This window comes from Mustela erminea, chromosome 3, assembly GCF_009829155.1.
Source record: "Mustela erminea isolate mMusErm1 chromosome 3, mMusErm1.Pri, whole genome shotgun sequence".
Classification (NCBI taxonomy): Eukaryota; Metazoa; Chordata; class Mammalia; order Carnivora; family Mustelidae; genus Mustela; species Mustela erminea.
The window spans coordinates 115,577,064-116,153,779 of NC_045616.1; the positions used below are offsets into that span (position 1 = coordinate 115,577,064).

At 39.6% G+C, this 576,716-nt stretch overlaps 1 protein-coding gene, 5 long non-coding RNA genes, 2 other non-coding genes and 3 pseudogenes across 11 annotated transcripts; 6 read left to right on the forward strand and 5 right to left on the reverse strand.

Annotated features, from left to right (window-relative positions):
• Positions 1-48,082: 48,082 nt before the first annotated feature.
• On the reverse strand, positions 48,083-340,524 carry LOC116586775. The gene is made up of 6 exons (XR_004284148.1): positions 340,476-340,524; positions 310,745-310,803; positions 214,709-214,744; positions 121,464-121,527; positions 85,505-85,586; positions 48,083-51,551 (listed from the first exon to the last, which is right to left on the reverse strand). It is a non-coding gene; the product is annotated as an uncharacterized LOC116586775 (long non-coding RNA).
• Positions 51,585-74,021, forward strand: LOC116586773. 2 transcript variants are annotated; one of them, XR_004284146.1, is made up of 4 exons: positions 51,585-51,796; positions 58,957-59,079; positions 61,270-61,388; positions 73,853-74,021. It is a non-coding gene; the product is annotated as an uncharacterized LOC116586773 (long non-coding RNA). The 2 variants fall into 2 exon arrangements; XR_004284145.1 differs by lacking the exon at positions 51,585-51,796 and having other exon boundaries at positions 57,111-59,079.
• On the forward strand, positions 78,875-84,873 carry LOC116586772. The gene is made up of 4 exons (XR_004284144.1): positions 78,875-79,031; positions 80,213-80,437; positions 84,198-84,335; positions 84,828-84,873. It is a non-coding gene; the product is annotated as an uncharacterized LOC116586772 (long non-coding RNA).
• On the forward strand, positions 171,206-171,365 carry LOC116587296 (annotated as a pseudogene).
• Positions 271,159-271,267, reverse strand: LOC116587410. The gene has a single exon (XR_004284425.1). It is a non-coding gene; the product is annotated as a U6 spliceosomal RNA (small nuclear RNA).
• A 94,794-nt stretch (positions 340,525-435,318) lies between the features above and the next one.
• Positions 435,319-436,931, forward strand: LOC116587237 (annotated as a pseudogene).
• Positions 436,932-451,160: 14,229 nt separating this feature from the next.
• On the forward strand, positions 451,161-460,241 carry LOC116586776. Of its 2 annotated transcripts, XR_004284150.1 has the most exons (4): positions 451,161-451,342; positions 452,098-452,184; positions 452,382-452,676; positions 459,834-460,241. It is a non-coding gene; the product is annotated as an uncharacterized LOC116586776 (long non-coding RNA). The 2 variants fall into 2 exon arrangements; XR_004284149.1 differs by lacking the exon at positions 452,098-452,184.
• Positions 460,242-486,059: 25,818 nt separating this feature from the next.
• Positions 486,060-511,078, reverse strand: LOC116586774. Its single transcript, XR_004284147.1, has 3 exons — positions 510,979-511,078; positions 506,481-506,606; positions 486,060-486,155 (listed from the first exon to the last, which is right to left on the reverse strand). It is a non-coding gene; the product is annotated as an uncharacterized LOC116586774 (long non-coding RNA).
• Positions 511,079-511,103: 25 nt separating this feature from the next.
• On the forward strand, positions 511,104-569,995 carry CLINT1 (clathrin interactor 1). Of its 2 annotated transcripts, none has more exons than XM_032337168.1 (12): positions 511,104-511,319; positions 543,831-543,935; positions 544,451-544,547; positions 545,952-546,060; positions 547,030-547,194; positions 550,291-550,468; positions 553,880-554,126; positions 554,927-554,996; positions 562,528-562,602; positions 566,148-566,440; positions 568,246-568,450; positions 569,423-569,995. In XM_032337168.1, exons 1-12 carry the CDS (start codon positions 511,279-511,281, stop codon positions 569,767-569,769), a joined length of 1,932 nt encoding a protein of 643 aa, XP_032193059.1. In that variant the 5' UTR covers positions 511,104-511,278; the 3' UTR covers positions 569,770-569,995. The 2 variants fall into 2 exon arrangements, with proteins under 2 accessions (XP_032193059.1, XP_032193060.1); XM_032337169.1 differs by having other exon boundaries at positions 511,105-511,319; positions 568,300-568,450.
• LOC116585712 lies at positions 527,563-538,196 on the reverse strand (annotated as a pseudogene).
• LOC116587397 lies at positions 550,909-551,015 on the reverse strand. Its single transcript, XR_004284417.1, has one exon. It is a non-coding gene; the product is annotated as a U6 spliceosomal RNA (small nuclear RNA).
• Positions 569,996-576,716: the final 6,721 nt, after the last annotated feature.

A 576,716-nucleotide genomic window follows, 5' to 3' on the forward strand; every position in this document is an offset into this window, starting at 1 on the left:
AGATAATGTGGGTAAGCATTATCTCATCAGTTGAAGACCTTAAGAGGAAAACTGAGACTTCCCAGTGAAGAAAAATGTGTGCCTTACAACTGTACCATCAATTCCTGCCCGAGTTTCTCGTCTGCTGACCTGCCTTACAGATTTCCGACTTGCCTGTCCCATCATCACGTGAGCCAGCTCCTGGTTCTATTTCTCTGGAGAACCCTGATATGGTGCTGTGAGGGACTCTCCATGCCATTCCCGAGATATTCTTGTTCCTTCCAGAGAAGGATCTGATGCAAATTATATCAAATCCACAGGAGATGACACACTCTTGCACACACATTTCCACAATGTGAATAATGGTGGAATGCGGAAATATTTCTTTGGAAGAAGTCCAGGAGTTTGACTGAAAGAAGAGGGAGAACCAAACCATTTATAGGAAATTTGGAAAGACCGCAAATCTTACAAAAGATACAAAAAGTTTTTCTTTGACAAACAGGTTCTTTCATCCCAAAGCTTTCTAGGTCTTGACGGAGAAGAGTAAACACTGGTAAAAGTGAACGCTGTGTCATATGGACAACCGCTTGAGCCTCCATTGGCCGAGCTTGGCACTGGCTACAGCTGAGCTGTGTTTTCCCAGGTCCTGGACAGAGGGAGTTCATAGGGCTGGATAAGGCTGAGGTCCTGGGTGAGAAAGGCTGAGGAAGCTGATACTCAGCACCAAGTAAATCAGCCCAGAGAGTCCAGAGGAAGAGCAATAACGCGGTGGCCTCCAGTTTCCATTACTGTGAGCCCTTTAACCCCTGGAGCCCAACAAAAAAGTAAATAAAGTCCCAGAATAGAACTGGTTTCAAAAATAAAAAAGGAAAAGCTTTCATTTCTTCTGCCTTCCCTTCCTCCTTCCCCCTCCCTTCTGTACTCAGATTCTGATGCAAGCCTTGTCAGGACGGAGGCAAATTTGCTGTCTGTAGGAGCTGGTAATGTTGGGAAAGAATCTGAATTCTTTGGTGCTCCAGCTAAGCAGCCCTTTCAACATGGTAGCCTAGAGAGCCTCTTGCTGGATCACTGTACACTGATAATCCAGCAGGTTGTCAAAGGAGACGGAAGAGAAAAAAATAAAGGCAGGGATGGGTTCAGTATGAAGCCACTTCCCTCCGAGAGTATCAAGGGAGAGAGGGGCAAGGAGCTGGTGCGTACAGCTTGGCCAGTGTTTGCTCCATCTTTTTCTCCTTTTGGATCAATAAAATAGCCTAGAGATCAGAAAGGCAAAAGACCTCAACCAGACTCTGAATTCCCCTAAGGTCTATCAAATAGATAGGAAAGCAAGTTCAGTTCCTTAATACAGTATGCTGGATACCAGGAAGTCAGTTAAAGTCAGTGTCTCAGTTTCTCCCTCTATAGAAAAAAAAAAAAAAAAAAAAGAATGATAATTTCCATACATTGAAACCACAGGAGGCAATGGAATTATAATGTTAGAAGTGATTTCAGTTCAATTATGTGAACTCCCAGGATGCCTGGGTGGCTCAGTAGGTTAAGCATCTTCTTTCAGCTCAGGTCATGATCCCGGGGTCCTGGGATCGAGTCCCGCAACTGCTCCTTGCTCAGCGGGGAGCCTGCTTCTCCCTCTGCCTATCACTCCCCATGCCTTGTGCTCTCTTTCTCTCTGACAAATAAATAAAATCTTTAGAAAATACGTACGAACTCTCACCTGGTGGAGGAATCCTCTCTCCTTCACCTCCTCTGACCGCTGGTCAACCAATTGTTCCTTTTAACATGCTCACTGGTGCAGGGTAGATGGAAGGAACTTAATGCAGAGCTCATCCATTCCACTGTCATGAAACTCTGGGGTTTGCGAACTTATTTTCTATAGAACACAGCCAAAAGTTCTCTTCACTAAGATCTACTGAGGAGGGCAGAAGCACTCTTGGTGGTTCTTAACTCCAGCGTGGTTTATTACAAGAGCTGTCAATGCACTGGGCATCCTCTGTTATCAAAAACCCTGTCTTCTAATACAACTTGCCAAGAAATAATCCATCAAGTATAACTATAGGGAGAGATATATGTACATATATATGCCATAAACACACACATAAAATATCTCAGGAGCGAAGTGAAAGCATAAAATCAGCTGGCAGAAATGGCCCAGCTTAAACAGGGCATTAAGTAGTATTAACAGACTAGTTCTAGAAATGATCAGAAATTCCCAGTCGGATCAAAGATTGATATCAAAGACTCAGAGATACCTCAAGGCCAGCATCTCTGGAGAGGATTGGTGCTGATTGGAACTGAAGCTCTCTATCTCTTCCCTGTGCATTTGAGTGAACACTTTAAATCTCCAAAGATTGAACTATAAAGAGAAATTAGTTTATTAATAATTCACAGACTTCAAGGAAAAAAAAATGTCAAAAGCATATGCTCAGGAACAAAGCTGATTTTATTTTTCCTGTTTAGAATAGAGCTATCTGCAGAGAACTTGAAGTGCCAGGCTCAAAAATTGAATTTGGTCTTTTTTTTTTTTTTTCCTTGTCTTCATGTTTTTAAAGAAATGTTTCTAATAAAATATATGTGAGCGTTTAGTCTGATTTCCCTCTGCATACTTCAAGATTTTCAAATCCTATGAGGTTTGTGGGGAGTGTCAAGAGCAGAATACTTTATTCAAGACTTTAATAGTTTGAGATATTTTCATGGTGAAGTTATTAGCCAAGAATACTTAATTGAAGTTTTTGAATTCAAGGCAAGATACTCAAGAATGGGTGTAAAAGAAAGAAAGGTTAGTAAAGATCCGGATTTAAAATGAGTCAACGAAATCGACTACGGGATCAAATCATTCTCTGAGAGAAACCTCTCCTTATTAGGGAGAGAGGGGTGAATTTTTCCCAAAGTCTACTACTGAGATGTCCTTGAAGACAAGAATTCTGCCTCATTTCTCTTGACATCTCCAGGTTCAGTTGTGAGCCAGCTAACTAAACTGCCTCAGTTTCCCCAATGTGGCTGACAATAGGTTGGCATGAAGAAACACAGATGGGAACAAGAATAAGAACATCTTACTTCTTTCTGGACAAGTTAGCATTCTTGCATAAAATGGCCTTGACCTTCCTCAAAAGAAAACCTATATTCTGGTAGAGGTGCATGTACTTACTACTTCCTAGCCCTTCATGCCTCCTCCAACACATCATTCCTGCAAAGTTTCCCCATCCAGTGGATCACTGCCATCAGCTCTGAAATGATCTCTCACCTTAATAAAACCCTTGACCCCAGCACTCTTACTCTTATAACCATTTTTTTTTACTTTACTGTAAAATAAAACCCACCTAAAAAAATTATCTTGTATTACCTTTTTATTTCCTAATATCTTGTTCCTTCTTGAACCCATTCTAATCAAGTTCCTGTTTCCCCTACCCCACTGAAACAAATAATCTGTCATTATCTTAGATTATCTCAAGATTTGTTTTTTCTCATTATTAAACATTATTTTCCATTACTGTAGACCTCAGCACAGGGCTAACACATAGTAGGTTCTCAAAAAAAATTGATTGTATAAATGAATGGATTAAAAAGACATCCTGTTCTGGGGTGCCTGGATGGCTCAGTTGGTTGGACGACTGCCTTCAGCTCAGGTCATGATCCTGGAGTCCCGGGATCGAGTCCCACATCAGGCTCCCAGCTCCATGGGGAGTCTGCTTCTCCCTCTGACCTTCTCCTCACTCATGCTCTCTCTCACTGTCTCTCTCTCAAATAAATAAATAAAATCTTAAAAAAAAAAAGAGAGAGAGATCCTGTTCTTTCATATGAAGCCCATTCCAGCCATGTTCCTCGTGATGGATAAACAGTATGTTAATAGATAAAATCACGGCCAGACAAATCTTTCTTTGAACAGTCACTCTTTGAGAAATGACTGCTGGAGAAATGCTCCTCTTTGGAAACAGAAATTCAGGCTCAAAAATCTCATCACGGAGGACAATGTAAGTGTATAGTAGACAGTAAATAAATGTTGAGTGGGTGTCCTTGTAGTATATGACAATAAACTGATATACTGCAATAGCATTTTTTGCTAAGTAGTGTAATTTGACACAAAGAGAATGCATCTTGGATCCTAGCTGACTTGCTTCAAATGTATAGCCAATTGAAGCAACAGCCCCAGGCTTTGTCCTTTAGGATAATGGTGAAGCAGTTGCCTGTTCTCAGCATGGAAACACTTCTTAGGATCATCAGAGTAATTGCTACTCTTTTGTGATAACAATTCTTTGAATCCAATTTTGATTCCTTATCTTTTTTGCTTTAGGTCAGGGATAGCAAATAAAATATATCTCATTTGACAAATCTGATTGAGTCACTCATCAAATATTTAATTCAATAAGTATTTATTGCATTCCTACAAGTAAAAGGCAATGTTCTAGGTTCAGAGAGTAAAACAGTGAACAGACAAAAGTCCTGCCATAATGGACTTTGCATTCTAGTGCTCGGTGGTTGCTGGATTAGCAGTAAAGATGTCGTCCTCTATTAGCAATGTCTGCCATGAGTGCAGAGAGGAGTGGGGTAGCACCAATGCTAGCCTGGGATTTGATGTTCTAATTTCAGATTTTATTTATAATGTCCACTTATTTTCTAGCTCAAGCCACCCATCTCTAGAAATGACTTAAGCCTCATATAGGCTCAGCCATACTACAGGCTATAAACCTAGAAGTGACCGCTAATTAGAGCAAATCTAAGGACCAGCTTTGTGGCTTCTCATCAAATCAATTTACTGCTAAGCTCAGCTTGACATTTTACTTGGTCCCAATAACTATTTTCTTGCTTAATTCTTAATGATCAGCTCATGGCCTTATGCCCCAAAGCTATTTTTATATCTACCTCTCAGTTCCCATGTTGACTCCCCTGTTTGTCCACTTATTTATTTATCCATGCAAGAAATATTTACTCAGCAGTTATTGTATGCCAGCTACTGCTCTAGGCACCTGGAAGGCAGTGCTGAAAAAACAGATACACCCTCTGTTCTCAAAGAAATTTATATTCTAGAAATAAGCTAGAAATACACAAATTCATGAGAAAATTCCAGATAATCTATGTGACTGAAGTAATAATAGGTAGAATAATAGGTAGAATTTAGGTAGAATGGTTGGGAGATTATGATTTTAGGAGGTGATACTGAAGATGGTAACTGAAGGATGAAAAGGAGCCAAACACAGGAGGGTGGGGCATCTTGTACGGTAAGTCCAAATGTCCTGAGGTAGAAACCAGCCGTGGCCTGTTCCAAAATCATTATGGCTGGAGAATAATGAATGACGGGAGAATAGTGGAGAGCTGGGTTAGATAAGCGGGAAAGAACTAGATCAGGGAAGTTTCTAGAATATGGTATGGATGGCATCTGGCAATTTTTCTGGAATTTTTGCTCATTTCCTACTGCCAGACTTGCCAGGTACCACCATCAGCTATCTCCCAATGTATCTAGCCAGTGGTACCTGGGATCAAAAGGTGACAACAGCCCATGACAACAACATAGCACTGAGAAGTCCATGTCTCCAGCCAAATCCTTGTGAGTCTGGTCAAGAGCCTGTGCCGTGCATGTTCTGGTCTAAACCACTGCCAACAAAACAACAAAACTTCAGTGCAGATTCGATTACTCAAAGCTGTTTTTGCACCTCACTCTTATCAGGCTTCCAGATTTTGCCAGATTAAAACCATCAGCTGCAAGGAAAAGGGATGCCAAGAGGATTTGTTTCTGACAATCACTTGCAACACTCGGTGACAAAGCAGTCTCAGTTCTAAAGTGGTCCCAAAGCAAGGGCCCCAGGGGCAGTGCTACAGCAAGGCACTAATTACTCTTTCAGAGAAATTGCCTTATTTCAACGATTTGGTGCCCAAGGGCATTGACTATCAAAACTCAGCTTAAAGAGGCTTCTTAATGGGGATAGCTTATTCAGTGACTTAAGGGCTCTGTGCTAAAACCCCTGCCCCCAAATTATTCTCACCGCTTGTCATTTGGCCTGGTATTCTATTGTTACAGAGTCAATCCTTTCGTTCTCTAAGATTTTCCAGTTTATTAAATAGAAATATTTTCAGAAGAGTCAACACCTTAAGCCATTACCCATTTTGCTTCAGTTTCCTCTCTCGCTCCAAATTGTCTCATGAAGCTACTCCACATCTTCAATTCCTGCTGTCATCTCAACTCCTGGTACCCTAGCCATCCAGTCATTTTTAACTTACACTTTTGCCAATACCTGGTGCTGTGCATTTAACTATTATTCCCAAAGTATAGGTGAGGAAAATCTAAGCTGTGAATTCCATTCTTCAACTCTTTGGTGATAGCTGAGTCAGGACTCTGCGAGTTTAGCTTCAGTATCAGTTATCACCGTATACATGCGATAATGCAGATGAAGGAATGACCCGAGAGTACCAAGGATTTTTAAACAGAGCTATTCTGTTTCTCTGATAGCATGGATGTGCTACAATCATAAATAGCAAGCTAGATCCAGATACTTTATATCTCCTATGCAGTATCTCAAATGATTGCTTTCAGCACTGGCTTCAAGGCAGAAGGTGGAAAGATCTGCCACAGCACCCTAACAGGCTAAGTCTTTAAAAGAGTGTTTTGGTTTTTTCGTTTTGTGTGTGTGTGTGTGTGTGTGTGTGTGTGCTGGTCTTCATTGGGTAAGTGATGTGGACAGAGTGTGTTACCAGAATAACCCTATGCTTTCTATGATGATCTGAAGTTGCCATGACGCTAAAGAGAGAATGATATAATAGATTAACACAGAGATGGGAGGAATCTAAATCCCATTCCTGGAGGTAGCTGACCAATAAAGAGGCTCTTAAATCAGTGGAATGATATGTAATTCCAACATGAAAGTTGGTTCTGGTATTTTTGAATTAAAAAAAAATGTAAAAAGATCAAAAAAAAAAAAAAAAGCATGGAGATTAAAGAGGATAGGAGAAAAACATGCAAAACAGGAATCTGTGCGGATGATGACAAGATTGTGAAGGCCTCCTCGGCAGCTAAAAGGTCAGATATTTACGAATTTTTATATATTAAAAATTGATACCAGCATGACCTCATTAAAGGGCTAATATTAGTACAAAAGGATAGGTCCGTGTCAGAAACAATGCCCAATTCCCAGCACACAGTATCTGGCTTAGTCAACTTTTGTCAACCTCAACAAAACACTAGCACAGGCAGGATACAGGCTGTCATTCCCAATTAACACAACCTCTGGTTTGTCCATGTTTAGTGTCAAGAAATTATGACACATCCACAAAGAGACAGCCATTAGACACCAGTGTCCCATTCACACCTGTCTCCCATACATCCGGACCTGATCACTTATTAATGTTACCACCCCAGTTTTGGTCACATTTTTCACATTTTTTTTTCATATGATCCCAGGATGGCCACCTTTGTAAGCACACAAGGGAGATGATGCATTACCTCCTTTCCCTAACAAAAAGGCAAAAAGTTAGCCAGAGTGAAAGGAAACACACCAAAAAGCATGCCTTCTCTGGTGATCCAAAAACATGATTCTGGCCAAAAACCAACACTGAAGGGATCTCAAGGATGAGCTTGGCTTTCCATATGGATCTGTGTTGACTCCCAAAGTCCTTTGCCCACAGGAAGCCCATGTCAGTCAGCAAGTGATTACTCAGCAGTGGGATATGAAGGACACATGGCAGGACATGAAGGACACATGGAAAGACAACCCCTCCCCACTGCTCCCACCAAGATGATTGTTCATTTATCTCCCTTACAAATAAACTAAGGCAGAACGGTCCCGGGGCTTCACATATGAAGACCATCAAGCACGGAAATGAAGCTTATCTTCCTACAAGCTCCTCTTTTTCTATTTTTTATCTCTTTAGCAACCAGAACTGGATCAATTCCCAAAGCTCAGTGCAGTTCTCAGAGTTTATAGGCATTCCATAGTTCCTATGGAACAGAGTATAAAAATCTGGTAGAGTGAACCAAACTAATAAAACTGAGAATGCAAAATACCACCACCGCTCCCCTTACACTGATTCTAGCAATTGGGGGTTTTCCAGGTCCATTAACAGAAGTGTGTTATCATTTTTTACCAGAGGTCAGTGTTAAAAGTCCCCTTGCTGCTTCAGACCTACGCTTAGAAATTTGAAAGATGGGGAGATTTGGCTTCGCTCATCCTATTTAATTTGCACTATGCCTGGATCTGTCAGGTTCTAAAGAAAGATACAGCCCAGGAGATTTGGGAACTTCCTAATGTGAGTCAAGTTGGCAGCCCGCACACTTGGCTTCCACTGATTACAGCTTCAGTTTCTGACCCCCAGGAGGCCAAACCAGCAAGAGGGAAATGTGTATAGTAAATGTTGAGACCTAGGTCCATAATGAAAGTGCCCCCCTTTCATTATGCTGGTTCCTGTCTTCTGGCAAAGTCCACTTTTTAGAGCCAATGCCTTCCCTGTGGCATGGAATTGAAGAGAAATATAAAAAACCCACTTCAACCCAAATGGCCAACAATAGGAGAATTCTCTAAAACAATGTGGCCTCCATAAGACTGAGTATTGGCAGCACCTATAAATCATTTTTGGGGGATATGATTTAATTACATGGGAGAATGCTCAAAAAGCTAAGTTAGAAAGTAGAATACAATACTGTAATTTATAGTGTAGTCACCAAAAAAAATACAAAATGGTTATGTGTATATAGTGAAATTTGATTTAAATTGAATTTTCTAATATTTTATACATGAGATGGGATGATAATTATTAATGTGTGTGTGGCAGGGGAACTCCAGCCTTTCATCTACCCCTGCTTTCTGAGAAAGAACTGAAGCTACTTAGACAGATTGTCTCTGAAAATGCACTTAGAGCCACAACAGAACTACCTTCCCATGGTGGAGAAAGCAAGGGGACTGGGAAGCTGATGGGTGCAGCCACGGTCACTGGGATCAATGTTCCGTTAGGGAGGGGGCTGGAGGGAGACGGGGAGGTGAAAGAGAAGAGAGGGACAGACAGAAAAATGGAGACCCTGAATATTCTCTTTCAAAGAAGAAATAGGGAGAAGAAGAGATTTAAGTAAGAGTTACCACTTTGTAAGCTCTTCAGTGGCTTTCCACATAGGACAGAAATGTAGGTGAAGATGGTTATTTCTGGCTGGATCATTCATGCTTCTTTAAATATGACCCTGCTCCGTGGAAGGGGATATCACAACTTCATAAGAGTTACGTATGTTTTCCAAAATTTCCCCAATGTGTAAGTTTTACTTATATTCAATAAAACAAGTAAATCAGAAATAAAAGCTGAATTCTCCCAACAATTTATTTGGCGAATGAACAATGGCTACTCTCCTTGGCTACAGCAAGTTACAATGTGTCTTTACCTTCCAATCGCAAGGCAAAAGTGACAATTAGTTATTTTTTAATCAATTAATTAACTCAATAAATATTTAATGAGTATCACCTCTGTGCTAGACACAGGGAAGCACACTTGACATACAGTATTGAGCAAACCAGCCATGGCCCCTGACCTTAAGAAGAGTCAGAATGGAAGAAAGAGGCTAAAAGAGCATCTTTAGGACCATCTGGGTAGGGCTCCCAACCAGCCCTTGTTAAGGTAAATCCCCTCCCTGAAGGTTCCTTGAAAAGTAAGAGAAAAAGCCAAGGTATAATTTCTTAATTAAGCATTGTTATGAATCAGTTTTAGTCTGGAGCCAGTGGCAGATAAGAAAAATTCAAAAGAGGAGAAAAACAGAAGTTCAAGACAGTTCTCTTGAACTGGGTAGAGTTCTTATTATTCATTGTGATGCAATGCCAGAACGTGGAGGGTTGGTGAGGTGGACAGGGGGTGGGGAAAGAATCTGAGCCTTCTAGGCTATGTAATTTGGAGGCTATTAAAATCCTCTCACCCTTTCTTTTAATGCATTTGTTACAGAGGAACAGTTGCCCAGAGTTTGTCAGTAACAGCTCAGCATATGCAGAAAATCAATCCCAAACAAAGTTCAAAGAAATCCTTTCAAAGCTCTGTTCGAGGTGACAAATGGTTCCTAATGAGCGATGGAGGCCCTCTCCTCATTTGACTGACAGGTGAAAGGATAGCTGACTGGGGAAGGACCACCTGCTCACTCTTGGCCCAATTAAGACTTCCAACTGTTTACAGTAACATGAGATTCACATTAATTGATTCTCCTTCTTAATCTGCCCCAGAAAAAAAAAAAATCCAATGTGAGATGGAAACTCTGAGGAATGATCATAAAATAAACTGACATGGATTGTTTCAACATTTCCATAGCCCTAAGCTGCCCGTGGCTCCTCCTTTCTCTTCAACCACAGTTCTCCCTACTTGCCTTTGAACTGTGCCCACTACCCCCTACCCGACAACCCTCTGCAGAGAGAGAGAGACAGCCCAGAGTTTGATTCCATTCCTGCCAGAGTTTTCTATCTGAACTGATGCAGGTCAGCTAATGGACTTGATAGGTGCTTACAGCTCCTATAGAGAACCAAGTTCTTGCCCCAGACAAAACCATGGCCATGAAATTGACGGTGAACTTCTCAGACATTCTTCTGTTGGATTTGAGCTGACATCCTTAACTTGGTTAAGAACACTTTCTCCTGTTATGTGTTTCTAAAGCTCCACATCTGGGTCTGGATAGAGTCTGTTATGTTTTTACATTGCATTTAAAAGTGAAATTGGCTTTGCGTTTCCCTATTTTTCTCCTTTATGAAGGACTTCCTTGGTTGTTGGGAATGACGACTTATTTCCACCAAAAGACATACATAAAAATGCTCAGGACACCCTCATTTATGATCATCCAAACTCTAAACAACCCAAATATCTATTAAAAATAGAATTAGTAAATAAATTATGGCGTAGTCATACAATGAAATACTACACAGCAATGGAAAAAATAATAAACTCCTGTTTTTTGCAAAAACATAAAGTAATCTCAAGGACAAATTGTTGAATGAAAAAACAAAACAAAAAGAATAAAATAAGAAAAAACCCATCCAGACAGGATAGCAATTACCTGAGGGAACTGACTGGGAGGGAGAAGGCCTGAAGAAACCTGACTAAGGTACTAGGAATTTTCTATATCTTGATCTGAATCTGTTTACTCAAATGCATACATATATAAAAATTCATTGAGCTGTAGCTAAAATTTGTTCACTTTACTGAATGCAAAGTGCACCTTAAGAAATGCAACAATAAAACAAATTTCACTGTTTCACAGGTTACTGGAGCCTGGGTAGGGATGGGGAAATTCACCAAAACAATCCTGTTTGAGGACCATGAACTTGCTTTGACGGGCAAATGTAGTGGGGTTCTTCAGGAGAGGAGTAGTAATGACAATATCAACAACAGCAATAAACTGTGTTTCAATGGTCTTTACAGTATAAGAGTGATATAGAAACCATGTGAATATTTATTCATTTTTATTCCATAATTTGTATACATAATTTCAGCAAGACTAAAAACTTTATAGTAGACCAAACAATGATCCCCAATCCCTGGAACCTAATCCTTGGAACCTGTGAATGTCACTTTACATAACAAGAAGGACATTTCAGAAGGATCATGAGATGAAGAGATTATCCTGGATTATCTGGGTAGCCCAATGTCATCACAGTGCATGGGTCTTTGCAACAAGGAGGAGGCAGACAGGAGATTTGACCATAGGAAAGGAGAAAGCAATGTGACCGGAGAAGCTCAGATTGGGTTAGTGCAGCCGGAAATTAAGAAATACCATCAGTCTCTAGAAGTGGAAGAGGCAAGGAATGAATTTACCCGGGAGTCTCCAGAAGAAACAACCCTGTCAACACTTTGCCTTACCCTCGTAAGACTCGTTTTTTACTTTTTTCCTTCAGAACTCTAAGAGAATAAATTTGTATTGTTTTCAGCCCCCAAATTTGTGGTGATGTGTTATAGTAGCAATGGAAAGCTAATACAGGACTCGAGATCACACCGCCTGTATGGATACTTGACCTTCAATCCTTTACGTTCAAATTCAAGCTGCTTCCACCCCTTCTACCACACCAAGCACATGGCACAGAGCAAGCCAGACTCCAAAGACCTAAAGGTAGAGCAATGGGGTATGGGATCAGCACGAACAGTAAGCTCAGTGGACTCCATCATGTCATCGTCAGGCTCCCTTTGGGCATAATCAGAATCTTCCAGGTAAGAGTTAGTAAAATAGTCTTGCTACTAAAACCCAGCTTTCAAGCAGTGGAAGGAGTTGACAAAAGAGCTGCCAAAATACTTTCAGTGAGGATCATTCCTAGATGGGTCTAGAAACCTCCTGGGCAACACAGCCACATATTTTTATTGAGTTATATCTATGGCCTACAACTCAAACACCAAAGTCAATTTTCCGGCCGTGGTTTGAGTTATCTGGTTTGGCCCCCTATGAGGATCCAATTTTCCGGTGGAATGTCAAGTCTCCCCAGACACTCTGTGGTAATTGGGGTATTTTATTCATTTACTCACTCACTTCATTCAATACTTACGGAGCTCTTACTATGTGCCAGAGAAATAGGAAGTAGAAGGAAATTGGAAAAACTGAGTTTCTACTCTCAGAAACTGCATACAGTCTGCTGAGATATTTCCAGAGATTACGGCTGAAGGGGTGAAAAAAAAAAGAAAGTAACAGTAATCTGGGAGCCACTGATCCTCTAAAATAAACCCATTTCTCACAGAGACATTGGATAATACTAAAAAGTCAGTGTGTTGAGGGTAACAACTTGGTCTAATGTGCTATGTGTTAGCTGGAAATTGCCTCAGGTAAGTGCTCAATAATATGTAAGGAAGAGGGATGAGAAGAAAGGGAGGAAGGGAAGAAGGGGGTGGGGGGGCAGTGGGGAACTTCTGGGCAGGCCACTACCACACACACTACTGTCACATTGGTCTCCTAATTTCATACCGTTTTTCTACCAATCTGTGATCTTGAGGCTGAGGGTCACATTTTATTCATTGCTGTAACCCCAACACCCTGCACTTAATAAAAATAATTTTGGATCACTGAATAATTCACAAGACCCTGGGAGATAATTCCAAACTAAGCAGCCAACCTACTTGACTTTCTTGTAGTCCCGTGGTCTAGGTCAGCTCCTACTACTCTTACCAAGCACTGCCTCACCCCTGGGACTACAGAATACATGAATATTATCTTTAGATCAGCAGACAAGTATGTCCCATAGCCAAAGCAGATAGGGTACAAAAGAAAAACAATGAATGAATGAGGATAAGCTTGCCCCAGGTAAATACAGCATCACTTGGTCATTTTCAATTGCCAGCATCAATATTTATGGGGGAGAGGTCAGATCACAAAACCAACGAGAAGGTAGTGATGAAATCTGTTTCTTTCTAGTTTCAGAACAGAGAAAAGAAACCCTGGATCCCTGGGATGCCCTACATCATTTAAAAGAATTAATCATCTCACACCAGACGGAGACCAACAGTGAGGTTCGTTGAGGGAAGTTTGGAAACCTGAGGGAAACAAGGTTTTCCAGCTGCCACTGCGTTTCTGAGTTTCTCAGAGGAGCTCTCGGCTCTGTTTATCTGCTTCACATCTCCTTGTGTGTGAATTTTCAAGCTCTTCACTGTGAACTGGGGACTGACTGGGAGGTGCGAATTTCCCATCAGTTTCTCCTCTCAGGAGAAATTGGAAATATGTCCTCTTGAAGCTGCCCGAACATTTCTTTAGGTAGAAGATTAACTATCTCGCTGCTACAGTGTGTGTTCGGTGGGTGGGTGGCAGCCTCCTCTTCCCTTGCCCTAGCCCTTCTGCCATTTGTCAGTGAAGGATTCTGGGGTGTGAGCGTGGTGAGGGGGCTGGCATCAGTCTTGGTTGGCTCCCAAGACCGATTCTCAGAACAGAGGAGTCCCGGCCAGGCCCTGCAGCAGCCTGGGCAAAGCCAATAGGTGTTTGGCCTTCAGGTAGTATGGGAATCGTATCTGCAGGTTTGCATTTTCCATCATTAAAAACTTCACAAGACTATTGGCCAAGATATAAAACAAAGCCCCAACGGCTTCTCTAGCCCAAAGACAAGAATGGTCACCTGCGTTTGCTTGAAAGAGGAGCCAGGATTGCCCTGAGCAGGCTCTCAGAAGCGTATTTTCTGTGAAACCACCGTAGTGGCTCTAATAGCTTCCTTCTTACTCCAACGGCTTCCAACGTCCATCAGAGCAAAAGCCAATCATGAGAATCAACTTTGGTTGATCCTACGATGCCTCCTCTAATACCCACAGCCTCAACCCCTCCCTTCTTGAGGCTTCTGCTGAAACTGCCCTTGGCCTATGGCCTCTCCCATCCTCTTATCTAATATAGGAGAGCACCTCAGATACCTAAACTAGAACCTCTCTCACTCTCTGGCTCCCTCCCAGCTTTCCTTTCCTTTGCACAGCATTTAGCATCACATGACACGTTGTGTATTTTTTGTTTGTTTGTTGTCTGTTTTCACCCACTAGACTGTAATCTACTACAATGCAGGGACTTAGTTTTCTTTGGGTCACTCGTATATGTATCCCGGTACCGTGAACTGTCTTCGATGTGTGGTTGATGCTGAAAGTATTTTGTTGAATGAGGGAATGAATGAACACATGGCTCTGCCGGACCAAGGTTCTTATTTTCACAAGGAATTTCTGTGGAGAACCAGGCGGTTCTATGCACACTGATATTGAAAAGACAGAAATGGACCTGAAATGCACTTAGCTTCTTAGTAACCCATTTTAAACCTAGCATCCACAAACCTCATTCTTGTTAGCCTCTCTTATAATCAATCAGTCATCAGGAACATTTATTGATTTGCTAGAATATGCAGGTAGTAGGCTTGGTGTGAGTAGAGAAATGATGGACAGTCCCTGCCCTCAGGGGGCTGAAAGCCTGGCAGGAAAGACAAAAATTGAAACAAGCAATAGCAATGAGTCCTTTGGAGGTTATGATGGGAGAGAATAGGGGCTACAGGGACACAATGTCCGACGCCCACCTACTCCAGGTCCTATCCTCTTTTAAGAAGTCATAAGACATTTGACTTCTCTGAGTACTAATTATCAATTTTCCGTGAATACAAAGTAGTTACCAATTCAAACAAAAGCAGTCTTTTTTTTTTTTTTTTAATTTATTTGACAGACAGAGATCATAAGTAGGCAGAGAAGCAGGCAGAGAGAGAGGAGGAAGCAGGATCTCCGCTGAGCAGAGAGCCCGATGCAGGGCTCGATCCCAGGACCCTGGGATCATGACCTGAGCCGAAGGCAGAGGCTTTAACCCACTGAGCCACCCAGGCAGCCCACAAAACCAGTCTTTATGATAGTCCTTGAGAAGTGCCATGGAGTCAAGAATGCTGAGATGGATAGCAAGCCAATTTGAGGGAAGGAAGCTGGAAATGGTTGCTTCCTGAATGACCAGGGTGTGCTAAACACATGCTTGTAGTCTCCCCTTCTCGTTCTGTCTTCCTCTCGATCTTATCTCCACGTATGCCCACGTTTATGGACACAAGTATAGGCTCTCTGAATTCTCACAACAATCCTCCTGAGGTAGATGCAAAAGGCTCCACTTTCAAAGTGAAGGGACTGAAGTTCCGAGAGGTTTTGTAACTTGTTCAGAGTGACACAGCCAGTGAGTGGCTACCCTGAGATTTCAAGTCAGCTCTAAATTTCAAGTCAGAGCAGCCTTCCTTAGGTTCTTCCAATCTTATTTTCTAGGCTTGTACTTTTGCTGTCATGGTGGTAGGTCCCCTCCCCATGACTGCCAGTACGTAGCCTTAAGGGCTTTGCGTGTGGTGAATGTTGCTTATAATCCCCGTGTGCTGACAATGTGTTGGTCTTACAGGAAAACAAGTTCTGTCAGTTAAATGGGGCAGGGAGAAGGTCAAATGCACGTCCATATAGGGATAGCCGTGGATTCTGGTCCTGGTGAGGAACTAAGACAGACTATCAGACCATTCTGACCAGACTCTGCAGGGATTTCCTCTGGTGACTGGCATGGAGAACGAAGAAAACAATGGACTCTTTCATAAACTTCAGCACTGACTTTCTGGGTGACCTGGGCAAATCACTTAATGCCACATACTTCCCTTTCTTTGTGGGTAAGATGAGGCAGAAATAATACTCAACAGCCCCACACAGGGACTAAGACTCATATAAAAGTCAAGCTCCTAAAATGAAGTGACACAGGCATGAACACAGGATTTTTTATTGCTACAGGTAGAAGTCCATGGAGGGAAATGAAAAAGGGGAGGGCCTTTAAATTTTCTGTGACAGGATTCAGCGGCCCTCAACCATCACCGTCAGGCAAAATCTTGTACTCTACCCACGTCCCCCCGACGAGGGAATAATCAGGAGGCTCCACCTGCTTTCATCCTTCTTGGCATTTGCCAACTAAAGAACTCATTTTGGAGAATAGAAACTAATAACCACAGCAAAGACCATGATTATTAACCCTACAATTGTGAGGTATTCTGTGTGCTGTAAGTACTTTCATACCTACTGTTAATCTGAACTTTGCAATTCAGTAGCAAACTATTACCTCTCCCATTTTACAGATGAGAAACTGAGGCTCAGAGACCTAGAAACTTGACTTAATAATATAGACTCAAAAGCACTTATTCTGACTCCTCACTCAGTGATCTTTCCACACCCTTGAAGTCAATAATATGATGAGCCACATTACGTGTTAAACAGAAGAGTCCCCAAAAAGTCCAAATTGTGAAATGGTCACCTTGAGAACGAAACTTCTTCCACCCAGTGCTGTTACTCAGTCAGTTTTCATTTTCAAAGACTGCATGAGTTTTCTATTTTCACGAAACTCCAGGATGAGTATGCCAGACATCATTCATGTGAGTTCCCGTCCTTGTCAGTTGGGCTTGGAGTTGGAAATCATGTTCTTGGTATTTTTCTCCGGAAATGAAATTAACAGAGTCTGTCAGAGACTTGGCTCTCTTTTCTTGACTTTTGGATGGAAGGGAAACATTTGAACAGAGGTAAAGGAAGGAGCTGGCGCAAGCTTGGGGCCTGAAGTGATGGAGTAGCCATTCACAGCTATCTGCAGTCAGTTCGTTCAAAATCACATTGAGGATCTACACAGATCATCTGAGAAATTAACCCCTGAGCCAATTTACTGCACTGGTATTCATTCATTCCACTGGGACCTTTCAAACAGGTTGTCCTACATTACCAGAATAATTGACATCTACAGCTATAACAATTTCCGTATTCATAGGGCCTGTGTACTTCTATTTGCTTGGATGTTGAACGGATTTTCAGGTGAAGGAACTCTACTCAGTTTAATCTTAAAGAGTATCATATTTGTGGGCTGCTTATTTCTTTCCAAATTCCCAAACACACTGTCCATAAAGCCATCATCCGGATACTCAGAGGTCACAAAGGCAACGCTTCAACTGTGCAATGACAAATGATAATCTAACATGACCCAAGACCCAGAAGTATTCTGTGTTGACCCCTGAATCACCAAAAGAAAATCCAACAATTGTCTTCCTCGTAGAAAGTAGATTTACTGTGTTCCACCCGAGCTTTGTCCATCCACTTGTGGGGTGCATGTTAACTTGTCACTTATCCCTGCCAGGGTTGGCTTCACGAGTGTGCAACCCGTGCAAGTCCCATTAGGCCCCACACTTAGAAGGCCCTCACATTTTGTTTAATGCCCTTCTGTTGCTGTCTTGAAATCCTTAACAATTTTTGAACTGAGGACTTTGCATCTTCATTTGCACTGGCCCCTGCAAATTCTGAAGCTGGTCCTGATCCCAGGACTGTAAGCTCCCACGTCAGCTGAGATTCTTGTCTGTTTTGTTCACAGATAGTCCCTAGAATGGTGCTTGGCGCTGTTCTTAATAAATATTTGTTGAATGGATGAATGAGTAAATGAATGAACACCAAGATACTCAATTAATGAGAATCTCCCATTCCCAGGCCAATCCAAGGAACAGAGTCGTTCTTATTTATCATTTCTGTGCCTTGAGTTCTGAGTCCAAACATTCCAAAGTTAGGTTATAGGCCTAAATAATTGTTTAAGGATGGAGATCTGGCAAGAAAGGGAGAAAGAGTGCGCCCAAAGAGAGATAGAGCCAAGCCTACTAAGAAACACTGCCCAGAGATGCTGAGAGAAGAGGCATAGTGTGCTCCTGAGCCAGGAAGCAGGGGAACAATCCAGTCCGGCCTCTCAATTCCCCAAGGGGAATTTTCCCTAATGTAAGCCAGACTGCTGGGAGAGTTTTCTGACTTGTGAACTCAGACCTACTCCATGCCCCTCAGGTCTCGTAGGAGGAAAGCAGCCCAGCTGTAGACCCAGACACACCCCAAGCCTGTCAATGGATTTCCCCGGCTGCTAAGTTGAGGCATTGAGCTCCAGCAATGGGGCTGTGGATGCAAAAGCTACTTTCTGGAGTAGTGCAGCCCTTGTCAGTGAAGACCAAGAGAGGAAAGAGAAGCTGGGACCTGAGGACGTCAATTCTACCCAGAGCAGCCTCATGGAAACAGAAGTAATTGGAGAACAGGTGGATATACATTAGTATTGTTCACACAGAGTGTACAAGACTGCACTAGTCCAATAGAGAGTTTAACACGGTCGAAGCCAATTTTCATAGATTTTATTGGTCAACTTCGGTCTTTGAGGATTTAATTGCCATGTCAATACACCTTTGTTAATTTTTTAAAAAATCTTACATGAACTTGATTTTTTAAGCTTTTATTTAAATTCCAGTTAACACACAGTATAATATTAGTTTCAGGTGTACCATATATGATTCAAAACTTCCATACGTCACCCAGCGGTCATCACAACAAGTACCTTCCTTAATCCCCATCACTTATTTCACCCATCCCCCCAGCCCACCTCCCCTCTTGTAACCATCAGTTTTTTTCTCTATAGTTAAGAGTCTGCTTTTCAGTTTGCCCCTTTCTTTTCATTTTTTCCCCTTAGCTTGTTTGTTTTATTTCCTAAATTCCACATATAAGTGAAATCCACATATGGTATTTGTCTTTCTCTCACTGACTTATTCCACTTAGCATTACACTCTCTAGGTCTATCCTTGCAAATGGCAAGATTTCATTCTTTTTTATAGCTGAGTAATATTCATGGCATACATACATTTTTAATATATCATGCATATATCATATATCTATTTTTAATAAATCAATTTTCATTGATTTTCTGTTTGAGGATATCATGGTAACAAACAGATCTCTTCCTAGGAAGTCCCTCATGATTAATCCTAGAGAAAGGTGGATACTGAGAAACAACCAATCTGGGCAATGTTTTTATTCTTGAGTCTCTATCACCTTCACTATTTATTAGAAATGATAAGTTACGAGCAGAAAATGAAGTTATCTGAGGTCTTTGGGGAAAGTAGACAACTTGAATCATAAGGAAAGACAAATAAGAAAAGTAAAGCCAGCAGATAGTAGTCCTCTGAATTACATGGAGAAAAAGCACAAAATGAGAAAGAAAAAAAAAATCTGCACAATGTCCAAATTTCAGGCACTGCCAAAGTTTGCAAAATATCATTTCATTTAGAAATGCTATGATTTAATGGCAAAGGAGGACATTTTGTTGGAACGCCTAGCGTAACAAACACTTTTCTCTCCACTTAACAGCACTCCCCTGGCTTCATCTTGTGGAGAAAATAATAATTTGGATGTTTTGAATTAGAACAGTAATACTAAAGGCACTCTAGGCCCACCCAAATTCCCAGTGCTGAATGTGGTGTCAGGTCTCGGTACGAATGCAGCAAGATTCCAGCAGGCAGCTTGGTTTTAGGACATGGCTCACTGTTTGCTGCAGTCAGAAGGAGTGAGCAGAACTTTTTTGTGAGACTGTACCCCTGTCGGTGCCCCTTTTGCCAGGGGACAGGACTGTCTCAGCTGAGAAGTCCCAGGGCTTTGGACCATGAGCAAGACCCAGAGGGGAGAACATGAGTCTGAGCATCTGGAGGTCTTGGATCTGCTCCTAGCTCTACCACTAATGAGCCCAGTGACCTTGAGTAAAATTTCTATTCTTTCTGGGCTTCCCTCCTTCATCAGTACAATCTTTGACTTTTAGAACTACAAAGACCCTTAGAGATCATCCAGGTCTGTAGTTTCTAAACTGTGTTCATTTGCGATTCTGCCTGGGTGATTTGTGCCTTTTCCATGCACCACTTTTATGATTCTTTACTTCCATAAATCTAATTTAAAAGAAATGGGTATCGATTAAAATATATAGAAGGTAACTGTTAACTATAAAATTAAATTTAATACAAACAAAGCCATATTATTAAATTCTAGCCAGGTAAGTTTTGCTTGTCTAAGAAGACAATAGCAACAAAGCAAACATAACATGCAGTATTTCCTGAGAACTTGGTATGTGCCAGGCCTTGTTCTGAATGCTTTACATACATATCATATTTCATTTAATTATTACAACCCTATGATTAGTACCTATTTTCACACTGTCCACTCCCATTTTATAGATGAGACATAAACTTGGGACCTGGTTTCTCTTTGTTAAAATGCTATGTTAGGATCCATGCATATATGAATTTAAGACTTTGTCCTGACATAATCATAAGGATTAAAAGAGAATTTTAAAAGAAATTAATGTCTTCATTATGAGAGTCATTCTTATTTGATGCCATTAGTTTGTGCCACCTACTTAAAATCATTCTATATGCCTTAGGTAATAGCTATCCTATAATTCTGGTAGAGAATGATCCAGTCATAGAATAATTTGAGAAATGGAAGATCTTCCCACAGCCACACTATTGTGGAACTTTGTGATGTTGATCTCATTACTTCCACTGTTGGTATTTGTTCTTTTTTCTCTACTCTGCCTAAATGATTCTTACTGATATTTCAAGGAGCATCTCATCATCAACCCTCCCTGGCCTCCACCCAAGCCCTCTTGGGGCCTTAGGTCACCCCCTCTTTGGAGTCTCCATTATATCCTACATACATTTCAGTTATAGGAGCTGCTTCACACTTGATGACCTCTACCTTTGACCCAACTGGTTCTTTGACATAGAGAATAAAGCATGTTCTGAGTCAGTCCATAAATCTATAAAAATTCCAAATCAAATATAAATTGAGTTGAAAAAAAAAAGATTCTGAAAAGCACTCATTACATAAAAATAAAACACTGAACAGAAATGCTATGTTCTAAAAGTTCTTTTTGGGCAAATGTTTCATCATGGGTTAGAATAGATGAAGCTTCTCAAAACAAGAATCCAACGAGCTTGGATTAGAGAAGCTTAGCTCTCCTGGTTCTCTCCTTGGAGGTGCTCTTCTTTGCTGTCATGACCTTCATGGTATTCACAACTAGGGACATCAGTCTTAAAAACCCTATATTTCAATGTCAGGAACAAACAGCTTCTGGGTGGCATGTTCCTACTCTTAGTCTTTCAGCGAATGCTTGCTTCCATTTCCCCTTCCTCCTACCTCCCACCCTCTGCTCAATGATCTCTTGCTCTCCCATTTCGACCAGAGTGCCCTGAATTGCCTTAGACCCTGATCAACATTAACTGTCAAAAAGCTATCTTTGGCAGCCATTGTACCACCCAAAATATGAGTTTTGGTTGTTTCTGAGAGGGTGATATTTAGGCTAAAAAGGGTCATGAAAGCAGAGCTCACAAGTCAAGCTACTGTAGGTCTGGGATCACCAATAATTTGTTTACATGTCTCTCTCACTGACTTAATAGGAAGTTCTTTGAAAGGAGGGAGTGTGTCACATTATTTTGCGTAACCCAAAGTTTTTTAAGAATTATAAACATATTGAGTTATTCAATTAATTAATTATTAGCCCAGTTAATGCAGCTCAATATTTCCCCAAAATTGGGAACCCATGATCATGTACCACCTGAAGAGAGAAAGGGGAACAGAGAGAGGGAAGGGGAAGGACAGGGAGAAAGAGAAAGAAAGAGAATGCTATTCAATGAGGTTTATCGATCCAGTTTGGATCACTCTAACCCTTAAAAAGTCTTTCCTTATATTGAATTGAAATTTTTCTCTCTGTGGCTTCCACCAGCCATTCCCAGTTCCACCCAATACAGTAGCATAGCAAGAGTTGATGCCTCCCCAACTGAAGAATTTTCATATGTTAGGAGATTGTGCCTATTTTTGGTTCTTTCATCCATTTAAACAACGTCACTTAGTCCCTCAAATTTTATGATTCCCAGATCTCTTGCCATCTTGATAGAAGCCAAAATAACCCAGATTCTGGATGTAATCCACCTACTTTCAAATCCAGGCTCCATAACTCACTTTCGGCGCGATCTCTAAGTCTCAGTGTCCTCAAGTGTGGAATGGAAATTATTATGATGATGATAATGGCATTTCATGTGTCTATTGTGGGGACTAAATCAGATGATACACACAACATGCATGATACAGTGACAAACAAATAATAAACATTCAAAAATTTTAGATATTAATACTCAAGGTGGCAACTGAGCAGAAGATCCCGCCCCGGTGGCCCACAGGTCCCTTGGAATGGAATTATTTCTGTTAATAAAGCCTCACTGGTTTCAGTTTTAGAGCAGCCACATCCCCTGATGGTTCATCTTGGTCTTGTGGTCAATCAAAATCTTCAGCTCTCTCACTCTCTCTCTCTTTCCCTCTCTCTCTCTTTAACATAAACTGCTGTCAAACCTACTCTCCCACATCTTATACTTTAAAAATCAATTTTCTGAAACTAAAAGCAGAACATATATTCATCCTTATTAAATTTTCTACAAATCAGTTTGGCCTATCATTCTAACATGTCAAGATAAGTTTAAGTCTTGATTCTGTCATCTGACCTATTAGTCACCCTTCCCAACCCTGTGTCATCTCCAGATGTGATAATTATCTCTTTTCTTTTCACTGAGGTCACTGATAAAATCCTGAGCAACTTCAAGGCCAACAACAGAGTCCTGTGGTACTGCTGACATTCTTTGGGCAGCAGGCCAACATTCTCATTTTATGGATGAGGAGAATAAGATTCAGGAGGGCTAAATAACTTGCCCACCCTCGTAGAATACAGCCAGTTGACTATTTCCCAAAGTGTATACCTAGGAAAAACAGTCCCTTGAGAGATTTTTCCTAAGAAAGGGTTTCCACGGCCAGATAAGTTTGGAAAATCATGCATACTCTGTGTCCTTCTTGGAGATTTGCAATGCCCAACAGCACACTGAAGATTTTGTGATGTCTTGCAGTTAAGAATTCCATTATACTTGTTTAGTATAAACAGGATTATACTTGTTTAGCTCAGCATTTCCCAAATGTATTTGACCACAGAATCCTCTTCTGAGGTATAGCTCTTATCCCATAGTAACAGTGTCCCACAGTCAGCTATGAGCAGTCACACCTAGAACACAAGACCATTGTCTTCCACTTGTCATGAGATTAAGTTCTGAGTTCCCATGTTCAGAGAGTTTTATGACTTCTAAATGGAAAATAAGATGGGAAAGAACTTTGGAAAGGAAGAGTTAATAAATGGGAATATAGTAAGATGAAGGCAAGAATCAATGTTGAAGAGACCCCTACCCTGGCCTCTGTGTCTCCAAAGCTGAAGTGAAGAGAGGAGCCAGAGCTAAGTGTTCCGAGTAAGATCCCCACCCTCTGCCTCTTGCCCATGTCCATCACAGCCTTCCATCATGCTCTGCCTTGAAACCATCAGGACTAGTCTCATTATGCTTTTATCTCTGGTCATGTCAGTCATCTCAAGAAACCAGGGGCTCCGAGGGGGGCCAATTGCCAGTTTTTCTAGAGGAGTCCCTGATTTAGAGTTGCGATCCCTCCATCTGGAATCCCCTCCCCTTCCTTGCTTTATTTTTCTCTACAGCATTTACCACCATCTGAAATAATATGTATTTCATTTTTTGATCTGTTTGTTTTGTGTATTGTCTGTATCCCTCTACTGGAGAATAAGCTTTATGCTGGCAGGGGTGTTTATTTTGTCCATTGTTTTATTCTCTGCACTTAGAATAGTATGTGGTTGATAGTTGGTGCTCAATAAATATGAAAATACTATTCAGCTCAAACCAGGGGGCCGAAATGAAATACGGCCTCTCAAAGGGCAAGGATCACATCTTGGGCTTGCCTTGACTTATTTATGATGTGATACCATCTGCTGAGTGGGTCTTTATTACACTAGAAATGAATATTATTACTCAGATAGATATCAATACACACAGAGAGAGGCTATTAGTGTCGGAAACCACATTCTCTTCTGGTGACCTCATCCACCAGGCCTTGCATGGGCACGACTCATAAATCCACGACCCCACCTCTAACCCTCATCCATGCCACAGCCTACCTTTCCTGTGCTTTCCTGGACATTTCTACCATGCTGGCAGCCCCAGCCCTTCCCTCCCATAGCCAGAAACATTATTCCCCTCCCTGCCAAAAATGAGTAAAGAAATAACAAAGAAAACCTTCCTCAACTTTATTATTTAGGCACCTATGCATGTTGGTTGTACTAAAAAAATAAAAATAATTACAAAAGTTGACAAAAGCCATGACATTTTTTTCTGACTTCTCTTTCTTCCTTACAGTCTCTATAGCTGAAACGTCCCTGTCAGCTCTTCCGTCTGCTTCATGCCCACCCTCGTATCAAGTTTCCATCATCTTTTTTCCGGGAAACTGAAATATTCCTCTCTGCGGCCTTGTTTCCAATGTCTTTCATTTCTATTCCAGTGTTTTTCAAGCAGTGGACTGTGTTACATTATGAAATCATTTAGTGTGTCATAACTGGCATTTTAAAAATAAAAGGAATAGGGGTGCCTGGGTGGCTCAGTGGGTTAAGTCTCTGCCTTTGGCTCAGGTCATGATCTCAGGGTCCTGGGATGGAGCCCTGCATTGGGCTCTCTGCTCAGCAGGGAGCAGCCTGCTTCCCCCTCTCTCTCTCTGCCTGCCTCTCTGCCTACTTGTGATTTCTCTCTCTCTCTCTGTCAAATAAATAAATAAAGTCCTTTAAAAAATTAAAAAAAGAAATAAAAGAAATAGAACAGAACAGAGCAAAATAGAGGAGAACAGAACAGGAAAAAAAACATCAGACTGTTTGTAAAAGTTTTGCTGAAGGTATATGTATATGCCCTGGGCCATCATTCTACAAATATATTTCTCACAATAGCTTCAAGCCATTGCTCTAATCTAATGTAGTCCAAGGCAGAGATTTAGGTGAGATCACCCTCTACCTAACTCTTGCAGAAACTTCACTGTGCCCTCTGAATGAAGTCCAAACAAATTCACCCAGCATTCAATAGTTTCCAAACTCAGGCTCGGGCGTCCCTTTGTAGCTTATTTTATAACACTTCTCTACTCCTACCTAGAATGTCCATTGTGTTGGAATACCCATTATTTTTCAAACATGCCCTGAGATTCCTAATGCTGTGATTTTTCACGTGCTGTTCTTTCTTCTGGAGCAGTGGCTTTCAACCAGGGGGAACGATTTCGCTCCCTGAGAACATTTGACAATGCCTGGAGACATTTTTGTTTTCACAGCCGGGGAGGAGTGGGGGTGCTATTGGCATCTAGTGGGGAAAGGACAGGGACACTGCTAAATCTCCTAAAATGAAGAGAACAGTCCCCCACAGCAAAGAATTATTGGGTCTCAAATGTCAGTACTATTAAGACTGAGAAAGCCTGTTCTAGAGCAGAGGATCTCAAAAAGCTACAGCATCTAAATCTCTTGAGAAACTTATAAAACATGGAGTTTGGGGCTCTGTAGATCCGAGGTGGGGCCCCAGAATGTGCATTTCTAACTAGTTTCTCTGAGATACTGAAGCTGCTGGTCGGGGACCCCAGAACCATTGTCCAGACTGAAGGGACCTTGGTTTTCACCAGGGCTTAACATTACCCAACTAAGGCTTCAGAGGCCACCCCCTTCACAGAGCATGTCCAGCCATCAGCTCAGTTTCTCAGATTCCTGCAGCAGCTGGTCCCTGTCTTCAGTGTCACTCTCTCACTTCTGTCACTGCCCTCTGGAACTTTCTCTCCCCTGTACTTCATTCACCCAGTCCCATGGGTGACTTACACTCACTTTCCACTTCTTACTTCTCCCAAAGCATTTTGGGCAGCCTCTCTGCCTGAATAAAACCCAACCACGGCAGGCATCTCCCCAGCCAGTCGTCTGCAAGCCTCTTTCTGTCCGCTCACCCCTCCACATTGGGGATTATCAAAGTGTTAGGGAAAGCACCGGAGCATGAAAGATTATATAAGTCCTTTTCGGGCACTTAGGTGGGAAACTGAGTAACCAAGGGACAAAATGACTGAAGTGACAAAAAACAATAAAAAGGGGTAAAGGTCACCTATAAAGAGCATAAGTGCATTGCGACCTCATTTTTGTTCTTCGTTATTTTGCCCAGAATCAGCACCGTCTACCACCTTCATGCTGGGCAGTGAAAAAGAACATGAAGAACAAAAGGAGAGATAAGCGACAAGGAGTCTCTTAGCATACCTTGGAGACTTACGTGCATCACGCATGAAATAATTGCATTCTGAATGTGAGCTTTTACCTAGTCAATCTCCTGTACAGTTACAACTCCACTGTCATTTTCACTCGGATCCCCCATGTAGGACTTTTTTTAAATGTAATTTTGCTTTAATCATATCATCAAAACATACGATTTTTGAACATCCTGTTCTCCCCCAAAGAAGTGTGCCCACGGTGGATATTTTGAATCCCTTTTTAGCCAGGAAAAGACTGTCACACTTTAAATAAAGTGTCACGAGCAAGAATTTAATTTAGACCTAATAAGACAGTTATTGTATGTTAAATACCATATGGTTATTAAAAACATATTTATTGAGGTTTAACAAGTATGTCAAGACAAAACCCCATAAACAGCAGGAATTGCTAACAGGATGCAGTTAGGGATTCTCAGATCAGGCAGTGTATCTTGTGAATGGATATACTTTATATTAGACCATTAAAAATAATAATAAAGAACCTCCAAGGGCCTCCATCTGGGAGGGCAAAAGGGACAGTGAATTTGTGTACTGCTTGCTCACCCCTGGAGACCCAGGATCAGTTCCTATTTGAGATGGTCATGAAAAATGAGCTTGGGGGTCTTCCCTTCATCCTCATTTCTGCTCTGTGCAAAGCCAACTGTATCATTTGGCATGATTGATGAGGGCCATTTATGGGAGCTTGCTGGGGGAGGGGGGGAAGAGTGTAGGGGGAGTCACTTGGAATAAGTCAGAGGGAGCGAACTTGTGGAGACCTAGCCCAGGTTTCTGATGCTTATCAATTCTCATTTCACTTGAAAACTTAAAATGCGTGTGTGTGAGCATGTTTACATTCATGCAGTCACACATGCAGAATATCATATAGGAAGCGCTGAAGAACAGAGATAATCAAGCCAAAGCAGTGGTGTTTGAAAATACTGCTTTTTTACATCATGTACCAAGCGTGGCATCCTCCAAACTTGCCACATTGCTTAAGAGAAAACCGGACTGGAAGGAAGGAGCCTTCTCACCTTATGGCCCAGCTCTCCTCCAGCTGAAAGGGCAGGGATCCGCCAGGGCTTGTGTTTATGGCCCCATGCGCTGACGCTATGGCAATGCCCCTAAGACAATGGCGCCTGTTCAAGAGGATGACTTCACAGGAGGTGCAGGCCAAGGCACTTCAGATGGGCCATGAGTAAGAACCAGCAAAAACTAATATCCTTAACAGTTAGCAAACATGTCGAAGGAAATTATTCATAAATATTTGAAGAGCAGCGAGGTCCAAGTTTGGAGTGAGCAGCTGTTGGTCTCCAGGTTTTCCCCAGTGTATTAGCCCCTTCTTTAAGAGAGTCAATGTTCTGCTCTTACTGAGATTTCAAATGCCAAGCCCCAGAATTCCCTCAGCTGCCTTTCACACAAAAGATTTCTGGATGCCTCCCTGTAGTTCTGCAGGTACAACAGCCGCCGGCCAGGTCTCTAGGTGGTGACCTAGAAAAGACATTTGTGTGGAATACTCAGCTGTCTTTAGAGCCATGTTTCGAATTCTTTCCACTCCTCTCAGAGGCTTGTGCACGCGTGTGTGTGTGTGTGTGTGTGTGTGTGTGTGTGTGTGAGAGAGAGAGAGAGAGAGAGAACGAGGTGGGGGGAGTGGGGTAGAGAATCATCACGTCAGCACAATGAACAGGCCCAACTGCATGAGGATAATTATGTTTTACAGTTTTGCTAAACACAAGAAAGTATTTTCTCAGGCCATTTAATTGAAACAACATCATGGGTTATACCTTCATTGTAATAAAACTCCACTGTGTGTCCAAGTGCCAGGGGATTTATTAACTTGCTCCGAGCTCTGAGAATCAGCAGGCAGGGTCAGACGGAGCTAGTGATGATGACATCATCGGTTTTGGCAGCTCTTTTCAACTGGTGTTGAGTGAGGTAATGTCCCCAAAATTAAAACTGACAGCAAGATTAATGATGATAGATTCACTGACTTTTTTCATGATTTAAATTGGTGTTCTGTTTCTTCCATTCTGGACAGCCAAGAGAGTTTCGTGCCATTAGCCTGGCGTATCAGCAAAGCCAGATAACAGGAGCCCCTTCTCCCTGCCGCCTGGGGACAGGCTGGGACTTCGGGGCTGGAGGTGATTTAGAGATGAAGCCAAGGGAAGGCACAACCTCAAGTCTTTCACAGAGATCAGCACGGTGCAAGATGCTGCCTTTATCAGATCAGTAGATACATGCATTATGTGGTTGAAGAGAGGGTATGTGCTCTTCTAGGGGTGGCTGTGTGCAAGGAAGACCTCATCAAATCTTGTTACTGAGTCAGAATTTGCAATCCCTGGAACTGGAGCTGGGCCAATCTTGCCCTTTTACTTTCTGTACTGAAAAGATTTGCTGAGGATACGAGAATAGAAGCATGAAGAAAATTCTAAGGCAGAAGATTGGAAGGGGCATAAGCTGCATGGAAAAGATCCATGTTGGAGCCATCTTAGAGACTCTCGTATTCTAGAAACAACTGTCATCTTCATTAACTGATTACTATCCCTGCTCTACTGTCAACTTCTTAAGGGCAGAAATTAACTATTTCCATTTTTGTCATGCCAACAACGACCACAGCAACATATAGCAGGCACTAAAAAATATTTTTTGAAGGTACGTTACTTAAGGAAGATGCCTTAAGGATTTCTCATAAGAAATTGAGACTTCTAACTAGGTTTAGGAAGTATCCTTTCAAATAATGAAAACACTTTTCTTTGAAAACACAGTCAAATTTATCATAATCACTAGTCCATCTGGACACGTCTTGCTGGTCTGAAATAATGTGGTTTACTGTTTCAGAAAAAGGAAAAAAAGAATAAAAGAAAAGAAAAACGGAAAAATCCAACATGACATATGATGATATAATAAACAGTCATTCAGCAGGAGGGCAAAATTGGAGAACGTCCTCAGTGTAATCTCATTGTGAGTGTGATGTTTTCTTCCAAAATGAAATCCATCTGTAGGTTCAGGGATTATCTCACAATCTTACTTAGAATTGATCCTGTTGGGAGTGGGGGGTTACAGTTGGAAAGGAAATGTCCTGTCTTAAAAGACGGAATGTAGGGTCCACTTGGCAGTGGGTGAGGATGCGGGAATTCACTGTCGCTCTTCCTGGTAAGTCCCATCTCTAAATAGAACATTCACTGTCTCCAGAGTTGGGAGACATAGCAGCTAGTCCTTGCCCCACCCTGAACTAGCTTAAATGTTTTGGGTAAGTCCCTTCCCTGTCCTGGAGCCTCTGTTTCCCCATCTGTCTACTAGTAAGGTGAGCGAGTACAGTCAGCAAGCACCAAGGCTGTTTGCAGGCCAGTCATTCTCCGGTGCTAGATGTTTAATAGCTCTTGAAAGGGGCAGACCCAGACATACCAAGTGGACTATACTTTATACTCCTTGTTCCAGCTGTTCAAACAAAGTCAGGTCCCTCCCCTCAAAGTTGAGGGTACTGGTTGGGATAAAAAGATAGGTTTCCCCCAACCTCTGTTCTTTTGGTGATCTAGGCTCCAAACATTTTGTTTCTAACAAGTTCTGACACTTTTCCACATTTTCTTACCATATTTCTCCATCATTTCTTTCTCTCCTAACCCAAATGTGTCATTCTTTTCACATAGAACATCGGATTGTGGATGGAGGGTTTGGAGGGAGTGTCAGGTTTCAATGATGAGAAGCATAGGGGATGAGACCCTACTAATGCCCCTTTTGTCTCCACCTATGACATTTCCTTTTGGAAAGAATTACTATAGAATTACAAAGAATTACAGCTTTGGAGTGTTTATCTGGCTCATAAAGGTCCCCTTTGCTAGGCACTGTCCTCTGAGCCACAAGCGTAAAGCTGGGACTTCAACAACCAAGTCCATACTGAATGATGTCTACCTCACTGGCCTTGGCTGCCCAGAACAAAAATGGGTGGTTGAATCACAGTGGAGTGTTGGGAAATCTTCATTGTTTGGAGGCTAGAATCCTCCCCACTCTGCAATACAATGCTTTTTGTGAATCACAGCCCTACTTCGTCTAATTTGGACAAGATGAAGATAGGTTAACATGAAGAGGGTAACCAAGCACTGTGTGGAGTGAGGAGGGGTAATACAGGAAGTATGAGAGCCAGTTCAGGGAGGCAGGCTTTCAGAAACTCTGGGTTGGGAGACTAAGATGTTGTCCCAGGACACCTAGCACTGGCTTTGCTTTTTTCAAGATAACAAGGCAGCCTTGTTGATGAATTTGGTTCAGCAACCAAGAGAGTCCATTCTTCGTAACCAGTCCCTTACACCAGAAGTTCTTAACCTGGATGTCCCTTAGAATCAGTCACCTGGGTAGCATTTCTAAACTGCCAAAACCTGAACTTCTATTCCAGAGATTTTGATCTATTAGCCTGGGTGGAGGGAGGGAGGAGGCATGAGAGTATTTCTTTTGAAAGCTACCCAAGTGATGCAGCCAAGGTCAGGAGCCACTTTCCTAAATCCAGCACCTTAGACCACTCGGCCACGCTACCACCCACCACTTTCCTAAATTAAAGCCCTAGAATGTAAGCTGGAAATCTTCCATGATGGTGATATAAGTCTAAATGTTAAAGGGCAATGGTGGAACCAGAGGTGAGCATTCATCTTTCTACTACAAGGTCCCTAGAGTTGCATAGAATGTTGGTGACAGTTGTGAGCCCTGTAGAGGACCAAAAGGCCCAGGGAAAAGTCACATCAATATATGTTCTCTCTGCCTCTGCTCTGTGCAGCCACCTCCTCTCCACTGAGCCCTACATCCCAGACCAAAACTAGAACATGCTTTTTTGTTTTTTTTCTCTATCAATCTAACCCAAATCCAATGGATGATTTCTCCATCATTCAGCTCTAGTCCCTAGTAGAACTTCCTCTCAGACAGAAATGTTACTGAGTGATTGTTAATTTATGTCCAATGATACGAGATACAGGATGCCAATAGAAGTATGAACAAGGAGAAGGTGGTTGATACCACTGTGTGACTTCTCAAACCGCAATTTTAGTTGGAGTACCATGAGGCCAGCACTCTGCCCTAGTCTAAGGATAAAGACTCAGCTTGCCACAGCAAATCTGGGGTGACCAACTATCCAGGTTTGTCCTGCTTTTAGCACTAAAGTCCCTTGTTCCAGGAAAATCCTCAGTCCTGGGAAAATAGTTGGTCACCATCTTTCCTGCCCAGATTTGCAAAGAACTGACTATGGAAGTCTCCTCTCAAAGTTAGAAACATTTCACTGTTGGACATGACTGCTCATCTCTATCAGTGCTAAGCATGACTTTCATGCTGCCTGTTCCCAAACCTCTGACAAATGAAGGGTGACTTTAGAGTGGAGGTAATATATCTCTTCTGAAGCTGAACATTTTCTATCCAAAGCCCTGATAATAATAGAGGTCAGAGCGCAGATACTAAAATTTATTCCTGAAACTACCCAACCCATCTCAAGCCATTCAGGCCTTCTCTTCAGGGGATTTGGAATTAGGACCTAGAGAGACTTGGTTAATCTCTTCCAGTGACTGAGGGGTAATGCACACGCCAGGAGCTGTTGACAGCCAGGTGCTGCAAAGGTAACTGTTGAAGAGAGGAGACCAGTCTGCAGTGAGAAAATGTTAAAAAGGCACCTAGGCAGAAGCAGAGAGGAGAGAAAGACAACTGCTTGGGGTTCTGCATGGGTCACTATTTTTTTCTTCCATGCCCTTTCTGAGTCCCATCAGAACTCCTGTTCTTTAGTTTCATAAAATCCTCACGACCCCCTTGTATTTTTCAGTTGCAAGCCTAGAAAAGTTTAACCAAATTGACTTAAGCAAGAGAACTTATTGCTTCATATTAATGAACAATGTGGGATATATCAGCTTCAGGCATTGCTTGATCAAGGCCTCAAGTAATGAACTGTTTCTCTTTCTCCATCATTCAGCTCTAGTACTTAGCAGAACTTCCTCTCAGCTCTTTGGCAGGCTCACCTCTCATACTCGTAAGATGTTTCCCAGGATCTCCCAGCACTATTCCCTGCTAACTTTATTCTCAGTGGCAAAAGTGAGACCCTTTCAACAGGATTGTCAGTCAAAGTCTTTTCCTTCTCAGTTGGCCATACTTCACCAATACCTAGGATCTGGAAAAATGTGCTTCTCTGGCTGTCAGACCTGAATTACATGGCCAGGTTTGTGCCAAAGGAAAAGCCAGCTCTACTGAAGTCCATGGATTGAGAGGTGAAAGAAGTGATTGACCAGAAGACACTGATTTATGGTAACATATGTATGGTAGATAAACAGTAGGATAAAAAATAAGAGGTGTCCCCCCATTTTTTTAAAAGGTTTTTATTTATTTATTTGAAAGAGAGAGAGAGATCACAAGTAGGAAGAGCAGCAGGTAGAGAGAGAGGGGGAAGCAGGCTCCCCGCTGAGCAGAGAGCCAAACATGGGGTTCGATCCCAGCACCCTGAAATCATGACCTAAGCTGAAGGCAGAGGCTTACCCCACTGAGCCACCCAGGTGCCCCCCTTTTTTATTTAAAAAAAAAAACATTTTTTCCATGCAAGATTAAATAGGTTAGAATTAAAAGAATCCTAACAATTACAACAATACACCCTACAGTTATTGCGTAAGATCTCAGAAATCTTTTCCCTCCCTATGATTTCAAATGGTCCTATCACAGGAGTAGACGGTAGGCCCACAGCCATATTGGTATTTTGTCCAAACAGAGAACAAAGCTACTCAGGTACAAAAATTTGTGGTTTTGAGCTTCTAAATATGGCAAAAATGACAGTATTATGAAAAGAATTTTTTTCAAAAGTCTTTGTTGTACAAAGAGAAAAGACCACATGTTTGTCCAGAATACTGATTAGCCTTCTTTAGCAGCTAAAACTTTGAAGTATGAGACTTTTTGAGAACAGTTCCTTCATTAATAACAATAATCATGATATAAAGCATTAGCAATACAGACAATGAATCTTCTCAATATCATAAACCTCAAAGCTTGTATTTGCTTTGTTTGTATTTGTAGGCAAACCGAATCTGTCTCCCTGGCTCTGTTATCACTGGGTCTTAATCTGGAAAGACCCAGTGAATATGCACAAATCAATCCACAGAAATAAGAAAACATTAAAAAAGAGAACTTAAGGCTTTTGTTTCATCTATTAATCTTATATTTCTCGATATTATGACTGCTCATTCTCTGTAGAAATTTAGACTTTAAGCCCCACAGCTGAACTCCAACAAAAATTTCCCAGATTGTCTTCCCACTGCACTTTCCAATTTCAGGAAAACTCTCCTCTCCAGCAGCACAGAATCACTCGCTGCTCCCAACACATGTTCTGAAGTTCCCCATTCTGTGCCTTTTCTTTTTTCTTTTCTTTTCTTTTCTTTTTTTTCCCTTTCCTTTTTTTTTTTTTTTTTTAAATGCCCTGCTTTTTCTGGAATGCCATTCTCCACCTTTGTTCATAATTTCCATCTTCCATGGGCCAATTCCAATGCCCTGCTGTTATTAAACCCTTCATAGGCTCTAGTGTGTAATTAATTCATCCTTCTACCTAAAAGCCTTCAATGGCTTCCCACTGCACTGAGGAAAGATTTTTAGATTCTCTAACTAAACTTATAAGGGTTTGGGGCGCGTGGGTGGCTCAGTGGGTTGAAGCCTCTGCCTTCAGCTCAGGTCATGATCTCAGGGTCTTGGGATCGAGCCCCATATCAGGCTCTCTGCTCAGCAGGGAGCCTGCCTCCCCCTCTCTCTCTGCCTGCCTTTCTGCCTACTTGTGATCTGTGTCTGTCAAATAAATAAATAAAATCTTAAAAAAAATACTTATAAGGGTTTAAATGATCTGCCTGCCTATTTTATCTCATCTCAACCTATATTCTAGCCACCCTAGATCCTCTTCCCTTTCTAGGAGTTCCTTCATTTTCTCCAGCCATTGGTCCTTTACACATTCTATTCCCTCTGCTTGGAATACTCTTCCCTTGGTTTTTCTCAAAGCTGTCTTGCTCTCAGTTGTGAGGTTCCTGATGAAATGTTACTTCTTCAGAGATCCTTCCCTGCCTACCTAGGGCCACCATCTGTCCTCACCTCACACTGCTACTCTCTACCAGAGAGATCTGTTTCCTATCTTCTTTTGCTTTTTCTGATTGTATAATTACATATTTATTTGTTTAATTGTTTAATGTTTCTCCTTCCTATAAAATGTAATCTACAATTGGTCAGGGATATAATTTATTTCACTCACTCAACTTTAAATCTGGCATTTAACATGGTGCCTCCACATTGGAGGAAATATTCAACAAATGAGTGTATGACTCCCTTTTTTATACACTTATAACATAGTTGTATCATAATCTGCTTTATATGATAGATGTTTATTTTAGTCTTGCATCTCTTGCTAGATGAGATTTCGAGAGAAGGATCATGAATACATGAGATCATACTTGCAAAGCACCAGGCCCAATCTGGATCCTCAGTCAGCTGTTTTCATAGAGTTGAACATCACAGACTTCAGAGTTGGTCAGTCTTGGGTTTTCATAAGATTCCATCACTTTCCAACTCTGTAACGTTGGTCAACTTTGCTCAGTCTCTCCAGGCCTAAGTCTCCTCATCTGTAAATTGTTAATAATAATACCTACTTTATAGGATGGTTGTAAGTCCAGGAACTGGCCTAATACTCTCAACTAGGCCATGGTGTTCTCCTATTGAACACAAAAAATATCACAGAGTTAAACATCACAGCCTTCAGAGTTGGTCAGTCTTGGGTTTTCATAAGATTCCATCACTTTCCAACTCTGTAACATTGGTCAACTTTGCTCAGTCTCTCCAGGCCTAAGTCTCCTCATCTGTAAATTGTTAATAATAATACCTACTTTATAGGATGGTTGTAAGTCCAGGAACTGGCCTAATACTCTCAACTAGGCCATGGTGTTCTCCTATTGAACACAAAAAATATCACAGAGCATCAACCTCAGACAAGACCATTTTGGTGACCATGATGCATGAAGACAAAAGACAAAACTAAGACCACTCCATAATCACATCTGAATAAAGTCAAAGCATAAACATTGTCCAAACCACAACAATAACCACACTCCCTCTTTCCTGGTCAATAAGCAACTACTGCTTCTTAACCAATACAGTCGTAGCATTGTTGGGCATTCCCTACTTCCATGTAAGATTTACTTAGAAACTTGACTTCTATCTAATCTCTCCTTCTAAATAAGATTTCCTTAGATTCCCAGAGGATTATCCCTACTTTCTGACAGGACCCATCCTGAGCCAAACCCTGCTTCCTTAAACCCGCTTCCAAATCATCTACCACAAGCCCAAATCCTACAGTAAATTCTTTTTAAGGCCCTCTTACTGAGATGCCCCATGCTTTCTTATGAGGTACATTCTCTGCCACTGCAATGATTAATAAACATGAGTGGCTCAACTGCAAGTTTGCTACTAGTGGTCTTTGGCTGAAGGTCACTGATAATGGTAATAACATCAGCCACCACTTACTGATCATTTACCAAACACCGGGGCCTCTTTGATGCGATTTACATGTGTTTACTTCCTCAATCCTTAAGCCAAATTTAGAATGCAGGCATGATTATTATCACCACAGTATTTGAGGAAACTTAGCTTTAGAGAGGCTAAAATCTTTTCTGAAGTCAGATAGCTAATGAGTGGTGGAGCTGGTACATAAGCCAAAGCAGTCTGACCTTTACCCACTATTTGTTACTGAGCCCTCCTGGGGACCTATCACTGTGTCTTGAACAGAGACAGGACTGCAAGTTTAGGAAGATGATGAAGTCACCACAATGTGCGAGGCACAGAGAACTCAGCATGTGAGAGAGTTCCTTCAATATGTTTCACTGGCAACGTACTGAACAGCGCTGTGGGGGCTGCAAAAAAGAATAAATCATAGTCCCTGACCTCAAGGAACTTACAAGCTAAATGAGGAGACGAGACTTAAATGCACAAAAATTTAAATAACAATACAAGCTGCAATACAAGAGACACATTAGGACAGAAGAATGCATGATTCAGTGCTAAATGAGGTGTGCGGATGGTACTGAGAGAGGGCTCACCGTGGGCTGCTGGCTCAACCCACCGACTTTTAACTCAACTCAAAACCACAGACAGGAAATCGGCTAGGGAGCTGCTTTGTTAGGAAGAGAGAGATAGAGAGAGAGAAAAAAGAACAAAGCTTTAATGGAAAAGAAGCTATTAAAATTATACTTACAGGATAAACAGCTAAATGACTTCAGATTTTTACTTCTTGGTAATTCGTTTTTGTGGAATTATAAAGAAATCTCTAAAAGGGAGCCTTGTGGTTATTTCAAACAGACTCCACATCAGGAATTGGCAGGAAGAATATCAAGTTCACTGCTGTTTGGGAGAAGTGAGTCCAGCCCTGACCCTACCTGGATTCTCTGCTCTTGGTTACACTCGGGTCTGCGCCATTGCACTCTGGTGCCATAGAAGGATGTTTAACGGCAGCTCTGCACACAATATCCTGGAATTATTCTCAGCCACTGAGAGCCACACTAAGACTGGGATTATTTCTGTAAGGGGACAGACATGCTCTTGTAGTGTCTTGCAAGGATCTGTGGAATCTCTTAGCACTTTTAGACTTAGAGATCAAGTACTTTGTATTAAGTGCCTTCAAATGTGTGAGTAAAGGCTTTGATGTCAACTGTGCAATGACATTGGGCAAATTCTGAAATCTCTCATCTGCAAGTGGAATGTAATAACAGTGCTCAACACAGGAGGTGACTAGGGGGTTACACGGCATAATGCTTTCAAAGGGCTTAAGGTATCCAACATATAGAGTATGTTCTCAGAATGTATTAGCAATCAATATTACTGTCATTATTCTCAATGCTAAGTACTATCTTAGGGACCTGGAAAGATGCAAAAGAAGCAGGAAATATAGTCTTCCTGGAAACTCCTAAAGCCTCTGAATTGGGGATTTACTCTTCCTGATTTGGGCAAGTCTTTCAATTTTTTAATTTAATAACAATCTTATTTTGCATAGGTTCAGGAGCTTAGCCACTTGAGTTTGACTCCTAGCTCACCACTTAAACTGTTCTTGACTCAGTGTATTTACAAAAGCAATTAGAATAATAATAGTTCCTATATCTTAGGACTGTTGCAGGGAGTCAAAGAAATAACATACACAGAAGCCCAAAGACAGTGTCTGAAACATCACTGGCTCTCAATGTTACTGTTTACCATCCTTATCATCGCTGCCATCATCATCTCCACCATTGGAATATTCCAGACTTTCCCTCTACCTCAAGAGATTCAAGCTCAATGATCTCCAACATGTCCCAGGCAACTCAACTTTCTGGGGCTTTATTTTAAAACACGTCCTCTATTGACAAAGACAAAGCTTTGCCCCCATTCTAAATTGCTGTGTGGGCACAGTGCACGCTGCCAGCCACTCCTATATTATAACAAATGGCCTACATTTGCAGGTTTGCTGGCTGAGGTCAGGGGTCTAGTCCTTAGGAAGAAGAAAAAGAAGAAGGAGAAGGAGGATAATGAAGAGGAGAAAAAGAAGAGGAGGGGGAAGAAGAAGGGAGAAGAGAGCAGGGCTGGGGGTGGGGGTAAGGAGGGAGTGAGGGAGAGAGCAAGAGGAAGGAGAAGGGAAAGTAGGTCAAGCTACTAATGTCTGTTAGGACTGAAATCATAGTTGAATCCTAGCTGAGTTATTTGGGCAAATTATTTAACCTCACTTTTCACACCCGGTATCAATGTCAGTGTCTCTTTCCTAAGAATGATGTTGCATCATTCTTAGGAATGATTCTTTTAAAAGAAAGAATACATGTATGCACATAGTACTTATCCCATATTATATCCCTAGAAAATTGTGAGCATATTGTCATTACAGGTGTTCTCTCTTCCATATGAAAAACAACTGACCAAAGACCACAGCAGAATAGCATTACATCAGTAAAAAGATTTCACATTAGTCTTTTATCCTCTTTCTTTTTCTAAAAATGTAATCTTGAGTTGAGACTGAAGAGGAGAGCACAACTGTGCTCTGTTTTGGGTTAGAGCATGAAGACCACACCAGTGCAGTGGAAAAGGCTTGGGATAGAGTCAAGATTTGGATTCTAGTACTGGTATCAGTTACATTCAGCTCTGGGTCTGAATTCTAGTTCTCGATTTCAGTTCACGATTGTGAAATGGGTATTGGAGATAAAGATTGGATTACATCATATTTCAAGTTCCCTCCCAGCTATAATTCTCTGGAATTCTAATCTAGAGCTAGTTAAACTAGTTCCTCTCAAAGAGTAGTTTACGTGGATTAGGATTCCTGGGTTTTCAGTGAAAAAAATGTATATTCTGGGATTTCCACCTGGGCTTAGAGAAATCAGAATCCTGGGGGTAGAAGCAGAAAGTTATGGCCAAGAATGAAGTGTGTGTGTGTGTGTGTGTGTGTGTGTGTGTGTAACCTTAGAGATCCACTGTCCTGCACTGAAGAAGAGATAGACTTTGGAGTGATAATGGAAATAAGAGAAGGGAAATGAAAGAGAAGCCTATGCCTGCTCAGGTAGATTACTATGAATTGAACAACATGTAGAACAAACTGGGCACTTAACCCATTAAGATTACTGAAGATGCCAAGAAGAAATATTTATAGGTAGTTTTTAACATAGTCTATAAAAAAGGAGGTTGATTCAAACATAAATTACCTACCACATCATTCTTTAACCTCTAAATCTTTCTCTAATGGCTTAAAAAGGCAGCTTATTAAGGCAAAGTGAGTGTTTAAGTACTATATATTGACTGGTTAGTTTATAAACATCCAGAGGCAGACAAAGTTACTAAAACTGACAGGTTTGCTAATAAAACTAAAAACAAAAACAAAAACAAAAACAAAAAAAAAAGGAAATTTCAGGCTGGGGAAAAGGGCTTTAAACATCTTGGGGTGTGATTTTCTTTCCTCTTCTTAGCTCTGCCTTCTGGGTTGGCTCCATTCTCTGAATGAATCTTCCCATGTAGTAGCAAGAGGAGAGCCTAAAGTTCCAAGAATGCATCACAATCAGCTAATGACCGTAAAGGGGAAAACAAATACCTCTAGCTAGGACAGGTGAGCAATTTGGCTGAAGCTCTCACTGAATTAGCTGGAGTCACATGACTGCTCCAGAGCCAGTAACTGTGGACTAAGGATTGACATATGCTGACTGGCTGCTTATGTCACATGCCCACTCCTGGATCTGGGGAGCAGGGTTCACCACACTCAAAACACAGGTGGCTGTGTGTGGCCACACACCTGGGTGGCTCGATTCATTCAGCCTCCAACTCCTGATTTCAGCTCAGGTCATGATCTCAGGGTGGTGAGATAAAGTCTGCATCAAGGCCAGAATCAAACCCCAGATCAAGCTCTGCATCAGGCTCTGCGCTCAGTGTGGAGACTATTTGTCTCTTCCTCCCCTCCCCCTGCTTGTGATTTCCTTTCTCTCAAATAAATAAATAAAATCTTCAAAAAACAAAAACAGATTGAGAATGGAACAACATTGGTTTCCCCAAGCAGAATTCGGGTGATAGTACTAGGAAAACAAAACAAAACAAAACAAATCATGTGCTGGATAGGCAAAACAACAGATATCCTGAGCAAAATCTTGAGGTTGCAACTCTCATGGGGTGAAAGCACATATTTAAAACTATGGGGTACATTATGCCTCACCCAGTATGTTTGTGTGCTGTGTATGTGCATGTCTTCTTTTTGTTACATGTATGATCCTAAACACAATTGTCGCATACATAGGGTCTTACTGGTCATGGAAAAGTAGTTGACAAGTAGTGGTGGAAAAAATGAACCAAGTTTTGATCATTGTTTAATTTACTGAAAGAACAGCTCCACCTAAGATTCTTCCCGCCTGTTGCCAACAATGACAAAGTAGTTGGAGATACTGCAAATACGCTTCTGAGAACCTTCTGCAGCTGTTGCAAAAATAGGCTGAAAGCTCAAGGAATGTAATCACCAGGAAAAACGTTTTCTGTGTCTCTTTAGAATCCTTCTAAGAGACATCTTTGGGTTTTATCATGTCCGAAATCTTATTACCCAATATACTGGTCAACGTATAACAGGTATTCAATGAATATTTATTGAATGAACATTTACATGAATGAATCAATGAATGATTTCATTTTTAGAACTGCGTTTTACTCAGACAAAGATTTTCTAAATTACTTAACTTGTGCAGTTATTTTATGGAACAGGATGGTCATTTTAAAATCATATATTTTTTGAAAGTTGTAGTTTTTGCCTTTCTTCATCATTTACAAAGTAATAAGCCAAATTTTGGTATTTAACAAAATAAATTGACCAGGAAATGGTAGAATATTTTTATTCAGAAAATGAATTTTATATGACTTCCAGATGCTAAAAAGTCTGGCACTATTCAACATTGCCTACAATGTAGGAGAGCAAAGATAATGAATAGCAAAACTGGAGGGTAAGGGTATTCTGACTTTAATTAGCTATTTATTATATAAGAAATTGATTTAAAATTTACCCAACAATTAAAATCTCTCAAGCCAGTTATACAGAAACAGAACACTGAATTGAGAGAAGTTCAGAAAAATGTTTGGTTTTCAGATATATCAAGAGCTATATCTCATTCTTCAGAATTCTAGAAGAAGGAAATTGAACACAATAAAATATCAAGCACCATCCCTAATCAGGGTAGCTGTAATTGCATCAAAGTTTAAAAGAAGGAGTCATGAAATATGCAAGCTTTTCTCAAAATCATTAATATTTGCTTTTATTTTAAAAAGAAAGCTTAGGCCATGAGCTATTTGAGCTATGACATCAAACTAAGAATGACAGGTATTCCAGTTACATATTGCTGAAAAAAGAACCCCAAACTGAAGGGCATAAAGCAACCACCATTTTATTATGCTCACAAATACTGTGTGTCAAGAATTCAGACAAGGCACAGTGGGGATGTCTTATCTCTGCCTAATGATGTCTGGGGTTTCAACTGGAATCACTCAAATAGTTGAATAGAACAGTTGTGGACTAGAATTACCTGGAAACTTCATCATTCATATGTTGAAATCTAGGCTGGCATGACTTGAAGGCTGATCTAAGCCAGGATTACTGACTGGAGACCATACACATGGTCTCTCTACAAGCCTTGGGCTTGCATGGTAACATCAAGGTAGTCAAACTTCTTACATGAAAGAAGTTTCATGTAAGTTTCACGTTCAAAGAGTAGGTGTTCCAAAGAACACAGTGGAGTCTACATGACTTTTTATGATTTATCCTCAGAAAGTACATCCCATTACTTCTGTTGTAATCTGTTGATCAAGTAATAAACCCACCCAGATCCAAAAGTTAACATAGAACCACTTCTTGAAAGGAAGAGTGTTAAAGAATTTATGGCCATGCTTTGAAACTTCCATGACACAGAATTAAGAATGGGCTAAGTTTTCAGAAGAAACTCCAGGATGTAATTTTGCTTCATAAATGGTTGCTGAATGCTTTTTCTGTGCTAACTATGGCTGGAAGACATAAAATGAGTAAGACATATTCTGTCTTATCTTCATGAAACCTACAGTTTAAGAATAAGAATGTAATATAGACATTACTTATTTTAATACCTTCTCTGACTCCTGAAGCCAATAAATATCTTTCTTTTGCCTAAATAGTTAAGAACCAGCCTTTTGAAAGCTGACAGTTACTATGTGGTAGGAACTGGCATGGGTTATGTTATGTAATACTCATCAACAAGTTATATGATATAAATACTGTTATTTGTATCCCTTTTACAGTTTCAACAGAACTTCTGAGAGGTTAAGTATTTTACCCAAGGTCACACAGCCAGTAAGGGACAGAACTCAGAAGCAAACCAAATTCTGCTGGCCCCAGTATTTGATCTTTACCACAACCATTCTGCTATCCTGGTCTTCTCTAGATCCGGATGGCTAACAAATGTGGTGTTTTCCAGATAACACCTTTTAGGTCACCACATAATATTTCCGTGTAGTTTCAACTCAAGATTTTTGGGGAACCATGTTTTGACTAGCCATGGGAATATGGCAAAAGTGGAAAACACAGAAGTCCCCTCTCTAGACTCCATCACACATTTATCTCATCCTCAGTTTCAACTAGAATACTTCGTGTCTCAAGCAACAAAAACTTTAACTCAGATAGACTTTAAAAATAACCAGAAATTGAGCCCTGTCAGGCAGGCTTCAGGGAGCTTAGAGTGTTATCATCAGAAATCCATGCTCTTTATGTCTGATTGGCAAGATAGCTTTTCCAGCCATAACTTTAGACACCGCATCCAGAAAAAGGAGAAAGACTATTTCTTCAAACCTCTCTTTCTTATGAAGAAGGAAACTTTTACCACAGGCCCCTCTGCAGTCTTTTCCTCTTGTCTCATTGGTCAGGATGGGGTCATGTGCCTTTCTTTGTCACAGACAAAGAGAATTTGACTAATTAAAAAAAGAAAAACAATTAGGCCCATCCCAAGAGCTGGAGGTGAGGTCCTCCACCCCCCCTTTTTTTTTTAAAGATTTTATTGATTTATTTGAGAGAGAGAGAGGGAGTGGGGTACAGGGGAGAGGGACGGGGGAGAGGGACAAGCAGACTCCCTGCTGAGCAGGGAGTCTAGTGCAGGGCTCCATTCAGTGCTCAGTGCAGGGCTGGATCCCAGGACCATAGGATCATGACTTGAGCTGAAGGCACTGGCTTAACTAACTGAGCCAATCCTGCACCCAGGGCTCACATGGGTGTTTTTGTTTTTTTAACTAAGATTTTTTATTTTTTTGACAGAGAGAGACACTGCGAGAGAAGGAGCACAAGCAGGGGTTGTGTGCGAGGGAGAAGCAGGCTCCCTGCTGAGCAGAGAGCCCGATGTGGGGCTCAATCCAAGGACCCTGGGATCATGAGCTAAGCCGAAGGCAGAGGCTTAACCTACTGAGCCACCCAGGGGCACCCGGGGCTCACCTTTTCAAAGGTGCAAGTCTTCATGTGAAGAGGTTGACACCTGAACAAAGTTAGGATTCCTCTAGAAAGGAGAAAGTGGGGATGGATGATAGATGAGCAACAAGTGTCTGCTATACCCTTCTCTGATGTGCTATGGTGATTCAAACCATGTCACATAGTACTGTTCTTCGTCTTCTCTATTTGCTTCATGTAAGAGTAATTTTTTCATTCTCCCAATAAACTCTGAAGAATGTAAATTTCTAAGATGGTGAAGCTTATCTTAGACCATGAGGTAAATTGTTAATCACTGGGATGAAAGACTGAGTTTTGGAAAAGGTGAATATTATTTGTTGAGGAGACAAGCCAACACAAATATTCTTTAAGCATATTCCATAGTATATTAATTCTAAAAGTGGGCATGTGTGTGTTTAAAGGAAATGGTAGATGGAAGTGGGAGGGAACGTTCTATGCTTTAAAAAAAAGTCTGAAAATGATGCACTCTTTCCCTATTTGACATAGTTAATAGTGTGAATTAACATATTAAACCCCCCGAGAAATTATACAGTAGAGCAATCTAGTGTTTAAACTAGTATTTCCTCTTTTTAGAATGGAACACTTCTGAGCATTTCTATTAAAATCCTGCAGAACACATATGCTATGATTACACTTTGAGATACACTAATAGTATCTTCTCTTGACTTGTGACATAAGATTTCAATATTCTTTTTTTTTTAAGATTTTATTTATTTATTTGACACAGAGAGAGATCACAAGTAGGCAGAGAGGCAGGTAGAGAGAGAGGAGGAAGTAGGCTCCCTGCTGAGCAGAGAGCCCAATGCGGGGCTTGATCCCAGGACCCTGAGATCATGACCTGAGCCGAAGGCAGAGGCTTTAACCCACTGAGCCATCCAGGCGCCCCAAGATTTCAATATTCTTAAATTAATACCAGATATGAAGACATCAAGAGTATTATAGCTTTAAAATCCTACCACCAAATTATTTTTTTCTTAGAATTCAACTCAATTCAAATAATCCATGTCCAAATATGTAAGTATGCCATACATATACACATACTTAATGGTATGTTTATTTATCTATATATCTATTAAACTTTGAGGACAACCCAGAGAAAGGAGTGAATTTGGAAGGGGTAGGGTAATGATTTCTATCGGCAGCATGCTGGGTTTTAGGTGTCTCTAGGATATTCAAGTGGAAAATTTGAACAACTATTAGGACATGGACAAAAAAGGAGATCTAGGTTTCAGTTCAAAAATGCTAGCAAGACATGTAATGAGGCTGAGACTACAAGAAACAGTTGAAGAGGCAGGGTAACATGTTATTCATATGATGGAGACTTCAGAGAGCATAGCAGAAAGGGCTTAAAAAAAAAAAAAGAGGGATATTGGCCAGACATAAAGCATGAAGCAAGAGTACATGAAAGGAGAGATAACAGAGAAGTTAACACATCTCGAGGTGGCCAAAAATTACAAGAGATGTGGGACATGTTAGGTCAAGTCAGCAGCAAGTTTTCTAAAGTAAAGAGGCACTACATCCTCTGGTGGCCGGTGGAAGGTGGCAAGGGTTGTGATAGTATCAGAAACACTACTTATTTCTATGTGCCATCTACAACCTGAATAAATTGCTCACCAGTGGGTACAGAGATCTTTCTGGGTCCTTTGTTTGTTGTCTACTTACACATCGGCTTCTTTCTTCTCCATTCCAACACCTACAATTTCTCAGGGGAACCAACTCTACTTTGACCTCCAGAATCGGAAGATGTGACCAAGGTTAAATCAACTAAAGCACCCTATCCACCTGGCCACAGTGATTAGTCCAGTTATAATATATAAGTTAAATGGTCTAATAACAGCAGTTTACTAGATTTTGCTGTAAACATTGGGACAAAAATTGGGACATTCTTATACTTGTAGCATGTGACTAAAGAGTAGAGAAGACAGAAGCTGTTGGCCCCATCTTTAGAATATGAAAGGACACAATCTTAGGACTAAGATGTCATAGGGAAGGTACACCAGAAATGCAGAGAGAAACAAGGATGCTGTGGACATTGTTTGAGTTGAGGATCAGTCCTCAACTGAATTCTTACTCTGGAATTTTCTTTTCTTTCTTTCTGTCTTTTTTTTTTTTTTTTTTTAGATTTTATTTATTTATTTATTTATTTTTCAGAGAGAGAGCACAAGCAGGGGGAGCAGCAGGTAGAGGGAGAAGCAGGCCCCCCGCTAAGCAAGGAGCCCAAGGCCAAACTTGATCCCAGGACCCTGGGATCATGACCTGAGCCAAAGGCAGAAGCTTAACTGACTGAGACACCCAAGCATCCCACTCTAGATTTTCCATACCCCTAAACTAATACAGTGCCCTTGCTATTTAGGTCAAATTGAGTCAATATTTAATTAATTTTAACCAAGAATTAATTGAAATATGGTACAGAGAGATTCTAATTTCTGGTGGAGTCAGCTGTATACTGAACCGCTTACACAGATGTGTAAGGGAGACTCTGAGCTAGAAGTACTGGGCATGGTGGATCCTGAGAGTGGTTGATTAGACCTTTTGTCTTGATTTGCTTACACTACCATCTCATGGTCAAGTCAAATTTTTAGAAAAGTTTGCATGACTATAATTAGATATCGAATACTTTTCTCAGCTGAAAGATGCTTTCAAAAAGTTCTTACAAGAAAGAGCAATAAGTCCTTAAAAATAGTAATTTGGTGGAGATGCAACATCAATCACTTGTTGCCGTCATGAACTATGCTTTCTTATTGGAGTCATATTCCAGATGAAGGTGATATTGAGCCACTGACATTTATGAACTTATTACTTTGACATTTATAAACTTATTGCTTTTTGACATTTATAAACACATTGCTTATAAATTTGTTAATGAATTTATTAGTTAACAGAAATCTACTGCTCACTGAAGTAGCAAAATTTAACATCAAGGCTGACATCATTACATATAACCTATTTCCTCCATAAAGTAGAAGGTATATTCAGGGAGAATGCCAATTAGGATAAAAAAACTATTTAGTGGGCCATTACACATTCCTTTAAGGAAGGCGACAGCAGCATAAGCCCTAGCTCTAGCTTTCAATGAGTTTAGTACGATAAGTTGTTCTACTGGACCAGGCATCATCAAATTTGATCTGCAACCTCTCTATGAAAGCAAAGTTTATTAGAACACTCGTTCATTTACAGAAGTCTATGGCTGCTTTCATACTACGATAGGAGATATGAATAGTTGTGAAAGAGACTAAATGGCCCACAAAGCCTACATATACTACTTGTCTCTTTACAGAAAAAGGTTGTGGATCCCTGTAATTAGACCATGAGTGTCTTGAAGGTAGAACCACACGATATTCATCTTTGAATAATAATCTTTGTATATTGGATGCTTGTTATGCATCAATCACTGTGTCCCTATGTTGATCGGTTTAAATCCTAAACTACTCAATAGATTAGGTATTCTCATCTTGGTTCTATAAAACTCAAAGAGGTAAAACAACTTTCTTGAGGATACACAGCCATTAAATCCCAGACCTATGACTCAAATCCAGATGGACCCGTTTGATCTAAAGTTCATGCTCTTAACCACTGTATATTCTACACTGCCTCTCCACCCCTCTACATAGTTCCAGCTTCATAAAAGTTACTTGTTGTTTGATATTGAATCAAAATGGAATCAGAATTACTACTCAAGATATTTGTTTACTTTATTTAAGCCTTAATAGATCATTTACCTGCCAGTGATAGTCTCTTAATTGAGAATGAATGGCCTAGAGAAAATTGACAAGAAGGAAGAATTATTTCCAACATAAAGAAGAGTTTCCTTTTCCCTTTTCCATACACAGGTGGTCTCTTCAGTTTTGATCTTCAGTAGGAAGCACTAACGAACCAATAAAGTTGACCAGAAGAAAGAAACAAATTGAACTTTGATATACTTGATTTATGAAGGAGGGGTTGGAAAGGCCTACCATCACTTCAAATGGGATAACTTTCATTTTTCTTGCCACCTTTGCGCTGTTACCTGAACCAACTGAAAATTCTCTCTTGCTCCAGGTTCTATACAGGTCAAGACCCTGTTCTTACTAACAACTGATTAACAGTTGCAGTGTTTCTTACCTGTTGCTACCCAGCATACAGACTGTTGAGTCATGGGGATTGCTATATTATGGATTGCAACTACACCTCTCTCTTCTCACTTTCCTCATTCTGAGCTTTCTCAAACATGGTCTTTACAGATAAAGTGATTGCCTCTAACCCAGACAAAATGCAAAGACAGAAAGTTGACCCAGGAATAGAGGTATCTGGGTGGCTCAGTCGTTAAACGTCTGCCTTTGGTTCAGGTCATGACCCTAGGATCCTGGGATTGAGTCCCATACCGGACTCCCTGCTCAGTGGGAAGCCTGTTTCTCCCTCTCCCACTCTCCCTGCTTGTTGTGTTCCCTCTATTGCTGTCTCTCTGTCAAATAAATAAATAAAATCTTAAAAAAAAAATATTTGACCCAGGAATGATGGGGAAGGCTCCTCTTCCCAAATCATATGACCAAAAAGAGGTAATTATTGTTATGGGAAGAATAAAAAAAGAAAATTTTATGTGCCAGAGAATACTTTGGATTATATTTTGCTTATTTTCAGAATACTTTTCTTTAGAAAAGTATAAAACTCCAAGCTAACAGCCTCAAAACCTCTAATGAATTTTTTAATGGAAACCACCATTCCATGTACACCACAGTCCACTTCCCAAGGAAACCTTGTTGTGCCAGAAGCTAGAGTTGTTTTCTGTTATTAAGTATGCAGTGGTATTATCAGCAGTGCCTTGGAGAGTTATGGGTGCTACTGGAGGAATGTTCTGGGAAGCAGATGGGAAAGATGGTTGCAAAGTTATCATGTTGGTGGATGTCTTGGTGTTACTGTCAATCTCTGTCTAGTCCCAGCTAACACATTGGCTCTTTATCATTTTTTTTTCCCCCTTGTCTAAAGGCAGAAGTTAGTACTAGTGACTGAAAAGTTTTCAGTTCCCCAAACAAATCTTACTTCAGGGATTCATCTTAGAAACAATTTTCTTTAGCTGTCATTGTTCTCTTCTGGACAACTTCAAATAAGCCTGGCTGAGCTTTTCTCCTCCATTTTAGGAAATGAAAACATTTTTCTACTGAGGCAAAAGTTCCAGAAATTACAGTTTATTTATCACATAAATAAAGTTCCCCATCTTCTGTACATCTTCTGCAATAAGTTTAGCCAGCCTTGATTTCTTCTCTCTCTGGATGGCCCAGCCCATTATTTCCTACATCTTTACTTCTCAAACTATTGTTCTTGGATCACCTATATCACAACTACTTCTGGAGGAGTGTGTTGTAAATATGATCTCTAGACCTTATCTCAGTTATCCTGAATCACAATATCTGTGGTTAAGTTCAGGTATTCCTAACAAGCTCCCGGATGGTCCTTCCACTCACTGAAGATGAAAAATAGTGGTTGTATTGCATCCAGTTAGACAAGGGATGATTCCCAAATTAGCCCTTTACATATCTGGTAGGTAGGAATGTTGCAATCAAATGAGCAAGTTGTGTCCAGCACAAGAGTATCCAGTCAAAGGGAAGAAGAATAAAATCAAGTTCTGTACCTTGATACAAGATTATGCCCATCAGAGGAAGAGATTTTTTTTTTCTAATTTGCACAAAAGTCCCCTGTGCTAATTGGTTGCCCACAAGGTTACATCTTTCAGGAAGGGGCATCTTTTTCTAATTTATACAAGGGTATTCTGTGGGCTGGCAATGCCCTACTTGTAGGTCTAATTTATAGGACCCATGGGATAAGCATCATGTGGTAAGTTCTTTGTTCCCTCTCCCATGGTACCTCACACACCATTAAAACTCAATATTTGTAGAATCAAATTGAAGATGCTAATAACATATTAATGTTAGAGAAAGAAAGACAGTTTTATCACTCAAACAACAATAGTCCACTTCATTTCTTTCCTCTCCCGAATTCAGCAAAATCAGCAGAATTTTCCATTGCAGACCACAAATTGAACATACAGTCTGTGTGGGGGGCAAAATGAAACTCTTCTCTTCCTTCCTAGTGGAAATAAAACTCTTTGGCAGTAATTCTTGGATTGTTTTCTTTGGAAATTGCATTCATGTGATTTTTCAAGATGTTTCCCGGGCTTTGTTGAAATTCGATCCATTTAACAAGAAACACATAACTCAATTCATGTTAAAATTCTCAGGGTTACTTAAGAATAATTATGAGTTGTCCATGTGTGCTAGAAAAACAGTCCAGACTTCCTTAAGAATGGGAAGATTATTTGTCTCTCTGGGGTAATGTTTCTCCCGATTAAGCATGCCCAATGGAAGAGTTTGCTCAAGAGGTGGCCCCAAATTTTTCACTGGAAAGCAGCAGTCAGGCTTCACTAGTTTCACCCTAAAGCTATTCTCAGAGATGATTTATCATGTATGAGCCAAGGATTTCTGAACTATAGAAGACAACAATATTAACTTGCCTAAAGAGATTGAGACTTGGGCCAAACCCTGGGATGTAATGGTTGGATTTGCTCTAAAACACAAGTTTCCTGAGCTCCCTTTGTTGGGTAACATTTCCTTCACTTTCACCCTTGCTTTTACTAACCCCTCTAAGCTATAGCAAAATCAAACAAAGCCCTGCAAATCTCCCTTGCACTTGTACAACTCCCTGAACACAGAAATGGACTCTCCTGAGCACTCCCAGACTTGGACTCACAGGTCTCAAAGGTGAAGTAAATGCAGACAGTGGGTCACAGCACAGAGAACCATCCTTTTGCTACTTTTCAAGAGAGAGCTGATCCCTATTCACCCACCCTTTCTTATTTGAGCCTCTTCTGGTTGGTTGCAAGTAATAGAAACTCATCAGGGAACTTAATTGTAAAGGTATAGGAGTGTCGCTCAGAACTTGGAAGTCTCCCGGAAGAACTGGTACTGGGAATTAGAGGCCATCAGGGACGAGGTGATAATTCCTCACCACCTGTCATCTTTGTTTCTCCCACTCAGTGCATCCTATCCTTTAATCCCTGGTCTGCACAGGGAGTACAGTGTTCTTCAGTTTAAATTTCCTGTTGAAGAGGCCAACCCAGACTTGCTTTTCTTCATCCCAATTCCAAATTCCTGAGGATGGGAGGCTATTGCACTTATCTTGGATCTGGTAACTTTTCTGGTTCAATTGTCTATTGCAAGGAACAGAGTCAAGCTGGGCCAATGTGAGTACAAGGAGGTCATCTCTGAGTCCTGCATCATGGGGAGGTAAGTCCCAGAAGAAACAAACTGCTTGGAAAATCTAAAAGGGATCCTTTAGAATCCTTTCACCTAAGCTCCTACAAACAAAGGAGAACTTTAAGGTCATTTACCCCAACTACCCATTCATGGCAAGTATCTGTTCTACAACATTGCTAACAATAATCCTTCAGCCTTGCACGAATACCCTCCAAAGAGGGAGTTTCCTCCTTCGGAGGCAGTCAGCATGGTTAAATTTTTTTTTTTTCTTAGGTTCCAGCAAAAGTTCTTCCCGTAATGTCCACACAGAGATACTAGTTCTAATCATTTAAGAACCATGCATCACTAACATTGGAGTGAACGTGCACCTACTTATACGTATACATAAATGTGTACATATACATATTCATTTTTTAAGTGAAAAAACCTGAATAGCGGTTAACAAGAGGAAGGATGTGTGAGAAAGAGCATGGGCTCTGATGATAATAGACAGTCGGTTTTCAAAAAACTATCAACTGGCTGTGCAGCCTTCAATAAGCCATTGCATGTCTATTTCCTCAACTGTAAAATGGTCCTAGTGACATGAAAATTAAATAAAATTAAGTGCATAGAGCATTCATTTTCATGTCTGGCATAGATTTGAAGCTTAGTTTGTTTTAGCTGCTATTATTTTATTTTAGTATTACTTACTTATAAAAATACAATGAAATCATATTATTTTCTAATCATATATTTCTAAGCCCTATATCATTCTGCAACTGATGGTTCTCAATTTGACCAGACAGCTGTTCCTCAAAGGTTATTCATGCCAATGGGTAAAAGTAAGAATGACAGCTTCAGAGTGTTCCTTATCCACAGCTTGGAACTAGTTTCTGGCAAGAAGGTTGGAGAAACATCTCAGGATCACCTGTCGCAGGGATGGGTGCCATTCTCGTTGCTATTTAAACATGAAGGTGAAGGCTTCTTGCTCAAGCTGTGAAGATGGGAAGTGGGTGGAGAGCATTCCGCATCTGTAGTTTAGAGAAATGAAATACAGAAGTTGACATTTTTAGGATTTTCATAATCTCTGCAAGTCAGTAGTCCAGCCATAGCCAAAGTGTTCTGAGTCTACTGTTACCTCCTAGATTTAGTGTAAGGCGTGGAGAAAAAGGGAAAAGAAGCTGAAATGATTGGAACTACCTGGGGCTACATTTGCTGAAGGCTTGCCCTGAGAAGCTGAAGAGAGCCAGAAGGTGTCGGGGGGCCTAATGCACAGGTACAGCCTTACTCTTCAGAAACAAGGGATACCAAGGAGGTACTGAGCTAACACCTGTCTAAAGACTATCATTTCATTTCTTCCTACCTGTGAATACTGAAGTGTGGCTAATCTTTCTAAACTAAAAAATACATAATATAGAGAAATTCCTATATACTACATAGGAATTTCTCTATACTATATTATATGCAGTATTTTATAGCAAATTCTGAATTTGATTACAACAAGCATAAACACAAATGTAAATATAAGACAGACACTACTTAAGCTTTTCCATTTTGTTTGCCACTTACATCTTCCTGATGACTAAGTGCAATGATTAGCTGCATTTTTTATGTAATTAGGAAAAAAGACAATAGGAAATCAGATCAAGAAATAATAAACTTTCCTGCGATTTTAAGAAATAGATTCTTACATATACAGTCAATTGATTTTTTAGACAAGAGCACTAAGACCATAAAATGGGGAAAGGATAATCTTTTCAGCAAATGGTGCTGGGGTAACTAGAGGTTCAGATGCAAAAGGATGACTTCACACCACAAATACAAATATTAGACGAAAAGATTATTTCACACTGCAAATACAAAAATTAACTCAAAATGGATCAAAGGCCTAAATGTAATAATTAAAAATGTAAAACTCTTAGGAGAAAGGATAGAGGAAAATTTTCATGACCATGGATTTGGGAATGATTTCTTGCATATGAAACCAAAAGCACAGACAACAAAAGAGAAATAGACAAACTGAACTACATCAAAATTTAAAAATGTTTGTGCATCAAGAGGATCCTATAAGATAGTGAAAACACAATCCACAGATTGGGAGAGAATATTTGCAAATTATATATCTGATAACAGATTAATATCCAGAATACAAAAAGAACTCCTACAGCCTAATGAGAACAACCAAATGAACAACCAATTCAAAAATAGATAAAATGTTGGGGTACCTGGGTGGCTCAGTCAGTTAAGTAGCTGACTCTTGATCACAGCTCAGGTCTTGATCTCAGGGTCCTGAGTTCAAGCTCCATGTTGGGTTCCACACTCTATGTGGAGTCTCCATTAAAAAAAAAAAAAAAAAAAAAAAGACAAAATGTGGTATATATATACAATGTACTATTATCCAGCCATTAAAAGGAATGAAATTCTGATATGTGCTATAAGATGGATAACTCTTGAAAACATTATGCAAATTAAAATAAGCCAGACACAAAAGGATGAACAACCTATGGTTCTTCTTATATAAGGTATCTAAAATAGGCAAATTCATAGAGAAAGTATAATTGAAGTTATTAGGAATTGGGGGTGGGCAAAATGGGTATTAGAGTTCAGTGGGTACAGAGTTTATGTTTGAAATGATACAAAAGTTCTGGAAATAGATAGTAGTGATGGCTAAAAAAACAAAATAAACTAAGACACTTCCAGAAGAAGGGAAGGGCGTTCCAGGTATGGGGAATGGGATGTACAAAGGCATGAAGGTAAGGATGCCCGCATGTTTGAGGACTCCAGTGAGGCTGTATCACTGGTTTATTGGGAAGAGAGTCTGGAGTCCAGGTCTGGTTAGGAAGGGCTTTGAACACCAAAGAGAAGTAATGGCTTGGAAATATACAACCTTTCTAGGCCCTTCTTTATCTGCCATTCTGTATTATCATTGTCCAGAGAAATAAAATCAGGAGGAAAATAAATATATATCTTCACATATGTACACAAATACATTTTATTGGTTTTTGTTTTATATATATATGGAGAGAAAGAGAGAGACAAAGAGATAGACAAAAGAGAGAAAAAGAGAGAGATTTATTATAAGAGATTGGCTCCTACAAGTACATGGGAAGGCAAGTCCCAAGATCTATAGGTTGGGTGTGCAACCTTCTCCTGGACCCAGGAAAGCCATGTGACCAGAAAGAAAGGAAGCAGAAAATTTGTGCATAGCCCTAAATCCTTCCACTCAAAGTTCTGCACCAGATTCCACCATGTGTGTGCGGTTTTCCATCACCAACAAGCGGCTCTCCAACATCAGCTAGGTGTCCTACAATTCAACTCAATTTTAATACTATTTACTTGGAGATACCATCAGCTTGCACACGTTAAGTAAGGGCTTAGTGCCACAAGACTGCCCCCACTTTGGATGTCAGTGGCAAGTCCAGGGTGTTACCTGTACTTCTGACCAATTGGCTATAAATCAGAAGTTCCTACTACCTCTTCCTTGGGTTTGATTAATTTGCTAAAGTGGCTCACAGAGCTCGAGAAACCCATTCACTCACTCAATTACCTGTTTATTATGAAGAGATATAACTCAGGGACAGCATATGGGAAGGTATGGACGGGTAAAGGGCAAAGAGTCTTCATGGCCTCTCCAGGCCACAGTCACCAAATCTCTACAGGTTTACCAACCAGGAAACTCTCCAAACCCAATTCTTTTGGGTTTTTATGGAGGCTTCATTACATAGGCATAATTGATTAAATCATTGGCCTTTGGTCATTAATTAAATCTCCAGTCCCTCTCACCTTCCTGAAATTAGGGGAGTGGGACTGAAAATCATAACCCTCTAATCATGTGGTTGGTTCTCTTGGCAACTGGTCCCCACCCTTACTTGAATTTCATAAGTTGCCTCATTAACATAACAGAAGACACCTTTGTTGCTCTCAGCCCCCAGGAAATTCCAGGGGTTTTAGGAGATCTCTGCCAGGAATGAGGATGAAGACCAAATATATATTTATTGTTATAAATCGCATTATCACAGCCACTTATGTTAATAAATGTATTACCCACCAAGGAAAAACCTCCAAGCAAAGCGGTTGACCATAAGTGCTTTAAAAAAAAACCAAACACCACCACCACCAAAAACACAAAACAAAACAAAAAAAATTAGAGCCCTAGGGACTGATAGAAACCTAAACAGAGTCCTTAAGCAACATCCAGTGACCCCTTTTTGGAACAGGCCCTTTATCTTTCCTTATCGTTTCTACAACATCATTTATAACAAAACTGAATGAGAATCCTTGACCATGACTATGATGTTTTCTTCCCAGAACTGTGCCTCATGCAAGCTGCCTGTGCCAATGGTGGTTCCAAATTTTCTGTGAAGGAGGGGCCTAGACTTATAAATAAACCCAACAAGGACAAATGCTGTGAGACTTGTCTTAAGACTGGATTTGTTTTTTGTTGTTTTTACTTAGAACACATATTTATTTGGGATGGCTCGGCGTAGAGGGACAGCTGATGAGCATCAGAGAGAGATAAAAGAGCCTGTGAGTCCTCTCTTTGTGCATGTCCCCAACCCGTGACCATTGAAGGGAATCAAAAAAATGTGTACTGCTCTGCCTCTTCAGACCAGAAGACATAAACTAGTAGCCTACCAGAGTGGCCAACCATTCTGGTTTGCCTTGGACGGGGTGATTTTTCAAGACGAAGACTTTTGGTACTAAAACAAGGACAGTCCTGGGCAAACCAAGATAGGTAATATCCAGCATATAGCCCTCACACATATTCTATTTGGTCATTTGGTGTTTTATTTCTTTTTAAAATTTGAGTGAGAATCATTTTAAAAAATCAGGTTTCCTAAAAATTCCCAGGTAAGTACGTCTTTTTTTTTTTTTTAAGATTTTATTTATTTATTTGACAGAGAGAAATCACAAGTAGGCAGAGAGGCAGGCAGAGAGAAGAGAGGAGGAAGCCTGCTCCCTGACCAGCAGAGAGCCCAATACGGGACTCGATGCCAGGACCCTGGGATCATGACATGAGCCGAAGGCAGAGGCTTAACCCACTGAGCCACCCAGGCACCCAGATAAGTACTTCTTTAACAATTAGAGTATCTGGTCATTCTGAGACCTATGTTGCCTCAGGGCAGCAAATAACCAGGGCCAGGTGGTGGCAGCTCTCTCTTTAAGACAAACATGTGCCTTGCAGATCTTCACAGTTCCTGCCCAGCTCCTTTCACCCATCTATTCTACCTACCTGGACCCTGCAGCATGAAACTACACATTAGAAATACCTGAGTTACTAATACAATCCCAACATTTAGCTGCAACCCATACCAATTATATAAGGCTTTCTGGGGTGAGACCCTGGCATCTATATACATACATGTTAATTTATGCACATCTTACATAACTGTACATCTTTTTTTTTTTAAGATTTTATTTATTTATTTGACAGAGAGAAATCACAAGTAGATGTAGAGGCAGGCAGAGAGAGAGAGAGGGAAGCAGGCTCCCTGCTGAGCAGAGAGCCCCATGCAGGACTCGATCCCAGGACGCTGAGATCATGAAGTATGAAGTATGAAGGCAGCGGCTTAACCCACTGAGCCACCCAGGCGCCCCACATAATTGTACATCTTAAATATACACTTCAGTGACATTAAATACATTCACCCTCTTGTGCAACTTCATCACCCTTCATAGGTAGAAGTTTTTCATCATTACAAACATAAGCTCTTGTACCCATTAAATAATAACTTCCCATTCCTCCTCCCCATCCCCACCTACCCCCCAGCAGCCTTTGGGAACCACCACTGCACTTTCAGTCTCTATAAATTTGTCTATTCTAGGTATTGCATATAAGTGAAATCATAAAATACTTGTCCTTTTGTGTCTGGCTTTTTTCACATCACTGAATGTTTTCCAAGTTCATGTTTCACATCACTGAATGTTTTCCAAGTTCATCCATATTGCAGCATGTACCAGAATTTCCTTTCTTTTCAAGATTGAATAATATTCCATTGTAAGTATTTATTTACCATATTATTATATTTTGTTTATCCATTCATCCATTGATGGATATATGGATTGTTTCCACATTTGGGTTATTGTGGATGATGCCGTTATGGACGTTGCTGTATGAGTATCTCTTTGAGTCTCTGCTTTCAATTCTTTTGGGTATGTACCAAGGAGTAAAATTGCTGGATCATATGATAATTCTATGTTTAATGGTGTCTGCATTTTAAAGTCCGCTAGATGATTCCAGTGTATAGACAAGGCTGTAAACTTCTGCGTTAGAGCTTGTAACCTCTGAAGAATCTCTACCTTCTCATTCCAGTATGAGGAGGGAAGCAGCGGGCAAGAAGCAAGTGGGCAGCCTAGCTGATTTAGCCAAAAGACAACAAAATGAAAAATGATTTTGAAAGTATACAGAAACTTTCTACCTTCTTACTCAAGCCTCTGAAAAAATTCTCTGCAGCCCTTTATTGGACATTTCTATCAGCCTTTCAAGAGAGCTATCTTCAAAGAATATTTTAAATTTCATTATATATACAGCTTTAAAATATTAATTCAATTTGCAGAATTTTATAAAAATGTACTGGATTGGAAAATGACACAAAAATAATATCCACTGGTTTTCTTTTATAATATCATCCAACTAAAGTGACACATTTTGAAGCAGCCTAGTTATTAAAATGCAGCTTTATGCTGGTATGAATGTCACTTATTTTTAAAAGGAAAGTAATTTTACATGATTTTCTCTCTTATTTTTTGTCCTGATGATACCGGGAGATCTGTGATTCAGGGACTCCTTCAAATGGTCTTGTCCCTTCTACCATGCTACTTTAAATGAAGACTGAAAGCTTTTAGAATCCTTCTTCCCAGGGGAACTCATGAAATGTCAAATGGTCACATCAGCCACTTGGACTAGCCTGGGAATGAAGACTTAATTTGGTCATGGGAATAGTAGATAAATATTTCCTTGAAGTTCTTTCACCATCCTGGTCTTTCTCCTCTGAAAACATTCCATCATGTTGTGTCATTGTCCAAAATGGAACACTCACTGAACTGAACTCAATTTATCAGGGATATCATTTAGTGCTCTTAGTGTCCCAAGTGGTAGAAAACCAAATTTATGTGATTTAACACTGAAGAGAGGTTGTGAGTTCATATTATCTAAAAGAAATTGGATGGGCTTCAGATGAAGCTTGATCCAGAAGTTCAGACAGTGTCACCAAGTTTTCAACTCTTCTCTTCTCTCCGTACTATAATCAGTGTTGGCTTCAGCAGGTCTGGCAGGTCTGGACTCTCCAGTTATGTTATCTAAAGACCAGTTCTGTATCTCTCATCTTCATACCACATGTTCCAGAGGGAGCCACGAGGCTCTAGTAAACCTAACAAGAGCCCATTCCTAAAGCTAGTAGAGGCATCAATCCTACCCAAATCTCATGGTTGAGAATGGGAAGGAGGAAATTCAGCATTCTGTTGCTAGGGAAAGGGAGGAATGCATTCTGAGCAGTAAAAAACATGGGTCGACTATTCCAGGTGTGTTCTGACCAATGCACAGTAAGTATGACTCTTAACTCCCCTAAACAGTGTTATCTAATGGAACTTTCTGCGATCCTGGAAATGTTCTATATTCATGCTAATACAGTAGCCACCTAACCACACGTGACTATTGAGTACATGAAATGTGGCTAATGTGACTAAGAACTGGGTTTTTTACATTGTTTAAATTAAACTTAATTTAACCTAAATAAGTTAACATGGCTAGGGGTTGCCATATTGTACAGCACAGTTATAGAGACTTTTGTTTCCATTAAAGCAACTGAAGATCACATTTGTTTTTTGGCAGGCACATAATATTATTTATAGTACATAATGGAGCTTATTATCAACAAAATTCCATAGCTTTTTTTTCTATTTATGAGTATACTGAGTCATGTCTTTGTCATTCTGTACATTTGCAATTAATAATTTAGACCTAAATGAAAGATTTCACATTTATGCCAGCTTGGATTATGGGGCATCCCCAACCTTAAAGAAATGTTTTATCCTGATATTTTTTTCCACAATATTACTTGGTCACCAACCTTATGTTGGCCTCTGTCATAAAGGGAATCTAACCTATAGCAACACTTTTTTTTTTTTTTAATCTTGAGGATTATAAATGGCTTTCAAGAGTCTGTGACACTTCTGAAATTACATGTAGATTTTTGTGTGCTTCTTTTTTTTTTTTTTTTAAAGAAAGATCCCAGTGCCTTCATTAAATTTTCAAAGTTTAAAGTCAATAATCAAGAATTTGTGTCTTTGCACAAATTATTAAACCAAGGCAGGAATCTGTGGCCTGCTGTTAAAAATGGTCCTCCCGATAAATACCAGTGTTTTCCCCAGGCTCTGTGTCTAGTTCCCTAGACCAGAAAAATAGTGAGTTTCTTTCCTTTTTTTGTTTTTTTTTAGCTTTAGTTGCCCTGCCCTGCGCCAAAAGTGCTGCCCATTGTAAGGCAAAACCACTAAAGTCAGAAATTTAAAGTTTTGACTTCAAAATGGACTTCCAAAATCTCCCAATTCTTGTTCACTAAGGTGGGTGTTTTTGTATTTTGCATTTTGTCCATACATTATAGTATTCTGTCGGAGAGGGTCACTCTTATAAATCATTATGTATTATTCATTATCTTACTATTTCATTCTCATACACATGGCATTTAATTAACTAGACTTATACTAATAAACACTTAGAATTTTACCAATTTTTAAGGAGGGCACGTGATGAGCAGTGGGTATTACATAAGACTGATGAATCACTGACATCTACCTCTAAAACTAATACTGTATTATATATTAATTGAATTTAAGTAAAAATAAATAATTTTTTTTAAAGATTTTATTTATTTATTTGACAGACAGAGATCACCTGTAGACAGAGAGGCAGGCAGAGAGAGAGAGGAGGAAGCAGGCTCCCTGTGGAACAGAGAGCCCAATGCGGGGCTTGATCCCAGGACCCTGAAATCATGACCTGAGCTGAAGGCAGAGGCTTTAACCCACTGAGCCACCCAGGTGCCCCCAAAATAAATAATTTTTTAAAAGAATTTCACCTATTTTTTTGGCAGAGCAATCACTGCTACAGTGAACACTTTTATTTGTGCCTCTCTGAGCACATGGCCAAGTAGATAATGAGAAGTAGAGTGTGGGTTATAGAATAGGTACATTAGGAAAGTAATCCATGGTGGCTAAAAGTCAGGAAACATAAATAATATTTTATTATAAATGATATCATCATATCAATAAAACATTTGATGTATATTAACATATATAATAAACATCCAAAATTTATCACATGACTCAAATGTACCAAATGTTCTCAGACACGGTGGTCAGCCTATAGATATTATCAAATGCTTTTTAAAATGTTATGAGTGCTTAACACTGTGCCCTGGTGTAGTAACTAAGGAAACTCTGAATTTTCTTTCTGGAAGATTTGAAGAAAGGCATTTCTACCTGTAGTAGGTTAAAGATGGATATTGAAAGCTGTGAACCAAAGCAATTAGAGGCACACAGACAATGCCAAGCCCATGGCTTCTTTGGTGCTATAGCTCTCCTCTTAAAACGGGCTCCGAAAGTTAGGGTTGGCATCCCCTCAGCTTTCCCTTGTTTCATGCTGTGAAGCCATTGGGGAGACATTGTATTTGCACAACCCTGGAGCAAGGAAGTTTGCATAAATGAACACTACAAGAGCAAGGTGATGAAAAGGAGTCTGATCTGAGCTCTCCACCCCCTAATGTACGCCCGCCCTGCTCTCAACAAATAGCAGACTTCCCAAAGAGCAAACGTTAAGGATTATTATAGCTTCATTTCTTAATTTCCATTTTGATTCAAAAATCACAGGAGGCTATGATCTGACTTTATGATTTCTTTTTTCCCCATGCAGCTAGAATGGGGAATCTGACATTTATTAGCTTAAAAGTAGGGTTTTTCTTTATGGCATTAAATATTCTTTTTCATGATGGTGTTTTACTTCACAAATGGCAAATAGATCATGATGTGACCTGCGTAGAAATGTTTTCAAAGCAGGTTTGAGGATTCTGAAAAATTCCCCTTATTATGTAATGAGTTGAAATCCCACTCTCTTGTTTGACACACTCTGCTGGCATCACCCATCATACTGGCAAGAGAAAGTTAACTGAACATGGGAAAAAACTTGGTGCTTCCTCTTCATATTCAACAAAGTTCTTTTTCTAAGGAATTCTAAGAATATAACAAAGATCCATAGCTATAAAACTTTTTCATATTTCTTTTCAATCAGGGGTTCATTTATGAAATGCTTACTAAACACTCATGTCGTATGAATCATCAGTCTAAACTCTGTGAGGAATACAAACATGAAATATCCATAGACCTGCTTATGGCAGGGTCCTACTTAGTTTCTTGGATGGGTTCAGATGTCAGGCTCTTTATGTAGTTCAAGTGATGGTATTAATATTAAAAAAAAAATCCAGTTTCTACCTTCACAGAATTTACAGTCTAGGAAGAATGTAAATGTTAAATAAAAAATTACAGGTATGTAAATTCACAGCCAACTAGAAGTTCTAACCTTGCTTTATAACTTAAAATCAGTTGAGCTCTTGTCCCTCCCTCCCCATCAGACAACCAGCATCCAGTAAGAATAAGTTCCTTGCTTTTCATTCCTCCCCCTTTGTTTCATTCTTTCTCCTATCTTATTTCATTCTCCTTTTCATGTAATATTTATTTATGAAGTGTCTCCTATGTGTCCAGCATTGCATCGAGCAGGAATATCAATGAAGCAAGATACAAAGTGAAACTATGTCCACTAGTGCCATTCTTGGAGCACCTGATGGTCCCAGGGTAGGCTTTCCTTTCAGAGCTCCTGCAGGGTGAGTATGCCTTTTCCTTCTCTGACTGATTGGATTCCTAAGAATGCCCAGGATCCTAAGTCAGAGGGTTGTCCCCTGGCAAACAATTTACTGGAACTTGGAGATAGCTGGACAGTGTTTCCCAGGAATGAAAGCTGGTTAAATGGCCAAAGTTTATTAAAGCTCTCTGTACGCAGCTTAAGACAGAATTCAGTCAACTGCCTCTGGTGGCTTTCACTCCATCTTAACTTCCAAGAACCACAGAGATGAAGTAAATGAGCCACAGGAATAGGGATTTCTTCCAGGCTGGAGATATTACAATCCTTCTCTGAATATAAGAGTTGGCTTAAAAGGGCAGCATTCACTATTGAGGGGATAACTCCGAAGAGGTCTTGTGGTTATAATGGTTTTATGATTATTTTGGACCTCTGCAAAGACTCCTGTGTTTGGGTAACTGATTCCATGCTGGAGAGATCACACACACATTCCTTAACATTAGTCTGTGGCTTTGTTTGACAGAATTAAAAGAGCTCTGTGTCCATTCCAGTCGCCCGTCATACCCCAAAACTGTCATTCAGATGACTGTGGATTCTTTCAGAATTAAACTCTGGTTCTTCTATATTTTTTTTTAATGATGTATGTAAAAATTGTGAAGATTGTGAAGTCTACACTGTGTTGAAAAAAGAAGATATTTAAGTCATAGTACTATCCTCCAAAAACCTATATATGAGGAAGTGATATTTGTTAGTTAAAATGCACACATACATAGATACATACATACAAACATACAAACACATATATAAACAAGCAAAGAAACAAGTTGTAAAAGTAGCCACCCCTTTTCTTCTACTGTCAATTGTTCAAGAAATAGTGCCCAAGCACCCATCCTTTAGGAGAAATCTATCATATATGTTGAAAATAAAAGATTCTTAAGTCAGGTCACAGTCTTCTAAGAGCCTTTGGACGAAGAGATGAGATCCGTTAATTAAAATACATAACACACACACACACACACACAAATAGGTTAGAAAAAATATCAAGGATGACAAAAAGGAATATATTCAACAAATATTTATGAAGTACTGGGTGTATTCTAGGGCCAATATAGAGCTTTTATTGTAGTGAGGTTGATAGATAATAATAAACAAGTAAATAATCTCAGGGAAGAGGAAGTTCCATGAAGAAAAAATAAAGCAGGATGGGAAAGATAAAAGAGTGTTGTCAGGAAAGAGGTGATATTTGATATTAGACTATGTGAGAGTATGTGCAGGAAGCAGCCATGAATCCAGATCATGTAGAGCCCAGCAGATGACAGAAAAGACTTGGACTTTCATTCTAAGTTGGAGAGAGGAGACATTTGGAGGGTCTCAAGGTGAGGACTGACATGTTCTAAGATGTCTCTCCTGTGTTAAGGACAGACTGCAAGGGGTAAGGGCTGAAGAAAGAGACAAGGTGGAAGGCTTATGATGGTGAGCAATGATAATGGCTTGGACCTGGGGTGGCAATGGGGATGACAAGAAGTGAATGAATGATACAATCATTTTGAAGGCAGAATTAATAGAAATTGTCAATAGATCAGAAGTGAGGTGTAAGAGAAGGAAAGAGGGTAAAGATGACACCAGGTTTTCCAGTCTGAGCAATTAGAAGAATCATTAGTTGAATAATTACGAAAATGGTTAACTTGTTAAGAGTAAATATATATATATTTATATACACACACACACACACACTCAATATATTGAGTATATCAAGAGTATATTGAGTATAACAAGAGTATATCTTGAGTATATCGATATATAGATGTATAGATATATATATCTATATATCTATCTTGACAGAGAGAGAGAGAGCACAAGTAGGCAGAGCAGCAAGCAGAGGGAGAAGAAGAAGCAGGCTCTCTCCACTGAGCAGGGAGCCTGATATGGGACTCGATCCCAAGCACCCTGGGATCATGACCTGAGCTGAAGGCAGCTGCTTAACCCACTGAGCCAACCCAGGTGCCCTGAGGATGTTTGAATCATAGTACAAAACCATGTGTTTCCACTAGAATGGATAAAATTTAAGACTGACAACATTATTTGGGAGGGCGTAAAACAATTAGAATTCTCATGCATTCTTGATGGGAGTGTAGAATGGTTTAACCGCTTTGGAAATCAGTCCAGTACTTTCTCATGAAGTTAAACTTACACTTACTTATGGCCCAGAAATTTATTCATAGGTATATAAACAAAAGAAATAAAAACTTGGGCTTCAGAAAGTTGTATATAAGAATGTTCATAGCAGCTTTCCCTCTGATAGTCTTAGAATAGAGACAATCCAAATTTCCACTGACAGGAGAATATAAACAGTACATTCTCCTGTGGTACATGGAGTACCACTCAGCAATTTAAAGAAGTGAACCATAGCAACATGGATAAATCTCCAAAACACTCTTCTGAGCAAAATAATGCAAATACAAAATAATGTATATTGATTGGTTTCATTTAAATAAAGTTCTAGAACAGGAAAACCTACTCTATAATGGTAACTCGAAAGAGTATGTGCTTCTGGGCTTGTGAGATAGTGAGAGGGTTTTCTGAAATACAGCTTTCTGGAATGATAGAAATAGTCTATATCCTGATAGGGATATGGCTTATATCAGTGAATGCATTTGTTAAAATTGATCAGACAGTACACCTAGGTGTACACTTCACTTCACTAAATAATTGTTAGACTTCAACTAAAAAATGTTTACATAAAAAAATTAAATAATAAAGTATTTTAAAAATAAGAGTATAGGTACCCAATGATATATACCACTATGTGTAAAAAGCACAAAACCTCATCTATTTCTATCGATACAAATATGGACTTGTATACAACTAAAAGCAGCATTTTTACATTAAAAAGAATCTGACTTAGTAACTTTTCCTCTCTGACTCAGCACTGATAATAATCAATAGTAGCATTATCTTGTTTAAATGTTACTGCAGCCTTTATGGTTTATTTTACTTGTCCCACTTCACACATAAACTGAGTATTAGAAAGTAATGTGACGGGGCGCCTGGGTGGCTCAGTGGGTTAAGCCTCTGCCTTCAGCTCAGGTCATGATCTCAGGGTCCTGGGATCGAGTCCCGCATCGGGCTCTCTGCTCAGCAGGGAGCCTGCTTCCTCCTCTCTCTCTCTCTCTCTCTGCTTGCCTCTCTGCCTACTTGTGATTTCTGTCAAAATAAATAAATAAATAAAATCTTAAAAAAAAAAAAAAAAAAGAAAAGAAAGTAACGTGACTTGCCCACAGACATATCACTATTGACACGTAGAGCTGGAAGTTGAATCCTTGTCCATTTTCCTCCAGCTTGTACTTTCAAATACTACATTATGTTTTCTTCCACAGCAAGGACACAGGCACTCTCTAAGAAACCCTTAGTTGTCTCCAGGATCTCAGACAATCCCTCCAGGTGCTGTCCCTGTCCTCCATCTTGCTTTCTTCTGAGGCATCTGGTTTCCATCCTCTCATCTTAGACCTGACTTCAGCCTGCCTTCCTAGCTCCTACAGAGGATGTTTTGTTTACCGTGTCTGCTTGGTCTTTGGTTTTATGTTTAGATATTGTCTTTTGGGTCCAGTTTGGCTGAACACTCTGAAGCCCTCCAGGCTAGTCCTGCTCCACCAGTGCAAAATACAGCAGGCTCTCAGAACCCTCACCTGAGTCCAGATGTTCCAGGCTGGGCCTTTGGATAATTCCTCTCACCATCCAATGTAGAAATGTTGAACAAGACTTCTTGCTGAATTTGTTTGATGAGGCTGGATATCTACTTCCTTTCCACTAAGAAACTCTAATTTATTTTTTGAGCCATAGAATGGAAAAATTTTGCTATTCATAAATACAAAATTCAAATGTGTTGGATATGAGGAAAAACAGTCCTTATCTACTGGAGGTTTAAAAGTCTGAGTTAAAGATTCTGAAAATTCAACTACTTTATGTTTTCTAAAATTGAATGATTTCAAAAGGCTAGATCTGGCAAGACAGGAAAAGAAATAAGTAATAGGTTAGAATGTAAAACAAACAACCTTTCAGCAAACTATGCCTTTTAACCCAAGGAAAACCTCTGCTGCCTCAGAGAACACAGGTCAATGTATCAGTCTTCCACTTTATTAAATTATTAGTATTAAAAAATAACTCTGAGAAAGCAACAAAACACAGCACAGTGTTTTCTACAAATAGAATTTAATTTGCTATCTCAAGAGCTGCTAGCTTTTATCGCCAAAGGTTGGAGCATGATGTTTTCAGAAAGAAACTTTTTTTTTTTCTTTTATCTAGTTTGGAGGAAACATGGCCAACATTAGTTCCAAATATTTTATTTCAAACATAAAGCATAGAACCAATACTAATAAACAACAGGCTCTTATGCCAACATTGGTGCATGTTTTTGTTATTGCATTATATTCCATGAGAGTTATTTTGCATAATTAAATAGAAAAAAAAAAAAACCCTTGAACTTGGAATTATAAAACCGTCACCACAAACCAACAATTCCACTTGATGTGTATTAAGTCATTAAATTTATTGTAAAAAAAAAATGGAGAGAGAAAAATCTTTTCTTTCTAAATCATTAAAAATTCATGAGGGTTGAAAGCAGAGCAAACAGCCCATACATTTGCTTAGGGAACTACTGCAGAAGAAGGCACTGCAATTCAGGAGAGGAGAAGAGAGTTGAGGGAAATTGGAGGGGGAGGTGAACCTGAGAGACTATGGACTCTAAAAAACAATCTGAGGGTTCTGAAGGGGGGAGAGGTTGGGGGAACCAGGTGGTGGGTATTAGAGAGGGCACGGATTGCATGGAGCACTGGGTGTGGTGCAAAAACAATGAATACTGTTACACTGAAAAGAAATTAAAAAAAAAAAAAAAAGAGAAAATGAGCTTCTCTTGAAATCAGAATGACTGGTTATCAAAATGACTACCATGTGGGCTATTGGGAAGAAAGGACTTATACATTCTGAGAATGTAAATGTTTGTCCCACTGTCCCAGATAAAGAATGTTTGGGATGGGGGGAAGGTAGACCAGCCATGGTCTAAGGAGTCTCACAGTCGAACAGTTCAAAAGAACGGGCTACCATGGGATCTGTACAAGCAAGCAGATCCAGAAAACACAGGTTGAGTTAGGACCTGGCTTCTGGACAAGAGTCAACCCAATCTGCATCACATTGTCCAACAGCTGAGACAATGGTTTTTCAGCCAGTTATTCAGACATCAGAAGTTATATCATTTATTCATTTGGAGCATTACCACAGCTCTTGTGACAATTCATTCTGTCAACATTATGAGTTTGCTCTGAAAAGCTTTTTCTTAATGTGTTATAACTGGGAGGCATTCATGAAATGGGCAGAAGGAGAGAGAAAGAGATCCAAGATGCTAGGAATGAGATCCATTCAAATCGGTTCAGATAAAAGTGTATCTTTATTGAAGGGGAAGTTAAGATTACCCAGAGATTAGAAACTGAGTTCAGTTAGACTGCTTCGGATCTATATGAGAAAGTGGAACTGCCTCTCATGGAGTCACACTGAACCTTTTGGAAGAAGGTACAAGGGAATACAGTAGCTTTCTATTTACTCACCTATTTTCTTTAGTACTCACTAGATATCTGGTCTGTTTTTTCTTAATCTGTGCCAACTCTCCATTTTACTGATGGCTCTGGTGCCCCTCACTAATTTATTTGTGGTGTTGGATGCCATGGCCTAATGGTGGCCCCAAATTTACATGACCCCCATCTCACCTACTGCCTCTTTCTCTTTTGATTCTTTTTTGTTTTTTAAGGGAATTACTGGTCTAGTTCAGGTCACATATTTATCCCTGGTCCTATCAGTAATGGCCAGAGAAGTTGGTCAGCTTCCCAGTCACCAGAGTGGGAAGAGATTCTCTGAGAAGGGGATGAGGCCACAGCAAGCAAATTGACTGTAACATCTACAATCGTACAAGCTATACAGTTAATTCTTAAATAGTCAGGAAGTGAACCTACCGAACAGGGTTGTATGTGTATATCACTTAAATAATTACCATAGTTCTCCAATCCTAAAATGAATATATTTTTTACATTTTAACATTTTTTTTCAAAGTGAGATGTAGATTACAATCAACCTGTACATTTAATGCAGTCTAATAGCTGCTATTAACTTGATGATGTATCGTAAGTTCAAGTTTCTTCAAGAATTGGGGAATCACAGAAAGCATGATTCTACTGGCTCACAGTTTTTTCAAAAGCTAAAAATCAAATCTTTTTCTATAAAATTACTATTAAGCACTATTTCCCTAATTGTTCTATATTTGTCTCGTTTTTGTTTGAAAGATGACAATTTCATCATTTCAGCAGTAATTCTCTAATTCCATCATGTTACCCTGTCCTCTGATATTATGCCTTAATCATCTCTCTTTGGATTAACTCATTATTTCAATTAAAGTCCTTGATATATGTCAAAGATGTGCCCCTATTTGTGACAGAGCCATAAAAAATGTATTGCTTTAATGCTTTCTATAAATCAGTTTCTCAATTCCATTCCTTTAATTATACGTTGTTTTTCTCTGGAATCTTTCCAATGTCCAGATTTTGTTTGTTTGTTTGTTTGTTTAACCTAGAAGCATTTCCAAAATTTAAGTACAAGATGCCAGTATAGGCTGACGAAACTGCCTTTCCTCTTTTGTGATGTTGCCTTACAAACAGTTCCAAGTAAGGCCTTTCCCCTCTCCAGATGATTCAACGTAGAACTAAATTACTTTTAAGTTTCATCCAGCATGCCAGCTTGTAGGCATTTGTCCACCAGTAAAGTCTGACCATTTTGGGTTATTTTTAAATAAAGAGAATCTTTATTTAAAAGTGAATCTTTTGCTTTCTTTTCCAGTGGAATTTCCTCTTATTATTTTCCAAACACGTGTGTTATTTAGCCTTCTAGTTAGCAACAGATACCGCAAATTGACGTTAGCAGGAAGTGGGATGGTATGATTAAAAAGACAATTCCCCCTCAATCTAAGTTTTAGTTTAGGTTGTGACATGGACATACCATGTGGCTTTAGAAAAGGAGCTAATGTTGCTGGTCTAGTAAATGGTTAAAAAGGCAAGCAGGGCTAGGTGATTCCTAACAGTCCTTTAGCTCTAACATTCTACATAATCATTTCTTAATGACCTGGTTAAAAGTTTTCGGAGTGCTCACAGGCTCAAGATCACACTAAATCCTGGACCCATGCCTGTAATGCAACACCAGCCCTACATTCATTCCCCATATTCTACACCTCCAGGAAAAGACTATCCAGATTCTATCAAAGTCCCATTCCCTACCAAATGGGCGCACACACAAACACAGATGTACATACACACATACACACACACACACAGTTTGCTTTGGAAGTGAAACTTTATGGAATCCAGTACTATAGGAGGTCAGCTCTTTATCTTTTTTTTTTTTTTCTCTGATGGATATACACGCAAAAAAGAAATGATGTCCTCATTTTTCACTCTGATAAGAAGATTGCATACTGCCTTCCCTTCTGATAACCTAAAGAAGGAACTATTTGTCTGGAATGATTTATGCTGTATTCTGATAATCTGGTTATAAAGCTAGTTAATACACCATAAATTTACCTTAATAGACCATGGCCTGCCCTTTGAATTCCTTTTCATGCTTTTGTTTTTGGACATCACACTTCAGCCTTAGTTCCCTTGAAATGCACCAGCCATACCTGGACTGAATAGTCGCTAATATGTGGCCTCCTCCTGGTTTAGATGTCTAGAACCCCATTTATCTGGATTCTAGGTGCATTTCAGATCACATTTCTGCTTGCTAAATGAAGAAATCATTGCCAAAAATTGAGTAGGCATGATACCAATTCTAATCTTCTAGGAGGCATATCCTCCTGACCTGCTAATTCATACAGTGTGTGTTATGCTTAAATTACAGGAGAAATCCCTTGCTGCCTTTTGTCAATAGTTATTTTTGCAAAGTCCTCATTACTTTCCGATTGACCAAATTTGTTTTCTTGATTTCTCTCATTAAACACAGGTTTAGAAGTAACTTCAATTGTGTAGCTTTTCTTGCTTGCTTGCTTTCTTTCTTTCTTTCTTTCTTTTTTAAAGATTTTATTTATTTATTTGACAGAGAGTGAGAGACAATGAGAGAGAGAGAGCACAAGAAGGGTGAGCAGCAGGCAGAGGGAGAGGGAGAAGCAGGCTCCCCACTGAACAAGGAACCCGACATGGGGCTCCGATCCCAGGACCCTGGGATCATGACCTGAGCCTAGGGTAGATGCTTAACTGACTGAGTCACCCAGAAACCCTTGTGTAGCTTTTCTAATGGCTTTCTTCCTTCACGTCTGCCCTCATTCCTAAATAGGTCTTCCCCACCCCCCTGCCCCAAATAGGTCTTTATTCTACCTTGGTCTCTCTCTCTCTTTCTCTCTATCCAGTCTATCTAACTAAGTCTAATGGATTTTGGAAAGTGACTAGTAGCTGGATATCTAGCTTTATTATTGGGTGTGAAGAACATTCTCCCCTCTCTCTTGCCCCAAGTAATATCTCCCCCTCCCCCAAGTACAATATACACCCAATAACTTGTTAGCAGAAACCCAGCATCTCCATTTCCTGACTATTCTAAGATGAAGTCATGCTTGGTCTTTCTTGCCCAGTGGAACCAGAACTCTGATGTGCCTTCCTGAACCTAGACAACTCCCCTACTCCTGCAAAGTGCTGGTTGTTCGGGAACAACCTATATCCCATGGGGCTTCATCCTCGCCAGTGCAAATTTCTACTGAAGATCCAATAGTTCATCCATGTTACATTGGGTTTGTTCCAGGGTAAAACTTCCTTGGACTCCCAAATTAGTTTGTATGTGTGTATGTGCATGTGATAATTTATTTTAAAAAGCTGCTTCCCAAGACTCAGTGTTGAACCCAGAAGACCTGAATCAGAACATGTTCTTTTTTTTTTTTTTTTAATTTATTTTTTAATTTTTTATTTTTTATAAAGTCCTCTGGCTCTCAAGCCCAGAAGACCCATCCCCTTTACTATGGCAAGGGGCTAAAGTCCCGACCAATGTGTTTCAACCCTCGGAGTTATTTATTCCAGGAATCTCAAGATCTCTCTTCCACCAAGTGAGTCTGTCAAAGGTACAGATCCAGACAGCTTAGAAATTTTTTTTTTTTTTTTTTAAGAAAGGAGGAGAGACTCAGTCCTGACCTGATAGAAGGTCCCCAGACTCCTATGCAAATGACCTCACTCCTCCTTTGTGCAGCTTAGCCATAGTTTCTTTGGCCGGATACTTTGGTACACACTCTAAATGATCTCCACAGACATTAAAGCATTTTGCTAATGGCTTCTTTCAATGTTTCCCTCTGAGACTCTATCCACACCTGGTTGACTATTTTAACTGTCTTCTTGGCTGGCCAGCTTGGCCCAACTACCACAGTGTGGGTGTGGGTGTTTTTCATTGAATAAACTGCTTTTACCGTTTTTACTGGCTTGACCAGTCAAGCAGATTAAAATAAGTTACATGTGCTTTCAAAAAATTAAACCATTTTGGCACCTTGATCAGTGGTTTGATGAAATCTGATTTTTACTTGAGTTTTAGACAAGTTAATGCTTAAAATGTCTTTCACCTCTGGACCTCTTCTCCTGTCTATGAAGAACACAATGGACTCGTCAGCCCAGCATTGATTCTCACTCAGTTCATCAGTTTTCTCATCTGTTACTTGGGCATAAAATCTAATGATCCTCAGTCACTGCTTAAGATAAAGGTTTTTGAACATAATGGAATCCCCAGGGGTCCTATCCTTCCTTTGCCCCTGACTAGCCACATGATCTTGGGCAAATTACTTCACCTTCTTTGTGCCCTAACCCTCAACTGTGAAATGGTAGCATTAATAGAACTTGCCTGATAGGGGTGTTATGAAGAATAAATTAGAGAATGCGTGAAATATCACAGTCAACATTAAACAATAATAACGGCTAAAATTACAGACCATTTCCTATGAAGCAGATCCTAAGCTAACAGCCTCTTAGATGATTACATTTAATGGCATCTACTATTTTTATTTGTCCAAGTTGTTTAAATTTCACAAATATTTGGTCATTACTCAGTGATTAGAGCTTTTGTGGATATAAAGATTACCAAGGTAAAATTCCATAATGAGTTTATAGTCTAAAGGGAAGAGTAAGACAAAGACACACAAAAAAGCATGTTGAATGGTGAGTCCATGAGTGATCCACAAAGTGTTACAGCAACAGAAAACAAAAGAGAGATGACTTCTTTAGGGGCCTCGGAGTTTTTAAGAGGCCTTCTTGAAGGAGGCGATACTTAAATGATGGATTTGTTTAAACAGGTAACAGTCAAAACAAGAATAAGAAATTAGCAGTAATAATAGCAGCTAACACTTGCAGAGTGCCTCTTGCATTCCAGGTGCTATGAGAAGCATTTAATCAACCCCATGAGTTAGGTATTATTGATCTCATTAACTCACCTCTTGAATTAAGTATTATTATCATCCCTCATATTATTCTCAAGGCTGAGAAAAATAAAATAACTTTCCCCAGAACACATACGCTATAAGGTCAAGTCAGGATTTGAATCCAGAGCCTGAGTTCCCAACCACCACAAAAAGACCGCTTCCAGGTAGTTGGGAAGGGAGTGGCAGAAAAACTGACAGGACAAGTACAAACTTGTGTGCTCAAGGGCGCACACAACTTGAGGTGTTTACACTTGGCTGGTTTACACTTGGCTGCAGGAGGGGATGAGTGAAAAGCAGGGGCAGGAGAGCTTCAGCTGAAGTCCCCCACACAGAGACGTGGCTTTCAGGAAAGCTGTAAGCAGAAGTCGCAGTCAAAGATGTACTTGAAGAAGACTCATTTGGAAAGAAGCTTCACTAAGGCTGAACTGGGAGGGCCTGATGACTGGCTGGGTTCAGGGAGACAAAGGTCAAGGCTGGCGTTGATGATTCCCAAATTTTCATTGGAACTAGTATGGAGGATACAACCCAGGGGAAAGCATGTTGATAATTAGCACATGTCGATCACATGTAAGATTATCCATTTCTCTCACGGTCTTCTCAAGTTGTACAAAAGCACTGGGGTCATTATCCTTTTCTCTCACTAAAGAAGGCTAAGATTCCTCCAGAGACTCTCCTGATAAAATTGGGGATGCGGAAAAGCCTCCCAATGTCCTTTCTGGAAATCATACATCCATGTAGTTTTCTTAACCAAGAACATAGTACTCATTAAGGTGACTGGATTCTCCCTGGCTTTTGCATCCTTTACCTTGGAGGTAAAATAGAAATACATGGCACAGGGGGCCAGAATTTGATCCTTGTCATTTCCAGTTACATCACTGTGGGCCAAGTCACTGATTTCTGTGCACCAAATTATCTCACTTAATCCTCTTAACTAATCCTTGAGGCAAGCATGGTTAATCCAATTTTGCAGAATAGTAAACTGAGGTTCAGAGATGTGAAGTAACTTACAAGTGGTAGAGCTTCAGTTTAAACTCACATCCATTGAGCTCAAAAGTTTGGGGTTATCAGTTAAAAAAAAATAGCACTCATTTCTTTGCAGTAATGAGAGTCTCTATTTTAAGTTTTCTGAAGTATTATGTGCATCTTCTCAGGTAGCCTTCCAGGTCTTCCTAATCGTTTAACATGTAAGTTTCCAGAGCAATTTTCCCAAACATCTTAGGTTTGTTGAAAGAGGCTCTTGCATAATTCCAACCCCTGGCCAAACTCTTAATGATGTTATTTCACACCATATGCATTGAGGTTGGCCTGAGTCAGCCACTTTTCTCACTTTTGATTTTTCTCCTCCCCCTACCCCCTTCTTTTTAAGTCAATATTCATTTTAAATGCAAGAAGTCAGCCTCCTTTTTAGCTGACAAGGCTGGTTGTTCACACACCTTTCAGGTGCATAACTGACAAGTGTCCACTTAGGTGTGGGGCTGACTATAAACAATCTTTGGAGATATTCAAAGGAAAAAGGCAGAGGAACTAGCAATTTGCTGAGCAAAGGATGTGGTGATCTTTAGAGCCAAAGTGATCCCCAAAAACCCTCTTGATTAGGAAGGGTGAGATTGGCAGTCTTCAGGCATCCCAACTCCAGCCCCGTGTCCTCTTTCCTGGTTGTTTCCTGCAGTGAAAAAAAATCTGCATACCTTCAGCAGTGAGGAACCCCACTTCCAGATACAATGCTTCGCCCAGCCCAAATCCTACTGCTCCTTTTCCCTCCTGGCTCGCTCACTAACTCTCTTTCTGGGAAAAATGCATGCCTCATGGTATTTTGATTCTGGCTGCACATCTGAATCACTGGGGAGCTTTAAAAAATGCCAGTACATTGGGCCCTCTCAAGACTGGTTAAATTAGTGTCTCTGCAGGTGGGTCCAGGGCACTCATTCTCTGGGCAGCGTACAAGTTGGGAACTTTGTAGAATATCCCTCAGTTTGGGCTTGTCTGATGTTTTTCTCATGGTTGGACTGCTGTTACAGGTTTGAAGAGGAAGACCGCAGGGCAAAGTGCCCTTCTCATGACAGGATATTGCTGTTCTCATCACAACTTTGGGCTCTGCTATGATAGAAGAGCTACACTATAATGGTTCTGAAGTCAGATGGCCTGACTTCATACCCTGGCCCAACTACCTATACACACATGACCTCAGGCAAGTCCATTTTTCTCTCCAAATCTTAGATGCTTTATTCGTAGACTGGATTAACAATCCTTATGCATTTGTAGTATTTATAATAGTGCCTGGCACATGTTAAGTATTAAACAAATGATAAACATTATTATTATTTTTTATTAACCATTACCTTGGGCAAAGTTCTCCCGTGCTTCCTTAAATATGAAATATAGGAGCTGAACTAGATGATATTTAAGGTGCTTTTAAGTTATAACCTTGGATTCTGGATGAAACTTTTCAGATGGTTTGCAAATGAAAAGAAGACAGACTCATCAATGCATGCTGCTTTATAATTCTTCATCCTAATTTGCTGATTGCCTAATTTGTAACAGAAAGCTGAATTAGCAATTCTGCCAATACAAGTTAAGTTCCTCTGTATCTCAGAAGCAGCTACAATATATAGGAAAACACTAGACATAGAGTTAGGAAATATGAGTCCAGTTAGGGATGGGAGTTGACACTACTAGTTGTTAAGTTAGGTTGCAGTTGTGTTTCAGTGGTAGAGATGGGTTTACCTTGACCCAGCCATGCACCCTTGAGTGGGCCACATGGGGACAATCCTGGTAGGTGGAGGGCTGGGTGAGGGATAAGAGTTGGGATGATGGAGATGAGCAGAGTGTGGCAGAACAGAGTAAGGAAAAGAATCACCTACAGGAGCCCTTGGCAATTCCATTCTAGCAGGTGGAATTCAGCTATCATAGCTCCAGGGTTCTCCCTAATGTGTGGCTGGCTGTTCAACTGCAGGATGAACCCCAGATTCCTCACCTGTAAAATAAGGATAATAATTCCTGGCCCTTGGAATTACTAAGCAACTTTAATGAGGCCATATATTTAGAAAAGCTTTACAAACATAAAAAATGCTATTCAGATGTATTGTTATTTGTGAATATCTCAGATGGAAAACACTGAGTAGTAAGTAAGTGGAGGTAGGCTTATTGTCTTTATAGAAAACATATATTCTTCCTATCTACAAAGGTCAATGATGTGGCCCAATGCATGAGTGCTGCAGAAGCAAGTCCTGCTTTATACCATGTTTAGGAAGTTTCTCTCTTATAAATCTTGGGGCCACTGGGGCAAACCTTGCACCAACTCAGTGAATAGAAGATGTATAGGGGTCTAGATTCAGCAAGGTTGGGAAGTAATCGCAAACTTGCTTCTCTCAGATAAGAGCCTCTGTTAATTAACATTTTAAATTTTAATGTGTCAGTAATTTAGGATCCCAGTTTGCTTGGGTTGTGATTTTTTTTTTTTCTTCCTCCTATGAAGAATAATTTCACAAGGGTAGAATCACTGAGCAGGGCATTTGTGTAAAGTTCATTAGAAAGGTGAGTTGAAGTTAATTTGCCTCAGGATGTCTGTTGTTTTGTTGCAAAGCCTGGTTTCTGATTCTTATTTTAATCCTAGTCCTATAAGATTCAGGGTGATGAATCTGATCCCCAAACTTGAGACATGTGGCTTAAAATTGGGATTATTCTGAAAATAGGGAGTGAAATGCAAGTAAGAGGTTTTGCTATTCAATTATTGCCCAGGTTAATGCATTTGGATTACACCTAAAATGAACCAATGTAGTCACTAAGAAGGTGAAAATGTCAATAAGCTTTTTGTTTCATCTAGAGCAGAGGTTGGCTAACTATAGCCCATGAGCCAAACCCAGCCCTCTTCCTGTCTGTAAATAAAAGTTTTATTGGAACAGATTCATGCCCATTTGTTTACTTGTTGTCTAGGGCTGTTTTTGGACTACAACAACAAAGTTGAATAATTGTGACAAGACCGTAGGACTCTCAAACCCTAAAATGTTTAAGGTCTGCCCCTTTATAGAAAAAGTTTATCAATATTAGACCTGAGATAATTTCAGACATTTTATTTTATTTTTTTAAAAGATTTTATTTATTTATTTGACAGACAGAGATCACAAGTGGGCAGAGAGGCAGGCAGAGAGAGAGGAGGAAGCAGGCTCCATGCTGAGCAGAGAGCCCGTTGCGGGGCTCGATCCCAGGACTCTGGGATCATGACCTGAGCCGAAGGCAGTAGCTTTAACCCACTGAGCCACCCAGGCACCCAACTTCAGGTATTTTAAAGCAAACAGTTTTATTTTTAATAGTTATATGTTTATTTTAATATCTATTAGAAAAAAGATCAAATTGCCAAATATATATTTTTACATATTTTGTTGTTTTTAAGAACTAAAGAATAATATAGAGAGAGAAAATTTTAAGTTAATTTAAGGAAAAATACTAAATTAATAATGCAATTAAAAAATGATGACTGTAGGCAAAACTCTGATATTTGATAAACACAGACACAATGAACACCAAAACACTTTGTTTGATTTTTATATTTCCCTCATTCTAAGAAAATTCGGCCAAAGAGAGGTTTTTAACAAATATACTTTCAACATATTCCTTATTTTAGTTTTAAAACAATTTGGAGCAGGAATTAAATAGGTAACAATAATGACTTCATACATATGAAATGAGACATAGATGAACTTTTCCTTTGCAATCACACAGTCATAAGCAAATCTGTTTTGGGGGAGGAGACAAAATAGAGTTTTGGGGGGTTTTTTGTTTGTTTGTTTTGGTTGAGGGTACTTAATTCTAATCTTTGCTTGTCAGAAAATGGTCTTGGTTTACTGGAAAGACCCATAAGGTCTGATAGCAGAGAGTCCTTCAGCTGTCATGTGACCATGGACATAAGACTTAGCTGATCTGGCCCCGTCACCTATATTCAAATACAAAGTCTCAAGTCAAAACCACAATAAGATCTTACCTCACACACACCAAAATAGCTAAAATCAAAAACGTAAGAAATAGCAAGTGTTGACAAGGATGTGAAGAAAAAGGAACCCTTACGTCCTGTCAGTGGAAATGAAAACTGGTACAGCCACTGTGGAAAACAGAATGGAAGTTCCTCAAAAATTAAACACAGAATTACCATATCACCCAGTAATTCCACTACTGGGCATTTACCAAAAGAAAACAAAAGCACTAACTAGAAAACATATGTGCATCCTTATGTTTATTACAGCTTTGTTTATAATAGCCAAGATAGAGAAGCAACCCAAGTATCCATCAACACATGAATGAATAAAGAAAATGTATATACATACACACACACACACACACACACACACACACACACACACACACATATATATGTATTACTAAGCCATAAAAAAGAATGAAATCCTGCCATTTGCAACAACATGGACAGATCTAAGAGAGTACACTGCTAAACAAAATAAACCAGTCAGAGAAAGACAAATACCACTCAATTTCACTCGTATGTGGAATTTAAGAAGCAAAACAAACCAAAAAAACCCCACAGACTCTTAAATGTAGAGAACAAACTGATGGTTATCAGAGGGGAGGATGGTGGAGGGATGAGTGAAATAGGTAAAGGGGATGAAAAGTACACTTACGGGGTGCCTGGGTGGCTCAGTTGGTTAAGAGTCTGCCGTAAACTTGGGTCTTGAACTCAGGGTCCTGGAATTGAGCCCTGCCGGCAGGCCCCCTGCTCAGTAGGGGAGTCTGCTTCTCCCTCTGCCCCTCCCTCCATGCTTGTGCACTCTCTTTCTCTCCCCTCAAATAAATGAATAAAATCTTTTTTTAAAAAGAGTACATTTATGGTGATAAGCACTGAGTAATGTATGAATCACTATATTGTACACCTAAAACTAATATAACACTGTATGTTAATTATACTGAAATTTAAAATAATAATAATTTTTTTTAAAAATACAAAACCTTCAAAAAAAAAACCCATACATATAGCCCCTATAATATAAACCGCCTTGAACTTACTTTAAACACGTGGTTTTCTAAGAGTATGCATTGGAATATTTGTAGGCTTAGTTTTGTTTGTTTGTTTGTTTGTTTGTTAGTAGTTTGGTGACCAAATAGCCTTAAGAAAGAAAGATTTGAACCTGTTCAAATTTACTGCAGGATTTTTCAAGATCTGCGTAGAGAAGGATCACAGAACACAGAACTCTTACCATTGAGCATTTTAGAAAATACCACTTCTAAGGATCTAGATGAAAGTGGATATCAGTATGATTCAGAGTCTAATATTTATTTCATTTTGACATGTTTTGGGAGTTCCCTTTTAGGTGTATCAACTTATGGAGACAAATTTCATGATAGTAAATGGTACAGCTTAAAAACATGAAAGAACTTGTGTGCAAAGAATACTTTGAAATACTAAAAAATTTTTAAAGAAAATACTTTTAGAAGGCTGATTAAAAATAAATGCCAACATTCTTTAAAATGTGCATTATCTTTAAGTAAAAAATTCTACTTTTACAAATTTATCCTTTGGAAAAAATCAGAGATATGTGCATAAGAAATTTACTCTAGAGTAATTTATAATACTGAAAAATTGGAAACAATTTAAGTGTTCAATAATAGAAAATTGTTAGGAGGGTTTAAATATATTAGAATATTAAGCAATAAAAATCATACTACTATTGACATAAGAGATTGTTCATGATATATATCTAAGAGGAAAAATACTATTAAATAGTATTCGTAGTATCCTACTTGTATCTTTTATAAAGCTGTGTGAGTGAATATACATGAATAACGTTAAAAAGACTTACAGAAAGGATAAATAGTGGGATTATTTGTGGTGATGAAATTATGGAGTAAGTTCTCCTTCTTTGTGTTGAAATGTTTTCCAACTTTTCTGCATTGAACTTATATAGGAGAGAAAATGATGCATTTAAAGCAGAAAATCCTATAGAAAATAGATTTCTCTTTATATCACTTTTTTCCAAAAGAATTTATGATATGACACATTTTGCAAATACACTAAATTAGGTCTTGCTAGAATCCGATAGGATTTTCTCCCAGGTGCAAGTGTGGCTAAGGATGATACCAGAACCCTGGAGGCTTCAAACACTCTCCTTGTTTCATTCTGTTCAGAAACATGTCAACATGAGGAATGGCTGTGCCCACATCTCAAGAAATGACCTGTGGTTTATAATCCAGGTAAACAATTTCCGTGCAGCACATCAAAGCCCTGACTCAGCTTGCCCTATATATCTGTTCCACTTATATATTGTCACGATCTCCACAGTCTTATCACTTCCTTCCCCATTCCTATTCCTTCTAACCCTACAATGCCAGAAGTAAAGTATCTGAATCAGAGTTGATGGGGTAGGGATTTTCTTAAGCCGGAGAGTGTTCCAACCAGAACAGTTGCTACTATATAAGGTAGTTAGCTCTTTCTTCACCTTTTTGGGCAAAATTAAACCAACATGCCCAAATCTCTGTCCACAGAATTTTTAAAAATTCTCCCAGTGTCATATATTATTTAAATTTGTGTTCCTGCTGCATGCCAATGTCCTAAGGTACTCTGCCATGAATTCACTGTGCGACTTGGGTAGGAAGTCTCTCCATTCTGAACCTCAATTCCCTTGCTTATTTAATGAAGTGATGAGACTTACTCAACAAATATTTATTGTGTTTTCTACTCTGGGGTTAAAGGTTCATAAGACAGTTTTAGCTCTCATCTTAATGGAGTCTACAATTTAGTAAAATGGGCACATATATATGTGCATATGTCCCTTATACATATGTGTTGTTATTTTTTTCTAGTAAATCCAAAGGACTATGGACAGTATTACAGAGGATAAAGTGTAGAGATTCTACTGGATCCACAGAAGGGGCATCTAAGCCAGATTCACAAAGTCAAGAATAATTTTCTAGAGCTAGTGACATCTAAGAAATGACATCCAGAAGACATACCAAAGTATGAGTAAGAGTTAGTGAAAAAGAAGTAATGGAAGGAAACAATAGCCCACCCAAATCCCAGAAACTAGAGGATGAGTGAGTAATTCAAGAGAGTAAAGGAAATTCATATGGCCAAAATGAGGGTGCAAGATGGAAACAGGGTAAGATGGGGCAGACCATGTTCAAGAATCCAGATCAGCACTGTCCAAGATATATAATTTGAGCCACATACGTAATTTTAAATCTACTAGTAGTCACATTTTAAGAAATAAAAAAGAGCTGAAGTTAAATTTAATAATATATTTTAGTTAACCCAATATATCTAAAATATTATTTCAATATAAAATCAATATAGAATTATTAATATATTTTACATCCTTTTTTTCTAGTAGATCTTTGAAATCTGATGTTTACATTTATAATTCATCTCAATTCAGGTTCACCACATCCCAACCACTCAACAGGCACCTGTGGCTAGAGGCTAATGCAATGGACAGCACGGGTGTAGACGTCATCTTTATGCAAAGCCACTGTAGGGCTATAATGAGGAATGGGATATGAAGATCACCCACGCTACTCCATGGATAATGGATTTGATGGGAAAAAGTGGGAACAGGGAAATCAGACAGGAGGAGATCATAGACTCTAAAGGAGACATTAAGGTAATTTCGGGGAGAATAAACAGACTTCCATGGATTATTCAGGAGGTAAACGTAACCATTTTGACATGCACGTTAGCCTATGCAGCATCCAGACCCAAGAGCTACTTCACAAGGCAACGTGATGTTTTCACTTCTTCCTATCTGACCTCATCAAGCTGGAAGCCCCAGACCTAGGTGAAAAGTCACAAAAGCCAAATGGGTTTCCTAGAAGTCAGGCAAAGAATGGTTTGGGGGAATGGTGTGTTTGCTGTTTCAACCCTTTCTTCACCGTTCAGAGTGAGAAAGAAGAATCATCCAGAAAGTCTGAGATGTTGCTGCTTTTTTTCATGCCTCTGTTGCTGACACACTGGATCTAAGAGGAGGAGACAGAGAAAACTGCTTCTTAGGGGTGATTACAGTCAGAGAGGGGCTTGAAGAGACATTCCCAGGCCCCATATTTCTTTTGCCACCAGTAACTTCCAAATCAAATGAGCTCAAGCTGCAGATCAAAATGAGATTTTTCTTATTGACTTCCCTGAAAGCTTAGCAGGCTTTCTGCAAATCGAGTCATGTGTATCCTGCATCATCATCAACCATGGCCGATTGCAGGGATGTCGGAACTGGGCTGATGTTGGCAAATATGTCACTGATGCATGAGGCCAGGGAAAATCCAGCTCTTATTGGCCTGGCAGTGCTGACCTGATTTGTCCATCAATGAAGAGCAAATGCAATTTGCAAAACACATAGAACTGATAAGGGGTTACAACAAGGTGGGGCTGGAATCACATCTCTAAGAGCAGGCATGCTTGAAGAGGAGACAAAGCATATTTCAAGCTCAAAATTGGATAGGCAGTGTTTCTTAAAGTCTGCTCTGTATATATCACCTTTCTCATAATCACCTGAGGAGTTTGTTAAAAATACACATACCTGGATCTAACCCCAGGCCTGCTGAAAGGGAGTGTCTGGGGGCTGGGTCTGGGGCACTTCATGTTAAACAAGTTCCTGGATGATTTTTACACATATTAAAGTTTAAGAATTCCTTGAGGAAAGAAAGCAGGACAAGAGTATTTCCACTTTTTTTTTTTTTTTTTTTTTTTTTTTTTTTTTTGGAAAAAGTACTGAATTTGGCATCAGTCTACCTGATCCTTTATCCAGACATGGCTGCCAACTGGCTGGATGACATCATAGCAAGGAGAAAGAAAATAGGATGTGAAGTCAAAAGGGCACAGACCTACCTTCTTTGCAAGAACTGTGTGATGGTGGTTAATAGCTGAGCTTAGCCTTACTGTCATCACTGGAAGATGTAGACATTGGCTTTGGTGATCTTGAAAAGTCAAGCTCTAACATACTAGCTCTGATATTCTATTTCTTTAGATCACCTAACCTCAGTTCCTTCATCAGTAAAATGGGCAGGTTATCTTCCGTTTGAGCTAGGCTCTTTTGGGGATCGAGTGAAACACTGTTTATATATATATTTTTAATTTTATTTTATCTTTTCAATGTTCCAAGATTCATTGTTTATGCACCACACTCAGTGCTCCATACAATATGTGCCTTCCTTAATACCCACCACCAGGCTCACCTAACCCCCACTCCAAAACCCTCAGTTTGTTCCTGAAAGGTTGACACATACATGAAGTGGTGGTATGAACCTGAAATAGAATTACCTCCACTTAGGATATTATTTGTCTTTAGACTATTTCTATACTGATAAAGTCCCCATAAAAGCATAGTATTTTTTTTTAACAAAGCACAATACAAAGTAAAAAAAGGATAATTTTTCTCATTTACTATAAATTACACTAACATGAAATGGGCCAAATTAACTTCTGCTGACTGTCTCTAACACAACCATCAGCCTTGCAGAAACAAAGAAATTCACTCCAAGATAGTCAAGGTTTTCTGTCCACATATGCAAAAAACAACCTCATTAATGACTGTGCCTTAACTTGGCATTGAAGTCTATCAATAATTTGGCCACTGGCCCCCTTACATGTAGCCAACACTAGAAAAATTTCAGTACTTGATAACATGCCTTGTGCTTTTTACTTCACAACTTTGCATTTATTTCATGCCATATTCCTGGTTTAAAAATGTCTTGCTTCTCATCATCCTCCTGTCAAACTCTTACCTATAAAAATATCTTGGATGTATTCAAATATTTAATTTTATATGTTGAGTTTGAGTCTGTGTATAAAATCAAAGCAAACATACAAACAAAAATAGTTGATAACCAAATATCCAACAGTAAGAGACTGATTAAGTAATACGGTCATACAATAGAATACTATATACCAGCCATATGCTGTTGTAAAGAATATTTAATGGCACGGAAAGATGATGATGATATATGGCTGAACAAAAGTACCATTTAAAAAATCATCAGTAGGTACAATAGAGAACACAGGAGGAGGACAAACCCTGTGTTGGCTGGTCCCTAATTTTTTATCACATCATAGAAAATGTATTGTATAGCCACACAAAGAAGAATGGAAAAGCAGGAAAGTTCTCAGTACTAACACAGCCAGACCTCATGCACTGTTCAAAACTGTGACAATGCTCTGCAAGAGGTAGTCAGATACTCCAGGGACTGATAGTCTATCATGAACGTAGCTTCTCTTAGCCTCTGCTGATCTCTCAGTATCTTTCTACTGTCATCTGTGTGTTTCAAATTCAAAAACATGAATTGGAGGGGCACCTGGGTGGCTCAGTGGGTTAAAACCTCTGTCTTCGGCTCAGGTCATGATCCCGGGGTCCTGGAATCGAGCCCCATGTTGGGCTCTCTGTTCAGTGGGGAGCCTGCTTCCCCCTATCTATCTGCCTGCCTCTCTGCCTACTTGTAATCACTGTCTGTCAAATAAATAAATAAAATCTTAAAAAAAACAAAAACATGAATTGGAGGGTCTGATTCAGTCACTTAGTCATCACCCAATATGGAGCCCCTTGTACTGGGAAGAGCTCTCAGGCCAGACCAGTTCATGGCCAATGGTCTGCTCAGCCTATAGACAGATGTCTCTAACCTTGATCCAATTACTCATGTGCAGGATAGCATAATCACATGACACAAACCTGGAATGTATGTGCCAAGCTCTGCCATGGCTGCCACTCTCAGAAGCTTCTTTTTTTTTTTTTCCTAAAGATTTTGTTTATTTATTTGACACAGAGAGAGAGAGATCACAAGGAGGCAAAGAGGCAGGCAGAGGGGGAGGGGGAAGCAGGCTCCCCACTGAGCAGAGACCCTGATGCGGGGCTCGATCCCAGGACCCTGAGACCATGACCTGAGCCGAAGCCAGAGGCTTAACCCACTGAGCCATTCAGGCGCCCCATTCTCAGAAGCTTCTAAGAAAATGGCAAGCACTCAAAGATGCTTGTCTCCTCTCCAGTACATTCATCAAATAGTATTGGTTGTTTGGCCTGAATGGTGAGGGAGAAATGACTCCATTAGGATTAGATTTGGTTCCCTGTGACAGAAAACCAAAAATTATAATAATTTAAACACATGGGGGTTTATTCTCTCAAGAGGAAGAAATCTGGAGATAGCAAGTCAAGGCTTGGTATGACAATTTGCAAAGTCATTAAGAATTTAGGAGCATTCTAACTTTTCTGCTCCTTATCCTAGCACATAATACAGAAGTCATTATTTCTACTCATTGATAGTTTTTCTTCTATCATTTCAAACACATGGTAGGATTGTACTTCCCTCCTCCTTTGAATTTTCGTGTGACATGTAACTTGCTTTGACAAACTGCGAGGAGAAATAACATGTATCTCTTTCATGCAGAAGTTTTAAGAGCCAGTGCACAATTCTTTATATATGTCCTTCTACTCACTATCATGATTTTGAAAGCACAGATCAAGAGGAAACCTCCATCAGCTGGTGACAGCACATGTTCTTTGCTGAAATCTATTAGACATTTAGGTGAGGAAGAAGTATAAAGCCACAGAGATTTGGGGATTAGTCTTATTGTAGCATAAACTAGTCTATCCTCACTAATATATAAGGACATTTTCAAAGTGACTTCCTGGTCTACCTTGACTGCTGGATACTTAACCATCACCTTTATATCAGGTGTCAAGAAAGAAAAATGGGGAAGGGCAAGAGGGCCAAATCTCCCAGGGAATTCATCTCTCTTATGGAGCCTTTCGGAATTTCCACTTTTTCACTTATATCTCATTGGCCAGAATTTAATTTCATGGGTAATGTGTCTGTCACAAAGTTGGCTGGGTATTGTAGTATTCGGTGGTGGTGGTGGGGTGGGGGGGACATTGCCACCCTGAATGTAATCAAGGCTATGTTATTAAGAAAGGAGGGAAAGGATATTGGGTAATCAACCCAAAGCATCTATAAACATGACTAACTTTCCTTTTCTTTTTCTTTTTTTTTAAAATATTTTATTTATTTATCTGTCAGAGAGAGAGCACAAGCCGGGAGAGCACCAGACAGAGGAAGAAGCAGGCTCCCCAACGAGCAGGGAGGCCTATGTGGGGCTTGATCCCAGGACCCTGGGATCATGACCAGAGCCAAAATCAGAAGCTTAACTGGGCCACCCAAGTATCCTTCTTCTCTTTTTTCCCCCTTATTTTATTTATTTATTTGAAAGAGAGAGAAAGCAGGGGAAGGAACAGAGCGGAAGGGACAAGGAAGGAGAAAGAATCTCAACAAGGGGCTCAATCTCATGACCCCGAGATCAAGACCAGAGTCAAAACCAAGAGTCAGATGCTCAAAACAGTGAGTCACACAGGTACTGCTCACTTTCTTCTTTTCTTTACAATTCCCTGGTTTTTTTTGTTTGTTTTGTTTTGTTTGTTTGTTTGTTTTGTTTTGTTTTGTTTCTGAAAGACCTGTAGTAATTTCATATGAGAAAAAAAAAATTGGCAACCTCTCATTTATCCATTAGGACAACTCAAAAACTACGTACTTCATGAAGGCTTCCTTTATCAACCCAATAGAAGCCCAATCTCCCTCCTATGAATTCTCCTTAAATATTGCTTGTTCTCCCCACTTTCATTTTGGGTTGGGTTTTTTTTTTTTTCCACATTTGCCTTTATATCATAGCTACCTGTGTGAGTGCATGTCAGGTTCCCTACCTTATCATAGTTTCCTTGAGGGCAGCATCCAGCCTTTATTTTCCTCCGCCTTTTAAGACACGTTTCATGGAAGGTAGGTATTCTGTGTTGGAAGAAGAGAGAGAAAAAAGAAGGAAAGACTTGTCAAGTACTATTTATTTTCTTTTAAATCCCAAATTGAAACATAAAAGAGCTAATACTTCCTCCAAAGAAAGCACATTAAGGAAGTATCTAAGCACAAATGCCCAAGTTCAAATCTTGTCAAAAAGAAAGTTTTAGGTAGAAAGTGAACTCCACAGACATTCAAGAGGGAAAATGATGCAACACAAGCAGAAATATATGACCTGGCTGAATTTTGATATGATCAACTTAGGAAGCACATGGATAGGTTGTGCTGCAGCTGAATGTCCTGGAGGATAGTATAGGAATGTCCTCTAGAGGATGATGGAGTTTCCCTCTCCACTGCTCACACCTCCTGGTCATCTTGTATGTGAAACTTCTTTATAAATAAGTGCATGGTATTTGTCAGTAACTAAAGACCCTGAAATGTTATCTAAGTAAATGTTCATACACAATTCTAATATATAACAGAGTACTGTGGGAAGAAGCTAATGTACTGGCATTATCCTCTAGGCAAAAAAATGTTTTAAAGGATGCTCATGGATTGGAAGAACAAATATTGTTAAAATGTCTATTCTACCCAAAGCAATTTACACATTTAATATAGTCCCTATCAAAATACCACTTGCATTTTTCACAAAACTAGAACAAACAATCCTAAAATTTGTATGGAACCACAAAGTCCCTGAATAGTCAAAGCAATATTGAAAAAGAAAAGCAAAGCTGAAGGCATCACAGTTCCAGACATCAAGCAATATCGCAAAGCTGTAGTTGTCAAGACACAAAAATAGACACATAGACCAATGGAACAAAAATAGACAGATAGAAAAGTGGAATAGAATTTAAAAAAAAACAGAAATGGACCCACAACTATTTGGTCAACTAATCTTCAAGAAAGCAGGAAAGAATATCCAGTGGAAAAAAGACAATCTCTTCAACAACTGGTGCTGGGAAAATTGAACAGCACACAGGCAGAAGAATGAAATTGGATTATATACTTACACCATACACAAATACAAATTCAAAAATAGGTTAAAGACCTAAATGTGAGACAATAATCCATCAAAATTCTAGAGGAGAAGATGAATAGCAACCTCTCTGACCTCAGATGTAGCAACTTCTTACTAGATACATCTCCAGAGGCAAGGGAAACAAACACAAAAATGAACTACTGGGACTTCATCAAGATAAAAAGCTTCTGCAGAGTGAAGGAAACAATCAACAAAACCAAAAAGCACTTTCAGAATGGGAGAAGATATTTACAGATGACATATCTGATAAAGAGTTAGTATCCAAAATCTGTAAAGAACTTACCAAACCCAACACCCCCCAAAAGTAAATAACCCACTTAAGAAATGGGCAGAAGACATGAACAGACATTTTTCCAAAGAAGACATACATATGGACAATAAATACATGAAAAGATGCTCAACATTACTCATCATTAGGGAAATACAAATCAAAACCATGATGAGATATCACCTCACACCTGTCAGAATGGCTAAAATTAACAACACAGGAAACAACAGATGTTAGCAAAGATGTGGATAAAGGGGAGCCCATTCCCACTGTTGGTGGGAATGCAAGCTGGTGCAGCCACTCTGGAAAACAGTTGGAGGTTTCTCAGAAAGTTAAAAATAGAACTACCCTATGACCCAGCAATTGCACTACTAGGCATTTACCCAAAGGATACAAAAATATGATTGGAAGGGGCATACACACCCTAATGTTTATAGCAGCATTATCAACAATACACAAATTATTGAAAGAGTCCAAACATCTATCAACTGACGAATGGATAAATAAGTTGTGGATAAATACACACACATACACACACAATGGACTGTTACTCAGCCATGACAAAGAATGAAATCATGCCATTTACAATGAAGTTGATGGAACTAGAAAGTATTATGTTAATCAAAATCACCTCGTAAGTACTCAAAGTTCCTCAGGATTGCCAGTGTCCAAGTCAGAGTTTCTATGTTTGGTCCTGAGGTTTCAGTTAACTAGTCCAGACTTCTGCATTCTGGTTTCTTCCTTTTTCTCCCCCCAATTTTTTATTGAAATTCCAGCTAGTTAACACAGCGTAATACTAGTTGGGAAGTCAGAAACTGCTTTCTGGAGGAAATGATACCCACGCTGAGGCCTGAACGATAAGGAGACCAATAATTCTGTAGTGAACAGTGAGTATGAGCAAAAGCACAAATGTAAGAAGCAGCATGGTGTGCAGGAGAACAAGGCGGTTGCTAGAGAACACAGAGAGAAAAACAGGGGAGCTAGAGATAAGCCTGGAAAGGCAGGTCATGCAGATTATGGGAGGGACTTAGAGGCCATGCTAAAAAGTCTGCCTGTGATGTGGAATCAGTAAGTGCTTAAGCAGAGAAGAATGGTTTGATTTTTGCCATCTTGTTAACTGGTACCATTTAGTTGCTCAGGTCAAAAATCTGAGTCAACCTCATATTTTTCATTATTCATCTTTCCCTGTATATTTAATCCATTAAACAATCCTGTGGGTTCCACCTCCAATACCTGATCACTTTTCTTCCCAATGCCTGCCTCTGCCCTCCTCATAGCTCCCATCACCTGTCACCTGAGATAGTCTCCTAACAGCTCTGTTTTCACTCTTACATATGGTCTCTTCTCCCTACTGCAGAGCTATCTTTCCTTAGCAAGAATCAAAACCCATCTCTGGAGAAGGGGTAAGGGAGGAGCAAGATGGCAGAGGAGTAGAACACTTAATATCATTGGGTCCCAGGAGTTCAGCTACATAGTTATTAAACCATTATCAACACCTGTAAACTCAACAGGATAGCAAAGAGAAGAACAGCGGCAATTCTAGGAACAGAAAAAAGACCACTTTCTAGAACATAGGTCATGCAGAGAAGTGAATCTGAGGCAATATACAGGAAGATAGACTGCGGGGGGAGGGGCCGGCTCCTGGCAAGCAGTAGAGCAGCAGAGCATAAAATCAGAACTTTCAGAAGTCTGCTCCACTGAGGGATGTTGCTCCAGAAGCTGAGCAGGGGGTGGAGCCCTCACGGGGACAGTGTGGTCTCACGGTGCGTGGGGTCACAAAAAGATCACAGGTGTCTGAGAGCAGCAGAGCTCCCAGGTATCAGAAAGCCAGCTGCAGAGATAGAGCCGAGGAGGGGACTCTCAGCTTCAGGTTACCTTAAACCATGATCCGAGGCACAATCAGGCCACTACTCTTTAAGCAGGGACCCCAAAAGCAGCAGACCCAGGGAGACCCCCTCCTTTTTCCTCCAGGAGGAGCAGCACAGGGGTGTGCTGCAGGTATCTGCTGGGTTTGGAGACTCCAAATGGAATTGTGCACCAGAGATAGAAATGCCTGGTCACAGGCTGGATGAACACAGAGCAAAGCCAGAGACCAGGGCCAAGGGAGGGATTGACTGCTTTCTCTGAGGGTGCACTGAGGAGTGGAGCCCCAGCTCTCAGCTCCTCCAGGCTGGAGATCAGAAGGCCGCCATTGTCATTCCCATCCTCCAAAGCAGTACTGAAAGTGTTCAGGGAACAAAAGCTCTGACAAGGAACCTGAACAGATTACTTAGTCCAGTCCCTGGCAAGGGTAGTGCAATTCTGCCTCAGGCAAAAACATCTGAGACTCACTGCAACAGGCCCCTCTCCAGGTAAATCAGCAAGAATATCCAGCAAAGACCATGTTCACCGATCAATGAGAACTGCAGAACTCCAGAGCTAGGTAAAGGCAACACATAGAGTTCATGGCTTTTTCCCCATGATCCTTTGGTCTTTCAAAGTTAAACTTTTTAAATTTTATTTTACCTTATTCATTTTTTTTTAAATTTTTCCTCTTTCCAATTTTGTCATTTATTAACTATTTTACCTTATCAATACCTTTTTAAAAATCTTTTTAAATTTTCATTATTATAGTCATATTTTATGCTTTCATTGTACTTAGGTGTTTTTTTTTTTTTGGTTGTTTGTTTGTTTGTTTTGTATATTATAGGTTTTTTTCTTTAAAACTTCAGGATACAGTTTCTACTAATAGATCAAAATATACCTAAATCTAGCACATCACTTTGTTCTAGTCTCCATCTTGATCACATTCTTTCCTCTTTTTTTTTCTTTTTCTTTTTAACCAGGTTCTTATCTTATCAATTCCTTTTTTAGAATCTTTTTAAATTTTCATCTTTACAGTGATATTCCATCCTTCATTATGTTTACTCTTATTTTTGTATGTATATGTTTTTCTTTCTGTAAAATTTTGGGAGACACTTTATTCTAATAGATCAAAATACACCCAAAATCAAATGTGTGACTCTGTTCTATTCATCAGACAAATCATATATATTTGTATATATATATTCTTTTCATTTTATATATATATTTTTTTTCTTTTTCCTCCTTTCTTCTCTCCCCAGTTTTTTTTTTTTTTTAATTTGGTTAGTGTATATTTTTCTGGAGTCGTTGTTACCCCTTTAACATTTTGTACTCTCACTGATCTATTCTTATCTGGATAAAATGATAAGCTGGAAAAACTCACTTAAAAAAAGAAAAGAACAAGAGGCAGAGCCAACAGCTAGGCACCTAATCAATACGGACATTAGTAATATGTCAGAACTAGAGTTCAGAATGATGATTATCAAGGTGCTAGCTGGGCTCAAAAAAGCATGGAAGATATTAGAGAATCCCTTTCTGGAGAAATAAAATCCTTTCTTATCTTATCAATTCATTTTTTAGAATTTTTTTAAATTTTCATATTTAGCCTCATATTCCATCCCTTCATTGTGTTTACCTTTATTTTTGTATGTATGGGTTAGCTGGGCTTGAAAAAAGCATGGAAGATACTAGAGAATCCCCTTCTTGAGAAATAAAATCCCTTTCTGGAGAAATAAAAGAACTATAATCCAAGCAAGTTGAAATAAAAAAAGCTATCAGTGAGGTGCAATAAAAAATGGAGGCTCTTACTGCTAGGATAAATGAGGCAGGATAGAGAATTAGTGATATAGAAGACCAAATGACAGAAAATAAAGAAGCAGAGCAGAAAAGAGACAAACAACACAAAGGGAGAATTCAAGAGATAACTGATACCATAATACAAAACAATATTAGAATAATTGGGATCCCAGAAGAAGAAGAAAGGGAGGGGCAGAAGGCATATTGGAGCAAATTATAATAGAGAATTTCTCTAATATGGCAAAAGGAACAAGCATCAAAATCCAGGAAAAACAGAGAATCCCCCTCAAAATCAATAAAAAAGGTCCGCACCCAGTCAACTAATAGTAAAACTTACAAGTCTTAGTGACAAAGAGAAAATCCTGAAAATAGCTTGGACAAGAGGTCTGTAACATACAATGATAGAAATATTGGATTGGCAGCAGACCTATCCACAGAGACCTGGCAGGCCAGAAAGGACTGGCATGATATATTCAGAGCACTAAACAAGAAAAATATGTAGCCAAGAATACAATAACCAGCTAGGCCATTGAAAATAGAAGGAGAGATAAAAAGCTTTCAGGACAAACAAAAATTAAAAGAATTTGCAAACAGTAAACCAGTCCTACAAGAAATGTTGAAAGGGTCCTCTAAGCAAAGACAGAGCCTAAAAGTAACAGACCAGAAAGGAACAGAGACAATATACAGTAACAGTCACTTTATAGGCAATACAATGGCACTAAATTCATATCTTTCAATAGTTACCCTGAATGTAAATGGGCTAAACGCACCAATCAAAAGATACAAGGTATCAGAATAGATTTAAAAAAAAAATCAATATGCTGTCTACAAGAAATTCATTTTGGACCCAAAGACACCTCCATATTTAAAGTGAGGGGGTGGAAAACAATTTACCATGCTAATGGATATCAAAAGAAAGCTGGGGTGGCAATCCATATATCAGAAAATTGGATTTCTAAGCCAAAGAAAATAATAAGAGATGAGGAAGGACACTATATTATACTTAAAGAGTGTGTCCAACAAGAAGATCTAACAGTTTTAAATATCTACGCCCCTAACATGGGAGCAGCCAATTATATAAACCAATTAGTAACAAAATCAAAGAAACACATTGACAATAATACAATAATAATAGGGGACTTTAACACCCCCCTCACTGAAATGGACAGATCATCTAAGCAAAAGATCAACAAAGAAATAAAGGCTTTAAATGATACACTGGACCAGATGGACACTGCAGATATATTCAGAACATTCCATCCCAAAGCAACAGAATGCACATTTTTCTCTAGTGCACATTGAACATTCTCAAGAATAGATCACATCCTAGGTAAGAAATCAGGTCTCAGCTGGTACCAAAAGACTGGAATCACTCCCTGCATATTTTCAGATCACAATGCCTTGAAACTAGAACTCAGCCACAAGAGGAAAGTTGGAAAGAACTCAAATACATGGAGGCTAAAGAGCATCCTACTAAAGAATGAATGGTTCAACCAGGAAATTAAAGAATTAAAAAAATTCATGGAAACAAATGAAAATGAAAACACAACTGTTCAAAATCTTTGGGATACAGCAAAGGCAGTCCTGAGAGGTAAGTATATAGCAATGCAAGCCTTTCTCAAGAAACAGCAAAGGTCTCAAGTGCACAACCTAACCCTATAGCTAAAGGAGCTGGAGAAAAAAACAAATAAAGCCTAAACTCAGCAGCAGCAGAGAAATAATAAAGATCAGAATAGAAATCAAAGAAATAGAAACCAAAAGAAAAGTAGAACAGACCAATGAAACCTAGGAGCTGGTTCTTTGAAAGAATTAATAAGACTGATAAAACCCTGGCCAGACTTATCAAAAAGAAAGGAGAAAGGACCCAAATTAATAAAATTATGAATGAAAGAGGAGAGATCACAACCAACACCAAAGAAATACAAACAATTATGAGAACATATTATGAGCAACTATACGCCAGCAAATTTGACAATCTGGAAGAAATGGATGACCTAGAAATGTATAAACTACCAAAACTGAACCAGGAAAAAATAGAAAACCTGAACAGGCCCATAACCAGTAAGGAGATTGAAGCAGTCATTAAAAATATCCCAACAAACAAGAGCCCAGGGCCAGACGGCTTCCCAGGGGAATTCTACCAAACATTTAAAGAAGAATTAATACCTATTCTCCTGAAACTGTTCCAAAATATAGAAATGGAAGGAAAACTTCTAAACTCATTATGAGGCCAGCATTACCTTGATCAAACCAGACAAAGAGCCCATCAAAAAGGAGAATTATAGACCAATATCCTTGATGAACATGAATGCAAAAATTCTCACCAAAATAGTAGCCAATAAGCTCCAACAGTACATTAAAAGGATTATTCACCACGACCAAGTGGGATTTATTCCTGGACTGCAAGGTTGGTTCAACATCTGCAAATCAATCAATGTGATTTAATAATTAATTAATAAAACAAAGAACATTAATAATACAAAAAACAAGAACCATATGATATTCTCAATAGATGCTGAAAAAGCATTTGACAAAGTACAGCATCTTTTCTTGATCAAAACTCTTCAAAGTGTAGGGATAGAGGGTACGAACCTCAATACCTCAATAAAACCCATCTATGAAAAACCCACAGTGAATATCATTCCCAATGGGGCAAAAACTGAGAGCTTTCCCCCTAAGGTCAGGAACACAGCAGGGATGTCCACTATTACCAAAGCTACTCAACATAGTAGTAGAAGTCTTAGTTTCAGCCATCAGACAACAAAAACAAATTAAAGACATTCAAACTGGCAAAAAAGAAGTCGAACTCACTCTTTGCAGATGATATGATACTTTATTTGGAAAACCCAAAAGACTGTACTCTAAAACTGCTAGAACTCATGCAGGAATTCAGTAAAGTGTTAGAATATAAAATCAATGCACAGAAATCTGTTGCATTTTTATACACCAACAGCAAGACAGAAGAGAGAGAAATTAAGGAGTTCATCCCATTTACAATTCCACCCAAAACCATAAGATACCTAGGAATAAACCTAACCAAAGAGGCAAAGAATCTTTACTCAGGAAACTATAAAGTACTCATGAAAGAAATTGAGGAAGACACAAAGAAATGGAAAAATGTTCCATCTCATGGATTGGAAGAACAAATATGGTGAAAATGTCTATGCTACCTAAAGCAATCTACACATTTAATGCAATCCCTATCAAAATACCATCCTTTTTTTCCTCCCAAAGAATTGGAATAAGTAATCCTAAAATTTATATGGAATCAGCAAAGACCCCAAATAGCCAGAGAAATTTAGAAAAAGAAAACCAAAGTTGGCAGCAACACAGTTTCAGACTTCAAGCTCTATTATAAAGCTGTCATCATCAAGACAGTATGGTACTGGCACAAAAACAGCACGTATATCAATGGAACAGAATAGAGAGGCCAGAAATGAACCCTCAAGTGTATGGTCAACTAATCTTCGACAAAGCAGGAAAGAATATCTAATGGAAAAAAAGACAGTCTTTTCAACAAATGGTGTTGGGAAAATTGGGCAGCCACATACAGAAGGATGAAACTGGACCATTTCTTTACACCATACACAAAAATAGACTCAAAATGGATGAAAAACCTCAGTGTGAAACTGGAATCCATCAGAATCCTTGAGGAGAACACAAACAGCAACCTCATCAAACTCAGCTGCAGCAACTTCTTCCTAGAAACACTGGTAAAGGCAAGAGAAGTAAGGGCAAAAATGAACTATTGGGACTTCATCAAGATCAAAAGCTTTTGCACAGCAAAGGAATAGTCAACAAAACCAAAAGACAACTGACAGAATGGGAAAAGATATTTGCAAATGACACATCAGATAAAAGGCTAGTATCCAAAATCTATTATCAACTTAGCAAACTTAGCACCCAAAGAATAAATAATCCAATCAAGAAATGGGCAGAAGACATGAGGAGACATTTCTGCAAAGAAGACATCCAGACGGCCAACAGACACATGAAAAAGTGCTCCACATCACTCGGCATCAGGGAAGTACAAGTCAAAACCACAGTAAGATAATACCTCACACCAGTCAGAATGGCTAAAATTAACAAGTCAGGAAATAAAAGATGTTGGCAAGGATGTAGAGCAAGGGGAACCCTCCTACACTGTTGGTGGGAATGCATGCTGGTGCCCCACTCTGGAAAACAGTATGGAGTTTCTTCAAGAATTTGAAAATAGAGTTACACTATGACCTAGAAATTGCACTACTGGGTATTTACCCTAAAGATACAAATGTAGTGATCCGAAAGTGCACGTGCACCCAAATGTTTATAGCAGCAGTATCCACAATAGCTGAACTATGGAAATAACCTAGATGTCCATCAACAGATAAATGGAAAAAGAAGATGTGGTATATATATACAATAGAATACTATGCAGCCATCAAAAAATATGAAATTTTTGCCATTTGCAGCAACATGGATGGAACTAATGGGTATTATGCTACGGAAAATAAGTCAATCAGAGAAAGACAATTATCATATGATGTCTCTGATATGAGGAATTTGAGAGGCGGGGCAGTGGATTATGGGTAGGAGGGAGGGAAAAAAATGAAACAAGATGAGACCAGGGAAGGAGACAAACCATATGGACTCTTAACCTCAGGAAACAAACTGAGGTTTGCTGGGGGTTGGGGGGAAGGGATAGACTGGCTGGGTTATGGACATTGGGGAGAGTATGTGCTATGGTGAGTGCTGTGAACTGTGTAAGACCGATGATTCACAGACCTGTACCCCTAAAGCAAATAATACATTATATGTTAATTTAAAAAAATCTTCCCCCACCAAACTTTCTGATGGCTTCCCGATGGATGCAATCCAAGCTCCTCATCATGTCCTACAATGCTCTATGTGACCTGGCTCTGCCTACCACTCTGAGCTCATTTTCTTGTACATTCTCTCCTGCCCACCTCAGCCTAGCCATGCTGAAGCCCTTGCTGCTCCCTCAACAAGGAAAGCTCATGACCATCCCACCACTTTTGCCCTTGAGCTTTTCTCTCAGATTTTCCTATGATTCTCTCTCATTTATTCAGCTCTGTCGTCAAATAACTCCCCTCAGAAAGTCTTCATCTAACCATATGAAAAAAAAAATTTTTCCCACTCCTCCTCCCTACCACTAATCTCTGTCCTCTTGTCTTGCTTCACTCTTTTTTTATAATACTTATCAAAATCTTGCTTCTGTATATATTACTCTTATTCTTTATCTCTTCTTCCAGAATGTTACTCTCTTATTTGTTACTTCCTCATTCTCTAGCTTCCTTTCTAGAATGCTCCATTAAAAGAGAGAAAACAAACATGTCTATCCAGTTCACTATAACCCCATATCCTAGAATGATGATCTGAACTCATAGGAAGTGCTAAAAAATATTTGTGAAGATAGAGGATACAGAAAAAAGAGGATACATCTTGCCTTGTTTGAGGCAAGATGATCTTGTAGACTGGTTGAGATATCTAAAAACTGGTCTCCCATAGCTGGATTCAATCTTTCCTTAGTCTTCTGCACCCATGTTTCTCACTCTTCCCCATGGTTCCTCCCAGATCCTGAGACCACTTTCTAAGGTCTTTAAAAAGAAGAGCTTTACCTCTATGAATCCCACCTATAATATAGGAGTATTAAAATTTAGTTGAGAAGATCAAATCAGAGAGTATTAAGTGTAAACTACTACCTAGAACTTTATGACAAATTTAGACTCCAGCGAATAGATTATTACAAGATGCTTGAATTCAGTGAATACACAAATACTATTGTATAGTATTCTGCAACTTAATTTTTATTTAATTTAATATGTTTAATTTTTTTCTGCTAGACTATAGAGACTAATTCTTATTCTTTCTTATAGTTCCCCAGATGCCTGCCCCAGTGCCCTAGCATGGTATCTGCTGTCTGTTGATTTCGCAGAAAACAAACAGCTTTTGCTCCAGAATTAGGTACATCTAGGATTCTCTGGTTGCTAGAACCACAAACTGCCAGGAGACACTGATTTCCTAACTTACTGACCTCCAGGATATGATTACTCCTCCCCATCTTGCTGGTATTCTGCTCCCAGGCCTCTCTTCTTGTAACTATAATTTTCTAAATCCTTCATCTTGGTTACTACTTCCTAGAGTATGTGATTGTAAGACCATGCATATCTAGCTCTTCATCTCCATATGACACTTTCCTAGGCTGAGGTCAATATGTACACCCTTCTTTTCCAATGTACACACACACACACACACACACACACACACAATACTGAAAAATTTAGAACAAATCATCTACATAAACTGTGCGAATGCTGATTTTTTTTAACTTGAGCAAATACATTGCTTTTTACCATGACTTATAGACAGAAGACAATATTTTTTATAGTAAGCTACCCCTGAGTTTACTTATTAGGCCTTCTACCAATGGGTGTTTTTGGTTATTTCTAGGTGTGCTATTCAAAAGTCATTGCACATATGTGGACATGACTATTGAATGACTTTATACACAAAGACTGGCATATGTATGCTACAAATTTTTATTTCTGTTGCCAAAAGCTGCACCAATTTATATTCTAAGCAATAGCACATGTGTGTCTGTTTCTCTGGTGTTATCAAGCTTTTTATCTTAATGAATCTGTTAAGTGAAACATGAAATCTCATTTTTTAAAATTTGTATTTCTTTCATTATGAGTAATGCTGAGCATTTTGTTGAATGTTAAAGACATTTACGTTTCTTTTTCTTTGAACCTATTGTTAATATCCTTGGTTCATTTTTCTTTTGGTTGGTGATTTTGTTTCTTTATTTGCAGACACTAAAGAATTAAGGAAATTTAGTTATAGTATAGTATTTTTTTCCATGTTGAATTTTAAATACTTTATGTGGTCAAGTTTGTCAGTCTTTTTTGTGTGTGTATGGTTTTGGGGATTTATTTCTTCTTCAGAAATATCTTTTGTACTTCAAGATTACGAAAGCATTCTCCTACATTTTCTTTTAGTTATTTGTATGTTTTCTTTTCTTTCCTTTTTACAATTAATCCATTAATCCATATGAAACCATGTTAGTTTTCCATTGCTGCATAATGAATTACCACAAATTTAGCAGCTTAAAACAATACACATTTATTATCTTACAGTTTCTGTGGATCAGGAGCTGGGCATTATTTAACTGGGTTATTTGCTTAGGCTTTACAGGCTCTGAGCAAGGTTTTGGCCAGAACTGTGTTCTCATCAGAAGCTCAACTAGGGAAAATTCCACTTCTTAGGTCCCTCAGACTATTGTCCAAATTCATTTCCTGTTGCTATAGGATTCATGGCATCCTCCTTCATCAAAGCCAAAGAGAGAGAGAGAGAGACTCTAGCAAGAGGGGCATTACACCATTATGTAAATTACAGACATGTGATCACATACAATCACATTTATCACATTCCAATGGTTAGAAGAAACTCACTGATCCTTCCAAAGGGATTACACAAAGGCACAAATACCAGGAGGCAAAGATCCTAAGGATCATTCTAATCTCTGTACTCCACAAACTTACTTTGGTAAAAGGAGTGAGGTAGGGATATATATATATTTTTAGATGGTTAGCCAAGGTCTCAATATCACTTATTAAATTATCTAAATTTCCCCTGATTAGAAATTTTCCTTTTTTTTGTTTTCCTCAGATATATATAGTTTATATATCTCAAACTAGATAGCTTTTCCTTTCCTCATCTCACCTACAACATCAGCAATACAGTTTGTCAATTCCATAATCATCTTATTAAGCTTAAAAAGAATACATATCAGGTTTTCACCATTGTCAGTCATCATTATCAGTTTCTGTTATATTCTTTCATATATATGTATAAACCTGTCTTTCTTCATATTTATTTCCATATCTATATCTTTCTAACTATATACAAAGATCAAAAAAGTAAAATTAAGAAAGTCCATTCGTTATCTCATTCCTGTCCTTATAAGAAGTACTTATTTGCAACAGAACCCAGACAAACTCAGGAAAATCCAAGTATATGCTAGGAAACACTAAATTATTTAGTAAAGCCAACAGCTGACACTAATCATGTTCATAAATGAGCCAAACTCAGGACCATGACAAGGGAGTGGGGAGCCAACAGGTAGACCAGGAACATTTCTGAGGATATGAGAATATCCCAAAGAAGATGATGTAGATAACAAAGAATGGAAGGAAGGTATGGCTGGAAAACCCAGCTGATAGCAAGTTCCATGCACTTGAACTGTCATGGTATCCAGTTGGTGCTTTATGGATAGGATCTTGTTGAGTTTAATAATAAAAATTGATAATTTCTGTGACTATGTTCTGTTTCATACTGGAGTCCGCGACCATCCACTGAAGCCAACATAACTGCCCATCAGAAACAGGTGGTAGAAAGATGATGAAGCACCTCCTAACCATGGCATTTCCTGAAAAAATGTCCATCCTTTCTAATGATATGACAACACATCTCCACCTTACCACTACCTTTTTGGAAGAGACTATGCCTATGAATTTGAGGTTGCTGTGTTGTTTTTATTACATTTATTTTGAATGGGGAATATGTGCATGTGGTAAAAATTCAAATGTTACCAAATACACAAGAAAGAAAAAGTATCCCGGTCCTTAGTTCCTCAGGCTCCATCTCCTTCCCAGAGGGAGTCACCACTGTTATCTTTTCATTTCACATTCTTCCAGAGATTATATCTTACAAACCATTATACATTTTATTTAATAGAGCACAATTTATATATAAAGTATGCATAACATATATATTTTACACTTTAAAAAATAAAACAGTAGCGTGCTTTACACAATTTTCTGCACTTTGGTTTTTTTAACTTAATGATGTACTTTAGCATGTGTTCTATGGTAGAACTATAGAGTTCCCTTATTTTTAATAGTTACATAGTATTGTTTGGGTGTAATATAACTTACGTAGCCATCCCTTATTAGTAGACATCTGGTCTATTTTCCATCTTTTGCTTTTAGAATAATGCTTTAATAAGTAACTTCATACTTTATAATACCAATTTAATTCACAATCCTTTTAAAGATCAGTAAGAGATTATTTATAACATAACTTATGTTGTTTCTACCATTGATCTCCATCTACAAAAAAGTTGTACTCCCCTCACAGCACTTGTTAAGCTGAGGTTCAAAACAGAGGTTCCATTGATAGCCACTGGCTAAAAGTAACATAAAGACATACTGTGTTTGGGCCACACCATTATTTTTCAAAATGGAAGGAATTTTCACCACTAAAATTATCAAACTTGTGATGTGATGTAGAGAAATCACACTAAAATCAAGATGTGGGGTGTTTCCTGAATAACTGAATATTTAACAATTCTGGGCTCACATTCTTGACCAACAGTAGTCGACTGGAGTTGAATAAAAGCTGTTTGATTTAGTTGTGGCTTCTTCAGTCCACCGTATAACCATGATGAGAACCAAGATTGTTCCACATCTCTGAGGTTGTATCAGTTGTCATTTATCATCAAACCTACTTTATTTTCCCCTCTATGGCAGAGCTGAGAAAAGTGAAACGTTTTTGTATTCAAATGTCTCCTCATAGGGGCATCTGGGTGTCTTAGTTGGTTAAGCATCTGCCTTTGGCTAGGGTCATCATCCCTACTCAGCTGGGAGCCTGCTTCTCCTTCTCTCTCTGCTGCTCCCCTGTTTGTGCTCTCTCACCTTCTTTTTGTCAAATAAATAAATAAATCTTTTTAAAAAAAAGTCTCCTCATACGTGAAAAACAAAAAAAAAATAGTCCCATACTCACCACTACTCCCTATTGCCTCACACCCAGATGCTTCTTCAATCATTTACATCAATACTGCGGCCTCTCCAAAGCATCTGAGTGTTCAATCCCATGTTTAAAATAACTAGACTCATCACAGGGAAAATCATATTTTCAGAAAAAGTCCAATAAAGGCCTATTACCTATCTCTTTTTATTTTAACCCTCCTTCCATTTGTTAACTTTTTTGACAGGTTTGACTTAGAAAGGATTATTTGTTTTTTAATACCATTTCTTCAAACAAACCAAAACAAAACCCGAGTCTGTCCAATGGACTTTGCAGCTAAAATGGGTAATCCATTAATTCTGGAGGAAGAAGAGCAGCTGGCAAAACTAATCAGTGTTGGACATTTGCATTTTTTCCCTTTTTAATGGTCTCCCCTGGTGCTGGGAGATTGGTTTTCTGTGTTGGAAGAAGAGCACAGAGAGCAGCTGCTGCCTCCCAGTCTACTGCATAGTGAAGGAAAGAGCGTGGTACAGAATTCATCTACCAAATATCCCAACAGGTTAACCAGTTCTGGAGCGAGGAAGTCACAGCTTGTTTTTGAAGGTTCTTTGTATTGAGTATAAAAGATTTTATGTTTTGGAGAGTAAGATATCTCTCATCAAATTCTCTCTCTGTATGTACTCTCTAGGCAGCAAGATGATGCTTCTTAGGCTTAAGAATCTCCTATTGATGAGAGGGTGACAAAAAAAAATTAAATACAAGTATGAGCTTGAAAAAAATAAGCATAAGCATGCTCCTAAAATCAGGCAGCAATGTGATGCTCACTGCAAATTATTGAAGGTTTCCTATTGAGGGCTTCCAGGTATTATGCTCAATGCTATACATGCATTATCTCATTTTATTTTCTCAATACTCAAAGATGTGCTATCATTAATACTATATCATAGCTGGAGAAAATGAGAATCAAAAAAGCATAGTCGTTTTCACAAGGGCTCTAAACTTAAAAAGACAGAATTGATACTCATCTAGGCCTTTGTGCCTCTCATGTACCCTTAGCTAACCCCCTGGATAACTTCCTTCACAGAACAACCAATCTATAAGGAGGCTGGTGTTGTATTTTCAGTGAGGACCACTGGGTGTATTCTCTTTGGAATCTGTAATGTTGCTATAGATAATCACTCAAGGAGGAACATTTTCATCCTATTCTTTATGAGATTTTTTTTCCCTTCCATATCTTATTCAGAAGAAGCAATCTGTCATTGGCCCCTTTCTCCTCAATTTACAATTGAAGTAGTTACCCTATGACCTCACTTCTATTCTGACGGATTATTTATTTTATTGGCCACTTCTCTTCCTGGCATTCCTAGGCTCTCCTTGATGTCCTAAAAAGTTAAGTCACTACTCACTAGCTCTTGCTACTGGCAGCAAACCACTCAATGAAACTACTTGGTCAAGCCATACCTAACCCAGGTCATCTGTCCCCTAACCCATGAAGCTTCAAGCTTCACACCCCATTTCTCTCCAAAAAGATCTTTAGTGATACTATTTTTTTAAATAATTATTTTAAATTTGCATAAAACAACAACAACAAAAGATTTGCATACAACGAAATACATTCTTTGTGGTGTAGAGTTCTAAGTGTTTTAGCAAAGTCAGACACTTGTATATACACTACAACAATCAAGATAGAAGCACTTCCATCCTCCCCCACAACAGATTCTCTCATGCCAACCCATTGTTGTCACCCACCCCTAACTCCTAACTCTCATCAATCATAGATTATTCTCTTTTCCTATTAATTTGCCTTTTTCTATAATATAAAATACAACCACATCATGCATCTTCCTTCAAGTCTTCTTTCACTCAGCATAATGCATTTGAAATTCATTTGTGTTTTTCTACGTCTCACTAGTACTCTCTTTTTCACTAATGAGTAATATTCTGTTGTGCAGATATTCCACAGATTGTTAATCCATTTACCAGTTGAGGGGCATTTGGATTATTTCCAGTTTTTGATGGCATGAATAAAACTGTTACCAACCTTTGGGTACCGTATTTTCATGAACACATATTTTTATCACAGTTATATAAAGACCTAGGAATAGAATTGCTGAGTCACACAGTTTAATGTTATAAATGCAATTGTATTTCATCCTGGTTCTAAAGCATCTCTCTAATGACTAATGTTGCATATCTTTTCATGTGCTGATTTTTTATCCAAATACTATCTCTGGTGAAGTGTCTCAAATTTTCTATACATTTTAAAAATTAGGTCATGTGGGGATACTTGCCTCGGTGGATTAGATGGTTAAGCGTTTGCTTTCTGCTCATATCATGATCCCAGGGTTCTGGGAGTGAGCCCCACATCAGGCTTTCTACTCAGCAGGGGGCCTGCTTCTCCCTCTCCCTCTGCCTGCCACTCTGGCTACTTGTGCTCCCTCTCTGTCAAGTAAATAAATAAAATCTCTTTTTAAAAATTAGGTTGTATGGTTTTTTGGGTCATATTTTCATAATTTCAAGATTAGTTAATTTTATGTTGATTTTCCCTTAAAATTTAAATATCCCAGAAAGGGAACACATTAAGTTTCTTTAGATCACTGACATCTTAGTATAAATTAGTTCTATCCATTCGCTCAAAAACATAAGCACTTATTTCCAGCTCTTTATACTGAAGACTGTGAATGCAAAAATAAGCAAACTCAGTCAGCTTTCAAGGAGACTTAACCAGATTGCTATCCACACGGCCAAATAAAACCAACATTGAGGTAAAAGGGAATTTTATGGGATAAAATTGAGATCATCATGGTAATTTTAGAGCTGCAGCTCTTGCAGTAAGCTCTCTACACCAATAAGCATTAGAATTACCTGGAAATTTGTTAGAAAGCTACTAAATCAGAAAGTCTGGGGAGGGAGCTACTAATACACGTACAAAGAGCACTCTAGGTTATTTTGATGTGCATTCAAATTTGAGAGTAAGGGGAATTGCTGAAGACATCTAGCGGAGGAGGTGAGTGGCAAAATTTTTTGCTTCAGGCTCAAATTTTATATCCATGTACTTTTGAGCAGTTTTCTTCTATTATAGTGCTTAGACTTCAAAATTTGTTGGGGTTAAAAAAAAAAAAACACACACATATACTTCAGAGCTAACTATCATAGTCATCAGAGAGTTACTTCCTCCTGTGTTAATTCTGAATGCAGCCAGCTAGTCACTCTCAGAGAGGCGAATTCTCTTCTCACCACACTCTGTTCTTTCTAGTTCTAGTCAACAGCAGCAAGAGGGAAAAAAGCAGTGTGTCCTGAGTGAACAGAAAAATAACAGTAGGTCCAACCCGGTTTTAACAGATCAGTAATCTTGCCACAACAGTTCTCTCCTGATTCCAAGAATTTTTCCCTCTATATTTTTGCTGTTGACATTGTTTCTCTTCTAGGAGGTTTCTGAGCACAGGGAAGCTCTTCAAGGAATTACTGATTCTTGCCTTGTACACACTGCTGTAGAAAGGTTTCAAGGGAATAAACTTGTTTCAGGAGAAAAAAGTAAGTCAGAGTCAAGTTATCTTTTTGAAACACTTAACCTAATTCCAGTTCTACTCATTCTCTACTACATGAATATGTTATTTTCCTAAATGATATCTATTCACTCGATCTGCACTATAGGAAAAACTTCCAAAATATATGTCAACCAAAATCTTGTATATAAGTACTCATGGAATCATTACACAGAAAGTCAAAAAATAAAATCACCAAATGATAAATTGATAAAACAGGACAGTGTAACTATTTAATGAAATATTATTTGGCCTGGAAATGGGTAAAGAACTGATACATGCTGTACTGATACATTCATCCACAACGTGGATGAATCTTGAAAACAAACTAAGTAAAAGAAGCCAGATACAAAAAGCCATTGACTGTATGATTCCATCTAGGTAAATGTCCAGAAGAGGCACATCTACAGAGGCAGAGAGCAGATTAATAGTTGCCAGGAGCCAAGGAGAGAAGGGAACTAGGAGGGATTGGAATTCCTTCTTATGGTGACGAAAATGAAAATGTTCTTTATTTAAATGGTGAATGGCTGCACGATACCATGAAAGTACTTAAAACGACAGAAGTATATATTTTAAAAGGGTGACATTTTTGGATTTTGAATTATATCTCAATAACATTGTAATTTAAAAAAAGAAAGAAGAAACAAATTGAGAGTTTGAGTCTCTTCTTATGGAACAATTTCTTAGTTTGGGTAAGTTCTGTGCAGTAGAGTGGGAGACTATGATGTGTCTTGAATGACCGTGTAGAGAGAACTGAACAGTCAAGGATCAGAACTGTGTACTGATTCTGGTTTATTCTAGAGGTAGGAAGGCTTGTCAAGAGACTGATTTACAGGTTGCAACGTGTTAGGAGGCCACTGAGGACTTGATGTTGTTGTTAGTATTAAGATACCCTTCTTAAAATGTCCACATTCTCTGTAAGAATCTTAAAAAGTCACCTCCTTTACACCATCCTCTGACAAAGTGAATGTAAAACCCTATTACAGAATAAAATATTTCAGCCCATCTATCTATATTCACTAAACTAGCATCCTCCTTATTGTTTCTTTAATTGAATTGATCAACAGGTTTGATATTATTAGAAATAGATACATTTTAAATACAAGTTTGCTTTCTAAATTATTCCTCTGGTGAAGCGGCCAGACTGCATATGTACTTCATAAGAGACAGCAGGGAGGGAAAACTTGGTGAAGGGTGAACATATGGCCATGGGAAATCACAGGGATAAAATATTAAAAAAAAGTATGAGAAGGGGACCAGCTAAAAATTTAATCCAAAGTTGAAAGTACAGCATATTTAATTATGATTTAGAAGTAAAAACACAACCTGAAAGTTCAAAAACAGGACAATGGTTTTAAAAATTACACTCTATCCTTGTGGAGATTAGGAAGATACTAAATTAAATTCCATATTTAATAACAGATAAATGACTATAATCCCATTATAAGTTTTAAAAGCTCAATTATTAATATAATATGTCTTACATATGTATATACACATATATAATCTTTTAATATAATCTCCATACACATTTCTATATATAAATATATGGATTTTGACATAAAATACAGATATACATGTATAAACAAATATTTTCTATTATACATGAAATAAAGTTTTTTACATTTATATTTATAAAATATACATAAAATAGTAATTTATATGCATCAGTAAAATATTAATAGGGATGAGATTATGGTTCATTTTTATTCCTTTTATTATCAGTCCTGGGGAGCTAACATGATGGATACCTCAATAGCTTGGGAATTAGGGCAATAAAACTGCCCTTTGATGTAGCCACTTTGGAAAATATGTTGGATGCTTCTTAAAAAGTTAAATGTAAATTTATTATATAACCCAGCAATTCCACTCATAGGTAACTGCAAGAGAAATGGAAACATGTGGCCACACAAACTTGAACATAAATGTTTACTATAGCATTATTCATGATAGCTAAAAAATAGAAACAACTCGAAATGTCCATTAACAAAATATGGCATGTCCATATAACAGAACACTATTAAAAGGAATGCATGCTACATGCTACAAAATGGTTAGATCTCCAAAACATTATTGTAACCAAAAGAAGCCAAACACAAAAGACCATAATACTATAGGATTTTATCTATTTGAAATGGGGATGGGAACAGAGATTAAGTATAACTGGGCATTATGGATTTTTTGTGCTGATGAATGTGTTATGACAAGTACAACCCAGTAAACTTCCTAAAAATCATTCAGTTGTACACTTAAAGTACACTTAAACTTTATGATATGTAAAGTATGCATCAATAATTTTTTTTTTAATTGAGCCCTTTGGAAGAAGAGCTTTAAATCAGTGGATAATAGATGTGGGCAGATATCCACAAAGCCACTTTCAGAAGACAGAATGGTTCCCAGACCAGACCAACAAGACTTGACTATAACATAACAACATAGTAAGAAATCTACGGTAAGGATGTTATCGAAATGAAGGGTGGGAAGTCAAAGGATGATAGATAAAGGGGAGAGACAGCATTGGCGTAGTGTGTTAAGGTTTCCATTACTCTTACAATGAGCAAGGGAGAAGGAGAGGGAAAGGGTGGTACTGAAAAGATAACTCAGCTCAGAGTTAGCTAAATGAGTCCCCATGCAATGATCCCAGGCACCCAGTGCAAGAAAACAGTTGTTAGTTAACTTGTCGTGCAGCCTTACTATAGGGAGGATGCACTGGTCGGTGAATGCAAGTCCTTCTAGACTATGACCTTGCTCTTGTAAGTTAACAAGCTTAATATTCCTGGGTACCATACATAACTGTTAATACGAACTCAATTAATGTTAATTTATTCCTATAAAAAAACAGGCTTCTGAGCCTATAAGGCAGAGAGCCTGCGTATGGAGGGTAGTGAGCTTCCCAGACCAGATGCCTCCCAGGAGCACTGGTCTGAGTGATTGGAGACCTTCTCAATTGGTACCCTCTGTTTTGATCTGTGTACCCAGCCCAAAATGTAGTTGGCACAACCCAGTGCAAGACAGTAGAGCACATGATAAGAATGTAGATTTTGGAGTCAAACTGCCTTGGTTCAAAGTCTATGTTACTCCTCAAAAGCCATGTGACTTTGGAAAAGTTATTTAACTTTCTTCAATTTTCTCATCTACAAAACACAGATAAAAACAGTACCTTCCTCATGTGGTCGTTTAAATGATTAAATGAGATCATACACATAGAGCACTTAGCACAGAGCGTGTTACCTGATAATCTCTCAAATATGAATTATTACTCCTCAATAGGCATTCTTTCTATACTTTTCTGTTTTTAATGGATTTTAAGTGTATATGTATCATTTCAGTTCATAATCACAAAATGATGTTATTCAAAAAACTTGAAATAAATGTAATTTTTGTTCAACCAGGAACAAAAAAAGAATAAAGAAAAGAGATGGAGGTAGGAAGAAGAAAAGAAAGAAGCATCCAGAAATGCTAATGACATTTTAGAAGGACAGATTATTGAAATCCAGGCCTTTCTGTCTAATACAAGCCATCTGGTGACTGCATCTGAACCAGCCTTACTAAGATTTTTCTTATGAGAGTTCTTTTGCCACTGTTTATTTCACACGTCATCTCAGCAGGCAAATAGGTGGATTTACACTGCACAGAGTAGGGAGGGTCACTGGAAGGAGGTGAGAAGGAAAAATCCAATGACAAAAGTGAGGAGTGATTAAGGGTAAGAGGCAACAAAGACCCCGTCCCCACATTCCTCTCCATTCTCTGAGTTGGAATATAAGTCTGTGGTTTTAGACAAAGCTCACGCACGATTTAAACCACAGATGCAGTTCCTTTTCCCAGTCCCAAAGGCTCCCAATCAGCCCTCGGCCTTGTGTAGGGAGCTGCTAAACCCCTACCCATGGTTTAATTAATTTTCTGAAAAAAGTGATTGGCTGACACAACAGCAATAAACATCAAATTCCATTAATTAATACTGAGACATCAGTGTCTGTGTTGTTTCTCAATTACACATTCAGATGCAGCCCCCCTTGTGCTGGCATCAATTTGGTCATGAAGCCCCAGAAAAGTCCATTACAATGGAAGGACAACCAAAGGTGGGGTGGGGGTTGGCATCTGCAATTTCAATGAGATAATCAACTTGGAGGAATTCACACTCCCAAGTGCATTCCCCAGAGCAGGGTTTTAGAGACCTAGATGAAAGGATTTAAATGTGGTTGGGTGAGGCATTTTCATTTTGCTGAGGGCCTGGAAGGGGAACTATCAGCTTGATGAACACAGAGCTTCCCTTGGGTTCCAAGGCACACTCTTCACACTGGTTTTCCCAGCCTTCTTTCCTGGCTCCCTTCCTCATTGTTCTCTCTCTCTCACTCCTCTTTTTTCCCCCCTAACTACAGTCATCTTCAATTTCATGTTAATTCGGAAGAGAGTCAAAGGGGAACAAAAAGCAATCTTTGCTTTTTCAACTCAAGTAAAAACCCTAAAGGGACCATGGCTCCCATAGAGGCACATGCCTTAGGGCCTGAAGACAAAGCAAAATGTTCCCATGAACACTCAGAGGTTAGATCCTGGAGATAAAGCAATGTGATTAAATCTTGATAGATTTTTGTTTTAAGAGCAGAAGTGGGGGGTGGGGGAGGACCTCTTGTTTGCCTGGTTACAAAGAGTGCCGTTGGCAATCCCTGCTTAATCAGGATCTTGATGAGCATATTTTCCCTCCCAGGACTGAGACACCAAGGAAGAGTCTATTTGAAGCAGCCTCCGGCCCATTCCCCTGTGGTTGCTCCATCCCTGCCACTTCACTGGACCCTGCCCTGAGAAACAGCTGTTTCATTATTCCAGCAATCTTATGAAAATTGTTTGTGACTTCAGTTTGAAGATTATGAAAATAAAGCCTTAGCCCCACCCAGCCCCAGAGGGCAACATGCAAAATTGATCATTGCTAAATGTCTTCCATACCTTTATAGGGAAGTATTATTCCCTTGTAAATAAATTAATAATCTTTTCCATTTTAAGAACAGAGAAACAAAGACCCAAAAAGTGACGATATCTGCCCAAGATCACTCGCCAACAGGGGAGTTACAGGTCTCTAACACACACACAGTACTCGGAACCAGGAAGAACTGAATGGGATGGGCTGAAACGATAGTATGCTTGCTGGATGCTTGGGCTGGGCCTCAAGAGTCCAGATTTTGAGGTTGATATTGTTAAGATAGGGAGGATTTTTTACTGTTATTTATCTCATGCGACCATATTTCAAAAGGTTGAAAAGAAGGTGAGCACTGAGGACTGAAAAGTACAGAGGTGCACAGGTAGAAATTAAATAGTAGAGATCACTATGGCATGACTTCATGGGCACCTGGGTGGCTCAGTCGGTTAAAGCATCCAACTCTTGATTTCAGCTCAGGTCATGACCTCAAAGTTGTGAAATTGAGCCTTGTGCCCAGCTCCAAGCTCAGAGAGGAGTCTGTTTCAGATTCTCTCTCTCCAGGGTACCTGGGTGTCTCGGTCACTAAAGTGTCCGCCTTCACCTCAGGTCATGATCCCAAGGTCCTGTGATTGAGTCCTGAGTTGGACTCCCTGCTCTATGGGAAGTCTGCTTCTCCTCAGCCCCTCCACCCCTACCCCCAACTTATGCTCTCTTTCTCTCTCTCAAATGACTATATAAAAATCTTTTTAAAAAATTGTCTCTTTTCCTCTGCCCCCTCCCCCTTTCCTCTCTCTCTCTCCCTCTCTCTAAAAACAAAAACAATGGCATGATTTAGGTCCAGATGTACTCTAGATGCAAAAAATAAAAAGAAAAACTTTTAATCTGGTATAAAGGATTGGAATTAATGCTGAGGAAGAAGTCAAAATATTTCATTCTATTCCCAGGTCCCATCACCACCTTGCATAGGAGTCTTGATCATTTCACTTAACCTCTCAGGTCCATATTTCATTCATTGGTTTAAAGGTGCTTGGTTATACCTGCTCTATTGGTATGAGTAAGAACCAAATGGCACTTGCCTAGCAGAAGGTTCCATAAAAACTTCAAATGGACCCAGATACGTGGCAGCAGTTGGATGCTTACTACTTAGAGAATAATGGATAAAGGTAATAAATTTTTTAAAGATTTTATTTATTTAGTTGAGAAAGAGAGAGAGTGAGCACAAGGAGGGAGACAGGGAGAATCAGGTTCCCCACTGAGGAGGGAACCCGAAGTGGGGCTCTGTCCCAGGGCCCTAGGATCATGACCTGAGCTGAGGCAGATGCTTAACTGACTGAGCCACCCAGGCACCCCTGAAGTTAATAAGTTTTTAATAGGTCTCAGGCACTAGGTTACTTTGCAAACTATCCCCATTCAATCTTCAAATATTGTATGAATTAAATACTAGCATTGCTCTAGTTTAAAAGATGATGAAACTGAGGCCACAGAGATGTTGCCTCAAGGCCACACAATTAGTAGGTGGCAAAACCAGGATTCAAAGCTAAATTTGTCTAATTTCAGAGCTTGAGCATTCACACACTAGGCAATTAATTCTACATGGCAAAAGTACTTTAGTATAATTCAGAAAAGCTGTAGCATACTTCCACTGAACACAACATAAAAAACCCAAAGTTGGAACATATTCATGCAAAAGGAATAGCATTTCCAGTTTGGAAAACCCCCATCAGAATGGTCTCAGTGTCCCCTCTCAGATTTGAGCCTGCAAGCAAAGAGGGCAGATGGAGGGGCTTTGGAGACAAGGCAGCACTTGGGGCAGACATAGCCCTGGAAGAGCCCTCCTGCTCCACAAATCATTGATGGCTCCCTCCACTTAAGCTCATTCCAAACAAATCCATTAAAAGCATCATATTAATGAATATTTTATATAGTTATGACATAGCAAGTCCCATTCAGAAGAGGCTCTTACTAAAGGCTGACACAATGAAGAACTAAAATAGCCAACGAATGATCAAGGCCAATAGAAATTTGGTCAGGGGACACAATGATTTTGCACAAAGGAAAACAAAATGAAAGTCATATACTCCTTTCTTGCTGATTTAAGAAGGCTTTTTAAAAATATCTATCTAACATGTTCAAGTATTGCCATCCATCAGCAAAAGACATCTATTTGGATAATTAATTTGTTTTTCCTTGGCCTCTTCATAGTATCTGAAAAAAGTCAATGTAATACATATTAGTTTCTCTTGAATTAGGTCTCTTTCTGGATCCTTAGCAAACATACACAGAGAGAGAGAGAGAGAGAGAGAAATACATAAACACATCTTAACCTACTTCCCCTAGAAATAGAAAGTGAAGAGAATCCTAAGTGACAAATTCAGTGGCCTGCCATGTACTATGCATTCTCCCAAGACTTGCACCTCTCCCAGGAAAACATGGTTCAGAGATTTGGGGGGACAAAGGGCAGAACCTATAATACAGAAGGCAAACCAGTGGCCTGTGTGTAAAGAACAATTTGTAGGGGCACCTTGGTGGCTCAGTCATTAAGTGCCTGCCTTCGGCTCAGGTCATAATCCCGGGATCCTGGGACCCAGCCCTGCATCGGGCTCCTGCTCAGCGGGAAGCCTGCTTCTCCCTCTCCCACGCCCCCTGCTTGTGTTCTCTCTCTGGCTGTGTCTCTAATAAATAAAAATTTAAAAAAAAAAAAAAAAAGAAAGAAAGAACAATTTGTAGATGTGTTCTATTTGCTCTGCCAGTGTTGGCTTGCCTACTGTTTTTTAAAAAATCTGAATTCATTGTCAACATTTAAAAAACATCTCTGAGTTTTTGACTTCTCTTGAACAATTAGGAGATCTGGCATGATAGAACCTGCATTCCTGCACAGTGACAGCCAGCTGGAGTCAGCAGGAGCTCATAGAGGGGCAGTAACCCTAGTTCCCAGACTCCATCATATTTCCATGTCAGAAAGACAGTCTCACTGCCATTTGTTATTATCTTTGAGGGTTGTTTTTTGGTTTTGTTATTGTTTTTTCCCTTAGATTTGACTAGAGCAACAGAAGGCACATAGACCAATGGTACAGAATATAGAGTCCAGACGTAACCCGTGCATATATGGTCAACTAATTATTGACAAGGGCATCAAGAACACACAATGGGGAAAGGACAGTCTCTTCAATGGTGTTGGGAAAACCAGGTTATCCACATGCAAAAGGAGGAACTAGACCATTCCCTTGTACCACTCACAAAAATTAACTCACAATTGGTAAAAGACTGAACCATAAGACCTGAAACTGTAAAACCCAAAGAAGAAAACATAGGGGAAAGGATTATTGACATTAGTCTTGTCAACGATTTCTTAGATAAAACAGTAAAATAAGCAAGTGAGATTACATTAAACTAAAGAGTTTCTGCATAGCGAAGGACAGTCAATAGAGTGAAATGGCAACTAAGGAATGAGAGAAAATATTCACAAAACAGATCTGATATGGGTTTAATATCCAAAATACGTAAAGAAGTTATACAATTCAATAGCAAAAAAGTAATAATATGATTTAAAAATAGGCAAAGGACCTGAATAGGCATTTTACCAAAAAAGATATACAAGTAGCCAATAGATACATGAAAAGATGTTCACATCACTAATCATCAGAGAAATGGAAATTAAAACCACGATATCACCACAGATCTGTTAGAATGACTGTTATCAAAGAGAGAAAGAACAAATGTTGGAAAGGATCTAGAGATTAGGGAACCCTTACATGATATTTGTGGGATTGTAAAAATGGTAGAACCATTATAGAAAACAGTGGCACTACCTCAAAAAATGACAGATTGAACTAACATATGATCCAGCAATTTTACTTCTGGGTGCATATCTGAAGGAATTGAAATCAATATCTCAAAGAAATATCTGTACACCCTTGTTCATTATGGCATTATTCACATATACGAGATAATGCAAATGACCTAAGTATCTGTCAACAGATAAATGGCTAAAGAAGATGTGGTACATACATCTCTACCACACATGTATGTACACATACAATGAAATAACATTCCTTGAGAAAGAAGGAAATCCCTCCATTTGCAAAAACATGAATAGACCTTGAGGGTATTATGCTAAGTAAGATAAGTCAGACAAAGACAAATATTATATGTTATCACTTATACGTGGAACTTACAAAATATAAAATATATATAAAATATAAAAATAAAATATATGTCAAACTTGTAAAAACAGAGTAGAATGTTGGTTACCAGGGTTTGGGGGGTGGGAAAATTGAGGAGATGTTGTTTTTAAGAATACTAACTTGCATTTAGTAGATAAATAAGTTCTAGAGCTCTAATGCACAGCATAGTGATTATAGTCAACAATGTTGTATTATAAACTTCAAAGTTGCTAAGAAAATGGATCCTAACTGTTCTCACCACAAAAAAGAAATGATAATTATGAGATGTGATAGAAGTGTTATCTAACACTAATGCTTGTGTAATCATATTACAGTATATAAATGTATCAAACTGACACGTTATTTACTTTATACTTACACAATGTTGCATGTCAATTATATCTCAATTAAAAATTTAACTAGTTAATTATTTTTTTAATAAAGGAAGTAAAATAGTTTTCAAGACCACATCTCTGTCTAAATTGGGAAAATGAATGGCAGACTGAGATAACCACATATTGGAAGAAAAATGGGAGAAAACTTAAAGTCTTCTGAGGAATCTTATGGAATATGTGTCAGCCATTTGAGTTTGTGTATGGTGTAGGAGAATGGTTGAGTATCATTTTTCTATACATAGTTGTCCAATTTTCCCAGCACCATTTATTAAAGAGAGTGTCTTTTTTCCACTGTATATTTTTTCCTGCTTTGACAGGAAAGATTATTTGACCATAGAGTTGAGGGTCCATATCTGGGCTCTCTACTCTGTTCCACTGGTCTATGTGTCTGTTTTTGTGCCAGTACCATGCTGTCTTGGTGATCACAGCTTTGTAGTAAAGCTTGAAATCAGGCAACATGATGCCCCCAGTTTTGTTTTTCTTTTTCAACATTTCCTTAGCAATTCGGGGTCTCTTCTGGTTCCACACAAATTTTAGGATTGTTTGTTCCAGCTTTTTGAAAAATACCGGTGGAATTTTGATCGGTATGGCATTGAAAGTACAGATTGCTCTAGGCAGTAGAGACATTTTTAACAATGTTTATTCTTTGGATCCACGAGCACAGAATGCTCTTCCATCTTTTTTGTCTTCTTTAATTTCTTTCATGAGTGTTCTATAGTTCCTTGAGTACAGATCCTTTACCCCTTTGGTTAAGTTTATTCCCAGGTTTCTTTGGTTCTTGGTGCTATAGTAAATGGAATCGATTCTCTAATTTCCCTTTCTATATTTTCATTGTTAGTGTATAGGAAAGCAACTGATTTCTGTACATTGATTTTGTATCCTGCCACATTACTGAATTACTGTATGAGTTCTAGTAGTCAGAGGGTGGAGTATTTTGGATTTTCCATATAAAGTATCATGTCTTCTGTGAAGAGAGAGAGTAAGACCTCTATGTGATGCAGGAATCTATCAAAATCATAGAGGAGAACATAGGAAGTAACCTCTTTGACATCAGCCACAGCAACTTCTTTCAAGACATGTCCCCAAAGGCAAAGGAAACAAAAGCGAAAGTGAACTTTTGGGACTTCATCAAGACCAAAAGTCTCTGCACAGCAAAGAAAACAGTCAAGAATACAAAGAGGCAACCCACAGAATGGGAGAAGATATTCACAAATGATACCACAGGCAAAGGGCTGATATCCAAGATCTATAAAGAACTCCTCAAACTCAACACACACAAAACTGATAATCATGTCCAAAAAATGGGCAGAAGACATGAACAGACACTTCTCCAAAGACAACATACAAATGGCTAACCATCATTAGCCATTCGTCATCATTAACCATCAGGGAGATTCGAATCAAAACCACATTGAGATACCACCTTACACCAGTTAGAATGGCCAAAATCAACAAGATAGTAAACAACAAGGGTTGGAGAGGGTATGGAGAAAGGGGAACCTTCTTACACTGTTGGTGGGAATGCAAGTTGGTGTAGCCACTTTGGAAAACAGTGTGGAGATTCCTTAAGAAATTTAAAATAGGGGCACATGGGTGGCTGAGTGGGTTAAGAAATTAAAAATAGAGCTTCTCTATGACCCTGCAATTGCACTACTGGGTATTTACTCCAAAGATACGGATGTAATGAACAGAAGGGCCATCTGTATCCTAATTTTCATAGCAACAATGGCCACAGTCGCCAAACTGTGAAAAGAACCATGATGCCCTTCAACAGACAAATGGATAAAGAAGATATGGTCCATATATACAATGGAGTATTATGCCTCCATCAGAAAGGATGAATTCCCAACATTTGTATCAATATGAATGGGACTGGAGTGCTGGTGTGCTGAGTGAAATAAGTGAGATAGAGATGGTCAATTATCATGGTTTCGTTTACTTGTGGAGCATAAGAAATAACACGGAGGACAGGGGGAGATGGGGAGAAGAAATGAGTTGGGGGAAATCAGAGGGGGACACAAATCATGAGAGATGGTGGACTCTGAGAAACAAACTGAGGGTTTTGGAGGGCAGGGGAGTGGGGGGTTGGGTGAGCCTGATGGTGGGTGTTATGGAGGGCATGTATTGCATGGATCCCTGGGTGTGGTGCATAAACAATAAATTTTGGAACACACACACAAAAATTAAATTAAATTAAAAAAAAAAAAAACCTGTCGGCTGGAGACAAAAGCCTTTATCCACTTAATCCTGCCTCCATTGGTGGAGGGTCATCCCATGATATGTTAATGTCCCCAGAAAACCAAAGGAAGCCATAGAGAAGAGCATGAAGTAAAGTGGTAGCCTTGGCTGGCATTAGTGGCGAGGTCAAGAAGATGTAAAATGGTGTACACAGGATATCCTATATAATGACTGTGGTCAACTATTTCATTTCTGGAAACATCAGTTTCCCCTTCTATAAGGTAGGTTAACACTAGTGCTTCCCTTTTAGGAATGTAGGGGGAATATAATGAAATAATCCCTGCAAAACTCATAGCAAAATGCCCAGCACATAGTTCATGCTAATGAATGGTTGTTTCTAATATAAACTCCTACCTCCAGGACTACACAGTATGGAGGAACTTTACTGACAATTCTGCAGCAACAACCAATGAAACCAAACAATGATATTTATAATCTCAGTATTCACTTAGTGAGGGATTGAAATTGGATGCTGCTCAGCCAGTTCTGTCCTATAAACATGTATTATTTTGCCTTCCCCCTACGCCACTACAAATACGTATAAATATATACGTATTTGTATTTGTATTATATATATATATGTATTTGTATTTGTGTTATATATATATTTGTATTTTTATTATATATGTATTTTATATATTTAATTATAATTATATATAATCATATATAGAATATTATATATATAGAATATAAAATATATATATATTCAACAGAAACGGATTGCCCACCCTTAAAAATCAGAAAAATTCATATAAAATTCAGATTTCTAGCTCACCCTTGAGAAATAGAAAGGTCTGACCCTACCGAGTGGCAGCATTGCCACTGTGAGCTGGAGCTGAGTAGTGGAAGTAGTGATGACCCTTTCAAATGGGGCATGCTTTTTCCAGTTTGCCACTATCCTCTCCAAGTCCATTTCACTCCTACGCAACCTGCTGCCCCCGTGGACATTTGCGTCTGAAACTCCTGGACTGATACTTAACCTAGAAAGGCAGGGTTCCTGGAAACCCTGTCAGGACGCAAGTTGGAAAAATGCCTGAGACGACAGGCCTTTGTTTTCCACTGAGACAGCTGAAGAGCCACCCCCAAGGCTGCGGAACTCCAAGTGCCTGTGATGGAGAGCTAAGTGAATCCTGCTGAGGTGAGAGTGTGTGGTTGCGGTGAGTCTGGCTATTACCAACCTGAGGCTGAGGTCACCCCAGCTGCTCCCGGCGCCTGCAACTCTGTTTATTTCATTCTGGTTCATACCAGAGATTTATTTTTATGAACAGTGAACATTTTTTGCAACATTCCCTCATTTAACCTTCATTATCAAAGTCTCTGCCCAAAGCCCATATAAGCACCATTATTGCCCATATAACATTTTCCAACATAAACCATTTAAGTCATTTTTTTCTCATTTTTATTTATTTCTCTTCCGTTACATTTCATTTGAAATGTGCATGGGGGAGAATATGTCTTGTTTTTATGTTGTCTCATATAGACTATAAGCCCTAATGGTGGGGGCTGCCTATTTTGGAGGTTAATAAGCAATGGGGACATTCATCATTTGGAACAAACAACCAGGATATTCTGGCCTCTTAAAAAAAGTACTAGAAAGGAGTTTTGTGTGACTGGGGATATTGAAAGGAAAATAAACCAGCTTCTTTGTCTCTTCAGAAAGTCAAGAAAAGAAGAAACATGGTGGCTCCAAGAAAGGAAGCCAAGAAGATTAAAAGCACAGTGTTATAATATTACTTTTCAAATCACCTACTAATATGCAAATTCTATGTGGAACATGATAGTTTGTGTATCCCTGCATGCTAGTACCTGGCCAGGGTCTGCTACAAAGTGGGTAATTTAACAAAACTTGTACTTGACTCTAAGAAACTCAACTCAACTGACTTAAGCAAAAATGGTAATATGCTAACTTACATAGCTGAAAGTTCAAGATCTGTAGACACATCCGAATGCAAAAACTAAGTGTGTTTAGGATTCAGCTCCTCCCCCCACCCCCTCTAAATATTCATTCTACTCTCCCCCTATTGATTTTACCATAAACAGACTCTCTTCTGTTGATAGTCAGCTGTTTACCAAAAACTTTAGGCTTATATTCCTATAAACTCTAGTAACTCTAGTAATAGAAATAGAGAGAGTGGGGCGCCTGGGTGGCTCAGTGGGTTAAAGCCCCTGTCTTTGGCTCAGGTCATGATCCCAGGGTCCTGGGATCGAGCCCCGCATTGGGCTCTCTGCTCAGCGGGGAGCCTGCTTCCCTTCTTCTCTCTCTCTGCCTGTCTCTCTGCCTACTTGTGATCTCTGTCTGTCAAATAAATAAATAAAATATTTAAAAAAGAAAGAAAGAGAGAGAGAGAGAGAGAAGAAAGGAAGGGAGGAAGGGAGGTAGGAAAGAAGGAGAAGGGAACGGAAGGGAAGGGGAGGGGAGGGGAGGAAGGAAAAGGAAGGAAGGGGAGAGGGAGGAAGGGAGGAAGGAAGGGAGAAAGAAAGAGAGAGAGAGAGAGGAAGGGAGGAAGAGAGAGGGAAGGAAGGGAGGAAGGGAGAGAAATCAAAGAAGCAGGGAGAAGGAAGGCAAGCAGGAAGGAGAAGGGAGAGGGAAAGAACAAGCCTCTTTCCCAGCAGCCCCATCAGTTTGGATCTCTGAGCAAATCACTCTGGTCAGAGGTAAGAGCTACATGTATCTGAAGCCCTATCCTTGAGGACTGAAATTGGCCAAAGGTAGAGTGCATGCTGGGTGGGCAGAAACAGTAAAGGTCCACAAGAGAAGGCATGAATGATGCTGTTGCATGAAGAGAACCACAGGAACCAGGAGCCCTGGGCACTTCCTCCCAGCTCTGGAGTAACCAGTGGGGAAGTCTTGCAAGTTCAGTTTAATTATGCATAAGAAAGCAAAGTTGAAAAACAACTGACAGTCATCAGCAAATCTACTAACTGGCAGGAGTCACAGCTACAAAAACAAATCATTAGGAAACCATGTGCTAGAAAAAAAGTAGAAGTAGGTGCAAGATGCATCTTTGAAGGTTTATCTTTGAAGTCCCCCCAGAAGCAGAAACTGAGATTAGGATCTGAGTGGAAATAATAGATTTTGGAAGGCAATCTAGGAAGCAGGGGTAGAGTAATGGGGAAGTAAGCTGAAAAAAAAAGGATGCCAGTATAAGGGGGGCTATTACACTACTATATATGTGTGTGTATATATATATATACACACACAAACACAGATACACACACATATATATATGTGTGTATATGTGTATGGGGGGCTATTATACTACTCTCTCTCTCTATATATATATGCCAGCATAGGGGTGCTATTATACTAACACACACACACACACATATGTATATGTTATGTATATATTTATGTATATATTATACATATATAGTAGTCTAATATTAGTATATATATAATCACCTGTAATATATAATATGTTATAGTTACCACCTATAACAAATGTTATTATATAATTATAAGTTAATTATATTAAATTACAATATAAGTTACCATTGTGAGCAAGTAGAACATAATCAGCTGGGAGCCCTGGGGTGAGTATAGACATGAACACAGGCCTCAGAATTATTTAATAGGCAATGTGGGGGCTGATGGTGAAGAAACTGGGGTACATATTTATGGATGTCTATCACTGGCAAAAGACTGCTGGAGTATGGAGCAGTAATTCCCCAGGCATTTCTGGCCTGTCCTTTGGGTGGACAGAGCAGGCTTCAGGGGCAAAAGGAAAACCCTCAGGCAAGGAGGTGAACCCCGTGTTAGAGGTCAGGCGAACTGTATGCGGTGGTGGGGTCTGAGGCTCTGGGTGTGGCAGTGGCAATTTCTGATCTTTGGGTAAAACGCATGTTGCCCCTCTTTCCTAAAATGAAGAAATTGAACCAGAAAATCCCCGAGGGCATTTTTAATCAGCTCTAAAATTGTAAGATAACAAGAGTTAGTCTGGCAAACTTATATTTTATACCTCCATGTCAGCATATTTCAGGCTAGTTCTAAAACAATTTAAAAATGTATGGGAAATGGGTGGGTTGGTGGGAGGTGGAGGCAGCTGGGAAAGTGATAACATTAATAGTTTTATGATCAAAAAGTCCAGGACTTCACACAAAAACGTATTCATCAAAATAGCTTAACTTGGGGTACCTGGGTGGCTCAGTCAGTTAAGCGTCTCTCTTCGGATCAGGTCATGATCCTGGAGTCCTGGGATCAAGGCCAGACATGGGGCTCCCTGCTCAGCAGGGAGTCTGCTTTTCTCCCTCTCCCGCTGCCACCCCCCCCCCCCACACCAGCTTGTGCTCTCTCTCTCTGTGTCAAATAAATAAATAAAATCTTGGGTAAAAAAAAATAGCTTAACTTGCTTAGAAAGTATTTGCTTATATTTAATACCGTGGTCTTTGCCCTTGTACTTATAAGGTAGGATCACAGACTGCAGGCCATGCTAAGAGGACCCTCAAGGCTGTGGATTCATAGAGAAAATAACTCGAGATTAAAGGGTGGATATGAACTCCGGGTTCTTCAGACTCCTCACTAAGTGCTCTCCCTTCTGCATGGGCAGAGACAAGAACCAAGAGGCAGATGTAGCAAACAAGGCTTTATAAGAGTACTTGGTTTTTTCTATGTCCAGGGTCTTAGCTCTACACCATCTTCACGCTTCACTTCCAAATCTTGCTCCTAACCCAAGGAGGTTGGTGATATTTGTTTATTATTTCTAGTATTTCTTATCCTTGGAAGTGTTTTAGTAGCTGTTAGGTCAACAGGGCCCCCAAACACTTTTGCAATAGGCCTGTGGCTCTGTGGCTCCCCTTTCCAACAAAACCCGTTTCTCAGAAATCTGCCTCTAAAACCCACAGCCTTGTGAACCTACAATTGGCCCTGTACTGGAGCATGAGAGTTCCAAGAGACAGGTTTCTCTTCTTCTCATTCCTTAAGATGTGTTGTGGTAAATTAGATCTCTTCTCAATTTTTTCCCTCCTTTTCTTTTTCCATTCCATAGAACATCACTATTGTTGCTTTTAAATGAAGCTTAAGAAATACATTTGATTGCAAAGGATGGAGCATTTAAAGTGGTAAGTCCGGGGATGGAAAAAATGAAAATCATATAATCCAATAATAAACCATGACAATGGAGGGGAAACTCTTCCTGAAGCACTCTTGACGATAAAAGTCTCTAAATGCCTATGTGCTTAACTCAGAAAGAATCGCATTTCTCTCTTGGTCAAACACAGAATCAAACTCCTGGTAATTAATCTCCTCAGTACACACACAATACTGGATAGCTTGCAGTTGTTTTCCTCCCTCTGTTTGGGTCATTTTCTTAGAAAAGGACTTAATTGGGGCGCCTGGGTGGCTCAGTGGGTTAAAGCCTCTGCCTTCAGCTCGGGTGATGATCCGAGGTCCTGGGATCGAGCCCTGAATTGGGCGCTCTGCTCAGCAGGGAGCCTGCTTCCTCCTCTCTCTCTGCCTGCTTCTCTGCCTACTCGTGATCTCTATCTGTCAAATAAATAAATAAAATCTTTTAAAAAAAAACTGTTAAAAAAAAAAAGAACTTAATTTAGCAAATTTGGGGAGTGATTTGAGCATTGCTGAGCCCTGTATATTTTATTGGGATGGGAAAAGGACACCATTTTCTCATAGGGAAAATGCTATTTGTGTTCCTATTTTACAGATTATAAAACTGATCATATCTTCCTCTTTTCGTAAATCCTAGGAAAGAAATACTAAAAACTATAGCTCTATTTACTACTTCCACTACTATTATTAATAATGACAAGTATTAATAATGCATCAATTGGCTTAATTAATTTCACTAGTTAATATCTATTATTGAACACCCAAAGTTTAAGATAGTGCCAGACACTACTGGTAAAAATAAGAGAAACAAGAAATTATACTCAGATATAACCAAACAGTGTAATGGCACAACACAGTACCTTGAGAGCAATTGTATGCAGTGAGCATCCTTAAGCAAAATACTATTGTTGACCCACACTGTATCTGGAAGGAAAAATAGAGAAAATAAACACTGTGGTATTCTTAACAGAATTCTTACCCAATTTTGACATGTTTTTAAAACTAAAATGTATGAATAAAACTCTTACTGAAACTTAGAATAAAAGTGGCACTATATGTATCAAATATCTTCGTTGATAGAGGTTCATAAGAAAGGATGCTTTTCTAAAAGAAACAGTAATAAAAATAAAAAATATAAAAAGTGAACAAAATTGAACAAAAAATGTTTTTTCTTTGCTTTCTTTTAAATAGGAATAAGTGCTAATTTGGTGCTATTTCATGCTTGTATTACAATTAAATTGAATAAAATAAACTTCCGCGTGCGCGCGCGTGCGCGCACACACGCACACACACGTAATCATTTTCCAGAACTATTGATGCTTTCCTGATTCATGTTTTTAAATGATGTCATGCCCTTAATTTGACAATATGAAACAAAACATTTCTTCATGTAGAAAGCATTGTTTTCTTGACATGTAAAGAGTTTTTATAAAGCTCCAAGAATAAGCTTAACAAACAACATAAAAAGAAAACAATAAAAACAATCTGATATAAATAATGCACAACCCAATAGAAAATGGGCAGAAGAGATATGAACAGAAAGTCCACAATAAAAGAAATACTTTGTTCAACTTTAGTTATATCAAACAAAAGACACCACTTTGGTCTATCAGTTAAAATTTGGAAGACACTGTCAAAGAACATGTATTTCATTGGCCCCCAGATCACAATAAACATTGGAGGTAGCTCAAATGTTGGTCTCAATGTTCTTCATAAAGAGCACAATTGTTTTTTCCCTTTATTCTTCTTTTATCCCCAGGCTGTGATTTTTCTCACTTTGCCCTCTTCATATTTTCCCTCCAGCAACAATGTTGGCTATGTCTACATAGAATTCCTAATCCAAACAGTTGAATCAAAATATTTTTTAGATTGTGTATATAACATTAGAAAAGAAAAGTTCAATGACTCTAAATTGCTATGTAGAGAAAGTTAAAACCATGAAGGTACTCATTATTAAGATCTTACTTTGGGGTTGCTGTTTTTTTAAGATTATTTAGTTAGTTAGTTAGTTAGTTTAGACAGAGAGAGAGAGAAGGAGAGAGAGAGATTGAGAGAGAGAACATGCAGGTGTGAGTAGTAGGAGGATCATAGGGAGAGAATCTTCAATTAGACTTCTCTCTGAGTCCAGAGCCCACAGGGAGCTCAATCTCACGACCCACGAGATCATGACCTGACCTGACCAAGAGTCAGATGCTCAACTGACTAAGACACGCAGGCACCCCTAAACCCTAGACCCTTAGGTTTTAAATACAGTATTTCCACTATTGTCGACATTCTTTGAAAAGAGCTGTCCAGATGAGATTGGCAAAGCTATCTTTTTTGACATGAGTCAATGGAGAACAAAAAGAGAAGAGGGAGGCCATTTAAATGAATTTGATTTCCAATTTAGATAAACTTTTATTTTCGAAAAAAAAAGTGAGTCAGCTTATCTATGAAATTTTTACCAAAATTACCTTTTTAAAATTTAATGTAAATTTTTAAATATAAATAATAATTTCCCATAATGATCCATTATGTAATTTACCACATTTAACTGTCATAATAATCTTATGACATAGTGCTATTAGTATTCCTAGTGTACTGATGCAGAGGCTGATGTTTAGAGATCAAAGAATTTGTCAAAAATCACATGACTAGTAATGGCAGAGTTGTGATTCAAACCCCGGCAGTCTCTTTCTAAAATCTGGATTCTTGAATACTGTTATTCAGTCTATAAACTATTGCTTTGTCTAGAAAATAATTTTGTTTGTTTGCCCTCATGCTATGGATCCAGATGCATTTCCATAGAGATGAGCTTTCTTTCTTAGACTATACTGCTCCTTTGGGTAAGACTGGTATTCAGTGATGTCTAGAGAGGGCAAAGGTCATCTGCTCTGCGCTTTTCACACCTCTAAGTTTTCCCAGTAGATTAGCTTCAAATACAACTCTCGGTTGGATGTGCTCCAAAATGTCCTCTTTCATCTCTGCTTTGGAATGCTAATCAGCTTCAATCATCAAGCAAAATTCCCGATTAAAACAAAACAAAAAATAAAAGCAGACCAAGTCCAGTGGTACATCAGAGGTTTGGCTAAGACCTCATGGAAAGAGCCAAAAGTCTGCCCTGTGCCATGACCTCTTCACAGATACTTTCTACCTAGCCTCAAAATATAAAATAAAATGGAGAAAATTTTCAGAGAGATAGATTTCGGCTTCATCTGCACTAAGCTTATTGAGAATTGGAGTTCCCTCAGGAAGTGAGATCCCTTGTCACTGGAGGTATGCAAGCAGAGGATGAATAATTACTTGGCAGAAATGTAAGGGGGTCTCAAAACTCAGATGAAGAGTTAAACTAGTTCAGAAGTTTCCATTTTTTTTTTAAATTGTGTTAGGTTATTCACTATTCAGTACATCATTAGTTTTTGATATAGTGTTCCATGATTCATTGTTTGAGTATAACACCCAGTGCTTCATACAATCCATGCCCTCCTTAATACCCATCACCAGGCTCACCCATCCCCCTACCCCCTCCTTTCTGAAACTCTCCTTTTGTGTCCCAGAGTCCATAGTCTCTCATGGTTCATCTCCCACTCTGATTTCTCCCCCTTCATTTTTCCCTTCTCTTAATATCCTCCATGCTATTCCTTACGTTCCACAAATTACTGAAAACTATGATAATTGACTTTCTCTGCTTGACTTATTTCATTTAGCATAATCTCCTCCGGTCCCATCCAAGTTGATGTCAAATTTGGGTACTCATCCTTTCTGATGGCTGAGTAATATTCCATTGTGTACATGGACCACATCTTTATCCATTCTTCTGTTGACGGGCATCTTGGCTTTTCCACATTTTGATTATTGTGGACATTGCTACTATGAACATTGGGGTGCATACAGCCCTTCTTTTCACTAGTTCAGAAGTTTTCAACTTTGCTTTCTCATACATTGCTAATGTCACAATCATGCATATGGTACATCACAGGTAATGTGCTACCACTATATAAGAAAATTCATAATTTATTTATTAAACTTATACATTGAAGTGGCTCTGTGTCCATTTATTGATAATAAGCAAACAAAACTATTGGAGAGATATGGAATAGCTAAGAGAATTAAAAGAAAAGAATTGCACATACCCACAAACCAAATTACCTTTGTAGTGTATAAACTTGACTAATCTACATCAATGGGAGATTCTTATCATTGTCTACATTATTCTTCCTTTTATTGTGCATAGAGTAGAACTTTTCCAGCCTCAGATCCAAACTTGGATATTTGAGGGCACAATTAACAGGTAATGTTGCTAAGACTAAGTTTCTGCAACTCATGGTACTAGAATGGTAGACCGGCACCTTTGGTTCTGTCTGAGGGTGTTGAAAAGGATAAAACAATAGAGATACTTCACTTCTAGAAGATGTGAGGCCATCTGTGTGAGACTCAAGCAGAGAAATCTAGAGAGAGGCTTTTCCCTTGCACTGATAGATGGGGAAAAAGTTAGGACCTATCTGAGGAAATTCTTTTTTTTTTTTTTTTTAAGATTTATTTATTTATTTATTTGACAGAGAGATCACAAGTAGACAGAGAGGCAGGCAGAGAGAGAGAGAAGCAGGCTCCTTGCTGAGCAGAGAGCCCGACATGGGACTCGATCCCAGGACCCCGAGATCATGACCCGAGCCGAAGGCAGCAGCTTAACCCACTGAGCCACCCAGGTGCCCCCTATCTGAGGAAATTCTTAACAAAGAATGGGTATGTGTATATATGTGTATTGGGGAAAGGGGAGATCTAGATAAACTTAAAAAAATGCAGTGCCTGGTAGTGGAGCCAGGGTCCTGGGTTCAGGATCACATCGAATTACTATGACATCTGGGGCCTGGGGCACAGCATGTTTACTGTAGCATAGGTACCAATGCTTGAGATATAGGCATGTGTGTAGGATCTGGGTCTAGATTACCTACAGAACTAGGATCTGGGTCTCTAGGACTCACCATGGTGAATTGAGAATGGTGAGGAGGCAGGATGCAGCAATGAGTATGGGCCCAGGGATGATAAGGAGTACTGCTAGCCTGGGCTCAGGAAATGTGTCACAGCAGCAGCCTAACCTCCTGGGGATGGCAAGTCTAAGTCCCAACTCAGGCCCCAGAGGACAGGGTGTAGAGCAGCAGCAGCACAGCTCTGGTGATGGTGGGTCACATCTGTAACTTAGGACCCATGGGGCAGAGTACAGAGCACCAGCTTCATAGTCTCAGTGGTGGAGGGTCATTAGGACTCAGGAGGCAGGGTGTAGGACAATGGCAACTCTAATTCTGTAAATGGTAGGCACTATGGTACCCCAATCAGGAAGTGCAGAGCACAGCAACAACTTGGGCCATCTGGAGCAGGTCTCAGCACAGGAACACCTCTAGCCCCAGAAAGGAGATGAAGTGGTAGGGACTCCAGGTGGCTCTATCTACTGAGTTCAGCATCGGTGAAGACTGCAGGGGTCCTCAGTAGCAAAGGCTGCAGATGTCCAGGAAGGTGACAAGGATTTCTGGGATCCTCCTGTTTGCCTTGTCCCATGGGGTGAATTCTCTCTGAGGGGATCTTGGCATTCAGCTGCTCCAGACTAGGGGGTAGGGTGATGCAGATAAGTGCTTCCTATACTTCTCTATGCCACAATAAATTAAGACTACATAGTATTGGTGAAGATAGACACAAAGATCAATGAATAGAACAGAGAGCCACAAACAAACCCTCATATATAGAACCGAGTGATTTTTAACCAATTTTTAAAATTGTAAAGGCAATTATGGAGTAAAGATAGTCTTCTCAACAAATGGTGATTAAATAATTGCATGTCCAAAAAAAGTGAACTCTGACCTATACAACACTTATTAGAATGGCTAAAACAAACAAACAACAACACACGCTATACTAAGTTCAGGCAATGATATAGAGCAACTAGAATTCTCATATATTGTCGGTAGGAATATGAAATGGGAAAGTCATTTTGGAAACAGCTTGGAGGTTTCTTACAAAGTTAAACACAAAACTACCATACTTTACGTAAATGTAAAAAATAATAATAACAAACAGGAAATGTGGATGTGGCAGGAAAGATAAAACTCAGCGTGTGGCAAATAAATTTAAATGAATTTCAAATGAATCACACAACCACACTGAAGGGTTTGGAGACAATGTAGTTGGCCTAAGTAACTATGGGAAATAATGTTTTGGGAAGGTAGTACTATTAGGCTAGAGACAGAAAGTATTATACACAAATACTATACTCTAGCTAGTAAATCTGTTTAGGAAAGGAGGACTGGTTAGAAATTCTGAAACGCTATTTGTGTATAAGGTTGAACAAATAAATATATGCATTGTAAGTAATGAGAGTCAAGTTTCTTACTGTCATAGAAAGTAGTTAAAAATAAGGAAAAAGGGAAGACTAGAATGAACCCTACAGTGCTGGATTAAGTTGAAGGTATCAATATGGAACAGATAAACAACTATAGATCTGTATGTATGCATGATTTAGTACACATACATGTTTTTTCTAACTCTATGCACTGAGAGAACCTAGAAAGAGTGAGATATAACCACACCTAACAATAACCACACCTAACACCCAGACCCTCTAAGTTAACATTCTCCAATAAAAGGAACCAGGCGTCTTGGACAACTGATTGGTTTCTAGGCTGGAGTGAGGAATATACACCAGGGGCCTTGAGTAGCTTGTGGGGCCAGAAAGTAAGGAAGTGCCCAAGGGCTCAAAAACAAAACAAAACAAAAGAACAATAAAAACCCAATGATAGTATATGGAAATGCCACAGGGGCCAATCTGGAAATGTTGCCAATGACCAAAATTCAAACAATCAAGCAACAAAATAAATAAAATAATACTGGGACATAATCCAAGTAACAAAAATGTACACAAGCATACTGAATAAATAAATACATGAAGGAGAAGTGATAACTCTTCCTTACAGAAGAATTCCAACTGATGCATCTAAAAAGAATTAGAGAAATAGAAGATCACCATTAAAACATCACAGTAGACAAGGGCCATCCATGGACGCTTAAATTGGTGAGTAAAAGTTTAAACAGAAACAGAATATCTGCATAATCCCAAAGTATCCTCTAAAAAATATTTAGTAATTTCAAAAGAGAAAATGTTTACAGTGGAAAGTCCAGGCAGCCAGCCAGGCAATGGATGTTAGCCAAGTGGTCAAGGTTAACATCAGCAATAACACACACTGATACTATGTCCCCCCTAATATGTGCCTGGAGTAGGGCACCTCACCTCTTCTGTATTCTTTCCAATAATGTCTAACATCAATGTAATAAGAGAAAATATCAGACAAACTCAAACTGCCCAACATTCTACAAAATAATTGGCAAGTACTCTTCAAATGTGTCAAGGTTGTGAAAGACTAGGGAAGACAGAGGAACTGTTACAGACTGGAAATGACTAAAGAAACATAAAACTAAATGCAATGTGAAATCCTGGGACATAAAAAGACATTGCTGGAAAAACTAGTAAAACCTAAATAAGTTTTGTATTTTGGTTAATAGTTTTGTACCAAAATTAATTTCTTGGTTACATTAGCTGTTAGCATAAGTGTATTACTGCATGAAGGCTATGGGTACTATTTTTGTAGGTCTTCTGAAATTTAAAATCATTTCAAAATAAAAATAATTTTCTAAAAGTAAACGACATCTTATATGGTTACCAAAATTATCTATTATACCTAGAAGCAAAGCCCTGTTCTCTGCTTTCTAGGTAACTAGGGTAGCATCTTTCATCCAAAAGCTTGTCATTTAAAGAAAAAGAAAAAGTTGCCTCCTCCAACAATTATTTCCTATTCATTCTCTCTCTCAGATTGTGAGAATTTTATCCTTGTTCGTGAATTCATTGGCTTTTCATGAGGATAAAAAGCCAAGGGAGAAAAGAATCATTAAGAAGGTGAAAAAAATGAGGAAAATTGTTTGTTGGAAAAATTCCAAGCTGGTAAAGCCCTATTTTTAATGTTTGTTATTGCTCACTTGCATCTGTATGTATGTACATACAGTCACCTGAGCCTGATGAGAGTCATGAATCTCTGGACTAAATATTGCTTGCTCTCCCTGCTTTTGGACTCTCTCTGATATATGTGATCAATGCACTGCTGCACTTGGACCTTTTTCAAATTCCCACTCATTTTAACTGTTTCCTTGTGCCAAGGGAGGAAGATTTGAGGGAGTAATGGAGATAACCTCACATGGTTTCCTCAATGGGTTTCAAGAACAGACCCAGACCGAACTTCCAAATGGAGAAGGCAGGCCAAGGCATGTTGAGCTCCATGGAATCAAATGATTCGGGAGCTATAGGGGCCCATATCAGGTCACCTATCTTCCTGAAGGATTTGCCCTATTCTATAAACTTTTCTCCTTGAACAATATCTCAGCATCAACATCCCATCAGTTAAATTTGGAGAAACAAGTGTGTATTGGGAAGTAAGGGAAGAGATGCTTTTTGTCATCAGGTTGTCTTATAAAATGGAACTTGGCAGTCACCTGGGAGGACATGATTCTAACACTGTTTTCTTGACTACAAAAAGGGATAGTTGCCCTTCTCCATGTCTTAGACTTGTCATAAAGAAACAATGGAATAACTAAAATATGGTATGAAAAAAATGTAGATCAGCTTTCACTGAAATGTTAGAATTCTCTCTTTTCCATTCTCATTACCCTCAGGGTCAAATGAATATTCTTTTTTTTTTTTTTTTAAATGTCAGTTGTTGTTTTTTTTAAAGATTTTATTTATTTATTTGTCAGAGAGAGAGGGAGAGAGAGCGAGTACAGGCGGACAGAATGGCAGGCAGAGGCAGAGGGAGAAGCAGGCTCCCTGCCAAGCAAGGAGCCCGATGCGGGACTCGATCCCAGGACGCTGGGACCATGACCTGAGCCGAAGGCAGCTGCTTAACCAACTGAGCCACCCAGGCGTCCCAAATGAATATTCTTTGAATGTGTTTAACAAAGCCCTTCATATCTAACTCCAATACTCCTCTGATCTCTGGACACTCCTCTCTTCATACCCCTTATCCAGTCACATGGGGCAGTGCCTCAGTCTCTTTCCCACATTATTGCTTTTATCATACTTCTCTTCCTTTCTGGAATAGTTCTCTGTTCTTATCCACTCATGTCTCTACTTCAACTAAGTAAATTTTGCTTATCTTTCAGGTTTTAATTTATATATTTCTCCCAGAAAGCTATTGCCCAAATCCCCAGAACTTGGTCCCACTGGTCTGCTTTACTATGTACATTGCCTACCATGTCATAAATTCCTACAATTAAAGAATCTGCCTCTTTCACCATTATATGTATATCTGTGTCCAAATGGGGTCTAGCATACAGTAGCTTTTCAATAAATGGCCATTGAATGAAGGAATGAATGAATGAGAGATGAGTAAATGCATGCTTTCAATACAAGTTCTTGGATATAGGTCCTATTCAGGGGACTGAGATGTGGGGAAAGTTTTCCAAAGACTAAACTGATGGAATAATTAATGAATATGCAAGAGAAAATTGTGTAGTAGGAAGACATTTTAAACCAGGAAGAATCTAAAACTTAAATCCTGGGCTTACTATTATTATTGTTATTATTATTTTAACAAAATAATATTATAGCAGCTTACATTTATGTATCCTAACTATATGCTTGGCATCTGGCCAGGTGTTTTGTACATATTAGCATTTTTAATCTCCCCTCACAATCGTCTGAAATCAATACTAGTTTTAGCCCCTTTTACAGATGAGAAAAAAAAAAAAATCAGAGAGATCGGGTTGCTTGTCCAAAGCCGTAGCACTGTTAAAGAGCAGAGTCATACTTCATGCAAGAATGCTGGACCCCAGAGCCAGAATTGTTAGAAGCTACATTCTCCCAACTCACCAAGTCCCCTTCCTACCTCCCCCGCCAGACAACCAACCTCCAAGGTCTTCCAGGTCCCCAAAGTGCAACAAAACTAGCTTAAATCCAATCCTGGCTGAATTCTTGAGTTGGGGCTCTGCGTTGTTCCTCATCATCTTCTCAATCACTAGCAAGGCTACCCTATCGAGTGGTTCTGATTGCAGCTTCTCTCTGCTTAAACCCGGGGCAATGATTTCTCTCACGGATCCCTATCTGAACTGCTAAGTTTATGCTTTAATACAATTATGTAGCTCTCACTCCCACACAGATCCTCTTTTTTCTTCATTTGCTTCCAATAAAGAGACATTATTTGTTTGGGAGCTTTCCAGAGTAACATGAATCCATCTTTTGAAAACTAGTCCCTGCATCTGGAAAATTGAATGATGCTTTGGTGTTGGTTGAGCAAGAGAGTTGGTCTGTGGAAACAGCATTGTTATTTTATTATCTTTAATGCTTTTAAGCCATATTAAGCAGATTTAATTTCCAAAGATGTCTTTTCTTGCCACCACCACCCCCCATCCTTTTTTAAACAGACAAGTCAGTTTCTACTTTCAAACTGGTCGCTTTCAAATATGCCACTGAGCATTGATTTGGCCACTTAGCTGAATTAGCCACATGGTCCATCTGTACCTTCTTGCCCTTCCCCAGCAAAACAGGTGTTGCCTTTAACATAATGAGAAGGCTTTTTCTTATCAGACTACTTCTTATCATAAAATTAAATACACACACATCCCAGAATCTCAAATCCATCATATAAATACAAAAAGCACACTCCCTCTGTCCACAAACAGCAGTTCTCTTAAGAAAGAGACATCTGACACCCCCTCAACCATGAGCCAGAGAGATTTTGATCACCCTAGCCTTCCCAGTATGGCTTTTTATTCTTTGCATCAATACATGTTCTAACTGGAGATGCTCAAAGCCAGCATGCGATAGCTTCGGTAATCATCTCATCTGCAGACCAAGAGACTGCTCTGTTTCTTCACAGCCCAGGTAAGATTCTGAACCTTGGAAAAGCTAAAAACAGCTGGTGACTGGTTATTCACTCATGTTCCCTATCCTCGAATAAAGCAATAAAAACATACTGCAAAGATAAGACTTCTTTATTTTAAAGAAGAAAATTTCTTTAGGATTTACTCCTATATTAAAAAATTCATATACTAAAATTCCAACTCAAACATTGAAATACATCACCACCATTATAGGATTAAATAACAATGGAATGAGGGGCAGAATAAAAAGATTCCCATGAATTTCCTTTCCTCAGCTGAATTTTTTAATCAAAGACTAAATTTGTTTGCAAAATGTGTCCTTTAGCATAAACACACAATTAATTGTTTAAAAAAATAAACAATATGTGTTTATGGAACTGAGAGTAAACTCTGTCCATTCTATTAAGTTGATTGTAGGTCATAAAAGGGGATAGTAGGAGCGCCTGGGTGGCTCAGTTGGTTGGGACTCTGACTCTTAGTTTCAGCTCAGGTTATGATTTCAGGGTCCTGGGATCCAACCCATGTCTCCTGCCTGCTCAGCAGGGAGTCTGCTTGTCTCCCTCTCCCTCTGCCCCTAACCCTGTTTGTGCTCTCTCTCTCTCTCTCTCCAAAATACTTAAATAATTTTTAAAAAAAATTTTTTTAATTTTTTATTTTTTATAAACATATATTTTTATCCCCAGGGGTACAGGTCTGTGAATCGCCAGGTTTACACACTTCATAGCACTCACCAAAGCACATACCCTCCCCAATGTCCATAACCCCACCCCCCTTCTCCCATCCCCCCTCCCCCCAGCAACCCTCAGTTTGTTTTGTGAGATTAAGAGTCACTTATGGTTTATGACCCAGCAATTGCACTACTGGGTATTTACCCTAAAGATACAAACGTAGTGATCCAAAGGGGCACGTGCACCCGAATGTTTATAGCAGCAATGTCCACAATAGCCAAACTGTGGAAAGAACCTAGATGTCCATCAACAGATGAATGGATCAAGAAGATGTGGTATATATACACAATGGAATACTATGCAGCCATCAAAAGAAATGAAATCTTGCCATTTACTTAAATAATTTTTTAAAAATTTTTAAAAAGGGGGGATTATAAAATATAAAGAACCTAAGGTCTGATGTTAAAAACAATCCAGTGTTATTTCATGTCTTTTGTCAACTAGCTAGAGGATAAGATCTCTGTCTTTTTCATTAAAGTATACAAATGGTATGCAGTGGGATCTTTTTTTTTTCTCTTTTAAGATTTTACTTATTTATTTATTTGACAGAGAGAAAGAGAGAGAGAACACGAGCAGAAGGAGCTGCAGAGGGAGAGGGAGAAGCAGATTTCCCGCTGAGCAGGGAGCCCTATATGGGACTCGATCCCAGGACCCTGGGATCATGACCTGAGCTGAAGGCAGATGCTTAATGATAGAGCCACCCAGGCATCCCTGCAGTGGGATCTTAATAGAGAAGGACTCCTCACCCACTGCTGATAAGGATCATCTCCACAGTTAAAAGAAAGAGCTTCAGTTTTACTTTTTCTCTTTTTCTTCTATTATAATTCATTCTACCCAATAATTCAATTGTACAAACATTGCACACCTACCAGGAGTAAATGACAGTGTGAAATGTGCACAAAAAGATGCCAGGCAGCCTAAAGTAAAAACTTTCCTTTATTTGTATGTTAACTAAAGACATATTTATTACCAACAGCAAACGCAGCACACCGTTATTAAATCTACCATGTGTAAATGTATTTAGGAAAAACTCTTTTTTTCCCCCTTTTTTCCTTCATGCCTGATTATCTTTGACACTACTATTTCAGGGTTTACTCCTGTTTCTGGATCCTTAGGGATCCAGACAGATGTGAGATGTACTACCAGACTTTGAGGACTGCCTAGCTCCCCTACTCGGAAACTCCTGCAAATATCTAGCCAAGAAAAATCCAAATGCTTTAAAGATAAATAGTAAAAAAAAAAGTAAGTACAGCATAGATGCAAATATACTGTGGCGAAAAAAGTGGAGAAGGGCAGCAAAATTCACTGGTAGATAAAGAACACTCACTAGAAAAGTATTAAAGGGAAGCAGGCTTTCATTTTTAAGTGATCAGACTTCATTTCATGAATTTAAAAACAATAGTGAAACAAACATGCCTACAAAGGAATACTACAAAACAGAGACACAGAATGCCAGGTAACAGATGATAAGACTATAGATGATGAAACAAGAACCGGCAGAACTCAGTGAGAAATACAAAGAAATGTTTGAAAAATAAAAACCTTCCACCTTTGAACAAACAAATGAGAGAACAGACACTGTAGGATGTTCAGTAAGAGAAATAATAGACAACAAGAGAGGCAAATAATAGGGAATAAAGAGTTTAAAAGGATTCATGGTTAAAGATACTTATAAAAAAAGGATAAGAAGTTGTAGTAATCATGTAATCGGAGTCCACAATAAAACAAAGGCAACGGACCAGAACACATATGGAGAATAAGATCTAAGAAAACTTTAGAGATGGCTGAATTTACCCACTGAAAGATGTTAGCATGTACCAGAAAAAGTGATATGAGAAGATAGACAATGATAGTATCTGGGAAAGTCTTGAATTTTAAAGACAAAGAAAGAATACTCTGGAGTCAGTGAGCCACATTAAGTCAGTTATAGGTGGAGAAAAATGCTCCCAGTTTTTCCACTTCAATATTTAATAAATAGCAAGAGACAGTGAGAAATATCTATAACATTGTTTGGAAACTTTACCTCAAAAAAAAAAAAGGTAAACAAATATCAAACTCTGGTTCATAACATGCATGCTGAAGTATTTGGGGGACAGGCTGTACTAACATCTATTGCTTATTATTAAGTGCATGAAAAAATAAAATGGATTGAAAAGTGTTGAATAGAGGGCTAGGTATGTGATAATGCAAATACAATAAAATATTAATTGTAAAATCCAGATCATGAGACAATGAGATACTTATTATAAAACCCTATAGCTTTTCTCAACATTGGATGATTGTGAATCCTTAGCCTTAAATATTTCTATCAATAAAAGAGAAAATGAAAACAAAAGAATTTTAATATTATAAAATTTTATAAATTATAAAGTTATAAATAAAACAATAAAGTAAACCAAAAGAAAGCATAAGGAGATAAGCGGAATGAAACCAGAAATTAATGAGTTATACAACAGAATGGGAAAACTAATGACAAAATCAAAAGCAAGTTATTTTTTAATTTTGAATTTTGCAATACATTTTGGTATGCAGAAAAGTTGCAAAATCAGTACATAGAGATCCTGTATACCCATTATCCCACTTCCCCAGTGTTAACATATTACATAACTGCAGTGCAACTATTGAAACCAGACAATTCAACAAATGCAATACCGTTAATGAATCTACAGACTGCACTCAAACTTGGCCAGTTTTCCCACAAATTCCCTTTTTCTGGCCCAGGATGCAGTCCACGACTCTACATTGCATTTAGTTGAGTCTCCTCCAATATGTGACAATTCCTAGCTTTTCCTTAACCTCATGATCTTGACATTTTTGATGAGTATTTGTTAGCTGTTTTCTGGAACGTCCTCCAATTTGGGTTTCTCTAGCATTTTCTCATAATCGGATTCAAGTTTGAGTCTTTGGCAAGAATATCTCAGAAGAACACTGTATTCGAACGTACCGATGTTTGTATGTCTCATTACTGATGATGTCAACTTGGTAAGGAGGGATAGGCCATGTTTCTGCCTTGTAAAGCTACTATTTTTCCCCTTGTAGTTAATGAACATCTTCTGGGGAAATATTTTGACACTATGTAAATATGTTGCTTTTCACTGATTGATTTTAGTACCCATTGATGGTTCTTGATTACAATTACTGCAGTCTCAGGCTAATAGCGCTTTCTCCTTTTATCATTTGTTCTACATTTATCAATGGGGTGCTACTGTAAGGAAGAGCTGTGTCTCTCCCCATTTATTCATTTAATCATTTATTTATATTGACAGAGACCCATGGATGATTTAGTTTATTCTACAGATTATAATGCAATCTAGCATCTTTAATTTTCTTGTCCAAAATGTCTGTGTTTGACACTGGTACCTTCTTCAAGTTGTTTCCAGTATCCTTTCAAACATGTCCCTGTCAATGAAAAACTATTTCCTTACTTCTGGAGTCATGGTTTCTTCTAGGTTCATCTTGTCTGTATTCTCTGCTGCATCCTTGAAATCCACTATTTCTTAAAGAAGCCCTGGTTCCTACTGTTGGAGAACAACCTATGGAAAGTACAACTGAAGTACTGGGTTCAGTGTCTAGCTCCTCTCTGTGGACAGACACACTTCGGAAGTATCTGTACGTGTGTATACTACATACACACATATCTCCTGCATACACACATATCTCCATTTAGATCTGTATTTTGTATATACTAAAAAGTATTAGTTCATATTAATATCTCTAATTTTAATCCAACACCATACAGCCTATTCTTTGCCTTCTCCCTTTCCTTATTTTAACTTGTTTCTCTGAAAATAAGAAACCTGCTTTCATTACATGTATTAATTTGTACAGTTCTAATGTATGCATAGTTTCAGGCTTGCTCACCGTATCCCTATGAGAACCACATTTAGTGGCTAGCACACAATATTTAAGTACAGTTCTTTTTGTCATTAGCCCTGTAGTGTGCAGTAAAAATACTATTTCCAGAGTTACTTAGGTTTGTTCTTTTCTTCCCCATCCCTTTCAGTGTGCTTGTTATTCATCTGTAATACAGTTAGTTTCATTCGTGATTTTTATATTCTATTTTGGATTTCACCCATATCCCAGTGGATACTAATTTTCTTTTTCAGTATGTGAAGTATTACCATGGTTCTAAGCATCAGAGCTAAAAAAGACATTCTTAGTAATGCATTGTTCCCCACTCATCTCTCCTACCCCATTCTCATTCCCTCATTCTTTTTACCCCATTACTAACCATCCCTGTAGGTAATCAATCTTCTTAGTTTATGGTTTACCCTTCCTGTATTCCTTTTGCCCAAATAGATACATGCATTAAAAAAAAAAAAATCCTTCCCTTTCTTACCCAAAGGTTTACATATTCTTCTGGCCTTTCAAAACTGGTTATTTTGAAACCAAAATAAAAGATAAACTACCTAACCTAAACAAGAAAAAGAGAAAAACAAGTTTTTTAATAAAATTATAAAAATTTTACAAAGTAATAAACAATTTTATTCAACTCTATGTCAATAAATTTGAAAACCTAGATGAAATGGGTAACATTCTTCAAAAACATACCTTACCAAAGCAGACTCTAAAAAGGATAGAAAAATGTAAACTCTGATTTTCAAAGAAGACATAGAGAGATTAGTTTGGTTATAATCATTCTTCATTCCTGCATCTCTACATGTCCAGATGATTTCACAGGGAAATTTTCTGATCTTAAAAATAATCCCAACACCACCTAAAATGAAACAAGGACCTGGCAAATATCAAGCATGTGCTCCTATAGACACACATACACATACACAAATAATGAAACTACTAGCCCAGCTCACTTATGAATATTGAAGCTTATTAAATAAATATTAACAAACACAATCTAACAACATATTTTTTAAAACACGCATCTGACCATTGGGGTTTATTCTAAAAATAAAAGGAATATGCAGTATTAAGATATCCATTGGGACACCCAGATGGCTCAGTCAGTTAAGCATCCATCTCTTGATTTCAGCTCAAGTCATGATCTCAGGGCTGTGAGATCAAGCCCCGCAGTAGGCTCCATGTACAGTGTGGAGCCTGCTTAAGATACTCTCTCTCCCTCTGTATTCTCCGCTCTACCTAAAAAAAGTTATCTTTTAATATATAATATTATATATCATATTAACATAGATTTACACATAAAAATCTTATGACCTTCTACCTCCATATATGCTGAGAGATCATTCAAAAAAGTTAATCATTCTTAACAAAAATACCCAATAAGATAAAAAAAATTATCTCAAGCCAATGATCACTGGAAAACACTAGAGTCATTTTTTTCTCAACAAATGTTCTATTAACATTTTACCCCTGAGTCACTCATATACTAAATTCCAGAAGCAACTTCCCCAAATTATTATAAAAACAAAATATACCCTGACATTCCCAAATGTCCCTCTAAGGAATTGGTATCACCCTTATATGAGAACCACTGAACAGTGAGTATTTCCACTACAGTGACAGTCAAGACAATCATATACTACTATTGCACTATTCTTTAACACTGTATTGGAAGTACTGTAAAACACAATTAGAAAAGAAAAAGAAAATATGTATATGAAAGTTAGAATCGAGGTAAATCCACTACTTTTTGAAGATGACACTTAGCATGCCTAAAAAACCTAAGAGAATTATTCAAAAATGATTATAAGAAATAATAATTGAGTGAAATAAGATTGAAAATTTTATAGAGAAATCAATAATCTGTATGTATAAACATATAAATAAACAATAACCAGTTAAAAGATATGATGAAAAAAGAGCATATTTATATTAGCACAACATAAATAAAACTATTGGGGATAAATTAACTATAAAAATGTGACCCTAAGTAAGAAGAAAACTTTAAAACAGAGCTGAAGGATACAAAATAACATTTAAATAAATTACAACACCATACTTTTTGATAGAAAGACTCAATATAATGAAGATTAAAATTCTTCTTTTGTTAATTTATAAATGTAATGTAATCCCAATTTTTTAAAAAAGGGTTTCTTGTAGGGTTAGTTTGGAGTTAGACATTCTCATTTTATCTTCATATATATATATGTATATATATGTATAAAATGCATGTATGTATATGTATATTATATATATGTGTGTGTGTATACATATATATCATGACCAGTAAAACTTTGAGAGGAAGGGGACCACAGGATCTTTCAAGAGCAATGAGAACATTTTATTATTATCAAATATTAAAATATAAAGACTCCATACCAGCATAATGCTATTCAAGTGTTGAAAGAAGAAAATCACCAGCCAAGAATTCTGTATCCACCAAAATTATCCATCAAAAGTGAAGAAATAAAGCTTTCTCAGACAAACAAAAATTGAGAGAATTAAACCTGACTTGCAAGAAATACTAAAAGAAGTTCTTTAGGAAAAAGAAAAATAATATGAAATTCTGATAAACTATTAAAAAGGAGCATGAGAGAAGAAATAAAGAAGGTAAATTAAAATATTTCATTTGTCATTCATCTAATAATTTGTTCAGAATAATAATAGCAATATATATTCAATGACTTTGATTTGTAGATAAGTGAAATGAGTAACAGTAATGTCATAAAAAGATATAAGAGGGAAGAATTGGGAATGCTGTGTTATATAAAATTACCTCATTATCCATGAAGCAGCATAATTAATTTTTACATATGTAAGATATATAAATGGTATATATGTTCATAGTATAGTGTCTATATATGAATAAACTTAGGCATACTATATATTGCAAACTTAAGGAAACCACTAAAAGAATTTTAATAGCAGGGTGCCCAGGTGGCTTAGTCAATTAAGCATCTACATTTGGCTTAGGTCATGATCCTAGGCTCCTGGGATGGAGCCCTGAGTTGGGATCCCCACTCAGTGGGGAGTCTGCTTCTCCCTCTGCTTGTGCTCGCTCCCTCTCTCTCTCTCTCAAATAAATAAAATCTTTTTAAAAAATTAAATAAAAGAATTTTATTCTAATACTTTTATTCTATTCTATTTATATTAAGGGAGCAAAGAAAATGAAATCATATGAAATGCTCAATTAAAGCCATTGAAGGAAAGGAATGGAAAACAAAAAGATACAAAAAACTAGGGAAATGAATACAAATTAATTACAAATATGGTAGATATTAATCCAAATATGTCAATAATCACTTTATAATTTTAAATATTTCATTTATTTGTTTGTTTATTTATTTATTTATTATTTTTGAGAGAGAGGAGCATGTGTACACAAGTGTGGGGAGGGGCATAGGAGGAACGAGAGAGAGAATGTCAAGCAGAATTCACAGTGAGTGTGAAGTCCTACATAGGGCTCAATCTCATGACACTGAGATCATGACCTGAGCTGAAACCAACAGTCAGATGCTTAACAGACTGAGCCATCCAGGTGCCCCTCAATAATCACTTTAAATGTGAATGGTGTAAGCACACCAAATAAAAGACAAAGACTATTAGAGACCAGTTTAAAGGAAAAAAAAAAAAAAGACCCAATTATACACTGTCCACAAGAGATGTATGTTAAACATAAAGACAAATAAGTCAAGGATAAAGAGAGACAAAAAACGCTAATACTAATCAAGAGAAAGCTAGGGTGACTATATTAATTTCAGACAAAGACTTCAGAACAAAGAAAATTATCAGTGATAAAGAGGGTATTAGATAATGATAAAAAGGTCAATGCTCCAGGAAGACATGACAATCCTTACTGTGTATGTGCCTAACAGTGTCAAAATATGAGGTAAATAGTAACAGAATTCCAAGAAGAAAAAGATACATTCACTTTTGTGTTTGAAGACTTCAACACCCCTCTCAGTAATTGACAATCCAGCAGGTAGAAGATCTGTGAATGTATAGTTGAACTGAATAGGACCATCAATCAACTGGATCAAACTGACTTTTATAGAATACTTCACCCAACAACAGCAGAATACACATTCTTCTCAAGCTCACATGGACCCTTCACCAAGATAGACCAAATTATGGACCATGAAACACACTCTAACAAATTTAAAAGAATAGAAATTAAATAAAGTAGACCGTAGTGGAATTAAACCAGGAATCAATAACAGAAAGATAGCTAGAAATTCACAAAATATCTGGAAATTAAACAACATACTTCTAAATAACATATTGGTTAAAGAAGAAGTATCAAGAGGAATTTTAAAATATTTGGAACTAAATGAAAATAAAAACACAACTTACAAAAATTTGTGGGATGTAGTAAAAATAATGTTTAAAAGGAAATTTATAACATTGTATGCATATATTAGAAAAAAATAAAAATCTAAAATTAACAATTTAAACCTCCATCTTAGGAAACTGCAAAAAGGAGAGCCAATTAAATCCAAATTATACAGAAAAAAAATTAAAAAAACAGAGCAGGAATCAATGAAATTGAGAATAAGAAAACAATAAAATCAATAAAACCAAAAGCTGTTTTCTTTTGGAAAAAAATCAATAAAATTTGCAAACCTCTAGCTGGGCAAAGTAAGAGGAAAAAAGAGAGAAAACACAAATAACTAATATCAAAAACAAAAGATGGGCCATCGCTATCAATCTTATGGACATTAAAAGGATAATAAATGTGTATTTGGCAATTCCATGTCCACAAATTTGATAACCTAGATGAAATGGACCAACTCCTTAGAAGGCATAATGTATCAAAACTTATAAAAGGATAAAATAAGTAATTTGAATATGCCTATATGTATACAGAAATTGAGTCAATAATTACTAAATTTCTAAAAGACATAGCATCAGGCCACTCATAATAAAAACTCTCAGCAAGCTAGGAATGGAGTGAAACATTTTCAACATAGTAAAGAACATCTACAATAGAGCCAACATGATACATTATGTGAGTTTCTAGATACTTTCCCCAAAGAATGTGAACAAGGCAATGATGTCCTCTCTCCCCACTGCTTTTCAACAACCTACTAGATGTTCTAGTTAATGCAATAAGGCAAGAAAAAGAAATAGAAAGTAAAGAGACTGGGAAGGAAGAAATAAAACTGTCTTTGTTCCCAGATGACATAAGAAGTTATATAGAAAACTTCAAAGAATCATTAGAAAAGTTTCTGGAACTAATAAGTGATTACAACAAGGTTGTAGGACACAAAGTTAATATACAAAAGTCAACCACTTTCTTATATTCCAACAAACAACAATTGGAATTTAAAATTTAAAACATAGCACCATTTACATTAGCATCCCATTCCCCCATTAAAATGAAATACATATAAAGATAACAAAATATATGCAAGATCATATAAGGGAAGTTCAAAAACTCTGATGAAAGAAATTAAATATCTAAATAAATAGATATCCCACATTCATATATAGAAAGACCCAATATTGTTAAGATGTCAGTTCTTCTCAGATTGATATAGAAATTCAATGCAATCCCAATAAAATCCTAGTAAGTTACTTTGTGTATATTAACAGGGTGATTCTAAATTTTATATGAAAAGGCAAAATATCTAGAATAGCTAACTCGACTCTGAAGAATAATAAAGTCAGACAACTAACTCTACCTAAATGTAAGACTTAATTACAAAGTTACAATAATAAAAACAGTGTGGTACTGTCAAAAAATATATAAATAGATCACAGAAAATAATAAAGACCCCAAAAATAGACTCACACAAAAATAGTCAACTCATCTTTGACAAAGGAGCAAAGGTAATTCAATAATGAAAGGATATTTTTTAAAACAAATCATGTTGGAACAACTGGACATTCACACACAAAGCAATAAGCCCAGTCCTTGCACTTTTCATAAAAATTAACTCAAAATGGATCACAGACCAAAATGTAAAATGCAAAACCATAAAACTTCTAGGTGAAAACACAGGGAAAAATCTAGGTGACTTACATTGGGGAGGGTATGTGCTATGGTGAGTGCTGTGAATTGTATAAGACTGATGATTCACAGATCTGTACCCCTGAAGTAAACAATACATGATATGTTAATTAAAAAAAAAAAAAAAACTAGGTGACTTTGGATATGGTGTTGAGTTTTTAGATATAACACAAAAAGTACAATCCATGATGGGGCACATGGGTGGCTCAGTTGGTTAAGTATCTGCCTTTGGCTTAGGTCATGATCCCAGGCTCCTGGGATGGAGCCCAGAGTTGGGAATCCTCGCTCAGTGGGGAGTCTGCATCTCCCCTCTGACCCTCCCACCCCTTCCCTCACGCTGTGCACCCTCTCTCTCTCTCTCTTTCTGGCAAATAAATAAAATCGTCAAAAAAAAAAAAAATGTACAACCCATGAAAGAAAAAATTATGTTAGACTTCATTAAGATTACAAACTTCTGCTCTGCAAAAGACACTTATGAAAATGAAATGGCAAGTCATAAACCGAGAGAAAATATTTGCAAAACATATCCAATAAAAAACTTGTATCCAAAATACACAAAAAACTCTTGGGGCACCTTGGTGGCTCGGTCAGTTTAAGCATCTCACTCTTGATTTTGACTCAGGTCATAATCTCAGGGTCCTGAGATTGAACCCTGAGTCAGGTTATGCACTGGGCATGAAGCCTGCTTAAGATTCTCTCCTCCTTTCCCTCAGTCCCTCTCCTCCCCTACTAGGGCACTCACACTCTCTAAAAATAAATATAATTAATTAATTAATTCATTAATTAATTAAAAAATAAAGATTTAAAAAATTTAAATGCCTCAAATATACAAAAACTCTTAAAACTCAACAACAAGGAAACAAACAACCAAATATAAAAACAAGCAAAAGATTTGAAGAGACATCAAACCCAAGAATTATATGGATGACAACGAAGCATATGAAAAGATGTTCAACATCATGTCAATTAGGGTAAAACAAATTAAAACAACATGAAATACCAGTACACATCTTTTAGAATGACTGAAATCTAAATTCTGACAACACCAAATACTAGCAAGGATGTACAATAACAGGAACTTTTCTTGATTGCTGGTGAAATGCAAAATGGTACAGCAATTTTGGAAGACAGTTTGGCAATTTCTTATAAATCTAAACAACACTTAGCATATGATTCAGCAATTGTACTTCTTGGTATGAAACTTATAACCACATAAAACCATGCACATGAATGTTTATAGCAGTTTTTATTCATAGCTGCCAAAACTTGGAAGCAACCAATATGTCCTTTAATAGGTGAATGAATAAACAAACTGTCGTACATCTACATGAATTATTCAGTGGTACCAAAAAAAAAAAAAAGTGATCAAGCCATGAGAAAACATGGAGAAATTTGCTATGCACATTGCTAAGTTAAAGGAGCCAGTTTGAAAATGCTACATACTACTATATGATTCCAACTATATAACATTCGGGAAAAGGTGAAACTACAGAGACATCAATAGTTGCCAGGGAGGGACAAAAGGACAAGGAGGTGAAACACAAGTAATCCTTAGGGCAATAACACTATTTCGTATGATACTGTAAAGGTAAAAACAAGACATTATGCATTTTTCAGGACTCGTAGTAGCGTACAGCACAAAGAATGAACCCTCACGAAAATTATGGACTTTTGTTAATAAAAAGTGTATTGATAGCCGTTCATCAATTTTAATAAATGTACCACCCAAATACAAGATGTTAATAATAGGGGAAATGTGGGGGAGGACAGAAGCAGCATCATATGGGAACTCTGTGCTCTCTGTATCTTAGTAGTTTCTATCAAATTTTCTGTAAACTGAAAGCCGTTCTAAAAAATAAAGTCTATTAGCTAAAAATTTTAAAAGTAATGACAAAGGTAAGCTCTCTATTTATATGAAAAGACCTATCAGATGTAGGAGTGAGAGAAAACAGCAAGAGTAGAATAGTGTACAAAATATGTTACCTCTTACGTGAAAAAACAGGGAAGAAATAAGAAAGCACATTCATAATACATGCATGAAAAAGCTTCAGAAGAAAATCTAAGAAACAGCAGTAGTTACCTGTGGGGTTGGTGGTTTAGCTGGCTGGATGAAGAACAGTACTAATAGAGCAAATATGTAGATCTGTCATGTGATTACCACGCTATTTTATTTTTTTTAATTATGATTTTAAAAAACAAACTCCTCCAAAGGTTGGTCTCAGCTCTTCGGGAAATCTGAACTTGAACATCCCAGAACAAATACGATATGTTCATTCAATACCCTGAATAACCCTCTAGAATCTACCCTAAAGAAACCTCCACATGTGCACAGTATAATACTCAAAGAAACTACAAAGATATTCATTGCAGCATTATTTGTAAGAGCCAAAATTTTGGAAACATCTAAATATGCATTGACAAGAGGAAATGGTTAAGAGAATTGTGTAATAGAGACATACTAGAAATTGCAAAGGACCAGTTTAAAAGAATAAGGTAGACTTACATGCACTGATGTGGAAAACGTCATGATGTATTGTTAAGGCACAAAATAAAGTTGCAGAAAAATGTGGACAGAAATTTTTCAAGTGTAATATAATTTTGTTTGTAAATGCAATAAATAAAGATCTGGAAGGATATATAACAAACTGAAAACCGTGCTTACCTCAGGGGAAGTAATGTGGGGTTTTAAAGGTAGAAAGGGAGAGGTTTACGTTTTACTCTTTCTACTTCCTATTGTTTGACTTTTTTTTTCCTCAACTAGGATGTATTGCTTTTTATACATGAATAAAAATATAAAGATTTTTAAAAACCCAGTGGTGTGCTCGTGTCCAGAAGCAGCAGCCATCTCAGGGGCTGTTTGCCATTACTTTGTTCATTTCTTTTATACCAGGAAGGGCTAAAGGAACCTCAGTGTTCTCCATAGCATTGTTAACCGGGGCACTGAATCTAACTCGCTATACCCTGTAATTGGATCCTTCCAGTAAAGCTGCCTCAATAAAATGTCCCAAGTGCTGCAGCCAAGTGTTTAGGAGGCACATAGGACCCTGGTGGCAGATTTGGGGGGTGGGGAGAGGGGCCTGGGTCTGGGGCCTGGGTCTAAAATGCTGTAGGAGGCATGCATTAACGTCCCAGCAAGCTTAACTAGCAACAGAGGAGCACGTCTGCATTTTCCATGCAGGCTTAGGGAGACTTGTTTGCAAGGCTCAGGATCCCTGGTGAGCAGTTTTCTGTGGCTTCAGTTACAGCACAATTGCAAAAATATTAATGCAATGAGACTTTTGTATAACTACATTAGGAAAGGGAAAAATTAGCTCTGCGATTCCTCCAGCAGGCATTCAGAACTGCTAATAATGAGTATATCTCAAGAAGGAAGTAATGGTTGAGAATTATCCCTTAAATCGCACCTTGCACAATACCTAAAATAACAACTTCTTGTTTCCTTGGTCCGAAATCATGATGTAGCTTCCATCCACATGGTCTTTCCTTTTATTGTTTCAGTTCCAGGGCCACGAATTCCCTTATGATCTAGGGAGTAAGTTCTCTACCTTGGTCATTTTTGTTTTAAGCTTACAAAGTCCAAGAGCTGAATCCAGATGTGGCCTTTTAAATCATGCCAGCTTAGAGTCCCAGAGGGTTTGTGCTTAACACTTGTCTGTCTCACTCCCCCTTGTTCACACAAAGGGAACAAAGGTCTTCAAGGATGAAATTACACAGAGGTGTCAGGCAGAGTTGGCACTGAGTTCAGGTCTCTGGAATTTTATTCCCAGATTTCTAGGGTCATGTGTTCATTCCTTCCCACTTTCATTCATTTCTTCATTCAATGAACACTTACTGAACAACTATTATGCATAGAAGAAAGATAACATTATAGTTAAAAGCACCAACTTTGGAACCATATTGTGTAGGTTGTCACCTGAGCTCCAGTACTTTTTAGCTGTGTGACCTTTATTAAGTCATATAGTCTCTTTGTATCTGCTTCCCCATATTTACATGGGAATAATGGCAGAGCACCATAAGGTTGTTGAGATCACATGTAAGGGGCTTAAAACACCTTATAGCATAAAAAATGGAAGCTACTACTTTGATTATTATTGTTAGTCCTATTCTTACCATTTTTATCATTATGCACCAAGCATTATGCTGTGAACTTTGAACATGATGAAAAAAACAATATGGGATTTGCTTTCATAAAATTTATAGACTAGTTGGGGCCTAAACATTAGTCAAATATGAGGAACCACAAAAACAAATTGTGAAATTGCCATTGTGACTGGTGCTTACAATGAGATATGCTATGTGTGGTGCCTAGGATGGGGGCAGGAGAGAGTAGAGGGGAATGGAGCTGGATTTAACCCAATCAGGATAGTAGATAAGGTTTATCTGGGGAAATAATGTAGTTCTAAAGTGTAAAGAAGGAATTTACAAAATGGCAAAATGGGAAAAGAAGAGTCTTTGAGTAAAGGAAAAGAATGGGCAAAGGTCCTCTGGCAGCTGGGACGGAGTACCTACATGTAACTACAAAAATATGCGTAAGGTTAGAGCATAGATATCAAAGATGGGGTAAGAGGAAGTTGAATCCTTATAAGCAATCACATCTCCTGGGGCCCGATAGGCATTAATGGATTCATCATTATCCTAGTCACAATAGGAAGCCACTAAAGAGTTTTCAGCCTGGGAGTGCCGTGACTTCCATTTTGAAAAAAATCACTCTGGCTGCTAGATAAAGAATGGATTGAAGGAATGATCCTTCTTGATTATCCATTATCTCTCTTTCTTGGCACTCATTTCACTGTATATAAATAGAGGAAGATGTGCATTCCGAGAAGAAATCAGTGATCTTTACAAAAGCAGAAACCAGAGAGATACCTAGAAAGGTTGAGTGTGGAAAATGGGATAGGAGAATGCAAGTTTAGGCTGCTTGCCAACTTAGGGAATTGCACACCCAGTCTTCCTTCTATAAATGCTCACCACATCAAACAGGGACAGGACTAATTTGTTGAAAGCAATGAAAACTGGTTCTGGACACCTATAAGCAAAAAGGGGATTTGTTAGAAGATGTACAGGTATCCCAGGATCAAAGGCAGGTTGCAAAACCAGGCTCAACATGATTGCAATCCAAGTGACTCAAAGCAATGGAGAAGAAATCTCCACCTCTGTTTGTCTCCAAAAAGAAATTCGAATGGATACTAAACCACCAAAAAATAACAGATAACCACTAGAGTATTGGTTCATGGAAGCATCTTCATCTCCCCAAACCTAATCATCTCTACCACCCTCCCTCAAAACTCCCCCCTATGAATCCCCTCAAACATGTTTTCACCACCCTGTCAGATTCCAGGCCATCTGATCCATCTTTCTAAATACCATGAAGGTGGGCCTCTATACGTGACCTTCCCGTCATGGTCTCCCACATTGTCTGCCAATTTCCATTTTGCTCTTTGCTTGCTGACGGTGAACGTCCTTCTCTATCTGGATTTTTAAAGATAGTAACCTAAGTGCTGACTACTTTTTGGGGTATGCGGTGGAGTAAGAGAGAGAGCACTGGGTTTGCCTAAAGAGAACAGGATGCTGTCTTCTGCTCACCAGGCGATTGTAAATAAATTGCCATTCTTCTGCGAACTGCACTTCCTTCATCCGTGAAATCAGGCAGCAACAACAGCTGTCTCACAAATTCTGAGACAATCGAAAGAAGTCATGAATGTGGAAACATTTTTAAGCCAGTGGTTCTCAACCCTTGCTACGCTTTAGAATCTCCTGTTGTTTGAGTCTTGAAAGACATGCCTTTCCCAGATCTGCTCAATCAGAATATTCCAGGAGAGACCCCAGGTAGCTATATTTCTAAGAAGTTTCAAGTGTGATTCAAATGTGCAGCTGGGGTTGAAAACCACTATGAATACACATTTTAGGACATACACTACCCCCCCCCACACACACACTTTTTTTTAATAGTTGAGCTTACTTTAAGGACCTATACTCTTCTATCCAACAACACTGACATTTCCATAGTATGGCTACAATGCCCTAACCCTTCTCTCAGCTTTTATTCCTAGGCCTCTCCCCACCACCCTCTTACTGAAACGGCCCCGGAAACCTTCAATCATTGTCAATTAGACATCAATAGTCTCACTCTTTTTAGGTTAAGGAATAAACTCTTGAACATGAAGGGCCAAAGGCCTTACGTGATCTGCATTGTTGACCTCCGACCTCACCCCGAACCCTTCCCTCTCTCCCTTCTCTCACAAAAGTCTGGCCCGTGGTTCTTTCTGGTTCTCTAACACAGCAAGTTCTATTTCCATGAGGTCCTTTGCATTTGCTCACCCTCCTGTCCAGAATGTTTGGCTCTAGACATTTGAGTGGCTGCCTTTTTCTTAACAATAAGGCCACAGGGAGAGCTTCCAGACCATCCAATTTAAATTACTCCCTCTCCACCTTCTATCCTCCATCAAAGCACTTAATTAGTGTTCTTCAAGTCACTCACCATCCTCTGAAATTATTCACTTATTTGTCTTCTTAATTTTATCCATATTCCCTAGCTAGACTCTGTAAGAGAGGACTATTGCAAGTTAAGGCGACTGCTTTATCCCTGGTGCTAAAAGATGCCTGGTACATAGTAGGTAGGTACTCAGTAAATTTATTCAGTGAATGAATAAATAAAGGTACATTTTCTCAGGCAAAGGAGACTCATGCTTTGTCATCCCCAATACTTTATCAGGGGTATAAAATGACCAGAATTTTTGCTGTAATTCATCTCCCAATTGCTGAATTGCAATTCCCTAAATTCACAGCCAAGTAGTATCAGGTGACCATAGACTCAAAAAGGTATCATAAATTGCTTAATACGTTTTCTTCTGGGGCTTAGGCAATGAACTTGATATTTACTGTTTGGCAAAGCCTTTCTGTTTTTCTTTGTTGGTAGGTGTAAGTTGATTTTTGCAGCCAAAAACACCTCCTTCTGGCTGGCTTCCCCATTTTTCTCCCTTTTACTAGCATACCCTGGAGTAGTATAACCAAGCTGAGGTGAGTTATGTGCAGGGAAATGGGCCTTAATGAATAGAAAATCCATGGAATTCATTTGATGTTAGCACATTAACACTCTCTTTGCCAAGTCTTCCAAATTTCAGCTTTCTCCCACAAAAAAAAAAAAAAAAAAGAAAAGAAAAGAAAATAGTGGAGGAGGGAATATCTCTCTCAAAGATCATGATCTTGGAATTACATAAGCAATAGTATACATTTTTTTTAATGAAATGCACTACAAAGCAGTCAACCATCATCAATGAACTCCAGATTTAAATGTCAACAAGCCCCATTGGTACAATATATGGGTTAGGAGCTTGGGCCGTGACATCAGTCCTACTTGGTGTTGTGGCTTACTGGCTATGAATCTGGAACAAGAGATTTAGCCTCCCCAGGTCTCAGATTCCTCATCTGTAAAATAAGGGCAATAACAGTACCTACATCATATTGTTAACCATTGTTAGGATGAGATGATATAGATCTATGTCAGATGCCCAGTAGAACACAGGCACTTCACTAAAAACTGCATAAATAAATAGCATTTCACTCTTCCCGCCTTTTAGTCTCCACTTCCCACAATATCCTTCCATACTATGCTCCCCTTTAGGAATGCTGACTAATGGGATCAATTTGGACGTAAAGTTGGGTGTGACTGTGGTTGTGCTTCAGGTTTCCTGAGTCCATGCTCCTGAAAAAAAGCAAACATTTCTGTATTAGAAATGTCCTGATGAGGCACCTGGGTGGCTCAGTTGGTTAAGTGTCTGCCTTTGGCTCAGGTCATGATCCTGGAGTCCCAGGATCCAGTCCCGCACTGGGCTCCCTGCTCACCAGAGAGTCTGCTTCTCCCTCTGACCCTCCCCCCATTCATTCTCTCTCTCTCTCTCTCTCTCTCTCATTCTCTCTCTTTCAGATAAATAAATAAAATCTTTTTTTTTTTTAAGTTTTACTAAAAAAAAAAAGAAAGAAAGAAATGGCCCTGAGGTACTCTAGGTCACCATCTCTTACCCATCAAATAGAGGTAACGCTATATCCTATAACCTGAATGTGGAGTGCAAATATTCTCGAGAGTCTGGTCCTTTGCTACATTCTTCACCAGGTCCTGGACATGTTATACTAAATAAGACACGTGCACTGACTCCACGGGTCTCCCAGGCTCACTTCAAGTCTCAACTCTGCCACTAACTAGCAATAACATGGGAAAGTCAGTCGCCTTGCTTAACTTTAGCTTTCTCCTTTACAAAATGTAGAAAGAGGTATCTGGAATCCCACACTCTCCATATTGAAATGGGACCGAAACAATATAAAGCTTTTCTGATGGTCAGAAACCAACTCTGGCTAACTTAAGTGGGAAGGTACTTTGATAAGGGTGTCAGATGGCTCAAAGTATCAGCTCCCAAACTCAAAATCCAGGAAAACAAGCAATATCCAAGAGATCCACAACTATTTTCAAAAGGAACACCAGAGGGAGAATATGACCATTGCTAGAACCAGTGCCATCACTATAGAAAGATGCAGCTGTTGCCACTAGGTCTACCACTATGAATAATTCTACCTAACTTTCACCCTCAGCACACAACCCAAAGGGCCAGGATGGAATATCCAGTTGGCTGAACCCAGATCATCAGCCCACTGTCTAGTTGCCAGGGGTTGGTGAGAATGGAACTAGATCCTATCAGCTTCCAACATGGGAGGCAGAGCACTACTTTTCTCCAGGAGTTACACAGGAGAGATCTCTACAGAGGAGGGATATTCAGGTACTGAGCATTCCCCCAAATGGTAAATACCCCCTTGAAGGTTATAAACATACTGTGCACAGAGTTGACGGTTATGTCTCTGAATCATGCTGACTGGACAGAGTTCAAATGCCTATGAGTGGGGTTGATTAGGACTTACAGACCTAAGGAGCACATTCATTGTGTTTTAAGAGAAAGAAGGATGAATTATCCATATCTGAAAGAGATTTACTGTAAGAGCCCACGGGCATTTCCTAGAAAAATTCCAATAGTTTCATGCTGTTAGGACAAGTCATTTGTGTAACTTCTACAGGGGAAATGGCTTATTGCTTTATTCACTAATATCAACCTGTCATCTCGTTACTATTGATTAGTACTGAATGGCCGACGGCACGTTGGCAGAGAGCTGGTCCTTCCAAGATTGGCCCTGACCTGCATATCCTCCTACCCAGAACCACGTACTTTCTGAAGGCTGTAAAAAATTCTCCAGCCAGTGGTTTCTTCCCCTATTTCCTCCTCTGCCTCAGGGAAAAGGAAAAAAATAAAAAAGAATGAAGGAAAGGAGAGAGGGAGGGATGGAGAGGGAGGAACGAACGACATATATGAATTAAGGGGGAGAAGTATTTTAACCTTGCTGGGAACTGTCTTAAAGGTTACCGTCATTCAGTAAATATATTTGTTATGCAGTACTGAAAATTTTTAGAGGGAGGACAGGAGAGGGGAGAAATAATAGCTAGCTTTGGAGCTTGGGTCAAGTCTTGCTTGGGGTTGCCCGCCACCCTGGTACCCTGCCAAAAGCACGCTTTCCCCCCACCACCTCAATCTTCCTACCTACCCCTATACCCCTTTATAATAAGCAGCCTAGATTGCTGTCATTTTCTACATATACACAGGGCTCCCCAGAGCTTGGAAACTCTCGCACAACTGTCTCCTTGATAGGCATCTAAGAAACAAATGAGGAGAAAGGATGTCTAAAGGCTCCATTAACATTGTTAGGTTAGAAACGTTGACAATAAGTCGATTCTTTTTGACATGACTGTCCTGGTAATGAAGGGACATTTCTACATGACTCTTCCTAATGTAAGATAAGATATGGATGGCCTCTGATTTTTTTGACACATGTCCAGTATATCAAAGGGGTGGGAACTGGTATTAAAAAAAAAAAAATAGGTTGCTTCAGTGACACATTAATAGGAGCCCTGGTTGGGAGATTAATGATAATGCTACCTTGTGCTTGAGTGTTCTGGCAGCTCACCTGGGAATGAAAGCTGGGATTCCTATAAGAGGGGCTAGAAAACTCAGGGACCTCCACCTAACATCTAGATGAAGTTCCCTCATTTGCCCACAATCCCAGAAAAACAGCAGGAGGAAAGGAGTTGCCCACACTCTAGAACATCACTTTTCATGTGCCGCTGGCTGAGTTCTGAGTAGGGGTAACTATGGGCCTGGTTACGACTGGTAAAAAAAAAAAAAAAAAAAAAAAGGATCTGCTGGCATTGGTAGCAGACAAAACTGAGCTATGTATGTGAGATAGGCTGCTGCAGCAGGGAAAGCTGACCCTTTAGAAGGTAACAGAATGGTGAAGCAGCCAAGAATGGCAGAAACATAGCTCTTGCAGCATCCAGTTGTCTCCAAATGCTCAGGTCCATCTACAGAGCTCAGAGAGATATTAAGAGGGTCACACTTGATGGAAAACAAAACAAAATAAAACCCAGCCTCTGTGATCCCATTTCTCCTGACCCTGCCCTACATTTTTTTTTTTCTCTTTCCACGGCACTTACCACCTTCTGACATATAATAAAATTTACTAATATTATCTTAGGTTTATCTCTGACTCATGGCATGGATCTTTGTTTTGTGTGTCCCAAACGACCAGAACAGTGCTGGCACATGGTGGGCACTCAGTAAACACTTGTTGAATAAATGACTGGTTGAAGAAAAGTGCCAAATGTCAATTTTGGTTTTAAAAATAGTTTAGCCCAGATAGCTCTGTCAGTAGAGTATCAGACTATTTAAAAAAAAAAAAAAAAAAAAAAAAAAACCACAAAAGGAAACAAAACAAAAAACAACCAAACAAACCAAAACAAAAAAGAAAAAACAAAAAAAAAACCACCTTTGTGAAGTTAGTTAATTTGATTTTGGCAAACTAACCATACTGTATGAATGAGAGACTGTATTATTATTATTATTACTAAAGAAATAAGTAATTGTCAAAAATATCCAAGGGGAAAAGCAAGTACTTTGGAAAAGGTGAACATTCCATAAAAGTTTCCTAAAAGCAAAAGATGGACTATCGAAAAGCTGCTTGTTCACTCTCGTGCCTTTATTTCCCTTTTGATAATAATACAAACAGTTCTTGTACTAGCAAAAATAATAACAACCCATGTTTATCAAGACTTGACAATGTCCCAAGCAGGAGCAACTATTTCAATCCATTATTTCGCTTAATTACCTTAGCAACATACTGGAGCACCTGACAAGATTGTCACTGGTGTTCCACAGAGAGATGGAACAACTCCTTGTCCATCATACAGTTTGTGTATGGCAATTCTGGGCATTAAACAAATGTTTCTCATTCTGGGCTGCAACTTTAGGTCCTGTGTCATACTACCTTTTTTTTTTTCCATTCTTTTTTCCCCATTATTATTATTATTATTATTATTATTATTATTAGGCTTTTATTCACTGTCTTTTCCTCCAGCCAAGACCAGTAAAAGGAAGAATTAAGGAAGGGGAAGAAGCAATTTTTTTTCTAGGATTGGGGAAAGCAGAGGAAGTGGATACATAATAGAGAGCCCAAACATAATTTCAGCCAGTCTTCCCTAGACTACACGATACTATGGATGTAGTTAGGAGATTTATATGAACGCAAATATGCTTATTTGACTCTCCTCTCTTTAATCAGTTTAATCTCAAACGATGAAGATGACACTTCTTATCGAATAGCGGGTCCCACCTGTGACCTGTGTACCTGATCTACCTCCTTTCTCATGTTGGCTCTTAGCTCAGTCAGTTACAGTCCCACCTCCAGCTTCACAGGGCAGATGGTGCCAGATGGTTCACTTACAAGTTCTGCTATTGAACTGCTGAGCTGTTGCCAAACTCTACTCCTTTGAGTCCGAAGAGTTATTCAAAGATGCCTCAGGTGTCCCTGGGGGGCAGGCGGGGGACACTTTACCCACAAGGGCTCTGCTTTTATCTATTTCACACCTTAAATTTCTGAACCAGATTTGTTTGTAAAGATTCATCAGAAATAACAAAAGTATGAAATCACAAGATAGAGAAGCACAGCTTACTAGACTTGGCTGACAGTTAAGGAAATCAGGTCCTGGTTGTCCCCTTGTCATGCATGGCAAGGGACAAATCATTTAACCCTCTGAGACTCAGTTTCTTTGTCTGCAAAATGAGAAGATTGTGTTTAATATTGGTTAATCAGTTGTGACAAATTTACTAGAGCAATGTCAACAAGAAGGGAAATGGTACAGTCTATACAGGAACTCTGTAATTCCTGCAACTTCTATATCAATGTAAAACTATTAAAAATTCTCTAAGTTTATTAAAAATGTTTGAATAGAACTTATAAGATCTGCTCCAGCTTAAAAAATTGCACTTGACATTAACCTTTAAAGAAAGCTACCTTGGCAGGGCACCTGGGTGGCTCAGTGGGTTAAAGCCTCTGCCTTCGGCTCAGGTCATGATCCCAGGGTCCTGGGATCAAGCCCCGCATCGGGCTCTCTGCTTGGCAGGGAGCCTGCTTCCCTCTCTCTCTCTGCCTGCCTCTCTGCCTACTTGTGTTCTCTGTCTGTCAAATAAATAAATAAAATCTTAAAAAAAAAAAAAAAAAGAACAGAATAAGCTACCTTGGCAATTTATCACTTATGGACTTTCAACCATAGCTGGAAATTCAGAGGTAAACTTTAATTTCCAAAACAGTTTCAAATATTGGTTTACCTTAGAAAATTATGTTCGTCTGGATGCCAGAGTTTCCTTCTTTGGGTATCTTTCGTTATGGAATCTTGGGTTTCTTCAGCCACCTTTGCTTTCCTAGTCCTCCTTCTCCACCACTGGTTTTCTAGCTATCTTCCCAGGTTCAATTCCTTCGGTAATACATTAAAAAAAATAGACCATTTTCTATGCACCTACTATATTGGTTCATAATATGAACTACAATTATGCATGGTTAGATACAGAGCCATAGGCAAAGATATAGGTATAAACATAGATACAGATACATACACAGATAAATACATGTATAGATATATAGATCTTCACCTTTACTGTACTAATGCTATTCCCTTAAAGCCCTGCTGGTACCATAATGAAGCAGACAGTTGAAGACTAGACTAAGTTTAACAAGACAAGTCTCAATTATCAATAATAAACTTTTCCTTATCAAATTTCAACCACTGGGTTTTACTGTCATCTTCTGTGTTCTTTTTGAATCCCCCATCAGCATGCGACTGTATCTTGCTGGTTCCCAATTCCCCACGTAAGAAGTTCTCATTTAAAACATTACTGATATTCACAGACAATTTTAATATATATTGGGGTTTTGAGAACATAGGGGTAAGGGGGAGTGTATTGGCTCTACCACTTCATTTCATTGAACTGCCCTTCTTGGCAGGGCTTCCTGCCCCTTTCCTGACCCCAAATCCCTTATAGATAGTTAATGACAATGCATAGGCTTCCAAAACCCCCAAACACAATCAATTCTGTGGGGACGTTGAGCAATCTATAAATCAGGTGTTTGAAACCAAACTGCACAGCTATCACTGACTAGAGTAGCCCTAATGAAATCTTAGCTATTTGACCTGCTAACTTGAAAGGAGTTTAGAAAAAAGAAAATCCATTAATCAATTTGTTTCTTGAGGCAACTTAGCAACAGGGATCCCAGTGGTGGATTGGGTGCTTTTGCTAACAAGCAAGTTAGACTAAATGAATATTTAGTTGCATCAACTTAATTTCACTTTTAGGATACTGATTTTCATTAGGAAGATTCAGTGCAAACTTCTCACCTCTATCTGAAAAAGATACAGCTATTTTTTCCCTTTTGAGACTTGCTATAATTCATATATATTTCATGCTCTATACAGAATAGCTGCAGAAGCCCTTACAACATGGGAAAATTTATGGAATTTTGTCTGGCACCCAGAACTCTCCTTCATTAGGAAACCAGGAAAGAATGATTTCCAAGTCCCATACTTCAAAGATCAATCCCCAACTTTCTTTTTTTAATTCATATGCTTTATAAAGCTTTCTCATTGTATCTTTTAAATATCCCCACTATCCAAGGAACATTCATTTATTTGTTCATTCCTTTACTCGTCACTTGTTTGACAAATATTTATTTAGCATCTACTATATCCAGGCACTATACTAGGTGCTAGGGATACTTTGGTAAGGGAAAGAGCCTTGTGGAGCTTATAATCTAGTGAGGAATACAGATAATTAACAAGTAAATAAATACAGAATTGCCTTACATAATTTCTATGTGTAAGTGTGGTAAATGCTTTAATGGAAACCAAAAGGAAGCATAACAGAGTATTCTCTGCTTAATTAATAGGGGCAAACCAGCTTAGATATGATGATCAAGGAACAATAAAAACTAGTATTTATTGAACGTTGTTCTAAATATTTTACATATATTTTCTTATTTAAACCTCCAAATAATCCTATGGGATAGATATCATAACAACTTGCATTTTTAAAAAAGTTTTATTTATTTGACACAGAGAGAGATCACAAGTTGGCAAAGAAGCAGGCAGAGAAATAGAGAGGGAAGCAGACTCCCCGCAGAGCAGAGAGCCCGACTCGGGGCTCAATCCCAGAATCCTGAGATCATGACCTGAGCAGAAGGCAGAGGCTTAACCCACTGAGCCACCCAGGTTCCCCACAACACGCATTTTTTAAAAAGGGAAACTGAATAACAGAGAGGTTAAGGAATTTGCCCAAGATCACAGAGCTAGCAGTTAGCAGATTTGAACTTTAATCCTGGCAGGCCTGTCCCAAGCTCTCAACCACTACACGATCCTGCCTCCCTGGAGAGGTGTTATTTATGCTGACACCATCAAGCTTGCAGTGAGGTGTCCATGCAAGGAAAAGGGCAGAGTTTTCCGTGAAATCAGAGCAGCGTGCACAAAGATCCAGAGGCAGCAAAGCGGTGGGCATTCAAGAAAGCAGGCAAAGCTACAGCATAATAGGTAAGAGAGGAACTTTATTTTCTGTATGTGCACTGTGAAAACATTTTAATATTTTCATAAGACTATGTATTGGTCCCAAACCCGATCTTCTGAAACACCCCAGGTGAAGGCTGTCATAAATGGGCTCATTAGAACGCCGATAGAATGATACTGAGCTCCAAATCTTATCAGGACCTTCAGAGCTTCTCTAACTCTACAGAGTGGGCTCTTTTAACCATCTTTTTGGTTTCCTAAGGCTGTTTAATACCCATCCATGAGATCAAATTTGAATCTCTTAAAGAGAAATCACCATCACAGTCATCTTTGTGGCCTCAGTCCCTTAGAACAGCATATGGCACAAAGAAGTGGATCAGTGAAGAAGGAATAAGTCACTCGTGAGTGAATAAATGATAGTGCCTTGGATAGAGGATGAATCAATAAATGTTTGAGAAAATCTGAGGGGAAGAGTAGGGAGGAGCTTATTGCGGCTCAGTGTTAGGGGCTGGGGGGTGGGGGCCAGGGCAGGGAGTCAACAGCGGGAGCTGGTTGGGGGATGAAATTATTCAAAGTTCAAGGTAAACATCCCCACACCTCTCCCTGGGCTGGAACTATAGGAGTACTGCCTTGGTTTTTGGTTTCCTTCTGCCTGGAGAGAACCGTGTTTATGGACCTATTCAGCTGCTGGGAGTTCCAGGGGGAGATGACTTCAGAAGTATGATATTTAAGAGCAGGAGGAAGGAACGGCTCCATAAGGATGCCGGGCCTCTATTTATTCCACTCCGTATGCCAGGCTCCAAGCCTTCTCGGCTGATTCCCATTTGTCTTTCTCCTGTGGAATATTTCAGATTTACAGTGCCATCTGTTGAGGAGCACAGGCCCAGGACGTCACGGTTCAGCCTGCAGCCCTTCTGCCGCCCAAGGCGGGGAGGCGGCCCCAGAGCGCAGCGGCTGGTGCCAGGCTCGTGACTTCCCTGCCCGCGCCAGGCTGAGTGATGGATTAGGGCCCCCACCAAACCCCCTCCTCTTATTTCTGCATCTGGATTGGTGGCCTAGGCCGGTTTCTGGTCCTCCGTGTACAACTGTACCTTACATTCATATTCTCTCTCTCTCTCTCTCTCTCTCTCTCATTGTCTCCTGGCTTGGATCTGGGCTCCCTGGGCCTTTGCTCTACTGCACTGTACATTAACTCCCCTCTCTTCTGGCATTTTCAGACACTGCCTTTGCCAGGGCTCTAGGGGGGTGGCTGCTGAACTCTGCGACTCTGACTAAGGAATACTGTCATAAAATTGCTAGGTATCATTCAGACATCGAAGGGCACGATGCTTCAAACATTTGGATGCTTTTTTGGAGGATTTGGGGTCTATCCATGTGTCCCATCTCACTCAGGAATGCCTCTTTATTTCCAAAGCAAAACTATCTGCCTGGAACTGACACATAAAAATGTACCCCAGCTCCTATTCCATGACAGGCACCGGTGCAATCAACAGGCCCCATGCATGCCCTAGAATTTGCAATTGGGCCATCTCCAGCAACTCAGACTGAAGAAGTAACAGGAGGAAATGCAGGATTGATGGACAGGAACCTGCTCTGTCATTCAACTTGCATCACCTCCTGCCGGAACAGCACATTCATCTTTTCAGAGTGCCTTCTTTTGCCCATGCTTCTTCTAATAGGCTCCCATAATAACCCTGGGAAACACACAGAGTGGGTCTCATCACTCTCGGTCTCATTTGGCTGATGAAATTCAAGGAGGATATGTGATTTGCCCAAGGTCATGCTTTATTGTTTTGGGGTTTTTTCTTTGTTTGTTTGTTCGTTTGTTTTTTGGTGGCACATCTTCTAATTCATAATCTACTATTCTTCCCTGGGTATCAGATTTGTACTCCTCATTTCTGCTTTTCTTAACCATAAAATATTCATACTTATGCCAGTATTCCCTGACACATAACCAAATGCTTGATTTTATAGTTCACCTTTGAGGATCCCAGAGCCTTAATTCAGGAGTAGTTGAGTAATTTTAGTAATTCATACATAACTGGGTTAAAATCATGTAAGCGTGGACTGGCCCGGTTTCCCTAAAACTACCTATGCAAATGTGTGTGCCAGGCAATTTGCTAAGTAACATCAACAGTTAACACTGAATAAGCATTAACCCTATGCCAAGAAGCCTTCTGCTCTCCATGAACTTAAGCTTCACCATGACTCTACCTGGTAGGTAATATTCTCTTCACCATCCAGGAAAAAGAGAACTGAAGCAAACAGGTCAAGTTTGCATAAAATCACACAGTGATTATAGTTGAGGCAGGATTCGAACCCCTAACCACAGAGGCCATTCTCCTAATCGCTTTCACTACAAATTAAATAAGATTGTCAATGGCAAAGAGAAATTGAGGGAGCAGATATTTAGACAACAAAAGAAAAAAAATGTCAAGAATTCTTAAATCACAGGGGTACCTGGGTGGCTCAATGGGTTAAGAATTCTTAAATCACAGTCTTCTGTACATGATGGACTATGTATAAAAAATTATTCTCTGTTCTTTAAAGCAGGCTCTGAAAAATCATAACTGATATCCATTAAGTCAGATCATATTAAAGACATTCCATGTTAAAAATCAGACAAAGAGATTAGGGAATTTATTTATTTATTTATTTATTTATTTATTTATTTTTGCCCCCCTAGTCTGACTAGCATTACTGAATTACTGTGTTATTTACTCTCTACTTGGATTCCCAACACACAGTCACCCTGCCTGTCATCCTGGGTGTGTTACACATTTTATAGCAGCCATGTAATAATAGATAAATCTCATCACACAGTCTATTTACAGGATCCCTCAGCCCCTTCTCCATCTGCATGTTCAAGATTACAACTTTATCAGTGCAAATAAAACATCATGTGCTAAAAAAAGCCATGAGATGTGATCAAAAGCCAATGGGCCAGAAAAGGCAAATATGGCAAAACAAGTTGCTCACTTCCATGAAAACAAATAAAATTTTAAGATGTAACAAACTCAGCAATTTCTTTTACTGGCAGCAAATATTATCTCTCCATTCCCTGGCACAACAGACCCAACTATATGAAAGCCCAACTCTGAGACACAGAGCTGTGTGTGAAAACAGTGGAGCTGGGGTGTCAGAAGAGATTAAAAGGGCAAAGAACCATGGCTCAACAGAAAAACCTTCAAAATTCCTAACAATTCACCAGGAAAAAATGCAAATAAATTCATCATTAGCCTAGTCCTAAGTTTAACAGTTTCTCTCCAAACATATGCTTTATACATTTTTGATGAGATGTAAATTAATATCCTCTTTTTTGTCCTTAACATTGAGTAATAAAGAGTTAACTCAAGCCAGTGCCTATGAAAATATTGGGGAAAACTATTGAAAAGGTTTGTAATATCATGTTCAGATCTTTGCAAAATTTCTACTTTATTTTCAGATTTGCTTCTCTTTAAAGTGAAACAGTTAAGGCAGAGAAAAGCAGATACAGCTTATGTGAGATTACTTTTTCTTAACCTATTCAACTTTTTATACTAAATTTCTTTGGGGAAAAGAATGATTCTAAGGATAGAGAGCCCTTTGGGGTATTTTAGAGTGATTCCAAGATAGGAGAAGATAAAGTATCCTTCCAGAGTAGATAAAGAAAATGGTGCCAACCAATCCTCAGGAGCCTGAATTCTAAACATAACATGAATCTGTGGCCCCACCCATGAGGCCCAATTTCCCAATTAAAAAGAAAAAAGGGATTGGAGAGACTTATTAAGCAAGGTGACTCAAAATCCAATTTTGATGACTTAAGCATAAGTACATCAGCAAGTTGTGGATTAAATTTCCTTTAATATACACCTAGGTCTAGGAATACTAGAAAAAGGAGATGGGTTGGGGAATATGTTTTACATTTCTTTCTCTCAATGCTTGAGTAAAAAATGTCTGAAGACATTTAAAAATCAAAACACACAACCAAAAATTTACAAACCTCAAACAGATTTTGTTCTTACAACATCTGAAAGCTAAAGACAGAAGCAGGAGAGAAAGAGAAAGAGAGAGAGAGAGAGAGAGAGAAGGAAAGAAACTTAGAACTCCACTGAAATCCTACCTTGCATTGTGAGAGCAAAGGAATTCTGACACAGTATATTGTTTTTCTCTGTCATCACCACAAATCTGTATTTCAAGCTAGGAACCAGCATATTGTTTCCATTGAGTGGGATTAGCAAAATTTGTTTCCAGGAAAACTTTAAAACTAGCCCCAAGTTTCAGTCTCCATCGGTTAGGTCATAAAGAACAGCAATCAATTCCAAACTTTGATGGCTGTTCATGGTGTCATTTGCTGCTACACATCTGTTTAACTCGGAAGTGACGTTCCCAATTGAGTGTGTTTTCTGCAAGTTCCCCCATGAAATTACTTCAGTTTTATGTAGAGATCATTGTGTACATTTCACAAATTCATATAGAGCTAAAATAAATAGACACTTTCAAGCTTCACAGTTTCCAATCTGATATTTTTCCAAATCCAGGAGAAAAAGGAGTGGGCAGGGAGGAGAAGAGAGAAATGATTGAACATTGTGTCTTTGAAGAAAATATGGCAAAAAGTAGAAAGGATTATTTTGAAGCTGTAAAAGTTCTGGAAAGATTCCCTTTACAGATCATTATAGCATAAAGTATTATTGTTCTTTTTACAGAGACTGGCTCATTTTTTTTACTCTTTCCTATAGATGCTTCGGCTGTTATGTTCCAGAAGTCCCCAGTTTCACAGCTTCCTTGACCGGCCAGGGCAGATGCTATAATTCTTCCTTGCTTTCCTACACACAAAGGTGGGACTGTCAGCCTTTCACCAACAGATGGGAGGCTTGTCTCCACTCACGGGTATTACCATTTCTGCCCAACAGTGAATTGATTCTTACCCCACTCCAGAGCCGAGCCTGGTGGGGTGGGAATTCCAGGTCAGAGGTAAAAGCAAATGTTTCTGGAGACACAGGAGAAGCGAGGGGGAGTTTAATCTCAATCCTCCTGATTTAGAGTCCCGGGGTAAATGCCGCTATAACAAGGCTCCAAACCAACAACAGGATGACATAAGCTCTTCCATTTCTAACCCAGTTACCTACCAGAACCCAAAGCATCCTGAAGCTCATGATGTATAAATTTAATTTCTCTTTTATGGCCGGAGCAGTATTTTCCATGATTTATAAATCATTTGGTCGGTGATTTCTTTGAAATCTTTGCCTCATTTATGCTCTTGACCTCTTGACCTCCTGATACATTTATTTATGCCAGAGATCTCTCTGCAGTGGGGCAGTATAATGTCATTTGCCCGAGACTGGGTGGCTGAGAGGCAAAGAAACAAAGACAAGCGTTTAAGGAGGTTTGTGATGCAAAAATGTGTGTTTAAAAAGGAGGATAAACAAAGGAAAATGTGAACACTTAAACTATATTATTCCTGCACTATTGATTTATTGCAGGAACCCTCTATTTATTGAATACTTTATGGGTATCTGATTATATGGCAGTTGATGGGGCAATGAGAGAATACTGATCCTCACAGCAAAAATATTTGCTGTAAATGTCATGACATGCCTTGTCTATAATATGATTCTTTCCAGATGGTTATTTTTCAAGTTTCAGAAATGGAAAAATATGCCTTAAGACAAGTATACATAAAAATGATGCCTTTCTTCTTTGTCTCTTCTTGATTTTCATTTATTAATCTCTGCTGTTTACTATGAAGCAATGTGCTCAAGAAATCTGGTCAGAATGACATCTGATTAATTGGGCAGGGCACTTCCTACATAGCTCTTTGCTGATAACCCAGCTGTCCAAGAACCATTTCATTATAAGAAATGCAGAGGCAGGCGACAGTCACAAAACCACTGGGAAGCCGGGTCTGCTCTAACAGATTGGCACAATTTGTATCACTGGTGCTCAGAACCTACAGGGCTTGCATAGCCCAGAGCCAAGGACAGGCTCTGCCTCTCGGGACAACCTGTATTTCTCTACACCATTTACTCGTTATTGAAACGTTGTGAAGAAAATGGCTCCTCTCCGACACTCCCTAATCCATTTACCTGATACAGAATTAGTTACTCTGGTTTTATAGATATCTAAATGGTGAGACATGCATGCACACAAACACACACGTAACCAAAGAGTCTTTCACAGACGTATTCCAGAGGTAAAATATAATATTGGGGTAGCTGTTACAGCTTACATTAACAAGGTGCTAATATGGAACAACTGATTTTTGATATTTTAGAAAGATAAGGGTTTTAGCTCCTCTGGCTGCTCTGTTTTACTGAGAAAGTATGTCATTTGCACATTCAATTACGTAAATTCAACCGCTGTCTACGGTCTTAGTGGAAAAAATAATGAGAGGGAAAGATAGAAAATTTAAACAGTGCATGTGTGATTTTTGCCCTCCATTCTTCTCAAAAGACACAAGTACCACGGTGACTGAATCAGGCATCCTGAATCGGCAGGTCTCCCTACCTCTGGTCCTGGTTTTCTCATGCCTCTCACATTGGGAGCCTTCTGCCGCACTGAACCTGGCTCAAGGATAAAGCTGACTGCATCATTGTTTTCACTGTAGATGCTGATGCTACACATGAGTGCTTTAAAATGGGGCTAACTGCAGCCCGCGTCACAGCTAGGAATCCTGTGTGAATAGGCAGAGTGAAAGGTGCTGAGAAACAGCAAGTTACAAACCAGAGAGTTAAAAAGTCCAAAGGCAAAATAGAGGCGCAAGAATCCGGTTCAAGCAATCAGAAACACAAAGGTCACACAGTCAGTGGAAGGTGACAAAATGATTCGCACCGGGGATTTCAGAGTAGGAACTGTTTTCTTCTCTATAGATTCCTCCATTTTACAACTTGTCCGCAGTAAGCACGGGGTTGTTAGTTTATGGGGAGAAGAAAACACACTGTGAAGACACTAACCATGAAAATGAGAGTGAATAAAGAGAGAGAAAGAGAGATCCTAAAATAACAGCCTGGACCTGGAAAGTACAAGGGCTGGGAAGCCACAGAAAAGGCACTGAAAACCTACGTTCACTTCTTTCCTCTTTTTCTTTTCTTTCCCGTCTCCCCCCACCCCACCTCCTCCTTCTTCTTCTTTTTAAATTTACCATCTCTTTCCTTTCTGTTGTTTAAAAATGAGTTTGCCTGCCTAGGTTTTTAAAGCCTTACCAGCTTGAATGTCAAATTTTAGGAGCCCCCCCACCCACCCTTTCAGGATTCCCTTGCCTTTTGTATGTAGGAGAATTAGGGGTGGGCAGAGGGGTAGGCATTGGGAAGGTGGAGGGGAGTCGGTAATTACGTTACTTTCCCCGCACCCTGCCTCTCCAGCAGTTCCAGGCCTTGGTTCCATCACAGTGGTCTCAGAGCAGAAGCGAATCTCCTCTCTGGTCTAGAACCCCCCAAATGCAAGAGGCCTTTCCCTTGATTCTGCACAGCAGTATTGAGACTAGCCTCCAACTTCTACTACGATTCCATTTATAGTTCAAGAAGAACAAAAGAAAGCTACAACAGAGAAAAACTTGCCTCTACCCCTAGAATAGGTTCGGCCGCTCCCTCTGGGAGTCACTTATGGAGATAACCCCTGCCCTAGCCTCAACTCAAAGTGTAGCCAAAGCCATCTCCCTTCCATACAGTCCGGGTTCCACAGCCACATTTCCCAAGAAGATCATCTCAGACCATAATCTTCATTCCTAGTAGATCCACTCTTGGCCAGGGTGATGGACAGAGGCTATACCATTCCCACCTAAAGCAAAGGCTACCCTCTCCCACAAGAATGTGGTCCCACTCTTTGGTCCCAGCATGAAATTAATATAAAAGAACAATAATCCAGAATCGGAGCATTTCTCAAAGTCTGGATTACTAGATCTCCAGTAGATCATCAAAAACTCCATCCTCTACTTCAAACCAGTCTGATCCTCCCAGGATGAAATGGAAGATCTCACTTGCTTATCCTTCTGGAAATCACTTCCCCTGGAGGCCGTAGTTCAAATTGCAATCTCCAGGTCACCTGAACACGCAACCATATCTAAGGCACTGTGCCCTCTAAATCACCCAGAAAACAGAAACATGAGGAGCTCTGGCTCATACATGGGCCACAAATGTACATGATAATACAGGGCATTCAGCTTCTCAGCCAAGAGTATCTCCATGATTTTACAAGCCCCCCAAATAAGAAGTGGTCTCACTTTACATTTGGGTAACATAGAGAAAATTCGGTGATTCTCCTAGAACAAAAAACCAGTCTGACCCAGACAAGTTCAGAAGGCTGACTTTCTTATAAGACAGAAAATCTTTGCAGCTTCTAAATGACAGGAATTTTTTCAGCTTTTACTCATAAATGTTTCAAAATCTTCAGACACAGTTTTAGTTAGGTCATCCTGCTACACTCATATAATTTTTACATGACTATGATCATATTCCAGATAAAATATTGCATTTGACCTTTCTTTATTTAATATGATGCATACATATGTTCATGTCTCATCTATGTTGTTTAGAATTAAAATGGTGATATGAGTGCTGTAATAATAATGATATTAATAGTGAAGAAAGTAGACTCCCTAAGTGGAAAGGGTGGAAGTCAGTGCAACCTTAAGCAAACGCTGTTTAAGTGTATCATTTATTTTCAGAGCTAGTCTCCTCCCTTCTGAAACCTTCCTATGTTCAGGTATCTACATCCCCAGCATTTGGTGCAATGCCTAGAGCTAAGCACATACTTGTCAAGTCTTTGTTGGGTAAATGAACAATCGAATAAAGAAGTGAGTACTGTTCCTCTCTGCAATGACCACTCTGACTTGTCTTCTCTGTGGCATCTCATGCCTCAGACCCATCGGAGCACCTCTCGCCAACATAGCCCCATTCTGTGTTCTCTGCAATTTCAAGTCATTGCCTAATAAAAGCAAATTTTACAAACTCATTATTTTAGGAAGTACATTGGACCCCCAAGGAAGAGCCCCACTAAATAGGCCAATGCTTTTTGAAGAATCAGAGGGTTACCTGACCTGGGAAATTGTGGCCTGCAACGGGTTAAGGTCAAAGTTGTTCCAGATCTGTGTTTTGCATTTTCTGTTCTCTATGCTCTTGTTCAATATTCTCCTGGTTTCTCAGGAGACATGCTTTCTCAGCATAATGAAGAGAGGCATGAAAGGCCTCACTGAAAGCCTAAAAACAATCTGCCATATAAACTGTGTATAGAGACATAGACTTTGGAGCCCAAAAGACTCAATTTCTAGAGAACGAGTCTCACTGTTTTCATCTATACAATAGGAATGAATCAGATAATATACGCAAAGTGCTAGTACTGCCTGGCATATATGAAGAACCCAATACATGATAGCTCTCTCTCTCTCTTTTTTTTTTTTTTAAATAATAATGTAGGCCAAGCAGCAATAAGAGGTGATCATTTACAAGTACTTCAGTGAAACAGTGAAGAAGCTATTTGGGGATAGACATAGCCTTTGCTATAGCTCAAACAATACAGTTTACATCACAATATCAAATACACCATATCCTGCCACCATTCTCTCCTCCTGTGCCCATGACAGACATCATTAATCAAATCCAGACTTGGCCTCAGTCATCTTCTCAGAGGTGACTCTACTGATCAGTATCGTCACAAGAAAGGAAATCTATTTGCCATTCCATGTTTATCTGTTTCCCTCCTTTGACTGTGCCAATGTTAGCCCAGGGAAGAACACTGTTAACCCAGACAGTGGTATAAAAAAAATTTTTTTTAAATAAGGCATTAGGGGCACCTGGGTGACTCAGTGGGTTAAAGCCTCTGCCTTCGGCTCAGGTCATGATCCCAGGGTCCTGGGATCGAGCCCTGCATCAGGTTCTCTGCTCTCTTCTCTCTCTGCTTGCCTCTCTGCCTACTTGTGATCCCTGTCTGTCAAATAAATAAATAAAATTTTAAATAAATAAATAAATAAATAAGGCGTTAGGACCAACTACTCTGTTGTAAGCTTCCATTCACCTCAGGTTATAAAGTTACTGAGCGCCAACACGGGGAGCTAACAAACTCTTGTTTTTATCCCCAATGCAGAGCATTAATACCCCTCACTGAGGAGGTCTTCAATGAATAGCTGTTGGATTTCACCCTGTTTCAAACCCTGAAGCTGGAGTGTATAAATTCACCCCTGCTCAAACTTAATTCCCTTTGTTTTCCTTTTCCTTCACTGCTTCTCTAAACATTCTCTTTGATTGTCATTAGCTAATTTCCCAAATGAAGACTAAGTTTAGGAACTGGGTATGTTTTCAGGCTGGACAATGCCTGTTTGAAGAGCAACCTGACATTTTATTAGACCATTCTTTGTCCCAAGATGCAGAGCAAGTAAAATAATACACCAATTCATTCTTTAATAATAACAACAGTGAAAGGGCTTAAATTACAGAAGAATAAGTGTTTTAGGGGAATTTTTTTATTGATATAACTCTTCTGAGGTCACAACTCAAGGTCTTTTCTTCAGGTTATAAAGGAACCATTTAGCTGAGCTTGTGTTTTCTTTGTCAATTTTATGCCAAATAAATACATGGTCCTAAGGCAAGGTGGCAAGGGACAAGATGATAAACACAGCTTCCAGAATTCTCCTTAAGAACTTCCATCTTACCTCTGCATCCTGGCATGCCAAGGCATGTGCTGGTACATCACAGCTGTGTTTATACAAGAAAAGTGAACTGGAGACTTACGTATCCAAGCAGTGAAACTGTTCCAATCTGGCTAATTGGGGCTTCTAACTTATCTTTCCTCACTAATATTTATTTTGGGGGAGGCTGAACACTTTTGAAAATGGCTGTAATTATATTATCCCCATAAACACAGCCTCAGTGACCTGTTTTGACCATGCCTCAAGACTAATCAGTTATTTTCTTTCTTCTCACCTCTGTTTCTTTCATTGGGTAAGAAAATATAAACCGGTTTTGGATTCCCATAGTGATAGATAATTTTCATCCTTTTTCCTCGAATACTTGCATATTTCTGAGCAGCAGGTAACAGACATCTGGGCAGAGTTCAGGGCTTGGGACAGTGTTTCTTACTTGGAGTTTTGCGTATTCTTTTCTTGCAGCAAAAGGGAAAAAAAATTAAAATGCTTAAACACTTCTAGACAATGTTTCAGCCTATCTACTGCATCCTGCCATCACTTGTAAGTGAACCTTAAGCAACACGCATTCTGAATATAAAATTGCGGGGGAACCATGCTGGCTTTGATGAATGCAGTCCTGTGCTTTAGCAACCCCATATAACAGGCCAACAAATTATGTTCCATCTCCCCCTCTGTGCCTTGCACAGTCCCAGGAGGATTGCACCGTCGTCAGCTGAAAATCCCCAGAGTAGCTAGCTGGGAAGCGGGGGGAATGGCATTGCAAGGAATAGCAAGAATATTGATTGTAGACCCACCTCTCTAATTAAGGAAACACGGGGGTTGTGATTCTGAGGAGCTTACAGCACCAATTTCCCAAATCAACCTGATGTACTTGCTTTTCTATCTGACATCCCCTGAGGGTCTACCAAAGGCTTTGTATTCAGTGCAAGAGAAAGAAGCACAGCAACAGCAGCAAGAGGTCCGTTTTCCATTTTGACTTCTGAGTATGGATGTTACATACCAAGACCCAATGTTTTGAATTGTTTTTCCCAAGGCCCAGGCAGGACAAGCTTGAGTGAAGGGGCAGCAACCAGTTCTGCCCACAGTGGGTCTCTACATGGCCCATGTGGCCCACCATAGGAAGACCACCATCTTCTGGCCTGTAATAAAAATGCGATGACTACAAGCTAAGGCATAGGATGAACAATATGGCATAGAGGTTACCAGTACAGTCTCTGGAGTCCAAGAGTGCCATGCTGCAGTGCCAGCTGTTCCACTTACTAGCAAATTTCTTAAATTCTCTGCTCTCCACTGGACTCAGATATTAAATCAGGATAGTAATAGTATCTGCTTAAAATTGGGTTCCTGAGAATTTAAACATATAATTCATGTAAAATGCTTATACTATCATCTAATAAATAGTAAGTGCTCAAAAATGCTAGCTGATAACTAACTCATCATTGAGTTTATTGGGCAAGAGGATAAAAGTTCTCTGCTGAGATCAATCATGACTTAGTCTTGCTAAACTAGAGAATTAAATTGCCAAAGAGTGTCAGAAATAAGGTTCATTTGGCTTGCAGTTATATAATATTATGGCCGAGGGATCTTGAAATACCCCAGTCTTACCCCAAACTGCAGCCATCCCAAGTGTCTCACTCAGGAGATTGAAATGTTCGAGGAATAATGGCAGATAGAAATCAAAGTAATACTATCACTAGAGACCTGGGCTCCAAATTTCAGTGCAGAGAATCTGTGGTCTGGACTGGACCATGTGGAACACTGCTTTTGTCTAGTTAGATGGTCAATCTATCATACATGCCACCTCCAAAATGAATAAACCCAGACATACACAGACTACAAAAAAGAGCATGTTTGCTCCCAATGCCCCACTTCAAGCTGGCCTGGGCTGTGGCCAGTGAAGTAGCTTGCACACTTAGCTGCCACACAGGAGAAGAAACTGCAGAGAAATGACTCAACTGTTTCTGAGGCGAATACCCTGGCCGTGCCAGTATGTTGGCTGCATGGAAGGCAGAAGCTAAAAAGAAGAAAAGCCAGAGGAAAAAGACAAAGAGACCCAGAGACGAGGGGCAGGTACAGACACCATTTGAAAGCAGACTTATGTCTGCAGTGAAGAGAATTAACCGGAAATATATATAGAGAAAGAATCCTCCAAAGGTGAGTGACCTTGGCCTACATCACTACATACACAATGACTCAACTCTACATTAACACTCTTGGTCCAGTCATTATGCTTGATTTCCACCAAGCCACTTTGGAGGGAAGAGAAAAAAAAAAAAAAAACTGGCCTGAATATGCTGAACAAAGTCAGGGGACCTAGTGAAGAGTCCCCTGGGATAGAAGCCAAAAACTCAATGGCATTCCACTTGCTTTGGTAAACATTTGCTTATTACTATCTCAGCTTCTTCAAGTCAGGGCCATTTCTACCATTCCTATAGAGCAGAATTGTAGACTTTTAGACTATTTTTGCTATTTTATCAAGCCACATACACTATATCAGGTTTTCTCACATTGGCACTATTGATATTTTGAGCTAAATAATTCTTGTCCTGTGGGCTGTCTTGTCCACTGTAGGATGTTCAGCAGCATCTCGGGACTCTCCCCACTGCATATCAGTAGCACAACTCCCCCACCCGAGTTGTGACAACCAAGGTTATCTCCAGACATTGTCAAATGTTTCCTCAAAGGCAAAATCAACACCCAGTTGGGAATTACTCACTAGGTTATGCCATTTTAACAAACAGTTGCCACTTCACAACCAGTGACCTTTATTTCTTGCCCATACTACTTGTCCATTGTAGATAGGAGGGGAACTCTGTTTCTGTATCAGGCTAATGGAGCAGCCACCATCTGGAGCATTGTTATTCATTCAGCAGAGCAGAGGGAAAGACAGAGTTCTTTGTAAATCTTGCACTAACAAACAAGTTTTCCACCTAGAAGTGACACATCCTCCTTCCACTCACATTTCATCAGCCAAAACAAATCACATGGCCACACATAACGCCAAAGCCAGGGAAAATGCCATCCCATTAGCCTAGGAGTGGAAATATTTGGTGAACAGCACTAGTGACAATCATGGCTAGCATGGGAAGAAGTTCAAAGCTCTCTCCTACATTAATTTCTTTATTATCTTTACTAGTTCCTTGCTTCTATTCTTTCTCATTTTTTTCTAATTTAAATTAGATGTTTACTTACTAATTTTTAGCCTTTCTTCTTTTCTATTCTAACCAAATATAGCTTTGAGTTGCTTCTAGCACCATCTTTCTTATATCCCACAAATTTTAATATGAAATTTTTTTAAAAGATTTTGTTTATTTATTTGACAGACAGAAAACACAAGTAGGCAGAGAGGTAGGCAGAGAGAGAGGGGGAAACAGGCTCCCCGCTGAGCAGAGAGCCCAATTCGGGGCTTGATTCCAGGACCCTGAGATCATGACCTGAGCTAAAGGCAGAGGCTTAACCCACTGAACCACCCATGTGGCCCTGTAATGCTTGTCCTGTTGTTCAGATCCAAGAACTTTCTAATTTTCATTATAATTTACCTTTTGACACAAGTTATTTAGAATTATGTTTTTCTCATCGCTTCTCGGCCTTTTGGCTAAGATCAAGTGTAGAATTATGTTTTTCTTAGTTTCTATATATAAAATACTTTGAGGGACAATTCATTCTTTTAATGTCTTATCTATGGTAAGAAAATAGGGTCTGTGTGAATCAGTATCCACATGATGCTGATTTTTTTCTTTTTTTAATGTTGATTTTTTTAAAAAAGATTTTTATTTATTTATTTGACAGAGAGAGATCACAAGTAGGCAGAGAGGCAGGCAGAGAGAGAGGAAGGGAAGCAGGCTCCTTGCTGATCAGAGAGCCCGATGCGGGGCTCGATCCCAGGACCCCAGGATCATGACCTGAGCCAAAGGCAGAGGCTTAACCCACTGAGCCACCCAGGAGCCCCTAATGTTGATTTTTTAAAAATTTGTTGGGATTTGGTTTATGGCCTAGTAAAGAGTCAATTTCCATAAATGTTATATGTATCTTTGAAAATGAGTTATAGAACTACATGTGACATATAAATTAATGTTGTTAATTTTACTATTCAAATGTTCTCTATTCTTACCAAGATTTTATCTGCCTGATCTGTCAGTTTTTGAAAAAAGTTATGTTTAAGTTCCCACTAAGATGTTTGTCAGTTTCTCTTTGTAATTCTTTCAGTTTTTGCTTTATATAATTTGAAACTATATTATTAGGTACACACAAACTTAAAAACATTATCTTTCCCTGATGAGTTGAAACATTTTCATTTAAATGGTAGCACTCTTTATCCTCAGTAATGTTTCTGCCTTAACACACATATATATATATAAAATAAAATGATAGAAAAAGGCATACCAGGCAGCCAAAAGAAAGATTATATAGCTGTGTTAATATATATTGACTTAATATATATTAATAATTATATATATATATAATGTGCTAATATATAATATAATATAATGTGTTAATATTATATGTATTTCTTTCCCCCCCCCAACCATTCTTGAAAGATTTAATTGGATATATAATTCTAGGTTGACAGATTTCTGCTTTCAGTCTTTGAAGATATTCTGGACTCCATTGTATCTACTGAAATTCAGTGCTTGTTGTTTAATTATTTTTCATCTGTAGAAATTAAGACTAAGTATATAGATGATCTGGAGGTCTTTTTCTGTTTGCTTTTAAGATTTCTTTGTTTCACTATTATGTGTTTGGCTACAGATTTATTTTTATTTATCCTGCTCACTATTCTTTCTTAATCTGAAAGTTTTATTAACTCCAGGAAAATCATTAGTCATTATCCCCTCAAATATTATCCCCATTCTTATTCTCTTCTTCTGGAACTGTTTACACATAATTTAGATTCTCTTAAATCTATGACTCTTTCTCTTAGCATTTTCCTCTTTCTCTGTGTTGCATTCTGTGTAATTTCTTCAGTTTTATCTTCTAATCCACTAATTTGCTTTTTAATTATGTCTAATCTGCAATTTGATTCACCTAGTAACTTTTTTATTTCAATAATTCTACTTTTTAAGTTTTTAAGTTTTGTTTGCTTTCTTTTACAAATTCCCCAAGAGTCTTATAGTCTCAATTTATTACCCTCAACATAATTCTCTCTCATGGAAAAGTAGTATAAAAACCAGATATATGTTAAATAGCTCATAATAACAACAGCAATCAAGACTGATGATTCTTATACAAATACCTGTGAGGCAAATCTTCCCCATCCCAAGTTCAAACTTAGGGAGTGAAAGAGGTTTTCTGTATTTCACTGGATAATTATAGTTATGAAGACACATTCTCCTTTGGCCCTAAGTGTTTGAAAGCTTAGAACCTATATTTATCTCCAAGTGCAATGGTTTTCCTCAGCCTAGACTTTTTGATTCAACCATTCCTCTTTCCACCTTACCTTAAAAAACTAAAACAGACAAACAAAATTTGTACCCATGAACCCACTTCTATTATATCTGTATTTTCTATTATAAGACTACTCAGATCTTTGGAAAGTATATGAGGCAAAAATAACCATCATCACAAATGTCCCTAAGCCTCATTTTGCACTAGATGATTTATTTATGGATTTAAAATATCTAATAGTTTGGTGCAAAGAAAAATGAAACTTCTAGCAAAACACAGTTGAAAACTTATGGTAAGTTCTCTAAATGAAGACTTTCAACCCAAGCTATGAAGAACATCTTAGTATAACAATGTATCTTAAGTTTATTTGGGAGAATCATTAAAATAACCCAGCTTCAAGCACTCTGCAACTTCCATCAAGAGATGGAGTCTTTCTCTCCACCCCTAAAATCTGCACTGGTTTTGTGACTTGTTCTTATCAGTAGAATGCAGCAGAAGTAACAGATCAGTTCTAAGTATAGGCCTTAAGAGGATTCTCATCTGTTTTCACCTTTTTAGGATAATCCCATCACTATGTGAATAAGCCCAAACCAGCCTCCTTGGGGATGAGAGACCACATGGAGGCCCATACCACAGCCAATACCAACCCCTGGATATGCAAATGAAATGAGGTCATGCTGGATCACTAGCTCACCCTAAGCCACTAGCTGATATGTGACCACAAGAATGAGTCCAGTTAAGGCTGGCAAAAGAACCCAGTCCAAACTGCTAAACCACAGAATTATAAACTAATAAGTACTTATTGTTTTAAACCACTGAGTTTGGGGTGGTTTGTTACACAGCAATAGCTAAAGGATACTGTTATTATAGTCACTATTGTTTCATTTGATGCTCTTCACAATCCTGTGAAATATGCAAGATAGATAATAATCCCATTAATGAAATAAGAAAATAGACTATATTACTACTCTGAGTGGTACTGTATTACTACTCTGAGTGTATTACCACTCAAAGTGGACTCTCAAATAGAATGTGTGGAAAATGACTCAAACAGATATGGAAATAGTACAGCTTGTTTTTAATCCTTATTTTCATTTTAAAAAAAGGAAACAAATGTAACTTTACTAATATCAATATATAGCAAGGGAGAATATGTATATAATTTATCACAACTGTGCATACATTAGAGATGCATGCTCAAAGATGTTTTATTGATAGTGATGTGACATGATAAAGTTTGTAAACAGCCACCTTAAGCAAAATGGTAGAAGAGAACAGTTTAGAATACAGGTCTGTGAACTCTACTATACCTACCTGGACTGTAGGACCTCCAAACCCAAAGAGCAGGAAGAACTAAATAGAATTTAGAAATGAATAGAAGATTTGCTACAGCAAATAAAAGAAGTTCCAATGACTAATTGCTTTCCTTTGAGGAATTAGGCATGATAGTTAAAAATTCAAATTATATAGTTTTCCAAAGCATAAATAAAATATCTCAGTGTGGAAAGAATGCATTTTTTAAAAGCAGAATAGATTAATTTAAATTATACCCTGGTGGGCATTTCATAATTAGGTTTATATATGATTGCATCTGGAAAACATCATTCTTCTCAATAGGAAAATTATGCAATATGTATTGTATTGTGGGAGAATCACATGAAATTATTTTGTTGCTCCCATCAGCATGAAGGTCCCAACTTGCTTCAAGAATAATTATGATACTATCCTATCATATATGTTATATGGAATAAAAAATATAACTGGCCCCCAAATTCCATATCCAGCAGATAGGAACAAAATTGTTTTGTGGAATTCATTGATAATTCATTGAACTTCAACCACATTCTCTAAACAATGTCAATAGGGGAAAGACATTGGAATCCAGTTATGTGATCAGCTAGCCAAGCATTTTTATGTCTGTGTTTATCAGGAATTATGAGGATCAACTGATATAATACATATGAAATTCAGAATAATGGCACATAAAAAGTGCTCAGTGAAGGTTACAAATTACAAAGACAGGAATAGGAATAAAGATGTAATCTTTGAGGAACCTTTGGATTGGCCCATCTCCTTTGTCTTCACACACAAACCTGGAGGTAGGAGCTGTTGTCAGCCTGGGTGCCTTAGAACTGACCATCATCTAAGCAATCTTCCCAGAACCCCTAATTTTACAGATGAGGAAGCAAGCTCATAGAAATTAAATGACTTGACCAGGAAAACTCACATCAGAGTCTAAATGTCTCCTAAGCATTTGCTCTTTCTATATATCAGGCGACCTATAGCCATCATTCTAGGACAGATGCAATCTGTCATCGAACCCCAAAGCCAGCTGCTGTCACAGTTAGGAAACCCTGCTTTAGTAACTACAAAACCAACATACCCTCCTGTAAGAGTATAGACACTTCTGGCTGACTTTAGGCAACTTGCTTTAACAGTCATGGCCTCTTTTTGACTTGTCAGTAAAATGGGGGTAATAATAATAGTTATCTTACAAAATCCTTACGAGGATTGAACGAGAAAGTCTACGTTAAAGCCCCGGTATGGTATCTTTCTTGCAATAAACAGTTGACTCATTCATTCAGTAAATATATATTGAGTCACAAGATGCAGTGGACATAGGGGTATGTGAAAACACTTATGGTTTCTGTGTTCAGGGAACCACCATTTGGTGGGGGCAGACATTAATCAAAGAGTCACACAAACAATAAAATTAATTGTCATTATTGTTGTTGTTATTAATAAGAGAATCTCCTCCCTTTTTGCGGACGTCCCCATGCTTCTACTCCTACGTCTTTCCTGTGATTTTTTTTTTATTATATAATCCAAGAAGGGCTAATAGGTGAGTAGGCTAAAAGTCTTCCATTCCCACAATGGGATGGAAGAGCAGAAAAGCTCTTTGCTCATCTGTCAGCTTTTCGACCTCTGAGAGAAGCTGCCCCCAACTTCTAATTGCCTGCTCCAAACTCCACTGTGTCTGGGGAAGGGGCACGTGATCCACAGGCAGCCCTGCCACCGTGCTGCGTTGCTATAGTAAGGATGCCCTTTATTGATCAGACTTGCCTGGAGTCATGTAACTCCCCAGACTGCTGCTGGGCTCCCCAAGGGGCAGTTGGCAGGCAACAGTGTCTCTCTGGACCAAGGCTGATCCCCAGCCCTGCCCTCTCTCCCACCCTGGACACATGAAGGCTGCCCACAAAACACCTAATGCTTCTTTGTAGTGTCTTGTCATTCACACACTAATTTGAAGTCACAGATCAAAACTGGATAGAGACACCAGGGAAAAGAGATTTGAAGATTCCCTGCCTTCCCTAAAGCGACACTGCAGTCCTGCATCAGCAGTCAACAAACCCTATTGTTTTCCCCAGAGAATCTCTCTCCTACCCTTTAATTTCACCACTTTCTGGAGTCTCTCCATCTTGCCAACATTTTTATTACAGGAAATTTGACACCGCATCTTAGAAGAAGTGCAATATGTCTGCTACCGATTAGAAAGTCGATGCCCTGAGAGGTTAACGGACTTGCTCAAAGGTCACAATCTGGTTAGTAGCTACACAACCCAGAGACATAGCCAGTTTCTCTAGTACCCTCAGAGAATGAGGCAGCCAGAAGGTGTTTCCGCATAGACTTTTTTTATTTCCCTAGATTTTTAAAAGGCAAGATTAATAGTTTCTCCCTGTAAATGTTTGCATAGAAATATAGGTAAGAGGTCATTATTTCTAAAAAATAAGGCATTTAAGTTTTCTTGCTTTCTCAGGGACTCCAGATGTCATTGAATATCTGCATTTATCTATTGAAACCCCATCCCCCTACACACACACCCACATGCGTTGGTGGTCTGAGTTCACTGTGGGTACTTGTTGGTGAGTGTGAGGCAGAGGGATCACATAATTAAGTAAAAATCTTATAGCAAGTCAGCAGCACTACCTGAATTTTGGGCTTTAGTTAATGCAAAATTCTTTCAGCCAAAAAAGAAAAGATAAACAGAAAGGATTCTGCAGTGTTCTATCCCATACCCATGGCAGGCATCGTTAATTGATCACAACAACTTTTCCTTACAGGCATAGATTCAGTCTCAGAATCCTTCTTAAGACCACGGCCCAAACAGCTGTTACCCATCAACCAGTTCCACATAATATGTGATGACACAGGAAAGCCTCTTCAAGCAGAGTCCATTTCACATGAGACTTGAAGATGAAATGAAGACAGATTTGAGAAGTCAGAGGAAGAGCATTCTAGGCACAGGGAACAACACATGAAAAAGTGACAAATGTGAAATGATACTGACATATTCAAGGAACTGAAAGAAGGAATTCTGGTTGTACTGCAATGAGCAAGGAAGAGCTAAAGGCAGGGGATTATCCCCAACCATTCAATCACCTCCTATTACCTTAGAGTGAATTAATCTACTATATTCATAGGTAGAGCATAATAAAAAGATGATGAAAAGTACGAGAAATTTCCCCAAGGAATACAGTTTGAAGAGAAGATCTGGACACTGGGGCATCTGGGTGACTCAGTTAAGTGTCTGCCTTCAGCTCAGGTCATGAGCCAGGGGCCTGGGATCAAAACCCACATCGTGCTCCCTGCTCAGCGGGAAGTCTGCTTCTCCCTCTCCCTCTGCCCCTCTGCCTGCTTGTGCTCTCTCTCTCAAATAAATAAGTAAAACCTTTAAAAAAAAATCTAGATAATAAAAAAGAAGATAGTAGTACTGAGTATTTTGCCAGAAAGAAAGAATCACTGTCAGCTAGGTACGCATGTTTACAATCAACTATTACCAGTCAGGATTCAATCAGAGAACCAGAACCAGGAGAAAGGACATGTATGTGTGTAGATATGTATATGTACATATTATAGGATGTAGTGCAGGAATTTAACTCTACACAATTATGGTAGCTTGTTAGATAGACTTTATAAAGCTGCGATCTTTCCTTCCCTGCTGAATCATGGAGCCAAGGAAGGGAAGATCGGCTTAAAGTGAACAAAGACAAGCTGGAAGCCACTATATGAGCTGGAGCCCACAAGGAAGTCCTGGAGCCATGTAAGTTCTCATTGCCTCTGAACCTAGATGGTGTGGATTTCCTGCAGAAGCCTAGGTCTTTCATTATGAATCTAAACACACACATTGCCCAAGAGTTAGAAATTCTGAAGGAGGGTCCCCAAGAAGAAGGAATAGTTGGAAGTCCTGCCTGACTGCTTCCTCATGCAACGGCGGTAATCCTTCAGATAAGGCACAATGTGTGAGCTACAGAATGACGACAGCTTCATCTCCAACCTCCAAATCTCACATAAGGAAGTTCTCTTTGACCCACCGTAACTGGACACATACCAAGAAGATGACCTGGGGACATAAGGTCCAGCCTAGCAAGTTATTATATTACCAAGCCATCCATCAACTGAAAGATGGACTAGTAATGCCAGTTCTTGCCTACTCATGGGCACCCCCAACTACTCTTCTTCCCTCTATAATCCCACACAGCCATGGTCATCTCTAGATACAGATGACTGGATTAAGAATGACACTTGATGCAAGGAATATCAACCAGTGGCTCACTGAACCATTAGTTATTCTCTCTCTGTCTCTCTCATTTGAACCAAGAAGCATAGAGAAACTCCATTGATTAGATGTCTGAGGGGACTTTTAGAGACTGAGCACAGTAGAGACTTAGTAGAAGTTGATAGGTCCATTCAGACCCTGTGCAAGCAGGGAGAACTGGAGCGATTCGGGGATGCTTGAAAAATCCAAAACCACTCGGTTCCTGGCTTTCTCTGAGGGACCCAACTGAACTTTGCTTTCTATGTAAACAAGTGATGGCCATCAGCAATAAAAAAAACTTCACTTTCACCTTTACTTTTGCCAGTGGGGCTGTTTCTGGGTTTTGCAGACAATCTGTCCCTAAGTCAGACAGTGGAAGTTGAAGTCAATCTGTACCTGCTTCTCAATCCTCCCTAGTTACCATAGTCAGTGACCCAGACGGCACAAGTTAGAAGTGCTTCAGTTCACACTCACAAAGATGTGCCATGAAGTCATAGCAACTAGGAGGAAATGGGGGGGGGGGAGTGAGAGCCGAAGGAGTCACGGAAACATCTCCCTCCCCTGCTGAGCGCCGGGCACATCACGTCATGTCAGCAGAGGCTTCATGCTGTAGTGAGAGGGGGGCAATTTCAACTCACTGCTACTCCTGAAATGCGCACTTGAGAGATGGCGCTCTTCCCAGAGCTGTCAATCTTCCAGCATTCACGATCCTGAAAATCGATTTAATAGAACATTTTAAAGTAACTTTTTTGAAACTTTATGCCAAAAAGAAAGAAGAAGAAAGCAAGGTGCTAATTGCACTTTAGAGCTTCAGGTGATTTTCAGTCCAGGCAGGATCTCAAAGTATTTGATGAACTCTAATCTCACATAACCTTGCTTCACCCCTTAGTGGGAACAGATCAGTATTGTTGAGTTCATTTTACAATATGGAGAAACTGAGGCCCTACTCAAAAAAGATGAGAATGTCACTGCTTCCACTTTTTGACTTCAAGAGGAATTAAAGGAAAATGTGGCTTGTCTGGATCACTGGTCTCAGACTGAGATACCACGTCATGCACATTTCAGTTGCAAATGCTCCACTCAAGATGTCAGTGTCAAAAAAAAAAAAAAAAAAGATGTCAGTGTCACTGGTCAGTATGTCTTTGCCACAGGTTTGGAAACACGCAGGCAGCTGATAGCTCACATCCCTATAATTCTACAAAGAGAAATGGAAAGAAAGTGCATTTATCATCCAAGTTACTTTTTGCTAAAAATCTCAAGGAAGAATTCTGACTGGGTGGTTTGGGTATGCATACCTACACCTGGACCAATTGTTGAGGTCAGAAAATGGATGGCCAGGCCTAGATCACATGGGTCACTCCCCATGATTGTGATTGGCCAGGCCTAGATCACATGGGTCACCCCCCATGGCCGATGGGAGCATGGACTACTACCCAAAAAAGAGGATTAGCCAAGATATACCCCGGCAGAGGAATTGTGGCCTGAGCAGCCATCCCAGATTGTGTCTTCAATCAATCTTCTACCTCAGCAAAAAGAGGCCGCCAAAAACACACATCTTTCCCCCTCCGTATCTTAAGCCCTCTAAGATAAAGATGACTTGCCACTAAGTCTTTGTGTGTGCACACACTTGATTCCTTAGGGTAAAATCACAGCAGTGGCACAACTGGGTCAAATGGTCCATTTTTTGAAGGTTTTGATCCTCCTTGCTGATCTGCTTTTCCGAAAGGGGGTATGAATTTACATCCCCACCAGTATGTGAATGTATTATCATTATTCTTTTTATCTGCTTCCTAAAGAAAATGCAAAATGGCCAAAAGGAACAAGTGAAACAAAAGAGAAGGAAAGGATCCAAATAAATTACCATTTAGACAACCAAGATCTGAACAACTGAGAAATGTTTGCCCTGACTAGGTATGAATGAAATCAGGTAAAAGACAGATGATGCTGGATCCTATCTATGAGCAAGGGCCGTGACCTTTCAGAATCAGACAGCAATGTGAACGAGAAGTGTCCTCATGTCAGGCAGCTGAGCATTTAGAAGTAGCCGGCCATGCATAGCTTACGTCCCCAGCCTCCTCTGACAAGAAAGTCAGATGAACTCCCGGCAGCATGTAGACGGGATTACATTTCTCAAGGATAACAGCCCATCGAAGCCAGAGCAACATACCTGTCAAAGGCACACTCAGCCCCATATCTGCCCCGATGAACTGTGGGCTAATTGCCATTGCCAAAAATAATCTCCACAGATTATAGCAAGCATCATAAATAACAAGGGGCTCTGTGACGGTGCATTATGACAAGGTCTCAATCGCTCTTATCTTTTACTAGACTGGAGCTTGTGCATTTGTGTTACTAATGAATCTTTTTCATTTGTGCAAGTGATGTTTCCATTGACAATGACATGAACATAAAGTGGAGGTTAATTTACTCCATTGCGAGAGGTTCATTATTTAACCTGACGTTGAGGACAAAACAATGTAGCTTAATAGATGACAAATAGAAATTAGTTGTGATGAATTTTGCCATTTAATTCTAGCAGGCTCACTGAATGTTTGCCATAAACATGGCAAGAAAGCCAGAATTAACTTCTCTGTGGGTGGGGTTTGCTCACTCTGCTATTTTCAGGGTATCATCCAAGGATCAAAAAACTTCCATTGGGAGGTTCCACTGGAAACCAGCAATATCCAGTTATATAAAAGACTTTAGAGGCTAATGGTAATACACAGTCATTGGGTCAAGTTTTATTGGATTGTTTTCCTTTAACACCAGATAAACAATTGACTTACAATGCTAGACACTAAAGTTGTATTGAATTTTGATAGCTGTTAGCTCTGGCATCTAAAACCCTATGCTTGTGCCTTTTTGTTCTTCTACATGAAGGTAGCTGACCAGGAACAGGAATGAGCTATAAATCTACAATCAAACAGAGCTTGTATTTGAATTCCAGGCCAACCAGTCACCAATTAGATGTGTTTAGATTAGTTATTCAGCTTCTCCTACCCTCGGTTTTCTCAATCACAGAATGGGAATGATAATAGAACTTCCCTCGTCTTGTAGCTCAGATGGGATTCTGAGGGGGAAGAGGTATATTCAACTTGGAATTTTTATGGAGTTAGTGTTCTTGAATAATGGTTGGAAATTCAGTCATTGATTTTGATTTTTCCCCTCTCTGTCAAGACATACTATCTGTAGGAAACTCAGGATATGTCATTTACACCATCACACGATCAGTGTGTGCCTCACCCCAATGGTGTCGGCAATTTGTCTTGTTTTTTCGCTGTAGAGAGAAAGACTGTCCCCAAGTTAAGGAATTTTAGGTTCAGTTGATTGGGTAAGGAAGGAAAGAAAGGATAAAGCCATTTTAGGCAAAAAGGACTGCCTACGCAAACCTCTGTGTTAGTAAGAAGTGTGGGAAATAAAGAAATCCAGTGTGTTCAGAGTGTAGAAAACCAGAAGGTCATGTAGGAGAAATAGGCAGGGCCAAGATTTTGCAGACTTTTGAAGGCCAAGGTGAAGGGTTCTTGTCTTTATCCAAAGAGCAATACCTGGAAGGCCAATGTCCTAACCAGAGTCATAATATGTTTGGATTTCACTTTAAATAGAGAACTCTGGGACTAGTATGGAAAATAGCTTTGGGTGCCGGCCAGGGTAGATGCATTCATGCCAGGCTGGAAGCTACTGCAGTGGCCCAGACAAAGATGGCAATAACTTTAGATGAAGCATTGGTAGATAAAGAGAAGTAGAAAGATTTCATAAGTATGTTGGAGGTAAAATTAACTAGACCTGGCAGTGGACTGGATGTGGAGATAAAGAAGGGACTATCAATGATGATTTGCATGAGTCACTGAGCTCAGCACCCTTGTTTAGAAATAAAAGAGTAAGTCTCAAGGAAAGTGAATTAATTTTCCAGAAACCAACATATCTATTAGTGACTGAGTTTATAACACGTGCTTATGTGTGTGTAGTATCTATATGCATGATTTGTGTATGTAAGTGAGAAAAAGTATTTGTGTGTATACTGTGTATACACACATATCCAGGATATATTATTTAGATAAGCTAGAAATTTGAGGACTATTTTATCTCTAAATAAAAGTTGGAAATCCTATGCCCATCTCCCATCTCCATTAACTGCATCCCTGTGACATAGTATCCCTGTTCTGTGCTTATTTTTCTAAACTGCAGAGTGTATATACAGCCCTCTACATACTTTCTTTTATCTATCCAGTGTGTGGTCACCTCATTTTTATTGTTATTCTGGCTTCTATTCAATTTATTAGTTTGTGGTCTATGAAAGCATATTTTAATAATTTTGAAGGAATCTTTTCATCATAGAAGCTTGTCTTAAGAAGGCCTGAAATAATCAGTATTTCAGATTTTTACTACGCTCCAGCCCCTTCCCCCACCATGCACACATACTCATATATGTTTTGCTATTTTAAAGAAAGAGATTTAACAGCCATAAGGCACTTTTAAAAATAACATTCACATCTGGGCTGACCACCTGTATGCCAAAATTTAGCTTGATGTTAATTAAAACAGGCATGTTATAAACCTCAGGAAATGGCAGCTGACCCCTAACTATGAATGTAATGCTATAATAATACGTAGTAAAAATAAGACATTTTGAGGCTGTTGCCCAAACCACTCATGCATTAAAATTCTCACCACTGTATACCCTGCGAGAGGACGGGTAAATCAACTGCAGAAATGGTCCAACCAAAAAATAATAATGATAACAATTCAAGGGGTAAGAGCCATTCATTCATTCAACAGATGGCTGTGCTGGACAGACATTGGCATTCTGCCTCATGAGGAAGATTCTGTGTGGAGTTTGGAAGACTGATGAGCTCTATCCTGCTGGACATAATAATAATGATATCGATGCAGCTGATAATTACCAAACCTTTTATTCTGCCTCTTGCACTTACATTTAAGCTAGGCACTTAACACAGATGACTTCATTTAATCCTCCTAACTAGCCTACAAGGTAGGTTCTATGATTATTCCCATTTTACAGATGAAGAAACAAAGGCTTATGAGATGTAGTGACCTGGCTGGTGCAGTGGCAGAACTGGCAGTGGAATGCAGGCCCTCTGACCCCATGGCCCATGTGTGTCACAATGGTTCTGCATGGCCACCAAAGCCTGCCCCCCACTCCCGCTTGAACCTTTCCACCTGTAAACTCACCCCATTCTTTTCATCCCCACCCACAAGTGACCTCCTACATTTTCTACCACCTCCCTTCCTGATGCTTTTTTGTCACTGCACTCCCATGGGACCACAGAGGCTCTCCCATATCCTTATCTTTTTTCCATCAGCCCCGCTCTTGAAGCACTTCTCTTAATTGCCTCCGACACCTAGGCATTTGACAACCCAGCTTTTGTTCTGCTTTTCATTTGACCCAGCGATTTGCCATTGTCTGCGAATTCGAAAATTGTCGTCTTTCTCCTTGTACCTTAAATTTTTGCTTCATAAGGTAGGGTATTGGAAATTTGCATTTTAGATCTTAGGACATGTATATTTAGAATGTAACCAAGTAAAATAACATATATTTTTACTGCAACTGGATATTAGAATATACAGACACTGGCATTAAAAAAACAAAAAACCCAGGATTCTCTATTGTACAGACTACACTGTCAGGAGTACACTGGCACAACCATGAAGAGCATTTGAAGTGGTAAGTCTAAGTTCCTATCTAAAATTTCCATGTTCACTTCCAAATGTGCACTTTTAGAAGTTGTTTTTTTTTTTTAACTTTGCAATTCAATTGTATTGCAGTGGATGGAGTTACAATAACGATGGTGCAAGGTACACAAGGGTCCCTGAATCCACTGCATATGCAATATACAACAAGATTTGACCAAACCCTCCCACAGGACCTCTAAGGCTTTAGATGTGCTAGTCTGGACTCCAGCTTGGAATCAGAAAGATCAAGGTTTTGTTCACACCTCTACACATATTCACTAAGTGACCTTGGACAAGTCATCGAACGTCACTGTGCCTTGGTAAATTCCTTTAAAATGCGAACGACTAAGTAGAACCCTCCCTGAATAAAATGAAATGAAATGAGAGAATACATTTAACATGCCTCATCTAGTTTGTACTCAATGAATAATATCTGCTGTTTGTGCCAATTCTTTTGTAGTTGTTTTTGTACTAGTAGTAGTTGTCCTAGTGTTTGTTGCAACAGCACATCCAAGTTCTGACCTAGGGAAATTCTGCCTGCTCCTTCCCTCCTCAGTCATACCAAACTGCTGTGGTGACTGCCAAACACCATATTGTTTCATCTCTTCTATGTCTTTTTATATGTCCTTCTCCTTTCCTGGAAGTGTCAGTCCCCTGTAAATTGGCCTGATGAAGTCCAAATCACTGTCTGCATTTATGAAATTCACCCCAACTCCTCAAGACAGCCTTAAATATTCCTTATCCCATTTTTCTTAGAGAGGTCTCCCTAAACTGAGCTGGTAGAGAACAGGGACTATGTTTTATTTTATTTTATTTTTTGATGCTATATTCCCAATACCTGGCATTAGTGGCTGGCGGGCTGTAGAGACCTATGTAAGATGCCTTGGCATCAAGAAACAGAAAACCCCACATCAGACTGGCTGAGCATTAAGGAACTGTGCCATCTCATACAACACCAAGTACAGAGGCAAGATGGGATCCAGGGCTCATGCAATGATTCAACATCACATCAAGAGCCTGGCTCTTCCCACCTTCCTGCTGCCATCTCAGGAAGGTGGCTTTGCCTTCACGTGGAGTCTTCATGAGCATAAGATGGCTGCCACAGTTCCAGGCCTCTCAACCAGGTACAACAATAACTGGGGAAGAAGGAACCATTTTTCTCCTGTGTCTTTTTTAGAGTGGCCAGAACCATCTCCCAGAAGCCCTTAGCATACTTCTGATACTCCATTTCCCAGGATTAGGTTTTATGTTTGTTCTCAAACCATTCACTCGCAGGGAAAATGAGATTACCATGATTACTGTAGGCTAGGGATCAGCAAACTTTTTCTGTAAAAAGCCAGACTGTAAATATTTTTAGGCATGGAGAACCATACAGTCTCATTGCAACTATTCAATGTACCCTTACAGCACAAAAGCACCCATATATAATGTGTAAAAAAATAAGTGCTATTATGTTATGTTCCAGTAAAACTATTTATGGATGCTGAAATTCAAATTTTATATAATATTCATGTGTCATGAAATAGTCTTCTTTTGAATGTTTTTCAACTACCGAAAACAATGTTGAAACTATTCTTTGCTTGAAGGCCACACAAAAACGGGCAGCAGGTCAGATTGGCCCAACGTCAATTGTTTGTCAACCCTTGGCTTAGTGTTTGGTGTCAAATGTAAGTTTAAGTGCCATCTACCATAATGTCCAAAGTGCATAATAAATATTTTAAAAATTAAATGAATAAATGATTCAAGAGAATACAGTTCTTGCCTAGGAGAAGTTCATATGATATACATGAATATGATTTCCCAAAAGATATGTCTTAAATAACTGCTTTCCCTAATGATGGTGGAGTTAGCAGGACTAAACAAACAGAAAATTATGGTTTGTGACAGCTTAGATGCTAAATTGTGAAAATGGAAGGTAAATAATTTTTTGTGTTAGGATGTGTGGGAAATACAGATTTGAAAAACCCTTCATGAATCTAAAGTCATAAAAGGTTTGCTTTGATGGTAAGTAGGTGAAAGAGATTACTTAATGGGTGTTTTCTATGTTAACATCTTCTGACTTCACAATTTTCCAAACATAATGTTGCATGTATCCTGATGCAGGCGAAGAGATAATTATAGAGTAACTGCTTGCACTCAGTGTAAATTAATCAAATGTAAATTAAATAAACTGTAAGTAGAAGATACTCCTTAGCTGATACGGCAAGTGAATCACCTCCATTATAGACTCATTTTTGCAAAATTACATCTAATCATAGTATTTTAAGATAGTGTTTGGCAAAACATCTCTAAATCTGTCAACAAAAACAGCGATTACTTCTTTGCGGCTGAATACCTTTGCCAACAAACACCCATCTGTCTGGAAAGATTTATGTATGGTTCTGCCTAAAGGCAGGGCTAAAATCTCAATGACCTCTGGAGGTTTCTTTCACCTTTGTGCTCTGAGAGTCAATAAAAATTCATTTTAGAGCAATACTGCAATCCTTAAAAAACTACAAACCCACGATGTAATCAAGTCTGTTCCAAGAATCCCCAAAATAAATATTCTTCTAGGTAATTATATAACTTATTTTGCTTGATCAACATTTTAATCTTGCTTGTCAGTTGCGGCTTTAACAGAGTCTAACTCCTTAATATGACTCATAAGACCCAACATAGCTGCAGTTGAAGTCAGCACTGTTCTTTATGCTCCACTGGACTGATTTCCTCAGTTCTTCAAGCACATGGCATTTGATTCCAGGCCTTGGATCATGCAGGTCCTTCTGCCTGGGCCACTTCTTTCCTCTTCCTATTTCACTCACCCGTTGGTGTGGTTTATGTTTCCTCTTCCTTCAGGCCTTGGATTAGCTTGGAGGATCTGGAAGCCTCCTTTTCTCCTCCTACCCCATCATGGGTTAGGTGCACCTTCCATGCATATAGTGCTCTGTACTTGTTGGCTCCTTTCTTCATATTTATAATCCATGTACTTTCCTGTGTATTTGTTAGTCTCTTAAGAGTCAAGGACAAGAGCTGTGACTTATATTAATTACAATAAAAATTACAGTAAAAAGTAGAGGAGGCCAGGTCGTGAAGGGATTTATATGCCTTGCTAAAGAGTTTAGACTTTGCCCTGAAGGGTATAAAAAGAAACCACTGGAGACATTTGCTGTGCTCATATACGACTTTGGAAGCAATATCAGAGAATGGACTTCAAGAGAGCAAAACGATGGATGGTAAGAGGAACACACTAGAGGCAGCAAGACCACTTGGGAAGTGGTTTCTGTGAGAGAGGATAGATGTCTGATACAGCTGTGAATACAGTGAATGGAACATAGTGGTCAGTGACATTTAATGGGTAGAAATCTATACAGTTAGTGACTACCTATGTATGAAACTGAAAGACTGGAAGAGAGAGAAATCAAAGTTTGGACAGCTAAGCAAAGGACAGTGCTAGTTAAGTCAGAAGAAATCTAGGAGGAGAAGCAAGTTGAGAATGGGGGAAAAAGAAGATTAATTCCATCATAGACAAGCTGATTTCAAGGAGCCTGCAAAGCATCTAGGAGGAGATGATCAATAGTTGTCTGTATACATATGGATCTGGAAGTGACTAAGTCTAGACCAGAGAAAATATGAGATCCATCTGATTATAAAGAGCATTGAAGTCACAGGTATTTAGATCACTCAAAGAGAATGAATATTAAAAAAATAGAGGAGAGCTTGGCCAGAAGCTTGAACAATACCAACAATTCAAGGGCAGGTAAAAGAGGGGGGATCATAAGGAAAACTGAGAAGTGGCCAGAGAGGAGGGTAAAATCAAGAGGAAGTATAGTCAAAGGAAAGAGAAAGTTCAAGAATGCAGATATTAGTAATCAGCTATGATTACATAACAATCATAAAATCTCAGTAACAAACTAGAATAAGCATTTATGAACCAGCTCACAGGTCTAAGATTCAGCTACAATGGCTGGGGCTGATCTGCCCTATGTGTCTCTCATTCTTTTGGGACCAGTAAGCTTCCTGGGGTATGTTCTTTTCCTAGTGATGGCAGAAATCCAAGAGGAGCATGTGGAAGCTTACAACACTTTTAGATTCTCATCTCAGACTGGCACTCTACCACTTTTACCCATATTCCATCAGCCAAAGTAAGTCACAAGGCTGGGCTCCACACTACTGAGTGGAGAAGTGATTAATAGGAATAAGAATTATGACTGTGGCTGAAGCAATTTCATAAGAGGCTTAATAATGCCCTCAAGTAAAAAGTGACATTGCTCACTCAAATGAAAATATTGTTTTATGTGCTTTAAAACATACCTAGAGCCAGTGGCCTGATTGGCCCATCCCTTTGGAGAACTCTAGCATACCATGGTCAGCCCCTACAAGTCACACCCTTATAAGAAGCCAAAGGACTTCCCAGGAGAAAATAATTAAACTAATGTGATTGTGGGGTCAGGATTTGGTATCAGGAAGACTGACTCAAGTAAGCTCATAAGAAGGAAAGTTCATTGTAAGTACATATGTCGAATAGAAATGGGAAGCCATCAAGAATGGAGTCATATCTAGGGGCTGAATACCTTCGCTGGTTTTCACACAGGTCTGATGGTCTCTTTTTCATATTATTTTAGCTACTCTTTGCACTTCTGCATAATTCTCCCCACTTGTCAACTGGATACTCCTTGTACTCATACAGTTTCTATTCCATTCTAAATTCTATTTGCATGTAATTCTGGATGTCTGTGGCTCTAGCTTGGACCGTTTTGTGTCCTTGGGCTGTCCAAGTTTCCCAGTTCAAACTCCTAAACGTGAGATATGCATCTCTTCAACTCATTTCTCACACTAACCTGTGTAACTGGTAAATTTATTAATTGGTTATCCTTGAGTCTTATAGCTGTCCCTAATCTAAATATTTGTGACCCATTGGAGGGAGGTACAAAGAATAAGGAAGTTTCCCTCAGGAAGTACTATGGATAGGAAGGTATCCGCTGAACTTTCTAGTATAGGGAGGTTCCAAGAACATTGGAATCAGGATTCAAGAAAGAGCAAGTAAAATGCTTACCCTTCAACTATTGGGAGAATCCCTACACAGAAATTTCATCCTGAAGGAAGAAGGGTTGGAGATGTGACTAAAATCCACATCACTGATCTATTATAGATATAAAGAGAGATTTTAGCAAGCTATATAATGGAATGTTTCTTGTTTATCTCTCGGTCCAACCTCACTTTCAGGAGCTTATCTCAAGATTCTTGAGATAAGAACCAAAGAAATACATGGAATATAAAATTATAATTCTGGGAGAGATGTAAGAGAAACTAAAGCCACACTGTTTGAAATCCCTATCCAAGGAATGAGATGACTGGCAGAAGGTCCTCCTCCCACTACCCACCTCACCGAAAGGAATGATACAATAGGGCAGGAAGGACCAAAGTCATGGTCGTGTAAGATAACTGGTGAGATACCAAGTCAACCAGGATGGCTATGTTTGTTCTTCCTACATTATCAAAGAGGAAAAACAATCTTAGAATAATGAGCTAAGAGTTCCCTGCTACTTCATGGCGTTCTTAAAGGGAATCATTTGAATTCCATTTCACAAGATTTGATTTCCATCCAGGAGCACAAGGAATAGTCTTCCATAGTGTCTGATAGTAGGTCTGTCACTGCTCTTTCCACAGAATTTATAGGGAGGCATCCTTAGTTGATCATGGGGCAGATTTTCTTCTCTATTCTCTAGAAATTATTCAATGAACACTAAGAATCTTATGTTCCAAATATGAGTTGTACCACTATTCCCAACCAAGAATGTCTCTGAGTACTCGATTGCCTTTTTTTTTTTTTAACTGTGCAACTACTCTGCTTACAAATGAGTCAGATCTGAGATAAATGATAACACTGGAGACCTAAAACATATTAGAAGCAATTAGAGAACAACAGAGAACAGCATATGGCCAAGTGTCACACAAGAGAGTACAAATAACAGTTCAAAGAAGGCAAGGTTAAATTAGCTAGAATCATGGTAATGGGGTCAGGGATAAAGAGAGGATTAAATTTGAGCTAACCCCAAGGAACCAGCTCTTAAGGCCATTAAAAAGGCTCCAAAGTACTTCTCTCTTCCCTCACCCTCAAAAATAAAACAAAATAATAACAAAAATGTATAAATAATTATTTATTTTAATTTTTTAAATAAACATATGCCACACCTGTTACTTTTAAAAGGAGGGAAAAGGTGTTAGCAAATCAAGCCATAAGGTGTCACAAATCCAAGAAGGTTGGAAATCACCACATTCAAGTCCCCCTTGGGTTTGGAGAGATTTATGCTTCTTAAAGGCATTCAGACATTAACAGCTCAAACCCCCACACTGTACCCTGGCTTCATTTAAAGGACCCATAGGTCAGACCAAAACACAACAGAGCTTTATATGCCAATTTTTCTTGACTCTCTGTAGGTCAGGGGAAGTTAAGCTCATGTAATTAGGGGATAAAGAGGGAGGCTGGGAATGGGGGATGGAAGCATGATGAAAGTTCCAGAGTTTAAAGGCTCAGTAGGAAGCCAGAGGAAAAGTCGATAAAGTCATGTCTTTATGAAGCATGTGTTTTCCATGGTAGAGTAAATGTATTTGCCATTAAACCCACGGAATCTTTCTCTGTGACTTGGCACACTCACCCACCTGTGGGGCAAGGACAATTCAAAATCATTATGATGATTGTGAGACCATTGTTATCTCAAGCTGCCTTCCCAATTATAAAATATTGATTCAGTTACATTCAGTCTAATATCAGCCCTAACTACATTACATTAACTTTATTCCACAATTGAAAATCCAGGTGACTTTTTGTAATTCTCTTTTAAGTAAAATTGTTGATTAATTAAACTATTCATAAAAGACACCAAAAAACAAAGAGGTTCCTCAAAAGTTCATTCTCAACATGTAATCATCAAAAGAGGTCAGTAAGCAATGACCAGCAGCAATACAAACAAAGCAGTGAAAACCAAGAACAGCCATGGCTAAGAAAATAAATGAAGAAAATCCCATAATCCTCAGAACAAATACATGGAAAGAATCTTAAGATTGTCCCAATCACAAACATCAATACTCATATAAATGACCAGATCCCAGAGTCAGTCTCCCAAATTCCAGCTGTGCTATTAACAAACTAATGAAACCCATGAGTCCTTCAGACTGAAGACAAGTGTTAATGGATCCAGTGAGCTTCTTCTGAAAACTGGGTATCATATTGATGATCATTTACACTACATACTTCCACCAGGAACTATTACCAGTGGTATTCTTGTGACAACATAAAATTGCATGTTGTTAGTCAAATAGGGTTTGTCTATTAGAAATTTTTGAAATCTATCGCTACAAAGAAGGAAGAATTTTTAATGTTACAAGTTTTTTCAGTCTCTTTATTCATTATCTATCATCTGTCCATCTTTCCATCCATTCAATCATTTCTCTCTCTTTCTTTCTTTTTTTCTTTCTTTCTCTTTCTCTTTATCCTCCCTTCCTTCCTCCCTTCCTTCCTTTCTTCTTCTTCCCTTCCTTCCTTCCCCCCTTCTTTTCTTCCAAGGAATGTGCACCGAGCATCTGCTAAATGTTAAACCTTGTCTGGGCTTTGGGAAGACAGTGGTAAACAAGACAAACAACGTTCTTTTTTCAGTGTACTTTACATTTTAGAGAGGACAGGCAGATTAAAAAAATAGTAAATAAATACATAAAGAAAGAAAATCTCCTTTTATAGACCACCTCCTGTAATATTTCTTGAAGGGCTGGCTTAGTGGTCACATATTTTTTTCTGTTTCTGCCAGTCCCAGGAGCTCCTTGTCACTCCATCCATTCTGAATGACAGACTTCCCGGCTAAAGAATTCTGGGATCCATGTTATTCTCATGTAGTACCCTGAATATGTTTTGCCAGCTGTTCTGGCTTACCAGGTCTCTATGGACGGGTCTGATTTTATTCTGATGTTCCTCCCTCTGTACTTAAGGAGTCTCTTCCCTCTAACTGCCCTTAAGATGGTTTCCTTGGTTCTAAGATTTGTGAGTTTTACTATTACATGCTGGGGAGTTGGTCTGCTCTCCTTGATCTTGGGAGGGGTCCTCCTAAGGACAGGAATGCTTGTTTCATTCCCCAGATTAGGGACATTCTCAGCTGTGATTTGCTCAAATATATCTTCTAGTCCTCTCTCTCTCTCCAACCCCCTCAGAGATCCCAATAATTCTGACATTGGAATGTTTCATGACATCATTTATTTCTCTAATTTTGTTTTCATGGATTTTAAGCTGTTTGTTCCAGGCCTCCTCCTGTTCTTTCTTTTCTATCAGTTTGTCTTCCAGATCACCAGTTCATTCTTCTGCCTTGTTTATTTAGAGTATCTAGATTAGATTGGATCTCACTGATAGCATTTTTAAGTTCTGCCAGATCAGCTCTCATTTCTGCCTTGAGAGAATCTATGTTGCCATTAATAGTATTCTCCAGCCTAGCTATTGTCTTCATAACTGTTACCCTGAAGTCTATTTCTGACATCTTGCTTATATCCGTATCCTTTAGGTTTGAGAGAGAGGTCATTGTCTCTGGGTCTTTCCTTTGCTGGGAGTTCCTCCTCCTAGTCATTCTGTTAAGTTGTGGTTGAGGGGATGTATAGCTGAAAATATTAACCACAATCCAGTCAAGGTGTACCCTGGGAAAGTTAAGTTCAGAGCAATTGGAAGCCGCCACCACCACCACAAAAAAAAAAAAAAAAAAAAAAAAAAAAAAACCACACAGCCAAAATGAAACCCAAGAATAAGATTTATAAAGTACAAAAACAAAAACAAACAAACAAAAGGACCCACAAAAAAGAAAGAAAGAAAGAAAGAAAGAAGGGAGGGGTGAAGGGAAGGTGGGTTCTTTCAAGACACATCTCCAAAGGCAAGGGAAATAAAAGCAAAAATGAACATTTGGGGCTTCATCAAGATAAAAACTTCTGAACATCAAAGGAAACAGTCAACAAAACAACAAAGGAAAGAGGTAACCCATGGAATGGGAGAAGATATTTGCAAATGACACTACAGACAGAGGGATGATATCCAAGATCTGTAAAGAACGTCTCAATCAACACCCAAAAACACAAATAATCAAGTCAAAAAATGGGCAGGAGACATGAACAGACTTCTCCAAAGAAGACATTCAAATGGCTAACAGACACATGAAAAAATGTTCATCATCATTGGCCATCAGGGAAATTCAAATCTAAACCACATTGAGATGCCACATTATAACAGTTAGAATGGCAAAATTGACAAGGCAGGAAGCAACAAATGTTGGAGGGAATGTGGAGAAAAGGGATCCCTCTTACACTATTGGTGGGAAAGCAAATTGGTGCAGCCACTTTGGAAAACAGTGTGGAGTTTCCTCAAAAAATTACAAATAGAGCTACCCTATGACCTGGCAATTGCACTACTGGGTATTTACCCCAAAGATACAGATATAGTGAAAAGAAGGACCATATGCACCCCAATGTTCATAGAAGCAATGTCCACAATAGCCAACCTGTAGAAAGAGCCAAGATGCCCCTCAATAGATGAATGGTTAAAGAAGATGTGGTCCATACACACAATGGAATATTACTCAGCCATAAGAAAGGATGAATACCCAAATTTTGCATCAGTGTGGTTGGGACTGGAGGAGATTATTCTAAGTGAAATAGATTAAGCAGAGAAAGTCAATTATCGTATGGTTTCACTTATTTATGGAACATAAGGAATAGCATGGAGGATATTAGGAGAAGGAAGGGGAAAATGAAGGTGGGGAATTGGAGGGGGAAACAAACCATGGTAGACTATGGACTCTGGGAAACAAACTTAGGGTTTTGGAGGGGAGGGGTTGGAAGATAGGATAACCTAATGATGGGTATTAAGGAGGGCATGTATTGCACGGAGCACCGGGTGTGATACGCAAACAAAGAATCATGGAACACTACATCAAAAACTAATGATGCACTGTATGGTGACTAACATAACACAGTTAAAAAAAAAGGGGGGGGGGAATCTCATATGATGCTTGGAGTTATAGAGAACAGAAACCAAAGTAATAGGAGAGAGTCTGCTTTAGAGAAGGTGGTGGGGAAGGCCCCTGTCCGAGGGAGAAGTTACATTTGAGCTAACACTTGAACATGGAGAAAGATCAGCTATAACTCAAGGTTTCTCAGCCTCAACATTATTGATATTTGGGGCTGGATATTTCTGTGTTGTGGGGAGTTATCCTGTATATTATAGGATATTCAGCAGCATTCCATATTCAGCCGGCCTCTGCCCATGATTCTAGTGGCAACCCCACTGCTAAGTCATGACAATCAAAAATATCTCTAAACATTGCCAAATATCTATCCCTTGTGCAACAAGGGGATAGATTGTCATTGACCCCTGCTCAGGAATCAATGGACTATATGAAGACCAAGGGGAAAATCAACCCAGACAACAAGGACCAGCACAGACAAACCCTCTGATGGAAATTAGCTTGATGCATTGGAAGAAAAAGAAAAAAGACCAATGTAGATGGAATGCAGTGAGAAAAGTTTAGAGTAAAGCAAGGTGAGGTTGGGAAGGTGCCAGATGAGGCAGGAACTTGCAGGCCATGGTAGGATTTGCACTTAAGTCATGAAAACACATTCTTTATATGGAAGCTGTTAGTCCAGTGCAATAAAGAATAAATGCATGAACCAGATTTTGGAATTGTCTATGTTTCAGCAATTAACTAAGGATATCCTTGATGTAATGTTCCACAGTTTGAGGACACTTCTTATATCCAAATGTTCATACCTAGAGCAGCATTAGAAAAGAATCATAATCACCTCCATTCTGGTAATTGTCTCCACAGTAGGTTACCATACTGCATTAACTGCCCTTTGTAAAAATGCTCCAACTCATCTTTTAAAAGGTTTGCTCTGCGAACAAAACAAAGCAAAACAAACAAAAAAGGTTTGCACTGAACACCTCCAGTACTAAGTGAAGAAGTACTTAATTTATCACCCTGTGGACAGGATCAGGATGGTCAATGGTAAATAAATTGTATGTCACCTTTGATGTGTGTTCAGTTTACATGTACTTTATCAGAGGTTTTAAAAAAAAAAAAAAAAGGTCTCAAATTTTCCCAGCATAGACACATCTTTTGGAAAGTTTATTCTGAGGCAGGAACAAGAAGATTCTTCTCTTCCTATTTTGCCAAAAGAGAGATATAACTAATGAAAACTGTCTTGAACACTGAAATAACCATACCTTAACATGGTATGGTGGGTAATATAGAATTTCTCAGCTGCGTTAGATCTAGGGAAAGTAGTGCTGAAACCTGGAAGACCAACTCTTCAACACCTTCCAAATTTCAACTAAACAAAAGTTCCCTTCAAAATTACTCAAGCATGATTAGTTGAGCTGCAAGCTAAGAAATTGACTATATGTCAGAAATAACAATAAAAATACAGTGTGGAGCAATTTGTAAATGGTATGGCAGAGACAGACTTCAGGTCATAGTTAAAAAAAAAAAAAGGCAAGGAGATTTTGCAAATAAGCAATACTGACAAAGTGAATAGGAGAACAAAACACCTGGATCCTCCTTTCTGCTCAATAATCCTGAAAGCTGCATGATCTAGTGAAAAGAGTTTGGGGCAAGGAAATTCAGTTTCTAACTTGAATGCCACTAAATAATGGTCTGACTTTGGCAAACCTCCATGATCTGCCTCGGTTTTCTTACCTGCTGAATGGGTGCAATAGTAGTAAGTGTACTTAACTCACAGAGTGGGTTTAATAACCTAACATCACAAATGTGCAAAAATTACATATAAAACACAAAATCTTATAAGTGTATAAAGAATTACGGCCAGAAAATCACCTGGGTTTTACCCTATGAATAGTCTTTTTTGGGCTGAAAAGAAAATTCCAGGATAAAATTCCATTTCAAATGGTCTACATAATCCACAGATCCAGATGATTTGTGGAGAATTATCAGTTCATTTCCCCTCCATGGAAACTGAGATACAAGAATGAGAAACAACTGAAAGATATCTTCTCTGGGCTTGATGTCAACAATTTCATTTATTCACATAGAGAATTAAACTCATTCATTCTTTCATTCATTCATGCATTCAACAAACAGTAACTGAATGCCTACTAAGTGTAGGGATGGTGTTAGGTCCCGGATATGGAGAATGGAACGAGATCCTTGTCCGTGAAGAGTTTGTCACCCTATGGCTGACAAATAAGAGAAGAGGGAGCTCCTAACATTTATCGAACATAGAACTATGCCAGGTACTTTCTAGATGGTTTTACACATTTTACAACTATTTTCCAGGTGACAAACTGAGAAATGGGATATTTGAAAAATATCTTGCATAAAATCATAAAGCTCCTAACTCAGGAGGCGAATCAGAGCTTATTCATTCATTCACTCATATTCTTTATTGATTGAGCACCTACTGTGTACCTGACACAATGCCAGACACTGGGGATACAACAGGAAATAGACAAGAATCTCTGTTCTCAGGATGTTTACATAATTGTAAGGGGAGACAGATAAAATGCAATACACGTAAGTCTGCCTGACACCAAAAATCCAAGACCCATCCAAGCTGTCTTCCTCTGGATCACCACTGTATGGCAACAAAAAAGAACAAAAAAGAACAAGGGGGAAAATACATACCCATCCACAGACAGAAAAAAGAAACAAACAACTAAGTATCCCCAGTAAACCAGAAAGCTACAAAGAATAAAGCCAGATAAAGTAGCTAGCAAGACACTAAAATGTCCTCTTCCAAAATCTAAATCAAAAATGTGTGCATTTACAACGGAGCACCTGTAAAGGCAGGCAGCTCACAGACCACCGACGGCACAAAGACAGTGCCTGTCAGGGCACAAACATGAAAACCACCTCTCCACCAGAAGGCCTGAGGTTTACAGGAATTAAAAGGCCTGGGTCCCTGGCTCTCGGAGACGGCGAGACAAGGCAGAAACATATGCCTGCCCGCCTGGCAACAGCTCTCCCTGGCCTGGAATGAGCGTGTCTACACCGTCCAAGGGAAGCTGGCAGCCTCAGTGGCCTCGGGTGGAGAGAAGCCGTCGCCAGCCAGCACCAGCACGGGGCTTCCCTACAGGCAGCTCTTGCTGAAACAAAGAGGGACGAAGGGAAGAACTGTGGATGTCCAGCCTCCAGGCTCAGATCTAAAATCAAGAGCAGCGCTGCGCTAATGGAAGGCCGGATCTGCTCCAAAACCTTGACACTGCGTCTGGGATGCAATCTCAGTAATTTCCTGATGACTCTTCTCTGCATAATGGATTTGAGTTATAAAGGAATTTATGCCCTCAGGACCAAATTACCCAGATAATTGAAGATACAATGAGGGGGGGGAGGAGGGGAAGTAGAAGCAGCAAGAAAGGCCTCAATTACACGGGTTTCTCCTTCACTCTGAATGAGTTCAGCATTTGAATTCACCATGGTGTTTAATTTTTAAAGTCACTTTACATCCACAAACTGCCGTGTGTGGAGTACAGTGAAATCGCGTCAAGCCCTAGCCTAACACAGGCTTGAAGATTTTGCAGCCTGGACCTACCACCCTCCCACTGCCCCAGTCCTCCAAGATGAGCTAGAGCAGCTTAATATTAAAATAGGGTCCACTAAAACCTGTAGGTAGCCAGGCTGGCTTTGAGAACTCCGATACATCCCCTAGTCACAGCTAAGAATTTGATGGGGTTTTTAAAGATAGGATGGTTTGAATTCCTCAGACCTGAACACCTACTCTGCTCCTGTTCCTTTTTGCAGTATTTCTCATACTTAAAGAATTACTTGCAGAATTGTAAGCACAAAATCACTAACTGTCTTGTATGAACACATTAAGGGATCTTCAAAGGCATTTTCAAATTCTGTCGACCTCTGTGCTGACTTGACACCCAAACCCAAGGAAACTATATCCCCAAAACATTGTTTTTAGGCCTACCTTGGGTACCAGTGGCTATAAGGCAAATTTGAAATCTTTTTCTTGTCCCATTTCACACTCATTGAAAGAAATTTTGAAATGTCAGTGTCTAAGGGTGCCTAGGTGGCTCAGTGGGTTAAAGCCTCTGCCTTCGGCTCAGGTCATGATCCCAGGGTCCTGGGATTGAGCCCCGCATCAGGCTCTCTGCTCAGTGGGGAGAATCTCCCCCTCCTTTCAGCCTGCCTCTCTGCCTATTTGTGATCTCTGTCTGTCAAATAAATAAATAAAATCTTAAAAAAAAAAAAAAAAAAAGAAAAGAAATGTCAGTGTCTAAAAAAAATCACATAAGAGACCCCTTATCCACATGCTCTCCACCATCTAGGTTCCCTTCACTACCATAGAAGGTGAGAAAAGGGACACAAAGAAGTTACTTTTTCAAAGTTTCCCATGATTTAGTCCAGATTTATTGAGAGACTGAGGAATCTTCATTGTAGAGGTTACTTACCCCAGCACACTATATTTTATCTATTGACAGAGTCTCATTTTGTCACTATTTACAGAACTGGATAGACGAATGAATAAAAAGTCAAAGGTTCTGAAATATCACTGGAGTCTTGAAGCCCCAGAATCAGGGCTATAACAGATGGTGGCATACATAAGTAAATTTGGTAAATTATGCATAGACTTTACAAGGCACACAACACTGGCCAGCTCAAGTAAAGTCTGCCATGAAGCGCCAAAGGGCTTGGGAGTGGGGGTAGGATAAAGGGTGGTGAGTAGTCTGTAACAGGTGTTAAACCACTTATTCAAGCACTCCCACAAATGGCCTGAAAGATTTTCCCAGCATCCCCCTGCTCTCTATGAGTCACTGTGGGAATAGCAGTGAGGTTCGGAGTTGAGTTATAACCATTCAGTGAAGCATTTCCCTCCAGACTGTACAAAGGAAAGGGGCTATGTTAGTAAATTTATTGACTATTTCATTAGATCAATATGGAATATGATTTAAAAGGCTCTGCTCAGGCTCTTTAAATCTATTTAATCAAACCAATTAATAAAAAAGTAAGAAGTTGAAGCATATCCTGTAAGGTGCATCATAAATATATTCCCTTACTTGGGCTTTTGATCTCACCCAGGTAATTAACAGCTTTAGTTAAGTTCAGTCATTCCTTCACGCCTGGCTATGATCATAAAAACCCCCAGGCTATGTGTAGCTCTTGGATTTATTATGTTTTTCTTACTGCAAGAATGTCTCTCTCATTCCGTTTTCTCCCCTCCTTGAGAAAGTTTATGTAGCCATTGCTTTTGCAGCTGTCATAAAGGCTACACTGGCTGGTGAGCTCTGTGCTCCAGAGGCTGCGTGCACTTAGCTGTTGGTATCCAAGTCGGTAGCTTCTTCACTCTCACCCAACTATGCCACACTAACTCCTCTCTAGGAGTGGGGAAATAAAAACACCCTGAAGGACTGACTTCCAAGGTTCTTCTCTCCCATTGTCTATTTATTCTCAGCTACTTTTCATGAGGGAAATGGCCTCTCCTTGTTACACAGAATATGGTTCTTATGATGGGATTTGGAGCAGCCTCTTCCCCTGTAACTACTGCGGAAGTACCAATCGTATCAGCTGTTCAACGACCCCACTCTCCTCAAACTTCCTTCAAGTCCTCTACCAGTTCACTAGGTCTATCTTCCTAGCTACAAAGCTTTGAGATGCCTAGTCAAGCCAACATATCACCTAAAGCTGGGAGGGAATGTTCAGTGTCCTTCCAATGACAGAGTCAGTGTTAGCCTGGGTCTATGAGGCTGAGCTTATAGCTTCATTCTGCTTTACAAGCAAAGAAATCTCAGTTTGGAAAGGCAGCAAATGTTTCCCTCTACACTCTCCTCTATCTCCATTTGAGGAGAAGCCTGGTAAATATAATTACCCAGGTAGCCGTGCCAGGGTCCTTCCATAGCTGAAAACAGAGTCTAAAAAAAAATGGTAGTTAGCTATAAAATCCAAACTGTGTCAACAGTTGACCTTCTTAAATAAGTCACAATGATTTGTGCAAAAAAGTGGGGGAGATAAGACTCTCTCTTGATAGGACCTGTTTTCCATGGGCAATCAACTTTTGTTTCCACACACTGGAAAGGCAGGAAGACTCACAAAAATTCAACTGAGGGTCTTAAATCAGAGCAATTGCTTTCTCAGTTTACGATCAATAGCAGCCTATTTTATTCTGCCTCCTTCTACTTACTTTAGCCCAATTCAGTAAGTATTTACTAAACCTCCACCACTTTAGACATGGTCAGAAAAGGCACAAAAGAAATACAAAACACATAGTGAGCACAAGGATTTCATAATCTGTGTAGGAGATAAAAGTAGGCAGACATGAAATGGTCATGTTTAAGACCATCTTCCCCTTAGCCAGCCCTACAAATACCTGTTCCCACAAACTCTTGACCATCATTCATTCAACATTTATTGAGCATCTACTCTGCACTGTATATAAGGCTACAAATGGTGTGTTGACTGTGTATGATAAAAAGATAAGTGAGCAATTATTAGTCTCCATGGGTTTACTGTGGAATAAAGGAGAATGAAGATGCTTACAAATAATGTCATGGCTCTTCACATCAAGGAATTTATATGAATAAAACTCAAAAGAGTTTAATTCAGATACTCACATAATTTTAACACAGTCTAAACTAGCAACTCTATTGACTGAAACCTCACCAATTTGTTCAAAAATAGGTAAAGGTCCCTTTGATTTAAGTAGATATCTGATTTAGAGAACATTTAATAAAGCAATATTTTTAAAACTTAAGGTAATTCAAATTAGTATTGACAGAATATGTAGCAGAGGGCATACTTGAATAAGTACCTAAAAATAATATATGATCTCTATGCCAGCTGCTTATAAGCAGGGTTTAGAAGACACATGAGGGGAGCTGAAAACTATACTGAGTTGTTCAAGCATTGCAGTTCTATTATACCAGGGCCTTAAAGAGCAAATTTCTTCAAAGAAATCTTCCTTCTTAGACTAACATTAGTATAAGAAGAAACATCCTCTTCTAATAACATGATAAATTTTAGCTCAACCTCTTTGTAAATAATCACTTGCAGAAAGAATAGTCATTATTATTCCTAGAACTTTTTGAGATTTTGTGAAATGTCAAATACTAGGCTAAATGCTACGATCGCATAATCTCACTGATCGTCACAACAATGCTACAAGGAAGGTTGTCTCATTAGTTCAGTTTTACAGATGAAAACATTGAAGCCAAAGGTCCCGTAGCTAGTGAAGACTGTCTGAGTTCAGAGCTCCTACTTTTAAATGAATCCAAAATCAATGGAGTTGTGTCACTCATACGCAGTTCAGGGTTAAAATAAGTAAGTAGGTTGGCAAAAGTCCCAAAAATATCCACAAGCACAGAGGGAACAAATGTGATTTTTTTTTCCCCTACCAATTTCCTTTCAACCTCCTGATTTCTAGGGGGACCATTTTTGCTCTGCACCTCCTGTTCTTTCACCTGCTCTCCAATCAAAGATGCTCAAGTGGCCAAATCCACTTAAAATATTAAAAAAAAAAAAAATGTTCCTTCTTCTCGCTTCAGGTGCTTGTCTGTATGAGGTGACTCGGGGACGCCTGGCGAAATGGGAGCCTGGAGAACGGTATAGAATTCCCATCACTAAAATTAAATTATTAATTTTTTATCAATTAATTGGATGAGGATTGGTGGGAAAGAACAGGCCCTCAGCTCAGCAGAGCTCTACTGGGTGCCAGATAAAACAAGAAATCTGCCTGGGTGAAGTGGGTAAGAGGGGAGGAAAAGCCACAATAGTCATAAACGTGAGAATCCCCTAGTTTCAGGAGAGAGAGAGCACACCAGCTCCCAGGAGGAGAAAGGCAGAATCACTAAGATTTCTCCAAGGGGGCTTTGATGGAATCAGCCCTTCAGGCCTTGTGAAAGAGACGCTAGTCTTTGCCCAGGAGTAGATTTTCTTAATTCTCTCCCATACTGAGGAAGATCAAATCCCAGAGAAGAGAGGTTTCGAGCCTCCCTTTGAACAGATGGAAACTGTTCTTACTCAAAAGACTGTTTAAAAAAAAAATTAAAATAGTTCATATTTTCTGGGTATATAAATAAATCACTCATTATAAAAAATATCAACCTATTAAGAACACACATTTTTTAAAATGTCTGGTTTTTTTTCCACTTGAAATTCTATTACCCCAAAATAACCATTGTTAATACTACAGGAAGCATTATCCATTCATCTTTTTTTTTTTTTTTGCTTATAGGGAAGTAGTGGAAAGCTACAAAAATCCAGTGATTAGTTTGCTGACAAATATTTACTGAATATGTATTATGTGCCAACAATCATAATTATACATGTTATTCTTTAACCTTTTTTAATTCAATAATATGATGTGAAATTCTTTTCATATCAACGGAGGTCTCTATAATTACATAATTATTTTGAATCATTTCATCACATTTGACCATAAATTTCAGTGACAGGTCTTTAAGTGTTTTGCAACTTCTTGCTATCAAAAACAATCATGCAACAAGAAAGTGTTTAAGATTTCTTTGATTATGTCCTCCAGAGAAGTCAATTGGAATTCAAAACACCTTATATTTATGTAATAGTTCACTATTCAGTTGGTGTCATATGTATAGCATGATAATAAAAAGATTGGTTTCTGTAAAACTCACAACAGAACAGGTCTCATTCACAGTTACACTGCATAAATCCAGCTTTCCCTAATAAATTTGAGAGAGTAAAGATTTGACAGATGAGGAAATCACAAGATACATGTGTGTATGAGAGACAGAGAGGGTAAGAGAGGCCTCAAGATAATTCTCTGAAACTAGAAAACAGATATCTCAAAACAAAAACACCAGGGGGAAGTACAGCATGTGCACATCGACCAGACCAAAAGAAGATTCTAGTAGCCTCACTGATCCTTCTAGATAAAAAGTTCCCTGAGGATAGAGGTTTAATCTTACTCACCAGTGTATTTCCAGTACCTAGCTTGGGGCTTGGAATATGACAGGTATTCAATAAACAGTTCTAGATTGAATGAACAAACCACAAAACAGGTCTTCATGGACTGCTGCAACCACAGTCAACGCCCCCCGCCCCCGCCCCACCGCCTGCGCACTTCCCCCTCAGCAATGGAGACTCTGAAATGAAGCAAAGAAATCCATAGCTGGTAAATTATCTGTAGTTCTTATCCTACCATGAATTTCTCACTCTGAAGGAGCTGTGGACAGTAAGTCTCCTCCAAAGCCACAACAAATCCTTGAATTGGAAGACTTAGTTGAAGGAGCCTGGTAAAAAGTAAATGGAGGATTCTCCCACTGAGCGCTTTATTTTCCCCTTTCTGAAAATTTCCTTCCAACTGCTATTAGCAAATTCCATTCATCTCACCCATCTGTGCCCCTCCTCGTCTTCAACCTATAATATTACCTCACCCTTCGCCTCTTTGTCAGAAATCCGTCTTGTGTACTAATTCATATATACATACACTGTATATGTAAAGGAGCATTAGGAAGTGGGTGGTTCTTGAAAATCAGCCATTCATCATGTATATTGATCACTGGGGTAGTACGGTATGAATCAGAGAGCAGCAATCATTAAATCAAAGATTTATACTAGTAAAAGAGCACCAAAGCAATTCATCAATTCCATACCACCCTCGGTGATTAATTAGGTTCCAATCTGACAGCTTAGAAGCTAGTTCACAATTAAGGCTATTACAGTTAGAGGTAGGCTGCCTTTCTTTCTTTCTTTTTTTTTTTTTTCCCTTCCCTTTAGGAAGAAAAAAAAGGGGGAGGACACTAGTCTATTGGGCTTATGGCATCCTGTGCTTTTCCTTCATAGTACTTATCACAGTTTGTAAATATAGTTGAGATTATATGTTTGAATTTTATTATATTATATGTTTGAATTATATTATAGTTGAGATTATATGTTTGAATTTTCTCTCTCCAATAGACCATAAGGTCTTCAATGCCTTAGAGCCTCTAGCATAGGGCCTAGCACATAGTAGGTGCTCAATAAATATATGACAAACAAATGAATTTATTCACCAGATGCTTCTGATGCTTCAGCCCAGATATAGCACACTTACAATGGGTCTTCCAATGTTTCCCACTAGGTCTTGTCCTCTCAAAAGTTAAGCTAAATCTTTCTAGACTGGAAAACCATCCTGGAAAATTGCCCAGCATCAACTAAAGCCAAAAACATGCATTCCCATGACTTAGTAATTCCAATCCCAGGTATATACCCAATGGAAATGGAAAAAAATGTTCACCAAAAGACACATCCAAGAATGTTTATAGAAACACTGTAATTAATAAACTGAACTAGAAAAAAAAAAACTAATTGTTCATCAACAGAAGAATGGGTAAATAAATTGTATATGATCATACAATAAAAAACTACATAGCAATGAGTAAGAAGAAACCATAGTCTTATGCAACACGAATAACTCTCACAAATGTTATGTCGACAGAATGAAACCAGGCACAAGGAGCGTGTGCTGTGTGAATCTACTTATATTGTGTTCAGAAATGTGGAAAACTGGTTTGTGGCATCAAAGTCAGAATAACAATTATCTTTGAAGGGTTAGTAACAGGAAGAGGGCACAAAGAAGGCTTCTGGGTGCTGGAAAAGTTCTATTTCTTCTCTGGATGTTGGTTACACATGTGTGTTCACTTTGTTAAAATTCATTAAGCTATTTTCTGTTGTTTCATTTTGTGAAAATGGAGCTACATGGTTAGTGCTCTTTTCTGTATATATGTGGTAGTTCAAGTCAAAATGTATTTTAAAAAAGAATTAACCTGGTTTGTTTTCCTCTGTGTGATAGATAGAAAAGTGGTAAACACCTTCATATATACCCCAGGCCCAAATTCAAATTTCAGAAAGTATCCCTTAGTGAGGATTCCAAAGAAGGAGGTTAGACTGCATATGCTTTCGAGTCCTTTTCACTCTACCATTCTGTGATAACTTTTTTTTTTCTTTTTTTTGCTAACTGATATAGAACTCATTGCCCAGAACTCATTCTGGATTTCTTATGCTAATCTGGCCACTCTCAGAAAAGTGAAATGATGCAATTAGAGATGACTGACAACTGTCTCTCTAACTTATACTCATGAATCTCCATCACCTTTTATAATGTCCACCAGCAACACTTGCAAAACAAGTAGGGGCTATATGTTGAGAGGGTTTAGAAAAAAATGGGTGTGGTAAAGAAACACTGTGAGTTTAAGAAATTCAGAGATTCCTGATAATCCCTAGCATTAGGTCAGAAAACCAAGATCTAGACTTATAATAATAATAAAGCCTTCTGTTTTTTAAGGCCTCTTCTATACGAGGAACTACATTCATTTTTACATATTCTTCCAGTATATTATTTAATTTAATACTTAGAACATTCTATGAGATAGGTACAAATTCCCTCAACTGTAAAGAGGGTGAATCTTGTCCATTGTCTGAGGCTCAGATTCACACCTGCACCACTGGGAATAAAAGGCCATGCTCATATAGTAGTGGTTATGAAAATGGGCTCTGGAACAAAAATAGCAGTGTTCAAATCCCAGCTAAGTAACTTACTAGGTGTGCACCCTTAGAAAAATATTTAACCTTTCTCTGCTTCAAGTTTCTCTTCTGCAAAACAGGATTACTAATAGTATCCGCCTTACAGGATTACTATTAGAAGTACATGACTATGCATATATGGCATTTAGAACTGTGCATGGCACATAGGAAGTCCTTAATCAATGGTAGATACCTATTAATGTTAATGATTTTCATGGTAATTTTTATATATCTACTCTTCATAAGTGCTATAAAATCAGCAAATATTACATATTCAATTTGTATAATTTTTAGTAAAACAAAACTGCTACTAATAGTTCTTTACTAGTTTATAATCTATTAAAATCTAAAACATAGAAGAAATAATTGTTAAATCAAGCTCCAAAGTTGTGAAAGCCAGGCTCATGTCCGTCTTGTACATTATATCCCTGAAGCCAGTCACAGTGCCTGACACACACTAACCACTCAACAAGTATTTGATAAAGGTTTTATTAAATACTTTCCCAGTATATCTATCTAATCTTCCTACTTTGTACCTACTGAGGAGAGACCTGGTTATTTATAGAAATTTTCTTTCAACATACAAATGGCTAACAGACACATGAAAAAAATGTTCATCATCATTAGCCATCAGGGAGATTTAAATCTAAACCACATTGAGATACCACATTACACCGGTTAGAATGGCAAAAATCAACAAGACAAGAAACAAGTGTTGGAGAGGATGTGGAGAAAGGAGAACCCTCTTACACTGTTGGTGGGAATGCGAGTTGATGCAGCCACTTTGGAAAACACTGCAGAGAATCCTTAAGAAATTAAAAATAGAGCTACCCTATGGCCTGGCAATTGCACTACTGGGTATTTACCCTAAAGATACACATGTAGTGAAAGGAAGGGCCATATGTACCCCAGTGTTCATAGCAGCAATGGCCACAATTGCCAAACTGTGGAGGGAGCCGAGATGCCCTTCAACAGACGAATGGATAAAGAAGATATGGTCCATATATACAATGGAATATTATGCCTCCATCAGAAAGGGTGAATACCCAACTTTTGTAGCAACATGGACGGGACTGGAAGAGATGATGTTGAGTGAAATAAGTCAAGCAGAGAAAGTCAATTATCATATGGTTTCACTTGTGGAGCATAAGGAATAACATGGAGGACATGAGGAGAAGGAAAGGAAAAGTGAATTGGGGGAAATCAGAGGGGGAGACAAACCATGAGAGACTGTGGACTCTGAGAAACAAACTGAGGGCTTTGGGGATGAGAGGATGGGTGAGCCTGGTGGTGGGTATGGAGGAGAGCACGTATTGCATGGAGCACTGGGTGTAGTGCATAAACAATGAATCTTGGAACGCTGAAGAAATAAAATAAAATTAAGAAAGAAAGAAAGAGGGGCTCCTGGGTGGCTCAGTGAGTTAAAGCCTCTGTCCTCAGCTCAAGTCATGATCCCAGGGTCCTGGGATAGAGCCCCACATCGAGCTCTCTGCTTAGCAGGGAGCCTGCTTCCTCCTCTCTCTTTGCCTGCCTCTCTGCCTACTTGTGATCTCTGTCTGTCAAATAAATAAATAAATAATCTTTTTTTTTTTAAAGAAAGAAAGAGAAAGATAGGAAGGAAAGAAAGAAATATTCTTTCAACCATAATAACCACAGTTATCCCCTATTTTTTTTAAAAAAAAGAACAATTTCATAAGATAAAAAAATTGTCTTTTCAAAAGGATTCACTGTGTGTTCTCAATACATCAAAATATGACTTATTCTTACTTTTTAAAAATTTGCCCATTCTAATGTCAGATACAATAAAAACTTCCATTCTTAGAACATAAACTTCAAATGCATTTCCTTGTTCATTCATTCATTTGTTCATTACCAAGTGTTTATTAAGGACCTTGTATCTGTGTTCAGTGATCTCAGTTTTAAATTACAGAAACCTTGAACAGATTTATGGCACATAATGGAAGGTCTACAGGTAGTTGGGCAGGCTTTTTATTTGGTTTGATTCAGCAGCTCATTATGTCATCAAGGACTCGGATTCTTTCTGTCTGTCTACCCTGTCATCCTTGTGTTGGTTTCATTCATACTGTTAGCCTGGTGACAATTGTTGCAGCCTGTGGCCAACCCTATTGATTATCTATCCAACAGTTACACACTCCCACTTCTTCCTTTCCAAAGAAGCCCCGCTTTGTTTGGGTATCAGACATCAGTGTACTTCATTAACTCCTCTTAAATCTGGTGGTTAATTATCTAAGCCAATTATGGCCATTCCATTTGTCTTCCCACAATTGTTTGAAGAATGTGCATGTAACAAATCTTGGCAATGTAAGGGGAAGTCAGCTTTGGCCCTTCTAATGTTTTCCAGACTTGTGTAAAGGGATACAAGTCAGGAACTTGCCCCATTTCCTGCCTCTGAACATTCTTGCCTCTCCTGTGTGAAATGATTCTTGGAGTTGCTATGACCATCTTGTCACCACAAAGAAAGTTACCAACACACATTACAGAAAGATGGAAGGAAACTTGTGCCCCTGTTATTAGCCAACACTGGAACTGTCCTACCTCTGAACTTCTTGTGTGACAAATTAGAAAATAAACCTATATTCTTTAAGCTGATTTTAGTTGGGTCTTCCAGAAAGTTATAAAGCTCTGTGAGATATATATAGTTATCACTATACAAGCACAGCTACTTCCAGAGTAAAGAAAAAGATAAACTTTCTGAGCTTTTCTCTTAAAATAGAAGAAAATTTACCCGGACACCTCAACCTCTCTCCCTCCTCGCCCACTTCCTCTCAATTTTGACCGGCCAGTATCAAGTCATACGCCCAATCACAGGCTAGAGGAATTGGAATACCCTAAATCCAATCTGATCTACCCCTGGGATCTGAGACTGGGATTGGCTGTGTCTGAGATAACTGGCTGTGTGGGAGGGGGCGGGGCGGGGGTGGGGGTGCGGGTGGTCACTGCCTGAATGAAACTGAGTTCTGTTAGCAAGAAGAGATTGGATATTAGGGACTCATTTGTTGTATCCTGCTTATTAATGTACACATGCTGTGTACTGGACTTGGGACTCATCAATGATAGGAAATGTTTAGCACAGCTCTACTTCAGTAATCAAATCAAAGTCTGCATCCTTCTTCAGGAGCCTATTTTTGGAATCTCAAAATCTCTTACATCTAAGGCAAGTCAGATCTCTAACCGGGCTGCTTGGGCTGAGTCCAAGTGTGGATTTTGCTAACAGAGATTTTTATCTAAAGTCAGGTCAAACTAGGTTTCTTCCTACCCCTTGCCCCCCAATTTTGCAGAACTGTAAAAACAGTTCTTAAGCGTATTAGCATATTAAGAAGTACTAACCTGCTTCTAGGTGCATTTCTAATACTCTCATTTCCGATTAAACTTTTCTAAACCTAAATCATCAGACTTCCTGGAGCCTAGAAAATCATTCCTCAAATTGGAAAGAGCTTTACTCCTTTGGAGGTAGTAAGGTATAGTGGTTAAGAGGGGTTTCAAATCCCTACTCTACCACTGACTAGGTGGTCCTTGAGCAAGTTGCTTAACCTCTCCATGCCTTAACTTCCTCAACCATAAAATGTGAATCATAATCGTAGTTCTTACCTCAGAGAGTTGTAGAAAGTATTAAACTAGTGCATGGAAAGTGCTAAGCACAGTACCTGGAAAACAAGATGTTATCTCAATCAGTATTAACTATTCATCGTGTTTCTCTCCTCAGCTCTATCTTTCTTCACTCTTTCACTGAATTCTCACAGCACAACTAGTTGACTGACCACTTCTGACTGAGTTTTGTCAGTCAATCAAATAGCTCCAATTTCTTTTTTCCTATTTGGTTAAACAAATTCACTCTTTGGTATTATCCTTAGCTCGGCCAACTAAATGGGAAAAATATATAGCATTTATACGGTGATTATCTCTACCCTGAGCTTTCTGGGAGGTCTCAGGACTGAGCCTTTCTGGACCAGGCCTCTGTAGTGGAGGTGGCTTCCTTCTCTTTAGGCTGCCTTCCTGGCTTTCCGCCAGTTCATCTCCACAGCCTCAGAAAACCTGAGCTCCGAGAGTGCCTTGGGGATTCAACTTCATTGACTCGCAAAATCAAAATATACAAATTCCCCTTTTAAACCATGATATATAACTGGGAGAATATTGCCTCTCCACTGCATTAGGGCCCACCCTATTACCTTATGGAATTACCCACAGTGGCAGAAATCCATTCACCTGATCCACCGACACCCTGGGGGCAGCTCAGATAGCATAAAGCCAATTGATAGATGTATATTTGATATATATTTTATGCCTGGAATTTATGTCTCCTGCATGTTTCATTTGCCATTCTGACTCACTTTATGCCACAGGAGAACTAGAGAAATTTCAAGAGGGGCTGAGAAAGAAACGGCATGGAAGAACAGTGTGGAAATCAAAATAGCAATTTTTCTTTCTGATCTAGGACCTTACAACTGAGCATCCTGATCAGCTTTAAAGCAAAAAGGATGTATTCCCCCCACCCTCCCCTTCTCAGGAAGAGATGATCAGAAAAAGCTAAACCTGGAAGAATGGAAAAATCCTTTTCCTATAATCCAGCAGCTGAGCCAGGTCTCCACTACAAAGGGTGTGTACTGGGGGCAAGGTATAAAGATACAAGCATAATAATACTAAAGGTATGCATTTTATTCTATAGAGTTATCAAGCCCCCACTACGTATTTTAGCTCATTTTACTCTCAAGGTAGTCAAGACTGCTATTTTCAGAGTCATATTACTGGTGTTTCAGGGAGGGGAATGACCTGCCTAAGATCATAGCTTATGGCAAAGCTGGATCTCAGATCCAGCCTTCCACCTCCCTAATGTGAAGAAGAAAAAAAAAAATTTTTTTTTTTTAGAGGGCTTCTTCATAAGCTCCTATATATATATAGGGAAATAATTCACCATCCTTGTACTACTCAAAGCCCTACTGTGTGTCCTATATTTTCCAACAGCTTAATTTTAGGAATTTATACCAATTTATAACAGCTTGCACACACACACACACACACACATATTCAATCTTCATAACAACTCTATGAAAGTCATACAAAGGAATTGACTCTGGGAACTGTGCTCTTAACCATTCTGCTAGCTCATGAATGGAGAAAGGAAGGCGACACCTGAAAGGTCTCCTATTGGCTCACTACCTGGTACATAAAAGACAGGGCCCAGGGAAAGACAAAAATCAACTGACCCAGTCCCTTTGATTAATTTCCTTTCTTCCATTGGAGCTAAGCTGCTCCATTAGCCGTGGCTACCTAGGATGGCAACCATTCATTTTACCTCACCAGGCAACTATTGAAAACAAAGCTCTATGCCAGGCTGTGGTAATTCAGTGTGAACAAAATAGACATAGATAGCCCTCATCCTCACAGAACTTACAGCCTACAGGGTAAAGGAGATAATAAGCTAGTAACAAGAAGGAAACCAGTGAGGCAGCTAGCCTTTTTTATAGCCTCTCCACTGAAAAAGAATGAAGAAGCCATGTACCTGGCCCAATCAATGCAGAAATCTCCTCTATGAATGTCTCCTACAGATGGCCATGCAGCTTCAGCTAGAATCCTCAAATCCAGAAAGCTCCCTCTTCTAACAGCAGTGTAGTTCAACTTAATCTACAAAGCTTTTCCAAATATTAAGTCTACATCTTCTGCCTTGTAATATCTCCCATTGTTTCAAATATGTCTTCTGCGTCTCACAGAACAGTATCTATCCCTCTTCATTATGGCGGTCCTTCAACATGTTTGAGGACAGCCAACAAGTGGCCCTCAAGCTTCTTCCTTTTTAAGACTAAACTCCCCTCAAATGTTACTTTTAGGCCATGGCTTCCCAAACTCTTCTCTACAAGGTAGCATTCTGGGTTCTATCAAGTCTGCCAAAAACTAAAGTAAAAGCCTATAAAAAATACTTTAAATGTAGTCTGACCAATAGGCTAAAGTAGAACTATAACGTACTTTGACTAGGATTCTGTCCTCCAATTAATTACCGCATTTATAGTTTTAGTTTTAATACTGACCACAAAGAATTGGCTCATGTTGCACTCAGATAATCGCTCATGTTTTCAAAGAGAAAAGTATCAAAAATGGGTGTTCCTTAAAGCTTTATTCGGACAACTGATTTTTTTTTAATGTATATGCAGGGCTTTACATTTCCTTCTGTTAAACTTAATCAGGTGAAACTTAGATGACAGTGTCATCTTTGTACTTAATGAATAACCAATTCTGTCTTAGCTTCACAAAAACGATTTTCCATAAGAAATCTATTCAGGGGGTGCCTGGGTGGCTCAGTCTGTTAAGCCTTTGCCTTTGGCTCAGGTCATGATCCTGGGGTCCTGGGATCAAGCCCTGCATTGGTCTCCCTGCTGAGTGGGGAGTCTGCTTGTCTCTCTCCCTCAGCTGCTCCCCCATTTGTGCTCTCTGTCAAATAAATAAATAAAATCTTAAAAAAAAAAAAAGAAATCTATTCAGACTAAGCACTTGATAAGCTGAATAGTCTTTTCTGAAGACTTCAGAGTTGTGGAGAAAGATCCCATTGTATGGTATTTCATATGAAAAATCTTTTCTCTGAAACTTTTTACTGTCCTCACCATCAGCTCTAGGGCCTACATTTCGGCTTCCCTCTCACAGATCATAGCCTTTCTAACTACTGTCCACCTGCACCTTCTCCATCATCCCAACTCTAATCAATTCCTCTCTCATCTATTATGAAAACAATCCAGTTCATCCCAAGCTCCAACCAAAATATTATCTCAACATACACCCAAAATAAAGTTAAAGTTTCCCTTTCTGTAATAGGCCTACTCTCCTTAGAAGTAAATGCATGTAGATAGATGGTAATCAGTATTCAGAAAATGTTTATTGAGCACATACTATGGGCTAGGCACTGAGCTCCTTGAAAGATGCAATATCAGTCATAATCCTGGACTTCATGGCATTTACCACCTAACCGGAGAAGATAGATGATAATCAGCTAAATATACAGTCCATGTAAATTATAGGCATAACAAGCCCTGTGAAGAAAAGATAACTCCAGATAACTGAAGGATTTGATATAGTCAGAGGGTCAGGAAGGGATTCTTTGACGAAGTGGTGAATGAGTTGATACTAAGGAGAGGGATTAATAAGACTCTTCATTGTCACTTATTTACAATGCTGAAAACTAGAAGCAACATAAGTGTCTATATAAAGGAACCATAGTGACATTAATTTGTGCCGTATCCATGTGGTAGACTATTAGAAAGCCATTAAGAATTAAATTTTGACAAGTAAAATATCACAAATAGAAAATATGCAAACCAACCTAACTTTTAAAATATTAATGTAAAGTCCTAAATAAAATGTTAACAATGAGAGTAATGGCAGTACATTAGGCATATTGATTCACTCCAGGAATTCAAGAGTATTTTTTAATCTCAGAAAATCCATTAATGAAATTAATCATATAAATAGGTCAAAGGAGAAAACTACGATTACCAAGAAAACTGCCAAAAGCATTTGTTAAAATTTAAATCCATCTCCAAGTTAAAAAGAAAAAAAAAACCTTACTTTTTGAAAAAAAGACATACAGATCCCCCCCAAATTAAGTATCATATTTTTAAAAAACATGAAGAATCCTACTAACTAGTGAAACACTAGAAGGATCCCCATTAAAGCCAGCAATATGACAGAGGGGTGGGAGGGGCATTCTTTTCTTTCTTTCTTTCTTTCTTTCTTTTTAAGTATAGTTAACACACAATTTTATATTACTTTCAGGTGTGCAACATGGTGATTTGACAAGTCTATATGTTATGCTTATGCTTACCACAAGTGTAGCTACCATCTGTCTCTGCACAACAGTATTATAATACCATTCACATACTCCCTATGCGATACCTTTTATCCCTGTGACCTATTCATTGCATAATGACAGCTGTATCTCCCACTCCACTTCACCCATTTGGCCCATCCCCCACTCATGGAGACATTCTTTTATATTTGTTATTTAATATTGTTCTAAAAGTGCCAGCCAATACATTTAAAATCAACAAAATAAGAGATACAATTATTGGAACAATGAATGTATAATTTGTCATTATGTGCATAGGTGATATCACACTTAGAAAACACAAAAGAATAAACAAAAAGGCAGAAACGAGAAAAACATTAATAAAGTGGTCATTTATAAAAGAAATACACAAAAATCAACTCTGTTCTCACAAACGAACTAAAACCTACAGTAACTTAAAATTTTTGATCCTAAAAAAAATAAAAGATGGACAAATGATACAGATAGAACGGAACAGAGGCTCAAATATGCATGAAAATTTAATATGTGATAAAGAAAACATTATAGTGATCATTTTTAAGAATTACATATGTTAGAATCTATAAAACATGGGCACCTGGGTGGTTCAGTGGGCTAAGCCTCTAACTTCAGCTCAGGACATGGTCTCAGGGTCCTGGGATCGAGCCCAGCATGGGGCTCTCTGCTCAGCAAGGAGCCTGCTGCCCCCCATCCCCTGCCTGCCTCTCTGCCTACTTGTGATCTCTGTCAAATAAATAAATAAAATATTTTTTTAAAAATCTATAAACCACAACTAAAGCATCTGTAGTGAAGATGAAAGAATAAAAATACATTAAACAACCAAATCAAAAGTTTGAAAAAGAACAAAATACATCAAAACAAAGCAGAAGGTAGAAAACAAATAGAAAAATCCAATGTTTAGAAAAGAGAAAAAGGTAAAACTAATAAACAAATTAAAAAGCTGGTGTTTCAAGAAATCAATAAACAAACCACTAGCTCAGTTAGCCGAGAAGAAGAAATGGGAGAAAGTGCAAGTATACAAAGTAAGAAACTGCAAAAAGCAAACAAAACTAAAAACATTATTAGAAAATACTTTGAATTCTGTGCAATAAACTTGAAAACCTAAATAAATGTATAATTTTAAGAAAATACAACTCACCAAGGTGATCCCAGTAGACAAAAGCTGAGCAATTTCCTAGAAGAAAACAAGAAATTATCAAAGACCTACCACAAAATAAAACAAGAAAATAAAGCAGCAAACAAAGCAACTGGCCTAAATAATTTCATACAGAAACTGGACCTTCAAATAAAACATAATATAAAAATAAAATAAAAAATAAAATGAATAAAATTAAATAAAAAATTAAATAAAATAAAAAATAAAAGCACACTCCCTCTGGCAAAGAGGACAAAAGTAGCTATGGCAGAATACATTGTAAACAGGTGATGTCCCAGGTGGGGCTAGGGGATCTGGGCAGGATATGGGTGTCTGCTGCATTAGGGAACACTCTCTAATTCAAAATATCAATATCAATAAAAATATCAAGGAGCCCACAGGCTACTTGTACAATGTGAAGGAAAAGGAAAAACACACCTTAACATTGCCTAAATCTGCCTTGGTAATTTCCAATGCAGCGTCTAATGTAACCCTCCACACCACCACCCAAGAGATAGGTAGACTCATCTCTATTTCAGAGATAAAAATCTGAGGGGCAGAGATGCTTAGTAGTTTACTCAGAGTAAAGAGGTTGGGTTTATAGACAGGGACGCCGGGGTGGCAAACTACTTTAGTTATAGGTCACTCTCCTCCCTGTATCCTGCTATCTTTCTAAGAAAAGCTACGAAGCTTTTGTTATCAGGGATCTCTACTGCCAAATCCAGAAGGAAGCCAGAGGGCAGAGGAGCAGCGGATGGGATCCTTATCTGTCAGCCTTCCAGGTACTGAACAGGGTGCAGAAGTGTGAGGTACACACCTAGATGGGTTAATGCAGGATAACAGGCATATCCCACTTCTTAACTATAAGACTAGGACAATGAAGAGCTCCTGCCACAGGAGTTTTTCAAGGATTGATAGGATATTGCATGTAAACATTCTCAGCACCTTCTTGGCACTGATCAAACTCTCAAAAATGCTAGCCATGTGAAAGACCATCATTAGTTTGCATTGGTTAAATGCTCTGAATCAATTAGACTTCATTATTTGGTCAAAAGTTTGGCTTTGATACTTAAACTTTAAGAACAAAAAGCCACAGAGAAATGACACAGCTGGCTCCATCCATCAATATCCAGTGAAAAAAACAGTTAAATACCACAAACAAACCAACACCTGGGCAGAGAATGCCGATAAAATGAGCAACACCGATTTCCCCTCCAAACAACACTTTAAATCCATTTTTAACAGTGGTGCCAATGAGGAACATTCTTACTATGGGAATATCTTTTTGAGCTGTGGCTCACTCTAAGAATATTCTCTTTGTCCCATCTTGTAAATGGTAAGGTTCATACTTAATAATTTTGGTCATGAGTGACCACCTAAATATGTCAGGAATCGTTTCACATCTCTGACCCTCAGAGCCGAAAATATAGATGAATGTAATTAACCTACTTCCAAAATTGGGGTAAAAAAAAAAATCTGCTCTATTCTCTCCTGACTTGGGAGCATATGGTGTCAGATTACATGGTTGGCACCTGGCTGACTGCTGGGTCCATGTGTCGCATTCTAACACAAACAGGCAGAGGCACAAAGCCTGCCCAGAAGAGTCGCCAGCCAAATCCAAAATGGGCAGCTCAAGCCACAAGCTCAGCCAGAAACTGCTATTAACATCCTGGTGGAGGAAACAGAGCTCTCAGCACCATCCTCTGAGCCCAGTTTCCCCTCTTGCCCCACGACCTCTTTCCATAAACATCTTGAGCAGGATCCATGAGGTTGGTTTCTCCGTTGACGTACATCGTCAACACTCCTGGCTCTATTTATCAGGGAGAAATTGAATTGGCCTCAACTCATTTTGGGGGTTGGCTCTCTTCAGTTAAGGCATTTTTAAGCAAGTAGATCCAACGAAATGCTTTCCATACCAATTAAAGGTATGCTTGTCATTCTCCCCACCCAAGTTCCTAACTCCTGGCTTGTTTATACTGAGTGAAGGACATTCACCCCTAGCCTAGTGCAGAGAAAGCAAAGGGAGTGTCAGTGGCTTCCTGGCTTCACTTTTCTGTTCTCTCCCCATCTTCCTGTAGGCTCAATCTCTGTCTCTGTAAATCAGTTCAAATTGCTGATACATCATGAGATGGAATATACTCCTTCACACTCCAGTCCCCCAAATTGCTGTTACAATACCAAAACGTTGAATTATAATATTAGTCCTTCCTGCTTGTGATTATTTTATTCCTGTTTTTCACTTCTTTTTCTGAAATGTGCCCACTGTTTCAAGCTGAATTGTGGATGAAGAGGATTTAGCTCATGTCTGCTGTGGGAATTAAGAAACCCCAAGGAACCAGGTGGAGTGCTACGCTTAGAATGAGAAGCAGCCTAAGGCAAGAGACCAAGGGTGGCAGATGTGTGACTTTTTTGACTCACCTGAGGTGATCCCTTACAACAGACTGGGAGGTAGAAGACATAAGTGACAAGGAGGAAAGGTCACTGGTGGGATTAAAAACTGGGTCTTTTCTACAAGCTAGAAGGATCTCTAAGACCAAAGAGAAAAGATCATCCACATGCACTAGCAAGAAATTCAACTCTCCTACCTGCTTATCAATACACATTTTTTGGCCAGAACAAGATAGTGGTATGGGAAAGTGTTCTCTTCTTTCCATAACCCTGTCTTGGTGATTGTGGTACATATCTGCTGTTCTTGTCTGCCCAGAATCTGTCTCCCATTTCTTCTGTTCATAATATTCTCATTTCCTCAATGGAAGGCTCCTTTCCTGCTCTAAGTGATTATTATGGGGCTGCCAATCTAAACACCTTGCCCCTACCCTCATCCCCACTGGCCACACAGATAGGCATTTGACCTACATGAGACATCTTATTTTGCTGGTGTAAGTGAATTAATTTCAAGAGGTAGGCATGTAACCCAAGCCAGGTTAATGAAAAACGTCTCAAATTTACATAAAACTGGAGTCTAGGGGAGAAGCATTCTTTTTGCTATGGAGTCATCAAGCTGGGAACCTGTAAAACTGGAGCTGCCTGTGTCCTGTCCCCCACTATGTTGAGGAAACAACTACATAGTCTGTATGAAAAGGTTGAGAGATGGGAAAGATGTGGAGGAGAGAGAGTCAGATGGGGTGGAGAGAAAATGAGCTGGAGGAGAGATGAGAGAGAGACAGGTGCAAGAGAGGTTGGGGAGACAAAATGAGAGGAGAGAGATGGAGGAGCGGGGGAGACAAAAATGGGAGATGGAGATACGGGTAGAAATGGGGTGAAAGAAAGATGGAGGGAGAAAATGGAGAGAGCACAAGAGTGGGAAGGGTGGGAAGAGAGAGAAATGGAGAAGAGAAGTGAAATAGAGAGTGATGGAGGGAGAAAGAGAAAGATGGGGAGATACATCAGAGATAAATCAGAGAGGAAAGTAAAAATGGGCAGTGAGAAAAAAAAAAAAACAGAGAAGAAGTGGGGAAAAGAGAGATGGGAAAGGGGGAGGAAGAAAAGACAGAAACCTGATGACGTCTCATGAAGTCCTACTTCCAGGCCACCCTGGAGGCCACATGCATCCTCGTGTATTCTCATGTACAACCAGGTTTGAGTTAAAGCCTATCTTAGTTGCAACCGAGAGTGATAACCATTCTCATGCCCTTAACCAAATCCAATCCTGTTTCAAACTTAGCTCTTAATGGCTGTGTTCTAGAACCCAAAGATGAAGCAGAGGTTTCATGGATCACCTCAAAACATAATCACTCTTAGAATCTACCTAGCTGATTTTCATACTTCGAATAAGTGGAGGAAATATAAGTTGCTTTTCCCTGCCTTCAGAGAGCATGTAAAGATCTTCATTTTTTCCTTTCTACTTCCCAATTGGGATCTGGCTATCAGAAACCAACCTTCCATCAAAAATACAAAAGAAACTACTTGGAGGTTAAAAGCAACATTTAGGGGAAAACCATGTTGTACATCGTACCAAAATTTAATATGACTTTATGCAAAATAGTAATGTGTCTGGTAATACAAAGATCCTTCTAAAGTAGGTTAATAACAATCCAATATTATTCTCCTTAAAAAAAATGAAAATGTATGTCAAAAAAAAAGGCCTAAAGTAGCTGAATCTTGTACCCATTGATGGAGCTGATTTACATAGATAGCATTTAACATTCCATCATCATTATCCTATCAGTCTCCTGTCTAATGTGCAAGCCTAAAGACATTCAACGTGCTTAGAGGTTAAAAAAAAAAAAAAAAAAAACACAAAAACCTATATCCACAAGCCAAAATGGTGGTAAGTGACAAAAAAAAAAAAAAAAAAAGGAAAAAAAAATTTTAGGCAGACAGATGAATATCAACTGGGATGAGAAAAAGACTGTCTCCCTGCTCCCTTCTGCTCCAGTATAGTAACCTAAAAGACTGAATAAAAGAAAATGAAATATTTAAGAGCAAAATGTGGCTATCAAATGGAGAGAAGGGGAAAAAAAGGAAGCATTATGATAATATTCGAGTCTGCATCTGCTAGAGGAAGCAGCTTTGAGTGTGTGCACCTTGACTTAAATGGAAAGCAAATGTAAATGAAACACCGTTCCTCCTTTAGAGTCCAGTGTGTGAATATTTTCAGATGTTTTTTCTTTTAAAATGTTAAGTGAATTTAATTCTGGTGAGAAGAACCAGAGAAAAGAAAGACTCTGGAGAGATTTACTTGTCCATCTGTGTATAGTGTGGAGAGGGGAAGCAGAGGGTTACATATGTGTATAACTTCCTCATGTTGAGAGCTCCTTCTTGGCCATGTACTTGACTGTGGCCTTGCAGATCCAATGACCTGGACTCCTTAGTCCCTCTGCCGGCATATCAAAGAAGGCCAGAAGAATTAGAGGCAAAACAGAGCCTGGGGTGTTGTAAAGCCATTGACCTCCATCACCCTAACCACTACATAGTTCTGAACATATTTAGACTAACCCGGAAGAGCCATAGTTACATCAGATGTGTGTAGCTGGGTGGGTGTGGGGAGGTACACTTTAAATCAACTGAAAGAGAGGTATGTGGAGGCAGAGAGAGAAGAAAAGGAGAAACAATGGAGCATGAGAAGAAAGAACAGGGAAATAGGAGCAGGGAGAAAAGGCAACAGTGAAAGAGAAGATTATAAAGAGATGGAGAAAAGATTAGTCAAGGGAAATGAAACTTTTCTTAGGCTCCATTCATCTGGTTCCTTACCCAGAACACCTAAACTAAGGCTCAGCCTTTCAATAGTTGCTCCAAATCGATGCTGCAGGTCCCCATACCCTTGCCCCTGGGCAGCCGTCACTAACACTGCTCTTCCCTACCATGCTCGAGTATACATTAGAATCCTTTCTAACACAACATTCCAGTCGCTGCTATTAAAGAGGACTATGGCCCTGATAGATAAATGCCATCCCTGGAGCTTTTCTTCAGCCTTAAATCCAGACTGTGTGCCTTCTAGCAACTGTCCACTCAACAGCAGTCCACGCCTGGGATTGCTCCTAACAATGTTGAATCTTATTTACAAGAAAAGGGGACAGAAGTCAATGACATAGAGTGTGATACCATGAGAAATATGCAGAAACTCCCCCCCCCATTTTTAAAACACTAACAACCTTGAGCCATGTCTCTTTTTGTCCTACCCCACAGTGTGACAAGACTAACCCAGACAAACCAGGTTCTCCCAGCCAGCAGTCTAGTCTACTAAAGAACAAAGATAAAATAAAGTGACAGCTTTTGAATATTAATAGAGCATATCAGCAAGGGTGAGCAGCAAACAGTGGAAGTCATCCACAAGTTCTAAAAGCAGTTCCTAAAAGCCCGAATTCATCTCATCGCTCCCCACTTAAGAATTCCACTAAGAAAATGAATCTTTATTTCAAAAATAAACTTCTGAGATGACTAGAGATGAAAGCAGAGAAAGAAATACTGAAGCACCACAGGACCATCCTTCACTCATCTTCTCCCCCTGGGGCCCATCACAATGCCAAGTATATTATAGATGCCCAGTAAATGTTTGTGGCATGAATGATGTGAAAAGAAAAGGAATATTTTAAAATCAACTTCAGAATGGGAATGGGCTTTGAAAACAAGCTGGCCCCAATCAGGATCACAGAAATAGAAAATAGAGTTTGAGGTCACTGAGAGCTACTCCAGATATTACCTATAGAATCTTTGGAGAGTTTTCATTTCTAAAGAAAAGTAGGAACCCAGTTTTCTGGAGCACCACATTTCTATTTTTTTTTTTTTTAATTCACTCACCCACTTACTCACTCACTCATTCAATCAATCATTCATTCATTCAATAAACGTTATTGAATGCCTATGATTTGCCAAGTGCTATGCAAGGCTCTGGGGCTCTTGTGTAAAGAAAGACAAGCAAAGGCCAGATTCTCATCGAAATTGTATTTGTTTTGTTCCTTCCCTTCACCCTAAACCTAAGCCTTACATGCTGAAGACATTTCAGCCAACTAAAGTGCCTCCCTCCCACAAATGTCCTCCACCTCTAATTCACTGCCCACTCACTCTGCATTAATTTTTCTAGAAATGAACTGTCATCATGTTGTTCACCTGCTCAAAAACGTCCAGTGACTCCCTATCATCTTTAATTCATTCTGGGACCCATTCATCAACCACGCACTCAATACGAAGCATGGGGCTAGGATTATAAGATAAAGTCTAAACTCAACATAGCACCAAGGGCTGCACTGATTATTTATTGCTATATAGCAAGTTATTCCCAAAGTTGGCAGCTTACAACAATAAACAAGCATTATCTTCCAGTTTCTGTGCTCAGGAATCCAGAAAAGTCTTAGCTGTCAAAATGAGATTACAGTCAAGTTGCTGGCCAGAGCTACTGTAATCTGAAGATCTGATCAAGGCTACAAGAATCACTTGCAAGAAGGGTTGCTCACATGGCTGTTGGCAAGTGCCTCCGCTTCTTGCCAGGTGGGTTTCTCCATGAGCTTCTGGAGTGACCTCACAACCTGGCAGCTGGCTTCCCCCAAAGTGAGACCCAAAAGAGACAAAGAGGAGGAAGCCACAATGCCTTGATGACCTCATCTTAAAAGTCACACACCTTCATTTCACTGTATTCTATTAGAAGTGAGTCACTCTATACTTAAGAGGAGGGCAGTCCAGTTCCACCTCTGGGAGGAATATAGAAGAATCCATGGATTCTAAAACCTAAAACCACCACAGATGTATTATCAGGCTCTATTCTGTTCTATTCTATTCCATTCTATTCTAATCACCACCAACTATAATCACACCCAAACCTATTTACATATTTTCATAATTCTCTGCTGGTATTCCCAGTATTAACCTCCAAACTCCAGTCCAGCTGGTTGTCCCGAATACACTGTACCCATTGTAAATACTCTTTCCTCATTTGTTGCCCACACCTCTTTCCTGTTCTCTGCCCTTCCAATTCCTTACTCCAAGAGTAAGTAGTAGCTAAGATGTTGGACACTGGGCTGCCTTGGGTTCAAATCCTACCCGACTTCTGGTGAGTTACTTAAGCTCCATCCACTTGAATTTCCTCATCTACAAAATGGTGATAAGAGTATATTTTTGAGGGCGCCTGGGTGGCTCAGATGGTTAAGCCTCTGCCTTTGGCTCGGGTCTGATCTCAGGGTCCTGGGATCAAGCCCCACATAGGGCTCTCTGCTGGGCAGGAAGCCTGCTTCTCCCTCTCTCTCTGCCTGCCTCTCTGCCTACTTGTGATCTCGATCTGTCAAATAAATAAATAAAATATTTTTTTTTTTAAAAAGAGTATCTATTTGAAAAATTTGTTAGGAGGATTAAGTGAACCAGTATTTATAAATTACTAACAATAGTGCCTGGCATGTAATAAATTATTTCTTAGGTAAATAATATAGATATTGTTCTTCTACATCTAGTTCAAGTTCAAGGCTATAGCCCATAGTGAACTTCTTCAGTGAACTCCTAATACTATAATTGTGCCCCTTCTTAATCTTGGTCAGATCTACAAATTATCACTTAATTACCTCACTTGTAGATGTTTTGCCTCATCTCCCAATTGCTGTTTCCTGATGGTCTTTAAATTCTGTACCTCCTTAGAGTGCTTAGGAAAGTCAGTATCCAATTCAAAAGGAAGAGAGGAGGGAATTAATTCACATTAGTGCTTAGGAAAATATTCGTGCTTCTAGTCTAGTCATCCCAAATACCAAGAAACCACACTCTCATTATTTCCATGTGACCCTGTGATATCAGTCAACCCAAATTAGGATCTCCTATAAGATCGGCCGTCTATAGACTCCCTTCCTCATTAAGGGAAACTTAAGAAAACACATAATATGGAAGAGGTGGGATTCCCTTAGTCCTAGAAGTAGGGAAGGAAGAACAGGTATGAGATCAGCAAAGAGACCCAGGTACTACTATAACCACAGGTAAAGCAAACTTCAACATTCTGAGATTGTTAAATCTACAAGTGTCTAATATTTCAAAATCATCACCAATAAAAGGTCCTTCTCCAGCCCTAACACAAACATATTTGGAACCTGCTGGTACTGCCAGGTGAACATACAGGCAATGGCAATTAATAGGTGTAGGGTGTTAGGAGAAAATGTTCCTTGCCATCCGCATCACAGACAGGAGGTTCTGTGGTCCTGATTTAGCTACCAAGAGACTACCTTCATTTATAGAGTCATTTTTCCATTCATTCCTTTTTCGACTAATCTTTCTTAAGCATTTACTGGGAATAGTCTATGATACCAAGAAGTAGAATGCAAGTGCCTGGGCTTCAGGTAACTTACCTGGAACAAGTCACCCTCTCTGGCATCAATTTCTTTGTCTATAAAATGAGGAGGTTGGACAAAGTCTCTAGGGTTCTTTTCACTTAAAAAAAAAAAAAATGCTATTTTTCTGATTCTAATGCTGGCTCTGCTTTGCCAGGCAGGGTTGCTATGAAGATGAAGTTAGAAAATGTGCATGAAAGTGCTTTGAAAACTATAAAGCACTGCTCAAAATGTGAGGCATTATCCTCATTGTTGTTGCCATAGCCCCAAAAATCCCTAGAGGAACGTTTTCAAAGACCTGCTTGATAACATCCCACTGGGATCTTAAATAGGAAAAGCTCTTCCTCAAGTCTCACTGGGATCTCTCCTGCTGCTAGAAAGTCCACAAAGTTGTTTCTGTACATTAGCAGCTTCTCATAGCGAATGCTTTTCAGAGATTGCAGCTACCCCCAGGGGAAAGAAAATCATTATGTGACCTAATCTTGTAGGTCTAGTCTAAAGTCCAGAAGGAAAAAGGCTGAGATCAATTAGTGATGTCTGCTATGGGCACAGGAAGAAGTGGTCACCAGCTGATCGACATGCCTGGACCAGGTCCTTCTGCAGCTATGATGTATGTGCCCTGCATTTTACTAAATGTTTCACAAGAATTATCTCATTTTTGAAATAAGGACTGATATCAATCCCATTTTACAAATGAGGAAACTGAGACCCAGAACGGCTGACTCGCCCAAGTTTACACTGCTAGTATGTGCCAGAGCCAGATTAGAAACAAAGGCTGACGATCCCAAGGCCAGTGTACTTTATTACATTACACTGAACTTCGAAAGAGATCTCAAAAGAGCATACAGATAGGTAAACTAAAGGTACTTCCTTATATTTTATTTTTCTGTGTAGTAGGTGAAACTGTTAATATCAGTTCAAGGTTAGATGGTTATTGGCAGCATCTAGTTCAGCACAGGGATTTAATCTCTAAAGTAACACCGTGTTAACACGTTTTGTTTTGTTTTAAGTAGGCTCAGTGTAAGTAGGCTCAAAGCTCGGTGTGGAGCCTAATGTGGGGCTTGAACTCACGACCCTGAGATCTAGACCAGAGCTGAGATCTAGAGCTGGACACTTAACCAACTGAGCCACTCAGGGCCTCCAGCAGTCTGTAAACTTTGATTGCATACTCCATTAGTTAAAACAAAAAAATGGTGTCATCCAATCCAACGTATAAATATCTATATATGCACATATTTATTTTCATATCACATATCACATACATGTATCACAACACTAATGCAATAGAGACATATTAAAACATATGAGAAATAGGAAATTCTCAGATGAGAAATCCATATAAATACAAATTCTAATATTTTCTACCCAAACCCCAAAAGGATTATTGGGCCCAATCCTTGGGGCACACACAGCCACTTCTTACAACACAGAGCAAGAACAATGTGTTTTCCTTATTTTGCCTCTGTTTCCCCTTTGGGCTTAGCTTTAAGGCTTGTCCCAAGCAAAATGCTCAAAAACAGAACCAATCCCTCTTCCCAACCTCCCCTCCCTACACCTCCATGCTACATGCCCCCTTTTCCCAGGCTCCCAGGCACACAGGCAACTTCGTGTTTTTCATACCCACTGCCCAAAGTTCCCACTTTGAGTTCTTGTCCAGGGCTGGCACCTCCCACTATGGCCAAGAGCCATGCATTTATACATTCATTCATTCTTACAACCAACAAACACTTACTGAGCCCCTATTACAGGAAGGTACTGTAGGAGCTCAAGAGAATTCAAAGATGAACCAGTCCCAGGCATATCCAGACAAGAAGGGAAATTAATGCACACACATAAATCAATACGATATTAAGTTAAAAGTAATAAGTTCATGATGAGACACAGGACAGAGATTCTTTCCAGGTGCAAGGGTAAAGGAAATGTGCACGAATAAGAAGATATGAGCACGGGCGGATGGGTCTCAGAACAGCCAGGAAGTGCACTTGGGAGTCATGGGATAATGGGGAGGAAAGGCCAAGAGGTCGGGGAACTTGCTCAGTGGAATAGAAGATGTGCACAACAGGTGGGGACCTGGTCCTATATTGTGTGAACTGTGCAGTCCAGGCAGAGACAAGAGCATTCACAACAAAGTAAAAGAGGAAAAGAGCACAGTGGTTGGAGTCAACAGGCTAGGGAGTACAGAACTTGATAAGGCTGAGGGGTGGGCATGGCTCAAAGCCTGAAAGGCTCACAAGGCTGGTTAAGTCACTGAAAGTCTGCAGAGCAGCCAAAATCAGATGTGCCTTCAAGAAAGATAGCTCTGGCTACAGCACACAGAATAGACTGAAGACAGGTAAGGGAGGGCGCATCACTAAGGGAGGTACAGTACACAGCCCTCCAGGAATGAACACATCACTCCAGGGGGTAAAAGACTTCTGCTCTGCAAAATGCTCCCAGCCTAGGCGCATCTTCTCTGGAGCCAGGCTATCAGGATTAATCACAGAACACAGGCCCAAAAAGATGGCAGGGGAACTCATGGTCCAACCCCTGTACATTTTGTAGGCCAGCCCCTCTCTTTATGGAGACTTTTGGAAAGGATTTCCTGCCTCTGGTCTGCATATTGCCTGGGGTAAGCCTCCTCCTGGCAGGACAGATTCTTCTCTTGGTCAATCAGAAGCTCGGGAATCAGATTTCCCGTTCAGTTCCCAGGGTGCTCCAGCTTGAGCGGACACACTGCCTCTTTAAACACATTATGAAGATTATCAGCAATGTATCAAGGTGTCTTTGCAGAATGGTATAAACTTCGGCTGCACTACTTATTGCCATAAACCACACTTCCAGGTTTTTATTTATATGCGCATTAGTTCAATATGATTGGATCTGTAGGCAGCAGAGGGGATTGGGGTAATTTATATATATATCAATAAAGGTCTCCAGCCAGCCACTGGGTGCTCTAAGGGGAACAGTAGTTCCATTTAAAACATTAGGAACTGAAGAAATTGAAAATAACTCTCTATTTAGAGGCCAGGGATTAAGGCATTTTGCAGGGAAGGTCTCAGTCCAGTCAGGCTATGCTAAAAAAGCTGTTAAAATGTCATTTGGCTGATAGTTAAGCCACAGAATTTACCTTAACTCCTTCATTTCAACTGGATTGTGTGTGTGTGTGTGTGTGTGTGTGTGTGTGTGTAAAGCATTGCCCTCCTCCAGCCACCAACAATGGAGACAGCACAGCGTGGTGGGTGCCTCCTAACCTGCATTTCACTTTCTATGGTAGCATCACCTCACTGAGATCTATCACACCCAGCGAATAAGGGAATAAGGTTTTCCTAGAACTGTCAGTCAAGGTTCACTGTGATCAACCAAGGGGACCTCCTTATCAAAGCTGTACCAATCAGACCTTCTTTCCCAAGATTCTGACTACTGATAAAGTACCCCAAGGACCAGCACTGGTGCTAACTGACTGTTTTGGGCAGTGGTGTCCTGAAGGGACTCTGTTAATTCCTGCTTCGGTGAAGCATTACTGAGTCCTGGGTCTTGTGCTTTCTCTTCCACTTTCTGAAGCATAAAATAGCTTTCCAATGAGTTCTTCTGCTTATGCTCGCCAGAGTTCCTATTGCTTACAACTAAGGAATCTATGTGAGCTGCCAGGAGCCCTGGCTGTTAGGCGTGGACCCATCACTAGTTGTGTGACTACAAACAAATGATCTCCCTGCTCTGGATATCAGTTTCCATGCCTGCAACATGAAAGCACAATGATTCTTGAACTTTAGAGAATGTGAGTACCTTGTTGAAAATTTGGATTCTGATTTTTTCAGAATGGGACCCGGGCATCTGCTTTATAACCAGCAGTGATTCTGCACCTATCAAGGTTTATGAGCACATTTTCAAATTATGCTCTCCAGGATCCCTGGTTCTGGAGATGACCCATAGAGATGGGCTCTGGTGCAAGAAAAGTGGACAAGGTTGGCCCTTTTGCTTCAACTAGGGCAACTCTCCTTTCGTGTTTTATATGTTGAGGTTCTACATTAAATTTCCCCTGTAAAAAAGAATCTACCACTGACAAAAAAAAATTTAAATCCATGAAATACAATCACAGGATAATTTCTGAGATACTTTATTGTCTGATTCCATGAAGCACCTTCGAAATGGCTTCCAAGGGAAGCAGATGTCAAACTCTCTGGGGAACAGACCACTGTATTTGACTTGAACTTCAGTTTAGAGCAACCAAATCAAAACCTCAATACTGGAATTATTTTCCTAACAAACCCACGAACAGTTTATTTACCCCACTGGTGATGAGGCAGCTGCAGGAGCCCTGAGTGACTTGCCCCGTGCGATGCAATTAGATAACAGAGAGCCGGGTGACCTCTCAATCATACGGCGGGGCTCCTCCTACAGTGCTTCTTCCTGCTGTGGAATTTGAAACACCATAAACTGGAGCCAGAGGAGATCCATAAACAGCCCAGTTCTTATTTTTTACTTTAGAGTCCCTATGTGGCTTCATTTATTTTCAAAAGAGCATGTGACATGTTCGTTGGCACCTTCTCTGCCATAAAATATCTGTTGACATTTGTGGTTTGGGGCTGGGTTGGATTAGTTGCTGTTTCATTCCATTCACCTACTGCATGTCTTACCAGAAGAAACACCCTTCTACCCTGAGCCCCCATTACAACTTCTACCCTCTATTCAGAACAACCCATGTGTGCCCTCTGCAGAATGGGAAGACTGAAAAAGAGCTACTCCATCTTTTATCAACTATGCATGACCTTTGACAAGGCATGGAACTTCTGTCTCCATTTCTTGGTCCATGTGAGGCTTTTATAAGCATGACAATTTTAAAACAAAGAAAAGAAAAGAAAGAAGGAGGTGAGTGACCGTGACTAACATTTTTCTACCACCACTCACTAGGAACTAGAACACCTGAATTGTTTCCATTGGTCCTCTCACAAGCCTACAATGTAGGTATAACTATCACTACCCCATTTTACAGAAGAAAAAGTGAAGGAGTGAAAAAGTTCAGTAATTTTCCCAGGGTTACATAGCCAGTAAGTGGTAGAGGAGGCTTCAGCTTCATGAACTCTGACACCACAGATGTGTCTTTCATTGCAAAGCTATCTTCATGGTGCTTCTCCACACCTGGTTGAAAACTTTGGAGGAGGGTCAGTTTCCCTTAGTATGTTGGAGGAATCAGATGGAGGGTGATTTAGGGCAAAATAAGACAAAATAGAAGCATGATACAATGGAAAGAACACCACCCTAGCCCTCACTAGCGGTGGGATCTTGTGTTACTTGTCCTCCCTGAGGCTTGGTCTTCTCATCAGCAATATGGGGAGCTTTCATACCTTGTAAAGAGAGTGTAAAAATAGAGATGTATGCACAGCCATCTACAAGATTTAGTAAATTGGAGTGCTGTAATGTGTGTGCCAGCATTCCAAAAAGCTAGTGGAAAGCAAGACATTATTCATATAAAGTATTAATATATATTAGAGTAGCATTGAATTCCTTCCAAAATTATGAAGCCAACTAGAGTTTTCTTCCCTAAGTTAAACTCACAGAGAGATTCAGTCAAAAGTCCACAGAGTTAAAACAAACAAACTTGTCTCCATCTTTCACCCACCCTATTTACCTAGGCCAAGAGCCTTGAAATTCCTACAATAGGAATGTCAGGGCATTACATATGAAGGGCAATTTAAGTATTATCCCATATGGAAAGTAATCTCTTTAACACTTAGCATTTAGATAGAATTTCTATTAATATATTTACATAAATCCTTTTAGATATATTTCTGTACCTATACACATACACTCACAAATAAATATTTATTTTAATGAGATCATACTACAAATGCTAAAATTGAAATCTACCCTTTTTACCTTAAAAATATGCCATAGACATCATTCTATGCCAACAAATGCAGATACATATCATCATTCTAATACCATCCTTATATTCTACTATGTAGATTTTTTTTTAAAGATTTTATTTATTTGACAGAGAGAGAGAAATCACAAGTAGGCACAGAGGCAGGCAGAGAGAGAGGAGGGAGGAAGCAGGCTCCCTGCGGAGCAGAGAGCCCGATGTGGGGATCGATCCCAGAACCCTGGGATCATGACCTGAGCCAAAGGCAGAGGCTTTAACCCACTGAGCCACCCAGGTGCCCCTCTACTGTGTAGATTTATGATGATTAACCAATTAGAAGTTTAGGTGGCTTTCAATTTTTGCTATTACAAATAGCACTGGAGGGAGAGATACAACTTGAGAGACTGTGGACTCTGAGAAACAAACTGAGGTTTTTGGAGGGGAGAGGGGTGGTGGGTTGAGGGAGCCAGGTAGTGGGTATTACGGAGGGCACATATTGCATGGAGCACTGGGTGTGGTGCATAAACAATGAATGCTGGAACACTAAAAAAATAAAATAAAATAAAATGGAAAAAAATAAATATCACTGCAACAAACATCCCTGTATATATGTACATCTTTGTGTTTTTATCCTTTAAGGTCTTAGGATAAATTCCTGGATATAGATTACAGTGTCATGGGTGCCCCAGGTGGCTCAGCCTGTTAAGCACCTACCTTTGTCTCAGGTCATAATTCTGGGGTCCTGGGATCAAGTCCTGCATCCTCGGCTTGGCAGGGAGCCTTCTTCTCCCTCTACCCTTCTATCCCACTCCCTACCCCCAGCTTGTGTGCTCACTCACTCTCTTTTTTCTCTCTCCACCACAAAAATAAATAAATTTTAAAAAGAAAAGAAAAGAACTGCAGTGTCACATATACACACATTTAAAACTTTGCTGTGAGAGCTTCCAGGCTGGTGAACACATCCACATTTCAGGAGGGGGGTACATCCCAGTTCCAGAGGGACAAAAATCTCCTCTAGGGACTATTGAAGACCTCACCCTATGTACCTCTTCATGGGGCTGTTCATCTGCATACTTTATAAAATCCTTCATAATAAGCTGGTACACAGGGGGTTAAGAAAGTTCAACACTGAGAATAAAATTTACAACTGGTCAAGTGCAGGGCTAGTATTGAAAATAAGTTTGCTGGACACCAAAGCAAATGTCCTCTCTGCTCTGGCTGGGCCTCCTCATGGCTTGTTGGTCCAAGAGTCAGGTCCTGGCAGTTGGCACATTGAGTACAAAATTGCAGAATAAGAAGACTGGCCACTATGAATAAATTAAAGATTCTGAGTGGTTATTAACTGACCTGATTGGAGCAACATTGTTCACAGTGATGAAGACAGTTGACTGAATGTACCAAACAAAAATCCCCAAGAAAACTAAGTACAGGTTTGGACAGGAAAACATAGCTGTGGGGTACTGGGAACTCAACAAAGCCTTAGAGGATAAATATTAGACCTCGTGGAGAAAGGATGAGAAATTTAGGCTTTCTTAGCATAACAGGACTGGATGGTAATTCGATAATGACTCTACATTATATAAAGGTTTATTCTGTGGGACTACAGTCTGAATCCATCATGTGTACGTGGCTTGATCTGTTAGTTTACACATAATTCTCAACATTTGCTCTTGAGAAGGCTTAAATATAGTGATTTTGCATATAAAAAATACTTTGCTATGTATTTCTAAACTATATTTTTTTCATAAACGCAGTTCCACCTTAGCTTTCCAATAACTGTTATGAGTAGAGGGACTTATTATAATTAGTATGTTGAATCATAAGAAATTGTCATGTTTTGTAGGTCAAAAGTGGTTGAATATGGGTCAATTCATATAGTTCCATTTAATAATTCATTCCTTTTTTAAAAGATTTTATTTAATTATTTGACAGAGAGAGAGAGAGCGAGCACAAGTGGAGGGCAGGGAGATAACAGAGGGAGTAGGAAAAAGCAGGCTCCTTGTCAAGCTGGGAGTCCGACGTGGGACTTGATCCCAGAACCCTGAGGTCATGACCTGAACCAAAGACCAATGCTTAACCGACTGAACTACCCAGGTATCCTAAAATTCATTCCTCATGGGAACCAAACATTGCCTTTTCACTGAAAACACTATGTCAGCCATTAAGAAAGGGGCAAGTAACATATGTCCATTGTGTACCTTTTCAGGTGGGAGGGGAGGAGGAAATAAGTAAATGAAGATTGTTTTCACTGCCCGTCTGACAATGAGCAATATTTTAAGAACTCCTACTTTCTAATCTGGAAACCATCTTGAGTAAGGTAAGGCACTGATTCTGCGTCACTTGATGGCAAAGAGTGAGTTGTTACTCTACACCCCCACTTTTTTCTTGTCAAGTGAAAGATAGATTTAATAAAACTGAAAAGAAATCAGTGCACATTGTCACAAGCTCTTGAGTCCATGACCTTAAACATAGACTAAATCAGGAGGAATGTAAAGCTGAAGAGACTTACGTCAACCCAGGGATTCCTGGACCATGTTCCAGGGAGAGCCAGTTCTGCAAATGCTTTGAGAAGAAAAGTTCCACGGTCATACATGTTGGGACAATAGGACATCGTCTTTATTTTTTTTAAGACTTTTATTTATTTATTTGACAGAGAGAGAGCAGCAGGCAGAGGAAGGGGGAAACCCAATATGATGCTGGAATCATGACCTGAGCCAAAGGCAGACGCTTCACTGACTAAGCCACCCAGGCACTCCAGGACATCCTCTGTAATTTAAAGTTTTTGATTTATTAAAATTAAATTAAGTTAAAAGTTTAATCCTGTCAAGTCATAGTGCTCTGAAACCTTCAAGGCCTTGAGAAGCCCTTCAGTAAAGAAACCTGCTCCTTTTATAGGACCCCGTGTTTTTCACACTTGTTTGACTACAAATCCCTTTGATCCCATGATATTTGTTACCACCCAGTGCAACAGACTTTCAAAAGCCTCCCAAACTCCCATTTTATTAGAGAAGAACTTGAATTATGAAGATTACACAGTAAATCAAGGACAAAACCATGATTAGATGTGTTATCTCAAGCCATTTAACAGGTATTTATTGAGTGCCTGCTATGTACCAAAATCTGTGCCAGGCACTGGCAAATACAGTGAACAAGACCTGATCCTTGATCTCAAAAAGGTTATGATCTGGTGGGAGGAAAAGACAAATCAACAGGCAATTTCAGCTAACTGGAACTTGCAGTAATCTAGAACATGTGGCTATTGAACACTTAAAATGTGGCTTCTGAAACCGAGGAACTGAATTTCTTAATTTAATTTCATTTTAATAAATTTAAATTTAAAAACTAAAGCAGTGTGAAATATTTTTCTATTAAATGCAGCTTTGTTATTTTGGCAGGACTATATTTCACTTTAACCATTGAAAATTTAGCATCTAAATTGAGAGGAGCTATAAGTATAAAATACATACCAGATTTCAAAGATTTAGTTAGAAAAATGTAAAATATCTCATTAATAACTTTTGTATTGATTACATATTAAAATGTTAATGTTGTAGATATATTGGGTTAAATAAAATAGATTATGAAAATTAATTTCATCTGTCCCTTGTTTAATATTTTTAATGTGGCTACCATGAAAACCTTAAACTACATGTGCAGCTCATTATATTCCTTACAGAGAGAGTTGATCTAAGACTTAGAGCTCAGGAAGCACACAGGAAGATGCCTAGCCAAGATCTAGGGAAAGCTTCCCAAGCAACGATTGTTGATGTGAGACCTGAAGAAAGAAAACAAATGAGCCAGAAAAGAAGGAAGAGTATTCTAACAGAGGCAATGGCTGTGCAAAGGCCCAGGGGCCAAACAGAGCAGAGCGCCTGGTTTCAGATCAGTATCATTTCTAGTGCACTGTGCCTTCCTTGCTCCAGGCCAACAAATGCTCCCCCCCACAGATCACTACCTCTGAAACCACTGGAAGCTCTTTATTTGGAGTGGAATATCTCCGAAACTACACAGAGATACTAGGTGCTTGAAAAAGAGTAACATATCCACATTTCATGTAGATTAAAGCTAAGTGTAGACTCTACTCTTGCAGGGGTCACTAATATATTCAAGCTATACAATGATTTCAAGTGTGCTCAAAGGAATCTTCTTTATAATAAGTCCCACCAAAGCAAACATCATATTATTCCCAAACTGGTTGTTGGAAAGGAGAAGAGGAAGCTCACCAGCAAAGGATAGGTGCAGAGGGAGACACTAGGAAGTCATCTAGCGTGGTGATAAGCGCTCAGGCTCTGCCAGCTCCGTCACTTACCAGCCGTGTGACATCAGACACTCTCATAATCACTCTGGGCCTCAGTTTCCCCATTTGTAAATGAGGAAAGGTGTAGCATCTACCACCGTTGTCGGGACCTGCTTGCTGTACTGCAGGGTGTTGAGCAGCTTTCCTGGTCTCTGCCCACTAGTTGCCAGCAGCACCCCTCACCCCAGCTGTGACAACCACAAATGTCTCCAGACGTGGCCAAATGTCCACGGGAGGAAATCACTGCTTGTTGAGAACCACTGATCTACCGAATGAGTTGTTGTAAGGCTTAAATGGGATCCTGCCGGAGAAGTAGTGGCACAGTGCTGAAACTTGGCCAATGCTCAATAAAGGTCTGGTAAATAAATAGAGAAAGGGAGGAAACGCTCCTACAGGGATGACAATGGTGCTTAGCAGATCTGCCATTTTGTGAATTTAACCAGCCGTCACGTTAGCCCAAGAACTTTCATCTATTCCGTCTCCTCCTCCCACCTCAAGAAGCCAGGCCCTGAGTCTCCCGGGTAATGTGGGCAGAAAGGCCCTGCAAATGGGACATGACTGCCTCGATGGATTTAATGGTGCTTTTTAAATGTGGATAATTATAGGGCCTCTTCTAAGCAAGTGCACCGGTGGCAGGAGGCTGCAGGCTCTGGGGCACCGTGGGCCCGCATAGCTCAGCTCCGCCGAGCTCATGGTAATGTTATTAAATGTGCTCTCTCCTTTTATTAGGCATCTTAATAACCTCTAAGTTGCACCCAGGAGAGTTGGTGCAGAAAAGGAATTCTGGCCAACCTAATTTGTATTTGAAAATACCCCATAGGCCAACGGAACAAGATTCAGATGAATTTCACAGGCAGCTGAGGGCTACACAAGGCAAGTGTTTCCAAATTGTGCTCGATTACTGAATGCAAAATGCGTGCCTCCCTGCCTTCCCCACCCCCGTTCTTTGCCCTCCTTCTCTGTTAATGCTGTTGTACCCCCACACATGAATATACAACCCACACTTCAGCCACTGGCTAACTCAGAGGCTTAATATGGGTCCTCCCTTGTCTACAGGGAAATAATGATAGGAACTCGGATGTATTGACCATTTATTACCCTGAGGCAAACCCCAGTGCATTCCTTAGAATAACCCAAAAGGTAAGTGTAATCCTTATCCCATTTTATGGTTGAAGAAACTGCAGTTTGAAAAGGTTAGTGTCTTGCCAGAAAGAATTACACAACAAGATAATTACAGAGCATGGATAGAAACCATCTAACTCCAATTGCATCTAACTCCCGAACTGGTGCTCTTCACCACCCACAAACAGTATTCAATAGCCGAGCAGTGAAAAGGACTAAGTCTAATTATTGGTTCACCATGTTTGGGTCACCATATGTTTCAGAACTGTATGGAGTGTTGGGAAAAGACACTGCCCCTACCCTCAGAGATTTCACAATGGTCATTCTACACAAAGGAAAGAACGTTTTAAAGGAACCAGGAAGGAGGAGTCACAACTCACATTCATTTAACAAACATCCCATGAGAAGTTACTATATGCCAGGCAGTGTGTTCCGGCTACTGGGAATATTGTCAGAGTTACAAATAAAGGGGACAGATTTGAGAAACATTCCAGGTCTAGAATGACTGAAAGGCAAAGCAAAAGAGACTTAGATTTCCCTTGTTCAAGAGATTCTGAGAATGAGCTAGCCATTAGGGAAGGTTGAAAGGTAGAATTTGGAGAAGTGGTGAGTTTGTCTTTGGGATTGTTATGTTAGAATCATCATAATAGTTTCTTCTTACTGCTATAACATATTACCATAAGCCTAGTGGCTTTCAACAATGTCATTTAATTTCTTTCAGTTATGGGGATCAGAACTCCAAAGTAGTCTTACGAAGTAAAAATCAAGGTGTTCACAGAGCTGGTTCTTCCTGAAGGCTCCAGGGAAATATCCATTCCTTGCCTCTTCTAGATTCTTGGGGCTGCCAGCATTTCCTGGATCCTTGTCACATCACTCTATTTTTTTGCTTCCATCATCACATATTTCTTCTCTGTCTTCCTGCACCCCTTTTGTAACCAGGCTTATAATTACAACAGGTCCACTGGGATAATTCTGGATAATTTCCTTATTTCAAAATCCTTAACTTTTTGTCAACTAAGTTAATGGTCAGAGGTTCCCGGGACTGGCACATAGACATAGTTGGGGGAGTCATTATTTAGCGTATCACAGACATTTAGGAAGAGATGTTCTACACACAGTCAAAAAGGTAAGTCTAGAACTTGGGGGAAATGATATTTATTCATCCATTCAACTATTAAATAAACTTTCATTAAGCAGTTAATATGTGCTAACATGACAATTGCACCAAAATAGTGGATTTGGAACTCATTCCCATCGTTCATAGGTGATGGGGGCTTATGCACAGAGAGTGTAGAGAGTGAAAAACAGAGAATTGAAGACACCATTTGGGGGGAAATTTACACATTTCTGGAACAGACAAGAGAAGGAAAACCAACGTGAATGTGTCCAGATTAAGACTTATCACCCAGCACCCTTTGTGCAGGCTTGTTTGTATTGAACGGGTGACCATAGGTGATTATACATATATATGAAACGTGATTTTGAAATACGCTGTTTAGCGGCAGGTAGGTGGGGCCGATAAAGGGGGGCAGGATCCAGGCACATTTCTTCTTGAGCCACAGCATCTCTGGAAGGTCTATTCTCCAGCCTCTGAGCAACACTAGTCACTGTGGTTCTGGCCCATTCTTTTCTTCTCCTTTTCTCAGCCAAGTGCAGCCATTAAGCACTTCACATCCAATCCCTACAGCCCAAGCTCTTGGCTGCCCCAGTAATGGAGGCAGCAAGAATTTAATCCATGGCAGCCTCAGGTGCAGAAAGATGATACTAAATATTTCATTCCTGGGATGATGGGAACTGGAAGCCCCTGGAGAGGATCTGGCTGAATCTTTTAAGTGAGCCCTTCCAGGAATCCATTGGGTAACTGTGCTATTGGCAGTAATGACTGCCACTCGGGCCTTCGCTTCCCAGTGGGAGGGGAAGCAGCATTAATGTGCAACAGTGTTAAAAGGCCAACTCCAACGCTGGTTCAAGGAAATTAATTTTTTTTTTTTAATTCTGCTTTCAGAGGTTTCCTGTCACCTCTCTGGATCCAAAACACATTTGTCACCCATTTTTCCCTTTTTTGTTTTTCATAAAGAGCCAAATGAAAGGAGAATAAAAAGATCTAACAAAGAGAAATCATTTAAGGTACATTTCTTCTCTTCAGGAAATTACCTGCTTTGGCTTACATCTTTAACTCCTCTCAATCTTTAATAGCAAGCACTAGAAGACGGTAAGTGTTAGAATGGACGAGAGAAAAACAGATGCATTATCTTGGTGAAAAATTGCATAGATTATGTTGGTAAGTAAATACCACTTGTTAAGTACTAAAGTATTAAAATGAAAAAAAAGACTATTTTTTCTTAAAAAATTAAGTGTTTTGAGAAACTGGATTAGATTTTTTTTCGTTACTCTTCACAAAATTGAAAACAGATGGTATATGCTATAGTAAAAAAAAAAAAAGAAAATGAAAAAGGTCAGTTTCAGTGTAATATGAAGGTGAGATGACCTGAAATATAACCCTTTTGTCCTTGAGACCTGAATCTGATTTGTGATTTTGATCAGACCTGCATACACTAAAGGGTTAGGGTGCAAATCAGAAGTTAAAGAACTATTGAGCTGGAAACTGGGCTCCTATGGGCACTTGGAAGTAACCCTTTCACAACTCCTCCCTAACCCTGCCCATCCTGCAGGAAACTTCACTGTTCAGCCCGTGTCTTCTACCTCCTGTGAGCTCCTTCCTTGCTATCTGGACCATTCCCTGTGTCATATAGCTTGCTTCCCTCAAAGAAATATGAACTCCTTGAAGGACAGTTGGATGGAAGCTATTAGGAGCCCACATGGTTTATTTACCTGCTCCCAAACTATTGTTGCTTCATAGATTTGCAGATGGAGCAAATTTTTATGTATCCTTGTATCCTCTGTTTCCCATGGAGGGATGAGTGAACTAAAGGAAGTGTGAAAGGAGACTGTGGATGGTAGTACATTTTCTCTAAAGAGAAAATATTGCTAAATAATTAACATTACTACATACTAAATAGCAAGCATTTTTTAAAGATTTTATTTATTTATTTGACAGACAGTGATCACAAGTAGGCAGAGAGCAGGCAGAGAGAGAGCAGGGGGGAAGCAGGCTCCCCACTCAGCGGAGAGCCCGATGCAGGGCTCGATCCCAGAACCCTGAGATCATGACCTAAGCCAAAGGCAGAGGCTTTAACCCACTGAGCCACCCAGGCACCCCTAGAAAGCATTTTCTATGAGTACCAATATTATTTTAATGTGTCCTAGATAAAAACACATCCTTCAAGAGCACCTGGGTGGCTCAGTCATTTAAGCCACTGACTCTTGATTTCAGCTCAGGTCATGATCTCAGTGTCCTGGGATAGAGCCCAGTATCTGGCTCCCCACTTAGCAGGGAGTCTGCTTGTCCCTCTTCCTCTGCCTCTGCCTCTCCCCCTCTACATACACTCATGCTCTCTCTCTCAAATAAATAAATAAAATCTCTTTTAAAAAAAGAATCCCTCAAAATATCATTACTGTGGAATATAAATATATAATAGCTTTCAAAAATGAATTTCTGTAGAAAAATGTTAAGTCAAAGTTCACAGGGAATTTAGATTCAGCAAAAATCATGAAGATGATGTACAAAGACTGAAGTGTTGGGAAACACTGCCCTAGGCCATAGAGCACGATATTTTTTATATCATCCAACAAATATTTGTCAACTGAATGTACCTCAAATGCTATCATTTGCTTATCATCATAGTAGCTTTTTTAATATATCCTGAGAAAATATCAAGAGGAGAATCATTTGACAGAATAAATAAATAGAAGCTTTCATAAGCACTGATCATCACAGCAATGAGCTCCGGAATAAAAGCAGACTTCTGGTCAAGTTCTGGCACTGTTATTTTCCAGCAGAACTTCTAAGTGTAAATAATTATGTGTTCAGTGCCTCAGTGTTCCCATTTGCCAAATGAAATTGTTATGAGGAGGAAATTAAATAATGTTTTCAAAGTGCTAGCATAGTGCCTGGCACATAAAAAGAGCCAGTATATGGTAACTGTTATTATTGACAATAATAGCATCAGCAGTAACAATACCACTTGGCATTTGTATGGAAATTCATGTCTTTCAAATGGCTTTTATCCAACCATTAGCATTTATCCAACCCATCTACTAGGTGCCAAGTACTGTGTAAGACTAGAGGATTCAACTATGGAACAAGAAAAGCATGACTTCAGGGTAGACAGGGTAAAGAAACAGTATAAAAGAAACAGGTGGCCTATTTTCAAGTCCAAGTTTTGCTACGTCTACCTCAGCAAGTGACTTATCTTTCCATGCCTCCATTTTCTCATCTATAAAATAGTAATAATGACAATAATAATAATTAGTATTATTATATTATATATTATATATTTATATATAAATATTATAAGTTATAATAATGTATTATATTATATATAATATAATTATGTAATAATATACATTATATATTATATAATATATACATATTATATTATAATTATAATAACCTTGTAGGGTTGCTGTGATGATTAAATAAGTCCATAGATATAAAGTATCAACATTATCAGAAAGGTATCTCTACATAGTACCCTAAGTTTATTTTGGCTTTTATTATTGTAGTTCTTGCCCTCACAAGGCTACCATATTCTTCAAATGGCAGCTGCTTTCCAAACTTTGTATTTGCCACAGATTATACCCAGCCACTAATTCAGAGACAAAGGTACAGCCATTTAGGATGTTTGAGGTTTCTCTTCTGAGAACATTTTATCACTGTATCCAATCAGTTACTTCATACAGATTCAGATCAAGCCAGTCTTATAATTAGAGTAGAAGGTCACCTACACTGTGCATTCTGCCACCTGCCAGGAAAGTTTCCACCCTCGTCCACTATATCTAGAGACTAGAGCACACAAACACAGACACATACACCTTCCCATTGTCTGGAAGTTCTGCTGTTAATAGAAATATCGAAAAAGGCAACTGCATGCTTCACACTTGAACCTGAGGCCAATTTGGAGCAAGCACTGACCTAACGCCTTCCGTAGGAATGACTGTTATCTCAAAGCAGCTGTACTATTTGTGTAAGAAGGGATATAAAAAGCCTGATTTTTTTTTAATCTGAAAATCTTTTTTTTTTTTTTTCACCCTGATAGAAAATCCAGACAGGTACTTGAATGGCCAGATTCAACATGTAGATAATGTAGCTGCATGAACCCAGCCCCAGATATTGTCAGAACAACCATTCTTTTGACAAGTGAAAACAGCCAAGTCAAGACATTTCCAACCAGAGACTGTGGCTTCTCCCCCTGATGAAAATAACTGCTTCAATCTGGGCTGTGCCAAAGCAGCCTCAGACATAAAGGTGATGAAGGGCTGTTTTCAAAGCCCAAAGTCTTGCCTCAGGACCATTTAGAAAACACTGCTGGCTAGGGAGCCATCATACACATAAGTCAATGAAATATTACCCCTAATTGAGTGAGCCATTTGAGAATGCAACCAAGAGCATGTCCAAGGAGTCAGCACTCCCCTTTACAACTCCCCAAGCCCCTTCTGGGTTAGTATCCATTTAAAGAGAGAGGGAAAAAAAAAGACCACTTTCATCACTTAAGTGTAAATGAATCAAAGTATGATATGGATAGGGGAGCAATCAGGTTCCCCTGATGACTGATCTATTAAAGGGAATGAAGGGTGATTCATTCCGGATGTGGTACTCCTGAAACACACTACTGGGTCATTGATTCTAGACTCCCCAAACTTCCACAAACACAGAGGGATATTTAGGAGTTCAGCTGGCATGAAGAACATAGGAGAATCAGTGGCCTTAAACACGAAAAGGCCTTGGATGCATCAGATTTGGTCACCAAGGGCAATCCAACTTATCTCTAAGTCACTCTTGAAGATTCCATTAAGAAGTCTCCTGGAGAAACTAATTCCAAAGCCAGTTTTGAAAAGCCAGATATCTCCCAGTACTACAGAGGCATATTAAAGTCAGCAGTAGCAAACCGGTCTGTTTCCTTTGGTCCGAACAGTGTTTTGTTGTTTTTATTTAATTTATTGTTAATATATAAAAAATCAGGATATTTGACTGGGATTTTACATCTCTTGAAGATCATCTGACCCTCTATTTTCATACGGTGAGAATCAGCAAAAGTTAAGTACTGGCTACATCTTCGTACAATCCCTGTGGTCTCTCCATCTGGCCTCCGTGATTAACTATTGGCCTCTGTAACCCATGACTTTGCAACTGCTAACAGGAAGTGCCTGTATAGACAGAAAACAATTCTACTCCCCCGGTACCAACAAAGAATCTATGTTAAAGACTGAATATGGGAAAAGACAGAACTGTCTCTAATTGGCTTGACTTGAAACCCCACCCAACAGATGCCTCATGCTGGGTGAGGACAAAACTGGTTGATTTAGATCCTTTCTCAGGAAAGGTATGACGTATCTGTGAGGCAGCTTGAGCTAGTTGTCAGTTTGCCATAAGGTCTGCCATATATCCCAGTTTTGAAGATACCAGAATCCAGAATGTTGTGTCCACTAAGGTTGACTAAAATTTGCAATAACTCCTATTCCTGGAGATAGGCTAAGCTTGTCTCTTTTTAGAAGCTTTAGAAACAAAAATATGTGCCTTCTGCCCATCTCAAAGCTCCAGTCTCTCTACGCTTGCATCACCATGGGGTAATATTGATTGAAGAGGAAGCGTAGCAGAGTGGGGATGAGCAGAACCTCTAAAATTCAAATGCCTGGGTTTGAGTCCCCATTCTAGCCCTTGCTACATAATTTCAGTCAAGTTTCTTTACCTCTCTGAGCCAGTCTCCTCTTATAAAAAATGAGATCAAAAGTAATACCCACATCCTGGGTGCCTGGGTGGCTCAGCGGGTTAAGCGTCTGCTTTTGGTTTTGGTCATGATCCCAGGGTCCTAGGATCAAGATCTGCATGGGGCTTCTTTCTCAGAAGGGAGTAGGCTTCTCCCTCTCCCTCTGCCCCTCCCCACTGCTCCTGTTTTACTCTCTTACTCTCACTCTCTCTCAAATAAATAAAATCTTTAAAAAATAATAAAAATAAAAATTAAGGGGCGCCTGGGTAGCTCAGTGGTTTGGGCTGCTGCCTTCGGCTCGGGTCATGGTCTCAGGGTCCTGGGATCGAGCCCCGCATCGGGCTCCCTGCTCCGCAGGAAGCCTGCTTCCCTCTCTCTCTCTCTCTCTCTCTCTCTGCGCCTGCCTCTCTGCCTACTTGTGATCTCTGTCTGTCAAATAAATAAATAAAATCTTTAAAAAAAGAAAATAAAAATGAGAGTAGTACCCACATCAAAAGAAAGGGAAGGAAGGAAGGAAGGAAGGAAGGAAGGAAGGAAGGAAGGAAGGAATAGTACCCACATCATAGGACTGTTGCAATAATTAAATAAAGCAACACATGTTGGGGTGCCTGGGTGGCACAGTTGGTTAAGCAACCGACACTTGGTTTCAGCTCAGATTGTGGTCTCAGGGTCATGAGATTGAGCCCCACTTGGGCTCCACGCTCTGTGTGGAATCTGCTGAAGGCTCTCCTTCCCTCTCCCTCTGCTAACCACTCCACCTCACCCCCCACTCTCTCATTCTCAAATAAATAAATAAATAAATATTTTTTTAAAAGAAAGCATGAAAAACACCTCGTGCAGCACTTGCCTAGATAACATGTATTCCATAAATATTGGGTTAAAAAAAGTGAAATCTACAATGTGGAACTTTTCACCTATAACTTGTTTAAACCTTTCACTTTAGCCTTCCTGTTGCTCCCATGGACTACCCAAATATAAATTGCATAACCCCATATTTTATACTTTTTTTCCCAAAACTCCTCTCTTATCTGAATACTCTTTTTTCTCTGTATCTAATATACTCTAATCAATATAATAAGGCTTAATCCAAGTACCACTTTTCCAACAAAGCCTTCCGTGATAACCCCAACTACAGCATGAATTCCCACTCTTCTGCAATCCAACCTGTGAACCAGTAGCTATTTCAAAACTGCCCAGAGCATCACAATGGAACTGATATTGTTGCACACTAACACAGCAACCTGAATGTAGCAAAAAGATAGAATTATGTACAGCTTTTCACCTTGCAGTCATGGTCACGTAGATCTATACGATACTGTGAACATTTCACAGTCACCCAAAGGCTTAGAGGCATTTCACCTCAAAATTCCCTGCAGTAAATTCTTTCTTTATATTAACAGTTAATGTCTGCTTCCTAATCATTGTAGCTACTGAGTTTGATATGACAAAACTAAGTATTACAATTATCATTGATGGGGGATAAAAACTTTGAAAGTAGAGTCAATGGGATTTTGTTGCTGGATTTGAAGAAAGGAGATGTGAAGAAAGAAGCCACCAAGAATGACTCCTAGATTTAGAGATTAAACAAGTGAGTGAATGGCAATGCCCTCTCCTGAGACAGGAGACATTGAGGAAAACATGAGAATTTTCTTGACAGTAGTCAAGATATGGAAGCATGAATGGGTAAAGAAGATGTAATGCATATGGGCACCGCCACACACACACACACACACACACACACACACACACACAGGAATATTAACTGCCTTAAAAAAGAAAGAGATTGTGCCATTTCCAACAACATGGATGAGCCTAGCGGGTATTATGCTAAGTGAAGTAAGTAGGACAGAGAAAGAAAAGTGCCATATGATTTCATTTATATGTGGAATCTAAAAACAAGACAAATGAACAAACGACAACAACAAACCATACTCTTAAATACAGAGAACAAAGAGGTGGTTGCCAGAAGGGAGGGGAGGGGTGGGAAAATGGGCAAATGTATAATAGGGATTAAAGAAATACAAAATCCCATGAGGCGCCTGGGTGGCTCAGTGGGTTAAGCCTCTGCCTTCGGCTCAGGTCATGATCTCAGGGTCCTGGGATCGAGCACTGCATCGGGCTCTCTGCTCAGTGGGGAGCCTGCATCCCCTCTCTCTCTGCCTGCCTCTCTGCCTACTTGTGATCTCTCTCTCTGTCAAATAAATAAATAAAATCTTAAAAAAAAAGAAATACAAAATTCTAGTTATAAATAAGTCATAGAGATGAAAAATACAGCATAGAGAATATAGTTAATAACACTGTAGGAAAAAAACTAAAGGTCAAAAACGTGAGTTTTAAGCTGCAGTTCTGACTTGGCCAGTTATTAACTGCATGACCTTGGTCGAGTTACTCGCCTTCTCTAAACCTCAGTTTCTTCACTCATAAAATGGGATAATAATAGCACCTACCTCATAGGGTTTTTATGAGGATGAACTAAGCTGATGTACATAAAAACATAATGTCAGATAATCAGTAAGGACTTAATAAATTAATAGCTATTAGTCTGATTTGTTGTCTTTTATTTCTGGGAGTTCGGGTACAAATTGAGAGGCCAAAAAATCTTAACAACTGACAATGACTGGAAGAGAAATTCTAAGCAGAGAAAAGATCATGATCAAAGTCATCAAGGAAGGGACCACAAACCATATTTGAGGAAGAGTATAACACAAAGTAATAACAAAACATCATTTTGGAACTCAGATTACAGAGAGTCAAAAGGAAATTCAAATTCACACAGATATGGAGCTTTTTTTTTTAATGCTAGTCAATTACATCTGGGGACTCTGTGATTCATGAATCAAATGAGCATTTGATTCCTCAGCCCTGCAAGATAAGCCAGGCAATTACTGTTATTATTATGCCCATTTTAGAGATAAACAAATGAGGCTAAGAGAGATTAGGGCCATGAAATCTAATATGTCCCAGGGCCAGAACTAAAGCTCAGGTCTCCAGAATTTTCCATTTAGGTGTCTGATTACTTGAGAGAACCTAAATACAGCTTCTGTAGCATTTGATGATTTTATGATGTGCTTTGGGATTTATGGATGTTATTTTGTTGGTACCTCTCCACCTCATAATCCACAAAAGCAGTGTCTGCCTTTTGTCTATGAAACATATAAAAGTACCCAGAGGTTGTTAAGTGGTGGGTGCATCCAATAAATACATAAATCATAAAAATACAAAAAGCATATGATGGCTGGTTTCCTTTCTGACAAATCTGTTTCCTTCCTGACAAGAGATGCTGCCCTGTGGTTCTTCATGTGGGGAAATAAATGTCATAAGTTATCAGCCATTTAGTATTATGCCGTGTATGCACCTAGAGTCCTATGGGGATTTAAATTTCAAATTGAGGCATATCATTTATGAGGGCTGGTCTAGTCCTGTACATAGGCAGTCAGTGGATCATTTTAAGAGATTATTTGAGAACCCTCAGACATGTCTCTTCTGTCCCCAAAATTATTTCTCTGTTTTGCCAGTCTCTAGAATTTCCACCTTTATGCAGTTCTTTGGGTTAAGTTATTTAAGGTTCTTCCTTCATTATTCCAGAAATATCTGTTGAGTTATGACATATTAGCTATGACACTGTCCTTGGAGTTGAAGATGCAGCTGTAAGTAAAAGAGATGAAGCCCTTACCATCACAGAACTTTCATTCCATTGAGGGATGTAATGGTAGACAGATGGCAGGGTTGAGAAACAGGAAATAAACAAAGATAACATAATACTATTAAAATACTTTCATTCAACCCATATCAATGAAGAGCCTATTACGTGCAAAGTCAACACAGGTCTTGAGAGAGTTTACCCAGGAGGTCATTTAGAATAATTTAATTTGCCAGATTAGCCTTAAAACCTCAAAGAAATCCACATAGTGCCAAGCTCTATATAGCTTCTTGTCTCTCTGTGTCTCCCTTTCCTGCCCCTCAAATCATTTGGTTTAGTTTCATCTCTGGGACCAGTCCTCACCATATATGAACAGGAAGGATCCAAGCAATGCCAGTCACCAACCCTTTGGAATTCCTTCTCCCAAATTATCCCAACAACTAAGTTTCCTTCATTTGCTCAAAAGATATTCCTGAGTACCTATTATGTATATTAAATGTTGGAGATACAAAGATGCACAAGGTAATCCCTGCTCTAAACACCTCGCAAACTCTGGCAAGAAGAGAGACAAGTGAAAAAAACAAATGAATTGTAGTACAGATGCTAAAGCACTATTACTACTTATAGACTTCCCTGCTATTTCTTCTAGATAAATTCACCATCTAGAATTCCCATACTGTAGAGCAGTATGCCTAATAGAACTTTCTGCAATGAAGTAAATATTCTGTATGTGTACTGTCCAATATGACACCCCTTGCCACATGTCAAGTTGAAATACAGCTAGTACAACTAAAGAACAGAAATTTTTGGCTTATTTATTCTAATTAATGTAAAATTCATGTCTAGTAACCATATGTAGCTAGTGGCTACCATATTGGACAGCACAGGTCTAGAATTAGGAAAGTTTCCCGGGGAGACCAATCTTGATAAGAGATCTTAGAATCCAGGGTCTATGAGGTTATAGGGTTCTAATGTCAGACTCTCCAAAATGTTGTCATTGTCCTGGAAGTTCACTTGGACTTTCTTAATTGGAGACCTTTTTCTTTCTCCATGTAGTGATTCAGGACAACCTTCCTCTTGTAGCTCCACAAGCATCCCCTAGAATCTTGGAGGCCTCTGTGTTTAGGCAGTACATGGAAAGAAAGAAAACAGAACTGTCACACTGACTTCTTAGAAAACCCAAGAAAAGTTTCCTCCATATTCCATCGGATATATTGGGTATTAGAAAATGTAGTCCCTGACTAAGCAACTGCTTTGCGGTGATAACTACATGGTATAGAATGAGGATAACAAACTTCTGGTGGACAGGTATCCATCTTTGCCACAACCAACCAACTCTCTGTTGGGATTCTAAAGTTGAGCTGAGAAAAGCACCTAATACATAGCCCCAAGTAAAAACTACTGTTCTGTCAGTGAAAATAGGTATAGCATTAATCAAAGTGTCACTGAACTCAATTCGCCAAACAGGAAATCAGAGGATAAATTTGTGGCAAACTCCTAGGAAGGAATGTCCTTCATAGCCAAGGAGAAAATGTCTCCTTGCCCATGGATGAAAGAAATCTGCCCTGTTTACACTATTTCTTTATCACACATTCATTAAATGGCCCTCTAACTGTCCCCATTTCTCAGCACATTTTCTAAAAGGCTGAGTTGTGACTCTTTCCCCATCCCCTTCCCACCCTCCATGATCAGCTTCAAAGTGTGCCCAACCATCTGACAACCTAAGTCCAGTTTGAAGGGAGAATTTAGGAGGTGTGAAACAGGAGGTTCCTTTCATCTCTGTGGCCCTGAAATACTATAGTTGTATGTGTCAGAACAGGAGGAAGAATTTGAATATTTGTGATTTATGGCTTTTATTTCTGTTTTGGCAGCTTCAGCTTCAAATTCAGGTTTCCTCGATGGTGAGACCACACAGAACGCATTGCTCTGTTGTCAGGATCATGAATTATGGTTGTATTGATGACATTGAAAGAGTGTTATATGAATATCTTTCCACGAATAAATACAATGTAAGGCCCATATTTCTTGTTGTTCATTAAAATGGCCTGAATCACTAAAGCAAGAATATTCCTATGCCAGACGATTCTTCCCTTAAAATTCCATTGTTTCTTTACTGCAAGAACAATTAGATTATCAATGGATATGGTCACTGCTGCAATCATGTTAGCACTAAAAAATATGTATAAATTCACATCAAATCTACATTATGGAAAATTACCAATGATGCCATTGCCATTACTCCATAAATAACAAAATCTACCTCCTCAGGTTCTTGGGGGGTCTAAATGAAATACTGTATGAAAAATGTTTCATACTTTTCTAACATACAGCAAGTACTTAATAAATATTAATTTTAATTATTATAATTTGTCTATAGTGAATATCCATTAACTTTTTGGAGACTAATAATCCAGTTTTCTTTTGAGGGACATTTCTACACCAATATTAACCTATGTAGTTGGCAGTGGAAAGCTGTCACCATCACCAGTCTCCGAGGGTGACCCTATAATCTAAGCCTGAGCAAACAATCACACAGTGCCTGACCAGTTCAGGGATGAGTAGGGTCACTCAAGCCAGGCCATAAAGACACTCCCTAGAGACTTGCTAGAACAAATGATAAAAAGGTGGTCTCAGATTTTTGTTATTCTTCCTAGCTGGTAGAATATAAGTTTTGAAGGGCCAGGGACATCTCACCCCAACCTCTGGAGAGGGTATAAATGCAGATAAAGTCAACAGTAAGGAAGGAAGAACCGAGACAGAGAAAAACAAGTGATGATAATATTTAGAACCCTGGGCCTCAAAAATCCTCTACCCAAACCCCTTATGCACCCCACCCCCAAAAGTTTCCCTTTTCTTATAGAGCTTATCAGAGTGGGATTCTGCCATTTGCAACATAAAGAGGTAAAAACAAGAGCAATTATGATAATGTGATGATCACTGCGCATCTTTCATCAGTGAGAGAATATAAATAATGATTAAATCATAAAATATAAGTTATTTTGAAGTGTACAAAGGACTTTCATATGTTATCATCTGTTAACACAAGCTGTTAAAACAGATCAACCCTAGAGCTTAGCACGACAAAGTTTCATTTCCCATTCACATCATAGCCCATGGGACTTAGGTGACCCCTCTTCACTTTGTTGACACAATTCTAGAACACATGGTTCCCATGGCAGGGAAGAAGAGGGCTGGAGAATCACACATGATCATGTAAAGGCCAAGTCCTGGAAATGGTGTACATCACTGCTGCCCACGTTCAATTAGCCAGACTCAGTTAGATGGTAACAACTTAGCTGCAAGGGAGGTTTGGAAATGTAATCTTCCTGCATGCTCACAAAAAGAAAAAAATGTGATGAGTAAGATGTTATCTTTGCCACATCTCCTTTTATTTATTGTATTTAATTCCCTGCTGGACAGGCAGGAGCCTGGGGGTCTTGACCCAAGCCGGACTACTGGGTCCCAGGAGCCTATCTGGGGTACAGGGTCAGAAGCTGACTACAGAATATGAAACTGTGGTATCCTGAGAGGCAACATCCCAACGTGAAACTGAAACTAGCTCGCCAACCTAAAGAAATCAGAGAGGATGAGAGCAATCAAGTATAAGTTCATACGATGGATCCAGAAAAAACAGATCCTGGTTAGAAGAGACAAAGTGGAGGTCAGGGGCAGAGCCTATAGCAATGTCAGGGGCAGAACCTATAGGAATGTCTCAGCTATGAAAAAAGAGCTATAGACTCTTTTTGTAGAGTGCTAATTACCTCTGTATAAGCGAAGGGACAAGGATACTCATAATGTCCCTTTGACATAGGCAAGGTAAATATAATTAACGCTATTTCACAGGTAAGGCTCAGAGAGGTGAGATGACTTACTTGCCCAAGGTCACACGGCTAAGAAAGAAAAATAAAATTGAACCTAAGCCTTCTGACATTCAATTCATGGTGCTTGAGTTAGACTACTAAACCTACTCAACCCTCTTCATTCTCTCTGCCCTCAGCAAATCCATGTGCTTGTTGATAAGCAAGAAAGGAAACATCTAATCCAAGGTATTGAAGTTTCTACTAAGCAGGAAATGCATTCAGAGTCTGCAACTGTGTTCCTTCCATCTCTATCTGGAATAGTGTGGGACTCTTCACTGTCCCCAAGTCCTGGGGGCTAAGTTGGGTATATTATTCCTGTGTCCTCACTACTCTTGTATCACCCATTTTAGTACACATCACCATGTGCTTTACTGGCTCATTCGCCTGTCTGTATCCTCCATTTGAACAGGAGTTCTATGAAGACAGAGACTATGCTGATCTAAAACACACTCATGTCCCCAAGATGTAGCACAGGGCCTGGTACACAGTAGAGGCTCAATAAATATTTATCAAATTAATTAATTAATTTTTATCAAATGGATGAAGAAATATAACTTCTCATACTGTACTAGAATCTCCAGTTATGCTAGAATTCTTTAAATCTCTCCTTAGATTTTAATCTCCATGGAGGGCAGGCACTCTATCTATCAGAACCTCTGAGTGTCATTCCCATTGCTCAGTCTCTAGCATATATGAAACACATAATAGAGAAAAAAATAGCTATAGCAATTTTTGTAGCAATTCTATACCTAGATTTTATACCTAGAGTACCTTTTGGAAAATCAAGCCTACTCATTCCACCTTATTTCTTTTTTTTTCTTTTTAGATTTTATTTATTTGACAGAGATCACAAGTAGGCAGAGAGGCAGGCAGAGAGAGAGGAAGGGAAGCAGGGTCCCCAGTGAGCAGGGACCCCGGTGCGGGGCTCAATCCCAGGACACTGAGATCATGAACTGAGCTGAAGGCAGAGGCTTTAACCCACCGAGCCGCCCAGGTGCCCCTCTGCCTTACTTCTTTAAATTTTACTGGCTGCTCATTACAGTGTCCAGAAAAAAAACAAAAACAAAACAAAACAAAACTCCTTAAAATTAACCACAGAGCCCTGTCTGGAGAACTGAACAGGACAGCCCTCTATTTGAGAGTCACAAACCCTTGAGATGCTAATGAAAGGTATGGCCCTCTCTCCTAGGGGGAAAAAAAAAAAAGTCCTATGTTTATGAGGATATACTTCTGCATGCTGTTTTACAAGGTTGATAGAGCCCCTAATGTCTAATCCTGGGCCCTCCTGGGACCCATAACCCTAGGTTGAAGGCATCTCAGTGGCTCACCTAATCTGTTCTCAGAGCGAGGCGGGAGGTCAGGCCTGCTAAGGACCTCTCTGCAGCTCCTCAAATACAAGGAAGCCTACCCCCACTTGAATGCTAGCTCTCTGTTAGCAATTCAGAGTGATTTTTCAGAGTAATCCCTCATTCTCCCATGATACTTGTCTGACAACCCCTTAATCTTGGCAAAAGCTGCATTAAACCAACCTGTCATCATCGTCACTGCACAGAGCAGCAGCTCTGAGAGAGACACACACGCTCACTTAGAAGCAAACCCTTCAACCCGTTAGAAGAAATTAGAATTTGGAGGGCCTATTGCTCCATAAGCAGCACTCAAGAGCAGTCAGACAGGGCCTGCCAAGAGGCACTGGGCCAAATTCAGGCTTAAGGTGAGCTGCTTCCATCCTAGGCTCTGTCAGGAGTTGTCAAAAGGAATGTTTAAACAATCACTACTCTCAAAACCCAAGTCCATGCCCCATTGGATTAAAACAAAGGCATGGAACCATGATAAGAAAAGGTGTCAGAGGAAATTTGCTGAGAATGGAATTTATTTTGACAGATTGAAAGAGCCTTATGGTTACCTTGGTTCTGCAGAAACTGTTTCATCAGTTACTTTTGTGACCTGTGAAATCTTAGCCCTTTTTAAAAGAAAAAGCAGCACTATGTCTAGCTGACACCCCCAATATATTTTGGAAACTTAAAGAAAAACAACAACAACAATGCATGATTGGTCAAAAGGCATGTATTGTCAAAGTCCTCTCCTGGATTAACCCTTTTATAAAACCCACAGTTTATCAGGTAATTTTGATAATTGTTTTGACTACTATTTTTATGATTTTTTTAACCATCAGGATTTTTTTTCCTTCAATTGAAGTATAGTTGACATAAAATATTATATTAGTTTCAGGTGTACAACATAGTGATTGGACATTTATACACATTACAAAATGCTCACCACAGTAAGTGTAGTCACCATCTGTCACCATACCAAGTTATTACAATATTATTGACTATATTTCCTATGTTATACTTTACATCCCCATGACTTATTTATTTTATGACTGTAAGTTTGTACCTCTTAAATTCCCTTCAACTATTTTGCCCAAAACGAGTAAACTACCATTTTTTGATCCTTTATCATGCCCAAGCACTTTAAAATCCTTTTTTCAAATATTTACTGAGATCAGTTATGGTACATTGATTGCAAATTGGCCCCAATTCTTCAACTCTCCCAGCTTGGTACAGGTGACCTATCCTATAACTTGACTCTGGGCTTGGCCCAGTGGTGCTTTGGTCGGTGGTGTATTAGCAGATGTGAAGTAACCAGAGGCTTGAAAAAGCCTTTGTGCATTTCTACTTCCACGCTGGTACCTCTGATGTTACTATAAGAATGTGCTCAGGCTGTCCTTCTGCAGGAAGAGAGATATGTGGCAAATAACTAAGTTGCCTCAGGTACCCTAGACAAAAACCAAGTGACTCTCAAACCCATGAGTAAACCCACACAAGATCAGCAGACCTATCTAGATAGAGTCCAACAGACTCTTTTTTTTTTTTAATTGAAGGATAGTTGACACACGTTTTTACGTTAGTTTTAGATGGGCAACACAGTGAGTCAATGTGTTGACTGTTAAGCTTATACTTATAAGCTTATACTTAAGCTGTGTTCACGACCAAATTGTACCCAGCTACCATCTGACTCCATACAATGCTATTAGAGCACCCATGGACTATATTCTCTATGCCGTGCCCATCGCTTATTGACTCCATAACTGAAAATCTTAATCTTCCATTTCCTTTCACCCATTGCCATTCCCTGACCTCCTCTCCTTGGCAACCATCAGTGTGTTCTCTGTATTTATGGGTCTGTTTATTTGTTTATTCATTTGTTTTGCTTTGTTAGATTCCACATATAAGTGAAATCATATAGTATTTGTCTTTCTCTGACTTATTTCACTTTGCATAATGCCCTCCAGGTCCATCCATATTGTCAGAAGTGGCAAGATTTCATCTTTTTTGTGGTTGAATAATATTCTATTGTATATATACACCAGTTCTTTTTTATTTATTCATCTATTGATGAACTCAGGTTGTTTCCATATCTTATTTATTATAATTAGTGATGCAATAAACATAGGGGTTCACATATCTTTTCCAATTAGTGTTTTCATTTTCTTTTTGGGCAAATATCCAGTAGTTGAATCACTGGATCATATGGTCTTTCTATTTTTAATTTTTTGAGGAGCCTCCATACTGTTTTCTACAGTGGCTGCAACAATTTACATTCCCCACCAACAGTGTACAATGTTCCTTTTTCTCCACATCCTCAGCAACATTTGTTATTTCTTATCCTTTTTCCAAAAAATATTTATTTATTTATTTATTTATTTATTTATTTTTAGAGAAAGAGAGAGAACATGTGCAAGCAGTGGGGAGAGGCAAAGGGAGGAGAGAGAGAGAATCTCAAGCAGACTCCACACTAAGTATGGAACCAGACATGGAGCCCCACCTCACAACCCTGAGATCGTGACCTGAGCCAAAATCAAAGCCAGATGCTTAACTGACTGAGCCACCCTGGTGCCCCTATTTCTTATCTTTTTATTTCTAACCATTGTGGCAGGTGTAAGGTAAAACCTCATTGTAGTTTTGATTTTCATTTCCCTGATAATCAGTAATGTCAAGCATCTCTACAAGTGTCTGTTTGCCATCTGTATGTTTTCTTTAGAAAAATGTCTATTCAGCTCCTATGTCCATTTTTTAATCAGATTTTTTTGGTGTTGAATTGTATAAGTTCTTTATATAGTTTGGATATTAATCTATTGGATCTAACACATGCAATTACCTTCTCCTATTCAGTGGGTTGCCTTTCCATTCTGTTGATGGTTTCCTTCAATGTGCAAAAGCTCTTTATTTTGGTGCAGTCCCAGAATTAGTATTGTTAAAATGTCCATACCATCCAAAGCAATCTACAGATTCAAATTCAATGTAACCTTTATCAAAGTACCAATAGTTTGGGGGATTTTTTTTTCCCACAAAAATAGAGCAAATAATACTAAAATCTGTATGGAACCACAAAAGATACCAAATAGCCAAAGCTATCTTCTTCTTAAAAAAGAAAAACAAATCTAGAAACGTTACAATTCTAGATTTCAAGATATACTACAAAGCTGTAGTAATCAAAATAGTATAGTATCGGCACAAAAATAGAAACAAATCAATGAAACAGAATAGAGAGTCCAGAAATAAACCCACATTATATGAGTTTATTCTATGACAAAGGAGGCAAGAATATACAATGGGGAAAGGACAGTCTCTTTAACAAATGGTGCTGGAAAAACTGGACAGCTATGTATGAAAGAAGACGGCTGGATTACTTTCTCATACCGTACATAAGAATAAACTCAAAATGGATTAAAGAACCTAAATGTGAGACCTGAGGCCACAAAACTTCTAGAAGAAAACATAGGCAATGATTTCTTTGACGTCAGCCATGGCAAAATTTTTCTAGGTGTACCTCCTAAGACAAGAGAAACAAAAGCAAAAAATAAGCTATTGGGACTACACCAACTGACTCTTGACATACAAGCAATAACAAGCAATAAAGTTACACCTTATTGCTTATTCCTACATACCATTAAAGTTGTGTGAGTGGTTATTGCATGGCATTTTGGCAGTGGATAGCTGATGCACCAAATGTGTGTCCAGGCACTCTTCTAAAACACGGCATACAACAATAAGCAAAATGGGCAAGGCCCTTCCTCTACATTCCCAGATTGCATTACCTAATTCAAAATGTATAATAATTTTATAAAGTAAGCTATATTCCCATTCATACACACGCAAAGCAAAGTACAGAATGGTTGCTGACGCAAGGCATTATAGCCAACAAATAGAGCCAGGTTCCCATCTCAGGCTGCATGATGTGGTGGCTAAGTCACTCCATTCAGCCATGATTTCTGCGTCTGAAAGACAGGAATAATAATGTAATGCATACCCCAAGATTTACTGTGAGCATTAAAGGAGATCATGCATGTCAAAGCATTTAGCATAGGGCTTTGTACATGGGAAATTCAGAAAGGTTTTGCTGTGGATTATACTCTTTCTGTTATCATTATTACCATAGCTGTTGTTGTGATGCTGTCTGAACCCAGAGCCTGACTATTTAACTAGTTCTTTATTATTTTATTCCCTGTGGTCTAGTTTCCTGCCCTTTCTACCTGATCAATGTGTAGATAGCACTGATTGATAAGCCTGGTAAATGTCACCACTTCTTTTCATAGGGAAATAATCAACTTTAAAAACCTTTATTCCTGTGACCCTACAGGGGGCAATAGGCCATTTCTGACAGGTGCGCTAATGAGGGCTTATTATACATTTAGGCTAGAAGCAGACAGATCTAAAGGGAAAAATGAGCTACATAAATTACAGGACTCACTGAAAAATAAAAATACAGGGCCCCTTGTTCAAATATTATTAGGGATTTATACCAGAGGTATGGTTACGCCAGAGTATTGAATGAACCAAGCATGGGGCCCTTCTAAATTAGTACCTTCTTCATGGAATTGTTTTGAAGAACAAATGAAATGCGTATATCCAGTCGAAAGAAATGCCTGGCAAAGACAAATACTCAGTACAAGTGGTCTAAGTTTTCACTGTTATCATTACATGTTTGTCAAAGTAATGAAGGGAATCCCAGCCAATGTGTAAGCCCTTTTCAGTGACTCTTAGGCAGTCATTTGCTCACGTGGTTTTGTAAACAGCTTGGACAATCAGGCAGACTGGAGCCTTGTCCGTCCCACAGTTAAAGAAATAAAAGCTCAGAGAGTGTTTGGGGATTTCCAGAAGCTACACAAGAAGAAGGATTGCAGTCAGCCATCTGGGATGCCCCAGCCCTGCAGTCCTCCCACCAGGTCCTCCCGGTTCCAGCTTTATCTGGTCCTGACGGAATTGCCACGCAGAGAGCATTTATTTATTTGGTATAGTCAGGACCCCAAGATCAGGCAGGCTGAGAATACAGATTTACTTTGCACATAGATCCCCACCAGAGGCTCCTGATTTGTTCCCTCGAAGTCACTTAGCTCCCCAAGCCAACCCCAATTCACGTTATAATGGAAACTGTGTCTTCCGAGCAAACCATAGGGTATCCAAGCAGAGAGGGACTGGGAGAATTGTTTAGTAGATGATCGGCACACAGGCCCTGGAGTCAGATAGGGAATTTGAATTCTGGCTCTGCTACTTAACAGCTTGGGCAAGCGCTTAACCCGGATTATCTCAATATTGACATTTTGGGCTGGATATTTTTTGTTGTGGGAAGGTGCCCTGTGCATTGCAGGATGTTTACAACAACCCTAGCTTCTACTCATTAAGGTGCCAATAGCACACCTGCCCACCTTCCTTACCCTGTCTGTCTTCAGAATGTCCATTGTTCCTTTTGTTGGGGGAGTGGGGAGGGAAATCACTCCCAGTTGATTACCACTGACTTAACATCTCCAAACTTCAATGCCTTCAATATAATCTAGAGGTAATAATGAGAAAAAAACCAGTTTCATCAGGTTCTGGGGATTGAATGAGATGATCGTGTACTGGCATGGCACAGGGCCTGGCACACAGGTAGTCAATAAATATGCTAGATATGCTGCTATTATTGCAGTATTGGCCAAGGAATGGGGACCTCTGCAAGAACTCCATAAGCTCACTGAATTTAAAGCTGAAAATTCATTTCAGCAAATATGTATTGAGGACCCATTACCCAAGGTATTTTCCCAGGTACTGGGAATTAAAGCTTGAATAAGATTTAGACCCTCCCTTCAAGGAGCTAGTCTACCTAGTGGGAAGCTCACAGCCTAGACCCAGTTCACATCCTAGCTCTGTAACTTACATATGTGACTTAGGACAAGTTTGCAGCACTTTGTGGAGTCTCGGTTACCTTATCTGTAAAATGGAGGTAGTAATAAAAATCCCTAAGGGACTTACCTCTTAACCAGTCAGCTACACTGTCTCCCAGCAACACCCCTGGCTCCCTGATTGTCTGATTCCTTTCCCCTCACCATGCAGCCTGCAACTCGGAGCATAAGCCCATAGCATTCCCTAATGGGAGATGCTCCTTCCTTCCTTCCGTGAACATTTGCAATCACCTAGGAGGTGATGAGGAGGCTGAGTCATGAGATCAGATGGCTTTGGACTCATGGCCTTGCCCAAGTTGCTTTACTTCCCTCATCCTTCAGTTTATTTACTTATGCGATGGGGACAACAATGTACCTACTTCATAGGGTCTCATGCGGATAAAATGAGATCATTCATGTAAAACACGGCAGAAAGCCCAGCACGGAGCAAGCATGCAATACCCCGTCGCCATGGCGATAAAGGTGTTGAGAAGGGGGAGGAGGACACTGACCTACCGCGAAGGGAAGGAGGAAGATGTGGCTCTCGGTGGCCTGATCCAATAGCCTTTTGAGAGCTGACACAGGAGCCCCGAACTCAATTCCCTCCCAGCCGGTGGGGCATAACCTGCTAAACCTTTCAACACCCAAACCTCCTCTCCACCTCAGCCCTTCCCCGGGCCGGTTGTAGCGGCTTTTTCCCAGGCCCTCACCAAACCGATTCAAGGGGATTAAAATATGTATGTATATATTTATGCGGACAAGAAAGAGGAAAAGCGTAACTTCTAGTCATAGCCTAAATTTCCTGCCTCCAAAGCCCAGCTGGAGCGCAGGAGTTCTAACAGAAAACAGCCGCACAATTAGCTGGAGTTCTGTAGCTGTCTGCAGCAGTCTGCTTACGCCGATGTCTCGATAGGTGGTCTCCCAGTTCATCAGTTCATAAATAAGTAATTTGAAATGTGTTCCTGAGGGAAATTTTCCTCCTGCTCTCCCCAACAGACTGTACTCATCAGTTTTCCCATTCTCCAGGTAGCTGCCGTCCTCATTTATAATGGCCAGAGGAACTACGCTGTTCTAATTCCTGCTTCATTACATTGTCTAATGCAAGTTTTCACCAGCCTCACAACTCTGCGTTTCTTTATATTGATAAAAAAAAAAAAACTTTGCATATATTATTTATTGGCACTTTGGAGGTAGCTGGGCTACAGGTTTAAGTGGAATATTTTTACATACAAAGCAAGACAGGCAAGTTGAGCTCTGGACAGAGGTTTGGAAATGTTGATAAGCTCTCAAGTGGCACAAACATGTGTGCTGGGCGGGCACGCACATGTAGCACACAGACTATGCACACCGCGCCCCAGTCCACACACAGCCAAACCACCACCTGCCCCCATTTTACTTCCTCTGCCTTGGTTCCTACCCCTTGCCACACATTTAGACCTGCAAATATTTTGTATCCATCTTGATGCATTGTTCCAACCCCCTATTTTTCCACTCGAGAAAATGTACAACCAGATCAAAAGCACCTGGTGACTTAGGAAAACCAGGGTCCCCCACTGGTGAAGCTAATGGAGTCACTAATTTGCCTGGCCAATAAAACCAATGATTTCTATACTAAAAGCCTTTGAGTGAAGCCTCCGGGGCTTGCTCCAGGGGTAATGAAGGGGGGCTAGCTTCCTCTTAGCCAATAACCTAATTATTTTTTTAAAGCACTAACTGTACCTTTCATTATAATAATGCATATAATTGATTTTACTGATTATGTCTTTTATGGCATCTATTAGTCACTGGGAACTATATTTACTTCTTTTTGTTGTTTTTATGATTGTTTAGCTTTGGGGGTCTCATAATAGGTAATTAATAAAATATGTTAATCTGAGAGTAATTTACCTAATGAGATCTCCAGGAATGCTTTTCTCTCCTGATAAAGGAATTTCTCAGAAGGCTTTTGTGGAAGAAAGCTTTCCTGTGAAATCTTGGCACAATCCGGAACCAAAATTCAGATTTATTTTTGTTTTCCTAGCCTCTGGACAGCCAGAGAATTTCATAAAAAAATTTTAAAAATGAAAGATGTCAGGGACTGTCCTGTTTCAGAGGAAATTGTCCTCTTCTCCAGCCCAGTGGCAATCGTCCACACTCTGTCCCCCAGGATAACTATCCCATTAGCCATCAGCGAAGGTTGCCCTCCAGCTACTTGGAAGGCTCTTTAAGAAAGGGGTTAGAGGGGTGCCTGGATGACTCAGTGGGTTAAGGCCTTTGCCTTCGGCTCAGGTCACGATCCCAGGTTCCTGGGATTGGGCCCAGCATCGGGCTTTCTGCTGAGCGGGGAGCCTGCTTCCCTTCCTCTCTCTCTGCCTCTCTGCCTACTTGTGGTCTTTATTTCTTTGTCAAATAAATAAATAAAATATTAAAAAAAAAAAAGAAAGGGGTTATAGTTACAGTTTAGAAGGAGAACTAGATTATTGCAGTCTGAGAAAAGCAAAACCAAGAGGGCCAGGCAAAGAAATGAAAGGAAAAGGGGGGGGGGGTGGTAAACGGGGACAAAGTTTACTCTACAGGTGACATTTGGCACAGAATATACCAGCCGGTAAAAGAGAATGACAAAATCTAGACTGGTCTCTCCTGGGCGGGAGCAAGTCACCTGTATCTGTGCGGGCTGCAGCGTACTGAGTGGAAATAGCTCATTCTCTGGGAGGCCGGTCAAACACAGATAAGGATGTCTGCAGCACAGAGTGCTGCTTAAAACGGTCTGGAAGATGGATCTGGCTTACGCACAGTCCTGCTCCTGGGCCTTAGTGGCCTTGGTCCTGTCATTTCTTCCCTCCATGCCATATTACCTTTCACTTTCAAAGGCGGAGGACAGCGGTACCTAGCCCACTGGATCTGTGAGAGGTTAATGGAAACTTGCCTGTCATGAAGGAACAGAGAGCTTGGCATTCACCAGGGTTTCTCAACTTCAGTATGACTGACATTTGGGTGGGAGATTTTTTGTTTTTTGGTTTTTTTTGTTGGGTGGGAGAAAGTGTGTGCATTGTATTCTAGCGGCATCTCTGCTTCTAGCCACGAGATGTCCAGAGCACTCCTCCTCTCCTGGTTTTGGTAACCAAAATTGTCTCCAAGTATTCCCAAACGCCCTTTAGAGAGGGAAGGTAAATATGGTATGCAAAACTGCCACCCCTGAGAACCAGTGGCCTACATTAAAGACTCAACAAACACTAGCATAGAAAAGATCATCTTTCCTGGGGTGTCTGGGTGCCTCAGTCGTTAGGTGTCTGCCTTCCAATCTAGTCATGATCCCAGGGTCCTTCGATCAAGCCCCGCATCTAACTTCCTGCTCAGCAGGAAGCCTGCTTCTCCCTCTCCCACTCCCCCTGCTTACATTCCCTCTCTCAGTGTTTTTCTCTGTCAAATAAATAAATAAAATCTAAAAAAAAAAAAAAATACTCTTTTCTGAGACAAACCTAGCAGGACAGATGAGAAAGCTACTTGGGGGAAAAAATGTAGGGTACCCTACAGTGAATTCCTCCCAGTCTTGTGATGATCACTGGGAATATAACTTCAGACTTTGTTTTGAATGAGTATCTCACGCTAACATGCAGAAACTTCTTTCCAGAGGAGGCCAAAGTCTCTAGAGCAAATAGGAATCAAGCAGGAGTTATACTGACTCCAGGATATGGATTACAGACCAAGATGTGCAGGAATCCTCTTACCTCCTGCTCCTGGAGAGCCAAACCAAACCAAAACCAAAGGCCACCGATATGAAGCAATGTATGTATGTATGTGTGTCTATCTAGACAGATATAGAGATATAGGTAGAGATATATAGATGTATCTTACACACAAGTTGCTCATATGTACACACAGAAAAACTACAGTTAACTCTTTGCTAATTGACTTTTGCCTCTACCCATAAAAAGCAAATTATGAAAATCTATAATGCCTGAAACTGACCTGCCCTATCTTTGACTCCTATGATACACAACTTTCTCTAAAAATTCAGGTTCCAGATGCTTTTCTAACTCAGACTACTTCAAGTTTAGATGGGAATTCATCTGGAGTGGTTCTGTCTTTTATTTGGTGAGGAAAAAGTAACCGTGCATTGAATACAGGCCATGTGAAAGGCTCTTTGACAAATGTCATCTCATTTAGCAAACTAGAGCCTGCCAATTTTAGCAATTAGTTTGCCTCACTCCATAGAAAGAGAAAAGAGAAAACTGTGTATGTATACATACATATTCACCCAGAAACCCCATATGCATTTAATACCTTAGAAAACCACATAAACACAAAAATAGCAATTGCCCAAATATCTGTTCACACAACCCTCTCATGCACTCATTCAAAATTAAGTATCTCATGACACTCAAGATCCATACACAGGATTTCCCAATAAGAAGAAAAAAAAAAAAAAAAAGGGCATGTGCCTGAGACACACTGGTGAAACAAGAGAACCCCAAATCAAAAATTTTAAGTCAAATTTGCTATTTGGAATTTATCAGAGTAGTCATCATGGAAAAGAATCATTCTCTATTCTACTTTCTTATAATTCAATTCCAGTTTTGCCTGGTTTTTATTTTGATTCACCTAAATTGAGAGGAGGTAAGGTCACCACAATTTTTTGAGTTATTCAGATCTTTAAAATCTTAACTGAGCCCTGAGACACAACCAAACATTCACATCCAAATTATGAAACATGGAAACCAACGCCTGTTGATCCAGGTACCTCTTAGCATCACACTCCAATGGGTGGAGGGACTCTGTTTTGGCAGCCAGGGGACCTGTATTTTAATCCTTGCCTTCTACTTACTCCCCATTGATACTTCAGATCTCAGTTTCTCCATGTGGTGGTGGGGGGGACAAAAAAAAAAAACAACTACAAGAAAAAAATCTAGATGATGAAATTGGAATGATTTCAACATTCATTTGAGATGTGACTGTGTGTGAATCCCACCTCTTCCCCAAGGTCACCCTCAGCTGGTGGCCACAGAGACAGAACTGGAGGTTAATTCCGCCTCCTCGTTCAAGGCCTTTTACACAAAGTTGCACCCACCCACGAAAGCCCCCTTCCTTCTCTCTCCTCCCTCAGCTTCTCATTACTATGCATCTCCTCTCTCCTCTCCTGTGCAGCCAATCCACAGCCCCCTCCCCACCCCCTACAGCTCGCACAGCAGGTAGTGCAGGAAAAGATAGCAATGGGGAAAGACAGCCAGGCACATTGAAGGGGTTACTTTGCCCGGGGACCCCTTTATCTGAAGTTGTCCTCAAAAGCGGAAATGAGTTGATTTGCATTTTCCCACTGAAGCATGCAGAGTAGCTGAGGAGTGTTTCTCGTTACCAAGTATCGTCTTCTCTGGTTTGCCCTGAGGCCTTCTCTGGGGCTGCAGCAGCTCTGAAAACACCTGTATGCTGCCCATTTAAATACATGCTTCAGACAAATTTTTCGAGGGTTTCAAAAGGGAAAGACTAATGCTTTCCCTCTCCAGCATACATTATCCTTCCTGTGAATGCTGAAGGCAGAATTTAACCCTTTCCAGATTGCTTGATTTCTTGTGAATATCCACGCAAGGCCTGGATATTCACGTTCAAAGACTGGAGTTCATAGCTCTCTCCTCTACTCATACATTCATTCGACTGGTCATTCAGTCAGTCAGCAAGTATTTACTAGAATCTGCTGTGTGCAAAAGCATTTAACCTACAGAAACAACTTCGATAAAAATCTTGTTCTGAAAATGCTCACAATTTAACCAAGGCGATAACATGCCTGAATGTACCCACATATACCCAGATGTTACCTAGGGGGCTCACCCGAACTCAAAATTGGTTCAGACAATATCATAACTTCTTGGAATCCATAGTTTGCCCTATGACTTCTGCAAATTCCTGGCCTTCCTTCTCTGCTGATGCATTTAAGCCTGCTGCTATGATTGGGCACCAGTATCTCATGATTTTGGTAACTTTGCAGAAGAACTGAGATCAGTGGAGGGGGTGACATCACACACATAGAGTTTTCTGCCATCTTGGTGGCCCTTTACCTCATTCTCCTCTGGCTCCCAAAGTCTGGGCTTTCTAAAAGATGACCTGCCTCACCATGTACATTCCTCTGTGAAGTGTAAGCCCACCCTGCTTCTCTCATAGCTAGCACAACCTATAGGCCAGTCTTCCTTCCCTGGTATCCTGAGAATTGGGGGAAAAAAGTTTTCTCCATCCTTTCATTCAAATAACTACAATACAAGTGGGAAAGTGATGGGAGCCATAAGGGTATATACTAATGGCCCCAGGCAGGCAACTAATAAATACACTGAATGAACTTACTTATTGAAGGAGACTGTGGGAAAAGGACTATGGGTGTTAAGGGAAGGGAAAGATGGCTATCATAAATAACTCAAAGGAAGGCTTTTCTGCAAAAGCATGTAGTGGCACGTGAGCAAGCAATATCTCCTGTTACCTAATCCATTCTGACCTTCATCTATATGTTTCTTCTCCTCATTTCTTCTTTTGGGCATCTACCCAGTTCTTCATGAAGTTTTAGGAGATGAAGGGATCTTGAAGGTTAGAATACAGAACTCAAGAGTCAAAAAATCTGGAAGGATCTAAGGAAGAAAAACTTGTGGAGCTCATCTACACCAATCATTTGGTTTAAAAATGAGTAAGCAAACCTTTCCAAGGTCATGTGGCATGTTAATGGACCATAATGCTCTTAACCCTCTTTGTTCTATGGCAGAGACATCCAGAAAACTGATCTGTTTTATTTGGCTGGTAGGGTTTTTTTCCCCCCCCTTAATTTGAAGAGTGATCAGCATTTTTAAATCATGGGACTTCACACAATAACCCAGAAGAAAAAAAAAAAAAAAATCAATGGTCTGCCAGCACTGGGCTCACACTCCTGCCCAACAGCAATGGCTGAGGTTGGGTGGTGTGGTCCCCTGTTTGCACAGTCCTTCACTCCTAGTTGTCTAACACTCAGATGGGTTCACTCATCTCCATCACAGTCACAGTTCCTATGTCTTTAAACTGGGAAACCCTGCCCTTCAGTGGGCTTCTTGCCCTGACCAAGAGAAAAACCATTTAGCATGACTAACCTCAAGCAGTACTATAAGTAATGTGATTCTAGAACCCTTAAATTCAGTAATTTCTCTCACCCTTCCTCCCAATGAAAAGCTAATAATAATAATAAATTGCAGGTAAACAAGCAAGCAAGAAAAGCTTTTCCCATTGTCTGGTATTCCACTGTAGCTTAGGTTAAGTACTGTGGTCCTCTGGCATCTTGGACTTGGAATAAAAGTGATGAAGAAAAAAGTGGTCCTTAGCACACATCTTCATCTACTTTAATATTCTGCCTGAGGGTAATAATTCTTGCCCAAGAATGCTCAGGCCCTCTACGTGTACTTACACACACAATATACAGTGCAACACACAGTCCCTTCTCTCATTTTCTCTCTCACTTTTAAAATCAGCCCCATACCGAACCTTGTTGAAATCCGATCCAATCAACAAAACAGAATTTTCCCCTTAAAAAGAAGAAAATACAATAATTTTCATAAAACGAAAACACAGGGAAAATGTACCTTTTGAAGAGGAAAAGGTGATGGTTTCCTCTAGAGGATGAGCCAAAGGAATAGACTTCAAGAGTACAGGGTAGTGCATTTTGCTAATGTGAATGTGTGGACTTGGAGAGGCAGAAGGTATGTGAACACAAGGCAGAAAGAAAGAGAGAAAACCTGTCATTTTAGCAGCGAGTACTTTATTGTGATACCAAGTTAACAGGCGGGTGAATACCAAAATGCTCTTCTCAGGATTTCGACAAATCTTCTTCCTTTTTCATGTTCCCATTGTGAGTTCCAGGAAATGGAGAGAAACTGTAATGAAGCATATTTCTTTTTAAGTGGCATGTAGCTGGCCTCTATGTGGATCTTGTTTTCTGGCATCATTTTAATTAGGGAAGGCGAGAAAGTTTCCAGTGTCCCCCCTACCCCCATCCTTCTCTGTGTCTCAGTGAGGGTTTCACAGAGAACTGGCAACCAACACAATTTTGACAGAGTGAACTTCTTTCTCTCCTAAGCATTCCTCCAATCCCCAGATAATAACCCTCATTCCTCCCACATTAACTAACACACACAACTTTCTTCCTCCTACCCTCCCCCAACCCACACTTCTCTCCAAAACGTATAACATAATTGTGAAGGCTAATTATCAAATAATGCTTAAGCCTTTGGGAGCAAGATAGAGGGTTCTAGAAATGTTTTAAAAAGTCCCCAGGCTGCAATAGAAACGTGATTAACTGAAACAAAAATGCCTGGTGAGAAGTTTCAAAACTAAAATCAGTCAAAAAAATTCTTCATATACATGATTACACACAAATATATGTATTATTGTAATATGTATTATACATTATATCATATATAGTATTTGTGTATATGTACATATGTGTGTGTACACAGACATATAGATATAATGTGTCAGTTTGTTAGCTGGTCACAAAGATTCTCTGACATTCTAGGGCAAGTGCCTTAAAGAGTGAAATAATTTGAAGTTGACCCATCCTTTTCCTGATACTGGGATATCCACCCAGTGGGTAGATAGATTTCTGTGCACTCTGTCCCTCAGAGAGAGGGCCTCTCAGCTGGCTCTGGAGGAAGGGAAGAGACGTCTGCCTCTAGTAAGAGGAAAGGAGAGAGCAAATCTGGGCAATATAATTCTCTTCCCGACCCCAAGATGAGCCAATATAGCCTGACAGATGTAGTCTTTATCATAGAATAAAACAGGCTCAAAGCAGTGTGCCATACACAGGAATGCCACATTTTATGAATTGTTGTATTGCCATACTAAACACTGTAGGAAGCAGAGATGGGTGGGCCAGGAGGTTGTGAGAAAACAACTGGGCCTCCTGCCTCCCATGCCCCCTCCACTCCAGGCACAGGCATTGGTTTTCTGTCTGCATCCTCCAAGAGGAAGAAACAGTGGGTGGATGCAACTGTGTGGGGGCCAAGTCCTCAGATGTGCTGTGTGAAGAAGTTAAAAATAGCACCCCAGCTGGCCCAATTTCAACTGTCCTGGGACCCTGAGCAGTTACAGAGCAGAAGGGGTTGGGGGTAGAAGGAGAGGAAGGATTCAAAGAAAGTGGGCATAATAACTATGCATGGCCTGTCATGCAAAGAGCTGTAGGAAGGGGGAGGGGCCTCCTCCCTCTTCCATTAGTAGAAATCAGGCCTAGATTTCTATGATAAGACCTGTGACAGGAAAGAGAGATCATCCATGGACCCTGGGTCAGGAAAACAGGGAAGGTCCACTCTAAATCTCAATCCACAGATGAGCATTCCATGAGAACCAGCTCCTGACCCAACACTGTAGAGTAGATGGTATCCATGATCTCCTGGGACTCACTCACATTGAAGGGCAAGTGTGACTCGTACTCTTTCCTCCTCCCATGACATCCTGTGATGTCATGTCATGCCATCCAAATAAAATACAGTTATTACCAGGGTGTAAGGCAGTATTCCAGACTTCTTACAGCCATGAAAGCATCGTGGCCCATCTTCCCAGACCAATTTTTCTTTTGTTGCAAGAAATGAGGCTAGCAAGCATATGTGTAGAATACAAAATTCAAACACCTTTAAGGTAAAATGCTAGTCTTCAAAGAAACCACAGGCTTCCAGGAGACTGTTTTGAGCTGCAACTCAATCACCAACATGGAAATGAGTTTACTTCCCTCTGTCATTAGAGATTCTTTGGTATAAAAAGATTATGCATATGTTAGGCTAAATAGTGGCTGCCCAAATAGATCCATGCCCAAATCCCCAAAACCTATGAATCTTACAGTATATGACAAAAGGGACTTTGCAGATGTGATTAAATTAAGGATTATGAGATAAGGAGAATATCCTGGATTATCTGGGTGGACCCTAAATGTAATCACAAGTGTCCCTCTAACAAAAACGCAAAGGAAGATTTGGGGGCAGAGAGAAAACAATGTGATGAGGCAGAGACTGGAACGATATAGTTTGATGATGGAAAGAAAAAGCCATAAGCAAAGAAATACCAAGGGCCACCTAAAGCTAAAAAGGCAAGGAAGCAAATTCCTCCCCTGGCCTCAGAAGGAACCCTGCCAACACTTGATCTTAACCCATTTTGGACTTCTGACCTCCAAAACTGTAAAAGAATAAATCTATATTGTTTAAGCCACTGAATTTGTAATTCAGAAACAAAAGTCCAGGTCATGGGGGTCAGCAACTTCACACTATTATAATGAGTCATTTTTCTTTGAACCACACAGAACACAGGATGTTGAAGATAATTATTTTATCCCTTCTCCATTAAAAATTATCCTATTAAGCCATAAGCCATTTTTGCTCAGACCGGCTCCCATACATTTGTTCCTATCATTCCTCCTGCATCAAGAGTCATTCTCATCATTGTTATTTTAGGTTCTGTAGGGCAACAAATAAATGAAATTTCCTTAAATTTATATGCTTGAAGAAAGTGAAGCTTTCCATGCCTAATGGGCTTTAGTAATTAGAAGAACCAAAGAAAGGATTTCAAATTCCATAAAAGGTGGAGGATTCACCTCCAGTACCAATCTCAGATCTTTAGGCCATATGATCTGAGGGACAATGAGTCTCAGGACACCAAACTGTCTTTTCTACTGGCCTACTATTCTACTGGAAATACACACTGTTCTTTGGGGATTATAGCTCAGATTCTCAATGCCCCCTCAATACAAAGAAAATAATATAAAATGTCATGGTCAGCCATTACCCCCAAATCAGTTTAGAAATAAGCCCACTTGCCCAGACTGCTTATGAATTATGATGAAATCCAAACAATTGGAATTTACATTAAAAAGAGTTAACTGGAAGATAGGCAAAGAGGATCCAATATATAACTATTAGGAGACCCTGAAAAAGTAACCAAGGGAACAGAAAAATCTCGAGAGAACAAAGAAAATACCAAAAACTGTAATACAACAAAGTTTTCCTAATATAAAAGATGATTTGAAATATATGTTAAAAAAAGCATACCATGTACCTGAGAATATTGACCCAGAATGACAAAAACCAAGATATTCTAGGAAAAAAAAATATTGTATTTAAAAGAAAAGGGGAAAAAATTAGATATCTAGGCAAAAAGGAGCATACAACTTACAAGGGAAATCAAATTAAATTATCCTTAGATTTTTTTTTTTTTGACAGCAAAGCTTTTTGCCAGAAGAAATTAGAGTAATGTATTTAAGATATTCAAGGAGAGAAAATGTGAACTAAGGATTTTTTTATCCAGGAATTCACAAACTGCTAATAACATGTTAAGACTCTGAGAATATTATTCCCAGGAGCCCTTCCTAAGGAGTCTACTAAGGAACAAGTTTCAGACAGGTATTGCTGGCGAATATTAGATATATAGTTACTTGCAGATAAAAGAATAAATGAGGGTTAAAAGGTAGAGACTCTAGTATATGATTCAAAGTATGAATATACTACAACTTTTAAAAAATGGGGAGATGATCAGCATATGCAAAAAAAAAACCATTTTATCTACTTTCAGTAACAATAATGTCAGTGATAGTATGAATATTACTATCCTGATAAAGTTGTATATGTAAAGTCTAAAAAAGCAAATGCTAATTATGGGATATTCTGATTCTACCATCCCCCCTGCCTTAAAGGATTTTCTGGTGAAAGAAAGGAACTACTCCGATAATAGAAGATGTTAAGTAAACTTTCTGTAGATATGAATCTGAATTAGAAATATCAGTATGGGGCGCCTGGGTGGCTCAGTGGGTTAAGCCACTGCCTTCGGCTCAGGTCATGATCTCAGGATCCTGGGATCGAGTCCCGCATCGGGATCTCTGCTCAGCAGGGAGCCTGCTTCCCTCTCTCTCTCTCTGCCTGCCTATCTGTCTACTGTGAACTCTCTCTGTCAAATAAATAAATAAAATCTAAAAAAAAAAAAAAAAGAAATATCAGTATGAACTCATGGGGTAATTGTTTATCCCGGCTCTTTCCATTAAAAGGACTGAAAAACAAAAGTCAACCGAATAGCATTCGGATTTGATCTTCAAATGACATATCCCCTTGAAATAAACTAGGATTTCTTGGAGAAATGACTAATTCCAGGTCTGAGGCAGGAAATGTTTATGATGAGTTTGGTACATCTTGACATCAGTTAGAAGGAAGCTGTCAAAGACTACTAGAGTCATGTCAGGAGAACTCAGGAAGCACCTTGAAGAGTTTTCCACTGGCCAAAGATTTGAGTTTTACGATAGACTGAAACTCATCAAATATAAATATAAACAAATTCAAGAGTTTATGACCTATATTTAAGAAATATTAATTGGTCACCTTCTGAGGAAACAACGATCCAATTATCACCTTGCAAATTGGGTAGAAGAAGGAAATAATCAAACCTTTTCCTACCTATCCTATATGAATCACAGCACTGGGTAACAGAATAATAGATGAGGGGAAGTGTCTCTTGATAAAATTATCCCAGGTGATAATTAAAAGAAAATGTAGCATTAAAATATTACTATTTTGTAAATCCCCGTGAATTAATGGTTATAGACACTGAGCATCTGCTTCAACACAAGACATAACACCATCTTAACCTTGTTAAAGGAATCAGACCTGTGTCAGGTCAAGCCTTTAGATTCAGCTCCCAATTTGCAGGAAATTCAGAAGACAGAGGAACACACTGAACTGTACCATGACTAAGAAGTCAGCAAATCGGACTATAGGAAACTGGACAGGCCAAATGACCTAAATTCGTCACCAGATAAGGAAAAGAAAGAGGTAGAGGGAGGAGACCATAGATTAAAAGAGACCTAAAAGGCATATCAAGTTAAAAAAAAAAAAAATATGGAAAGACTAAACTATGGGGTACACAGTTGAGTCATAAAAACCATAAATAACTACAAGAAAGTGGTTATTATAAAGGTCACAGTGGTGACCTTTGGGAGGTAGAAAGGGATTGTGTTAGGATAAGGCATGTGGAAGGGTTATAAGGCTGGCTGGCAATTCTATTTCTTGAGTTTGGTGGTAGTTAGAAGGGTGTTCACTGTATAATAATTCACTAAGCCACATATTTGTTTGGTTTGGTTTTCTGTGTCTGTGTTTAATTTTACAATAAAAATATTTTTTTAAAAAAAGGAATTAACTGTAGTGGTTATTTGTATTCTTTCTCTCTGGGTTAACTATTTGGTCATGATGAATTAAGAAGCTCTCCCCAAAGCAAGGACTCCTTTGATTTCTGAAGGAACTAGGACATAATAACTAGTGTCCAGCTATGATCATTGAATTAAGCACTTAGGAGAGCTCATTAAACTTGTGTTGCATGAAATCAGTGAATCAGTGAGTCAACAGATAATGCAAACACCCCATACTCAAAATCAATCTGCAGACTTCTACTAGATGCCTCTCTCTAGCTAGAAAAAGGGTTTAGAGTTCTTTATTACCTATAGGAAATACTTATGCTCCCCAGCTTCACATTCTAGCCTCTTTTCCAGATTTTCCAGAAATCAGTCTCAAAAAACCTTTCCAATCTTACCACCACTACTTTCTCAAAAGCTCTACTCCAGCCAAACAGGTCTACTTTTAGAATTCTATCTCCTAACTTTTCCCATTTCTCTGGCCTTCTCTTCTCTTTCCCTTTTCTTTCTCCTCACACAAACTCTACCCATCCTTCAAGGCCTGGCTCCATTCCCATATCTTCTCTAAAGTCAGTCCTTATTACTCTGCCCCATTGTCCTGCTTCTTTCCTTTGAGCCTCAACAATGTCTATCACTCTTGGACACTTAGCCCTCACTTGCACTAGTATTATGAGAGAACTTCTTATATTTTTAACTTGTTTTGAGCCCGCAAACACATTCTATATTTCTTAAGTCTGGAACTGTGACTCACACTTTTTAAAATTATTAAACAAAGCCCACCACCATATTTTGTGCATCTCCAATCAGTATTTTCCAGTTGACTGGTAAGGTGGGTGGGTGGTTGAATAGATGAATGGGTAAAAGAATGGACCAAGTTATCATACATTTGAGAACATTCAGTGGGTACCGACAGACATAAGACAGGTAAGTTTATATACTCAATTAGAATTATGGGGTATATTTGTCTACAAGGGTCTCTGGTCAACTACAGGCGGTTACAGATGTTGAGTACTTGAAGCCTGAGATACTAAAATGAAAAAAGGGGACAATGAGAGTAAATGGAAGAAGGTACTAATAAGATTTCTTTCACTCACAGCTTTACCCATATCTAGACCTCTCTGTGGCAGGTTACACACTTAAATACTAAAACTTCTAGCAAAAATTTTCAAGAGTCCCACTCCATATACTTTTAAAAAAAAAAAAAAACCACATTTATAAAATCACTTATGGCAAGTTTGGGGGTGAACAGGACTATTGATTGGGTTGAGCAAGAGCTCTTTTCAGCCTAAAATCTAGGTATGAATGATTACCATGAAAAATTGGAGGCTCAATCCTTCACTTAGGATGGTGACTTCTGCATAAAGAAGAAAGGTAAAGTCCCTGAAATATGTCAGCTATCCCAGAGAACTCTGAGCTGTGAAAAAAAAAATCCTTGTCCTGGTCAGAACACTAGGTAGCCGAGTGGCATAGTACCTGAGTCCCGCTCCTAGTTCCCTTCCTCCAGCTAACCACAGACCTGCCCTCCTTTTGAAGGACTTGCTCTAGGGAGAAATCTTCAAGGACAGACAGATTGGAAGGAATAAATGAATTGGAGTCTGTGAGCTAAGATGTACACAAATATAAATAAACAGAATTAGAGGTGGAAAGAATGGAAACCTCCAGAGCCAACAAATTTCTGTCTCCTCGTGCTCAGGCATTTTCCCTTTAAGAAAGCCGGGAAAGAAAAGAAAGGTTCTAACATGGATTGAATGCCTCCCATGTAATGAGAGGGATTCTAGCTGCTTTCAAACATGCAATTTTATTTAATCCTCCCCCTCAACTTACATGTCATCCTCGCACAGGGCCCATGCGAACCTCCTCTGTATCATTCCAATTTTACTGTACGTGCTGCCAAAGGGAGTACCCCTTCAGCTTCAAGGGAAGCGTTACCTCCCATGTTTTACTGAAAATGCAAACCAAGATTCAAAGAGATCAAGAGACTTGGCCAAGGCTACACATTTAGGAAATATAAAAACCAGGATTCAAAATGCTTATTTTCCTCCAAACCCTGCCCACTACACCCCTAGTGGAAACAGAATTATAGCATGCTTTAACTGAAAGATGGTCTCACCATCATCTCCATTTCATAGATGAAGAAACTAAAGCCAAAAGCAGAAGCAACTTGCCCAGGTCCCATAGTCAACTTGTAATAGGTACTCAGCTGTAGCCCAGGCCTTCTGATTTTCAAGTAGGAGCTCTCATTACTTATATCCTTCAAAGGCCTACAAGAATGGTACAACACTCAAACGGGGGCATTAGAAGAGAGCTTAACGAAGGGACTGTTAAACACAAGGACACATTTAAAGGAAGCCAACAAAGGATGGTGAAGCAATCCAAGTGTAGCAGCTATCAGGGTACCATGAATACCCCTGTACCTGAACAGACAAGGACAGTGCCCTGAACTCACTCTGACCTTTGGTAGAGAAAGGCACCGCCAGCCTACAACCTGGTAGGGAGGGAATCTAGACCTTTAAGGCTCTGCTCTCTCGCTCTCTCTCCTAGCCTACCTGTGCCTACCGGGACCTCCCATAAACTGTACTCTACAGAAAGCCAGAAGACGATGGATTTCCAAGATGCAGCTTCCAGGGTTGGGAGCAAGAGAGAAAAGGGAGAAAAATGGACTGGGAGGGGCATGTGGCGACTTCTGAATACACTACTAAACAGGGATGCTTCTCCAAACCTGTCTTGGGAAGAGCTTGCCTTAGCAGGTCAAAGACAGTAAAAACAATATATCTGTCTCTCATGCTAGGCAGTGTGGGGCCAAGAAGGTTTGGCATGGGGAAATAAAGGGCAGCTCCCAGCACAGAGCTAGATTTCCCACCTTGGGAGCATTATCCTAGTCTCGCCAACTTGTCTCTGATGGAAGGGGATGGAAGCCCTGTTCTAATCACCTGAGGATCGAAGGCATTGCTTTGGGACTCTTCTGCTTTGGTATGAACAACTAGTGTTCAAATAGGAAGTTGCTAGCGTTTCAAATGAGCTTTTGTGGGTATTCGAGAATTAAAAACAGGAGAGGGGTAAGGAGGGACCACATGTGTACAAAACCGTATCTGTTATTTACCAGTTCTTGGAAATCAATATCACTTTTCAAATGAAGACAATCCCTAAGTGAAGGTGACTTGGGCATCCTGGTAAGGCACAACCCTCCTCTCAATTCCCCCTAGCACACGCATCCTTGCCCTGGTCCTCCATGGCTCCCCCAGCATGGGTACCATGCTCTGGTCCTACGTGGCTCCCCCAGCATGGGTACCATGCCCCATCAGGTCCCCCCATCCCACCCTTCCATTTCTTCCTGAAGTTTCAACTTCAGCTTCCACTGAGCCCCCATCCTCTCCCTGACTTGGTCGTATTTCCTATTTAGTTTAAATCAACAGTCTGATTTTATCAACAATAATGCTTTATGGAGGTTTATTTCTTCAAACAGACTGCGCTCCTCTTTGCTATAAAGTTAATTTTACGTTCTTTGTTCACTTTCCTAATCTGCAAATTACATCCTCCTGTTCCCTGATTACTTACTATTGGAAAAACAGCCCCTTTTTGCTTCCAGTTTGAATATGCTCTGTCTTATCTTGATGACCCTAATCTTTGTCCCCTGACTGGCCTCTCAAGACAGCCCTGAGTAACAGGGAGGGCACAGCTGGTCCATCAGCACAGACCCCAGCCTGAGCTGGCCAGAGCTGCGTGCCTTGCTCCCTCACTGGCTTTCCTCCCACCCATCCACCCCCCACCCCAATCGTTTTTTTCTCAAACAAAGTGTGGGAAGACGCTCGGTTGCAGCAGGAAGGATTAGAAATTCTGGGATCCACTCCATGCTCTCAGAAAGTCCTAGTGGGAAGACAGAGAGAACTTCCGACACTCAGAGAAACAAGGACAAGCGCTTTGGAGGCTGACACTCCGGCTGATACCGCATGAAAAATGACCTGACTCTTTTGTTGGAAGTGCCTGGAGGGGGAGGGGCTGCAAAAGGAAGCAAGATCACTGGGAATGGTGAAGGGAAAAATAGAACCAGTTCTTACACGATCAGGATTTTAAAGAGGATGGAGAAGAAATGGCCCTGCTGTCAGAAATGCCAAAGAGAATTAAGCATGTTCCACATAGAGGGAAGGAAGGAAGGAAAATGAGGAAGGAGGGAGAAATGGGCAAAAAAATAAGAATTGGAAGGGATCTTAGCAAACCTCATGCTTTAAGAACACCAGGGTCCCAAGACCAGACCCCAAGTCCCAATGACAGCAATAGAGTCATAATAGTGATGGCAATAATTACAAGTGAGATTTGTTTACTGTTATTTGCCAAACCAATCCACCATCTTACTGTTGTTTCAGCATATGTCATGTTCCTTTCCATCCCTGGGCCTCTATGTTCTCAATAATAGCAAAAGCTAGTATTTCTTGTGGGTTTCAATGCTTTAGTCCCAATCCTCTAATTTTCTGAGGACATTGCACTCTGTCTAAAACCTCTCCAGACTTCCCAATTTGGGAGCACACTCTTCTTCTGATCCCTAAGTGGAACCGAGTTGTGGTAACTCTATAAAGGGCCAGATAGTAAATATTTTGGGCTTCTCAGACCACATATGGTCTTTGTCACAGGTTCTTCTTTGTTTTCATTTTTGTTTTTTACAATCTTTTTAAAACATTTTTTTAAAAATCATTCTTAGCTTGAAAGCTCCCTCTGACCTTGTTCTACGGCCATAAACCTTGAAGTCATGTGTAAAACGTCCATTTCCCACCACCTGTCCATCATGAAGATCTTCAGGTTTGGGCTGCCTCTCAAAATACTCTTTTATTTATTTATTTTTTTTTCAGTTCCCCCAATCCCTAGTCCAGTTTCTTACTATCTCATACATGCTTTGGTCACCAAAATGGTCTTCCTACTTCTCAAAGCAGCACACATGTCACTGCTGGTTCTACCTTCATAAACAATCATTCCTTTGCTGAGACACCTTCAAATCTAAGGCCCTTACTCTGCATTCAAGGACTGATTCCCCAAAACACATATTGGCGCGGGCACATGCACACACGTGCGCACACACACACACACACAAACACAGCGTTATCTGGTCTTGAATAATAATACAAAGAACAACAGCTAGCAGTTAGTGAGCATTAATATGAACTAGCCACCCTGCCAGCTGCACAGATCACCCCCTAGGTGTCATCAGAACCCTATCAGATCGGTGAGACTATGAGCCCAATTGTACGACGAGTAGCTGAGGCTAGAAGAGACTTAAAACATATACGCTGGTTTACACAGTAAAATGGAAAAACTAGGAGCAGAATTATGACTGTCAGACTCAAGGGGCCCTTGCCTTCACATCCATCCTGCATTGCCTTTAACGTGCCTCCCACTCTGCTCTCCCAGAATCAGCCCCACTGAGAAACATCCTCAAAGGAATCACTGATTCAGGAGACAGCAAGCAGGTCACCAGCATGATACACATCTCAACTCTTAGCCCCCAAAGCAAAGCAGTTGCTCTGGAAGAGAAGCTGGTGTGTCTGAACTTAGAGCACCATAAATCGAGCAGGAATGACCCTGGGTACAGACAGCAGGTTGCATCGGATGTCCCCAACAGCAGGCTGCCGGCCGCCAAGCGGGCAGCTCAGAGCAGCTGCATTTCAAAGCAGCAGACCAGGGCACGCTACTAACGTGTGGACGAACCACTCCACAATGCGCTTAAAAGCCACACTGTGTTTCCTGGACAATGGCTGCAGGCCAAAACACACACATTCCAGTTTTTATGACTATAAGGTGAGCATTCTTTTCATGGTTCCCTCCCTGTTCCCTCACGCTCAGCTGTGCTGTGTTTTGCTTGTTCCACATCCTCGCTGCTCTGCTGCTTGCTTCCACCACCCCCCACCCCATCTGCTTCAGTGCTTCCTTGCCACGGTCTCTCCTGCCTTGCTTTTCTGCAATGTCCCCATCGCAGTGGTTTTCTCCTCCTTTCAGGCCCTTGGTCAGGTTTTCTCTAATTACTCGACTTCCTCTCCCTCTGTTTTCCTGTTTGCCTGGCACAGCCTCCTTCCCCCTGCCTGCGCAGTTTCCCGGCTTTAAAAGCTCCATTCCAGCTTCCTTGTCTTCCCCTGACCCCCGCTGGTCCACCCTCTCTCCTCCACCACGGCTCCTCTCTATGGCCCTTCCTTTCTTTACGGACACCTGGTCCCTCCTGTCCCTCTGGCCTCTCCCCACCCCCTTCACCCTTCACCTCTGGTCTTTGTTCCCTTGTCTCCTGCCTTTCCTCAGCCCTCCCCTCTCTCCTCTTGGGTCCCCTCCTGGTTTCCATCCCCCCCTTATCTTTGTTTTCCTTCCTTCTGGCTGCTGATAGAGTGGGAGTAGTTGCAGGCTGTGGCCCTGATTTCACATGCAGACCCGGATGGAGCCAGCCTGTCAGTCTAACACTAACATTGCCTGGGGAAAGGGAGTCTCAGTCCCCACATGTCGTCTGTCCCCGCAGACTGGAGCTAAGCGAGAAGGCTTCAGAGTAAAGAAAGCCACCAGCAATCTCAGGGGTCCAGCTTGGTGAGCAGAATGAAGAACGGACTGGTTTTTTTTTCCAACTGATCTCATTTAAGTCAAGGTCAAAGACCAGGGCTGGAACATGTCATTTGTAAGTTGCAGCCTTGGGGCAGAAGCTCAGTGACCATCCCTGCCCTCCTCACAATGCATGTGTGTGCACGCACACACACACACACGCACACACTTCCTACTCACTTTTGTTAGGAGCAAAAGGCCCTGAGACTTTTCAGATGGGAGTGTGTGAAACACCCACACTGCAAAATAAGAACTGTAAAGGAAACCAGAACAACCACCAAAGGAGATGTCGCTGGGGGCGAGGGTAGGGGGGTGGGTTAGGGGGAAGGAGGGTTCCCAGCTCCTCTACCTCTAGCCCATCAATTCTTTTCAACTTCAGTTATTCTGTTTCCTGGACTGAGCCCCAGTGGAGCGGAGCTGGCGTTTTTCCTTAGAGGACAGCGCCATCTAGCAGGTGAAATGCCAAACCCTTAGCTAGGAGCTGAGAAGAAAACCAACCTCCAACCCCAGGCTTCCAGGCTCCCAGTTTCTACCCTCAGCCAGTAAACCCCAACTGGTCTGAAAAAAAAAAAAAAAAAAATGTTTTAACCCTTGGCTTTGGGGAGATTTTAGTCCATTTCCAGCCACCCCTATTTCTCCAGTGCCTGATTTAGTTTCAGTTTGTGGCCTTTGTCCCTAGAAAAGGTGAGGAGGTTCTAGGTGAACCAACAGGCTCTGCCCGATGGCTAGGGAGCTCCAGGAGACTTCTCCTAAGAAAACAAAATAGAATTTCTTAAAGATGCATCTGCAGAACTGGTCAGACCACCTCCAGAATTCTCTGGCAACATCTGTAACTCTTTCCTTTTTTTCCCAATTGTTTCTTCCTCCCTCCTTCCTTTCACATGAATTGAGTGCCTGCTGTATAACCTGGCATCATGGTAAGTTACTTAAGAGACAGCTCCTCTCTCAAGCATCCCACAGTCCAACAGACTCAGATGTTAGACTCTCAGATTTGCAGAATGTCTGACTTGGGATGGGGTCCTTTTAATTTTAGCTGTGCTAAGAGTCTAGGGAATAGAGAGAAGACAGTCTTAAGACGCTCCCCTCCCCAACACTTCTACCTCATCACAACAGCTTCATTTTTATTTAGGTTTTACCTATGAAATGTCTGCCTAAATTTTGTTTTAATGAAGACTTTTTATGCTTGTGAAGGAATCTGAAAATATCTGCTTCAATCTAGATCTCCTTCTAGAGATGAGGAGATGAGATTCAGAGAAATTCAAGCTTACTCAAGCCCATGGAAATAGGGGAATAACTCTCCACATTCTACTTTTATAGTTCTTTGACAAAAATCCCCAAACTCACCAGGTCTTCAAGGCCAGACTTTGACAATGGGAATGAGGACAAAATGAACTGCTCTGATTATTTTGTATTTTTGTTTGCTTCTCTCTGCCAGATTCCATATAGGCAAGGATGGTATATGAGTCTGCGAGGGCTGCCATAACAAAATACCCTTAAGGGGGTGACTTTAGCAACAGAGAACATTTTCTTATAGTTCTGGAGGTTAGGAGTCCAAGATCAAGCTGTGAGCAGGGGGACTTCCTTTCTGAAAGCCATGAGGAAGGATCTGTTCCAGGACTCTCTCCTTGTCTTGCAGATACCATTTTCTTCTGTGTCTTCCCATCATCTTCCCTCTGTACATTGTTCTGTCCAAATTTTTTAATATTTTTTTAATATTTTTTTAATATTTTTAATTTTTTAATATTTTATTTATTTATTTGACAGAGAGAGAGAGATCACAAGTAGGCAGAGAGGCAGGCAGAGAGAGAGGGGGGAGCAGGCTCCCCCACTAAGCAGAGAGCCTGATGCAGTGCTCGATCCCAGGACCCTGAGATCATGACCTGATCCGAAGGAATAGGCTAAACCCACTGAGCCACCCAGGCGCCCCCAAGTTTCCTCTTCTTATAAGGACACCAGTCATATTGAATTAGGGCCCACCCTGTTGACCTCATATTAATTTAACTACCTCCGTAAAGACCCTATCTCCAAATACAGTCTCATTCTGAGGCACCAGGGATTGGAACTTCAATGTGAAGTTTTGGAAAGACACAACTTAACCCACAACAAATGGCAAATGGTTTTCATTTTCCTTGCAAACCTCAGTTGGTAGTGGCTTCCTGTATACCACCTGCTAAAAAGAATGAAAATGACTCTAAGACCAAATCTACACAGGGTCCATATTACCAGTGGAAGCTATGGGCATGGGAGTGGAGAGTAGAAGTGTGATTGTCACGTGTCTACCCTTAGTGATGTGGGGCATATAGACACTGCCCCCTAGGAACAAGGGCATGCTTTTCTCAACATAGCCACACTACTAAAAGAGGGTCCATGGCAATCATGCACTCCTCTCAAGTCCTTCCTTTTACAGATGAGGCATATAGATCCAGGAAGGTGATGCCTTGCCTAAGATCACTTAATTCCTTTGTGACAACGTCGAGGCCAGATCCTGACTTCATATCTTTGATTTAGTCTTCTTTCCAAGACCCCAAGTTATCCTAAGTGACATCCAACAAAGACACAAACCCCTATATTTCCTGGGAAGGATTCCCAAAGTCTCCTATTCCTTCCCAAGAAGGAACCATGTGGAGAGAACTAAGTTAAAATTCAAAGGTCTTGGTTGGCTTCTATGGACAACTCCATGATTGCACAGACCACTAAGTATTAAAGGATTCTGAGGCTGCATCTAGGCCTTTCTGGAGAGAATGCTGCCATCAGGAACCATGGGTTTTTTCCTTGATCTTAACCAGGAACCTGGGTTAAGAGACATGCCATGATGATCCTGATACCCAGACACAGTTATGTGACCTGCTCTGAAGGCTTTAAGCACATGCCCTTTCTTCATTACTTTCCAACCCAGAAGCTCCAGCTATCCATTATATGTGCCCCTATATGTTCAATCCCACTTAAATTATCACTGGTATTTCTCCATGTAGCATCTCCCTTCTGGAGATCTAACTCCTGGTCCCAATCACACACTGGCAACTTCCATATATTTGATGCAGCAATAGGCAAGGAATGTTTACTAAAGAGTTAGCCCTCAGCCACTGTTGGTGAGGGGGCATACAAAGGTCAGCTGGCTCATGGGCCCCGGAAAAGGTCAACTTCGCGAGAAGAGATACCATTTCTCAAAGGCTTTCTAACATGCTACAACCTCATACATGGCTGAACCATGGGGCTGCTCGGAGAGAGGCACTTCAGAGGAGTTGAAGCCATTTGCCTTTTAACTTCATACAGAGGAAATGAGTCTTTTTTAGGCTCTTCTGTTCCACTCAGCTCAGAACTCCCCAGCTCCTTCTTACTCCTGCTCTCGGCAGGCAGACCTGGACAGCTTCTGGAATAGAAGTTAAGTAATAATTTCATTATTCCCTAGACTTCAGTGTTCCTGTCCCAAATATGGGGACAATAATAGAACCTAGCTCATAGGGTTGCTATAAGATCAAGTGGGCTCACAGTGGCACCATTATCAGTAGAATTAATTCAGTAGATATTTAGGGAACACCTACTGTGAAGTATTTAGGACACAGATATGCATAAGACATTGTTTTTTACTTCACAAAATTCCTGGCCAATGACAATTCAGTTATGGTATGATATCAAGTGCCTAATCAGGTATTTGTCCAAAATACAAGGCAAGAAGGATTAATTCAGCCTGGGGAGCTGGAGAATTTCCTTTACATCATCCATATTTGAGCCTGACTTTGAGGAAGGAATAAGATTTCACCACAAGTTCTTACCAAGACATCAACGTATGCCAGAGGAGCAAAGCTTCTTGTGGAAACTTTCAAGTATAGGCTGTGCCTGTAGATGATGAAGTCCCTGGATTTATTCTCTCGGGTCCAGGAGGGAGAACCCTGTTAGTCAGGAGACCTGACCTCATCCAGGCTTGCTGTGTTATCTCGGTCAAGCCACCCTACTTCTCGGTGCCTCGGTTTCTTCAACAGTCAAGTGAGATTGATTTCCCACAAAGAGTTTCCATTAGGCTTGAGATTTTAAGTAAGAGGTGTGTGAAAGCTTTGGGAAATTAAAAGAGCTATTCAAGCAACAAAGGAGAACAGTAACAAATGTTTACTAAGCACTTACTACCTGCCAGGTACTGTGTCAAGGGCCTACAAGTCATCTTATCACAACCATTACCATTTTGCCAGTTCACAGATTAAAAAATTGAGAAGGTGACTTGCTCAAGGTGACAAAACTAATGTTGATGTGTAAGTGAGGGCAAGGCAGAGTGCCCCTCCCCCCCACCTCTAGACATGCTGGAACTACTTTCTAATTATCATGAGATCTGGGGTCTGGGTAGATACCATGAGAAATGGAGGCACCAAGTAATACCACATCCATAATTGGATTCAGGGTGCAAAACAGAGGTCTGCTTGAATCTTGGGGTTTGCTAGACCCTAGAGAAGCACAGAGCATTCTAGTTCCTTCTGTTTTTTTATGGGGGAGATCAGTGCATAGCACAGCACTCCTCTATGACCAACAGGAGCCAAGAAGAGCTCAATACATAAATGCCAATTTTACTTGAAACACACTCTGGGTCACTGCCTGGACAGAGTAGGGGGCCAATCAGAGCGTGACTCCTACTGCTATGGTTGCTATGTCACTGGGGTCATCCCTTGGCTATAGGCCCCAGTCCCACAAGACACCCCACTGGAGGGCCTAAGTCTCCTAGGAAGAGCTCTCTTAATCCCTACAATGAGCCTTAGCAGAACAGAGCTAACAGAAAGTAGGCCCAAGGACACCAATGCCTCCAAGCCATAAACAAGAAGGATCAGCTGTGAGAAGCTGAGTGGGAGGCTGGCTGGGGTTCTCAGGAAAGCCTACTAGGGAGAATGTGGAAGATGCATTGGGCTGTGTGGAGGTGGGGATAACTGAAACCTCACAGCCGAGAAGGTCAGCTCAGGGCATCAGAGGACTCTCATCTACTGAGAAAGCCAAGAAATAGAAATTCCCAAAGACAAAATGGCATCCAAGACACTGGACCTGAGAGAAATCCCTGGTTACAATTTCTTCTGCTTTTGAGAGAAAGAAGTTATAGGGAAGATGGCTGTTGGTGTATAATACAGGAGTTACATTAGGGCGACCTTGAGTGCGGACTATCTGCTATGGCTCCTGCCATTCCAGCCACTTGTCCAATTTTCTTTTTCCTCCTTCTATTTTTCCTCTTCTCCATCTCTTGCTACTACTTCTAGATAAAGTTTATTGAGTACTACCTCTAAGCCAAGCACAGTGTTTGCTTTAAATGCATCATCTTATTTAATCTGTGTTACAACCCTCTGAGGTGGGTAATTATATATAAAGATTTCAGAGAGGAAGAAACTAAAGCTCAGAGAAGATTAAATAAGCTGTGCAATGCCACAGATCTGATGCAGCCTCCAAATCCAAATTCGTACTTTAAAGCTCATGATGTTCCCATTGCACTACCTTTCCTGAGAAACTTGTTTGTAGAGAGAGAGCTCATAAGAGGACTGTCTACCAGAGAGTGAGCTTGGGCTAAGTTTCTTTTTCTTTCTTACCAGCTATGTTATGGTAGAAATCCCTGCCGGGAACTTTCTTCAAAACAGAGATGTTGTGAGAGTACTCAACTGTTCTTAGGTAGGGATGTAATAAACCTACCTTTTGAGGGTTTGAGAAAGAAGCAGCCCCACACCAGGGGAGGGGTCAGAGGTGAGAAAGTGAGATCCATGTTCTAGGCTGGAGAAGGGGTAGACTTTGAAGCCAGCCCATAGCAGATGATGCTGTTGACAACTTTGATTGGAGCAAGTGAAGACAAGCTGAGAAAGCCTAAGTTCCTAGTGTGACCATGACCAGACTTGAGCCAAAGCCTCCCCCAAGAATGCTGCAGAACTATGCTTCACCAGCCACACCATGCTCCAATGAGAAACTATATCACTAGAAGATTGACCATACTCCAATTCCCTCCTCAGTAGGTGTCCAACGAAGATTAATAACCCTTCAGGCTACGTAAGCTAGCCTTGGGGTTTGGAATAAGTCAAGGGGTGATGGGAGACTCTGAGTTTGCTTTAGTAAGTCATGGTAGGATTTTTTTTTTTTTTTAAGATTTTACTTACTTATTTGCCAGAGAGAGAAAGAGAAAGAGAGAGCAAGCACACAAGCACAAGCAGGGGGAGTGGCAGGCAGAGGGAGAAGCAGGCTCCCCGCTGAGCCAGAAGCCCAATGTGGAACTCAATCCCAGAACCCTGGGATCATGACCTGAATCGAAGGCAGACTCTTAACCAATGAGCCACCCAGGCATCCTGTCATGTGAGGATTTCAAGCAATTACATGGAAAAATAAGAAAATTGATTCTATTCACACACTTAAGGTTGCTCCCCAAGCAGTGATATGACAGAGTTTTTCTTTGGTGTTTCTCCTGTTAGTCTTCGTATTCTGTTGGTGAGATATGACAAAGGAGTAATTGGAATAACCTGCTCAGGAAAGCCATAACTCGGGGCGCCTGGGTGGCTCAGTGGGTTATGCCTCTGCCTTCAGCCCAGGTCATGATCTCAGGGTCCTGGGATCCAGCCCCATATCGGCTCTCCGCTTGGTGGGGAGCCTGCTTCCCCCTCTCTCTCTGCCTGCCTCTCTGTCTACTTGTGATCTCTCTCTCTCTCTCTCTCTGTAAAATAAATAAATAAAATCCTTAAAAAAAAAAAAAGCCATAACTCACCAACACAAAGATGGTTTCTCTCCCCTAGTCAAGTTAGTGTGGCCATATAAGGCTATTCAGGCTGTACACTGCTCAACTCCAAGGGACACTATTCAAATAGACCATGATATAAATGCTTTCTCCAGGAGTTATGCAATAAAGAGGCAATGAGCTGCACTCTCCCATCTTTTAAGAATCAAGCCAGACATATCCTTCTCCACTCTGCCCTCCCCAAAGAGCCCAGCTGATAATCGCTCCCTCTTTTGTACACAGTGTACTCCTACAGTGTATACTCTACAAGACACTTCCTGCCTTGTAGTTACTGCTTCATGTGAATAGCTTATCTTTCCCACCAGACTATGGTTCTTAACCCTTTCGGAGGAGTCCTGGGCCCCTTTGAAAATCCTATCAAAGATACAAACATTTCCCCAAGGGAGGAAAAAAACATGTAATTTTGTATCCAATTTTAGGAAGTTCATGGATGCCCTGAAGTCCATCCACAGCAAGTTAGAATGTAGCTTCCATAAAAGCAAAGACAGTATGTGTCTTGTTTATGATGGTACCCTGAAAATCAGCACAGTGCCTGAGACACAGTAGCATAATAAATGCCAGCTAAATGAAAAAATGATTGAACCCTGGGAAGGTCTTCAGTGCGGGGTCAGTGTCAGAGCCATTTCTTTAGCCTCAAGAAGGTTTCCAAGACAAAGGACCCTCAACCAACCTGACATAACACTCAAAAGGCCAACTGATAAATTAAGGCTCAGTCCCCCTCTGGCATGGGTACCTCAGCCAGCCTAGCCCGTCTAGGCCCAGCCAGACAAGGAAACTTTATCAAGCTCCAGAGTCTCCACTATAGAAAGGCAGTGTCCCTGCTTGGTGAATGGGAAATCTAATCTGACACGATTGGCTCTTTTGGCCACTTAGAATCCTAAGAATTTATGCTTCCCTTCCTTTCTGCCCAAGGAGATAGAGAAGTTTGTTTAGGGACGTGAATGATAATGTTAATAAAATAATAATAACCCCTCTTATAATTTGAAAATTAAACTAACTGTCCTCCACACGTTCACACGCATGAGCTCTTCCAGTCTACATACAACATCCTGTGAAACAGGTATTGCTCTCATTTTACAGGTCAGGAAGTCGCGGCTCAGCAAGGCCGAGTTATCCAAGTCACACCGCCTGTCAAAGGCTAGAACTGGGCACCCTGGAATTCTATCTGTTTTCCTAGATTCTTTTGCTGACCTCAGGCATCCATCTGAGCAATTACTGAATCATGTATTAAATGTCTTCCATATGCATATATCAGCTGATTCTGAGTTTAATCTATCTAGGCCATGCCCCAGTCTTACTACATCAAGCTAGCAAAGTTAATCTGCTCAACGACTATCACCTGCCACAGGCCTCCAGCTGCCAGAGGCTAGGCTAAATCTGACCAGGGACTGCCACGAGGACTCTCTTAGGTCAACGATCAGCAACACAGTGGACTAAAATGGCCCACCTCTCCTCTATTATCAACTGCTGGTCACAGCAACTTCTCAATCATACCTGCTCTCCATCAAGAGTAGGCTAGGTATATCCTCACTCCTGGACCACAAGACAGGAAGGACAGAAATTGGACAATTGGAACCTCAGCTACCACAAAGAACAGTACAAATAACTGAAGGAAAGAAAGTGAGATTGGGAAGTAAGTGAAAAGACCTCTGAGAGCAGGGACCCCTCCTGGAAGGAAAAGAAGTCTGTGGGGGGCACTCGAGGTGTTCTTTAAGGACACAAAGGTCCATGCCTCTGTGGCTGATTTAGACTTGCTTTCTTGCTTTCTATTTAGACCTGTATCAGAAGTAAAGAAAGGTAAGCGCTCCCAAGGCAACAGGCAAATTTTAGGTTAAGTACCAATAAGGACACAGGAGTGAATGAGACTGTGGAATACCCCCCCAACCCCCACCCCCCCACCCCCCACCCCCCCACCCCCCCCCACCTGCCAACAGAGAGTTCCAGAGTAGGATTTGCAACCTCCAGCATCAATTGCTTAAGGGCAAATCACCGTGCACTGAGACGAAGGGGTAGATCAACGAACTTCTACACAGGGTTCCCTTCCAAATTTGAAATTATATTGTCACCTCAAATCAGGGTAATATCTTATAGTTGTACGGACTTTACAGTGTTCAAAGCACTTTTATGGAGATTGGATTGCCTTTGACAATTCTGGAAGATGGTCTGGGAAGAAATTACTATCTCCATTTTATAATAAAGAGTGAGATTAGGACCCATACAGGACAATGCTCCTTCTACCGTGCTATAGAGGACTGTGCATCCTACCAGCTGGGATTTCAGCTCTTAGCAGCTCAGCTGACAAGGTCTGGACCTTTAATGCCAACCATTTGGATTTCTGAGAAAGCCCAGGGAAGCCCGTGCACAGACACTGAGCCCTGGGCTTGGACAACAGCATAGTCATAGCAGCCAAGAGTGAGAAATTACAGTGACACCCCTTATCTGGCCGGAGCTGCCTGAAGATAAGTAGAAAAAGTGCACGTCACAGCTACTTCCTGGGTTTGTGTTCAGACAACTGTGGCCCCATAATCCCATTAAAAAAGACTCAGGTCATGAAATGCTCCTCTCTTCCTGCCTTTTTTGTCTTTTCTCTGCTCTTTGCTCTCTCCCAAGCCTCCTTCCTTATCTTACTGATAAGATAAGAGGCATGCTAGTCCTCACCTCTCACCTCTTCCTGTAGGACAGAGAAGCCACTTGCATGATGACAGGTGCTGGGAAAAGTCCCTTGCCCCCAGAGATCACAGCTCTCATAAGAGTTAATGTCCCCAAAATGAAGGGCAGCCTGACATATGTATATTAATTAGTTAAATCGCTAGCAACTTCGTGGGAATTATTTTATCACAATGTGTCCCTTTGCACCAGGAGTGGTTCTATTGATATATCTAGTCAACAATTATGCTAGGCACAAAGACACATGGCTCTAGACCTCCTGGCAGTCCTGGTCTGTTACACAGCTTCCCACAACTCTGTTATAGGAGTACATATCCTAATCTCTCTCAGCCTGCAGGCAGCTGGGCAGCAGACACAGGGATAGCCTGGCCCCCCATATGAAGTTCTCATTTCTCATTTTCTGTGTGCTGCATCATGAGAAAGGCTGAGTACTGGTCTGGTGGTCAAATCCAAGATTCCTAGAGAGGAAAAGACAACCCCAGACCAAAGAATGGGAGAGCCTAAAGATAAACATCACTTCACAGTATGTCTGGGATTTACCACACTCCCCACTGCCACTCTCAGTCCATTCACACACACACACTACAACCCAAGCAAAGAATTGCTCTGGACTCTGCCTTTTAACAGCATCTGATCTTGAAATCAGGGACCTGAGAGCCTCTGACCTCCCACTTGCTTCAATTTCCAAGCCTCCTGAGATGTGAGAGGCCCAAGACCACTTTATTACTTAACTTGCTTACCTTCCCTTATCTATACAATGGGTATTCTAATAGTACCTAAGTTGCTGTAGTCTACTGAAGACTAAATGAGGTAGTACAAGGAGATGCTTAATACTTGGCAAATAAGCATTCAGAAATATTAGTAGCCAGGTCTAGAGCCTTTCCGTTTGGATTTGTGGTAGTGTTTGTTTTGTTTTGTTACCAAATTACCCTTTGTGTCATGGAGAGGCGGGCTGAGATGTTTATGATTCAGTTCCTGATTCAGGGAGAAGACTGACCCTTTGAAATCTCACCGGAAATGTACTTTGTCCTGCTGCAGAGTTTTGTACCTCCCCATGTCTTTTGTATTTCCCGGTAGCGCAAAGCACACCCCAAACCTGAGGTCTCCCCCAACCATTTCTCAAGACCAGCCTCTTGAATCGAATTACAGGAAGATCTTTTCAAATGCAACTTTGATATCAGATTAGCCAAAAAGATACGGTGCTCCGGTCTTAGTGACACAATTCTTATCTCACTAGAGATTCTTGCAAAGACAGATATGAAAGTCTCATTCTTCCACAGAAGGGCTTGAGTAGAATTGAAGATTGTGCAGTTCAGGGGAGACCTGCTATATAATATCTGAAATCGCTAGACATTTGAAAGCAGAAATGTCTTTCTCCTTTGAGTATTGCATCCTAACTGCCATCCAGAGATGATTTATATGTGCTCATCCTTATTACAGACTACACATAATAAAGGCATGATAGAAATCATATCTGCATAGATTCAGGCAGCTCTGGGAGAGAGGCTGCCAGTTTTGTTTGACAAGACACTCAATCAAGCAAAAAGGTTTAAAATATTCCAGGAGGATCTCACTGCCTGCTCAAGACTGTATATTTTTATCCAGATAACAGAAATCCTAATTGAGCACAACATTAGTACTCATTTTTCCTAACTCCTTCCTGCAATAAGAAGCACCAAAGGAAAATTATGGAAACACTTTGCTTTTGGGGGCTTGGGTTTGGAAGGAGGAGAGTTTGCCATTCGGTCGTTCTCATAAACTCAGGCATTGCCATTTGTTTGGATGCTTCTAAGTAGAAAGTGAGGTCAGTGCACACCATGCTCAGAAAGAAATACACACAGCTGAGTTTTTTGCTACATTTTTGACTCACTGTGTGAAAATTTGCCTTCGGGACTTCTTCATATGCTTAAATCCCTTTTAAAGTCTTCTTTGCCCTTAGGTTTATAGTGGGGTCTAAACCAGGGGAGGCAAATGAGACACTTACCCAGGTGCAAAATTTAAGGGCGTACCCAAAACTCAGGAATCAAAAGAAATAGTTTAATGCAATTTAAAAAAATAGAAATGAAGGCCAAAAAAAATCCATAGTGAACAAAATACCAGAATTTTAAATAAAAACAGAAACCCCAGTCTATAGTTGTACAATGTTGCCTCAACTCACCTTATCCCAGCTTAAGCCCTGGATCTGGAAAAATTCATTTGCAAAATCAGGTCAGCTGGTCTGCAAGTTACATTTTCCTGATTTTATTTCTTAATGTTGCATTAAAATATTATTTATCTCAATCCCTGCACTTTTCATTGCCTACTTAAATTTTGCCCAGGAGGAAAACACTTCACCTGCCTCATCCTAGTCCCAGCCCCAAAATAGACAAAGATGCTCCAAAACCCTCCAGGAAACTTAAAAATGCCAGATTCACTCATTTAAATACCCCCTCATCACCAGGCCATCCAGTGGCACCGAAGACCTTTAATCCAGACTAAAGGGGAGCAAAAGTGAGGGTGTGGGGGAAAGCCATCATCCTCCTTCCAAAAAGAATCTCTTTTCTAGCCATTACAAGAGCTGACAGGTTGATAAAATGTTTCAAGGCATAATGTTCAAACAGAGAAAAAATTAAAAATGTAATAATAAAGTTAAATGTAACTGTTTTAAAGCATAATTCTTTTGAGAGACGAGTTTTATGTTGGACCAGCATTTGAAGTAGCAGAGTAGTCATTATTAACAGGAACCTCTGAGAGAGAAGATTTAAATCACCAAAGTAATAAAAGCAGAACAAGGACTAGCACCTTGAAAGGCACTTGGAGAGAAGATTGCATACAAATGCAATTAAAACGATGCTTATAAAATACTAAGATGTTAATTGGGTTCGGTCCCAGAAGCCCCAGCAGTACAGTATGTCAGAAGTTAGCTGGTTTGAAGTTTAAAAAGAGTAGTTTAATTTGTACACCTTGTCCTAATTACAGAGCTTTCTGCAGCCCACGTATCTGTATGGTTTATTGTAGCTTGGAGCTTTGTAAAACAAACACACACACCAGTTAATTGGGTTATTGCGATGGAAAATTGGGCTACAGAACAGCAGCCTCTCTTGCTGGCGTGCCTTTACGGCTGGTAATGAACGCTCCAGCCACGTCAGGGAACCCTGATTTGTAAGGTGTGCGGTTTACAGCTTGGTGATTCTGTTGGTCTGAGGAATCGGAGGTGATGCCGTGAAAACAAAGAATCACACCAGATAATGTTCCCGCACCACCATGCTCCCGCCCCAGCTGGCTTGTTTAGAACTTTTAACACAGCCTGGTCCCTGCCCTTTCAAACATCCCAGCCCCCCGTCTGAAGGCCACGTTCTCACATTAGAGCCCTAAGCCCCCGGAATGGAGCAAGGACAAGGGGCTCCTCCAGTAGGCCTGTTTTTAGAGCACCTGCGGGGAGAGGGAGACGCTGTGAGGTGGTGGTTTTTCTCCTAACCAGCAAATAAATACGTAATACTATCAAACTAGGACCATTAAATCGGATTAGGAGTGAGTGTGGCTGAATCATTTTCCAGGAGTCCTATCGGAACGTGCTTCCCACGGTTGGGATTTGGGCCATTTCGTGCCGGAGACTGGCGAACTTCCTTCACGAGAGAGGCCATAAAGCTGTGACATATCCCGGGTTTACGGCCTCTTGCAGTCACTCTCCCCGTCCCCTTCTACCTCTAGCTGCTAAATGTGAATCCTAAATGAAGTGAGACGAGGGTACTGGCACTTTTATTCCTAGGCCAGCTAAATTATTCATCTCTGGGAGGTTCAGCGTGAGCAATGAGGTAGCAGAGAGTGTGGAAAACAACAAATTCAAGATCTCCAGCCCTGAACCTAGCTTTTGGAAAATACAGGAGGGCCCCTCAGTGTAACCCCGGAGAGACCCAGAGCAGTTTTCCACATGGAGTCTGTGGTCCAGGCCAGTGCCAGGTGGCTGACACAAAGCAAACCCAGACAGTCAACACCTCATTGCCACTGCGCTTCTACCTGGGTGCAGGGACGCTGGTTCCTCAAAAGAGAGAGGAACGGGGAGCCTGGGTGGCTCAGTGCGTTGAACCTCTGCCTTCGGCTCAGATTGTCATCTCAGGGTCCTGGGATCGAGCCCCGCATCAGGCTCTCTGCTCGGCAGGGAGCCTGCTTCCTCCTCTCTCTCTCTCTGCCTGCCTCTCTGCCTGCTTGTGATCTCTCTGTGTCAAGTGAATAAATAAAATCTTCAAAAAAAAAAAAAAAAGAGAGAGAAAGAAAGGAAAGTAATCTGGTAAATGAAGGCACCCTAACGAGCTGATGTCTCCAAGTTTTCTGCAACCGAGAATACTGCAGCGTAAAGGAGAATCACCATGGGTTGGCTGTGCTTTACACAAATTGGAGTAGGAAGGGCTTGCAAGCCAGGACCCTCACCCAAGAACTCATTCACCATGCAGAGTGGACTTCAAAACTCTCTTAACATTGGGGATCAACTTTCCAGTGTGCTGTAAAGAATCTCAAAATGCAAAGTCTGTCTGGTCAATGAGCTGACATTCGGGAGAGGCAAAGCCCGAACTTGGCTGTAACGGTTTGTCTGGGGTGGGTAGAGCAGAGTAGGGATAATTATCTGTACCAACAATCTCCCTGGACCTGAAAATTTAATCTTAGAAGTATTTACTTTGGGTTAATCCAAATCCTAAAGGGAAAATTCCCCTGTCCCACAGTCTGGATTTTAAGTAAGCCTGGCCATGGTGACTGCCACTTAGCATGCAGGAGACATGGAGCAGAGGCTCAGCCCTGTGAGTGATCCCAGCCCACTACTCAGCAGCCATGTGGCCTGGGGTACACACTCCTCAACTACTCTCTGCCTCAGTATCCACATCTGTAAGCCAGAGACAATTCTATTACCTCTCTCGTGGGGTTCAAAGAACCAATGCAGATAAAATACTTAGGATACGGCCCAGGACACAACAAGCACTAAATAAATGTTGCCTGTGATAATTACTACTATTCATACTATTCTTGTTTTACAGACGAGGAATTGAGGCTCGGAGAAGCTAAGTAATATGCTCAAGGTCACACACACACATAGAGGTGAAAGAGTAGAAATTCACGTTGGAACCTAGGCATTCAAAGCCCAAAGCCCAAGATCTTAATCATTATGCAGGGCAAGTGTCCCTGGAGTGGGTAATCCCTCAGACCCCAGGACTCATTTACTCAATCTGGGTCTTTTCCAACCCATAACCTGGAAGAAAGGAAGGGGAAGTCGGGACATTTGAGAATACCATGGTGCCCAAGACAGGGTGCATCCGAAGAGAGAAAAAAACTGCAGATCTGAGAATGCCAGGTCACAACAGACACATCACCCATTTCACAATCTCACTAAGATGGGTCCCAACCCTGGGAATCAGACTTAAGGACAGTGGCAAGGAGAAATTCCTGCAGTGCAAAGCTGCTATGGTTTCTGCTTAAAATTGACTTTGAGGTTGTATTAAGAAGCAAGAAAGCATCAGCGAACCCAACCTCCCTGGCTCCGACAAGCCTGCGGCAGGCAGGTTATTATTATTATTTATTATTTGTTGATGGATATTCAAAGCCATCAGTCAGGTCTTCCCCCCGGGCCAGGAAACCGAGGAGCAACAGAGCTGGAAATCTCGCACTTGGTTTCCAGAGCTGCTCGGGAAGTGAGTTATTAAAGTACACTTTGCTATTGCTATCTGCTCTGTGGGGTGCTTGACCCTACATCTGACTGCAGGCTTCTGCTGTCCCTGCAGTACAGGCAACAGAAAGTCCTACAAATTGCAAAGAGGGATTCCCGGGAAGGGTGAGGAGGTACTGGACGGAAGCAGGAGAATGCAGGAACTTGTTGGAATGGGGATTTCAAACCCTTGTTTTGAACCCTCTATGCCTTAACCATTCAGTACTTCATAACCACTGGACTCAGTGAGATCAGAAGATGAAGAAATTGTCCATTTAAGGATGGATGAGCTGTCAATGGCAATAAAAGTCCACAGAGTAAGAGAAGAGTCACTTGCCATATCATGTCACAAGGGCGAATAGTGACATAGTGACAATACATTCCTCACCAGCGTCTTTCAAATTTTTTTGACCTTGACTATGACCCACAGTTACAATAACCCCCCAGCACCTCAGGCACATACTCACAAAGTGAAACGGACATTTCACTGAAACAGTACCCACTTGTACCACATGGGATGCCCTCCGATTCTTTCTATCATCTTTTCATTCTCCAGTTTTTTTTTTTTTAATTTTGATGAAGATCCATGAAGTTAACTTTATACCCACTGTAGGAATAAGAATCCTCTTGGGATTAAGAATAAGAATAAGAATCCTCTGAGAATGAAGTCAGGGAACCAACATTTTTGACAACAAGCACTCTGATGATTTTCTTGCACACTAAACTACGCCTTCAACCCTCAGCTGCCTCAGCTCACCTTCTCAAGGAACTAGCGAAAGCAGCCAGGAGCTCTCAAAGTCTGGAGGTGACCAGCTCTGTAACACCTACTTCCCATCCCTGTTGCTTAATTTTATGTGTCAGCTTACCTGCCCTGTGGTGGCCAGTTATCTGGCCAAACACTAGTCTAGATGTTGTGGTAAAGGCATTTTGTAGGTATGACTTATTGTTACTCTCAGTTGACTTTAAGTAAAGCAGATAATACTCCATAATGTGGGTAGGCCTCCCACAGTGAGTTGTGGGCCTTAAGAACAAAAACTGAAAAGACAAAGTTTTCCCGAAGAAAAAAATTCTACCTCAAGACTAAAGAAATCCTGCCTGAGCAGCCAGCCCACCAGCCTGCCCTCCATATTACAGACTTGCCATCCCCCACAAGTGCATGAGCCAATTGTTTAAAATACACACACATACATACAAATATATATGCATATACGCATAAAACTCCTAGTGGTTCCTCCTTGTGGTTCCGTTTCTCTGGAGAATCCTAAATGACACTAGATCCTAAGTCACATTTACCATTCTGTGAACGTCTTAAAACAAGAAAAGAGGATGTTTACTCTGGCCACATGGTGCTAACTAAAGGGCAGGAAGAATCGAAAGAGACTTGAAATCTGGGTGAGATAGAGGCACCTGAGCTTGAATAGTGGGAATGGAGACAGGAGGGTGTGTTCCCAAAACGTTTATGAGCCATGAGAATTAATGGTTAATTTCTTCAGGAGTTTGAAGGAGAGTAAGGAATACAGAACGATGCCCAGGGTTTTGGCTTGGCATGGTGTATAGAAATAAAAAACAGAGTGAGCAGTTTGGTAAAGAAAGATCATGAGCTGAAATTTACGCAGTTTCCAAAAACCTGCAGGGGAAGATACCTACTAGGTGGCTGCTACATGTATCTGGATTTTAGAATCAGATCCAATCTAGAGAGAGATTTTGGAGTCATTCGCTCCGTAATAAGCAGTGCTTGAAGACATGGGGGTAGATATGTATATTAATTAAGACGTTAGTTAAGACACAAATTGTATGAACCAAAAAAGCCAGAAAAAGGCAGTAGTATTTTCTGGCTCATATGTTTAAAAATGCAGGAATATGCTGGCATTATATACAGTTGCATAAGGATGTCCAAATATCCAAATAGCACTACTAGGTATCAGCCTCTATTTCTTATTTCAGGGTTTCTTTCTCCTCAAGGTGGGAAAACAAACACCGCCAGCACATCCAGACTGACATCCTACAAATTTAGTAACCTCCGTATAAAAAGACTACCTCTTTGCAAATAAATCCAGCAAAAGTGCCAGGGTTACAGGTTTGGGCTGCTCCCCCAACTCTTACCTGTTTTGCTTCTCCTCATTCAGGTCTGAGCTCAAATGTCAGTTTCTAGTGAAGACTTCCCTGAACATACTGTCTAAGATAGCTTCCTACCTCAATCATTCTTTTTACTTTTATTCTACTTTATTTTATAGTACTTGTCATTACCTGATATTACCTTGTTAATTAATTTATGTACTTAATTAATTGTTTTTATCTATCATCACACTGGAATAGGAGCCATGAGCACAAAGACTATTTAAATTCTATTCACCTTCTGGATTCCCAGTATCTAAAACAGTACCTCCTGGCACATATTAGGTGCTCAATAAACATGTGTTCAAAAGGCACTAACTATGGTGGGCATATTTACACCAAAAAAATGTTTAAAATCATGGCTTCCCTCCCCGCCCCGAATGCTGATTGTCAAACATTCACCAGCATACCAGAACCACATACACTGAGATTAGGAGAGGTTTTGTTGGTTCCCCACAATAAATCAATTCACTTTAACTAAAGGAAGGGTAGGATGGATACTAGGAGGGCCAAAACAGCAGATAGCCACCATAACGAAGTTGACCAGGAAAAGGTCATAAACCAAAAGAGATATAACAGTGATAAAACCTTGTAGGCTAACCAACATTTAAAAGAAAAGTGGATGAAGTAGAACTCACAGAGCATATATTGAGAAGGAGTCACCAGAAATGAGAAAATCAGGTCATTGCGATGGCACAGAAGCCAAGGAAAAAATAATTTTGAAGAAAGAAGAAATGGTCCATTCTATCTTACACTGAAAAGTGTAAGATCTTGTAAGATCATGCTTTTGTGTGGTGCTAAGTATGAGGATCAAGGGAGCCTAAGGTAGTAGTTCAAAACTAGGGTCTTCATTTGATTGATGAGATGGCAAGATTATGACAATCACTGGTCCACATTTCTCTATTGGGCGGAATTAACATATCAAAAGTTATTTAAGACCCCTATCTCTTTTTCTCAACTACTGGGGTTCTTTGTGCCTACAGGATAAAAGCAGGGCTCTATACTTTATGTGGCTCATTGGAGTACCACTGGCACAACAGATCTTATTCTCTCCTTGAGTGATATCACCTTAAAACCCAATTTGGTTGTGCCAAACACTGCTATCAGATACCTCAGCTTCTTTCCACATCTGTGTATCTCTGCCCAAGATTGAACTGCTGGGAGAAAAGGTCATATACTTACCATGGTGATCAAAGAACAGTGACTCCTCCTAGAAGAATAGTGTGTATATGGTATATGTATATGTGCATATATGGATGTGTGTAATGTAAGAGTGCAAGAACATGTATGGGTATGTACATATATATGTGTATATACATGTAGCTACATCTGTATATGGTACATGTGTATGATTCTATGCATATGAGATTGTATATGTGAGTGTCTTTTATGTTTATACGCATATGTGACTGTGCATACATGTAAGGGAGGAACATGCTGGGAAGATAAAGTCCACAGTCTCAAATATTTTTTGTTAAAATCTGTAAGATATTTTTGAACTTCAGTAACATTCCCTACCAGCTATGTAACTAGGTACATATAGCCTATTATCTTTAAACACTAGTTACTCCCTTTTATAAAATGGGAATAGCAATACTTCCCTTTCAGGGTTGCTCCAAGGATAAAATAAGATAAGACATGTATGCAGTAGTGGTACAACTGGTACAATAATCTTAATAAATAGGAGTTCCTATTCTTACTACCTTATTATCTCTGATACGCTATGGTGTTCATAAATAGGTCAAAATCAAGTCCCAAAAAAAGTCCTATTCAATCTCATTGTGTCTGCCCCAAAAGCATCACTTTGGGAAATTCACTCTTGTCCCAACCCCAGGAGGCTACTCCCTCACTCTCATCTCAGGGGCTTTGTTAATGTGCTTCTTTCCACCTGGAATATTTTCCGTTCTTACAATTCTACTGCTAAATTCTTCCCCTTACTCAGAGCTGGGCTTCAACCCACCATTCCCATTTAGCCTTCACTGACCCCTCCAGGCCTTCTTAATCTCCTATTCCTCTGATTGACAACAGTACTTAACAGGAAAGATGCGACTAGCTCCAAGAGTTGTGGCCACCTGAGATGCTACGTTGAGAAGGATTCTGAGACTGAAACCATGTCCAGAATCAGCAAGAAAAGAATTACAGGGTCTGACATGGGGTGCAAGAAGTAGATGCTATGAGCTACCCACAACATGGTTGCAATACTTGCCATATTAGTCTTTCATCACACAAGATATTGTACTATTCACCCAATGCTTCATGTGTGCTCTTTCCTTGAAACCAGGGACCTAATGCTTCATGTGTGCTCTTTCCTTGAAACCAGGGACCTTGTTTCATACTTTTTTATTTATGCCCACTCTAACTAGTGTGGTGCTAAGTATGAGGCAAGGAATCAATCAAGGCTGGTGGGAAGATTAATTCATTCCTTGATTGGTAGACAAAAAGCATGAGGTCATGTACTACAAACTCAGAGCATCTGGGGACAATGAACAAATGCAATCCCACAACCTCCCCCCAGGGACCACGGGGACAGTGGCATGATCGTGGCTTTTTGACTGAGCTAGACTCCAGTCTACCTATTAGCTGGGTGGCCTAATGGCCAGGTCATGTAACCACGCCAAATGTCACTATCCCTATCCAAAAAGAATGGTGCTAATAATACCCACATTGCAGGATTATTGAGAGGATTAGAAAAGATCACACATATAAAAGGCTCGACCCAGTTCTGGGTAGAAAAGAGGCATTCAGTGTATCTGAGTTTCATTTTTTAAGATATGAATAATGAATTTGAAAAGAATTCAGAAAACCATCATCATGTGGCAATCTGGTCCCCCAGGAAGACAGTCCACACCAACCCCTTGGATCATGCTTTTGTGTGGCACTTATGTGGAATCCCCTCTTCCCCTCCCACTTGGCTGCTCGCCTACTACCACCTTCTGCCCTCTCCACCATCCCCTTTGCAGGTAATTTGGAGCTCTTCCTACTAGCACAACAGGCTCTCTTTATAAAGGAGAAGTGAGGACTGGAATGTTCAGACACGTTTTCCACTGAATCAAGCCTGTATTTCTCAGGCAGGAGCTAAGCATACTTAGACATGTGGAATGTCAGCCAGGATCAACAGAGACCCTGGATTACCCTTGCTTATGTAATTTTCTGGGGAAATCCAGGGCATTAAAGTCACTAACCACTTTGCTTCAGTTGAAATAGTGCCTCCTTTTAGAGCCAAATGTCAATCTAGGATAAACCATACATTCCAACCCATAGATAAAGCATTTATTTTTGAAAACAGCCACCATTTATTGAGTACTCACTATGTGCTAGGCACTATGGTAAGAACTTAATAGACAGAGTCAGACTTTATCCTCCCAACAATCTCAAGAAGTAGTACAAATTACTGCTTCTCCTCAAATCTTTCTAAAATCCAGTCATTATCTGAAACGCTGTGTTTCAGTGGTACTTAAAATGCACAGAGACATTGCTCCTCCCTGGGCTATATCTCTGCCCTGCCGAACACTCAACACAATCACCAGGAATCCAATGGAGAGAGATGCCCAGGGACAAAATTCCCAGTCTTGCTCCAGAGCCCCCAGAGATTTCCTCCTACAACATCCATTAGCCCCAGCAGACGTGCCTGGTGTAAATCACCACCCAGCACTAGATGAGAATATAGTTATTATAACAATTGCTGCATTGCATGATGCTTGTGCCATTCGGAAATGTAGGTCTAATTAGCTCTAAGCTCTAGAAGATTTGAGTACGGTAGTTTCATTTTGGCTTAATGCTTGGTGCCTGGTGTAAAATCTGAATTTATTACTCTTTTTTTTAATCATTTCTGCATGGCTCAACCAGTTGTATCAAAACTAGTGCATGTTATAGACTTTAAAAAGTGATTCCCTGTAGGCATTTTAAGGTATAGAATCTATTATGAGAAGATATATATTTGACAGCATTCTGTTTATTACTCAGTTCCGCTACATTGTTCATGAACCCAGTGAAAGATGTTCACAGTGGTAAGTAACACTTTATTCCAGGAAGAAGAAACGCAGGCAACTTCCTTCAGTAAGTATTCGAATCAGTGTGTGACAGGACTAATGGTCAAATGTTTCACATACTCCATCAAGACTTCACAAGCAAGAAACTGCTTTAGTGCTACATGGCTCCCTAGATTTTATCCAAAAATATTTTTGCATTAAAAGTAGTGGGTCTCAGCAGTAGATAATCTATGTTGCATTTCTGAACATTTTAAAGAACAAAACCCAGGTACCATCCTCCCTACTAACCCAGCCCCCGAGAATAGCTGTTTGGAGTTAGGAATGGAAGACATCCCTGTTACTCCTTATCATATTTATTTCTTTATTCTGTTTGTGCCTGAACTAGTCCAGATCTGGGCCAAGTGTCTTGGGGAAGCTAACCCAGAAGCCCTGACCTCACTGAGCCAAACCAACAAACCCCAGCACTTCCTAACCTCCAGAATTCTTGTGTGCAATAATCCTACTGTTTAAACCACTTTCTCTTGGACACTCTGTTATGTGCAGCCAAAAGCATCCTGATTAAATCACTAGAAATAGTATAATCTTCCATCCTCAAAGTATACAAATAGGTAGAGAAGAACATGTACTCGACACTTGGACCTAGATACACATCTTGACTCTCTCATTTATTGATGTATCTGTCTCCCTACTGGTCTGTAGTCCTCTTGAGGATAAGGAACATGCCTAGGTTATTCTTTATTTGTGAAGAGAATGTACTAGTCTTTTACAAACTCAAACATCTTGAATGCAGCCCAGGCTCTGCCATTTACTAATTCCGTGACCTTTGAGCAAATGATTTAACTGCTCTAACTAACTAACTAAATAAATAAATAAATAAAAATTAGAAAAATAGTACCATAATACCTACTTTATAGAATTGTAATGTGAACTAAGATAATCCATGTAGTAAACTACTTAGCACAGTACCTGAGACAATGAAAGAATTTTTTTCAAAGACAGTTAATAGTAGTAGTTTTGTATATTTACCACCTGCCGATTTAATAAGAAATTATTGAATCAGTGAGTGAATAAATGAATGCATGAAAGAATTAGTGAGTAAATGGATGAGTGAATATTAACTTTGCTTATGTTGCTTTGAATGTTCGAAAAGGCATAAACTTTAGAGGCTTGAGACACTGAGAATTAACTTGGAATTACTGATAGGCAAAAAAAAAAAAAAAAAGGAAATTAACTTGGATTGTGATATAATTTTTAAATCATGGACTTTTCAGCTTCATTGTATCAAGTTTATGGTTCCTTATCCATTTTTAAGAATCTCTAGGAAAAATTTGCCCAAAAGCAATCTGTTCTCTTCTTGGGAAGTAGTCTCTCTTGATCTTGCTCCCAAGGACACAGAGGAGAGATGCCTCCCACTTTCATGTCCCGTATCAGCTTTCCAAAGCTGAAAAGCACCTCTGGCTTCTGAGGCTGGGCTTCTGCTGACTCTACCTATGTCCTCTGCATCATTCTACTGTATCTCCTGGCCTTGGAAAGCAAGTATTTTGGAACATCAGCCACATCTCAATCACATGTAGAGGGCTGTAGGACACCACCCAAACTAACACATTCATTCTCATAGTCTCTGGGAATATTGGCTCTTTCTCCGGCAGCTGCTCACATCCAGAAATGATTGTTCATTTCTGGAGCACAAAGGCCTAGTCCCCTTGCTTCAATTCAGGGCAGCCCAAGGTCCATCCCAGTGCTGAGGCCACAGTCTCTGCTGCAATTCTACATCCACCTCTGTCCAATCTTAACTTCCTCACTCCCTCCTAGGTGTTATTCCTGCAAACCTGCCCCAGGAGATACCTTTCTCTTTCTCACTAGTCTCAGAGCCTATTTCCAGGAAATCTGGCCTAAGACAGAATCATTTCAGGTGCCAGAGATAATAGCAGTGGGTTTTTATGGAGGCTTCATTACATCGGCACGATTAGTTAAATCATTGGTAGTTGACAGTTAAACTCAATCTCCAGCCCCTTTACCCTCCCAGGAGGTCGGAGGAGGTGGGACTAAAAGTTCCAACTCTAATCACAGGCTCAGCTCCACTGGCAACCAGCCCCCTTCTTTAGCTGCACTCTAAAAGTCACCTCATTAACCTAATGAAAGACACTTTTTTTGTTCCCATCACTTAGGAAATTCCAAGGATTTTAGAAGCACGAAGCCAGAAACAGGGACAAAGACCAAATACATACTTCTTACTATAAATAATAATATCATACCCTTCAATCTACATTTCTGAAGACTCTCAACTGGAAGGAACTACTTTTTCCAGAAGGGAGTTGTCCACACAGTAGGTATTAGGTATTTAGCCAAAGACCCAAGGACATAACAGCTATAAAGGTGGTAAGAAGTAGTTGGATTCCAAATTCAAATTTAAGGTAGTGGCAACAAGATTTTCTGATGGATTATACATGTTTTTAAAAGAAAGACGGAAGGAAGGAAGGAAGGAAGGAAGGAAGGAAGGAAGGCCAGCAATGACTTCAAGATTTAGTCTGAGCAACTAAAATAAAAGATATTACGGGGAGAAATAGGCTTGAGGAATAAAATTAAATTGTTAAATTTTAAGCATTTTAAGCTTGAGTCATCTAATAGCCACTTAAGTGGAACTTTAAATAAGGAGTTGGGACTCGAGTTAAAGAGAGGTCCAAGCTGAAGATACAATTTGATAATTATCGGCGTACAGATGGTGTTTAAAGCCCTGAAACTGATGAGATCATCAAATGTGAGTGGAGACAGAGAAGTCAGGGTCTGAGGGCACTCCAGTATTTAGAAATGTAGATGATGAGAAGGAGCCAGAAAGGATACTGAGAAGGAAAAATAATGAGGTAGGAGGAAAACCAAGTGAGTATGGTGTCCTAGAAGCCAAGTGAAGAAGTACATTAAAAAACAAGGAGAGATCAATTGCTAACAAGTTGAACAAGATGAACCCTAAGAAGTGATATTTGGTCTTGGCAATATGGAACTGAACTACCAGCAACTTTGACAAGAGTTGTTTTTGTCCATAGTGGAGAAGAAAGCCTGCACAGAAGAGTTCATAGAAGAACGACAGAAGGACTCTAGTCAAATGACAGAACCTCCTGGAGTTCTGTGCTAAGACTGTGAAATTAAGCCCAATCCAGAGAGTGCTATGCTCAATTAATGATGTCTGCCATGAGTACAGGATAGGAAAACAGTGGTATGTACAATACACATTTACTATTCTTAATCCAGGCTAGTCATTCATTCCATATTCTCTGTACACCTTTTTACTCTACAACCCACTTGGGGGACTCATTAATGGTTAATTCAATGTTGTTCCAATAAACTTCTGGTTTTTCAACATCCAGTTATTCTTGAATAGAAAAAGATTTTTTATTAAATTCCATGCCCAGGTTGGATTGTTTTAAACCAGTTTCCAGTGTACCATGGAAAGTAATTTATGAGAGTTCTGAACGAACTCTGTATGCCTTAAGATATCACATCTCTCTGAATAACTAAATTACTAAGCAAAAAGCTTTCAAAAGGGTTTTAAAAAAATCATATTTGATTATGCAACACATACTTGTATTTCCTGTCTCCCTTTTCTCTGGGAGTCAGGACTAGGTAAGAGAGATTTTCACATATGCATGTGAAGTTATTTCTTTTCATTGAAGGTCAAAAGGCCATAATGGGGCACCTGGGTGGCTCAGTGGGTTAAAGCCTCTGCCTTCGGCTCGGGTCCTGATCTCGGGGTCCTGGAATCGAGCCCCACATCAGGCTGTCTGCTCGGTGGGGAGCCTGCTTCCCTCTCTGTCTCTGTCTCTGCTTGCCTCTCTGCCTGCTTGTGATCTCTCTCTCTCTGTGTCAAATAAATAAATAAAATCTTTAAGGGGAAAAAAAAAGGCCACAATGTACAGTAAGAAAAACTGGTAAGAATAAGAGGTACACAGACATATTAAAATTTGATTCAATGACCAATGGATTTTCAATATGACCACATTTTCTCCAAGTCTTATATTTTCTCCTCTTCTCTGAAAGCATTTCTTTGGTACTCACTTCCTTAGGAAAATATTTCCTAGAAGGGTATGTGCTATGGTCTTCAAAAGTTAATTTCCCTTTAAATTTACGTGCCTGCATTCTAACACTCAGAGCATCCTAACTGCTCAGACTTGGAAAGTTTCTTGAGTTATCTTTTTCAAATATCTATTCTGTGTGTGAATGAATCCTAGGTCCACTATCCCTGACAGATGGACTTCAGATCTCTCGTTAAACACCTCCAATAATGGACAACTCACATCCTTGGGATAAAGCAGTTCCCTCCAGCTGTCAGACTTCTGAAATGAGAGTTGAAGGGGAGCCTGGACGTTCAAATAATTGAAGGGATATGCACATACGTGAGTTTCTTTTCTCACACAATGTGTAGGGTTATATAACAAGATGCTCAGACTCTTTGGTTATCTGGGGTTGACTTCTTTTGATTCTTCTCTGATTTCTGAGACTCCAAGACAGAGTAAACACTCTTCATTTGTCAAGTAAATGCCCGCCAACTATGCCCAGACTTAAGAGGGTTTCCACTGAAATAAACTCAGGACTGTCTGATTTTTAAATCTCTTTTGTTCTTGGCCTAACAGAGAGGCATGTAGTTGAGCGGGTGGAGGGACAACTGGCATAATGACCTCCTCGTTCTCTAATTATGGCACCAATAATCCCTTTTATATTCTGGTGTTTTGTAGCATGTTTATGGTTTTGTCTTACTTCATCTTTAAGGCCAAACAAAAGCTGACTCCAATTGCCACAAACTCATGAGGCCCCAGCCACAGGCCTCAAGCAAGGAAACAAACAAATAGAATGCATGGGAACCCAGTTTGTCAGATTAAATATGACAATGGTGTAGAGTCCATATGTCCCAGGAAAAAGAGGACATTTAAAAAGTCTCCAGGGTCTGGAGAATCATCCAGGTCCCATGCAATTGTTCATTTTTCATCCTCAGTGGAATGTCATATGGATTCTGTCCTTCACTTATGCTTCAAGATGGATGGCCAATTGTTTAAGCCTGGTGTTTTTCATTAATTATTCTGCCAACAAAGCTTTAAGTAAAGTCATTTAATTTAGGCTTTGCTTAGTGGGTTATAGAAAATCAGTATTTATTACTATTTTTTTTTACTCCTCCCGTCTTTTATTACTATTTTTTATTAACTTTTATTTTCCATAGGACTCAACCAAAGAGACTAGGGCTTTGAAATTTTACAAGCCAATTCCCCATAGATAACACAAAGCATTAGATTTATTGCCAGGAGTAAGCAATTTTGTAACTTATGCTTAGGTATGTCCAGAGAAAAGAAAGAGTAAGAAAGTAAAACACAAAATTTGTTTTTTTCCATGTGTGATAAGATAAAGTAAGAATGTGTTTTAGTTCATCTGTGGATTTGAAATGCTTCTTTACAGACTCAAATACCAAAATGACATTCTCATCTATTCTGGGGGCAGAGGGGGATAATTTGGTAAGGACTGGTTTTCTTTTTTTTAAGGCCAGCAAGGCAATCTGGTTATATCCATCGTTACCCTTAGTTAATGACCTACTTGTTTGTTAGCAGCTGCTGTTGCCAAGGAAAGGTACCTGGTTTCTAACAGTAGTACCTCATTGCTAGTTGGAGTGAGAGAATGAGAAGAACCAATGGCCTGCCTCAGGGCCATGTGGGTGAGTGGACCCAGCTTGAAAAGAATGTGCTTTTCTTCAGTTACCTAGAATGACTATAAGTCTCTCCCTTGGAAGAAACCTAGGAAAAGAACAGTCCAGGTACAGAATTATCCTAAAACTGGACAGAAACAATTTGATAGAAACAAGGTTATGGTGAAAGCATTTCTAGGGTTCACATTTACTTGGAAAAGAATATAAAATATGATTTTGACAACAAAATGCCAATTTATTCATTTTTAGTGAGAAAATTATTGAGCAAAATGAAAATATTTGCACTGTATGACTGGGGCATTCTTCTCCTGTTATCAAGCCACATGCAAAGTAAAACATGGGAATCAGAAGGGCTTGGAGCTCATGGAACCTTAAGAAAAAAGGATGGATAAATGGGTCATTAATGGCACCCATCTGACAGTGACAAGAATCTTGACAATCGGACCATAAAGTTTCAAAGTCCCTCAGCTAGAACTCCTCTCATTCATTGCCACTAGCCCTAACCTGTGATTAAAACCAAAAATAAACACAAAACTAAAATCAAGCCTTTCCCACTGACCTTTGCGCAGTCTATGGAGAATTTTGCTGCTTCCTTTCCAGGTGATTTGGAGGCAGGGAGATAGCCAAGTTTCTAAGCACAAACACTGACCCATGTATTTGGAACATTAAAGACAATGGAAATAAAAATTAAAAACGCAATCTAGGAATACATCAATTAATACTCAAGTCCTTGAATTTATAACAATAGTTTTAAAAACTAACTGGTTACCTTCAGAGGAGAATAGGGAACCAATTCATTATCTTTATGGTAAATAAAGAGAAAGAGTCAAGCATATCCTGAACTGCACCACTGGGTAATCAAAGAGTAGATGAGGGGAAGCATCTGCTTATAAGTTTTCTAGCTAATAAATGAACGGAAAATGGTAGAATTAGATATCACCATTTAGTCATTCCCAGTGAACTAATGGATCCAAACATTGACCATTGACTGATGTCAACATTCAAAAAAGAGCAAAAATTGGATATCATATGCCTCCTGGTGAAATAGCTCAATGCCACCTACCAAATGAACCTGAATTTAATCAGGTCTCTAAACACAGTTCCCAACTTGCAGACAATACAGAAGACAGAGGAACATATTGAACTGTACAATAAGTACATAATCAGCAACATCCATACTGTAGGAAAACTCCAGAGGTCAAAAAATGTAAGAAAAAGAAGGGACTGTATGAGAAATGTGTATGTTAAAGGAGATTTGAAGATAATGTCAATTTTTTTTTAATGTGTAAGACCAAACTAGAGGGTTTCGTGATGTTCACTTGGATGATAAAACTATATGGGACACAAGGAAGTGATTACCATAGAAGTCAGGTTACTTTTGGGGAAAAAAAGGGGTGAGATTCAATAGAGCAGATAACTTTCTGGGGTGAATGACAAAATTTTATCTCTTGACCTCAGGGGTGGTGAGAAGGGTGCTACCTTAGAACTCATTAATTTATACAGCTATTTTGTGAGACTTTTCATATCTGTGTTTAATAATAAAAAGTTTGCAGAATGAGAAGTCTACTCTTCCTTTTCACTGTGGGTTTTTTTTTTTTTTTATGGTTTTGTTTCACTTGGCCTGAGGAAGACTTCTTACCCTCTCTATAAGAGACTCAGCCAATCATCCAATCAATCAATCACTTCTCAATGTCAAGATATTTGGAATAACTATATAACGGGCTATGCTCATTGTAATCTGGTGATTTGGATTTGACTGACACCCTTTGGGCTACTCTGGCCCAAAAGCAACATTTCTAAGAGGCTCTCCAGGAATACAACAAACCCAACCCAGGAGCCCTAGTAGGCTATCTCCTAGTGGTGAAAAACAGGCCTGATAGTTTGAGATGGTTGAAGTCATTCTCTTTAATAGTCATCCCTCCCATGGACCAGAGTGCGGTGGCAATGTGTCTCTTGGGAAAACAAGGGTGATTTCAGTATCCCAGCACATTATCATGCGGGAAAAAAAATGACCTCCTCAAAGCCAATCAAGAAATTACACATAGTTTAGGACAACGGCTCACAGTTATAACCAAGTGGCAAAGCTACAAACAGTTCATAAAAGCCTTCCAGGGCATGTAGTAAGGTGGGGGAGACGGGATGACTTCAACTGTATCCATTTTTACAGATCCCTCTCCAGTCCCCTTCCACTGCCTGAGCAGGTCTTGGCTGTATACATGCCTACCTTGGCTAATAAAATATAAGAGCTCTCACACTTTTCTAAAACAAGCCCATCTCATTCCCAGGCAGTTTTCATCCAGTGCCTAGAGACAAGAAAACTGGTGCCTTGAAAGAAGAAGTGAAGACTTCAGCTTCAATCCCACAAAATCAACTAACTTGGTTTTGTCGCTCCCTGACCCAAAATCATTTCTATTATTTTCAATAATAATGATTATAAATTATTTTTGGAGTTCAAGGCTCAAGAGCACTTGAGACTGGCTTATATTAAATTGGCCAATAAAGCACCTTGAGTCAATTCAAATTGTGAAAGGATGCAGAGATCGGGGAGTATGGCGCATGGGAGAAGAGGGAGCTATTGGGAAAAAATCTCCAAACAGAAAGCACTTTATAAGTTTTCAAAGCATTTTAAAAGTCAATCTGATATGTAAGTAAAAGCTAACAAACTGCACATTTATATCCCTCACCTAGATCACATTCACACTGGGCATGTAAAATCCAAGACGCAAGATTTTATAGGAGCTGGAACACATAACGTGTCTGTGTGTCAGGAAGCTGATGAGACAAGACTTTTAATGACCTAAGGCAGTGGAACTCTGGGGCACAGACAATAGCCTTGACCATCCAAAGCCCTGTAAGGAAGGTTTGACCCCGTTATTAAAGGGCCAAAGTCCATAGACTCTGTGATAATAATCTGTTATTGGAAGCCTATTTGTCCAAAATTCTCAGATTATTAGTGGAGGAATGAAGGTCCAAGGAGGAATGTACTTGCTTAAGGTCTTTGAGGTAAACACTAATTCCATCCTCCTGCTCTTCCCAGAGGACAACTTTGTTGGGGTAATCATTTGTCATACAGCCATGTGCTCAGAAAAGGGGGCCACTGCCACCCCCAAAGAAAGAACCATGAAAGAACCATGGCTGGTCAAAGCCAACCTCAGCCAAGTCACTGCCGTTGCTCAGGCACAGACATGTGACCAGTCCTAGCCAATGGGATCTGGAGATAATTTCCTAGGGAATTACCAGTAAGTACTTTCCTCTATAAAAACAAGAAAGAAGAAAAAGAAACACTGCTCTTCTTCTTCATAGGGTACTGTAATATCTGCATATGACACATGAAACTTCTATAGCCAGAAGACAACCATAACAGAAAGGCTATGCAGAAAGATGGCAGTCCTCAATGACATCAGGAACCTGTGATTCTGGACTTCCTGTTACACACAATAGTAAATATCCTTAAGTTACTTTTTGCTGTACTTTGAATTTCTTTCAATCTAGAGGATCCTAGCTGATACAATCTTTCAGAAAGTTTGTGGCAAGTCTAGGATTAGAAAAGGAACTCATCACTTCCAGGCCAATGAAGGCCTCTATTTAAGGGACTGATAAAGTCTGTGAACAGGTTTACCAGTCTAGGTAATGCCACGGTAAGAAACAACCCACATATCTCAGGGGTTTACAACAACAAGGTTCTATTTCTTGCTTGTGTAACATTCCATCAGCATTGGCTGAAGCTCTGCTCCAGGAACGCAGCCCAATGAGTAAACTCTTTTCTGAAATATTACTGACTTTGTGACAAAGCAAGAAACAAAGCATGCCAAACCATGAACTGGCTCTTAAAAGTTCCATTCAGAAATTTCACATATCGCATTCTTTTTTTTTTAATTTAAGATTTTATTTATTTATTTGAGAGAGAGAGAGAAAAAAAATGAGCAGGAGGGAGGAGGTGAGGGAGAGGGAGAAGCAGGCTCTCTTCTGAGCAGGGAGCCCAATGTGGCACTCTATCCTAGGACACCAAGATCATGACCTGAGCTGAAGGCAGAAGCTTAACCAACTGAGCCACCAGGTGCCCTACACGTATCACTTTCACTCACACGTCATTAATCAGAGCAAGTCACATAGTCTAGCTTGATATCAATGAGGAAGTGAAAAAGAACAATTCCTTCAGGCAAACACCACATTTAGTCATATTTAATGCTTCTAAGAAATAGCTAAGCACCCCGGGGGGCAACTAAAAATGGTTACTGAATTATTTTGGTAACATCTCTAAACTTCAGGATATTGTGGCAAACACAACTGCCATGCCTTCTTTTTATAATAACCTCTTCTTAAAATATCTTTAATTTTAGAATGATATGTCCATTAAAATTTTTTCCATACTGTACTATATACTTGACTATTGCTAAGAGACTAGATCTTAAATGTTCTGACCACAAAACAGAAATGGGAATTTTTGTGATAGGATGGAGGTATTAGCTAATGCTATGGAGGTTATCATTTTGCAAAATATGAGTGTATCAAATCACTATATACCTTAAGCTTATACAATGTTAGATGTCAATTATATCTCAATAAAGCTGGGATAAAAAGAGAATTAAAAAAGTCCAAATCAGGGGCACCTGGGTGGCTCAGTGGGTTAAAGCCTCTGCCTTCAGCTCAGGTCATGATTTCAGGGTCCTGGGATTGAGCCTCACATCGGGCTCTCTGCTCAGCAGGAAGCCTGCTTCCCTTCCTCTCTCTGCCTACTTGTGATCTCTGTCTGTCAAATAAATAAATAAAATCTTAAAAAAAAAGTCCAAATCAGTAAAAGGTTAAAAAAATAAAATGTTTTGCTTTCCTAATCCTACCCGTCATAGATATATCACTAATAATTTGGTGTATGTCCTCTAGTCCTTTTCTATGTATGTTCACATGTCTGTATATATACGTACATCTGTACATACATTTGTGGCTTATTGCAAAAAATACCATTTTAGAGGTGCCTGGGTGGCTCAGTTATTAAGTGTCTGCCTTTGGCTCAGGTCATGTTCCCAGGGTCCTGGGATCAAGCCCGTGTCGGGCTCCCAGGGAAGCCTGCTTCTCCCTCTCCCACTACCCTTGCTTGTGTTCCCTCTCTCACTGTGTCTTTCTCCGTCAAATAAACAGATAAAATCTTTTTTTTTAAAGTACCATTCTATACAATTATACATGATATCATGAACGTTTTTGCTTGTCAACATATAGCTTATTATTTATTTCTTTTTTTAAGATTTTATTTATTTATTAGAGAGAGAGAGACAGAGAGAAAGAGCATGAGCAGAGGGGAGAGGCAGAGAGAGAAGCAGACTCCCCATTGAGCAGGGAGCCCAATGTGGGGCTCTATCCCAGGACCCCAAGATCATGACCTGAGAGCTAAAGGGAGACAACTAACTGACTGAGCCACCCAGACACCCTGGCTAATTACTTTTCTTTTTTAAAGATTGCATAGTATTCCACTGTGTGTCTGCACCATAATTTATATCACAATTTCTCTCAGGATGGACATTTAAGTTATTCTCATGCTCATTATCACAAATAATTCTGTACTGATCACTCTTTTACATATAGACACAGATATTTGCATACTCTTATGAGAATTTCTGTAGAATAAATTCCAAAAAAGGAGACTTTCTGGAAGAGAAGGCATACATATTCAAAAATTTGAGAGATATTGCAAAATGGTCCTCCAAATAAGATTATATAAATTGTGTCTTTTAACTGGTAGGCTTATTGAATCCAGGCAACAGTGTATTAGACAGTGATCCTTTTAGACAAAAAATATGTGCTGACAAAAAATATGTTAATACTGACTGCATATAAATATAAACATTCTGGACATATTTATAGTGGCCCCCTCTCTTCAGGGAGCTTAAATCTAGTAAGGGAGAAAACAAACACATATGAAAATACTAAAAATACATAAATACTTAGTATAAGAAATTGAATCAGGCACATGTGGAAACAGCTGCAAGAAAGCAGATGTGATAAGAGAATGTTCAGTGAAGTGAAGGTGTCAGAGTAGGGACATGAAAGTCTTTCAGAAAAGAAACAATGTCATTAATTACAATTGATAGAAGGGGCAGCTGAGCCTCGGCAGGGTGGCTATTGGAGATGGGGTTGATGGTAGCACTGGGAAGGGAAAGGGTAGTTGCCTGGGTAAATGAGCTCACAGGGTTTGCATGCTGGGTGAACTGCATTAGGGCCAGAGTCTCTTCTTCAGGCAAAGATTTCACGTAACTAGGTCTATCTTGGGTCATGGTCTATAGACTCTCTTAACAACAAGGGATTGGTCTGAATAGCCAGTCTAAAGAAGTGAGACTAGAAGAGGTCTGCCCTCTTGCTTAGAATCTCTAAGCTATAAACCACTACTACAGCTCAGCCATTTGATCCCATGGAGAAAAAAACAAATCATTCAACAGGATGTATCCAAATCCCCCAAACGATATGGATTCTTAGGCCCCTATTGAATACCTTAACCCTTAGCTTTCACAGCAAATAGCCTAATGGGGGTATCATTAGCCCCTTTGCGAGCCTGGTTTCATGGGAAAGACCATAACCAAGTTCAAGCATTAGGGAGCAGGATAAAAATGTATGAAGCAAATGCTGCCACATCCCCCCTTCTAGCCTAAGACATCTCTGATCACAACAATTAGACCTAGAAAAGCCTCAGAATCCTCAACACAGCCTTCCAAGGACTACTACCAATCCAATGAAACGGGCACTGGCACTGATGCCCATTTGTCATCCCTGATTTATAGCAACAGATTAACCATTTCCTCGCCAGGCATTCTTTCCCACCTATTATTTCACCAACCATAAATTTCTCAGAAGAAGCCATAGGCATTAGGGCCTCATACAGACCTAAACAGCCCACACTGGGAAGGGGAGAAGTCACCCCTACCCACTATGGCATCCACTCCTCCAAGCCCCCGCATTCTTATAAAAGGGTATCCCTCAAAGAGGTTAGCTCTTCATCTGTTTTTACCTCTGTCTAGAGGTGGTTACTTCCATGCATTCTTTCAACTAGTATTTATGAGGGCCTACTATGTGCCAAGTCATGTTCTACAGACTGAGGCTACAGCAGTGAGCAACGCAGACAAATCCCTGTGCCCATAGAGCTTACTTGGAGGAGAAAGACACAAAGAAGAAGCAGGTTACTGACACTAAATGCTAAGGAGACCCCAAAACTGCAAGAAAGGGAAGTAGGGAGCATTGATTGGCAGGTAGGGAATGGAGAGAAATTTTAAAAAGAGAAAATTTCCCCAGTTGATGAAATGCGACAACAGACCTAAAGAAGGAGAAGGAGCATGCCATTCAGACTGAGAGGAGCAGGTCAGGAACAGTGAAGAGGTAGATCTCAATGGACAAACTGGGGAGTATAGAAGGGGGAAGAGAATGAAGAAAAAGGGTAAGTCTGGGGGTTGGGGGTTACAGATCATCAAGTGTCTCATAGTGGGGGGTCAAAAGAAAGTCTCTGATATAGATGGTCTCTGCCTTCCCCAAGTCTCTATTTATCACGGAAGACAAAGAGTAAGTACATCATGATAAGTAATTCACTCTAAGTGTAACAAATACAGCACATTTATAAAGGGGGGGGGCTGCAAGGTGCCACAGAAGATATAACAGGACAGCCTGATGGCATCTGGTGATTGTAGACAATTTGCTGAAAGAAGGACTTCTGAACTAAGCCCTGAAGGATAAGGAGGAGTTTGCCCAGCAAAAAAAGGAAAAGAACGTGCCAAGCAGAGGGAACAGGGTATGTTCAACAAGACTGGAAGCAGAAGAGAGCACAGAGCACAGGAGAGCAGGGGGGTGCGACACCCACCCGAAGAAGCCGACAGGAACTGGAACCCTCAGGGCCCTGAAATGCTTATTAAGGGTCCTTGACTTTTAAGCACAAGAGGAAGCTTTTGAGAGGTTTTAAGCATAAAAGCAATCCGTCTTACCTTTTTTGTAAAAAGATCTCTCTGATTATTATGTCACTCTCCATGCTAACCTCTTAGACCTGTGAGATGACACAATAAAGCAAAATTGTTTTAAAAATTGCTCTTGCTTCTTTTCTAATTAGCATCTTGAAGCCCACTTTTCATCTCTGACCTCCCTTCCTGATCAGTGGAGCTGACCAGTGGTCAGTGGAGCTGCTGTTCTCCCATTCATTCTGGTAAAATAAAGCCTTGGCCATTCCTCACCTGTCCTGAGACAGGTAAGTCCCCCAAGATGTTTCCTAAAGCAAGGCAGGACATAGATGTATGAGAATACTTCTCTGAGAATAAGGAGAAGAAAAATCTGGTTTACTCTATTTGATCCAGGCTTTTTCCATACAGAAACTCAACAGATCAAAACCATTCCAAAACTGGGATGAAACCATATGGTTTCCAGAATCACACATTGTTTTTACAAGGTTCAATGGCTGAGACTGCCTTTCTCTATCGGTGGAAATGAACCAGACTTTTCCCATTTACTTCTCACGGTCATTGCATGGAGCTTAATTCATTTGTTACCCACGTAGACAACATATAAGGTGCCACAGGTGATCTGGAACATACAAAGCATCAAAGACAACATTCTTTCCTTCTGCCTGAAATAATCTTGGGTCCTGTGTTTCTCAAAAAGCAGTGAATTTGTGCATCTCCAAGCAGCAGGAAAATGTTGTTGTTTCTTGTATCATGTTCTTTGTATTCTACAGTTCTTGGTATATTCCATACTCTAAATTAGGCTTCAAAAATATTTCTGATTAAAAATTTATACAGCTCATGACAGCCTCTTTCTAGAACATAACCTCTAACTAATTCATGTTCACTTACCCTGCAGTTTTCTATTTATAATATTTTAGAATTTCTGTGTATTTGTATTATAAATTATTAAATGACATCAAGGTTCTTATTTTGATGAGAGAATTTTTGATGAATGTGACAGTGTAATTACTTCAGATACTGCTCTGGATTGCTGGGAAAATATTTAATTTTATTTACCACGATGAATAATTAAAGCATGCGAGTGGTGGGCTCTCTTGCTGTGCCTTCTAGCTCCTTACTTCTGTTTGCTTCTCGCTAATTAAAATAGTGATGCTTGTATGTGTAGTGGCTTAAAAGAAATAAATTACCAATTTGGGGCGGGGGGGTGGGGTGAGGAAGAAGCAGGCATGTGATAAGGCTTGAGAAACCTGTATCAAAGTAGAGAAGAAGGAGGGAGATGATGAAAACTTGGCTGTGTTTTATTTCATGTTTTTCTTGCAAGAGCAGAGAGAGTGAAGAGAAGTCTCCTTGTTTATTTGGTGAACTACCCTCCCAGTTCTAGAAACTTTTCATGTGTCAGCTTCTCAACTAAAACAACAGAAATGGTAATGGCAAGAAAGGCTGGGAAGAGCACCACAACTTCATCTATAAAGCCCAGGAGATTCCTGATTATCATATGGGTTACCATTTTGGGTTCACTGATTACATCTTTATGATTTTCATTTGGTTATCAGAAACCCCTACTAAGGTACACACAAGGGCAACCTTAATATTTCTACTTGAGGATGAGAAAGTTGAGGTTCAGTTCGATGAACAGCCTAGTCCCACATCACTCAGAAGTACAAAGTCCCAGGTTTGATGACTCTTTATCCACAGGGATTAAGAGATCAAGGAATGAAGTTTCCCTTTCTTTATCCACAGGGATTAAGAAATCAAGGAATGAAGTTTTCCTGATCTTAAGTAATGCAAAATAATTGTTAAAAGCAAGACAACATGGGGCACTTGGGTGACTCAATCAGTTAAGCATCTGATTCTTGATTTTGGCGTAAATCAGCCTGATCGCAGGATTGTGAGATGGAGCCCCGGGTCAGGCTCTGCGCTGGGTGTTACATACAGTGCTTGAGATTCTCTCTCCCTCTCCCTCTGCCCCTGCCTGCTCATACTCTCCCTAAGAAATAATGTAATAATAAGAATAATAATAGACAAGAAAACATGTCCAAAATGGAGTCACTTATGCTAAGCCCCATGTCACCAAGCCAAGACTTAATTAAAGTTTCAGCTCTCCCAGAGATGGAGCCTTAAAGCAATCAGGAATTGCCCAATCAGCACTAGCTAGGTAACCTGCCTTCCCCTAAAGGAAAGTTACCTTGCAATAACCAATCTGGTTTTTTGCGCAATAAAACATCCTTGTTCCTGCTCCCTTTTGCCTATAAAAGTCTTTCATTTTGTACAGCTCCTCAGAGTCCCTGTCTGCTTTCTAGAGTGGATGCTGCCTGATTTAGAATTGTTGAAAAAAACCAGTGGAATCTTCAAAATTCACTCCGTTAAATTTTGTTTTGTAACATGATAGACATATTATTAGACATTTGGTATATTTTCCCAAAAGAGAATTTACATGTATATATGTACATCTATATGTATGTGTGGGTATGAATTTCAAGTGCTAAAATACCTGCAACATCAGTGGAAATAGTACCAAAGTGTAGATCAGTACAAGTCACTGCTCTACTCTAGCCCTCAGTTTCCACATCCAAAAATGGGGACAATATTGAGGAGGAGACAAGATGGCGCAGAAGTAGGAGGAGGTGCCGTTTCAACCCGTCCCCTAAAGTGAGCTGATTACCTACCAACAAACTGTGATCCCCCATGAAATCAGCCCGAGATTAGAATTATACACTTCTGGATCTCTATGGGGGCAGAAGATGCCAGTGGGCAGAAGCGTTCCAGAGTGCACCTTGCCTGCACCACAGTCAATACATTCAGCTACACATCCGTTCAGCCATCTCTCACCAAAATGACTAGGAGGAGGAATGTCCAACAGAAGAAAAATTAAAAAAAAAAAAAAAAGAAGAAGAAGAAGAAAAATTCAGAGACTGGGCCTTCTGCATCATAGCTATTGGATATGGACATAGACAGTATGGTGGAAAGGGAATTCAGGCTGACAATTATCCAGGCAATAGCCAGGTTGGAGAAAGCCATGGATGACAAAATGGAATTGATTAGGGCAGAAGTGAAAGCCACCAGGGATGATGTTCACAACATTCTCAATGAGTTCCAATCTAATCTAAATTCTCTAAAAGCTAGGATAACTGAGGCAGAAGATAGAATTAGTGATCTGGAGGACAAACAGAGAAAAAGGATCAGGAGGAAGCCTGGAACAGCTTAGAAGCCACGAAAACAGAATTAGGGAAATAAATGACGCCATGAAATGTTCCAACGTCAAAATTATTGGAATCCCTGAGGGGGAGGACCAAAATGGGGATAATATTAGTATCTACCTCTTAGAGTTATAGACATTTAATGAGTCAATGCAGAAAAAGGACTCAGTAAGCCCTAGCTATTTCTAGTTTTCCATGGCATATAGAGTTAAATATGGTACTGGGGGCACCGACCACATCTTGCCCATCTTTGTATCCCAGCCTCCAACACAGAGCAGGTTATTCAATAAATGAGTTGGATGGAGGACTGAGTGGTTTCTGGCTATTCCATAACCAGACTGAAAGCTCCTAATTACATCCTAAGGTCCTTGAAGGCAGGACATTACCTTATTCTTTTCCCCAACTCAGGATATTGCTTGAACATAGATGATGCTTAAAAATGCCTGCTGAGTTTTACCGGAATGGAATACTCAGTATCATCCACACAGAGCTGAGAAGGGTTTGGCAGCAGTTTTCCCCAGGAGTGTTGCCTGAGCCTGGGGCTGTAAAAATCCTGGAAGTGTGGAGGCCACCTTAGTAAAGAACAAGGCATTGTTTGGGGCCAGAACCCCTAGTGAGTGAGGTCTTTTCCAATCAAAGGCCCAGTCACTGGCGTGTGTTCCACAAGCCCCTGGGGACCAGCTCTCATTGTGTGGCAGGGCCACTGGGGGCAGGGACGCCCACCCCTCCCCAGACTGTATCGATTAGCTGCTCCATCTGCCACTCTGCAAACAAGCTGCACGATCCCCCATTGGAGGAAAATGTCACCCATGGTAACAGATCCTCACAGCTGGCATCTGACCACAGGACCCTCAGGGAGGGAATAATCAGATCCTGAAAAGCAGTCAGCCCACACCGAGCTAATGCAAAATGAAAAATAAATAAATGTCTATTTTAATCTCCCCCTTCCCTTCTCAGCCCCAAGCACCAGACATTATTCTCAAGTTGCACTGCCACAGCAGGGGACCGGTGGCCCTCAAGGCAGGTTGCTTGAGGGTCCCATGTATAGTCTGTGGGAATTATAACTCAGAGATCTCCCCTGGCGCTTCAGGGGCTGTGGAGAATGCAATGAAATCCTGCTTCAGCCACTCCAGTTTCAGTTTTACTCGGGTCTTTCCCCTTGGAGACCTCCCTCTCTTTGTCTCTCTCCCCACTCCCATCCGTGTCCACACCCCTGCCCTTCTCTCTCCCTCTGCCTTCCCACCCCCTCCCCCCACGTCTCCTCTCATAGCTCTCTTTTTCCCTCTCACACCCATCTCCCTCTTCTTCCTGTTCCCCCTCTCGTCCTAATTTTGTTCTCTCTGCACAGGACATCCTTCCTCATCCTCTTTCCTGGATGATTACTTCTTCTCCTCTTTCAGACCTCAGTTTAATTACCATTTCCTCTGGGGTTTCTGACAGGAACATGGCCCCCAGACTATGTAAGTATCCCCTGATACTGTGCCCTTCCCAACCTTCCCCTCTCATTCTTTGGTTGTCTGTTTGACCAGGAGAGAAACCACCTTGTCTGTCAAGCTGACTCTTATATCCCCAGCACCTAGCACAGTGCTTGGCACACGAAAGATGCTTAATAACTATTTATGACAAGACTAAACAGACAATGCCAGGTACAAAGCAATTCTTATAGGGCTTCCAGATTTTTCCAGACTCTGAAGATGGGCATGCCATGAGACTGTGTGTCAGTTTCCAGTTACTGAACTAGCTTAAGTCAAAAATAAAGAAATCTGTCAGAAGGGCTCACAAAGGTAAAGGAGCTGTTGATATTTTTGGAGTACAGTCTTCGTAGTCAGGGGCTATGCTGTGCATTGTAGTTCTACCCAGTAGCACCACTGGATCCCAAAAGCATCCTCTAACCCCCAGTTGTGACAACCAGAAATGTCTCATCTCATAAGGTGAGGATTCCAGAATAACAGGAAAAGGGTTCAGCAGACCAGCCAAAAATAAGGACAAAAGTCCACTGCATTTTTTTCAGTTATGCCAGTGGTTCCCTGGGAACGTGCCTGCCTCTGCTAGGATATATTTACAATGTCTGGAGATATTTCTGGTTGTCACAACTTGGGGCAGGGGAGGGAAAGCACAGCTCCTCCACAACAAAGAATGCTTTAGTTATAAATGTCGATAGTGTGGCTATTAAGAAACCCTGATCTACATGGATAAGATAAAGTTTCCACTAGATATTTTAAATTTTCACTTGAAAACCTGAACTATATACTGTTTAATCTTGGATTCCAAAGATACATCAGGGCCCTTGCCTTTTTGTAAGCCAGCAGACACCCCTTTATCCTGGCATGAACGCAGTAGGCTGTCAAGAGACCCAATGAGGCATCTCTGGTGGACGGCATTATGTGGTGCAGTTAACAGTATCATTATCAGTATTACTACCACTATTGTTTTCAGGTTTCAAATCCCAACTCGCCACTTTCTATTCATGTCCTTGGACAAGTTACTTAAGTTTTCTGAAATGTTCTCAGTTTCCTAATCTAAGATATGGAATGATAACATAGCCACAAATGATAATCCAAGGAAAGCACATAACACATTTCTTAGCAAAGAAGGATTATTAAACTATGTTATTTATGTGACAATAAACCATTGCCATCTTGTAATACAGAGTTTTGACCGATTCATACTTACTTTCCTTTTCTGACAAGTGCACTGGCCGTTATTACTTGAACTATGATTAATCCAGAGCTATAACAGATGATTCTGTATAGGTGAGCATTGCCCCTGGGTACAAAGCTAGAAAGGTAGCAGAGGAGAGGCTCTATTCTGGACAAGAGAAGGTTCTTAGCACAGGAGGAGCTTAAAGTGCATGGATGTGGGGGGATCGGGGTCAGCAGAACTCAGCCATACTTTGAGGACAGATCACAGAAGACCCAACCAAGGGATTAGAACTGGATTCCTCAGGGATCAGAGACAAACAGGGACTTTGATTAAGCAGATGAGTAGCATCTCAGGTCTGTCGTTCAGGAAGCTGCAACGGCAGCACACAGGCAGCTGCTCAGGCCCCTCGCCGTAAACCCTGCCGTCCTCTCCCAACGGCCGTTCTTCGTGTTCCATTGCGATAACTTTGAAATGTCAGGGATGGGAAAAGGACGATCTGAATTACCACGCATAGTACTGTAAGTGAATGCCACTTTTCTGAAGACAGTTTGGCAACGTGTCATAGGTGTCTTAAAAATATGCATGCCCCTTTTGCCCTAGAAATCCCACTTCCGGGAATCTGTCCTGAGGAAATCGTGGAAAATAGGCACAAATATTTACCTACAAGAAAGCTCATTTGCAGCACTGTTTTTGGAAGTATAAAGTTAAAAAACCTTAAAAGCTCAATAACAATTAATTGGTTAAAGAAGTTAAGGTACAATGACTTGCTATGCAGTCATGAAAAGCTACATTACTGACATGTAGAAAAACAGGTTACAAAAGACTGCATAGTGTATGATGCCTTTTTAAGGTACCTACATACACACACACACACACACATGCATGCATGGGTGCACACACTTATCTTTATACGTTACAGATATCCTTTTGTCCCAGCAAATTATTTCTGATAATTTATCCAAAGGAATGAATGAAGACAGTAGTAGCAACATATGTGAAATTGTGTGTATACATACATACACCACACAAAATAGTCTGGAAGGGTAGATACCAAGGTATTAGTGCTTGCTACAGGTGAAGGGATTAGGGGAGATTATTTTATTTTCTTCTTTTAGCTTTGCCAGATTTTCAAGTCCTTCTAACAGCATTTATTATATTTATAATTTTTACATTAAGAATAATAATAAAGGCAAAGAAAATGCCTCCCCAATTACGGTGCCCACCAAAATTTTGTAGAATATCCAATCATACTGTAACTTTTGAATGACTAGAGGGAGACAGGCTGAGCTATACTTTGAAAATTGTTGTTGATTCTTCTTAGATTTCAGTATGAATTAAACTTGGTGTCTACTGAATTTAGTATGGACTGAGCTGCCAATATCTGCTTAGCTGTATCCTGAGTGATGTGCAGCTACAATGAAAACGGAACCTATATGATTCCTTTCCTCAAATTACTCATAGTCAACCCAGGATAAATGATACATGTGAAAGAGATACTAGGACTAATTCAAGGCTACTCATGGTAAAGTACTAAATCATAAGGGAGAGCTGCTCTGAGTTGTACAGAGGTTCAGAGAAGGAGAAGATAATTATTAGAGGGGTCAGGAAAATCTTCACACACGAAAAAGATGAGATGGCAGACAAGAGAAGAGCACAGCATCAAAGGTGTAAAGGCAGGAATGATGGGGGGAGGGGTGGGTTCAAAGACAGCAAGAGGTTAGCTTGGCACACGCATCGGGTTTTAACTGAGGACTGAAGACAGTGAGGACAAATTAAGGAGGAGCCTCCGTGCCGGGGTCAGAAATTTGGAAAATAATGTGTGTGAAATAAAACTCTAGGTCTAAAGGTAACAAGTAGATAAGTATTTAAAAATACCAAATAGGAACAAGATGTCAATAACTTAAGCCTTCATCACCTAGAAACCACCTAAAAGAAGCAAGTGATACAAGAAGGGAGAAAGTAACCTCTTTTAAATGAACTCCCAAAACCCAGTCTAAAAACACGTTTTTGGAAAAGGGTAACAGCGGTCCTTTCAGCGGGAAGGAGGCTTCATGAATCCTAAGGAAGTGGCAAGAGAGAAACAGGTGTAAGGAAAGGAAAGTTCATGCTGACAAACGGTGGTTGAGAAATTTGGATGAGACCCTAAGTATGTAAAATATGTTTCAGTCCCCAAAATGGAAGTTCTGGAATGAGTGAAATTCATTATCTTAAAGTTTTGGCTATGATGTGTAATTGTTAACCTCTACTGCTTTGGTTCAAGGCTCCCTTCAGTAAAATATATTGTTTGCCATCAAAGCTGATGTGGATTAGGAGCTGAGCATGTGCCCTCCCTTTTAGGTTATATTAATATACCAAAATCGATAACATGCCATAGCTTTCAGAAGTAGTAATAAAATACCCTAAAATATTCCCAGAATACATCTATAAATTATTTGTTCAATGTACTTATGTTAAAAAGGTTGTCAGTTACAATGCTCTGGAAGACTCTAAAATTACAAGCCATCGTATTTGTATTTGATAAAGCTCTTGCTGTTTTGGGTCAGAGGTGGTTATGCTGTGGGGGAAAAAAATCATTATTTTCCCTAATAAATAAATTACTTGCCTATATTTCATGTATCACTCAGGCCAGCCAGTATTGAAGGTTTAAATAATAAATAACAAATAGCTCCATTCATTTATTAATAATGATGCATCATGTGTGTGACTGTGTGTGTGTGTGTGTGTGTGTGTGTGTATTTGTGTCTTGAGTATATGAGTTTTCCTTTAGAGCCTTGGGGTGACAGATTGAACAGTAGTCATCAGAAAGGACAAAAAGTCATGCCTCTGAGATCATTAACATTTTTCCAGGTTGAGAAAATCATCTAGTGCCAACAGACCTTTTCATTTGGCCAGTGCCTAATGTAGAAAACCATGCTGGGATAAAATTCTTGAAAGGCACAGACCCACCCAACAATACCTTTAGCCTGAAATTCTCTCAAGGGTCCCTTTATTATTAACTCTTCTCAAATGCAGCACCAAGACATAGTTCTAGGGGAAAAGGAGACGATCAGACTCTCTTCCAAACTTTCTCCTTTTATTTAGCAGCAGAAGAAAGGAGCTTAGCCACATCTGCTTCGGGCAGTTTACATCACCATTAGTCCCAGTTAATTAACTGACCTCACAGATGTAAGTATCAATCTCCGCCATATTGTCACAAAGTGACCCTCACCATTACCTACAATGCTACTCCTTTCATTTGAAGCAGACAGAGGCAGGTTGAGCTGAGGTACCCATTCCCACAAAAAACCAGCTAAGAAATATATTGCACTACATTCCATTCCCAAAGGAATACCTGGACCAAGGAAACGGCTGGCAACAGCTGGACCTTACAATGAGTTACTGTTGGCACTAAGCCAGAGCAAAAGCAATCAGCCTTGCACAGTGAATCCTAAAACAGATGGATCCCCTCTGTTTGTCCTTCCCTTCTCCGCACACCTAGGGCAAGCACAGGGCTTGGCGGGAGCTCTGGGGACATGTATATCTATTTAAAAGGAGATAAGTCTCAGAACCACTATTTCATTATAAATTGCATACCCTTTTTCTACATTATGTAGCTCTAGGGCAAAAGATCTTTCACCTCTGAAAATACATATGAAAAATCTGGCCTGCTCCAATGACCTAGCTAATTGGGCCCGAGAATGTTGGGTGGAAGAGTCAAGTTCTGCCTACTCTTTGGGGTCTGTTGCTGATTCCTTTTGCCCTAGGCAAATCACTTCTCATTCTTTGGTCTCTTCTTTATGCGACCCTCACCACCAAACAGCAACACAGAGCAGGGCACAGCAGGCGCCACACCATCATCCTTGTTTAAAGAACAGGGTCAGCTCCTTGCTGTGAACAGATTTTCCTCTGTGGAAACAGGTTCATGTTTATCTTTCAAGTTCCAGCAACAAACTCAGGATAGCCAACATGTGCCGCACAGCTGCTGCAGGGCCTGATTTATGAAGAAATCTGCATATAATTGTGTTGGTTCTTTTTTTTTCTCTCCTGGTCTATTTTTTTCTTTAAATAAAATGGTTTAGTCCAGGCTGCATAAAGCCCCAATTCTAAAGCCATATAATTTTATGGACAAGGGGAGGGGGTAGGAGTAGGAGAGTTCTTTTGTATGGCACCTGAACTCATTAAAATCCTAAATTCCATAATTTTACACTACCATGTGCTACAACTGAACAGCCTAATTGCTTACCGTCTTTATGAGAACCACAAATGGAGCAAGAAAACCAGGGAACAGGTGGGAAGGCCACACTGAGGTTTGGGTCCAAGCCCTGTCAAGAGGTGCTGATCAGACTAGAACTGGATGATTTTGTATAGTAAGACACTTTACTCTCCACAGAGGCCTGAATTTAGCCAAGTTAGTGGTGGTGTGAGGTATGGTCAAAAAGGAAGAGATTCCCAAAATTAGACATCTTATAGTGACCACATAGTTCAGACTTTTAAAGAAAGGGAACTATGGGATGAGGTAAGAATCAATGGCTAACAATCTTACCATCCCAGGTTCCTGGACACAAAGTTAGATCTAACAATTTAAAAAAAAAAAAAAAAAAAGTGACTTGGATTTCAAGAAATCAAGTTTCTACCCTGGTCCCTGATGACAGGATCTGGTGATGTGGGAGTCATGGATGTAAAAATTCTTCAGCATCTATTCTATAGACAGTACAAGTGATCGATTAACTAAAATGACTGGCATTTTCAGCATCTTGTTTGATCACTTTGCTTTCCCCACAAAGGAAATTAGTTCCTTTGAAGAGAGTATTATAGTTTGGTGATTGTGGGAAGGAGCCCAGGAATGTGCAATTAGGAAGAAGTCTTCATCATTTTTTTTTTCTCACCTGTCAATTGATAGCAATGACCAGGCCAACCACGCTCCAACTCTCAGACCCCATTCTGAAGACTGGAAAAGCAAGCTGCTTGTTTCCTTCACTTAAAACAAAGAGGAATTCAACATACTTCCAAAATCCAATACTTCATTCAAGCTCCTAGAAGCCTCACTACTAAAAATTAAGGGTACTAGTATGAGACTATCAACCTAGATATAACCACAAGACATGAGAAGAGCAAGTTGATGAGATCCAGAAATCTATTAAGTTGAAAGAAGTTAGAAGATGACAAAAAATCGGGGAAGATGCCAAGCCATATACCTTAGTAATGGAATCCACAATGAAGACTTTTTCAGAACCAGGGTGAAAATTAACAAAGTAAGCATTAATGTTAATTGAAGGGTTCAATGGATGACTGGATGGATAGATGGGTGGGTGGATGAGTGGATGGGAGGAACAAACAGATTGAAAGACAATGAGTTAAGAAGAAAACAGTCAATGAGTTCTAATCTCAAGGAGAGTCCTAGAGGCGGAAGTGGGAAAGGGGTAGCCAAGGGCATTCTGATGATAATCACAATCAGAAGTTGCTGAGAACACTGCTAGTGAATGTGTCACCTAAGAGGTGGAGAGAGCTTACCAGAGATCTAGTAAGACCTAGAATCACAGGTAAACTCTTACTCTACAAGGAAACTTTCAGAGCAAGCTCCCAGGCCTGGCCAAAGCTTTGGCCTCTCAGCAGTATTTCCAAAAAGCACTGCCAACTTCTTTAGAAATGTGCAGAAAGATCTTCTCCTCTCTGAACTGGAGGGACAGGATGTTTCAGCTTAATCCTTTGCCAAGGCCCAGGATCTCACACCAAGAACATGGTGTTTTGCATTAGGAATTCACTGAGACAAAGTGAGGCCAGATGGATGTCTGATGTGCCAGACATGGTCACGGGGGTACAGAGGTCTCATATTTAGGCCCAGAAATTAGAAAGTAAGACTGGTACAAGAGGAAAAAACACTAAGAGTCCTACTTCTAGCTTTGTTAATTTCAAAATTAGCCCAAAAATACCAAGCAGGACAATTCTTTTTGTTCACCTTTCTTCCCCTAACTTCTCTTTTCTTCACTGCCCTCAAAATCTGTTGCCAGGTACCTGTCCTCACTAAATATCCCAGACACTCCTTACCATTGACCAGCTCACAACTATCTAAGAACTTACTTAGCATTAAGCATTTTGCATTCATTGCTTCATTCCGTCTTAATGACAACCTGGTAAGGCAGATACCATAATTATTCTCATTTAGCAAGAAAGGAAAGTGAGGCTCAGCAAGATAATATAATCTGCTTAAATGTAACCTTACTGGTGTTGACATTTCATGTCCAGTCCCTTGCCTTCCTCACCTATTCTTTGTTTTTATGGATCTCTTAGTTCCTAAGAGCCATGGCTTTCTCTTCAGACTGCAAGGTTTCTCTTCACCCAGCTAATGACTTAAGGCTGTTACACTCTGCATAATGGTAATGAATATGAAAGCATTTCATAAACCATAACAAGTAATACAAATGTGAGGTCTTATTTTAGTGTGTGTATCTGTATCTATATGTTGCGTTCATTTCTGCTTCTGTCCAGTTTTTGCCTTGTTACTTTGTCTTTTTTCTGGATGCATTCACCTGAAATTCAGACTCCCCAGCCAGAGTAATGCCCACCTCCTAGGCTAGTATTCATACATCTCCAATAGGCCTAGATGCTCCCACTCCTAGTTCCTTTCAAATTTGGAAATGACCTGGGGCCATTTCTGTACCAAACCTAGTAGTGAGGTACTGCCTTGCTGATAGAAATTCTTTATGAAGCATCCTTTCTCCCAGCATCCTCTGGCTATCTCATATGACCCTAAGTCCCTTGCATTAATTCGCACTGCCCGTCAGATTGGTCCCTATGTACCCCTTTAAAAAGCTTGAAATAGCCTTTCTTATCAGACTCTTACATCACCAATAGCAAAATTTGATAGTGACCAAGGAAAACAGACACATAATCATAGCTAATACTATTTGAGCATTTACTACATTCCCAGCACTGGGCTAAGCATTTTATTATGCATTATCTCATTTAATCCTCACAGTATCTTGAGAGATATATAGAATTTTTATCTCCATTTAATGGATGGCAGAACCAAAGTATAGAATGTACCTAAAATACCACACAACTAAGATGCCAAGCCAAGGTTCAGACTGGATCTTATGTTTGCTTCTAAAGCCTTATGCTCGTAATTAGTATGCTATAGTCTATGACATAAGAGATTTTTTTTTTAATTCTCTGAAATCAATGAAGGCTTTCCTACTCTTCCAGATTCATCAGAAGTCTCCTGTAATCCCCGATAGTTTCCTGACTCCCAAGTCAAGCATAGTCCCATATTCTACAAACAGAATAGCTTGTGTCCACTCCTTGTGTCAACCTGCAACGTGGTTCAAGGTCCTGTGAAACAACTATTCCCTGATCACACAGCTACTGTCAGAGATTATAGGACAAGAGCACTTACTAATAGGCCCCAAAGAAGGAAAGCAAACATAAGTGGATCTTCCACATAAAGGCGAAGACACACTGTGGTTTTGGGGGGGGGGGGGGGGTGCATGCTTTTGCAGTCAGTAGGACTCATCTGCTTTCTAGATATAGGAACCCAACATTTAGAACCCAATTCTAGACTACTATGTCCATTTCAGTACTCCTGTGCCGATCACTTCATCCCTTAAGTGGTGGAAAGTACTGTAATAAATCCATTCATGTTAGAGAAATGATACGCAGTGTTTGCTTCCATTCAACTGACACTTGAGCAAGTGTTCTGAAGTCTGACCTCCCTGGTTAAAATCCCCGCTTCGTTAACTTTTTAAATTTCTCTAAGCCTCACTTTCCTTAGCTATCATGAACAGCAAATGAAATAATGCAAATATATTACTTAGCCCAAAATGACCTCCACAGGTAGGTAAGAAGAACATTCAGATGCTAAACCAAACAAAAACAAAAATAATAAAAATATGTAGATCAAGCCAATGAGAAGAGAAAAATGATGATGGGTGGCCTACCTGTACTCCTCCAAATTTTCTGTCATAGCCAAAGGGAAAAATACAAGTGGGACATTAAAGGGCAAGAAAGAGAGAAAGGATATGAAGCTCATCTTTTCCTAGGCCTTCTAAATGGCATTTGGGACTCAAAATGGACCTCCTGTGGGGGGGCCAGGTCTCTGGGTTGGCATGTCTGTCTCCCAGTCCTGTAGGTCAGTGGGAAGCATAAGCGCTTCAGGCAAGGAGGGAAGTGTTTCAGCCAAGGTCATGAGCCTGATCTTATTAACCAAATTTTCTTCCTCTTTTAGAGAGGGGAACTCAGGAAGGAAATGAATAAATAAACGGGAAGGAATGGTGTGGTGTGAGTTAGTGGAGAGTGTGCAAAAAAATCCGAGGCGTTTTCAAAAGCAAACAAATTTTTCATCTCTACATATCAGACATCACTGCCTTGAAAGTAAATTAGGACAATCATGTTGTATGAAACAAACAAGGGGAATAAACAAATCCAGAGCTGTGAAACATTCTCTCATGCAGTCCAAGAAGGTCTCCCATGGCCAGTTCGTCAGTGGCAAAAATCTTAGCATGTCCCCATTTAAGAGCCCATGGAACCTCCAAGTGAGGAACAGCTTGTTTCCTGGCTCTCTTTATTACAATTCCTTCTAATTTAAAATTTATAATGAATGCGAACAATAATCAGTTTGTAAATACTGTTTTTAAGTTCACTAGAGCTTTGCCAAGATATTCCTTCTAGGTAACAAGTATGTGGCTCATTACTCTCTCATTAGCAAGATAGAAATAAAGATGCAAAAAAAAAAAAAAGAAAAGAAAAGAAAAGAAAGAAAGAAAGAAAAGGGGAAAAACACTTCCGAAAGATATTGTTGGAGTCTAATTGCCTGCAAGGAATTCTTAATAATGTTTACTAATGCCTTTTCAGCCTTGCCAATTTTATAATGCTCATTCCAGATTCCAGGTGTGACGTCTGTGGTCCCTGCTGTGATCTTAGCTAGTGAGTTTAGACACCTAGAATAGCAGCTTTGGAGAGTTTTTAGCCCCATCTTATGTCCCCAGAATGCAATCACACCCACTGGGGCTTTAAAAAGGAAATCTGAAGCTCTGGCATTTTTATTTAAAATTAAATCTCTTATTGGACAAGGCTGGCTCTTTACCTACAGAAGACATGACACCATCTCGACCTGGCACGCTGAGGGCAAGACTCTAGAGTAAACCCTGTGTTAGCTAGACAATGCAAGTGGCTAAAAAGCACTTTTCCCCTTATCTCCTAGAAACTCTGGGAATGGTGGATTCTCCTCTTTTGATACATAGATCCTGTGTTTGCCATCTCATTTGGCGTTTTAGAAATCAAAAAAAAAAAAAATGGAAAATATTTTACAGAGATGAAAAGTCTATACCAAATATTAGCTTCTTGAATCTCACCACTGTTAAAGCAAAGAACAGCAACAGGACTTTAAGCAAGAAACTACAGTAGTTTGGAGTGGGGTGGTGTTGGGGGAAGCAAGGGGTTTTTATTATTCTGGACAACAAATGAGTTATTTAGGAATAATATATAGGAATTCACTCATTGACCCTTGCAAGAAGAACTCTGTCTGTGAAGAAACTAAGGCAGGAAATTTGTAAATTGACTGCAGTTTAGACCAATCCCCACTGGAAGTTTACTATCACTATTCCATCCCAGAAACTCTCTGCCTCTGAAAGAAATTGAAATGGTCTTCCCAAGCCCATAGGGTCGAGGCTGAGTTGCAGAGTTCTTATTTCAGGAGCTACTTTTGAGATGCAAATTAAAACAGACTTACTCCATTTCCTTTATGCCAGTGATCCTTTCTCTTACAATTTTATAGTGAGAAGGAGGAAAAGGGGAGGCAAGTCCTAACTCCATCAAAATTCCTTCCAATTCTAGTGTTTAAAGAAAAACTTTTGAACCTGACTTGTTTGCAGGAGTCTGCTGTTGATCACACGTGGAAACCGAGTAGAGAACTGTGAATACGGTCTCCCAACCAGGTTCATAAAACAAGATCCAAGATCGAAAAAAGATTTAAGAAACTATAATTTCAAAACCATCAAGCCAAAAATCAGACACTGTGCCCAGATCTGGATCCATTCCTTAAGCAGGCTAAAGCCTCCAGTGGGCAAGCAAAGCTCCTTTCAGCCCAGGATGGTGAAAGAGTCTTGGGCTAGGGTTTGAGAGTTGTAGGTTCTGCCATTAACTAGCTGTGTGATCTTAAACAAGGCGCTTGACCTCTCAAGCTGAGTTTCAGTTTTAATATCTGCAAAATGAACAGGTTGAACTTGAAAGCAGGTGATATCTGATGCTTGGTTTCAAACCCTGGCTCTGCTACAACTTAGCTGTGTCACCTTATGCAAGATACTCAACCAGAGCATGCCTCAGTCTCCTAACTTGTGAACTAGGAATAACTATAGTATTTCCCTCACGGGGCTGTTGTGAGGATTAAAGGAAAAATACTATAGGTAAAGGGCCTAGAATGGTGCCTGAAATGCAACAACCAATAGACATTGGGAACTGCTGCTATTAAATGCTGTTAAATCACTCTAACTCATTGAGACGAACAGGTGCAGGAAGGGCAAAGCAGTAATCTAAATGGACTTAGACTCAGAGTGAAAAGTTTCTGATGTCCTGATGAGTTGTCCTCATCACTAACTGACTCTTCCAGAGACTCAGAAATCCTGATCTCTGCCTCCATGAAGAGGTTTTGGTTTTTTGTTCGTTTGGTTTTTATTTAATGCAGGGCTCACACCCACAACCCCAAGATTAAGACCTGAACTGAAATCAAGAGTCTGATGCTCCACCAACTAAGCCAACCTAACTCTAACCCAAGAGGCATCTGTACCTGCACCTCTTCCAAAACACACCTGCAGATAGCCAAAGTTTAAATTCCAGATTCTCAGACCACACTCAGCAAACGCCAACTGCTATCCTGGTCTAGCTGCCCTCAAAGGCTCTCTGCAGTTCCTTTCATAGAGAAATTTCTTTTATTTTTTAAGATTTTATTTTTTTATTTGACAGAGAAAGAGATCACAAGTAGGCAGAGAGGTAGGCAGAGAGAGGGAGGGAAACAGGCTCAGACTCCCTGCTGAGCAGAGAACCCGATGTGGGGCTCCATCCCAGGACCCTGAGATCATGACCTAAGGCAGAGGCAGAGGTTTAACACACCGAGCCACCCAGGTGCCCCACATAGAGAAATTTCAAATTCTAAGCTGGATTTTTCAATTCATTAGCTGTATGACCTTGACCAAATCATTTAATTTCTTGACCAATTTCTTTTTCTAGAAAACAAAAACAAAAGCACAACATCAGCATCTTGCATGACTCTAGAGAGGAGAAAATGAGAAGATAGTAAAATATGACTATTATTTATTGAGCAACTACTAGGCAGTAGCACTGTAATAGACATTTTACATACGTTATTTCAGTTAAATAATCCTCACAACAATCCTAAAAGGCAAGTAAAAAGCACTGTCACTTGCCAGTTGTTTGGGTCAAAAACCATGGAGACATTTTTGAATCTTCTCTATTACATTCTACACAAATCTATAAGCAAATCTTTGTTCTTCTTTTTAAAAACAGATCCAGACTAATTCTCACCAATTCTATCTCCACCACCCTAATCCCACCAACCTGCCTGGACTCCTGCAATAGCCTAGTCTGCTAACAAGCGTGCTTGGCCCCTGGCTTCATCTGCTCTTACCAGTAGCCACAGTGATCATTTTAAGAATATAAGTTAGAGGGGCGTCTGGATGATTCTGTCTTTAGTGTCTGCCTTCGGCCCATATCATAATCCCAGGGTCCTGGAATCGAGCCCCATATTGGGCTCTCTGCTCAGTAGGAAGACTGCTTCCCCCTCTCTCTCTGCCTGCTTCTCTGCCTACTGTGATCTCTGTCAAATAGATAAAACCTTTTATTTAAAAAAATGACTGAAAGTATAAATCTATGCGTTTTAAATGTCTGATAATTGACAAAATATCAAAGCCTATTCAACTTCATTATTATTACGCTTATTTGGCTATTTGGGTGAATAATAAAATAAATATGGGGATAATTTATTAATTACTATGCACTCTGTAAGATTTTCCTGTTTTAATTTCAACAAAACTAATCGTGTTCAATTAATAGAAGTAGTCTAAGGTATTAAAAAGTAATTATATTCAAAGTATACAGTAGTTGAATAAATTTTCATCAAAAACTTTAATTAATATAAATTTAAAAATCAAAACCATTAAATTTTTTTTGCAAAAATGCTATTTTTATTCTTAAATATTCAAAATTATCTACTAAAATTTAAAGGTAAAAGGTTAAGTAAAAGGTTAATTATATTAATGAATATAAATTTAAATATAATTATTTAAATGAGCTGAAATGTATTTTTTAATTAATTAAATATATTAAATATTTTTCTAGAAATGAAACCCTTTGTAATTTTGGCTTGAAAGGTCACCTTATCACCAGCATAAAAATTCAGTATCACGAGGCACCTGGGTGCCCCAGTCCGTTGAACATCTGACTCTTGTTTTCAGCTCAGGTGATAGTCTCAGGGTCATGGGATCCAGCCCCATGTGGGGCTCTGCACTGAGCAAGGAGACTGCCTAGATTCTCTCTTCCACTGCTTCTGTCCCTCTCCGCACCACCCGGGGTGGGAACCCACCTCACCAATCCCACTCACGTGCCCTGTTTCTCTCAAAAAAAAAAAGACTCGGTATCATACCACACTTCACACTTTTTACCAATAGATAGATAGATAGATACATAGATAGATAGATAAATTTAAGAGTAATATGAATTTCTTACTATTGTAAAACTTTCTTTAGCCACCACATGCAACTGTGTTCATGAGTATTTTCAGAAGCACATTTTGAAATATGAGGTAAAGCAAGGAAATAAATGCTTCACACTGTTGGGAAATAATTTTGTACTTCATTATGCAAAAGTTTTTTGACATCTGAGGGGCAGAATTTATCAGATTAATTTATCTTTTCTTTTACCTAAATACCTCATCTACTCAAATCTTTTCCACACTCCAAATCAGTGCCTATTTACAAAGTCAGCAGCAGCTTATACTTCAACCAAAACTTTATAGAATCTGGATGCATTGTTGACCTTCTGTTTTGAGATCATAGGCCAAGAAACATGGGGAAGGGTTCCTCTGAGGCCTGAACAGTGGTTAGTTGCAAGTCTGGGTTGCTGTGTGCTAACACCGAATGCTGAATCACAAGGAATGTAGGCCTGGGTGTCTGTTAATAAGTTGATGCTTTCTGTGACTGTAGTATGTAGGATCCTCTAGCGCTCTTGCGTGGGGATAAGGACGATACTGCCTACAAGGTCCTATATGATCTGCTTCCTGGGTATCTCTCCATCCCATCTCTTGTCACTTTCTTCCTCTATCATCGCAATGGATTGAGATCTGCCTTCTTTCAGTTCCTGGATCACAACAGCCATGTTGAACACCTCCAAGGACTTGTGCTGTCCTCCTCTACCTGGAATGTCCTTCCTCTAGATATTGAAGCAACTTACTCCCTCCAGACTTCATGTTTCTGTTCAAACCTCACCTTATCGAGGCCTCCCTTGAATGCACTATCTAAAACAGCATTCTCGGGGCGCCTGGTTGGCTCAGTGGGTTAAGCCGCTGCCTTCGGCTCAGGTCATGATCTCGGGGTCCTGGAATCGAGTCCCACATCGGGTTCTCTGCTCCACGGGGAGCCTGCTTCCTCCTCTCTCTCTCTCTGCCTGCCTCTCTGCCTGCCTCTCTGCCTGCCTCTCTGCCTACTTGTGATCTCTCTGTGTCAAATGAATAAATTAAAAATCTTTAAAAATAAATAAATAAATAAAATAAAACAGCATTCTCATCACTTTCTATTCCTTTACCCTACTTTATTTTCCTCTTCATACTATCTATCTAGTAATTTAAAATACGATTTATTTCTTTATTGCCCGCTTTTCTGACTAGAATGTCCTACTTTTGTTCACACAATGTGGTATAGCACATTCTCAATAACTGCTTAGCATATGGGAAGTACTCAGTAAGTCTTGATTTCCTTTTTTTCTGCTGCAATGTATTCTTTGTGGCTTTTTGGTGGTGGTGGTGATGGTGGTAGGTGAGTTTTTAGGGAGTTTTCTTGGTTTTGGTCAGGGAGAGATTTCTTAGATGGGATTCCTTAATCACTGTGAGGAATAATTGGAGTTTCTCATACTTGAAAACAGCAGAGATGCACCAGGTGGGAGCCTGACTTGCAATCCCCAAATGAGGGACAGAAAACAGAGAAGACTGTCTCAAAGTCAAGGGAAGAGAGTAAATAACAGCTATACCGTCTAAGACCAGATGACTTGGAGAGTGAGCCACACCTCCAGGGGTTATCACTGTTGGATCTAGTTAAGGGATTCCCCGCCTCTCCCCTCCCTAGCCACACCCTTTTCTGTTCCAAAAAAACTGAGGTCACCATCCTTGCTGTCTACATTCCCTTTTCCCTCTTCCTACCACTTACTGGAGCAAGGAGCATATGCCAACCACTGTGCTTAGCCCTGGCCCTGTTCCGCTTCATTTAACCTTCACACCAACCTAAGCAGTTGCTATTGTTGTCCACATTTTTACAGATGAGAAAGATGACATTTAGAGAGAGAATAACAACTTCCAAGACTGGGAGGTATAGAGCCAGCTTTCTAAAAAAAAGTTCTGTTTCTCTCTGAAGTCCATGCTCTTAACCACTATGCCTTCTGTCACCTCAAATTTACTTTGGTTCTTCAATTCAACCAACATTTGCCAGAAGCCTCTAATGGAAGGCCGTGATAGATGTGTTGAGGACACAGGGTACTAAGACACAGTCCATATGCTTAGGTTCTTTTACTCTGAACAGAGAGGCAAGATTTCCGCATGCCAAACCAAGAACAAAGACTACAGTATAGGAGTTCTCGGAGACATGAGAGTATGGATAAAAAGTGCTCTAGGAAGATGGGGGAAAAGGGAAACATAACAGTGGACTTTAGTAAGGTGCAGAAGTAAAGATGGGTGAACATTTGAACCTTCCCCCAAAATATGGCAATAGAGTAGAATATGGCTCTTTGGGCAGAGATACATGTGTGGATGATGTTTTCATTTATTTGTGTATTTCCTGCACAAGATTTATTGATGTCTTATCACATGCCTGGCAGTATGCTGAGTTCTTGGCAGACTGAAATAAGTGCTTTGCAGGGGAAAAGTAAATGGCCAGTGAAGAGGACATATCTGGGCACTGTGACGAATAGGAGGCTGCTTTCCTGGCTCCAAAGATGCCATTAGAAAAAAAAAAAAAAAATGTGTTCAGCATTCTTACTTTACTGCTCAGAGCATAAGAACATTTTGTAATCAGGAACCACTAAGTGTCCCCTGGAGAGCATCCATTCAGCACCAGGTCAGGTATCAGAGGTTCTTCCTTATACCTGCCCTACGGAGACACACTACAGTGGTCAGAGGAGCGGGTTTGAATTTTGACCTCAAAACATGAGTTCTGTGTCCCTGGGTGAATGGCTTAACTTCTCTGAGCTTCATTTTTCTCAGTTATAGAATATAGAAGATAATCCTTACTTCACAGGGTTGCAGCGGGGATTAAATGAGATAAAAATCTATATACATGCTGGGCATATAGTTGGGACCCCAAAAATAATAGTTCCTTTCCCCTCTCCATTTTCCTTAGAAAATAGTTTCTTGCTCTCTGAGCAAGGAAGTGTAAGGAACTGTGGTCTGACATTTTCTGAAACTATAAGTTTTTTGATTTCATCCACTCCTACCAAGTGAGTCCTACCATTTAACTTCCTCCCTGAGCTCTCTCCAACACACCTCTAGGCCCCAACCCACCCTACTTACCTTCATCTTTCCCTTAGGTTCAAAGCTTCAGCTTCCCTACCCAGGATAAGAATCCACATGGAGTGTCTTAGACTTATTTGAGCTCATGTAGCAAAATCATTATAATGGGTGATCCCCTGCTTTCCCCTGCAATAATCGGGCTCCCTCATTGGGATAAATGACTTGGCCATCAGGTTTATAGTTTACCCATTTGGGAACTGGATTATTGCTTCATAAAACTGTGCTACATGGTACTATTATCGTTTAATTATGTTGCCTAAAGAAAAAAATAAAAATAAAGATTGCCTTTTTGAACACTACTCTCTAGCACCACCCTAAGTTTTGTGGGAGCTGACTCCTCCAGCACATTTCCTAGCCTCAAATATCTTTAAGGGTGGAAGGTCATTCTGTCATGCATGCTCTCCTTCTCCAGGCACCTCTCCTCAAAAGAGTAATTTGATCTCTTTTTTAACATGCTGTTTCAAATCTCCCTGAAATGTGCTAGACTTTATGGCAACATTTTTCTTCCCAAAAGCATTAGGTGTCTCATGTATATATATATATACACACAGACACACACAAATATATACATTTGTTATTGATATATATAAATATATACACATTGGTCATATATACATGTCATGTATGTATGTGTGTGTGTGTGTGTGTGTGTGTGTGTATGACAATGCAAGAACTGAATTTCCTTATATGCTATATGGTTGTTTAAAAGAGCACCTATGAAAATTATTTTTCCATAACCATCTAGTAAAATGCCAGTAGTTTCCCCTCAAAGATGCATTCTTTGGGGTTATTTTGTCTTGTCTACTACAATGCAAGTGCAGTTTAAGATGTCTGAGGAAGGATGGAGTGGGAGGGAGTACAAATGAAGCAATACTTGCCTTTAGGCGATTACTCGGGAAACTGACCAGTGTTATTTACTGACTCAATATACTATTCTCTCCATTTTCAATACGTGTGAAGTTTTTGAAAAGCTGTTGCCCTGGGAGGGGTACTAGATTCGGTTTCATATACATTTTAGTATAAATACATTTATCATGTCTGATTCGATCTTTCAATAAACAAAGCAAGTAATGATGATGGAGAGGCAAAGATGAAATGCTTAATGCTCATCTCCACAAGATTGCTGCGGTTCAGTGCAACCGTGGGTTACACCCCATGGAGCAACTTGTAAAATGTGGACCCATGCACTGGGTCACCGAAGGCTTTGAAAGTCAGGAAGGCTTTAAACAGCTGGCCACTTCAAGGTGCTTGAGGGAAGGGTAGAGTTGGTATGGACTCAGGGAGAAAAAACCAGTATTCCAAAAGAGTGAAAGGACATAAGGTGAAGTATTAAGTTGCCTGGACAGCTTCCTAACTGGTCTCTGGCCTTCAGTGTGGCCTCCACACTGCAGTCACAGTAGTCTTTCTAAAACACATATCTGATCATCTCAACACTGCTAAAATCCCTTGTCATCTTTTCATTGCACTCAGAATAAAGTTCCAAACCCCTACTACTTCTACCAAGCTCTGTGTCTGGTACCCCATTCTCTTTAGCCTCATCTTGCACTGTTTTCTCCTCACTCTTTGCTCTCCACCCATAAACGCCAGGAAATACACTAGCATTTTAATAACAGCTCTCTCGGGGTCACCGGATTAGGGGTAATTTCTATATTTCTTTTTTGCTTGTCTTTCAGTTTCTAAATTTTCTACAGTGAACCAAGATTATGTTTTTAGTAATAATAATATTTTTTAAAAGGCCTAGAAAGTTGTGTGACAGGAAGTGGTTTAGGAGGCAATTTTGCCAATAATTCTGGAGGCTTTAGCGAGGGCAAGCAGGATAAGAGCTAATGGAGAACAGGAGACACAGAGCTGCAGCGATGAAATGGCCCAGATGTGACAAAAGACAGGGAAGTCCTGGGGGGCAGGCTGCAAAGTAAGGCAAGACTAAAAGAAAGGTAACATGTAACATCTATTTTTATGAAGAGCGTCTGGAAACACAGGAGACAGAGCAGTGGTTTGGGAGGGAGGCAGAAGTAAAGTCCATTTTTTGTTGCTTTAATTTGATTTGAGTTGAAGATCCTTCACTACTCACCAGGAAGAGCACTCTCCATCTCGGCATCTATCACATGTGGTCTTTCAGTGGTTGCTTGGGCAATGATTGTCAAGGGTTACAAAATATTTTAAATGAACTTTATTTTCAACAAACTTCAGTCAGTTCCCATTTATTAAATGTAAATGTAAATGTAATTATAAAAATTAAATGTAAATGTAAATACATACATACACACACACATAAAGATGAAACTATCATAAGGATGAAGGTGGTTGGGAAAAGTCCTTTTATTATCAACCAGTGACTCAAGTCTCACTATGTCCAGCCTGCTTTCTTATTTGTTATTTCTCTAATTTCTTCCAGCCTCCAAATCTGGTTTGTTTTGTTGTCATTGTTGTTGCTGGTGGTGGTGGTGGTGGTGGTGGTGGTGGGGTGTGTGTGTGTGTGTGTGTGTGTGTGTGTGTGTTTCCCCCTCCGGATCTTTATATTGATGCTAATCCAAAAAAGTGGTTCCCAGGGACCTCTGGAGTCTTTTCAGACCAGCTCACAAGGACTCAATGAGTTAGGAGCTAGTTAAATACATATTTTCAAAGAGCATTTCCCAGCGGTCTCAAGAGCTGGAAAGGGTTATTTAATTACATCACAAAGAGGCTAAAGAAATCAATGCTTGGTATTTTCAAGCTACACAAAAACTCCAAGAATTAACTAACCCAAATCTCATATTTAGAGCAGGAACCTGAAGCTACAGGGGGTCAAGGATCTCCCCTTAGTCCTCCACAAAATGATGGCTGAGCCAGGGTTGACAACTCAAGTATTCAGACTCTCAACCCAGTGCTCTTTCTATAGACAATCATTTTTCTGACAGTGCTCCTGGCCAAAACAAACATCTCTCTCCTAAACCTCTAGAATTCCAAACTTCCTGGGGAAATGGGCCTGATGGAGTTCTCTTTAGTATTAGTATTATTTTTTTAAGAAATCTTTTTTTTTTTAAGATTTTATTTATTTATTTGACAGACAGAGATCTCAAGTAGGTAGAAGGGCAGGTAGAGAGAGAGGGAGGAAGCAGGCTTCCTGCTGAGCAGAGAGCCTGATGCGGAACTCAATCTCAGGACCCTGGGATCATGACCTGAGCTGAAGGCAGAGGCTTAACTTACTGAGCCAAGCAGGTGCCCCTTATTTTTTTTAAAAATCTTAACAGGAAAAAAAAAAAAAAAAAAAAAAAAAAAAAAAAAAAAAAAAAAAAAACCCTGCCTTGGAAATGATAAACATGGCACCAGCAAAATAAATTCCCAGCTTTATTGGAACCAGAATTATTCCTTAGTGCTATCTGCTATGTCCTGAATGATATATGAGATCTATACACTTAATGGAGTAAAATGGGAATAGATATTAATTAAGTGCTGTTTTTAACAACCTATTGACCAGCAAGGCTACTTCTGTGTTTGGTTGGTTGGCTGGCTGGCTAGTTGTTTGGTTGGTTGGTTGGTTGGTTGGTTGGTTTTTCCAGAGCCTCAGAGCCAGATCTTGTGCTCAGGTGCAAACAGCTGGCTGATGGACCGTCACCATGCCCACCTGCCCAGGTGTAGCAAGAAGTGTTTTCTTGCAGCAAATGGCAAAATCCTGTCTGATGACCCTCCCCAGTTCCTTTCTTTGGCCCTCTACAGATGTTTCTAGGTCCCTGCTTAGCCCCTCTGTACTTGGCCCTGCTTTTTAGGAGCTAGTCTTTCTTAACCCCATACTACCTCCTCTGATGACTCCAGTGACATCATAAGGTTAGCCCAGGCCATAAAACTGCACAACTGACTCCAGAGAAGCAACCCTGAGCTCCAGAGAGCAAATGATGTACAAATCCTAAGAGGGATGTGACCTGATTTGGAGGGTAGAGGATGTGCCTTGGCTTTGAGCACCTTTTTTCTTTTTAACTGGCCTTTTATGACACAACCCAGGCATCCAGTCACAAGAAGAGATAGCCTAAAAGTAATATGATGAAACTGCTGTCTCTTAAAGAGTGAGCAAATGCATTTTAACCACCAAGTTACCAGGCCTCTGGTGAGAGAGCATCAGGACCTCAAGTAGAGCATGGTCCCCAAATCATAAGCAGGACTTCAAAAGAGATTAGTCCCATTCCTTGCCACCATCTCCCTTTCTCCTCCTTGAATTCAGCCACCTTCAAAGCCCACTGCCCACAAGATAGAGACTGTGGTTTGGAAAAGAGAGTCTGAACACTGGAAAGCTCAAACGTCAACCTGGATCAGTTCATTACAATAGACATAAGTGACATCAAGACTCCCAAACACAGTTAAATTTGACGTGGAGGACCTGCCACCAGATGCCAGCTTAGTATATCGGCAAAAATAATCAAAGATCTTTAGTCGGGGCGCCTGGGTGGCTCAGAGGGTTAAAGCCTCAGCCTGACTCGGGCCATGATTCCAGTGTTCTGGGATCAAGCCCCACATAGGGCTCTCTGCTCAGCAGGGAGCCTGCTTCCCTCCCTCTCTCTCTCTGCCTGCCTCTCTGTCTACTTGTGATCTCTGTCTGTCAAATAAATAAATAAAATCTTAAAAAAAAAAAAAAGATCTTTAGTCATGGGGATAGTGACCCTATTCCCCAGATTTAGCTGATTTTATTATTTCAGTAAGTCAATTGATTCATAAATTATATCTCATATGTATGCAATGTGAACCAGGAACTAGAATGGCATAGTGAACAAGGCAACAGATTTGTGAGTCAGAGAGAAAAATGGCTTTTATAAGCTTTGAATCTGTTAAGTCTTTTAACTTCTCTAACCTTGTTTTTCTCATCTGTATAGTAAGCATATTCCTGATACTTAACTGACAGGATGGTGGGAAAATGAGAAAAATCATGAAAAATTTCAAAACAGTATTTATTCAATAAATGTTAGCTTTCGCTATATAAGTAAACGTGATTTTATGTTTAAAGCTTTATGAGACCTTGATTAAAAATAAATTTACAGGGGCGCCTGGGTGGCTCAGTGGGTTAAGCCTCTGCCTTCTGCTCAGGTCATGATCTCAGGGTCCTGGGATAGAGCACCGCATCGGGCTCTCTGCTGAGCAGGGAGCCTGCTTCCTCCTCTCTCTCTGCCTGCCTCTCTGTCTACTTGTGATCTCTCTCTGTCAAATAAATAAATAAAATCTAAAAAATAAAAATAAAAATAAAAAAATAAATTCATAAATCAAATAACTCCTTGACCCCATGATCTAATTTTTGTTTTGGAAACCAGTCATAGTAGACATAGATAACTGGAAGAATCAAGATATAAAGGTAAATTACACAACAGTGCTTTTCTCTCTAAGTACATTTCTTTTTTTTTTTTTTCCTTTTTTTAAGATTTATTTATTTATTTGACAGAGAGAGCACGAGCCAGGAGAGGGGCAGAGAAGCAGACTCTCCACTGAGCAAGGAGACCAATGTGGGATTTTATCCCAGAATCTGGCATCCTCATGACCTGAGCTGAAGGAAGACACTTAACCAACTGAGCCACCCAGGCACCCAAGTACATCACCTCTGTAGGACTCTAAATCTATTCATCAATGTCTTTTTCTCCTTATAAAAAATGTAGTGCCATAGAGTTTATAAAAACAAATCAACAAGTCAAGATAATAACTGAACACAGGTCGGAGAACTTGACATCAGGCCTGACTGTGCCACTAGTTGGATGACCTGCCCCTGTCATACTCTGTGAGATTTGGCGGCCTCTTCTATAAGGGCCTTGGAATGTGCCTGAAGGTACTTTCCAGCCCTAAGGTTCTAGTGACCACTATTTTCGCGATTTAATAAGGCTCATAAATAGTAGTAAAGGGTTCTAACATTAGTGATTGACTTTTGCTCTTGGCTATGCGGAAAGCCACATGGAAGATGACAAGCAAGTATCCAGACAATCATAGGATGGGGTAAGGTGACACTGATAAACTCAGCAAGGCATGCTATTCAATTGCCAGGATGGCAGTGTCCTGGGCTGAGTTTTTAAAGCAGTAGCTATCCCTGCAGCTTGTCCCTCTGTCCCCAGATATGGGGCCTCCACATACCTATCAAGATATTACCCATATCCTTCTGGTGCATGGAGTACTGACAGCAAAGGAAATCCTGGCTCTAATCCAGGCCACCAGGCAAACTTCATCAATACGAGAGTAAGCCCTCAGCTTGTCCCAACATCATTGTTCCTGGAAATAAAACTATCATCAAAATGTCTTCAGATGGAGTACAGCCACGATGCAGTCCTTGACAGTATGCCAAATAAATGCTTCTCCAGACACAGTCCTCAACCATGAACCAATAGCAATTATCATTAGTTCATCACAATACCAAGAACCCAGATGAGTCCTCAGAAGCCTTTTAAATATCAATCAATCAGATGTGCATTAGATTGAAAACCTACTTGTCATAGCTAATACAATTTTAAGTTGTAAAAATAAAATTTTATATATATATTTATATATATATGTATTCTGATATTAGCTATGCTTTTAAAACATGCTAAAATGCTAACAACTATCTCTGGAGTGGTAGAATTACGGGTCCTTATTTTATTTTACTTTATTTTGTTTTCCAAGTTTTCTGCAATTGACTTATATATTCCTTTTATATTAAAAAAAAAATTAAAGAGAGTTTAACAACAATCAAAAAAATCACCTTGACTGCTCTTTGGCAATGTTTAAGAGAGATTACCAAGCTCGACCATTCATTTGGGAGATAATTTGAATGAATTGAATGCTGTATTGAATTTGCTCCTTTGAAATGTCATTCCTGTGGCAATTTAAATCAAAAAGCAGTGCAATATTGTTTAAAAAAAAAACAAAAAAAAAAACACAAAAATCAGAAGCCCTAAATTCTAATCCTAGTTCTGCCCTCTAACTAGCTTGAGTTAAGAGAGTGAGTAACTCACAGCTTGTCTGGGTCTTCTAGTATGGGACTAGAATCAGATTCCCCACATCCAAACCCTACCTCCTCTGCCTTCTGGCTGTGTGACCTCAGGATAGTGACTTCCCCCGCTGAGCCTCAGTTGCCAATTCAGAAACTGGGAATAGTAATTGTCACTCCTCCCAGAACTTCTGTGAAGATAAAATAAGAGAGCCTATGTAGGCTTTTAACCTCATGCCAAACACTCTGAAAGAGCTCACGGAACATTAACTGAAATCATTATTATTACATTTCTTGTCCCAAAGCAGAGGGAAAGCTACAATATTCTTGAGGTGGGCCTTCCATGAAAGGAACTGTGTCTCTTCTCTTCAGTTCTCTGCCAGAGGCCTAGCCAGTTCTTTCCCACAGAAGCCCAAACTCTCCACAATGACCAAGCTCTTTCTGTTTGCCCTTGACATCCATTTCTTTCCCACTGTTCCTCCTAAGCAGCCTCTGAGATCGCCAGGTTTCCCTAGGGGACAGGAAGGGGTAAAAGAAAGCATGTAGTGCCTGCTGACATCCATAGAACATCAAGATGACCCCTCTTACCTTTAAAAGAAATGGTTTGCATGTGTGGCCCAAGACAAAGGGAGCAATGTTGACTTTTATTTGTTAGACACTATCTCAGATCCCCTGAGTTCGTTTGATGAATTGTTTTGGGTAGATAAAATAGCCCTGTTCCCACTCTCCCCGATTCTGCCACTGAGAGCAGATTAACAAAAAATGTGCTCTTCACATCGGAAAATGCAGCCCTACAAAAACAGTTCTTGAGGGAGAATTTTTGTTTTTTTTTGTCTCTGCTGATAATTTTCCCACGCTTTGTGGACAGCCCATGCTGGCCTGAACTTGGGGTCACCTTCTCTCATTTGGAAGTGCTAGGAGGACTTAAGGTTGAAGACCCTAAACACAGTGTACCGCTAATGCTGGAACAGATGGAAGAGAACCCCAGGAAACCCATGGGGAATACAGAAGAACAACTCCCACTCTCTGCAACCCATAAGCCTATGACAGAAGAGGACGGACAAGAATGACCTTTGGCTGCCAGAAAATGGAGCTCAGAGAAGGCACAAATAATGGTTCCAAAAGGTTATATAGCCTAGGGCTTAAATGCAGGGTCTTTGAAGTCAAACAGACCTTGGTTCCCATCCCTGGCATTGCCCCCCATTCAGGCAGGTAACTTTGCTGAGGCTCAGCCACACAAGGGAGAAGACTGACCTCATAGAAGTTGTTGTAAGGCCCAAAGGAGAAGATGGAGCCCAAGCACCTGGAGGGTGAAAATGGTGGCTTTATTAATAACATGTACATCCTTGGTAGGGGCTCTTCTCTAGAGCAGGAAGCATTTTACCACAATAGCACTCCCTTAAAGAGAACTCTTTTCTTTAAACAAGGTTCTGGGGCACCTGGGTGGCTCAGTGGGCTAAACAAGGTTTAAAGAGGGCCATGGAGAACCAATGAAATCCTTGCACATGATCTACACTCTGTAATTATAACTGATATTATATTATAAAGGCTGATGGTTATGGAGCAGTACTATAGACCAGGCACCATTCTAGGGGCTTTTCACACATCCTTTTATTTGATTCTTAGAGAAATCCTTGTAATAATAAGTATTACTATTATTATCCTCATTTTATTTAAAAAAAAAAATGAGGCTTAGAAACTTTCCTGGGGTCACTCAGAGAGTAGATGGCAAAGCCAGAATTTATCTATGCACATACCTGATCCATTTCATGCATACTGGTTTGTAGTCACTGAAGACTGTAACTCTTTTCTATAGAAAGATGTTGGGATAACCTTTCATCACATCACATTAGTCCTTAATCCATGACCAGACTCACATCCCACTTTTGTACCATATCTTACATTAGGACCCTATTGACAGTGCCTAGAAATCATACTGAAAAGTTTCTCCAGCCCAACCCTGAAAAGCTCTTATTTTATCAATCATTCAATGGTACATTCCCCAAACCCTCAGAGATTATCACTCAGTGCCCCACTTTATAAATAAGAAAACAAGACTTGGAGGGGTGGAATAACTACATCAAAGACAAACAGCCAGCTCCCAGCCCAGCCAAGTCTAGAAGAATACAGCTCTCCAAATTCTTTGCTACAATTTCAAGCCGTTACCTCTAATATCATAGTCTTACATGCCGATGAAATGTGGGCTTTCACCAGGGTTAATGATAACATTTGGTGGTCCACCTTCTATCCCTCATTCACAGTATATGTGTCCATATAACAACAGAGGAGCCTTCACCATAAATCTGACAAAATGATACCTGCCACCATACCAATGACAATGCCCGCATGACAGTATGACATAGCCATCCTAAGTATAAGGTACCCACTCCTTCCTCTGACTCATTTCCTGAGCCCATCCTTCTCTTCTTGCTATCTTGGTGTTTGGGACCCTTAGCTGGGACCATGTTCGTCCAGCATGCTAAAGCGTAAGTCCACTGTGGATGTTTCTCTTCTTATCTACAAAGACCTTTGCTGGTGGGTTCTAGGATATAAAAATCATACAGAGGATGAATGTTCACCCATTCATTTTGTAACTCAACAAATATTTGTTGAGCACTGATCATGCAGCAGGCATTGGACTGGAGTGCTGGAGTAAACAACCAGATGTGATCCCAAATCAGAACCCATAGCCCAGAGGACGAAACATTAAACAAACACACCAACAAACAAGATGATGGTGAACAAGCAGTGAAAGATACCAAACAAGGTATTATGCAGAGAATATTAGAAGAGCTTAGCTCAGAGCAAGCGCTCAGGACAAGGCCTCTCTAAAGAGGGAATCTCTGACCACATGACGAAGGGATGCTTGAGCTCTTTGTAAGAACAGCACAGAGACTTCCCTTCTAATTCTGTCCCTGGATACCATTCCAGATTTTCAGCTTGTCTCAAATCATGTTTAATATTTCTTTAGTTATAAAAATAAGGTATACTCATTTTAGAACATTTAGATACTCAAAAAAAGATAAAAGAAGTAAAGTTAAATGGCCCACAGACTTATGCTCCCCTTATTGTTAATGGACACATTTATGTATCTATACCATTATAAAAAAGAAACTTTCATTATTGGAAAGAAAGTGTATGGACATGGTTAAAAAAAAAAGAAAGAAAGAAAGAAAGAAAGAAAGAAAGAAAGAAAGAAAGAAAGAAAATCTAAGGCAAAGAAAAGGGGGGGGTCTAAAAATTAAGATCTTCTACTCTATTCTTCCACTGTAACTACTACCACCCCCAGTTTTATTCCCCAGAGTAAAAGTTTTTGTGTGTGGACTTGAAATATATACGTTTTTGCATGTAATGATATTATTCCGTAGAACTTATTCTGCTTCTTGCTTTACTATTTAACAATATATCCTGGAGAAGAAAGTAAAGATCATCTTTATTCTTTTTTAATACCTATTATGCCTATTTTTACATAGCTGAGACCACATTGTATAATAATCTTGCATTCTGTTTTTACACTTAACATTACATCATTAATTCTTATTTCGTTTCAAATTATTTGTAAAAATTAAAAATATATATATTTTAATGACCACAAAGCATTCTACTATATGAGTAAACCATAATTTACATAAACATACCTAATTATGCATAAAGCCATCGCTCTGTTTCTCTACTTAAGGAATCTTGCATTCGTTTCTATAAAAATTTATTGAGACCTCTTACAAACCCAGCATTGTTCTCTAGTCTACTACAATATACCAAAGATAGATATGATATGCATATTAATATCCTTAAGAAGAAGAAGAATATGCACTGTGCTATATACAAAGGCTTTCTAGATGATCCCATCACCAAGCAGTGTAAATCAGCTCTGCTGCAGGCTGCAAGACTAATGCCTGTTGCTGCTATTTTTGCTCTTTGGCTGATTTCTCCCACCACTGACCTTTGCTCACCCGTAGAGTGATAAGATAAAGAGAGACAAGGACTCAGAAAAAGGGGCAAAGAAGACCTCTTTGACAGCTTAGATTCTAGGCCTTGTTCTCCTGTCTTAGTCAAAACGTGTCCTCCAGATGGTCCCAAGGAATCTATTTTAGGCACAAGGCTAAGCATATGCTGGTAATAAAATGTCCATTTTTATGGCTTTGTTATGGGCATATATCTTTTAGGAACCTTGCGGAGGAATGGCTGAGACCAGAGAGAATTTGAGTGCCCACCTCCATTAGACAGACAGTTCCCTATCCAGAAGCACATAATTTAATGGTTTAGTATATATGAATGCAGGTTCTGGAGCCAGAGGCCACCACTCACTAGTCAAGTAATTTGACCTTTCTGTGGCTCCAGTGTCCTCATCTTTAAAATAGGCAATAACAGAACCTACCCTGTTGGACTAATGTGAGAATTTCATGAGTTAATTTCAGGTAAGTAATTTAGAACCATGCCTGGGATATAATAAGCACTTAATAAATATTTATCATTAGAATTTGTAATAGGTGAAAAATGAAGTTGATTGCTTAAGTTAAAAAAAAAAAACTCATTAAATTCCAATAGTGTGACAGAAGTCCAAAAGGAATCAATCACTTTATGAAATCAACTGTAAATATTTAACATTCCTCAGCATATATTTAAGAATGGGACTGTGGGGAACATAGTTAGAATAAAGTAATGAAACATTCCTTAATGTGTCAAACTGTTAAGACCAAGGACTAGACCAAACCATATGAACTTCTTTTTACCCATTACACAGACTCGTGATAGAGGAGATACTACCTATTATTTCAATCATCCAATCATCTAATCAGTTCAATTATCGAATCTTATTTCTAACTCCTCTAGGAAGGAATTGGGGTATAAATTTCTCTAAGAGGCATTCCAAGCAGAGGGAATCATATTACACAGGCATGAAAACATGGAACTACACTGTGTGCTCAAAGATGACAAATGACTCACTGGAGAGAATACTCGAGCATTTTGCATGGTTGAAGCCAGAACCTAGCAGAAGAAGAAGATCTTAGAAAGACTGGAATTGGGTCAAAATATGCAGGGCCTCTAAGGCCACATAGAAGTGATTGCATTTATCCAACAAATATAAGAAAAAAGGTAACTCTTCATATATCTATTTTGAATTACATATATGGTCATGTAAAAAATGTATCAAATGGCAGAAAAATTAAAGGCAAAAAGAGTACTTTAACATTGTTATGAATTTAGGTCAGAGAGGATAAAAATCTGGTGTAGGGTGATGGCAAATTCAACAGAAAGAGAGAAAGAAATCAAAAGACATTGCAGAGATAGAAACAATGGATCTTAGTAACTGTTTAAAGTGAAAGGCAAAAGGAAACGAGAGAAGAGCTGAAGTTGTTCCAAGTCATCATTTAGAAAGATGAATGATTAGAGCACAGCATAGTGAAGTGTTGGTGGTTAGGAAGCATTCATTGTAAGCGGGGGTGTGGAGAAAGGCACATTGTAGTGGTGTTGAGCCACAGAAGAATCCCTGGGTATCCAAGTCATTGGTTTTCCCTGGATCAGGAGATACTTCAAGTGGAGAGAGAGTTCTTGAAACCAGAGACTGAGGCTGTGACAGAAACAATATTTACCCATTTGACTATTGTGCCAAGTGTTGGTCCTACAAAGAAGAATCTTCCTTCATTGCCTTCCAATGCCATGACATTCTCCCAAACCCTCCACACTGCCTCTCTCCGCTTCCTACCAAGAATGATGTGTCATTCCTCTGTACCTCCATGGTACCAAGGATGTATGACCACACAATATAATAATTATCTGTTCCTCTACCTAGTTTCCTCTAGACAATGAGCTTCATATTAGCAGGAAATGTATCTTATTTATCTCCAAAATATCGATACCCAGCACAATGTCCAATATACAAGCTATAATCATAATTCTATAATGCAGGATCCTCTCATTGTCTAACACACAAAGATAATCATATGCAGTTGCATTTGTCCCTCACAGATAGTTGCAGTGTTAATGTTCCTTGACCTGTTGAAATTGATAGAAGGAGATATATAGTGTGACAAATTTTAATCAAGACACTCAGATGTTGTCTGCTGCACACTAAATGCACTATAGACCCATCTGCCTTTTCTCATATTCCTGTCACAACCATTTTGTTATCTCTATTTCTGGAGTCTCACAATAAAAAATTTTAAAATCTTTACCCTACTAGTACCCAGAGAAATAGTAGCAAAGAAAGACCAAATTCAAAATGAAAAGCTGATGACAAGCAATATATTTTTCTGTTTTAATTATTTTATTTATAAACCTGTTAGAAATCTGAATGGATTGTAAAGAGTGTGCCAGGATTTTGAGATTTAATTTGGGTTTTACAAGCAGTGAAAGCAAATGAGGCATTCATCTCAAAGTAATTTCTCAACTGGTATTATTGTCCTCTGTGCATTGACAAGAAAACCAAGACACCGAATAAAGAAATAAGCAGTCCAAAGTCACATGCAGAACCTAGGGACAATAAGAAATGGAATAGAATTCCTGATTCTGAGCAGAGACCAGTGACTTCTAACCTTAAGTAGGCAGAGGCAGAAAAATTACGTGGTATATTTGTTTTAAATGCAGATCCCTAGGCCCCAGCCCAAGCCTGGTGAATCAGACTCAGGAAGCTGTACTTTTCCAGGCTTCCCAAGTGGTTCTTACAAACACTTAAGCTTGAGTGCCACTGATCCAATGGTCAGGGGTCAGAAGCCACACTGAGGGAAGCTACTACACTTGACTCTTCAACTGGTTCTGCTCAATCAGAAAGCCACTGTGTCAAGAGTCTAAAGGAAATCAGCAAGTGGGCATAATGGGAGGCTCCTCCCCCTAAGCCCTTTGGCTATCGTATCAAGCCAAGCCTGGCCAACACGAACCAGCCCCCCACACACCTAGTCCCATTTCCCAATGCCACTGTGCAGACATGGAAACTTCCCCTTCAGTGCTGCTTCTGAAGAGCTGCTGGGACAGGACAGCTCCCCTTTCCCAATCCTTCTTACAAGATTTTTTGGGGTTTTTTTTTTTTTTTGTTCTCTGTACAATTAATTAGCTAATAATTTTTGCTTCTGATCCATTCCTCATTAAAAAGCTGAATCCCCGAGTTGGAGCTGTCGGAACAAAGGTGGGAGAATTTATGTCTTAATTTTGGTTCATTATGGCAGGAAGCCTCTTGCTCCCATCACTCTCTCTCCTCAGCCCCTCCTCTTGGAGCTCTGACGGCTCTGTGACCCTAAATGCCTCTCGCGCAGCAGCCGCCATGGAGGCACTGTCTCTGCCCTTTATCTTCCGCCGCCTCATTAAGAGAAATGAACCTGAGTCTGAGAAAGACGACACAGGGGAAATAAAAATGTAATCCCTTGGTGCCACCTATAATGAATTGTTATGAAAACCATGAAAATATCTGTCTGCGGATATTGTTCTTTGATTTGAAGTCAGTGTTGTAAGCGGTAATTTTTGTCATTAAAGCTGTTAATCTGCTCAGCGCTCCTCATAAGTTTTTATGAAGAAAAACAGCCCTGCTGCCTCCCCGTTCATTGCAGGGTACTTTGGAGGCCAACACACATGCAGAGCACCGTGGAATAATTAGCTTTAATTATGGCTGATACTGCTGTCTGTTGAAAGTGGAGGGACTTCCTGCTGCTAGGGCTGGGGATAGGGCCTGCTCAGCCCTCACAAGGCCAGAGGAGAGGGGCCTACAGCTTAGAGTCTGGGCTCCCGACAACAACCATACCCCAGCCGGGGCAAATGCTCTCTAGCCAGCACATGCTCATACTCGAGCATGCACATGCATATTTATGTGCACACACACACACAGACAGCCCTCACAACATACACACCCTCACAACTTCATCTCTCTCTCTTTCCCTAGTCATCATGTCCAAATTCAACCAACACAAACACCAATACCATCCATACACACTTCATAACCTATGTATATCAAATTGTGAAAAGACATGCACCAAGACGGGCACCACAAAAACTCAGCATTCACAGCCATATAATTCTTCAGCTACATCACAGGCACACCCCCAAACCCTCAGCCACAATCTACACCAACCACAACACACATTCATCCACCATGACATATGTGTTTGAAACATAAAGCCAACCCAAAACAGACATGTACCCAACTATGAAACACATACCCATGGATTAGCTCTAAAGGGCAGCCAGATAAATCTTCTATATTATGTGAAAAACCTAGTAATAAGTTCTGGAGGAGCAAGTATTCTTCATGTCAAAGAACTCATTGTATGGTCAGAAATAAGAATCTAGACCAAAAACAACTGGCAATTCATTTAGCATCTATTGGTGCTCTGCGCATTGATTTTGTGTCAAGCACAGGGCTAAGCATTCTAGGTCTTCACAGATATATAAGACATGGTCTGTACCTTAAGAAGCTTGTGGCAGACCCTGATTACCTCTTAAGAAAGAATTTGTCCTGGGGCACCTGAGTGACCCAGTGGGTTAAGCATCTGACTCCCGATTTGGCTCAGGTCATGCATGATCTCAGGGTTGTGAGATCAAAGCCCGTGTCAGCCTTGCACTGAGCGTGGAGCCTGCTTAAGATTCTCTCTCCCTCTGCGCATCTGCCACACCCCAAACATGCTGTCCTTGTCTAAGAAGGAGAGAGAGAAGGAAGGAAGGACGGAAGGAAGGAAGAAAGAAAGAACTCACCTGCTGAGAGTGCTATCTGCAGAGAGCATTTAGCTGCTGCCACTCCAGGGATTATAACAACTCTAAAAAGCTGCCTTGTCCAAGATCACTCCCAGCCCAAGGTGGCCACATCCAGGGACTGATTACTATATGAATATAAGAGCTGGGCCATTTTAGTCAATGCCAAGCAGCTCTGACTGGCCACAGCTCCCCTCATCAGTGGGGTTCTAGTAAGGTCTGTTTCTCCCTCTGCCCACTCCTGAATCTTCCTGCTATAGATGTTAGTCCAAAGAGCACGCCTAACAAACATCCTGCCTCACTCAACTCCACCTGAGTCTGCTTGTCAGGGAACACAGTCTCTGACAGAGCTAAATTCAACATCATCAGGGCTATGTACTAAGTAAGAGCATCAGAATGTAAGTGCTAAGGGGGCTTTTTGGAAAGAGGGAGGAACTGAGCCGTAAGTGAAGAGTTTCTGGAGAAGGTGAGGTTTAAACTGGGTCTGGAATGAAGTTTAGCATTACATAGCTGAGGAAACAGAGCTTTTTAGAGAAAAATAACTTGGGCAAAGGCAGAGGAGCAGGAAATACAAAGTATGTTCTTACCTTGGGAAAACAGTGAGATGTGAGAATGAAGACAAACTGGATGGAGCTTGAATTTAATTTTGTTTTTGTTTTGTTTTTCTAAGAATTTCATTTCATCTGTTAGACCAACTGACCTCAACATTTGGCACTGAAAATTAATTACAAGGCATGTAACCCAAAAGTACATCTGGCAGGATTACTAGGATAGTCGTGGGGGAATATCATAAACTGAGGATTATTTAAAAAGACAGAGAGCAGGTTATGGTCATATTCAAAAAGTCTGGCAACCATTACTACAGCAAAAACAATATCAGAGTGCTCTCACTGTGGTTCTCCAGGCCACCTGCCCAACTGTCTATTCAATACTTATTGGAAAAATACTATGAGCAAGTCACATTCCAAATAACTGCCCTCATGGAGCTTAACCTCTAGTTGTGAAGACAGATATTAAACCAAGAAATAGACAAAAATATGGGAAATAATTTCATTTCTAATGGGATAATAAGGTGACCAGAAGATTCAAACTGACCTAAATTGGGGTAGGACAGCAGTCAAAGAAGTTTTCCCTGAAATATTAAGATTTTACATGGTGCGACCATTTAGTACTGCAAAGGCAAATAAGACCTGACTCTTCCTGAAAACACGGAAGGGGACAGAGATGCAAAACTGAAGGACTAAAGAAGTATTTTGCCTATTTTGCTTTTTCATAGGAAAACAGCTACTCCTACACCTACACTTATATAGAAAAGTAGCTAATGCCTTTTGCTTCATTTTTGTGATGGCAGGTAGGGTGGTGGTTACAGATGAATTACAGATTAAGTTACAGTCTACTTATCCCTCCTCAATTATATATCCTAAGAAGTGATGCCTTGGCTGGATTCCTAATACCAGACTGACCAAGGTTCATATTCTGTTAAAGTCCTGGGGTGAGGCTGGAGTAATACTGCAACATCAGAAGCAAGAGCTAGAATTTTGCACCACTTCCAGAGTCTGGCCACCCCAACTCCAGCAGTATGCCTCCTGATACCAGGAACTTTGCATGGATGAACCATTTGTCCTGGCAGATTGAATTTAGAGACATTTGAAGTTCTCCCTTTGTTCCATTTCAACAGTACTCAAAAAATATATAGCTTTGGGACTGCTCTGAACAAATTTCCTAGGGACTTTTAAAAAGAGAAAAAAAAAAAGACCTTTTCTTTGACTCTCATTCAATTAAAAAATAACATTTGGGTTTGGTTTGACAATTCAAAAAAATTAGTATTCATTTCTTTCAGTGATTTATTTAACCAGTTTCGTTCAAGTTCCTGTAGTTGGCCTAACTTAGAAGAATCTATACAATGAGGCATTGTGGTTACTTAAGATTCATCAACACTTTCCACCAGCTCCCTCCTAGGCCTTGACTTATGGGTCCAGGGGGAATAGGAAGACGGCCCTAGTCTGAATAAATGAAACTAGTGACCTCAACCAAAGAGAACAGACAAATAAAATAATGAATTCTTATTAAGCTAGAAACTGAAGGAAACTTTCTTAACATGGTATTTAAAATATATATCATATAGTAACAGCAAACATATATAATGATGAAAGACTAAGGATATCTCTACTGAAATTAGGAATAAGCAAACATGCCAAACCACTGAGATTTGTTCTGGAGGCTTTAACCAATGCAGTAGAACAAGAAAAAAAAAAAATGTAAAATAAATATTAAAAAGGAAAAGACAAAATTACTTGCAATTATAATTATCTCCCTAGAAAATCCAAAGGAATCAGCTAAAAAAACCTATTTAAGCTAACAAGGGAGCTCAACATGGAGTAAGATAAAAGATAAATAAATAAAAATTAATAGCTTTACTATATGTCAGCAAAAATCCTTTCAAATATTTCCTATTAAGGAAAGATCTCACTTACATTGAAACTTAAAAGGTAAAATTCCTAAGAATGTCTTAACAAAAAAATCAGGACCAGTATTTTTTAAATTTAAATAAACCCAGGCATGACTAAAAGCATCAAGCAACCTGAAACTTAAACATACGCTATTAAGGGCTTATAGATCTGAACTTCCTTCTGTTATTAATTTTTATTCTTGAAGAATTCTCTACCTGGAATAATGACTGTGCTTCATTAACAACCAACCCTTTCCATCTCTGGGTCATGGAGATCAATAGAATGCAATTTTAACTTTTTGCCTGCTAGAAGTCCATCAAAGAATATGGTTCGGAGATTGCTGTACCTCTGACCAACAGCACAGCCACCTAACTATTCAAAAACACTTGGACTCATCCAAGAAACTTGAAGGGAAATACCACAGAATTAAAGTTTATAAATTAGAGTTTACATATAATATAAACACATTAAGTATTTGTTAAATGAATAATGTTTGCAAATGTCCAAAATTGTCACATCTTTAACAATAAAATTACTTAATTCTACACAGCACCTTCATGTGCAATGTTTTACTTTGTCCTCACAAAACTATAGAAGAAGTTGTACAAGTGTGATTTTTAAATACTAATATGTATGAAGCACATATCCTGTTTCATGGCATACACAAGCAATGAACTAAACATTTTATACACAATAACTTATTCAATGGTGTCCCATGACATCATTCTGAGGTTGATGCTATTCATTTTATGTTCAGATAGGTTAAAAATCTAATTACAGAGCCAGTAAGTAGCAGAACTATGATGAGCCTAGTTAATTCTGACTTCAAAACTTCACTCTAAATCTCTGTAGTATGTTTCCTCTGAGGGTGATAGCATTATTGTGACTCTTACCACAATCATCACCAGCAGCACCAGCACCAGCATTATTACCTATTGTATTAGTTTGCTCAGGTTGTCAGAAGAGAATAAAACAGATTTGGTGGCTTAAACAACAGAAATTTACCTTCTTACTTCTAGAGTAAGTTCTGTTCCGGAGGCTTTAAGTCCAGGATCAAAGTGTCAGCAGGGTTAGTTTCTGATGAGGCCTCTCTCCTTGACTTGCAAACAGCTGCCTTCTGCAGTTTTACCTGACACATGACCCACGTAAAATTCCTCACATGTCCTTTCCTCTATGCATGCACACCCAGTGTCTCTTCCTCTTCTTATAAGGACACCAGCCATATTGAATAAAATCCCGACCCTTATGACTTCATTTAACCTTAATTACCTCCTTAAAGGCCCTGTCTCCAAATAAAGTCATGGTGAGAGCTTCAATCTTGAATGTCAGTCCATAACACCTATACTTAAAGATCAGAAAACTGAGATTTAGGGAAGTTAATGGACTTGCTAAGGGCACATAGCTATAAAGTAAAGGAACTTAGACTCAAACCTAGATGTATCCAAGTCTAAATCCCATGTTCTTTCCACTTCCCCACAGTAATTATTCACACTGTGGGAAGGAAAGTGCTATGTAAACAATGTAAATGAACAGATAATGCAAAACTCATTTTCATTCAGCTTTGGAACACTCAGTTTACATTTCCATACCCCAATTTATCTTCATCATTATTTTTAAACTGCAACTAAAATGAGTTTGCATTGCCTTATCGTGCCCTCCCTGCTACTTCCAACCTAAGAACAAAGAGAGGTAGCCCAAAACCAAATTGACATGCATTGCGAAGACAGCAGGACATCAGAAATCTACCATAGCTAACCACACACATATAAACCAGAACTGACTGTATGTACTTTGATATACTTAGTAGAAAGGGGCTATATAAATTCAAATTGCTCTCCTACCTAGATATCGAATTCAACTTCACAGGGTTCTAGGATGCATGTACAGTATTATTTTCCAGATACATTCATTCATTTATTTTTTTTCAAACAGCATTTACTGAGCAGGGTCCACCAATTAGTCAATACCAAACTAATTCATTTAGTCAATGGATAGCAGTTGCTGTTCTCACTTTCCCACAGGCACAACCATTTTGGTCAGGAAAGAAATTTGTGTTGGGATTTCCCCTCAATGTCTCCACCCATATCCATCCACTCCCAAACCCGAAATCCAAAATAAGGTAATCTATCTCTGAAAGTAATAATGAGGTCTTGTTATTGTATTTATTCATAGATGGAAAAATTGAGACAGAAGGGATGATGTTAATGTCATACAACTTATAAACTACTTATATACAGTGCCAGAATTAGAACCCAAGCAGCCTGAGTCTATACTTGTATCTGTTATGCTGTACATTTTCATAAGCTGTATTTTTAATTAGTTTATCAACATAAGAAGAGAAGGAAAATTTAGGCTTGCAAAGTTCACACTTGCCAAAAAAGGAAATTTTTAAGCTAGAAAAGTAAGGCCTGAGAAGTCAAGACATTTGTTCAAAGCCAGCCAATGAAGCAGGAGACAAATAGTGCTCAGAACATGGATTCCCCACCTTACCATCCTTACCAGGTGACCCCCTTTTCATAGCATCCAAGGGATCTGCTGTCCCCATAATCCTGGGGCTATAGTCTGGAAGGTAAGAGGAACCTAAGCTCAGGCCCACTATCCATTGTTCAAGTGAGCAAGGCATCCCATCAATGAGTCAAGGTAAGTTTAGGAAAGGTGTACATATCCTGCACAGCCTTATTATGGGCAAATGCCATTGTTGTGTGAAGACTATGAATAAAAGATAAATTTAATAGGTGAGTTAATGTATAATATGTAATATGTAACTAGTGTGGTCAGGGTAGGCTTCATTGAAAAGATGGCCAAGGAGCAAAGACCTAAAGGAGACTGCCATACTGATATCTGAAGAAGTGGCATTCCAGACAGAGAGAAGAGCATGCAGCAAAGCCCCTAAGGCAGGCAGACATAGGAGATATGTTCGAAGGTTACTGAACTAACCCAAGCTAGCGATGATAGTAGCTAGACTGGCAGCAGTAGAGGTGATAAGTGGTTGAATTCTGCATACATTTTGAAGGCCAAGTCCATAGTATTTCCTGACAGCCTGGTTGAGGGACCTGAAAGACAAAGTATTCAAGCATGACTCCACACTTTGTGCTTGAGCATATGAAAGGTTGTAAATGCTATCAACTGCTAAGAGAAAGACTGTGGATAAAGCAGGTTTGAGGTGGAAGTGAAAAGGGAGATCAGGAATTCAATTTTGAACAAGTTGCATTTGAGATGTCTATCAGGTATCCAAGTGAAGAAGCTGGATATGCTGTAGAATGTATAAGTCTGAGATTTAGGAGAGAAGTCTGGCTGAAGATATAAATTGGAAGGTCACCAGCACACAGATAGCATTTAAAGCCAGGTGACCAGTCAAACTCTCCAAAAGAATGAATGTAGATAGAAAAAAGAGGAAGACTACAGATGAGTCCTGGGGCACTCCAATATTCAGAGGGCAGGAAGAAGAGAAATGAAGAAAGGAGATTTGGAGGCAACAACCAGTGAGGTAGGAGGAAAGCCAAGCAAATGTGTGATGTTCTGGAAGCTAAGGAAAGAAAGCATTAAGAAGGAAAAAGTCCTCGGTATTCATCAAAAGCTGCTGAAAGGTCAGATAACAGGAGTTCTGAAAAACAACTACTAAATTAAATAGTAGGGAAGTCACTTCGTAACCTTAACAGAAACCATTTTGATGAGAGGTATGGGGGCAAATCTTGAGTGGGGTAGGTTTAAGAGAGAAAGGAAAGTAAGAAAATTAAAACAGTATAGGAAAACAAAGAAATGGAGTCACAACTGGCGTAAAAATGGTAGAATCAAAGATGTGAAAAATAACCACATATTTAAATGCTGATGAGAATAATCCATTAAAGAGGAAAATATTGAGACTGTAGGAGAGAAAGGGAAGAATTGCTAAAATAATGTCCATGAGTAGGCACAATATCAGGATTTAGGGCACAAATAAAAGAACTTAGCTTTAGATAGACACATGAGTAATTCATTTATTACCACAGGACCAAAACAGTATAAGGGTACAGATGTTGGTGGACAGAGGGACTGTCAATAAATAAAGACTAGTGAAGGAGTCAGGGCCAGACTATTATGGACCATACAAACTGCCATAAGTGGCCCAGGCTTCATTCTGAGAGCAATATGGAGCCCCATTAAACTTTTAAGCAGACTTTCACATTATAAAATTGATTCACAGAAATATATAAGGTAGACTTGAGGTGCACAAAGGAACCTAAGGCAGGGAAATCAGTTAGGAAGATGTTGAAGATGTCTACTTCACAGAAGAGGATGATTTAACATAAATAATGGCAATAGGAACAAAAGAAGATGACAAATTTGAAATTTTTGAAGCAATGGACCCCAAAGGACCTGATGATCAACTGAACATGATGGATGAGGGGCGAGAGTCAGAAAACGACCTCAGCTTCCTGGCACAGGCCCCTGGAAATAGAAATGCCATTCACTGAGCTAAGGAACTTAAGAGGAAGAATATGATTGGGGCAAAAGATAAATAGTTGGTTTCTGGACCTCTATAGGGTACCCACAGTGAGGATGTCTCCAAGGTTATGGATTATGGAGAATAGGAGCTAAAGAAAGAGCTATGAATTGGAGCTAAAGGCCTGGCAGTCATTCTTGATAGTTACTACTGTAACACAGGCAAGGAAGGTCTCAGGAGTTCATGCATGTGTACAGTGCTGTCTGGTCCTACACTCAATTATCCAGACAACTCTGCTTTCACAGAACACCTCTCTTTGTCCCCATCATGTCAACAGAACTTGCTTTAATTTATTTGTCAGAGAGAAAGAGAGAGAGAGAGCACAAGCAGGGGGAGCAGCAGACAAAGGGAGAAGCAGGATCCCTGCTGCACAAGGAGCCCAAGGCAGGACTCAATCCCAGGACCCTGGGATCATGATCTGAGTCAAAGATAGATGCTCAACTGAGCCACCCAGCCATCTCCGAACTTGCTTTTAATCTGCCTTTATTTTACATTTATTATATCTGTATAAAGGCATGAAAGTAGCTAGTCCTCCAGAATAAAATAACGGATCTTGGTCACAGCAACTCAGAGACATTGTCTATTTTCAGTTTTATGGATATGTTCTTGCTCGTTGACGTTTTAGATAAAAGGATGCTTTTATAAAATTCGTTCTAGTTCTCAACTATAAACAACTTTATCATGCGCTCGTGTAAATGATAGAAGCATTGTTTGTCTTCATCTACAAGATCAGCAAAAAGCTAATTATCTAAAACAGTGTCTCCTAAAATGTGGACACATATCCTTCCCTGTGACCTCAAGACCCTTTTAGGTGGTATGGATGGGATTTAAGATTTAAATAACACTGACTCTCATTATAAGAAAGTTCATTTCATTTCCATTTTCTTTCAATTCTTCTGACCAGGCCAGTACAAGGAGAATGATACATTTCTTAATTCCCACTAATATCCCACTAATATCCATTATAACAGAGATAAAGCAAGCCCTGGATTCAGAGTGTCCACAAACCAGTAAAATTCCAGTTAAAATTCAATAACACTGTTTTATTTTCATTGTATTTCTTTTTTATGCTTAAATTCTATTTCTGGTAAACAGTTTCCACTATATTATGGATACCAAATATCCTCCTAAAATAGATTAAGTATTTTAAAGTGATTTCAAGAAAGATATTAAGTAAAATATGGTTTTTGGATACGTCCTAAACACATGAAGATGGTAGTGTTAAAAGATAATTTCCACGATAAAAAGCAAAATTATAAGTTATACACATATAAAACACATGTTAAAGATATCATTTATTATTCAACTCATTAAATGAAGGAACCAAGCAGATGATATAACCAGTTCAAATGTTGAAGCACGAATTGGTGTTATTTTTTTTAAAAGATGGATTTGTTTATTTGAGAGAAAGAGAGAGAGAGAGCAAGCAAGGGGGAGGGGCAGAGGGAGAAGGAGGAAATCTCAAGCAGTCTCCCCACTGAGCAGAGAGCCTGATGTGGGACTTGACCCCAGGACACTGAGATAATGACTTGAGCTGAAATCAAGGGTCAGACACAACCAACTGAGCCACCCAGGCACCCAACAAATTTGTGCTTTTTGAAAGAATATGAAAATGGACATAAAATGACTGGTTGTCCACTGGATAGGACTCAATTGCATATTCATTTGCTTATCAAGGAACAAGAATTATTTTTGCTTTGCTATCTGTTACCTATACTTTACAAAGTAATAAAACCCTTCAAGGGCAATGAAAGGTGAGAATCCAACAGTCTAGAAGGGCATGACCTAAACAATGCAAATTTTTCCACTGAATTAATGGTCTAAGAAATTTATAGTCCTGGTCCTAAGGAGGCAGCATTGAATAGATAAAAGGTACATAGTCATGGAAGTCTGGAAATTTGGAATCTTAACCCTGCAACTGGGTGAGCTTGGGCGAGGAATTTCTCACTTTTGGCCTCAGCTTATTTATCTATAAATGCAGGACCAGGACATGATATTTCCCAAGGGTCCTACATGTTAGGAAATTCTCAGATTCATGATACTTAAACTCCCAGAACTTCAGGGGCATAAGAGTGGAATTTTTAAAAAGTATCTCTTCTTTGTCAACCTGGAATAGGCCTGCTCACCAACCTTCCTAGAACAGAAGTTGGGAAGCCCTCTTACTCAGATCAGAAGTGCAGTCCACAGGCAAGTAATAAGTAATATTAATGCCTTTGTTAAAAGAGTGTGTCTTTGTGTTCATCTTGTAATTAAGACTTTGCTGAAATCCAACAAATATACTTCATTTATCATCATTATTAGTATCATTAATAACAAAAGTAGATGTCCCAGCTTCCAATGACTACCACATCACATCATTAACTTCCTTCTCCCTGAACTAGTTGTTGATCCCACTCTTGCTTAGAAAGTTCTTGTGTCATGGGAAGCTTTAACATAGTTATTTTTTAAATAATTTGATATGAGAATTTCAGAGGTGCAGTTCAATTTTTGTACCCCACTCTGAGTTTTTCTGGACCACCATTTTGAGGAATTTAATTTGCACTGAGTTCCTCAAAGGACAGTGGATGGAGACAAGAGCAGAGGTTAAGAGAACTGCTCTCCATGACCTTACCCCAGGAAAAAACTCAGGGGGGAGCAAATTCTGCCTTGTTCTCCTCACACACTACTCCTCTATCATCATGGTATCTCGGCAGAGTTGGGGTGAAAAACCAAGAGAGTGGGCTTTGCTGCCAGGAAGTCTTGCATCTTGCAAGCCACTTAACTCAAACAAGTAGCTTCATTTCTCTGCACCTCGGTTTCTTGAGCTGTTAAAAGAAATTATAATTGAATCAGAGGGTTCTTATGAGGCTGAAAATCAGGCACATAAAACACTTAGCACGACGCCAGTAAGCACTTAATAAATGTTACCTGTTGTTGTAGTTGTGGTACTTGCCATGTCCTTGCCTCGGTGCACTTGGAACAGGAAATCAGAAGTGACCACAAAAATAAGCATTCCTTCATCCAGTCGTTCAACAGTTATTTTCTCCCTTACCCATTTTAATTATTTCCTAGCATAAAAATTGTGCATAATGCAAGTCTCTTAATCTTTGCAGCCAATGTTGGAAAGTATATACACAAAGTATTAGGAGTCATTTCTGAAGTGTGGGATTAGGAAAATTTCACTTGCAACACTATGGGATTTTATTAAATAAAAAATATATACCATTATTATAAATTTTCTTGAAGATTTCCATTTTGAAAAAATAGAAATGCCAGTCTCATGAGTACATGACAAACAACTTACAAAGACAGAAAAAGAGAGAAGACTCACCCTCCTGTTACTCTAGCTATCATTGTTCTAATTCCTCTGAAAACCCAGGAATATCTTACTCCTGATGAATGTCAATAAAAGATCCTGAATATAGGTATAACAGCATTGGAAAGCTGGAGTTCTTAAAATCTGGAAGGTCATGGATCCCACTAAGTATCTGAAGAAAGCTGTGGACCTTCCTCTAAGGAACAGTGAATACACAAAATAGCTGCATATAATTATAGGGCAGTCCGAAACGTCCCAAGGCTTGTCAAGGTAAAACAAACACTCATATTAATGTCCACAGTATACCATTCACAAGATCCTTCCTCTATCTACTTATTTATTAAAAGTCATACCAAGAAGGTCTCATGACCAAAAATATCTTCCCCACAGGCTTGATTCTGACATCTCATATCATATTATTAGGAACTTCTTTGAATCAAACCATTATTACTTATAAAACAGTAAGAGATCTATAAAATCCCAAGACATTTAACATGTTAAGGTTGCAATATTCATTCATTTTCCCACAAATATTTATTGAGCATATACTATATACCAGGTAACAGGAGAAACAAGATAGTTCTCTTTGAACTCAATCTAGTGTTTCAAAGATGGGCAGAAAGCTGGACAATAAACATGCAAGCAAACCAATTAGTGCTATAACTAATTAGTGTTAATGATGAGTACTATGAAGAAAAGAAAACAAAGTAATAGAGTAGGAAGGCTTGTGGGGAGACAACTTTACACAGAGTGCTCAAGGAAGATTTCTGTAGACCTGCCTGATGAGAACAAGCAAGTATAATGAGTACATCACAAATGACTTTTTGGTTTTGCTCACTTGGTTTATTCCCTTCTCTAGCCCTTTGGGACAGATTCTGCTATTGTCAGAATGGTTCTTAAAATTCTGTGACGGGGGCGCCTGGGTGGCTCAGTGGGTTGGGCCGCTGCCTTCGGCTCAGGTCGTGATCTCGGGGTCCTGGGATCGAGTCCCGCATCGGGCTCTCTGCTCAGCGGGGAGCCTGCTTCCTCCTCTCTCTCTCTCTGCCTGCCTCTCTGCCTACTTGTGATCTCTGTCTGTCAAATAAATAAATAAAATCTTTAAAAAAATATATAAAAAAAAAATTCTGTGACAGAATCAAGGGAGGGGTGAACAAAAGGCATAAAGACTAGCATGGAGAGGTGGAGCTTTCCTATGAATTTCATAAAAATTTTAGAGAAGGAGAAGCTGCAAGGTATGGGGGAGTTAGATGATTAGATGAGAGGAATATTTTTAGAAGAGCTTTTGTGGTATTTGTATCCCTTCTTAAGGTTTGAGCAATTTAAATAAAGAACTTGAGTTGTTTGATAGTAACATTTTTTTTTTAAACTATGTTCTTTGCAACACAGCTCCAAGACTTGTCTTCAGTAGGGTTACACACTCATCCTCAAACACACATACATGTACAAATAGCAAAAGCTCAACAACCCTGTTTCTCACACCCCTTGCTAACAAGGTTATTGTGATCAGCTTCAGTGTCAACCTTGTCTAGGCATGTCAGAAGGAAAGAGACTGGAATTTTTTAAAGGTCATTGACCTCTGGGTTTACACTACAGTTCAAGCCATGAACTCTGTACTATAAATCATTATTATTAAAAACAGCTGGGGTGTAGGGAAAAGGTCTTGGATTTATGAGCAGGAAATGGGGGTTGAAATGCTATTTCATAGCTTACTAGCTGAATGATCTTAGTACATTCCTTAACATTCCTTTAGTATCTGTAAAAGGGGCATAATAGTACTTACTTTACTTGGTTAGCACAAAACTGAATTCCTTGAATATATGGACTTATACATGTAGAATATTCCTTACTCGTTTGTGTATCCTTAAGATAGCTCATTGGTAGCAAATACGCAGCCCTAATGCTCAACTCCCAATCCGTGGAAAATAAAGCTAATAAATAATTATAGTTTGTTCCATTAAATCTGGCACATAAAGGTACCAAATAAGTAAATAAATGTTGAGTGAATGAATGAATCGACTGTTCTAAGCATTCACTACCAACTGATCAGAGCTGGCTCTTGAGATGAAGCACAATTGCCTCTCCTAGTCCTAGCCTTTATTCCAGCATTATCACAATGTATGTAATTGATGCTTGCTCATGCCCTCTAGACCATGGATCCACCAACTATTTTTGCAAATAAAAATGTTTTAGAACACACAACATTCACTGTTTATATACTGTCTATGGCTGCTTTCACATGATAATGACAGAGTTTAGTAGTTGTAGTAGAGACTTTATGACTCACAATGCCTAAAACATTTGCTACTGAGGTTTTCACCAAAAAAAAAGTTCTGCTCCAGAACATGACCTCCTTGAAGAAAGAGGCTGTGTGCTTCATCATCTTATCCCCAGCACTTTGTGAAAAGCAGGCACTTGATAAATGTTCATTAAATTAATATATATTGAGTATTCCAAGAAGAATGTTGGTTGATCTGAAATTAAGAGTCCACTAGAATAGCCATTCCATTTCTCATCAATACTCTCAGGTGATGAAAACAAGACGGTCTACTTTCATTAGGAAAAGGGCTATGGCAAGCAACTGAGACTGCATTGTCATGGTCAAGAGTACAGGGAGTGGTGGTGGAATTGAAGGTGACAGGAGACAGGAGAACAAGAGCATAAGAGCGTAGAGAAAACATGAAGGACAAAGTCCAAAGTCAAACATGGTCTCCCACCTGTTTCACTGAAAACCAACACTGCCTAATCAATGTAATTTAGTGAAGAACCTTAAAGTGTTGTTTGTGGGCTTATATCAGATTCACTTGAAGTGTGTATTAACAAAATGTCCTAGAAAGCATCTCAGATTTAAGAAGTCATGAATTTTAGGGGTGGGTCAGAGAATCAACATTAACAAACTCTGCAGGTGCTTCTTGTACCCACTAATTTTTAGAACCACTGACCTAAAAAATATGCTCTTTTCCCAAGTGAGAATTCCTAATACATAGTTATCTCAGATGGCTCCCTTGTCACACACATTTTCCATTTAAAGACTTTAAGATCAGTGCATTCTCACTGAAGATTTGAGTACTATCTGTTGAGAGCTACTTTTGCTGTGCCCGCACAATGCCAAATGACGGGTCTACCCAACCAAAACTACCGGATAAATCTGCGCTTCAATGAACTGGACGGTCAAAAATTGATTGATGATCCAAGAGTTTCATGGAAAGATAGCCCCACAGAGAGACAAGGACAGTGGAGGGGAATACATAACAACATAACTACATCTTACTGGAAAGTATCTTTACCCCAAAATAACCAAGATAAATGATTTGTGACTGTGACATAGGACAAAGAATTTCATATAACAGAGTTGACTATGGAAAAAATGCTGCCAGTACAGTAAATCACTCTGTGGGGAAAAACAAAAAGGAAACAGTTCAGACTAAGTGCCTCTAGAGATAAAAATCACCTCTCTGAGATATTTTTGTAAAAAATTTCCTTAGAAATATTAAAAAATAATTTATTGTAGAAAAAAGCTGTTATAAGCTAAATAGCCTTCCTACATGATAGCAAAGTATATATTTAACATGGGCTCGTTATACCTTATTTACTATCAGTTCTAACTAGGTTTTTATTTGCTGCCAAGATTTGGCACCAAGAGTGTTAACTCAAGCCAACCCTTTCTTCTCAAGGCTATAAACATCTATGAAAGGGGTTAAGAAATGAAGATAGTCTCCTCCCCGCCCACCCCCCCTCCCAGCCACCTCTGGGACTCATTTCCTGACTTCTCAATAGCAGTCATTCATTATTTGTGTACCTGGGAAACTCAAGCTACCTGCCAACTAGTCCCACTCAGATTCTGGAATCAGAATTCAGAAAGAGCATACATTCCAAAGAATTCTTATTTATTTTTTTTTTAAAGAACTGCAAATGAGTAAAATGGTATTGGGAAAACTGAATAATCATCTGGGAAAATAAATGATGTTCGATTCCTAAATCGTTCCCTACACAAAAGGCATTCCAGATGAGCCAAAGATTAAAGTGCAAAATATGAAACCATAAAGCTTCTAGAATAGAAAACACTGAGGGAAATGTTATAATCTTATAACAAGGAAAACATTCCTGTATGTAACCAAAAATTCAGATGCCAAAATGAATTATAGATGAATTTTGCTCCACAAAATTCTGCATGAAAGAAAACAGAAAAAAAAAAAAAGCCAAAGACACATAACAAACTAGAGAAAAGGTAGGTTGCAATGCATATCGTAGACCAAAGACTATTTTCATTAATAGTCCAAAGGGCCATTAGAAATCAGTAAGAAGGGACGCCTGGGTGGCTCAGTTGGTTGGACGACTGCCTTCGGCTCAGGTGGATCGAGTCCCGCATCGGACTCCCAGCTCCATGGGGAGTCTGTTTCGCTCTCTGACCTTCTCCTCGCTCATGCTCTCTCTCACTGACTCTCTCTCAAATAAATAAATAAAATCTTTAAAAAAAAAAAAAAAAGAAATCAGTAAGAAAAACCCAACTACCAAAATAGAAATAGGCAAGGACATATACACTTCATAGAAAATTAGGTAAAAATGACTTGTAAACATATTAATCTTATACAACTTCCTCAAGTTAAGAGAAATGAACATTAAAAACTGTACTGAGATATCATATTTGACCTATCAGGTTAACAATGATAAAAAATTACACCAATTTGCTTTGAATGTAAGAAAACAGACACATTGAAAATCTGTTGATAAGAATGTGGATTAATTTAACCTCTGAGAAAAGTAATTTAGTGAAGTTTGTCAAAATTTTAAATGTACATATTTTTTAACTCAACAATTAAAGTTCTAGTGATTTTTCCTGAAATTTATCTAAACCTGTATACAGTAATTAGGATTGTTATTATTTATATCCGCAAAAGATTGAAACATCCTAAATGTCCATCAACAGAGGGCCGGTAAAAGAAATTATGGTAAATACATAAAGTATAATATAGTTAAGGTTAAAATTAAAGAGAGAGCTCTGTATAATTATGTGAAAGAAGTTAAAAATATATATTAAGCCCAAAAAATGGTGCAAAATAATATACTATATTCATATATGATCATACACGCACAGAATATTTCTAGCAGGAAATGCAACAATCAGGTAACAGTGATTGCCTCTGGGGTGAACTGGTGGTTGGGAATAAGGTCGAGAAGGTATCTTTTTATGATACATCTTGTCTTTTGAATTCTGAACGACGAGCAAGTAGTATCTATTCAGAAGATGTTTTTTAAAGAGCTACAAGAAAATTAGACAGATATCCAAATCCTTTCATCATATTCTAAAGGGCTCCTGAATATAGGATTTTTTTCCTGAATGATTTGAATATTATCACTGGGCAGAAAATTTCTTTAAGATATTAATTAGTGTTCTACTTTAATTTTCCTTCCTCCCCCTTCCCAAACATGTATTCTGATTCTTAATATTCCTAGCCTTAGAGAGTTCCACAGAATATAAAATAAAATCTGCTTAAGTGAATGATTCTATCTTTCGTAAAAACCCCAGAACTTTGAAGAGATTGTGGCAGTAGACCCAAAGGGAAGGGAAGAGGAACGCTTTTGAGGAAGGGAGTAGAGAGGGAAAAAGAAAGTTTCTGCAATTTAAAAAAAGAGGTGAAGTATAAGCAAGAGGCAGAGCTCATAGGAATAGATATTTGGTATACTAGTGGAGTCTCAACCCTGGATTACAGGGGCTTCTGGGCTCATCAGAGTCCAAACCCCAACAGCCAGCAATTGAAGGGTCTGGAGAAGCACTGAGAGCCAATCTATATGGACCAACAGGGCCACTTCTATCTGGCATTAAGAAAAAGCCTAAGACCTTGGCAAATTCCTGGTGCAGGGTTGAAGGAACAGCAGGGGTGGCTGGAGGAACTCCCATAATGATAGAGGCTGGGTTTTTCTCCAGCCATCAGGATTCAGGGCTGGATTTAAATTGATTTATTATATAGTGGATTTTTTTTTTTCTCAGTGGAGGATCCACACCACTATACAGCAGGGGGCTTTGTAAATCAGCTGGTATGTAGTATATACTCCATGTATTTTAGTCCCACTGCCCAACTCTTTGTTGATGGCATCACAAGGAAACATCTTTTCTTTTCTCTTTTCTACCATGTTTTGTTCCTCGAATATTTCTACGTTTCTTATACTCTACCTTTGTCTTTTCCTATCTTCTTCCTTTCCTGCTGTCTAAGATGTAGACACACCAAAGGTATCAGCAAGGACAACTCGGCATGAATCCCTCAAAGATGAAGGTGCTCTCTTGAGCTTACAGAATTTGTGCTCTCAAATGTAGGAAATTGTCTCAGAATGGCTGCCTCTTCTGACTAGATTTCTCCATGAGACTGGAGAATATGTTAATGTGGAGGCAGACGATGAAGATGACCCTCTGAGGCTTCCCAGGAGCCTTCGACAGGGAGAGCTCTCCTTCACAGCTGAGTGGAGAACCAGCCTATGGAGCTGGCACTGAACACAACAGTGCATTTGAACAGAAATTCAGAGATCTGGTCCTTTTCAGATCCTTACAAGTGGACCGTATGGGACTCCTGAGGGACCCCAGCATCATTAATCATCGAAGAAATGTCACTTAGCTGTTTAAAGAAACATAACAGAGAAATGGAGAAAGTGAATGGGGAACTGAGACCCTGGGGGTGTAGGGATTCCCCTGAAGTGCTTATTTTAAAGGGCCCAGAAAGGCCAATTTTCCCCAGCGCCTAAAAGTTTCAAAAACACTTTTTAATTCCGTGTTTTCATTTCAATGAAAATTTCAAAAGAAAAAAATTAGCAGCCATAAGACCAAAACTTCCCTTTAGCAATGACAGTTTATAAATGAAAGTTTAAGTCAGTGTTTTCCAAATGGGGGTTGTCTTCTCTAGAGCTGAGAGAATTTTTCCCTTTAAAAGGGGTCCACAGTGCTCGCTTCGGCAGTACATATACTAAAAGGGGTCCACACATCACAAAAACTTGAGAAGCCCTGGTTTTAAGCATTGCCTTTTCAGGAAAGTGACATAAAATGTGAAGGTCTTTATGACTTCCCATCCGTGTCTTAGTATTGATCATGTAACAACCAGCCACAGCTTTGGAAAGCAGGGTCCTCAAGACGCTGCTTGGAGGCTTGGAGGAGGAGTGGTAGAGAGTATGGAGTAGCCAGGTGAGACATGAAAGGCAAAAGAAGGGTAGAAACCAAAAAACAAAGAAGGTTACTAAAGTACCATCTAACATTAGATCAGATGTCAACCTAACAGATTGGTCCATAGAGAATTCTGAACTTGAGAGGCACTTGGTTGGCTCAATCAAGCAACTGCCTTCAGCTCAGGTCATGATCCCAGGGTGCTGGGATCAAATGCCACATCAGTCTCCCTGCTCAGCATGGAATCTGCTTGGGCTTCTCTCTCACTCTCTTTCTCTCCCCACCCCCACCCCTCCTCCCCTTTGCGTGCTCTCTCTCTCTCTCTCTCTCTCTCAAATAAATAAATCTTTAAAACATTAAAAAAGGAACTTGAGCTGAATCCACTCAAACAACCTTCCCCCCTACCATCACCAGGGTTTTCCAACTGCCAGTGTATACATCAGCATCCCATATGCCCAAAATATAGACTAGTCTGAGACTCCTGCTCTTCTTTTTCTAAACCCATCTTGTCTACAAGGCTACCTTCTTCCTGACGTGATTCAAATTATTTTACCATTTGTGGCACACACTTTATTACTTACCCATAAACTGAACTACTTACTGCTGATCAACCTATAGTCCTCTTGTCTACCTAGGAATTTTGTAAGATCCTTGTGGGTAGGCCCTAGAAAAGCACAAGCCCACCATAATAATCCCCACTGCTTTCATTGACTACAGAACACTTTTTTGCATATTTCCTTATTTTACTCAAACATCCGTCTTATTAGGCAAACTGGACAGAAATAGACTATAGACTTCTATGAAGAAAAGCAAACTGAGTCCCAGAACAGTATGGTGACTGGATTTGAATCCATTAAGTGAGCTCACAACATGCTAATAAACTCCTTGGTAGCCATCTTTATACTGATCTCGGAGCCCTTTTGATAAATATTTGCTAAAGAATGGATTCTACCTCCTCCAGAAGACTGTAAGTTTCATGAGAGTAACACACACCTGTTTTGCTCACTACATGTCCTCAGCTTCCAAATAGTGCCTATCACACAGTAGGTCCTCATTAAATATTTATTGATAAACAAATCTATTAATCAATGCCTAAGTACCCTCCTGTGAAAAGCATTCATGGTGCCCACAAACATATTTCTTTTAAACATCTACTTTATGTCAACCCCCCAAACCAGGGCAGTGAACCCAAAGCAGAATAAAATTACTTCCAATAAAATGAACTGTTCCCCAGTTGCAAATTGGCTCTGGACGCCGCTGCTTCTCTCCCATTTACACTCTTTTCAGGCAGCTATTTCAGGTGATGGCATTATCATCGATGGAATTCAATAAAGCGACTGGCTTTCCCCCCCTCGACGTTTATTTTCTATAATCCGTCTTACAGCGGGAGACCATTATCCAGTCAAACAACGTTCAATTTCATCGGCATTACCGCTTCAAGGAAACATACAGAGGGTTTGCGCAAACGGGTGTGTAGTAAATTTAGTCTTTTAATAGGTTCATTCTTTATTAGGTATTTATTTCGGGAGGCAAAGTCCTAATTAGATTAAGTGGAGAAAACTAAAAAGCTATGGAAACACACAGAGAGATTCCAGAATTAGATGTATTTGGTTTAGGTTTCCTGTTTTCCTTTTCTTTTCTTTTCTTTTCTTTTCTTCAGATGGCTGGAGAAATCCACACTGCAATCTCCAGCCCCTCAGATAAGAGTTTGTGAAAAGAAACCCCCGTCAACATTTTGTGTGAGGAAGTCACATTTGTCTTTCTCCCACACAAAGTTATTGCGGGGCTAGAATCTAGGAGAAAGCAGCTCCCGGAGCCAATGGTGAACCCAATTTACTGTGGCAGATGAATATAACAAAGGTGGTGGTCTAGATGTTTGGCCTCAAGGCACAATTCAATTTTCAGCTGTTTCAAAGCTATTATGTCAAAGACTGTTTGCATAAACATAATGTTGCGGGGTAATCTTGGGTAGGCAGGAGTAGAGACGACTGCCCTCTACTGCCTATAATGGAAATAGCACCGGACGGCTCTTCAACCCTGAATAAAAGCTACAAGAAAGTCTACAGGCTCCCAAAAAATGGGCCATCTCCAGAACGTTCTGAAACCTTTTTTTCTCAAGCTTTATGATCAGATGTGATTATTTCGAAGGAGAAAATGAAGTAGACTGAGGATGTGATGAGTTGATTGATGATGTGGGAACATACGAGAAAGTTATTTCCCTTCTTAGAATTTAAAAGAAAATTCCCTTCACCCTTCCATCCACCCACACATATATATTTATATTATCACACTGATATTTAATATGTTTTTTTAACATAGAAAGAAGAAACAGACAATGAGTCACAGGAAACAAATCAATACATTTCTGAGTGGGCTAAAAATGTCACCATAAAAAAAAATGTTTCATGTTTATGAGGGCAAAAGTGGAAAAAGGATATCTTTTCAGTTTCATGTAAAATTCTAGCTCTTTCTTTGGGTTTCTTCCTTTTTTGTTCTTTCTCTTAAATAAAAACTGTGCCAGGCTCTATGTTAAGCACTTTGTACTCTCAGAGAACCATTATCAATATTTAAATGTTTTCCCCTCCAATTACAATTAATTTTTTAGTGAAAGAGGGGATGGGCCACTTCCGGGGAAGATTTTTTAAGTAGGGCCCTATAGTGGAGAGTCCCCAGACAAAGAGAAAGGTCATGTGCAAATAGATGGAAGACATGTTCCAGAGGACACTGACGTAAACCCAAAACTGTATAGAGTCAGTCTTGAACCAAACATAGAACAGAATACTGTCCATCAGATGATGTTGGCCCCAAATGACAAAGAATTGATCCCCGACTGGGCTTTGTAAACTAATATCCCTATATCTAGAGTTGTCCTTATGCATTTTTTTATATTCTAAAATGTCCAAATCTTGTTCAAGCCAGTGAACACAGATGTTCCTTCTTTATACCAAGGTCCCCAATGAGGCCATGCATCAAAATCAGACAATATAAACACATTCATTGAGTTCACAGACTAGTAGAGTTTATAGCTCAGTGGACTTTATAGTTCAGTGAAAGAGACTGATATTCATCAGATAACACAGTCGAGGATTAATTACAAAATGAAGGACTTGTTTCTTTATAAGGAGATTTTTTTTTTAACATAGTGTTCATAGGGCATTTTTAATAGGGTACCTAACAAGACCATCCCTATGGTGGCAAAATGTTAGTCTGTAATAATAAAAATACGTATTACTTATTGGTGTCTTTCTTCATTCCAGGCACTATATGAGGTCTTTATATGGTTTTTCTCTTAGATTCTTCAGTAAACCCCATGAGGTAAGCATACCCCATTTTACTGATTAATAAACTGAGGTTCAAAGAAGTAAAATAACTTGCCCAAGGTCAAAGAGCCAATAAATGGTTCATATCACTCTAAGTTCAGGGTCAATGCCCTTCACAGCTTCCTACTTTTCTAATTATCTCAGCTAAGTATTCCAGAAAATTTAGTCAATGAGTTTAAGTTGAGAATCAACAGTGTTCACTTTAGACAGAGCTACTATATTTATTTTCTTGAAGTTTTAATGGCAAAAAAAGAGTTACCTATTTTTAAGCAACCGGGGAATGGGAGGTTACTGCCCAGGGTAGTTAGCAAGTAAGTGCGCTTTCTGAGGCCAGACTGCTTGGATTCAAATCCCACAACTACTAAGTACCAGCTGTGTGACCCTGGGTAAATTTCTTCATCTTCCCATATTCAGTCTCCTTACTTGTAAAATAGGAATGATAATAATAGTATCTTGTCATGGTATTGTTTGTGAGGATTAAACAGGTAATCCAATGTACCTGAAGCACCTTGAGCAGTGTCTGGCACAAAGCAAGCACTCTAGGGACGCCTGGGTGGCTCAGGTGGTTAAGCCGCTGCCTTCGGCTCAGGTCATGATCCTAGGGTCCTGGGATCAAGTCCCACACTGGGCTCCTTGCTCAGCAGGAAACCTGCTTCTCTTGCTGCCTCTGCCAGTCACTCGGTCTGCTTGTGTGTGCTCTCACTCTCTCTCTCTCTCTCTCTCTGACAAATAAATAAATAAACAAAATCTTAAAAAAAAAAAAAGTAATCACTCTATTTTCGATTCACAATGAAAACACAAGTGCTGGTCCCTTGGGTTCAAATGGGTTCTTGAAAAGATTAAATGAGATAATATTTGTAAAATGCTTAGAACAGTTCCCAGAACCAAGTAAGTACTTCTTAACTGTTCAGTGAAATCCCCTGCAGGCTGCCTGTGACTTAGAGGAAGGGGCTCAGCATCCCTTCATCCCTGTGGCAACAGTCACAGCTTTGAGATGAGCCGCGTGTGGGTGGCCACCTAGCTGTCTGAGGCCAGGGCATTTACCAAAGGCTCTGCTCTAACTGAAGAATGGCTTTATGATGTACATTCATTTGCATTTGTTAGGGAAGTCTCAGTGTCGGGACTCTATAGAACTGCCCTACGTGGAGAACAATTAATTAATTAAATAAAGCAAGAGGTTCTTTGGTTTCTTTCTGCATTACCAGTGGTTTGCCTCACTCCCCACAAAAAAAACAGGAATTCAGGGATTGGGTAACTTACATCTTCTCAGTTGGTATAGTAAAGGATGAGAAGGCAGAATAAAAGAGTAATTAAGGACACAGAATTTGTAGTCAGGCAAAACTGGGTTCAAATTCCATGGGGCGCCTGGGTGGCTCTGTGGGTTAAAGCCTCTGCTTTCAGCTGGGGTCGTGATGCCAGGGCCCTGGGATCGAGCCCCACATCAGGCTCTCTGCTCAGCAGGGAGCCTGCTTCCCCTCCTCTCTCTGCCTGCCTCTCTACCTACTTGTAATCTCTCTCTGTCAAATAAATAAATAAAATCTTTAAAAAAAAAAAAAAAGTAAAACAAACAAATTCCTGCTCCATCCCTTACTCACATATGACCCTGATTGAGTATCTTACACTTTCTGAACCTGTTTTCTTATGGACAGGATGTAAATAAAAATAGTATTTTCATTATTATTTGTGGAAAGAATAAAACAGGGTAATAAAAAGTGTCAGTCATTAAAAAGATTATATAAAAATAATAATGCCCTATTCATTTAGTGGGAAGTATGCCAGGGACCTTTGAGGTCATATTTATGCCTCACCAGAATCCAGCCTCAGTATTGCTCTTGGTTCCGCTATACAAATGACCTTGAGATAACTAAGTCATTTGCTGGCAAATTAGATATTTTAAATCAAGTCTGATAGAATCTAGGACATAATGTTCTATAAGTGGCAGCTGTCATTTCCTTCTGTACTACTGATTCCTCAATTATTCAAACCACTAAGTATTGTTTATTTGCTTACTTCTGTGACGTCAGGTCCTGTGAGAAAAAAAACAAGCAGGATAAGGCATAATTCTTACCTTCATAAAGCTTTTAGTTTTATTGTTTAAGTTGGATATAAGCGCCTGATGAGTTATTGCCCCCATTCTTTATCTTACGAGATATAACCAGAGTTCTCCAAATAAAATATTCAACTTTCCACCTCGTTTGACTTCCCCAAACCATATCTCTATTACATGAAGTTAACATTATTCACCATCAGCATATTGGTTAGGAATTCTAAAGATGATCCAATGTACTGGGGGATATGATGGTGAGAAACATATATTTACTACTCTACTCAGCACAGACATCTATTATTTTTCCACCCAGTATCCATATATCCCTCTTCAAATAACAGCATCCCAGCTTTGTTCAGGAGCCCCCATCTCTAAGTCTTAGTTCATATGCTTTGGAAAGGGTTGATTCTGCTTCAGTCTCTAGGGGGCCCTCTTTGAGGGGCTGGAGGCGTAAGACTGATACTAACTCAGGCTTGGTTGATCAAAAAGCTGCATTCTCTAAGCCAAGCAAGTGACTTGGGGAAATGGGCTCATAATCTAATCAGAGTCAGGGAGGCTTTTCCTGGGACTAGGGAAAGAAAGGCATCATGTTTTCCCATGGGTCTGTTAGCAGGAAAGAGAATTTGAGCCTGGAGATTCCAGGGCCATCACAAGAAGCCTGGGAATGAAGCCAACGTGGCAAGAGGCAGAGCTGAGAAATGAAGAGAGACCCAGTCCTCATGACATCAGTTGAGCCCTTGGACCATGTCACCCCTGAAGCATACCACTGGAGAGAGACAATTTTTCACTTTTCCACAAAAATTACTCCTCTCCTTAAGCCAATTTGAATTAAGTGTGTGTCACTTTCAGCCAAGTAAATTTGGACTGAGAGAGGGTTCCCTAAGTATAAATTCATTCACTGATAGTAGTAGAAGTAGGAATTGATTGTATATACTCTTCCACACTAGTCATCTTTTGAGTATAGGCAACATCCCTGGGAAATGTCTCTCCAGAGTTGAGAATGCTTTCTAAAAAACAAATTTGCATCAAAAACTAGGAATGAGACAAAGTAACCTCGCTACATCTTGACTCCATCAATGTGAAAACATAACATTAACTTTAGCACCCAGCAGGTATAAACTTCATGATGAAGTATGTAGTAAGTGTATGAAATTCAGGCTGAAAAGTTAGTTGACTTATTAATTCCTAAGCAACTGATTTGAGAAAAGCAAAGCCTAAGACTTAAAGAAGATTCCTTTTTAGGAAAGCAGACATTGTGAGTCAAAGCAGTGTGTTTTATACTCACACAATTGTCTGAGAAATTCATTTATGTGCTTTTCTTTCCTATCTTTTCCTTCTTCCTTTCCCCTGTACCCAATCAGGTACCAAGCCCTGTGCTTCCCTGAGGGAAGGTCTGTGACTATGAAACACTTTCTTCCTTGATTTCTGCTCTCAAAAGCCTGTACTGGTGATGACAACCTGATGGCCCATGGACAATTTGATCTGGCCTACACAGATTAGTTCTAAAGACTTTAGCTAACATTTGACATAAAGGAGGTTGCTCCCAAAAGTCTGGATTTTCAGCTTTTCTTGAAAAATCAGAAGATCCGACAACACAGGGCACCATGAATGACAACAGCAAGCCTGAACTAAGTAGAAACCTCCCCTTTATATAGACCAAGCTGCTGACAAGCTGCTTTACTCACTTCCATTCCTATCCAGCCTCTGTAGGCATTTGAGTTTGCAATTCTTGGCCTAAACCTACTGAAGAGAATATGCCAGGAGTCTTTAATGCATAAGAAAATAGGGCTGGAGACAAGAGGTAATTCACCGGATAGAAACAAGAAGAGAAATGAATGATCTCAAGAGGAAGAAAGAGATTCCTAAACATGGAAGGAAAAGACAGAGAGGGGCACCTGGGTGGCTCAGTGGGTTAAGCCTCTGCCTCGGCTCAGGTCATGATCTCAGGGTCCTGGGATCGAGCCCCACATTGGGCTTTCTGCTCAGCTGGGAGCCTGCTTCCCACTCTCTCTGCCTGCCTCTCTGCCTAGTTGTGATCTCTCTCTCTCTCTGTCAAATAAATAAAATCTTTAAAAAAAAAAAAAAAAAGAAAGAAAAGACAGAGAGTGTTCTCTCAATGAGGGGAAGACACCTGAAGGCACTACCTGGTAGTGTTCTGGGAAAATAGCAATACTTTAGCAAGGAATGGCTGCGTGGTTCCCTGCTTTGACAATGATGTTCTTTTCCCACTTGTGACACAAAAGCAACAGGGCAGGAGTCATACCATGTGAGACGAGTTTATGGGAATCTCAGCAAATAAGGCACGTTGATGGCTGATGACCTGGGCCATCCCCAGGAGCTGGTCCCCAGAATTCAGCAAGACTAGATTTCTGGTCTACCAGTGAAATGGGGACTTGGTTGTTTTAAAGAAAAGAGAAGAGCAATCTTTCTTGAGCACATGAAATTGAGAACTGCTGTAATTTCCAAGTGCTCCAGGAAGTCACAAACCTACACCCACCCTCACATGAAAAAATTACTTGGTTTTGTTCTGTTGTTTTGTGATTTTTTTTTTTTTCGTAATCTGGGAAGGTTTTCTCAGATGGCCATTCCTGTCTGCACTGTTCCAATGGCTGCTATGGCCTTGGCCTACAGAGGCCTGGGTTTTATAGCATCATTAGCCCCAGCATGTTTGGAAGTTTCTCTCTGTTGCTCTGACCTGGACACCATGATCTTGAGATGGCACAGCAATCTGCACGTTCCTCACATACTGGAATAAGCCCAGAGGATAACTTTTTAGCTGCAACAGAGTTCAGCTCAGGCAAGTCTGCAAATGGGGTGAAAAGATACTTCCTGTGGTTTCTCTAGAACTGAAAGAAAAAGAATAGACTCTTTGATTGCTCAGAGGCTATATTTCCACATAGTCATTAAGAGCACCAGCTTTAAAGCCAGACAAACCAAGTTCAAACCCTGGCTCTGCCACTTACCAGCTTTATTCATTTTTTTTTTTAAACTTAGGCAGCCTCAGTTTCCTCAAAATAATAGTACCCACCTCACAGTTCTGCTGGGAAGATTCAATGAGATAATGCACAGAGAGTGGCTAGTTCATCACATATTCATAGTAAGAACCCAACTAAGGGTTAGTGACTAAAATAATAATAATTATTGCTAATGGAAAACTGTCCAGACCCCCCTGGGAATTCAGAACCTGGATACTGAAACCAGCTAAACCAACATCTGCCCAGTGATTTCATCCACGGAATATACATTAAAGAAAACATAGCATACAGCATCAGTACCTGGTCGTTCCAGCCTCTGCCAAATCCAATATAAAGACTTATTTGCCCCTCACTGTCCTTAGGGAAGAACCAGAGCTCCCCTGTGCTCAATATATGTAAGGCATATAAGAAAAAAATTTCACAAGGCCAGTTGTTGGCTATTCCAGGGAACACAAAGAAACCAAAGTCAGCCAGCAGGGTCTAATGGTCAGGGCCAAGGCCATTAGATAAAACTGTGAAAAATATCAAGGTGCTGTTCAGTTCCTTGTTATTCTCTTTATTTGGTATGCTCCCAATGAAGCACCCAGTGCATCACAGTGCCCTTTTGATGCCCAGAGCCTCAAAGTTAGCTAAGGTTCTCTTTCAAGTACTCTCATGTACTCTCAACCTTCAGATAACATACCCCCTAGTCAAAATATGCCAAGTGGGGGCACCTGGGTGGCTCAGTGGGTTAAGCCTCTGCCTTCGGCTCAGGTCATGATCTCAGGGTCCTGGGATCAAGCCCCGCATCGGGCTCTCTACCCAGTGGGGAACCTGCTTCCTCTTCTCTCTCTGCCTACCTCTCTGCCTACTTGTGATCGCTCTCTTTCTCTCTGTCAAATAAATGAATAAAATATATATGCCAAGTGTTCCCTTCCCTTGAGACTCTACTCTCTTTTTACTAATCTGGAAAATTAATTCATTCTAAACTATTATGGATAGATGGAAGTTTCCTCCATTACCACTTTTATCAAATCTGCATTTTCACCAGGCTTTTAATATCTTAAGAAGTAAGCATTAGGCCTACCACAAGAATGACTAAAACTTGGTATGGAGTAAATAGGACCGGAATTATGGTTTGGTTTTAAACAGCAAGGTACTCCATAAACATGACAAGGTCTGAGCTTTCCTGAGAGAGGCACTGTAGCACATACCATGGCAGGATGGTGAAAATACCTCAGATCTGTGCAGATAAATCTTCCCACCCCCTTCCTCGCACCCCAGTCTCCTCAGCCATGCTGAGGCCTAGGCATACCGAGACTGAAAAGAAGGTAAAGGTGGTCTAATCGGTAGATCAGTCCTAACAGCCTGTGGAGAGAATTCATGGCCCCTAGAAAGTCCCACTTGTAAAATCATCTCTCTCTGGTCCTCTCATAACATACAAACATCTATGAAAAGACACAGGGGAATTTCCTTTTGAATTAACATCTAAGCTCCTTGAACACATTTATTTCTTTATCATGTCATCTGACACTTCTTTGGCCCTTGAAATCTCAATAGAATTACCTCAAAATCCTAATTCTGTGGTGTGGGGGAAGCCCTACATCTCTCTCAGATACCTGTAATTCCTCAGACTCCCTCAACTACCCTTCCCTGAGTCCTGTGTCCAGGGAGTCATCTAAGTTTTCCACTGAAGGCACCCAGATATGAACTTCAACTCCTCCTCAGGTTGCCCCCAAAATATCCAATCCCAGAGAATTAGGAGAAAACAATGACGATTTTACTAATGATCTCAGAGAAAGACAGTCTGTGGCCTCCAGTGAGCTACATTCAAAGCCACGTTGAATGACCCCTGTCTGACCAGCCACGCTTCCCATGACCTCTATACAACTCATAACTGATGCCCAAACATTGTTATTCCCTAATGTTGTTTGGGACAGTTGTACTGCTATTGTAATTATGTAATTCAACTAAATATAAACAGATAAAATATAAGTATAAAAATACAGCTCTCACTTCTATCAAAACTGAGGCAAATGCATTGTATAGACTCGATAAAGGTTGCACTGTTAAAGGAATTACTGTCAGGTTCAATCTTTGAGAAAAAGAGTAACTACAAAAGATGGGGGATAATAGTAAACCTGGAAGGACTCTGCCCTGAGATAACATCCCAAGTTTCTTTTAAGCTGACAATCCAATTTTACAAAATAAAAACTAGAATTCACAGATGATGCATTATAGAGTGTCTGGTGCAAGAAAAGCAAGGAACTTCAATGGCAGGTGACTTGACCAGGAAACAAAGACCTTCACTGGACATCAAATGATAAGGAGATGAACATTTGCTTTGTGTGTCTTTCACATTAAAATAAAATTTGTATAATTTTATAATTTGTATAAATGTGTTTTTAAATGATATCTTGACTTTAACTCTTTTTTAATTAACTGTACACTGCTCTTTATCATATCAGATTAGAGGACTTCTGCTAGCCTCTCTTTTTTATTTAAATCCAATTTAATTAACATATACTGTATTATTAGTTTCAGAGGCAGAATTTAGTGATTCATCAGTTGCATACAACACCCAGTGCTCATTACTTCAAGTGCCCTACTTACCCCATCCCCACCCCCTTCTCCCCATATTTCCCCCAGCAACCCTCAGTTTGTTTTCTATAGTTAAGAGTCTCTTATGTGGGATTTCTGCTATTCTTAAAAATACACTTAGGGGGCAAATAATAAATTGTATGTTAATAACAAATAAATATAAAAAATACACTGAAAAAATTTTAAAAACTTAGGGGCGCCTGGGTGGCTCGGTCGTTAAGCATCTGCCTTTAGCTCAGGTCATGATCCCAGGGTCCTGGGACTGAGCCCCGGCATCAGGCTCCTTGCTCCATGGGAAGCCTGCTTCTCCCTCTCTAACTCCCCCTGCTTGTCTTTCCTCTCTCACTGTGTCTCTCTCTGTCAAATAAATAAATAAAATCTTAAAAAAAAAAAAAAAAACTTAAAAAAATAAATATATATTATACAAAGCAAGATAAATAAATAAATTTAAATTTAAAAAAATACACAGTTGACAGTTTCAAAGTCCCTTCTCAAGTACTCTACCCCTAGAATGTCCCCTACCTAGCCCTTTCTCTACCCAACACCCAGCTGCCCCTGTCATCTCAAATATTCTCCCTTCAACAATGCAGAATAAGCCAGCACTCTATGATTCTCAAACATATCATTAGAAACACTTAACCTGGGTTTTCACTCAGCAGAAAAATAAGAATAACAGCCCACATTTATGTAGTGCTCACTACCTACCAGTCACTGCTCAAAGTTCCTTGTACTATTCACTCAACAATCCTACAAAATAGCATTTTCCTGGTAAAGGATTTGATGCACAGCAAGGTTAATTGCCCAAAAGTCACCAAGCTAGTAAATAGCAGAGATTTCCTACCTAACCTGCTCTGCCCTTCTCTGTGAAAGGCAGTTTCAAAAACAGCAATAACAATGACTCCTTTTTACACGACATATTTATGTGTAGGTATACTTATATGTTTATATTTATTGAACACCTACCATGTACCTCAGGTGCTGTCCTAGTACTGAAGATAGAGCTAGACTCCATGCCTGGCCTCATGGCCCTTACAATCTAGTCAGAGGGGCAGACACTGAGCAAGTAGTTATAAATATGACAAGCATAAGCGTGTAACAAACCACTCTTCATAGAGAATGACAAGAAAAGCCACAACCTGGGAAGTGACGTTTGCAACATATATAAGTAACAAATCTAAGCAATAAAAATAGAAAATTGGCAAAAGACATGAATGGCCATTTTACACAAAAGGAAACAATGAATGGCAATAAGCATATGAAAAGATACTCAGCCTTATATGTGTTAACAAAAAATGTTTTAACCTCGATGAGACACTATTTCACATCTACCATATAGACAAAAACTAACAACTCTGACCATACCAAGTGTTGGTGTTGATGTGGAGTAATGGGGTTTCCCATACACTGCTGGTGAGACTGTGACTTCCCTTCTTCTTCTTCTTCTGAGACCTGCAGAAGCAATCAGCATAGAGTTGAAGCTATATCTGTTCTTCAACCCAACAATTCCACTCCTAAAGATACACCACAGAGAAACACTTATCCTTGTATATCAAGAAGATATGTGTAAGAATGTTCATAGCACTGCTTGGAAAAAAGAAAAAAAGAAGAAGAAGAAAAAGAAAACCTGAAACAACCCAAATGGCCATCAGTTATCATGAATAAATAGGTCAAAATATATTTATTCAATGGAACACTGTATAACAGTGAAAACAAAGGGCATACACATGTCTTTGAATGATTGATGATATTCTAGTTCTTAGGCTGTATGGTGAGTATGTGGTTATTTATTTATCATCACTCTCTATCCTGTCCTTGTCTGTTATATTCAGCAACTTGTGTGTATATTTCATGATATTTTCTAAAAGAGAAAAAAAAACTAGCAAGTGCTATAAGGAAAAAAGAGCGAGAGCTAGGTAGGCATATGCTTTTTCCTATCTTCTATTTCATATCTCCCAGATTCGGATGGGTCTGGGACCTGTCTCAATTCTTCATATGGGAAAACAATAAATATGAAAGTTCAATCAACTTGATCAATTTGAACCATCAAAACAGATCATTGTGGCCTCAAAGTGGATTTAGAAGAAAGCTTGAATTAACTTAGTGGATGAAATTCAACATAGAGACGATCTCATCTTATGATACATAGACACAGGCACTAATCTTCCTTCTATCAATCAATGTACTAATCTCCTGAAAACTCATCTGGGGAGTGATTCGAGGTCTACAGCTCCCACACCACCTATTTCTTGAATCTCCTCAAATGATGTTCACAGGTTTTGCCGGAGAAGAAAAAGGAAAGTTGCTTCAAACTTGGACGATTTTTCAGAATCTCTATTCTTAACCAGGAATTCATGGGATAGGCTTCAAAGAGTCCAAGAAATTCCTGAAAATATATGCAAAACATAGATGTGTATTTTTAGGGAAAGAGTCCACACCACTATCATCTGAATTTCAAATGTTCTAAACAGCAACCAGACTGCTACCTTAACAGAGTAACAAATCATGTCCATGTGACTGTCCTGATTTTAGATTAGAAGTCCTGTGTCCCAGGAAAGCCTGTAGACCTAGGATAGCTTCATCATTCTAATACAGGACTGCCAGATAAAATGCAGAATGCCCAGTTAAATTTGAATTTGCAGTTAATAATGAATAACTTTTTAGTATAAGTATGTCCTGAGAAATATGTTTTGTTTATCTGAAATTCAGACTTAACAGGCATTTGTATTTTTATTTGTAAAATCTGGCAACCCTACCCTAACAGATTATTTAGTAATAATAGTAGGAGTAGGAATAGTAGTATCAATAGCAGTAACTAACAATTATTGAATGCTCCCATCATGTCAGTCACAGTTTCATATTCAATGCTAACCACTTCACCGGAAGTTAGGAATGATTATGCAATTCCCATTTTATGGATACAGTAATTAAGGATTAAGGAGGTGAATAGTTTAGCCATAAAAAAGAATGAAATCTTTTCATTTCCAACACGGATGGAGCTACAGAGTATAATCCTAAGTGAAATAAGTCAGTCAGAGAAAGACAAGTACCATACAATTTCACTCATATGTGAAATTTAAGAAACAAAATAAATAAACAAAGTGGAAACAAGAGAAAGAAAATGACAAAAACCAAGAAACAGACCCTGACTGTTACCAGAGGGAAGGGTAGTGGTGGATGGGGATAAAATTTGTGCGGAAACACAAAAGACCCCAAATAGGCAAAGCAACTTTGAAAAAGAAAAGCAAAGCTGGAGGCATCACAGTTCTGGACTTTAAGTTCTATTTCAAAACTGCAGTAATCAAAACAGTATGGTAGTGGTACAAAAACAGCCACATAGATCAATAGAACAGAACTCAAAATCCAGAAACAGACCCAAAATTACATGGTCCATTAATCTTTAAACAAAGCAGGGAAGATATCCAATGGGAAAAAGAGAGTCCCTTCAACACATGGTCTTGGGAAAACTCGACAGCAACAAATAAAAGAATGAAACTGGACCACTCTCTTACACCATATACAAAAATAAATTCAAAATAGATTAAAGACCTAAATGTGAGACCTGGAACCATAAGAATCCTAGAAAATCCTATAAAAGGCAGTAACTTCTTTGACATCAGCTGTAGCAACTTCTTTCAAGATATGTCTCCTCAGGCAAGGAAAATAAAAACAAAAATAAACTATTAGAACTACATCAAAATAAAAAGCTTTTGCACAGCAAAGGAAACAATCAACAAAACTAAAAGGCAACCTACAGAATGGAAGAAATATTTGCAAATGATACATTCAATAAAGGGCTAGTATCCAAAATATATCAAGAACTTGCACAACTCAACACCTAAAAAACAAATAATCCAATTAAAAAATGGGCAGAACGGGGTGCCTGGGTGGCTCAGTGGGTTAAAGCCTCTGCCTTCGGCTCAGGTCATGATCCCAGGGTCCTGGGATCAAGCCCCACATTGGGCTCTCTGCTCAGCAGGGAGCCTGCTTCCCTCTCTCTCTCTCTCTCTCTGTCTGCCTCTCAGCTTACTTGTGATCTCTGTCAAATAAATAAATAAATAAAATCTTAAAAAAAAAAAAAATGGGCAGAAGACTTGAATATACATTTCTCCAAAGAAGATATCCAGATGGCCAACAGACACATGAAAAGATGCTCATCATCACTTACCATCAGGGAAATGCAAATCAAAACTACAATGCGTTATCACCTCACATCTGTCAGAATGACTATAATCAACAACACAAGAGGGATGCCTGGGTGACTCAGTTGGTTAAGTGTCCAACTGTCCAACTCTTGATTTTAGCTCAGGTCATGATCTCATGGGTCCTGAGACAGAGCCCTGAGTTGGGCTCCAGGCTCAGCGGGGCATCTGTATGAAGATTCTCTACCTCTGCCCCTCCCCCACTCACGCTTGCACTCGCTCTCCCACTCTCTCTCTCCAATAAATAAATCAAATTTTTTAAAATAATATAAAATCAACAACACCAGAAAGAACAGGTTTTGGTAAGGATGTGGAGGAAAAGGAACACTCATGCAATGTTGGTGGAAATGCAAACTGGTGCAGCTACTCTGGAAAACAGTGTGGAAGTCCCTCAAAAAGTTAGAAATAGAACTACTATATGATCCAGTCATTGCAGTACTGGGTATTTCCCCAAAGAACACAAGAACACAAATTCGTAAAGATACACGCACCCCTATGTTTATAGCGGCATTATTTACAATAGTCAAGATATGAAAGCAGCCCAAGTGTCCATTGATTGGTAAATGGATAAAGAAGATGGGTATATAGTGTATATGTATGGCATATATATACGTGGTATGTATATATATGTGGTGTGTGTGTGTATGTATATATATACATATATGTATGGTGTATACACATATAATACATATGTAGTATATATGGTATATGTATGTGGTGTATATGCATATGGTATATGTATCTATAAAAAATAGAAAACTATTCAGCCATAAAAAAGGAATGAAATCATGCCATTTGCAATGACATTAATGGTGCTACAGAGTATAATGCTAAGTGAAATAAGTCAGAGAAAGACAAATACCAAATGATTTCCTCAACAAAACAAACAAGCAAAAGGAAAAAATAAGGGAAAGTGAAAAAAACAGACTTTTAATTATAGAGAGCAATCTGATGGTTACCAAAAGGCAGGAGGGTGAGGGAATCAGTTAAGTAGGGGATGGAGATTAAGAGTACATGTACCATGATGAACACTGAGTACTGTACAGAATTTTTGAACCACTAAATTGTACACTTGAAACTAACGTAACACTGTATGTTTAATGTACTGAAATCAAAATTTTAAAACTTTTAAAAAATAAAATAAAGAGGTAAAGTAGCTTATTCAATATCATATGGTTAGTCAATGACAAAATCAGATTCAAATTCACCAAAAAGCATGTTCTATAAAAGAAGAAAGGGAAAAAGCTCTACCTGGAGAAAGCCAACTTTGGCTGAGTTTGCACCAGGGCTCCCCGCCCCCTACCTTTTGCCTTCCCACCCCTGCCCCTTGTAATCAGTAATTTATCTCCAGCCTCAGAACACAGGCTGTGCATCAGAGGCTTACAGATTTAAAGCATTAGAACCATGGCTTGACAAGCATCCTGTTTCCTGCAGGCTGCTCTAACTCCCCCACTTTTCTCACAGGCTTTATCAGGGAAACTTCCCTTAAGCCTTTCAGCCCACAGAAGTTGACAGTGGCTTAGATCATCAGCTAATATTCATTTGCCTCCTCAAGCTGCTTCCTGTTCTCCCAAAATCTATGAACACTTTGCCCAAAGAGTCTCTAGGTTGGAACTTGCACAGAGGTGACCAACTGTCCCAGCTTGCCTGGAACTGAGAGATTTCTGAGGATACAGTACTTTCAGTGTTAAAAATGAAAACCTCACAAGAAAAGTGGGACCACTGGTCACCTTACCTGTCAGGCAGATTAACCATACACTTTCATTATTATTAGCTCATTTGTCCTCAACACAATCCTGGAGCAGAACCTATTTTACAGATGAGGAAAGTGAATCACAGAGAAATTCAGTTATCTCCAAAGCGTGCAGCATTGTGAACTGCAGAGCTGAGCCGGCCAGATGGGCCAAGAAGTGGTTTAATGACCTGGGCTCTGGAGCCAGACTGCCTAAATCCCAATTCTGGTATCTAAAATTAGGGGTGATATTAAAATGTACCACCCCATTCTGTAAAGATTAAGTGAGGTGATGCATTTAAAGCACCCAGCACGATGCCTGGTGCTTGATAAGTACCAGGAAACTCTCATGACTCCATCCTATTGCTAAAAGAATGAGATACAGAAAAGAGTTCCGTCTTCTCTGTATTAATGTAAAAGGTTGGGAATATCCCCAAAACGTCTTTCTTTCCCTTCATACCTAGTTATCCATCTATCATCAAAGTATTTTCCTAAATATTTTTAAGAGTTACATTTTCAGCTTTTACTGTGTCTCTGAGTTCCATATTCTGATCAAAGTTGTTGAATATCCAACTTTTGTATCAACATGGACGGGACTGGAAGAGATTATGCTGAGTGAAATATGTCAAGCAGAGTGAGTCAATTATCATATGGTTTCACTTATTTGTGGAGCATAACAAATAACATGGAGGACATAGGGAGATGGAGAGGAGAAGGGAGTTGAGGGAAATTGGAAGGGGAGGTGAACCATGAGAGACTATGGACTCTGAAAAACAATCTGAGGGTTTTGAAGGGGTGGGGGGTGGGAGGTTGGGGGAGCCAGGTGGTGGGTATTGAGGAGGGCACGGATTGCATGGAGCACTGGGTGTGGTGCATAAACAATGAATTCTGTTCCGCTGAAAAGAAATAAATTTTTTTAAAAAAAGAAGTTGTTCCTACTAGGGCTTTCTTTTATTCAACCTACATTTAGTTGCATCTTGCACACACTCAAAGGGAGGAAAGATCAGTCAAGGTCTACTTAAAAAACAAATCCTCCTTGATCCCACCTCAAGTGACTTGGTGAGCACAGAGTCTGAATCTGCTTTAATCACTTCTGAGTTACCTCTGGTACCCCAATCATTTCAGGTTCCCAATAAATATTTCTTGTATTCATTAATTCATCAGTCAATATCATTTCCCCCCTTACCAGCCATTCTTGCTACTCTGTGTCTGGAATAAACCATTCCACCCTGAGTCTCCTTTTACAGTAATTTGTAATCCCCATCTTATAGTTGCTAATTTTCTAAAATTTACAAACAAACTGAGTCACAAGAAGAAAATCATTCAGAATTAAAGAATCAAAGAATGAGTGAATGTGAGGTAGAAGGAATACCAAACCAGAAGTCAAGAAAACCAGCAGCCAAATTTGCCATTAATCCCCTCTGTGCCTTTGGGAGGAAAGAAAAGGCAACGAGATAACATTTGTATAGCCCTTGCTATGAGCCAACTCTGTACTAAAAACTTTCTACAAAACTTTTTCAATCTAATTCCCCTGGTAAGAAGGTGTTTCTATCCCAGTTCTAAGAGTAAAGAAATTAAAATTCAGGGAGGTTTTTGTTTTGTTTTGTATTTTTGGTTTTTTACCCAAGTTAGACCTAATATGAATACTTGAACCCAGGTTTATTAACTTGAAAGCACATTATTTCATTTTTCTCACCACCACCAAGTTGCCTCCTTAAAATGAGAAATCGTAAGAAAATTGCTTCATTCAGCCTCCAGTTTACAGGCCCAACAAGCTTCCCTTGAATCTGATCATGCCATCTATTTAAGCCTTAGATTTCCTCCAGGTAAGATGAGGAGGTTGAACTAAATGATGCCTTTCACATTTTAAATCCTATGACTTGGTGCCAATGTTCTGAGTTTCACTCTGAAAAAAGAAACTGCTAGTTGGAGCCCTCAGAAGAAGGCAGCCTGTGTGTTCAAGCATCCATCCTTCTAGCATTATCAATATGCCACATTAATATGCTAATTGCAAGGGAAGAGATATGGAACTAATTCCATGTTTCATTCAAGTAAGGGCATCCAGGTAGCACCAAGACACTAGAGAATCAAAACCAGCATGACTGCATTGACTTGGAGTGTGTCATGGCGGTAGAATAGGAAATAGGTTCTTCCATCACACCTCCTTAACATGTTCATTCCAAACAGTCCAACAGAAAGAAAGCTCTTCTCTCCATTTTCTTCTGGTGTTGGCATTGTCCAATATATAAGTCACACTGGAAGCCTCTTCCAGCCCTCTAGGAGCCCATCAAAAAGTAATAACCTTGATGCCTTGGGGCTGGGTAAATCTGCTGCTCTCAGAATCCCCACCCAGCTTTGAAGGGTTGGCTGACTTGAATAGATGGAGCTAAAAGAATGTTCCAATTGGCTTTTTCAGAATCTCGACTAATTGAACCATCTGGTGGAGGACAAAAACCATGTCATCTGGGGCATGATGATTTAAAATAAGCTACCAGCATGTGCAGGATAAAAAGGATTGGTGGCATATTGGTGATAGTTACAGGAGACCCTAGCTGATATGCCAAAATGGACCTTGACATACAACTTCTTAGATGCAAAATTACCCCTTTTTCCTCCATTACCCCTCCATTTCCTCTGATCCATAAAACCAAATACATGCTCAGATTATTTTTTACATCCATTGCCCAAATAAGGGCATTCCTAGAGTCTTTTTTTCCTTCCTTTACTAAGACGAAACCTAACACATTAAAACGTAAGTCGTCTACATGGCTCAATTCACAAGGCTCATTAAAGTCCCCCTGTCTTATCCCCTATACCACCTACCCACAAAAAAATGTATACTAAGCACTAGCTTTGCCTAGTGGCTGATATTCCCATTGTATCTCCCCTCCATATTAAATGCATATTATCTTTCTAAGATGTGGAAACTTAGTGTTTTAGGTGGGGCTCCTTAGAAACAGAGTCTGGGAGGGGAAGGGGAGGGAAAGAAATAAACACACTCTGGGAGAATGATTCAGGGGCAAGTGATTTGTTAAAGAAATGTTCCCAGGATAAATCAGTAAGGGAGAAGTAGGATGGGGGGAGAGAGAGAAGCTAAGTTAAGGCTTGATTTCTGGCAAATCTGCATGGATATAAGAATAAGTCTGATCCCATAGGGAACCCTGGAACATAAAGCATATATACCTCAGAGTTTGTCTCAATTCAAGGCAAAGAAGCTGGGCTTTTGTACTCCTGCACAAGTCAGTTGTTGGCAAAGAGCAGCCCTGGGCAAGTAAATCCCAGGCATTTCTACCCCTCTGAGAATTGGGGTAAAGCCATTGCAATCATCCTAGAGTGTCCCTCAAAAACACTAACAAGTTCAGGTCAGAGAAGAAAAAGCACTGAGGGAAAGGTACATGAAAGAGATCCAAGTGGATCTGGGGGAGCATGACAGTGTCTGCTACACACAATGTTTTTTCTCTGCCCTCAAAGGTTTACTGCAAAATAGGAAGGTTAGCCTTAGAAAAGAAAAGGATCCAAGAGGAAGAATGCAGATGGCAGGAAACTTAAGAGACAAGAATGAGGAGGTGTTCCTGAGTAAGAGGAGATGGGGCTCTGTAAAGGGGTCTCCAGTCAAACCAGTTGAGAGCTGAAGGAGAGGCTATGGAAGGACATGGAGATATCCCCACATACAACACAAACATCCATGGAAACAGCTATAGTGAAAGGGAGGGAGAAAATAAAGAGTAGACAGAAAGACAGCAGATCAAGACGGGGTCCTATTCCTGGTCCGCCATGAACTCTCTGTGACTTCGGACAACCACTTTTTCCTCTCTCTCTTTTTTTTAAGATTTTATTTATTTATTTGACAGAAAGAGAGAGGTCACAAGCAGGCAGAGAGGCAGGCAGAGGGGTAGGGGGAAGCAGACTTCCTGCTGAGCAGGGACCCCCCCCCCGAAGCGGGGCTTGATCCCAGGACCCTGAGATCATGACCTGAGCCAAAGGCAGAGGCTTAACTCAGTGAGCCACTCAGGCGCCCCCATTTTTCCTCTCTTAATCTTGGCTTCCTCCTTTGTAAAATGAGGGTTAACCAGATTAGGACTTTCCAGTGCCTATTACAAGGAGTACCAGGGTTCCATGAGCTATTAATAGTTGTTCATGGAAAAGAGCTCTGAGGACATAAACTTTGGGGAATATTCCTGGAAATCCACATTAGCATCGTAAAAGTCCTGCCTTGAAGAAATTGGTTTAACGATTTGAAGTTATTGTTTATTTACTTGACCACAGGACTCTTTTGGGTCCAAACATCTAGAAACTTCTCTCAAGACACTAATGTTATGGGAAACTGAGGGATCTTTCCTGCTCTAGTGTTGAGTCCATTTCACAACTGAACAACTCTTGCACTGAAAAATTAGAAGAAATAAAAATATGTGACACATACACAAAAAGATTATGTGACAGAGATTCATGACTATCAAAAGATAGTCAAGAAACTTGGTGATAACATTTACAGCTACCAGGTATCAAGAAGTTAACCTAAGCCAGTCACTACAGCAAGCACTTCATAAATACTGTTGATTTGATTTCCATAGGGACCTTGAAAAATATGTTTAGCTCCATTTCCCAGATGACATAACTGAAGCTCAAACAGGTTAATAATATGCCTTGGTCTCACAGTAAGTTTTAAAGCCAGAAGCCATACCTTAGCAGCCTAATACCATGCGTTGGTCTGATCATTACCCCAATTCTGTGGGCCTTTGTTTCTCATACTTCTCAAGCCAATCTTCGTGTGCTAGACCCTTTGTCTTTTGTCACTCCACCTTTCATACATCATCCATAAAATGGGAATAACAGTACCTGTCATCATGTATATTTGGAAACTCTCACAAAATAATTATAAAATGGGGGCGCCTGGGTAGCTCAGTTAAGCGTCTGCCTTCAGCTCAGGTCATGATCCTGGGGTCCTGAGATCAAACCCCACATTGGGCTCTCTGCTCCATGAGGACCCTGCTTTTCTCCCTCTCCCACTCCCTCTGCTGTGTTCCCCCCCCTCACTGTATCTCTCTCTCTCTGTCAAATAAATAAGTAAATAAATAGTATTTTTTTTTAAATCATTGTAAAATGCTTTCAAATAAAAAGGACTCTAAAATGTTATCACCCTGCTAGAGTAGTGATTTGAAGCCAATGTTAAAGACTAAAAAAAAATTAAAATTCCATATTTAGTTGTATGACTTTTGAGAAACCTGTTTTTAATGAATCAATGAGGGGAATTATGTCAGCATTATAGGGGAGAGACATGATGAGTAAGCACTGACATTGTTTGGGATTAAAGTCAAAGCTAATTTTACTGAGGTCTGTTATGTTTTCTCTCATCCTTTTCTTTCCATCACCTTCTACTAGACTACCTTGTACAAAGTCTAAGAGACATTTCCCTATGACTGTATTATTCTAGAAATGCCCTTTGTTATTCTTCTACCTACCTTGTTTTAAGACCTTATTTAGGTCTTGACTCCTCTACTATTCCAGAACTGAATGCCATAAAACCAAAATTTAAGTAATGTTTGTTTTTTTCTCCTTGAGGGCAGAGATATGTCTGTTTTGCCAGTTTACCCTCAGAATCTGCACTGTCTCTAGCACAGAACGAATTCTTTTAAGAAAAATTGCTGGTCAAGTGAAAGATTAATTAAGTGGGAAATCCTCAGCTAATAATAATAGCAACAATGACAACATTCATTTGCCGCGTAGCAGGATTATGTTTATATAATATATATAACCACCTGTGTTATAGTCACAGTCTCATCTGAGCCTCACAACAATCTGTGATGCTGGTGCTATAATTAAGCCTCGTTTAGAGATGGAAAAACTGATACACAGATAGGCTGAATCCCCCGCCCAAGTGTCATAGCAGTCAAGGATATAAACACAGTCAGTCTAACTCCATGACCCATACTCTTAATGATGAAGCTAGTATTAGTATGTGGACATCCTGAAACACCTGTATAACATCCCTGGAAATGGAAAGGATCCAGAAACAAACTCAGATTTTTCAAGGGATCTAAGGCACAGAATACAGGACTAACGTTTCATAAACTGTCCCTCAGTGCAGTTGCTGGGTCAACATGCTGCCTTGTGTCTGACACACTGATGGGCAAAAGACAATGAAGGAAATTAAGGAAGTCTCCGCACCACTGGAGAGGTGCGCAAGCAGAATCTGATGCCGATACTCCATGGCGCGGCCGCCAGGAGGGCCGATCCATTTACTCATTCACTCAACAAACTTTTCTTGAGTATTCATGTGGGGAACACAAGAGTATTAGAAATACCCTAATGAATAGGACAGTCAAGGTGCTTACTCTCATCAGCTGCCATTCTACTAGGAGAAAGCAAGCATGATCCAGTAAACCAACCAAGATAATGTAACACAGTGACAAAGGCTAGCAGAGCAATAAAATCAGGTAATAAGATAATCATGAGGGGATGAGGTGGAGGCTACTCTCAAAAGAGAGAGCAAGGAAACCCTTTCCAAGCAGAAACTTGAATGAAGTGGAAAATACATATCCATACAAAAATCTGAGGGAGCTTATATGATCAGTTTTGGTTTTGAAAAAAAAAAAAATCATTGCAGCTGTTATGTGGAGGAGGAACTGTTATTGGGCAAGAACGGAAATAGACCAGTGAAAAAGCTTTTCTCAAAGACCAGGAGAAATGGTCATGGCTTATTCTTGGGTGACAGGAGTGGAGACGATAAGGAGCAGAAGACACAGGAGGCTCTAGAGAGGGAAGGAAAGGATGTCACCTCGTATGCAGCCCTGGGAGCTGCCTTAAGGGAGAGAGTTTTGGGATACCAAAACTACCTTTTTAATCCCTGTCTTCTTCCCTTAACCTGCCTGTCTGTCCATTTCATGAAATACTCAAGTTCATCTACATCGAGTCATTAACCAAATGCATCGACAGCATAAAAGATCTCGAACTCTTCTAGTCCCAACATTTTCCAGACCCCAAGTCCAAATTCTTCTTAGACAGGGGATCAGCCGATATTTCCTACAAATGGCCAGATAGTATTTTCAGCTTTGCCGCCTCACGGTCTCTGTCAGAACCACTCAATTTGTACAGTGCAAAAGCAGCCACAGATAATAACTAAACAAATGGGTGTGGCTATGTTCCAATAAAAAAAATGTTACAAACAATGAGATTCTGATTTCATATAATTTTCCCATGCCACAAAATATTCTTCTTCTTTTGATTTTTTTTTTCAACCATCTAATGTAAAACGCAAAAAGCCATTCTCAGCTCATAGGACATGCGGTATTTGACCCAAGGGGCATATATTCTTGAAGCCAAATTCCTGCTCAAAGAAGATGCTGGCTAGAAGAACAGGATCTCTAACGGCCCCTCCCCATGTAGTTTCTTATGTGGCATCACTCCTATGGGCTCAATATATGTCATAGTACATATATTACATATAAACATAAGCCAGATTTTTTTATTCCCCTCCATGGAGTTCCCCTGGGGCCTCAAGAGTCTAATAGCCAGGGTGAGCACATTTTGCCAACAATCCCCACTTTCCATAATGGAATTTAATTATTTGGCCTGAAAAGCATTTAAGCTTCACTATACAGAAAGAGTCAAATAAATAAATAATAAAGGGGCACATTTTGATAGCACCTGCCTCAAAGATCTTAAAGGCACTGTCATGCCTGCTTTAATATTTTATGGTGTAGAAATGTGACTGTTACCAGGTCATAAAAATATACTGCTTTTTATACCAGGTCAAAATCTAGGGCCAGCAGTCCTGTTTTGTGGCAGGATGCAGAGAGCCAGCCAGAAAAAAGGATAGTGTTACCTTTTTTGAAATCTGAAAAGAGCTATTTGAAGATGATGGACCAGATAAATGCATATTGGGTTCTCTCTCTCTCTCTCTCCCTCTCCTGCATCTCAAAACAGAAGGTTTCAGAGTCTGCCGGCAGCTGGTGCAACATTTATTATTTACCACTGAAAAGCCAAGAATCTCAGCCTCTGACCCTCTATTGTTGCTTAGGCGTATTCTGGGAAGAGCCAAGGGGCAGGCAGGTGTTTCCTGGAGCCAGTAACACATGGTTTCTATGCAAACGCTCCAAATCTTCAAGTTGAAAGTGACACTAGCAATGATCTACCATGGCTTCCTACATCCTGGAAGAAAGACGCACAGCATTACTGACTGAGGATGATACCTTCACAGGACAGGGAATATATCCACTCCCTGGACAGCCTTAGTCATCACTGGAGGCAGAACAAGCTGTTATTTAATTTTCACAACAATCCCAGAAAATAGGAACCATGTTAATGTCTGCTTTAAAGAAAAGGAAACTGAGGTTATCTAACCTGTCCAAAAAAAAACACAGTAAGTGGCCAAGCTGGAGTTTGACCCCCAGTTTTTCTAGCTCCTTAAGGAGACAGCTACCAGCCTTCTCTCATCCTCGCCTCCTGCTTCTCAAAACTCTTTGGTGTAACAAAGTCCTCCTTAATACAAGAGCTGCCCAGAGTTCCTACTTAGGAAAAATGACATTTCCAAGATAGAGATGAAAAAGAGAATGAGAGAGAGGGAGAGGAGTAACAATTCCGCCACTAGAGTTAGGTACTAACAAAGCTAATAACTGATGTACAAGCAAACAAATGCAGAGAAAGGGTTTTGGCATTATAAAACAAAGATTAATTAATACTAGATTACAATGGAATTCCTATAGAATTACACTTGATCCAGACCCCAGGATAACAAAGGAATTCAACATGATTAATGCTTCGAATAGCAAGGAACATCAGAATGATTTACCTCTTATTACTAAAGAGGGCTGCCAGATTGCTTAAAAAAGCTCTGGCTGGCTCAGGATACTGCTATCTCCAATGCAATCAGCAATCTGAGTTTACTCATTTGACAGGAGCACCGATTCTTTGCCAGCTCTGCTTCATTTCACAGATCTGTTTTTCTCCCTTCCTCCCCGTGGCCCCACCCTCTCTCCCAGTTTGGAGGAATTGTGAAATCCCCAACCAGCTCAGCCGAGGAACCAGCTGGGTGCTGGGAAGAATCAGTTACAGGCAATGGGCAGCACAAGCAAAGCCAGACTGGACAGGAGCACCAGCTGTTCCGCCAGCTCTGAAGGGGCTCCTTTATTTTATCTTCTCATTTCTCCTGTTCGGAAAAATCTCTGCTGGTGAGTTATTTGTGGCCATAGGTGTTTAAAGCACTTATATGAGGAGAAAGACAGATTGATGCCTTTAGCACAGCCTGCCTGCTCTGGTCTAAAGAGAGGTCAGGAGGATGACAAGAATACTAAAGCTTAAGACGACAGAGTCGGCGCCAACATGCATTTAAGCAGAGACTAAGAGTCCAGAATTCCTGGACATCATAAAGAATCTATTATCATTGTGGTCACTTTCAGCAAGACTGATTTCATTACCATCTGTCTTCATCCACCACTGCTTAGTGAATAAATATTAAATATGGAACTTTTCCTGGACTCAAGTCACTGAGGCTGAGAGGAAAGCAGTTATGTAACCATGTGATCTCTGCACACCTCATAGCTAGAAGGAGAACAGATGAGGCAAAGGGGTTGGGGGAGGGGGGTACCTGGGGAGGGAAGCACTGTGGACTGAGATAAGATCATTAGCTCTACTGAGTCGAAAATAAGGGTTCAGTTCTCGGTTGAGTAATAATTCTCTTTTCAAGGTGGGCAATATTTAAGCAATCATCTCTTGAAAATTGGTCATTACCACCAGCTAATAACTGATTTGTTAGTTAATAGCCCAAGGTGAAGCCAAAGGCAGCAAATGCTCTGGCATACCATTCTCTGATGGCAGGATTAACAGATTTCAAGGGCATTATTGCTATTATGAACCATGTTCATTGATTTATAACAACACTAATATGTTTTATATAAAAAAAAAAAGTGGGTGCAATGTCCTGGAAAAATTCATCATTGTCTGGTGCTCTGAAGTCAAATAGCCACTATAGCATGTCCAAGAGAGACACCCTCTGGTCCAGTTCTGGGCATCATCAAGATTTAGATATGCACAATGTGGGATTACAGAATCCAAAGCAACATCACTCAGAAGGGCCTAGGCTATAGTTCTGATTCCAAAAATGTCATTTCTTCCCCTAAACATGTCCTGATTGTGTATTTTTGTTAAACCTACCACTGTAATGTCTAGAAGGATAAACAGTAATATTTTATAAGGGGCACCTCTAAAGAGTGGGATTGGCATGGGAGAAGAGCATACTCCTTCATTTTTTACTTCAGAATTGGTTTCTTTTTTGAATTTTCAATAAAATTTATTAAATTAAAAATTTTAAAAATCCTGAAGCCAAAGCTTTCCTAGGAAGCCTGGAATTGTGTCTCATTCATTTCTCATGCAAGTCCTTTCCCCTTTATTCCTTGAGGTCACAACTCAAATTGTATGTTCCAAAGAAGGTAGGACCTCTCCCAATTCCCAAGAGTGAATCTTAATTAATCTAAGCTAATCATGATAATCCCAATTCTCTTCCAGTGATTAGTTTAAGAGTGGGCATGTAATCCAGTTCAAACCAGTAAGATTGAGGAGAGAATAGTAGAGGGATTTCTGAGAAAGCTTTTCTTGCTCCTAAAATCAAATGCTGGAGAAGAAAGAAGCCAATGTTTTCCACTCTCAGCTTAGCTGGTGAGAACATGATACCTGGAACTTCTAGGGCTTTACTTCTAGGGCAGCCAAAAAAAGATGTCAATCCAAGGACAAAAGCAAATATGCTAAGGATGGCAGAGCAGAAAGATGGAAATAACTGAGGAATTTCACTTGGTTGAGCCTCCAAATGAACCAACCCAGCAAGTCTCCTATCTTCAAACTTATTTGACACAACAGAAATGTCAAGATTATTTACACCATTTCTCATAGGGTTCTTTTTATTTACAGTTGACAACACCCAATCTGATACACTCCTGTAGCCTGTCTCAAGAGATGTAAGACCCACAGAGAAGAGAGTGTGGTCAGGGGCGCCTGGGTGGCTCAGTGGGTTAAGCCATTGCCTTCGGCTCAGGTCATGATTCAGGGTCCTGGGATCAAGTCCCACATCGACCTCTCTGCTCAGCGGGGAGCCTGCTTCCCTCTCTCTCTCTCTCTGCCTGCCTCTGCCTACTTGTGATCTCTCTCTGTCAAATAAATAAATAAAATCTTTTTTTTTTTAAATAAATAAAATCTTTAAAAAAAAAAAGAAAGAAAGTGTGGACAGCATCACAACATATGCCAAGGATGCAGGATTTAGAAAATCTGAGAAACTTTGAGTTCCATACAAATGAATGATTCCTTGTACCCTAAAACTTAGGTGGGGTCTTTTCCATGGCAAACACAAAATGAGTATGTACATTAGCCAGGAAAATTAACACTTACCGTGCCAAAGCCCTCAGAAAAATCAGAGTGCAGCTGGTGGAACTCAGTTGGGATGCCCAGTGAAAACCAATCCATACCGGACAAAGTTAGAGGACTTTACCTCTAAGCCAGGGAAGAAGGAACATGGTGTCAAGGCAGGTCAAGTCAGGCCTGGAAGTGGCATACAACACTGCAACTCACATGCTAGTGGCCAGAACTGTCATATGCCCACCTAACTGCAGAGGATGCTAGGAAACACAGTTTAGCTATCTAAATACATGGGAACAAAGTAACAGTGAGCAGTATCTGCCACACCCTGAAACCCAGAGGGATAAGAATTGTGCAGTCACCACCACATGGACCCGTGACTGACCCATGGCTACTGCAAACTACATCTGACCAGACTCGAGTCGTTTGTTTTCTAAGAGCTTCCTCTCTGGGTTTCAGTCTGTGAGACTTGACAAAGATCTTTTGCTTGACCAAACTTTAGTCAGTCTAGCTGAACATTGTCCTAGACCTATCTGCACTTCCTTGTGAAATCCAGTTTTAGCAAGAACCCAGCCAACTCAGCTTACCCAGAATCCTCCACCCTGGATATCTGATCAGCTTCCTCACCCTCCACCATCCCCGAGGTGATATCTGATCCCCCTGGCCTATCTTCAGCAAGAATCCTGTTAGGTTGCTTGAGCCAGAACTCCCCATTACACCTGATGTTTTTTCTAGTAATTTTCCATCCACTGATCCCCACTTGCTCCTTGGCTTTAAGTTCCCACTGGCCTGTGCTGTATTCAGAGCTGAGCCCAATGTAAAAGCTACTATAAAATCCCACTGCAGTGGTCCCTATTCCTATTACAGTGGTCCTGATTAAATCCTGCCTTACCATTCTAACTTGTATCACCGGATATTTTTTCCTTAACAGACTAAAAGCATGACCCTTGGAGAGATAAAGGCTGGAGGGTTGGATACTCTCAGACATGATGGGTTCTTCTGGAAAAATTATCTTCAGTTTGAGAAAAATTATACACCTTCCAGAATCTTTCACCTTTCCAGAAAAACTGATTTTCCCCTTCAGGAATTTTCTGTTCCATTTCCCAAAAAAATATATCCATGAATATGTAAGGGGAAAACTCCATACTGAGTTTAAATAGCTTTCTTTAATGTGGACCCACAGCATTTTCTTTTGGCTGTCCACTCCATAGAAAAAATAGAGAAGTCCTAACCCAGGGATTACAAAGACTCTTTGATCTAGGGATCATTTCATCAAGGTATTCACCACTCACAGTCCAATCCATCCACTTCATCCTCAGAAAACCTTCCCAAAGTACCTGGAAGGAAATTCACTGCTTTCAATTAGACATCAATGAGGTGATGTCTGGTTTGTATTCAATAGGATAATTATTAATTCAATATCAAATTATTAATTTATGCCAGAAACTAAAGTATGGATGCTGTCATATCCATGAATAATAGAGGAGACCAGACCTTGGGCCACACTTTGAGAATCTCTAATGTAACTGACTGCCATTCCAAACTGGCCCCTCTGGGCAGAACTACATGACCAGTTTGCCCTCTCAATCTAAGCAGCACTGATTGGAAGGGACTTCTATTTTGTGAATGATCAACCTCACTAAAGATGGCTTTTTTAAAAATATTTATTTATTTATTTGAAATACAGGAAGCATGGGGGGAGGGAGGGGCAGAAGGAAAGGGAGAGAGAAACTCTAAGCAGGCTCTGCACTGAGCCCAGAGTCCAAGGTGGGGCTTGATCACAGGACCTTGAGATCACAACTTCAGCAGAAACCAAGAGTTGAATGCTTAACAGACTATACCACCTAGGCACCCCTCAAAGATGACATTTCTAGCACTGAAGATAAAAGCAAATGTTGACTAGAGAAAATGTTAAAAGCAAAAAAAAAATTTTTTTGGCCTTAAGATGAGTCTTTCTACCCCATAATTTATGTATCCTTATAATCTCTAGATTTATTGAGTTCTTACCATTTGCCACAAATAGTTCTAGAAGACTTCCCATGTTTTATTCCATTTACTCCTCAGAATAATCCAAAGAGGTACATACAATCCCTATCTTTAGCAGACGAGGACAGTGATGAATTTACTTAAGGTCGCATTAATACCTCATATTTGTATCCAATACCACAGGTTTTAAAAATACTTTTACTTGCCTTATCTCACTTGATACTTATTAACAACACAGGAGGTAGGCAGAGTGTGTCACATATTTCCCTTTTAGAGATGAAGAAACTGATGCTAAAAGAAGTTAGGTAACATGATCAACATCTCTGAAGAAATGATGGGGCCAGGACTCAAACCTAGATCTTCAGACTCACAATCTCATTCTTCTACATCACGCTACTCTATTTTTAAAAGCACCCACAGTGGGGGCACCTGGATGACACAGTCTGTTAAGTGTCAAACTCTTGATTTCAAAGGCTTACGTCATGATCTCTGGGTCATGAGATCGAGCCCCACATCAGGCTTAATGCTTAGCTGGGAGTTTGCTTGAGATCCTCTCCCCGCTCCCTCTGCCCCTCTGTGCCTGCATGTTCTCTTTTTCTCTCTCTCACATAAATAAATAAATACATCTTTTTTAAAAATGCACCTGCTGTTTCATTTTAAGAGAGTGGACTGAAGGGGCACTTGGGTGGCTCAGTTGTTAAGCGTCTGCCTTCAGCTCAGGTCACGATCCCAGAGTCCCAGGATCGAGCCCCAGGTCAGGCTCCCTGCTTGGCGGGAAGCCTGCTTCTCCCTCTCTCACTTCCTCTGCTTGTGCTCCCTCTCTCGCTATGTCTCTCTCTGCCAAATTAATAAATAAAATCTTTTTTTAAAAAAAGAGAGAGAGAGAGAGTGGACTGAACCAAAAAATTAACTTTGGAATGTATCTTCAAACTCTTTGATAGAGACAACCCAAAGTAACATGAAAAGAAAACATAAATGATAGAAAATGCTGTCTGAACAGTGGTATTGAAAGAGCCTTTCCTCTGGCAGAGAGAAGAGAATGTCTGTAGGAAAATCAGCTCTATTATGTCCACCTATGAGAACATATAAATTGGACCAAAGGACCCACAAGCATCGAGTCAAGAGCAAACTCAGCAATAAACTTCAACCCCCAAAGGTATGAAATACTGAAAAAAGCCCCTGTCCTTCAGGAAGCCCTTCGCAACCCCCTCATCTCACAATGATTCTTCCTCCTTGTGAATGTATTTCTCTCACAGTCTATATCACACAATGTAATGCCTGAGGGTATCTGGGATTGACTGTCTTCTATGTATTACAAATACACGTCTAGCTATTTGACTTTTAGAAAGTAGAGACCACACCTCCCTTATACTTCTGTATCCACCAAAAGATGATCACCATTCTGGGTCCAGAAGAATGATTACTAAAACTTGAAAAGCATTTCTAATGACAATAGCCATTCCGCTAAAACACTAATACTGTATGATAAAGCTAACCATTTATGAGTGAGCCACATTGTACTGACCTGTCATTCTGTGATGTTTTATTTCAGTGGACATAATGTGAACCATGTCAAATATTGTGCATCCAGCACTACACGATAAAGGGGCATGTTTAAGATAGTTTCCCCACATTCATGCAGATGATAATCATTTAAAACCTACTCCTAAATTTTGAAATCCCAGAAAAGAAAAGATAGAGATGGCTGGTTAATTATTTGGTATTTATACACAAAAAGTATGTAAATCAACCATAATAAAGACACATTGTAAATACTCCCACCCACCCAGCAATTTTAACAAAACAAGCATTTAAATCTCTATTACTGTTTAAAGAAAAATGAAACTATTTTTACAACTCAGTTACCTAATGAACTGTACATATCTTTTCCTTTGTCTTGAAGCATGAGCAGAAATGGATAGGAGAGGCTATGCTTGGCAATGATATCACTGATTATTGGAAGATCTTTTACTACTGCCTTTACTATACAGACCTCCAGTGATTTACACACTGAATTTGTGAGCATTCATATATAATAACATATAAAGTGGTTGACAGCATAAAAAGGTTGATGGTCAGGAACCGCCTGCAGAAAACCCTGTTCATCGCCATGTGTCATGCTAGGAACAGAGGATAAAAACAAATCATAACTCACTGTGCTTTATCTCTTCAGAAATACCTCCACATGATCTCCCTCAGTCTGAGAACCAAGGCCATGTCCCTGGACAAAAAACCCCATTTACTTAAGCAAAACATCCTGCACAATAAGAAGTCGGCACGCTAAGCCTTTCTATAGGTATACGCCTGATGCGTGCACATTTGCCAAGACCTTGAGAATGCCTATAACCACGTAATACATATGGCTACACATTAAAACTACTGTTTCCAATCAAGCTCAATAGCACAATTATTCACAAGCTGGTCCATGAGTACAATTCCTTTTTTTTTTTTTTTTAAGATTTTATTTATTTATTTGACAGACAGAGATCACAAGTAGGCAGAGAGGCAGGCAGAGAGAGAGGAGGAAGCAGGCTCCCTGCTGAGCAGAGAGCCTGATGCGGGGCTCAATCCCAGGACCCTGGGATCATGACCTGAGCGGAAGGCAGAGGCTTAACCCACTGAGCCACCCAGGCGCCCCCATGAGTACAGTTCTTGACCTAACTAGTCTGACTCATTGGTATCCATAAGCTTGGGTGCATTTATGACTATGATCTAGAAAAGCAAGTGGGAGGAAACATAGACTTCCTCACAAAGCCAGAAGAATTCCCAAGTCTAGACACAATGAAGGCTGCCTGCCAGTCAGCCCTAAGGAAATAGTACCCAGTGCCCAAGACCTTTATTTACAAAACTGACCTGAAAAACAACTCCAGATTCTGGTACCTGTTAAAGCAAATACTTAAAAATAAGAATTGGAGAAGCACATTTGGGCAATTATAGGACAGCACGTGTTTCCAACATAGTTTGAATGTTTGAGCCACAGAGAGAAAAAAAACATGAGTTGAGACACCAGTTCTGATAGCACCAACTAGTTACCAGCCTTAAGCAAGGTGACTGAAACTCTCTGGGCATTTCTTGCCTCACCATTCAAATGATGATGAGCCTTCATCAAATGATGAAGAATCATCGACAGCAGTCATTTGATAAATTAAAAAAGTACAGCTATTACACTCATTGGCTAACTTAGTTAGTGCTACTATAACAAAAATACCATAGACTGGGAGGCTTATAAACAGCAGAGACTTATTTCTCACAGTTCTGGAAGCTGAGAAGTCCAAGATGCCAGCAGATCTGGAATCTGTGAGAGGCTGCTTTTTGGCATGTAGATGGCTATATTTTCATCATATCTTCACAAGGCAGAGAGCTAAGAAAGGAAGCAGCAAGCTCTCACGTACCTCTTCTTATAGAGGCACCAACTCCATTCATCAAGATTCCACTGTCATGACCTAGTCACCTTCCAAAGGCCCCATCTTCTAACACAATCACATTGGGGGGGTGGGTAGGATTTCAACATACAAATCTTGAGGGAACATGAATATTCAGTCCATGACACTGACCAAAGTTTTGACAGCTTTACCCATCGATGCCTTCAAATTTTTTAGGTGGATGCTATTGAGTCCTACAAGTTTTTATAGCTTTATTATGCCTTAAATCTAGGTATTCTGAGACAGTATTTCCCAAAGCATGTGCTGTAGACTGCAAGTTCCAAAGACAATCCACAAAGAAAAAAATCTGTGATAAAATAAATTTGGAAAACACAGTATACCATAACCTCATTTTAGATACTCAGTATCTACACTAATATATTAAAGGCACTTAGAAGTCCTGAAATAAAGAAGACTTTGCTTTGTTTTGCTCATACCTCTTGACTCCTGTTGGCTTCCACGGTCCCTATTTGCACCTCTTTGTCTAAGGCCTCTCACTCCTTCCCTCTTGCTCTCCCTCAATCTCTCCATCCCCCACCCCCACCCCAAGCCTCAAAAGATTATTCTGTCTGCTTGCAGAGCAGGCTGGAAGTACCAGGAAATTAACTCACACCCCAAGAGCAGCCCCTCAAACAAAAACTGGGTGTAATTATCCCAGTCCTCTGCTGCTTGGTAGGGATAAATCTGAGGCATGTGCTCTATACAACGTCCCATAGCTTCGCCATGAGATTAAGTTCTAGTCGCCCACCATGGTTGTTGGCTTGATAAAGTACCAACAATTAGATGCCCTCTCTTCTTCACTGTCTTACTTCCCCACTCCCCACTTCCCAAATAAACTACTTGCACACAAATCTTTTTTTTTTTTTTAAGATTTTATTTATTTATCAGAAAGAGAGAGAGCGCGCGCACACATGAGCAGGCAGAGGCTGAGGGAGAAGCAGGCTCCCTGCCGAGCAAGGAACCTGATGAGGGACTCGATCCCTGGATCCTGGAATCATGACCTGAGCCAAAGGCAGCGGCTTAAAGGACTGAGCCACCCAGGTGTCCCTACTTGCACACAAATCTTATTGCAGGGTCTACTTCTGAGAGAACTCAAACTAACAGGCCCATGGTTTCCCACACATGTTCAATGACAGATCAGTCTAAACAGCACACTTTTTCAATTAGCCAAAACTCTTGGTGGCAAGTGAGAGAAGCCCAGTACAAACTGACTAAAACAGGAAAATTAAATTTATTTAAATCCAAGGATAGGTTGGCTTTAGGCCTAGAGGACTCAAGCTCTTAGAGAATGTCAAGTTGACTTGCTCTGCCTCCATTTCTGGGCTCTACATTCCTTTGTGCTGGCCTCATTCCAGCAGGTTCTCTCCACAAGGCAGAAAGATGACCATTAGCACTGAGCTTACGTCCTCTCTTTTCAGGAACCCCAATGAAAAAGGGGCTTTTCCTTCCCAGTGGTTCTAAAAAGGATCCAGGATGAATCTCAGGAAACCGTCTTTAATCATATTGGTCATCCTTGCACCAATTCCCAAGACAGATATGACAGACTTATGCTGACTGAACAGTCCTAGGCCATCTACCCACCCCTGGACCAAGACACACCCAAACCACTTGTACCAACAGTGAGGAGAAGGAGTTCCTCAAGGCAAATCAGGGTGTTATTATCAGAAAGAAATAACTTCAGGGCAGTCACAAATAACAGGTGTCCACTCCACTCTTTAACATTCTACAGAAGGCACTTTGGGAGATGCTGTTCTATCGCATTCACAACTACTTCTCCAAAATTCCTGAAAAAGCCCTTCTCAGAAACAGCTGAAAATACACTTTGAAAAGAACTGAGTCTGTCTGACAACTTCATGTCAGCCCAATACACTCTTTATATATGACCATTTTACTGGTGTTACCAGTTCTCTCTACTTGGCTTTTTGCTTTGGATATATTAAAAGAAGTATTAATTATCAACTCAATTCCTTTCCATCAACCTAGATCCTTATGATAAATTTCTTTACCATTCCTATCAAAAAAAAGGTGATCAAATAGCTGTAAGCAAATGGGAAAACACATTCACAGCAATGAGAAGACTAATAAAAGAATCCTGGAGGTTAGAAATGTACACTATAAATCACCCATCCACTAGCGGAATTTTTTTTTTGTTTTTACTTTCTTCTCTTTCCCATAGGAAAAAAGATTAAAAACCTAAAAAAAAAAAAAATAGGAAAAAAAAACCACAGAAGAATTTAAATGCACACTTGTGGTTATACTAGTCTTCCTAGAATTTACTACAATGCCAGAAATTAACTTATAAATAATGGCAAGCATGGGATCTCAACCACTGTCACGTGAAAAAAAGGCAAACACCTCAAAAATGTTCTAGTTGGCAAGGAAACACTCATCTGTGGCTGAAATAGCCAAAAGAGAAGGGTGAGTTTCACATATAAGCCCTGAAAAGCATTATTGGTTTTCAAATTCTTTTTTTTTTGGTAAAGATTTTATTTATTTATTTATTTATTTATTTATTTATTTATTTATTTGACAGGCAGAGATCACAAGTAGGCAGAGAGGCAGGCAGAAGAGATTGGAGGAGAAAAAAGAAGAAGAAGAAGAGATTGGAGAAAGCAGGCTCACTGCCGAGCAGAGAGCCCCATGTGGGGCTCGATCCCAGGACCCTGGGATCATGACCTGAGCCAAAGGCAGAGGCTTTAATCCACTGAGCCACCCAGGTGCCCCTGGTTTTCAAATTCTAAGACAATACAATATTGTCTTGTCAATTCTTTTTTTTTTTTTTTTTACTACTTCTTTTCTCTGCTCCTAAACTCACTCTCCTGGAAGAAACTCACTGAAACAGGGAGACTCATCTGTATTATTAAAGGAGGCATTATGCTAATTTCTTCCATCTTGCTTTGATAATTCTTCATTTTTTAAAAGAAAGCTCCTGTGTCATTTTTATTTTTTGGCTCCCTTCACAAATATAACTACTGATGTTTATCATAAAAAGATGCACTACATTAAAATAATATGATTTCAAAGTTCTTTGGTCTACCAATGATAAACAGCTTTTCAAATAAAGAACAAAGTCTCCTTTTGACATTTTTTCTGTAATGTCTACTATGCTCATGCATGTGTGAGCTTGGAGAAGGGCATGAATTAATTCCATGTTGCCGTTCATGCCCCAGCTAGCTCCGCGCCTCACAGCCAAGTGCACTCCATGTGGGCACACTCCCATTTCATGAGACTCTAGTTTCCCCCATGTATCCTAGGACATCCTCAATATTAGGTCTATGTAGCCCATGCAAATGGAAACTTACTTATAAAAATATGAAAAGACTCAACATTAGGAGGCTAGCAAATAAATAGTGGAACATCAGTCCCATTCAGTGATTTTAAAAATATTCTTCCAAAAGATATTAATGATGAGGGAAAATGGCAACAATAAAACTTTGTGTAAAGAATGACAAGAAATATACTCAAACATTAATCAGTAACATTCTGTCTCTGGATAATAAGACTATGAGTAGCATTTTTCCTTAACAGTTTTCTGTTTTTCCCATGTTTTCTACAATGAATATCTGTTCCTTCATAATCAAGGGGGGAAAAAAATAAAAGATAATAACGGGAAGTACATAAAAGCCTCTGAGAAAAGTCTATAAAATTCTGGAGCAGAGCTGGTGGGACCAAGTAGATCATCACCATCAAACTCAGAGCCCTAGATTCCCCCTCTACAATCTTAAATGCTTGCCATCACCACCTCATTATATATATTACATTGGAACCTCCTGGACTATCAGTGCCACATCTCAACTCTTTCATTGTCTTAGAAATGCTTAGTACAGTGCTTTGCACAAAACAGGTGCTCAAGAAAGGTAGTGTAAATTGATTTATGAGAGCATGGTAATTACAGGATGGACACGAGCAGGCAAGGACCATCAGGGGAAAGAAAGAATTAAGGGTCCAGGAGTTCCAGAGCCTTGAAATTTCAGGTAAATATCTGAAATCAGAGAAGTTGATGGAAGAGTCAAAAGTCCAAGAAGTCAGGCAGGGTTTTGGGGATTAGGGTGTTAAAAAAAAAAAAAAAAAAAAAGCATCTAGGAAGTCAGTTGAGTCAAGGGCATTGAAAGTCAAGACAGCAAAGCACCCCTGAGACTGCTTTCAACTTTCTTTAAAGCAGGGTGGTCTTAACAGCAAGTGTGCTCTGTGGTTACCCAGAGTTGCCCTGCATACACCAGGTCCAGATGGTTTGACTGAAAACAATCTGGCCACAGAAATTTACTCAACTGAGCAATTTATGCCAACAATAGAAGATTCATTGGAACAACCTAGTCCCACAATAGAACTTCTTTTAAAATGTCATTTATTGTTTTCTTCCCAAATTTCAAAAACAATCCATTCTTGTTAGCCTAATGAGCATATCAGACTTAAAATATACAGGCTCCAGATCTTGCTTCCCAAACTCTATCTTCCTACAAACCTCCCCGTCCAATTAATGAAGTTCAATCCCAGTTGCCCAAGCCAAAAAAACCCTGGATTCATTCATAACTATCCTCTTTCTTTACCTTATACTGCCCCTCCACCAAATCCCTACCCCACCTCCCACCTCCCAACCACCCCCACACACACAAGTCCTGATCCCCAGGAAACACCTTTTAAGTTTGCTCTTCCTTCTGCTATCCTGTGTTTTCCCCCAGATATCCACCTGGTTCACACCCTCATCTCCTTTAGATCTTTACTCAAAAGCTACTTAAACAAGAGAGACCTCCCCTTCCCCAACACTCCATTCCCCTTTACATAAGGAGAGGAGAAAGACTAGCCAACCTTCAGCTATTTAACTCACGGCTCATCTTAAGAGAAATGAAAAGAGGAAGGAAAGAATATTCTGAACCTGTGTGGCATGCCCTGGGCTGGGGCTTTCACAACGTGTTATCTCGGTTAGCCCTCACAACCAGCACATTAACAACAACCACCTGTAATATGGGTATCATTAGACGAATTACACAGATGAAAATGTGGCTCCAAGAAATGGAAGCAATTTCTAAGAAGCAGTACCAAATTTTGGCATTTTCCTAAAACTTTTAATTCCCAGTTCATTGCCCTAGTCTAGCCATGCTCTATTTTTGGTCTTCAAACTTAAATGGAACAGTGGTATCTAGAGTTGTGAAAAATGGGAGGAATAAGAGGTGACCGCTAAAGAATATGAGATCTCTTCTAAAATTGGCTGTGCTGATGTTTGCCTTGCTCTATAAATACACAAAAATCCACTAAATTATATACTTTAAATTGGTGAGTGGTAGGGTATGTGAATTACATCATAATAAAGCAGTTAACAAAAAATAATATTTAGTGGAAGGCTTTCCCTGTTTTCCAATGAAGTCACAAATTCTTAAGAATCAGTGTATTCTGGGGCGCCGGGTGGCTCAGTGGGCTAAAGCCTCTGCCTTCCGCTCAGATCATGATCCCAGAGTCCGGGGATCGAGCCCCCGCATCGGGCTCTCTGCTCAGCAGGGAGCCTGCTTCCTTCTCTCTCTCTGCCTGCCTCTCTGCCTACTTGTGATCTCTGTCTGTCAAATAAATAAATAAATAATCTTAAAAAAAAAAAAAAGAATCAATGTATTCTGGGGCTCAAAGACAGTGCTTTATATCTCTTCATAATCTTATATGGTGGCAATAAATCTAATGGCTCTTGACAGAGATGACGAAACTGATCTGAACTTCCCCACTTCAGTTGGTGGAGGAAATGCCCATTAACTGCAACTGAATGGAGGTCAAAATCATAATCCCAAGTAGAAACAAGACAGTAAAATTTTCTTCAGCATAGTCCAGCTCCCATTTCAATCATCTGCCCTTACTCCTCACATTTCCTCCTTTTCCAACACCACCACCATAATCTTGGGGTTACACAATTTCATTCAGAGTCAGAATTAGAAATTAGCTAAAGAAGCTGTGATATTCTCCTGATCCTAGGGTGCTATTTCTTTAAGATGAATCAACAATTTAATAACAACCTTCCAAGGAATAAAAAATGGAATATTACATTAAGCACATACATTGTATACTAACTGAACATTTCAGAAGTGCTCAAATGTCACAGAAAACACACCTTAAAATTTTTCTTTTAAATGGAGTAATTCCCATGGAAGTGGTGATATAGTTAACATATGATTTCTCCATATTTGAAACAAAACAGAATCAGAGTGCTGAGGAATCTTTAATAAAAGAAATACAGCCCTAAAAAAAAAAAAAAAAAAAAAAGAGAGAAATACAGCCCTGAGACTACAGAGAAAACAGTGGTATTTATTGCTGGGTTGAGTGAGCAGCTTCCTAGAACCTAGCAAATGCTCAAAGGCCATGCCTTGCTCATTCATTTTGACAGATGAACCTTCACTCCCATTTTGCAGGGCTAATAAAGGAAGGGGGAAAAGGGTGTGGCTTTGGGCATGCACACTGAAATCTACATGTTCTCAGAGGCCTGAAGAAGTGTGCCCCCTTGCTGGGACTTCATGGCCATCTCCAGCGGGCTGCAGAACTTTCAACAAAGAATTGGTAATTTGGACCACCCAAACTCTGACAAACTATAAAGACTAATTCCTCATTGTCCACAAAAGTAAGTAAATAAATAAAAATTTAACAAGTTAAATTTTTTTAAAAAATTAAAGAAGACTACTTAAGAGAGAGCAGAAAGGGAACCAAATCTTGCCCATAAATGAAAGCTTTGGCTCTTTAGTATTGGTCAGCCCCTTGCAAGTACAACTTGGGTTGGATCTCTGCCACTGGCTTAATCATGGGAAAGATTTGCCCAGCCTAGCACCCCTTGATTCTCTTCTGCTGAAAGAAGTAAGACCTGGGAACTCCCCTCACCACTTCAGCAAAGGGTAGAGTTTAAATCGTTGTGCTGCTCTTGCCAATAACTTGATTTTTTTAATTCTGGACTACCTATACTCCCTGCCTATTTCATCTCCTGCTGGATTTAAGCCTGCTGAAACATTGGGTATTTGCTTGATAGGGAACCCAGGAAAACTCCAAAACCATCCCTATATCCACATGATGAAATTTTTTCATGAAAATGGCACTGTAAAACTCCATCCAACTGGGAATAAGACAAGACTGTCAATAGTGAGTTCCATAAAGGAAGAAACTACCATAAGTGCTAGAATAGAGGTTGCAGGTATACTTTGCATAGAGATTTTCTAAGAGAAAATTTTTACTTATATTATTACATATGAGTTAAAACTAACTCTAAATTGTAATGATGTAAGATAGTATTATTTTGTTTTATAAATATAGCATATTTCATGTTGGAATTCAGTAAGAATGTATATATTTTGAATTTCCAGTAATATTAGCTTTGAAAATTATAACTCAAATGGCTAAAAAGTTGGTATCAGTAAATATAGGCACACAGCAGGGCTATAGTAAAGAAGTCCTTATATTCATATGACTGAGACTGGTAGTTGGCCAAATAACATTTATTAGTATAAATATATTTATTAATTTATTTAATTTATTAGTGATAAAAATTATTAATTAATTTATTAATTATTATTAAATTTATTAGTAATAAAGAATTATACATAACAGGTACATCACAATTTTATTTTAACTTTAGACATATAAATATACATTTGTTCAGTGATTCATATAAACTTATTCATTGAGAATAGGTATGTTGATTGAAATTGGTCATTTTCTTTTTTGCTAAACTAAACTCATAATGCAGTGTCTACAATTTCCAGCTTAGGTTTCCTTAAAGAGTAATGAAATCTTAAAGACACTTATGAAAAAAATCAAAAGGATACAGAATCCATTCTGGTTTTTACAGCATTGTTAAACCAATCTTTTGCAGTTATTTCTCACACTTCTAATTCCACAGCTATATATATTTTTAATGATCAAATTAATGAGCTTTTAGAAAGTATCCAACCTTATCCTTACATGTATACTAACTTTACTTTTACACACGCATCTTACTGGTTTTCTCACTAGCAAACAAGGATAATTTCTCTATGGAGAAACAGTGCATTACAGTAGGAAAAGAAAGGGCACTTATATGTAATTATATCTCAATAAAAATGGAAAAGATGAATAGACAAACAGGCAAGCATACAAACAGTAGCTTTGTAGTCCTTCCTTAGAATGGGAAGGAACTATAATTAGATTGATATATGTGAAGAAACTAACAGGAAAACAAGTATAGACATATTTGCAAAAATATACATGAGAGTGTAAAGTAAAAGAATGTATAACAAATTTAGCAAGTGAAGCAAAACAGAGTGCTTAGAAACATAAGACCTAGTTCAAGTGTCTGTTCTACCTCTTTCTAGCACTGTGACCTTGAAAACTCAAAGCAGCTCTCTGGAACTTGGGTTCTTCCTCAGTAAAATGAGAGGGTGGTCCAAGATCCAGAATTTTCAAACTATAATCCTGAGCTCTGTGTACCAGGCTGATAGATGCTCTGTCCTAGCAGAGGAAGGTGAGGCACTCACGCCCACATTCACATACACTCTTTCACACCTGTACCCACATGTGCACATCCTCAATACATAACGGCTTGAGGCTATCTGCTTTACATACCAGACATCAGGGGAAGATCATATTTGTTTCCTGACCTAAAAAACATTGGAAACCACTGGAGTAGATGACATCAGAGTTCAGGCCAGCTCTAACTTTCTCTGATTCTTCTTTCCATACTGCCATTTGTGCAGAAGGCACTCAAACAAATATGAGTTGCCAATGGTGTCTGATGTGAGTGTTGTAAAACTGAACACTCAACTATCAAGAGCTGCTGGAATTAAGCTTCTCTCTACATGCAAGACCCCTCCCAATTCTGCACATGTTTGTGATTTAAAATGTGCAGCCTAATTAGCAGAAAAAGAAAAAAAAAGTTAAAAACCTGGCTGCTTAACTTTGGCACTGCCTTCAAATTATATTCCCATTTGCAAATTTTACCACTGGATTTTTTTTCACATGTATTTGACATATTATTTCCCTGCTAAGGCAAAACTCAAGGGAGAAGAAAAGGGAAGGGAAAGGAAGGGAAGGGAAGGGAAGAGAAGAGAGGAGAGGAGGGGAGGCGAAGGGAGGGGAGGGGAGGGGAGGGGAGGGGAGGGGAGTGGAGGGGAGAAGAGAGAAGAGAAGTAGGAGGAGGAGAGAAAGAAAAAAGAAAGAACCAAACAAGCCGCATGTAGGAGGCTGGAAGAGAACAGCTTGATAAAGATGACCGGAAGACTGCTGCCTCTAGAAAGTTCAAGAGCCTTGTAATAAATAACCTTGTATAATTCTAAAGAGGTCTGAAATGTTTAACTAGTTTTTAAATGTGAGCAAATACACTTACACACAGCAGTCTAATATGCTTTAGTCTCATGTCCTGAACACTATAAAAATGTCCCATTATTGTGTTCACAACACTTTAAAAGCTTGGATAGATTATATCCCTTAGAGGAAGAAGGCAGCTACAATGCAAGATTCAAGTTCCTGAAGTTCAGATAGTTTTAGGACATTAAAAAAAAAAAAAAAAAACTTCCCATAGGAAGAATTAATTTCAAGCAAAAGACAAGGAGTGAGAACTTGCTCAATTAATCCCATGTATCAGACAGAGCCAGTGGAAATTCTCAGTCTCATAGGCGACTTTGGCAAAAAGGCTTAAACCAGCATCTTCCCAGGAGGCCCTATCCAGGTGTGTTAAAAGTGTACAAGCATGAAAATATGGAGGATATTTGCATATCCATTGCATAAAATTTACAAAAACTGACAAAGTTCAAACAGTTGATTCTCAGGCATTTTTCAAGTTCACATTTTATTGCTGCTACCTCTAAGTTAGGCATTTGGAAGATTCACTCATCTATATTCCTTCTCACTTGGCTAATAATACGTCTTGGGTCCTGCAAGGGGATGTACATTACTTAATTTATAAAATTGGAGGTAGGATTAATGAGATATGAACATTGAAAGAGTTTTGTTCTCCACCTCTCTGACATACAGAATTAAGGAAATATGGCAAGGTCATCCAAAATGTTCCTATGATCCCTCAAAGTTGATGAGCCACTGTCCGGGGCAGCTACGTACATAATACACAACATGGCGCTTGCGCCTACGGCCAGACAGAGGACCTGCGCACCACCTGAAAGATGATTGGCTATGCCCAGAACAGGTAGCCCGAGGACACTGCCCGCTTTTTATCATGCTAAGCATTGATCAGGCTTCCTTTCACATGTACAGCCTGCTGATTGGAGGAGAGGGGATATAAATAGGGGTAAAGATCCCCGACAAGCCACAGTTTGGAAAGCCCTGAACAAAAGGGGGAAAATGCACAGAAATCTACCTGAGTTTGGAGTACAGATTTTGAAGTCCAGTGACAATGGGTCCTCGTCCCAGCTCTGCTTTCTGCTAACTAAAATTTGGCAAGTTATTGAACTTTTCTCATCTGTAAAATCAGGATGATGTTAAAGACTGGTTAATAGAGTTTTGCAAATTTAAAGAGATGCCTATCAAGTGTCTACGATAATGAAGTAGACCTTGTTCATTTTTGTTTTTAGAACCATTAACTCTATCCTTTGCTGCAAGACTCTGATGTTTAATAACATCAAAAGATAACAGAATTGCTTCTGACTAAATGTCTATGGGCAGACCTTTTATATTCCACATTAGCACAAGAACTAAGATTACTCATGGAATGAATGCATATATCCTTTAAAAAAATTATTTTGGCAAAATCAGTTTATAGGTTATTAATCCAGTTACATCACCAGCGCTATCCCTTCTCATGTTTCAACAGTAAGCTAAGGTCACTATGCCCTTCTATACCACTTCAGAGCCCCCCAATACTTTTCATAGTCATTACTCTTGTTTGTGTTCACTTTTTAAAAAGAACCATTTCTGAGACATTTCAGGAACAAGGGTACAATTAGGCATTGATTGTTTTCCCCCATCTCAATTCTTCCATGTTAAAAAGGGGATAAAGAAACAAAACTCAGCAACTAGTAGGAAAGAGGATGTTAGACCCAGCCCTTGGCTGAATTTAATTTGAGGCATTTCAGTATGGTTATTTCTCGGAGTCATTGAGGTCTAATGGTGCAATCCGATTTTGCCCAGATGAATTTCCCATGACAAACGATATTGGCTCATCATTTGTGGTCGTGACTGTGTGCCAGTATTTTTATTCCTCCAAAGCTTGGGTAGGACAGCATGGAGCTCTTATGTTCCTTGGGACATTTGTTTCCAATTTTGCAAACACTATGAATGTGGTTATTTTTGTAGCTCTGTTAGGAAAGTGCATGGCATTTGGTTTTTCTTGTTGGAGTTAATTATAAATCATTAGGGTTCCAGTGCCCACAACAAAGTCCTTGGACCTTGAAGCTCAATCACTGGTGATTGCGATAGTCCTGCCCACACACACCCCCCCCCCAAACCTCTTGCTAAATCCTCCATTTCTCATTATAGAGAAGGAGGGAGAAGGGGGCGTTATTTTAAGATGTTTTTATTGGCTTCTAAATGTGAAGCTTTGGTTCCAAGGTCTTCTTTTTTCCCAGAGCAAGATAAACTTTTTTGGGTTGTAAATCATGGGATTTTTGCATCACTTGACAGGGTCCATGTTGCCTCACTGGTGACTTAGAAGCAGAGAAAGTTGCCCACGCATCATGAAAAGGACCCTTTCAGTAGCACTGGGCCTACACCCAAATCTGTTGCTTTAGGATAATAAATCATTCTGTTTTCACCCACTCCCCACTTCCATCCCCCATTTATAGAAAACACCACTGTGACCTGACCAATAACTTTAGTTCAAGCCACTGGTAAAATCGGGAGGTTTTAAGGTGGCAAAGCTCAAGATGGGAGGCCCTCGTCCACCTCTGAACTGACTGCTTTCTGCTTGAAGTCAGGAACCCACATCACTGGGCTGTCCCAAGTCCCCTATAATTACCTACCTCATCTCAGACATTGTCCTAAGTTTTTCCCATTAAAATATCCCTGTCCCAAATGTCATTTTCCCAGTGTTTTGTTTCCTGCTAGATAGTAAATAAGTATTCTAATTAAAAAAAACACCTGCATCATGTATCAGTAGGTGCCAAATGGATAATGAAGAAAGGAGAAAACTTGTTTTCTACTTTTTTTTTTTTTTAACCTCCAAACTCTTTCTTCATTCAAGGCCTTCTTTGGTTGGATCAGAGTAGGCAACTGACACTCTCTTAGTCACCTCTACCTGCAAAGCTTGGAATAGTATCTGGCACCCAGTAGGCTTCAAGAACTATTTCATGAGTGAATGAGGGCCCATACAACTTTTTCTTCCTTTCCCCACCCCTGGTAGACCCTGGGGTGAGATGGGCTTAAAGCAGAGCTTACACACTACAGAGTTAACAAAATATATTCAAAAAGCACACTAGTCTTACCTTACCACTTCATAGACAAGGAAACTGAGGCCCAGAGAGGGGACGTTTCCCTCCCAAGGTCACACGGTGAGTGACTAGAACAGGATCTGATTCAAGTCCCTTGACTCCCAGATCAGGGCTTATCCTCCACATGGTTTGTTTCCATGTTCTTCACTTTTTAACATAAGCCTTCTGGAGAAGAATAATTTGAGACAAGTGTTCTCAAAAGTTTCCTAATAAGGATTTACTTTTAATCACACACACACACACACACACACACACACACACACACAAGACTTCTGATTATGGAAGGAGCAGAAGCTTCTGGTCCTACATGTCCCCAACTCCTTTCCACCCCAGGAATCTCCACAAAGCAGAGACAATCGTGACAATCAGCTTGAAAGCAAACATGAAGATTTTGGAGATCATCTTAGTGTGGCTTCCCTTCAAAAGCACACCAAAGGTAGAAATCCTAGGAAGCACTGTGAGGAAATGAGGGACGAAGTAGGCAGAGAAAGGAGGAAAGCCCATTAAGGATGTTTTGAGGTACCAGTCACACAGTTACTGAAGACTACTGGGGCCTCTGTCCCATCCATCACATCCAGAATCCTCTCAGAGGCTGTGTCACACACCTCTGGAATGGTCCACTGAAGGGTGAGGATGCTAGGGTCATCAACCCTCTAACTCCTGTCCCGTATCAGTAGAAAACCAGTAAGCAGCATTAAATCTCTAGTCGTCCTGGCCTTCCCCACAAGACCTCCATAGTCTCTGCAGCCAGACAGCCCAAGCATACACAGGCAGGAGACATCATAGATGTCCCCTGTATCTGCTGCAGAGAACAAACAGGTCATCAAAAACTACCAGTACTCCAAAAAAAAAAAAAAAAAAGTGACCTACTCTTGAGAAAAACCTATGCAATTGGAGATGGGGTTTTAGCAGCACAAAGAAATTATACAAAACCTGGTGAGAGGTTGACCTCTTTTGCAAATAATATCTTTATTCCCAGAAAGCTCTTCCTCCTATTCATTCTTTAGGTCTCAACCTCAAAATAAATAAATAGATAGAGTGTACTGTGGAGGCTTTCCCGGCCTTGCTCTCATGCTCTTCCCTTTGGTAATACTCTTGCTTATAAGTATGTATTCAGTGTCTATCTTCCCCCACAGATTCTACGTTCTGAGCGCAGGACATGTCTTTCTTACTCATTTCTATGCTGCAAGAACCTAACACAAAGCCCGACACACAGGTGTGGAATAAATATGTAATGTGTGTCATTTGCAGCTTATATCTAATGTAGCTTCATCATGGGTCATATTTGCTTAGCATGGATGAATTGAATTACACTTCTTGGCTTGTTCTTGCCTCTTTATATTTGGTCAGCTGAGCTGCTTCTGTGGTTAGTAGGTGAGGCTGTTTCTCAAAGAAGCTTAGGTCAGTAAAAAACTCAAGTGAGAGGATCTCATTAAGTTTCATTAAATGAAACTTGCTAAAACTTCCTCCCTCTAACCTCTTTACTGTCAGGACCCATTTATAAAGTACAGGGCTACAACTACAGAGGATTTAATCAGGTTTCCTCTTTTCTCCAGAGGATGAAAATTCAGCTTCTTCATAGTGTAAGCTGTATGATGTTATCACTGCCTGTTTGGGGAAGGACAAACCTCCTCCACCTAATGACTAGCATTTTCTCTGGATTTTATATTCTTGGAGACTTTCACAGCAGTAGCCAACAGTGAACTGGCAGAAGAACTGCCCCCAGAGAGTAGAGGGAGAAATGCACAAGTCATTCTTAGGGGGTCATCCTTTGATTTTCTACCAATGTGTTTTTGGTCAAGACAAGTAACAGTAACTCACTCATACTAACTCAAGTAAAGGGTGGAAGTAGTTACGGGAAGACCCAGGAAAGACAGGAAACAAGGCATCTTTGGGGTTTGGTCTCTAACACTCCCTCCCCCCGCCCCACTCCCCCACCACTTTCATTCTCCACTTTCTTCTCTCTAACCACCACCTGGCTCATGATTTCTGCTTGCACATAGCTATTATGTTCCTCTCTTCATAAGTTAATATTTTAATTCTACCTCCTACCACCAACTGGCAGCTAGCTCTTTGTTTCTCAATTCCATATACCTAAAAGAGGAATGTGATCTACCCTGCTAGTTTGAATTGGAACAAACTCTAATAACAAGTCATGGGTTATTGACAAGCCCTTAGCACTACTAACTTTAAGTTAAGTTTGTACTCTGGTTCCATCAGTATGGTAGGAAAGACAGTAGGAAGAGACTTCCAAGGCAAAGAATGCAGACATACCCATTCAAGTGAGAGTAAAGGCAGAATTTCCTAAAAAAGGAGTGTAGATGGTACCAACAATCCAAAATATTAAGTACTCTAATCCTCCCCCAACATGGGTGGGTATCTTGTGGGGCTAAGGATGAAGAAATGTAAAACTTGTTAAGACTGTTGTATCAGGGACGCTGGGTGGCTCAGTAGGTTAAAGTCTCTGCTTTCCGCTCAGGTCATGATCCCAGGGTCCTGGGATCAAGCCCCATATCGGGCTCTCTGCTCAGCAGGGAGCCTGCTTCCCCCTCTCTCTCTGCCTGCCTCTCTGCCTACTTGTGATCTCTCTCTGTCAAATAAATAAATAAAATCTTTAAAAAAAAAAAAAAAAGACTGTTGTATCAGAGCCTCTCCTCCAGTCTTCTTCTGCAGGCTGAGCACTTCCAAAAACAAGCATCTTTGACTGCCTGGGGCTTTTCTTAGTCATAGGTGCACACTCAGACCAAACCAGAGGTGCCTGGTTGATGGCACCAAAAGCAGCATTTACTCAGTGGCAAACAGGAGTTGGTAAATACCACAGACACTTTGGCCCTTAGGTTGGACAACCCTGAGGCATGCTCTACTTTCTTCCAGAAGTCCAGACTATAATTGAGCCCACAAAGATAAGCTGCTCGATAGTAAAAAAATTTCCAGATTAAGAGTTTGAACCAACACTTTGTCTGGCTGTCCTCCAGACCTTGCTCTCCTTCCTCTGTGACATGGTCTCTCTGCTCCTGTTCTATGAAGTAATCACCAAAAAACATTTAGGGACAGCAAGGCAGTGAAAAAATCCATACATGTATCATTTCCTACAGTAAGGTGTGTTTGTTCATTATAAACTCAGAGCTTCTCAACTTGTGGAATATGTGTATCAGCGATAAAAACATTAATTTATACCAGCTTAACAAATGAACCCCGTGGTCTAGCCTCAGAAAGATTTTCGTAGTCAGAAAAATTCAGTCCACAACCAAAAAGTTAATTTAAAAACAACACAAGTTCTTCAACTGGAAAGGTATACTACATCCATGCTTAAGAACTCAACATCAACTTCATAGAGATGTCAATCCTGCCAAGTTAATACATAAATTTAATGCAATGCAAATAAAAATTATCAGCAGTATTTTTGAACTATTTTCATATGGAAAAATAAACAAGTAAAACTGGCCAGAAAAATCTTATTAAAAAAAGTAATGAGGTCAAACTAGCCCTGCCAGATATTAAAATATGATATAAAGCTACATTAATTAAAGCAACATAACAGTGACCCATAAATAGTCATATCAGTGGAATATTCCAGTAATAGACCTAAAAACATACAGGAAATTAATATGTGATAAAGATGTATTATTAAAGAAATAGTACTCACACAATGGGTAGCCATTTAGAAAACAAAAAATTGAATCCATTCCCCTAACCTCAAAACAAAATAAATTACAGATGCAGCAAACATTTAAATGTAAAAACCAAAAACCACAAAATTATTAGAAAAAAAAGGCAGAAATTGTTGTGCAATCTCAGAGTAGGGTAGGCTTTCTAAGCATGACATGTAAATCAGAAGTTTTGGAAGAGAAGACTCACAAACTTGACTACACAAAAATTTTAAAAATTTGTACAGCAAAAACCTCCAGATATAAAGTCAAAAGAATACCTTTTTAAAAATGCGATAGACTTGTGCAATTCATATCATAAAGAGCTCAGTTCCCTGGCATATAAAAAGCTCCTAAAAATTATTATGCAAAATCAACGACTCAATATTTGCCAAATGACGTGCCAAGGTTGCAAGCAGACAGTTCATAGAAAAGAAAGTACAAATACTCTGAAAACATGATTGGTTTCAGTTGCAGTAAGTCTAAAAGAAAAATAACCTCTTTTGTCTCTCCTTTACTCTCACGCTACTTCACTTCTAAAATCAGTGGTGTGGGTCTCCCACACATCAAGCAATTCTGCAACTCCAGCTGGGTGTCCCATGATTTAACTCAATTCTGACACTACCTACCTGAAGATAGCATTAGCTCCCACAGGTGAAGGGCTCAGTCCTACAAGACGGACTGTCCCCACATCAAAGGTGAATCACCAATCCAGACTGTTATCTATGCTTCTGATTCTTTGGCTATATATGGGGAGGTTCCCAATATCCCCTCCTTCAGTTCATTTAATCTGCTAGAGCAGCTTACAGAACTCAGAAAAGCAGTTTACTTGCTAGATAATCAGTTTATTATAAAAAGACATAACTCAAGAACAGCCTGATGAAAGAGATGCATAGGGCAAGGTATGGGGAAAGAAGCACAAAGCTTCCATGCTCTCTCTGAATATGGCACTCTCCTAGCACCGCAACATGTTCACCAACCCAGCAGCTCTCCAAACCCCACTGTTTTGGGGTTTTACTGAGGCTTCCTTACTTCCTTATGTAGGCATGATTGACTGATTGATTCAACCTCTACCTCCTCTCCCCTCCAAGATGGGAGGGAAGGGGACTGTAAATTCCAGTCCTCTAATCCTGATTGGTTCCTATAGCAACCAGCCCCACCCACAGGGGCTTTCCATAAATCACCTCATTAACATAAACTCCAGTGCAGTTAAAAGGGGTGTGTTATTAATATAAAAAATGCTCCTATCATTAGGAAATTCCACAGGTCTTAGGAGATCTGTACCAGGAATCAGGGACAAAAAACAAATATATTTCTTAATATAACTAATACCAAATCTTAGTACTAATAATATAAATGCAATTAAAACTATAGTTGAAATATCATTTTTCACATATCAAATTGGTCCCATGAAGTCTGATGTCACTCAGTGTTGGTGAGGATACTGGGAAACAGGCAATCTCACACATTGTTAGTGCAAGTATAAAGAGCAAAAATCTACCAAAATTTAAACACATGTATCCTTTGATTCAGCAGTTCTATTTCTGTGGGCAATTCAGAACAGTGTCTAAAACAGTGTTCAGCAGGCAGCAACCTCTTCCTCCTTAGCCACAGCAACTTCTTCCTAGAAGCATCGCCAAAGGCAAAGGAAGCAAGGGAAAAATGAACTATCGGGACTTCATCAAGATCAAAAGCTTTTGCACAGCAAAGGAAACAGTCAACAAAACCAAAAGACAACTGACAGAATGGGAGAAGATATTCGCAAATGACATATCAGATCAAGGGCTAGTTTCCAAAATCTATAAAGAACTTCTCAAACTCAACACCCAAAGAACAAATAATCCAATCAAGAAATGGGCAGAAGACATGAACAGACATTTCTGCAAAGAAGACATCCAAATGGGCAAGAGACACATAAAAAAGTGTTCAACAATCACTCAGCATCAGGGAAATACAAATCAAAACCACAATGAGATACCACCTCACACCAATCAGAATGGCTAAAATTAACCAGTCAGAAAACGACAGATGTTGGCAAGGATGCAGAGAAAGGGGAACCCTCTTACACTGTTGGTGGGAATGCAAGCTGGTGCAGCCACTCTGGAAAACAGTATGGAGATTCCCAAAAGTTGAAAATAGAGCTACCCTACAACCCAGCAATCGCACTACTGGGTGTTTACCCTAAAGATACAAATGTAGTGATCCAAAGGGGCACGTGCACCTGAATGTTTATAGCAGCAATGTCCACAATAACTAAACTATGGAAAGAGCCTAGATGTTCATCAACAGATGATTGGATAAAGATGTGGTATATATACACATTACAATACTATGCAGTCATCAAAAAATTATAAAATCTTGCCATTTGCAACAATGTGGATGGAACTAGAGGGTATTATGCTAAGCGAAATAAACCAAACAGAGAAAGACTATTACCATATGCTCTCTCTGATACGAGGAATTTGAGACATAGGATGGGGGGATTGTGGGGGGTAAGGAAGGGAAAAATGAAACACGATGGGATCGGGAGGGAGACAAACCATAAGAGACACTTAATCTCACAAAACAAACTGAGGGTTGCTGGGGGGTGGGGAGGTAGGGAAAGGGTGACTGGGTTATGGACATTGGGGAGGGTATGTACTAAGGCAAGTGCTGTGAGATGTATAAGCCTGATGATTCACAGACCTGTACCCCTGGGGCAAATAATACATTATATATTAATAAAAATAATTAATTAATTAATAATAAAAACCGTATTCGGGTCGCTTTTAGGCAACAGACTTGGGCAAGACAAAAGGTCCCAGAGTGACCGCTAAGCTGACACAAACAGGCTCATTAAGTGACTCACATTAAAATAGCCATGAGCCCTAACCAACCAATACAACCAGGCACAGTTCCTGAGATTACCAAAAAAGAGAAAACTCCCTATGCCCCCGTACTCCTCATTCCATCCATAACTGTGGCCACTTACCACAACTCATAGCAAACAATTTCTCCTTTGCTGCCCTGCCTGCTGATTCTTTGCAGTGTATTTATCAAACTTTTATCTCATTTGTTCTGCCTTGAATGAATTCTTTCACCCCAATGCCACCAGCCCCCACACAATCGGATCACCCACACAGAGTCGGTAAACGTTTTCTGTAATGGGCCAAAGAGTAAATATTTTAGGCTTTGGGCCATGTTGTCCTCGTCTCAACTATTCAACTTTGTTGCAGTATGAAATCAGTTACAGATGGTAAATGAATAAATGAGCATGGTTGTGTTCCAATAAAACTTTATTTACAAAATAGCTGTATGTGGGATTTGGCCGTGGGCCATACATTGCCAAATCTTGCTTCAGAACACAGTAGACTCAGAAAGGCCAGGCATACCCCACTGTGGCAGAGACCATTGCAGTCCCCAAACTTCATTTCTTCCCCATAGTAAAAGATCTGCACCCAGGACCTGGAAGACCTGTCAAAGGACTGCATTTCTCAACCTCCTTTGGAGATTGGTGATTATGTAACTAGGCTCTCAATGATGTGAAGTTCTAATTCCGACCTCTCTCGTTCATTTGCTTAAGACTAAATTTCTGTTTTGACAGTGACCAAAATGGCATTAAAGCCATATACTGAAAATGGAGGAGCTACCATCATTCAGGGTGCCTAAATGACCGGATGGGACAGAGTGGCCCACAGTCCTACACATAAGAGAAATTGTTCCAAACCTGGTCTGAGGACAGAATCTTTTTGCTTCACAATCTCTTTCTGAGAAGTTAGCATTCCTGATAAGATGCTTAAGCAATTTCTTGTGAATTTGAATGGGATTAAGGTTTGCTCTGGGAAACCAATTACCCACATGCACAATTACCCATACACTCGGTTGCCAACTGTCAGTCAAAGGTCTAGTGACCTTTAACCAGACTTTCTTTTCTCTGTGTGTCACTCTAACAGTGATTAACTAAACCCTTTACCTATCAAGGTTCCCTGCCAAAGTGAATTTGGGAAGTGGCCTTCTAGGGTCCATTTCCCTTATATGCATGATCGTAAGACTCTGATACATGCTTATAGCTAAATTGTCTGAGAAGTTTTCTTTAACACTTGGAACACACCTGATACTGTAACAAGAGTGAGAAATTTTTTTTTCTTTGAGGCATTAAATTTCGGTCTCTATTTCAGTCACTTAATCTACCTTAATACAGTCACACTTCATAAGTTAGTTTAATTTACTAAATGCTTACTATATGCCAGAGACTATACTAAACAATTGATATGCATTCTATGTCACCAAACGCCATTTCTTCTGCATAATAAAGATCTGCAGCTGGACTGGACATCCTCTTGACTGTGCTCTGATATGTGACTGTGTCCTTGAAGCAGGAAAAGGCTCAGATTTGCAGTCTTGGGAGCCAAAGCTCTGTGCACCCTCTCACCCTGGCCCTGAAGAAATGGAAGCCTCTATGACCCTTTCAGTGATCCAGCCTCTTGGGATTTCAAAGAATTCGGCTTCACCCACAACAGAGTCTGGCAAAAAGAAAGAGAGACTGGATACCCACCCATCATTTGAGACTAAGAAAAACTCCTGGAATTCATGGAAATGTTCAGGTCATGTCAGTCTCTGGAGAGATATTTGGAGTTATTGCATATAAAGTAGAGTTTACGCAATCTATTGAAAAATCAACCGTCTATGTATCTATCCCTTCATTACGCAAATAATTATTGAGCACTTACTATGTCCTAGGATGAGCAAAGCACTGAGCAGTGGTGAGAGAAAGTGTTAAACAGGGAGGTATTGGTGAAGAGTACAAAGTTTCAGGTATGCAAGATTCGGAAGACCTAGAGACCTAGAGATCTACTGTACAACATGAACAATACTATATATACTTAATGTTGGGCTGGCAGGAAGGGCTACCAAAGATAGCGAAAGTTCCCGCCACAAGACCTGAGCTCGGACAGGAGAACAAAGGCCCAAGCAGGAATCTGAGACCCCCGCCCCGGGCTCCTGTGGACCAATGGGATCCCGATGAGCAGGCAGGATATCCAAATAAGGGAAACTTGCCAAAAGACCCCTGAGCTTTCCCCAAGACCCCTTAAAAGCCCCCTCCTCCCTGCCTTGGGCGCGACTTCCCCCACTCTGCTTTCCAGAGTTGCGGAACCTCGCCCGAGGGTGCCCACCTCCTCCCGGTGCAACTTTCTCGGCTCCCCTTCACCTGGGCCCTGAAACTTCACCGGAGAGAACCTTTAATAAACCTTGCCTTACACCCACTTCGCCTGGTGTGTTTATTTCGTCAGAAAACCTTACACTTAAAAATTTGCAAAATGGGTAGATCTGAAGTTGAGTGTTCTTATCACTAAATAAGTAGAATGGGAAGAAAGTAGGATGGGAAGAAAGGTGATGGACACACTTACGGCATTGATGTGGTGATAGTTTCATGGGTGTAAACTCATGTTCAAATTCATCAGGTAGTATACATTAAAAATGTGCAGCTTTAACCATAAGTGACTCTTAATCTCACAAAACTAACTGAGGGTTGCTGGGGGGAGGGGGGTTGGGAGAGGGTGGTAGGGTTATGGACATTGGGGAGGGTATGTGCTATGGTGAGTGCTATTTAGTGTGTAAACCTGGCAATTCACAGACCTGTACCCCTGGGGATAAAAATATATTGTATGTTTATAAAAAATTAAAAATTTAAAAATTTAAAAAATTTAAAAATTTTTAAAAATGTGCAGCTTTTTGTACATTGATGATACCTCAATAAAGAGGTTTTTCAAAAAGACCACTAGCAATACAACAGTGAACAAGATATCAAAGAGATGTGACTATATTTGTACCTTGAGGTTGTGGGGCAGTTGACATAAGCCATCAAACACGGGATTATCTTGTAACGTCAATTGTGTATTTTTTAATTGACACTTGCATCCCCCCACCCAACTCCCACAGTGCTATCTACCCTCACCCAGGGGCAGGGACATCCGTATATAGTGATAGTTATATACAGACAAATGCTGGCTTCATTGGCCAGCCCCAAACTGTAATTCTTCTCAAGGAGTCATTTCTCTGGGTTCAGACTGTGCAAATGCAAAAGTCCCCATTTAAATGCAAATAGCCCAGCAGCCATGACACATTACATCATTGTCATTCATTAACACCTCTCAAGTGTAACAGCAACCAGGAGGTCTAAGAAATCCTGAAGAGGGAGAGAATCTAATAGAGTGCTTCCAGGAAGAAAAAGGCTAGCTGGCCAGCCCTAGCAGGGGGATCAGACGGGGCTTACCAAGAGACTGAATAAAGTGAAGTGAGCACAAAAATTCTACTTGGAGTGGTTGAAGGACTCTTTGGAAGGAGAGACCAGGGGCAACGAGATAAACTGTAACAAAGTGAATGATGTCTGGCATTCTGTAGTTAACTACTCCTATATATTTTTACATATAACTGAACCTCTTAATGGTTCACAGTCATTTTTGGAAGTAGGGAGGATATACCTTAGTAACAATGAGAAAAATCTTTACTCAGCAGGAGAACCCACCCACCCAAATAATTTTAGTCAGAGGAAGAGCTAAATTGGAAGCTTTGATGAGGGAGGAGTTCTCCAAGAGACACTAGATGACCACTCTGGAGCTAATTCCAGGGTTTGGTTTTGTGGAGGGGGGGCGGTGTGAGCTATAAATTCGGGACATAAGCTGAATAGCTTGAATAATAAAGGAGTCTTCAAAGCTATTTGGAGTCAGAGACAGGGAATGACTGGTTTGCTGGCAGAAGACAGAACAGGGATGAGACCTTTATTAGCTCTCTACAACATGGTCCATAGTGGAAATCATCTTCCTCATTTCTTCATGAAATCTTCAATAGAAAGTGCATTTTTGTTTATGTGTCCTAGAACTGAGGGTTACCAAAGACGCTGGTGAATAGCAAGAGAACCAGCTTTCCTCAGGAGGTCTGCTGAATCTGGATTCCAATTTTAATTATTTAAACACCTCGAGACGTACCAGACCCAGTGCGTGGAGCCTGCTGCTTAATACAGATTTAAATATAATTAAATTAATATAATATAACAATATAGATTTGGAGATGGGATTTTTTTTAGCACTAGTGAAAAGGGCTGGGTATTCAAAATATAGTGTTTTTAAAGATTTTATTTATTTATTTGACAGACAGAGATCCAAGGCAGAGAGGCAGGCAGAGAGAGAGGAGGAAGCAGGGTCCCCGCTGAGCAGAGAGCCCGATGCGGGGCTCCATCCCAGAACCCTGAGATCATGACCTGAGCCAAAGGCAGAGGCTTTAACCCACTGAGCCACCCAGGTGCCCCAAAAATAAAGTGTTTTTAATAGGACAACACCAATCATTGCTTCGTTTTCCAAAACCAGTTTCCTACTTTTTAAAAATGAAGATGCCTAATTCTCAAAGCCAGGTAACATAGTAAGCATAATTTTCCCATTTTCAGGAGAGATGTGACTTTCACTGGGCAAGACTAGAGAATTCCACCAAGGTCACTTTTTCCAGTGATGACAAGAATCAAAGAACCTAGCTCTCCACTGAGAGACAAACATCATCCATGGGGCCTGGGAGCCACATTGGATCATAGAACTTCATGAGCTGATCTGAAAGTAAAATCCACTTCCCTTCCATCAGAAGACTGCTGAGACACCATTGGGTGGCACTATTGCTTACATTTTGAAATTCCAGAGAGTCAAGGCAAGTCGTGTTTCAAACCCAGCAGCAGGAAGAATAGCAGCGCATTCTCCAAGGAGCCTAGCAGTTGGCATTCCACCACGGTGTATCACCAAGACAGTTCAACTACAGAAGGTTCAAGGCAAGTAAAATATAATGTCTTAGAAAATAGCCCAACTCACATAAAAGACACGATCTACAGATTCAGTGAGCATTAGCGACCTCATTACAATTTCCATGCAATTTGACATCCTAAAAAGCTCTACTCTTGGTTCGAGATGGATTGCCGGCAATTGCCACTCACTTCTGCTTAGGGGATAATGGGGGAAGGCATACTGTTTTGTGGCTTTTGCTTTCCGCAAACATGCTTAAGCCTTGGTGAGTCGATTACCCCCATGACTCCTATATCCATTTACAGTAATTTCTATTAAGAAAAGTTCCACCTCTTGCACTAATGGGAGCTTTGATGATCAACTCAAGGTCCCTCGCTACTATGTTTAGCTACTATTCCTGCTTGGACTTCCAAGACCTTTCTCCGAATTACAGAAAAAAATCCATCTTCAAGGAGTTTATAGTGATTCTGGTTCCTCCCCCTCTCACATGCACCTCCCTAGCAGACAGAAATCAGCATGGATGACAGCCAGGAAATCAACACTGAAAACAACAATCGTTAAAGTTGTCATTGTCTGCCATAACACACACAGGCATGCATGTGCCACACACAATGGGATTTTATTCAGCAGAGCAACCCTGTATTAATTATACGTTTCACTGTTAATACTTTTTCACTAATTTGAATAGCTCCTTCCATGCTGCTTTCCCAGAGTAAAAACAGACATGCCCACTGTTAATTGCATTACAATAAAGATTCCATTATCACAATGAATTACATGTGCCACCTTTTTTCAGGGCAACATTCCCAGCTCATGACAGCCAGAGGAGCAATAGGGGAGAAGAAAAAACCAAAAACATAAGTCATATATAAAACAGGAGGAAAAAGACAATAGAAAATTAGACCAAGTTTGATGCAATGACTACGACTGGTGGTGGGAACCTTCCCCAATCAAGCCTGATTCCTAGAAAACTAAAAAGAAGGAAAAGCTCCAAAGAAGTAACTTTAAGCAAAGTCCTCTCCTTACTACTCAAAGTGTGGTCCACATCGTAGCACCAATGGCATTGCCTGAGAGCTTGATAGAAATGCAGAATCTCAGGCCTTACTTAGACCTACTGAACCAGATTCTGCATTTTAAGAAACACGCAGGTGCTATGCATGCACATTAAAATTTGAAAATTACTGCCATTGTCAACAGTCACAAACACAGGCTCAAATGCCCCCACTGCACTCCATGACACCACAGGAGCCCATCAGTACTCAGATGTCATCTAGAGATAAGAAGGCAGGCAGACTATTCTGACTTGCCGGACTATGGCCAGAATAAACTAGTATTACATTTCCTGGCATCAAGCAGAATGAAGTCTCAAAAATAAGACCAAGTTAAGCTATCAAGAACGAGTGACTTTTTTTTGCACAGCTAATTGTTAAATCCACACCTTCACTGTTATCAGCCTTCAAGCATCAGTCCATATGTTTTTCATGGGTCAGTTATTTAATTAGGTTCTTTGTAAGACAGTTCACATTTCTCTATCATCCATGAAGACCTTCCTGATAGGCCCACTAGGCTGTGTTATTCACTCAATACTCATTACACATTATCTTGCATTGTTAGGGTTGTTTTTTTTTTTTAATTTATATAGCTTATGTCCCCACTAGACTGTTACCTCCTTGAATTCATTAATACTTGAATTTGTTAATGCAAGCCTTTTTTTTTTTTTTTAGAGCATCTACGTAGGTTAGAATTGCGTTCAGCCCCAAGTAGCAATGCATATCTTAGAGCTGCTTGCAAACTTTCACAATTCAATGCCCTTTCTGGCAGTTTCAGCACTGACACACAGGTTTAGCAATGTCCCCCAGCAATCAGAGTCTCCCTACCTTTCTTCTCTTCAGTCTTTACCATATTATCTTTTTCTATTTGGGCTGCTTGTTTCAGCAACATGGCTGACTCAAGTCCAAACATCACATCTTCAAACAACCACATTTAAGACAAGAAAGGAGCTAATCCCCTCACCCATCTCATTTTACTCAGAAGCAAAATCCCTCCCAGAAGATGTCCTTTTACGTCTCATTGGCCACAAGTTGATCACGTGGCCACGCTAAATCTCTGGAGCAAATGGGGAATGGGATTACCAAACTAGGTTTGGACCCTGGACTCAGAGGAAGTAGTTCATATTTCCAGGTCATACTGCAGGATGAACAAAACTGGGGGTCTCTAAACCCAGGAAGAAATGAGGAACAGATGCTATGTAAGCAGCCAACAGTATCTGCTTGCAACCACGATGCTCAAGGTATCCTTCTAGTCACTGTTTAGAATACAAAACTGAAGGCCTAACTCACAACACTGGTTATTTGTACTTAATAGACACTTGGTGGCCTTAGCAGACACTGGGACCCATGATCTCTGCCCTCCTAAAGTCCCTTTTCCCCATCCCTAAACACAGTCCTCAGAGCTAACCGTTCTCCACAGTTCAATGTATATCTGTGCCTGCGGATACCCGCACATTTATTTTTATTAAAATATTATCAAAGTCTTACCAAATACTTACTATATGCCTAAGACTATTCTAGATGCTTAAAAGAAAACAGTGAATGAGACAGATGCTACAGAAGCATGCTTTGTTCACAATAAGATATGTTTTTTTTTTCTCATGGTCATCTCGAAGGCCTACTTCTTTCTTTGTAATGGTTTTTTTGTATCACATTTTATGCTTCTACCAAAACATACTTAACTGTTCCCTTTTCAACCGACACTAGGGTTCTAATTTCCTACCACTGATGGCATATAAGATCTTGATGAACTTTCTTTAAATATATCCTATGAATACATACTGGAGTTTTTCTGTTGGATAACTTTCTGAAGTAGCTTGTTAATTTGTCTCCTCAACACGAGGCATAGTATTTTACACACAGTAGGTGTTTCAACAACATTTACTGAACAGTCAGTCTCCACCATCCCCACCCAATCAAGAACTCCTTAAACTTTCAACATGACTTTTTTTTTAACCTTTCAATAAGAAACTAAATTCTTGCATTTAGAATACATAAATTAAAAAATTTAAACCCTAATTCTATTTTGTACATTTAAGTTATAATTCACTCCAGTTTATTAAGAGAATTCTTTTGTACTTTCCCAACAACAACTTGGCATTTTTAATATGTTTTTATTATTAATTAAAAAAAAAATCTATGTTTTAAGGAACACGTTTTCAAACTGGCTTTTGAAAGGGTCCCCAGAGAACCATTGTGGATAGCTACTGACGTGAAGAAAACCCAACATTTACCATGTGAAATTATCATCTGCATATCCACAGGGTCCCTTCCCAGAGGCTGTCTGGAGACCAGGGCTTCACACATGGCACTCACACTATGTGACAAACAGCAGGGAGAATGTCTTCTTCCATAGCTCACCCATTTGATATGGGTGCCAGTAAGGGACAAATGAGCACAATTGTTATTTGTGTTGATCAGGATCTATGGGGGCTATCACCTAATACAGTGCTTATTACACGTGCACATTTTTTGTCATTTAATAATCAAAGGGAACTCTGTACTTGCAAGATTGTGAAGAGAACTTCAAAGGCATGCAGCACTGAACTCGGAACTCACCAACCAAATCTTATAAAAGGTATGGAGGGTAAGTCAGGGATGGTTGTGAGGGAGCAAAAAAAACAACAACAAAAAAAATGTACTTTTTTGGGATTTGTGATTTGTGAACTTGGAGGATGAGTGGAACTTCTCCATATTTAAGAATGCAGAAACTAGGAGCACCTGGATGGCTCAGTTGTTAAGCGTCTACCTTTAGTTCAGGTCATGATCACAGGGTCCTGGGATAGAGCCCCACATCAGGCTCCCTGCTCCACGGGAAGCCTGCTTCTCCCCTCCCACTCTTCCTGCTTATGTTCTCTCTCTCACTGTGTGTCTCTCTCTCTGTCAAATAAATAAATAAAATCTTAAAAAATAAAAAAAAAAAGAATGCAAAAACTAACAAGAACCATTTAGACACATAAAAATTCAAACATAAGAAGGGGCAGAAATGAATGTATGAGTAGCTTAGCGCAGCGTTTCTCAAACATTTTTTACTGCAACCCACAATAAGAAATACATTTTACATCATGACCCAGTGCAGACGTGCCACATACATGTAACTGAAATGAAAGTTTCATAGAGTAATACACTTACTACATGGTATTTTCCATCCTATTCCATTCCACTTCAGTTTTTTTTAAAGACTTTATTTATTTATTTGACAGAGTTATTTAGAGAGATCACAAGTAGTCAGAGAGGCAGGCAGGGCGGGGGAGGGGGGAGCAGGCTCCCCGCTGAGCAGAGAGCCTGATGCGGGCTCGATCCCAGGACCCTGAGATCATGACCTGAGCCAAAGACAGAAACTTAACCCACTGAGCCACCCAGGTGCCCCTCTATTTCAGTTTTTAATGAGGTCTCTGCTCCACTAAATTGATTTCAGGATTTACTGATGAATGGTTTATTATCATTGATGGTCAGTATGTACCCACTGTGACTTTTTTTAAGTCATCTTCATGAAAGACAGGAAACTCAGGCACATAATCATCACAACCTACAGTTTTATTTTTTTTTTTTAAGATTTCATTTATTTATTTGTCAAAGAGAGAGAGAGAGAGAGAGAGAGCTGGCACAGGCAGACAGAGAGGCAGGCAGAGGCAGAGGGAGAAGCAGGCTCCCCTCCGAGCAAGGAGCCCGATGCAGGACTCAATCCCAGGACGCTGGGATCATGACCTGAGCCGAAGGCACTCAACCCACTGAGTCACCCAGACATCCCACAACCTACAGTTTTAGAATCATAAAGATCTGGGTTTTTTCTGGGCCCCTGCTCTATTACTAGTGTATAACTTGGGGAAAGTGCTTAAATTTCATAAACTTCAGTCTCTCCATCTGTAAAGTGGGGATAATAACAGTATTAATCATATAATGGACTCTCAAATGATAGTTACTATCTCCAATATCAGGAGGATGGCAACGATGGTGATTTACTCCTTTATCCAGAAAAATGTCCCAGAAATGGGAACATAATCCAGGGGAGGGAAAGCCCTAAAAAATTCAAGAAACTTCTGTGGAGACACCATTCTATATATGGACTACAGCCACCCAAATAAAGGTTTCCTAAAACAATAGTGATCACATTTTTCAAATTCTTAAAAAGCATAGTTTATAAGATACTGCTAAAACAAGTACATAAACATGTGTATCCATAGCCACACTATTCACAATAGCCCAAAGAAGAAAGCCTCACAAGTCATCATCAACAGATGAATGGAAACAAACACAACAGAATATTATTCATTCATAAAAAGGAATAGAGTACTGATACATGCTACAACATAGGTGAACCTCTAAATCATCCTAACCGGAAAGAGCCAGACACAAAAAATCACATATAGACACAAAAAGTCACATATTTCATTTATAAGAAATATCCAAAATAAATAAAACCATAGACACATAGAATGCAGAATGGTGGTTGCCAGGAGCTGAGGGGAGGGGAGTATGGAAAAATACACTTAATGGGTAAAGGGTTTTATCTTGGGTGGTGAAAATGTTTTAGAAATAGAGTAGAGGTTGTACAACCTTATGAATATACTTAATACCGCTGAACTGTTCATTTTAAAATGGTTAATTTTATGATCTGTGACTTTCACCTCAATAAAGTATGTTTCTTAAATGAGCATGCATAGTATATAAAAAGAAACCCACTAATTATTAGTGAGTTTTATTATCTTACTATAATAAGTTACTTTCAGCCTCTTCAACAAAATATAATAGTTTTATCACATTGTTATTCTTAAAAGATTATTACATTCTAAAAGCATTAAGTCTGTCTTAATAACATTCTGACATAAAAAATTCACATTCTCCCCAAGAGATAGAAAGAGAAGCCAGTATCTAAAGAAAGCAATGTATTTAACACACAAAACTCCCACAAGAGCGACGCAAATAGAAGAGGGAAACCCAGCCAAATCCAAATGCCAAAACATGGCACAAACCTACAATAAGAAAGTCAAGAAAAGTTAGTATTTTTAAAAGGCAAATTTGCTTATTAAAGCTGGAGATGACACCCAAAACAGGGAGGTTACTTTCACCGGACCAAGACTATTTCAACAAGCTAGAAGAGAAATAGAGAAAGATTGAGAGAAAACAAAATTGAAAAATTTTATAGACTTTCTTTATTGAGAAATATTTGACATACAACATTTTGTTGGCTTCAAGTGTACAAGGTATTGATTTGATACATTTATTTCGCTTTGATTGTCACTATAACATTAGCTAACACCTCTATCGTATCATATGATTTCCATTTCCTCTAGTGCTGGGAAAAATTAAGTTTAATTTTATAACAAAGTTTTGTTGTCTATAATCACTGTTCTGTGTATTAGGTCTCCAGGACTTATTTTTCTATTATGTGCACAAAATAAAATTTAACGGGAACAATGTGACCCTGTATATCTCAGTGTCTTAAAACACCTATATTTTGGGAGCACCTGAATGGCTCATTGGGTTAAGCCTCTGCCTTCAGCTCAGGTCATGATCTCAGGGTCCTGAGTCAGGCTCTCTGCTCAGCAGGGAACCTGCTTCTCTACCTCCTGCTCCCCCACCCCGTCTGCCTCTCTGCCTACTTGGGATCTCTCTCTGTCAAATAGATAAATAAAACCTTAAAAAAAAAAAAAACCTACATTTTGGTGTTTTTAAAAAGGCATAGATTTACCTGGCAAATGTTTTAAAAGCTATACTTAAAAAAAAAAAAAAAAGACATAGGGTTTCAATTAAATAACTGATGTGAGGCTGCTTAAAAAGAAATAAAAAAAAGTTAGATTTCAATAGTAGAAGTAGTGCCCATGTCCAAGGAAAGGATGGGAACTGTCCCATTGCTATCCCTATACTGAGTACCACATTTGAAGAGCGACACTCATCCACTGCAATATATTCAAAAGAGAACAGATTTCTTATAAGAGCCCCAGTCACACTGGATTAGTGCCCACCCTAATCCTTCATTTTTACTTGGTGACATCTTACTTAGATCCTATTTCCAAGCAAGATCACACTCATTGGGACTGGGACTTAGGATTTTAACAGCAATGAGGGACACAGAATTCAACCCACAGAGAGAAGAGTATGTAAAATAGATTCTAAAGTAAATTTGCTCCCGACAAAATGCCTACCGTTAGGCTTTAATAGTAGCCCCTACACATCAATAGATGTGACTAGATACGTCTTTTGACAGGGTCATTAAAGTTTCCTAGACTTCCTCTAAATGTTCCTTGTTCCAACCCACAGACATACTGCATGAAACTCTGAAACCTGCAAAGTTTTGGAAACGAGCTTGGTCAGCTGCCTTCTGTCTTTCTAAATTGACATTTTCGATGGTGACCCCACTGACCAGCTTCACTCTTCTGCCCTCAGGCACCTTGTTAGGGAGGTCGGGTTCTAAAGCCACAGATGAATACAGGCAGGTAAGAGGGGACTGTCTTGGCCTTGGTACTCAGCAGCTGCAGGGCTCAACCATCTCATGTATAATACAGAGAAAGTAATACACCCCCTCACACACAAGGTCGTGGTGCATAAATGTGGTAATACTTGTGAGAACTGCGCTGAGAACAAATATTAGCCCTTGCAAGTGCTCTACAGTGACAGCTGCACTCGCTGTTATTTTTAAATGCAAGCTCTATTGTGGGAAAAGAGATTTAGTGAATTCTGTGATGAATGCTGCAGTGATTTTAAGTGAATTCTTACTTAAAACAGGAAGTAAGCAATTAGGGCCATCCACAAGTGGTCCAGTGTGCTTTGCTAAACAGAGCTCCCCCTTCATAAACAGGTGTAAGCAAAAGCTGTGTCCACGCATCAGGGATGCCACAGGATGTTTGCTCTCCTCTGAACATAGTGGGGGAACCCCTACCTCATAAAGTTATTTTAAAGATTAAGAAAATCACAAAGGAAAAAGCCATGGCCCAGTCCGTGGCACACTGCAAGGGGTTCGGGGGTGTTATTACTATGGTAATCGTTACTAAGTCATTATAAGAGAAGATTCTTGCCTAGAAGAGATCAGTCAGAAGACTCCCTTCCAACTCTTGGCGACATGACTTTACAGGAAGACTCACTGCTGAGTATATTTTCCTATTTACTTAGTAAGAATATCTGCCTCATTAATATTTCAGGAAGAAATACAGCCCTGGGGTCTTAAGGGCTGAGATTTTTGAGGACGCATAAAAATGTTTATCCTGAGATATTCCTGGCAGCATTGTTTATAAATGTTATGACTGAGAAATAACTAAAACACACAAAGCTCAAGAACTGGATAAAAATAACGGTGCATGATTAAGAGCACAGCCAGCCAGGTTTAAAGCTCCACTCACAGCCATGCTTTCCTCTCATTCATGGAGCTGTTGTGAGAATGAGAGCAGGTAAAGCACTTGGCCCAGTGCCTGACCTAACAAGCCTCCAATGATGGTGGTGATGATAATGATGGGGATGAAGGTATGATGCTGTTACCACCATGGAAAATAATGCTGGAGGTCTATCTTTTCCTGCCTCATAAATAAAATTAATATATGTGGCTAAATATGAGGTTATGCATAATACCTTAGTCCTGTGATGGGTTACTATCTCCTTTATACCTTTCTTTAGCGCCTGAACTCTTCTCTTACAGTGACTTTAACATCCAAAGGAACAAAAAAATCTTTTCTATTTTATGACAACAAAAACAAAGAACAACAACAAGAAGAAAAAGATAGGAAAGAGAAGGTTGGGAGGGAAAAAGGAAGGAAGAGAAGGAGAAGATTTGCTCTATAGGCCTAAACCCAGTTCCCCTATAGCTGAACTCTGTGCCTTCACTGGACCATTTTAATTATTATTATTTGAAGGCTTGGGGGTTGTTGTTGTTGTTGTTTTCCTGGAAAATGAAAAATTATTTCATAATGCAAATAGTCTTTCTCTGGTGTATTTGTCCTAGAATTTGAAAATTGGAAGATCCTTTTTTGTAATTTTGTTTATTCAAATTCAATTAATTAACAGGGATTCATCAGTTGCATATAACACCAGTGCTCATTACATCATGTATCTTCCTTAATGCCCATCACCCAGTTACCTCATCCCCCCCACCGCTGACCCCTCACCCCTCCAGCAACCCTTGGTTTGTTTCCTATGATTAAGAGTCTCTTATGGTTTTTCTCCCTTCTCTGATTTCATCTTGTTTTATTTTTCCTTCCCTTCCCTTATGCTCTTCTGTTTTGTTTCTTAAATTCCACATAGGAGTAAAATCATATAACAGTCACAGGGATGACTATATGGTATATAATTACAAAAGTGGCGAGAATCACAAAGTACTACATTGTATTTACTTCAAACTTACCTTTGATTATCTACTACTATTTTGACTATAACATGACCTAGTCCTCATTGTATTAATTAGAAGATTTCCAGTTGCAAGTGACAGAAACCTAATTGAAACTAGCTGAAGAATAAAAAGGAATTTATCGGCTCACTCTAGGCACAAGAAGCAGGAGCTGAAATGATAAGTCCCTTTGAATTTCCAGACCCCATCTTCCTCCTCTACGTTGATTTAATTCTTAGGCAGCCTCTCTCCCTTGTGGCCAAGGGCATGGCTGCAGGCAAACCCCTACGTACCCTTCTTCTGGATCAACTTCTAGATCCAGAAGAAGGAGCCCTCTCTCTCTGGAGCCTCCTGTACCAGCTCCTAGAGAAGGCTTGATTTGCCCAGTTCTGGCCCTGTGCTCTTTCTGAGCCGGTCCCTGAGGACAAAGGAATGGAGTGCTTCCATTGGTCCTGCTGGATTCCACACCCACCCATTGTGATTCAGGTACAATCAGGACTGAGGCCATCCAAACTTTAAAGAATAGTTCTTATACCAAAGTAAGACATACTGGATGGTCGAAAGCCATCCAGCCACCCCTGGCAGCTTCTGAAAGTTGCCTCTCTGCAGCTCCTGGAGGCCTTCATAATACAACGCAATGCACGCTCCAAGCCAAATACCGGTAGATGGGGATAGGAGGCAAAGGCTTCCCGTTTCTAGCCTGATCTATGTCTTAACAGGCCGAGTCCACCAGAGGTCGGGGCAGAGCATAAAGTAGGAATTGTCCTGGGGCTGATTGTTCAACCCTGCTGAAATCAGCAACTCGCGCTAGAGATCCGTGGGCACACACAGGCTGCAGCCGCCAGAAAGAAAACCCAGATTGTGGCAAAGCAACCATGTTTCCTTCAGAACTGCCCTCCTAAGGTACAGGTCTAGACTTCGAAGCAGGGGCAGACAGGGATAAGGAAGTGATTTTTTAAAACACTGTATTTTGTAACTGTGCATGCTCTGCTGAAGAAACACAGATACCAGGGCTCAGAATCATGCAAAGGGAGATACAAAATTACCAGCTAATTACCAGAAAAGCTGGATTCTCTTCCCTGCCCCCACCTGCCTCTCACCTTCCACCACCCTTCAGCCTGTTCGTCACACCACACCAATGGCCTTTCTGCAACTTGATCACGCCAAGCCAGTTTCTACTGAAAAGCCTTTGAACTTGTGAAACGCTCAGCTTGGAAAGTCCTTTTCCTAGACCTTCCATGATGGCGCTTCCTCCTGTCCAGGAGTCTCTTATGAAATGTTAGCACCCCATCTAAAGTAGTGCCCCATCCAGTAGCACTAACACATCACCTTGTTTATTCCCTTCATATCATTTATCACCCTCTCAACTTACTATTAATTTGTTGATTAGTTCCCCCACAACAAAACAACAAAACTCAAGGACTTTATTCTGAATTTCACCCAGTACACACTAGAATAGTGCCTCCTCAGACCATATGGGCACCGGAAACATTTGATGAATGAACAAAGGAATGAGTCCCAGTTTCCCACATATAAAATGAGATGACTAGATTATACACTAGTAACAGTGGTAAAATACATTGAACATGCACTGCATATTGCACACTGCTAAAGGCTGTGGTGGTGGCCTTTATAGCTTTTCACCCCTAACAAGATCTCAAATATTCTCAGCATCTCAAATATCCAAGATGTTTCAGATGCCCAAATTCCTCACTTAGCCATTTATTCCTTTGGCTTAGCTCAGAACCTTTTAACATACATTTTTGTCACAGAAACGTTTGTTGAAGTGAAATTTCACCCAGAAGCCCTACATGAAAAACAACTCAGGAGAAAAAAGTATGTGTATTAGACCATTTAAAAAACCTCCAGCAAATTTCAAGAGCAGGAATCAAAGACCATCATCTTGACCACAAGGTAATTGGGTTAGAAATTTGTAAAAACAGATGAGGAGACATTTCTCTTTGTAGAAGCATGCCAGCTAATAATTGAAAGGATGATATGGTATTTTGCTACTTGTCATGACTTAATGGATCTAAGCAATAAGAATGGAAGCCAGCTAACATGACAGAGACTGTCAGACACCATGTGCCTCCTGATGAAAGAACACAGCGCCCTTGAAGGCATCTCACCAAAGAGATCACATAAAATCTGATTATACCTCAAGACTGAACTATCAATTTCCAAGAAATATAGAACTTCTTAATTTACACCACAGAAATACAATCAGTAAATCCAAACAGGACACCAGAAAGCTGAATTCCTCCAAAATAAATTATGAGAGAAAAAAGCAGATGGAGCAAAAACTAATTTAAAAAGGCTTAAGAAACATACCAACCAATCACAATACGTGGACCTTTTTTGGATCCTGATTCAAGCGCACAACCTGAGAAACAAAAGATTTTGAAATATATGAGAATTTAAAATATTGGCACTGAATAGATGAAGCACTGTTTTTAGTCATTTCATTTTACAGGTACACAATGAAATACAAAAAGAATGAAAAAAGTTAATAAAAAGATAAATTAAAAATTTCCACCTATTTGGACATTTGAAAATACTCTAAAACAGAAAAAGTTATTACGGCTTTTCAAACTAGAAATGAAAAAGCCACTGAAGCATCATACGGGTTTTCAATCCTAATAAAGTAAATATAAATAACTGTAATCTACATAAACAAAAAGCTGTTTGGGGTTCTCAGTAATTTTTTTTTAAGACAAACAGATTCTTGAGGCCACAAAAAATGAGAAAAACACTGTGGATGATCACCAGCCATAACAGGTCCCTTTCTTGCTGTGACCTCATAAGGAGCCAGTATTATGGAATTCCAAGCACCTATAAAAGCCCCTGGTTGTACCTAAGGCTTCCAGCTCAGGAAGCTGTTTTTCAGTGACCTGAAGGACATTTGACTGATGTTAGCTTGTTTTCTCCTTGACATTGTGGACTTTCTGTATATTTCATTTGTTACTATCTTTTTTATTTTTTCTCATTTTTCTATCTTCTTTATTTTTTCTCACATATTTTTATTTTTCTCTTCATTTTTCCTTTTTTTCTTCTTACTGGTTTTCTTCATTTTTAAAATTTATTCTTTTGTCTCATTTCTTCTTTTTCTTAGTGTGTTAATGTTCGTTTTTGTTCATTTTCAGTCTGCCATTATGTTTTGATTCCATTATAAAGATCAGTTCATCGGGTGGTCTCTGGAAGTGATTTTCTTTTGAGATGACCCAGACCAAGCTTCCCACCAGCTTATCACAAGCTTAAGCTGACCCTGAGAAACCCTGCTTTCAAGCCCAGCAATTAATCCAACATGGTGCAGGGCTTCTCAGCCATCTCTGCTGAGGAGACCACGTTGGCAACAACCAGATCTTCAAGACTATTATTAGCAAGGATACCGTTGCCATGGTGAATTTGGTCTGACACACCCTGACTAGGAAGAGGTAGCCATAAAGATCGCTAACACGACTCAATAGAATTCCTCCAGCCTCCAGAGACTATCCCAAAAAGTAAAAATCAGGAATGCTTTGAATCATCTGCACATAGTGAGATTATGTGAAGTGATGGAGACTAAGGACAAGCCGCCTTGTCATGTACTAGTGGAGACGAGTACCTAGTGGCTCATGAAAGTATGCAAAGAAGGGGCACCTGGAGGGCTCAGTCACTTAAGCGGCTGCCTTCGGCTCAGGTCATGATCCCAGGGTCCTGGGATTGAGCCCCACATCAGGCTTCCTGCTCGCAGAGATCCTGCTTCTCCCTCTCCCTCTGCCTGCTGCTCTGCCTACTTGTACTCTCTCTCTGCCAAATAAACGAATAAAATTTTAAAAAATAAATGAAGCATGCAAGAAAAAGCAATCCAAGCCAAATTCTACCAAATAGTGTTTGCTATACAGTACACAAGTATACAGCACCATACTATAGTATGGTAAAGTATAGTATAGTAAATAGTTTGCTGTACAGTACACAAGTATATGGTAAATGGTTTGCTATACAGTACATAAGTATAAAGCACCACACCATAGTATGGTATGGTATGGTATGGTATGGTATAGTATAGTATAGTATAGTATGGTAAAGTATAGTATGGTATGGTATGGTATGGTATGGTATGGTATGGTATGGTATGGTATGGTACAGTATAGTATGGTAAAATATAGTATAGCATGATAAATATAGTATAGTATCATATAGTAAATAGTGTTTGCTATACGTATCACAAATTTATTGTCCATAGAGATTTAAAGACAGAAAACCAGCTCTTGGATGCTGGCATGAACATCAAGACTGCAGACTTTGGCTTCAGCAACTAATCCACCATTGGCAACAAGTTAGACACCCTCTGGAGCAGTCCCCATTTATGCTACTTTGGAATTCTGCAAAGGTCCAAAGTGTAAGACACCCGTAGCTGATGGAGCCTGGGAATCATTCTCTATCCACAGGTCAGTGGATCCCTGCCTTTGATGCACAGAACTTCACGGAGCTACAGGAGGAAAAGTGAGGAGAATATACCATATTCTCTTTGACTTGAGCATGGAATGTGAAAATCTGCTCAAGGAATTTCTCATTCTCAATGTCCCAGCAAGAGAGGTATTTTAGAGGAAATTATGAAAGATCCATGGATGAATGTGTGTCATAAAGATGAAGAGCTAAGCCCTACATAGAACCAGTCTCTTAAGTACAAGGACCGCACAAACTGAGTTGATTGTGTCCATGGTTTAGTCATGGGAGGATTTCTAGGACTCACGGATGAGCCAGAGATACAAGGAGGTGGTAGCCAGCTATTTGCCTCTGGAATACCAGAGATCCAAGCTGCAGGTCTACACTCTCACCCTGAAGCCTCAGCCTTCGGCAGATCTAAACAACAGCAGCACTCCCTCCCCATCCTACAAGGTATAGCACTGGGTCTCTGCCAACCCCAAGCACTGAGTTTCAATGTAGGTCATTCTTACCTACAATTGCTGTATTAGTCAGCTACAATGGCCACTACAAAATGCCACAGAGTGGGTGCCTTTAACAATAGAAATTTATTTTCTCACAGTTTTGGAGGCTCAAAGTTCAAGATCAATGTGCTGTAACGTCTGGTTTCTAATAAGGTCTCTCTTCCTGGCTTCCTTGCTGTTCTCACATAGCCTTTTCCTCTATGCCTGTGTATCCCTAGTGTCTCTTCTTCCTATAAGGACACCAGTCATATTAAATCAGGGCTCCACGCTTATAATCTAATTTAACTTTTATCTTCTCTTTCAGGGTGCTATGTCCAGATATAGTCAACATTGGGGGTGAGAGCTTCATTATATAACTTTGGTGTTGGGGGGTGGGGAGCAGTAGGCAGATAATTCAGTCCATAACAATTGCTAAGAGTACTCAGAGGAGCCAGGCAGATCTTTAGAGGATCATGAAACAAGGCAAAAAGCAAGCAGCAAAGTCATCATGTCTACCAGCCCCCTATCCTGCCCAGAGAGGAAGACCACCCCTGACCCCTCTGCAACAGTAATCTCTCTACCAGCCCAAATGACAGCAGGAATTCCCTACTTTGGGAAAAAGCCACATTTGGCCAGGCCTCCATGCAGAAAGGAAGACAGCCTAATGTCAGGGTCTCAGGGCCTCCAGGGCCTCCAGGGCTTCTGCTTCCCCTGCAGTCTCCCTGGTCTTTTCCTGCCATGTCAAGCATCCAAGACAGCATGGGTGTAGCCCAACCAGGTCTCTGGGCCTGCCCACCATGGAGGGTAACTGCAAAGTGCTACAGCCCAGCACAGCGCTCCAGTGTGTCCCTGTGACCCCCACTTCATCCCTCAGTATCAACAGCAGTGCTAGAACACCAGATAATGTCATTTCCCCCAGGGTGTACCGAAACTAAACTCCATACACACTGAGCAGCACACCAGGTATGGGACTATCACCTTTTGCCCCAGTGTGCCCCCAACCCCTCCCTCTTACAACAGCCACAGCCAGCACTGGGCTACAGGGCGCTCCTGCAGTAGGTTCTCCTTCAAGTACATGGGGAGACATCTTTGTTTCAGATTTGCGGGGATGAAACCTGAATGAACCTAAAAGCAAAAACCAAGTGGAGAAACCCTGGAGAGGCCAAGCCACACTCACCGCACTTCATGTGGAATATGACCATTGCAAGCTCCATGGAGCCCCCAAGATGATGTGAGAATTCAGCAAGGTGCTTGACACAAATAGCTTCCAGGACAAATTGAACTAGAAACAGTGCTTCTGCGCATGCGGGGCACCCCAGGGCCAAGAAGACTTCCCACAGTGGAAGGTGGAGGTGGGCAAACTCCCCACAGTGGTATCTCAACAGGGTTCACTTAAATGCATATCCAGCACCTCCACGACCCTCAAAAACAAAATAACCAACACAAGCTAAGCTTTAAAAGGCTGCCGGATTTGGAGGGCAGTGAAACAAGATGATACTGTAACAATGGATACATTCGCCCAGACTCCCAGAATGTGCAACACCCAGAGTGAATCCTAATGTCAACTAAGGACCTTGCGGGGTGATGATATGTCAACGTAGGGACATCAGCTGTAACAAATGTACCACCCTGGTGGAGGATGTCAATAGTGGCGACGGCGGTGCGTGTGCAGGACGGATTTACGGGAAATCTCTGCACCATCTTCTCAATTTTTCTGTGAACCTAAAGCTGCTCTTTAAAAATAGTTTCAGGGGCGCCTGGGTGGCTCAATGGGTTGAAGCCTCTGCTTTCGGCTCGGATCATGATCTCAGGGTCCTGGGATAGAGCCCCACATCGGGCTCTCTGCTCAGCCAGGAGCCTGCTTCCTCCTCTCTCTCTCTGCCTGCCTCTCTGCCTACTTGTGATCTCTGTCTGTCAAATAAATAAATAAATAAATTTTTTAAAAAATAGTTTCAAAAACTACCGGGTAGGGGCCCCTTGGCTCCACTTGCTAGCCCTCACACAGCCCCAACTCAAAGGCAGAGACTGGCCTGGTTTGTTTCCCCTGGGGCACTTCTCCCCTCCCCTATCCTTTTGTGGCTTTTCCCCAGGGTTTGTGAGACAGAGGAAGTGGTTCTATAAAATAAAGACAAAAACAACACTCTTCCTCCTTCCTCCTTCCCCTGCTCCTCCCCCAGGGCTCATGTTTTTGGCCTACACAGCAAGAGTTCTGCTACATACAGGGGGAATGGAGCAAATACAGCACGGATCATGGAAATCAGTGTTCTCACTGCAAAAAGAGGATCACAAATATGGAAAAAGTGAAATTAAGAATATGCCCTATGGTTTGGGATGGAAACTGGAGCTATTAGTGTGTCCTCAACAATTTTAATATAGAGATAGATAGGTGTATGTGCCTATTCTGTCCACTAAGACCGGAAGCATAATATACCAATAGTAGTGAGTACTGCCTAAATCTTGGTTCCTGTATATCACCCTCCACTTAAGTAAACCAGGCTCTTCGAAGAAATGGCTAATTCCAGGGTTGGGTAGGGAAAATACAAGATAAACCTACAACATCTTTTTGCTCCAGAAAGTAAGGAAGAGCTCAAAGAATGATGAGGGCATACCAAAAAGATACAGAAGGATCTATAAAATAGAACAGTCATTCTAAATGGGAAAATGCTAGAATCATTCTTTTTAAATAATGGGATTGTAAGGGTCTATTTAGCCAGAGCGGCTCCAACTCAGTTGAACAGTCATTTTGTTGTTTATGCAGTAAAACTTAAACTGACCCTGACCCCCCCCCCCCCCATAGGAGACTTAATTAAAAGCAAGTCCAGGAAACTAGTCAAATTTGGTCGACCAGTCCCAGGTAACACAGCCCAAATACAAGGGTGGGTCAGGCCAGGTGGAGACATCCAATCAGTGGAGTGCGCATATTGTCTCCCTAGCTACCAGAGAGTGTGGGCCCCGCCTGTTGGGCGTCTTTTGGGTACCAATTCTGACTAAGGTGATAGGCTAGTTCAAATATCTACTATAGGGTAAACTGTAATTCAATTGCCCGCCCGTGTATGACCTGGCATGACTATGCAACTTTCTCTGTGTGTTATAATCTCATTGGCTACCTGTGTGTGGCCAGGCTTAACCACATGGCCTTTACCCTTCAAAAGTTAGTCTGTAAGGCAGGGAGGGGTCGCCCTCTCTGTAAGAGGCGGCCAGGACCGGTGGGTTTGATTCTCGATGCTTGACATGAAAAAAAGCTTTGCTTGACCTTCGCTTTGTATCAGTCTCGCTCCTTTGATCATGGACCTAACAGGGATAGTTCCCATTAACACCTCTTCTATTCACATTGTGAAGGTCTGAGCCAGGATGATAAAAACAAACTGGAGGTCTAAGAATCAGAAGACTATAAATCTATAATTCGCTGCATACTATATATTTTTAATTAACATATACTGTATTATTAGCCTCAGGGGTACGGGTCTGTGAATCGCCAGGCTTACACACTTCACAGCACTCACCATAGCACATACCTTCCCCAATGTCCATAACCCCACCATGCATGCTGTATTTTTGTTTTTTAATATTTATTTGACAGAGAGAGATCACAAGTAGGCAGAGAGGCAGGCAGAGAGAGAGAGAGAGAGGAGGAAGCAGGCTCCCTGCTGAGCAGAGAGCCCAATGCGGGGCTTGATCCCAGGACCTTGAGATCATGACCTGAGCAGAAGGCAGAGGCTTAACCCACTGAGCCACCCAGGTGCCCCTGCATACTGTATTTTCAAAAACAAAACCCCTAAATAAATAAATAAATAAATAAAAACCCAAAAGTATATATCTAGTTAAATTATTAGACATAAAGTTTAGCAAGTAGGTTGGCTAACAATTCTGATGTACAGTTATTATCCAATCCCACAGAATAAGGCCTCAGTCCCACATGAGTGCCCTCCTCCCACTACACCTCAGATGCCAATCTCCATTTTCTTACAGGGAAAAGTTTTTATATTTACAGTTAGCTAGCTGGACTGTTTAGATTATCTTAATTTTGTTGTCAATATACAAAGCTCATAGTCAGGAGTCAGTCAAACTTTAAACTATGCCTTTTCTCCATCAAGCCTGATAAAGGTGTTGACCTCGGCCAGGTCAATGTCATAGTAGTTCTTCACAGCCACACTGATCTGGTGCTCATTGGCCTTGACATCCACAAGGAACATAAGTGTGTTGCTATCTTCTACCTTTATCATGACTGACTTGGTGGCCAGGGGGAACTTGATAAGATAGTGGTCAAGCTTCTCTCCTAGTGGCTCTCTAATGATATTTGAGCTGCTTTCTGAGCTGCTGCTAGAAGCTGGTTGATGTGTACATCTTTTCTCTGTGGCTGTGGACATCTTTCAGCACTGCCTCTTGGACTTCAAAGCCTTCGCTCAGCAACAAATAATTAGAAATTGTTGTTGTTGTTGTTGTTGTTTTTTAAAAAATCCATTTATAGGGACACCTGGTTTGCCTCAGTCTGGTAGAGCATTTGGCTCTTGATCTTGGGGTTGTAGGTTTGAGTCCCATGTTGGGTGTAGAGATTACTTAAAAATAAGGGGCACCTGGGTGGCTCAGTCGGTTAAGCATCTGACTCTTGGTTTTGGCTCAGGTCATGATCTCATGATTGTGGGATCAAGACCCGCATGGGGCTCTGAGCTCAGCACACAGTCTGCTTCTGATTCTCTCTCTCTCCCTCTCCCTCCTGCTTGTGCTCACTCTCTCGATATCTTTTAAAAATGAAATCTTTAAAAATAAATATAATAAAATTAAAAATTTTGAAGATCTATTCACATAATTCAGAGAACATCAAGAAAACAATCTAAAGGTGTGTCAGAACCACAGACGAAATTATAAGACTTCACTAAAATATTAAGAAGACCTGGATAAAAGAAATATCTAAGTTGTCCATGGGTAGAAAGACAATACTGTGGAGATATACATTCTCTCCTGGTTTATCTATAAATTTCAATGTAATATCTCAACAGAGTTTTATATGGACCTTGATAAGTTGATTTTTTAAATGTATAAATGTATATGGAAGAGGAAAAGACAAAGAATGGCGCATATCATCCACAGAAGAGTAGAGCAGAGGACTTGCCTACAAACTATAAGAAATATGAAGCTACAATCATTAAAACAGTCATATTTGTTCAAGGTCAGATAAATGAATGAGTAGAATACAATGGAATGGGATAGGGAAGGGCAGAATAGGGTAGGAGTAGGATGGAATAAGAGAGCTCAGAAATAAAGCCACACACTTATGTTTTGATCAATGATAGAAGTGGCATATCACATCAGTAGGAAAGGAATAACTGTTCAGTAAAGCTGTGAAAAAAAATTCAATTCGTATAGAAAAAGAAATTAGATCACTGTCTCACTCTATATCCAAAAAATCAATTCCAGATGTATTAAAAACATAAATGTTTAAAAAAAAAAACTTGTATTTTTAATTTAAAAAGCATTAACTGGATTTTTTTTAACCTTGAGCTAGGGAATAATTTCCAAATAACATAAAAAGCAATGACTACAAAAAAAAAATTAAGAAATTGTCAAAGGACACCTTAAAGAAAATGAAATAAGACACTCCCGAGATGTCCTACAATTTAACTCAATTCTGACGTAGAGTTAGCATCCAATCCCACAGAATAAGAGCCCAGTCCCACATGACTGCCCCCCTCCCACTACACCTCAGATGCCAATCTCAAGTCCAGGTGATTACCTACACTTCTGGCAAGCTATAAAGCAGAGGTGCCCACGACCTCCTCTTTAATCTGAGAAAGAGGTTTATTTACTAGATCACTGGTTTATTACAAAGGATATTAAGGATGCAAATGAACAGCCAGATAAAGCATACAGGTGATAAGAAGATAAAGACAGAAAGGTGAGGTCTGGAAGGATCTGAGCACAGTTATCTTGGTTCCCCTTGAGTTTATAGTAAACCACCCTCCCAGTATTTTCTGGTTCACCAACCTGGAAGCTTTCTGAACCCTGCCCTTTTGGAGTTTTATGGAGACTTCATTACATAGGCATGCTTGAGCAAATCATTGGCCTTTGGTAATGGAACTCCACCTCCAGGGATCAGACTAAATGTTGGAACCCTCTAATCATAAGGATGGTTCCCGTGGCAAGTAGTCCCCCATCCTTAAGGGTGGTCCAAAAACCACTTCATTAACATAAACTCAGGTGTGGTTGAAACAGGCTTGTTATGAATAACAAAAGACACCTTCGCTTACATTACTTAGGAAATTCCAAGGATTTTAGGAGCTCTGCACCAGTAATAGGAATACTAAATACATATTTATTATAAATCATAACAAGACCACAGAGAGCTCCCTCACCCATTCCATCAAGTGAGGACAGAGCAAAAAGACAGCTGTCAGTTATCCAGCCTCTTACCAGGCATTGAATCTGTTGGCTTCTTGATCTTAGACTTCCCAGCCTTAAGACTGAGAAATACCGGGGCCCCTGGGTGGCTCAGTGGGTTGGGCCTCTGCCTTTGGCTCAGGTCATGATCTCAGGATCCTGGGATGGAACCCCACATCAGGCTCTCTGCTCAGCAGGGAGACTGCTTTCCTCTCTCTCTCTCTCTCTCTCTTTCTGCCTCCCTGCCTACTTGTGATCTCTCTCTCTGTGTCAAATAAATAAATAAAATCTTTTAAAAAAAAGACTGAGAAGTACCTGTTATTTATAAGCTACCCAGTCTCTGGTATTTCATTATAGCAACGTAAACAAAGACAGGGTGGCTGAACTCATATGCCTGGTCATTGGCAGAACTGATGGCATAGGGTTCTCCTCTAGGCACCCTGTCTTTGCTCCCCATGTTTTCTTATCTTCTAGCAGGCTGATCTGGGCTTCATGTAATGACAAAAGGCGTCCTAGCCCAGTGTTTTGTTTTGTTTTCAAGCTTCTGCTTGCATCACATTTCTTAATGCTCCTTTGACCAAAACCGGTCACATAGCCAAGCCCAGATTCACAAGGTAGACAAAAAAAGATTCTATCTCTTGATGGAAGAACAAGCAAAATCACGTGGCAAAGAGGAGTGGACCTGGGATGGGAAGGATTTGTAGCCATTTTACAACCTACCTAAGTGTAAACATTTAAACAAGCACTTGGATTCATATTCTAAGTAGTCAGTGACTAAGCAGATGACTTAAATTACTATCCTCTCATCCTGGCCCTCTGTGGTTTGATTCCTCAGGAGAGCTTTTCCACCAACAAGTTTATAGAACAGCCCTGTTTCTGCTTTTCACAGAGCTCTCTTGTGCAAATCTCTTATCCAAAAGGGGTGACTGAGACATTTCTATAAAAATACTATTTGTACCAATGATTTTCAAGAGAACAAGCATCACCTACTACTCCAAAACCCCATTCACAGAGACTCACCAGACATGGGGTGGGGGTGTATAATTTGGAAAACACTCAAACAATTTTATAGGCAGAAAATGAAATATATACAATTATTTTTATAATACAAATTACAGAATTCATCGCATTGATAAAATGGAGAAATGAGTTTTAAAACTTGAGAAATGCCAACCAGATGCCAGAGGGATCCCATTTTCCAGGTATTCCCTGAGCTCAGTGGAAGTCATTTCTCTTCCAAAAGAGACCCTGTGCTTATAGGGTCCAGTTAGAGAGACAGCATCCCTGGAAAAGTCACAGGAATATTATTCTCCTGGTTGAATCCACCCACCGGCTAGTTGGCACTTGGCAACCTGACAAGTGTTTTACATTCAAAAGGTCAAGGTCTGAGTGAATCTGCCCAGAGACTCTAGTACCACTCACGCCTGGATGCCCAGGCCCAGCATCCGTCCCCTGCCCCTGCCATTCTGACAGCTGTGGAAGAAGGGACCCAGGTCCCCCGTTTGGGCTGTCAGCACAATGACGGCAGCCCTTTTACTGAAGGTCAAACTCTCACTCTCACTCCAGGGAGCCTTCCCGCTCTCTTTCTCTCTTTCAGCCTGTCTACCTTAATAATTGTTGGGATTTTTCCGCTACTTTATAGTCTTCAAAACATCTTCCCTTTCCTTTGATCCTCTCCAGTAGGGAGAGGGTATCAGAGCAATCCGTTTCCCTTTTGTAAAAACAAACCAAGGCCCGGAGAGACCAGGTAATTGAGTGTTGGGGATAAGTATAATATGTTAAGAAAAAAGGCTCTGGAGTTAGACCCCTGCCAGTTACCAACTGTGGGCAAACTACATAAGAGCTCTCTGACTCAGTTTCCCTATATATAATATAGAGATAATCTTTCCTATTTCATAAGGTTTTTTTGCAAGAACAAAGTATAATAATACAAGTAAACTGTCTGGAATATAACAATAGCACCATCAGCCATCAGTGGGTTTTTATTATTTATATTGCACACAGCTGGTCAGTGGCCAAGTGAGGACTGGAACACACATCCATGGCCTGAACGCCACACTACCTATCTCCATCTTCCAATAAAGAGAGAGGGGCTTCTGTCCTGCTTTCCCAAGTAAGAAGCAAGCTATCCCATGAAGAAGTAGTCTAGAGGTCTCCTTTAAGCCAGTCTTCTTAAAAAGAAAATGTTTTCTTACAGCTCACTGAGACTTCAGAAAAGAACCCCAGCGCTACTGATAATCAAAGTTCTTGCTTCTCGCCAGTTGTTTCAAATTCTTCCCAACCAAACTTTTATCAAATTTGCTCAAAAATCACCAAGTGCTAACTGTTTCAGTTATTTCCCCCCCTTCGTCCCACGGTAATTATTAATAAATATGTTAGTGAGTAGGAAAAGATAATAATCGGCAAGGGGAAGAGGAAGGAGAAAACAAGATCACATGATCTAGCTATCAGGTGGCCAAACCCTGAATAACCCACAATTTGACTTTGCCCACCATAGAGAAAATTAGAAATGTGTAGCTATAGGTTACAAAAATAACCAAATGAAAGCTTAGAAGCAGAAAATAATTAAATGTCAAATATAATAGTAATGATATAGAAAAAAAAGTAAATAGGAAAGAAAATGAAGACAGTCAGAATCCCCAGGAAATACATTAAACCATGACTGTGAAAAACAAAGAGAATAGAAGAGAGAGAGGAAAAACAACATAGAAATCTACCTTCATTGCACTGTGTCTGACCAGAGAACAGGATAATGAATCTCTCCCACTACCATTAAATTAAACACAAATTGCTTTCGTTTCTAATTAACATCTGCCTGGCCAAATGTGATGTATGAAAGTCTTCTTTTTAATGCCTTTCCCATGCCCTGGAAATATTACAATCAGAATGGAAGCTTATGGATGTTTTTCAATAGCTTCCTCTAAAGTACAGGCCAAACCTTACAGAAGGTATATATGAGAGTCATTTGAATTCCAAATGCACTTATAAGGACCAGCTCTATTACAGTGCATAGCAAATGAATACATAATGAGGAGATATTCCAGACCAATTGTTCCAAATTATGTTTTAGATTATCTTCATTTCTCTTTTTGAAAATATGTCTTATTATTTTTAGCATAACATAAGAAACCCTTGACTTTCCTGGCATCAAATAGCATCTCTGATTTCAATAGTTGCTCTCGCTCATACCTCTACACACCAATCTGACCACACTGTACTTAAATTCTTGTCATTTCTCATCAACTCCTACCATCCTTTAAAGCCCAGTTCAAACCTCCCCTGCCCCACGAAATCTTTGCCAGCACTCTCAGATGGAGTAAAGAGTCCCTCCTCAGTGCTCCCATCACCTTATGTCCATGCATCCATTATTCTACAGGTGGCCTTAAGTAAGAATCTTCCCCTTTAATATCTGAACTCACCAGGTTACAGTCATAGCCATAGTGCCCATATACATGGATTGTATTAATAATTGAGTAACAGAGCAGCATGTGGCTAGTTCAGTTAGTAGAGCATGAGACTCCTGATCTCAGAGTTGTGAATTCAAGCCCCATATTTAGTGTAGGGAATACTTAAAAATAAAATCTTTAAAAAAAAAAAAAAAGGAGCAGACTCCCCGCTGAGCAGGGAGCCTGATGCGGGGCTATGTCTTTTATTTATCTGGCAGACAGAGATCACAGAGATCAGACAGAGAGGCAGGCAGAAAGAGAGGAAGGGAAGCAGACTCCCTGCAGAGCAAAGAGCCCAGTGCGGAGCTCGATCCCAGAACCCTGAGATCATGTCCCGAGCCGAAGGCAGAGGCTAAAACCACTGATCCACCAGATGCCCCTTAAAAATAAAATCTTTTTAAAATGTCGTAACAAATCTGTGGGAGCAAGCTTAAATTTAAAAGGGTGGAGAGGTGGGGTACAAATTATAAGCATACACAGAAAGCACACAAAATGCAAGCCAAGATCCTAGAAGAGACAGATACAAGAAAGGGAAAGTCATCTGGAATCCAAAAGTCATAGTCTCCCATTTCCATCACCAATTCACCCCTGCATCTGCTCTGCACTACAGACTGACTATTCTATTATCAGATTACACAGCGCAAGGGGAGGATGGTGGTGGAGGGACTCAGTTCCACCACAATCTTTGCCCCTAGAGGGCAGGATGCTTATTGTCTCCTCTTTGGTCCCAATTCCAAATTCCAGGGAAGGAATGAGAATGCCTAGTTTGAGTCAAGTACCCACAGTGGTCCAATTTACTAAGTTCAGTCGGTCAGGGCTATAGGGTTCAAACACAACTATTGAGGATAATGGAAACAGGGCCAAAGAGAAGAAAAAAATCATTGTGACCTCCGCAGACGGCCCAGAAGGTGACTCTTAAACAGGTGTTCTGTTGACTAGAAGGGAGAGAGGAAAATAAGGAAGGAAGAAGAAAGGGAGAGAAGGAGGGAGAGACAAATCCAGATATATTTGGAGGGATTTCCTATAGTGATACTAGCCAAACCGGAAGGTTAGGAATTGAGTGTCTTCCTGGAGAAACAACGAAACCCACTGGTAGTGACATCATCGATGTCCACATGCATGTGATGAGTATCTGCAAGTCAGCAGCACGGACAGGGTCTCTTACCTCTGACAGCACATATGCCAATCAAAAGCAGAGATCTATAGCTTAGGAAAATTTAAAAACAAAAACAAAAACAGGCAATGAGTTCACTGAAGGAGCGCCTGAGGGTTCAGTCGGTTAAGCGTCTGCCTTCGGCTCAGGTCATGATCCCCGGGTCCTGGGACAGAGCTCCCTGCTCAGTGGAATGCCTGCTCCACCCTCTGCTCCTCTCCCTGCTCACGCTTTTGGGCTCCCACCCTCTCTCGCTCTCTCTCAAATAAATAGATAAATAAATAAAATCTTCAAAAGAAAAGACCTCCCTGAAGAACCCAAAACCAAAAATCTCCTATACCTGTCAGCGGCATCTGCTCTAAATAACCCAGGGGTCTGCAGTCTTCACAGTTAGTGTGTATCCAGTCCTAGTGGGAGGCAAAGGAGAAACCTGTGTCTGCTCACCCTGATGGGTCAACGTGCACTTGCAGCAGACAATGGTCCTCAGCCTGTCAATAAGATTAAAGCCTCAGTCCAACCAACATTCCTCAAAGTGTGGTCCACACTTTGTCTCAAACAAGAAATCTGCAATTAACGAGCTCTTCCCGCGCACAGCACCGCCGCGTCGTACTAGGGTAGGCAGCCCCTCAAATGAAGCTCAGGAATCCCCAAGCCACACAGTTTTACAGCTGCTCCCCGCCAACATTGTACCAGGTCGGGTCTAAAGGACCAACAGCAGGAGTAACGGTATGTCACTTCCAAGATGAGGTTATAAAATGATTTCAGTTCTAGGCTTGATCTCTCTGTCATTCTCTGCCTTTCTTTCCCCTTCTTCCTTTCCCTCTCCCTCCCTCCATCTCTCCTTAGATCTCTCTTACTGGCGGAAACCATCCCATGAACAGCCCCAGGGAGAGAAGCTTGCGGTGGGAAACTGAAAGCCTCCTTCCAACAGCCCCATGAATCAGCTTAAGAAGGGGATACTCCAGCTCCTTCAGAACCTGAAGCACCAGCCCACAGCTTGACTGCAACACCGTGAGAGACTCTGAAATCAGAACCACTCAGCTAGGTCATTCCCAGATCCCTGACCCTCAGAAACCATGAGAGAGCATAAATGTCCATTGTTTCAAGCTGCTTGTTTTAGGGTACTCGGTTACACAGCAATAGATGGGGGGTACTGATAGCTAGTCTCTGTCCTGCATGCCCTTCCTCTCCCTGATTACGGCTCCTCACATCGAGGGATGAAGTTTATTTCTTTTTCCTCCAGTTAAATTTGGGTCGGCCCTGTGACTGATTTGCGCAATAGAAGCCTGCGGAAGTGACATTCTGAAATTTCTGGGCCCGTATCTCAGAGGACTAGCAGCTTCCACTTCCTACCACTTGGAACCCAGACACATGCTGTGAGCAACCAAAGCTGCGTGGGAAAGATATGTGGAGGGGAACCAAGGTGCTCCGTCTGGCATCCCCAGTGGAGCTCACAGCCAACAGCCAGCACTGCCTGTGTACCACGGGAGCAAACTGTCTTGGGCATCCCACCCAAATGAGCGCCCCAGACGGATGCAGCCCTCACCTAACAATATGTGAAACAAAATTGCCCGGTCAACTGAAAGAATTGTGAGAATAATAAATGGTTCTTGTTGGTTTTTTTAAGATTTTTTTAAAAATTTATTTATTGGACAGAGAGAGAGAGATCACAAGTAGGCAGAGCAGCAGGCAGAGAGAGAGAGGAAGGGAAGCAGGCTTCCCCACTGAGCAGGGAGCCCAATGCCGGGCTCAATCCCAGGACCCTGAGATCATGACCTGAGCCGAAGGCAGAGGCTTAACCCACTGAGCCACCCAGGTGCCTGGGTTCTTGTTATTTTAAGTTACTAGTTTTAGGGGTAGTTTTTATACAGCAATAGATAACAAAAACCCACTGCCTTAGGCTAATAAATTTATTCTTTAATTACATTCTGAGCATCAGTCTATAAGTGAGATATAGATATCTGTCCAAAGAACCTTTCCAGGCAAAGAATTCATGCCATGTAAGATAGTTCTGCACCTCATATCTACCCTGCATCCCCCATGATGTGAGTATCCACCAGAAAACCACTTGGGCTTTTTGACATTGGCTCCCCCAAATTCATTCCTGATTCTAATGAAGAACTTCATTTCCCGAGCTCTCCTAGGTCCTAGTACTTCCCAAACTACTTTACTTCTCTTGATTTATGAAATTATTATAGCAACTTTAGGAGCTACGTCCTGTGGTTAGCTCCATTCTCCATATGGGGACACTGGGCTGGAGAGGTAAGGAGGTTGCTGCAGCTCACACACAGCTAATACACAGCAGAGCCAGCAGTGGGACTTGGACACTCCACCTACACGTCCACACACCTAACCACAAGCCCATACTGCCATCAGTTCTATGAGGCAAGTTAGATGATGTTATTGCCTCTATTTTAGGGACAAGGACTTGAGGCTTAAGGACAGTGAGTCCCTGGCACAAAGTTCGCACAGTTAATAAAGGGAAGAGCTAGGAGGAAAACTTCCACTAACACCTACGTTCTCTAACATACCCTTATTCTAGATCCTTACATTTGGAGAAAGTGCAGATTGCAGCCGAGTCTGGTCCAGTCACGTAATTTCAACTCTTACAGACTCCACTTTGTCAGGTATTTTAAGAACAAAGGTCAGTGAATCACACATCTGTGGAATAAACCCGGCAGCTCCTTAATCCTCCCCCCCTCCCTTTTGGAGATCCTCAGAACTTAGAAACATTCCCTTGAGTTCTTTAAATACTCGGCAAACATTTGGCCCATTGTCAGGGACTCAGAAGAAACTCACCATATTTAGAAGTTCTGAGAGAAAAAAAAAAAAAGAGTCAGCAAACTCACAGATCTGCAAAAGAGAGGTACTACTCCCTCTGTGATCGCTTCCATCCTGAAAACCCTTTTGCTCTGCCCTTGTTTTAACGTCACTTCCATCCAGGAAATTTTCCACATCTATACTCCACGAACAGTGAGAAAATAAAAGAAAATAAAATTTCCTATACACTATTTCATCTGGGTTTCATAAGCTTCTTTTAATAGCAAAAGGTATTTTACATATGTAGCATGATGGTTTACTGAGAATTTACTGCAGAATCATCTATGGGTCCGCCTCTTTTGTCTATCAGGAAAGAATGAATGGTATTCACCCCTACCCAAAGTGCCTCTGTTCCAGGGCCAAAAAGGAAAGCTGCTTGACAGGGGTGGGGAATAGGAGGGTCCTGATTACAAACCCAAATCAGACTTGCAAGTCCTGAAGGCTTTGTCCAGGGTCAGGAGAGATGGGCTCTTTCTAATAGGGCTATAACTACTCAGCCAGCTGCCCAGAGGGGATTTGGGCAAGGCATTCTCGGAGCAACTAGTTTGCAACTAACTAGTTTATTCTAGAGTGAAGAGGAGTGGTAGGTCACTTGGTCCTTTGGTGCTTTGAGAGTAATCTGAGGTAAGATTCCTCAGACCAGTGGGTAGGGAATAAGGAAGAGCTGACCCTCCTCACACATCGGGTCTATGGGGCATGGCCTCAGGAACCTCAGCAGCAATCCATCTCTGTCCATCTTTGCGTTGATGCTTTAATAGAAATCAATGCAAAGTGTTCTGGGGAACTCCATTAGGTTTTAAAAGGTCCTGCATACATGGTTTACAGCACATAGCTCATCTGTATGAAGCTGAGGCTTCACATTACAAAGAAAAGCTATTCAAGCTATATTTAGTCAAAAATAAGAATTTTTTATAGAATAACATGATGGCGGTTTCTTCTCTGTCAGTCAGAATTCAATTCGATAACAGAACCACTCTCAGCATTATAGAATAGAAAATGTATTTAGGATAGAAATGATACCTTGCACAGCTGTGGGAGTCGCTGGGGAAGAAATGGTCTGAAAAGGGCAACTGGAGGATCAGGAAAGCCACTAACCATTCTTCCTGAAACCCTAGGCTGGGGGACAAGCCAGAGTGGTGGGAAGCAACGAGGATTCTGTAAAGCTTATGCCTACTAATGCCCACTAGCCATTGCCTCTCCCTTCGTAAGATTCCCACTTGCACCCATCTAAAGGACAGAAATGAACCCCAAATTCTACCCTTTGGAGAAGTTACAGTGCTCTGGCTTCCACTGGAGAGAAAAGATCCTCATTCAAACTCCTTATTTTCATGCCTATATGTAAGAAGTGACAATGGTATTCTAATTTTACTTCTCTGCAGGAGTTCTCATGCAGAACAAGCCTTCAAGCCTCAACTTAATTGATTTTGACTTTATTGATTTTACAAAACTTCCGGAACAGTGAATGGGTGAGTGATGGTTTTGAAACATGTTTCTGAGTTCTCCCACAAAAGGTACGATCTAATTCAACCTCTCCTTGATTATAGGCTGACCACAGTGACTTCTTCAAAGGGATAGAATGCAGCAGAAAGTGACGCCATGAGACCTAGGAGGTTAGATGACAAAAAGCAATACAACTTCTACTTGTCTTTTTCTCTCTCTTTAGAACATGTGCCTCTGGAGCCCTGTGCTATCATGTAGGAATTCCAATTACCCTGAAGCTGCCTGCTAGAGAGATTACACAGACCTTGCAGAGCTTGAAAGAGATGTCAGAGGAGCCCTGGTTGATCCAGCCCCCGGTTGTTCAAGATTCCCAGCCTAGGCAAGGAGCAGCTTTCAAATGACTCCCCTCTCCAATGGCCAAGCTGCCCCAGCCCACACCAAGGAGAGCAGAAATGCGCTTCCTCCACTGAGCGTTATTCAAAATGCAGTTGTGTGAGCAAAAGAAATGTTACTGAGAGGTAAGTCATAAGTTTTGGGATGGTTTATCACACAGCAGTTTTTTTTCTTTTTTCTTTTTTTTTTTGTTTAAGATTTTATTCATTTATTTGACAGAGAGAGACAGAGATCACAAGCAGCAGAGAGGCAGAGAGAAGCAGGCTCCCTGCTGGGCAGAGAGCCCGATGTGGGGCTCGATCCCAGGACCCTGGGATCATGACCAGAGCCGAAGGCAGATGCTTAATGGACTGAGCCACCCAGGCACCCCTATCACATAGCATTTTTAATTGAAAGAGGAAGCAAAGCAATTTTCCAAATAAGCTATAAAGTGCTAACTTCAAGTAAAGTACAAAGATAAAAGTGCAAAAAAAAAAAAAAGATAAAAGTGCATATATGCCAACACATGGCTATGGAAGTTCATTCATGTGTCCCTCATCTACCCATCCAACAAATACATATGAACTGTCTGTGTGCTGAGAACTCAGGGGCAAAGACAGAAATGGTCTCTGCCTTGACAAAGTCTCATGCTTCAGCCTACTGTGGATTAAAGAGACGCTGAAGGAGTGATTTACGAGTGTTACAAAAGGGGAAGCCTGGGATGCTCTGTCAGATAATAAGTCATATGTCTTTTCTAGAAATTTCTTAAAGATGTATTCCTCTTAATTAGTCAGAGTCTTTTAGAATCTGGCAATGTTCTGGATATACAGAGCAAGAGAAGAGATAGAGATTTACAAGTTCCGCAAATGCAGGCCACCTGTGTCACAGAGGTATACGGTGGCTGCTTTCAACTGTGGCAGTCAGCTGTCCTTCCTCTGAATCAAACACACATAAACAAGAGGCCAATTGTATGCCCTTCCTGAACCTACTTTGAAATTATTTATAATGATGAAACTATAAGATCATTTTGTCTAAGAAACACTGCTGTGCAGAGTGGCCATAGTTTGGTTGCACATCGAAATTATGCACAAGGTCTATATTAGAAGCTAAAAGCTTTCTCATCGGGCTGCTGATAATGAAGTTTGCTAACCATTCTAGTGCATAAAGTAGAATTATGAAAACTGATTCAGTCTAATTATCAAAGGGTCGGAGTTTTTCCACCATTCTCAAAATGTAGCCATTGAAGCAGCTTGAAAACTCGTTGTCCAGAATTTAAATTGCCTATTGCCAAGGCTCAGTGACTGTTCCAGGAATGAACAAAAGTGCTTAAAATCTCCGGACTGTTTGATTACAGGTACCTATCTGCCGTTTGCTCAGTCATGTACAACTGTGCAATTAAAACAAATGGTGGCACATAAATGGCTGACTGAGGTAGATTTGGCCTGTGGCAGAGTGCCAGTATGTTAGAAGGAAGTGTCAAGCACAGTGGGGAAAACAATGAACACAAAAGACACACAGGCCCCCATGCAAGAGACCCTCGTGAAGCTTATAGTCTAGTCGGGAGAAAGACAAGCAAACGGCATCCATAAGACAGTGTGTAAGAGCTGTGTTGCAAAGGATCAATGGCGTGAGATGACAGAAAGTTACCCTGAGGGAGAAACCTCTAAACTGAAGGTTGTGTAGGAGTCAGCAAGCCCAAGTGTGGGGAAACAGAGGAGAAGAAATCCTGGTTCAGGCCGAGTCAGGTACAAGCTAGGACCCAGGAAAGACTCAGAATGTTAGAGGAACTAAAAAAAATTCAGAATGGTTGGGAGATTAGGAGACAAAATGGTGGAAGATGAGGCTGGACAGGTAGGGAAAAGGGTTTCCGCTGGGTCATGAAGGACCTTATAAGCCATTTTAAAGAGGTTCAATTTTCTGTGCCTAAGATTTCATTTCTGACATGAAAAAGATGAGTTTAGCTAGCCCCTCAGATTTATTCTGTAAAAAGATACTCACTTTTATGAGGATCTCCAAAAATCAAGTAAATGGAAGAATCAGTTCTTCTCTGGCCTGAGGTTAAGTCAGCAGAGAACATGGAGTTCCCATTGTCATGCTCACATTTTTGTCTTCTCAAGACTGCAAGCAATTTACTCCTTTACCCACTCAGCCCTGACCTCTCTCTGACCAGCAGACTGGAGAGGAAGGACACAGAATGAAGTCTGAAAGCTTGAAAAATATCATTTTTTGTTCTTAAGAAAGAATCATGCAACAAAAAGGGTAGGGAGTACTGTTTCATACAAGCACAAGACGAAGTAAATATTGAGAGTCTAGAATTGTCAAAGATTTTATTTTTAGCATAAGAAAGACTCCTGCACAGAACACTTATGCCTTTTACCTGGTTCTCAGAAAAATCATCTATCTTATAGTTTACTACACAGCACATGTCAATACACTACCAGCACTTGGCAGCCACCCTTTACTGCAGGCAAAGTCATCACTTACTGCCGGCAAAGTCATTATGCATCTGTAAATTTCTAAGTAAAGGAATGACCGCCTCTCCTGAATGTTGTTGACCTGTATGCAGAAAGGACCTGAGCCAAGTGTAGTATGCCTCCTAGATTGAGTGCTAGGCGTTTAGTGCACCTAGTATGGTACTAGGCAGTGAGAAAAATAAGGGATGAATTCAATACAAGTCATAGTCTGCTGAAAGTCCAGACACAGGTCTGATGACATGGGACAGGCAGAACTTAGAGAGCAAAATCTTTACACTGGCCTGTTTCCTGAGCTAACCAGAGAAAACTCATAATAAGGAAACTCCTTAACACTAAGCAAAAAGACAAGTATTAGTATTAGTTCTCTATTGCTACTATAATAAATTACCACAAAGTAGTGGCTTAAAACAACACAAATTATCTTATATTTACAGTTCTAGAGATTAGAAGTCCAAAATGAATCTTAAGGACCAAAGCCAAGGTGTCAAGAAAGCTGTGTTCCTTCTGAAGGCTTTACAAGATCCATTCCTCTCCTTCTCCTGATTCTAGAGGCTATGCACATTCCTTGGCTCATGAACCCCTTCCCATCACTCAGTCCTGCTGTCTTATCTCCTTCTCTGACCCTCCATCTTCCCCTTATAAGAGTCCTTATAGGGGTGCCTGGGTGGTACAGTTGGTTGAGCACCCAACTCTTGGTTTCAGCTCAGGTCATGAGTTCGCAGTTGTGAGACGAAGCCCCACATCAGGCTCCACGCTCTGTGGGGAGTCCACTTGAGATTCTCTCTCTGTCCTTCCCTCTCCCACAGTCCCTCCCACTCATGTTCTCTCTCCCTCTTTATCTCTCTCAAGTAGATAAATAAATCTTTATTAAAAAAAAGAATCCTTATAATTACACTGGGTGCGCCCAGATAATTCAGGATAATTTCTGTTTCAAGATTCTTACCCTACAACCATAACATTCTTCTTTTTTTCTTTTATGTCAATATAAATGTAAAAGGGGAGAAAAATCCTTAATTTCATCACATCTTATTGCCCCTTCTGTCATGTAAAGAAACACTGTCACAGGTTCCAGGGGTTAAGGCATGGATATCTCTGGAGGGCCATTATTCTGCCCACCACAACACGAAGAGAACAATTGGTAAAATCGGAGAGGGTGAGATTCTGTCTGGTCTGTTCAATGTCATCCTCACACAGTACCTACCTGGCTCATCATCAGTAATCAGCATACACCAGTTGAGCAACTGAATAAATAAATAAGGAAAGAGAAAGAATGTGCTATTTCTTGAGCTAACTCCTCATGTGAATAAGGAACAGATGGTTCCAAAATCTGTAATTTGCTGTCTCTTAAAAATCTGAAGGACTGGGGTCCCTGGGTGGCTTAGTAGGTTAAGGCCTCTGCCTTCCGCTCAGGTCATAATCCCAGGGTCCTGGGATCAAGCCCTGCATTGGGCTCACTGCTCAGCAGGGAGCCTGCTTCCTCCTCTCTCTCTGCCTGCCTCTCCGCCTACTTGTAATCTCTGTCTGTCAAATAAATAAATAAAGTCTTAAAAAGAAAAATCTGAAGGACTGAATGCATACTGAGTATCAGTTTGGAAAGATGAAAGAAAAAGTTCTGGAGAATGGTGTTGGTGATGGTTGCACGAGAGGATGAATGTATTTAATGCCACTGAGCTATACACTTCAAATTGGCTAAAATGGTCAATGTTATTTATATTTTACCACAATGAAAGAATACAAAGAAGTCAACTCAAGGAAAAAACTACACAATGGGCCTTAACCAAAATAATACCTGACTTTGGATATCCCTCCTAGAATAATTTCCTGGAGAGAAAGGTGTGGTGTATCTTCAATCCTGGGGCTGAATCTTCTCATCATTTTGTTTTCCTCTTAAAGCATTGGAATTTGTGACAGGTCATGTTCATTATGAAAAAATGTTTTCCTTTTGCTTTTTAAGCTACACTAACGTAGGAGAGATGAGTCAAGCAAGCAGATTTTGGGGGGGCCTTTGGTTAGTTTATTTTTCTAAGTAGTTTCATTTGTCCACATCATGATTTTAAACTCATACACACACACATTCCCTCTCTCTAATGCACTACAAACACACACACACACACACACACACACACACACACTCACACTCACACACAAACCTGCACAAGAAGTCAGAGCTTTGCTCAGACCCAATGACTCTGTGAAGTGAATTTTTCACTGATTTATCAGTTCATTTGAGCCAACTGCAGACACAGCCTCAGAAAGACCATTCTCAGAATAGATGGTCAACTTTTATCCCAGAGCAACAACTAGGAACCAATTAGAGTCATTCTCTTCAATGGGGCTTATTATTGGTGCTAATCTGTGAATAGAAGAGTCCAATTGTGAGGAAGGTTAGCAACCCCAAATAACATGCCCATGAGGTTTATTAGGCTTCTGCCAACACCTTTAGGCTGCCTTAATTGCTTCTTCAGGGCTGATTTCACACAGAGAATGGAGTCATTTCCAGTGCTCTAGTCTAGTTCTCTCAGTTTCAGGTACGGAAGGCAGGGAAGAGCACAGAAAACTTGGGTCACTTTACTAAACCTATACAAGAGGTATTTTAAGGAACTTCCACAACATTGCACAACTAAAGTCAGTAGAACAGAACCTGGGGCCCAAATCTGTCTTACTCAAAATCTATTACATTTCTACTACATCACACACTAACCCACTCCTGAAGAGTCAACCCTCAGAAAAAGAACAAGCCAATGTGTGCCTTCAACAAATATTGTTCAGTTCTTCCTATATCCTGGTCCCCTTTCAGCAGCCCACCTTACCATACTCTTACAGGAGTCCAGTCACCTGCCACACATACCCATTAAGGAATAAAGCAGTTGGTGAGATGAACATCTAAGTCAACTACAGCTAGAACGAACCGGGGGCCTGGACCTATGTTAAATGTTTCACACGCGTTATGAAAAATATTTTGTAAATTCTTATTCTTAGATATGATTGGTGATGCTGAGGTCTGAGAAATCATCAGCAAAACCAGAGCCTAAATTTATGACACCAGACTGAGTCCCAGGCCTTTCTATTTCACCACATTGCCCTTGGGGCCAAAACATACAACTCCATCTTCCTCACCACAGTGAATGTCAGTAAGTGGAGTACAATATTGACTTTGTCATATAAACAAAGCAGGCAAGGGAAAGAGTAAAGATGGCAAAAGAACAAGGAGCCCTTAGCCAAGGGAAGAAAGGACTTTTCTATGAACAAAGCTCTCTTACATTTTGCTTTCAAAGAATTTCTTTATAGCAGCAAGGACTCTATGAAATACATTTGTGTTGGAAAGCAGAAGAATGCATCAATATTTCTTCTGTGTTTTCTGTCTTGGGTTGAAGGAGTGTGGCAGAAATTGTTCCTTCCATCAGGAAGCTAACCCTGATTCTGGCAGATAAATAAGATAAGACAGATCCAGAGTCAGTCCTGATAGTGTCCCAAAGTCCTCTCGCTCCTCTGACCAACATCTTAGAAAACTACATCAGATGTTTCCTAAGAAATTTGCTCACAAGAGGTTCGCTATTCTTTGAATCGGGCTGGAGTAAAAATCCCCCTCTAAAACGGAGGGAAGGGGGGGCCTACCCCTTGGATGGCTTGGTGTTATTTCCTATCTCAAGATCTCCAGGGCTGAGAGTGCTTATCCTAGAGCACCCCCTTGCAAAGTTGGTGAAGGGGGTGGTATGCAGGGAAAAAAGACTTTTCAAGGAGATTCAGGTCAAGGAGCAAGAGGAAACTCAAGCTGGACCTTGATTTTTCTTTTCTTTTACTCAGCCAATGAAACCACCCAAGAAGTTGCTTCTACAGACCAAAAAAACCTGACGGTTTGAAAGGAAGGATTCTAAGTGCTTCCTTTTCAGCTTTGCGAAAAGAAATCCTTTTCTCTGAAATTAAGCACAGAAGCAAGCTAACACCACCAGACAAGTGGTAAACAACTTTGACAAATTAATCAGGACAAATCAGTGTGGCAGGGATATTTGGTCTCCCATGGAAGTGTCAGAAAATCATACAATTGTCAGACAGTAAGTGTTTAGCCTGGAAGCCAGGACAATGCAGGAAACTTCTCATGGATGAAATTAATACACAGGAAACCCCTCGGTGGGCAGGAGGTACTTTCCAGAGAATTTTGTGCTTGAGCTTAGGAAGAATCAGAGTCAAATGCAACAGACAGTTCCTGGACAAAGCTAAGCTGACCAACAGCATGGTTTTTATGCATATCACTTGAGCTTGTAAAATTTAAAGAGTTGAAGCATTAAATCTTCCACAGACAAGTCTCCTGGAGAGCCTGTTTCTGTTCTCTTGCTGATTACAGCATGTGAAAACCCCAAGCAAAGTGGTCCTAGTGGAATGTGCAAAAAAAATTCTACTTCATCTGACTGCCATCAAGCTAGACTCAAATTGTGAAGTTACCTGAAGCTTCATGATGAAACTGGAAAATAAAACACCTGGGTTCCCATAATGGCCTGGCTGCCGTCCCCATGGGGAATCAATGCCAGACCTTATTTCTTTCCTCTGAAAAATGAGGGCTTTGATGAGAGTCTCTAGCATTCCTTTAGGCCTTCACAATCTAGATTTCTAAATTCGTCTCTGACCCCTTTTATTTCCCTCTATTCCAAGTTCTCCCCTCCCCTGCCAGTCATTTGCCTACTATATTCCAAGGCAGAAGACTGACCCATGATAATGTCTGTAACTGTTATTTGATTCAGAATACATACACAAACACACACACACACACACACACACACACACACACACACACATAGCCAAAGGATAAAGATTTTACAATCTTCATTTTGCAGAGCAAAAGCTGAGACTCAGAGGGATTAAAGCATTTGCCCAAGATCGAAGATCAAGAAGAGGGTTGCTTTGGAATTTGAATCCAGGACCATCTAACTCTGAAGTTCACATTCTCCTTGCTGTAGACTGTATCCTACAGTCTCTCTCTGTGGCTCTGGACCTTTCTTATGAGTCTCAGGGCAAATGGCTCTTTTTCTCTCAGCTTGAAACTCCTAAGGAACAAACCTCTGTTCCCCATCAAAGCCCATATGTCCTCTCTCTGATTTCCTCAAATGTCTATCAGTTTTGCACACATTTTCTTTATAACTGAGAGGGGATAACCTATTCTAATTACCTATTCCAACCCACTTATAAAAAAAAGAGGAAGAGGGATGCCTGGGCAGCTCAGTCCATAAAGTATCCAACTCTCGGTTTCATGATCTCAGGTCATGATCTCAGGGTCATGAGATGGGGCCCGGCACTGAGTTCCACACTGAGCATGGGGCCTGCTTAAAATTCTCTCTCTCCCTCCACCCCTCCCGTGCTCTTGCTCTTTCTCTCTCTTAAAAAAAGAAAAAAAAAAAAAAAAGGAAGAAACTGAAGCCCAGACAGGAAGCATTTTCTCATACAAAGAGTATTTACATGTAAGGCCCATTTTAAGCTTTTTTCAGTTTTAAGCTATCACACAGTCATGACTACTAAAATATCACTGAACTCTCTCTGATTAGTGACTTAACTCTCATAGATAATAATTTTTTACAAATAAGATACATTTTCTACCATAACAAAAGGAATACAGGCTTATTTTTGACAATTTGGAAACTAAAGCAAAGTAGCGCAAGAAAGAAATCCTTCATAAATCATCAAAGAAGGGCACTATTAAGTTTACCAAATTTACTTCCAGTACTTTTTCTTTCTCTTTCTTTTCCTTGGCATCGTTTCAGTTTTATTTTTTTATCAAGCTTTTTTCTGAGTATAAAAATAATGCGTGGTCCACAAAGAGATACCACTGTATACCCAACAGAATGATTAAAATTTTTAAAAAGATGAACACCATCAAATATTGGCAAGGGTATAGAGCAATCAGAACTTGCTTACATTGTTGGCAAAAGTATAAAATGGTACAACCGCTTTGAGAATGGGCCTGGACTTTTCTTACAAAACTAAATACAGGGGCACCTGGGTGGCTCAGTGGGTTAAAGCCTCTGCCTTCAGCTCAGGTCATGATCCCACGTTCCTGGGATAGAGTCCTTCATTGGGCTCCCTGCTCAGCAGGGAGCCTGCTTCCCTTCCTCTCTCTGCCTGCTTCTCTGCCTACTTGTGATCTCTCTCTGTCAAATAAATAAATAAAATCTTTTAAAAATAAATAAATAAATAAAATTTTTGTGAAAACTAAATACATGCCTACTCTATGACCCAGAACTATACCCAGGGATTTACCCAAGAGGAAAAAAACCTATGTCCACAAAAGGACTGTATAAGAATGTTAATAACAGCTTTATTTATAATAGCCCAAAACTGGAAATAGCCTAGGTGTCCATCAATAGGAGAACAGAAATACCAACAGTGGTACATGTGTCCCACCCCAGCAACAGAGAGGAACAAACTACTGGTATATGCAATAGCATGGGCAAATCTCAAAAACATTATGTCGAATAAAAGAACTTTACATAAAAGTCTGCATACTGTATGATTCCGTTTACATGAACTTCTGTGACAGGCAAAACTAGCCCATGCCAGAAAAATACAAGCACAGAAGTTGCTTTGGGGAAATGGACTGACGCGGAATGAAGGTACTTTCCAAGGTGATGATGATGTTCTGAATCTTGCTAAGGATTAGTCAAGTAGATCTATTTGTCAGAACCCACTGAATGGTACACAGAATTTGTGCACGTCGTCTTACAAGTAAATCTTACCTTATAAGGAAAAAAAAAGGTACAAGACAAATACTGAATTTTAACAGTAATGCATAATGAAATATTTGGGTACAGGTATACTGAGGCCAACAACTTATTTTGAAATGCATCAAAAAATAAAATGGATAAGGAAGGAAATGGGTAGATAAGTGATGGAGTGTAATAAAATGTTAACTGTAGAATCTAGGTGGCGGATATAAGCGTATTCACTAAAAAATTCTTTCCTATTTTCTGTATGTTTGAGAATTGTCATAATAAAATGTCGGGGAAGGGGAAAAAAAGGAAAAGGAAAAAACAAGGAAGTATGGGAAACTCAAAAAGTTCAGAGAAAACAAGACTCTCCCAAAACACTGATACCGAACAACAATATTGAAAACAACAGTGAATTACTCTCCATCCTTTTCTCAATATTTAGGGATGTGGGTGGGTGTTTTACAAAATTAGTACCAAACAGATATAAATCTTCATATTTGAAGTAGCATTTTATGAACAGTACTTTCCCAGGCAATTAAATATTCTTCAAAAATACTGTATTATAATTTATTTCAGTTTATTTTGAATATTTTAGGTTATTTTTCACTACTGTAAGTAAATGACAGCTTGACAAACATTCATGAGTAAATAGGCATTTTGTCTAAGACCTTACAGCCACCTAATGCTGTTCGCAAAAGGAAATACTTTCCAAAGCAATACAGCACTGGGGTTTAAAGGGTGGAAATACATCCACCTCTACCACCTACTGTCTTTCCTTAGGAAATGTACTGAGTCTCCCTAGATCTATTTCTTCTTCTGTGCTCCAAGGTAGTATTCTGGAAGTGCCTAGCACTGTGCCTGGTACATGATTAACTCCCAGTAAATGGCAGCTGTTATTATTTCATGTTATTTGTGCACAGCGACAGCTAATTGAGAATATTTCTGACAAAAGAAATATTCAGGGAGACACAGCAAGAAACATAGATTATAACAAAAACCTGCCTAGCTTGACTTAGTATCCCCATATCTTGCAATTTCAATCCTGTAAGAGGTACTCAATAAATATAAGCCGAATAAATTGGTAATGAATGAATGTATAAATAAGAGGGTAGGTACCTGACTTTAATTTACCTAGCCACGAGGGCAGCCTCAACTTCCCTTGTAAGCTTTTCCTGCCCCTATCCCTCTGGAAGCCCCTGAACACATCTCCTTTGTTAGCTGAAATTGCATGGGATGAGTTAACCTGGAGACCAGAGTCCAAAGTCTGGCCTTTATCTCTAACTAGCCATGTGTCTTTGGACTAAGATACTGGTAGAAAGAAAGAAAGAAAGAAAGAAAGAAAGAAAGAAAGAAACCATTATTCTATGAGTATTACAATAGTCTCTAATGAGACTGCTACCATAAAATAGAATGACAGAACATGTCATGACCCCCCTTGTTCAGATATGAAAACTGAGGCCCAGAGAAGTGAAATTATTTATCCAAATTTCCTCCTCCAGACCAAGAGGCAATCAAGTAAACAACCTCCACAGGCCCTTCTGGCTCTAAGGGGCGTAGGCTGCAAAGAGTTTCCCCCATAGATTACCCTTCCGGCTACATCTTTCTGAGGGCCCTCCCACTCTCTTCTGCTTCCCCAAAGTCAGCTACACCAAGCTATGCTAGGGATTTTTGACAACAGAGGGGGCTGGCCAAGACAAACCAGGCTTTCGCCAAATAAGGAAGAGAAGTGTGCCAGCCTACTGAGACGCAGCCCAAGTTCCTCATTCCACCCTGAATGCTGTGAAGCCCCATGAGGCACAGTAGTACAAAATACTCTTGAAATCAGTGGTACGAAATATAATCCACGACGAATATGTGCTCTGGTCCTCACTCTGCCAGTAACGACCTGTCATCCCAGGAAAGTCCCTTCACAGAAATGTAAAAAAGTCCTTGCTCAGGGGTTCTCAAACTTGGCTGTGCATCAGAATCTCCCAGATTTTACTGAACACACACAATGCAGGCGGATACACACACTCCCCAGCAATTGTCATCCCCACTATGTTCTTAGACATGGACATGTAAGGCATGCCTTTGTCTGCATCTCCTTCCTGCTATTTGCAAACAAAGTTCAAAACTTTCATGCTCTGAGCAGTGGAGAGAAAGGATTTGGTTCTAAAGGTTCCTGCTTTCACAGGATTATTCTGGGATTTCTGTGCCAGGATGGTGACTTCACATGCCATACTGGCACTGGTAGCAAGTCCATCTATGGGGGGAAGTTTAATGCTGAGAATTTCATCCTAAAGCATATGGGTCCTTCCATCTTGTCCATGGCAAATGCTGGACCCAACACCAATGGTTGCCAGTTTTTCATCTGCACTGCCAAGACTGAGTGCTTGGATAGCAAGCCTGGGCTTTGTCACGATTTAAAAAAAAAAAAAAAAAAAAAAAAAAAGGCATGAATATTGTGGAAGCCCTGGAGCACTTTGGATTAAGGAACATCAAGACCAGCAAGATCATCACCATTGCTGACCATGAACAATCTAATCAATCTGATTTGTGTTTTAACCATCAGACCATTCCTTCTGTAGCTTAGATGAGCCCCGCTTCATCCTTATCTGCTCAAAATATCCCAAAATCTTTGTGTTCTCATTGCAGTTCTATGGGTTTCATATTTGTCTTACCCCCTCCAACTCTAGCTGGATTGCAGAGTTAAGTTGATCATATAAAATAAGAACTAAACAGAAGAAAAAGAAGAATGAGGAGAAGTAGGCGAAAACACACAATCCAGGCCCCATCTCAGACCTATTACTCTCCCAGAATCTTCAGGGGTGGAACCTGGAAATCTGTAAGATCCTAGGCCTTTCTAATACAAAGACATTTTTGGAAGCCACTAAATTAGATAAATTCAAGGTTCTCTTTTTCATTCTGAGATGTAAACTCGAAATGCATCAACCTCTCTCCTGCTCCCATAAAATGCAATGCCTTATATTTCTGGTTTACAGATGCCTAGAGAACTGTCTTGAGAATGATTTGAAGGCAGAACTATACAGCAGAAACAGAACATGAGCCACAAATGTGAGCCACATTTACAATTTTACATTTTCTAGTAGCCCTTTAAAAAAAAAAGTTAAAAGAGAGGTGCCTGGCTCAGTCAGTTAAGTGTTTGCTTTCAGCTCAGGTCATGTTCCCAGGACCCTGGGACTGACCCTATATCAGGCTCCCTACTCAGGAAGCCTGCTTCTCCTTCTGACACTCCCCACTCTGGTGCTCTCTCTCTCTCACTCTCTCTAAAATAAATAAATATATATATATTTTTTAAGTTAAAATAAGGGGCGCCTAGGTGGCTTAATGCGTTAAGCCTCTGCCTTCGGCTCAGGACATGATCTCGGGGTCCTGGGATCCAGCCTTGCATCAGGCTCTCTGCTTGGCAGGGAGCCTACCTCCCCCTCTCTCTCTCTGCCTGCCTCTCTGCCTACTCGTGATCTCTCTCTCTGTCAAATCAATAAATAAAATCTTTAAAAAAATAAATAAATAAATAAATTTTTAAAAATAAAAAGTTAAAATAAACAGGTAAAATTAAGCTTAATACATATTTTATTGAACCCAATCTATCATTTCAACTTGCAATAGATGTAAAATTAATTGAGATATTTTACATTTTTTTCTTTTGTGAGGTCTTCATGATCTTGTTTGTATTTTACAACATTCATCAATTTGGACCAGCCACATTTTAAATGCTTTGTAGCCACATGTAACCAACATTAACCCACATTAGTCAGAGCTATTAAACCACATCAATAGGAGGTGGTGCGATAATCAATTAGTAGTGTCCATGATGAGCAGGGGTTTGGTGGCGGGGAGGCACATGTGCCCTACAGTAGTCATCACTGGGTAGTGAACACCAAATGACCTAATTTCTAGTTCTCTAGAGATCAGGCAAAAGGACAAAGGTCAGAGGGGACTCAGCCTAGGACTCACTCAGAGGGGACAGAAATCCACATTAGTGTTTAGTGGTTAAAAGCACTGCAATCGACTGTAACAAACATTAAAATAAGTAAGACAACGCTTAAGCCAGGAGGGAATAGAATAAACCCAAGCACCAGCACTTGAGAATATATGTTGTTTCTTTCTATAAAAATAACCTTCTTAACTCAGGGTCAATGTAATGAGCCTACTGAAGGGCTCCCGCTTGATTTATAAGGAACATTCACAGCGTGGTCGAATATCCAGTAGGAGAGATAGTCAGTTGATAAACAGCGCAGAACAAGTAGGGAAGGAAGGTGCCTAGACCATGAAAATCATAATGTAATCAGGAATAATGAAAGATCATATTTAGAAGTTATCATTTTAAAAAAGCACTCTAGGGATGCCTGGGTGGCTCAGTGGGTTAAGCGGCTGCCTTCAGCTCAGGTCATGATCCCAGCGTCCTGGGATGGAGTCCCACATCGGGCTCCTTGCTCGGCAGGGAGCCTGCTTCTCCCTCTGCCTCTGCCTCTGCCTGCCTCTCTGCCTGCCTGTACTCGCTCGTGCTCTCTCTCTCTGACAAATAAATAAAATCTTAAAAAAATAATAAAAATAAAAAAATTTAAAAAGCACTTTACTATCCATTTTCATTTTTTCCTTATGACATGGTGCAAGCAGGTGGGGTGCACATCCCCATTTCAGAGGGGAACCGAGGTTCAGAGAGCTATGTGTTTGCCTAAGTCTCATAGTCTGGGAGTAAACAGCGTAGTTTCTCCACACGAAGCTCTCTGGTCCATATGGGAATTCAACCCTAGCCTCATTATCCGTGAACTCTGGCCAACTACTCACCTGATACAGCTATTAATACCATTAATTCACTTTTCAAAGGCCTTTCCTCTTCTAATAGATTAAGACCCAGTTAGCTTTCTATCCACCCCCTCCCCTGTGTCTGCATCTGCGCCTCTGCTCTCTCTAATCATATGTCTCCCTGGAAGGTGTAAATGCCTTTGCCTGGGGCAAGGATGCCTTTTCTACAGCACCACGTGGAGCTGACAGCCAGCTGGTAACACGAGAGCAGCACTTTCCTCTGCCGGCTGAGTCCCTATAACAACTTGCAAAGTCACTCAGGGAGGCATGGAAGGGTTTTGAACAGAAAAGTCGTGTGATGAAATGAGCCGGACAGCTGAAGAGGAAAGAAGAAGAACAAGAAATAAAAAGAGGAAGAAGGGAAGAACAGTTAATAGTCCATATTGGCTCTTTTCTCATTCAGCACTTAGCTTCTGTGACTTCCTCAGAGAGGCCTTACCTGTCCAATCTTTTTAACGTAGCCTTCCCAACATCCTATGAGACGATCGTTCTTTGATTTGTGCACACCATCTGTCACGCTAGGATGTCTTTGTTATTACCTGTCACTTACCCCAGGTTGACTGTAAAGTCCATGAATGCACAAACCTTACCTGTTTTATTCACTGCTCAATCTGCAGATATTGTAGCCACCCCTGGCCCATAGTAAACACTCATTAACTATCATTTTAGTAAATGAATGAGAGGCAGAACTAAGTACTTAACATCATTTACTAGTTATATCACTGAATCATCACATTAATCCAAGGAATCAAGTCTTACATCTGCATTTTACATGCTTTAATAATCTAAGCATGAGGTGATTAAGTGTTTGTAATCTGCATACTGTGAATTCACTAGTGATGTCCTAATCCTCCAAATCCAAAACCCTCTTAAAGAAACCTTCCCTCATTCATTCTAGTCTTGTTTCAACACTGGGGACTGTTGACCCTGGGTTCCCCCTAGAAAATCTCTTTAGGAGTCCATTCAGTCAGTCATTTAACAGAAGTTTGTTAAGCACTGACTATATGCCAATCAATTAATTATAAGAGCGGAGGGGGAAAAGTTTTGGCCAAGCAGAAATTGGAAAGGGGCCTAATACAACAATGTTTTTCTCCTTATCATTTCTTTTCAACTTTCTCCACTCACTGGTCCCCATTTTTCCTCAGTCTCTCAAATGTGAGTACTCCTGAGGTCCAACTGTAGGCTTCTTTTTGTGTACATTCCCACCTGAAATGGTGACTTCAATCTACGATTGCCTCTTTTGAATTCACCAAATGCAAATGTCTTCTAAATAAATAATCTCCAATGCAAACCTTTCTCCTGAATTCCAGATCTGCATCCCTTTCTACCAAAACAACCCATCATCACCTCTTTTCAATTCAGCAACCCACAAATGGAATCCTTCAGGTACCCTGTCCTACCAAACTAGCCTGAATTCCCAGCATCTATTCCCTCAGCGAGGTCACAAGGGAGAAACCAAAGAGACCCAATAATTTTCAGCTCCAATTAGGTTTATAATCAGCAAAAGAAGCATCTGCTCCCTACTAGGACTCGAACCCTGTCCTCCACCTCTCCAAATGCCATAACAATAACAACAACAACAGTAAATTTTCTCTTTCTTTTTTTTTTTTTTTAAAGATTTTCATTTATTTATTTGGCAGACAGAAATCACAAGTAGGCAGAGAGAGAGATTAGAGGAAGCAGGCTCCCCGCCAAGCAGAGAGCCCCACGCGGGGCTCCATCCCAGGACCCTGGGATCATGACCTGAGCCGAAGGCAGAGGCTTTAACCCACTGAGCCACCCAGATGCCCCAACAACAGTAAATTTTCTATAGGTCAGCATAAGGAGGAGTGTCCTTAATGCACTGGGTCAGTCCAGTGGTCTAAAATGACTAAAATAGGGGCACCTGGGTGGCTCAGTGGGTTAAAACCTCTGCCTTCAGCTCAGGTCATGATCTTAGGGTCCTAGGATCGAGCCCCAAATCGGGCTCTCTGCTCAGCGGGGAGCCTGCTTCCCCCTCTCTCTCTGCTTGCCTCTCTACCTACTTGTGATCTCTCTCTCTCTCTCTGTGTCAAATAAATAAATAAAATCTTTAAAAATAAAAATAAAATGGCTAAAATAGCAAACTAGTAGTAAGAGAATTGGCCTCATAAGGTGACATACAGATTGAGGGCAATGGACTAGAAATCAGGGCTGTAAGTAAATGGACACATTCTCCGCTATACTGTAGGGTCAGCAAAGGGCCCAAGGTCTTAGGCTTCAAGATAGGAAGTGGGAACAGGGGCTCCTACAAGAATGTTAAACTCCTTGCAGTTAAATCATGATACACTACTTAAAGCCCCTATTACACTGATTCCACTTTAACCCCCATGCAGGGATGGGCTAGAGTCAACACGGAAAATTTTTAAGCAAATAAACTTTCCTAGTACAAATTCAAAAGTGCTCCTGGAATTTGCAAAACAAATGGAAAATCCTTGGCCTAGCAAATTCAGGTGTAAGGACTGAGAAATAGACAGACTTTAGCATAAGAAAAACCCCTGCTACTAAACTCAACCCCTTGATCACTGCTGGAAGAATTCCCTCTATTGCAGAAAAGGTAAACTGAGTCCATTGAGGACCACTACTAATAAATAGTATTAAATAAATAGGACCACTGCTAATAAATAATAAATAAATACCATCTGTATACACATTCTTTGAGAAAGAATGTCGTGACTGATGAATGATTTCTGCTATGATGAGTGAGACACAAGGTAATAACAGGATTATCCCACATACTTGCCATCCCAAATGGTCAGGCAAGTTTTAGATTTATTCTACTAATCATAGTCAACAAACATCAACATTTTATTTTTGTACTACATAAAAATGTGAATTTAATTTGACCAAATACATTTTATTTGAATCAAGCTAAGGAACAGCTGCTAATAGTCCATAATGCTCAGGACAAAGCCATGGGTTCAATCTCTGTGGGCTAATTAACTTTGCTCTGCTGAGCAATTCCAGATTCCATCCCTTAAAAAAGTCATAGAATTACTTATAAATATATTCTATTCAGTTATGTAAAAAACAAATCAAAATGAAATGTACTGTCAATATTAGGATGTCAACTCTCCCCAAATTAATCTATAAACTCAATCCAAAATCCAAAATCCAAAATGTGATACTGGTGAAAAGACATATTTATAGATCAGTGGAACAAAATAGAGGGTCCAGGGGTGCCTGGGTGGCTCAGTGGCTTGAGCCCCTGCTTTTGGCTCAGGTCATGATCCCAGGGTCCTGAGATCGAGCCCCGCATTGGGTTCTCTGCTTAGCAGGGAGCCTGTTTCCCTTCCTTTCTCTCTGCCTGCCTCTCTGCCTACTTGTGATCTCTATCTGTCAAATAAGTAAATAAAATCTTTAAAAAAAAAAAAATAGAGGGCCCATAGCAAATATGTTAAGGCAGGTCAGTGACAGAGAGGATAATGTTTTCAACAAATGGTGCACCAAAATAAATCTCAACCTTACTTCATACTACAAACATAAAAACAACTCAAAATGCATCATAGAGTTAAATGCAAGAACCAAAACAATAAAACTTTGAAGGAAGCAAACATTTCCTAAATCAGACACATGAATTTAATAAATTGGACTTCACCAAAATTAAAAATTTTGATCTACAAAAACCACTATTAAGAAAATTAAAAACCAGGTGCCTGGGTTGCTCAGTTGATTTAGCGACTGCCTTCAGCTCAGGTCATGATCTTAGCATCCCAGGACTGAGTCCCACATCAGGTTCCCTGCTCAGCAGGTAGGTTTGCTTCTCCCTCTGACCTTCCCCCTCTCATGCTTGCTCTCTCTCATTCTCTCTCTCTCTCTCTCAAATAAATAAAATCTTTTAAAAAAAAGAAAATTAAAAACCAAGCAAACCCAAGACTAGGAGAAAATATGAACAAAACAGATACTGATGAAGGACTACAAACAGATATATATTAAGAACACAACTCAGTAATTATTTTTTTATTTTTTTATTTTTTTAAAGATTTTATTTATTTATTTGACAGAGAGAGATCACAAGTAGGCAAAGAGGCAGGCAGAGAGAGAGAGGAGAAAGCAGACTCCCTGCTGAGCAGAGAACCTGATGCGGAACTCGATCCCAGGACCCTGAGATCATGACCCGAGCCGAAGGCAGCGGCTTAACCCACTGAGCCACCCAGGTGCCCAGTAACTATTTTTTTAAAGATTTCTTTATTTTAGAGAAAGGGAAAGAGAAAGAGCACAAGCGGGAGCAGCAGAGGGAGAGGGAGAGACAATTTCAAGCAGACCCCAAGCTAGTGCAGAGCCTGATTTGGTGCTCCATCCCACCACACTGAGATCATGACCTGAGCTGAAAACAAGAGCTGACACTTAACTGTGCCACCCAGACGACCTACAACTCAGTAATAATAAGAAAACCAATTATAACCGAGGCAAAATATCTGAACCATCACTTGACCAAAAAAAAAAAAGAAGGGAAGAAAGAAATACAGATAGCAAATAAGCACACAAAAAGGTGCTGATCATTATTAGTAATTAAGGAAATGCAAATTAAACCACAATGAGATATTATTATAATTCTTAAAATGGTTAAATAAAAAGACTGACTATGCCAAGTGTTAATAAACACATAACTGAAACTTTCATATACTGCTAGTGGAAATACATAATGGTAGAACAACTTCGAACAGTTTGGCAATTGCTTTAAAGTCAAATTTCCACCTACAATACCATTCAGGCAACCCTCTCCTAGGTATATACTCAAAGGAAAATAAAACATATATACGTACAAAGACTTGAATGTGAATGTTCATAGCAGCTTTATTTGTAATAGCCCCAAATTGGAAACAACTCAAATGTCCATCTATAGGTCCACGGATAAACGAATCAGAAATTCATAATGGAATACTACTCAACTAGAGAAATAAACAAACTATTAAGAAACACAGCATGGCTGAATCTCAAAATAATTACACTGAATAAACAAATCAGACAAAAAAGACTATATACATGTTTGATTCCATTTATACGTAATTCTAAAAAATGCACAAATAATCTATAGTAAAAGAAAGCAGATCAGTGGGTGCTGGGAAATATAGGGGAGAGAAGGGATTATAATGGAACATAAAGAAACTTTTGGGAGGTATAAATGTGTTCACACCATAATCACATTGATTATGGTGATGGTTCATAAGTGTAGACATACATGTAGACTCATCAAATTGAACACTTTACATACGTGCAGTTTATTTTTACAGCATTGATATTGAACAAAGCATTTTTTTTAAAGATTTTATTTATTTATTTGACAGACAGAGATCACAAGTAGGCAGAGAGGCAGGCAGAGAGAGAGGAGGAAGCAGGCTCCCCGCTGAGCAGAGAGCCCCATGTGGGGCTCAATTCCAGAACCCTGAGATCAAGACCTGAGCAGAAGGCAGAGGCTTTAACCCAAGGGCCCTTTAACCCAGGGGCCCCTGAACAAGGCATTTTTAAGGCATGAGAAAAGACTTGAAATTTAAATAAACTAAAATGTTTAAGAAATTATATTTGATCGCTGAAGTACAGATGTCCTAATATATATATATACATAGATTTCCTTTGCTCTATTTATATTTTCCAAAATTGTAACCTCTATTTTTAAGTGCTTTTATTTTTTTCTCAAACATAACATTACATTTGTTCCTTATAACAAAGTTAAACAACAAAGAAGTTTAAAAGGGAAAATCTACTCATCACACTCATTACCGCTATCAAATCCCAAACCCAAATTAACTACCATTAACAATTTGGTGTGGGGCTTTCCAGGCCTTTTTCCATGAATAAACTGACAAGAATTGGTGTGTGTGTGTGTGTGTGTGTGTGTGTGTGTGTGTGTGTGAATTTGGGAGTGGGATTTGATGGTAGTAGTGAGTAATGGCCACTGTTCACTTCAACCTTCCCAGTTTCACAAAAGCTCTTCTTTTGGCCAACTCTAACAGAGTCCTACAGGGACGGGAACTGTGGGAAACAGTTCCCAGCTGAACCAACCTTAGCCAGCATAATCTAACACATATAATATAGTATATCGTGCTTTATTTCTTTATCCCTTTATTAATTGTATGTATTTAAGCTGATTCTATGTTTTTGCCGTGTTGTGTTAAAATTGCTACCAGGGTGCCTGGTTGGCTCTGCAGGAAGAACATGCAGCTGTTGATCTCAGGGTCCTGAGTTCCAGTGGCACATTGGGTGCAGAGATTACTTACTTATATACATACATCTATACAAACACATTACATACATAAACTAACTTTAAAAAAATAAAATTGCTACAATAAATGCCCTTGAGTATGCATATCTTTGTACCAGTAGTTTTTGTTAAGATGAATTCCTAGAAGTGAAATTGCTAGGTGAAAGGATATGTGCACTTAAAGTATTTATAGATAAGTCCAAATTGCCCTCTGAAATGATTGTACCAATTTACACCCTCTTCTGCCTTGCTTCCTTGTCAACACTGGATATTACTTAGCAAGACGGTAGAGGGAAATAGTCTCTTGCCTCATTTTGTATTGCTTAGATTATTAAATATGATTGAATCTTTCATATTTCATATGTCTAATGGGCTTATACTTCTTCTTTGAATTGCTGCTTACATTCTCTGCCTTTTTTAAAAATAGAACTGTCATTTTCTTGTTTTCTTGCTGTTCTCTATCTTTCAAGTACATTTTAGGTAAATATTTGCAAGTATTTTCACTCAGCCTGTGGTTTACTTTATAATTTAGCTTATAGTGTTTGGCTTTTGTTTTATTTTGTTTTGGTTAGGGTCTCATCAATTTATTTTATAATAAAAAATTCAATGTATGCTGAAGGACTAAGTCATTTTATTTAGCTGTGGCTCTGTAAGTAGGACTCCCCACTCCCTAGAAAAAACACAGACGTATAGATTCTATTGGTGGCAAGTCAGAAGCAAAGCTGTCCTAAATGCAAAAATTACCCTTGACACTTGAAAACAAAGAGTTAGGTACAGCAACCCCCTCATGCAGTCAAGAATCCACATATGACTTTAGATTCCCCAAACACTTAACTACTAATAGCCAACTGTTGACCTACCCATAACATAAACAGTAGATTAACATGTATTTTGTATGTTATATGTATTGTATATATAGTATATACTGTACCCTTATGGTAAAGTAAGCTAGAAAAAAGAAAATGTTATTAAGAAAATGATAAGAAAAATACATTTATAGCACCGTATACATGTGTTTATTTTTAAAGAAAAACTGTATATAAGTGAATCTGCACAGTTCAAACCCTGTTCAAACAATGTTATTCAAGGGTCAACTATAGGGGCACCTGGGCGGCTCGGTCATTAAGTGTCTGCCTTTGGCTCAGGTCATGATCCCAGGGTCCTGGGATGGATCCCCACATCGGACTCTCTGCTTACCAGGAAGCCTGCTTCTCCCTCTCCCATTCCCCCTGCTTGTTTTCCCTCTCTTTCTGTCTCTCTCTCTCTCTGTCAAATAAATAAATAAATAATCCTTTAAAAAAAAGATATTCTGCTTTATATAAAAATATAAAGATTATTCTTCTCTGAACAACCTAACTATAGTTTTGGGGAAATCCACAGAATTCTAATTCTGAGTACAGAAACTCTCTCTGAATATTTAAACAATATTCACACTGTCTCAGAACTCTGCTTGGAATTTCTCAAAGCTTATTCAACCATGGAATACTAAAAATGAAGCACCCTTCCTATAATCACCACCATCCCCTTTCTGCACTCATGGTAGACATCGCTAATTGATCACTCTTTTTTTCCAGAGCCCAGATGTGGTCCCGAAAGTGTTCTCTAGGAGTACCTGCCTGGTTCAGTCGGTAGAGCATGTGACTCTCGATCTTGAGGTTGAGAGTTCAACCCATGTTGGGTGCAGAGATTACTTAAAAATAAAATCTTAAATAAAATGAAATTTAAAAGGCTTTTTCTATGCAGCATTCCAGAAGGCTTCTTCTACCAATTGATCAGAACTGATGTTTATGACAAAACTTGTTTTGGGACTCTGGTTCCTGTCCAACCTTCTATTTTTAGAAAAAGGAAAAAAGACCCAGGGTAGGGATGTGACATCCACAAAAAGCAAGCTCGTTGCAAAGCCAGAACTCCAAACCAGCTTTCTGCCTCCCAACTGAATGCTCCTCCCAACGCACCATTGTATCCTGCCTCTTCTGCCACCACCTGGGAAAGTCCTTCATGGAGCATCTGGGGAAGACCCTTTTACATAATAAGACATATAAATGGTTTGATCACAACATCTGTGTCAATAATATCCTGATAGGCTTAGAGCTGGATTAAGAGGAGGACTGGTTAGGCAACCAACACCCTATTGAGGGGCACTGGAAAATAGTTGCAAATGTAAGAAAGTGGAAAACTTGTCTCAGCAAGGCATTCTATGGAATTGGATGAAATATCAAGTAAGTTGTTTGTGCTGGACTGGGGTACAAGGGTCCCTGCAGGAGCAGTCTCACTACCAACAGATGGTTTCTTTTTTTTTTTTTTTTTCTTAAAGATTTTATTTTTTACTTGACAGAGAGAGAAATCACAAGCAGGCAGAGAGGCAGGCAGAGAGAGAGGGGTGAGGGGAAGCAGGCTCCCTGCTGAGCAGAGAGCCTGATGCGGGACACGATCCCAGGACCTTGAGATCATGACCGGAGACAAGGCAGAGGCTTAACCCACTGAGCCACCCAGGCACCCCCAATAGATGGTTTCTAAGCTGGTGGCCTGATTAACTTTTATTTTGCAGAATGGAGCAACAACAAATACTGGGGACGATAAAGAAAAGAATAAAGACTGACAAAAGCTAGCTGAGCGTCCTCTGTACTTTCTTCAGGCATGTTCCTCTACAATAACAGGGAACCAATCTCTGATTAGCAATCTAAGGGATCACAGTATTTTGGTTCTGCTCTGAGCACCAGATCATTGATCCTCAAGGTATAGTAGTAATGTGTTTCTAACCAGCTTTGTTCCCCATCCTCCCCCAACTCCAACAACCCCTAACTCCACCCATCCTTCCATCTTACCTACTCTACGAAGGCTTCCCTAACTTCCACAATGCCAGTGGTTACCAATTTCTCCTTTTGAGTACCATCTGTCTCTTAATTAGGCCTTGGGAATACACCGACCTGTTATTAGGAGGTATTTCTCTATGGAAGGACAACCTGCTTCTTCTACCAGGCACAAACTGTGCCTTTTCCCTTGTATGTATGCCATATAGCACCTAGTTGAGGCTGCCATTGCTCAAAAAGTATCTGGTGATTAAATGGCAAAAAAAGAAAAACTCACATTCGCTTCTGGACTTGACTTTCAGAGGGTCCATGGAGATCTTGGCGGCACACAGAGTTTCTTCTTCTCAAAGGCCTATCTGACTGGGTCCTGTGCCAGTCATGCAAGGATTCTGCTTATTCTGCTTGGAGAAGCATGATTCTGATTTGCCTAAACTGTTTCTTTTCTTCTTTCTTTCTTTTTTTGTAACTGACTCTTATTTTATCATGGAATTGCACATATAGTAGCAATTTTTTAAAAGATTTTATTTATTTGTCAGAGAGAGAGAGAGAACACAAGCAGGAGGAGCAGCAGGCAGAGGGAGAAGCAAGGTCCCCACTGAGCAAGGACCCCAATGCAATGTGGGACTCAATCCCAGAACCCTGGGATCATGACCTGAGTTGCAGGCAGACCCTTAACCAAGCATCCCACTAGCAATTGGTTTCTATTTGCTCTCATGCCCAAGGCTAGCAACAATTTGTGGTGAGGTCCACAATGTAATTTATTTTATCCTCTATCATGCAGGCCAGAATTAGAGAGAAAGGTAGGGAAGCAAGAAAAGTGGGGCACGAATAAGAGAAGGATGAGGATAATGTGAGTTCGCTGATAAATGCAAATCTTTATCTAGAATACTGGTTCTTAACGTGAGGGAGAGTCTGTCCCCCAGGTAGGTGCCAGATTAAATACAGTACACCCAGTTAAATTGACAAAACTTATTCATTGTTTCTCTGAAATTCAAATTTAACTGAGCATCCTGTATTTTTATTTGCTAAATCAAGCAATCCTATCCCAGGGGACACGTGACAATGTCTAGAGGTATTTTTCATTGTCGTGACTTGGGGGTGGTTAAAAGACAAACTGAGATATATTAAAATTTTTAAGAATTTATTTGAGCAAAAAATCTATCCAAATCGGCAGCACGAAGCCCGAAGTGGCGAGAAGCATTCCTGCAACAAGGCTGTTGCAGAGAACACACGGAGGCAATGCAAGGATTGACTGGCTACAGCCTGAGTGATTTGGTTGCCTTCATTGGGAAAACGCAGTTGGATGTTTGTGATTGGTTGTCCTTAGGGTTTGATTTTTTTCACCATGAGGCATATATAGGTTTTCGTTTTGCTTAGGTCTGCTAAGGTTGTAGCACCCCCTCGGTCTAATGGACTCCTTGTTTAATCAGTTTAACTGGGCGCTACTGGCATCTAGTAGGTAGAGGCCAGAGATGCTGCTAAAGATTCTCTAACACCCAGGACAACACCCCCCTCCCCAGCTGCAAAGAACGATGTGGTGCAAAATGTCAACAGCACCACTTGGATGGTGCTTGGATAATTTTTTATCTCTAAAAAGTACCTCGTGTGACTAAAATGGCACAGTAGGAAAACAGTCCACATGTGTATGTATAAGCATATATATTTTTTTCCCCACAGAATAACTATTTGCAAAGTTGCTTTCTTTTCAAATCCACAAGCTTAGATAATCTAGAGCTTCATAATGGTAATTTTTCCCTGGGGAGATATGACAAAATTCAGATCACATTTGGGGGAAATATACTCAGAAATAATAAGTGATTTTCCAGGATCCCACGGAAGCCAAGGAAAAATAGAATTAAAACTCAAAACTGCTAAACACATTGCTCATTGAAATAAACCCAGCCTATCTGCACCTCTCCTCGCTCTCACGGTGCTCAGAATAGGGCAATTGTGAAGGGTTTTAGTTTTCAAGAGGAGATAAAAAGTTTTCACGACTGATTAGCATCCAGAAAGCAATAGCTTCCCTTAACCTTGAGATGCAAATAGCCCAAGATTGTCAAGGGATCTGAAGGGCTGGAGGATTTGATGGAAGATCAAATTCCCGACATTTCCAGGGCAATTAGTTTCACATGCAAAGTCACAGGAAGGTCTTGCCTACTCTCCAGGAGCGGTAAAGCTGTAATAAGACTCCGAGCTTCACAAACTTGGACTAATTGGCCTGCATCCAGCCAGCAGAGTTCATTATTGTTATCCCAATCTCCTAGAACACTGAAGGTGGGTAGAAATCCTTCTACTCCACCACCACTAGGCACGGGCTTCTTTAACATTTCCCACTTTGCATCACCAGGCATAAATCTGGGCACTGGGACTGCTTAGCTAATTATTCACACTCGAGGAAAGGAAAGGCCTGAAATTAAGTCAAATCTCATTGCAGATGCCTCTTAAAATGCCACTGGAAGGTGAGTCCTGGCCACAAAAAGGTTTAAAACCGTTCAGCATTTTTTTCTGATAGTTAAGGAAACCAGGGAGGAAGTTGTTGTCAATTACAGCCAGGACTTTGGAGCATGAGCTAAATTGATTTTGAAAGATCTGATTACTGAACCGCTTCCCTCACCCTGGCGGCCAGGGCTGGAGCCACGGCTGAGTTCCCCGAACGTGCTGTGGCAGTCGAGATCCAGCCAGGTGGCTGCATCCATGTGGTGACTCCAATGCAGCCTGTTGTCACGATGGATTTTCTGCTCACAAATGTACAGTTACGCCTGCATGTCTTTTTGTCATCGACTTGGCTCTCTCAAGGGCAACATGTCAGCTTCCTCCGGGGCCATTTAATGGCTGGGGAATCTTCCATTGGGCGACCCTGCCTGACTGACAAGGTATATGACAACCCCAGATTCTCTAGGGCTTTCACCTCGATGTTGCTCTGCCTCTGGTACTACCGATGAGGCTTCACGTTATGCGAGCTGGCAGCAGCTTTCTCAAATCGGCCAAAGGATATGGGTTGCAAAGATGTGCCCAGGGAGAATGTGGCCAGCCGAAGATGCCGGCGCAGTCCTTGCGGGCAAGACTGACTCCCCACTGAACATCCTGGCATTGGCTTCCTCATCCTTCTGGCTTTCCACTAACCTTTCATGCAAAGGTAGGGTTGGTAACAGGAGGCCTGGTCCTGCAAAGGTTTCTGCCCCCTTTACCTCTCAGGGGTGCATAAGCTGTTGTGGTTAAGAACAGGGTTCCGCATTTTACTACCTTCGTAATCTTACACAAGTTATTTTTTAACTACACTTTTCTCATCTATAAATGTAGGATAACGATACTGAGATTGCAAAGAGTTGAGGGAAGCAATAAACAAACTGCTGGCACATGGTAAGGACTCAATAAATACGACCTTATTTGTTGGTCGGGGCAGACGTGGTGGTGGTAATTTGGGCTTCCCCTGTCACTCAAAGGCACGGGCAAATTCAAGCCTTCAGTTCCATTCTATAACACCCACAAAAGTGAAAGAAAAGCAAAAAGAAAAGAAAGAATGACTCATAAAGGGGGAGAAAAAAACTCCAAGTTGCTGCATTTTCTTTTTTGCTTGTTGCATTCTAAAACCTCTCTCCCGTCCCAACCTGTCTTAGTGTCCTCCTCCTGCCCTGCTTTTACCAGAATCGCTGCCACCCACTGACCTTTATTCAGACAGCCCTCTCACGTGCACACTGGTACTGTTAAAATCCTGCTGTCCGGGACTTCAAAGCTCCCACTGTCTCCGACGCTCTGGTCTCCACCATCACAGCATACCCACCGGAGGGGCTTGCACGCTGGCAAAGCACACTGCTGTGGGTGGAGCAGTGTGCTTTGCCTTAGGTCAAGGGGGGACCTAAGGGGTGCTAGGAGGCCGTGCTTGCCCGAGAGCCTCCCCACCCTGGTCTGTCGCAGAGCCTTCCTTTTGCCCTCACCGGTCTGAAATGTCCAGTGTGAAACTTCCAGTTTCGGCAACATCAGGCCACGGACTACTAGAGAGATGTTTATTTATTACATGAGAGGAAAGCCGTGTCCCTTACTAGGTACTCGCAAGAACTGAGCCGATGAGTGCACTGAAAAGAGAGCTGGGTGAGAGCTGGGCCACAGGATGAGGAAGTTTTGATGGGATCTTAGGGAGAAAACATTTTCCTGCAAGAAAAGCAGGTGGCTCTGGGGACCGTAATTGCCAGGGGAAGAATAAGGCCTTGATATCCAGGAACTTAGAGAGTAAGATGCCCAGGACGGTAGGCAGAAGTAGATGAAAGGGCACCTTCTGCCACTTCCCTTTCAGTAGCTGCATCCTGTCTCCCTGAACCAGAAGGCAACGCTGTCTGGCTGGGTATGCATATTCATGGCCCCACGCTGCTGCAGACAGAAAGGCATGAATATCTTAAATCGACTTTTCTGGTTCTGTCATGAGTATGGAAACTTGCGCAATCACACTGTGGAAGGCAGGAAGTTGGCGGGGAGAGATCATTACCTTTTTGAGCTTTGAGAGCAATAAACTTTTTCACCTGCAGCGTTTGTTGGGTAACTGATATCAAAAGTAAGGGGACAAGGGAAGGGTGCTCCATGTGAGGCATTTATCATGTCCCCGTGATGGGTCACTTTATGTGGGAAAAGGACCTAAGGGTAGAAAGAGCGATAATAAATGGAGACCAGAACAGCACAGAGTTCAAAAGTGTCTCAATTTATAAAGTTACTTGGGGTTACCTAGAGCACCTGAAGTATCAAATGCAATTTTTATTGATTTGCATAGATGCCATTAACCTTTGGCATCTAACTCCTCCATGCCTACATACCTAAAAATAAAAATAAAAAAATAAAACTTTAAAGTGGAAAAAAAAAAAACCAAAACCCAGGCCCATGTATTAGGATAACAGCTCTCCCCACAAAATCTCAGTGATTTGACAGAAAAAGGTTTATTTCTCATTTCCATCACAGTGCAATGTGGGATGCTGTCTCTCAGGTACCCAGATCCTTCCAGTGGACTCTCTCTGGAGTAGGTAAAGAAGGGAGGGGGAGAGAACACAAAGAAGGCTTCCTTGTCCTTATGCAGCTCAGCCCAGAGGCAACTTCTATTATTTCAGCTTATATCACATTTGTGGGAACCAATCATACGCCCCAGACTTAATGCAAGGGGCTGGAGAAAAGTCTAGTATGTGCCCAGGCAGAAGAGAACATGCACTGGTGAGTACTTACCATAGCAAGGGACACTAATTTCAGCATCTAGTCAGCTTAAAATTTGGTTTTTCCCTTCATTAACACAACATATAGTGCAGATATGACTGGGCCGAGCAAGATTCAAATTTGCAGTAACTGGATCAGAGAAACAAATCATCTTTCCCTAGATTGGCACATCTTTGGCAGGTTTGCTGTCACTTCCTATTTCCTGACCACGGCAGATGTGGCTAATTAATCATGATGTTCCTTCCCTATAACTCCAGCCACAGCCACACAACCTTTCTCCGTTTAGAACTGCAGCCGTTCAAGACCAAGGGATCAGAGCTGACATACAAAACAAAACCTATTTTCATGCCTGATTCTTTCCACCCCTCACATTTTATAAACAAGGAATCTGAAATGGAGGAAAGTAGAATGACTCCATTTATCCATTGACAAAGTTATATTTTGTCCCTAGTATATACTAGACGTTATGCTACGTGTAGACAATATTCCTTCAAACAAGATGGAGGCCTGCCTTCGGGAACTTACAGGAGAGTGGGAAGTCAGATGAGAGGATGTGTAATTATAATACAGTATGACAAGTGCCATGAAGGAGGTAAGGGCAGGATGCTCCTGGAGGACATGGCAGTGACAACTAACCTACTCTTGATGAGATTTAGGGGAATCTTGCTGGAGGAAGAGCTATCTATGCTAGTCATGAAAAATGAACAGACTTTAGCCCAGTAAAGAGTGAAGCTGAAGGATAAGAACCAGCCTGTGCAAACAAAAAGGTAAAAATGAAGATGGCATATATAGAAAACTGAAATTTATCCTGACTGGAGTCGACGGTGCATTAAGGGTGTACCAATTGGTCATTGCTGTGTAACAAACCACCCCAAAACTCAGTGACTTAACCTAATAACAGTATTATTATTGTTCATGAATCTATGGGTCAGCTGAGCAGCTTTTCTAGTCTGAGCTAGGCTTATTCAGCTAACGTCTGGGCATTAGCTAGCTGCGTAGCCTGGTTTCCGATAGCCCTGTCTGTCACAGCTGGGCTCTCCTCCAAGTAGTCTCTCATCTCCCAGCAGGCTAGCCTGGCCTTGTCCACATGGCAGTGGCAGGGTTCCACAAAAAAAAAGCAGAAGCACTCCATGCCCCTGATGCCCAGTCTCAGAATTGACTCAGTGCCACTTCCAGTCCATTTGGTAACCCAAAACGAGTCACAAGGACAGGCCAGATTCACGAGGTGAGGAATCAAACTCTACCTCTTAATGGGAGAAGCTACAGAATCTTTTGGCAAAGCACATGGATATAGGGAGAAAGAATTCAGGCCACTTCTTAAAATCAATCCAGCACAGAGGGAGAAGAGTTGCAAGCAATAAACCTGCAAAGAACATAAAAAGAGTTGTTCAAATTCAGGTGCTTAGAGAGGCAACAGAGAGCCACGGAGGAGTGATATGTTCAGATACAAACTCTACAAAAGGGTTGCTTTAATCCAAAACATAGTTGATGAAGGACTAGATCATGGCAGGAGAGATGCACTGCATAGTGGTTAGATTCAAAGCGATAACTACAGATACTGTTCTGGGGGTTAAAAGAGAAGCATCTAAGGATACATAGCTGGTGAGTGGCAAAGGTAAAATTAAAGCCAGGTCTTCTACATCCCAATCTGATGCTTGTGCCCTTCTTCCCCTGACTACAATATTCCAAGTTCAGAAAATTTTCCATCACTCCCCTACCAGGTACACTGATTCCTTGGCTTCTTTCTGAATCCATCTCCAGAACACAGACACACCAAGACCATTCTAAGAAGTAAACCTCATTGAAATGGGAAGCCCTGCTTATCACGCTAACTGTCGGTAACAGAAAGCCTTTGGAGATAGGGAAATAACAATAGACCCTAATACCTAGCCTGTCTACCAGGTGTGGCTTAGAGAATCATTAACCATCCTTAGAGAAATAAATCCAGGCCTTTGCTTATCCAGAAGCATGCTTCTCAGAATTGCTTATGTGAGAAGCATCTCAGGGGCAGATCAGCACCTGCCATGAGCACCCACCCTTTGGACTTTCAGTGTAGGGCTCATATTTGAAACCAGTTAGTTCATTTCCTCCGCCCACACCTTCTTAATCCTCCAGCGTGTCTCTCCCAGCCAGCGGTTCGCAGGCCTCGGTTAATGTCAACTACACTAGTGAACGACCTCCTCAGAGCTCCTCATAGTGAATCCCATGCTTGCCAAATAAATATTGCCTATATTTTGTCTAATCATTGCAAACATACCCTCCAAATTTGATGTAAGTCTATCCGATGGATTTTTACAGGGCACAAAGATAACAGAAACTACCTCTATTTATAATGGATACCTGCCCCTCTGCTTGGACTGTAGGCTGCACTTTTCTGCCAAGGGCCTCAACACATTTTGTGAATGTTGTTTCATTTCATAGTACACTATTGGAATTAGGTTCAAGTCAGCTGTCATTACTCCTTATCTCCCCCCAGGTCCAGTGTGACGGCTGAGTGCAGCCAAGATGGCCTCGGTACTCCTGCCCATCCCTTCCGCTGCACACCCTTTTGCAGCAACTCCCACCGAAATGTGGAGTCTCTGTCCCCAACTCTTGAATCTGGTTTGGCTTCAGCATTTGCGTGAGCCAACAGAAGATGGCATATGCGACTGTGGGCAACTCAACAGGCCTTGCAGCTTCCGGTGCGGCTCTCCTGGAGCTGCTGCCATGTTAATTAATGAAAGCCTGCCAGATAGCCTGCCAAGCTCACTTGCTAGGTGATTAAACAAGAGTATGTGTACTGAGTCCCTAGCACATCCGAGGTGTGACAGTAGATGGGAGTTTCTCACCTCATTTTCTATAGGAATCCGTTTCTATCCAGGTAAGACTTGAATTAAATTAGTAATTTTTACACCTTTCTTTTTTTAAGAGTAGGAGGATAGTTTTTCCTTCTTCCTTGCTCAGAAATGTACTAAGGGCCTGGCGTGATGATGGCCAGTTGGTGTGTCAAATATGATTACCATCTGAAGGACAGCAGCAGGGCTCTTCAAAAACCCTTTGCCCCTTACTGAGAGAAAGGGTTCACTTTGTAATACGTTCTCAAGCAATGAGCACAAAGAGTACTTTGAGTTCTGAATACTAAGTATAGTTCAAAAATCCAACTCATTGGAAGCAGAAAGGAAAATCACAGGCTTTACAACAAAGTCACTCTTCAGGTTCTCAGAATCACTTGAAAAGACCAATTTTACTGTTTGTCTGCCAAACCTGAGTTTTTTTGTCCTATGGCTGCTAACCATGTAGGTCTCCACGGGTCACAAAGGCCTCAGAAGCAGAAAGACTGGGCTGCTGCGGCAGGAAAAACCAGTCAGACTGGTGGAGGGCAGTGCAGCAGGTGGCAACTTGCTCCTTCCTTGGAGCCCTTTGAGGTTTATAAGGAGAAAGGGGTGGTAGGTGGATGAGGGCAGTGGAGAGGGTGGTCTGGTAGTTTCTTGCCAAGACTTTGTGTGTGAGGGCAGCAGCAGAGTTGATCACTGTCTAAAACCTGGAAAGCTGCTAAGAGAAAAAGATACAGTGCCTGCTAAAACATCCTGACCGCCATTAGGAAATACTATAATAAAACCAGGGTCAGAAGTCTTCAAAAGCACCCACCCAGCGTTCTGATGCATGCTGTTCCCAGTACACAGGGTACGTGGGCACTAGGGACTGAGAGTAGAGAAGGAGGGAAGTGAGAAGATCAAGAACTCCCACCATGAGGTGTTTGTTGGGGCCGTAGGGCGGGGAAGGCTACCCGGATGCCAGTTTTCTTTGGCGTGTGAGTTGATGCTTGCCAATACTTGCAATGAACTGAAGACTGTATGAAAGTTATTTTAATGAGGAGAAACTGTGACTCAACTCTCCATTTCTCAGCAATGTCCTATGTTTTTATTTTTCTAAACCACAGAAACTCCACCTTCCTGCCCTATGCTGTGAGGTCAGCTAGAAGACTGGCATCTGTCATTTTTGTGGCTTCCTCTCTCTGCCTTGGTCTGCATCAGAATATGGGGAAAACAGAGCTCGGGTTCAAGCCCCAGCAGTCACTATTATCACCCCTGAGCCCTCTAATGTATGCGGGCAGTTGAGAGCTGCTCTCTCCGTGGGTTGGTGCTGGCTGCTCTGCCTGTTCCTTCATTCTTCCTGTCCCTAGGACCCCAGGCCACAGGGGCTGAGACACTCTTCCCCAGAGCACAGCAACCCCACACCCACCTGCTGGCCCACAGCCTGCAATTTTTGAAGGGCTTCTTTACAAGAGGCAGCCTGGAATTCAGATGCTCTATACAGAAGTTTACGAATCCTATCCCTCTCAACCTACAGGACAGAACTTGAGCACAGTCCTCTCGGCCTCAGAAGGAAAAAGGTTGTCACTGCAACTTTGGATCACGGAACCCAACATTCAAGGCTGCCTGTCCTTCCTCAGATGTGAATGGAAAATTGAGCCACTCATTCTTTGCCTCTGAGTTCACCACAGTGAATAAAATAAAGCATAAGCTAAGTAATCATTAATGACAACTTGCCTGATGCCAAACCGGGGTAATTTCTCTATCCTCCCACTTTGGGTAAATAATAGAAAACCTTTATTGATAAGCATAGAAATGCAGAGGTACTTACACAACTTGTTTATGTTTTCTTTGTCCAAGCTAGTATGGTCTCTAAGACAGTAAATTCCCTGAGAGTCATCACCAAACATTTACTTTTCAATATAATTACACTATGATGCACAACTAGGCATTTATGATGAGCCCTTCTAATAATAATTATCATCATCATTATTGTCAGATATTACCATTACTGGGAGAGCTTATCTTGTGATAAACACTACACCAAGAGCCATACATGCATTAACTCATTTTATCCTCAGAACAAACCTTAGAAGTAGGCATTATTATCCCCATTTTTGATCTGTGAAAATTAAATTTCAGGGAGATTACATTGCCTATGATCACTAGCTAATAACATGTAAGAACTGAGGTCAAGGACACATGGTCTGACTTGAGAACCCAAGCTTTCCACCTGAAAGATACAGTCTTTCTACCACATACAGGATATGTCCAAGAGTGACTCATGAAGCTCCTGCCCACCTTTCCAGACAAGCACAGCCACACATCACATTTCAGATTCAGTAAAGAACATATAACCCCCTGAACATACCCTGCTGTTTTACACACTGGAGCCTTAGTTCATCTGGGTCCCTCTGCTGGGATCACTTGCTTCCCACCCCCTTTTGATCATTCATCTCACAAAAAATCAGCTGAGACACAAGGTCCCTAGAAAAATCTTTCCCAATCCTTTCCCCAGGTTGTTTGTATACTCACTCTGTTGTCTGCTAGCACCGTAGGCATTCTGTCACTGTCCTTCCCACACTGTACTGAAGTATTTTATTTCCTGTTCATCTGTCCTACTAGACTTTAAGACCTTTTAAAAAACAGAAGATATATATATTCATATACACACATCCATATATATACACATATATCCTCTTATATATAATATATATTTATTATTATATACAACATATTATATATCCTATTATATAAAAATGTTTACCTACATTTTATTTATTTATACTTTATACCTATGATTAATCTCCAACACTTAATATAGTCTCTACTCTGTATCAGATGGTCAATAAATATTTGCTGAGCTCCACTACCAACAATGTTCAGTGAGTTTCCAATGCTTATCTAAAAGTATTACCCACAGCTTTAGAACAATAGGTAAAAAATGATAACCTTTTAATTCCACCAATATTTATCACAAAATCACAGAAAGAACATGAAGGGACTTTGGAGAAAATTTAGTTCCAAATGGTATATAGATGGAAGACTCTGAAAAGGGAAAAAAGGAACTGAGTTCAAGGCCCTCTTAACTACTTCCCAGCTTAGGCAAAATGGCAACCCCTTTACATTTGGTTGGCTTATCTCTGGAATAATGTTCAACACATCTTATCAGGCACAAATGCTTGGTGAGAGGATCAATTGAAATAATATTTATGCATATATTTTGCTTACTAAAAACATCATATAAGCAAATGTTTTGTGTTGTTTTTGCCTTTCACAGAACATGGGGCATAGTAAATGTTCAATAATTGCCATTAAAATGACTTAATACTTAAACCCTTCATTTCTTGGTTATGATATCAGAAATTAGATTAAGTAACTTTGCCTAAGATTCTCCCTAGACTGCAAGCTCACCGACCACGAACGTTTTTTGGTTTTTGGTTTTTTTTTATCCCCAGCATCTATCCCAGTGCCTGGCCTATGGTAGGTGCTCCTGGCCCATGGAGGTGCCCCTCCCTTCCAGCATTCATGGAAGGGAGGAGGAAAGGAGGAAGATCATAGAACTGGGTTCTATGATTCTCTAGTCACAGGTTTTTCCATTTGATCATGGCACTGGGTGCTGTAGGTCGGTGGTTTTCAAAGTGTGGTCTCGAGAATCAGCAGCATCAGCATCACTTGGGAACTTCTGAGAAATGCAAATTCTCGGGCTCCATCTCAGACTTGCTGAATCAGAAACTCTGAGGGTGGGGCCCAGCAATCTGGGTTTGAACAAGACCTCCAGGGGATCCTGATGCTTGCCAAAGTTTGACAACCATTGCTGGAGGAGAAACTCTTCATTATCTGCCTATGTCTGAGAATAAGTGGACAGGAAAAGGTGAATTTATTTATAGCTTTTAAATAATTTATTCTAGAAACCTAAATGCACAGTACTTTCATTGTCATTTCCTACTAACTTGACACACTTATGATACAAGGGGGAAACATTTCTGGAAAGATTACATCAATAATGCAATACATTTTTGGTTAAAAATAACATTTACTGAATTGTTTTCTAAGTATAGAAGACTACATAATCGTTGTTAATAATAAGGATAAAACTGAAAATCATAGTGACACTTACATAGAGCTTACTGTATACCAGGCACTATTTCAAACACTTTTCCTATCTTAACTAGCTTATTACTCAAAACAATCCCATGAGACAGGTACAGTTTTTATCATCCCCATTTTATTTTTTTTTTAAAGAATTATTTATTTATTTATTAGACAGAGAGAGAAATCACAAGTAGGCGGAGAGGCAGACAGAGAGAGACAGGGAAGCAGGCCCCCTGTTGAGCAGAAAGCCTGATGCTTGCTTGATCCCAGGACCCTGAGACCATGACCTGAGCCGAAGGCAGAGGTTTAACCCACTGAGCCACCCAGGCGCCCTATTATCCCCATTTTATAGAGAGATAGAGGTTATACAACTTGCCAAAGGTCAAATGGCCTGGTAGATCCAGGATTTGTGTTCATGCAAACCAGCTCTAGGGTCCATGAGATTAACCACTATGCTATATTATAAATCACCCTAATTGAGAGATCATCACAGATTACTAATAATTATGGAGAGAGAACTTGGTGTTTTCCTTCAACTTAACAAATACACACACACACACACATATACACACATCTGGGCATACATACATGTATATATACTCTATTGATAAATATATTTATTTACAATTAATTCATTTACATGTAAATAATTATAACAGTTTTTACCCTTTTAACTTGTTTTGTATTTTTTTATATGTATTATAATTTAAAAAATAAAATCAGGTCACATGTGGCTATAACCTAGTTTCTTTCATAATAATTATAAATATAATAGTATCACAATTCTAAAACAATTGTAATGTTGTACTTAATTCTCTTCAACTTTATTTAATTAATTCTCTAGTGGTGGACAAAAAGAAATCGTAGCCAATGTTTTGGATGATACATAACATGGTAATGAACATCTCTGAACTTAAAACGTAATGATTATACAATTCATTTTTTTAATCTCTGCATAACTCTCCAGTGTGGGCTCACACAAATAATGAAAAGTAACTCTCTCCCAATAGTACATCTAGTCCATAGATGCTCTTACTTTAAAACTCTATAACAGCAAAACTGAATTATACCCCATAGCCCAGCAGCTAGACTATCAGATCATTCTACAGGTCATTTAAAAATACTATGAATGACAATTTCATTATCTTGATGTTAAGGAAACCACAGGTGCTATATCATCAGAGAGTCAGAGAGGCAGTATTGGAAGAACTGAAGAGCAGTCAAAGGTCAGAGTATCTGTGAAGGGAAATACAAGCTCGCCTTGCATGTAGATTCATGCCATGGGTGAGACAGTATCTAGAACACAGCAGATGTTTTGTAGGTGAATGAATATTAAGGCCTGGTAAATAGATGAAAACATATAGGAAACTAGAGATGGGGAGAACATAGGACCTCTTTCCTGACTTCTCTGAAAATGCCATTCACTCTATTGTGGCAGAAAACTTGACGATGATCACACACCAGCACTACAGAGAAATACAAAAGCAAAACACATCATTTCCATACAACCACATTCCTGGTACGGACTTCTGGGGCTCAGCATGTTTAGGTCTGACCTGAGGTCTCCCAAAGCCAATCTCCCAAGGAACTCAATGAAAACCAAAATACTTAAGCCAAATTAGAGGTGCCCAGGATGTCTGCTGCAAATAATAGGATCTCTGTGTCTACACTTACGACAGCAGGAAGGAGAGGCATGATTTTAATAAGATGTAACATGATTCTCCAGACTTAACCAGAGGGTCAGTGCTGGGAAATGTTTAGGGAGGAGACAGTGCCAAAAGTTTCAGGAAACCCCCTTTTTTGGTCTGCTGTGTGTGCGGTGGCGGTGGGGGGCAGGTAAGGAAGGAATCTGGATAATGAAACACCCTGAAATCCCAAAGTCAAAATGACACCATGGTACAGAAGTGGGGCCTATATTAAGAATAGATATTATAGGGACACCTGGGTGGTTCAGTACCTTAAGCGGCTGCCTTCGGCTCAGGTCATGATCCCAGGGTGCTGGGATCGAGTCCCACATCGGTATCCTTGCTTGGCAGGGAGACTGCTTCCCTCTCCGCCTCTGCCTGCTTCTCTGCCTGCTTGTATGCTCTCTCTCTCTGACAAATAAATAAATAAAATCTTTAAAAAAAAAAAAAAAGAATAGATATTATACATGAGGATGCCTGGGTCTTTCAGACAAGCATCTGCCTTTGGCTCAGGTCAGGATCTCAGTGTGCTCCCTGCTCAGCAAGGAGTCTGCTCCTCCCTCTTCCTCTCCCCCTCCCCCTCTTGTTATCATTCTCTCTCTTTAATAAATGAACAAAATCCTTAATAACAAAAAGAGTAGATATTATAGAAATTGTAGGAGAAAAAAAGTTAAAGGAAATATTGTTAAAGGAAATATATACTGCCAGAAAGAAGCAAGCCGATCATTTCAGGGTCAGAACCTAAGGTGAGTTTTTTCCCTATAATAATGTCATTCACCTTCCTGCCAGGGAAGAGTTGGTATTGCAGAGAGATGGGTTCTTCCAGTATAACTGATTCTCTTGGATCGGGTAACTTAATCAATTAATTAACTTATTAATTAATTACTTTATTTCTCTCTTCCTTTATTTATTTATTTATCTGATTGTGCGACTTTAGAGGTCTACTCTTTTTTTTTTTTTAAGATTTTATTTTATTTATTTGTCAGAGAGAGAGTGAGCAAGAGCGAGCATAGGCAGACAGAGTGGAAGGCAGAGGCAGAGGGAGAAGCAGGCTCCCTGCTGAGCAAGGAGCCCGATGTGGGACTCGATCCCAGGACGCTGGGATCATGACCTGAGCCGAAGGCAGCTGCTTAACCAACTGAGCCACCCAGGCGTCCCTAGAGGTCTACTCTTGATGTAAATGTTTGAGAATCCTTAAACGCTGAATGAAGCTGGAAGGACTTTTGTGTTAACAAATCTCATTCTAATATGTCTCAGATGAGAAAATTAAGTCCTAAAGGGATGAAGCAACTTCTCCAGAATGGCAGAGCAAGTCCACAGCAGTGCCAGGGGGAGGTTAATCCCCACAATCCTGATTCCCACTCCTACACCACAATGGCCACAGCCCCATGTCTGTGGTCTTAGATTAATGATAGCACCTCCTTCAGACCACTGGCCAATGAATATTATTTTACCCAAATGCTGCTTAATTCCTTTGCATTCTTTTATTCAATACCTATTTTGAGTACTTTCTACATGTCAATGTTCTAAAGGCAGGTGAGACATTAGCAAGATAGGTCAAGCATTCCCAGAGTAGGGAAAGAAACAGACAAGAAGCAACTAAACATATAAAGAAGATAATTTCAGGTTGTAATAAATGTTATGAAGATGATACAACAGATTAATGTGGTAAAGGGCATCTAGGATTGGAAGAGGCTGCATGAGAGAGAGCGGCCAGGAAAGGCTTCTCTGAGCAGGTGACATTTGCTGTAAAACTTGAAATTCGAGTAGGAGTTAGTCAACTAAAGATCTGGATGAACAGCATTTCAAGCAGAGAAGGAAATAAGTGTAAAATGCCTGAGGCAGGGGTTCCAGTTCCAGGTAAAATGGGGTAAGAACATTCCATCCTCTCTTGCCCTCCCACTCGACACTGCTAGGAAGCATGGTGTTTTCTTATTTCAAACTGAAGAGGACCAAAAGATGAGGTACCACCAAGCCAGCAGGGAATTTCCTTCTCTTTTTTTCTGGTGTCCCAACCTGGTTTCAAGACATTTTGATATCTGGAGCTGGTTACTGGCCAGGGAAAAAGAGAGGTCCAGAAGAAGCCCTCTAGCTCTGGCCTCAGGAGAGGAAAGGGGAACTCCTAAGGTGAAAAAAAAATGGAAAAATTGCCTGGAGTTCTTCTCTTCTCTGCCCTCTCCTGCACCAGCCCTGAGGTAATCCCATGTGGCAACAGAAAAGACAATAAAATAAAAGCAATAAAAGCAGCCAGGGCCTACAGAGGCCTAACATTCTGAGGAGGGGAGACTTCCTCTCTGATCAGAGAGGCTGTGGTCCCAAGGAGATGGGGAGAACACCTATTGTTTCCTTTCTCTCTCACTGTCCTCCTACTACAATGGCCCCTGACAAGGGTGCAGGTACAGGAAGTCCAACGCTGACTGTTGTACCTAAAGGCCTAAAGACAGAACCAGAAAGCACCAGGGATCCAGAAAGGACTGGAGATCAGGAAAGGGAGGAGCCAGAAAGAAGGGCCCTTTCAATTAAAAAAAAAAAAGAAAGAAAGAAAGAAAAGAAATGCAAATGACTTAAACATAAAAAAAAAAAAAAGTTCCTCCTTACTGATAGAGAATGTGAATTAACACAATGCTGAGATATCATTTCTCACCTATCTTTTGCCACTTATTTGGAAAAAAAAAAATCCAAAAGATTGACAACGTATTCTGTATTGATACTTTGGGGAAACAGATCCTTTCATTCCTTGATAATGGGAAGGCAAAATGGTACAGCCTGTATAAAGGAGAATTAGCAATATCTCAAAAATTTTCATTTTCTTATTGATCCAGAAATCCTACTTTCAAGTATCTGTCCCCCCCGCAAAATTACAAAATATGGAAAGTTGTATCCCTACTTTGCCAAGTATAAGCTGGCATTATTTGGAATAGCAAAAAACTGGAAACAACCTATTTGTTCAGCAGTAGGATGCCGGCTGCATAAACAGTATTACATGCCTGCAGAGTTCTCTAAGCTGTGAAACGGCTATGAAGTGACCTCCAAGGTGTAACAAGTAAGAAAGCAAAGCAGAGAAAAGTTATTTTAGTGACTTCTGTTTAAACACATACACACTTACGTATAGTTTATATAGAATGCTTATATAGATTTGAAACAGATTGTTACCTGTTGGGGAGGGGAAAACAGGGTAGAGGGGATAAAGTGAGAAATTAAACTTCTGAACAGAATTCATTTTGTAGATTTGACTTTCAACCACATAAATATTCACATGATTAACTACCAAAAATAAAAATAGAAATACTCCCAAAGAAACAGAAACAAAATAAGACAAAAGCTAACAGTATTTTGAAAGAAATTATTTCACATGACTTTTAAAACATAGTAATTTGACTTTATATCCCTAGTAGAGAAAAAGAACCACAAAAAATACCTTGAACTATTTTTAATAATCTATTCTTAGCAATAGTGTTGCTATTATTATTCTGAAACTATTAAACACATGGTGGAATAAAGCAAATATGTAATTGTTAATGTTTATAAGAACCAAGATTTCAATATAGGAGAAAAGAAAATCAAATATATAAACCAAAGAAGTTAGGGGCACTCAGTCAGTTAGGTGTCTGCCTTCAGCTCAAGTCATGATCTTGGGTCCAGGGATCAAGCCCCAGTTAGGGTTCCCTGCTCAGTGGGGAGACTGCTTCTCCTTCTCCCTTAGCTGTTTCCCCTCCTTGTGCTCTCTCTCTCTCCCTCTCTCTCTCAAATAAATAAATAAATAAAATATTAAAAAATATAAACCAAAGAAATAATACCCTGTAATAACAAATTTTAGATTATTATGAATTCATAATATCTTTTTTATTTAAAATAAAAAGTATTTCCAAACTCTTTCCATTAGAAAGTCTAAGAATTAATAAACTCAATAGTAATCAGCATTTCTCTTCAGATTGTGGCCTCTAACTATCATTTCCTTAGAGAAATGGCTGACTCTAGGTTGGGGCAGGAAATATAAAAGACAGCCTCGATATCTTTTCATAATAAAAAGTAAGGAAGCAACACAAAAAAAGTCTAATATGAAGTAAAAAGGACTCAGGAACCATAGTAAAAAAGCTCTCCCTGGCCAAAGTTGGGATAAGCTGAACACCAAAAAGAACAGAAACTATAGTAACTGATAAAAATAGAGGGGGCGGGGTGTGAAGTAGGTGATGGGGATTGAAGAGCGGACTTGTGTGTGTTGAGCATCAGGTGATATATAGAAGGGCTGAATCACTCCATTGTACACTGAAACTAATATTACACTGTATGTTAACTAACAGGAATGTAAATAAAAACTAAAAAAAAAAAAAAAAAAAAGGTCGATCCCATGAAGCTGAAGCCAGGCTTGCCTGTGGATGGTATACAACCAGGAGGAGGAGGTCTATTATTCAGGCACTGGAATGTCAGCTTCTCTCTCCCCTCAGATTTACCTCCCTCTGCATATAGTAAAAGAGCTGAGGTAGGCAATAATGATTTGTCCATTTTGGAATTGCCTTCTTGACACTGTTCCTCCAAGCAGCTTGTTCCGTGGCCACTCCTCTCTCTGCAAAGGTGGTGGGAGGAGGTCTGGGGGGAGGGGCCCTTACTTCCCTTTAGGAAACTACCTAGAGCCCAAAGGATTGGGGATAGGAGGATGCAAAAGAGCCTTTTTGTCTGGTCTCCCATTCAGGAAAGGACTAAAATTTACCTTTAAAGCTATTTCCAAATGAGGTTAGATACAAAGATAGGAAGATAGGCTGGCAGGACTGGAAGATACCAAAGCTTGCCTTGTAGCTTGAGGCTTGCATCCTAATTCCTGAGCTATGGGGTCCAGAGGGTGGAATTTATGTACTGTGTAATTACCCCATGAAGGGCACAGTTTTATGGCTTGTATTTTTGTGTGTGTTGCAAAGCATTAATTTGTTATATGTAAATGTTTAAAGCATGCCACAATATTTTGCAATCATATTTGGTAATTTCCTTTTTTTTTAATATACTAGTTGCCTCAAAAAAAGAAAGTAGCCCTTGCCCCTCTTGATGTTTGAAAGGTCTCAAGAAGAGGAAGAGGAGGGGCGCCTGGGTGGCTCAGTGGGTTAAAGCCTGCCTTTTGCTCAGGTCATGATCCCAGGGTCCTGGTATCGAGCCCCACACTGGGCTCTCTGGTTGGCAGGGAGCCTGCTTCCTCCTCTCTACCTGCCTTTCTGCCTACTTGTGATCTCTCTCTGCCAAATAAATAAATAAAATCTTTAAAAAAAAAAAAAAAAGAGGAAGAGGAGGAGAAGGTGTGGTAATAACAGTTACAACAACAGCGAACATATACAGAGGACTTTTATGTGCTAGGTACTGCCAGGTGTCCTAATGGAAATCACATTAATTAGCACATTAATTAACATGCACTAATTCATTTAATCCTCACTTACATCGTGGGTATTATCTCCATTTTATAATAAGAAAATTGAGGAGCGCCTGGGTGGTTCAGTTGGTCCTGGGACCCAGCTCCTCAGAATGGCTCTCTGCTCAGCAGGAGGTCTGCTTCTCCTTCTCCCTCTGCCCCTTTCCCCCAATTGTGCTCTCTCACTCACTCTTTCTCTTTCAAATGAATAAATAAAATATTTTGAAAGAAAGAAAATTGAGACACAGTTGATAACTAGCTGTGTATCAAACTTTACCGAAGGGTTAGAAGAAGCAAAAGGAAATCAGAGAGTATGAAGGAAACTGTATAAAACTATAGATACTGGGTATGACTTTTTGTAGTAAAAGGAAAAAGTACCTAAGAGGTTAAAACCTTCATAAAGAGAGCTTACTTTTTGGAAACCTCCAGATCCTAATCTTGTTTCTGGATCTTCATTTTCTCATATGGCATCTCCTTCCTCTCTACCTCACTCTGGAAAATGCCATCTTTCCTCACGGGGACTGTTCTTGTCCCAGGGCTATCCCCCTTCCCCAACCAGGTGATTTGTTCACCAGAGGTGAAATATCTCACATTCTGAGTTACTCAGTGTAGAATAACACTTAGAAATCTGTCAGGAGGGGTGGGGTAGTAGAGAAGGGAGTTGTTGGTACTCCAGGAATCTTGACCTCTTTGGTGTGTCTCTCTCTGACACAATAGGTGACAATTAAAGATCTTATTCTATCTTAGCCTGTCAATAACCGTTGCATCTACTTGTATCTTCCAAAGATTAACCGTCAGAAGCAGTTAAGTCTAAAACAACCCATAGGGATATACCATATCATCCCTAAATACTTCATAATTTGTAAGTGTGTCTTTCTCAACAATGGAATCAGTGCTTTATGTTACTTTGGTTTGTTTCACTGTCCCCCCCCCCCCCCCTTCCAATTGGATTCCTCTGGGCAAACCATCTTTTCTCTGCATAAATGCCTGGGAGAGATGGAAGGTAAGTGGCTGAGGGTACAAAGGCTTAGGTCTTCCAACTCCTCCGCAATGCCAAAAAGGTTATCATTTTTTTTTTTTTAAATACACTTCCTCTACATTCTAAGTGACCAATAAAAGACTGTGGTTGATAGTCTTTGGTTACATTTCACCATAGCACCAAAAGCATTCACAGAGCTCCCTGAGGGCCTGGTACTTATTAAACGCTGTATAACTACTTTCTTTGAGCCAAGTACCAGGGTCTGGCCATCACCCAGCCAAGTGGTGAGAAATCTCATGTTAATGTTTCATTACAGTAAACATTGCTTTGGGCTGGTCCTAAGCAAAGGGATAAATCGGTACTATAAACAACTCAAAGTCAGTTTTTAGGATGAAAGCAAGCGAGTCTCTATGAATTATTCTCAATGCTCAAAATAACAAGTTAGTTTCTCCAAAACACTTATACCTACTACATCATTTCAATCTCATAATAACACAGAAAGGTCTTTAGATTTGGCAAGATTACCTATACTCAACAGACCAAGAAATTGAGACTTGTGAGTTCAAGTGACTGGGCAAGGTCACCCAGCTAATCACAGAGCAAAGCTTGTTTTTGCACAACCTAGTCCAACTCTTGCCAAAGCTTTGATGTTTGCCTTCTTTTTATCTGTAAAGTATTTTACAGTTATTCCCCCAATACAGTTTCATGGGCATCTTTTTAAACTCACTTAATCCCTGTGATAGGTAATTTTATGTGTCAACCAGGAAGGCCCAGATAGCTGGTAAAACACTATTTTTGGGTCTGTCTATGAGGGTGTTTCTAGGAGAGATTAGCATTTGAACTGGTGAACTAAATAAAGCAGATGGCCCTTCTCAGTGTGGGCAGGCACCATCCAATCCACTGAGGGCCCAAATAGAATAAATAGTAGAGGAAGAGCATATTTAAACTCCCTGTGAGGGACGCCTGGGTGGCTCAGTTGGTTAAGCAGCTGCCTTCGGCTCAGGTCATGATCCCAGCGTCCTGGGATCAAGTCCCACATCGGGCTCTTTGCTCAGCAAGGAGCCTGCTTCTCCCTCTGCCTCTGCCTGCCATTCTGTCTGCCTGTGCTCGCTCTCTCCCCCTCTCTCTCTCTGATAAATAAATAAAATCTTTAAAAAAAAAAAAAAAAAAACTCCCTGTGAGTTGTGATATCTGTTTTATCTTGAGCTTAGACATCTGCCTTCCTGGATTTCAGGTCTTCAGACTTGAACTCTTGAACTGGAACTTACACCATCACCTCTGCCACCTCCCTGGATGGGCTCAGTGTTCTGTTAATCAAGAATACAAGTTTGGGGCACCTGGGTGGCTCAGTGGGTTAAAAACTCTGCCTTTGGCTCAGGTCATGATCCTAGGTGGGATCAAGTCCCGCATCCGGCTCTCTGCTCAGTGGGGAGCTTGCTTCCCTCTCTCTCTCTGCCTGCCTCTCTGCTTGCTTGTGATCTCTACTGTCAAATAAATAAATAAAATCTTAAAAAAAAATACAAGTTTGATATCCTAGAATGATCTCTGAAACAAAAGTGCTCAAATAGAAGGAAACAAAAATTCTTCATGTAAGCCAGGAAGCAGTAATTATGCTAGTCACTATTATTAACCTAGATATAACACCCAAACCACAAGTAACTGAAGAAAAAATTGATAAATTGGACTGCATCAAATTAAAATTTTTTCATGCTTCAAAGGACACTATCAAAAAAGTGAGAAGACAACCACACAATAGGAGAAAATACTTGCAAATCACTTACCTGATCAGCAATTTATATCCAGAATATAAAAAGAACTCTTACAACTCAACAATAAGAAGACAATTCAATTAGAATATGAACAAATAGACAATTAAGCCTCAATAGACAAATAAACCTCAATAGACAATTCCCCAAAGAAGATACACAAATGGCATGTAAGCACATAAAAGGATGCTCAACATCAATAGCCACTGGGGAAACACAAATCAAAACCACGATAAGATACCACTGCACACGTACTGGAATGGCTGTAATCAAGTGTTAACAAAGATGTGAAGAAATTTGAACCCTCATAGGTTGCTGGGAGGAATATAAAAAGGTGCAACCACTTTGGAAAACACTCTGGCAGTTCCTCTAAAAGTTAAACACGAAATTACCATTTGACCCCCCTAATTCCACTCCAAAGTATATGCTCAAGAGAATAAAATGCATATGTCCACACAGAAGTTTTTTTTTTTTTAAAGATTTTATTTATTTATTTGACAGACAGAGATCACAAGTAGGCAGAGAGAAAAAAAAAAAAAACAAGTAGGCAGAGAGGCAGGCAGAGAGAGGGGAGGAAGCAGGTTCCCTGCTGAGCAGAGAGCCCGATGCGGGGCTCGATCCCAGGACCCCGGGACCACGACCCGACCCAAGCTGAAGGCAGAGGCTTAACCCACTGAGCCACCCAGGCGCTCCCACACAGAAGTTTTTACACAAATGCTCATAGCAACATTACTTCAAGTCACCAAAAAGTAGAAAGAATGTACATCAATTGATGTATGGATAAACAAAATATAGTATATCCACACAGTGGAATAGTATTCAGCCACAAAAGAGAAATGGGGGCATCTGGGTGGCATCCAACTCTTGGTTTTGGCTCACGTTATGATTTCTGGATCCTGAGATGGAGCACGGCAGAGAGCTCCACACTCAGCAGGAAGTCTGCTTGGGATCCTCTCCCTCTCCCTCTGTGCCTCCACTGAGCGTGTTCTCTTTCTCTCTCTCGCTCTCTCTAAAATAAATAAATCTTTAAAAAGAGAGAGAAATGAAGGACTGATATATGCTACAAATGGATGAACCTTGAAAATATTATGCTTAGCATAACAAGCCGGAAATGAAAGATCACATATTGTATGATTCGATTTATATTAAATGTCTACCATAGGCAAATCCACAGAGACAAAACATACAGTAGTGGTTGCCAGGGGCTGGAAGGAGATGGGGAAGGCAGGTGAGTGCTAATGAATAGGAGTTTGGGTGGGGGGGGAATGGCACCAAAGATAACATTCTGAAATTAGATAAGTGGGATGGTTGCATACCTTGTAAATATATGAAAAATCATTGATTTTGAACTCACACTTTAAAGGAATGGATACATAGTATGTGAATTATACGTCAATTTTTTTTTTTTTTTAAAGCATAGCTTGTGGCTTCTCATAGTCCTACATTAAAGAAAACAAATCACTTCATTTAGGGCACCTAAGTCCATCATCAGGGAGGCAAAGGAGGAAAGCACAATGCTCTGACAATAACCAGGGAGATCCAATTGGGTGCTATGACTCTAAACATATTCCAGCAGCACTCCATGTCAGACTCTTGGGAAGTGCATTCATATTTTATACCACGACTAGCCCCAGAGTGTAACTGTGGCCTTAGGATCAGGCTGGTTTCATCTGTCACTTAACCTCCATTTTGCCATGTTTTAGGTGTTTCTTCTGCAGTATCAGAAAGAAGGAAGGTCAAGTGTATGACTCCTCCTCAGGTAACTAACCTCAAGTCCATTCAAAACATTTTTTTGAGTATCTAGGAAGTGCCAGATACTTGTTAGCTCCAGGGAATCAGTTATGATCAGGATGGATGATCCCCTCCCTTGATGAAACTTAAATTCTAATGTCAGGAACAGATAATAAAAAAAAATACTTGTTCTTCGTCAATGCCCCAATCCATTCCCAGTCCATTCAGTGGCCTTTTCTGAGCTGCTTTGCTTTCTAGAAAGGTGGGGCTGACTTCTGAATTATATTAATCAGGCTGCCTTGTACTGGCAGGAAATCAGAAAGCAGGAAGAAAGAGATCAGGGTAATTCAGCCCTTCTCCCCCTGCCTCAGCCCCACAGTTATGGCAGCAGATTTCAATTACTACATCTCCTGTAGGGCAGACCTTCCTCCACAGAGCCAGATCTCATTGGAAACTATTCTTTCCTATCTTTTTGTACTGAAGCATCTGTAGTAGATTATCCTCAAAGATGGCTAATATGGTGCCTGGGTGGCTCAGTTCTTAAGCATCTAATTCTTGATTTGGGCTCAGGTCATGATCTCAGGGTAGTGAGGGATACTGCTTGGGATTCTCTCTCTCCCACACTTTCCTTTGCCCCTCCCCCCCAGTGGCACACGCATGCTCTCCCTCTCTGTCAAGTAAATAAATAAATCTTTTTTTTTTTTAAGGTGGCTACTAAAGATTCCTCTCAACTCTATATGCACACGATGCTCCTCTGCTTAAAAGGGAATATCTATTTCACCTTCCCTTGAAGCTGGATTTGCCTTATGACTTGCTTTGACCACTGGAATGTGATAAATGGGAGGCTGGTCAATTCTTCAATAAGTCTTTAAAAGGCCTGGCAGCTTCCATTTTGACTTTTTTGGGATCTAGCCACCTATTAACAGCTCAGGCTAGCTTATTAAATGAGAGACCACATGGAAGGAGAGACAACCCCCCCAGCAGCACACCAGACATGTGAGTGAACCCATCCTGGATCCTCTTCTAGCACCAGTTGAGCTGCTCTAGAGAACTCCACCAAGTGCAGAGTAGGGATAAGCCATTTCCTCCAAGCCCTGCTCAAATTGAAGAATTCTGAGCAAACAAATGGTGGTGTTTTGTTTTGTTTCAAGACACTAAGTTGTGGAGCAGTTTTACACAGCAATAAATAATTGAAGCAATAAATGGCTCCTCACCAGAGCTACTTCCAAGTGCTTTGACATCCTTATTAATACCCTTAACCCTGACCTTGCATCTATAAATAGTCTGTTTGCTTCATTCTCTTCAATCAAATCCTTTTGACTTGAGTTCTGTTTTCTGTTCTAAGTTCTGTGATCCTGCCTAATACAAGTGAGTAAATAAACAGACACAGATTCTTGTTGGTACCAAGATGAAAATATATAGCCTGCTCTGACAAGGGATGACAAAATAAGGAATTCTTCCTATTAGGCTGAAGATTTTTAGCCAAAAAACAAACCAACAAATAATGGGACTAGCTCCCTCTTGGACATGCCTGCCGTCTATCTCCCAAAACACTTGAAAGTGCCACTTTGAGGAATGTGAGCCATACTGACCAAGAACAGGACTGAAAAATGGGAGAGATGTTAGAAGAGTCTCTTATACAAGGTATGAAAACATAGGTTTACTTTAGTTAGAACTACTTTGAGATTAAGGCAACATATTTTTATCAATTCAATTGGCAGAAATTCAAAAGAGCAATAGCATCTAGAGCTAATGAGGACATGACAAAATAAGCTTTTCAATATGTTGCTTAGTGAGAGTGAGAACTGCTGTAATCTCTTTGGTATACAATCTGCCAATATCCAATTAAATAAAAAACACTTATCCTTTCCTGTTCCCACTTTTGAGATCTAAACACCATATGTAAAGAGAGATGTACAAAGATATATTTTACTGTAACATTGTTTACAGTGGCAAAAACAGAAATAGAAACATCCTAACTATTCATCACTAGCCAAATGGTTCAATAAATTATGGCACATTCATATTAAGGAATTATACCAATATTTAAAAGAATGAGTTATATCTATATTTATTGAGCTGGAGGGATATCCATGATGTATTATCAAGAAGGTATTTTATTGTATTTTTTAAAGATTTATTTATTTGAAAGGAAGAGAGAGAGGAGCAGGGAGAGGGGCAGAGGGAGAAAATCTCAAGCAGACTCTCCACTGCTCCACCGAGTACAAAGCCCAGTGTGGGGCTCAAACCCATGACCCCAAGATCATGGCCTGAGCTGAAAGCAGGAGTTGGATGCCTAACCTACTGAGCCACCCAGGTGCCCCTCAAGCAGGTATTTTAAAAAGCAAGCACTGTGTATAGCATGACCCTAAAGCAAAACCTGCATATGTGCACATGTATTTTTTTTTTAAAGATTTTATTTATTTATTTGACAGACAGAGATCACAAGTAGGCAGAGAGGCAGGCAGAGAGAGAGAGAGGGAAGCAGGCTCCCCGCGGAGCAGAGAGCCCGATGCGGGGCTCGATCCCAGGACCCTGAGATCATGACCCGAGCCGAAGGCAGCAGCCCAAGCCACTGAGCCACCCAGGCGCCCCTGTGCACATGTATTTTTGTTTGTATTTAAAAGCATGGGAAAGGGCACCTGGGTGGCTCAGTGGGTTAGGCCGCTGCCTTCGGCTCAGGTCATGATCTCAGGGTCCTGGGATCGAGTCCCGCATCGGGCTCTCTGCTCAGCAGGGAGCCTGCTTCCCTCTCTCTCTCTCTCTCTCTCTGCCTGCCTCTCCATCTACTTGTGATCTCTCTCTCTGTCAAATAAATAATAAATAAAATCTTCTAAATAAATAAATAAATAAATAAATAAATAAATAAAAGCATGGGAAAGAGTGTGAAAAAGTACTATCAAGCTTTTAATAGGATTAGCATAGTGGGGTGAAAATAAATGGGAAGGGATTATACTTTCTTTATGCATTTTTGGAATTTTTCAATTGTTGAAATGAGTTTGTATAACTTTTATTTTTAATTCTCCTCTTCCCACCCCTCTTTCCACCTCAAGCAACAATAGCTCTCATTTATTTCCTTTGATGAACTTTGCCGGTTTTAGAATTTTATATAAATGGAGTCATAACTTTTTGTGTCTGGTTTCTTTCATTTACTATCATGTCTGTGAGATTTGTCCAGGTTGTTGTATATATTCACAGTTCATTCCCTTCTACTGCTAAATCATGTTCCATTCAAATGATGAATTACAACTTGTTTGTCCATATCCTACTGATGGGCACTTGGGTTGTTTCTAGAGTTTGTCTATTGTGAATAAAGCTACTAAGAACATTCTACATGAGAATTTTAACATAATTTCCATTTCTCTTGGATAATTACCTAGCAGTTGAATTGCTAGGTCAAGGGATAGATACATAAGGATGTATGAACATGTTTTACTTTTGAAATTTAAAAAAACTAATACAAAATTTTGCAGAAAAAAATTAAAAGAAAGAGAATAAATCTGTTTCTTTTTATTTGAAAGTTTATTTAATTATTTGGGAGAGAGAGAGAGTGAGCAAGAAAAGAGAGCATAAACCGGGGCAATAGCAGTCGGGGGTGGTGGGCAAGTGGAGGAAGCAGAGGGAGAAGCCGACTCCCTGTTGAACAGGCTTGATTCCGGGACCCTGAGATCATGACTTGAGCTGAAGGCAGATGCCTAACCAAATGAGTCACCCAGGTGTCCCAATGATTCTGTATCTTAAAACGATCATAATCTTGCTATCTTTTTTCCACTCCTTCCTCTCCCAGTAGGTGTTTGGGTCTGTCCAGATCTTAGACTTCCCAGGCCAGATCAGTGACCTGCCATCTTCAGGGTGAATCACCAAAGATAGGGAAATTCTAATGTTATATATGCCCAATAGGAACTGTGTTTAGATAGCACTCACCAGAAACCATAAAAACTGCTAATACACAGGAAATCAGCTTCCACAGTTGGAGACCCCTCATGAGGTTTCTTTTCTTTAACAAGGTGTCAGCAGAATAGGTATTTAGCATTAAAAAGAAGAAAAAGGAAAAAATATGTTCTGAAAATAGTCAAATCGACACATCGTGAATGAGAGTATTAGGGGCGCCTGGGTGGCTCAGTGGGTTAAAGGCTCTGCCTTCAGCTTAGGTCATGACCCCAGGATCCTGGGATCGAGCCTCTCATCAGACTCTCTGCTCAGCCAGGAGCCCTCTTCCCTTCCTCTCTCTCTCTCTCTGCCTGCCTCCTGCCTACTTGTGACCTCTGTCAAATAAATAAATAAAATCTTTAAAAAAAAAAAAAAAAAAGAATGAGAGTAGTAGAAGTAACCTTACCACATGGAAGGGTTTATAAACAAATTATGAACCAAACTGTAGTAACTTCCAGATTTAAATCAAAAGTCCAACATGTGATAATAATCCGCTCCATATCACAAAGACCTATCCTTGGGAGGCTCTGGCTGGAAAATACGTATATTTTTAAATGTTTAAAAAAAAAAAAAGTATTGCCATGCTGCCACTAAATGACTTGAGAGGTACTTGCTGGGCCCATGGCCATCACCACCCTTTTTTCTCAGAACTGGCCTTGAATTGTAACCCACATGAAGGTGACAGTATCAGTCTTCCTCCAGGATAACAGCGGTTTAGACCAGGGATGGGCCTCTGATAGGTTTAGAATCTAAACGCCATGAAAAACCATCAAAGAATTTGTGCAAATAATAACATGGTCCAATTTATGATGTGAAAAGATCTTGGAGGAACAAATGAGGAGACATTTAGTTCATATGAGAGATGATTGTGGTTGGCATTGCCAGTGGAAAAGAGGAAAGAAGTAAGCTCTAGAGAGCCCCTCAACACCTACAAGCTGGGGAGAGCAACAAAAAATTTCTAATGAGCCTGAAATGTAGGAAAGAAAAGAAGACTGTGGGATCTTGAAAGCTGAGAAAGCAGGGAGTTTTGAGAAGGAAGAATTGGTGAATTGTGGCTTAAAAAGAAATGAAGAGAGCCTGTTTGGGAAGAAAACAGCCTTCCTGTTAAGAGGAGATGAGAAATGGGTTGTAACTGTAGGGGAACGATGTGACAAGAAAGTAACTACAGCATGTTTGTAGCTTCTCACTGCACTTCAAATAAAAATATGAAAGACCAGGTCCTTAACTTGAAATACAGGTCTCCCAGGGACACCTGGAGTGGCCACAGAGGGACTAGGCTACTGCAAGAACCATGCTGCTGAAGCAGGAAGGAAAAGGAAAGAAATATCAGGACTGATCGCTTCAGCATTTTCTGATCCACCCTCACAACACTGGTGGAACCCAACCAGAAGCCAGAAGCCAGGAGAATGTAGGTAACAGAGGCCAAGGGGGTAGGTAGGTCAGGAGGCACACAACAAGGCAGAAGAGGATGGAGAATGGATTGAGCAGGCAAAGAAGCAACATGTCCTGGCTCACCTTCCCCCGCACATCTCTGATCATTCTTCCATTTCTGTCCAGTCTCACTGGGCCTTCTTTCATGTTCTGGAACATACCAAGCTATATCCTACCTTGGGCCTTGGCACAGACTGTTTTTTCTATCTGGATTCCTCCTCCTCTCTCTACCTCATTAACTCAAAATTATCTTCCCACCTTCACCTTAAACGTTACTTTCCCAGGGAGGACTTTCTTGGGAATGAAAAATGAATGATATACCACTGCCACATTGTCTCATAGCACCCCGTTCTTTTCCTCTTGTAGCTTTCATCATAGTTTGAAATGATAGATTTGGGGAAGGTTTATTTGCTCCTCTCTCAGACTGCAAAATTCACAAGAGTAGGAATTGTGTCTGTTTTTCACAGGACAATTCTTGGCAATGGGGCAAGTGTCCAAATACAAGTTTATTGAAAGATTTAATTAACCTGTTCTAACACCCTCTGCCACAACACCCATGATCTGTGGATATAAACAATTTTAAAAAGATAATAGATCTTATTCAATGAGTCCTTGGTACATGTCAAGCAATTTAGTGTGTCATCTCATTCATTCCTCACAACAATGCTATGAGTTAGGGCTCTTATCAGTCTCATTATCCCAATGAGGGAAAATTTTCCCAATGAGGGAGCCAAAACCTGAGAGGTCAAGTAATTTAGCCAATGTCCCAGAGCTACGTGATGTGAACCAAGACCCTGCTAATGCCACAGCCAGTGCTCTGACCTCTACCCACATTACACTGCCTCCTTAAATATCTTGCTGTGGTTTTTATTTGTTTATATGTTTATCTTCCCTATTAGTCTAGCAGGTCTATGGGTAACAATAGGTTTTAGTCATCTGTTTAACCCCAATGCACACTGCAGGTGTCCAATAAATGTTGAATGCTGACTCTTTCTCACCAAGAAAAGGTGCCTTGTTCTAACAGACCCTCCAAGTTTGTAGCCACATTTGTTTTGCTTATTAAAAAGCCGCGGCCAGGGCTCCTGGATGGCTTAATCAGTTGAGCGTCTGACCCTTGTTTTCAGCTCAGGTCATGGTCTCAGGGCCCTGGGTTGAGCTCCATGTAGGGCTTCACGCTCAGAGTGGAGTTTGCTTGTCCTTCTCCCTCCTATCCTGCCCCTGCCCCTCCCCCTCCTCCTGCTTGTGCTCATATGCATGTGGGCTCTCTCTCCCTCACCTAAATAAATAAACAGATAAATAAATGAATGAATAAAATCTTTTAAAAAAAAAGAACAGTGGTCTGCCCATCAGACTCCTTTGATGTCTACTGCAGTGAGCTCTTTCTCTAGAGCACAATTCTTTTGATGAACTGATAAAGTTCAAGGACTAGCAGAGCCTCTGTGTGAATTCTGGACACCTGTGGGCTTTCCCAAGACACTTGACCTTATTAAGAAAGACCCTGCCTCAGAAACCTGCCAGCACAGTTTTCTGACATCTGCACCATTCACCCCTGAATGAGACTTGACAATGCAGGATCAGTTCCCACAGTCACAAGCTGCCTCATTGCTTCAATGACTGTACTTTGGCTTCCTGTGCATAGAGTTTTCAGAGAACTAGACACTAGGAGCAGAATATCCATTCTGGGTTCACCTCTGGTCAAGAGACAGAGAAGCCCAGGAGGGAGGGAAATGATTCCAAGAGGACTTCTACCTCCATCTCACCTCCTGCCAGTGCCTTCAAGTTCTCACAGAAGGACTGCAAATGTGCTAGCCCTTTGGAGCCCCTACCAGGCTTTCTGAGTAGGCCCACCTGAGCCCTGCTGACAGCCTTGAAAGGAGACAAAATTTCAGCCAAGAGGACAACTGTCAGCAGAACAAAGAGTTAGCAAGGGTGTGCCTTGCTACCAGCTTACCTGTTGCTGCACAATGCAGGAATCTGCTTAACCCCCTCTTTCTTCATTACCTCTTCCTCCTATTATTGCCTATGGTATTTTTTTTCTCTTTTGTGGTTTACAAACTCAACTTTGTATAATTTAGACCTTAAAAAAAGAGAGAAAAAGGTGTCAGACCTAGAAAGGATGTGGTGTCATCTAACTTGGGGCATCCCAAACCCTGGAAAAATCATTTAAGAGATTAAAAAATAATACAGATTCCTCAGATCAATGGTTATAAATAACTGTTGCTTTTGTCTGCTAAAGCAAGGCTTTCTTGAGATTGTCATCAGAGCACTCTTTCTTCCCCACTGCATGTGGTTCTCCTAGATCTACCAATTCTATAATATACTCTCTCTAGAGGATTGGTCCCATGATAGGTATGTGATCCAAACTGGGCCAGAGTCCTTCCCTGTGTTATTAGACTCAGTGGATGAAAGACAAAAGTGTATCTTCCCCCTTGGTTGCCTAATTGAAAAAAAATGGAGCCCATTCTCCACAAAGTAGTAGCCCTATTTCCTGCCAACTAGGAGGAACCTATCCGCAATAAAGGAAAATGAGCGTCAGAAATAGAGTTCTGGCAGTACTTGCTAAGTTCTGGGACAGTTTATCTGAAACTCCCCAGTTTCCTGTGTCCTTCTTAAGCTAGTTTGGATTTACTGTCCCTTGGGACCAGAAGTATAGAAAATAATACACCAGTGAATCAGGCACTCATAGGTCAGGATGAAAAAAACCCCGAAACTTTTAAATATGTCTGAGAATTTCTGATGGTTGGCTAGGTTTAGGATACTCCGCTAGAATAACACTTCAGTCAATAAGGAAAAAAGCTGAGATCCACAGAAGATAAGTGATTTGATAGCAATAATGAGGTAGAATTTAGTGAGCACTTTCTACATGTAGGATGCAGTGTGAAGTGAGTTATATACATTATTTCATTTATTTCTCAGCATTTTGCTTTGCACTTACTACGTCTACTACATCTATTTGTTGTATACTCTGTTGGTTTTATTTACAACTGTATATCCACCACCTAGCACAGTGCCTGGAAAATAGCAGGATCTTGACCATCGAATACATTTTACTGATTAATACAATTCCTAGTAGGACTAGTAGTAATAATAGTAGTTACAGCAGCACTGCTAACATTTACTGAGTGTTTGTATATGGTACTGTTCTAGATTGTTTTTAAACATTACCTTTATTTAATTGTCTGAAAAGCCCATTATGGTAGGTTTCTATTATTCACAATTATGATGAGAAAATTGATTCACAGAGGTGGCAAATAATTTCCCCATGGTCGCACAGCTAGTGAGTAGCTAAAATAAGATTCAAACCCAGGCAAGCTGGCTCCAGAGTCCAGTTCATAATCACTGTGTTATACTGGTGTAATTAACTTATCCAAAACGACCAACCCACTGAAGAGCAGATGGAAAGTTTGAGCCTAGGTTGGTCTGAATCCAGAATCTACTCTTTCTAACCACTACTTTATACTTCCTCTCTGTGGTTAATCATCTGGCATTCAGCGCAGTCCATAGAAACGGTGCCCCTAGGGTTGTGCAATATATAATCTGCATGGCTCTTGCAGCAACTCTTACAATGTGATTAGAAACCAAGTATGTCAACTTCTAGAAGAGGAACAGTCAGTGTGATCAGAAACAGGACTCACTGGGCCAAATACTGAAACCAAGGTAGAACTGTTTGCCCGTCCTGTCAATTTAGTTACTGCAGGAAGCAGAACCAAGATGGAATTAAATGTATAAGAGATCAACTGGGGGAAACACCTACAAAGAATAAAGGGAAGAGGGAATAAAAGTAGTTGGGGACAGCCTCAGACTCCAAGAAGTTCTGACACAGGTTAAGAGAGAGAGAGAGAGAATGAAGGAAGATTGAGTAGGAAGACCCCGATTGCAAGAAAACTCAGAGGAATACTGAGCGAGGCTGATGGAGAGCCCAGGGCAATGCTTGCCCAGTACAGAAGTTTTGCACTGGGGAGAAATGGCCTGGCTCCAATGTGCTCACTCACCGACTGGGAGTAACCCAGTGGGGGCGCAGCCTGAATGTCAGTGTTGTGGTTGATCCCTGAGGAGTGGCTCCTGGAAGCTGTCAGCCATCCACATTCCTTGCAACTGGTTCTCTTAAAGAGAGATTTGGGCTGTGCCTTCCCATGGTTGCCGCACCTGTGTACCAAGAATTAAATCCTCAGAAGGAAACACCAGGGAGCCAACCATGCAAGACATGGAGGCAGCATCTACAACAGCGCCTCACACATCTGAGGACATCCGCTTTCAAACCTTGCGTTGTTTTGGCCTTACTCAAAGTGTCAGCTCATTTAGTGAAAAATGTGTTTTCCTGAAGAGGGGTGAGTGGGACATTTTCTCATTTATTTTTCTACGATGGACACATTTAAATTGCCACAAAGAAGTTACTATGGAAACTGCTCCCAAACTTGCAAGATAAAAGGTAAAAACAGAACACTTTGTTGACATGCAAATGGTTAGTCTTTGGAGACCACTTTTTAACAGACTCTCTTTGTCTGGTTCTTCTGAGTCCATTAGGGATTCCCTGGAATCAAAGGTAGACAGGCAGGTTTTTTGGCATTACATTCTAGAAGGCCCCAGCATGACAACTCGGGAATAAGTCTAGACACTTTCAAACTTGGTGCTGAAACAAGCAAAGTAGACAGGGACATTGTAATCTCTAGGTAATTCTGGTGATGCTGACTGTGAATTGCTATGAATCTGCAAACAGGCCCAGGGCAAGGAAGGTGGTTATTTTTACACCAGGCCCATTCTGCTGGTGTACCCTGGACCTGCTTGTTTGAAAGTTAACTTGCTGAGCTATTATTTATGCAAGGTAGTTTCTCTTTCTTATCTCCTCTGGCCATATTCCATCCTTTGAATCTTGGGCTGGACAGTCCTTTCTACAGGAAACAAACTTCTCATTTGAAAGCCCCGTTTCTCTACCTATCTCTTCTCATCTTTCCCTGCCTCTCCCGACCCACCAATCAAATACATTTCATGTCTGCCCCGGCACTCCTATCTTGACAAAGCTTTGAGATAGCTTTGTCCCAATTTCTGCTTTTTTTTTTTTTTTTTTTTTCCTGTCTGGCAATTCTTTCAACTTGCTTCTTTCAGGCCTCAATCCCAAAGCTGCATTGAAACCCTTTCGAAAATGCTTCCAATAATTATATGGATGCAATGTGAAGAGGGGACTTGACCTGAGCAACTAGGGGGTCAGAAGTTCCGGGTTCTTGATTTAGGATCATTGTTAACAGGCGTCACAACTGGCAGCAATCAATCTCACTTCTCCCTTGTGAATCAGTCTTCCTCTGTTCCTTCTACCAGATACTCTTTTCTTGCAGATCTTTTTTATGGCTAGCTCCTTTTCATCATTCAAGTTTTAGCGTAAATACAGTGTCCTCAAAGAGGCCCTAAACACTCCCTAACATTATTTTCCTCTAACATCATTCTCTGTAACATTATCTCCTGTTTTCTTCAACCACTATCTATCTGCAATTATCTTAAATGTCTCTTTAATTATTATATTTGCTCTAAAGACCTTTAAGATCCTAGAGAGCCGAGGTTGTAACAATCTTGTTCCCAGCTGTATTCCTTACTCCTAGCACACTGAAGATTCTCAATAAATATTTATAAAATGAAAAGCACTGTAAAATTTAAGCAGTTTGGATCAAATGAATTTTAAGGTTTCTTGCAGCTTTAACATGAACATTGTTAAAAATGAATAAGTGAAAAATGAAGTGACAGCAGCCACTACAATAAAACACTGAATGCAGCGTGTCTGTACCTATGCTTAAGAATATAAACCCGCCAAGTTCTTGGTCATGTCCTAGTGATGTCTTTCTAGTTTTTTATAGAGTGTGAACTGAGTTTCTGAGCTTCAAGATGAAGTATCTACGGAGTATATTAGATAGCTGCCTGAATATAAAACCACTGTATCATAGAATTAAAGGGGAGTAAGTTTTAGAATACAGTCTCTTCAATTTACAGGTGTGGAAATTCAGGCCCTAAGAAGGAGGTATCTTTGGAACCAAATACAGTGATGCTTCTGTCATTGTGGAAAACAAATACATATGGCAACAACATTTCTGTATAATCATTATTAATAACACAGCAATACTTTATATTTCTTAATTTTTTCTGGACTGTTCCCATGTTATTTATTCTGTACTTTCTCAGGTAATATTTTAACAAGACTTATTTCACAAGAAAATCCTTTCATTTTGAAGGCTCAAAATTATAGCACGCTGTGGACTGTTTCTGGGGAGAAGCAATGGTTTACGTTTGAAAAGTTTGAATGCAGCTAGAACCTATGTTAATGCTTCTGACACTTGAGCACGGAGGATTCGTTAAAACACAGATAACTGGGCCCCATCATCCAGAGTTTCTGGTTTCGGAGATCAGAGGCATGGGGAAGCGTGCGTAGGACTGGGAAAGTCTGACAAATATAGTACCAAACTTACCACACCAACATTCTCAGCTTAACCGGTCCGCTATGTCCGCAGAGAACTACAAGTCCCGGCGTACCCCGCGCACAGCGGGCGGAAAGTCGGGCACTTCCGCTCCACGCAGCGCCTCTGCCCCCGCGTCTCGACGTGTCACCGGCGGCGCCGCGGCTGTGGCAAGGGAAGGACCTAACTGGGGGAGTTCGAGGCGGCGGGCGGCGGCAGCGACCCCGGCCTGGATCTGCCCCGGCGCGGAAGTGTCCCGGGGTCCGTGGGGAGTAGGGGAGGGAGGCGGCGGCTCGGCCCGCACGGGGCACAATGTTGAACATGTGGAAGGTGCGGGAGCTGGTGGACAAAGCGTGAGTATCGGGGGTCAGTTGTGGCCGAGGCCCACGCAGGGGAGGGGAGGAAGGGGAAAGGGGAGCTGGCCCCGCGCCCGGGGCCTCCCGCGTCACGCCCCCCGGCTCGGCCAGCCCCATCATGGCGGCGGCCGGCTCTTTCCCTGGCCCAGAGCTCGTCCAGACCGGCGAGACTGAGAAGGGACCCTTCCTCGTTTCAGAACATCCCGTTAGCCCCTTCCTCTCCTGTGCAGGCCTTCCTCATCTTGCCCCTACTTCCATCCCACTAGGCATAGACCATTTGGTCAGGGGAGGGGGCGGGGTTGTCTAGAGCTGGGTCACTGCCCCGACCGAAGGACAGTCTTTGGCCCCAGGCTTTGGGCTTTGCCTCCAGGGTAGCAGCGAAGGTTTGGGGGTGAGGGACGCAATGCACTGACGCTCTGTGTTCCTTAGGGTGTGGTGCGGAGACCTCGGGCCCGGTCAGATTGTGTACTTTACCTTCTGGGTTTCTTTTAATTCTAATGAACCTGAAGAGTTGGAGTGGGTGATAGGTGTAACAAGTGGCGGTTGTGGTCAGACCGAAGTTACTCAAGAGGAGATTCATCCTTTGCTTTCCTAACGCTAGTGAAAGTAGATCACCATGTAACTTATTGTGATTCTTCTTTCCTCTGTTTCTTTTCCACTACACTTCATTTTTGGAGGGCCAGTTGTTCCATTTGGGGCAATTAACAAGGCATTAAGACATTTCCCTTAAAGAAAGAAACAGCCCAGGTTTATATCCTGTTGATCTGCTGTTAACGTCCCTCACAGGTAAAATGACTAATAATGTGGATGATTTCCTTTACACTTAACACTTAAGTGATAACTTCAGTGTCTCACTACACTAAGAAAACCTTACTTAACGGACATAACAATGGTTAAGTAAGTTCTTCTAGGCTAGCAGGAAATAAAGTTTAAGATTTTAACTGGGTCTCTTCCTTTTGGGTTCTAGTGCTTGGGCAATATGTGTGGTGATAAAAAACGTTTGTGGTACCAGCCCAACCTAAAATCAGGAAGTGTAAATGGCAACTGTTGAGTCTCTCTTGACACCAAAAACAACAAAACAAAGGCAAAAAACAAAAAACCACCATTCATAGTGGTGTGGATAATGCATCGGATAGAACTTAGGGTTTGACCACATTTTCAGATTTTCTGAGCTACCAAGGCAATAGAGCACCTAAAAAAAACCCCATAGGTTTCAGAATCTGAAGAGCTTTGTAACCTTGGCAAGTTACTTAATCTTTAAGTGCCCTAGTTTTCTTAGGTGCAGTGTGTAAATAATAATAGATACCTACCTTACAGTGTTGTAAGGATTAAGGGCTAAAGGCTTTACATATAAAACCCCTAACACAATATGTTTAGATCGGTATACTTTTGATAACTGTAACAGATGTTCTGCATTGAGAGTGAGATAAACATTAGAAGAGAAACACCATGTTTGAAGAGTGATTTGCTTTAATAATTTTCCTTTATCAGCTATTCATTTGATGGGTAAGCCCTCAGACATTTATATTGGGCTTATTTTGCTATTTATACAGCCTTTGCTTTCTAAAGATAAAATCATTGTTCTTTTCCAGATCCAGGTTCATTAGTTGTTCTTTAATTTTTTTCCCCTGTGGATGCCATGTATGCTCTGCAGGATCATTGGTTGGTTTTTGTTTTGTTTTGTTTTGTTTTTTGGGGTTTTTTTGTTGGTTTTTTTTTTTTTTAATATATGATACAAGGACTTAGATACCAGCTTAAATCGTTTTTAAAAGTCTAAAAGTCTCTACAAAACTAGCTATTTCTAAGTCAGAGAACAGAAGAGGAAACCACTAAGAAACACCTTGTTATCTTGGAGGACTAAGTTTGTGGTACTCACAAATTTGCAGAGACTATATACATTTTTCAGGGGAAAGAAATCAAGACAATGTTCCTGCTCTTGTACAGTTCGTATTGTTTTGTCTTTATCACCTGTGTTACTAATCTTCAAGTGTTCAGGTTAAATTTGCCACGGAAGTAGTTTTCAAGTTGTAATGGAACAACTGTTCTTAAAAAAGAACTCTGTCTTCCTTTTTACTACCCACTTTAGAATGGAGACTTGAACCAAGTTATTCAAGAACATGTAAGAATGTTGCACCAAGGACTTTTTAAAGCTTTTGTGGGTGTCTGACACATGATACTAAGATGTGAGGTTATTTTACTGATGAATACTCAGGATTTAATTTTCATCTTTCACTGGCAGAAGAGAAGAAAATCTTCCCTCAAAATGTAAGAACCAGTACCTCTGTTACTGTGTTCAGTTAGACTCTTCACCTTAAAATGCCATGGTGGAGGAGAAATGGATCCATAGAATGGCTACTTTGATTATTAGGGGGATAAGGTATTGAGGGAACTTGACATAAAGAAACAACGGAGTGATTAAGGATTACTCAGTGAGTTTGGATTACGGGCACTAGTTGAAGAGCTGGGTTCAGATTCTGATACTGCCTTTTAAGCTAGCCATATGTCTAATTTTAGAGAGAATCACATAGATCTCCAGATTATAGATTCCTTATAAAATTAGGGGACTAGGGTAGAGAAAGACTTTACAACTTCACTGGCTCTTTGGAGACATGAATTTCCATCAGTGGGAAAGAAATGAATGTAGTATTTCATAATAGCAGATAAATTTTGGAAAGTCATTATCCTCCAGAGATATTTTGGGCTGAAAAGGGAATTTTTTTTAAGTGGTAATCAATATATGTTATATGTAAATGCTTTATGCAGTAAATAAGTGCAACCCGTGACTCAGGAGAACAAGGACTTTAATTTAGCATATATCCCTAACCAGTGAGGTTTACTTCAGAAAGAAAAATGTACTTTTTCAGAATAAGTTCCCTGGAGCTACAGTTAGATCAAGTATGGTGGCAGTTCTGAAGCATAATGATATATTTCAAATACTGGCTTTTGAGAGCTTGAAGACCTGGAGGGTGAGGAGATACTCTCCACAATTCTTGCACCTCCTGGCAGTATTAAATGGCTTGTCTTGCAGAACACTGAAGAAAAGCAGATAAAGTCATAGGCCAGCCAGAGCTTGGAGGAAAAATTCCTCCCACTTGTACTCAAATTGCATAAAAGGCAGCGTTGGCAGGAAAGGATAAGTGGCACCACTCTTACTGACTAGGATTAGCTTGACCACTATTGTGTGACCTGCCTTCTTGTAATGAAATTGGATAACTTTTATATTTCGTCATCCTACATGGTATAGATTGAAAGGTGCTGCAATTCTCTATTTTTTCTCCAAATTTTGGAAATACAGTGAACGTGACCTGATAGTAGTAGATCACAACTGCTGCTTATTATTCATACATGGCTAATTCTTATCTTTCATCTCCGGGAGTAATGTTAATGGTAAATCTATTTCATTAGTGGTCCTTGCTCTTTTTTTTTCTTTTTAAAAATATTATATTTACTTATTTGACAGAGAGAGACACAGTGAGAGAGGGATCACAAGCAGGGGAAGTGGGAGAGGGAGAAACAGTCTCTGATCCCGGGACCACGACACAAGCAGAAGGCAGACACCCAATGACTGAGCCACCCAGGCGCTCCAGTGGTTCTTTCTCTTTTTATGATAGTGATTTCCAGGCGTGGGCTAACTCCTATAGAAAGGCAGCTGTTACAGATAGTCCATTTTAAGTTATCTTCCTAAGCATCGCTTGCATTTTCCCCCAAAGGCTGATTTTTGTTGGTGTTACCTGCATGTTTAGCTCATGTAATGGAGCAACAGAAACTGCTGTTCTAGTCTAGAACCCGGAGGGAGAACTTTTGGCTTTTATAGAAAATAGTTTCATTCGGTTATTTCAACAGATAATAAATTTATTATTTTTTTGGAGTAGTACTGTACTTTCTGAACTTGAAAAGTATAATACCTGCCTTCAAGAAACTTGACATTGGGGCCCCTATGTGACTCAGTCATTAAGCTTCTGCCTTCTGTTCATGATCCTGGGAGCAGAGTCCCCCATCAGGTTTCTTGCTCAGTAGGAAGCCTGCTTCCCTCTCCCACTCACTCTGCTTGTATTCCCCTTTTTGTCTGTGTGTGTCTCTCTGTCAAATAAATAAATAAAATCTTAAAAAGAAAGAAAAAAGAAACTTGACATTACATGATAGGCTACAACTTGAACTTATCAGTTTTGCCTTTTAGTCTGCACATGGTTTCCCCTTTATTTCCCTATCATCTTACCAGTAAATCTCTCTTCCGTGTGTGTCTTAGAATTTGAAAGCAAACATGACTGTCCGCTTTTTAGTCTTCCCATATCAAATTTTGGGGAACCAATTACAGATAATTGTTACTGCTGAAATAATTATCCTCCTTCTCCTCTAGTAAGTGGTTATAAGAAGATATTAAGAATTTAATTCCAAAGAACGAAGGGTTTAATTTATCTTCTGCCAGCATTTCTTTAGTTTAAATTAGCCTATTTAGTACTAGTGTCAAAATGCTTTTAAAAATCACTTAGTTGCCTCTTGTGTTTTTCTGTGCCATGTGTGTTAGTTTTCAAGTAGTTTTTCATCTGCTTACTGATATATCCACTAAAAGTACTTGGCTTTTTTTTTTTTTTTTTTAATTTTAAATTACACTTACTAGTACTCCTGGTTTTTACAGTATGACTCCACAGTTGAACCTTTTTTTCTATGCTCTTGTATTATTTTCTTATTTATTTCTAATGTTTACTTATATTTCTTTTAAGAAGAAAGAGTATAGGCAGTTTAACGTTTTAATCTTGAAGAAATTTTACTGTTTTATCTTTCTTATTAGGATATATTTAGCTTTTAGAAAGTTTTTTTTTTTTTTAGTATTTGTCATAGCTCTTAGATACAATGAGTTAACTCCTTTTAGCCTCAGCTGACATTACTTAACATTCTAGAACAACATATTTAACTGTTTATTCCTTTATGCTTTTTTAAGGTGTCATTTCATAAGTTTTCCTTGTTCAGTTGACTTGTGTGTGTTTGTCCATCTACCTGTTTTTATAGTAATTTGCTAGCAAGACACCTTATCCTACTACACCTCCAGGCAATATGGATCTGTGAAGCAGTTTGATTTAGAGATCAGAACTTGACTAAAATCTGGGTCCACTACTAAGAAGCAGTGGTCTTTTTTTTTTTTTTTTTTTTTTTTAGAAGCGGTGGTCTTGGGCATTGAAACAGTATCTCTACATTTTTCTGTCTAGGAAGTGGAGATACTTTTTTTTACAGGGTTCTTGTGAGGATTAAATTCATGTGATACACTTAGCATATTATCTGACATAAACTCTTGAAATGCCTATTGTTATTATGTAATACAAAAAGTAATTTGTAACATACAAAAAATTCAAAAGAATAAGTGTTTAAAAAAATAAAGAAAATATTGTTGTCAGACTACATTATTTACAAGTATGTAAGAACTGTGTTTTAATCCTGAATCATTATTTTCAGGGGCACTCTTTCATAAAGCTCTTCATCTGAATGGACAGCTTAACCTACATAAAGGAAAACTCACTAAGTATCTCTACTACCTGTGCTGTGTGTTGTTTTCACCAAGTTATAAAATCTTTTACTTTAATATTGTAAAGCATATTACAGAAGTAGTTCTTTAAAAAGACATGTTGAGGAATAGAGTCTTTGGGAAGACATATTGCAGTTTCCATCTGCTAATTTTTGTTCAGTTTGTTTTGTATTTTTTTCAAGATTTCAAAGATAGGGCTAATGTAAACTTCCTCCTAAGATGTAAAAAGATTTATTTTTTGAAGGCAAATTGAAGTTGATGGTTTATTCTTAAGAAACTGAACAGTATCAAGAAAAAGAAATCTCTGGGGTGCCTAGGTGGCTCGGTGGGCAAAAGCCTCTGCCTTCGGCTCAGATCATGATCCCAGGGGTCCTGGGAGGAGCCCCACATCGGGCTCTCTGCTTGGCCAGGAGCCTGCTTCCCCTCTCTTTCTGCCTGCCTCTCTGCCTACTTGTGATCTCTGTCTGTCAAATAAATAAATATTTTAAAAAAAAATCTTAAAAAAAAGAAATCTCTAAAATATATCATATTTGTAACCTCTGACAATAGATGAGCAATATATACAAGTAAAGAACATCGCAGAAGGGGCTTTCCAATTATTCCGTCCATTCTCCCAAGTTGGCAAGAATTTTTTTTTGGCTTACCAGAGCTCTTCAGCCTGAAAATTAAATACAGGTAAAAGAACATAATGTACTCCCATGTTGGAAACAGTTTATAGCTGTTTGTGACTTGTGGATAGATTCAACTAATGAACTATTAGATACGAATAATTTTGTTTATTTGCAACCATAGGCATGTTTTGTACTTAAGGAAAGTAGTTTGCTAATAAGAATGTCTTTTGACATGTGATTTTGTTAAGTTTCTAAATTCTTAGGGGAGTAGGTTCTATATAATTCAAATGTAAATAATTTTAACTTACACCTGCATTCATCACTACATGGCAGATGTGTATGCATGCTTTTGAAATGTTTCACTCAAAAATTCTCACCTAGGGGTGCTTGGGTGACTCACTGGGGTTAAGCATCTGCTTTCAGTTCAGGTCTTGATCCCAGGGTCCTTGTATCAAGCCCTGCATTGTCCTCCCTGCTCAATGGGGCATCTTCTGCTCCCTCTCCCTCTGCCCTCCCCTGGCTTATGTGTTCTCTCTCTCTTTCTGTCAAATGGATAAAAATCTTTTAAAAAATTCTCATCTAGATCTAGCCTTAAATTTTTTAAATAGAAAAACCACCTGCTTTGAATATTCAGTTTCTTGTTTCTTTTGCCATTTGTTTTCATGTATTTTTAGGAAATCATTAAAGAACAGTGCAAATAAATATGATGAGGGTTTTTTCCTATTGATTTTTCTCATATTCATTCTTCAGCTTAAGGTTGTCTGATTAAAACTGTTTTTGTAATTAACCCTTAATAGTTAAAGAATACCCTTGGTTTAATGTGTTTGGCTTGTATTTATAAGTTTGGCATTAAATGGGTTTTTGAAGTGTCGCTTATTTCTCATGAAGCCAAATGAAAATTTTAATCCCATAACCTGCTTTTCACATAGCACTAGTGATTCTTTAAAAATACTGTATCGGATCTGCCTCAGAGCCCTTGTCACTCCTCACTGCCTCTAGCCTGTACTTGATTTGTCTCTCTACTGCCCCCTGTGACCTCATCTACCACTCTGATTCTCTGTTTACTCCCCATATAAAATAGCATGCATTCACCTGCATCACTCCTTTCCCCTCTTACTGCCTTTATTTACAGCTGCTGCCTCAGGGATTAAACTCCTTAAAGGGAGGGACTTTGTTTTGTTTACTCCTGTATTACTGACTCTTAGAACAGCATATTACATATAGTAGGTGCTCAATGAATATTTTTGAATATCTTAAATTTGATAAGCTGTTTTATATTACTGAGGAAATCTTCCAAGTCCATGTATTTTTAATAAAAGCTAGTAGTTATTTAACATTTGCCATATGCTAAGAACAATTGTGACAATATTATTATCGTCTTCAATGTATTGATGAGGAAATGGGCCGCAGAGATGTCCAGGCACTTGCCCAGAGTAACACATCTAGAAAATAAGAGTCTAGATTTAAATCTAGATGACAGCTGTAAGGACATATATTTAACAGTTTTTGCTAACTTTTACAGGACATTAAACAAAGAATGCCTTATTTTACTATAATAAGGGTGAGTTACTAGTGTATACCTTACACTAATTAAAAATTACTTAGAAAGAAATTTATAATTCTTAAGTTCCTGAACCAGATTCAGTGAGTTTTTTCCCCCCTGTATGTACCTATTATAAAAGAAAAACTTTCTGGACTCTTGCAGAACTTTGAATAATGTCTGTAAGTTGGATGCCCTTTAACAGAAGGAAAGCAAACAGATGTCTGTGTATGTGCAAAAGAAAATCTTGGGTTTTGTAGTGAAGGTGCTCACTACTTAATCTTAGAAAGTATAACAGTTATGAGCTATAGTATGTGCTTCAGAATTAGTAGTCTTATAGCCAGTTTCTACAACTTTAAAGTTTCATATAATCCTTTGATCTTTAGATTGTGGTCTTTGCTGTGCATGTACTACTATGTTGTATGAATCTGTGATTTATGCGCAACTTTTCCCAATTTTTCTTCAGATTGAGAATATATTCCAGAGTCCATTATATACTTACCTAAGTACTATGTTTTTGGTATAGGTTATAAATATTTAAATGTTATGCAGTAACTGAAAATCATTACTAATCATGGCCATTCATTATAAAGGTCCTTCACTGAGTATTCAGTAAACATCTTCCATGAGCCCTATGGAGTATTATAAGATGAGAGAGACCTTAAGGTTCCAGTAGCAGCATTTGTTTCTGTCAAGCAGATGTACCTGAGAAGCACATGAAAAAGAAATAGAGAATAATACAAGATGGTATGATACCTGAATTTGGGGTATAGGAGTGTAAATACTGTTGAAATTCAGAGAATAAAAAGAACAAGATAGCAAAAGCTTCATGAAAGAGATACATCCTGCGATACTTTTTCTTTTTTACGTGTATTTGCCTGAAAGGAAGATGAGGCTGAATAAGGTATCAAACATGAAGTGCAAAATCTGAAACCATTCAAATAACAATGTAGAGTCACTGATAAGAACCTGCTCCCAAATGGTTCCAAACATAGGATAACATCAGTGAATACTGTCTGAGATGATGCTCCATCACAAAAGGAAGAGCCCTTCCTACTCCAATCAGATAGTACAAAGTAAATAATTTTGAAGTATAGATATTTGGATTTTTTTAATGGCTTCAGGGGAGCTAAATTATAGAGGATTAAATTTTGGTGGTGGGGTTCTGGAAGTAATTTCCTGTATGTCAGAAAAGTTGAACCTAGTTTTTAGGATTTGGATATACATTTATATGGATAAATCTGAGTTCAATCAATCAAGGGTAAAAAACGAAAAACTCAATTTAAACAAAATATCAAATACTCGACTTCAGATAGAGGTAGTTTTACAAGCATCACTATTGAAGTAGGTACAGGATTTCTCATTTTAGCTTTGTTGATAAGATTTTTAGTTACAGGGGCGCCTGGGTGGCCCAGTTGTTAAGCTTCCGCCTTCTGCTCAGGTCATGATCCCAGGCTTCCTTCTCAGGGGAGGTGTACTGCTCTGTCTCCCACTCCCCCCTGCTTGTGTTCCCTCTTGCACTGCATCTCTGTCAAATAAATAAATAAATAAATCGATCTTTTTTTTTTAAGGGGGGGGTTAGTTACATACTTTGGTTAGTGCTTGATATTTATCAGTGTTTATTTTTTTTTTTAAAGATTTTATTTATTTATTTGACAGACAGAGATCACAAGGAGGCAAAGAGACAGGCAGAGAGAGAGGAGGAAGCAGGCTCCCTGCTGAGCAGAGAGCCCGATGCGGGGGCTCGATCTCAGGACCCTGGGATCATGACCTGAGCTGAAGGCAGAGGCTTTAACCCACTGAGCCACCCAGGCGCCCCTTTATCAGTGTTTCTGAACTTAATCAGGTAGAAGTGAAAATAATCAGTCATGTGATCACACTGTACAATATCATACAATGTCAGGCATTTGTGTCTACAAAGATGTAATTTTCATGTCCCAGTGCAGAATTTTGCATCAATTTATCATTCCCTTAGAATAGTATAAAGCTATTTTTTTAAGGGTAACTAATTTCAGAACTTCCTTTTAGATTTTTTTCATGAAGGAATCAGGTAGTACATTTACTAAAATTACATTTACTAAAATTACATATTCAGAAAGATACTGGTCATGAGTATGCCCAAGCTGAGCAGATTCCTTTGGATTTCAGTTTTATTATTAAATGAGTGGTGGTAGGCCACCTGAGAATGAACCTGGTCTTTGAGCTCTGTGCTCAGCAGGGAGTCTGCTTAAGATTCTCTCTTTCTCTCAAATAAAATCTTTAAATGAGCCATGGAAGGGGTAATTAGAAGGGAGACCTGATAAATTAAGAGATTTTGTCCAATTTTCCTGTATAAAATGGGATAAGTTCTAACTTCCAGGACTGTTAAAAGAATTTATTGAGTTACTATATTATGGAAATGTTATCACTGTGTTCTCAATGAATTCTTCAGTGTTTTTGTTTTGTTTATTTAGTTTCCTCATTGGGAGACTGCTTTAAAAACAGTAACCCAGGATTAAAAGAGATGAACAAAGACTGTTATTCCTTAGATTAGTTCTAATTAAAAGAAATTTAAAAGTTGGCAGAAATTTTTAAATAAACTGTTAAACCCCCTTAACAGTAAAATTTTTACTATTAAAATTATTATAGTGGCTATTTTATCCATACCTGTACAAACTAGAATTGGGATCTAGAACACAAAATTAACACTACACTTACTTTTTAATACCTTGGATAGTTGATCTGTTTGTGAAGCCATTTTAACACATGATACCTCTTAATAGAAAACATCACAGTTTTTTCTTTATAAAAGAAAAATTTGATTTCTTGACAAATCTGTGCAAGAGGCATTAAACAACTGCCATCAGTAGCGAAAGATTGTCTAAAGCTGCTTTAAGTACAGAGTAGGAGTGGTTTTGGTTGTTGAATAGGAATAATATTCCATACTTTTAAAAAAACGGGACTTGAGAGGGTAGGCTTTTAAAATTTATTACCTTGGGAGCTAAGACTTCTAAAATTTATTAGAAATTGCACTTGAAGAACTTGAACTTGAATTGATAATGTGTACCACAGGATATACAGTTGAATTTGTAATGACTGGTATTTCCAAAACAACTTTCAAATAAATATCTTATGCTAAATATTTTACTAAGTTTTTCTAGCAAGTGGGAATGGGTGTCCTGGTTATTTAGAGTCATAAATATTCTGTCACTGTTGTATCTAAATACAACATTTTGCTAGCTTTTATTGTCATTAAATATGGTAATAGGTTACTGTGTTACATGGAAACTTTAGAACTAGAACGGCCCTAAGAGCTTAATTAAGGGTGTTTTTGGCCTGTTTATTAGTTGAGGAAAATGGTTAACCATTAGGATTTTTCAGTTGTGTAAGTATTTAAGATTGCTTGACATGCTAACATGGTTTAGAAAAGGAGATGTGGTGTTTGCTGTACTAAAAGGTTAAAATATGCATACTTTATATTACTAATTGTTCCTTTTACTAGAAGTTAAATATGAAATGACATTAATATAAAATTTAGGTTAGCCTAAATTTCATTATGTTTTAACTCTGATAAACTTTAACTTTAAACTTTTGCATTCTGTATCTGAAAGCATAATGTTCATTCTGCATCTAGATTCTTCAGTGCATTAATAGAATAATGATTGCACTTGAATAAGCTAGTCATTGCCTAGTTCAAAACTGAAATAAATGTTCTCCAAATTGTAGAATCAAGAAAATGATAGCTCAAAATGAAAAGGTAATAAACCTAACCATTTTCATGGAGTTTGACTTTTGTTCCAAGTTATGTATATTACCTAGAGAGACAAATTAAAAAAAAAAAACAACACTGAGGTAAGAATCACATAGCATTAACCATTTTAAAGTGCTGAATTCAGTGGCATTTAATACATTTACAATATTATGCAGTTAGGCAAAGTTTTAAATAATGTTTTATTCTGAAATTAAAGTTCTAGGAATAGTAAAGGAAACACCTGTAATCCTTTATCCTAATTCACCGGTTTTTAAGATTTTTGCCGTATTTGCTTTACATTCTCTTCTTCCTCTTCCACTTCGTCTACACACACACACACACACACACACACACACACACACACGTACATTTCTGATACATTTTTTAAAGTAGGTTACATACCACCTTTGCCTCAGAACTTGTGTGCCTTTCCTAAGAACAGAGATTATTATTCTATATAACCATAATATGGGTATCAGATTCAAGAAATTTAACATTGAAAGAATAATTTTCTCTCTCTGTAGCCTGTATTCCAGTTGTGTTAAGTCATCTCATTCCAGTGCAGGATTCTGTCCAGGATCATGTATTTGTCATGACTCTTTAGTCTCCTTTAATGAGGAGTTCCTTAACTTTTCTTTGCCTCTCATAACATTGGCATTTTTGAAGATTATAAGCCAGTTATTTTATTTCTGTACTTAAGGTTATTCCTCAATTTAAGGTTAGCTGATGTTGTATGTATTCTGAGCTGGGATAGTACATTAATAGCATGTCCTTTTCAGGAGGTACACAAGGTCCGTATGCTCTGTTAATTTTGAGCACTAAGTCAAGGTGTTGTCTGGTTTCTTCACTGTGTAGTTAACTGTTCTCATTGTAATAAGAAATAAGCAGTCTGTGGGGAGATAGTTTAAGATCTCTTCTCATCAAACTCCCGCCTAGATTTAGCATCTGCTGATGCTTCTTGCTTTAACTAGTCTTCATTGTGATGGTTACAGTTGGTGACTCACCCCCTTCTATTACCTTCCCCCACATTCTATCCTTGTATGTGTTTATCAGTGTACCATACAGAAGAGCTTTCATTACTCCGCCTCCTTCCCTACATCCCTCCCTTATCATTTTATTCAGTGGGTTGTAATCTCTTGTCATTTTATTCAATGGGTTGTAATCCATACTGTCTTTATTTATTTCAGCATTCAAGTTGTCACAGTTTTGGCCAGTGGGAGCCTTGTAAAGCAAGCCTTTGTCTTTTTAGTGTGTGTTTTGTTTGGTTTTATTTTCATTTTGTTTTTTGGGCACTTTCTTACTTTCTGGATAAGATGTTTCAAACTTATCCTGTACTTTTACTTCTTCAGCCCTGAAGTCAGTCATTTCTCCAAGGAGCCCTGGTCTTGGTTACTTTTAGTGCTGAGGCAGATTTTTTTTTTTTTAAAGATTTTATTTATTTATTTGACAGAGATCAGAAGTAGGCAGAGAGGCAGGCAGAGAGAGAGGGGGAAACAGGCTCCCTGCTGAGCAGAAAGCCAGATAAGGGGCTGGATCCCGGGACCCTGGGATCATGACCTGAGCCGAAGGCAGAGGCTTCACCCACTGAGCCACCCAGGCACCCACTGAGGCAGATTTTATTTATTTATTTATTCATTCATTCATTCATTTATTTATTTATTTTGAGGCAGATTTTTAAATACAGATGACAGGGTAGATTATATATAGAGAGATATTTGTCACAATTAAGATGTTAGAATTTCTTAATATGTAGAAACACCTAGAGTAAGTACAAAGAGTTGGCACGTGGAAGAAGTAACAGTGGTGATTTTCTTCTGGATAATTAAGGTTTTGTTTTCATATTTTTAAACTTTAAGAGAATAAGCTATGTGAAGCCTGCTCCATTGCTAGTCTCTTCCTACTTTTTCCACTTCTAGCATTGTAATTTGCTTTCTACAAATCAGTTTAGTATAAAAAAACAATCAAAACACATGCTTTACAAGTATATGTATTGTAGATAATATAATTATGTCAATAAAATGCTTCTATAAAATGTATTCTTCCAGTGGTATTTCCTGTTACAGCCACCTACCTATAATTCATATACTTCTGTCATAATATAACTCTTGTTCAGTTTTTGAATTGTTTATGCTAGCAACTGATTACTGAGTAATTTAAGTATCAATTATGACAGCACTATTCTAATTAGAACGCTGGATGCTGACACTTCATTTCGCAAACAAGTGTAGAAATATCTATGGGACTTTTGTAGAATTAAGTATTGAGGATTAATTTTCTATAGGTAGTCTTTTGATATATATGTTAAGTTTAGATTTATGCTTACTTTATCTGTAAACCAAATACATAATTCATTTGGAATATGAACTCCTTTTGACTTAAATTGGGAAAAATTGGTTATATGTTGAGAGTGGCATTTTTCCAACAGTTAAAAAAAAAAGTCATGTGTGTATATTAAAAAGCAGCGAAATTACACAATTTTAAATAAAACAGGGCCCCTGGGTGGCTCAGTAGTTAAGTGTCTACCTTCAGCTCAGATCATGGTCCCAAGGTCCTGGGAGCTGAGTCCCACATTGAGCTCCCTGCCCAGCAGGAGCCTGCTTCTCCCTCTCCCACTCCCCCTGTTTGTGTTCCAAACCTCTCTCGCTGTCCCTCTCTCTCTGTCAAATAAATAAACAAAATATTTTTTAAAGTTTTTTTTTTTTTTAAAGATTTATTTATTTATTTATTTGACAGACCACAAATAGAGAGGCAGACAGAGAGGAGGAAGTAGGCTCCCTGCTGAGCAGAGCCCAATGTGGGGCTCCATACCAGGACACTGGGATCATGACCTGAGCCAAAGGCAGAGACTTTAACGCACTGAGCCACCCAGGCGCCCCAAAATCTTTATTAAATAATCCTTTAAAAAAGTAAAATAAATACAAGTAAGTTGCCCATTAAGAGTAAGAGTTTGAGAAATTTAATGGAGATACAACACCACTGTTTGATTTAACACAGATAATATATATCTCTTTGGTCATGTTGGGATTTATAAGGAGTAATTTGAAAATAACACATTCACATTCCTTTTAGACTGATGACATTTTTCAAAGTTTTTTAGGATATATGATGATAATCTTTTAGTGAATGAATTATAGTATATTCTTAATGTTTATATAATCTCTGATGAGAAAGCGAAAATTGTAGGTATGCTTCTCATGTCAGATACCCATATGACAGAGAATGAGGTATATTATGTTAAGGATTGCAGAAAGCCACCAGATGACCTGGTTTATTCATTTCATTAGTATTTATTGATCATTTAGAACTGTTTCAGATAACTTGAAGTGTAGTTGTAAATAAGTCTTCGTAGGAAGAGATAAATAAAAAACAAGTAAATAAAATTATATTTTTAAGTGTGAAGTGAAGGGGCTAACGTAGAGAATGATGAATGGGACTATTTTAAGTAGAATAGGAGAAGAAAGCCTTTCTGAGGACATGGGGTTTATGTTAAGACTTAAAAGATTTTTAACGAGAGTAGAGGAAGGAAGTTCCCAGAGAGAAGATACTAGGGAATAAGCAAAGTGGTGAAAGAGCTGGTGAGAAAGAGAACAGTATGAAAGAACATGGAGGAAGGTAGTCTCAGGGAATGTTTGGCCATTGCATGGAGCTTGGATTTATTGTAAGTGTAATAAGAAGCTGTGAGGAATTTCAATAAGAGAGTGAGATGATTCCATTGGTATAACTACTCTTGCTACTCCGTTGGATAATAGATCACAAGGGGGACAAATAGAAAGGGGCAGTGGTTAAAATTGTGGTTATAACATAAGCAGTTAGGAGCAAAAGCCCTAAACCTTTATCTCTGGATTCAGACTAAGTTGAAATTCTAAGCATTACCACTTAATGGTTGTATGCCCATGAGCAAGATATTTAACCTCTTTGTGTCTCAGTTTCCTCATCCATAAAATGGGAATAATAATAGTAATTGCCTCATGAAGTTGATAGATTAGATTGTATGTAAAAGGCTTGGAACATTGCCTGGCCTGCAGAGTTAAATAAGTGTTTAAAAACCCATAAATAAGGCCCTCTTATGGAATAAAATGTGAAGTGGGCAATAAAATGTGCTCAGTTGCTTGTACTGTTTGCCTTATTTGGAAAAGAATACACAAGAGTTACTGCTGTGCAGAGTCCTTTGCACAGCTCTTCTGCAGTAACAGTGTATAGCGAAGGCATAGTACTAGTATGTCCAAGTTTCAGTTAACAAGGTGCCATGCAAAGTGAGAGCTGCTTGTATAAGAATTAAGCCTCTGTAGATGGGAAACCTTTGATGGCCCCTTAATCCATAGTTGACAGCAGGAGTAGGAGGTTTAAAGGTTTTGAAGTATTTTTTAACTTTAGATTTTGGAGTTCACAGGTTTCTGTGGACATAGAATTCTTGTGCCAGTGTGTGTGTGTCTTAACTCTTAAGTTTTTGTTAGGGGTCAGTAAGCCAGTTTTAGGGGATATAGCAAATTAATAAGTCTTTCTGGCCATGCCTTCAAAAGACCTCAGATTGAAACAGGAGAGCGCCCCTTTTAAAATTACTGTTATTTAAGACCTTTATTAATGGGTGCTTGCCGTTTGTTGATTTTTTGAAAAAATCAAGTTGTAAACTTTTATTACAAATTAAAAATGAGGTTCTTAAAAATCTCTGCTTGACCAGATATGAAACAGTTTAAAAATCTTTAAAGGTGTATTGAGAAAAACCAGGCTTTAAAAAAAAAAAACACACAAAACACTTTTGTCATTACCAAAAAGAGACGTCTTTAGGTAAAAATAATAATAACCCCATTCTGCATAGATAATGCAGATAGCTGTTTATCTGGTCAGTGGGCAAAAAGCAAGCACTTAAGGTCTTCAGCTCCAGTCTTTTGTTCATTTTTTATTGCTGGAATTCCATCTTCATTTCTTCGTGTTGGATGACTGAACCGGATGATGGTAGAGATGGTAAACCAGCATTTACTCAGCCCCGTGAGTAAATGGGAGTCAAAAGCCTCCGGAGCGGACGAATTCTCAGATGGTGGATCGGCTGCTTTTGTTTCTTTGCCATCTTGTGGTTTAGGGTTTTCTGGGCATCTGCGTCCGTAATTGAAGTTGCAGCGGTACTGATGTTGAGGTGGCTGCTGACCCTGGGTCTCATCTTGATTTTTCTTACCTTCCTCGTTGCCATCCTCTCTAGGTTGTCTTTGTCGAGGAAGGAGCCCTGCAGAATCGTCGTCTATAAGCCCGATACATATTCTGTCTCACTGGTCTACCTTGTTCTCCTGCACCCTGGTTGTCAGCACCTTCCATCACTTCTCTCTGCAGGGGAGGGTTGGCATACTGTGGTCGACGCCCATAGGGTCTCTGCATGTAGTAAGGTGGGATCCATTGCCTGTGGTTGCACCGGTGCTGTTGGGCCTGGCCTTCGGGAGCACTTTCCAATCCCTCCTTCTTTTCCCCACTCTCACTATTCTGGTAATTCTGCCGGTAATTGCATGGAAGACCCCTGCGACGTGGATAGCGTCTATAATGGTTACGTCTGCTCCATATTTACTGCGTTGCACTGGAACCTCCACCAGGGCCTGTCAACATTTGCTGCATCCGCACCCTTTTCTCCTCCAACAACATCCAACTGCGCAGTCTCTCCATCTCCTACACTGTGAAGGTACTTCCTGGGGTGGTTATTCTTTACGGCAGTCTGGTGTACAAGTACATCTTCCTTGGTGTCATTCCTGTTGATGAAACCATATCCGTTTCTTACACTGAACCATTTCACTGTTCCCAAAACCTTCCTTGCCATGACTTTCTTGTCCCCGCTGGCAGGTGCTGCGGACTGCGCTGCTGCCCGTGGTGCTGGACTTGGAGTCTGAGGCGCTGAGGGCGGGGTCAGCAGGCGGCTGCTGGGTCTCGGTCTTGCTGCTCTGGGTTGCTGTGATGGTGAGCTGGGTGGGTTGCGGCTGCTGCGGCTCCTCCTGGGCTGCTCAGGGCTTCTGGAGTCCTTTTTTTATTCTTCTCCCTTTTTATTTTAAGTAGGCTCCATGTCCATCTTGGGCCTTGAACTCAAGACTCTTGAGATCAGGGTTCACATGCTCTACTGCCTGAGCTGGCCAGGTTCCCCCCACCCAAAAAAAAATTTCATGAAGGTAATATTTCTCATGTCATTCTCTGTATATTTGTTGGTTAGAGGATATTTATTTTAAAATGCCCTCTCTATTCATGTCTTAATCTCAGTTTCTTTGTTTTACATTCCCCTCTCTGTTACCAAGAGATTATGGATTCCACTCATGTATTCACTGGTCGGTTATTAAATATCCATTTTATGTGAGGCATTCATGGTTAGATACTGGACAGGGAAATAAGAATGCATAATATGTGGTACAGTCATTTCTTCTTGTTTGAGGTGCACAGGTTCTCCAGAGTGCTAACACTGAATTAGCAAATACTGAACCTTTGTTCCCGGGTTAGGTTTCTGTGCACCTCTCTGCACATTTTCATCGTCCCATCAATGCATAGCCATGTTTTGTGTCAATTTCTGTATGAACACATTTATCATATACATTGTTGATTCAGTGACACTGAGCAGAGGGCCAACAGCACTGTACCTCATGCCTGAACAAAGCTTACTGACACAGGCATTTTCTTTGTAAGGCACATTATAGCCTTCTTAACACTTAGAACTCTATAGACAGCACTTTGACACCAGGCTTGAAGGTCATTAAACAGTGAAATCACCAAAAAAAACCACGCAGATGTGAAAAATCATGTCACTGCATAGACTGGGAAAAGGGCACTTCTTTACAGTATGAGAACTAAAACAATAAGGCAGAGCATAACCTTTCTGACCTCATCTGGGAATATGCACAACAGATGACTCAAATTTTTCACTGCTCTGCACATCTTCACAAATGACTCTGAAAGTGCTATTAATATTGATTTTATGTTACAAAAACATTTTAGTGAGCAAACTCAAATACAGAATCCTCAAATAAGAGAATCAACTATACTTGTTTCCAAAAAAACTTACAATGTTTCAAGGGGGAATTAAGATTAAGTTCATACATAGCTATTGTACAGGGCACTATAATTCATAAGGGCTATAAATGTAATGTTTATTTCATCATAGAAAGGGGAGGTTAAGGGTTAGAAGGAATCATGGAAGCTTCATTTTTGTATCTTTGTTAAAAACTAGGTTTGAATTTAGCTGAAAGATGATTCCAGGAGTGAACAGTTACTGAGGTAAGAAAGGGCTGTTTAAATTTCAGATGGTAATAAAGTATAATTATCCCATAAAGGAAATCAAACAGAAGTAATGGGAGGAAAAGCTAGACAGGTAGTTTGAGACTATATCAAGCAGGTCCTGATCACCAGGACTTTTTTAGTCAGAAGAAAGAACCTGTTTAAGCTATTTGTTCAATTACTCAATAAATATTTATTGGATATCTGCTATCACCAAGCCTGTTACAGGCACTGGGGATCTTTAAGTGAGAAAGACAGTTTGTGTCTTCTGGATGTTTTCAGTCCAGAAGGAGAGAAAGACAAGAAAATACACATGTCTGTTATAGTACACTAGTTTTAGTTTTAGGTCAAGATAAAGAACAGGGTGCTTTGAAGTGCATATAGGCAGATCTCCAGAGTTAAAGGAAGATTTCTTGGAGGAAATGACATTTAAACTAAAACCCGATGGTAAGGTGAAGTGAGGCCAGGGGCAGGGATGGACAGGCAGAGGGCTTTCAGACAGAGGGAACAGCTTGTACAAGGTTCTAGAGGTGAGAATGACAGGATGGGACTAAAAAAGTAAACTGATACCACATATGAAGGACCTTTTTTTGTCCAGTTAAGGAATTTGGACTTCATCTTGAAGGTAGTAAGGAAGACTTCATAGGATTTAAAATGGGTGCATAGATAGGATTGGTATTTCAGGAAGAGTTTGCTTTGGTCCCAGCATGGTGGGAGATAGAGGAGAAGCAGAGACTTTAGTTACAATATTGTTGGCAGTAATCTGGGTAAGAAATGGTTGGGACCCCCAGTCTCAGGTAGTGGCAGTGTAGGTAGAGAGAAGTAGATGGATATATTAGTGATACTTACAAACTACAGGAGAAAAGGCCAGGGAAAGGATTTGATGCTGGGTGGGAAGAGGGGAGGGAAGTCATCAGTTAGAAGGTTGAAGCCGTAACTGTGGATGTTACTGTCCATTGATACATGAAGAGGAAAATGTTTGGGGAAGGTGGCGATGAATTAGTGATGGACCAACATGACCAACATTAAATGTTGGAAAACTGAATCTGGTCACGGTTTGAAGGATGAATAAATAGAGAATACACCCAAAATGGAGATTGTTCAGTGGCTCTTGTATTTATTTGAGAGAGAGAAAGAGCACACACAAAAGCAGGGGGAGGGAAAGGGAGTAGCAAATTCCCCAGCTGAGCAAGGGAGCCCAACGTGGGGCTTAATCCCAGGACCCTGAGATCAGGACCTGATATGAAGACAGACATTTAACTGACTGAGCCATCCAAGCACACCCATCCTGCCCCTAGGTTCCTGCCTTTTTTTTTTTTTTTTTTTTTTTTTAAGATTTGATTTGAGGGTGCCTGCGTGGCTCAGTGGGTTAAAGCCGCTGCCTTCGGCTCAGGTCATGGTCTCAGGGTCCTGGGATCGAGTCCCACATCGGGCTCTCTGCTCAGCAGGGAGCCTGCTCCCCCCCCCCCCCGCCTCTCTCTGCCTGCCTCTCCATCTACTTGTGATCTCTCTCTGTCAAATAAATAAATAAAATCTTTAAAAAAAAAAAAAAAGATTTGATTTGAGAGAGAGAGTGAGAGGAAGAAGCAGACTTCCCACTTAGCAGAGATCCTAATGCATGTCTCAATCCCAGGACCTTGAGATCACGACCTGAGCAGATGCTTAACCGACTGAGCCACCCTTGCCCCTGGGATGCCTGTATTTTTAATGCAGCACGACAGGTCTTGGAGGTTAATGGGAAGTAGGCATTGAGAGAAAAGACTCGCAGAGATGACTCCAAACGTCCAAGAATTGCATGCAGTCTACCCAGCTTAATGACGTGCCCTCAGATCATTTTTCAGGTTGAGAAATAATAAGCTGCCTTCATGTTGGCTCCTTTTCAAATATGTGGAAACTAATATTGTTAAAAAGCTCTAACGCATAAGAAGAATAATTTTTTCACCCTTGGGACTTGATAAAGCTAATTTCTTTTTGAGTATCTCATATATGTATTTCATCAATCCTTGTGAAAAATGTTACCCCTGATCAGGGTGCCCATAAAAATAGTAGTCTGTGAGGTAAGGGCTGTGAGAAGAGGCAGTCCCTCTCTTTTCTTGAGCTCTTTGCCCTGTTTCTGTTAGTTCAGCAATGCGTTATAAAATACCATAAAAGAAGACAAACATGCAGGAAAAAAAAGGAAAGATGTTTAATCTTTAATCTTTAGGGTTATTAAAGAGGATTAAGAAGTTAACACTTAAAGCTAAAAATAGAAAACTTTGAAGGGATGGAATAAAGTTTAAAAAGTTTTTAAAACCCAGTGGGTAAAAAAGGGCATAAACAGTAAAACTGATGAGACTTAAATAAGATAGGAAACTGAAATCAACAGTAAAGATCAATCAAGAGGTTTGATTAAAAATAAGTGAGATGTAAAGCAAGATAAAAGGCTGAAAGTCAGCCATCAGACAGGAATTTAAGAACATAAAAATGAAAAGTTAAAGGCAAAGCTATCCATTAAGAAAAAATAAGAACTAACAGATACTAAAAACAAGTGGTAAGAGGAAAGGTGTAGGCAGTTTTGGAAGTCTAATATAAAGGGCAGTTTTTAAAAATAGTGAACACCAAAGTGGGTTTTGGGGGACACTTAGAAAATGCTCCACGAAGAAGATATGTTACACCCAAAGTTTTAGAAATGTTTAGTGTAGTCCGCTCTTGGAGACTCTCAGTGCAGTTTAGAATTATAGTCTCTGAGAAGTGCTATAGTAATAAAATTGCCTTTGTTTTACATAACATCTCCCAAACCTTACCATGTTTTTACCAGATACTAGCGTACTGTTTTAGAAGAAAATAAAAATGGAAATCTAAAAGTTACAGAGATAGACAGTAAAAAAGAAGTCTGCTGGACTTGAGGCTGGATTTGGGTTGGGGCTGGCATTCCTAGGAAACAAGTGTCCAGCACTGTTCAGCTAGCCTCCAAGATAACACATGACACCCTTCCCTTCTGGTCCTCCATCCAGAGTTGTCTTCAAAAGCTTTTATGTGTGCAGACAGGGCACTGATAGAAAATATATGCTGCTGAGCCAGAAGAGTGGAAACTGATCCTCAGCAGAATTAAATCAGCTCAGCCATGGGACACTACCCTAGCAAATGAAGCGAGAGGTTTTATATAGGTTTTATATAGCTGTTTTTCTTTTCCTTAAGAGGGATTAAGTTTTTCACTATGTAAAAACAATTTTAAACAAATGTGTTTCTTTGCACACTGTTTTTCATGGGTTTTTTTCCTTTTAGATTTTGTCTACATGAACATTTGTTTTTATATAGTTGATAGTGGTTAGTGTTCACCAGTTTTGGGTAATGAGAGCTCTTTCTCTATGGCAGGGAGAAAAAATATTTTCTAGTATGGCAGCCTCTGCCTGTTCCATTGCTGTATTGTTCCAAGCACCATTGCTGCCACATTTTGGAAGCAACTTTTTATCCTGCTTTCCTGAACCATTTAACACCTTCTTTTCTTTTGCCGCCAATAGAACATCCCCTCCCCCAAATCTTACTGCCACCAGAGTGCCTCTCCGAAAAGTAACTCTTTAACATCAATGGACTAACTTAGAGAATGGTTGGGACAGCTTTTTTGTAAGCCTGTCATCTGCTGCCAACTCATGGTAGCAGCAGCACCTGTGCTAGAGGGAGAGTAGAAGGGCTTCTACATGTCATCAAGACCCATGAACATCCAGACATTTCCTAGTTTAATGATTTGTGCTCTTGGGCCCTTAAATGCTTTGTTCAACCAGCCACCTCGTGGAGTGAATTATATAATTTTATTTTGGCATTTTGAAAGCTCAGAATTCTGCATTTTTTTATATTCCTGAATTGTAGACATAAACCTCATGCTAGGGGCACCTGGGTGGCTCAGTGGGTTAAGCCTCTGCCTTTGGCTCAGGTAATGATCCCAGGGTCCTGGGATCAAACCCTGCATCCGGCTCTCTGCTCAGCAAGGAGCCTGCTCCCTCACCCCCTGCCTGCCTCTCTACCTACTTGTGATCTCTCTCTCTCTGTCAAATAAGTACATAAATGAATACCTCATGCTAGATAATTTCTCTTCTTTCTATAATAGCTTAAGTCTTTGTTTTTTTTATGATTTGCTTTGGGATGTTCAGTTCCAGTAGTAGATAAGAATGAGTTTAGTGAATCCCAAAAAAGTTAGAGACTTTATCAGCTGATGTCATATTACCACTAAAGGAGAAATTACTGCTCTATGTAAAATAAAACCATAGCTCACACTTGGTGGTACCACAAGATTAATAAGGAGAGTGAATTTCAAAATACAAATTCTCTTGAGTGTAAAGTAGCAGTTCTATGCTGGCGCTTGTAGTAGTAGGTGCTTGTCCTCTCTCTTAGTAATACTCATTTCCAGGTCTTTGGCCACTTCTTAATAATAAGATTGCTTTTGCCTTGCTGTACACTTATATCCTTAAAATCTTCATTTCAATGTCTACACTGTGGGCCAGGTAGGCTGCCAGATACTGTGACTGTAAAGTTCTGCAGCAGTGAATGAGATGTGGGTAAGTAATAGACTTATGCTAGTTTACTCTAAGGGGCCACATAAAGAATATCTTCAAACTAAAAATAATACATACTGGCAGAAAAATAACCATGTGTGCTGAATGGTAGGCACACTGACCATTTCATCTCTTATATGTGAGAACTATCTCTGAGATGAGGAACTTTGAGACCCAAAGGGTTGATTTGTCCAGGAACCCGAGACAGAATTCAGGCCTTATTAACTTCTAATAAATTATTGGTCAGTTAATATACATATTATTTTGCTTTTCTACAAAACAGCCATAAAAGATGAAGCAGATTATGAAAATACATAAATGTGTGTATTTTTCCTTTAGGGTGGCCTTGTGTTTTGGAACAGTTCCTGGAAATGGGGCCCATTTTAATGTTCGAAAATGGGTTGCTATCAAACGACTCATTTTATTTGGTATTGCTAACCACTGAAGTTTTAAGGAAAGGGAAATAGTTTTATAGTTTCTTCCTCCCACAGGTCATAATTTAGTTGTGGACATCAGGATGTTTTTCTTGGCTTATCTCATTCATGTCATTTTTCTTGCACATCTGTTACATAAATTACTAAACTATTTCCTTGGAAAACTGCCAGTTTAAGTCACACTTAATAGTGATCAAGAGGTCAGTAACTGTTGGAAAAGAGAATTAAATGACAGACTTTGAGGGGCAGAAATCCAGCTACCATCCTGGTTCAAGTATTTTTTGTTTTGGATCAGTTCCTAAATTTTCTATGGCATTGGAATAATTATGTGTGGCTTCTAGTGTTTCCCAAAAGACTTTATAAACAATTATTGACTTTTTAACATAAAAAGGTATTTTAGTCATTGCTTCCATAAGTTTTTAATATTTGAGTGATCAGTTTATGTATACATTCTAATCTGGTACATAGTTTGGCCTGTGAAACTAAATTTGGAAATACTGACTTCTTTAAGTCTTCACTCATTTTATGTTACCTTTCCTGACCTTGAATTCTACGTAAACCATTAAGTAATGATTTTCTGTGGTGTTTTTTGGGGAAAAGTTCGTTAAGACATTAGTTCTGCTAGTTGCATTTTAGGACAGCTTTACACTTAAGTGATGAACATACTAATTATTAGAAATCTCAGAAACTTTAAATATAAGTTTTGGCTTTTGTAAACTGATATTGAATCATTACTGGAGATTTTTCTGGAGTGTTAGGAATACTTCCGTAAGCAAGAGAAGACCAAGTATTTATTTAATGTAAATCTGAAATTGTATGGATTTGGAATGCTAGTTTGTAAGCTTGAAATCTTTAAATAAAGATGTCATTTGGAGTATTGATAATCTGTAATAAGTATGTTTACAGATTAGAAGAGAAACTATGTCATGAGTCAGTCAATATCAGTTACTGATAAAAGTTCTTGAGGTTTTTTTGCATTACATTTCCTACTGTATAACTATTCTCCTTTCTGAAGTGTAGATTTTTTTTTCAAGATTTATTTTAGGGAATGAGAGACCATGCGAGAGTGGGGATTCAGGGGAGGGAGAGGAAGACAGAATCTCCAGCAGACTTAACTGAGCGCAGAGCTGACAGGAGGCTCAGTCCCAGGACCCCAAGACTATGAGCTGAGCTGAAACCAAGAGTCAGATGCCCAATTGACCAAACCACCCAGGCACCCCTAAAATGTCACAGATTCTTGATTTCTCTGTTGAGTTTTGACTTTTTAAAATAAATTTAAACTTGTTAACAGGAGATAATGTATAGTTTTGTTATGATCCAAATCTGATTTATATCTGTGGGAACAAGTCACTTAGCTAAGCCAGTCACTGGCATCAACAAGGCAGCTTGGTTTAGTTATGCTGCAGCTCTGGGGTTGTTGTAACTTAATTTCTTTGTGAAAAACAACTCAAGAAAAGCAGCCTCCAGTACTGGTACTGAAGGTGGCAGAGCCTAAGAAAAAGATGATTAACAGACAGAAAATAGTAGCATTACAAAGTGTATTTAGAGGGGAACACATTGGGTTTTATAGTACATTGGATTGATGATAATCAAATGTATACAGAAACAGTAAAAAAATTATAAAGTGTTCTGCCATGCATAAGTTTCTTACCTAAGGAAGAACTCTTGATGAATTTCTTGGTTACTCTGTGTTGGGAAAGTATAATCTGTACAGAATACTTTAAACTTTTGACCAAATCTGGAAGACTATCTTCTACAAACATTTGTGTTTTTGTAATTGTGATGGTAAACAAGGGTCTTCAGTTAATCATTCATAAATGTTAGGTTTGTTCTTAGTCTTTTCTATCTGCAGAGTATGTTTAGTATTTAATTTGCTCCTCGTTGTCCCCCCACAAAAAACTGAAAATATATTTTTATAGAATTTATCTTTCTACTTTATCTGTAAATGATAGAGTCTAAAAATTTGAGTTAAGATTATAAGAATATTGAGCTGTATCAATCACCAGTGTTCTGTAACAGGAAAAATCAAGAGTGATTAAATTTTATATTCCCAGTTCCCACCTCCATGATAGTACTGGACTGAACTGTAACTGAAATTGAAGGCCAACATCACTCAGAATGGATCAGAGAATTTGGTAGTAGAATGTTGAAAGAATAGCATTTCTTAGAAAAGAGTATGTATAGCCCTTAATTTTCTTACAACTTAAAACAGTTAGAATTTCAGTTAGAATTACATCAGCTGGAGGTACTTTTCTGTTGTCGTATCATGTGAGGAAGGAAAAACTAAAATGGTGTTTTGAACATTAATACATTTTTTTATGGTTTTCATGTCTTAGGCGGGCAACTTTAGTTTGGATTTAAGCAGTTTTTCCATTTGTGCTATGTTTTTAAAATGTTTTAGGTGTCCAGTTATACTATCTAAATGGATCTTTGAGTATCCAAAATTACCTTAAAAAGAACTTTAGAAAGTTGAAGCTTTTAAAAGAACTGTGGGACTCCCCCCATCCCTCATTAAAACCTGTCAGTAAAGTATTCTTTAATATTTATTTGGTGTTAATTTTTTTTACTGTGATAGCTAAAGGATGAGGTTTAGTATTTCAGTGCAAATTCTTCATGGTTATTTTGAAAAGCAGAGTTTCATGTTTCAGCATTTAGTGTTTTAATGTTCCCTCTTGAAAAGTAAAGAGGAAAGCAGAAGGTGCATAATCCAGCATAGTCCTCTGTGTAAATAGTGAAATCATAAATAATACACATATGAGCATCCCACATATTTATTACGTAAGTGGATTGGAATGGTGCATATGTTTTTTAAGTAACCAGGTTACTCTCCTGGAATCTTACTACAGCAGAAGAATGAATAAGAGAACCTCAGATTTTTGATGTCTTCAATTTCAGTTTTTCCCCATTCAAACTATTTGTTTTACCTTGCTTTTTAGAGTATTTTTGTTTGTGTGGGGTTACATTGGTTTCTCCTTTTCAGTTGGATACTTTGTATTTAAGATTTAGTAAAACCAAAGGAAATGTAATTTCCATGACTATCTTTCTTTAAAGATTAATTCAGCATTTAGTTCTTTTAGTAGTACAGTTTGTGATGTCTTTTTTTTTTTTTTTAAAGATAGAGAAAGGAAGAGGGGCAGAGGGAGAGAGAGAGTCTTAAGCAGGTTCCATCCTCAGCACTGAGCCTGATGCAGGGCTCCATCTCACCACCCTGAGATCATGACTTGAGCTGAAATCGAGAGTTGGACGTTTAACCGAGTTACCTGGATGCCCAGAGGTCATCTTGATATATTAACTGGCAAACTTTTTCTTTTAGGTCATGTGGTATTACTAATTCTCTGACTGATAGGGCATTGAGGCATAATAGAACAGGGCTTTGGAATTAGGGAACCTAGCAGAGTTTGAACATCAGTTGTTTACTAATCATGTGATAGTGAGTTTATTTAACTTCTGTTCCAGGGGGTTGCTATTAAATATATTTTTCCTTCCTGTTCACTCATTTTTTCTATTTGGTTGAAGGGGCTGCTGCTGGTAATGACAGCATGGCAGCAGTAGAGAGAAACTGGCCAGCATTAGGTTTGTTACATTTTTTTCTTCTGAACTTTCCAGTACTTATTTTACTAGTTTTCTTCTTCTGGTGTGGAGGGAAGCACTGTAGTTTGTTCCTCATATTAGCACATCAGCTTTTTATATCTAAAATCCTATATAATCAAATATGATAACATTCGCTTTAACAACATGAATTCTTCTACTGAACCATTGCTTATGTTATGACATTTTTCATTGCAGGGTGTTTTATTTTCAGATCAAGAAAAGACTTTTTTTTATGGGTAGCAGATACCCAGCCAAGTAGATGAATCAGTTTTTCCACCTCCTTGCCCCATTTCTATGCAACCTCAGATTTCTGCTAGCCAAGAAAGTTACGGATTTGTTCATTTAGGAGTACTAGACTTCTTGGTTGTTGATTACAAATTTGATTTCTGTTCACAGGACTGTAATAACATGTTACTTGATTTTAAAATATGAGTATTGAACCTGTAAAATGTTCAGCTTGCAGATAAGGGCAATGTGGTAAAGGCTATCCCATGATGAAAAATGAATATCACATCGTCTATTATCAAACTTTCAGAGCAAGTATTCTTAAAACTATTGTCCTAATTTTGGGCCAGAAGCTTTTAAAAAGAGAAGAAAAACAAAAACAAAAAAACAAGCATTAACAAAGGAATTTGTTACCTGAGAAAACTTTCTCTTTTGGTGTTCATTTTGTGGGTGTTTTTATAAAATTTTTTAAGTTATTGAAAGATTGAAACTTTATAGAGAGCATACAGTAGTTTAACCTGTATTGTAAAAGTATCTTCTGAAATCTTTGTGACATTGAGATGAAGAGGTGACTTTTAAGTGTATGTTTTAATGTTCAGGACTCATTCTTTCCTAAAAGAATTTCTTAAAAACGTGTTAATTTAAATATTAGGTACTTGAATGGTTCCATATAGTTTTACACATATAGCACTTGGTATGTGTGTATTACATATACTTGAGTTTCTAGTTTGTTGCATTTACTAGCCTGATAAAACAAGACTTTGGAAGTACAAATAATACTTAACATGGTCTACCATGATGCTAATTTGCCTAAAAAGAGTTAAAGTGTTGCTAATGATGTTGCATATAATGATGATACAGTACTTTCTATTTTTAATGGCATTTAATACTTTTCCCTTGGTTTTAGTATAATATTCATGGGAGGAAATTCAGAAAATACAGGAAAGTATAATATATGTGCTGCTGAAGTGAGCGCAGTACAGGAAAGTATAAAGAAAAAAATACTGTTATTTAAGCCATAACTTTGAAAGCTGTGTTTCTGTCTCTGGCTGCCTGTTTTCCTGTTACTTGGACTCTCTGTGTCTCTAAGTGTCGATGTACATATGCATGCATACAATAAAACACAGATTTAAAGGTCTAACAGAAAATACTGCTAAATATTTTCCTGATCTCAGAGTGAATGAAGTCGTAAAACAAAAAGAAGAAAACATTGAAAATATAAGTCTATTTTTTTAAAAGGATGTAAAATTAAGGCAAGCTAGGAAAAATACTACATTAGTCTGTTTCAGTTTCCTTATTTATTCCTTCGTTAGCAGGTGGAACTGAATTATACAAGATTGACCTTTTGGTGTATGGTTTTGTTTTAACAAAACATTCTTAAACTTTTAAACAGGAAAAAATTATCAGTTAGGACTGTTCATACTTTTTCTTGTCAGTCATTAATGCACTGACCACCTATAAGTAAATGTCCCATTTTAGCTTTTATTTCAACCTTTCTTGCCTCTAAAACCTGGACCCAAACTGTTATTAAATAAAATATCTTGGTATTTTTTCAGTAGTGAGTGGTGAAATAAACAGGAAATGAGAAATAAAGAGGAGAGCCAAAATGAACACTAATAATTTAGAAGGTGAATAATCAACCCTTGAATAATTGAACATTCGCTGTGTGGACACAGCCATAGAAGCATGTGTGCAGAATTTGAGGACAGTAACTTTCAGCATTTGGCATTAAAAATCCAGTGAGTGAGTGGTGCTGGGTTGTCCGTTGAAGTACTCTCACTGGGGACTCCCTTAGTCCTGTCCTACCTATTGGGGTGTTGTAAAGAGCAAATGTAAAAAGCACTATAGACGCAATGAAGCCTTACCAGTACAAACAATAATGATTTTAATTGTGGATTTTATCCTTTAAAAAAAACAGTGGTTCAGTATTGCTTTAAGGTAATATCTTCAGAACAGGAGCAGCTTCTTACATTCTTCACTCTTTGGTTATCTCCTAGTAATTTCCTATAATTTTGTTTGTAGAACACATCCCAGACCTTTGTCTTGAGTTTTGTCTGTGTGTTAAAAAACTGTTGGGAGGGCCCCCTCTAGTGTCTGAAGTATCCATTTTTAAAACATTTTTGTCACTCCTAGAAGTTTTAGGAATTAAACTAGCTATTTTTCCTTTCACATCTGGACATAATTTCTTTTTTTCTTTTTGTGGGGGGAGGAGGAGGTTATTTTCCTTTTTTAAAAAGGTCACTGGAATTATGGGTAGGGTGTGGATTAAGGGCAGCAGAAAACATGGGAAAGGAAGGCTCAAAATGCCATTTCTACCTTTTTAGAAATAGTTATTTTTAAGTGAGCTGGATTTAGGCCAAACTATACAGTGTCATGTTGTTTTGTTTTGTTTTAGTTTACATTTGTTTCTGAATTAGGTGCAGCTTAAAAATACTTTGTTTTGGAATTCTTTATGGCCATCAGATCTCATTTTAGAGTTCTTCGCAGTTTCTGAAAGCAGCAGTTTCAGTAGAAAATGGCTTTCAAGTAGAGCCTGATTTTCTTCATGGAAGTTGTGTTGCTTTGTTACTTTTTGTTACTATTGCTGTATCTTTTTGTAGGTATACTTTGAAACTATACGATAAGTGTTCTAATGCTGTTGTCATTTTACATAGTTCCCATTGTTTTTCAACCAAGGAAATAAGGCAATTCTTTTAAATTATTGGCTCTCTGCCACCTCTCCCTGTAAACACACAGCACTCAAACACACAGGCCTTCAGCTAAGAATCAGCTAAGAAGGGTTAGAGAAACAGGACCTTTCTCATTTGACCCAGCTTGAACAAGGAAAGTAGTGTTCTGAAAGCTACAACATTTATAAAGGTTCTAGTAAAAATATTTCATGTGCATGGAGTAAAGATTAACTCCTTTCATCTTGTTCTCTAGCAAATTAAACAATACAAACAGATTTTTAGTGCATTCTTGGTAATGAAATGCTTGGGTGAATTATAATCCTAATTGCTATTGTTCATTCCCACAGCTGCATGTTGACACTTAAAACTGCCTAAGCCACGCATTCTTCAGCCACTAGGATAAACAGAAGCATTTTGAAATCCATCATTTTATGGCATCTTAAATTACAAATCTGTCATTGGCTGCCTTGTTTTTATTTTGTTTCCATTGTTGAAGAAATTAGGAAAAAATGTTACTCCTTTGTATTTATACACAAAATTATTGTCAATAGAATCATTATTGGGTTTTTATGAACATTAATTAATAGTCTTAATTTTTAAAGGAGGCGGTGGAATTTATGTTGCAGGGAAACAATTTCTATTTATGTTATCAAACTAGTTGATATTTTAGGAGCCAGCTTTCTCCAAAATTTGAAAGAAAGTAATAGGATTTCACTTTTCCTCCTTAGTAGAACAGTCTTCTGAATATAAATCTAGAAACTAGATTTATTCTGTGATTTGGCAAGTCATATTTATATGTGTAATGGTTCCTTTCAGATTTGACCCAAACCATTTATTAGTCTCTTTCTTTGAAGGTAAAGAAGGAGAACTATTTGCAGTGAATTTAAAATTTATATTTCCTTATATTTGAGAAACAGGTTTGAATACCAATTATAGCTGAACCTTCCTTACTTGAAAAAAAAAAAATAGAACCTTTGAATAACTGAAAAGCTGTATAGCAAGAGTGGGGTATATGGAAGTAATAGTGGACAAATTTTGGTTTTTTCTGTTTCTGAGGCTTAATTTTAAGTGGAAGATTTGAATGACCAAATCCATAGGCATCTATTATAACAAGGGCTAGGTAATAATTGTAGCTTTAGATTTCAGTTGGATACTACTACAAGTCACATTTTCACAGTATTTCTTTGTAATGTCTAAATTCTTAAATCCATTTGAGTATGGAAATTCTGTTTTAATAACCAAACTTTTTGCCATCTTGTATCTTAATTTTAAGGCACTCTATTCAAAGTTCATTCTTTCTTACGAAAATATTACTTAATATTTTTAAATTCTCTTAATAGGTAATTATTATCTGTAATAATAATAGCAGCTAACCTGTATTGAACGATATCTGTGAGTCAGACACTGTGCTAATAGGAACCATTTGAGGTGCTACCCTTTGAAGTAGTGTTCTTCTTACTCCCATTTTGCCCTTGAGGAACCTGAAATTAAGACAGTTGGAATAATTTTGCCAAAAGTCACAGAGTAATTGGAGTCAGATCTTTCTGACTACTAGAACCCTCCTCCTCCTTCTTCTTCTTCTTCTTCTTCTTCTTCTTTAATATTTTATTTATTTGACAGAGATACAGCAAGAGGAAACACAAGCAGGGGGAGTGGAAGAGGGAGAAGCAGGCTTCCTGCTGAGCCAGGCCCAATGTGGGGCTCAATTCCAGGATTCTGGGATCATGACCTTAGCCAAAGGCAGACCCTTAACGACTGAACCACCCAGGTGCCCCTAGAACCCATGTTCTTGACACTGATGAAGTCTTAAGTGAAAGTTAAATATGTTGTCATACAATTTCTTGATGAAATACTATGTAGCCATCAAAAGTGAGGCTTATGGTGACTAGTGACATAGAAAACATACACATGAAAAAAGACCAAGGGATTACAGTTAAATATTCATAGCAATTCCAAATATTTTTAGTGTTATCTTTGGTTTGCCATTGCCTTTTTTAAAAAATGCAATATAAGTAATGTTCTCTTATATAATTTTGCTAATTTGCAGAAAATCTGTAAGGAAACAAGAGTGCATGTAAACCAGATCTGGTCAGAAAACTAATAACTTAGTTTTATAATAGACTCGAGTATGTTCAGTTTTCTTTTTAATTTGACCCAAAACCATTTTTTACTGGACTTATGCCAGCTCTAATGTAATCTCTCATCTGTATTCTGGAAGGCTAATGGAATAGTAAAATTTTCTTAAATACAACTTAAATGTGTTACACAGTGTCCTCGAAGTAGCTTAACGCACAAAAGATGTTTTCTTTCCCACCCTGTAGAGGTATCTCATTAGGACACCCACTAGTGTCATTATTAAGTTTTCATGTGTTTCTCAGTTTTGATGCTAATCTTTGTGTGTATGTGCGTGCATTTTTTTTCTCTGCAGCACCAATGTGGTTATGAATTATTCAGAGATTGAGTCTAAGGTTCGAGAAGCAACGAATGACGATCCTTGGGGACCTTCTGGGCAACTCATGGGAGAGATTGCCAAGTAAGTGATAATTTGACTCAGCAGTGCAGAAAGAATCCAACTATCTTTACACAGAAACACAAAATTTGCTTTCAGTTTTAAACAGTTTAGCTGCCAGATATAGAGAAAGTTTTATACAGAATCCATTTCCCTTTAAAAATGAGCTCAAAAAGTAAAAATTTCTCATTAGTAAAGTTTAGAAGACTTACCGTGGCTTTTCATAAAATTTTGACAAATGTGTATAAAATAACTTGAAATAAAGTTAGGAAAATTTTTTTGATGAGCATCTTGACCACTATCCTGGTAAGTAAAGGGCATGTAAAAGATGATATTAATTAGTGGGGTTTTCATGTGTGCTACATATTACATAAACTATGAGAAAAATATTTTAATGAAAGCATATCTAAATTTTTTGAATTAAGCTTACTAAAATTTTTTAAGCTCTTTGGGGAAGACACAGTAACTTAGAACAAGCCTGCCATCTACTGTTAAAATTAATATATTGCAAAGTCTTGAGGAAAATTATTCTTTTTCAGGGCTACATTTATGTATGAACAATTTCCAGAACTTATGAACATGCTTTGGTCACGAATGTTAAAAGATAACAAAAAAAATTGGAGAAGAGTTTACAAGGTATGGACATCAGTTTTTATTATTTGACATGTTGAAAACAAACACTTGAAATTTTAAGGTATATATACATAAGTGATTATGAAGGACATTAAATCCTAGAACAGAATATTCTTAAACACGTAAAAGAAGATTTGCTATGTGTGTTGTTTTCTATTAACCATAAACAACTATTCTGAATGTAAAATGTTTAAAAATAATATTTATAAATACTTTCATTTTATTAATTTTTTCTACTGGAGATAATTTGTGCATATCAAAAGTAATAAATCTATAGATGGATGTGTATTTAGTGGATGAGCGATTAAGATGAAAACCACAGTCTAATATAAATATGGTTTCTCATCTCTACATAAAAATTTGCCTGATTTACAATATTATAATATTCTACATGAGCAATATGTTAGTTTAAAATGTAATTAGAAATTGTAAAACATTAAAATTCTAGCATTTTAAATTTCCAAATATGTGCTTTTTATCAGATTCTTTTCATGTAGTCCTGATTTCATCCATGCGGAATTCTGCAGATTGTCATCTGTTTTCCAAACCCACCATATTTTTTTTGCTATTCAGAATAAGTTTTTCTTTGCTTTCAAAATGGCATATAATATGTGTATTTAAAACTTCAAAAGCAGTATGTTGGTTTTCAGGACTGAAGAGCAGTACTTTATTTAGTTCCATGTTTTTGATGTTACTTGTTTCTAAAAACATTCACTGTCATTCTCTCAGCTTGTACGATATTTGTGATGAAATAGTTGATACTTCTTTATGTCAGGTTTGTCCCAAGCAAAGTCAAGTTCACAATGCATAATTCAGTGAATTTTAGTGTATCCACAAAGTTGTGCAGCAGTCACTACTAATATCAGAATTTATTTTTATCACCCCAAAATGAAACCCCATAAAATGTTTTTTTCTTTTACTTGTTGGCAGCCAGTTCTTGAAACAAAAGCCATATCATTAACTTCAAAATTTAATTTAATCTGGGGAAAATGCTGTGGGATCATATAATTACCAAATAATTGTTCTCTTTAAATTGATATTTCGAACACCTCACAGTTCTCTATTGCCCGGGTGAAAACTAAAAATTGAGCCACTTTCTAAAAGCTTAGTGTTCATTTGTATCATACATCAGATATTGGAGAGCTATTTTTTTAAATCTTTTGATGCATGGTGTCCAGTGGACAGTGTAATTATTTACCGTGGTTATAAAAGGAATTTCAAATTGGTAATATAAGTTTTAGACTATGTATTTAAAGTCCAGTGTCAGGTAAAGAAACTCTCCCTGCCTCCCACTTACCCCCACAAAGATTATTTATTTCCTGATATTGAAATTATTTTTTTAACCATTTACCAAAGCTCTATCAGAATTTATTTTGTTAAATCATTTGGTGCTTTGTATTTTTACAGTCATTGCTGCTTCTAGCTTACCTCATAAGGAATGGATCAGAGCGTGTTGTTACAAGTGCCAGAGAACACATTTATGATTTGCGATCCCTGGAAAATTACCACTTTGTAGGTGAGCAATAGAAAAACCTTATAAGCAAATTAAAACAGTAGTTGGAGTTGTCAGTCACCTGAACCAGCTTAGAAGCTTCTCCGCTCTAATTAGAATGTGACTATTGCTGGTTGTGTGACGAGTGCAGAATCCAAGACGTGGGGCCCTAGAGTATTAATTAGTGAAGACAAGAACTTGCAGAAAAGACTGGCTAATAACAACAGAACCAACACAACATGAGTGTTCGGGTTTATATTAAAATATGCACTGGAGACTGGTCCCCTGTGGTGTCCATAAAGGAATAGCTTTAATCATATGGGAAGAAAAGGTTAGAGCTCCAAAACACACACATCTGTTTGAAGCTGGGGTTTTTTTTTTCCCCCTCCCACCAAATAATATTTACTGTGCAAAGGCAGCAAGGCCAGAGTGTGTTTTGAATGTGAACGAGGATACAGAATAAACCACATTTCATTTTGTAGTATACCCCAGTTGAAAGCACTTTAAAAATTCAGTTTTTTAGCCACACTAAATTCTGGTAATTATTATTTCCAAACTTGTATTGGGGAAACCAGAGCATTTGAGTACATTTTAGTCGTTAAAATGTTGAAGTGGATCTTTTGTTGTTGTGGTGGTGGTGGTGGTTAGAATACTGTAGGAAAAGAAAACATTTATGGATATGTCTTTTTCATATGGCCATCATTAGTAATGCTTTTTAATAGATCTTTCATTGATCTTGTGTAGCACCAGTATCTATAGTCCTTGTAGATACATCTTTACAGGCTTTTATAAGCCAGAATTGCTTCTCGAGACTTAGAATTTGCTGATGAGAAAATTTTGATTCCATAGCACTATTTGCCTCTTTTTGTTAATTTTAAATACTGAAGTTGGTTTTTTTATGTTGAGATTTTCATGTCTGTTTTTTGTGTTAAAGGGTTTGATACTTATTAATTGAATTCTTAAGGTTTTGTTTCTCCCTTACCATCCTCACAGATGAGCATGGCAAGGATCAAGGTATAAATATTCGCCAGAAGGTGAAAGAATTGGTTGAATTTGCCCAGGATGACGACAGGCTTCGTGAGGAGCGAAAGAAAGCAAAGAAGAACAAAGACAAATATGTTGGGGTTTCCTCAGACAGTGTTGGAGGATTCAGATACAGTAAGTATCAAAGACAAACTGACACCTAAGCATTTGTTTAGCTTCCTTGTGTGTATTTTAAGAATCACGGAAATACAAAAGACCAAAATCTGCCCCCCACTCCCCGCCCCCACTGCTGAAATAGAATACTAAGGTATCTGAAGTACTCATTTTGGTTACTATTATATGGATATTAGGAATCTTCTTTTCTTTTCTTTCTTGTCTTATCTTTTCTTTTTTTGTTTTTGTTTTTTTTTTTACTTTTGTGGGTTCAAGAATACAATTTTAACCATTAGTTGTTAATCAAATGACTACAAACTTTTTAAATTGACACACAGAGAATAATATATATACCCTTTCCTCTTGGAATTACCATTTTTTAAAAGAAAAAAGCATTTCTCTTCCTCACCATCTAGAGCATAAAAATAAAAAGTTTGAAGAGATTTTGAACAAATCAGCTCTATCTGGGGCCAAAAACAGGTAAGCTTCCTATAAGTTAGTTTTGCGTCAGTCTCTTTTCCCTTAAGTAAACAGTACTTTAATTTGACATAGGAAAAGGAGACTAACGATACAATCAGTTTTTCACCTAGGCCTATCACTTTATTCCTAACACATTTAAGAGCAGCTAGAACATTGATTGCTCATGTTTATTTTTAATATACTAATACAGTTTCCCCAAAATAGATCACTAGGTACTTGAAACAGGCACAGAAAATAACTGTTACAACATGTTGCTTTGGATTCATTCTGTCTTCTGTAAGCTCTGACCATCCCTTGGTCATTTTGTATATACACAGATAGGCTAGAGCTCTGTATACTTAGCCACAGATTGGGACTTCTCAGTGCCCCCAACCCATATCTCAGTTTTTTTAGTATTTGGATTACACTGGGATCTCAGAACTCCTCCATTGGAACCGTGTAAAAATTTTCTGTTTCTTATCTTGTGATTATCTACAAAATAATATCTTTGTTCTATGTTTTTTTGCTTCCTTGCTCTCAAAGATAAAAAATTATATTTAATTATTAAAGGATGTTTTTAACAGGAAAATTCCTTTTATGACTAAGCATCACAAAAAGTCAGTTCTTTAATTGGGCAACAATATTTCTCTTAAATTATTTGTATGTTTTGGAGTTTTTGTTTGTTTAGTGGAGTAACAAATTTTTGGATTATTCACCTAAGTAATTATTTTGTTCTTTAGCTTTTTCAAAGTAGTTATAGAGCAATTTAATGTGTTTTTGAGGAGAAATAGCTATTTGCAACTCGTTTCCTCATTCTACTTATTTGTAACCCTCTTTTTATTAGCACAATATGTAATTAGATAAAATTTATAAAATTGAGTAAGTTCTCAGACTCAGTCACTGTGAACTAATTACAACATCTGCCTTAGAGGGAGAGTTGAACATCTTATGTATTTGTATCGTATCCTTTTAAAATTATTTGTGATGTTATATTTATTGGTCAAAAACTTAATCAACTTTAGCTGTTTTGTGTCTTTTCATTTTGACCTTAGATGGTGTCTTGCCAATAATCCAGTATATTTGGGCGCCTGGGTGGCTCAGTGGGTTAAGCCGCTGCCTTCGGCTCAGGTCATGATCTCAGGGTCCTGGGATCGAGTCCCGCATCGGGCTCTCTGCTCAGCAGGGAGCCTGCTTCCTCCTCTCTCTCTCTGCCTGCCTCTCTGCCTACTTGTAATCTCTCTCTGTCAAATAAATAAATAAAATCTATAAAAAAAAAAAAAAAAAAAAAAATAATCCAGTATATTTGACACTCATTTAGTAGGATATCCATTACATTAATCAGTTTTGTTTTCATCTGCTTTCATTTTTCCTATAAATTTGTCTTTTCAAAATCTAGTTTATCACATTTTCATTGAAATGTGTGTTCACATTATTGGAAAATCACTAATTTTTATAAAGCCCTCTGGTTAAAATTTTGTCAAATTCTCTTTAAGTTGGTGGTCACTTTCAGATCTAGTGGACGTATTTTAAAATCCTTTTACAAAAATTTTGGCTTTGCAGTTTTAGCAGGCAGTTCTGCAGAATGGTATTCAATCTCCAGAGTGCTTTTTGGCCACCAGAACTTGGTCACAAAAGTTGCAGCACAAAGGCTCAGCCAGCCACCTTTTAATTATTTTGTTATTTCTCATTGCGTTTTCCCTTTTCTCTCCAGCCTGCCTTAGTTTTCATTGTTTTCTTCTTTTTAACCTCATCTGATTTCTCTGTACCTTCTACTCTTGTCTTTTTGGTTGAGTTTGGATGTGGAAGTGGAGAGGTTCTTTTTAATGCTTAGAATCCCTCTTATTTAGGCCATCAAGGTCAGGGTCTAAAACAAATTTTGACATTTTGGGGTTTTTGTTTATTGCCATGATCTATTGTTTTCATTCTCAGATTCACACGGAGTCTCCCTAGGTTTTGCCATCCCAGCATATGTTTAGACTTGGTGTTTTAATAGATCATCACTGTTCTGAACTGCTTGAGCATATTTCATGATTCTAGTCTGTGTAGTTCTGGGTGGTGAGAATATTCTTCTTCTTTTTTTTATAATAATTAAAAGATGTTTTCCCATGCCGTGAAATCCATTGAATTATTTTTCTAGTTTGACACTTAAAGAATGACAGTTATTTTCAGCATATTTACAGCATACCAGGATGTGTAGCATTCAGAGTGTTGTCACCTATAGTTGGTGTTTTTTTAAGAGATTAATGCTGTCCAGTACTTTCCTAATAATTGAAGAACTATTAAGAGACAAGAATGAAATACAGTGCATTGTGTGACTTATAAAAACAAAAATATTCCCATTTCTCTTTGGCTTATATAGCCTGCGTTGGTTTCTGTGTTTCCCTCTGCTCTTTTAAGAACTTCCTGATATGCTGTGCTGTGCATTAAGGTGGTGTAAGTTTTCATAAACAGAAGCTTTTGAATCTGCACTCCTGCCACTTACTGACTGGCACTACATGGTGTGCCTTGCTGTAATTGTGCTGATCCAGCACTGTGTGAGCGCTCTATTTTCCTTTGAAAACTATTTTATTATGAGGAAAAGCTTCAGAAATAAGGACTATAGACACCTTTTGAATTTAATGTCCTTAGAGTTGCTTTTCTTTTTAATGCTTTATATAGGTGAAAGATACGATCCTGAACCCAAATCAAAATGGGATGAAGAGTGGGATAAAAACAAGAGTGCTTTTCCATTCAGTGATAAATTGGGTGAACTGAGTGATAAAATTGGAAGCACAATTGATGACACCATCAGCAAGTTCCGGAGGAAAGACAGAGAAGACTCTCCAGAAAGATGCAGGTATTAACACTTTGTTTCCTGGGTCTTTTGGAAAGGATGCTACACTCCACATATGAAGCTGGGTTTTTGTTTATCTGAATTTCAGATTTTCTTTTTTTCTTAATAGATTTTCTTTTTTTAGAGCAGTTTTAGGTTCACATAAAAATTGTACATAAAGTAACAGAGTTGCCATGTTAACCCCCCATCCTGAGTATGGGTATATATGTACACACGTATGCATGCGTGCACGCACACAGGGATACATTTCTCCTGTTACTAACATCTTGCATTATTAGTGTGGTACATTTATTAACAGTTGAAAGTCAATATTGATCTACTGTTCTTAACTAAAATCTGTTACTTGCATTAGGGTTCACTGTGTTGTACAGTTGAGAAATGCATAATATCCACTATTATAGAACCATACAGAATAGTTGCTCTGCCCTAAAAATGCCCTGTATAAAAATACAGAATGATTCATGAATTTCCATGTCATTCCTGCACAGGGGCCATGTTAATCTTCTCTGTATTACTCTAGTTTTAATGCATTTGCTGCTGATGTGAACACTCCGTAGCTGTTTTTAAGATGCTAGGTCAAACATTATTTGTAATTAGTATTGATACACTTTCCGTGTTGTCTGTGTCCATTTTTTTCTAAAGTTGACTACATTTTCTGGGTTTTTATTCAGACTATTGGGAAAAAAAAAAATTTCCCAGTAAGAATTTCCGTGGCTCATTTTGCATTTGGGCATCAGATCAGCCAGTCATCAAGTTATTGCTGAGGAATAATGGAGTTTGTTAATAATAAACTTAAATAAGTTTAAACAAAAGTTAAAAAGTGTTTGAAATTTAACTCTTTCTATGACATTTTATTATGATTTCATGCCAGTGTTACAGAAAAAAAAAAAATCTAGATGAATTTTTAAGCTAAAATGTTTTCAAATGTAGATCTATGTTTTCATAAACTGTATTTTCTGGTGTTAGGGCATTTGTATTTCATTTTATGTAGAACAATACTTTGAACTTCTCAGCATTCACTTTTTGTTCTTACCTACCAATATACCTATATAAAAGTTAAAAGGGTAATATATATATAAGGACTTCATTTGCAAAAGCATGTTTTACAAGTTCTTTGTCATTTGTGCTTCAGAATATTTCTCTTGGATAGGCTAGATCAAGGATTTACCGTGATTTTTTAGAAGTAAAACCTGATGCCTAATCAGGCTGTGTGGAACTTTCCTAAAGTAACAGTTAGTGATGGAGCTGTTTCTTCAGGGGAGTTCCTGTAATAAGTACCATCTCTCTCTCTCTCTCTCTCTCTCTCTTTTTTCTCCTAAAAAAAAAAAAAAAAATAGTTTAGATTTAGGGGTCACTAAAAAGAAGTAAAAATAAAAATATAATTTGAAATTTAAAATATTTGTTCAGTGCCCTTGGGTATGTTTCTGTATTAAATTTCTCAAATGCCTTTTTCAAAGACTGTTTCTGGAATATAATCTTTGAAGAGCCAGAATTTACTTTTTATACTTTGAATATATCTATTTTACAACTGCATTTTTAGCTCTTCTATACTGAAGAGTATGTATGTTATAATAATAAATGCTAAACTTGGGAAACCGTGCCTACTCAAATATACTGTGAATATTCTGTTTTTTCTCTTATTATTGTTCTCATGGCCTATGTGTTTGCGTTTTTAGTTTGGTTTAGAAAACATAGTGGCCATATAATGTGTTGCTATTTCCTGAAGAAATGTGGAAATCAGGTAGGTAGGCTGGTTAGAGATCTGTGTGCATTCTTGTGTTGTTGCTTTACCCTACCACTGTCAATTTTTCTTTTTTTCTTTTTTTTTTTCCTGTTTCCTGCTTGATTTTTTTTTTTTTTTAAATGTTGCCTCTACAACAGGTTCTTCTAGTTCCTAAATCTTTTATATGGAGTATTTGGATTTAAAAGAGTAAAAATATAGAGCTTATTATTCATCATAGTAACTGAAGAGCACACCAGGGGACTTTACATCTTCAAGTATTTGTGAAAGAAGAGTAGACTTTTAGACAAAGTTGTGTGTGACCTCTGGCATGTTACCAAAATGTCAGACTTATTATTAGTTCATTATTAGATTCAGGAATTCTTGAACACTGATCAGATACGAAGCTTCCATTTCATTATGTGCCAGTTAGTTTTATATTCTCATCGTATAAAGAAATTACCTTGCACTGATACTAAATTGGACATCAGAAAGGTAAGAAATTCTAGTTTTACTTACAGGGCTGATGGTGGGAATCTTTAGGTTATCTGTTGCTAAAAAACTGATGTAAGACAAGGGCTTTTGAACACTTAATTGGAACTTGTGGATTCCCTAAAATGCTTATAGATAAGAATACCTTTAACCCTTTTGCTGTATCTGAAAATCTCTTCTTGATCCTTGAATTATAGATGTTCCAAATTGATTTATCTTTAAGTAGAATGGCTTTAGATTTGTCTGAGATGAATTAGTATAATTTTAAGTGTTTTATTTCAGAATATTTATAAATTAAACCATCTACTCTAAAATTAAATAATATAGGTAATGGAACATATTTCAGGTAATTTCTGTCTTGCTAGCACCAGAAAAAAGCCTCAGTGCTTTATTACTGAAGAACAAATTAGTGCTGATGTTTTAAATTCATGGCATATGAAAAACCCAATTTTTACAAAATTATTACATATGTTTTTCTTTTGCCCCATTAAAAAAGAGAATTGTTTTGGGTATGCCTAAAAAGGAATTATTTCAAAACATTTTAAATATACTTGTTTCCTATAAAGCAATTTTCATAGTAAGGTAAAAGTTTATTCTTCTTATACTAAGCAAAATAGAGCACTGTTGTTGTAAAGTGCCATACTTCATATTTTTTTTGCATTTACAGGTGAACATTTAATCATTTGAATTTAGTTGGGATAGTGTTTAAAATGTGTCCACTGAAATTGTAGTATTTTATTATATGTTTATATAAGTGTATGAATCAGTGACAGAATTGTTACTTAAATGGGACTGAAGTTTGCACACCATCCATTTCAAGAAAATGGTCATCAAATGCAGATGTTTGAGTACACAGGATCTCATCAGTTGATTCTGATATGATAATACTGCCATTTTATTTTTTAATTAAGCTTTAAATCTATAATAAACACTTGAATTACTTCAGACTTTATTTGTACACATTTATGTAAATATGTTTTTGTGGCAGTGTTTTAGCCTTACCTAGGGAATTGACCGCTCCCCAACACATACATATCATTATTCAGATAGCTTGAGTAACATTCTGTTGATCCCTGTCAAATAGTCAGGGTTTGGAATTTTGTAGCTACTACTTTTGAAATTCTTTAGACCAAATCACTGAGGGCTCCATTTTAAAATAATCCCTAGTCTTATTATTTTGCTTCATTTTTAATATCTTTTAGCGACAGTGATGAGGAAAAGAAAGCAAGAAGAGGCAGATCTCCCAAAGGTGAATTCAAAGATGAAGAGGAGACTGTGACGACAAAGCATATCCATATCACACAGGCCACAGAGACCACCACAACCAGACACAAGCGCACAGCAAATCCTTCTAAAACCATTGATCTTGGAGCAGCAGCACATTACACAGGGGACAAAGCAAGTCCAGATCAGAATGCTTCCGCTCATACACCTCAGTCTTCACTTAAGGTGGGAAAGGCGTGAGTTTACACACTATATATAGTTTCGTTCTTACAGGTTACTTTTAGAATTACTTCATTAATAGGGTTTGGCATTCCTAGGCAATCATATTAATTATAGATCGTCTGGGCTGTATTACTCAGAGTCAATAATAAGAAATCTCTTTGGGGGAAGAAACCTGTCCAAATTGCTGCATGATTGTGTATGCACTTCCTGTGAAAGTAGAAGTGATACTTTGGGTTTGTTTGGGAAGGGTGGCAAGTCAGAATTTAGTGCATTTGTTTCCTTCTAGACACCATCACTGGTTGCCGAACACAATCGAGATTCACTAAGGAAAACAGGAGTATTTAGAAGTTGTAAGAACTGACAGAAGAGGACCAACTACATATATAGGGGAAATAGTCTTATTTATATTCCCTATGAAGGGAGGCTTATTTGCCTCATTACTGATCAGTAGCAACACTGCTTTCTCCTGCCTTCTTCATTTGTTTTTTTTATTCACCCACGGAAATGAAATCCACCTACTAGATACCTGGCCGCAAGTTAATGTCTTGGCAGTCTCCCCAACTTGTGTTTATCCAGTTTGTGTCTTCACATCAGAAGTAGCAAGGGGAAAACATTTTTCTTATGTATCCTGCAGATTGTAGTTAACTCTAAAAAGAAAGTTAGTTTTTCAGAAAACTAAATGTACCCGTAGGATGTTACAGTTACTTGGGTCTAAGTTGAGAATCAGAGATGACTAGAGCAGGTTTAGGAAAATAGTAGAAATTTGTTTTCCAAGCTTTATTAAGTTCTGCGTGTGTTTTCAGACTTCAGTGCCTAGCAGCAAGTCATCTGGTGACCTTGTTGATCTATTTGATGGCACCAGCCAATCGACAGGTAAGCTTCCACATTGGCTTTTTTCTTTTCAGTAACCTTTGATTTCAGAGTAGTTTTTCAAAATGCCAAATAAAGGATAGAATGAAAAATAAATTTTTTTGCATTGCAGTTATTTTTAATAAATTAATGAGCCTTGACCATTATTTGGGAAAATGATTTAATTGCCTAAGGTAAAGAGGAGTGCTTAAATATTTGACCAATAATTCAGTATTATCTCTCTGTGTCCTTAATTTCTTAATGCTGAATGGGTTCCTTTGCTTTCTCTATAAGCAAAATGTACTGCTCTGCCCATTTTATTGCCTTTCCTTAAATCTTAATTCTGGCTCTCAGCATTAGCTATAGTAGCATTCGTTTAAACTTTTTACTCAATTATTCAACAAGTATTTATTGAACCAAACACTGGTCTGCGTGCTTAAGGTATAGGGCTTAGTGAAACAAAGTTCTTGCCATCATGGGAAGGTCAGGTGGAAGAAGTAGTCATTAATTAATGAGTCACAAATAGTTACCTAGTTGTACACATGATGAGCGCTTTGGAGGAAAGGGGAATTCTATGAAAGTACATAACCACCTGCTTGACATATTTTAAGGAGGCCGTAGCAAAACAGTAGTCTCTTCACCAAGATTTTCTTAGAGATAGGATTAATGATTTCTTCAGTTAGACTTTCAGTAAATGCCAGATTTGATTTGAGTAATTCCCTGTATATTAGGTTTTGTTGTTTTGTTTTGTTTTGTTTTTTTCCCAAGAAAATTGGCATTTTAGGTTGCATTTGATGATTATGGAGCTCTAATAAAGTGCTATGCTACAAGTCAAAACACCTTAAGAAATACAACTTCAGGGGCGCCTGTGTGGCTCAGTGGGTTACTCCTCCCTCTCTTTCTGCCTGCCTCTCTGCCTACTTGTGATCTCTGTCTGTCAAATAAATAAATAAAACCTTTAAAAAAAAAAAAAGAAAAAAAAAGAAATACAACTTCAGTTTAAAGATGATCTTTCCCAACCTATTTAAAGTTTATTTCACATTAAAATGTAGATGGTAAGATTGCTGTATAATATGCAAAGTAAATCTGTTGTTCCTCGATGTGTGTAGTGATTTTTCAAGTGAATTGTTTTAAAATTCACAGTAGTGCTTAAATGGAAGTCTGTGATAGAAAGTACTTTCATTGATAGTATAGTACATGTAATTAATAGAAAATCTTCTGGTATTTTCTCCTCCTTGCCCACTACCATAAAATTCTTGGATTGGGATTGAACTTCATGGGGCATCTGGTTCAGCCAAGTTTCTGAGCTGCTTCAGTTCCTGTTCCCTTTTTGCTATAACTCTTAAATGTTCCTAAAATATTTTGTGAACTCCATTGAACTCTCATGTCCTAGATTACGAAAAACTACATCAGTTGTTTAACAGTTTATGTTGTGTCTTTTTGTATGTTTAAAATCCTAACTGTAGGGGCGTTTGCGTGGCCCATCGGTTAGGTGTCTGCCTTCAGCTCAGGATCCTGGGATTAAGCCCCACACAAAGGGCTCCGTGCTCTGCAGGGAGCCTGCTTCTCCCTCTCCCTTTGCCTGCTGCTCCCCCTGGTGTGCTCTCTCTCTGTCAAATAAATCTTTAAAAAAAATAAAAATAAAATCTTAACTGTAGTATTAACAGTGTGTAGTCATATAATAAAACATAGTGTTACAGAATATCAACTATTTTGGACTTCCTGGCATGAAATATTAAGGAGCCCCCTTCATGCATCTTTGGAAAGTTTTAATGGAGCAATCAGAGAAGAATTAACTAGGAAGGTCAGATGAGTGATGTAACTTTTTTCCTCAGTGATACCAAGATTACTCTGAACAGACAGAATTATTAAATCCCTACCTGCTTCCTTTGTTTGGCAAGAAACCATTGAGAGCTTTTTCTTCTCCAGTGCAAACAGTAGATTGACTAATTAAATAGAAGTAGCAATTAATATTATTACAATAATTAAGACAGAGTCTGAAATCTTGGAAATTCCTTGCCTTGGCATTTGTTTTATCATAATATTCTCTAAAAACAAACTGAATATAGGTCTGCATCAGAATTATTTTTAAAGTTATCTTCTGCTTGAAACAGTATGCTTACCCAGTTTGTGTAGAACACTCTTCAGTCAGTACATAAATTTTGTTTCCCAAATCTCTATTTAAATACTTTAGTAATCTATTTTAAATTAACTTGAGCAGTAGAAAAAATATTAATATTTAAGCTTCGCCACCTACACGTGAAAAAGTCGAAGAATCTACCATATTAGCATTGCTACTTGGTATGCCGTATGGGTGTCATTTACCAGATGTGCCTGTACTTACAATATTACCATCATGCAAGTAATATGGGCATGAACTGTAAACCCAAGCAGATACGGCAGCATCTGTACCTCTCACCAGATAAATACCTCCTCTGAGAATATGCTCAGATTTCCTTTCTTTCTTTTTTTTTTTAATGCTACTACATCCTTTTTGTTACATCTTTAAGACTGTGTGTGGTAAAGTCATTGGAGAATAGGTACCAAGTTTTAAAATAAACATGTGAAACCTATTCACCAAGAATCTATCACCACTGTAGTGAGGTTCTTTTAAAAGCTATACTCTAAGGATATTCTGGTGGCTTTTACATATAGTACATTTCTAAGTGAATATTTTAAAAAATATTCAGAAATATTTAGAAAATAAGCCAGTTAAAGCTAGAATTCCCGAAACATCCCATTTCATTTTCTACTGTATCTCACTTTTATAAAAGTTCACATCGTCTTTTTTGTCCCTTCCTAATTAAGGAATTTAGGTCTTGATTGACCTACTATTCTTTAAGTTATCTCTAATACAATAAATGAGGTTGAAGAGAAAATACACCATAGTCAGTACAGATAGAGGGCCATTACATGTTTTCAATTCTTTTTTTTTTTTAAGTTTAAAATGTTTTAAAGATCAAATATGTCAAATCCAAAATGTTGATTACATTTATATTTGAACCTATTGTCTTGTACCCAGTAATCACAAAAATTAGTTGAGGATATTTACATGAATATGAGCCACGTGGTTACATATTGAGTACAATGATTTATATGTTAGAATTTCCATGGGGTTTTCTCTAGTTTAAGTCAAGTTTACTAAAAATAAAATGTTTTAACATTTTCTCTTCATTCATTAAAAGTCATGCATGCTCATTTTAGAAATTTGTTGGAAAACAAAGTGATTCACTGTGACTTAGATGCATAATTATTGGGGTGAATACTCTTTTTTAAGTACACTTTCTATATATTGAGTCCAATATATTAAGCATTTATTAAATGGCAGATCTTTTTCAGACTTTTGATAAGGCTTTTACTTCACTGTGAACTGCTTTTCACCCATGTTCTTCTGACCATTTCCCTGTGATTGTTGGTATTCTTTACAGACTGGTAATTGCTTTATATCTTAACATTATATGAGTATGCTGTAATTTATTTAACCAGACAGTCTCTTATTTTTGGTGTATTAGGTTTTGTTTTGTTTTGTTTCCAAATTTTTCTTTTGGAAAAGTAGTGGAGTAGCATCTTTCAAAACCATCCAGTTTGGTAAGGAGAAAGTAGTATTTCATTTTATTTTGTATTTGTTTGATGCCTGAGTTTGCATACTTTCCTTGTTCTTATAGGCCATTTGTTCCTTTGTCCATTTCTTTTAGTGGAGCTATTTATCCTTAGTGTTTTTTATGTAAGCTTCTTACATATATATTAATCTTTGTCATATGTTTATACTTTTTTATTGCATTTTGTCAGTTCTTTTAATTTTAAATTTGCTAGAATTTTTCTTGCACAGTTCTTTATAATGTAATCTAGATTAAATTCTTTGTTGAAGAACTTTTCATTTGAAGCCTAAGCACTGTCTAGTTCAGCTATATTTTTCCTGTTCACAGTATTGCTTTGGAAAATACATGTTCCCAGCTGGTGATTGTAAATAACCTCCTTGCTATCCTGAAAAGGCAGATGGAAATGGTTCATTTATAATGACAGCTCTCATGTGGCAATCTTGAAGGATAGGTCTTGTGAAATTTAGCAGTCTTCTATGTGCAGCAGTTTTTGGTACACTCTTACTTAAATTCCCTTAGATAGAAGTTATCTGGGAAAATGCTTCAGTATAGAAAATTTCTGTTGAATTTGAGGCACTGGTATGAATAACATCACACATATAGATAAGGATAGTCCCTCCTAGGAGAGAGGATTTATTTCCTAAAAGAAATAAAAGATTTTAAATTATTGAGGTAGTTTAGATCATTTTCAGATTGAAGATCACATTGTGTAAAACCCAAGGAGAAGCATAATCTGTGACACTTCAGAAGGTTAGACAAAACTTAAGTCCTTTTCAAGAAAAGGTAGCTTTTATTTGTAAAATACTTACGTGCGTTTCCATTCTTGCAGTATTCTTTAATTGGTTATGTTGAAATCAAACTTCTATAGTGTGGGTGGAGAGGTATAATATTTGCTGTAGATAAATTATGAATACAATATAATTTCAGTTCAGATGTTAGAAGGTAAAGCAGTGGGATAACAAAATTGGTAATTATCTGAAATACTAAATCAGGATATGACAAAATTAAAATATCTTACCTGGTTTGAAGTTATGATCCTATAGTATTCAAGTGCCTTTTTCTACATGGGCACTTTTTAACGCAGACTGGATAAGATTTGAAAATCTCTTAACTTGTTTAGCGTAATAAATTACATATTGATGTTTATTCACTGCTGGATGAAGCAAATTAAAATAATCCCCAATTTTCAGATCCCTTAATGTTCTAGCAAATGATTTAACTGTCATTCTGTTACCTAATACTATACTTTGATCAATATTTTTAACATTCAGGAACAATACAGAAGATAAATTTATGAATATAAAGCAGCATCTCTTTGCAACATTCATTTCCTTGTTTTTATTAATACATGTGCTTTATTTTTATTAATTAATGTGCTTTATTTTTTATTAATATATGTGCTTTATTTATTAATACATGTTTATATAGTTTAAAACTATAGCTCATTGATCTTTTCTGCCTCTCACCACATTTTATCAGATTATGTATCTTTAAAGAAGAGATAAACAAATTGCTGTGATATCATCCTTTGGATAACTAACCAGATGAGCTATAGTGTTGGTAGGAGTTGAGAATCTTGGCCTTGGTGGGAGTTAGATTAGTTCATGGTGAGTGAGGATACATGAATATGTGCATCTGTAATGAGGTAAAGAAATGAGAAATTTGTTATGCTTGCTGATAGTTGACTACAGTAAATGTGCATTAAAAAGAAATACCAGGTACACATGTATCAGAAACTGATTTGTTCCTTTTATTACTGCTGGCCATTTATTAAGAAAGGAAGATGGTTCTAGTTTAATTAACCCAGTTGAGTGTAGCAGATGGGGCAGAATGTCTTGCAGCGATAAGACAATTCAGAAATGGCACCAGATGTTGGAATCTGTCCCTGGTGGTATTTGAGTGCAGCCCAGATGTTCCAGTCCCACCTGGCTAGTTTCTAAGCACTGCGGGCTAAGCAGCTGTGATGTAACCTATATAATGTTCGCATAACACTAAAAGCACCATAATTGAACTGCTGCTCTAAACTTCTAAGGTTGTGACTCTTAAGAGGTGAAATCTTTAAGGACAAAGAAAAATAGGACAGCTATTTAAGGTTTTAGATCCTTTGACTACTGCTATTTTGTTGATAACTGAATTGGACAGAAATGGAATATTAAAATTTCGTGTAATATTGTTCAAATTGTAGGTAAAAGTAAATATTCTTATCCACATAGTGTTTACAGATAAAAATTTGTATGTGAATGTGCTGTTTGTGCACAGAGATTGATTTTGCAACCTTTGGATCTCACCCCTTTAAAAACACCAGTCTAGAAGTAGCAAAAAGCTGCTATTTTTTCATGGATTAAAAGTATTTGCCTGTTCGTGGAGTAGATAATAGAAAACAAATAGTCCACCAAAATCATTGCATTCATTTTTTCCTATGTAGATATTAAAACTGATTATTATGCAAATCAGCCTCAAAATTTTTTCTCTTTTTATTTAAAAAAAATTTCAAACCTACAGAATATTTGCCACATTTTCTTCATCTCTCTCTCTAGGTCATTTATTTTTTACTATATACCATTCGTTTTTTGTGTACCATTTGAGAGAAAATTGGAAATAGCCAGGACATTTTGCCCCCAAAATAACTTAAGCATGTATCTTCTTAAAACAGGGACATTTTCCTCTATAATCACAATATAATTATCATACTTGAGAAATTTAACAGTGGGTTAAGCCGCTGCCTTCGGCTCAGGTCATGATCTCAGAGTCCTGGGATCGAGTCCCGCATCGGGCTCTCTGCTCAGCAGAGAGCCTGCTTCCTTCTCTCTCTCTCTCTGCCTGCCTCTCCATCTACTTGTGATTTCTCTCTGTCAAATAAATAAATAAAATCTTTAAAAAAAAAAAAAAAGTATTGTCTAATATACAGACCATTTTCAGATTTCCTTGATGTCTCAATTACGTCATTTCAGGTTAGCCCTTTTTAGAAAAATCCAGGATCCAATCAAGGATTATGTATTTCATTAACTTGTCATGTTTCTTTAGGCTCCTTTAATTTGTAGCAGTCCTAGTCTTCTTTGTCTTTTACAATGTTGACATTGGGGGCCCCTGGGTGGCTTAGTGGGTTAAGTCTCTGCCTTTGACTCAGGTCATGATCCTAGGCTCCTGGGATCGAGCCCCACATCGGGCTCCCTGCAGGGAGCCTGCTTCCCCTCTCTGCCTGCCTCACTGCCTGCCTCTCTGCCTACTTGTGATCTCTCTATCAAAAAATAAACAAACAAAAAAAACCCAACAAAAACCAATGTTGACATTGTCTGAAGAGTCTTGAGAGTTGTTTTGCACAATGTCCCTCAGTTTTGTAATTTGTCTGATTCATTCCTGATGATTACATTCAGGTTAAATATTTTTGGCTGGAATTCTTAACATGGGTGATGATCTCCTTTCAGTCCCTTGCATTAAAGTGCCCATGAATACTATTTTCTCTGATTATTAGTGGCATTAAATTTGATCAGCTGTTTAGGTCAATATCTATTGAATTTCTCTATTGTAAAAGTAGCTTCATTCCTTTGTATTTATCAAGTAATCTGTGGGGTGATGTTTGGTGATTATGTGAATATTCCCTAGCAACATTTTACTCAGGTTTTAGCATCCACCAAAGGTTCTTTGGATTACGCATAAAAAGCATAATTGATTGGATAAACCACAGGTCCAGGCTGTGTTCAGGCAGTTTAACTGAAGGATAACTAACCACAAATGTAGTGTCAATTACTTAAAAGATAAAGAACGTATGAGTTTGTGGTAGCTTAAAAGGAGCATGGTGATGTGAAAACTTAGATCAGCAAGCTAGCTTCTTTGATAGGTCTGGAGCCTCTAATATTAGGTAATTTTTAAGTGTGGTGCTAAAATGGCTTCCTGAAATTGGTATCGGTTATTCTGTGGTTTTAACAATTTAACTTTTCTTCATGCTTAATTTCTAGGAGGATCAGCTGATTTATTTGGAGGATTTGCTGACTTTGGCTCAACTGCTGCATCAGGCAGTTTCCCTTCCCAAGGTATGATACAGTTTGGCCAGAAATTTAGGAGCAGTGAAAAGGTTATCAAAGCAAACAGTTCCCTCCTCCACCAAATAAGCTTCTTTTTGGTGTTTTACTCCTTACAGTATTTATAATTCCTAAATCCTAAAGAATTTATTCACAAAGGTATTTTATTGGGTCAGTGTCTTAAATGTGCTAAATGAATTAATTTAGTTGTAAACTACTCAGGCAGGCACACCTAAATAAAATTGCCCTCATTTATAAGCAACTCTTATTTAGCTTTTTTTTTTTTTGGTGGGGGAGGGATAGTGTTGTGGGGAGTATGAATAAGTTCAAAGTATAATCTCAATTTAGCAGGAAGAATATTATGGTTTATGTTTAGGTTATATGATAATGATTCCAAGGACATTGGGATTGAGCAGATTATCTTAATAAAATTCATTTCTTTGTTATTTAGATATATTAAGAGCACTTCTATAAGACATAACCGAACTACATTTTGACACATCCTTAAATAGAGAGCAGTTGAATCTCAGGCAAAACTTCCCTCCATGTTAGATTAGAAATTTTTAAATGCCTTCAATTTATTCTGGTAATCATTTTGCAGTATATACAGAATCAAATCTTTATGTTGTGTACTTGAAACTAACAGTACAGGTTTAAACATCAAAGATTGAGGTGAAGCATTTGTCTTTTTCTCCCCATTATGAATATTTTTACCTTACTGCCTCTGCCATATAGTATGGTAGCTGTTTAACTTCGGAAAAGCTGCTGAGCCTCCAACTTTCTAAAATGAGGAACACCTTTTGACATGGTTCTTTATAAGGATATAAAGTAGTTTCTGTAGAAGTGTATAGAATAGGGACTATGTTACTAAGTGTGCTTTCTTCTTCAAATTGTAAAGGAGTTGGCTATAGTGGTTTTTTGTATAAAATCTTGTCATTCTGAAGTTTGAGAGAGAATATGACAATTTAGTTATAAATTTTAAACGTGAAGTGAAGCAGGAAGAAAAGGTGTAATTTAGCTGAATTTGTCTTACTCATTTCAAGTAGAGTTAATGCCATTAGATTAGTTGAATTAAAACATATATTTAGCAATATCTGATGTAGTTTTGTCAGGATTTAGGAAGAAAGATACATAGGCTTTAATCATCTGGGGTTATTTTGGTAGCCTACTTGTATAAATTCTGAGTATTACCCAGAAACCGGAATTGTGCAGTAATTAACTTCATTTTAGAAGTATGGTTTTGTCTTCGAAGGGTTAATACCTTACTTTAGGCAAATCAAGTGGAAGATAAACATTACCCTAATTTTACAGACTGCCTGTGTAATTCTTAAAGTTTTTATGTATATAAAGTTGCCTACTATGCAAATAATTAGAATATCTTAATGTTGCTAAGTGATACATCTCTTCATCTGTATGCATGTGATTAATATAACCTGATCACCATTACGCAAGGGGCTGAAACTGTTGTAACAATAATTAATCTTTTCTGAACAATATATGCCCCACTAGAAATCTCTTCCTCCTATGATTAATCATTTCAGATAAAGTTTTCAGATGGGGCAACACGTTTTGCCCCAGTTTCCATTTGTACTCTGTTTTATAGATCAAGCATATAGGAAATCAGCATAAAGTTTACCTATATCCAGCAAGTCTTTCTTAAATTACTTTAAATTGTTTAATACATAGAATTAATTGTAAAACTTTTAAATCAGTCTTTTTTGTAAAGAAGATCAAAGACCTATTTTAATAAAACCCTGAGGTGATGAATATTAGCCCAGTTCTTATATTAAATTGTTGGTAGAACGGTTTTCTGAGTTATTTTCTTTTGAAGGGGCTTACATTATATATTACCATTATAATATGGTAATAGAGAAATATAATTTTAAAGACTTAATATTATTGTTCTCTTTAGATATTTAGCATAATGAGACACAGTATTGGAGTGGTTGGTTACCTTATAGACTAGACAAAGTGTATTTCCAAGTTGTAAGTGAACATGGAGTACAAAGAGATGGTGTTAATTAACTTGGAAATATATACTATTCTTTTTCAGATGACCGTTTATATGTAGCTCTTTCTTCACCTTTGCTTTTTCAACTTCTGTTAATTCATATTTATCTATTTATTCCTTTCTTAGATTTATTTACTTAGAGTCATGCATAGCCTCTTTATTTATTTATTTATTTATTTATTTATTTATTAAAGATTTTATTTATTTATTTGACAGACAGAGATCACAAGTAGGCAGAAAGGCAGGCAGAGAGAGAGAGAGGGGTGGGGAGGCTCCCTGCTGAGCAAACAGCCCGATGCGGGGCTCGATCTCAGGACCCTGGGACCATGACCTGAGCTGAAGGCAGAGGCTTTAAGCCACTGAGCCACCCAGGTGCCCCATGCATAGCCTATTTAAAGAATTTTTTTCCTTAGTATCTGTTGCCTTTATATTTATTATGATCTAAATAGTATATGTATGCAGAATTTTAGAAGTTTGGCCTATACTATTTTATGGTGTACCTAAAGAAAAGAAAATGTGATGCCTTTGGCCCTCCCCTATGTTTTCACAATTAATCCATAGTAATAATAATAAACCCTAAATGGCACTTAACATATTAAATTCACACACAAAAAAAGTTTAAAAATCTTCCAACTTAGATTTTTAAAAAGTGAGACACAGAGAGGGTTATGTAGTTTTCCCAGGGTCACTCATCTAGTAAGGTACAAAATCTATGCTCTTAAACACTGTAGTCCATTAATTAACCTATTACCAATTTTTATATTATTGAATGCATTAAATCTTAAACTTGTTATAATTATCTTTGAATATAATGATAAGAGTTCCCCCTGAGTTCCCCTCTATACCCTAGTTTTTAGTTAAATAACTAAATTGAACAGTCCCGTTTGGAGTAAGCACTCTACTAGGGTTATACCATGGCTCTCTGCAGCCCTTGTGTTGTCAGTGAAAGTGTGGCCAAAAGGGTAAGAACTTCTTACAGAAACTTACTAACCCTACTCTTGATTTTACTGAGTATTTCTTTTCCATGCTTTTCTGTTTTGTTTCTTTATGAGTTTAATATCGTGAATTTGGGATTTTATTTACTTGAGACCATATAAGTCATACTTTAATTTCTCTGAACCTTTCCAAATAATGAATGGGTGAAATGAGTTGAATTCTTTGATTTTATTGAGTGTCTTCTCATGTGAAGATTCTCGATCTCCCAACCAAAAGTTTAACCAGTTAAGTTTTCTCACTTTTCAGGGTTTTGGACTCATCCATAGTTGTTTAGCTGGTAGCATATTTGATGATACGCAAACTTAGGTTGAAGGAAAGTTTTGATTGTAATTTCTGTGTATCACCTCAGACCTGCTAAGAGGTGGATTTTTCTTTCCTTTGCCACCTTGTTAACATTTGTGGAATATTCATGAGAAAAATAATGTCCAGATGGAGATGGTACCTGCAGATGTTAATCTGGATGGACACAGATCAGCTCTAATTTTTTTCAGTTCTGTTGTTTTGCTCTGCGTATTTCAGAAAGTTTCTTACCCTTACTATTCCCTCTTAGTTACAGCGACAAGTGGGAATGGAGACTTTGGTGACTGGAGTGCCTTCAACCAAGCCCCATCAGGCCCTGGTGCCTCCAGTGGTGAGCTCTTTGGCAGTGCCTCACAGCCAGCTGTGGAACTTGTCAGTGGCTCTCAACCAGCTTTAGGCCCACCTCCAGCTGCCTCAAATTCTTCGGACCTGTTTGATCTTATGGGTTCATCCCAGGCAACTATGACTTCTTCCCAGAGTATGAATTTCTCTATGATGAGCACTAATACTGTAGGCTTGGGGTTGCCCATGTCAAGATCACAGGTAAGTTGTCTGCCTCCCTTGGAAACTTTGGTTTCTAATCTTAGAGATTCTGTGACTAATGTAATGGTAGACTTGCGTGAGACAGGAAAAAAAGCCATACATAGATGGTTTTTGCATATGGCATGTACTTTACACTCTTTCCCCTGATAGTCATTTGAGTTCTAGAGATCAAGGCTTTCTCACCCATCCTGTAGTCCGTGCAAAGCCAAGCATGATGCCTTGCACAGAGGAGGCAATTGCTAAAAGTTTATTGCATTCATAAACAATTTGGTATTTGGTGTTTTAAAAAAATCTGTTTTTAAGAAGGAATAGAGATCACCCGTGGCCTATATTCACTTAGTAAAATATCTGTTCCTCAAAGAAATGTCACTTACTGGTTGCAAGCAGTCGTTACCAATATAGAAAATCGTTCTCTAAAATGACGAATGCTCTTCCCTATTTTGGGCCTGCTCTACATTATGTAATTTTTATATAGGCTCTTCTTTCAGCTCATTTTCATAAAGAAAAACAACTAAATGGGAGTTTTTTAAATTCACTTTTTTTTTAAGTTTGTTTTTTTTTTTATAAGATTTTTTTTAAATTTATTTGACAGAGATCACAAGTAGGCAAGAGAGGCAGGCAGAGAGGGAGGGGGAAGCAGGCTCCCTGCTGAGCAGAGAGCCCGTGGGGCTCGATCTCATGACCCTGAGATCATGACCTGAGCCTAAAGCAAAGTTAACCCACTGAGCAACCCAGGCGCCCCTAAGTTCACTTTTTTACAGTTAAATCTAAATTACCTAATACTAACTTGAATTCAGACAAGCAAGCAAGCACAGTGTTAGAGTACATGTGTCTGAGTTGTACCAGAGTGCTGTTTTTGATTCAGGCAATTCTGAGTATTTTTTATGATGCTAATTACTCATTTTAATGTGTAGATTCTCTCCTTTTGGGTGTTAGGATGGAGGAACAGAAGAAAGAAGCAGAAAGGTGACTGTTCTGTATAACAGAAGTTGGACTTGACACTAAAAAAAAGGATATGAAAGGCACACCAGTGCCATTAAATTGAACTATGCACTTCTAAACAGGCCCAAACCAGTTTATTCTTTTTGAGTTTCTTTCATGTGGTCTGTACATAAAGCCAGTTTACTTATTTGCAGTCTTAATTGTGCTATGTTGTAATTCTTCACATTGGTACCTTTTTAATTATTTTTCCTGTTTCTATTCCTTTTCTTTTTTTCTGTCCTTTTCATAGCTTTCCTTAGTAACTACGAGGCATCCCTGCTTCTTTCTCCTGAATTTCTCCTATTTCCTGAATTGGTCCACATGTATCAAGTTCCACTAATGTTGCTCACTTTAGGCAAGGGAAATGTACATGGAGCAGGAAGATGTCAGAATTTGTGCAATATAATTTGTTGGTTTTGTAGTTTTTCTTTTTATAACATGGGAAATCATATCCTGAATTCCATCTTGTGATAATAAATTTCCATTCGTATATTTCCTTAAAGCTGTACTAACCTGAAGTTGGTCATCCCCTGGGATGCTGGCTTCTAGACTTTGGGTGATGGGAGAGTAATTGTTCATGTAAACATGTTGGGTTTGTTTTCTTTTTTTCCTTTAATGCCAAGTATGATTTGGGATTCAGAGGAACTTTGGGGGGAAGCTAGTGATTCAGCTTAAAGATCTTAGCCTAGCACTTCTGTGGTTCTTTCTGGTTTCAGGAGTTTGTTACTAAGTCTTGTATATCTGGAGTTATTGTGATTAAATTGCCATCTGATGACCTTTATAGAGCCCAAGCTTAATTTTTAGAGCATTTTTCTATTTTCCAGCCTTTGCAAAATGTTAGCACAGTGCTGCAGAAGCCTAATCCTCTCTATAATCAGAATACAGATATGGTCCAGAAACCAGTCAGCAAAACCCTGCCCTCTACTTGGTCTGACCCCAGTGTAAACATCAGCCTAGACAACTTACTACCTGGTATGCAGCCTTCCAAACCCCAGCAACCATCACTCAATACAATGATTCAACAGCAGAGTAAGTTACTGCAAGACATCTTGATTCTTTGTGCACTTGTAATCTTTACCCTGTTGCCAGGACTGGTTCAAGCCATGAAATAAGAATACATAGCACAGACCGTACCGAAGGCAACTGTGTGATTGCTTAGAATTTTTTTCCTGTGATACTTGATAGACATCCCAGCATATTGGATTACTTTGTATTCTGCTTTTGGCTTGATTACATTGACTGTATTTTGGTGAGTTTGGAGAGTCTGATCACTAAAATAAAAGTAATTGGTGTAGAAAACGTTTTATTTTTAGGTAAATATGACCCGAAAACAAAGATCATCATAACTCCATAATCCAGGGATAATCATCATTAATTGATATTTCTTTCTGTCTTTTCTAACCACATTTTTAATACTTGAAATCACTGCTTATATTATTCTGCTTCTTGTTGTTGTTATTTTGCATAAAGTTATCATTTTTCCTGTATTTAATATTCTTAGGGGAAAATGATTTTTAGGTATTTATCATTATATCAGTGTACAATTTCTTTATTGTTGGTTATTTCTGCTGTTTTTAGCTTTTTGCAATTATAAACAACTCCATTGTGATTTTATATAAATCTTTGTACTTGGGATTTTTTTTTCCTTAATGTAATGTTCTAAAAATAAAGTGAGTCAAAGGGTATAAAGTTTTACAAGGCTTTTGATACACAGTGGCTCCTGACACCTTGTTAGGTTGGATTCAACAATAAATTTTGTTGGAATGATTGTAAAGTGCCTTGTGTTTTCCCCCAGCCCACTCTTTGTTTCTATGTCTGTAGGAAACCAGAGTTAACAGCCACAAACTATTTTTCTAGAACAAATAATGCGAGTTAATTGACTGACTTTGTAAAATCACTGTAAAGGAATTTTATTAGGGCTTTAAAGTGTTGATGGTCAGGAATATTGTATTATTACTCTGCTGGATCTAATGTAAAGTTTTGTCTTTTTCCTTCTGGTAGATATGCAGCAGCCTATGAATGTGATGACCCAAAGCTTTGGAGCTGTGAACCTCAGTTCTCCATCAAACATAATTCCTGTCCGGCCCCAAACTAACCCTTTGATGGGGGGACCCATGCCTATGAGCATGCCCAGTGTGATGACTGGCACCATGGGAATAGCGCCTCTGGGAAACACCCCAATGATGAACCAGAGCATGATGGGCATGAACATGAACATGGGGATGTCAGCTGCTGGGATGGGCCTCACAGGCACAATGGGAATGGGCATGCCCAACGTAGCCATGACTTCTGGAACTGTGCAACCCAAGCAAGATGCCTTTGCAAATTTTGCCAACTTTAGCAAATGAGAAATGGTAAAGGAGCAGATTGAATGAAGGATTTTTAGTGGTGAAGATAGGTGATGTTGGGATGGAAAATGCTAATCAACTCCCGTTTCTTTTATTAATTAGTTAAAATAAACCTACATAAAGAACCAAAAAAGGCTGTTTTATAAAAGTGAAATATCTAGTATTTCAGATGACCAGGCAAGGGCACTTCAGATGAGGCAGTCAAAATTATTTTTCCCAGTGAGAATAGACCACTCGTGGGGTAGTGAGACCTTGAAAGCCTTTATAAATTGAAGAGCCCATTTTAACATCATGATTTGTGGGAAGACTGGAATAGGGCTGAATAAATGTGTTTGAATCTCTAATTTTATACTTTTCTTTTCCTGAGGAACTTGATTTTTCTGTCCCTGAATCGCCTTGTCATAATTGGGTCTGTTCCTTTTACTACCACTCTTGAGTCCATAAATGAAATCATTAAAGTTGGATGATCAGTTTTTTATAAAAATATATATTTTTGTCCAAAAAAAGGCATACATATGTGATTATGGCTAAATCAAAGGTAACTGGAATGTATATACTTTTGCTAATGTTCCAGCAACTCTGCTATTCCTATTATACTATTCCAAATTTTTATTGTAACGAAACCTCTTCAAGCGACTTGTGATAGCTATGGGACTTTTCCCATATCTTCTGCTATAATTATCCTTTGCAGAACGAGGAAAAAAAATTTTTTTTTTCAGGACTGCTCTATGGTTTCCTTTAAAAGAAAAAAAAAACCTCCAGTATTTTTGTTTGTTTTTAGCAGTCATTATTTACAATTTGCAGTGGTTAACTTGGCAAGGCTTCTTTCCGTGTTTATCCCTGTAGCCACCACTTCTCAGTCAGGAACAGTCGAAAGAGAAAAATATTTATTTTTATTTTTTTGGTGTCTTTTAAAAAATTGAAAAGGTAAAAATTCATTAAAACCTTAAGTTAAATATAAATGTTAGAACTCAGCAATGTTGGCTTTTAGATTTTATACAGTATTCGTTTGGTTTTGGTTTTGAGTGTATATAATACGGCGTTACCAGTATGGTTCCAATAGAGAGGAGTTAAATATATATTATTAAAGGAGACCTGTAGCAGTCAAAAGGTTTTATTGATTTAATGGCAAATAAAGGAGATTAATTAAAATGTTTTCATTTTTCCTGCTGTAATTCTGCATTAAGCTCACATGAAAATCATGATCCTAGAGTTTGGAATGCACAATTAATTGTTTCACCCTCAAGCTGGGAATATTTTTAAAAATAAATATTATAATATAGGTATCAAATTATTACCTCCCCACTTTGTGTTGAAATTTTTTTTTATTAAACTGATAAAACTTTGTTTCCATTGTATTCATAATGTTCTGTTATACATAACATTAAAATGTTCATTAAAATCAATGTTGAACTGCTTTTTCTTTCATTCTGTTAAGACATTTGAGACCGTTTGGGGAAAAAATAATTATAATTTGGGCAAAGTAATTTTTATAAATAATTTAAAATTATTTAATGACTTCTCTATTCTTTCCTCTCAGACTCTGCTGTTAGGAATTAAAAATGAAGCAGCAGAGATATTCTGACCCACTCCATTCTTGCTAATGTTCCATCTACAACATTTCTAATTAGGCAGAAATTCATGTACTTCAGCTAAGTGGTAATGAAAAGTGATTCATTTGCTGAATAAGAGATGAGAGGGAGTGTAATTAGCTGACTGTGGTTTTTAATCTTTCAACAATTCAATGTGTTTAAATTAGTTTCAAAGAATAGGAGCTTTCAAGTGTTGTTACTTCAGAACAGTCAACCCAGGCTCCGGTGGCAGCATGGAGAATATCTTCACTGATATTTAAAACCTGTCATCTTAAGTGAATTTTTTCATTAAACTGAGAGTCTAGCATCACCTTTTCAAATACATACAGTTCTTGGAGGAATTAAATATTTTGTTTCTAAACTTTTGTGTTGAAAAGTTCTTTTCTAATAAAATTAAGATTTATCTGTAAAGCATTTTCTGTACTATGCCTCCTTCCTGTATTGTGTCTCTGAAGACAGAAGGGAGCCAGCCCTATCTCCTGCACCTCAACGTACAGTTCGGTATCAGTTTTTTGTTTCAGAGCCCATGAAAGGAAACAATTGCCTCATTAAGGGGTCCATCCAGTCCGGTGACTTACTTTTGGAAGAGTTACTAAGTGATACTTCAAAGTTACCAAAGAAAGGTCTAAATACCCCCAAATAATTTGGAGTTGCCAAGAAAATACTCTTAAATAGTCTGCTGGGCTCCCTTCTGCCAATCCTATATCCCTTCACCCTTTTACCAGCTTCTGCCTAATGTTTAGTTTTTTTGTTGTGGTTCTCTGTGTGTGTGTGTGTGTGTGTGTGTGTTGCTGGGGGAGAGGGACATGGTTACTGTTCTCAAAAAGGTGACTCTCCACTGCCACACCAGGTTTCATTTTTTTTCCTTTTGAGGTTTTTTTTAACCTCTCTGACAAAATCTTCAGGAACCACAAATGTTCTCGATGTGACTTTGGGTGTTTTCTTTTTTTGATTATAATAAATTGTCTCAATGATACCCATAATGTTGGGTTTGGGGTAATCAGTAAGTTGAGGCCTATAGTTACTTCCACAAATATTTATGAAGCAAATATTTATATGTAGCAAAATAAAGCTAACTGTCCTAAGCACAGAACACACCCAGTAAATAGGTTTATGAAGTAAATTGGCTTTGTGTTTCAACTCTCCTGGGAGACAGCATTGTACTGTGGAAAGACCATGGACTTGGAAGCAGATCTATGCCCATTTCAGCTATGCACACTATCTGTGTGACACTGATCAATTTAACTGACTCCTATGGGCCTTAAGAAATCTTTTCTAAAATGAATGAAATAGGGAAGTGATGGATAAATAATGATGTGTCAGATCTACTCTCATGGACATAAGCGCACAAAATACTTCTCTGCCTCCCATTTTTATTTTTTATAAACGCGCTCACCTATCAAGGCTACATGCCAGTCACTGGTCAAGAATTCACATGCACGCCATTCATGCAACAAACCCAAAAGCTGATATTCCAGTTGTATTCCTAAAAGAAGTATGTAGTTAAGAAAACCTTAGAGGGGTGCCTGGGTGGCTCAGTGGGTTAAAGCCTCTGCCTTCGGCTCAGGTCATGATCCCAGGGTTCTGGGATCAAGCCCTGCTTCGGGCTCTCTGCTCCTCAGGGAGTCTGCTTCCTCCTCTTTCTCTGCCTGCCTCTCTGTCTACTTGTGATCTCTGTCTTGTCAAATAAAAAAAATCTTTAAAAAAAAAAAAAAGAAAGAAAGAAAACCTTAGAGACTGATACGCAGTTGATTTCTGAGGGCTTTCCTATCTGCCTGAGTTTAATTCCAATCTCAGACAAGGAAATTGTAAATGAGCTATTTTGTGAATGTACTGACTCACTTCTAAACCACATTAGTGCAGATGTGAGGGAGAAAACTATGAAGGTGGTATGGGACTTGCTGCACAAATAACCCTCATTAGAATGTTCCTAGCTTTTAGGAGGAGGCGAGATCTCAATTTTTCTATTGACTTCTTGCAGTTCTGTTGACTAAGATCTTACTATTCTTACATCCAGATAAGCAATCAGATACAAAGACTGGAAAAAAAATCCATGAAAAGTTTTGTTTTTTTAAACTTTTACTCATTATGACCTTAATTCTTGTGTGTTTTGTGTGTGTGTGTGTGTGTGTGTGTGTGTGTGTGTGTGTCTTCTTAGTAATGGCAACTTTGCATTGTTCCTCGCAGACAATAGGTAGCCCCTGGCACCTCTTCACACTGCACTTGCTCAGCCCAATGAGTGGGGGAATCAGCATCCAACCAATTCAGATGCTTAGCCTCCCAGGGGTTTTGGAGGGATTTGAAATTCCTGATGGGCAAACATGGGTTTTATTTGTTACTCTTTAAACGAAAAGTCACTGGGCACCTGGGTGGCTCTGTGGGTTGAGCCTCTGCCTTCAGCTCAGGTAATGATCTCAGGGTCCTGGGATAGCGTCCTGCATCGGGCTCTCTGCTTGGCAGGGAGTCTGCTTCCTCCTCTCTGCCTGCCTCTCTGCATACTTGTGATTTCCCTGTCAAATAAATAAAATTTTAGAAAATAATAAAATAAAATAAATGTCATTACTTGAAATAATTGAGTCCTGGACTGTGAAACCCTGCATTTTTTCTCCATCTGATTTTTCTTAACTATACACCTTGCAGCTGTGTTCTTTAAGTGCTCCAAGCACGCTCTGCCATTTTATTCTGAGTGCTTAGAGTTAGTATATGTAGCAATTTGGTCTCAGAACCCCCTTTACACCTTAAAAATTATTGAGAACCTCAAAGAACTTTCATGTTTATGTGGGTCATATCAATATTTACTGTATTTGAAATAAAACCTGAACAACCTTAAAAATACTGACTTTTACAGTAACCCCATTACCTGTCAAGTTACGATTTTTTTAAGAACGAGTATAAGCAGGGGTGGCGAGCCAGAGAGGGAGAGAGAATCTTCAGTAGGCTCCCTGTGGCATGCGTATGTAGGGCTGGATCCTGTGACCCGGAGATCATGACCTGAGCTGAAAACAAGAGTCAGATGCTAACCAACTGAGCCACCCAGGGGCCCTGTCAAATTATAATTTCAAATTATAATAAATAAAATTTTAAAACTTCCAAGATAAAAATCTATGAGAAGAGTAACATTTTTTTTTAACATTTTTGAAAATCTCTTTATTACCTCCCTTAATAGAATACAGCTGAATTAAGTTCTTCTGCATTCAGTCTGCTGTGCTATTTGTTTTGGTGGAAATACATGAAAAAAGTCTGGGCTCAGGGATATGAGGTTGGAAAGGGTGGGAACTTGCTCAGGGCTCCCCAGTGGTCCTCAGGCCACATCGCTGTCTATTGAGAATTAAAAGGTAAGATTATTTCATAGTAACTATCCATTTGCTTGATTTATTGTCTATAAGGTAATCTGCTTGAGGTACAAAGAATTTGGTTTTGTTCTTCACTTCAGTCACATTCTTCAGGCAGAATGACTGTCACATGAAATCTCTCCGGATACTGAGTACTAGAACTCTGTGACATCAGTGTTTGCTCAGTTTTTCAGCTTGTTTCTTCTGATACATAGTGCATATTTCCTAGCTTTTAATGAAGAAGTAAGTTTTTTACCCACGTTGGGTTTTTTAGAAAATCTTAGACTGAGAGACTGAGTGTTGAGTGCTTGGTGTGTTGTAAACCTTTTAAGCCTCCCTTTCTGCCCTTTGAGAAGAGCATAAAATGGGTCAAACCTGAAGACCTTGACTTGTTTCCGAGGGGGCCTTGCAAGGTTGTATACTGTGTTCTCTGACAAACCCTTCACAGAAGCCTAAGACTATAGAAATCGTGCACCCACAGTGATCATGTTCCTGGTGAGCCTGGATAAATCTGATCTCCTGAACTGGGTGGATCCAGCAAAGTTTCCATCCATTCATGAAATGGCAGGAGCAAGCTCTGTACTGGACACCTTCACCTTATAAACATCAACTCCCTTCGTTCTCATAAGCTAGAGAAGAATGTCCTCCCTCTGATAGATACAGAACAGGGATGTCTGGAACTAGTTAAATGTAACTTTGCGAAGATTGTTATGCAGGGTCCCAGAAAGGGAGACTCTCGATTTTCAGTAACTGATCGGCAAAGTCAGCCCCCAGGTAGTACGTTTGGCAGAGTTTTTGCCACAGAAAGAGAAGGAAATCCTCGGCAGGACTCCCTCTGGGAAATTTTGGAAATCAGTATATAATGGGCACAGAATCAGCTTCTGTTAATGAAGCACTGAAGATGTGATCTTTCATGTCTGGTGATTCATAAACCTGTTTCATTAAACTACTTTGTAAAATGCAGTTAAATATTAGGTAGTAGACTGAGTCCTAGTATTCCTATTTTTCATGGTATTTTTACTTCACAGTTAATCAAAAAATAAAAGGAACAATAGCAAAACAGTCAATGATAAAAATACAGAACATCTAAATCCTCCTAGCTAGGAAACCAGACTGTAATATGGCCATGGGCCACTACCTAAATTTTATTCCATGTGTTTATTCCTACTTCTTTTTTAAAATATTGATTGATTCATTGATTGATTTACTTATTTATTTGAGAGAGAGAGCACACCCGGGAGCAGGGCGAAGGGCAGAGGGAGAGATGAGAGAGAATCTCAAGCAGGCTCCCTGCTGAGCACAGAACCAGAAGAGGGGCTGGATCCCACACAATGAGATCAGGACCTGAGCCGAAACCAAGAGTCAGACAATTAACTGACTGAGCCTCCCGGGTGCCCCCTTCCCTCCTTAGGTGCCTGCTGCTGGCACTACCTCAAGTTCTGCACAGTGGTGACTGCAACCGAACCTACCCATCAGGTCAGCACGTGGCAATGTGCGCGTCTGAGTGTTCTGAAGGACACGGTCAAGTGGCTCTTACACAAAGATAGACGGAGAAGCCTAATCTAGGCGGGGGAATTCAGGAAGGCCTCTCGGAGAAGGGACCTTTTATACAGAGATCAGCTGAACTTGAACCAGACATGTGAAGACTCCCAAGTGGGGAAAAAAACAAAACAAAACAAAACCGAAAACCTATCAGAAGCTTAGTGGCTGTGGTGGGAGGTCGATGTAAAAGAAAAACTGAGGAGATAGGCAAGGATAGAAAATCGTCGATATTTAGGGTGCTGAGGTAAATAATTACTTCACTCTCCTCCGAAGTTCCTCAGACAGGATTATGCCCATCCAAGATGGTATATTCTGAAGACCTCGAGTGCTGTCCTACCCATGGTTGTCACAGAGCTCACTTTGAAAAACTCGAGGGGAAGATTACATGGCAATCGTTTGATGTTTACTGTCCAACCTGAAATACATCAGTGGTTGATATGCATATAAGGATGGTCCAACGGGGCCACTTATAAATACAAAC

What these genes read in the sequence shown, in the direction of transcription:
- CLINT1 (XM_032337168.1), top strand. Translation starts at nt 511,279, where the DNA reads ATGTTGAACATGTGGAAGGTGCGGGAGCTGGTGGACAAAGC. An exon ending in CGGGAGCTGGTGGACAAAGC is followed by an intron (nt 511,320 to 543,830) that starts GTGAGTATCGGG and finishes TTTTCTCTGCAG; the next exon opens with CACCAATGTGGTTATGAATT. An exon ending in GACTCTCCAGAAAGATGCAG is followed by an intron (nt 550,469 to 553,879) that starts GTATTAACACTT and finishes AATATCTTTTAG; the next exon opens with CGACAGTGATGAGGAAAAGA.